The sequence below is a fragment of the Oreochromis aureus genome, linkage group 12 (genome assembly GCF_013358895.1).
Source record: "Oreochromis aureus strain Israel breed Guangdong linkage group 12, ZZ_aureus, whole genome shotgun sequence".
Taxonomy (NCBI): Eukaryota; Metazoa; Chordata; class Actinopteri; order Cichliformes; family Cichlidae; genus Oreochromis; species Oreochromis aureus.
Window position 1 is genome coordinate 23949433 of NC_052953.1, and position 516904 is coordinate 24466336.

A 516904-nucleotide genomic window follows, 5' to 3' on the forward strand; every position below is an offset into this window, starting at 1 on the left:
AACACACTCACGCTGATGTCACTCACTGGTTTGTGGAGTTGCATTTGCGCAGCTTCATGAACTCACCATCATTTTTTTTTTTTACACCCAGAATTGACCATATTTGGAGGATGGGGTGGTTAGCAGGTAAAGCTCACAAGCCCGTTTAGCGAGGTGGATCCATACACTGCATCACATAGACACGTATGTCTGCTGATTAGCGCTAACGAATTCAAGAATTTCACTCACTATTATTGGGTTACAGATAAGTGTGCCAAGAAAGTCTCCCTGACAGTGTTGGCAGGAGGGATCCTTGTTTTCATGTTGTTTGTGCCAAATTCTGATCGTACCTGAATGCTGCATCAGAAATTGAGACTCATCCGACCAAGCATATAAAACATTGTAATTCATACTAAAGTTGAATTAACTATCAATTTACTATTTAATAAAGTTACCATTTAATGAAGTTGATTACAAAGCATCATCCAAAACTTCCTCACGTACAAGGTCTCGAATAATGAGACAACATCTTATCTCATAGCTCTCATAGTACCATATCAGCCCAATAGAGCACTTTGCTGTCAGACTGCGGGCTTGCCTGTGGTTCCTACAGTATTTAAAAGTAGAATGGGAGGCAGAGCCTTCAGGTTTCAGGTCCCTCTTCAGTGGAACCAGCTCCCAGTTTGGATTCAGGAGACAGACACCTTCTCTACTCTTAAGATTCGGCTTAAAATTTTTTCAATCTATATGTTTATACACCTCTCTGTATTTAATCATTAATTATTTTTAAACTCGGGCTCTCTTCCACAGTGTGTCTTTAGCCCTGTCTCCCTCTCATCAGGCCTAATCAAATGTTGCCTTTCCCTGAGGCTGGTTGTGCCAGAGGTTTCTGCCAGTTAAATCTGCATTAACTGTATTAAAAATACAATAGGAACCAGTAGGTGCCAACACCAAAAACATTGCCAAGAGGTCCAGTTCAGTGACACATTAGCTGCCTGCTTCTTCCACCTGTCACTTTAAGTGGTCACACTGTTTAAACTTTAAGCCCTGAGTGAGTTATACAGTTGCATACCCCTGTACAGTTCTGCTGAAGATTTATAAACCATTTTTCCCTCCGCTATGCCGTAAACATGTTTATTGCATCTATATGTTATGTTAACATGGAAATGTGCAAACAGACTCGCTTTCAGAGCAAGCCTCATGTGGCCATGTGTGGAATTGCAATTTTCTGCTGCCAGTGGCTTCATTTTCCAGTGCAGGAAATTACTGATTGGTACCGTGAAAGGCAGTTTTCTCCAGTTGTGACAGACCTTCCTTTGAGGATGCGGTGACTCACTGAGAGCTGAAGTCCCGACTCACCACTGGGGCATACATAGAGACAGACTGCAAGCGATCTGTGAATCAGCTGTTGCCTAGTTATCTGCTATCTAAAGACCAGAGGCTCAGGGGTGAGAAGAGACCAAGGACTCCAACATAAACATGTTTGTCTGCAGTCTGGCTGGTGGGTTGGGACATCATGCTGTCTGCTGTGGCTGTTTAATTACTTCCCCCCCAGTTAAGCTCTGCTCATCTAATCTCAGACTCCGTGAAGCAGGCTTCTGGCAGCAAACTTATTACTTTTTATGGGGCAACAAATCAGCGCCTTACGAATCTGAAAATGTCTTGAGACATCCTGTGCTCAGGAACAAGCAACTCCACACCAACACATTTAATCAGCCTGAGCCTGAGCTACAGTTTTATGTCTAAAATCAGCACATGTACATGTAATCATATAATTAAAAATACTACAAAATATGCCATGTGCACTGAGACTGGAGTTACATCAATTAGTATTTGTTGTAGCCTCCATAGCCCTAACATGCTCTTTCTTGTTTTGCTCACACTCCACCTCTCCAAGTATCACGAAATGTGGTAATCTTTGCATCTCTCTTGATGTTGCTAACAGGCAAACAATGCAGCTTACGGTACATATATTGGGAATATGTAGTGTCAAATTTAAGGCAGGCAGCAATAATGCATGAATGGGTTGCATGTTAGACGCTTCCCTTAGAGGGGGGGGGAATAAAACAGGCCGATGGAAATGTAGATGACAATTAAAAGTTAACGGCACTATTACAGACTCAGCTGCTGCCGGAGAAAGCGATCCCCCAGAGCCGCTGCCATTAAACCAGAGTACCATCTTGTTAAATGAAGCAATGACTTTTTTGCTCATTACAACGTGTTCCTTCAAATCCCACGAGTAAAGCCTCTCACTAATGTGAGAGGATCAATCTAAAGCACATGGGAAGAAAAGCAAAAAACAGAAAAAGCAATCAATAATAAAAAATATTGTCTTTCAAGTAAAAGCGTCTGAGAAAACCTTTCCACCCATCATTATTGGAAACGTTTGTTCACTTCTTTTCCCTCTGGGTCAAAATGCCACGGGGTTTCCAGCCATGCCATCTCGCTCCCACTAGGAAAGCTGTACCAGCAGATATCATTTATACCACAGTCACTTCCTGAATAAGGTAAACTATTTCATCGACACCAAGCTATCAGTTAATGTCAGGGTGGGACTTTATCTGGGAAGCTCATTAAGGTCAAAAGCACACTTCTTCCTGCTGAAGCTCTCTCTTATCAGCTGGGATCATGGCCACAATCAAGCTCCACCCATCCTGGCAGTTGTAATGAAGCAGGTGGATTGATGATTGTCACATTCTTCAAAATCCAAGCGTGTCTGCTGTCTCTTCTTTGTTTCCTCTTGCGAATCTCACACTTGTGTACTCCTATTTTGCAGTAACAGTAACAGTCTCTTGTGCTGCCAACTTCCAAGAGGTAGGTTTAAACGTTGGAATGATGAAGGACAAAAAAAGATTAAAAGGCAGAGCAAAGGTCAGGTAGATGACGGTTTCCGAGAAGTTGCCTGAATGTGAAGTATGTCTTTGTAGATTTACACTCACCGACTCTTTAGGGAGTATAGTTCACACATTAGATTCAAACGTGACTAAATAGCTTGTATAAGTCAACTGTTACAGTACTGTGGATATTTGCTGCCTCTTATTTTCACACACTCAATCCTCACTCAGTGCAGATACAAGCAGATCTCCCGTAGGTGTGGGATGAGTTTGTGAAATTCCTGCAGGGAGTTACATAATGAAACAAATCCTTCCTTGTGAGAGTGTGACCCCTGGGACCCCATAGTGAAAGACCCGCTCACTGGCAGCAAGCTGTCTCTTAGTGTTAACTTATGAGACGTAAAAATGAAATCAGAACATGCAAATACAATTCATGTGGTACATTATTTATTAACAAAGTTACACAATCTACATTCTCTATCTTTGCCTAGGTCTCTACAGAAAAAAACAAAATATACATTCAGAAATCGAGAGCGTTTAAAAAATAAATTTAGTAAAACATTTATTCGTATTTGTGAACACATGTACAGTAAAAATCCCATACAGTATCAAACATCTATATGAAAACCATCTATTCAAAAACTGTTTTAGTGCAAAGGATTTTACAATATAAAAATACTGTCTTGTAATCTTTATTTGTGATATGAAAAACAGGGACGTGGGATCTGTGTGAGGTGTGAAGGTTAGAGGTGTGTGTCGGCGATGGGGATACGACGAAGCTCAACTATCTGGGAGTTGGTTACGCTCCCTCCGTCGTGGCTTCCTGGTATGGACTCGTTATCGCTGACATTAAGGCCAGTCCCTAAAAAGAAACAAAAACATTGCATTTTTATCAAAAATATGATAAGTTGTATTTTTTTATGCATTCTGTTCTGCAGTATATTCACATGCATTTTTCTTCTTATAGCGCTTAGTGAGTTGGACCACTTACTATAATCCGTCCTTCTAGTGCGAATGATCTATTATGCTCTATTATGAAATCATCCCTGCATGTCATGAACTCTGGGATATCAAGTCTGATCAGTCATGGTAATGAGACGTGAAGGGAACAGACTAACAGGCTTGGACTGGAAGCAGGTAGAGAAACAAAATAGTTCATTATATGTTAATGGGTAAACCACGTAACTGCATGTTGGTAAAACATAATAGAAAATATGTTAATGATAAACACATGCTTTTTAAAAATGCAAAACTGCACTTGTTTTTTTATAAACGCTTGGGCTGCTACAGATTTTATCTGAATAAAAAACATCATCAGACTTGTTCTTTTGTGCTTTGGTGACTTCTGGATGCTTTCAGCTCGACATACTTGAGAAGAATTGGATAATGAGCGCCAGTGTTGCTGGATTTGCACTGAAACTCACCTAGCGATGATTGCAAAGTAAGATCCTTCAAACCTCTATCCTATGTGTTAATGATCAGCTCTAAGTTGTACAAAACAGCACCGGGCACAGGTGCCGAGATAAGAGCGTTCACCTCGATGCGTGCTTAATGGTTCACGATCAAACGAAGTACGAAGACCCAGATTACTGCAATACTTGCTGACCCCTGTCAGCTGGTGCCCTATTATGTAATTATAATAAGAAAATTATCTTTACTGCTGACTGAGTGCTTGAGATTAGCCCAGGTTATAAGTTCAGCGCGGCTGGTACGGGCAAAGAGAAGGTCAGGGAAAGTGTGAAATGAAAGAGTGTCCTTTGTGACTGGTGGAGCAAAAAATGATGTTTTAATGACAGAGTTGAGATGTAAACAGATAACATCAGCGCAGTATCGAGTTTCACGAAAACATCTTTTAACAGAATCAAAGTTTCAGATTTGCGCTTCATCTCCACACAGCAAAGATCAACTCCTGGAACTTTTATTTACTTTTATTTTCTTGAGGCCATGCCAGAGATCTGGATAGAGACTTAATTAAACCTTGCAAACTTCCCTTCTTACCACACTGAATAATATGACAGATTACTTCATAGCGCTGAGTTTGCTGTGGGGACCAATAAATTCCCTGGCATGTCTCTTGCATCCCGGAGGTTATTCAAAGTCAAACATCACAACAAATCAGGACAGCAGGTACTCGTCGAGAAACAGAGAGAGTGAGATGGAGAGTGACACAGACACAGCGGCTCTGCTTCACCCTGTCACCACACAAACAATAAGAGGATAAGAACCTCTCCTCCTGTCTAAGTTTTTTACTTAACTTTCACATAAATGCATTTATCAACATGCCTGCTTTTAATTTGACTCTCCACAGCTACAAGTTTTGCTTTTAAGGGGTTTCTTCGGTATAGTGAAGTCTGGTGTGGTTTTCGAGACTGAAAAGTCAGGTATTGTATGACTCAAACAGAACAACCTTTCTCGCAAAGTCAGATAAAACCGCAGGACTGTAGCTTGCAATGCTGTGAAAGCTGCCAAAAGCCTGGCTTGTTGAAGAGCTGTTAATGATTACTGTACTTCCTCTGAAAACTATTTCTCTTTCCCTGAACCCCAAGAGATTACCTGTGAAATTCAGTGTGACCTGCCACAGTCCCATTAACTTTGGAGTCTTATCAGGTTGGTCTATCTCGACTATGTATTTCTTATCCCTTCCAGAGTAATCGCCATTTAGAGGACCAGCCACTTACTCTTTCCATGACGTGACACCAAAGCTGAGAGAGATATTCTTGCTGCTGAAATAGTTAGCTGCTCATCAAGAGTCCTCGTTATAGGTTGGGAATAAAAATGACTGACGATGAGCTGAAACTGACACTGAAACAGTAGGTTTTTTACCCGTTAAATGTCTTTTATATTACTGAGATTTAACACTAGCAGCTGACTGCATGATGTACACAAACTAAATTATTTCTCAGGTAAGACTTACAAAAGCATCTAATACAATATTAACTATACAAATATACTTTTATATATATTTCAGGCACGACTATCAGACTGTCTGCAGTGGATGACCTTGATTTCATCAGACTGACGATTTTTCAGGTGTTTGGAAATGGCTCATTCGGACACTGTGAAGCAAAGTCTCAAGGATTTGAATAGTGTCTGTGTGTTTACATGAGCTGGTTGTGTATTGATGAGCAGGCTGGGCCCTCGGTTCATTAAACATGGATGGCAATAGAGGAAAAATGACAGCTGAGAGACTTAAGGTCAACAAATGAATGACAAAGCAGAAGTGATACTGGTGGATTAATGGATGCATTAGGCACTGTTAGATGCTTTATGTATGTACAGGGTATAATAATCACAAACACATGTACGCAGATACACACACAGACACTCACACACACCACACACACTGTGGCATTTAATCACAGACTGATTTTATCATCTCTCTTTCTCTGTTATCGTTCAATCTAAATTTTAGGAAGTCATAACATCTTTTTCAGCTTTAAGGCTACGGTCACACTCGGGGAAAGAGATGATTGGCTACTGTTGCACAACCAAATTTACGGCGACTGTGTGCAATCAACTTTTGAGCTCTATGCTTTTGAAATGGTTGCTTCAAAGACGTGGACCAGGTCTGAGTATGCTCGCAGTCAGACGCCATCTCCAAACTGACTTTGATGCATCAAGATGGTGATAAAACAGGGATATAATGGCAATAAGATGGAGTCAGACTGCTATCAGTTTTAGACTAAACTGGGTCAAACTGGGTCAATCTGTTTTTGAAAAAAAAAAAAAAAAACACTTTTAACTGTGATCATTCTTAAATCTGCTGCAGTCTACATCAGAAATGCAATGCTGTACCGGGCCCAGGGATGGACTTAGGCAGAATCTACGCATCGGGCGTGACTCTGTCAGCCACAGACTGGACTAGATGTAAACAAATGGTAATTTATAATTTATAAACTTATAAACACATAGATGTAAGCAACTGCAGGTTGGGGGTGCTGCATGCTTGGCCTCTGGCAAACCAGTTGCTAGAACTACCTGCAAGCAATCCCAGACATCAAAAAACTGAATCCAACCACTCCCCAGCTGTTAATTTTATCCTGGTCACACAGAGGCTGTTGTCCTGTTTTTACTGTAGTCTGACTGAGACCTACCACACAACTGGTGAAATTGGATTTATTTCTCAAGCATACTGTGTTTGTCCTTTGACGTCAAAATATTTACTGCAGCAAAAACATGCCCTGCACTGTGGTCACCTTTTGCACAGTTATGCATTTTATATTTTTATAGAAAGTCACTCCACAAATATGTTGACAGTGTTTTACAGACAGAGCTGGAGCAAAACTTTCTGACAAACCCAGCATGCTTAAGGTCAGGTCTGAAAACAGCTGATATCCAAAGAAATATTCAGTATCAAATCGTGTTTCTGACACTTGCTTCCTGTGTAATCTGTTGAAAGGTATGTAGTATAATTCTCCTCACCTGTTTTTAAGGCAAATATGAGGTCGTCAAACTCCTGTGAATCCTCATCTGCAGTGACCAGGTTGGTGTTGATGAAGCCTCCCTCGGTGGTGTACGTCTCCATCACAGGACTGGGCTTAAACACACTGCTGGGCTGAATGCTAGGCCGCAGTGACGTTCGCTCCCAGTCTGCTGAAACCTGATAAATAAACGTGTATTTAAACAGACAATATAACATAGAGTCCAAATAAGTTGGGATGCTGTAAAAATCCAAATAAAAACAGAATGCAATAATTAGAAATTCTCAGAAATTGATATTTTATTCCTTCTAATCACATCAAATGTTTAAACTGAGAAAATGTACAATTGGGAGCGATTTTTGAACACACACATAAAAAAAGAGTCAGGACTGGATTATTTTAATCAGTGTAGCATCGCCTCTTTTTTTTAAACAACAACCTAACTGAGGAGACCTGTTGCTGGACCATCGAGAGAAGAGTGTTGTCCCACTGTTGCTGCTCAACAGTCCTGGATCTATTTTGTCACAGTTTTCCTTTTAATGATGCTTTAAATGTTTTCAGCTGGTGAAAGGTTTGGACTGCAGGCAGGCAAGTTCAGCACCTGGACTCTTCTACTATGAAGCCATGTTGTAATACGTGCAGTATGCAGTTTAGCATTGTCTTGGTGAAATAGGCCTAACATGAACATCTGGATGGAAGCATTAAAACCTGTATATACCTTTCAGCATTGTTGGTGCCTTTCTAGATACAAGATGCCAAATCCACAGGCAATGCTGCATCCCAATACCATCAGAGAAACAGAGTTTCCAGTGGGTGTTGACAAAAAGCTGGATGGTTCTCTCCTCTTTAGTCTGGAGGATGCAGTGTCCGTGTTTTCCAAAAAGAATTTCCATTCGTCCAACCATTTGTTTTCCATGTTGCCTCAGTCCATTTTAAATGACTTTTAGCCAAGACAAGAGGACACATTTCTAGATCATGCTCACATATTCTTCTTTATGATAGAGTTTTAACCTGCATTTGTGAATGGCACAGTGAACTGTGTTCACAGAAAATGATTAGTGGAACTGTTCCTGAGCCCAGGGCAGGGATTGCAGGGATTTCCATGACAGAATAAACCTTTTTTTAATGAAGTGTTGCCCGAGGCCCCAAAAATCACAGGAATCCAGTATTGATTTTTGGCCTTTTCTCTCATGGACAGAAATTCCTCCAGATTGATGATGAGATATTAACATCTTTTTCAGCAATTACCTGCAATACCTTAAACAGTTTTTTGCAGATTGGTGAACATCTGCTCGTCTTTACTTCTGAGAAACTCTGCCTCTCTAAGATGCTCTTTTTATACCCAGTCATTTCACAGACCTGTGGTCAGTTAACCTTATTAGCTGCAAATTGGTCCTCCAGCTGTTTCTGTTTAGTACCACTTACATTTCCAGGTTTTTGTAGCGCCTATCTCATCTTTGAAGATATATTCCTGCAATCAAGTCAAGTTGAGCTAATATTATGCCTAAAATGGTACATTTTCTCAGTTTAAACATTTGATATGGTTTCTGTAGTGTTTTGTGAATAAAATATGGGTTTATGAAAGTTTATGAGCTGTAAAAAAACATGAATCTTTAACGTAACAAAAAAAAACCCAAAACAGGATAAACTGAGGTCAAACATATACTCACATATGCAAACAGTAATCATGACTGTGATGAATTTGGGTTATGTAGAGTGCATGGTGTCAAAGCACACTAAAGAATTAAAGTCATCCCACAGGGTCAGAGTGGGTGCAAGGGGTGAAAGTGAGGTCAGTGTAGAGTTTCATGCTGAATCATACTAACAGCTAGACAAATGGCATCTTTGTCTGTATATATAGAGGTTTTTTTCAAGATGAATGTCCTTGCATCAACACAACAAATCACAGAAGTTACTAGAAAGAACAAAAGAAATGCAAAAGCGAGGAACCAGAAGATCTCTCTTCTATTTTGACCTCAAGAACCAGATTATTCCATTATCTCATCGTGTTTTCCATTGTATTCATTCATTATGAATGTCTCATCTGTCCATGGACGTGCATAAACGTGCGTATGTGTTGTACAAGCTTCTCAGGCTTGCTGTGACCAGTACAGAGTGTACCAGTGAGGTGAATTAAGCACCACCAGGCACTTCAAATCTGTCACATCCACTTTGGAGGGCTGTAGTGATTAGATGAGGCCAATATGCTAGTCAGCCCCTGCAATATGTGTTCTTATACTTGTTACCTACTTTATTTCCTTTTCTAATTTCCTTTCAAGCTGTCCATTTCACATACACACAAAAAAAAATCCAGAATCTACCCCTAGTGCTGCTTTTCTCAGGGGTCTCTAACTGCACCTTTCTTTCTTGGGCTGTAACCAAATCTTTAAGAGGTGAGAGTGTGCTCTCATGAATAAAACAAGATTACTGGATTCCTACGTGTGGAGAGAGAAATCGAGAAAGTGAAAGAGAGGGTGGATTTCCCAGGGGAAAAGAAGTCCCCCCCCAACAACACCGACCCATCGCCACCCTTGTTTGTTTTTTTTTCTCTCTGTCTTTCCCTCACACCAGCTCAGTCCTTATAGGGTATTCTCCAGAGTACGACTAGCAGAACTAGTGTAGCAGTGTGTTTGCATAAAGCATGTTTTGTGTGCTTGCAAGCAATGTGCAAGTCTAACAGAAGGGTCACAAAATGAGTTGATGGGCACTTAGCAGGAGAATCAGTCTGAAAAATCTAAGTGAATGAGTATTAATGTGCTAAAAATGTAAACTAGACTACGGAGAATGGGCAAAAGAGCCGTGGGAAACAGAGTTACAGAAGAAAAAGCAGAAATAAGTTTAGTCTTAAAAACTAAATTTCACAGTAGTTTGACACAGAAGTTCCTCAAAACAAATGATTACCCTATCATGTAATCCATGGTTCTCACTATGGTTTCTTCTCGTCATCACCACATCTGCCATTCAAATGCAAGATTTCTACACATTTCTGATAAACTCAACCACAAACTGTAATGGATGTGTGGTCAGAATGGGAGTTAAAGTCATCATCAGACCTCAACAGTCAGGATGGGGAGCAAAATATTTTCAAAAGAGATGCCTGAAATGGGGATTTCTTAATCAGTAAGTCAAATAAAAGTTCAGGCATCAGAGATTAGGCAACACATGCATGATAAATGCTGTAAATCTGTGTAACCAACTATTCGCATATGTCAGCCTTTGATTGCATAAGTGTGTCAATGTGATGACAATGTAAGCTCTGTATATGTACCTCTTCCATGGCACTGATGAGATTTTGAGTTGATTTGCTGATGTCGCCTCCCACAGGGGTGGGTCCCATTCCCTGGTACATAGAATCCGGGCCATCCTGTCCACTCATCTCAACTGTGTAACTTGCTTTAGTTGGCCAACACAGCTGGTTGTGCATGATGAAGTACACTGCAAACACATACAAGCCCTGTAGAGAAAGCAGTGGGAAAAAAAATCAACATTAGGAATAAGTTAAGGCTCTGCTCTTCAGTATGATTAATCTGAAATCTGTAATACTGTTGGCTCAATCAATCTGCAGTGGCAGGCTTGGAGGCCAGCTAAGGGTAAAAGAACCAAATGAACCAAAAAAAGTGCTTCACAAATTCATTAGACCACCTATCATAAAAGCAAAAAGACATAAATATTTCAGAAATCTGTCAAAAAATAAAAAATTATATAGCTATTCCTTAAACACATTTTCTAAGAACACTCACAATGTAAACACCAAACAAACCTAATTTTTCTATTCAAGAATGCAAGTAAATAACTGTATTTTGGCATGTCTTGATGCATTCTCAATCATCCAGGTAAGTAAATCTCCAAAAGTTGATTCTGTTCATCTGGACGTAGCATTTTCAGTGGGAGAAACGGACCGACACATCAAATTCGCCAGGAAGGATATGAAAGTGGCAGGTTAGCCTTCTTAGGCTATTTCCATCAGTAACGGGGGACATCTAAAAGCTGATGGGTACCGGAAACCTATGCATACGGATCAGTATTTAAGGTTTGACTCTCATCATCCACTGGAGCATAAATTGGGTGTCATCAGGACGCTACAACATAGAGCCATCACATCAAGAAGGCCCTGAGTAAATGTGGTTATCCCAGCTAGACATTTGTCAAAGCTGGGAAGGCGCCTAAAGAAAGCTCCAGCCAGGAGCGGAAAACTGCTGCCTAAGCAAAAACTTTAGTGGTCCCGTATGTGTCAGGAGTATGAGATACATTTTTTCTAAACACCGTGTCTCTGTGGCTTTTAAACCCCAAAACACGCTGCGCCAAAAATTGGTCGACCCCAAGGATCAGGTCCCCCGACACAAACAGAGTAGCATAGTGTATGCTGTTAAGTGCCAGGAGGATTCCCATCATTTATACATCGGGGAAACCAAACAACCTCTGGCGAAGTGGATGGCACAACACAGAAGAGCTACCTCGTCAGGCCAGGACTCTGCAGTCTATTTACACCTACAGGCCAGTGGACACTCTTTCAATGATGTACACATCCTGGACAGGGAGGAACGCTGGTTTGAGCGCAGAGTCAAGGAGGCCATTTACGTGAAAAGGGAAAGACCGTCTCTAAATCGAGGAGGGGGCCTAAGGGTACATCTTTCGCCATTTTATAATGCTGTGATTGCAGCCATTCCCCAACTCTCTGTGAATGGTACTCATGCCCATTGATCAGTGGTTGTTGATCAATGGTCATGAGAATGTGCATAATCATGATGAAGGAACTGACCTCCCAGCCCATTGTTCATTCAGTGTTAGTTTCAGTCAATATGCAAATGTACTGTTTATAAGACTGGGGAAACCTGCAGTCAGCTGAGACTGAAGAAGTCACTTGGATGAGTGACGAAACTTTGCTCCCACTGAATACGTTATGTCCAGATGAACAGAATCAACTTTTGGAGATGTATTTTGGTATGTTAATTAAAAATAATAATGTGCTATACTATTTTTTTCCAACTGTTTTGTAAAATAGTAAATTTGAAAATGCATGAATAATAAAAGTAAATAGATTTTAGCATAAAAAATATCATTTGGATTAAAGAGCTTGCACATACTGGCGGATTAACCATTACAGAGACATAAAAAATGATTTCAGCAATTAACAGAACTGTTGATTTAGGGCAGCTGTGGATTAAACCTCACACTTGGTGGTAGTCTAATAGATTTGTTAAGCACTGTACACATTACATAAACATATGTAATATTAAATAATACTATACTCATTATTATTTTTGTGCAGCATGTTACTGTTGTATTTCGAATTAAACTTCTTTCACTTCTTTCGACATGATTACTGAAGTATCACTTCCTCACTGGGGCAGTGACATCATTGGCATACTGGTATTTCTGCTTCCTCCACTTCTTCATCATTACCAAATCTGCTTGGTCAACAGCACCAGGATGCGAATTACCCCAAAACACCAGGGCGTCAAATACCACGAATCCAGCCCATATTTCACAACACCCATCATCGGGCGATGACGGCAGCCACAGACAGAGACAGAACGCACAAGAGCGCAAACCACAAGCGTGTGTGAATACAGGCCAACACAGATCTATTAAAGACGTTTATGCATGGGGAGAGAAAGTAAGTTTTTTGACACCATGGTAGGAAATAATGAATACAGTAATAAAATATGTTTAGACAAAACCTGACGGACTGATTGTTTCTTTGATAAAACCAAATGTAAACACTTTGATATATATTTTTTACAAAAAAGCAATCTGTCAGTGTGTGTGTGTGTGTGTGTGTGTGCGTGCGCATGCGCGCAACTCCCCAAGTTTTTCAAATCCTTAAATCAAACTTTGTGACATGAGGTTTGTGTCTGTAATTAAGCTTCAACTTTCCTGGCAGAGCAATCGACGTTACTCATGTATCTAGAGTTTATTGACAGAACGGGATTATAAGCAGCCTGGATGGCCACAGTAAACATTAATAGGAAGAGCGCAGGAACAGTAAATCAGAACTGTGTGTTTATGGGGGCACTATAAAACTGGAATATCCAGATTATGAGAAGGAAAGAAAGTCTGCGTATAAGCTCACTGGAGACCTTGCAGGTTAAAAACAGTGCAGTAAACTCTGCTGTTTTCTGACACAGTGACTTAAACAGATTGGTGAATCGTACACTGTGTTCCCATAAATTAGTGTGCCTTGTAGGTAATTGTGCATGAATTGCAAAATGAGAGCTTTAAACCATGTCCTTTAGTAAATGGGCACTTCATGGCTAGGAGCTAAGTTTAGGGTTATGTAAAGTCATAATGATGTCATGACATTTTATTTGGATTTTCTGCGTATCACTTGAAGAAGGAAATTAGTCTTCCTTTGTGTGTTCACATGTAACACGGAACAAAAAGCAGCCAGGTGTGTATTCATATATGGGTGTGTATGTCTCTATCCATGAGCATTTCTCCATTACAACAGCACTGTGGGTGATTAGCACAGATCATTAGCAAGCTGTGTGGCCTGAGGAACAGGCTTAACAGCCATAGGCAAGTTATGTAAGTGTTCCCTGATAGCTGAGTCCATGTCTTTGGAGATCGAAGGCAAAGTCCAAAAGAGGACACTAAGGACGGGAAGGTGTTGTTGGGATGTGAGAAGAAGCATTTGATTGTGGTGGATTACAACCCTATTTCAAAATCAGTTGGGGTGCTGAGCAAAATGTACATATGAAAGCAATGATTTGTATAATTGAAATCATAATGATCCTGACATTTAAAAGAAGACAAAGACAACATGGACAACAACAACTCTTTAAATTGAAATATTTTTCCATTCTTAGGTGGAGGATTTAAGCTGCTCAACAGTTTAGTGATCTCTTCACTGCATTGTTGTTTCATAATGTGCCAGCTTTTTTCAATAGGTAACAGACCTGGACTGCATGCAGGCTATTTACCAAAAGGGCCACGCTGTTGTAATACAAATGTAGTTTGGTGGTGTCTTGTTGAAAGAAAACAGCTGCTGGATGGTAGCGTACATTAAGAGTTCCTTCAGATACTGGTAACTTATTCATGCTAGGTGCACTAACACCCTCATGTTGGCTTTTGAAATGTGTGCTAATAACAAAGTTGATGGTCCCTTTGTGTTCATCCTGGAGGAAGTGCAGGCATTCACAAAAAGAATTTTACATCACTGCCATTTGTGCCATTTTTGGCCTTTTCCTTTGTGTACAGAGATACCTTTGATATGCATAAAAAGGATCTTGCCTCCCAGAGATAACGAAATCCTCAAATTCTTTTTAATTTCATATTTAGAAAGTTTATTCTCAATTTTTCAAATTATTTGCAGGGTTTATTTAAGCAGCTTCTCCTTTATGGTCTGTTTCCTAACATTTTCAAAACATGTTGCCCGCATCAACCTTAAAATGAATCAAAAACAATAAAATCTCATAGTTTGACATGTTGCCTTTGTGCTACTTTAAATTAATTATGGTGTTTAAATAATTTGCAAAGATTTGAGTAAAATTTTACACAGCATTTTGTTTTGGGGGGTTTTAAGTACGGCGTTTAAAAGTGACAATAGCAACAAGCTAAAGAAATGTACTGCTTGTCAGGGGTAAGACAAAGGGCAAGATGGCAAAATTAGAAAACTGAGATAATTAAGGAACAGCTCTCAGGTTTTCTGCACTTCTTTCAAAGTGATTAAATATACCTAACTGCATCAACTGCAAAAAGTGCTGTGTCTGCAGATTTTTCTGTGCTTTCTGCGCTAAAAGAAAAAGAGCTGTTTGACCGAAACCCTAAATACTTCCAGGCTTCACACAGCTAATTGCCTACCGCCTTCTTTTCCATAAAAATATACACATATCCTGTGTCCTATTTTTAGCCAGTGCCAAGGTTGAATGTGCAAGTGGGGGTTGAATTGAATTGTAATGAAGCATGGTCCTGCTTCACAGCTGTGAGGCTTCTGACAGCACGGATACAGTGACGTAGTGTTTATCGGTACATCGAACGTGCAGGAGGAAATAATGAGGGGTTGTGCTGTTGTGATTTGATTATTGTCTTCTATTTCAGCATGATGTGACTGACAGCTATGGAAAAGGACGGATCAAAGACTTGTAGAGAGAAAAGAAAACCCTGTGGCCTGTTGGCTAAAAAGTCACATTTTCCACAGTATAACTGCAAACATGTGATGTGTTTCACAGCTTGATTTTAACAGATACCCGGCTGGCAACAACAGGTTGTTTTTACAGCACCTAACCTAAGAGCAATGTGGGCTCTGCAACACACACTTGTGCACAGCTGTAACATCTGCAGCTGTTTAATGGTGTTCGGTAATCAGCAGTTAACATCAACAACACCAGTGAGGTAAATATGGAAAATTCTCCTAATGGAAAATTCACCGCATGAAGGAAACAAAAAAACAAAAAAAAACAACTCTACTTGACTTTGCAGCAGAGATGCACAGCCTAACAAATTCCAAGCTCACGGCAATGAAAACCTATGGGAAGGATAAGATGTTCAAAAATACACTGGAATAATAATGCTGGCAGAATAAGCCAGTCCTGTAGCACCGTGTCCTGAAAAATATCTCAGTTTAATTTCTTTAGTTAACCTAAAAATATCTCATATGGGTATGATTTCACAAAATCATGAAACGAAAGTAAGATTACTCTAGTTACCAAGTCATATCTGTTAAGAAATGTGACAATCATCATGTTTTGTTAAATCTTGCTGTTAGAGTGTTTGCGACAGAAACATTTTTAGTCTTGTGTGTTAGTATCACATTTGCTTTCTTTAAACCTTACTTTCTTTTTTCCATTTAGTCCCTAATGGAAGTTCTGCAGTGGCACAAAATGATCAATGAGTCCTCTCACAGCAACGCTTTTCCTCCATCACCGCTAAACAAATTAAATGTGCTCTAGAAAAACACATAACCCAAATCTTGCATACAAATAAATATGATTACAGCCATGTTTGGTACATGGTTACAACATCCTGACCTTTCTTTAGTGGTACTTTGTAGAAAGTGGGTCAGATGAGTTTGTTTACAGCTAATCAATGTCCTTGGACACAATGTACCTTTGGGACTCCTTACCCGTTCCACTTTGATAAATCCCTACTTCTGGTACTTTTGGTGCAGACCCCAGAGGCTGCTGTTTTAGCTGGAACTTTGTATGAGGCACGACTGAAAATCAATTGCAACAGTTCTTTTTTTTCAGATGACAGAAAGTTTGATAGAACTTGTCCTATCTGAAGTCAAAGTTAAGCTACATGTAAGTTGCTGAAATACAAATAGGGTAGCACAAAGCTCTTTTTAGCTGTACTGTACGTCCCCACCAAAAAGCCCAAAAGTCCTCATTTAGAAAGCTAAAGTGTTGTAAAACTACTAGTCATCTGCCAATTAGCATAAAGAGGAGATTAATCATTCTGTACATACAATCATTTTTAATCCTACAACTGTTTATAACTTGCATAGTTCACATTTCTGTATAGCTGTATATCTCATATTTCTGTATAGTTTTTTTATTTCATATTTATATCCTGTTCATAGCCTGTACATAGCTTGTACTCACTACAGCCTGTACATACTTATAGTTATAGAATATTCATAACATACTTCATACCGTGTACATTATAACATACCATAATAGACCCATTTCTGTAATATACTTACATACCTATATTATTGCTAATATATATTGTATATCTATATCACGGCTAAAGCACTTCTGGATGGATGCAAACTGCATTTCGTTGCCCTGTACCTGTGACATGTGCAATGACAATAAAGTTGAATTCTATGCTATTCTATTCTATTCTACTCTATTTTTTTGTTTTATTGTGTGAACGCATGTATGTTTGTGTGACAGCAGACATTGGAGGATTGGATGCTAAGAACTTTGATACCTCAGGGGCCTAATGAAACCCAAGAACAAATCAAAGTATTTAGAGAGGAAACAAAGGCTATTAGTCTGAAATGTTCCTAAGTGAGAGGATTTTTACCCAGGTTAAAAGAAAAATAATCAGAAAAGCTTTTTAACGTAACACAAGCAGAACTGAGGAAATGTATTTAAAAACTTGTGCATGTAATTTAACAATCACAAGTTCATTTTAAATAAAATTAAACTAGCTATGTGATGTCACAGGGATGGACAAACTATTGCTGCTCATGAAGAAGTGTCGAGTGCAACAATGACCATTGCTGCTGACATCACTTCACTTCAGTCACTGGACTAACAGGAGATGTTTACTTTGGTTAAGCGCTGTTGTCTTTAGCATGTAGATGCTACATATCAGCATGGGTTGTCACAGACCTCTTATGGGACTAGACAAGAAAGAAAACCATCAATTGTGCAAAACTAAGCACAATTGATTGAGAAAGCTTCATGGGCATCTTCTTAAAAAAAGACATTATGCATTAAACACTACTACAAAACTAAATCTTTGTGCCAGAAAATGTATGATTTAGTATGTTAAGTAAAATTGACAGAAGACAATTTAAAGCCAAGTAATAAAACTACTGATACGATGGAGCCACAGCTAAATCCTTAATAACCAGAAGACAAAAGTTTTTAAAAAAATGTCTCAGTTACATGAGTAAGCATGCATTTTCCTCACTAAGGACATAACTGAAGGCAGAAAAATCCACAAAAACTTGCACAATGTGTTCCAGAGTTCACGATGATATTGTTGCAAAGGTTTTACATTTGATCATTAATGACAGTCCTCATTTTGTCCAGTTTCTTTTGAACAGATGGAAATTGGTTATAGGGACTATATTTTTATTAAGCCTCTATATTGAAGCCCAACATCTACACTTCCCATCCTTATTTCTTTTTTTGGAATCCGCAGTGGCGTGATGCAGAGGCATGCTTGTGAAAATGATCTCACTGTGCAAATATTTAAATATGTACTCGACTGCATTTAGTGGTAGAGTAATCTATCTTGCATTTGAAATATCTTTACTTAGCTGCACTGACATCTGAAATACAGACCTGAGAGAAATAGAGGGAGTAAATAAACTATAAAAAGATGCAAACAAAGGGACCAAGAAAAGACAAAAATACAAATGGAAAGTGGAGAGATGGACAAACATGGCAGTGAGAGGCTTTGGTGAGATATGACACAGTGATAACCCTGCCTCTCTCTCTCCACGCCTGAGGCACTTCTTACTCTGCCTGTCAGATACATCAAAGCTGGCCTTCAAAGTGAACGGACTTCCCTTCATCATACCTCTCATGGAACCATCGAAATTAAAAACAACAACACTAAATAAACCTATGCATATTTATTCAAATATCGACATTCATATACTCTTACTGACTCTGCAGCATTCTCAAATTTTCAGCTACAGCAAGATTTAGCTCAGAGAGTAGCTGAGATTAGAGATTAGATAGGTAAAAACAATATCTTTCATAAGAAAAATCTAACCTGGAGAAAGAGTACACACATCGAGCTATAAAAAGAATTGCTTTAACTTTATAACTTTTAACTGTACTCCAATTACAACAAGAAGAAAACATATGCACAAACAGGAAACAAACAAACAAATAAATAAACAGAAAGGTAAATGATCTCACCAGCAGGCAGTTAAAGATGACGTAGAGGATGAGCATCCACAGGTACCTGTAGCCCATATGGAGTCCTGCCCACAACCAAACTAGGGAGACGAGCAGAAACAGGTAGAGGACCAGCGGCACCTCTGGAGCACAAGATAACAACAGGATAGAATGAAAACAACATCAGCACTGTTGTTCAAATATATATAAGCCAATACAATACACTATACATTACAGCTGAACTGAGATTCTAGATAGTATTTTATCGATATGACATTCTGCAATATGCATGTTAAAATGCATATTGCAGAATAACTACATGTACTGTACATTACATAGTAATTGATGGAGAATTAATATAGCTGCTGGTGTGTTATCATTTGTATTTAGATTCTATAGTTTCTTAATATGAAACTATATATGTTGTAGTGTAATACTCATTCTTCCAAAGCAAGGTCGGGTAAAAAGGGAGGAAGGGGATATAATTCAGGAGCTGTCTAATGAACCACATTTTACAACTCTAATACAACACTGATGCAGCGTTTCTGCTCCAACAGTTCTCTGACTCCCTGTGGTTTGCATGTGGATTTACATGGACTCAGATTAGAGACTCAAGCAACAGTGAGGAGACATATAAGGGAGGGTAAAAAGCCACACACTCATACTTGAGTATGCCAATAAGCATGCACGCACACATGCTATCAGAGCTGTACTCTCGATCCAAGCTTTATCCATTGAGCATTTGTGATGCCACTAATGCATTTAGGTGCCTAAGAAGGGCTGAAAATGATCTAAGAGACAGTGTGCACAATTCTTTTGTTTGTGCAAACAGGCAGCTGGTGTGTTAACATCTTCAGGCACATCAGATGTACTTTATACTTTAAGGGTGCAAAATAGAGACGATTGTCAACATGGAGAAACATACGAATGTTCGTCCTCATACGGAGGTGGAACATCACACATTCACCAAAGGGGGAATTATGGCTTATGATCATTTATTTTAAACTGAACCAAACAAAAAACACCCCCCAAGTTCTGAGAGTCCCACTTTGACAAACCCTGTAACAACTGTACATTGACACAAAGTGTACTGATCTCACCAATACGACTAAAAAGTGCATATTTTTAAAGGTCGTCTTAACGTTTGCTGCTTTTAAACTATAGCAGCTGGTCAACCTGCAGCCCACTAAGAGGAATACATCCTGTCACCTCGACTTCAAGATGTGATAATTCAAGAAAAAACCCCACTGAAGTAGGGACACACTTAAGTTAATTAAGTATGTCTGTCTTCGGGTCCTTACAAAGCAGAGAACATTTTAAAAAGGGAATGCACTCCATTATTACTTGCAAAAATAATTCTCTTAACCTGCTGTACAAAAATGGGAGGATATCTGTTAGCCTGCTCACCAACACAGGTGCAATGCACTAGTCAAATTTGGATGCTGTCAAAATAATATTCAAAACATATCCACATTACCAGCACCACACCCAACCTGGCTGCTAAGTATGTTGCAAATGTGGGATCTCAAATAAAAACACTAGGATGCTACCACCATGAAATTAAGAGTATTGCAACATATTGATGAGTTAGTTTTGCTTTGTTCAGATAAATACTAGCCTGACTCCTATTAATACTTAGCTAATATGCTGAGATAAATGTCTTGAAATAACATCAGGGAGAAGAGGACAAAAGTAAAAAAGCTAAAACAGTGGAGGGATTAAAGCAGGGTGTGACAAGTGAGTACTGAGAGACTTAAGCCTGTACTCAAATCATCAGCTGCTTGTTGTTGGCAACCAATACCGATTTACAGATATACAGATATATACAGATTTTTAGCTAAAATTCGGCTATAACACATAAAGTGCAGGGTTATTCAGTAAAGTCAAAGTCAAATTTATTCATATAGAACATTTGCACAGATATAGCACAAGTGCTGTACATTTAAAATAATCAAAGGAGATAAAAACATAGGAAGACATGACAATATTTAAGAAAAGAAGCATAAAATGAGAAGATTCGAGTCAGAAAAAAGACAAATAAAAGTAGTACAAAATCACTCTGATTTAAAAGCCAAAGAATAAAAGTGGGTTTTCAAATGGGTTTTGAAAGTGTCTAATGTTGGAGAGGTCCTGATGTGAGGGGGCAGTTTGTTCTACAGTTTAGGAGCAGTCACGGCAAAGGCCCAATCTCCTCTGTGCTTTAATCTGGACCTTGGGACAGCTAGGAGCATTGGATCCGCAGACCTGAATGATCTTGCAGGAGTGTACCAGTTCAAAAGATCGGAAGGGTATGAGGGTGCTAACCCATGCAATGCCTTAAAATAATAATGAAACGAATAATGAAATCTTAAAATCAATTCGAAAACTGACTGGCAGCCAGTGTAAGGATGCTAGTATGGGAGATATGTGGTCTCGCTTGCTCTGCCAGTTAGTAATTGTGCTGCAGTCGGCTACCTGATGACAGACTGACACTTGAGTAAAGACTCAGGTGTCAACAAAAGTCGAGGCAAGATGAAACGAAGGCACGGCTAGCTCTCTCAAAGTCTCTGAAACAGAAGAATGGCTTCCCTTTCGCAAGTAGCCGGAGATGAAGATGGTTTTGATTACAGCACTGATCAGCTTATCAAACGTTAGATTAGTAACTAACTCCTCATTGCATTTTCAAAAAATGTAAAAGACATTGTCATTAGGCTCACAATACCTGTGATGCTCTGTATATGTGTGTGTGTGTGTCTTGGAGTGAAAAGTGCAGGGTCACAGAAGATAAACATAATAAATTTTACAGCTACATGAGGCGTAAAAGCTGTTTTTACGATGATCTGAAGGGAACATCAGATTCAAAATTACACTGTTGAGTCACTCTACTTACAGTCTGCATGAAAGGTGTTATGTAGGACAGAGTGTACAGTTCACTTCACAAGTAGGATGGAAACACAGGACACGGGCCCAGGTTTGCACAAAAACCCCTCACTTAGGTGCCACATCCACCACACTGTCATTTCCACCCTGCTCTAACTTCTGCTCCCTATCACAAAGTATTTTTATTTATTTAGCTCTATCATACTTAGTGCTTTCTTCACTGTTGGCCTTGGTCACGGCCTCTGATGCATTATTATTTCACACTTCATCTCGGTTTGCCTTATGTGGACAAACTGTCTACAAACACGTGTAGGTTAAATAACTTTTTTCTATCTTCCATCTATCCATTCCCATCGTCTATCTTTCCAGTTTCTTTCTTTCTCTCTCTCTGGCTTTAGTGTGTCTTGCACGTCTGTCTCCATCTCCTCCCTCCCTGGTTAGACTTTTTCCAACCATGTAAGCACATTCCTGTCTGTGGACAGGGCAGAGCTCCCACAGTAAGAACAGGTTCCCAGAGCCGAGTTGAGACAAACTGCAAAATGCTGACTGCCTGTTTGGCTTTGTACCACTAAGTAGAAGCAAAGAGACTGTGTGAGTGTGCATGTGTGTGTGTGTGTTCATATTATGTATAAGCAGACATGAATTCATATGCAATCCTCTGCAAAAGCTTTGTGTTTCAGAGAAGCTCGATGATGTCATGGCTATCTTTCTTTCTGTACAACAAACGCACGCTGCTTTTCTCCACAGGCAAGCAGACAGGCTCAAGTTCATATTTGACCAGAGCAGCGTTCTTGGTGTGAGAAGACAAACTGAGAAGTGAGCATGCACAGAAGGAAAACAACCAGAAAGAAACTGGAGATCGTGCTGACATTAAGGTCACAGAGAAGTCACCAGCTGTAATAACAACAAGCAGGAGTAAGCATGTGTTGAGTGCATCTAGTTGCAGCTAGGAGTAATGACCAAAGGAAAAAAATAATACTAAAAACAAGATGATAATAACAATCAGCTGTTAAAGTACAATATCTAAATAAGCACGTGCTTTTCAAGGCCATTACTAATGAAGATATGACAAATATAAGCACGTGTCTAGCATACAAATAAAGCAGCAACACAGACTCAAACACACAAAGTAATAAAACAATATTAAGTAATTAAACATTATCCATCATTTATTTGTGTTTCCACACTGCTGACCAATCAATGCTAAAAGTGGAGCCAGGGAACATTAAGTGCCATAAAACTGGAACAATAATAGTTATTCATTCAACTAAAGTCTGGTCACTTGCGTAAAGTCTTTCATAAACATAAAGTCTTTCTAACACAAGATAAGGGTTCACTGTTGTGCTTCTGATATGCACTGTTGTACTTTTTGTTCGTTTATTATTTTTCGCTGCCCTGCATTGGCAGAACTCCAGACTCAAATCTGTTAGTTGGGAGAAACATAAACGAAAGCACCCCAACGCACTTCCTTGATTTCACTGACGTCAGAAGTTCTGCTATATTTCACAGTCCTGTGAATTTTACATGTGCGGTTCTCATAATCTTGCATGCACGCGCACAGGCACGCACGCACACACGCACGCACGCACACAGACAGACACAGCTTAGCTGTTAGCTTATCTCATCAGTTGTTGCTTCACTAAGGAATTTGAAAACATGCACATGGCGTTCATTGTCAAAATAGTTTCAGCAGTCCAGCAGGTTCTGCACGAATCTCAGCTGGCTGGGAAAGTCAAGGTTGAGTTTACTCTAAGTGCTTAATATGATTAGTTATCATTTGGATTACTGCAAAAGCACACACAGAGCCTGCAAGCAGTGGATGAATAACAGGGATAATTATTGATTGTCATGATTGTCATGCTGCTGCATAGTGCAGGATTCAGTTCCTGTTGTTTTAAGTCAACTCATACAACCTTTAAGTAATTCCAGGAAATGAGCAGAAGGGTAGCCTGTGTTTACAGCAATAAATATATTCTCCCATAATTGTTTTATTCTTCTTTGGACTTTAGACATATTGAGACACTGACAACAGTGGAGTACACTGCAAACACTGGAGTATACAATGTGCACTAAAGTATGTTTGTGTGCATGTTATGTTTATATGTGCATGTAGATATGTGCAATTGTGTATGTATGTACAGTATAGGTCAAAAGTTTAGGCTATTGTTAATCATCACACATTACAGAATCATATTTCAAACATAAATTTTTGTCTGATTTACTCTATTTTCTTTCGCTTGCCTCACAAAAAATTGCTCATGTGAAGTACGAATCCTACAGGCTGGCCTTTTGCCTCAGCCTGGTTTGTGAATGAGAAAGTACTGTTCCTTTTTGAATAATGCACACATACCTGCAACTCAGTAAAGCATCTACACTGCCCCAACACTCCTGCACAGTGTACAGGGCAAGTTGCTTGCCAGCAAAAGAACTGGCACTAATTCAGGCTTGGCTTTGTCACCGGAGAGCCTTGACTGAGCAAAACAAGCTAAACCCTGCTGATTCCCACTGATGGCCATTGATTGCAGCCCCGATGATCAGCAAGTAAAGTGGTTTGGCTGGATCTTCATGTGTGGCCAAAGGGACTAACTGCACTGTATAAACAGTGCTGATTCATGCGGGTCATAAATCTATGATGGATGTGTGTGTGCAAACAAGAATTCTGAATAATCTACAAGTTGGAAATGTACAAGTTTGCAGGCGTATTACTACATTGTACTGATGGGTGTTTTTGTGGGTGTTAGATAACTGAAAGTTTGCACTTTCTGCAAAAACCCTAAATCTGTTTTTGTCTCGGCAGACAGAGACAACAGCAGGGAGAGACAGTAAACTGGAAAATAGGGGATGAAAACTTCTGCCCAAAATAAGGGTATGTCGTTTGTAGTTTCGTTCTAGAGTGACATCCTAGTGGTGTTTGTACATGTCCACGAAAGCAAGAAATTGGGTGTGACTGAGTGTAAATGCAGATGTAACTCTCATGATCTCTTTGTGGTAAAAGCAAGTGGTAAAATAATCAAATCTCTGCTTATGCATACATTTATATATTTGTGTGTGTAGTCACATATTTGGTTTCTACCTGTGCTGTTAATCCGTCCGCGGTAAATGTCATCGTAGGCCTTCCACTGCTCAGTAACTTGGTAGACGTGGATGAATACAACCACCACAGCAACAAAACAGATGAGAGGCACCAGCACTGCCGTGCACAGAGCTACATAGATGTTTGGGATAAAGCACCTAGAAGATAAGAAAAATACGATGAAAGAGATGAAAGATACAGTTACAAAAGTTACGATAAACCATCTTGCGACTAGCAAAAAATCAGTAGTTTTTTGATGACTGCACTGAATTATTTTTACATTCTCCAAACAACTTCAAGTACTTGCAGCAACAAGCAGGTTCCACAGAGGTTGAACATGCAACATTCTCAACCTATGAGCTGCTTCTTTTGACTGCAAGGTGACTGCACGGGTTATCTGGTGGGAGGCAATTTATCTCCAAACAGTCAGGGTCCAACTCACACCAGCTGCAATTACTCTCAGACAGATTAGTGAAGGTGTGCAAATAACTGCTGTCTAATTTATAAAAGCAGACAGACTGGCGACATGTTGCAATTAACCTGAGTCATTTTTTTCTAAGCACAACTTCTCTGCAACACATCTCTTTGGAGTGGGGGACTTGACATAGCTGGTTGCCATCTGGTTGTATTGTAGTTATATTTCTGTATAAGAGCAAAATGTTGCAGGCTACACGGAGTGTCGTTTTGCTGTTAAATCATCATTTTGCAGCAACTATGTCACTATTTGTTATTTCTGTTTCTGTTGTGAGGTTCTGACTAGATTCTGAATGTAAGCAGTTAATAAATATTTCTGTTTAATCTGAAATTCTGTGTTCATAGGTGGTAACAGATGCACATTTGTTTGCTTTTTTGTTTCTTATTTATAACAGTTCAGTGCTGTATTATGAAAAAGATTGCATTAAAGTGCCAGCTTGACCCCATTCAGTTGCAAATTGCTGTCATTCACTCTGTCATTCAGTCTTCTTGCCATTTTTTTCCCATTTTGACTCACCAAAGTTGCTTTGAAGACAAAAATTGACTTCAAGTGGTTACTGACGTGGTCCTCGTCTTTAAAGCAACTATTTCAAAGGTAAGACTGAGTGAGATTGCAAGTTCATTGCACACGGCTGCAATAATTTTGGCTGCTATTTCCAAACAGTGATCCTTTGTGTCACCATAGCATAAAGAACACATCTATCTCACAGATAACTTCTGGAAAAACTGAGCATATTAAACTGCTCTATATTTAATTTAATTTAATCATAACGCAGCTATTCTTTATACTTCTTTGTGACACATCTGACACAACCACCAATAAATCCATCGCCAATTATAAGAATATGTATCAGTAGGGGTCGTGTGATTTCCACTGTTCATCCTGCATAACAGGTAAAGAAGAACTTTCTTTGGCGAATTATTAATACAAAATTTTTAAAAATGTCAATAAGAAGTTGGTACTGTCAGTATTATACAGTCTATCTCTGTGCTGTTTTCCCGGTGAACTTCTTGAACTACCTTCTCAGCATCTTTCAGGCATGTTTATCTTTATTAAAGAAAACTGCGATTTTCCTCAGGGAAAATCAACATCCTCGACATTTGTTGCCAAACAACTAGAAAAACACTCATGTGACCTCAACCTTTTCACAAAACACATTCACGCTCTGGTTTGGTGGGAGCATCAAATCAGGCAGGACTTCCGCATGTTTGAGTGATTACAGAAAAATAATTGGACCTATGCTAGTCACAACATAAGATGAGCTATGCCAAATAAAGCACTGGATCACCCTGTCACAAAAAGACAGCCAGGGCCCTAGTCTAAATACAGTGGGAAATGGACAGCTGTACTGTTGGGGCCTTGCTAGGGGGATGACCGCTAACTATAGTGAAAGTCTCACAAGGATGGGAAATCCCAGGGATTCCTGAATTGAATGAAAAAAACATTACCCAGGGGTCTAACTCACCCACGTCTAGGCTTGAGGGAAAAGAAAGAAAGTGAACCATGCCTTTCATGGAGGGTTTTCATCCAAACGCTGCTGGGATTTTCTTTTGAATGAAATCCACAGTAAGATGCTATGTTACCACTCTATGATAACATTTTCACTTAAATCATGTGATCACAAGACCCAAAGTTTGGACGATGAAACTCGAGATATAAAAGGGTCAGAATATTCATGAGTGTAATCAATCTCAAACAAGACTCATTCAAAACAAAATTTAATGCTGCTGAAATTTTTATGACCACTTTTGCTGAGCAGTTGTCCATGGGTGGTGAGAGAGGATTAAATGTTAAATTTGGCTTTTTGTTTTCCTCCTTTTAATCTAATAATGCACCACATATGTTCCACAATAAAGATTAAAAAAAAGGCACAAACCACAGGGACATTACAGTCACTCACTGCCTCATAATGTGATAACCATCAGAAGAGGGAAACCCTTAACATGCTCAATGCACATAGCTGGGGTTAAGTACAAGCTGGTCTATATGAAAGACATGTCCCAGGACAACGGTCATGATAGAGGCATGGAAATGGTAATGCAGTACTTTACACCATTCTACACTTATTTATCCATAAATCTTCATATCTCTCTACTACAGCATGAGTATAGTAGTGAAAAGCAAAAACCCTGCTCCCATAAGCAATTAATATAAGAATGCAGTCTAAAAGATACAAAGTCTATTGACACAAGGTGTGAGCTTAACACTTTTGTATGCAAGCAAGGCGAAACTGAAACAAGTAGAGTGTTGAGAAAACAAGAGACTAGCTTTTAACACCGAAGAGGAGAGAGCGAAGGAGAGAAACAGAGCGAGAGAAGGAAAAGAAGTGAAAAGCTGCCTTATTTCCTCAAAGAGGAAGGTGTGCTCCTGGGAAACTGAATACTCCTCTATGTCCTTAAATCTCTCCTGTATGCGCTCACTGTTTCACACTCCCATCCACAGGAAACACCCATAGATACTTGATCCCAAGGATAACAGGCACACCTTAGACCATTGACTTATTATAGATGTGGTTTAGGAGTTTCAGCTTCATACTTCTTTGACTATAATTGAACATTTGTTCACAAATGAAAGACGTGGAAGACGAATGCACATAAGGACACAGGCAACTCACCTGCGTTGGGACCTTTGTACGTGTTTTTTTACACAGTGATTTCTTCTATTGTTTCTGTGCTTTAGGTAATTTAAGGGAAACGGCTATATAAGGCTCTGTATGGTGTGATTTCTCAAAGACTCCGCCTCCGAGACTCAGGTTTTTCAGTGTGGGGAGAGGCATGCAAACAAACATGAGACGTTCATTTATTCAGTCATTTGGTTGGGCAGGCTCACTGACTCTGTTTGCTCTACCTAGTCTGAAGTGGAATTTCCCTAAGCTTAAAAAAGAAACTGAAATCACTGTAAATGACTCATACCAGTTTAAAAAATACTCTCCTAAGTGTACTTACGATTCACTGGATACATGCCATCAGTTCAAAAAGACCACTTGTGTGTGTATTTACATGTGTTGCTAACTCACACATCTCCTTGCACCAGTCCATATACAACATGTATGTTCCATCCAAAGCCACCAAGTAACACGATGACCAGGACGACGATGACCAAAGCAGGAAGTCCCCACCCCAGGAGGAAGTAGAGCAGGTATCGGCGTTCTGTGTGCTCGTCATTCATCACAAGCACTTGCCAGAAGTTCACCGCCTGGGGAAAACAGTTTGAGAAAACAACTTATTCACAAGGATATAAAAATAAAAAGCAACTTTTACAGACTATGAAACGTATCTTAAACCTATCGCAGTGCAATAAATAAAAGGGGGAGAAAAGACTCGACATCTTCCCCCTTGAGGATTTTTAAACCTTCCTCGGTTGTGTGCACATTTGGTCTTTATAGTCAGTAAAACACAAAAACACACATGTATATCCATCCGCATATCACACCCAAAAATATCTATGTTTGCTTAGTTATCTAGAAGGCTTTCATAGTCTCATCTATCTGGTTTGCTAAGCTATCCACTGTTGCATAACCGGCTTATGTGAACACCTGTTGACAGCAAGCAGACAATGTCTTATCCTCATGTGAAGCACACGAACACTTCATTTTCTCTTTCACATTTCGCTCATATATGGTGCGTTACGGACTGTTTAACAAGGTTTTATGCCATCTAACATGCATAAAATACAAAATTCTATAAAGTATTACATTATGCAACATGAAAAAAAGGAAATGCTATTAAAGTTTATGCAACAGGTCAACAGCTGTAATGAATAACAGCTGATAATGTCTATCTGTTTGCAGGCACTCAAGCAAGACATTTGCACAGAGGAAGAGGTGATGCAACTAATGACACAAGGTCAAATGATGTTGACCTCTCCCTATGATTACTCTGCTCAACCTCTACCGTAACAATGTTGTATAACCACTGACCCAAAAAGACCTTGCTTCACAACCACACAAACATGAACACAAACCCACAGACACAGATGCAGCAGATGCAGCAAACAAGACTGTAGGGTTCCCGTTGTGTAACAGCTCGACTCCCCTGAGATAATACAATGATGTCAGTCAGATTCAAGAAGTGTGATTCACTGGCTGTAAGAAAACTGCAGTCATTGTGGTACAGTAAAGGGATTATGGGCAACTTTGTGCTGAGCTGTTGTTTTGCAGTGGCTCTATCACTCATGGAGCCACAATAATAGGTTGGCTCAATCACATCGCAGAAAAAATGCAGTATTTTTTAAATATTTACTTCCAGTTATGTTTGATTGTGCAGATCATGTTGGGACTATGAGCTATGAGCTATATTTAGTTTCCGCAGTGCAAATAAAGCCAAAACCACTAGTTACCACTGAAGGTAAATACCAGTTGTAAATTGGGTGAAATAAGTCACATGAACCATTGGTGTTGTATTAAAAGTCCCAAATGACTGCATGACTAATTGGCGAGGAAACAGGACAGGCATTATCACATAAAGATATTATTTAGTAAGCTAGAGATGTGTCATCCTGGCTGGCTGTTGGCTTCACTAGCTAGCTCAGGAAAAATCCTAGAAATCCTAATCCTGATGCCTTTAACTCTTTGTACATTTATTTAATAATGTGCAGATTTTTAGTAAGCTGATGTTAACTGCAAACCTCTGCATTCAACACATAGCTGCTCTGGTGACCACATTATTGTGTGTTTTCAGGCTTTATGCCAGTGCATATTCCCCTGATCAGGCTTTGGACATGCCCGTTCTCACTACTCTCAATTACACACACTCACACTGCTATTATTGATTCAGGTCTTTGTCATGCCCTGAGATGGGCTGCTGGCGCCCACTCATATCAGCCACTTATCTGAAAGCAGCTACCTGATATGAGGGAAACTTGAGTGGTGAGACATCACTGGGGTCAATACAGAGATGTTGGTGAGGATGGAAGGGTCGCAGTTCCCCGCATCAGTGAAAGCCAAGGTGGCGGTAATATTTTTCTTGTCAGCTACATTCACAGTTAGAGTTGACATTTATGAAATAACAAGATTTTTTTTGAAGGGGTGTTAAAGAACAATGCCATGGTCCTGGCCTTTACCTTGTATTACTTTTTCTTCCTCTCTTCCTTTTGTCCTGCTTTGTTTGCCTGTCTTTTTTAACACTTCCTTACTTTTGTAACATACCTGCCTTTTCTATCACGCATTCTGGCTCTCTATTTAAATTCAACCTTAACGAACAGGGCATGTTATGAAAAAAACAAATCTGTGAGTGAGTATATAAATAAAACAACAAAAGCCTAAGTGTTTTTTCTTCATGCTGCATTAATCCTCCTATTTGAATTCCTTACAGGGTGAATCACTGTTTGTGTCCTTCACTAGATCCAGTCAGCTGTTACCCTACTAACTACTACCATGTGTGTCTAAAACCAGCTTGCACGTCACAACCAATTTTATTTGAGCTCCAGATCTCGCCATCCAAATTCTAACACCGCTTAAGCCACATGAAAGCCTTCGGCCTGAGACTTTATCCCTTAAAATCTCTCAGAAGTCATAGTAAACAATCAGATATGAGAAAAAGCCCACTGCGTCCAACACGTACGCCGCTGCATGGTTCCAGTATTACCCTGCTGTGGTCAGCTTATTCCAGAGGTAATCTTATAATACTTTACCAATAACATTATTACATGTTATGTTCTCTGTGTAAACACTGGTTATGTTCACGTACACATGTCACATGTTGTAAAAGGTTAAAGATTGATGAGAACAAAGCAAATGTTATACAAGAGAAGAACAACAGGTGGGAAAAGATGGGTAGATGGGGAAGTTCATTTAGGGATACCATTCCTATGTGACGGTGTCTTTGTTACTGTGAATTCAGTTGGACTCATAATAACATAAATTGTGATTCATGATGGTGATAAATCATATTTCGCTTTTTAAAAAAGCACAAAAAACAACAACAACTGAGCCTGAGCCTTCAGCACAGTCGTTATAGCGAGCACTGTCATCAAGTGGATTGTTTGGAAGAATTACACAACAAATACATATGAACGACAAAAACAAATAATACAGATAAAATTATTGTCTAATGTCTGTCAAATCTATTTAATCAGGTTATATTTCAAAAATTCCAAATAAATAAACAAACATCCACGGAGTTCCTCTATTACGCAACTACCTTTGTTTCTTGTCAGTTCGGGACTCGTTAGGAGGAGGATTACTTAGGAAAAGGGTTTATCACTGTAGCAGCAGCACTAAAGCTGCTGATGAAATCTCTCCCTGCATTCCTTTGCAATTGCAGCAGGTCATAAGTCATCAATAAACTCTTTCCAGGATTACAGTTACGTTAAATGAGATTTTATGCTGCAGGTTTCAGATACCATTCTATGCTTTGCGTCTTCATGTCCCTAAAAATCCTGGGTGGCTTTGGTGTTGACCAATAAAACGTGAAGAAAATAAGAGAATAAGAAGGTCTTGTTAAGAAGGGGCTGTTTAGGGCCCAGATGGGGTAAGGTATTGTAAGGTGATCCTGGGCAAAGGGCATGCCAGTGCAGTGTACTGGTAACTTTATGACTGCCCCGGTACATGTGGTAAAACAATAAAATTTCACTGCCTGTTGCACATAAATCAAATGCCACACGTATGAAATAAAAAGAAAGAATAGGAACCTTGGCAATTCCAAATTATGAGATAAAATAAGCAGGAGGAAGGTGGAGAATCATATTTAAAGAGACAGCACAGAAGTCCCAAAGGACCTAAGCTCGGTCATTCTCGACCACAATTGGTTGCATGTCCCATTTTGACCTCGGGACTTCCAGGCGGTACTCATGGCACAGATGTTTCTGTATGCTATACCGGCAACTTGCTTATGGCAAGGGGAAATTTCATTAGTGCCTCTGTGCTGTCTTTCAGTCCAGCTTTGCCCAGCCACTGGTAGGTCCTCCTCCTCCTCCTCCTTCTTCTTCTCCTTCTCCTTCTTCTTCTATCTGCTGGTGCATACCGTGCAGGGGCCTGTGGAGAAGGGTTGTTCTCCTTCTCCACTTCTTTCTTGGGTTTCTACTGCCTGAGGTATTCACTAAGCACATGGTCTGTTGTGGCTATTTTCCTGATGTACTTGTGGATGTTTGTTGTCTCATCTTGGACTGTGGTTCTGACACTCACTAGTCCTGGGCCTTCTTATTTTCGCTTAGCGTACAGTCTCTCTACAGGTGCTGGATTTGGGGTGAAACCCACCATATGTGGTCAGGAGCCTCCTTGTCTTCATGTCAGTGGCTTCTACTGCCTCCTTTGGCCAGTTTATTATCCCAGCAGGGTATCTGATCACGGGCAGGGCATAGGTGTTGTTCTTCCCATTCAGCGGACTCCTCAGGACTCTGCAGGTACTTGGTGGTTGCGGCTTTCTTAGGCGCCTCTTCGTGGTTCCCATTTGCCTGTGAGATTCCCAGGTACTTGTAGCTGTCCTCAGTGTCTGCAATGTTGCCTTCTGGTAGTGAGATCCCCTCAGTTCTGAGTATGTTCCATCTCTTTGTTACCATCTGCCTACACTCCAGTCCAAATGACATTCACATTCACATGTCATTGCTATAAATCCTATTGTTGTGGATCAGTGAATCGATGTGTTGTTCACTTTTGGCATACAGCTTGATGTCATCCATGGCGCCTGATGATTGTTCTATTCCGTAGTAGGTATCTGTAGCCAATCTTGTCAATGACTGGGGGTTCAGGCTTATGCAGCACTAGTAGACACTTGATGGTGACATGTGCTATAGGCTTGAAGTTGGCCTCTAGTGTTGTTCGCCATATCCCCGTTGAGTTCCTGATGAAGGCTCCAAATTGTTTTGCCAATCTGGTATTCCTAGCCAATTCCTTTTTGTGGCCTGTTTATGTATTGAGCCATGTGCCACTATGATGTCTGACAGGAGCTTCCACATGGTACTGAGGCAGGTAGTTGGAATGAGACTGGTCGTTTCTGGGGATCCTTGGGGTTTAGGACTGTCTGGCCTTCGGTTAGCTATTCTGGGTGTCTCTCATCAATTAGCAGCTGGTTCATTTGTGCTGCCAAACACTCATGGAGTGCAGTCAGCCAGTGGGCATGAATCATGTCAGGTCCTGATGCTGTCTAGTTCTTCATACTGGAGATGGATGTCTGCTACTCTGATGGTCACTGGACAATCACAGGTTGCTGTAGTTTGCTCTTAGGTCCACTAGCCACTGAACATTGCCTTTATGGGTTGTGTCCTGCTTCCATATGCTCTTCCAGTATTGCTCCATCTCCAGCCTTGGTGGGGTAGTTCTTATACTGTTCCCCTGCCACCTAGAGTATGCCTTGGTTCTTTGGAGTGGTTTATTCTCCTGGCTTCTGTCTCTCTGGCATACCTCTTCAAGTGAGGTCAGCTGCTCTCGCACCTAACACTCCTTCAGTCATGCTTGGTACCCAGTCTTGGGTGACCTTACGTCCTTTCTCCCCCTTGCCGTAGCACTTGTGTTGTACCTCATCGATCTCCAGTTGAGATAGCAGTTGCTTCTTCCAAATGTTGTTTACACAAATGCAAAAGGCAGTTACAGAAAGATACTTTTTTCCACTTGTCAGAAATCAAAAGTGTTATTTTTTTTTCTCCTCACATGTATCTAGTGTTCACTGTGAACCTGTCATTACCTGTATGAGCATCCAAAAGAACTGACTGAGATGGAAATAATGAGAGAAGAGCGCCAGAGTAGCACAGCTGTCCTCTGAAAACACTTGGCCACGGAAAGCTGACACCAGGAAACAAATCTGCAGACAAACATGAAAAAAGGAGAAACACACATTTGAAATTAAGTATTGTCTTTAACTCAACTTTTCATCCTTGTGACTATAAAGACAAAGCAACAAGTTTTCATTTCAGCTACTGCATATGCACATTTTGCACAATACAGTCAGATTTTGCATGCCTGCCAAACTGACACCCACACAGGTTGAGTGCAGTGTCAGCAGTCCACATTGTGCATGAGGCCATTTACTGCCTGTTATATAGTGTATACATTTTTAAAGAAGACTGCAGGACTCCGATATGCACACCTCCCAAAGAGAGATATCCCATCCTGCAGACCTGTTACATCACCTTGCAGCAAGCTCTGCAGGCGGAAGGAGAAGTAAAAGCATCAACAACACTGATAAATATGTTTTGTCATATCGTCCCTTCATCCCACACACACACAAAGAATGCAAAAATGTGTGGGTGATGCACGTTAAAAAAAAACAGCTTGTGGAAAGTGTGCATATGTGTGTGTGAGAGAGAGAGAGAGCAAGAAAAGGCAAAAGAGACAGCATCAAGGGAGAGAGAGTTTCATAAGCATGAATGCATTGGGGCAATAATGCAATCTATAACATTAGAGGCAGGATTGTGTCGAAAACCCCATGAGGGCAGCACAAAATACTGCTGCTCTGTTGTCCATCAGAAAGTTTTATTAACCTCTAGTGCCAAAGCAACCGGGTGATTGTTACATAACCTGCAGCCTGTCGGATCACTGCCAGTGCCATGGACCAGATAGGGGGTGAATGGACGACAGCAGGAGTTGAGAGATGTGGGAAGAATGATAACTTGGTCTCAAGTGTTGCCTACATTTTACTCATTATTGTCAACAAACAAGTAGCAAAAATGGCTTTAGGTAATAAGAAAGGTGTCTACTGAATAAATTTCAATTTTAACTAGCATCTAATCTTTGAGTAATTAGGTCTGACTTTAACAGTCACAGTTTTTACAGATCAGATACCAGATACAGATATCTACCTCTCTGAAACACCTCAGTGTATACTGATACTACAATATACATTATATATAGACCGTGAGCTTTAGTAAGCCAGTAGCACTCTGCGGTTTCATTGATTTTATCACATCAGTCCGTACAGTCACCACATAAGCATGGTGAGACCTGTTTTCCAAACTCATCGACCCACAGCTTATACTTGTTGTCTTTTAGATGACACCACAAATACTGCATGTTTAAATAGGCTGATGTCATGCAGTCACTTCTCGAATGTGTTCTTTATAGGTTTTCCACTGAAATTTTGGTCGGTCATATTTTCTAACTTTTTGTTAACCTAGGAAATCCCAAAATGTCCATTTTTGGATTTTCCAGCACTTCCCAACCCTGTCTGCATCCTCTTGCTGAGCTAGAGGAAAAGTCAGTCCCTATTTTAAGGAAACTAAGAATCATGAGTCACTTTCTGATTGGTACTCCAAGCCCTGGAGGGTGTGTATGTGGATAGGATGGCATAGGAAGGAAATTCGTGCATGAGCTACCTGGAATCGTGCCTGAATCAACAAGCTGTTTGGGTAGCTTATGGGAAAAAACAGGGTTGTGTATTTTTAGCAGAGTTATGCTTATGTCGCCTAAAAGCAAAATTATGGGGGGAAATTACCAAATGCTTAAAATCTGCAAGATATAAAATCATGAGCCAATGTGATGTAGATATACACATTTGCAAACACACCAAGGTTATAACTTAGTAACAATAAATACAAAACATTCTCTTTAATGCATACTTCAGTTGATTAGCAGCTGTGATAGCATAGGTAATATTGTTTTCACCTTGAGTGTGTGAGTTTGTGTGCATCATCATGGCAAAATTGGAATAGATAACTTTTTTTGTAAATAATTTAGCGGGTGTTTACATGTTGAGACATTGGAGCTGTGATTGTGTAGCTAAGGTGCTGCTTTCACCATGTGTGTTTGTTTCATCACAAATGATGGTCCAAGAGACACCACAGAGGTGATTCGAATATCTGGGAGAAAACTGCAAACATGCAAGATAAAGTCACAAAACTTCACTAGTACGTAGCTGGAATCGAAATAAACAACCTGCTGGGAGATGGGTGTGGCCTGACCATAGGTACTAAGCAAAGAGTGCCAGAGCAAGGAGGGCAAGAGTGACTCGAAAGTATAGTTACCTCGTGTAATAACGTGTGGTCCAAGACCTCATTGTCATCTTGGCTATGTTCATTGTAAGAGTGTCATGCAATAATACAGCTTTGACCAATGAATCCACACAAGTTTACCATAGCCTTTTGTGAAATAGCTTAATAGTCACAGGAAGTGAACCTAATGGCAGGCAGTGACAAAATGACAGGTACAGAGAAACAGCTATGTATGGGGGGAAAGGCAAAGGACTGAAATGAACATATGCAGCGATTTGAATAAACTCTCTAACAGGTAACTGCCTCTTAGAAATGCACGAGGCTCTGTGTTTGTGTTCTGTTCTTGTTCTCAACAACAGAAGCGAGGTAAAAGCAACCACTCTGAATAAGTTAAAGATTTGATTTGATTAGAACTCGTCTGGTTTTTATCTGCCTTGTCAAACAGGCATTCAGTAGGTAGTAGTATGGACAGATACACACAAGCACATGAAGAGCAGGCTCTCTGTTTTTGCTTTTGTTCTCACTCTATTGTTACCATTCAACAGGGACATATTAATACATCGCACTTCATATCGTGTGGTTGACAACTAACTTTTATGTAGAGCACTGAATCAAAGTTAGTTAAATCTGTCACGACTTGCTGTGGTTTTGAGTTTCTGAGGTGAGTTTTGATTCAATTTTGAGGCTCATATGTTTGAGCTTTGCTCCTTTTGTATCATCGGTTGTACTGCTGATAAATTTCCTTTATCTTCCTGGTCTGTGTACCTTCGTTAGGTAATATTTATTTAATTCCCTTTTGTGTTCTGGTCTCATCTCTGTGTTTTTTGTCCTTCTGTACCACCTGTGTGAAGTTCGTCTCGCCTCCCCTTTCAGTTGTGTCTGTCTTCCTCTTTTATTTTGGTTATTGTTGTTCTCTGTGTTTTTGTGTTAGGTTTCACTTCCCTCGTCTCGTTTTCCCGATTAGTATCAACTGTCCTTACACCTGTTTCATCTCCCCTCGTTACCTGCGTATGCATATCTTGTCTGAGTCTCCCCTTGTCCTTTGTCTCATAATCCCTAGTGCTTGTGTGTTTTCTAGTTCCATGTCTCCCAGGAGATTCTTAGCGTTTGGATTGTTTGCGCCTGCTTAGCCACTGTCTATTTTGTATCTTAGGTGAAGAGTTCAGCATTAAAGCTGCTTTTTGAGTTCATGTTCTTTCTCCCAAGTCCTGCATTTGAATCCATATCTTGCCTGCCACACAGCCGCACCCTGACGCTTACAGTGTTTTAATTATTATGATTACTCCCCTTATTATGTGGCCAAAGAAATTTTATTAAACTTGATGAGAGGAGTGATCATTTGGGTAGTAGTCACTGTTCAGATGGAAATCTTATAATGGGATTATAGCCAACTGTCAGAATGGTAATGAATCACTGGCTACATTAAACACAAACTATATTTATATTTTTTAATAGGATGCCTCTGTTACAGGGCTCAGTTTGTCATGGATAGCTATAACTAATTAGCTAACAGAAGTTAGCAAAGAAGGTACGAATGTCATTGTTCAGTCCACTCGCAGTGTGACCTACCAATATGGAATAGGTTGGTAGAGTAAGAGGAAGTGACAGGTGTGGACGTGAAGTTTATCAGATAGTTTATAAGCTACTGCTCTGCTTTTTGTCTCCAGGCTCTTTTTCTCCCTGTTGTGTAACACACTGGGAGTCAACCTGTCTAGACCCTCAGGCTATAGACTTATTCACAGCCGACACTGGGAGGTGATACAGGACTCTAAATACAAGTCCTGTCAGTGAGGTCTGTGTTATGTGTGTGCTTGCATGTTCTTGTGTCTGATAAAACAGGAATCACCAAAGCTCACACACATCCAGCTGTCCTGGTAATCGGTTGCCCCAGTATACAAAGATACAATTCAGGCATGCAGTTTTTTTCCACAATATAACTGAAAATTAGTAAATAAGAAAGAAAATTAGACAAAAAATAATACAGAAGCAGCTCTTCATCCACAGACTTTGTCATCAGACCAATGACGTTGAGCTTCAATAACTATTCATTCATCGCTTTGGCTAAATTTCCAAGAAATGTCAGAAAGCTCCCATTTGTTTTGTGGCCTAGAAGCACCCCATTCACTGCTGTTATTGTGCTTTGTTTTGTTCCTACTGCCTTGGGAATAATTTTACTTTCACTGGACAAGATGTAACCACATTTTTGATATGTAACAAACTGGCATAAAAATAACTAAATGCCCTTTTTCATGAACTTTTCCTAACAGTCTAAATGATACAGACAGCAACATCGTCAAGATAAAGACAAAAGAACACATAATTTTTTTTTTTTAAATGCAGCTGGAAAAAATATACAGTGCAAAATGCCGCCAAAAATACATATTTACTTGTTAACACGACAAAGGAGAAATCCTACAACATCAAACTGCACAGAGGCAAAATATTTAGGTGCTGTTGGCTGCAGCTCTAATACTCGCAGTGAGTTGTGCAGCTGATCGATCGCCCTGTATGCTGAGCTAAGGATGCATACTAGGATGGCTAAAAATAGAATCTGCCATATGCATTACATCACTGATGGAGTGGGGTCTAAGCTGTCTGCCAGAGTATCCATCTCATATTGTGTCCCAAACACTTAACCTCTGCGTTCCCCTGCTCCTCCACCTCCAGCTTCCCTCATCACATCTTTTTTTTCCTTCTTCCCCCTTCTCCCACCCCATCCGCTGCTCCACCCTTCATCTCATCTCCCCCTCCTCTTCTCTCGCCTCCCTTCTCCTTCACCACCCCCTACTCTCTAACAGCTACCGGTCTGATCTAGCTGGCTCCAGCATCAGCCTGCACCCTGGGTGTTTCCTCTTATGCCTTTGTTCAGAAAGAGCTTAAGAAAACAAAAGGGGAAAAGAAATATATAACGTTACCACTTCACTCTCATTTCCATCATAATTTTCTCACTTACCGTGGACCAGTTTTATTTCTCTAATCGCAATCATTCATACCTCCTCATCTCACAAACATCCCAGAAACACCTTTCTAGAATATGCAGAATTGCATCAGTCTTTGCATGCTGCAGCCCCTCAATTCATGCACATGTGCTTTTTTTTAAATGTGCTGATACATATAGTGCAGCCAGTTGCAAGAAACAGGTGACACAAAAGTGGCTGAGAGGTGGGTTAGTGGGCCAGTGTGTGTTGCAAAGAAGAAGAAGCGATTGAGCATTTGCTGACATGACACAGCTTTATAAAAATACTGAAAATGATTCCTCCTACTGTCACATTTTCAGAGTAGCACGCTTGCTTTTTAAAAAAAGAAACTATTTAAGTACTTTTGCAACTTAAAGCCTCTCTATGCGACTCACAAAATCACATATGCTCCACATGTCTGATAATGATCAGCTACTTCAAGTGTGTTCGTGGCATGTCCAGTTACCTAAGGTCTGAGGGAAAAGTAAAGTTCACAGGTGTTTTGGGTTGAATCTTTGGTTGGCACATACTTGCCGAGCCAGCTGTTAGCAAATAAACACCCACCCTCTTTGTTCTGTTTCACATCCAAACAGCCACAACGCTGCAGCTACTTGTGCTTACGTGAGGACACACTGCAGTGCTGTAATTGGGTGTATGTGCTTGCACGAAACAGGAAGGGATGATATCAGGAGCGTCCACCGTGTATTTTGGGATCAACTGATATACTGTATTTCCAGAATAAACAATGGTATGAGAGCCTGCAGGTCTCAGGCTTTCGGAGGCAGAGGTGATTCAGCAATAGGGGACAAACTCAAAAGCTGTCAACAAATTCACAGTGTCATTAGGGTCATTATGTAAAGTCTGGGGAATGTGGAAATCCAGGCTTGTTTATGCTGTTTCTTTGACTTTGTGAAGACCCCCCCCCCCCCCATTCATACAAAAAGAGAATGAAAAATGTCAATAGATATCAATACATATACAATCTATTGAAACTCTGTTGAAACTAACCACATTGTTGTTTTTGTTATTGCTGGATCTTTTTGTCACTGCTTATTCTATACTCACACAGGTACCAGCAATAATGCTAACTCCTCCATACAGAGGATTCAATAGTACCACCCACATGAAGCAGTTTTAGCTGCATTCCTAACAGGCCTCCTCTTTCTCCTATTTAGTCTTCAATCAAAGAGCCTCAGTACTGCTGGAAACTGAAGCTGCCTTTGATCTCAACAGGGCTACTTTAAAGAAGTCTCTTGAATGTGTTTCTTCAACATCTGGTGAGAGGAAATCTGGAGACCAGACAGAAAACTCTCTGCAAGCAATGGGACACACACACACACACACACAGATTCATACACAGCTATAAAAACATTGTAACCAGCTGTTCAAGGTCAGCTCCCTAAGCTCACACACTCAATGGGTCTACTTTGCCCTACCACCAACCTCTGTGTGTCCCACAGTGCATTCATGATGTGGGTGTGATTCAGCCCTCAAACTGACTTATTCAGTTTACTGCCATGGTTTGACCAGTTAAGACATTTGCTTTATGTTATTCTGCATAAACAGATGAAATCTCATACAGCAAAACATCAAGGAGGCTAAAATACAGGTCAAGTTGTGTTCTATTCACAAATGTTGAGAAATTCTCTGTGTCGCACAAAGTCTACTCATTCACATCTGATTATGACAAGCCCACCACGAACAGTCTTTCCACGCTTACCTGCTTCTTCCAGATGAGCAATATTTCTATGGTTGGGGATAATTGCAAGTCTAATTACAGTGATCACAAAGCCTGCAGAAACCTACGCTGACCTTCTTAAGCTGTTTCATTCATTTCTGTCTAACAAGCCATTGATTAAGAAAAGTGATTGATCTGGAGCAGTCCTCAGTGTGTGGCAATGGCTGGATGTAAAGCCAATCAATTTGTGAAAACTCTGGATAAGATATTGCTTGCTCCATTCATGCTACTCCTGCCAGCATATCTATCATATACTCTGCTTTGGTGTCTCCCTTTGTAATTTAGACTTAATAAGACCAACTGCTGTGACATCACGCATTTAATAAAGTCTCAATTGGCCCTTTCTATCTAACTCAATAAATTATGACTAAACAGGTTGCTTGGAACTTCAACTTAATCTTCGGGTTGTAATTTAACTGGGGACTCTTGCAATTTTTGCAAGGTACTTGCAGATTGCTAGGATATAAACAATATCTTGACTGCACACTTTTTAACTGGCAGTTAAAATTCTGCCTAATGAGGAAACTTGTTTACAACTTACATTCCACAACAGGTGAATTCATTCAAAGAAAACTGAGATGAAAATGTGATTCAAACATGTTCCCTCCTGTGCCTGTGAAGGATTTTCTGTGGGCTCCAAAAAGCTCTAGTCATAAATATGAGCAGAGCTCAGGGAAGTCATTGATCAGAAACTTCATTCACCGCTGCTGTTGAACTTGGCTCTTGTTATGGAGCTACAGTGACCCCTACAGGTTATTGTGATGGGGGTTTGGTTGCTGAGCCAAAGTTTCTAAGGCAAGGGTTATGTGTGTATATTGGGGGGAGTGGGTTAAATGAGGGGGTCATTTCTTAACAAGATCGCAAACATTTGTGTTTACATCACGTACGCCCGTCTGAAAATTTCCATGATCCATGGACCATGGAAACTTTTAAAAAAAAATAATAATGTGAGTTTTCATCATTTAAAGCTCAAGTTATTAAATCATATTCAGGAAAAGACTGTAATTAGACACACATTACAAACAAACTGCCAAGGCAGACTGATTACAATCTCCTGGTAACCCAAGAACAAAAGGCCTTTATATAGATATGTCTCAGTCTTTTCAGGAAATATGCCGTTTCCTTCCTCAGTTCATTATTTTATGATTCACTGAGGAAGTTGGGTGGCTCACATTTTCTATTTCAGTCCATTGAGTTAGCAAAACAGAGCTTAGACTATCTATCACTATCTCTGTGTCGGTTTCATTACAGTTTGTAAAATCTACGACAGCTTTAAAGGACTCACAAAAACGTGTACTGTACAACGTGGCAGTAGCAGAACCATTACTGCGAGTATTATGTGCTATACGTGACAACAACAGGGAGACATCCTGCTCAACTCAACCTAGAAAACGTGTGCAAACATCATGCTGGCATGGCCTCAACAGTTTCGGTGTAAACACTTCTCTAAACTTCCAATGTTCACTCAACTCAACATACAAAACTCTGCCAAGACAAGCTGTCAAATTCCAAAAATAGAACAGGATATTGGGGACTTTGACAACTGTAGGCTCCCACTTTGTTTATCATTCACAGTGTCAACAGTCCTGATGACAAACTGAATGACTCCACATAATCAGGTTAAAGGTGACCGGAGAGTTTAGCAAGTACATTTCTAATCATTACATTTTAAATCGGCTTGGATTCAAAACACTTTGGGCTTAAATTTAATAGGATCTTGCGTGACAGAAAAACATATTTACAGAAATGACAGTAACTGTAGAATAAAACAGGCCCTTGACTTAACTTGCCACAAGAGAGTCTATGCACAGTTTATATAATACCTTTAACTGCTAAAGTAGGTAATGAATGTAAGTTTTAGGCAAGAAAGTTTTTAGAACTCAGTTTTACAGCTGTCCATAAGAATATGCTTTCAGGACTTATCACAATTATTTATTATTATTTATTTATTTATAGTTCCCCCCCCAAAATATCCCATCACCTCAGAAATAACTGCTTTTGGGACTTGCTCTTGGATGCATCCTCTTTTTCACAGCTACCAGGCAGGCAACTGTAGAAAATGATCTACTGTGACTTTTACCTTTATGTGTAAAAATAGAAGTTCAGATGCTTCTAAGGTCACCATAGCCCACTTTCAGAAAAGAATTATATGTAACTTTCAGAGGCTACAAAGGTTAGACTCTTTGAATAACCACAACATATGGTTAAACAACCACTAGAATTAATCAATTTGCATTGTTACATATTAACAAATAAACAGGCACACATACAGCTAGAAGATCATAAACACGGATATGTAACGTCTTTTAAACATATGCACACGCAAAGTTAGTAGTACTTCTGCAGTGTAATACAAAACGAGCAGTAATCTGTCTAGAGTGCAGTTTATTTTATGTGCACAAAAAGTCATCAGTGATGAAGATAATCAGGCTGCAATATACAGCGGTGTGAAAAAGTGTTTGCCCCCTTCCTGATTTCCTGATTTGTCACACGTTTCAGACCATCAAACTGATTTTAATGTTAGACAAAGATAACCCGGGTAAATATCAAATGCAGTTTTTAAATGATGATTTCATTGATTAAGAGAGAAAAGTTATCCAAACTTAACCCTTCTTGTGTGAAAAAGTAATTGCCCCTCTTGTTAAATCATGAATTAACTGTGACTAAGTTCAGCTTCAGTAAAAACACTCTGGCCTGATTAATGGCAGACCTGTTGAATCAAGTCCCAAATCCCTTAAATAGAACCTGTCTGACGAAATGAAGCAGGCTAAAGGATCTCAAACAGCAACACATCCCCGATCTAAAGAAACGCCTGAGGAACAAAGTCACTGAGATCGGTCAGTCTGAAAAGGGTTACAAAGCAATATCTAAGGCTTCTTTGGGACTCCAGTAAACCACAGTGAGAGCCATTATACACAAAGGGATAAAACTTGGAACAGTGATGAAGCTTCCCAGGAATGACCGGCCGACCAAAATTACTCCAAGAGCACATCGACAACTTATCCAGGAGGTCAAAAAAGAACCCAGAACAACATTAAGCTTCACATGTCTCGCTTAAAGTCAGAGTTCATGATTCATCAATAAGAACGAGACTGGGCAAAAATGGCAGCCGTGGGAGAGTTCAACAGAAAAACCACTGCTGACCAAAAGAGACACAAAGGCTCGTCTTACATTTCCCAAAAACATCTTGATCATCTACATTTTTGGGGGAAAATATTCTGTGAACTGTCGAGACAAAAGCTGAACTTTTTGGAAGGTTTGAGTCACGTTGCATCTGGCATAAGAATAACACAGCATTTACATAACACATCCTACTGACAGTAAAATATGGTAGGTGGTAGAGTGGGAATGTTTTGCTGCCTTGGGACCTGGAAGACTTGCTGTGGTAAATCTAACCATGAATTCTGCTGTCTACCAAAAGGAGAATCTCGGACTATCTGTTCATGAGCTCAAGCTGAAGCACACTCGGGTTCTGCAGCAGGACAATGATCCAAAACACACTTGCAAGTCCACCTCTGAATGGCTTAAGAAAAAAAAAGAAGAGTTCAGAGTGCCTTAGTCGAACTCCTGACCTGAATCCAATTGAGATGCTGTGGCATGACCGTAAAAAGCCAGTTGATGCTCAAAAATTTTGCAAAGAAAATGCAGGAAAGAAAATAGACTGACATCATTCATTTAAACAGGGCTGATTTTCATACTGTGGTGGCAGAGGGGAGATTTAGCCTGTGTGTTTCAGCGAACTGAGCCAGGGATAGAGAGTCCAATTATTACAAGTGGTTTATGTCGGAGAATCACTCACTCTTCTTTATCTGCAGTAGTGTGCTCGAACACAAACCCTAAGGAACAACATGTCAGCAGAAGTGTTGCATATCTGCTTAACCTTTGGGTTATTGTACAGGGAGCTGAGCCTGTGTGCATTCTCATTAGCTTGTGTTTAATTTGCTGTTGTGGTAAAAAATAAATGTTGTCTCCTGTGTGTACTCTGTACTCTGTCTTGAGGGTAATCCACAGCTTGCAGACTGTTTTGCTACATCTACATATACTGTCACTGTTTAAACTGATGAGTCACACCAGTTACACCCAGCCACCTTTAGAGGGTCAGACAGAAGAGACGGAGACAGAGTGAAACAGCCTTTTGCTGGTAATGTCACAGCTCCCAGCAAAGACTACCAGCTGCCAGAATGATAAAGGGGACAAAGAATAGAAGAAGGGACACTACTCATTATTTTGTCATGTAAAGGTGGTGAAAGAAAGGGGAAAGTGTGAGAAACAGAAAAAACAGATGAACATAAGGAAATGAAGGTAAGAGAAAGTCAGGCAGTTGGCTATTACTGTACAGTGTTGGCTCATTTTTCAATGACAGGTAAAGAGACACGGACACAATGAATAGTGAGCGTTTAGAAGAAAAATGCTGCTGACTTTAAAAATAGATGGAACAAATTAAGATAAGAGGAGTTAGGGAAACAAAGGCACAAGGTGTTCGAGTAGAGTATCTCCCAAAAGGCCTTCCTTACCCCTCTACTGTTCTGTCACGCACGCACACACACACACACACACACACACACGGGTACACACACACACACACCGTGGCTCCTGCAACATGAGCATTTCCTGGAACCCATACACAAACGGTGACACAGGCCTCAGCTACTGACACTTATATCCTTAAATACCTTGTGTGCCATTTGCTCAACTCTGAGACAGTAATGCGTTTAATAAGGACATGCTGTGTTTTAGCCTGTTATTGACTTTTTAATAACTGCATGTAACAATAACACCCTAAGATTTAGATATAAACTGTAAAAAATGAGAAACATTTGTCAGGGAGGGACAGACTGGTAACCATTATGTTTTCTTGTTATTTTCCTTCTTTTGTGTTCTGATTTCTAAACTCTTGTGGGTTTAAACACACAATAGGACAAGCTAGGCATGTACTCTGATGTCAACCAGAGAATCAGACCCTAAAAGACATTCAAAAACCCCCATGTTTACTGATTTAATGCTTAGTTGTTCATGATGGGAACAGATAAATTTCCTCAGGAAAAACAGAGTCTCAGAAAGACTCATGCTGATCTCATGTTCTGTACAAAACCACGTCTTCCACTGCACATTTCATACGTCTCCCCTCCCTGAACACCTGAGAAACTGCATGCATTTGTTCAAACCCTACCCCTCTCCCTCACCACATGCACATACACAGTGACGACAGACGGGAACTTTTAGGAATCTTGTCAGCAAGCACACAACTTCTTTATTCTCCTCAGAGATGGGAAATGACAGCAGTGGTTGTTGTGCAAGAGGAAAAAGAGTTAGCATAGTGTTTATGTGTGTGTGACTTTGTGCATGTGGATACAAGGGCAGACTTCTGAATGCTGGATTTGGTCCCAGAGCTAACAGGAAATCCTTTATAACCAGAAGTAAGAGTCACCTAAACACCTCCCATGTACTGGAATAAAGCAACGGCAACACAGGGGTAAACACTTTACTGAATGTGTGTGGGAATGTCTGGCTGAGACGTGGCGGTGGGCTGTTTAATCTCAAAGGAAGAGTAATTTAATAGTATTTTGTTTCCATTAGAGGTGGATGTTTTATATATATATATATATATTTTCCCGCATATAAAAACTGGACGTGTGTTCAAGCATGCACACATTTCCATTCCATTGTGTTTTTGACAAGTAAATATATATATCTAATATAAAAATTTATATTTTTGCCAATAATATATAAATAAAATATAATTTAAAAAATTATGGGTTAATATTATAAATCTAAAAAAAACCTTGGGAATGTGAAATATCAGTATTTAGTTACTTTAAATACAATGTATTATCTTAGTCTTTAACTCAGATGGCAAAAGTCGTCCGTTTCAGTGACATACATGTGGAAACTGACGTTTTCAGTATTGTTTGGAAATAATCATAGTTTTAAGATAGACTTTTTTGGAAACAGGAAAGAAAAAATGAGAAGCTGAAAGACGAGAAAAAAAAGTGAAATGTGAAACAATGAACACCAATCTGGTTGTGCATTGCACAAAGTTTCCACCAAAACTTTCTGTTTCTATAGTTACTGACTTTTGTTTTAGCAAACTACTGAGAACAAGATACATTTTTTTTTAACAAATACACATTTCTGTAGTTTTACTACAGTATAAAACCACAGTGGATTTTAAATTAAACAATAAAAGTCTGACTGAAGTGCAGATTAAACAAAACTCAAATTTTTCGTTTTAACTAACTATTTAAGAATTACAGCATTGGTCCCCGTGTTCAGATGCTCGTAAATAAGTGGACAACACCAAACAATCATTATGCTTTCATCACAGTGAGTATAAGAATTATTTTTAATATTTGGATTAAAATCCTTTGCAGTCAATCACTGCCTAAAGTCTAGAACCCATGGACATCATCACCTATTGTGTTTCCTCTCTTGAGATGTTCAGCCATCTTCAGTTGCTGTTTGTTTTGAGGTCTTCAGTTATGTATTTATGTTTATGTATTTAACTTTAAAATAGGTTCTTGTTTAATTGCTGACACTGTCGGTTCTAAGATCTGCTTAGAAAGAATATACAATTGATCAGGAATAACTATGAAAACATACATATATTTTCACATTCTATTGCACAAAATGCAACTTTATAATTATAGTTGTTCATTTATTTTTATTTTTGAAAGTCATTATCTATCATACTATCAGGATAAGACAAACTCCTAAACAAGTCTAACCATAGGGTAACAGGTCTTTCTCCATTTCTGCCCCCACATTATGATAATCTCTTTCAAAATAAAATAAATGACCAAAAAGTGCATATTCCAAAACAAACAAAACCCTGAAAAATTAACTTTTGCTATTTAATGCCATTTAGTTTTCTTACTATTTATTTCATTTTTACATCTCTAAACATCTTGGCAATATCTATCAATGTAAAACAAAATAATTGTGCATATACGACCAGTACCTATGTAGCACACTGTTAAATTTACACTCAGACAAAGACAGATAGACAGGCCGACACACCTACAGCGGATGTGACAAATTTGTATTTTCTTCTCAGTAGGAGTCCTGACGCAGTGGCCTTGACAGTGGCCACTGCCTGTAGGTGTCTTATTACTGACCCAGATCAGTTCCAACCTGTCTGACTCTAAAACACCTTCAGCAAGATTTTGTGTCTGCAGTACTGCTGGATGAGTCCTCTTACTAAACCTAAACGTATACAGTCTGAGCTTTATACATTTGAAAAAACCTCCCAGAAGATTAAGAAACACATATTAGGACACACATTACTCAAGATATGCTGCAATAGTTTGTAGAAATCTGACTGACATTTTCTTCTCCTTTGAGATGGTCAACATCACATCACACAATCTGGATATAATATCATAGTAAAGTTAAAAGTTTGTGCAATCTTCTCTTTCGTCTCAGTCCTGTTTGCTTCATCATCTGCCTCTCTTGCTTCTACCAGCACTGCTGTCTTAGTTTTCATGGTGATTTAGCAATTAAATGTCCTACCTCTGGTGCCCTTGGGTCTGTGGCATTTTCTAACTAAATACTAAAGAGGTAAAAGGCACGACAGCAAAAATACTGAGACAGTAATACAATTAAACTACACAAACTGACCCAGAAGGCTCCACTTTCTCATTTAGAAATATATTTTTGTTATTTGGCGTCACTAAACCTAATAACCTCAGTTGTGCAAGGCAGTGCCCCTCAGTGAGGTAAGACAACCCAGTACTTCCTGAATTTATGCTCACACAGACAGGTCCAGAAGTCTTATAAATACAATGCAAATACAATTTTCTATAGTATATCATTGTCATATTATTAACACATAAGCTGCTAATTACTATAATTTGTCTAAATTCTGGTTTTATGTGATAGTGTTGTGCTCCCTCTAGTGGTCACTGTTGGGTGACATAAGTTCAAATTCAGTCTTAGATGCTGGTGAAATGCAGCGAGTGTGCAATTAAGCATTTTTCTCTCAGTGAAGTTTAAACAATATATGATTGCAGCTATAAAATAAATTAATGCATTGACTATTAATGGTGGGCATCACTGTGGTGCAATGGTTAGCACTGCTGCCTCACACAGCAAGAAGGTTCTGAGTTCCACTCCACCATCTGGCCACCATCCGAGGCCTTTCTGTGTGGGGTTTGCATGTTCTCTGTGTGTCTCCGGCTTCCTCCCACAGTCCAAAGACATGCAAGTAGTGGGGTTAGGTTAACTGGTAATTCTAAATTGTCCATAGATGTGAATGTGAATGGTTATCTGTGTTAGCCCTGCGTCAGATTGGCGACCTGTCCAGGGTGTACCCCGCCTCTCGCCCTTTGAAAACTCGGATATTCTCTAGCGCCCCCCTGAGAAGGATGAGGATAAGCAAAGAGAATGGATGATGGATGGATGGATGGCTCTTTTGTAAATTGTTTTCTTGATTGAAAAGATTTGAATATGTTTAACAAACTATCCTGCTTGTTCATGCTAGGTTGTTTGTATAGTTACAGTAAAAGGAAAAAAATATATATTTTACATGTCAAGACAAGCACACCTAAACCACCAACAGATTTTCACCCCCAAAAAATCTGTAAAGTAGAAAAATTAAACCCAATTAAAAATGATTGCTGCTAGCATTCATAAAGGAACCGATCCAGTATTAAATATTTGTGAGGGAGAAAAGTATGGGACACTTAAACGAAACCACTAACTGGTTCAGATAAGGGCTGATCATTCCTGCACGTTAAGTTGGAGTAAGCTTTGCCAATTCCGATGCTCATATTCCCTTAAACTCTGGAATGCATGTACATGAGGTGGCTTTCCTCCCTACTGTGTGCTTCAAATCCCCCCCAAAACATTTATTTTGGAGAAGGGTTACAACTTTGATCTCACCTTTGCAACATACTATCTTTATTCTTCTTCTTTGGCCATTCTTTGGTATGATACCTGAGAAACACGAGTAAATCTGACTCTAATTACAACAGAGTATTTCATTTAATGAATGTCTTTCTTAGATTAATTCTCGATGTGTACAGGAAAATTGCAGAAGTATGCTAAAACCTTTGCCAAACAGTCTTGGGAACAAGTAAAGAACACATTTAAAATCATGATTTTAAACATTGAAAATGATTACTATTAAATCTTAAAAGATCAAGATTCTTTTGATACACAGAGGATTAGAGAACAATGGAATGGCTTTAAAATTGCTTGTGATAAGGAAAGATCCACCCAGTACAACTGATTGGTCTGCAGATGGTAGTTTTATAAGCACTGGTCTGCTGCTAACTGCTACCTTGAAAAGCTAGGGTTGCCTCGCTAACCCCAAATCATGCTTCGTCACTCAACTTACAGACTGTTTAAGAGAGGTAAAGTATTATGTAAGTTCTCTTCAGTGTACGGTAGCAGTTGCAGAGAGAAATTCATCAAACTGGCAGCTCTAATTTTCTCCACAGAGAGGGCTAACTCAGTGAATGATTACAGCCAGCACAGATGGCATACCCTGCCTGCCAGAGGTGGTTGGAGTTGGATATGATCCTTCAAATCAGTGGTGAGGTGTGAGCTACAACCCACAAATATGGGAGACATTTGTAATACTAATAACATTTGGTGTCTATTCTTATATATAAAAAGAAGAAAAACAGCACTGTCACTGTATCACTTACAGCCACAGCTTGACCAAGAAAAGTTGAATAAGAGCTTGCAAGAACAAAGTATCTCTCTAATTCTTTAAATGACAGGTTTGCAGAAGGATTAGATGAATGCAATTAACATTCTTGATTGACAGGTAGTATCTTGAACAAAAACAAACAGAAAAACAGATGAACCTGTGAGTGCCTAAATATTACTGAGTCCTCTTTGTGAATATGCAACATTTTCAAGACATTAAGTGGTAAATATTCTGACAGAACAATTATAAAAAGGACCCTCCTGGCAAATTGTTGAGGTAATTTGTTTATGTCCACTTACATGTGTCATCCAGTTTGTGGATAATTATTTAAAAATAACTCTAAAAGAAAAGAAAGAAAGAAAGAAATCAGACTGTCTAAAGAAAGCTGAATAAGTGAAGACAAGATGTCGCTTGATCTATTTCAATTCAGCACATCCCACCCATCATTATCTCCGAAATACTTCCAGCACTAACAAAAGACCACTTAAAGGCTACATTTTAACATCAGAACCTACAATCAGATAGGCCTTCAGCAAGCTTTTCACAGCTGGCTTTGACTAAAAGGCTAGAAAAATGCAAACATTTCGAATCCCTAGACCAAAGTTAGACACACGCACTTTCAAAGAAGAAGGCATTAATATACAGTAACATACAAACGAGGAAAGAGAACAGGGTGGAATTTTCCATCCAAAACCCTTTTAGGTTCAGGGGCTCTGCCTGGGCCATAAACGGGTCTACTCCAAGGTGGCTAGCCCCCAGGGACCTCTTTAGAAATGACTCGTGTTTGTCAACCAAAGAGAAGGGGACCAGTGGAAAATTACCAGTCCCGCACTCAGTCACGCAAGTGCACATGCACACACACAAACACACACACTTGATCAGGACCACCTGTAGCCACATATCTATCTCTCTCAATGGTTATGTGACAGCTTGCGTTTTTAATGGGTGAGGGTGCGGGGGGCATGGTTGCGTTGTCAGGACGCACCAACCCGCAAACTACGCAAACGATGACACTGGATGATGTTCGCATCCATGCACATTTCCAAGAAAATATCTGCGACATGTCTAGCGTGCGACATGTGACTGTGGGTGTGTGAGTGAGTGCACAGTGAGCAGCTTTAAAATGCTCTAAGCGAATGAATCCATGTATGACTGCTGTGTTAACGTTCGCAACCCACATATATCTAATATGCTGGTCTACTGGAGCACAGAGAGGTAGATGCCTCAACAATGATTCCCAGAGGTGCCCTGTCATCTACATTTGCACCTGATGCAAAGAGATGAGAATGCCAAAGAAACTAATGCTGCATTCAGAGTTTAAAAACACAACAAGATCCAAACTAATGCTTTACCTGAGTTCCAAGGCAGCTCACCATCATGTGAGTGAGCAGTTTGGCAGCAAACATGGGGAAACGGGAGCACAGCACATGGGATATTATGGCCAATGCAAAGCCTGTAGACAGAGAAGTCAGCATTAATGATACTTAATCGAGTGTTTTATTTGATTCCATTTATACAAGTGGGGATGGAAACTCTACAAGGAGGGTAAGAAGATGAGAACTCAAGGGGAGAGTGTGTTGTACCTGAGATACAGATAAATCCTGAGGCAAAGAAGGCTTCATTGTAGGATGCAAGCATTGCAAACTCAGCGCGGGCTGCGTAGATAGACAAGTGGGTGCATGCACACTCAACATAATTCCCACTTTCTTCCACAACCCTGCAGTATTGACCATTTGATGACCAGCTAGAGGTAAGACAAAAAGAGACAATAAGAGACAAGGCACTACAACAGAATACAACAAAATATGAGCAAAGTAAATAGAAAGAGCAATGAGTCTAACCATGCCCATGATTCTGTGCTATTTGTTCTCTGACATTTTGGCTTCTTTGAGTTTGTTTTATTATTATCTACAGTAACCTTTACTTTGCAAAGAATGTGTGAGACAAACCAGAGCATAACCGTGTTTGTGTTAGATTCACTGTTACTGTGATTCTGACTCTCTCTCTCTCTCCATATTTTGCTCTCTCTTGGTATCGCTTGTATAATAAATTTTGCTTCCTGGGGTACGTCCTCCAAGTAGCTGTTCTGTCCAAACCAAACCTGCCAAAAACACTGTGTTCCTGCCAAGTCCAATTTCAATCCCCAGGAATGTCCTCAACAAAGTAACTCAATGTGGGATGATTCAGCATGCAGGAGACTGAATGTGTAGATATAAAGTAGAAAGATACGGCATCAGCCACAGAGAGGCCTTTTTGAGAGGACAAACTTGGAAATCTGTGCTTTATTTAGCAAACTATTACCCAAAATAAGTATGAGGATGACAAAGAGAGGTCTTCTTTAGATGCTAATCAATGCATGTGTAGTCTTAAATCAGGAAAACAGTACACTGGTTGAGATAAAGAAAATAAAGTAGAAAATAAATTAATAGGCAGACACTAGAATTAGAAAAAACCTCAGCAACTGATATGAGGTAAAAAAAATAAAATAAATGGAAATATTTGTATATAAATAAAAATATACATCTTATATTTTTGTATAAAATGTGGACGTTCTATTTTCAGTCTACCTGAGGAACAGTTAAGCTTGAATCTCATTTAATGTGTTTTTGTTACCTTCTAGTGGTCTGGTTCCAGAGAAGGCACTGAGACTGGCCTGGTTTAACCTGCTGACCGGGGCTGTGGATACGATACACCACCTCGTTGCCATCTTCCAGAGGTCGTGACCCTCTGCCCTGGAGACTGGCTGAGAATACCTACGTATAACCAGATACAACAGAAGAGGGTTCAGTTGCAGAGCAACTGCCAGATTAATGGCTGCTTTATATCAGAGCCATACTGCCACCTGCTGTTTAAAAAAGAGAAGAAGCGATTTTGACATTTTAACAATTGCTCATGCTTTTTAAATGAAGTCAGTGTCCCAGCACCTACTTTCCCATTGACAGCAGTAGCTGTATCACGGGTGAGAAACCAGTGTTCAGTTCTAAACTCGGTCAGCTGAATCCTGCTGAGGTTGCTGCAGTCTGCAGTTGAAACTGCTGGCACTGGCAGCAGAGTATTTGGGAGCAGGAAGAAGTCTGCATTATGGCCACTGAAATTGTGTCCATTAATTTCTGTGGGGTACCACTGGAAGGCAGAGATGGTCATATGTGGACAAGTTTCCAGGACTGTACCCTTTCTGGAGAAAAATTTTACAAAGAAGAAATTGTAAATCCAAGCACGATTTAACATTAATTTGTAAGGTAATATTCATCTGTATTACAATAAGGTGTATCATGCAACTCTTCACTCATTTAGAACATTTAGGACACTCACCTCTCACACCGACTATGTTTAAGGAGGGAGAATGCAAATCGCTCCGCCACCTCAGCAAAGTGGCTGAGACCTCGAGTGTCGACTCGACTGGGATTGGCCAAGGCACACAACAGGTCATAGGTCAAATTCCGGCTGTCATTCTCTAAAGGAGTTCTTTCTGCCTCTGCAAGCACCTGGCTCAGAAGACAGAAAGGATGAGAAAGACTGAGGAGCTTTGAGTAAACTTTAGTGCTGTTATTCACGCATCCAAAGCACTCATCTGTTACTTTCTTTACTTTGACCTTCAGGGTCATGTGCATTGTGTGTGCTCAGAATGCATTTTTCTCTGTAGTCCCTACTTCTTATTTACTCTTTCTAAACATGGCCCTGTGTATTCTGTTTATTCTTTTATGCAGCTGGTTAAGAAGATGCAATAAATAGATTCTAATTTCAACTTCATGATAGCAGCAGTCTTATTAAGTGAGAACTAATGACTGACAGACTGGTCCACAGAGCTATCAAAGTAGCTCATGGGAGGTGATGCATGCCCTTTAACTAAGCTGACAGACACAAACAACTACACTGACTCACAGTCACATGCAATCACATTGATTATCCAATATTTTATACATGTATGCAGTAATTATAAAAAATAATTTGCTTGGTGTAAAAACCAGATGATTGGGCTTACCTTCCCCAGACCTTCAAACACAGCGATCATCTGCTCATTAGTGAGAGGTGAACTGACTTTATTTATTAGTTGATGCAGCACCAGGTTCAATGTAGGAGGGTCAAGGGGTTGATGCAACTGGTCCAGTAAGACCCAGATAGCTTCACTTGCTGCATTTGACACCAGAGTCACATTAGCCAGGCCAAACTGGGAGTGTACTGTGGCACCTCCTGTAGCATTGTATAGCTCCACTTGGAAGCGCTTAGGTGTGGGTAAGGATGGTGTTAGGTAAATCTCCAGTGATGTGTTACGTTTGCCCACATCAAAAGTCAGCTGGCCCTCCTGCTTAGGGAAGTCCGTCCCTGCTTCAGCAGGCCGGATTATAGATGGACCCACCACCTCCTCTCTGGGAAGCTCCTAGAAGAAGAAAAAGAAAAGTAAAACATGCTAAACTCTGCTGCACTTAATTAAAGGAGCAAGTGAAGAATGGAGTTATATAACCACCATCATATTTAAAGAAATTATTAAAAGTGACACAACTTATAAAGTTTTCAGCTGAAAAGAATGAACAAATCATACATTAAACTTGTAAAGGCACAACTTCCATTTGGTATACAGTGGTCTAAATGGCAAATAAAGCCCAGTGAAGTTGCCCATGTCATGATAATTAGGCTGAAAGCAACCAAAATGTGAACCAAATGGGGAGTGGGCTTATTCAGCAAACCTGGTGTCTCACAAAATGCTTTGAGAGATGAAAGCGGATGACCCAGCCGTGTGAGGTTTTTGAATTTTTAGAGTGCACTCAACAATCTTTCATCTCCACTTTCAAAAAGTACAAGCGCCAGTAGATACTTTATGCCTTGGGGCTATGTGCAGACATCTTTAATCATAATCCCTCATAGAGAAGGAGGGCGATGATGAGATTAAAGAGGTGAGGAGAGGGGGAAAACTTTGGTCTCTCTCTGTGTACTTCATCAATAAACCATTACTTCTATTAAAATATATAAAAAGCAGTCATGACAGACAAAATAAGAGGCAACAAAACAAAATGTATTTTTGTAGTTTGGAAAAAAAGCTTAGATTAAAGCTTATAATATCAAACCCATGCAGAAGACTGAAAAAAATTATAATAATAAGTCTTGGTGCTTAATTGCTCAAAATGGCTTAAATAATAAAAAATAGACCTGCACACTATCAGATAAGTGTCTATTAAAGCCACGGTCTTAAAGTCAGCTTAACTGGTCCAGAAATAAACAGTTAAACATTTTTCTGGTCTTACGATTTCAGTGGTTAAGGAACAATCTCATTTCAGTAGGTAAATTGTGGAAAACATATTTGCTTATATAGGAAATTTCTGTTACACAGAGTGCTGATAGCATCACACGTTCAAGGTAACAGTGAATGAGCAACAACTTAATCCTATGTTTTTGAGTACTTTTTCTAACAGTCACACATTTCATTCACACCCAAATGCATTGGAGACAATCTAAGGTTCAGTATCTTGCCCTTTGACGTGTGGACTGATAGCATTGGGGACTGAAGCACTGATTAGCACACATAGCCACAGCTGCCAAACATAAATGATTCCATGTTGGTTAAAGACCAAATCAATCAGCTGCATATACCCCAGTTCTACCAGTGCTTAATTTCTACATAAAGCATGCCGTTGTCTCTTACCAGTGTCCGATACTGTACAGACATGGCAGAAGCTGTGCTTGCTTGTCTGTGAACTTGGAGGATGAGGCTTGTTGTTGTCAGGGTGGCGATGGGGAGTCTGTGGCCCACAGCAAAGTACACAACGCCATTTGGGTTGTCGCTCTCTGCTAAGGTGATGTTGGCAAAACGGGTGGTCTCATTAATGGTAGCTCCAGCACCCACTTGATAAATCTCCACTAGGAACCATGCCTGGTATTCTGGTTCCTACAGTAGAATAGATTAGCACATTTCAAGGCTAGAAATAAAGGACAAATGCTATAAAATTGCCCGTGTCTACATCCACTGCCTGCCTTACATCATCATTCACAACCTCCAGAGTGAGAGTGCAAATTATCTCGCCTCTCCTACAGATCGCTGTTCCTGAGGTCCGAACAAGCTGTGTAGTTAGGTTGACTCCATTATTGACAAGAGTTAGCGATGTCTTGTTGAAGGTCGCTCTCCAGAAGACCTGCAGATCCTCAAAAGCTCTGAGCGGAGGGAAAAATGGCGTAAGGAAAAAACACATTTATAATGGAGATATCGTTTTATCAACGCCACTTCTTAAGCAGAAATGAGAAAAAAAGTGTGTTTCATTACCTGTTTTCCTGTCTCTGCAGAGAGAGCAGAGCAGTTCGATTCTCTGAATCTTCATCCAAAACCTTTCCCATCAGAGAATTAAGGCTAAATCCTACAATGCCATTATGGAAGTCACTCCCTGGTGTGAAAGGAAAGAAACAGAGAAAACAAAACAATTAAAATAGAGGAATCCACATTACATAGTTATTAGAACATATACCATAAAGCCTCTTTCATGCATTTACCAAGAATAGTAATTTTGGTAAAAGCTCCAAATCCCTGGAGTGAAGTGTTTGTGATCTGCGCTCCTCCCTCTGGATCACTGAGGTAAACATAGAATACTTCCTGTCCCTCAGGCTCTGAGTCATCCAGGATGAAGAGGATAACCTCTGTCTCATTCTCACCAGCCTGCAGGGACACTATAGGGGACACCAAGCGGAAGTCCTGCTCTTCCTTTGCAAGGTTCCCAACAGGTTTTAGATTGATGGGTAGCTGAGTTGTACTTCCATCTAAAAGAAAAAAAAAACACAACAAAAGTTAGAGAAAATTTTTACACATTACACTAAATAACACAATACACTGTCCCACAATGTCGATGTAAAAGACATGCAGCAAAACAAACACACACCTCCATAGGCTTGGACTCGAACCCGCACAGCCCCATCAAAACCGGCAGACCTGCGCACCCTCAGAACTACTCTGCGCTCCTGCTGGGTTTCCTCATCTCTGTCCTCTTGTACCTGGATCAGATCAGGTCCAATACTCAGTATTCCACCAGTTGCATCACTAGCCAGGATGGTGACGGTGGCGGCACTGTACTGAGGGTTAAGGCGAGGAGAGGTATGTGCCCACGCTAAGTCCTGATTAAGAACTTGAACACCTGTCAGGTTTACATGGAAGTACTCATCAGGTTCGGAAAGGGAGTCATCAAGCACTGAAAGGCTTAACGAAGCGTTGGTTTGGTGAGGTGAGTTGAAGACTAAACGGCCATCTGGTACAGCCAAAAAGTCCTCTCCTGCTGTTGCGCTCCCTGCTGTTGTTCTAAATGACAGGTAGGTAGTATTGCTACGAGAACCGTAAAGTTTCTGAATATAAAGTGTAATAGTCTGGATGTCTTCCGCAATAACAACCTGGCGGGAATCAGGGGAAAACTGGTAGATCCCCAGTGGCTCCACCTCTGCTACTGTAAAACCTGACCTGTGCAGGGAGAGGAATCAGAGTGAGGTCACATGTGAAATTCAATGAGTAAGTAGCAGTCCAATATTCAGTGTACCAACTACCTGAACTTGACAGCACCAGCTCCAGCAGAGCTGGAGGCAGCAGCGGTGAGGTGTATAGCATAAGAAGCTGGATCCAATGAATCGGCAACTGCTGTTAGCGATATGGCTTTACTCCTTTCTCCATGGGCCAGGGTTAGTGAACCTAAATATAAAGAAGAAGCTCACTATCAACTGTTAGAAGAGGACGTGCAGCGTTTAGTGCGCAGAAACACTAAGATGAAGCTCAGAGTGGCATACTGCCATCAAAGGACAAATAATTTATACTCATGGCTGATCAAATAGAGAGGCAAAAATATTCCACATGAATATGTTCAACTGTTACACCTTGAAAATTTTAGTGAAAAAAATACTACACAACTTAAGTGTTTCAGAGCTCAATCCTTATCTCTTTCTCACTGTTTTACCTGAGTTTGGGATAATAGCTCCGGCTTTAAAGCCAGGCAGAGTCTCTCCTAAAGGATACCCAGCCTTCCATTGCACCCGGATGTCTCCAAACAGCCCTTTTCGTGTCACATTTGCCACACAAATCCCAGTTTCCACGCTTGAAACTTGCAGAGCCAGTGAAGCAAAGCCAACCTACAGAACAAAAATGATAGAGGACAGTTAATAATGGTGTTACTTTGCCTTTACATAAAGTAGAAAGGTTATATTTGATCTGAAAACCTATGCAGAGAGGAGTCAGATGAATACAGTGCTAAATATGAAGGTTTGTCATCAAATGACTGATAAACCGATAATTATTAATCAATTTTTTGTCAATATCTGTGTAATTTACTCTACCCTGACTCAGAAAAAACTGACACATAATTCCATGTTTATAATGGATGAAGGTATTTTTAACTAAAGAAACACCTGCAAACGCACACAGTGAGCGTATCTCCACGAGTGTCTTTCTCAGTAGCAGCTCTGATAACTGGCAACAGTTTCTGTCTTATAGGTAAGGTAATTTACATGTAGAAAAAAAAATGTACAATTCACCTCTGAGTTAGCAGCTTCTTCAGGTACAATCACTGTAGCAACTCTGGCCTCGTGAAGAAGGCGTGGCAAAGAGCCAAGGACGGCACTGACAAGTCTAACATCAGTGAGCTCTGCCGTGATGCTTGCACCCACTGACAAAAATGCCTGCAGTGGGAAGAAACAGGTGAAATAAACAAGGGATTCGAGATATTATAAACTATTGTACTGTAGAAGGTGTGTTCACTTTGTGTAAGGGTAATTCTCTATACACGAGTCATTAAACATGCTTTTTCTCACCTGGCTGCTGATGGGTAGAGAAATAGCACTGAAGCTCTGTCCCTCTTTTAAAAGCAGTCGTCCTTCAGCTTTTCCACCCAGTATCTCTGTTATGTCTATCACTTCATCTATCCCACCTGTGATCCTGTAGCCTACACTAGCATTGCCAAATAGCCCAGCAAGCCGTGTCACATTTATAACCATAGCTCTGCTGACCTCTGACCCCGAGCCTGAGACTACTATAAACTGCTGCTTGGAGTTCAAAGAAAAAACCCCATGAGGCTCATCATTAGCAGGCACCCTATGGGCGAGAGAGGAATAGTCATTTTAAGGTCATTCAGTCTGTGATTTTTCTACTACCATTTCTAACTGATCAAATAACAAACCTGATGCGAGCTCTGATCAGATTCGGGTTGGCATCCAGAGTACCCCCACCCTCCACAAATGTGAGCTGAAGAATGTAGAGCTCCTCTAGCTCTGGCACTGTATCGGGCATCAGCTTAAGGACGATTTCTGCTTCTCTTTGGCCTTCCCGAATCATCACTGAGCCAGTTAAGGCTAGAAAGTCACCTGCAGTATCTGAGTCACTCTGTATTCGCCAGTGCACCTGAGGATACGATATGGTTGTGTTTACGAAAGTAAAAGTATTATATTTTTAGTTTAAGCAGGAATACTGGATATTATTAGTATATAGTAAATGTATATTTAAGATATCACCATACCGTGATGTTACCCATGACACCCTCTCTACGCATAATCAGATAGGAAATGTTCAATGGGCCCTCTGCTTCTGTGGATTCATTGTAGACACGCTCTCGAAGCGCATCCTCAGTAAACTGGACGATACCATTGGGATCACCAAACTTCTCTATCTGACAGACAAAAACATTGGGAGAATAGGAATGATTGAGGTGCCGGGCTTAATTCCAGTACAACTTGCCTTCAGCGGAAAAAAGTGCTTTGAAAGAGAAACTGTGCGCAACAATATGAGCAAACTGATTAATGATGGTGAAATCAAGTTTGAAGTCATTACATGGTGAAATACCTTCAGTGTTATGGAACTAGCCTGAGGATCAACATCCATCTCTCCAGACAGAATACTGAGCTCTATAACAAATGTCTCTTCCACCTCTACTTCCCCATGAGGAAGAATCCGCAGCTCTATGGTGTGCGTGCTTTTCTCTCCATCCTTGAAGAACAGGGACCCGTTCACAGGTCCTCTAATGTCAGTATTGATGAGGGGAAGAGCCTCTCTACTGTTAGGGCCAAGGATTATCCAAGCAACCTGTGAAAAGAGAGGGCTAGTTTGAACTGTATGATGTCACCATGGAAACCAAGGCGCTCCAGCAGTAAGCTGCAATGATGTGATTTATTTTTATAGCATTGTTCCTCATACCGTTGCATTGCCCACAAGGCCGCCTGATCTCTCCAAAACCAGACTGAGTTTCAGAGTGGAGTTAGGATTGGCCACGGTGATTAGGCTTTCATTGAGGAAACGGACAACCCCGCTTGGAGAGTCACTCTTACCGATGGTTACCCTCACAACATTTTGGGAGCCTAGAACGGCACCCTCTGTAGCTCCAATCAGCACGACCTCAAATACCTCTGCATATTCACTAGGGAGGAGATTTACAGTAGTTATAGAATGAAATAACGTCTTTTTTGTTAACTGTGTGTTTTCATATAGGTGTGCATCTGTGTGTGGAATAAATATACTGTACACTTTAAGGTAGACATGTAGATATTTTTTTAGTTATTCTTCTCACCTGTCCAGATCATCTATGATAGTGACATTAATGTAGCTGGTATTCTGTCCATGCACAAATGTCACTGAGCCATTATACAGGATATAGTCGAGATCAGGTGCTGCGGTCAAGCTTCTAGAAAAAAACTGAGCAGAGACTCGCCCGTATGTGCCCAGTCTTCTCACCACTGGGATCAGCACAGTGCCAACATCCTCTTCAACTGGAAGCAAGAAAGGCATGATAAAAAAGGATTATTTATACAGAAATAAGCTTACAATTAAGTCAAACAGTTTGTAGCAAATTGTGCAACTTCAGCATTTTACAAGACAAAAAAGTGCTTGCTTTGGTTACCTGTAATGTTAACATAGTCCTGCCTGAACTCCAGGATACCTTCAACATTATCATTCTGTAGTATGATGACAGCAAGAGAAGAGATGCTGCCTACGGCTGGAGGCTGGTCCAGTTGTAGACCTGACTCTCTCACAGTGTAGTCAACATTGCTGGCCACAAGAGGGAGACACAGAACAACTAGTTGCCCATTAAGTCTTTCATATCAGCAGATATTTTAGGGCACTGGTAAGCATGGATTTTTTCTATTTGCATCCTTGCAATCAGCAATATATATGGAATAACAGAACCCTCTCAACAAGATTATAAATCTAATGCACCTTCTTAACCTTTCTTACCTGATATTGACTAGTGCCACTGCAGTGATGTTAACAAAAAACACCTCAGGCCCCTCTGGAAGACTATCATCCTGGATACGCAAGGCCACTTGTTGCAACTTCTGGCCAGGGGTGAATAGCAGCTGGCCTGAAGCTGGAGCAAAGTCCAATCCACTGAGTGCTGTGCTACTTGATGACTCATAGGTCACCAACACACTGCCCTCATTACCAAAGGAGCGAATGATACTCACATTAACCTGAAGAAAAGAAATTAAATGATATTGCTTTGTGTTATGAAACTACACCAGATGATATATCATGTACCAGGGTATTTTTTTATGACTTTACCATTCCCTCCTTCTCAGTTGTATTGATCTGGTTCTGGGCGAAAGAGAAAAGGCCATATGGGTTGTCACTTGCTGCCATAATAATTCTGGCATGCCTGGCCGTGGGACTTATGTCCAGTCCTGCAGTAGCAGAGGTCAGTGTAAGCTGATACTCACGGCGCGTCTCAGGAAGTTCATCATCCAAGACCTAACATCAGAAAAGATGTGACTGTCATAATTTTATGGAAATCCCTTGTCATCACGTCCTCAAATAAACAGATAGAGACAATGCCACAATTTTCCAATGAACACTGCTCAATACCTTAATAGTAATTGTAGCAGTAGACTGTCCATCTCTCATAGTCACAGTGCCAGAGGTTGCTTCAAACTCAGAAACTGCAGCTGGAGTGATATTCCAGTACACCTGTACTTCTCCAAACACACCTGGCCCTCGCACAAGGCTGGAAGAAGGAAACACATTGCATGCATTGTTTTAACATGACAAGTTTTCCAATTGAGAGCTCTTGTTTGTCTTCACAGGTTGAAGCAAGACAATTATCTCACCTGACTCTGGCACTCCCATTGTAATTCCCCTGAGGTTCTCCAATGAGGATGCTCCTAGAGGACTCTACTATCCCAATAATCCCCAGGGCAGCTTTGTCTCCCCTGATAGTGATGGTGGCCATACCTATAGAGGACTAGACCGATGATTACTGAATTCAAAATGTGCACCTGCATTTTGACATTTTATTTTCACATACTAACCATTCAAGGGGTCTATGACAGCACCACTATCTGCAGGAAACAGCTGTACAGTGAAATGCTCTTCTCCTTCCACTACAGTGTCAGCAAGGGCTCTGATCACAAATGACTTCATAGATTCAGTCTGAAACGTAAAGGAGAATTAAAGAAGAAACTTACTATCCGGTATATATGCATAACATGTCAGATTGAGACTACAAACTGGTGGATACTCGAAGTCGCCTTTTTTTCTACTGTACCTCATTGAAAACAAGAGTTCCATTTAAAGGTGAGAGGTCCCCTGCAGCGCGGACTTCCAGCTGCCACACCAGTGTCACTGCACCCACACCTGCCGTACTGCGCAGCACTGTTAGTGTTGCCACAGCAGATGGATCATCCACAAACTCTGGTTCACTGACAGCAACCTTGTAGAGGATTAGGCAAGATGATTATTTATGTTGTTTACTCTACACTGAATAGAACAATAACCGTCAGTTTTAAGTTTGAAATTGATGCCAACAGAGATGTGTTAGTTTCACCTCTCGTTTCTGAAATCCAAATCGTCCGAGTGGCGAGTCATTTGATGGAATATTTACAGTCACTGAGGTCACTTTTCCGAGTCGAGCACCACCAATCACGCGCAGCAAATTCACTGTGAAGGTCTCCAAAGGCTCCACCTGTTCATCGTCTATGATGGTGATGGCAATTGTGGCTTCTCTCTAGAAATAGTTGAGCAGCCTCATATAGTGACTTCATGTGATATTTATTGTGAATTAATTTCAACATGGGACAAATATGAACTCACTTGCCCATCCTGAAAGGTGATGTTTCCAGAAAGGGGGCTGAAGTCATTAAGATTAGCAGTGACTGGCTGAGCTTCCCAGTAGACAAGAAGTCTTCCAACTGTACCAGCGAGTCGCAACACTGATATTAGGAGAACATTGTCTGGTGGTGGTATCTCATAGGCCAGGATGACGCTTCCAGCAGTATCCTAGACAAGAAATTCAGAAGAAATTTTTAATGATTAAGAAATATAATTTTTTGAATGAAACATCTTTAAGGATGTTACTTTTTATTATTAATTTAGCCTTTTTTGATGTTTCACAGTTATACCTTACTTATTTCTGTATCACAAGCTTTTTAAAAAAGGTATCAAACTGGAGGTTTCCCAACAACCTCAATAATTCAGTGTCAAGCTCACCTCTCTGTAATGTCCTATGCTCACCTCACCTCAGAAACATTGAACTGGAGAATCCCTCGGGGATCATCATTCTCCTGGATCGTGATCTCTGCTACCTCCATACCAGGTCTCTTCACACTGGGCTGCCCTGCTCCAACTGACCCACTAACGAGCTCCACCTTAGTGATATTTACCAGGAAACTCTCTGCCAGCTCTGGGATGTCATCCTTAGAAAAAAAAAACATGAAAAATACATACATACATGAAAACACGAAATAATAGAAAACCATTATTTACATTCACAATGATTTTTATAAATCTTAAGATTTGAAAACAACAGTAACCTCAAACTGTGCAAATTTAATACAAATTTAAATAAGGGAGGCTAAAAGAAGCGATAGTTTAATGAGGATTAATGGTTATTTCTTCCCTGATTGAATATTCCTTTAGTGATTGCTCAGCATTTAAAGTCTAGTGTTTAGATAGACACAGATCTGGTCTCTGTTGATCCTCAGTTTGAATGGTTGTCAGTGCAGGAATTATAAGATAAAGAATCTGATTTAATATTTTCACCGATTTCAGTAAGCATTCTCACAGTTTTTTCTTTATAATAACACTATTTTGGTCCTATTTGCTACCAAATGATTGTTGACAGAAGCTAAACTATATCTTGTTTCTTCTCTACTTAAGTTGAATTAATAAACCTTTCTATTGCTCAACAGCACATCCTTACCGGTAGGACTGTAACAGTAACAAGGGCCACGGTAGCACCATTTATCATGACAATGGTGTCATCTTTGGAAACGTAGTCTTTTCCTGCGGTGGCTTGGTTGGAGGGGGGGTTGTATAGAGCTGGCCTGGTTGTGTAATAGATTACCACCTCACCTGAGGAGCCCTGCTCCCTCACAATGGAGAGAGTCACATTGACTGGAAACCCTGCAGGTTGAAAAGAAATTGCATTGTGGTAAATAAGTCAGTGATAAAACACAACAGAAATAATTACAAAACCATTCTATATGCTGTATAAATGTATAGAAGACCTGTCATATAATTAAAGATGAAATAACAACCAGGCAACAAGAATATTAACAAGCAGTAAAAAAAAAATCCCAGGTAAGTCGAGAATATTTCAAAGACTTTTACTCTACGATTCAGGCTTCCCTGGCATGGCTGGAAATCGCAGCAAATCTCTTTTACGGTAAATCTCAGTGTGATTACTGTAAACTGACCACAAAAGTAAAAACTTGGTATTCTGTGATTTTTCAAGAAAGTCTCAAACACAGCAAGCTAAATTAACAGAAGCTGCGACTGAGGAATGTATTTAAATAGATTAACAATAATTTATCTGAAGTTAATTACACTACATCAAACCTCTTTCACTGAGATCCAATAAAAACCTACATTTACTGACTGAGCCTTGTTCAATAATCCACCCATCCATTTATTTTCACAGAAATTCTTACTCTGTGGTTCTTGTGTTAGTGTAAACTGGGAGTCGAGATGCCATCCAATCACTCCATAGGGCGAACCATTTGGTAAGATGGTGAGTTGAGCTTGAGCCCGTCGCTGGTCAATGACTGCAGCCTGTCGTAGGTCTTGAAGTCCCACAGTGGTGACATCACGGAGGATGATTGTGACATACTCCTGTAACTCTGGGACACCATCTGCTATCACAGCCAGTGATATGATAGCTACTGTTTGGCCCTCTGAAAAAGTAACCTGTGATAGAAAATAACGTTTTACATTAAATTACATTAAATTCCCAACATGTTGTCAATACATCATGTGTCTTATGTATAACAGAGGAAGTGCTGCTCACCACTCCTGAAGTTGGATAAATGTCTGCCAAACTACCATTGGCAGCCCAGTGAACAGTGAGTCTGCCAAAACTCCCTCTTCTTCTCTCCACACTTAGAGAAATTTGATTATTTTGCTCCAACTCCTCCAACTCCATAGACAGAGAGTTCTGTAGAGATGCAATAACAAATACTTCTAGATTGCAATAAAACACATTTTATGTATTCAATATATTGCAAATAAATAATTTGAGACAATAACACGATAGACATTTTGGGCAAATGCACAAGCTGTCTAATATGAAAAGGTTTATCCTCTTACCTGAGCAAAGCCGATGACTCCGTAGGCATCATCGTTGGTTGGGACAATTACTTTCACCTGACCACCAAATCCAATCTCAGCTCCACCTTTTGGATTCTTCAGCCTGACCAGGAACTGCTCCTGCACCTCAGGGATGTCATCATCTATGAGGTTCACGGCTATCTCCAGCTCACTATCACCTGGCGCAAAGTGCAACTCCCCAAAACTGAATGTGAGAAAGTAAAGGAAACACAACAAGCATTTCATAACTCTCTTTGAAGATATGTTTCTTTTTTTTCTGAACAAAAACTACTGTGTCTTCACCTTGTATAATAAAATGTACAATTTCACACAATCTGAATACCTGGGTATGAAATCAGATTGATTGGAGACAGAAGTAAATTCATAAACAGTGGAGCTATTGTCCTTGGAAGAAGCCAAGAGGATCTTTGTGATATTGAAGTATGGAACCATGAGAGAGGAGAAGCTAATGGCTGGAGGGGCCCTCAGGATCATGGTGAACAGCTTTACATCAGGCCTCCAGGAGTACAGTGTTGAACCATTTCTACCAGCTAGCAGAGCATAAGCTGTGAAAAAGAGAAAAGTCTTTAAGGTGTTTGAATGCCACATAGAACACAGTTTTTCAAACCTCAGACTTTAAGTGAGTTTACATCATTATTGAAAAAACTGTGTACAGTACAGTATACAGTCACATGAAAAAGAAAGCTTTCACAGGATTCTATACAGCACTGTGGAGAACTAAGTACACACCATGATTCAGTAGTTTGAGGAGCTACCTTTAGCAGCAAAAACTTGAAGTAATCATTTTCTGCATGACTTTATCAGTCTTGTATCCTTGCGGAGGAATCTTGGCTTACTATTCTTTACAACATTGCTTCAGTTCATTGAGGTTTGTGGGCATTTATTTATGGACAGTATCTCAAACATGGCACTGTGCATTATGGCCAATTTGGTCTTGTTTATCCAAAGGACATTGTTCTAGAAGTCTTGTGGTTTGCTCAGAGGCAACTGAACAAACCACAGTGTTGCCATATTCTTTTCAAAGAGAGGAGGCTTTCTCCTGGCAACCCCTCCAGGCAAGCTAATTGGACTGTCATGAACGTTAACATTTAACAAGCTAACTGAGGCCCTTAGAGTCTGACATATAGCTCTTAGGTTTTTTGCAATTTCTCTGAGCAGTGCACGGTCTTTTTGCTGAGACAGCCACTCCTGGGAAGATTCTGGCATTGTGATAACATGCATCTGAATGCTAAAATGCTAAAGAAAAAACTGTGCTTTCATGCTAGCTAATGGTCAGTTGATTATTTGCATCTGATTAGCATCACACTTACTGCTTCCATAGGAATTTAGAGGGTAGATAGCAGTCAGTATCTACTCTCTTAACTCCTATGGAAGCAGTAAGCGTGTAGTTATTATTTCAAAAGACTTCATGCGTAAAATATCTTAGTGTCAAAGTTTATAGATTTACATAGACAGTCAGCTGATGATTTGCATCTTTTGCTGGTATATGGATGCCTTCTCTCCCTGTGCTGCAGCACACCTTTAGTTTTTGCTCATTGTGTGGTCTCTCTTCAGAGTCTGAGTTTCAAAAAATGAAATGCATAATTAACTAAGATGAGATTTTGACCCAGTATGTCAAGGCTAAGTCAGACATCTTCACCATAAAAAGGGTTAATTGTTTCTTTGTGTGTATCATTATCCTAGTAAATGAGGCACTGTCATCCTATGAGTACTGTCCAATACAAGACTGTTCTCCAGATGTTTACAGACAACACTGTATCATCACACGGCAGTTTGTGACAGTTGTGCTTACCGACTCCAGAAGTATCAGTGAAAGAATGAATAGATGTGAGGCCAGGGTGAGGAATAGACTGATGGAGTTGTGGTGAAGCCTGCTCTGAGCTCCATTGTAACACCTCACAGGATGGAAACAGACCTGAAAAAATACAGGCACATGAAAACAAATACAGACTTAAGTTCTTTCACACTAGAATAGCATGTTTGTGTAAAAAGAAACCACTGGCCTCGCTGACACACCCAGGACTGACAAATTACAAACTCTGGGCCAATGTGTGGCTCTGCTCCGCTCCACACTAAGGCATTTCCCATAAACCCACAAGGGGTCTGAACCAAAAACACTCGCCGCTTTTTTTAGACTCTGAAGGATTATGTCTCGTCAAAATATACAGAGCATAGTATAAATACATGGCCTGGTCGACATTGTAAATTTTGCAAACTTAACTGAGACAACAGAACAATGTAATAGATACAAATATTTCTGTTTTCCTTCTGAAGTATCAGCAGTTTGTTTGTACTAAGCTAACCAAGATCTAACCGCTGCCCAATACACATAAACACTTCAACCAGAAAAAATGGCTGCTGCAAAAACCAAACCATCATTTTGGCATACTGCAGATTACACGCACTTGATTAAATATGGTAAATATGCAATCTCTGCACCAGTGTTTTAGGAATTTATGTGTATTTTATTCCAATTTTGCTTAATTCTTCTGGTCACCTATCTTCAAATATAGATATACATGAATTTAAATTCAACATAAAACTTGCACCATTCACACATTTCATGCCAAAGCAAGAAAGATCACCTTCAACAGCAACCAACAGAAGAATGTCCTCAGTTCTTCTGTTGATTTTCTCCACCTGACTTGCTCTGCCAGAAATCGGGAGAGGCTGTGGATTCTGAAATCTTCCACTGGTCCACCGAAGTAGGAAGCAGCTCGCATTCTGTCTGTCTATGCACACCAGCAAGTAGGGAGTGTCTGCACGAGTGAATGCAGTTGCACTGAGGATGTCCTGTTTGAAGTCAAGAGTCTGGTGAAGCGTAAAAGAGCCTCCAGTCCAAATGAAAATCTGCAGCATCAAGGAGATGAAAGTAATTTTAGTCATAAAAGGTTTTGAATACCTTACACGAGGAGCATCTGCATATTTGTAATAATTTTGACATTAAAGTAAATAATTAAAAGTCTGTTTCAGTGGTCATCGTCACCTGGCTTGACGCTATCAGATAATCTCTGCCTTCAGTGGAGAAGTGTTTCACATCCAGGGCTTCAACACCCAAGACTTGTTCCTAAAGAAATCAAATTATGCAGACATAATGCAAGAAGACATCAAAGTGTTATAGTAATGTAAGAAAACTTGACAGACGTTGTATTATTATTGGGTTCAGAATTACCAATGTGATATTGAGATCCTTCTGCAATTTAAAGATGCTGAGGTTGGCAGCAGGGGAGAAAGGAAGGCCACTATGTGTAATGCCTATGTAGGTAGAACCATTTATTGCAAACCCAACACATCTGCCTGGGTCCTGAATCGTAACAGACTGTAACAACAAAAAGAGAAAGAGATTTTTAAGCTAACAATGGAGGTGATGCTTAATTGTACCAGGACCACCACGTTTTAAATACAGTGTTGCTAGTATACCTCTACTGGCACGAAAACACCCTGCCATTGATACAAAGTGGCCAAGGTGTGAGAGGATCCAAAAGTGGGCCTCATATCTAGCCTCACAGCCAGCAAGGAAGGTCCCTCAGGAAGTGAGCACCAAGCAGAAGTTGGACTGTCTTCAAAGGTCTGATACACGCCTATGACTGGCACGTAACCCCCTTAAAGAAAAGAGAAAAAAGGAATCATAAAAAAATAACAAACAATGGAACAAAATAAAGGAGCCAGAATAGAAAAGAGAGGAATTTAAGAGACTTTGGTAGGTTGGGGTGGCTTTAAATTTAAACTTTTATTGGTCTGACCTGAGGCAACAGCAGTGCCAGACTGAATCTCCCATTCCACACTGACTGCTGACTCCAAACCATTACTGCGAGACACAGTGAGGAAGACCGCTCTGCCACCTTCCTCTGCGACAATTTCAGTGCTAGTTCTGTACAGATAACACAAAATGAATAGGACTAAGTATATAAAAGAGTGTCTGAGCACACTCAGAAACATCTTTTCAAAGTTTATGATGATTTTAATGCATCTGTGCTCAGACCTGTTGAGAGAAGGTCCAATTCGAAACAGGCCAGAAGGAGCTAAGTTCTCCAGGACGGTGATGAAAGTTTGGAGCTGGTCACCCAGCCGTGCACCTCCTGTTGGGCTTGACAGGGTCACTCTGAAGGTTTCATTCCCTTCAGGTTCAGCATCAAGCACTACCCTAATCTCCAGCATCTGAAACAGCACAAATGTGAGTCATCATTAATCAGAAAATGCACACACAAAACAATTCTGAAATGATAAATTGATAATTATTGTAATTACAGATGACTACTATAAGGTGCAATTTTAAGGCTTGGAATGAAAAATAAAAGGAAAACTGACACACGTGTATGGATGTTTTCTAACGCATCAGTTTGTATGCTGTAAAAATCTCATTTTGTTCACCTTAAATCTGACTCCATCCTCCAGGACCACAAACCCCTGTGTAGGTATCAAATCGCCCTCTGCTTGGGTGCCGTTGGCATCAGTGATGGTAAACTGAGCAGATACGGTGCCAAATGTGCCTTCCTCTGGGTTTCGAACCACATATAGGTTGGCCACGCTCTCACTCAGGCCTGACAGAGAGGTGGGCTCTCTCAACAGGAAATGCTTGGTGGTGTTAAAAGAAATTACACCGTGTCCATCATCACTGGCCAGTATAGTTACAGTTGCTATAAGAAAAGAAGTAAGTAGTTTATGTATTATATCGATCAAATTTGGCACACAGGCACATCTTAGAGCCTCAAAGATTCTTATCTATCTCAGACATGATGATGTCATCATCTAACCAAGCAGCCTACTACCAATGGGCTAAAATGACCTTTTTTTTTTAGCATTTATGCACCTATAACGTCTTATGAAAATTGTTTCAAGTTAATAACAAGGACATCTCATTTATATTCACAAATGTTGATTTACTATGACGCTATAACATTGCCTAGCAAAAGCCTAGCAACAGGCTAAACATACTTAATCATACTTATTTTTACTTATTTTATAAACAACATCTGACAACTCAATTTTTTTTCTTAATGTGATTACACAGAGTACATCAGTTTACCAGCAACACAAACAGACCAAACACTACTGTAGCATGAGTATGTATTGATATAATAAATATAATAAATAATAATAATAATAATAATATCAAACCAGGTGTCTTTAGTATATATTTCTATATCTAATTCAGTGTAAATAACTTTTAAGCTTATTTGAAGTCAGTTTAACAAATACTTACCAGTTAAGATAACTGCAATATTAAATGCATGAAGACAATTTTATGTTGGTATGGTCACCATTTTCAATATAAAACTATTCACTGACTTGAGATGGCCTAATACACATTTTTAAAATTGTACAATTTCTGTAAATCCTGCCACCAAATCAGTAACAAGTATTAGCTGTTGTCCTGGTTTAAACTTTTATATCAAATTTTAAACTGAAAGTCTTGACTTTTTATTTGAATATGCTCATTTGAATAAGCTGCCTTAGGCTGCTGAGTTAAAGAAAAAAATTCACAGCATTTTAATCTACATACCCGTGGTATTGGTGCCCAGCTGCAGCCCGGGAGAAGGCTTGGACAGGATGAGCTGGAATCTCTCAGCACCCTCTGGAATAGCATCATCAGTAATCTGCACTTCTACAAACTTATACCTTTCACCATCAGCAAAATGGATCACCTTGGTGGAGAGAGGGCACCTTAGTTTAGAAACTTGTTCATCGTGTTTAGAACTGAGAATCACTTTTAGATGAAAGGCAATTAAAGTTATTCCAGTTTCATTCAATTATGTCCTCGTTAATACTCAAATATTTCTTCAGGTCGCTGATGCTGTGCTTACCGTTTCACTCGTATTGTAGTCCAGCTCCTTTTGAGCTTCCAGGTTCTGAGCGTAGAAGGAAAGAGAAACATTTCCATATGTTCCCTTATTCCTGTAGGCAACTAGAGTGAGAGACCCTATTGTTTCATTCACTTCAAACCTGAAAACCAAAACACATTTCTTATTAGAGCATCTACAAATCAGTGTAACATCTGAGTTATTTCTGGACGCTTGTCTTACACAGTGTTTGTCCATTCAATGACTCCTCTGATTCCATCATTAGCAGCAATGCTGACTTCTGCCACCAAACCCTGTGTGTCTGGGAAAGACACCACATCACAGACGGAATGAATGATGATCTTAAGGTTGTCATGTTTACCATGGTAAATAGCAGTGATTTCTTTGGGCTGTAACTACAGCGCAAGCACCAAGAGAGAAAGCAGTAGAAAATCTATCTTCTGTCATGCTACATTTAAGAGAAGGATTATAGCTAAGAAGCACCTCTTGTAAGTGCCTTGTGAGTCTGAGGAGCAAAGTCTTTCGGGTGGACTGATTTATGACCTCTTGAAGAGTCGTTTCCCATTGACTCTGTGGCCAAGACACTGGGAGGCCAGCTACGGGTTTAGTTTGGCTTTCTCTTTCCTCACCACACAGGGCTACTCGGCTCCCTCCAAATCCCCAGGCTTCCTCAATCATGGAAAGCATCAATCTCACCATCCAACCCACATAATGATTGCTGCCAAAAGAGCTGCCGTGTGTTTACAGTGCGTCTCCAGGCAGAAGGCTGATAGTATTCTGAGAACCTCCAAGTGCTATTCTGCCTGTAGTATTCTGTCAAGTCATCACTTTCTAAACTTACTCATTCATAAATTGGCCTGAGGTTTGGATTATGCAGAAGCAGTAGCAACAACTACCAAGCTCTTTCATGGTGCATTTTGAAAATAACTATAATGTTGATATTCAATGTACCATACACTATTATTGTGCATCAGCTACTATTAGATTTTGGGCATTGTGAGCATTTTCTTTTTACCTGACAATGTGCAATACACAACCTCTACTCGTCAGACAGAGCAAGAGAAATTATGGAAAAGAAAAGAGGGAAAGCGATTTCGTGAAATTACACAAATGATATTTTGGACAAGAGCGGTAAAATGTAAAAGAAACAAAACAGCAAAACTTTTTTTTAATGTAATTTGACAAAGAAGTTATAAGATTGTATTTTATGGTCAAAGTTAAGTATAAGTTAACATAACTAAAAAACTCAGCAGTGACTGGAGCACTCTCACAGTTTTCCATACCTAGCTGGGGAACAGTTGCGAGAGTCGTGATGAGCACTGCTGATGTTATGTTGACCAGGAAGAATTCCTGCAACTCTGGAATGTCATCCTAATAACACAAAAAAAATGTGAACTTACAAATCAAACCTAATCTGCTCCAAAAACTGAATAAGATCTTATTTTATCATCTTGTTGAGCCAGTTCAGCATTGCAAATATTATGCACATACACCTAATAACAATGAGAAGAAAGCTCAAAGGGTATATAATTACTGAGACACAGTGAGAAGATTTCACGGTGGTGAGTTATAAAACAATGCTGTCAAGTTTGATGAATAGAAATATAGCATTATGGAAGGCCGTCACAGTTTTTACCTCCAGTATGGTAACAGGGATGGCAACAGAAGTCTGTCCCTCCTGAAGAATTACGTAACCGGTACCAGACATGAAGTCTTGTCCCGGCTCAGCTAGAGCCCCTTCTACCTGGGATAGGTTTTGCACAGAACCTCTTATAACCTCATAGGTGATATTCACCGCCCCTGTACACACAAAAACAATGTTTATCTGTAATAAAGTAAAGGATAAAAGTGGATACAAAACTTTAAGAGGTATGCAGGAATTAATTTGTTAATTTGTTAAAATGGAAGCCATGAAATAATGCCTTATTTTCTCCTTTTTTTTATTTCATAGTTGAACCACTGACCAGAGGCTCCAAACTCTCTGTTGATGTAGATCTTTATAATTTGTTCTCGTTCCTCTGTGGTCACTCTAAGGGATGTTGGCGCAATAGTCAGCAGGCCATAGGGCTTATCGCTGGTGTCCACAGTAATCACTGCCTCACTGCCTTGAGCATCAAGGGCAGCATGGCCCGTCACCACAACACCTGTGTAGAAGTCAGTTTGATTAAGTCTGCAGGGAAGAGTTATTTTTGGTATTTATGGTTTGCACACAAAGATATGCCTCACAATTATCAATCAAATAGATACTAAGTGGAGTTTGTTACCAAAGGTTTGTATGTTGGACAATGAAACTCTGTATTCATCTTTGTTCTCTGGTGTGGCATCATCAAGAAGCTGAAGGACTATGGTATCATTCAATTCTCCCTATAAAAGACATGCACAGAATATATAATTACTCCCCGAGGTGCCAAATTACAGATTTGTGCTTTAACTGTCAAATAAACATGGTTAACTATGATTCTGCCATGAAACTATTTACCTTGGTAAAGAACAGGGTTCCTGAGGTTTGGGTGAAGGTTCGGTGTACAAGCCGCCCTTGTATAGTCCAATCCACAGTAACATTACCCAGACCTGGAGCCGTTCTCAACACTAAGAGGGACAGCTTTTCGCCTATAAGGTGAAACATAATGTCTCTAATGTTTGCAATCAAGTGTAACCTGAGGTTATGTCTTTTTTTAATGATATGCCCTTATTTCCAATGTTTAGTAAATTCGATGCAACCAACAAATGAGAAACTTTAAATTTCAAATCAGTCTGAAACATGCATTTATCTTATAGATGTACGTAGACGAAAATGATCAGAGTTCAAGTACAGGTTTTTGAACACGGTTAGATTCATGGACTTCTGAATTGAATATTATTATACTTGTTTTAGTTGTATAGAAATCTCAGTTGATCATGCTTCTAACAAAGTCAATATATAAACAGAAAGCCATCAGCATGCTGCGTACTCTCTGATTCCTAAATAAATATAAATAATAATATGGGGCGGACATGGTACACACACCCTAAGCACATTTGCAAATTACAAAACACAGCCACCCACCTTCTCTGGCAATGACAGAGCGGGAGCCTGAATGGAATCCTACTATCCCAGCCACGTTGTCATTGGCCAGTATCACAATGGTTACAGTGTCAGAGCTGGGCAGGATTCGACTTCCTCCAGCCGTATTTACAAGTCCAATCATTAGACTCTCATTGTCCTCGGGTACAGCATCATCTCTGATTACAATCTCTACCGTCTTCTTTAAAGAACCTGCAGACAGACATAGCCTAAGTGTTAGATGTTCTTCTAATCCACCAGATTATTAGGTCTGATCAGGACCTGACACTGGACCACTGGATCACTATTTAATAGAAAGGTGTCCTAAAACTATTACTCATTGTTGAGTAATGCACATACCATCAAAGACCAGAGTTCCTCCAGTCCCCGTGAAGTCGGCATCTGGTGAAGCCTCTCCTCCAACAAAGCTCCATTCTACAGTGACTGTGCCCAGATTCCCTCCTCTCCTCTCTATAACCAGAGGCACAACCATAGGCTCCTCTCGAACTTCTAGATAGAGCCCCTGATTAGTGGTGTTGGGACTGAGGCTGTAGATCAAAAATACCCCAAATGCATCTCCATTCACCCCTATAGTGACTACTGCTTTGTCCGGTTGACCAACTGAGGGCAAGTTCTTCTGTGGTACGGTCAAATTTATCAGCTCGACCTTCAGACAACACATGATAAAGAGTTTTAATTTTTACAGTTTCCCATAAAACTCTAATGACAGCAAATACAGAATTTATTCCAAAGAAGTTAAACCATCATTAATGCAAAATAAACATACAGCATATGATTGATTTTTACCTTTAATATCTGAATGGAGAAGCTCTCATCCATTTCAGGGAAAGAATCAGTCAAAATCAGGACTGTGAGGTTTGCGACCACTGATCCATCATCCATGAAGGCTCTTTGAGCCGTCACAGGGGTGTAATCACTCCCTGCCACAGCCTGGGAACTGAGCAAGACAGCAGCTGCAGTCATGTTTTTTACATAAGTCATAACTTGGGACTGAGAGGTCAACTGGTCAGCCCCTGATGGCACCCAAGTGCAAGAAGATGGGGTCCCACTTGATGACAGAGAGAAGGCCTGGCATGCACGCTCTCTCAGACAAGCAGCAGCGCATGCAGCCAGGAGGTCTCTCTGACCGGTGAGGTTAAATGTCCTAAGGAGTGCAGCAGCTGGAACGCCTGGTTTTGGAACGTTGTAGTACATTGACAGATTCTGGCCTTTATCCTGAGCCATGCCAACAATGTCAATCTCAGAGGTGCTGTACATGATCTCCAAGCGACCAAAGTGACCACCCCTGTAATAAAGACAATGGTGATGACAACAGAACGACAGCAGAGAGGAATAGGTTGTTCAATGTGAATGTAGTGACACAGAAATCATAAAATAAAAAAAATACCTCCTGCGAACAGTGATATTGGCTCTATAAACTCCCTCAAGTGGCTCCTGGACACGGTACGTAGAGTGTTCAAAGTACACTGTTCCATACGGGTTGTCATTGGCAGGCACTATTATATTAACAGATGTATCAGCTCCCAAGTTTCCTCCATTACTGGCATCAATTAGTTCTACCTTAATTGTCTAGAAAAGACAGAAAGAAAGTGACAAAGATAACAAATAATAAGTAGTAAAAATACTTCTAATAATGTATCATTTGACTTAATTCACAATGACATTTCCACCCACAGCTTCTTACCTCAGTAATTTCAGGTACATCGTCAGCCAGAATCTCCACACTGAGTGTCTTCATGGTGTCTCCAGGAGCAAACGTTACCTCTCCTGATGTGGGCCTAATGTCCCCTACTGCTAGTTTACCATTGACAGTGGCCTGCCACTTAACTGTCACTGTGCCAATAGTACCAGCATTACGCACAATAGGTAATGTGACAACAGTAGAGTTAGTGTCTGGCTCCTCTATTGTAACTGGAATAGCCTGGAAGACTAGATAGATTAAAAAAAAAAGGGGGAAGAAGTTGGTAAACAATGACAAACTGTGAATATAAAGAAAGGTTAAAAATGATCCTGTATATGGGCTACTAACCAAAAGCACCAAAAGGGTCATCAGAAGGCAGTATGGTGATGATGGCACGTGTAACCTCTCCCAGAAGAGCTCCTCCTGTCGTCTGGTTGATGAGCTCAATGAGGAAGGTCTCCTCCAACTCAGGGATCACATCATTAATAACATAGATTGGTACTGATTTACTGGACTCCCCTTCTAGGAGGACAACATCAGTTGAGGCTACGCTGTAGTCTTCACCTACAAAGTTAAACATATTGAAAACACAATGACAAGCCTTGTTGCTCACACATATACTGTAGAGGAAAAGACTCATCTCTATAGTCATACTTACTGACTCTAGCGGTCAAAGGCAGTGCTCTGAACTTGACAGACACATCAGCAAAAATGCCCCCAACACGGGTGACGTTGATTATGGGCCCAACGTAGTGTTCAGCCACACTGACAGCAGATGCTGACAGCTGGAGGATTCCAAAAGCATCATCACTGGCCTCCACTATCACCTGAGCTACAATATTAGTCCTGGCACCCAGAGAAGGGGAATTGGAAACTGAAAGAACCAGTAAGGGGATAGTTTATCATATCATGTCATGTCATGTCATGTCATGTCATGTCATGTCATGTCATGTCATATCATATCATGTCATATCATATCATATCAAATCATATGTCACAAGTATTTTTTCCATGTCTTTATCTTACCAAGCCTCTCCTGTTCTCCTCTGATGAGATGAGCGCTTATTAACTTCACAAACACCGACTCATCCCTTTCTGGATCTTCATCATCCAAAACTCTGAGGGTGATGTTTGCTTCTCTCTGATTGGCCAAGAATACAACAGAATCGAGCAGAGGAATAAAATCCCGCCCCTCAGTGGCTCGGCCAACCCCAGGGGTCCTGTAGGGTTCTGGGTCTTTCTCATTTAGTGTCCCATATGTGACTCGCACCTAGATGAAATAAAAATGGAAAACAATATATAATTTGATACATGATACCACAAGTTGAAATCTGTCAATCCAAGCTATTTATATATTTAAAAGTCAAAAAACAGAAGCTTAACTGGATTTATTTTCTAAGGTTTCTATTAAGTTTCTAAATCTTCTGCAGATCACACCTGACCCATCAGGCCTCTCTGTCGCTGGATGGTGAGGGAGACAGTTGAGTCAGCTTCAGGAAGTCGAACCGACTTTGATACATTAGCGAATACAAAAACACCATATGGATCGTCGCTGGCGAGCACAGTCAGATTAGCAGATGTCCTGACACCCAGACGACCATGTGACACATTAACCAAGGACACAGTGAAGCTCTTGTCCAACTCGGGCATCTCATCCTCGACCACAGTGATGATAATGTTCTGCGAAGTCTGGCCTACACCAAAGGTGATGTTTCCAAACCTGCTAAGAAGCTCCCCCTCAGAACTGGGATCAGCTTCCCAGTACAGAGTTACATTGGAGAGGTCACCAAAGGACCTATCCACCTGGGAAAGAAAAAATGAGAACAAAGAACATAAGATAAATAAACAATCACTGGGAAGGTCCTAATTTTTCAATAGTGTTGTACACTGACCTTCAGAAGCACAGAACTATGTCCATCCTCTGGCTCTGTCCCATTAACAGACAGCGACTCAGGACTAAACTGAAACACTCCATGGGCATCATCAGATGCAGCAATGGTGACTGTAATGCGAGATGCAACTCCCAAGCTGGCTGCATAGAAAATATCAAATGGATTTTACTAACAATTAATCCATTCTGGTTGCATTTTAGGAGTTTGATCCTAAAGCAAATTAAATGTACCCAATGGTCAGAGGAAAGTATCAATCAAGCAGTTAAAACAGACCAATGATAATACAAGTCTCCTTACCAGTAAATAAAGTAATATTAATATTACTAGTACCCTGAAGAGCATCAGATTAAAATACAAGCTTTATACATTATGTGGAGACAACAGCTCACATAAACTACTTTAATTTTCTTGCTCCATGAAAGGGTGTTTGCTTTTCCCACATAAATCTCCTTGAGCTCTGTCTCACAGAGGCTCACAGCTTAATGCAAATACCACACACATTATAGCAAGCATGCATATGCACACACACACACAGAGTGTGTATATGCATCGCAGACCGTTGTGGGGAAGAAGGAGCAGAGACTAGAAGCAGTTTGAGGGGGAAAAGGAGGGGGCTACTTACCATGGTGGCGATAGGATGGAAGGAGCAATTGATAATCACTCTCCCCACTACCGCTCCCTTCACTATGCAGAAAATGATCCACTGACGGATCAAACATGAGGATCAGGGAAGTGTCACACCAGAAGAGTAAAGATTGAAGGGCGAATGGGAAGGAGCGTAGGTTGGCAGCCACATGTGAAGGTATTGGGAAACACACAGGAGGGGACCACACATAGAATACAGAAAAACAGCAGCGCAAAATACAGGGTCAGTTCAGTTCTAAATAAAAAAGGTAAAGACAGGTAAGAAAAAGAGCTACTTAAGACAAAAACTGGGAAAAAAATGCTGATCATACAGCTAAGAATTCCCACCTCCTCCGTCGGCATTGTAGAGCTCCACTCTAAAAATCTTTTCCAGTTCAGGGACAGGATTGTCTATGATGGTGATATTTATGAACTTTAACCTTTCCCCTGGAAGAAAGTCCAACATGCCCTCTGAGTCCTGCCGGGAGCATATGGAAAAATAGGAAACCAGTGAGCAGCCAAAACATATTTTCCCTTCACCTATTTGCTTGTTCATCAATACATCATCAGTGAAACCAACCTCATAGTCTTCAGGGCTGGATGCTGTGAAGGGGGTTGTTCTATATCCCACCATGATCCTACCCAAAATGCCTTGAGCTCTGGCCACCAGCAAACTAATCTCTCCATCTTCTTCGTTTACAGTGATGTGAGCAGGTTCCAATGCTGGAGAGATCAAACCCTCTCCTGGAGGACTGGGCTGAAACTGCAGCAGCCCTGCATAAGGATGTTCATGTGTTTAGTGACAGCAATAAGGAGGATGTAATAAGAAGGAGGCAAAAGGCATGATGAAAGTAGTAAGACAGAGACAAGAAGAGGGAAAATTGTAATGATATTTTAGCTGCCTAATAAACCACTTGCAGCAAAATAAACATACTTGTGCTTATGCACTAAACAACACTGAGAGAAAAATAGTGTTTTGGGGAATGGTAGTAAATACCATAGGGATGGTCACTAGCTGTGACAGTGATGGTGTTAACAGAGTTATTGGGGTCAATGCTTGCTCCACTTGTGGGGGTCGAGCCTGGCTTCCCATCACCGGACTCTGCAGACACCAGCACAACCTGAAAGGACTCTGCAAGCTCCGGGAGGTTATCATCCAACACCAGTAGGTTCAGTACCTAACAGAAAGATGAACAAAAGCCAATTTTGACAAAAGTCATGTTGTTTAGACCCAGTGGCACCAGCAGCACCACCTGTGTCCACCTTTCCTCTCCAGCCCCATATGAGAAATTGATTATTACAAATTCAGGTTTGAAAATGGATTCTGCTCTAAAGTTCGACTGTCATTTGAACACAGTGGTAAAATCCTGCATGTTTCCAGTTGAGACTGCTGTTAAAAAATCAACCATCTTCTGTACAAAAGCAACCTTCAAACATTAATACATCATTTTATAACGTCATCCCAATTAAAGCAATGCACTTTTTATTGGAATTAGCTAGGCCTCCATTGCTCGCTTCACCAGCTTCCAGTTCATTTGCAAATTAATTTTAAAATTCTTTTAATTGTTTTTAAGTCTCTTAATGGTTGTGGCCCATTTTGTCTGAACATGTCCGGTTGTTTTAGTTATTCCAAGACTCCCTGGCCTTCAACCCAGTGTGTGATGCTAACTGTGATTTTAAGTTACTTTTTATGTACTCTTTTATGGTTTAACTTCCACAGCTCTTTCGCATTTCTTTTATGTTTGGTTTTATTGTGCACCACTGGTGGTACTGGTCAGCCCTGTTATTGTTTTTAAAAGTGCTTTATAAATAAAGTGGTATGATATGGTATTTTTATATTGCATTACACTTTTGAAAATAATCTATATTTATGCCACTTCCAAGTGGTCAGTTTCAGCAAACACCTGTTATTTTATCCAAAAATCTGCAACCAACCAACCAACCACTAGGCGGGGCTGGTTATCAATAAACACTACAATTGGGTGAATCTGAAAGACATTAATCGGTAGCTGCTTTAACATTTGATTGTATGCAGTGAGTGACTACAGTCTTTGTCATCCTGCATAAATTCAGAAGGGCTTTCCCCAACTCTCACACAAACCTGAGAAGGCTCTCCAGGCGTGAAAAGCACCGCTCCAGTTGCATTTAGAAAATCTTGATTGGCCGGTGTGTCGCTATCCAGTTGGGTTACAGTGTAGTTGACATAAACATGGTCCAGCAATCCCCGCATACGCTCAATCACACAAGATATAGTGGAGCCCTCTGCGGTGGTCTTTGGGGACAAAGAAATAAAAACATTAAGGACTTGATCAAAACTAAATGCATCTTAGTCACTTATTACAATTTGTTAGATTCAATTGCGCTAGCCTTATTAATTATGGCCCAATCTAATTCCAGCATACTAATAATGTGATTTAGAGTGCCATCATTTGATAGCCCACATGTTCCTTTGCCTTTAATTTTCTAGTGGAAGGAGATACAGTAAAGGAGACACACTGGTTCTGATGGAATGCCATCACCAGCTCTGCCACCTGTTATATTGATTGAAATGGGGAACAAGATCTCTCATTTCTAGTAAAGGAACTCCTGATCCTCTACTATAGGAATGCCCTCACCGACAGACCTGCTGTTGCCTCACCAGCTGTCACTCTACCTGATATGACCCAAGACGAGAGCCCACTCATCCAATCCAGCTACTAAGAGAAAGCATGCTCTCTCTGCAGCCGAGCATGGAGACTAATAAAAAATGCAGCAGGACAGGGGCTGACAATCAAATGGGTTTACATTACATCTGCTTCTATGCATATACTTACTGTGTAGAGACAAGTGAGTGATGACATTAAGCATAATATTAATGACATCGTGGTCATGCAAACCACATAATTTATTTAGTAGTCTGATTTACTTTCTTGTTTAATTGCATGAAAGACTTTCATGAAGCAGGTTGACTATCGATAACAACAGACACTTACATCAGGTATGCAGGACCCAGTGAATCCAAAAAGCCCATTGGCATTGTCACTCTTCAAGACTCGCAAAATTGCAGTGGGTCTGGGGAGGGGGAGGCGTGCTCCACCGCACACTGCAACCAACTGTAGGTAGAATACCTCCTCTCCCTCCTCCTCAGTGTCATCTCTCGCCTCCACCACAAATGACTTCTGCCTCTCGTCCTGCTGGTATCGTAGGTAACCAGAGATGGTACGCAGGTCTGCTTTAGGGGGCTGAGTGTGGAGCTCGTGGATATGGCTGCGGTTCAGCTTAGTGTGGTACAAGCGGACATCCTGGAGAAGGCCAGTGTAACGCTGCTTACCCTCAAGATCTGACCCAATGAACATTGAAGCAGCTCCTGGGGTAGAAAAAAACACCCAAAAAACACTGAACAATATTTTCTAATATTTAATGCATAGTGTTTAAGATATACAAGCAAAAACATTTGATACATAAAAAACAGTAATTTTAATTTGATGTCATAATGATGTGACACGATCATATATATTGAACAGGTTTCGTGAAATTACTTCCCTTCCTGATTTCTTTTTTTTTTTTTTTTTGCATCTTTGTCTCATTTTCATGTTTCGGAGCAGAACAGATATTTTATATTAGACGAAGATAACCAGGCTGAGTAATGTGTCTTTTACATTCCTGTAAAAGATGGATTACCAATTATTGTCCCATTCTTCTTTACAGAATTCTTTTAGGTCAGGCACTTTGGAGGGTTTATGAGCGTGTTCATGCTAAAGCATCTCAATTGGGTTTAAGTTGAGACTTTTACTAGGCCACTACAAAAGCTTCTTTTTGCTTTGTTTTTTTGGCTTTTTTGTTTTTAGCCATTCAAAGACGGACTTGCAAGTGTGTTTCAGATTATCCAAATTATTGTCCTGCTGTATAACCTAATTGCAGTTTTTATGAAATGCTGTGATAGTTTTACACAGATGTAACAGGACTCAAACCTCACAAAAGTTCAACTTTTGACTCACCAGTCTACAGAATATTTTCCCTGAAGTCTTGGATCACCAAGATGCTTTTTTGGAAAGTGCGAGATGAGCGTTTGCTTTCATTTTGGTCAGCAGTGGTTAAGCCCTGGGACTCTTACATGGATGCCATTTTTGCCATTTTTTATTGTTGAATCACGAACTCTTACCTTAACTGAGACATGTGAGGCCTGCAGTTCTTTAGATGTTGTTCTGGGTTATTTTGTGACCTCTTGGTCAAAACTGTTCCGAGTTTTCTCCATTTGTGGATCATGGGACTCTCTGTTGTGCACTGGAATCCTAAAAAGTCTTAAAAACTGGCTTTGTAACCCTTTTGAGACTTATAGAGATCGATGACTTTTCTGTTTCTCAGCTTTTCTTTTTTTTTTACCTTGTAGCATGATATGTGGCTAGTGAAATTGAACTCAGCTTTTGAAGTTAACTCATAATTTAATAAGAGGAGAGGGAATTACTATTTCACATTTGGCCAAATAGGAAGGATAGCTTTAATCCCTTTAGCAATTAAATCATCACTTAAGAGCTGCTCTGGTTATCTTTGTTTGTCCTTGTCTGATTTTAAAATTTATTTGATGATACATATAAATGTGACAAATACAAAAACAAAAATCACCAGGAAGGGGAAAAATACACAGTAATGTAGATTCTAGTAATATTTCCTAGAATCTCTCATTTACAGTGTTTGTCATGCTGTCATATTGTTTGTCTGATTTACCAGTCACAGCCACAGACGGTTTTTTTTTTACTCCAGTGCAATTGTGTGTTATTTAACACAAACATATTTCACTTAAGACTTGGTGAGATCAAAGCAATTGAATACTAATTGCATCATTTTCACACTAATTATTGAGCCTCCTTTGCGGTGTTGTGTACCAGTAACGTAATGAGGGTCATTACTCCAGGGACCAGAAACAGAATCTTGATTAAGGTATACAAATGCCTAGGTCTAGCTCTTTCTCATTACTCATTTATACACTTACACCTCATGCGCCTATCACTTTGTGAACTTGCACAAAATGAGACAAATGCAGGAAATCTGCTACAGTGACCAAGTACAAAGCCCTGACACAAAGCACTCCATGTATAGGTTGAGTTACCAGAAGAAAACAATGGTACAACATGACTGATGATTATGGATAAATCCAGTGTGACTGGAGTAAGCCACAGAGGCGTCAGAATATTTCCCCTATGGGAGCTTTTGGTCAAATGCCGGCTATTGTGCCCATTAATTAGAGAGAATAGGAAGAAAAGAAGATGCCAACCGATTCCCTTCAGCAGTAACAATGTGCAGCACTGCTGAGGGTAAGTGGTCACTCAAGCATTGGGAAGTCCCAGTACAGTACTCCTGAACAATGAGGAAGCAGCAGAGCATGTCAAGGTGCACATGCCTTTTATCTTTATGTAAGAACTTAAGACTTCGAACAATTTGAAAACTGTTTCCCACATAGTTTGGACCTTGGACAACATTTTGACACTGAAAACTAAAAATTTTTTACAACTCTTAAATGACAATTGAACAGTCTGTTACTTGTCCAGATCGGAAAGAGCCTTTCTCTTCAAGATTCAATTTCTTTTTCAACACTTGTAAATATCAAAAGTTACTGACACAAATTACATTTGCATTTATTTATGATGAAAACAAATTATCTTTCTATCAATTGAATAGCTTTACTCTTAAAAATATTTTGATTTTTTTTAAGCCATCACATGTGGAAACGTTAAAATCTGTCGAGTCCACAGGTGTGTGTCACATGTATGATGTCACATGTATGACCTTTCCAAATATATTTATAGAACTTGACTGTAACAGAGGTTAAACAATTTGCTAACGTGGAGAAGCCTGCTTGGAATAAGCATTTAGCAGCAACAGGCATGGAAAAGGAGAGGAGTAAGGATGACAGGATGCAGAAGAATGCAGAGGATGGTTATAGCATGCATGCAGTTCATTCCACTGTTACACCTCACAAGACAACATTAGATGTGAGGATGATGAAAATATGTGGAGCAACAGGTGGTCCCAGTACTGTTTGCTAGTTTGTTACTGTAATATAATAAAGCAGATACTAACTGCTGGTTTGCTTTAAAAAGCAGAATGTCAAATCTTGTATTCTTTAAATCACCATCTAAAGAATATTAACTATGATAGGCAATACAGTTGGGTATCCTGGTTACACAATGCTAAACAACTTCTTACTGATTCACTGACTTTCGTTTTGACACATGAATCAAATATTTTTTCGGTGAGTTAGAGCTTTTTGTAAGTTAACTATAGTGATTGTATGAGCTATTTATGGAGAGTGATTTTACCTTTGCAAGAAATGTGTCAAAGTAATTGAAAATAAATGGAATGAACAAGGAAGCTTACCGTCACTGATGCCCTCTCCTTTGATGCTTTTCAGTCCCCCAGGAATAGGTTTGCCATCCAAGAAGAATTCAATAATCCCATCATCGACTGTTATGATGACATGTAGCCATGTATCTGCAGGAAACTTTTCTGCAGAGGCCCGGGCCACTTGGGTACTGTTTGAACCTATTACTGTATAATATAGCATCACAGTGACATGAGACTCATTGGTGTGGACCTTCACTCCATAGTACAAGCTTCCATTTGTTCCTTTGGATGCTATGAAGCCGTCAGTATCTAGTCTGGGTAAAAGCCAAGCAGAAAAGGTGAAGTTGCTAATGGCCGCAGGCCCATCGTCAGGTGAGATGGTACCATAAGCTCCAGGAAGCCCGGAGAAAAACCAAGTGTCTGTGACTGAGTGGTGTCTCCTTGCATGAGGCCTGAGCTCAACCTCATCTGGAAAGGAAGCTACCAGGAGCAGATCATCCATCCGAGGAAGGCCCTGTGGGAAGTGACCAGAAACAATTTCCCAGGACACGCTTACATCACCAAAAGTGCCCTGCTTACGGAGGATGGTGAAAGAAGTCGCATCAGCCATATCATCTTCAGAGAGTACATCTTCAGCTACTTCTTGGTCCAGGTTGTCCTCAGCAATGGCAAAGACACCAAATGGGTCATCATTGAACGGGATGAAAACAGAGGCGTTTAGAGCACTCTTAGCCAGCCGTCTGCCCTCGCCGGGGTAACCGCCTTAGAGAAACAATGGCCAAGTGTCAGAGTTTTCCAAACGAAAATTAAATCTGTAGTTACTGATGATTCAAGAAAAAATAATTTCATCTCATTTTCTCTCTGCTTAGTGAAATTTCTTCTCATATCTGTCTTATGTGTCTTATATCAGTTTTATTTTATGCGTTTCTTTTAAACTCACCTGAGATATTTACCAGCCTGAGGATGTAGAACTCATTGAACTCTGGAAGTTTATCGGAGATGGCTTCCAGAACAATAGGCTTGGTCTTTTCCCCTGTAGTGAAGGTGACTGATCCACTTGTGTTTGTAAATTCCTGGTTTTCTTCCAGAGGAGTTAAAGAATCGTTGGCAAACAGCTGCCAGAACACTGTAATATTCCCAAAATGGCCCCTCCCACGTAGTACACTGAGGAAAAAAAGAGAGAAAATATTTCAGTAACAGAACATAGGTAATTGTCTAAAATATCAACTCTAGCGTTTTGACAGTACTTTGGAGATTATAAACTACTGTTTTTGACAGAATCATACATTAAATACAAATAAAAAAACATAAGAAATTTCAAGTGAGGTAATATTAACCAAATGTTACTCACTAAAAAATATTGGTTTTTCCCTCTTCAACTGGTTTTTCTACAGGTTCCAAGGAGAAAATCCCATTGGCATCATCATTGGCCTCAATCACCACAGTAGCTGTGGCTGCTCCATACACAACTGCATCACCTGTGGACACATGCACATTATTGACGCTGGAATCAGATAATTAAGGAAAGGCAGACACATAGAGCGCTGGCCATATTGTTATTGCCATGTTAAATTTCACGCAATAGGAGGAGGCTGTCTCATTAACATAGCGCACTATTACTATGGTAACCAAGCCTAGGAGGATAAGGTGGATGATTTGTGAATAAGCTAAATTCCAGACAAAGACTTATCTCTGCATATGACTTAAAGTGGATATCACCAATAAATAAACCAGAACTATTGTATTTGAAAGTTTACAAATTTTGGAAAAAGTGCAGCTGTAGCAGCCCCAGAAGTGCAATATCCTCTCACAAGCACATACTTCAAGTTGCCGGACAACGAGTACCCTGAAACAAGCATGCAAATCTGTTTGTGATTAAGCAGACAAGGTAAAGAGTGTGAAGATGCCAGTATGAGTTTAGCTTACTTCTAACATTGGGATTATTGACTTTTAGCACAATCCATGCCAGCACAGCCCTCCGGTATAAACAAGAGGCTAACCCTTTCTTGATTCTACTCCATGTCAATCAGTAAACAGAAAGACGCCAGAGGAATGTTTGCCTTTGTCTCTTAGACCGTCTGGAGTTTGGTTATTAAGTTCCTGTTTTGTCCCACTGGCCTACCGTTCCCAACCACGAAAAACAATATAGGACCATGAGAGCCTTTAGTCTTATCAGAGACACTGCTAAATACCTCTGCTGCGTCTCTTTGTATGTACAGGATACAGACAGACAAAATAAACAGAGCAGAAGATGTTAATTGCTTGATTCATGGAGAGGATGTACCTTCCTCTTGTCCGAAGGCAGGTAACCCAAAGAAAATACATGGAAAATATGGTTTACTCTAAACCAGTAACTAAAAAAAGCTCTTTATTAAAAGAGAACGACATTTCCATTATAAAGAAAAGCTATATAAGCATATATTACCTGCCATAAACACATATATCATTGTAATGCATAGTGCTACATTTTTGTTCTCATCACTTTTTTAAGAAAACAAGCACATACTTACCAGTGGCATTGTAGAGAACAATGTAAAAAGGCTCATCGGTCTCCGGTATGTCATCATCTTTTACAGCCACAGAGATGTTCTTCGTCCATTCTCCCACAGCATATACCAGCACTGTGTCATTACTTAGCAAGAAGAGGTCATCTGGCGATGCATCATTGTACTCTACTCGGTACGTCACTGTGGCCACGAAGTCTGCCCGTCCTGCCCTCACAACCGTAAAGTTGGCCACACCGCCTTCTTGAAGCCGCACAGCGACAGGTTCTAAGATGAGCGTGCGAGAATGAAGGAAAGGGAAGGTTGTCAGAGAGGGAGGACAAGCTAGAAACACATGTATTATTATGTAATCAAATCTTTACCTGAGAAATAAATGGGGTCATCATTCTTATTAATCCATAAGTTGGAACTGACTATGTTTCCCAGTCTTGCTCCACCTGTCGCATTTAACAGCGTGACGGTGAAATTCTCCATTTCTTCTGGAATCTTAAAAAGCAAAAACAAAATTTAAACAAAGAAATCTAACTCAGCTGTGGATGGTGTGCTCTTTAAGGTTTGGTTTACATTTTACCTCATCAGGTACAGAGAAGAGACTGAGATTTTTCAGGTACTCCCCCTCTTCGAAGGTGATGTTTCCTCGAATGGGGCGGACGTCTCCAGACAGTGCTGGCTCCAAGACCCACAAAACTGACACTTCGCCAAAGTGACCCCTGTTCCTCATCACAGGGTATAAAGCTGAAGGAGAAACGGGGCACACAGACATGATCAATTTAGATATTGAATGTTTGTTTTTTCTCACAGATAAACTACATTTGATTTTAGCTGTACAGCCATTCTGAAATGAAGCAGTAGGTGCACAGCTGTACACATGTTTATTTATAGCAAATACAGGTGATACAGGCCATTCACTAGAGGAACTACTTTATCCCCATTAACATGTCCTCATGTTTTACACAAAAACACAGACAGCCTTTGTTTTCCTTAACAATCACATGAAAGTTGGACACTCTAATTTTCTGTGATTCACTCCTCTTAGATCCATTTCAAGTGTCAATGAGGTACCACTTGACCTGGAAAAGTATTACTATTATCTAAAGGACTGCTACTTCAAGTTACCCTGGTGCGTCTCGTTTCCTTTGCTCTCATTGATGGCCACAGTCAGTCCTGACTGGCTGAACTCAACGACTCCGTAGGGGTCATCATTTTTTCGAATGGTGATGTTGACCTCCCGGTGGTTGCCAAGACGACTAGGTGGAGTGCTGTGGCTGCTAAGTACCACAGAAAACGTCTCGTCCAGCTGTACGCACACACATAACAAAATAAACAAATACAGTTACCACACTGAAAAAGTTTCAAAACATTAACTTCATAGCTTATTAAATGGGAAGGTAGGAAGGATAATGCATTTGAATTACACTGCAGCACTGTGTTAAATGCAGAAAATAAATAAGTAAATATTAATATCTTGCCATTTCTTACCTCTGGCACCCCATCGGGCCGTGCCACCAGTGCCACCACCACCTCTCTCTCTCCGGGTTTAAACTCCAGAATGCCCGTGGCACCGTAGAATTCATTGTTGCCCGAGGGCATAACAGCATATCGTATCAGCTGTTTCAGAAGCTGTCCCTGGGCTCTGACCACATGCAGTTCAACTGCCTCACCCTCCTAGGTTAGAAGAGACAAGCTTCAGAGCAAAGAAGCTAAGAATATATTCAGTTGAAACTTTAAGTCAATTTTAACTCATTTTTCACATACATTTTCATGGCAACCATTCTGAAATCATTATTATTATTATTACTGTTATTATTACTATAAAGGTTGTATTCAGATAGAGACCTATAATTAATGAAATCAGCAACACCTGCATTTGACTATTTCATGGTAATAAAGCTGCTATAAAAGATGAATTTCTATTTCTAACGTCCCAATGCACAGAAAAAAGCTAAATTATCAAGGCAAAACTTGGACTCTACATGTATAACACACATTAGGGAATTATTTCAAAGTACAATATATGATTTTGTCCTATCACTAGGGTTAGAGTAATTGTCAGTTATTGTGAGTCAAAAAACACCTAAACTGACCGGTAAATTCTAAAAATTGTCAAGCGTAGCTCTACCAATTTTGACTCGAAAAAGCAAAACAATAACATACAGATTTTAAATTTATACGCAGTAGGTCTTTGACTGAATGTGCAACAGTTTGGGCCAGATCCAAGGTGGTCAAATACTACACATACTAATGGAAATAAACCCTAATGCTTTTTGGCGCAGCTTTAAAACTGTGGCTTACGTTGACAACCCATGGCCCTCTGGATACCGGGGAGAACTCAAAGACTCCCCCCGGATCGTCATTCTCCATGATGATAATCTCTCGGCTTGTGAAGCCGGCTTTCAGGATCTGATTTTCAACGTTACTCCTGAGACGTACACACAGAAATGCATATATGAGAACATACACAATTATTATTATAGCTAAACACAAAAGAACAAGAAAAAAAGACATGCCATTACATCCTCTTTAATGAGGAATTGTGGAGCTGCATTTACATGGAGCTGCTTTAAGGCAGATATGTGCCAGTTTCATGCTGAGTATAGCTCTGAAATGTCTGCTTATTGTACTTTTGCTATGTTGTGTGTTTATGTAACACATGCAACAATAATAACAATGACTAAGTAGCTTAATTTAAACTTCTCAAAGCATTCCTTGTATTGTGTGATGCTCATTCATTATTGACTCTATATGCTGAAGTCCCGCTGTTTAGCCCACTTTTAATAACAATGTCAATCAACTGCCTGCCTGCCTCTTTATTGCTCAGCAGGGGAGTAAGTATATGTGTATGTGCTGGGAAAATTGAACCCAAGCAAGCATAACATAATAGGAATAACAAAGACATGACAGGATGAAGCACTCAAAACAGTCACAGTCAAGGCACTGCATGCATACAAACACTTGCATCTTTAAATGGTACATAATCAAGCCTGGTTAAATTAGTGCAAGAACATATAAAGAAGATTCTCTATTTTCTTCCAACAATCCTTTTCTTTTGGATTCACGTTTTTTCACACCATCACAGAATCCCCCACCGTGTCCCAGACCCCCTCATCCCCACATTGACCAAAGACCTCCAGAAAGCCTGAAGTAGGCCCTTCTGTGAAAAACAAAGACGTGATTCACGCCACACAAAAGCCCCAGGTTCACTCCACTCTCCACTTACCCAAAGTACACTATAAAGCGTGCAGTCTCCACCCTGCAGGGGACGAGTGGGAGGGAGAGAAAGCTGTCGTTCTCATCCAAATGTAGACTAACAGATTAACCCCCAATACACATGCATCTCAAAACAAGCTAAGGAGGAACGGGAAGAATCAGGACCTAGTCAGCCCCTCCTATCCTATTGGACTCAAGTGGTGCATAAGCTGACTTTAAACCATTACAGATAACCTCAAAAAGTGAATGTATTATAGTTATTGCATGACAGGACTGATTTCATAATGACTAAAATAAATACTTACAATAAATATAACGATGAATGTCAATTAACTTTAATGGTCCTACCTATCGAGAGTGAGTAGTAAGGTCTCGTTGACTTCTGGGATGTTGTCAGCCAGGATAGTGAAATTGATGGAGGCATCGCTCTGCCCAGAGAGGAAGATGACAGAACCACCAAAAGGGTTCAGGTCATTAGCAGTAACATCCCCACGATTGGCTCCAGTTGGCTTAAGACTCCAGAACACTTCAGCCCGACCGTCTGTGCCATCACGCCGCAGAGGGAGGCTGACCTACGACAATTATCAGAATTAGCCTCTTACACTTAGACACAGTCTGTATAAATTATTCACACTCCGAACATTGACTAGAGTTGTTTTTTTTCACTGAATGTTTATGAAGCACTGAACTATGAAAGTGAACAAAGGCAAGCTTCACAAAACTGATAGTCTTTGTATATCTTACTGTGCTGGTATTGCTGTCCTCTGGTTCATAAACCACCACTGTGGTGTTGCTTGTAAAGCCAATTTCCCCATTTGCAATGTCAGGGGTGACAGTCAAGGTCAGGTTTAGCGGTCCTCCAAACCTTGGGCTGTTTGATGGAATTGAGGGACTTATGTCAATCAGCTCCAGTGTATTCAACTACAAAAAATAGAACAGAAAAATAGAAGGCTAGATACATATTAATCAGACAGAAAACAACAAATTACACTCAAATACGACTGTATTGTCAGTTCGTAGGTTGCATTGAAAAACCTGTTGATGCTCCCCTCAGTCCATGTATATTTGTACACATATGTGTTTGTATTGAAGCTGAAAGGGTGTGAAGTAATTAAGCATCTACAGAATGTGAAGAAGGCTTTTGTAGTACTTTTTTGCCAGCTTTAAGGGTTAGGTGATGTTGTTAGTTTGGACAGCTGGGTAAATCCCATAGCAACATGCCAGATTTGAGTGCCAATGTAAAACCATTCACACATCCAAATGAGGCACTTAAACCTTGAATAGTACCAATTTGGCCAGAGGTACAGACAGAAACAGAAGGAATGCATTTGGTGATGTGAATGTGAAATGTCGGAGCTGAATTACAACTTAAATTACCTCGTTTCCAGTGGTATTACCTGTATTAAGAAATGAGCTCCATTCTGCAGAAAGGCATCATTCCTGATCGGCAGTATGATGTGGACCATCCGCTCACGGGCAAAAACCACATTAATGGTTCCGCTAACATTCAGGACGTGGTCACGGGCCCGTGCTGGGTCTATGGGACCCGCAGGAATGTAGAGGGCACTGAAGGCCATAGACACGTTACCCCGTGTACCACCACCCCGCAGAAAATTCAGAGACAGGAAACGGCCCTCAGGTTGACTCTGGATCTTCTGCTCTTTGGCTGGGTCAAACCGAAAAAGGCCGTAGACATCGTCACTGTCCTGGATGTAGAAAACCATCTGAGGAAATTGGGGAAGAAAAAAAATGACCAAGAAGAAGGAGACATATGGAACATTTTGAATGATGAAGGAATGATGTCTTTTAGAAAACACAAATTGCCCCTCTATTCATAGTTTCACTGCTAACAAGGGTTATACAGTCCCCGTATGGAGCAAGCTAACAGGTCTCAAATCTATGCGAGAGTAATGGCAATGAAGCCTGGGTGTACCATCAATTACAGTGAAGGATTTTGTGGAGTATCCTGTTTTTATGTTACTAAGAATGTATCTTGATCATAAAAAAGAGAGGTGAGGAACAGAGAGAGTGAAGAAAATAAGTAAGACTGAGAGTAGTATAACAGCCCTGAGCTAACTTTAGCAGGGGCATCCTCTTTAATTAAGTGTGCTAAGACTGTTAAGAGTAGTTTCCACGAGCATTAAACTGTGGTTCAGTCATGGAACCTACACTTGTCAGATGCACTGTCTGGCACGCTCGCTGATTTAAAGCACAGTGTAATGGGCATATTTCCATTTTTGGAGTGTGATACAGGATCTGCAACTTCACTGACAGCAGTGAGGAACTTTCTTTTACAGTTGTTTGTTTATTCATCCAGAAATTTCTTCTGAGCAAACTTGTTCTGCACACATGGCAAACAGGCCCTATAGTTCCACCTAATGCCTTGAACATAAACAAGTCTTGAATCTGCCCACTGCTTTCACACGTAGCCAAGAGGCTTGGACAAAGATGGAAGCAATAAAAACTTGTCACCATTTCATCTGTGCTTAAAAAAAACACAGAAACACCCCACACAGAGTGTGCCGCCTGTTTCGACTTTGTTTTGATTCAGCCACATTAAGGGAACACCCACAGAGCAAAGTTACACACTAAGGGGTCGACTTTTGCGGCGTGTGCCAAGTTTGCCACTGTGCCTTACAGTAGGTCCCACACATGCAAAACACATGCAACATGTGGATGTGTTCCCTAACAAGTGCAGCTAATTATTTTTTTACATACCCCAACATAATCCTAATAAATAAAAATATAAATAATTCATAATCCCAAAAAATGTAATTAGTTAATTAATTAATTAAATGTCTTTTAAACTCACCTCAATGGGTTCGTCAACCTCGGCATTTCCAGTTACTGTACTGGGCAGCAATTTGAAAATGAAGGCCTCTGCTTCTTCAGGTTGATCATCTGCCACAATGTTTATTTGAATGATAGCAGTCTTGTCACCAGCAGCAAATCTTACTTGGCCCACCTCAGGCCTCAAATCATCTGACACTGGCGAACGATCACTGGAGTTTCTGCTGATGGACCAGTTGGCAGACACTTCACCATAGCTGCCTCCAATTCTTACAATAACGATGCCATCAAACCTGGAGGAGTGATAATCTTGGATGTAAATGGTTGATTTTATTTTTACATTAGCGTTTAGATTTAGCTAGCATGTAACACAAGAGGATTTAGATCACAGATGTCAAACATAAGGCCCGGGGACCAGAATCAGCACAATCTGCCCCACTGGATAGCTTTGGAAAATCTAAAGGAGGGCATAGACTTTCAGACTTTTAAATTTGTTTTAAAACATTTTAAAGCTTTTCCTACTGATAAAGATCTACTTCATTGCCATTCATGCTACACAATATTAATTAAGTGATTAATAAACAATTTAATAACAGAAAAGTTCCTGTTTTTTCAAAATTTACTATAGAAATTTCTTTTGTTTTTTCTACAATGGGACCAGAAAACAGGATATTTTCTGTGAATTAACAGAAGCTACCAGATTTTTATTTCTGTAATTTTACACATGTATTTCTTAAAAAGATTTATTTCATTTTCTTACAGCACTATTCATATATGTATCATGGAAAATCTAAGACATAGTGTTGAAATTGCAGTTCTTTTCTTATATTAAGCTATCTTAGGGATTAAATTCATAGTTAAACTTCTTTACACTTCAATGGTCCAGCCCACTTAAGGCTGTTTTTGGCCCTCGATATACAATGAGTTTGACATCCTTGATTTAGATTATACAACAAATTATATAGTACCCATTTATAGAGAAAACAATGCTACCTCTGTGTCAGATCTTCATTGATGCTGATTGGCCAAACCAGTGTGCTGCTGCTGATTGAGAGGACACCATGAGGTTTATCATTGGGCTCGATGGTCACCTGCACAGAGTTAGGCGATACCAGCACAGCATCTCCTCTGATCGTGTCCTCCAGCAGGACCAGATGGAAGGACTCTGCAAGTTCTGGGACATTATCATCACTGATGTTGAACAGCAGGCTAGTTTTATAGACAAATGGAGGGAATGTAACTCTTCTGACTGGCTGTAGATCGAAGAAATCCACAGCTGGTGTGGCACTGCCCAGGCCTTCACCACTCACCACCATGTAATCTACAGAAACCTAAAGACAGTAGAGTCCAGATGTTTCATACAAATGTTTTTTGTTTTCTTTACATATAAGTTGTTGATTGTGTGTATATGAGTGCTTTTGCAGTAAAAGACTATGTAAACATGAAAACTAGGTGTAAAGAACACAACCTCAGTGTCAACAGAGCCAATGAGCGGCCCATCCTCAGTCAATCGACCTCTGGTCACATTGAGGGCAATGACTGCTGCAGACTCTGGTACTGCCATGACAGTGTGGGAGAACCGCAGAGGGCTGTCATTACGCAGGATTCTCAGCCAAACACTGCTGGCGTTGGGCTTGAGGAGAGCTCCTCCTGCTACACCAGTTAGTCTTACTGAAAACACTTCATCATCCTCTGGGACCTGGTACACAGAGAAAGCAAAACACGTTCATATACCATTCAAAACTCTAAACATGTATGTAGCAAAAAAGATTAGGAAGAATGCTGTACACTTTATTTTACAGTTAAAATAATTTCAAAACTTCAAACTTTTGCCAGTGCAGTAAAGATTTTTATAGAGACAGATTGCAAGAAATTTAAATGGTCCAGTGTTCAATACCTGGTCATCCCGAATAAGTACACTAAAGTGCACTACAGCCTGGCCTACAGGAATAGTGATGTTTCCACTGTCGGGACTGAGATCCTCACTGGCAGGGTTGGGACCATCAGCGATCTATGAAGACAGGAAGGAGAACAACCCCAGTGATATTCCTACTTTGACAGCCCATGGGCTCAACATGAATGTGAATTTATCCTTACTATGGAACACAAAGCAGTTGCATTATTTATGAAACATAGATGTTGCTATTTGTATCTAAAACATCTAAACTCTTGAATTCACAAGTCTCTTTAAGGCAGAGGGATAAACTTATAAAAGCATCTAACAAGCTACATGCAACACTGATTTGTTAGACACTGTTAGTTCTTGAAGCATAAAAGTCACATAGGTATGCTGATATTATGCACATGATCTCACCTCAAAATTTACAGTCACAGTACCATATGTTCCCTTTTCTCTAATTAGAGTTAAAGGCACGTAACGGTTCCCTCCTCTGGGTTCATCAACTATGATCTCCTCAGTCTGAGATGAAAAGAAAGAAAACATGAAAACAGAACTTTAATCAGCTTACATTCTATTTCATTCATTGATTCAATTAGAATCATCCAAATTAAGAATAAATGAAAATGTAATATTTGCATCAGCAAATAAAATAGGTAATGCATTTCATTTTAACTGAACCCCAATCTGGCAGTGGAAGCGAGCAAAATGTCTCTTTACACATGTAACAAGATAACCAAGAGAACATTTACATTTAATTGAAATTATTGTATTTGATTTTGAGAAATTCATACTCTTTTTTTCTGTATTATATATATACATGTATATATATATATATATATTGTTTTACGTTTTTTTTTAAAGATACTTATTATTTTTATTAGCAAACAAGTAATTTATAAAGTCGCTGTATTTGAACTGCTTAAATCCTTTGGTTTCCATTTTTTTTTAGCAATTCTTCCAGTGAAAGATCACGCTAATGATGTAACTGAATCAAAACAAAGTGAAAAAATTCAGAGAGAAAGTAGTAAAGGAGTCAGACAGAAAGACTACACACTAGGGAACACAGCACACTCTTTCAGGAAATAAATCTTAAGCAACCAGTCTTTCATGTGGTATATCGAAAGACATTTAGGGAAAAATATAAAGAAGAAAAAGAAGAAAATAATCAGTCAAGCCAAAAAGATATTGATTCAAAGCAAACCAAATCATTATTCAGCAAACAAGATTATGTGGTACAGGTCACTTGAGAACTATGAAAAATCTTACTCATTAGTCAAGCTGGTCACTTCAACCATGACTGCCACACAGCAGTGCAGTATGTTACTACTATTAGATCTTTTTTTTATTAACTCGCACCATAAACTGTTAAATTTGTAGATTTCTAACAGGGTTCAAGGAAGATTTTAGGCTGCTTTAAGGACCCCAAGAAAAAGTTTGTAAATTGGTGAACCAGCAAAGACAGGATGAAGGTGGATGGAAAGTTTCTTACTGAGTTGAAGGCAATTATTCCAAAGGCGTTATCATTGGACAGTATGGTGATGGTTGCCTTTTTTGGTGTCCCCAGTGTAACACCATTTGAGGAACTCTGAAAAGTGAGGAGAATAGAAATGATTAGATAAAGCAAAGATTATAGCGTATTTACATTAACACTCCTTTATCTTCCCCCCCTACCAAAGGTAATCCTGATCCTCATGTGGACAGCCAGACCGACTGCCTTATCTACGGGCTACACTACATTCCTGTGTTCCCACCGAGAAGCCCTGGTGAGAGGGCACAAAGACAGGAAGTACTGGTTTCAGACCAGTTGATTTGTCAGGTTAGCTCTCTGCAGGAAACCTTTTTAGGACTTGTAACCTTCTCTCTGATTCAGTGCTAGAACAGAAAGACTTAACATCCCAGCAGGCCTAAAATCACACCATGAGTTAACAGGGCTTACACCTAAGTGTTTACTGATGATCTGCAAGGTTTTATTTTTCCAAGACAGGATTCAAAAGAAAAAAACAACAACACACTTTTACACGGTGCTTCCAGGGTTTCCATTAGTGAGCTTAAATATGTTTTTACAAGACCCAACAGTTCTGACATCCACCAAAACTTCAAAATTCCCTTTACAACTTTCAAACATCTGGATATGCACTCACTGCAGGTATTTTGGAAAATGACCAACTATATTACATTCTTGTCATAGTATTATAAACAGAAACACACATTTCTCCACTAAAGTGTGTGTTAAATATCTTTAAGTTTTCTCAGCCAAACAAAGTGCATTTGAAACTTCTTATCAAAACCACTACACGTTTCAGTCTCCACATGTAAAGGTGAGAGCAAGCAGAACAGCACAAAAACATACTTAAGCCTCTTGCATTCGTCTCTTTATTCAAATGGGGCTTTTTTAGACTCTAACATTCTTTCTGATGCTGAGCCCTTGTAGCAGGTCAGCTCACAGACACCAAATCCACACTTTTCCCAATCCAAGCCACTGAGCATGCCAGGAAACTGCTCACAAACACATACCCACACACACTTATATGGACACACTCATGTAAAGAAAAAAATCACTTTAGAAACTTAGAAAAACAACATCGTTGAAAGTATGGCGCTGTAAATCAACCATGCCAAGTCTTCTATGCCATGATCCGCTATGTGTTTCTGTAATTTTGTGCTAGGCTGCACCTGCTCTGATCTACAACGACTCAACACTGTTTCTGTAAAACAAATCTTTTCCTGTCATAGTCAACCAGCAATGTTTTCTACTGTAACAGATTTTACACACTGAACCGTAAGAGATAATAACTATGGCCCTGATTTACCCTTTATTTTCTTGTGTTTATTCCTTGACACCTTTTGTAGCGCACACTTGTACTCCAGACATAACTCCAGTAAGCTGATAGGCTTGTATTTGGCCAAAGCTTTGTCTCATTGTAGTGTAAACAGAAGGGCTAAAAGTGGTCGCCTCATTTGGTCTTTCACTCTAGTAGCAGGCTAAAAATGGAGTTTTGCTACCGAATGTTAACCAGATGTCACAAAAATGCAGCATCAAATTGAGAACGATTGATGTGAAGAAAGCCGCTCTTGCTGACAGATGTTTAGAATTGTTGCTATTCTCTTAATTTAGACTACAGTGCTCACAATCTGGGGTGTTTCCCCTACAATTGCCTCAGGAGAGGGAGCCAAAAGAAAAAAAACCCACATGGAATAAATTATCAATTAATTAATTAATTAACTTATTTCAGCTTATTTATATACACTCATTGCATTTCACAGCAATGTAAGAATCTCTACTGTGCTTTGCTTCCATTGTTGCGTCTCTACCTTCAGCTTTAGTGTGTGTGTGTGTGTGTGTGTGTGTGTTAGTTTCACTCCCATACACAGAGAAAAGAAAAGGAAGGTAACTTTATGAGACAACTTGTTGTGTTAAGTGCAATAAGAGTAACCCAACAATAATAAATCCATCTAAAATGAAAGTGTATAAAAATTCTTTTAGGATTTGACTGTTTTTGTTTTTTTTTAAAAAGAGAGCCGAGCCGACAGGGAAAAGCGGGATAGTCACCCCCACAACCAGCCAAACCCAGGGGATTCAAAATGACCTTTATCTCTAAGTGAGGGACAGGATGGGCAGGCAACAAGACCAGCCAAAGCCAGCCCATCAATCAAACTTGACAACTAAAGGCTACATGAAACCATGGAGATAGTCTCTAGGCTTAAGTCACCCAGAACTGTGACGGCAATTGGTTTGAAAAAGATTTGTAATTTGTACCATTTAAGATCATTTTCACATCTTTCACAAAATCTGACACTGACGTAGCCATGCTTTTCAAGCCATGTGATCATCTTAGATTAATTAAATAGCACACTGAAGCGCAGTACTGAGGGACGAGAAGAAAGTGACACACACCAACTCGCAGAGAAGCGATGGGCTCTTACCTGTAACATGAGGTTGAACGTAAACGTCTCATCGGCTTCAGGCAAGTCGTCATCTTTCACGGCAATAAAGATGGTCTTACTGGACTCACTGGACAGCAGGAAGGCTGCAGCATTAATGGCTTCAAAGTCCCCAGTGTCAACTCCCTCTAGCTGAATGAAACATGACAACACATTTTAACTAAAGCAACTGCTTTTTTTCAGTTTACATATATTTTTATATTCATGTCAAAGTGTGCCAATAGCATGCTCCAGGCCTGAACTTTTTGCATGTCTCAGTTCAGAAAACAGACATCATGTCCTCTTTGATTTTATTCATTTATACTTGGACTCGCTTGAGCCTGAGTTTCTGGGCTTTTCTATCTATTTCCGTTAGTTGCTGGAAGGAAGTCTGACATTATACAGTATTTTAACCAGCAATTCAGCTCTTGGTATAAAAATTAATGTAACAAGAAATATGGTAAAGATATCAAGAATCACCAAAAAAACCTTAAACTACTCTTCATCGCACCGCCAGTTCGTATTTCCAGACACCAACTGTGAGCAGCTGACACTGGGCTCCATGTAGACGACATAAAGCCAAAATCCATTCATTTCCAACTGAGTTTCTGCTGACACAGTGGGACTTTTATATCATCAACTTTGTTTGTTATAGACAAAACAGTTACTGATTCTCAAGTTCACCTGATGTGAAGGTCAACTTTCCCAGAATAAGGACACTTATATGTTTAACTGTACAGACAGAACAGGCTGAATGATTCAACAGGCTGCAGAATTGTTGAGTAATTTTCACTCACTGCTGTGAACTGTTGTGAATTTCTATATTATTTGTAAGTTCACAGCACCAACAGTTGCTGACCTATGCACATATTAGAAACATATTACAAGACAATAGCTTCATATCCTACCAGAACCAAAGCTGTCACATTGACTGGGTCTCCCACTCTCTCTATGACCAGGCGGACCACAGCTGTACTGCTCTCGTTGACAACAAAGTCAGTCTGCCCCAGGAACCGCAGCGTGGCTGACTCTGACGTAGTGCCAGGGATGGACAGAGCCAGAATCAACCCAGCTAGCAGGAAGGCAGGGAGCATTCCTGCCAGCACATGGAAGAAAATATTGAAAAAAATGCAGCAAATCAGATAAAATATGTGCAGTGAAAGAAATAAGAATTTTACATGCAAAGAAGTTAACAATAATAATAATAATATAATACTTAATAACACACAAACATACTTCAGATTTAGTACATAATGCTGGTATGTTCTCTACAGGACCAAGTCTGAATAAACAATCATCACATCAAAATTTGTCATTAGTAAGAAAGTCAGTCAATCAAAAATCAAATAATCCTTATTCATAGACACTTATGATACAAAAACAACTCTAAAAACAAATACAGGGTTTACAAAAATAAACATATTTTTTACATTAAACATTACTGATGTTAAAATGTAAACATACACACTCATTACAACTGTTATGTGCTATAGGCGATACTGAATAGCCAGATGTTCAGAAGGCCTGCTGGCTTTTATAATGTGGAGCCTGGCAGGCTTTTTGGTCATTGTGGTCTGAATGATTCACAACAGTATCCCATAAGTCCAATGCCTGTTGTCCTCATGTTGTCATAACTGCTAAAGCAGTTACATTTGAGTTTACAGTTCTACACCACATGAATCAAAAGTCATGCCATGCAATCCGTGCAATTCTGCATTACCACCTCTGTCTTCTCTCCCTCTCTCTAATTATTTTGAGACTCCCCTGCTTCCTCCAGTAATCCTCACATCTTAGTTTGTGTCCTCCACACCCCTCTGCTCTCCACTTCTCTCATCTTGTCATGTTTCCTCATCTCTCCTCTCTGTCACCCCCTGCTTAGCTCTCTCACACAGAATAATCCTGAAGCTGGATGGAGCTGCTGAGACAGTTGTCATGGTTAACAAAACAAAACAACACAGCATGACGCGTGGGGCGGAGCCAGCCTAAAGCCAGATTGTGGCCACTCTGTCCTGTCTGTCTCCTCCTTGTTGCCTTTTACCCATCCCATTCATAATCTGCACCACACAGCCTGGCTAACAGTATGAACACGTAAGGTCTTTTAAAAAATACTTGCTCTTAATTACAAGGTTGAAAAAGAACATCAGCAACTAGAGTGGATGAAGTCATGCTGTTTGGGTTCTTTTTTTTCATACACAGAAATCATTTAGGAAAGTTGGGCATTGAAAATACCCCACTTTTCATTTGTTCCATTACTGTTAAATCAATCTGAGTAATTCTCAGTACGGGAGGATGTTTAAATGGAGCCCATCGATCAGTCATTATGTCAACTTCAATGGGAGAAATCACTGTAACAACATTAAAAGTTATCGACTGATGAATACACTCAGAATAAACTGGTGCAAATTTTATGTTGTGACAAATACAACAAATACTGCACGTTTTAAGTGTTTGTGTTTTGTGTCTGTGTATGTGTGTCTGTGTGTGTGCAGGGGGTGTTGCATATGTCACACACATGCCAGGAAGGGAGAGATGGCTGGAAAATCCATCAAAAAGGGATTTAAAGCTGGTGGGTCACAAAGCTGGACAGTGGGAAACAGAGGATACGGCTAAAGGGGAACAGAGGTGAGTGTGTTGCTGGACAAAGAGGGGCCCGGGTTGAATAAATCCTCTTATTTGCCCTGCTCTCGTTCCTGGGGTTGGAAACCAATTGAATCACTGACCGAAAGTTTGAGTAAAACACCATAAACCTTATTGGTTGTATCATCTCACTGAAATTGACTTGTAAGTGTGTGTGTGTGTGTGTGTGTGTGTGTCTGTGTGTGTGTGCAATTGTATCCACTTGCCTGCCTAATTAAGTTATATGAGACAGTAAAGTCACCAAATGTCTAGTTTGGTCTGGCCACAGGTTGTAAACTTTGTAGAAAATCTTCAAAGTGTTATTGTAGAGAATGCAACATACCGTAGTCAGTCTCGGTCTTCCAATGTTATATTGCTTTCAGTTCTCAAATAGTCTGAGATCCCACATCTTTGCTCAAACGTTATGCACCAAAACCTCATTTCCAACCTTCCCAATGATTGCCTCACATTATTTAAACCATCATTTTTGATGGATGTTAGCAAGCATCCAACCCTCTACCCTCCTAGCAACCCCACGTCAAAACAGAGGGCAGCCCTTTCACATCCACTGACCCAGATGCCGCACTTCCTTCAAAGGGCCTAATACAAAGCAGATGCTGTGTGGATGGCACAGGTCTGTTCTATAAGCAGCAGGGCAGTTTTTGTGCTGGCATCACGCATTGTGCCAATTCTGACCCCAGGGGTTTAAGGGGCCCCTAGGATCTGTCTGTCACAGCTAAAGGCGGCATGGAGTGCCTGGCGCAGACCTTTGACATTGATAAGACTGGGAGTCACAGTTCATGTAGAGAGGTGCGCAGAGACACAGTTTCTTTCTTGCAAACACACACACACACACACACACACACACACACACACACACACACACACACACACACACACACACACACACACACACACACACACACACACACACACACACACACACCAGTTTTCATATATTGATGCATTTGGCAGGGCAGCCTAAGTCAGCATGCATCCATAAAGCTAACTGGGTGACAGTCCAGGACACGGGAGAGAAAACACACTGTCCATCACAAATATCTTGGACCCAACTTCTGAAAAGATGATGGCTGAGCTGAGGGCTCTTAAATCTGACAGATAAAGCCACAGAAAGCTCCACAAGTAAAGAGACCGTACAATGTGAACATCCAAATTTGCTTTTATTGACTTACTCCATGATCCTGACTACGGTCTACTCACTTACTTTCCTTCCTACTGCATTACTTTACTTCCTGGAACACAAACTGCGCCTAGTAAATAGGTAGCGCTGCAGTATGTAGTATTTTCTAAATAGTAAAGCACAATTTTGCACTAAAAAGCTAAAGTAAAAAATTAACCTTTGGCCTGGAACAATGCAGAATAATTCTTTTAAAAAAACAATTAAAATTCCTAAACCTGTTGTTCACTGTAATCATTTCTGAGCAGTGCATAATACTTCCAGATTACTTCTACATAAGCAGGCTTTGCCAGGAAAGTATCTTAGTACGTAGACATTGAGCTACAACATTGCTTAGCACTCAAAAGTTAAGCTAAGATCAAAGGCAAATGGAACAACACACATATGCTCTACTGTATACGGGGCATGAGTTCACTATCCAATCACTCAGTAATCGCTCACTTTTTCTTCATTTCTCATCTTTTTCTGTGATACATCTCATAAGTTCATTTTTCATGGAGACAAACTTTGTTTTAGTTATCTCAGTAATGCATACATCATCACCTGGTAGCCAAATAAACACGCTCAAACATAAAAAGCACCATGATGAATCACATCTAGAACATCTGTGATAGGATGTGGTATTCTGGCCCCAACACCTCTCAGCCCTTCTTACAAAAAAAACAAAAAGAAAAACTGGTGGCAACCTGGTGTTAGGAGCCCAGTTCATAAAAAACTGTTACATCGGATCATTTGCAGTCACACACACGCACACATACACACACTGCGTGATCTATTGGATATCCCTATCAGAGGTGCTGAGGCGGTGTCTGGTTGCAGGGCTGCTCCTGGGGTCAGAGCTTGTTGCTGATATCTCTAGAGTTTCTCCTGACAGTGGCCTCAGCGTTGTAATCTTTAACATCAATTATTCATTATAAGCCTAAGACTTTACAGCGGTAGTAAGTGTGACAGTGCAAGATTCACCGTGTGTCAGCTGCAGTAAGTCAGGTGACTGAGTTAAAGAAATAAATGCTGTCAAATGTTATGTCAAATGACTTCTGTTTGCAATGGTTTGTTAGGGCAGTGCGGATTAGTTAGGCTCCAAAATATTCCTTCCCTTGGACCCTACAGGTGCGTGTTCAGGGGGTGGAGGGGTTGAACCAGCAGGCAGCAGTGAGGGTCAGATGGGACATTCTGGAGCTGAAACAGACGGCCAAATTTGGAGGGTGTGTTTGATATCTGACACAAGGTACATGAAGCTTGCAGGCTTTAATTCATGTAGTTTTTCAGTGTTCTTACAGACTCTAATGTTTGACATTGACTGAGTGAAATTTTTCTCTTCTGTTTTCTTTTTTGACTTATCAAAGACAGCATCTGTCAACCCTTTTCGCTACTGGAAGCTTAGTAAAGAAAAAAATCCTAGCCTCCGAAACCACAATCAAGCACTCTGCTTTTCCTCTCATCATTTAGAGGAGACTACTTAGTACTGCAAGTTGTAAAAGTGGAAAGCAATACCCTTACTTCCTTTTTGGTTGAGGATATTGTGGAATAACAGTCTGTAGAGTTTTAATCAAGGGCTTTCCCATGCAGCATCCCTCCCCCGAGGCTTCCCTGAGCCTGAGACGCCCATGGTGACATGGTGAAGGCTATGTGGTTGTATATATATATATGTATATGCCTGCTCACTAAACGCACACATGGATACACACACATACGCTAACACAAAGCTGTCTAGAGCTTTCTTACACAAGGAGGCCTGTGGTAGGATCTCATTCATCAATCTTACAGCTCGGGTTGGTGATCTGGAGTCAGTCTGGCCACAAAAAGAAACTGCTCTGTCATTAACATCAACTAATATAACAGTGTTCCTGGAATGCTTGTGTGTCTGCTCAGTAAAAATTCACACTAAAGACAGACCACGCAAATAGACCAAATAAATGATACTAATCAAGATAAACAGATAAAGTAAACAGCAACACACAGACAGATGGTTTGGCAGAAAAAGAGGCATACGAAAAGAGCTGATATTAAGCCTTTATGTGTACTGCTCTTTATTTATAGCCTGCTAAACCAATCATTCAGTGTTGTAAACACTGGAAAGTGGAAGTGCCCTGTGGACAGATTGAGCAATGTATTATTCAGAGGTTATGAAAAATACGAGCAACTCATAATTTGAGCTTTAATAAGCAGAGTTGGGTTAAAAATGAGCTGCCAAAATTCATATAAGGCTACCACCTTTAACGCAAAATTACACAAACCAAAAACAGAATAAAAAACCTATTAATAATATCACCATTTAATTTATTTCATATACATTACAAGGATATTCCTTTTAATAGAGCAGCTGCTGTAAAATGCTAGTTTGCATTTGTTATGTATTTAGCCCCAAACCATAGAGTCTCCTCTGATCTGTTTATTGGTTTGGTCTCTGTTGGAGTTGTTCTCCACACTAAGTGATGCCACCAGGCCAGTGTGTGTCGGGCCGAATGTCAGAAACCACCCACCGTCCATTCTCAGCCCAGCGTAGCCGCGGCTGTCATTCCCGGTCAACTCACAAGCCCATAATTGCACTTCACATGTACTTTCTGCCTCTGGTATTTTTAGATCAGTGAATGTTCTCGCCATACGGAGAGGTTGGGGTGAGGAAATTAAGAAACTTAATAAGCGAGTAGAGTTAAAACATACATCATTAAATCTAACAAAAACTCGGCATTACTCACTGGGCTTATTTTGGAGGGCTCTACGCAAAAGAAAAAAAAGAATCCTATTTATTTGAAGGGGGAAAAACAGAAAACTTAAAATTAGTCCAACAAGAGTGGAGAAAGTGTTTTTTGTGAAGTGAGGATGGGCTGATTTGCAACAAAATTATGCCATTCCACATTAGAGGACTTAGAAAACTGTTCAATGAATACTTTTCTAAAGAACAAAAATGCATGAGGTCAGCCCTCCAGCTATTGTCAGACGATACTTTTCAAACCCGGCATTTCTCCTTCAGGGGCAAGAGACTGCCAATCAAGTGCATTTTGCTGTGAAAAAGGAAACACAGAGAGGGAGAAATCTCCTGAGGTATTGTCCATATGGCCGTGGTCGGCTGCTCTTAAGTGGAGCCAATGGCATCTTGCGTCCCCAACCAAAAACAAGAGATTTTTCTTCTTCTTAGTGGGAAGGAAAGGATATAGAAAAAAAGGAAAGTGGTTCCAATTGAGTAGGGACCAGTGCGCAAGCAGTTTAGTGGGCTTTCCAGTTTGAGCACTGGCTGACTGATTAGCCTGTATGACAGACAGTGCTGGAGGCAGACAGAAAAACACTTTCAGAGGATTAAACAAGGTTGCGCTCTCCATAGCTTCACAGACCAAAGGGCCAAATTAGAAAGGGTATTACTTCCTTGCATGTAACCGGTTGGGCCTGGATGAAATGCTAATTGCATTTCAAAAGAGTTCACAAAACTGAGAGGCAACCCAGAACGGGGGTGTATTTTCATTGTAGAAGAAGCGGGACTTTACGATTCACTGACCAGCACACAATTTTAAGGAGCAAGGCTTTTGTTCACTCATGCTCCTTTTTGTGTTCTATGTGCATTTCTGACATTGCCACAGTTCTCTATTCTTTTGTTTCTCCCACTTTTTGGCATGCTAGCCTCCTCTCCTGCAGAATCCAAATCTTCCCATTCAGACTCCCTTCTATTCTCCCAGCTCTACTCTATCACTTTTAAATAAGGACACACACACTATACACATCCTTACTACAGTAGGTGTGGGACAGCCCCTTTTTCAGGCTGTTGTAGCCTCTTGAAAACTAAGGGCCAGACGGTGAGGCTGAAGCAAATTCCTGAACGACTCTGGTCAAGAAATTTCATTTATTAGAGAAAAATACCAAAACCAGTAAAAATAAATGGTGATCATGGCTCAAATGAAGCTGTTAATCAACTTTGTTGTGATTCAAAACAACCAACGTGTTATGTAATAGTGAATTTGAGACGGTGCACATGTTCATGTTTGTGGGTCCTGTTCAGTGTCCATACAACAATCGTTTTTTATCGTTTTTTTAACATATACCCAGACAATGAGAGAAAGTGGATGTGCACATCTTTTTACATCTTTTTACATAAATAAACACACCCGCCACATTCTCAGACACGCTTGGATCAGCCTCACAAACATACGAGGAATTCCTCTGACGTGATGAACAGTGGCACAATGAGAGCAGTGAGAGATAAACAAAGAAGGAAAGTTTGTGCAAGTGAAATGTAAAATTATGGGTCTTACACAGAAACTAGGGGGTTAGTGGATAAATAAAGAAAATAAAACTCTATGGAATCACCACACTTGGAGGATGTTCATTCAAAACAAAAAAATATGGACTTCATTAATGAAAAGCAACACTGTGTATCAAGCTGGCACGGATACTGTTTGACAGATTAAGGCGTGCCATGTACCAAATCTATTTTCTATTGACAGAATGAGAAAAGTGTCCAAAATGTGTACATGTGTCTCTCTCTTAGTCTTTTATTTCACATACAAGTCTGCTTGTTTTCCTCAGGCAGTCATTGTTATGTTTCACTGGAATGACACCAGACTAAAGTCCCAGCATAATCTCCTTGGCCAGTGCAGACCTGTAATTCATCACTAAACATCGCCTTCAACCAAATCAATCAAACGTAGTCTTTGATCACTTCCCTGTAGCCCGCTGTAACCTTGTTTTCTTCTGTTTAGGTGGTAATGCTGGTTTTAGTTTCACTTTTCTGTATGTAAATCCCATTTCATTCAGCCCTTTTCAGTTATATGACAAACAAACAAACAAACGTGTTTCTCCCCATTTGCTTTTCATCAGTTTTCTTGTGCATTTTCAAGACATACAGTATCGCTTTGAGTTTTCTCTCCTGATGCTGTGACATCTTCCATCTGCTAGTATATTTTCCTTTTATAATGTTTCCATACTTGATCTGAATTTTAGACACGGGTGACTGGGAACAGCCAACTTTATTTTGCATAATTTCTTCGTCAGATTGATCTGGAAAAAATGTCATTAATCTTAAAAACAACTGAGCTGTTTTACTAGAATTTCACGAAGCCAGAATCTTCAGCTATCAAACAAAAGTAGTTTTTATATCATATCTGTGGTCTGTGTATGTGCTTCAAAGTATCAGAGCGGTGATGCCAAACGTTTTTCCAGGAGTTGTAGATGTAAAACGTTGGTGACCTACTTCGATAGGTTTGTTTTATATGGACAGGACACTGCTTTTCTGAAGCTCATTATTTTTCACGCTCTTTCAGACTCAGACACACATAACACAAGTAAAGTCATTAGAAAGGGGAAGTGGTGGTTACAAAAAAGAAACAGTATAAGGTTAGATACCCATGATGTCCTTCCAGCCAAATGTGAGGCTGTGAGCAACTCAACCTGCACCACGGGCAGAGGGCACCACGGGATGCTTTCCACATGGCTCCACGTGGATTTTAACATGTGTGGATTTATCGCCAGACAAAGGGATCCAGGTGGGGGTCTTCATCTTTAAAAGAATGGAATCAATAACGAACAATCAAAGATGTAATCATCAAATAAATCTGTGGAGCTTTGGAATAACACATTATTTGATGACTGGTGAAAAGAAAATGTTTTCAGTACTCTTTAAAACGCCATTTAACTTGTACAAAGTCTAGCCAAGCTAATGTGAAACAAAGGACACAGCCTTCCAGAACGTTCTTGTACTTTTCCCTATGTTTTGATATCTGAGGAAATTTTGCTGTGCACAGATTTTCCATGCTGTTTGCTAGATAAAAAGAAACAGACCAGCTTGAACTTGCAAGGATAGAAATGTAGATAAAATTGAATGCAGTGTAAATACTACAAACCAAAACTGATCATTTGTATTGATAATTCTGTAACATTTTAGAAGAACTGGTCATGCATCAGAGTTAGAACAGCAGGTAGTAAAGGCTCTGAAACCTATCTGATTCACCACCAAAAAGGTCAGGGTCAAGTTTAGTCCTGGATTGGAGATGGTCAACAAATGAACAAGTAGCAGGTCTCCTCTTTGCTCCTAGAGAAGACGCTATAACAATAACTGTAAAAGTACAAGTGTGTGTGTGTGCGTGTCTGTGTGTGTATGTAATGAGCTTGTGGTTGTGAAATGTGACGTAGAGGTCACAGCCGAGAGCTCACGGCAGTGACCGTACTAGAATCCTCTCACCGGGAACAATATGTGGTTGGTTAGGCCCGCTAAAGAGACCTCAGGATTGCTGGACATCACTGAAAGGCCACCGCTTTCCTGTGTCTTTGCTCCAAAGACAACAGCTACTAAACCATGATCCTGTTTCCCGTGTGTAAGCACCAACTGTCAAATTACTTTTTAAAAACAAAGTACAAAACAGTAAAACAGAGAGAGAACATTTCAAGGGAATTATTCATGGCTTGAATTTGTCAGTTTAGAAAATCTTAAGCTTGCTTCACCAGACCAGGCAATGAAGTATTAGACATAATGATCAAAGTTCAGATAAAAAGCAGGGCGACATTTTAAGTTAGCATAGCTCCAGTCTCACTTGTTGCTGAGGAGCCACGAGGAGCATGCTGAATGTTAATTAGACGACAGAACATACAACAAGATCTCAACATCAAAAATGAATTATTATAGATAAAAGATGTGCTTCACATATCTCTTGAAGCAAGTGATTCAATGGGGGTGGGGTGGGGTGGGGGGGGGGGGGTAGCCTGTTGCATGGTGCCTTCATCCACTCTTTCACTCTATCCCCACACACTAAAACGAGAGTACCTCTCATCCCCACCAAATATCAGTCTCATCCTTTCTGCATCATGCGACAGTCCAACACCTTTCATCAATGAATAGTCTGTTTATGGCACTGCCCCCCTTTGTACCGTGCAGCCATTAGGGAGGTGAGACAGAAGGAAAGAGAGGCGAGCAGTAAAACAGTTTCCGCCCAGTGAATCACATTCAGCCCCTTGCACAGGCGAATGGGGGCTGACCCCTGCCAGGCAATGACATAAACACCGACAAACAAAGGACCTGACCTCTGAGCAAGTGAGGATCTTAGAGAATCCCAATCTGCAAAAACAAACTCACTCTGACATATGACTTTCTAATGATGAGAATGGAGAGAGGAGGTTGAAAAGAATAAAACTGTGAACCCCCTGTCAACTTGTGCTGCTTCTTTGTAAAAAAGAGGGAACAAATTGATTAAATAATTTTACTAATTTCTACAAAGATTCACAGAAGAAACAGCTGATGGAGAGCAGGTGTAAACGCTGAATGGATACAGAAACAGCTCCCCACCCTTCCTCCCCAGTGAGAAAAAAGGATTTAACTCTGCTGGCCACACCACAGAGGAGGCAACAAAAGAGATTTGCAAAGGACGCACGAAGATGACATCATGTCAAATCAATTAGAGATCAGGAGGAGATGTTCAATTATTTAAGGTCTGCAAACCCCACCCCACGAACTGGTGTAAATTATGGAGCCATCTGCGTAAAATACCCCCCAAAAAAGAAGCAGCATCACAATGGGGCTAAAGGCGCCGCTCGTTTCTTTAACAGTAGCAGCACATGTGCGCAACTCAAAGTATGCCAAGATTACTTATGGCCCGAGTAAGCCTATAGATTAGTCAGCGGAGTCTTTATGAGAAGGTCCCCCGGCTCACCATGTGTGGCAGTTGTTGTTTTATTTCAGTGGGAGAGCGAAAACCCACACAAAGCGGAGTAATCACACTGGAGATCCTGGATGTAACCATGGAAGCGTTTGTCTCCGTCCTCAATGGGCTACTCGGCCATTCATCTACTGATTGCGCTGAATCAATATTTAAGCTTTTCAATTTTATTAGCTGCACCAAGGGGTATTTTTGGCACAGGGCAAAAAGAAATTAGCAGCGGCCAACCACTTTTAATCGTTTTCTTATAGTCTTACACAATGCGTCTGCTTGAGCTGTCTGGCATAATTGATGAGGGGTATCGCTACTCATTTGTTTCCTTTATCCTTCCCACTATTAATCCACCGCTGACTCTAGCGGCTGGAGGAACCAGTCATTTCTCACTGGCTTACTGAGAAATAAATCCAAGACGGCTGCATTGTCCTGACAGACTGTAATACAAGAGTGTCACGAAACCACATCGGACGCATCTTCAGCTCTTTGTGAAATTAATCCTGTAAAGTTTTGCTGGTCGCCACTCATCCTCGGTCTTAACTCACAAATCACACTGACAGACAGAAAAATCTTAGTAAAAGCACACAACACGAATCGGGTTAACTTACCTGACACTGTGCTTGACCTCTCAGTCCAAAATATTGTACTCTGTAATTTTTATTTCTGTGGATAACATCGGTGTGCGCTCCGAAGACCTTCGGTTCCACGTCTTCTCAAACAGCAGCCGGTAACTGCATCGTTTCGTGTTGTCTGACACTGAACCTTCCCCTCGGCGGCTTTTAGCTCTCCGTGAACAACGTGGGTAGAAGCGCGTCTGTCATGTAACGGGACTGGAGCCGGCTGAAATAGCCGAGACGGACACGGCTCTCTGAGACCTGCTCCTCTCTACACACAACTCCGGGCTCCTGCGGCCATGTGGCAGCTGTAGCTGTTGTTACTGTACAAACACGGCCTGCTTTCCGAGCAGAAAGCTTAGTTTACAGCTACTCGGAGACTCGAGCTCGTCTCCCGGTCGCTGCTAATGAGACAAGATGTTTTAATCCCATTTGTCTCTGAAGAGTGCACACTACCGTGCACACGCTGTGCTGGCCGACAGCTCCACCTTGTGAGCCGAGCAGGCATGGAGAGCCGCTCTCCTCTACCCTGTGGTCTGCCACTTACACTCTGCACAAACTTTTGCAAATTTGCACCTGAGGAACTTCATTTACAGCTGATCCCAGTTCACACAATTTTATAGAGTAATATATATAGTGCTGTGCAAAAGTCTTCAGCCAAATCTCGTTTTTTAAATAGTATGCGCTTTATTCTGGTTAACTTATGTATTCTTATTTAGTCCATTTATTTATTTTCTCAATAGCAGGCAAAACCAAATTTCATTGTGCTATGTATAATGATAATAGAGTCCATTCATTCATTGCTATTCATTACTACTTGTTTTAAGTACTCTTGAGCAATAGTTCTCCAGGTTTTCTGAAGGTCTTTCAAAGTTTTTCTTTGGACATTGGCTGCTTTTCCACTCATTTTCAGCCCAGCCCTTGTACACTGTCCATTTTCTAGGAATTATATTTGATTTAATAATGACTTGTGAATCTTTCAAGCTTAAAACAGGCAACTAACTCAAAGGAGGACGCAGTGTTGTCTCTACACGTAACGGATAAAAGAACCAATTTCAAATTCTATCTTTAGCCAAATTTTGAGGAAAATGAACAAGTGGCAGGGCTACAAAACTATTTACAGCAGATGAACAGTATCTGAAAGGCATATCCTTAAAAAATAGACAAATAAATCCAGCAAAGACGTAACATAGGACATGCGAGATGGATCTGGCCCTTAGGTTGATACATTTTCTGTTTACTAAAGCCTCATCAGAAATGGTCTGTGGAAAAGGTGGCTGTCAAGAAGTCATGAGGAAGGAAAACAAGGAGAAAAAGCTGAGGTATGCCAAATTACACAAGAACGGGACTGAAAATCAGTGGCAACAGGTCTTGCGGGAATGATTAATCCAAACCTTTTGGTTTGGATTTTTGGTTCAAATCATTTTCAGTATGTACAGAGTCCAGCCATCTGTAAAACACAGTGAAGGCTCTGTCAGTATTTTGAGCTGCATTTAAGCCACATGGTGTTGGGGAACTTGGCAAAATTTATGGAGTTATGAACTCAGAAAACTGCTGTCAGAATTTGAGGCACCATGCAACACCAGAAAGAGTGCGGAAAGAGTGTGTCTGACACCAGCTGCATTTTTTAATATGATGATGATACCAAACACACACCCCATGCAATAAACGCACACCCGGAACAGAAAAACCACAGAAAACATCCAAAGAGCTTTGAATGTCTTTCAAGAATCTTAGAGAACTATTCCTGGAGGCTACTTTAAGAAATTACAAGAAAGCTTGCCTAAGACATCCAGGCTATGTTGAAGAAATGTGACTTTCAAACTTATTAGAATTGTGCAAAATACAGCACTCAAAATTGTGTGCTGTATTTCCATGTATGTTTGCACTCATCTGCAGTTTCTGCAATCACTGCGCATATTTCCCATTTTTAAGTAATTTTTTTTTCTTTATGCATAGTCTCTTAAGACTTTTTTCTTCGCAGTACTGTATATTCAAGGGTCAGCAGTGGTAACCAACAGGTACGTAATTCAGAATATAAATAATACAGTTTACTCTGTATTTAAGTAGAGTAAACTTTATTACCTATATCCTGTTCATAGTGACAGAGGTTACGACTAAACGGAATCTGGCTGGCTTAAGGTTAATCTAGCTGTTTACAGACACGGTTAGCAGGGTTTAGCCCCCATAAAGCCTCAGTGTTCACAGCCAACACGCGTGCAGTGTTGTACATTTATAAACAAAGCCGTTAGTTTAACCTCACAGCTACCGCGAATATCAATACACGGGTGTAAACTGAGAAAATGAAACAAAACTCTATCATTTCTATTCAAAATTAAGTTACTTTACACGCAGTTTTACTTGACGTTGGGCGCCACCTCGCGGCGAAAAAATAAAGGTTGCGCTGCGGTCGCGTGTGGTAGCGTCATTACGTAAATATTGTGTTGACGTGGCGTGAGCGGTAGCAGTTCAATAGCGGTTAGCAGGTACGTAACAAACAGACTACAGGGAGAGACCAAGGAGAATCCAGTGGAAGTATGGACCGTAGAAAGAACAATTGAGGGATCGGGATTCACTTTATCAGGTAAATGTAGTTGTAAACGATTTCCTAAAGACATTTTAATCAACTGCTTATCAACGGGACACTACAAAGCTTATTAGCGGTGGCGACATAATAGATGTGGACTCCAGTTAGCAGTAGCCTAGCCTGTGGAGATGGGTTTCTATTCGGTTGTACATGTCGCTTCTTGTTGACAGTAGTTTAGTGGCTTAAACGAAAGTGTTTCTTAACTTACGCGGTTATTTCTGAAATATAACCGTCCCACACTGCACTGTTGTTTTACGAGAAAAACAAGAGTGTAGCAGCATTATGCTGTTCGTAGACAACAACGTAGCTAAATGGTTGCTAACCTTAAATTTTAGCCACCATATCGCTTTACGAGCTTGGTTAGTTAATCACATGCCTGCGTACTTGAATAAGAAGATGATTACTGGTGTGCCCGTTGTTTAAACCATTCAGCACTAGATGCTGCTTACATAACACTCGTTGTCTGGCCTTACATTGGTCCAAAAATAGACGGCTTTTTGTTGAAACTAATAACATAGTATTGCCTTGCGGTTATTTCAGAGTTGTGATATGGTGGACCTTTATCTGATCTGACTGAACCTTTTTTGAGAGCTGACTAGCCTGATCTTATAGCATGATCATAGTGGTATATGTTGAGACTAAAACATTCAGTGTAATCAGTCTTATCTGTCAGATCATAGCAGGATTAATGTGTTTTCTATTTTCATATACTGCCAAAATGTTAATGCCTATTCTGTTAAACTACAGTAGCACATGTTAAGCAAGTTGGATAGCCCATAGATTTTAAGATGCACACTCTAATAAGTTTTTTTCTTGATTCAGTATATCAGCCTGTGCTCTGAGCCATTGTTTCCTTCTGCCTAAAACAGTGAAGAAAAATGTCCAGCAGAAGCCAGCACTATGGATTCCAGTCAGCCACCATGGTGCAGCCTGCCAATGGCGGTCATGCCTATCTGTTCGGAAACAACAGCTCAGAAAATGATATGTCAGAAGAGGATGGTGAAAGCTATGAGCTGCGGCCTCGTGGCAGAGAGAGACTCAGGAGGAGCACCTCTAAAGAGAGAATGGATGACATTATCTATTTGACCAGAGATATCCAGGAGGGAGACACTCTGAACAGCATTGCCCTTCAGTACCATTGCTCAGTATGTGTTTGCTTAGATTTGTGTGTTTGTTTTACCTCTCCTTTGCAGCATTGACTGAAATCCTCATTTGTATGTTTTTGTATACCTGCACTTTTCTCTTTACGTAGGAAACATACAGAAACATGCTTTGTTGCTTTATATGTTTAGGAAAGCAGGTGAGTTGTAGTTAAACTGTTGTTGCTAAATTTATTTTATGATGATAGTGGTTATTAATTTCTGAAATTGAAACTGCTTGCTAAACAAAGAATTGGAAGCAACCTTCAGATTGAATATTTGTAGTTTTCACTACAATGTTTCAAAATGATTTCTTACTATATGTAAAGCAGCACTTTTTTAGAAAAGATATGTGAGATTGACAAACATCTGTGGAAAGTTTATTATAATTAGTGTTTTTTATATATGCATGTAAAGAGTTCAGGTACAATTCAGTGGTTGGCTCTAAAGGTTCAACAGATGGCAAATTGTAAGTGGCTTATTAATTACTTCTTATAATTTTTTATTTTTTTCCCCTGTGAATCCCAGGTGGCGGACATCAAGCGTGCCAACAACCTTTTGACAGAGCAGGACTTTTTTGCCCTGCGTTTAGTTAAGATTCCTGTGAGGCGCTTTAGTGTCCTCACTGAGACTCATAACGCTGCTACTCTCAAATCTGCCTCGCCCACAGGCACTAGACACCCGCCACAGGTCTCGCACATTACTTCTCTCCCTTCTGAATCCTCCATGGACTCCTGTTCTTCCACTGACAGCGTGGAAGGTTTCCTGATGGAGAAGGACAAGGACATTGAGTGGCTGGTGAAATCCACAGGACCATCTCGGAGCGGCCTCAGTGAGGTTGTGTCCTCTTTAACGCAGCAACAGCAGCAGCCATTACTAGGAGAAGCTGGATATAAACCAGTACAGAGGAAGGATCCTTATTATGGGGCAGACTGGGGCATGGGATGGTGGACTGCTGTGGCAATCATGCTTTTTGTCGGCATTGTCACACCCATCTTTTATCTGTTGTATTATGAAGTTCTTGTGAAAGCTGACGTCAGCCATCATGGTATGCCTACACAAACTCACAACGGCTTGTCTTATGGGTATCAACAAGACAACGGTTTGCTCAGGAGTAAAGACATTCATGGAGATGCTCAAGCTAAGCATGCAGTTAATGAAGCTCAGCAGGGAGGGGTTGCGGACAAAGCAGGAGACGGTGGAGATGGAGAAAATGAGAAAACATAGCAAGGAATTTCCACCTAAAATGTGTCGCTAACTCTGAGAACTAATAGAATTATGCTGATGTTCCCATTTACAGATAACGTTTAAAACATCACTTAAATCTATCTGGCTTAATTATACAGGAGACAATAACTTTGAAGGATTGAGAGACTAAGGTGTGACCACAATCATAACTTGTGTCTCTCCATTTGCATACAGTTGACAGACTGAATGTGGGTCCAACTCTTCGCAAGATTTATGTCTGGTTTGATAGACCAACGCTGTGCTGCTTCAACCTTTTTAAAAGTGACTGCATTTCATAGTTGGTCTGAGTGTCTCCTGTAAACTCGAGATGGTGTCTTTGCAGTCAACTGTGCTGGAGAATTTTTAGCCGGTTACACACAAATGCTGCCCAGGGAGTTACAGACAGCAGCACTGCAGAATAAACTATTCGATTAAAATGGTTCAGTGGGCTCGCTTATAACTGTGGATTTGTTTAAAAGACGTTTGAGCTGTAACTTTAGCCATGTTAGTTATATGGTACTTGTTGGAAAAGTTAGGATTGCTGCCACTGTGTGTAATTAAAATTAATTTATTTGAAGACTGAACATCAGTTTTTATGTACACTACCAGTATTGATCATCAGTTGGAGTTAAAATGAAATTTTCTTGAATCTCCATCCTGCTTGAAAGAACTGTAGGGGTTTGTTTTTTTTAAATTAAGAAACAAAAATATAAATAAGAGCATGGTGAGGAAAATGCACAATATTCCCACAATAACTCATTTGTAATTATGTACAATTTTTAGACTTGTTATGTAGCCCTTTTATTTTCTCACTGTGTTCAGTTGATATTCTATGACAGAGCATTGTGTTCTTAACAGTATGTGCCTTTCAACCTGTGAAACTTGTCTACAGGATGAAGAATAAATAAATCTATTTTGAATAAATTATTGCCGTGTGCACATATTTCAGCATTTCTTATTTACATTAGTCTTTAACGAAAGCTTGATCAGAAAAAGAAAAAGGGCATCGCTCCACACTGAATAGCATTCCCAACTTATGTGCAATATTTAACCAAAAGAAGCAGTCACATTATGTTTAACTTCAGCACGTCCTTGCTTGAGAGACGCTCAGTATGTTGCTTCGCCATCCATATTATCGTCACTGTCCGCAGCGAAATCTTCACCGTTGTCGAAGTAGCTTTCTATGTAGTCGTTCTCCTACACAGAACGAAGAGAAAGCAATGTTAGATCTAGTTTGTACATATTGATCGTTATGTGTAACACATTTTGCAGTACATCTTGGAATCACACCTCTTCAATATCCTCCTCTTCATATTCTTCCTCTTCAATTTCCTCTTCATCCTCATTTCGCGGCTTCTTTTCAGTCTCCTCATCTGATTTTTCAGGGTCATCTTTGTTTGCCAGTTCCTGGCATTAATATCAAATTACTCATGTGAAACACCAAAGGTGTGGAGAGAGAACTGACAGTAAATTTAAATGAAGCTTACATCTAATTTGGTCAGAATGTTCTCTGTGTCCTTGCGTGATATCTTCGCACTTTTTTTTGTGCCTGTTGGAGTTAAACATTGGGTCTTTATTCTTATAGTAACAAGAAATGTGATTTCATACATATTGTATTTAATGTACCCGTTTTAGCCTGAGGTCGTTTTCTTCTGGGCATCAGTTCTTTTGGAAAAAGGTTCCAGTCTAAAATATCAAGAAAAATGTTATCATCATCCTCTTTTTTGTGTTCCACCTAATCCCATAATGATGTGTTACGCACGTACCTGGAGTCCATTCATTGTCGTCAATCTGGCTTTGCTTCAGGTATCTCTCGGTGTATCTCTCCACTTCTGTTTTCAAGTAAACAAAAGAAAGGTCATACTCTTAAAAACATTTAGACTAGTATGCGTCAACACAAACTGCAGTGTTACTCTAGAAGTTTACATACAGTCAGTAGCATGAATGTCATGGTCATTTGGGGCTTTAATGATTTCTTTGAAATGATATTTTTATAGAGTGGAAGGACTGTACAGCATGCATCTTTAATGCCTTTAAAAAAAACAAAAAAATACAAGAATTTGTTACAGAAGCTTGGATTAATTTTGGCAGGTCTTGAAGGATGAAAGGACTGATAACACTAAATGCCGCCCACCCAGACGGACCGGACTTTTAAGCATAGTCCACAAATTTTCAATAAGATTGAGGCTGTGGTTTTGCAAAAGCCAGAATTTTAATGTTAGTCTGCTTTATCCAATCCAAAACCAATTTTGATGTGTATTTGGGAACACTGTCCTGTTTGAACACCCAATTGTGTCCAAAGTTTCAACCATCTAGCTGCAAATTTCAGTTGAAATTGAAGCTGTTGATTTTGGAGCAGGGTATTCTTTTGTGGTCGGCAAAAGAATTAAAACTCGCTTCAGCGGCTGGTCTTTGAGTAGTTTCGATTTCACGGTAGACTTGAGACCCGGTTGTTCTTCGGTTGTTCGTGAACATCCTAACCAATTTTCTCTCATCCGAGGGTAACAGTTCGGATCTTCTTCCAGAAAATTGAAAACTTGGAATGTGATATTGTTTAAAATAGCTCAAATAGACTTTCCCAAATTATGTAAATTATCAATTCTCCTTCTTGGATCTTCACAGAGTTCCTTCAACTCTCCCATTGTGCGTCAATCCAATGAGCCCTGTCAAACAAATCCTTCTTTTTTTCCTGTCAAAGACAGACTAGTTGTAATCAATGATGATCACTGATGAGAAGTTAATAGGCCTTGGCCTCATCAAGCTAAAAGACATTTAGTATTTGTTCTGCTCTACAGCCCATGAACCAGCTCTCTTTTTACTGCAGGTTTTGGATGGAGTACAATGTCTAACAGCTATCTAAGACAGCGGAGGTGGTGCTCAACCATGGGATGAGAGTCTTGCTGAAGAGGCTGTAGATATGAAGCAGCAGCTGTTTCTCTGTTTATCGGTCATGATGTGTGTATATTTGCTTCTGCACAGAAGAACTGGGTGCACTTCCTTTTCATAGGTAATTTCCCTATAGTCATGTTCACCACAGACCCCCTGCTGAATAAGCAATCCCCCCTTCCCCCTATAAAATACACTGACTTCTTTACATGGTTACATTTAGCTAACTGTGGAACAGGAGAGTTTTGAAAGGCCAGTAATCCAGACAAAAGAAATCTGTGGTTTCGCAAGATGAGACATCTGTAACTCAATATTCTGTCATTAATCTGCCTCTCTCCGTTTCCCAGATATGACCTTAACTGAAAGTCTTTGTTCCTAAAAGCTGCATTATCTTCCCCCACAGCAGACAACTGTCTTACAGCGTCATTTCAGCTGATGTCAGGTTTCTAATGCACCGCCTTCCTCACCTGCTTTATTGGACTGAGGTTTGATGTTGTATGGCAGCCGTTGCATTGTTCCCCTCATCTCTTGTTTTAAGGCCAGCATATAGTCCTCATCCTCGCCAGCTTTCAGTGGAACTGGTTTAAAATCCGTGCTCTGGAGAAGTATGGATGATGTAATGCCGATATTAATAATGTTCAAGTGCAAATAAATTTCAAATCTAACTGAAATTCAGACTGCCATGTAAAGGTGTTCAACATTTTAAGTATGAATAGTCAAAATATACTACATTGTAAGCATAGTCCAAACTGTGTTTAAAAGAAAAAAAAAATCCCCATAAAGCATCCTGGCAGAATCCAAGAGGCACGTAAATATCTGCCATATTCTTTGGGAATACACACGACCAAATTAGAAAACCTGGCCATGAATTTAACATAAGCGCATACATTATTGCCCTTTACCCCCTTTGTGCTTATTTGTGAACCCTGTGAGAGACACTCATTGGGTCATAACTCTTAAACACATGTTGGCCATGAGCACGATAAATATACTTTCATCTCCCTTCATTTAAATACAAATGCAGTAAAATGTTTCGTAAATTTTATTACAAAGAATAAACCTTAACCTATTATAAGTAAACCTCCACTGTATATAGTCTGCTATTCAAATTCCATGCAAATTTCACCTACCTCTCTCAAAAAGGTCTCTCCCAAAGTCGCTCCAGTAAAGTTTGACCATTAGAGGTGAATTTGTTATACTGAAATGCAATCTGTCATCCTGCTGGTGTGTGTGTGTGTGTGTGTGTGTGTGTGTGTGTGTGTGTGTGTGTGTGTGTGTGTGTGTGTGTGTGTGTGTGTGTGTGTGTGTGTGTGTAAAAGACTGTGTTCGGTACTTACTGGAAACAGAGGACTGGGCCCCACCCTGGCTTCTGGCATGTTGCCCCTGCCGATGCCCAGAGCGTCAATATTGAAGGTAAAAGCACCAACTCCACGACCCTTGCCTGCCATGGCTGCAGGTCTCCTCTGTTCCTGCACACACACACACACACACACACACACACACGTCCACATATCTCCAGTCAACACGTGTTGATGAAAGTTAACGTTCTACAGCTTCCATCGCCTTTAGCGTGACTCTGCCAGCGATGAAGCTTTAGTCAGCATCAGAGACGCACTCTACGTGTAAAGTATGTCGAAATACTTACTAGAAGCCTGTTAGTATACTGCGCCTAATGTAAAAAAGCACAAAGTCTACTTCAGAGCTGGACAGCGATATTTAGCTCTTACTGGATCCACATGTTTCAGTTTTTTAATGTACCTCTCTGGCCGGTTTTATCTGTCCCTCGACAACTCCTTAAAAATCACATACATTTCAGCTGAACCTAATGAAGATACTGCTTAGACTTTATACTGCTTAGCTAGCACCGGCTTTGGAAACCTGCACACGCCATACGCCACTGTCAGCATGCGTAAATGTGGCTTTAACTCGCTCCTCCTCTGCGTGACGACAGAGGAGGCGTGGTTTGCGTATAGCCAATTGCAACCCACGTTAAGCTGTTGTCGTTTATCGGTTTGCCCAGTGAGCTTAGTGTCCTCCTACAAGGGTGTGTCTGCGGCCACCATCGCATTAACCTCAATGAAAACATATCATCTGTAGCTAGAAGGCTAGTTACACCTCTCCCCCCAAATAAATCACCTGACAGCAAGACACCATACTGAACCCTACTTCGACAAGCGAATGAACTGGGATGTCTGCAGTCGACTGGTACGCTCACAAATCGCTCGGAGACGGAATCTTCTGGATCCAGGAGCGATTCTACCAGTCGGAGAACCGAGCCAACATCTGGTTGCTGCGCGGCACACACCAGGACGTGGTGATAGACACGGGTCTGGGCTTAAGGAGCTTACCTGAATACATCGACGCCAAAGGCCTGCTGGGAAAAGACCCGCAGAGGAAAAACCCGCTGCTTGCCATCGCCACCCACGCCCACTTCGACCACTCCGGTGGTCTGCATCAGTTCCAACAGGTGGGCGTCCACAGCGCGGAGGTCGATGCCCTGGCCAACGGAGACAACTTCGAGACGGTCACTTGGCTCAGCGACAGGGAGATAGCCGAGGCTCCCAGCCCGGGATGGAGGGCAAGGCACTACAAAGTCAAGGCTGTGCAGCCCACACACATACTGCAGGAGGGTAGGTAGGAAATACAGCCCTTGCAGATTTGATTTAGGCTAGAGGGATGGATCTGTGCTCAAATACCAGCAAGGTCTAAAAGCATTCACTTAGTGACAAGCACCATAATCGATACAGTAATGGGCTTGATGGATGCACCAGGCCTAGTGTGAGCACAGTATGCTCTACAGAGTCGTTTCCAGCCTCAGATTCTGCACCGCGATTTGGCAGAAGACCAACAATGACTTGCTAGCTCACACATCGACACATATTATATATGTAATGGAGGTAGTGGGGATGAGACAAGGGGTCGGTCTGCCAGTAATTTTTACAGTTACAAAGTAGGCTAGAGGAACCAGTTCAATGCAGCAACATGAGGCCAGGACTGGTGATTACACAGGTGCAATTATCCCATTACACAAAACAGGATATTCTATCCAAGGAATGCAGGTACAGACAATTTCCCCCTATTAGAAGTGTATGGGTTAAAAAAACAACAACAAAAACTCCATTGGTAGCAACTATATGCTCATTCTCTATAGCTGCAGAGCTGTTCTATTTTAAGCCAGTGTGATGGCTTTGATGTATTCTCTTGCTTCCAAGAAAGAGCATACAGAGACTGGTGTCACACTTAATGAAAGCATCCCACAGCGCGAAGTAACAACCACACAGTCTTCTCTTTTCTCAAACAATTTTTTATAGTGGGTCAAAGATCAGCAGGTGGCGAGCTGAATCAATCTACTTGATAAATCTGAAAGTGGATACGTTGTTTGAAAGCACTGGTCACTGGAGTCTTTATGTAAAGCACACATTCATCAGAATAGCACACATAATAATACACAAAGCTTATATCATAAATAATGTATTTGCTGAGCCGCCGTATCTGTTGGGGTTTAATGCAAAATGCAGTGTTGTAGAGTAACTCGTTCTGCTGTGTCAGAGCCACTACTGCAGTGCAGCTGGTATATCTCATTCCCTGATGTATCAACTTCACCCTTTTTGCCAGTGCAACTCATAACTGGCGTCGACCAAATCGATGATATACTGAATGTCACAGAATCTGTGTGACTCAGTGACATGTGGAAAGCACAAACATAACTCTGACGTGAGTCAGCCAGAATATGAGTTATCACTTATATATAAGTCTAAGATTTTAAATACATAGTGGCCGGTGATTACGGTTCATGCCACGTTTGTATGTGTGAATAATTATCAAAACCTAATGCCTTCACTCTCTCTCTCTTTCTCCTGCCTAGGTGATGTCATCAATCTTGGTGACAGACAGCTGACTGTGCTTCACATGCCCGGACACTCTCGGGGAAGCATTTGCCTTCATGACCGGGACAATAAGTTGCTTTTCAGTGGCGATGTTGTGTATGACGGCGCAATGATTGACTGGCTGCCCTACAGCCGCGTCAGTGACTACATCAGCAGCTGTGAGCGCCTGGTTGGGCTGGTGGACAGCGAACAGGTAACTCTAAAGCCCACTAGAGAGCAGCCTCACAATTTCAGTACACAGTTCCACTTTTTTTTTCCAGGGGTATTTATCCCAAAGCACCTTATATCAACATTTCATAGATTTATAATGAAAATATCATGTTGCTCTGCTGAAATTTGGCATACCAGTATCTATTAGCCTACATATACAAGCTGTGTTTTCTGTGCTAATACTTAAAACAATATACTTTAACATGTGCTAAACATTATTTGTTAAATAAAATACATGTTTATTGGCTTTAAAATGGATTTAACAGGTCGACCAAGTCCTCCCGGGGCACTACAATGCATTCGGTGCGAAGCGGCTCCATCGGCTTGCCTCCACGTACATCAGCAGAGCTGAAACATGCCCTGCAAAGTTCTCCACGTTTGCCTGGAGGAGTCTGGCTGGGGTGGCGCTGCGGGTGTGCAACCCACAGTGTGCCTGCTAATGAGAGTGGGTCATTGAGCTGCAGGAAGCAAGTGCACAAAGAGAGATGTTTTAGTATGGAGGACATGGAAGAGTGTGAGGACAGAAAGGGTGGGGGCGGGGTTACCTCTGTTTTATCTGCAACTTAATGTAACGCTGTCCATTTACTTATGTAATCCAGCTGAAAATCAAGTAATTGCCAAACTTTGTGTGAAATGCCCCTACTGGGTTACAGAAGTCAATAATCAGCACCATATGAAGCCTATTATAAAAAATATTTACTGGTCTTATATGCTGATGAATATGTATATGTTGGTGTTAATATAATTCAGTGTTTGATTTTTATACTTTAAGCATATGTGAAGTTACAATAGCACAACAATAGCATAACTCTGCACTACAAACAGAACAGGGCGCTTTGGGTTTTCCTCTGAGACATTTGAAACAAAGTCATTATGGCCATAGTGTTCTCTATGCATATTACAATGCTCAGTGAAGACTCAGTGTCGACTACCTCCTATGTTTGTAATTGTGCTTTGTACTATTGACTAATCTACAGCTTTGCTATCGAAACATAGACAATAAAAGTCTCTGTTCTACCTGCTTTTTGAGTCTTTTGCAGCACAGATTGCAGCAGCTTATAAGTGGATTTGCTTCTCCAGGGGGAACTCAAATGGGATTTGTTGCAAGAGAGAGAAAAAGGGGCAGAACAGAGGTGGATGGAATATGATCCAACACCTGTTCAAAGGATAGAGAACTTAAAGTCATTTTCTAATCTGATGGAAACCTCTCTCAATGCATGGAAAGGGTTTAATTTGGGGGGCTTTTAGTTTGAAAAGTTAAGAAAAGTAGGATGATTTAACCTTCTAACAGAAATATCAGATTTTATTTTTAAGTTCAATGCATTACTAAAGAATTTCACCATAAAAATGTACACATAAAAATATGTATAGAACATGTTAATTTGGATACATAAGAAAAGAAGACGATTTTTAATTGATAAAACATTTATTTAATGTTATATTATTTCAACACGAGATTTCCACATTTCTCGTTTTCAGTTCACCTCCGAGGATGGCATACATGCAGAACACGAAGCCTGCCAACACGGGAAACTCCGCCAAGGTTATAACATTCAATGTTATCTGTGACAGTTAAAAGATCTGCACGTTATCTAATATTATGATCATCAAATATCAACACAGCTGCATTTATAACAAATTCAGTAATGTAACAAAAAAAACCCAAAAACAAATACAGGAGGTTTATTTGTTAACTTATAAAAATTAATTTACAGTAACAAATGCTGTCGTTCAGCGTACAACAGATCTTAGTAAAAATGGTTCGAGTTCTGAGTCCCCAAGAGGGCAACGGCTTCCAGAGTCCACAATAAACACGGAAACGGGGAAAAAAAGAGGCAAAGCTTTACTGCACTGACAACACCAACCCTATAAGGTTTTAACTCAGTTTTCCTGTAAGAAGAAGTAACTGCTCTGAGCTGTCTAACTAGCAAAAATGTAACAACAAATGGGCGGCAGTGTTAACGAATCATTAAAAAGGTGACTGTCTAGAGTTCATGTAAGCACACGTTTCTTTAGAATGTTTTTTAGAATTTCGCCAAGATTAAATCAGTTTTCTTTCTTTGTCGCGTGATAATAAATCGCTGGACGGCAGGATTGGAAACTGAAAACAAATAAAGCTGCAGATTAGTATGGCTTGGGTTTTCAATAATAATTGAGCTTTGGTTATAATCAGTTTGCTTAGGAGTTGCACTGTGTGCATACAAATCTATTACTTAGTCTGATGGCAGCCCGTCAATAGTGTGCAGATAAGAGCAGAGCACAGATTTTTTTTACCCTGAAGAGATCACAGTCATAACCAGTACAGTAAGTATGAGCACTTGCAGGGTCATTTGAAATGATCTGACAAAGAAATATTTTAACTGCCAGTCAAAACATGCATGAAAACAAAAATGGTGCATAGTCGTTCTGGGAGACCCCACAAATAGCATGAATAATAAGTAGACTGAAACAAGTATCACAGTACAGGCGACAAATAACCCTTCCCTCTACACATAGCAGTCTCTAATATTGGAAAAATCTTGACTGGTTTTACCTGTTTGTCTTGCGTGTTCATATTACCTCATGCTAACTGGCTTCTATACTGCAAACACTGCAAACTTTTCGAACATAACAGGAAACATCCAGTCAAAATACGACTAGTGCATTAACAGACATGGCCATGTTTGAGTGGCCAGGATCACTTGTGCAGACAAAAAACTGTGTTTTTTTTGTTTTGTTTTTTAGTTTGTTATTATTTTTTCCAGTTTCAAAATCAGATTTTCAAAGACAGAAAGTAGACCTAGTGTGGCATGAATTTGAGCATGTCCTTATCTGTTAGCATCACCTTCTTCCAAGCAGCATTACCATCAATTCTCAAAGCAAGCAGAGTACCTCCCAATTACTTATGGACTGTTTTGAAACACTGTGGCAACCGAGCAAATGTCAGAGACTCCTGCAGTGATTGTCACCTGTCTTTTGTGTTAGAAGACATTCCAGTTTGCCCAAGAAGGGTCTTCCATGGCTCGTCCTCCACCAAGAGGCAGGCTGGAGGCATCCTTCTCAGGGTGTGCATGTGGCATCGCAGATTGCCTGAGTTTGGTTCACGTGTGTTAAGCTAGTTAAACCGTGGTTTAATAAGCACTGTTGCCTTTAGGCAAGCAAAAAAAATAAAGAAACTGTCAGAAATGAAGTTTACACCTGACTCTGGAGCCAGTTACGAGGATCAAGTCTGGCCCTGAGGTTTCTTAGGCTGCGTCGAGCTGGGGAGGGCCTAGAGAAGGGGCCTCCCTCTGATGACTCTGGGCTGTGGCTGCCCTCACTGTTGCTGGAGCTGTTGCTTGAGGTGGAGCTGGAGCAGGATAGCGTGGTTTGTGTGCTGTGCTGTGACCGGGGGGAGCAACTGGAGATGGGGAGAGGAGCAAGCAGGGACGAGGGAGGCGGCTGGCAGGAACACTGGAAGGTCCCTCCACCTCCGTACCCTCTCCCTCGAAGGGTGCTGAGCTTAGCATCCAGAGAAAGAGTGCGTGGCCTCAGACGTGAGGGGGAAGACGACAAAAGAGAGTAGCTGGAAGTAGGTTCAGGCCAGCCGTGGTGGTGAGAGCAGGGACTGGTGCTACAGTGGCTGTCGCTATCTGAGGTCAGACTTGCGTCTGAAGACAGCAGGCCGAGCTGAGGGCAGCGGTGAGGACTCACAGGACTCCGAGGCAGTCGATGAGGGGTGCAGGGGCTGTGGCCAGACATGCGAGTACAGTGACGAGAGCGACCAGTACATCTGGCAGTGCTCTCCTCAAAAGCAGACATCCAGGTGGGAGAGGTGCCTAGCTGGCTACGGAGCTCCAGCTCCTGCATTCTCCGAGCCAGGATGTCTGACACGGTGCTGCTGAGGTCATCAGATGACTCAATAACTGCAAGAGAAAAGCAGCGAATCTTATTAGTATGCCGCCATGGAGTAAACCTGAGACCAGTTTTACAGACTGATCAGTTTTTCCTGGGATTAAATCTAAATTGCAGGGTTTTTTTTTTTTAGAACAAGTGCTAAAGATAGCAATTACTGTAGGATATTTTTAACATTTTGAGTGTATTCATGACATCTTTCCAATTCATGCAGATTACAGTACTGCATAATTCTATTCAGAATGCAGAGTCCAGCCTCTTGGGATTGCAACATTTACCACAAACCAATTCATGTTAAGTCCTAGTCCTGTTACTTCACCTGTCGTTGTAATAGGATGAGAGCAGAGCACGAATCTCAGCAGACACAGCGTTATCCTGCAGCAGAAGACCCTCACAGGAGGGTGTGGCAAGAGGAGCTGCCAGGGTTAGGAAAATCAACAGGGAAGTTGGTGAGAGAGTTGGGATAGAGCAGAGAGGGGGATGAGGGAAAAGTTGGTAGTTTGGCATTTTTAATGGACATGACAAAAAAAGGAAAAGGATGCATGCTCATTCAAACAGGAGTGATGGGAAAACAAAGAAAGATTTCATTCATGCATCAAGATAATTCAACCATTACAATGAACGGTGAAAGTTTATGAAAAGTGTGATGAAATGAATGTTACATTATTTCATATGGAAATAAGGAAAATGCAGAACAGGAAATGGCGAGGATGGATAGATATGACAAAGGAATGTGAAAAGGAAAAAGAGGAATAGAGAAACAGAAGACAAGTTAGTCAGCACGTCAGAGATAAGAACCCTTCTATTTAGAGCACAGAGAAGTGAAGCAGAGAGTGAGTTTGAGAAATTGGATAGGAAAATGTAATTGACAGCATCTTTGATGCACGTGCACTCAAGAAACAGAAATTCAACACAGCCACATGCAATGCAGGCACGGTGTTTTGATTCCCTGCTTTATTTTTCACATTAGGTCATAAGTGACCAAAAAACACCTTGATACAAGGAGAACTCTTACCCATTTCATGATACAAAGAGCCTTGTTTTGGTGTGATAGGAGCTGGTTTTCGTGGCGACGGAAGTTCAATTTTCATTAAGTCGTCACAGCATTGTTTCCACTGGCCTGTACATTGGAGACAAACGTCACCATCAACAAATCAAGCAGCAAATGGAGAATATACAGCACTATATGATGTCCTTTAAAACATATGTTAAACGTCCACATGTTGTGGGTTTAAATGACACATGAGGACCTACTCATATCATAGAAATGTTGCCAAAAGGCTTCCATCCAGCGGTGTGTCTCCTCGCGGCCGTCTGTGGTCACAGTGTGCGTAACCTCCTCCCCTCCGTAATGGTTACTGATGCAGATATTCTGAACTTTACTGAGAGGGTCTTTCTCTGATGCACGTATTCTGGTCTCCTGAAACACAGGAGTGACAAAGAATACAATCATCTACCATAAAAATGCCTACAGCAGAGAATGAATGGCAGTACAGTGTGGTTGAATGAATAAGTCTCTGCTGAAAATAAGCCCTCATTAATAAAGTCACCAGTTAGTGCTCTTCCAAACCATTTCCCTCCAGCAATTATCCAACAAAAGGATGCTGACTCCCAATTCCCATAACTTGCTGTACTCTAAATATGTCTAGGTATGGCTATGACCACTAGATGGCAGTGTTGCCCTGTTCATGCCTTTGCCATGCCGCGCTCCCTCTTTCTGTCTCTTCATGTGAGCCGCACAAAAGACCGTACAGACCTGATCTGATTGACTTGGCTTTAGGTTATCAGCATGCTCAAGGTCAGAGGACACAAAAGACGGAGTGCGTCACTACAGAAAGATTGTGAAGTCTAGGAATCGACTCTTAAAGACACAGGAAATGAGATGATTGAGAGCATGACTGGCCAGCTGACTGATCTTTATTTGATGCAGGGAAAAATGATGGCATGAGAGAATTATGACTTCCAATTGGATAGAGGGGTCTCCCTGCGTGTAGAAAGCTTTGAGCAGAAGAAATGTGCCTTTACAGGCCTGATGAACTTTTCTACAGTCACACCTCAAAAGGTAACAAACACAACCGCAGTTTGGTACTCATGAACTCAATGGAGCTCGATTCTGACAGCTCTGGGCGGCTTTTTAAAATAAAGCTTGAGAACCGCTGCAAAGAAAAGAGCTAAATTTTCTCTTTAGGCTCAGAGTCGACCAGTGAGCTTGTTATTTAAACGTGTGGTAATCCACAAGCCTGTTTTCTTACCATCTATTCTGATGCCTTAGGTGTTACCAAAAATATGCAGCTACTGCTTCTCTAAGGCTGGATCGAGCTCAAAGAGATAATATCCTGCCTTTCAGATTTCTTTGCTGACCTTGTTGATGCCAATAGTGAAAGCTGGCTCAACGTTAGCCTCCACATCTTCTTGCCGGTAGTAGCAGAAAAGGCTTGTTCCTTTGAGAACGGCGTGAACTTTTGTCCAACTCTGAGGGTCACCTCCACACTGCTGCTAGGTAAAGAAAAAATGGAATAAAGGAGAAGAAAATACGCACACAAAGAGAGAAGACAACATGAGATTGAGAGAACAGGAATGTTAGGGGAGAAAAAGAAAAAAAAGTGTGGACATATGGCAAAAAATCTAGCACAACCCTTGGAGGAATAGCTCGCATCAATGCACATCTGCAGGCTTGCCAGCTTACCTTAACTTTCAAGCACCCGCTCATCATCTGTTGGGTCATACAGTGAGGCTGAGCTGCGAGGCGGCAACACATACTGCCATAGAGTGGCAGCCAGTACGAACACTCTTCTGCAGGGAGGGAGTAGATGGATGGGGAAAAAATAAACACTATCAATAAATAAATAAAAATATTCCCATGCCATTAAAATTCCACACAGAAACATGCATCCACACACACAAGCAGACACACACTGCGTCCTCACACCGCCTCCCCTTTAACACACACTAGGGTATAAAAGGCTGGCAGCTGCAGGGAGTGTCATGCAGTTTGGCAGTGAAACTTTACAGCAGGCTGAAGGGCCAATGAATAAAACACTAGAGGCCTGTCTGTGTTAGGGTCTGGACCCTTGTTATCCAGCATCATTACAGCTTTACACAGCAGTCACCTCACTAGCGCAGCCTTTATTACTGTGACCTTGACAATGGCTGCCTGTCAGAGAAAGTGGGAGGACAGAGGAGGAAAAGAGGAGGAGGCAAAGCTGCACCATATGCTGGTGTAAAGGAAATGATCAGAATGCCGGGCGAAGAAGTGAGGCGGTGACGAGTGAGAGAAAGACGAAAAATAGACAGATGGCCGATTTGGCAGAGAAAGCAGAAAGATGGCGAGGACACAGATTGATGGTGGCTGCCACTCACCGTTGCCTGAAATGATGAGGTCATGCGTGCGAAAGCTGTCCTGGACGTGTGACAGTGACAGTGTGGTGTGGGCTAAGAGGTGGTACTTCGGGCCCCTGTCAACACACAAGAGTGAAGAGAAGAATTTAATTTGGTGTTTGAGTATGCATGTTTGCAGTGAGCGATGGTCTCAATAAATATCTGCTCTCTGAAATTACAAGTTATTTCCAATCCATTTTCTGTTTTTGTATAAAAACTATAGATATTATATGAAGCTAAACTTACGGTACAGAGGGAACTGGCAGCAGGAGAGGGGCTCCCCCTCCGTTGCTTACGGGACTACATGGTCCGGGCTCCATGGCTGCCCGGAGTTTCTTCCCAGCTGATCGACCCAGTGAAGAGCTCAGCTTGCTAGCCAGTTTCCTTGGTGTGCTCCCTGCCGAATAGTCGTCCTCTGAGCAGCAGCTATACAACTCAACCCGTAGCTCAAAACCTGGGCTGGCTTCACTACTGCAAGAGAAAATGCTCATCATCACCATCTCTGTAAGGGTCATTTTAGAAGAGTAACTAAGTTATTAATCTGACACAGAGCCTCCTGTTGTGTGCTGGATGTGTTAGTTACTAATTGTTCAACTTTGGATGCACAACGTTACACACAAAACCATATTAATACAATGTTAGACTACTGGTTTTACTACAGTCTTCTGTGATCGTGACAGATTATATGGCTGTTCGGTTATAGGACTGACGGGTGACTCACAATACGATAGTGTTGTCAAAGCAAATATCGGTGAGTGTCCGGTCTACTATCACCATGTCTGTATCAAAGATTTCTTCTCCCAGCTGCAGCAGGCAGAACACCGCACATCGATGAAGCTCTACGAATGAAAATGTAGAAAGTCAGAAGAGAAGAAGAGGAAACGCTTCTACATAACAGTGCAGTTTTGAAACACGTCAGCAGCTTTCATTCACTTGCATCACTTTAAAAATCAATGCCAAAATGGCAATGCAGCAAACATTAAACTGTTGGTTTCAGTTTAATGGTCAGCTGTGCTAAGAATTCCTGGGAAATACTGAACAGTATTTTGAAACTAAACTACAGGAGTCTTTGTGTATGTGAAGATTATATTTTAGGGCAGGTTTCACTGTGATTATAGATAAACCCTGAAATCTTTGTGTCTAAGAAAACCATCATTTCCATAACACCAGTGAGAAATTATGAAAGAAACTACAACAGATGGAGCAGACAGACTCGGGGCAGACAGGCCTAATCTCTTCTTCTCGAGCAGTTTATTAGAAAGTTCCAGGAATCTACCCATAGAAATCAAAATTTGACCAATCTCCACTTAAAGGTCACCTTCTTGTACACTGCTACACTGATTTCAGTGTTGCCACTATTTTGAGAAAGAACAGTTTGTTGTTTTGAATGATCGCCAAAGATCAGCAAGACCAAACAGTAGTTTTCTGTAAGAAAAGAAGTGCCGAATTATTAAGAGTAGCACATGAGTGTTTTGTTTTTTTTTTGTCAAATTCCTGGGGCTGTGTCCACTGAGGCGTCTGAGCGATGTCCACGTTTCAAAAATAAAATTCAAGTGGATGGGTTGTCGCTCTGACACACTAGAGGAGATCCAGTGTGCACCGAAGAGGCACGAGTGCCTCTGGGAACTAAACGAGCTTACACGATACAATTTTGAAATAGCAGCAGCACTGAAATTGGTCTAGAGGTGAGCAAGGACTTGACATTAAAGAAAAGATTGGAAAATTTGAATTTCCCAAGTTTCCCAGAACCCTATGATCGCACCTTCACTGCACAACCTCATATTGGGGATAATCTTGTATTATTTATAACTGGCACTGGTACGTTCTACTCGCACTTCCATGTCTTCGGCACATTGACACCTAATGTCCCACACTTCATTGTGCAATTACTATTCCAAGTATGAAATCAACATTCCTCACTAAAATCTGACTGGACAAATGAGAAAGGAACACACTTTGCTCCTCCTTGCCTCAGTTTATGTCTCTGTGTGCTTAATGACCTTGACTTACAGCCTCATTAAGCTTTGTTAAGAGACTACTACCTGTCTCAAGAGTTCATTTCCATGCACAGGTCATGCAGATTAATTCCATTCGAGTTGCCAAGGGAGAGGCTGAGCACTGAGACTATTATAATGACGGTATGGAGGTTAACACACATTAAATTTATCTAGAGCAGGTGGGATAGAAAATGGCCAATATAAAAAAAATTCCATTGTTAGATTCTCAGCGCTCTATTGAATTTTACCACAAAGACAATTTAATACGAGCAGGTTCACAGGAATATTCCACAAGACAGAAAACTAGAGTGGATCCTTAAACGCACCACAGATTTTATTTGTTTTTGGCTTACAGTTCTCCCATCCCTACTAAGGATGAAGCGCTTCATTGCCTTCGTGATTCTTTGTAATAGCCAGGAGGCAAAGCAATCTAGACAGGACAGTGGGTCAAGTTGTGCTTCCAGGAGTAAAATAGAGAGATAAAGCTAAAAAAAAAAGAAAAAAAAAAAGCTCCCAATGAGTGTGAAGATCATCTCTAACAGCTGCGACTAAAGTTGTTTTCGCACATGCATTGCAGCCCTGAATGTTTCTAGGCAATATTAAATGAATCAGTTGAATTGGAAATTAAACAGCCATCACTGTGTGAACTCCCCCAGTAAGTAGTCTAGTAATTAATGTCTGATTGAGCCCATGTGAGAACTGGGTAGATCACTGACTAGAGAAATCACAGTGAGTGAGTGTGTGGTCCATACACAACCCATTGAGTAAAGCAGCAAATAGCATATTTCTAGTGCTGAGAATTCATCTGACACAGAGCCTCCTGTTGTGTGCTGGATGTGAGAAAGGGCAACTTTGTGCAGATGGATTTTTGCCACACTGTCTGGAGTCTGGGGTGTAAAAATGGGTACAGAGCAGAGAAAATGTCATACCGCAATCCGTCCATGTAAGCGTTTTCACCCGAAAGCGAGAAATAAAAGGTAATTTTCATTCTAGAGTCTCAATGAATCTCCCCGCCCCGTTATTTCAAGGATTTCAGATACAATCGCGGAAGCAACCGAGGGCTACTTTCCACAGAAGCTTAATATTAATAAATACTGGAAGTATAAATCATTCATAAGCCATCAATGACTTTCTTCACACACTCACAGACGTGACTTCTCACCTCCTTTGTTCTTGAAGTACTCCGTGTCTTTCCACATGAGAGGGATCCGAAGATCTGTAAAGACAACAGGCTGAAGATTAGACAACACAAATGCTGATCACCTGATATGTGTATCTCTGTGTGTCAGTGTGTTTTTATTCATGCCTGTTCTCTTTTCAGTCCCTGGCAAAAGGAACCACAGATATTCACTGATTGTGTGTGTTTAGCATGGTCTCCAGCTGGGAACCAGACATGCCACAGAGCAGTCATTAACCCCCAAACACACATATAATATCAGTCTCACATCTCATTACAGAGGACCAATTATGCCTTTCTTTATAGTCATGTGAAAAAGAAAGCTTTCACAGGACCCTCAATAGTCCTGTGAAAAATAAAGTATAGCCTTGCTGCTTTCATACGAATTAGGAGGATAAGTAGCAGTCAGGTGCTGCTAATCAAATGCAGTTGATTAGTTAACCATCAGCAAGTGTAGATGTCTCTATGAAAACAGAAGTTTAGACAGTTCGCAGGTCTGGAGCCTTCCCAGGAGTGCACGTCCCAGCAAATTCACCCCAAGGTCAGACTATGCAATGATGATAGAAACTGAAAAACACCTAAGAGTTGCATCTCAGACTCTACAGGCTACAGTTAACATCTTAAATGTCAAAGTTCACAACAGTAAAATTAGAGAAAGACTAAACAGGTATAGCTCATTTGGAAGTGTTGTCAGGAGAAAAACACAAAGCTGTATAAGAAAGAACAGGATTGCTAAAAGTGATTCCACAAGCTACTGAATCATGGGAGTTTCTTTGCCACATGACTGTAAATATCCTGCAATAACAACGAATGCTCATATTAACCAAGTTGCAAACAAGGCACCAATCACTAGTGCAAACTTCAGGTTGCACTAAGCGCTCAGCTGCAGACAAGTTTTTGGGTTTAAATGACATAAAAGAAAGAGGATGTCGCTAATACGGTCATCTCACAGCTCCAAATGTGCACAGAAAATTCACCTGCTGTTCAAATCTTCCATTTATGAAGGACTGCCAGTCAGAAGAATGTGGAATTTTATGGCAGGGAGCCTTAAAGCGACAGGAGCTAAAATAACTTGTTCCAGACAGAACTGAACTGATGAGCCGAGGGGCTGCATGAAGCCCCGGTTTACTGGGAATAATGCAGTTTTATTGTCACAGAGTTTAAGAGTAAATATATGGAGGATTTTTATTCTTAAGCATCCTAATAAGCTTCTTTTGGCTGCTCCCTTATTCACAAAGGGTCACCACAGCAGGTAGCACCGCATGCTTGATTTGGCAGATTTTTACCCTTCCTGACGCAACTGCAAAGGCATTTGTGCCCCATCCCGTGACTGAACCACGGCTCATTCGCTTGCTGGGTGAAAGTGTAAATCATTACAATAATGCTTTTCAAAATGTCTTTGTTTACTTACATTGCATTCTACAAGTAGACAAAATGACAGTAAAATTTGATCTGACTGTCTTGATCTCCAGAGTGATCTTTCATTAATGTGGTGGACAGCAGCAAGTCAGAAAGTACAAAGTAATTCAAAACTGAAACATCCGCTATTAAAGGCTGATGAGAGCAGCTCGGCATTAAATTACAGCAATAAGAGGAAGCTTAAATTTGATCCATTTCCTCCTTTTACTGCTGGTCACAGTCTCTTGGCAACAACAGTGCCACATTTAAATGATAAAATAACTTTAAAAGCTTTCTCAAAATCTTCCAAAAATGCTGGGAAAATTTCCGCCCTGAACCTTCTCCAATCACTTTTCTCTCAGAAATAAACGTTTCTGTTTATTTCTTACCTGAGATGGCGACTTTTCCTTTACATGGTAGCCTGTCGTCCATCGGCCCTGCATCTGATGATCTGCGTGTGACTTTCTGCATGACCTGAGCCTCCTTCATCCTCTGCAGTTCTGACATGTAGGCCATGATACGAGTGCTGCACGTCTGTAGACTTTTTGCCGCTTCCAAAGCCTGGTCTTTTTGGGAGCAGGCAGCCAGGAGCTTGCAGGCTCCATCACGCATTCGGATCTCATGATCAATCTTCTTCTGAATGTCGCTGTCCTGCAAAGACGAGAGCAGGGGCGAGAGCGGGACAACAGGTATTTATGAGTAATGAAGACCCATTTGAAAGTGAGGTACACAATAGATTCTTCTCACTGATAGACATTTTAAAAAAAGATGTTTTTGGGAGAAATGAAGGCACAAAAAGGGTTAGAAATGTCAACATCAAGCAAAGAGTCTGTTTGCATTAGTTTGTGTATGTGTGTGCATGGCCTTTAGCCCCCTTAACAATGAGCCCACACCCCTGCTGAGCAGACACGTCCATGTTGAAACATTTAGTGCAAATTCACTTGGCATACACTCACACAGACGGAGCAGTAACTCTCAAGTTGGGAGATAAAGAATGAAGTCGTCAAACACTGAAAGTCTGTGTCCCGAATGAAAACCCCCAGATACTCAAATGTGCACATGCGTACTTTGCAATTTTAAACTGATTTCAAACAGATTTCCCAAAGAAAAAACAGCACCGCACTATCAAAATAAACCCCCAAACTTTAACTTTGCTCAGAAATGAAAACACAACGTAGATATACAGTAGTCGCAAGAATTCACAAACACAAAAATAAATGCAGGAATCAAACGAAGCTCAAGAAAAAGAAAAGTTTGACTAAGCTTAAGGGTTCATGCTAATCCACCCTGCCTGCAAAAGCATTTGTGTAAATTCCAGTGAAGAAGTATAGAACAATAAGGTTATCTTTAAATCTGTTATTATTATTATTATTGTTTAAAAATTAGGTTTAACCTCTCCCTGACCGCTGAAGCACGTGTGTGAGAGCGTGTCTGCTCGCCATCTCCCGCGATACATTAACAAGAATCCGCTGTCCTCAAATATAACCTCTAATGCTCCGAGCCCTCTCTCTGCCTGATAAATGTCTCGTCCTTCCTCCGCTACTCCAATATTACTCATTTATCTTCTCTCTCTGTCTGATTCCTATGAATTTTTTATTCTTTTCATTTAAGCTTTTATACATTCACCTCCTCTTACACCCCATCCGTTCCACTCCGCCGTCCTCAATTGGCTTTTCTTTCTTGTCCTCCACATGCTCTTTCTCCTTTCTACCTGGCTCTCTCTCTCTCTCTTTCTCTCTTTAAGAATGAGTCACTTTTGTTCAGCAGAGAGCCAGCAGGAGGGGAATGAATTTGATTTCAATGGGAAAGTTTACATTTGGACACAGATTCTCGCTGGACTGCACTACAACCTGAGGTTTTTTGTGATTAACCGCTGCACTGAAATAAATGCTTCTTAGGATATGACCACATTGTTTCTGCATGGTGGTGAAAGCTATACTAGAAATTATAAATCATACATGAATTAAATAACTCCTTGCCTAGAAGAAACCACCAAAAACACTGTCTGTCATAAGCACTCCAGCAGTACTTGCTGCTTACTTGCTACAATAACAGGATATCACATTAAAAAGGGATGAATGTGAGATTTCTCAGCAGAAACACTCTAGCAGAAGAATTATCAGGCACAGCAGTGAGATAATGATCACTCTAGAGTCATGCAAAATCTACACTGCAGCTGTTAAACACAACGTAGCTAAACAAATAGCCCCCGTCATTAAATAAACGCTTTCACTGCCCCCAAAACAATTACAGCACTCTTGACTGCAAAAATCAAGGTGATCAAATTATAACAACAGTATAAACATAACAGTTATCTACTGGATGACTCTGAGGTACAAGACGAAATTTTAATTTTCAAGGTCAAGCACTGTTTGATGAGCATTTACTTTGCAGCGGTTTAGGCAATAATGACTGTGTGTTGAGTTATTTAGAGGGGACAGCAAATTTACACTGTTATACAAGCTGTACACTGACTTTACATTGTATCAAAGTGTTGTCCCATGAAAAGATATAACAAAATATTAACAAAAATATGAGGGGTGTACTCACTTTTGTGAGATACTGGATTGAAAATAAACAAATAGCTGAAAGAACTATTGCCCAGGACCACTTTAAAAAGGGAGTGCGCCTCAATACTATACATGGCATTAAAAATGCATGTGAAAAACAAAAGAATTTATAGTAAAATGTGAAATTTTATGCCAAACTTTCCATGACACAAGCTACATGTAACAGAATTTTCTTGATGCTTGAGATGCCTAATGTAGACATTTCACTTATTTATCATGTGCTACAGGTTACAGGTTATATGTGAATGCAGGCAATGACTAAGTTAGTGATAAAATTACTGGATCTTTTTTTTATGTTATGTGGGTAAAGCAAGAAAAAGGAAAAAAGAAAAGAGAAAGTTGGAGTGACTCTCAAAGAGTGAAAGCCCAATGTCCTTGTTAGCAGTAATGCCACAAACCACACATGCAGCACTAGACGTAAGCCTGCCTGGACAACTCTCAAGAATGCATACACTCCCATAAAAAACACACACTCACACATGCATAGGGAGCAAAGAAATTGTCATCATAGTCCAGGTCAGTGCAGTAGGTCTTAGAGTGACCTGCTGGGAGGAAGTCCTGTATTTATAGCTGCTAATTTAACAGGCTTTTCCTTCTGGGGATCTCAGAATAGAATTCAAGCAGCCTAGATCCACGTCTAATCCAGAAGTCTGGCTCTACGTCAGGCCAGTAAGGTACAGAAAACAGACTGAGTTCAACACTTAACAACACAGTCATACACACATGCCATAACGAATCGACATTAAACTCATTTTCTTTTCATGATCTTTCATAAATACTCAGAGGCGTGGACAAACACAACCTCGCAAACTCACGCTGTGTGTTCAGAGCGGCAGGTGTTAGACCAGTGGGCATTTCTGACTGCCTGTGATGATGGCAGCATGGACAGAAGAAAGAACGAAGATGAAGGAAGGGCGGTTAGGCGACAGGGATGCAGGGCATGCTGAGTATCAAGCAGAGACACAGACGGGAAGCGGAGCTGTCAGAGGAAACAGGGAGAATCTTGAGGAAAACAGCAGAAAAGAGGAACAGAGACAAAAGGAGGAGATACGTGTTGACAGGGTGAAAGGTGTGGGTGGAGGACGAGAGGAGAAGAGAGGAAACTCTGAAAGGGAGCTGCAAGAACTGAGAAAAGAAAGAACAAAAGTAACCAAAAATTTGATTATATTTTCAAGAGGTTAGGTACAAAGGATCCCGGTGAGGAAGATGAGCAAGAATGACGAAAAACTGAAGGGTTGATGGAAAACAAAAGTGGCAGCTAAAGAGACAAAGATTTGGCAAGAGGAAAAAGGTGCTTGTTTATATAACAACTCTGCTGTAGAGGTAATTAAGCAGAAAGCTCAGTGAATGAGCAGGAGTGAAGAGGGGAAAAAGAAGAAACATGAATGAAGACATGAGAGTCTTTTCAAAGCTTAATGGTTAAAGGAAGAAAATCTCATAATTAAGAGGTTGGCCATTTAGATGTTGTAAAGGTATGTGTAGCAACAATGTTATGCTGAGTCTATGCTTATGGCAGAAGCTCTGTGAGGTTTAGTGGTGCTTAGGGCTAAATGCTACCAGCATGCCAACCCTAAGAAAGCATAAAGTTTGCTGTGTAATGTATCTCAGTTTAAGACGCTCATGTTTGCTAATGTGCGCAGAGGAAAAGACCAAGAGCCTGATGCAAAGCAAAGCTGAAACAGATGGGAAATCATTTAGTATTATAGTATTTAGTCAACCTGAGCACATAAATAGGAATTTTTACTTGTTATACACCCCAAACAAAACATCAAGGGAATCACCAGAGTGATTAAAAATGACCCCAAGGGAGACAAAAGTATGCGCACCAGAATTATGTATCCAGCCACACAAAGCTGCTGGCTCTAGTGGGTGACACATTTTTCTCAAAACCACAGAAATCAATCTGATTGCGGTATTAGAGGAAAACACTCTCCATGTTCAAAACAACAGGATTTGTCATGAACGTGCTAATTTGTCCTCCAGATGATAAGATATTTAATAAAGGCCAGTGTAAAGTGTGACCTGCTGCTAGCCCTTTGTAGATAGATTTGGTTATCAGTGATGTTTACAGGGTTCATCAAATCATCTGTGCCAAATTTCATGGCAGTCCTTCCTGTCTAAATATTTCATTTAAACCACAAATTGTTTTTCCTCAGATTGTAACTCTGCCGGGTTGCAGATAATTGTTCGATAATGGAACTATTTAAAAGTGTCATTATGGCACACACAGTATATGCATAATGCTAATGTAACCTTTCAGCAGGTAATTTGATGCCTCAGTGGCTACCAGATGGTCACTTTCTGTCACCTCTATGTCCCCGTCTGGCTGTGTTGATCCTCACTTGCGTGTCTGTGGGTGTGATCACAGAGACACCAACACGCACACCTACACAAACAAGCACAGACACACGCGCTGCTCCGGGATTTGACGCCGCTGCAGATGGTGTGTAATGGTTTGTTTACGATGTGCTGTTCTGCGTGAATAGCCTTTCCTGTTCAGATCGCTGACCCTTGACCTCTAACCTCTAACTCTACACAGGCCAGACGGCCGTAGTTAAAGCGTGGGATTAGACCTAGGGGTTAGGGTTATTACATAATAATAACAGCCTGTGGGTGAAAGTCACGCAGGGCAGGAGGAACAGTTAATACTAGGTCGGGAAGAATGTTCACAGGTAACAGGATGAATCCGTCTGCTTAATTATGCTAAAATGCTACACACATATGTTGAGCATATCTAACGGTCAGTGTAAACATGTTAGAGCGCTAATGCTAATATTCAGTGACCGCTCTGCCCACGCGCAGACTCACAGAGCTGCCAGCGTAGCTGTAGTGTGGACCCTGTAGTCTTGTTAGATTACTGCATCCCTAGCATGTTCGCAGTGAAGCGTGGGATGTCTGAAACATGTAGTATATACCACAGAAATCAATGATGATACCAGCAGAAAATATTGTCCTCCTGCTTGCCTCACCCTGTAAGGGGATAAGAGTACACAGAGGCGATTGTGTAAACTGGGATGAATGAGTATCCTTCACCAGTACAAAGAATGATTCCTCTTAAGACCACTGAACCATACCACCTTTTCTTTCTTTGCTGACTCTTAACTCCTTGTGAACAAACACCACAGCTGACTGGCCAAAGAAAAAAAGCTTAGCAGAAAAGGGAAAGAGGCAGATTTAAAAGAGGTGGTGGTGATGATGATGATGATAACTGTGAACAATAGCATCAGCAGGACTGAAACACACACAAAAACAGGGAAATGGTCTTGCGCAGGCACTCACAAAAACACCCACAATCTGTCAATCTTTATGGCCACAGATTTTCAGACTGACACAAATGTGCTCTGGATTTATTACACACACACACACACACACACACACACACACACACACACACACACACACACACACACACACACACACACACACACACACACACACACATCGACACAAAACCCAGGCTAGCAAATTCCTGACCACTCCCATACGTTGGGACTTTACTGACCAAACTGCTGGCTTTCAATTAGCCAGCCACAACTATGTGCCTCGCCTTCCTCTCCACCCTCTTCCGCTACTTTCCCTCTTGCTTACCCTCTTCCTCTCCCACACCCAGAGCATGGCTGTAAGCTATGCTAAGGATGGAGAGAGCTGACAGGGTTAAAAAAAAAACAAAACAAACTAAGAGAAGTAAAAAAAAAATCAATAGCAAATCAGTTGAGAGAATGAAAAATGAGAAAGAAGATACAGACATAGGGAGAAAGGAGTTTAAAAAATTGAGAAAGCAGAATGGCTAGACTGTGGATAAATGCATAAAAGGAAGTGTGTTGGGATGTTAGGGAACCAGAAGGCAGTAACAGCAGACTCCACTGTTATGCTTGTGTACAGACAAATACCAGTGCACATGAAAAATGCATTCCATGCACATATGTATGACTGTTTACATAACATGTAGACTGGAGTAAGATTAGGAGCAGACAGAAAAAAACCCCCCTCCAAAAAACAATCCCAAAACCAAACCTAAACCACTGAAAAACAATGACTGCATTCATCAGACAATCTCCCTATAGTCTTTCAGAGTCCAGCTGGTGCAGAGAAGCCAGAGCACAACAACACTGAAGGGAACTGGTTTGGTACTGGTCGTGAAAGATAGAGAGGCAGAAATGGGTGAAGTGTATGCAGCTTTTATGACGGCGAAGCTGGCTACAAAGCAGTCCAAGCCTGTTCCATTGGCAGGACGCACTTAACACTTACTCACTCCCTGGGCCCTCACTTGAGGCAAAATGCGCCAGTGTATGCAGGTCTAGGTGCCAACATGCTGATGTCATCACAGAGGTGATTTGTTATGGGGTTGCTCTTATAGCTTAATCACCACGAACTCCCTCTCTTCCCAAAAGCTTATGCATCCAATTATTTGCCAAACAGTAGAGACCGTTTCATCTCTGCTCGCACGGAAAACTTCGTGCGTATCTGCGTGAGCACTGCGTCTGTGTGTGAGACCGTGTCCAAGTGACTTTGCAGCCAGCTGTTCTCACACAAAGGCAGTATGTTATACTGCAGCTGGGTCCCTGCGCAGACTGGGTGGAGCCAGAGAAGAAAGTGCTAAAGAGAGAAATGATATGCATGCGCCTGTGTCCTAAATCACGCTTTAAGGTGCAGGGATATGCCTGCTTTGTATGCAAAGAACCAAATGCAGGCGCATCAGTGTGTATTTGTTCTATCAGTGCATTCTGTACTTGGAAGTGTACTTGTTTTTTTGGCAACCTGCCCTAAGGAGAACAACGGTGGAGTGAATTTTGGGCTATAAAACAAATTTGTTTGGAAGTTCAAGAGGGTGCAGGGAGCTCAGAGTCTGCCAAACAGTGATCACTCCAGCAATTTATAGAGACTCTAGAGGTCGACTGCTCTTACGTGGCTGCACACACTAAACCCGGGTTTGCATTATTTAAAAGTCAGCATATAGGTGGTGATAACAGCTGGATATATATGTGCACCTGTGTATCTCCAGCATGCTTGTGTGTGTGGCCTCCCAGCATATAACTAACAGGCCTGCACAGTATAGATTTATGAAAAACCTCACACAGTTTCCAGACCAGACTCGTAAATAACCGCGGGCTGGAAAAACAGATATACATTCATCACGCGGGGTACTTTGTTATGAATATCGGCAGCACAAGAACACTAATAACAGCAGCACCCCCTCCTGCTTCTCTTCTATTTCACTTCGTCAGGACCAGAGGGAACAAAGTGGGGTGCATTCAAAACACGAAATAATGCCATGTCCCGACACAAATGAGCGGATTGTAAATCCTTTTAGATTCATAAGCCCGTATCCAAAAGCAGTGCTACAAAAACATAACGAAAAAACTTAAAACTAAGAAATTTTATGGTAATAATTATATTCTTGGGTAGTGCTTCAATAAAATGAAGAAAACACAATCTGCATATTCAGAATTAGGAGAATTAGGGGACAGACCAAGCAGCCTTCTTTCCAATCAAACAGTCACAGAGGAACCCTAATGATAGTAATTGGCTGACTGAACTGTCTGGCAGCTGCAGGAAGCAGTTAACAAATTAAAAAGAAGCACACACACGCAGCAAAAATTGTAACTGCATCAGGGACACCTTATCAACACAGCAAGTGTTGTGCACTGCATGTTGAAACAGCCACTGACTATTAAGTTGACACATTATTATTAACCGATTAGCTGGCTTTTCCGGTAAACCAAAGACCCGGGCAGAGAATGAGGAAAAAAAGGGGGTTGGAAAGAGGAATTGGTATGAAGCAGGTCTTTTTAAGCTGATGATCAAAGACCACTCTGATGTCTTTCAACGAGAGGACTCTGCCAGTACATATCGAGGTGGGGTGATACAGGAAAAGGGATTTAATCCCTTTAACAGACCCACATGAAGCAAAAGAAAAAAAAAAGAACAACGTGACATTTTAATCCACACCGTGCAGGAATTTTTCACATGTTTTCAGAGCCTGTTCGTTTCCCATCACCTGAAGTTGAGGTTTGAAGAGAAGTGTTAGTCTGTGAACGGAAGTTGGCTGTGTCACTTAGCGCTCAAGGTAATATATGGCTGTGAAGGGCCTGAGCGAGGAAGGTGACACAACACTTTCCCTTGAAAAACATTCATCTAAATCTCCTAAGAACTTTGGCGTGCACATTTGTCACGCTGACTGATGGCTCCCAGAATTACACATTACCTCACACCCCGGATGGATGTGGGAAGAGGAGGACGCAAGGACAAGACCGAGATGTGATGTTCAAGTTTTCAGGTTGACAGGCTAAAATATTTGCCCTCTTTTTTCACGTTTGCTTTGTCTGGTCAACAGTATTACATGATTTACGTGAATCGGGTGTTTTGTTTCTTCATCCTCTCTGCGACGTCCTTCAGTCTGTCATGAGATGGAAATGTAATGTTTATGAGGGCACAGGATGGAGTATTAATCTGGGGGTGGGTGGGGAGCACTGGGACAAATGGCAAATGAGGAGCAGCTTAAAGGCACAAAGGGAGAGTTTAGAAGGCCAAGAGGTCACAGTAGCAGGTTACTGAAAGAGAGAGGCACCTCCTGCTGGGTCCCATACCATTAAGCCTCTTTTCATCCTCAGAGTGGGTGAGGGGTGACTAGTTATCTCACTATTAGAAACCAATCGAAACACTCGAAGTGAACTGTGAAGCTCTCATTAGCTGACTTTTGCAAATCCCTCGAGTTTCAACAGCCTTGCACATTTTTGGAGATACACACTGAGTAATCCAGAGCTTTCCTTCTCTGAATCAGGACGAGGAAATCTGGGCTAATTAGCTCAGCTGGCCTAACTAGCATTTAAGCCTGACAAACACTCCCCCCTGTTGTCTTGCGCTCTCTTTCCTGTACAGCAGACACGCACGGAGTGATTCAGTTGAGTTTTAAGCATGCGGGGCCAAGACCATACTAATGTGGGTAAATCTGAAAAGTGAATGCTTCTAGCCCTCCACTTATTTAGACTATATGCCTGCACGTGTATATAACCTCATGAGCCTGGCCCATGTGAGATCCGGTGTAGCAGCTTGATGCTTTTTATTCGCCACGTAGGTTTTATCAACTAGAAAGATAAAGAAGAAGACGTGCTAACAAGGCAGAACAAAAACGGCCTTTAGTAGTAATGTGTGCTCCAGTATTTGTGCATGTGTGTCCGTGAACCACTATCGATGAGCAAGAGCTCTGAAATGAGTTCATTATAATATTCATGAAGCTGCTGGATTACTGAGCTGACTTAGAGAAGAACCAGATATCACTACACTGACCCCAGCTCTTTGCCCTGAGGGTGAAATGACCAAAAAAAAGGGGACAGATGAGGCTGGAAGCTGTGTGTGCAGGGGCTGACTCTAGCTTTTAAGATGATAAAAAGAAGCATTATCATCTACCTGCCTTTACTATCTACTGTAATATATAAAAAAATAGGTTATGTTATGAGGTATCCTAATTAACAGCATTCTGAAAGAGCCACACTCCAAGATCCAAGCGCTAAGGGAGGTATCACAGATAGTAAAAGCAGTATTTGTTTCAGTGGCTTGATTAGTGAAAGTCATAACAATGTCATGGGAAACACATGTAAAGTGAGAGCCACTTACAGTCCACGAGCCTGCCTGTGCCTTTGCGCCACTTTACAGCACTTACAGTCTGCTCTGGTTTCTAATGGTCCACATTAACCCTTGGAGTCTCCCTGTGCATGTGTGCACACAAATGTGTGTCAGTTTAGTGACAGACAGTGAGAAAATGAGTCGGGAAGGCAAGAAGGCGGATAAGGGCAACTGAGATTGAAAAGCGAAAAGAACAAGAGCATGAGGAGCATAATTAATCGCGGCAAGTGCGCACGTGTCCGCGTGCGCTTCTTATCTCTGCCGTACAGAACGTCTTCAACAGACTAGTGGTGACGGCGAGGTGTTCGTATTTACATCCACACACACGAAAGTAGTGAAAAAACATCCGCTCAGTCATTTACTCAAGCATTTATCTTCAAAGAGAGAATCCACGAGGAGACAGACAATTCGACAATTTATTTAGCTTGAACAGAACAATGTACGGCCTTTTTCTGCTGACATGTAAATCTACTGGAAGTAAACGCACACACACAAGTCGGGCTGGGCTGTGCTTCCCAGGCTCCTACATTAGTGCTCACGTTGAATCCCATTTGTCCTCACATCCTGTCAGAAAATAAGCAGGCGTTTATCTGGAAAGGTTAGGTGCACTATTCTCAATGTGCACAGACAATTCAGAAACATGTTAGCTCACTTGAAACTGATAATAATGATGTACGGAGGGTATTTATATGGTGCTTCTCCAGTCTTATCGACATCACAGAGTGCATGCTGCTGCAAGGCACATTCACACATTCTTATACAGGATCAGACCACTACAGAGTGGACAACCTGCTCTACATCATGAGCCACAGCTGCCAGAAAAAGAGGACGTGGCCGCGCTCACTGCTTTGATAAAATACTGGACAGCCACTTGTGCTGGTATTCATCCAAGGTAAAGATGAAGTGATGGAAGTTCCTTAGTAACCACTGCAACTGGTTTCAATTGTAAATTGTTCACAGATCTCCATCTGAGAAAGGTTTTCTGTCTTGTTTAGAGTAAAATATGGTTTTCAAAACTGAAACGTAAACATTAACTGTCTTTGATAATTCAAACTTAGAGAACATACTTGGCTATTGGCCCAGTATATCTAAAAATATCAGAACTGGTTAAGCTGTAAAAAGACAGAGGTCACAGGTCACTCACTGCTCAAGGTTAAAGTATTTATGGAGGCTCTACTCCAGTCCACAGAAACCCTCGTACAGAGAGACAAATACATGCATTTAAATACATTACACAGCTGATAAGAGCTGGACATTTCAAAATTAGTAAGCATGTGTGCCCATCCTTTTTCCATATTACTTGCTCAGCAAAATCCAATATTTTCTATCCTCTGTCACACGTGTGAGGCACACAGACACAACATGTCTGCAAGATTTCATCGTAGCTTGCAATATCTTGTGAGCGGCACGATGTGTGGGGAGAATGTGTTTACTTTTTGTGAGCGAGGGAGTCTAAATCTTTCATATTATTATTACTATCGATTCTATACAGCCATGCTAGCATTTCATCAGAGGCTCATGGGAACGGGATGAAAGATGGATTATCCATCGCATGTGATCGCCACATATCTATTGTGTACGCTTGCGCTCATTTTACGGTCCCATCGGCATCACAAGAGCAATTCCTCTCAGCAAACATAACCAAAGAGTTGACTGACTGCGTAGATGCAGAGAAACAAGAAGAAAAACAAACCTGATAAGACAAGCTTGTTCTCTCCCATGAATCATCAAGCTGTTATTCTCAACTTAGTTAAGCGACCTCTGTGTACATATATCTGTGAGCATCACCATTTCGCAGTGAGGCTCTGTACACAATAAGCTGCCATTTTGCACCTTCAGGTACATAATTTATACCTGGTTATGGTATGCCATTAGCGAGCTATAATGATGAAAGCGAACTGCTGCTCTGCTGAAAACATGCTGCCTCTGCATAAAAGACAGGCAGGCTGTGTTTGCTCAGAATATCGAGCTTCTCTCAGCATAAATGACTGACTCTAAGGGGGAAAAAAGATCAATTAATTGGCTACCAGCTGTTATTATATTGGCATATGAAGATCCATTGGTTTACCTCTAGTAGCAGGTAGAGGATGGCCTGTCAGGTAGGGATGTGTAAACGGCTGACAGATCAGCATCTGTTTCCTTAGACAGACGTGATAGATGGACGTGGATTGGGCCTGACTCTGATCCGCTTGTCTGATGAGCTTGTCTGATGAGCTGTCTGGGATTTAGCTCTTTCCTCAATGACCATCAATCCTCTGACAATCTCTTTCTGCATCGTGAGGTTATCACCCTTCCTTAATTGTCTGTCTCTTTGTTTACCTGCCTTACTTATGATTGTCCATCACACTTGTCCTCATCTACTCCATCTGCATCATCACACTGAACCACCTGTCTATTGTGCAACAAAAATACACGCCTTCCAATGTGATTCTTAGACTACACGGGTATGTCACTGTGGCTCAATCTAGTCTGATCTATTTTCTTGCTTTTGCCTCTTCTTCTTTCATTCTGGGGCACTTGTGAAGAAATTAAATTTGGAATGAAATTTACTAAGAGAGTGCTGCCATGGCACGTTGAGCCAGTTTTAGAAGTTGCTTTGTTTAGCGTTCGTTTGGGCAATGAAGCCAGAATGCGAAAGCCAGAGAGGAGGACTGAAGCTGGCAAGAAGACTGTGGGAAAGTAAGAAACCCCGGGAGAGAGAGAAAGGGTGTATATGAATGAGTTGGAGTTAAAAGATCTATAATTGGGTGGGCGGCAAGGCAATATTGTGGTGGAGTACGGTATAAGTGGCTCATTTTTCTTACAATTTCTTAGACAAGCAGCTCAATGAGAGAGGTTTTCTCTCACACACACACACACACACACAGACACACACACACACTACTCCACAACTGCTGTCATACTATGGAGTACACAGAGTAATGGGCTGCAGTTCCCCCCTGTGTTTCTCTCTTGCAGCCCCACCTCCTATAGCGAAAAAGCAATGGACAATATCAGCAGTGGAAACCGAATGACCTCTACTGCAGGCGCACAGCAATCCAGAGACAGGCCAGCAAGGAAATAACACGTGACTGCAAAGGTGAATGGGGACTGGGGAGGGAAGTGGAAAAGGAAAGGCAGGCAGATACAACCAGAGGAGACACTGGAGATTCACATCTCGATAGAGACAGCGAGAGAGGGAGAGATAGAAGGCTGTGGACAGGCAGAGACTTGACTGCAGAGAGCTCCTCTGCAGTAAGTGGTTATTGATTGTAAGACAAGGGCCCAAAGATTCCTCGGCTAGGGAAATGGCAAAGGATGCTGAATTTTTTCCTCCTTGTATAATAGCAAAGGCGCTGAAAAGCACAACACGATATGCACTTAAAAGCAAGAAGAATCTGTTTAACAGCAGCATATAAAAATGTACATTAAATAGTACATCCATAAAAGATTAACAATATTATTTACAACATTAATAACAATAATGAAACAATCACCATGAACACTGTGCATTGACGGTGCCACGTGGTCTCACTAAGGAAGAGCTCTGACATATCAGTGACCTTTTCAGTGCTAATGATCAGAGATGGCTGTGGCTGTAACAGTAGTCAGGACAAAGTGAACACATACTGCTTTGAGCTTTATATGCACTGCGTGTGCACAGACACACACAAAGATCACATCGGTCTTGTTCTTTCAATCCAGATATGAGTGATGCAGGTGACCTTTGAAATGAAAATTAAAGGAAGCAATTTTTCATGTATCCAAATTGAGGCCCGGAAGAGAGCACGATGCTGCTGTTTCGTTGATCTGTACATTGATATCAAGTGGTCTTACCAGTCTGTGTGTGCCTGTCAGGCACACTCAGGCTCTCTGTACTTAAAAGCATAGGATACTGAGGAAAGCTTTTTTGGTAGTCATACTCCAAGTGTTATTTTTTCCCCTGTGGCTTAGTCTGTGTGGAGAGCACGTTGAACTAAAACAGAAATTATATATATTATATATAAATATATATATACTGTGTATGGCATGGAGTTCACACCAGTCTTTTTTTTTTTTAGAGATGTGAAAACCTTCACATGTGAGGGCATTATCAAAGCCCATGTTAAGTTTGTAAGTGTGGCTAATTCTATCCTGCCAACTCGAGCCATTCAGGAAAGATTTGTTCACAAGTGAAGGGAAAGGTTGAAGACTGGGAGAAGTAAGTCATTACTGCAGTCAGTCTCACATTTGTCACGTTTCTCTCACTCTGAGAGGCTGGGTGATGCCACTGTGCCGCCACAACAATAAATTGAGTTGCCAGCCCTAGTAATAGTACACACAGTATCATTATGCAAAAAACCCCAAATAAAAACAAGTGATGTATTGCTTTTACTAATGAACAGGTCATTAAGCCCTTGGGAAATGTTGTTATTTTAATAATAACTGTTCCCACGGCTGAACGCCTACCAGTTATGGACTTGTAGCACAATCTTATGATCATTTGTAAACTTCTACTTACTGCCAATCACTGTTTACTTTGGTACATACAGTGTTTATTATTTCAGTATTCTTCAACATGTTTAAAAGCATGGCACCAGAAAGAGCGATGTTGGAAAAGTTGTGATTTTAAGATAAAACAAAAAAAACCACAAACAGCTTATTGATTCAAGATAGGCTCATTCAATATTCTGATGGCGTTCTGGCAGAGTAAGCACCACGTTATCAACACGGGCTTCTGTGGGTCAAGCCAGAGTGTAACTGGGCTATACAAACAACAGTTTCAATTCCATCGCAATCGCTGTCAGCCTTTCCACAGTAAGCAAAACAGCGAACCTTACCCTTTGATTCTTTGAGTTGTTCATCCTAACCAAAGAGAAGCACTCCGCTCTCCTCCAACTCTCCAAACTGGAAGCACGGGGGCTTTACGCAACAGCAGGGTCCGTTCAGCGTCTCGCACACGCACAACGTGAAAGACCTCAACTCAGTTTTTCCCTTTGAGGGACCTCCATTTATGGGCAAGATGAAATATCCACTGAAAAGTCGAAAATAGGTACCGCTGATTGACTTTGGAAGTTTTAAGGATCCGCGCAGAAACCACAAAGCTTTCTGGTTTTGGGGGGAGAACGAATGGCGGTCATATGTTTGAGCCCGTCTGCGCCGTCTTCATTCCCGTCACCGTCTTCATTGTCGCTGTCCGAGTAGCTCCGCTGCTCCAGTCGGGACTCGCACACACACACAACATCACCAGCACAAGGGAAGGATGAAGACTGACCGGCTGATGGACCAACCGAGAGCCGCTTCTGAGGAGGCGGGTGTGTGTGTGTCTGTGTGTGTAATCTGTGTGTAGCTGCGCGCAGAGAAAAGTGAACTGTCATTTTAAGACTCTCAATGCGGAGTCCGGGGACCTCCGCGGGTCCCTTGGGAGCAGCATCACAAGGACACTGCCATGGGGTAATGCCAAAAAACGACTTCCGGTATTTGCCCCCCCCCCAAAAAAAAATGATTGCGGGAAATTAAATTATTATAAATGACTTGTTGGCCTATACGCTGTTGGCTCATAATAAAAAAAATATATAAATAAATCTGTCAGACATATCTCTAAAAAAACCCTGTTCAGCAGTTTGTTGTCATGAAATACAGAGGCCTCTACGCAGACACGTATTTCTTTTCCAGTGGGACTCTTCCAAAATCTTACAAAATATTTAGGAGTAACTGACAAGAGCAGGATTTTTTGGCAGCTCCAGATTTGGCCAAAAGTTAAAGTGGGTTGTAAGTGTGTTCGTAAAATCCAACGTGGCTGCTTTGTGCCTGCACCGCCTACACTGTGGCAAAGAGATTTTTTCTCTTTTATGTTATGACTCAACTTTTTTTTTTTTTCACAAGCACTGTCAATATGCTGTTTTGGATTGTTGCACAGCACAGACAAAACATCCATCTTCTCTCATGTCCTTGCTTCAGCAATTCAAATAGTGAGTGGTTATAAGAGTCGGGATACATTAATAACAGATTTTTCAAGAAAGCAAAATAAAGGAAAAAGTCACACAAATCCTTTGTTTTATTTTATGAACTGCTTGCAAACATTTCGAGGGCACGAAACTGCTGCTGCAAAACCTCCACAGAGCTGAGACATACTGACAAATGCAGCTTTTTTAGCTCAGCATATAAATGGAATGAATTTCATTTATATGCAGCAGGTCACTCTCTGATAAGAGGCACAGTCACATTTATGTATGCTATTAAAACATTATGCAATTCTATTTAGTATTAAAAATAATGTACTACAGGCACTCTACTACCAGCATACTATAAATTATTGCACTAATGAGCTGCTTAATCTTAACTGTAGCTTGAATTTTTCAATAAAGGCATCACAGTGTGGATAAAATAACATTAGCTGCCAGCCAACACAAGTAGACATGCACGTGTAACTCCACTGACAGAGCAACTTATCAATTTGGACAAACTAAAAAAAAATAAAATGTATGGTTCTACCTCTGCATTTTGTCTTTGCATGCCTGCCACTGCCTTTGCTCATTGCTTAACCCATGCATGCACTCTGGGAAGTTGTGGAGCAGCGGAGCGCATCGCCTTGTCAGCTGATGATATATGAGAGTGATTTGTGGGCCGACGGAAACGGAAAACACAGATGAGTCCAGCCAGAATTAGGTGTGGGAATAAAGCGAGGGGTGAGGGTGCATCGGCTAACTACTGAAAGTTAGGCTCCAGGAAATCCACGCTGCTAAACTAATAATAGAGCGTTCAGGATGTTTTTTATTTGTTAAAACACAAGGAGGATATTATGAAACTGTATATCTGCAGGAAATAAACAGAGAGCATCAAAAGTGGCCCTAGTTTTGTTTTAATATTTTCCGAGATGCCAGAGAAGTGGATTGGATACAGTCTCGGGGAATGAAGACAAAAAAACGCAGTTGTTTTGTTATGTGTTATTTGTGGGAGGGCTGAGAAGTGGAATGAGGCATGCAGTCAGAAGATGCAGCAGATGACATGTAGGAGGATTGGGATGGAGGAAGAGAGAGTCAGTCTGTGGGCAGTCTTGGCTAATAGCAACAGAGCAACAAAGTCCATTCCAACAGGGCAATGATGCATCTGTGCATCTGGATGGGGGACTACAGCTCTTTAGCTCTAGCTGAGGACATTTGCTGTGGGAGCAGAGGACACCCCCACAAAAGCCGAATGCACCACGTACCAAACAAATATGGTAACATAGCGATACTGTACTTAAAATTTGCCTCCAGTCCTCTCATCTCTCCGTGAGTTTAGTCTTGTGCAACAAAAACAAGATGAGCCTTGATAGCGTAACACTCAGAGCTGTAAATATCCCACAGTTAATCAGATTAAGGTTTAATCAGCAACTAGCTGTGACAGGAGCCGGCCATAAAAGTTGCCGTCTGGGGCAAATTTTCACTCGCAGTTGAAAGGAAACAACAAACATGAGTACCAGCACAAAAAACAATGATGCATAGATTTAACACATTAAAAATTTTTTTTTTAAAAACAGACGCAGGTTAAACTGTGCATGTTTAGCAAATGGCAGTACATAAACTGAGTATGGCAAAAGATAGGATGCTCACGGGGTCAGGTTCAGCTTTCTAATGTTGCATAACTCAGAGGGACCAGCCGAATGAATGATAGCATTTGTGTCATTACGCTGCATTTCACAGGATGAGAGGAAATTCCTCGAGCCAGACCGGCCTCCTCAGCTCTCTCCCTCTGTGATTCAAGCACTTCCTATTGACTCTATAACAACAGCCCTCATCCCCAAACAAGTATTTCCCTTCCTTTCTGCCGCTACTGTATGTCCTCAAGCTCCTTTCCTTTCTGCCGTGCATCTAATTATAGAGCATTTTTCTGGACGGTTTCAGTTTGATTTGTAATCTTTTCATCAGCTTGAACTAGAATGAAATCTTAATTACAATCATGGCTTAAAGGAGGGATGGTATATAAAAAACAAAAAAGGATATTAAAATTCTGACTTTTGTTTTAGTTTCAGGCAAAGTTTCGTGACAGGTGTTTCTCTCTCCTAGATTTTACAGCCTTTTTTTGGAGGTCTCAAGGCAATTTTACATAGACTAACCCACAGCATCCAACCCCATGAATAAGCTCTGATTTCTTTATTGCAAGTTACCAGTAGTCACAACAAAAAAAGTAAGTTATTACTAAGTTAGATGACTGTTTGCTTTACTGTGTCACAGTCCTTATAGTCTATCATTTAGCCAAATACTACTGTTCGTGTGGCTTAAACTAAACTGTAGCATACACAACTTTGAAATAAGAACTGCTGCTTATGCTCTATTCTACCCAAATCAAAATCACAGCTTTATTAAGTTAAGTTTTAGTTTATTAGAGAAATCAAGCATGACGAATCAATCCCAAAGCTTTTTTAAAAATATGGCAGGGAATTTACCAACTTCTGTTTTCTGGATGGTGAGCCTACAAGACCCCTGCTGGCCTTAAGAGAGCATGACAACCTCTAGAGACAAACGGGATCATTGATCTACTCCCAGTGTCAGGCTGCCTCAGGCACTGTATGGCTGTATGAAAGTTGTCTAACCTTTAGATAGCACTGAGAGTAGACTAGACTCTGATAAAAGAATATATAACATAATACTCTTAACCTTGTAATGCCACGTGTATCATATTTGATACATGAGTTTTTGAGACCTTTACATGTTCAGTGTGATATTTTTCTTTCCTGAAAAACCTGATAGATATATATATAGAGTCAGACATATGCTCTCACATAAATGCCAGATGTAGACCAAATATACATAAATTAAAGCTGCATATATGCAAATTGATATTTCATTTCCTTTTCTTAATTTGTCAGATGTTTCAAAAGACACAGATAAAATGAGAGGTGGCATTTATTTATCTTTCATGACTGTGTATCTTAAATAGAGCTGTAACAATATCATGGAGCCTCAGCAGCCTGTAAATCTGAATTATATAAAATGTTATTTAAATTATTATTTTGTTAAAGGCACAAAACTACTGACCCTGACATTCATTATCACGAAAACACCAGAAATCTAACAGCGAGCATGATAAAGCACACTGCCTGGAATATTATGCAAGTTACATCAACAGTGATCGCATTCAGTTATATATACACTCACTGTCAATCTTCATGGATTTCACAGGGACAGCTTTGGTCACCAACTGTGAGGACATCAGCTGTGTGTGTTGTTATAGGCCTAAAATAGTGCCTCAGTAAACTGACTCGTGTAGTTGTGTAATAACCCAGTGGCCGTCTGTGCATGGGGACGTGCTGACCCATGACACAGTGCTTCAGAGAAGACTGGTTTAGGCGGGGTCTTCGGCAGAGTTAACTATCTGTCTCAGCCAATCATACTGAGACATGCTCCTCTACAGAGCCAATAAGAATCCCTCTCCACCTTCTTAGTTATAGTGAGGATAAGCTAGATTAACCTTTTCATCTCCTAAAGAAGACAAGATTAGAAACACATATTGTGACATATGGAAACTCATTACCTGAGTAATATTAAAAACTAGGTTCACTAATCTACAGGTAGAGAAAGACACACAGGGGTTAAAGTTTATATATCTTTATCATGGGCATGAATGTCATGGTGATTTTTTTATGATTTCTTTCTAGGATAGAATGAATGTACAGCATACTCCATCAATGACCTTAAAAAACAAGAATTGGGTGTACAAATTTGAATTCATTTTAGATTTTCTCTAATCCACACAGGGTCAAAAGCATACACACACCCCCAGTAATATTTGGTCAAATGTCCCTTAGCAAGTTACACCTCAACCAGATGCTTATGGTAGCCATCAACAAACTAATGGGATATTTCTGGATGGACGTTGAACACTCTTCTTGATAGAGTTCATTTAAATGGACCAGTTTGTTGGCATGAATCCAGCTTTCAAACGTAGTCTACAAATTTTCAATAGGGATGAGATTGGGGATTTGGGTAGGTCATTGCAGAAGCCATAATAGGCCATTCCTAAACCACTGCAGATTCCAGGATCATCACTTTAAACAACTGCATCCAAGTACAAGTTATTCAGATGTGTCACCACTTTGGCAAGGTCTGGAAAAAGACCTTCAATGAAAGTAAATTGGTCAGGCTGTCAGAAACAACCCAGGAACCACCAGGGTTTAAGTCTGCCACGAACTGGAAACTGCTAGAACATCAGTGTCACTGTCCACAGTGAAGTCAGCTTAACATCGCATTAACTAAGAGGAGGAAGACTGTACCACTGTACCAATTGTCAAGCATGGTAGTGGTAGCATCATGCCCTGGGGCTGTTTTGCTGCCAGTAGTACTGGTACGTTCCACAAAGTGGATGGAATAATGATCAAGAAGAACCATCTCCAAATTTTTAAACTTGACCTCAAATCAAAGGATAGATGATTCAAATTTGGACACCACTGGGTGTTCCAACAGGTCAATGATCCAAAACACACTACAAAAGTAGTTCTGGAATCAAGAGTTGGCAGTTCGTCTTGTAATCGGAAGGTTGCCGGTTCGAGCCCCGGCTCTGACAGTCTTGGTCGTTGTGTCCTTGGGTAAGACACTTCACCCGCTGCCTACTGGTGGTGGTCAGAGGGCCCGGTGGCGCCAGTGTCCGGCAGCCTCGCCTCTGTCAGTGCGCCCCAGGGCAGCTGTGGCTACAATGTAGCTTGCCATCTCCAGTGTGTGAATGTGTGTGTGAATGGGTGGATGACTGAATGTAGTGTAAAGCGCTTTGGGGTCCATAGGGACTAAGTAAAGCGCTATACAAATACAGGCCATTTACCATTCTGGAATGGATAAAGCAAGCTGACATTAAGCTACTGGAAAGGCCTTCCCAAAGCCCTGACCGCAACTGTACTGAAAACCTGTGGACTATACTCAAAAGCCGGGACTATAACAGAAAACCAACTATACAAATTCTGCCAAGAACAGTGAAATATATTCAGTGATAATAAATATCCAGCCATAAAGATGCCAGAAGCTTGCCGATGGCTACCAAAAGCATCTGGTCGAGGTGTGAAGTGCTAAGTGACATTTAACAAAATATTAGTGCAAGTGTATGTATACATTTCACCCTGTGCAGATTAGAGAAAATCCCAAATAAATCCAAATAAATCCAAACTTCTGCACCCAATTTTAGTTTTTAAAGTCATTAAAAATGTATGCTGTGCAATCGTTCACCCTAGAACAAGAATGGTTGAAAGAAATCATTAAAAGCCCAAAATTACCATGACATTCATGCCCATGATGAGTGATCACAACTGTATGCATATGTGTACGTGTAAGCAGGAAGGAAAGAGATTAAAACCAAAGATTTTAGAACAACAGCTCCAGTCAAATTCATCCAGCAGGAGTATATACACCCATCCAACACACACCCCCTCCTATTGTCACCGTGAGCTTTTGACCCCAACTACAAAAAAGTAGCGTGACATCATCTAGCTGGAGAGTTTCTTCCAGTGAGCTCATCATGATGAGACACTGTGCTTTTTTTTGATCTAGTAGAGTTTGTGTGGGATGTGGCTGGGGGAGGCATACAGTTCCGCCATGCCAATCAACACCCCTCTACCACAACAAGAGGCCCCATTCAGCAGCCTTGGCCCTCAGATCTACCTCAGTCTTAAGCCCCAGCTTCTGCTGTGACCCGCCTCCAAACCCTGGAATTCCCCTGTGCCTTTAGGTTTCCCTTTACAGCAGAGCCATTCATCGTCTCCCCACAGAACCGAGACACGCTGCATAAAACACAAGCTGGCCAGGTTGCTTTCTGTCACTTTACATTTGTATGAGTCAAACATTAACAATAAAGGAGCCAAGCCACAATCTATTATACTAGGTTTAACAGATGATGTGAAAATCAGAGTGCTAAATAGATCCCTCTTGTCCTTGATGAAGGCAGAACTGTCAGATGGTCAGACAGCAGCTCTGCAAATGCTGACAGAGTTGTTCCACCTGCCAAACACATACACCCACCAGTGACACCGCTTCAGATGCATGCTGCAAGTCAGTGGCCAAGCATCCTGCAGTTAGCAGTGATTCAATTAGGCACTTTGGACTGCTGTAGAAACACATGAACACAAACTCATGCTGCTCCCGAAGAGACATCTTTAAGGGTTGTATATTAGTGATGCTATTCATGCTTTCTGCAGGGGAATTCACACTGGGTAATGGATTGCTTTAGTGGGGGTAACTGTTCATACTTGTTCTCCATCACTTTAAGCTTCCACCTGTTTGATGGACCTCCTATTGCATGCAAGCAATTTTAAGACAATCAAAGATCAAAAAACAGCGATGCACACGATGCAGATAAATAAACTGAACGCAATCATCCACACTGCAAAGATCCCACACATACAGTACATAAACCTCATCAAAGGCATAAAATAAATGGTCTGCAAGACCCATAAAGTCCACACAATAATGAACACCATGCAGACTTCGTCTCGCAAGCATAAATTGTATCCATATGGATGCAAACACAAAAGCAACATCTACAGACTTAATTAAACACACAACCAAATATTCTTTTTTAACGCAATGTGTGCTCCCACCATCTGATAACCAGCCTGCGCCACCAGCCCCGGCACGCTCAGATGTTTTTAATTTCACATTTTACAAATGGAACACACCATTTTAAATATCTACGCTTGAAAACACTGACTTGTGAGCTTGAATGCACAAAAAGTCAAGCAGAGATTCAAATCCAGTCCGCAGGCTTGAATAATGCCTGTAGTGGCAAGTTCAAGAAGCTCCAATTTTCTTTGGAGGATTAAAGAAAGGTGACGCTTGAGGGTTAGGTAAAACACAACGTGGGGGGAAAACAAAGCGACAAAAGCTGAGACGGTTGCGCAGTCAGGAGAACAGCAGAGTGAGGCTATCAAATAGCTTCGGAGACAAATAGCAGGGATAGGAAAGTGAATGACAAAATGAGGCATGCTTGAAAGATGCAGGGAGACAGGTCGATGTTCCAATAACAACACCTTTTGGCATGTTGTTTTCTGCTTCTCACTCTCCTGGCTCACGCCTGCTGTTTTTCAAAGGAAGCTGGCTCAGGCTCCAGCATCTAACTGGTTCCTGCTCGCACAGAGTGCCTATTCAGACCTGTTCTGCTCCTACTAACCGCTGAATGGGCGATGCCTGGGGTGAGGACTGAGGTACACAGCACTGTGGTAATAACCGTGGGGGACAGGGAATGTTGGGGTGCAAGCATGAGGAGGGGAGCCACCTGATTTGGACTGCAGTCAGCAGGATTGACGTTAGCTGGATGGCCGTGAGTAAGGAGCTAGACGTGCTGTTCCAAGAAAGAGAAGAGGGCTCGGTGGGAAGAAATGGGTGTGTGTGTGATGTGATACAAAGCCCCCTTTCTCCTTTAGCTCCTACACACTGTGCTTGCTTTTGGCATACAGCACTGAAAGAACTGGAAAGTACTGTAGTAATCCATGGCAAAGAAGCCAAAAACACACAGCAATCAGGCTAAAACACATATACATGATTATTATAAGTAAATAAGCGCAGCTATTTCCACCCATTTTAGGTTGTAGCACAACAGCAGAAATTCGCTTCAACACCTTTCATCTTAATTCAGATCAAATGAAAACAGCCAAATAACAACTTACACTGACACTGAAATCCAGGGCATTAAACCAAAGGCCTCTAATTAAATAAAAGATTAAATAGCTCACAGTAGTGGATCATTACTCTTTGCAAATATTTACTTACACACATTCTTAGAAGCACAAAGATACACACACAGACAGCAGTGGAGCGCAATCAAGTGGTCTGTTGCAGAGGAATGTGTTTTGGCTGAGACTTGACTTGTGTATCCTGTATCAAAAGTGAACAAGTGCTGTTAGCTTTAGCATACGTTCCACTTGTGTTTGCTGTAACACAGGCTACTTAAAGAGCCTCCCAGCTGAACTAACACACATGCACACCTACAGATGCACGCGCAAGCAGATTTCACCTACTGACTAGATGCTTCATTAGAGGGGTATGGTGGGCTTGAATGCTGAAATTCATTAGACAAAAGGATAAATGAAACATATAGTGATTAAATTTATGGTGAATATAGATCAGAAACACAAGAACAAGATGAAGGAGAATAACAATGACTAAATCTGCACCATTTCTGTCCATTAAAAAAAAAGAAAAAAAGATTAACCTTTGCTCTTGCTACACATTCGTCATCGGCGCATCAAACCCTCCAGTTACAGGGCCCAAGATACTGGTTTACTGTCCCAAGGCAGATACGGATTAACTGCTATCAGTCTGGCCTTTGCCCCTCCAACACCGCCTCCATTAAGAAATCATGGCATTGGTGGGGTCTAAAGGGCTCGGAGCTAAGAAATCTCTGCTACCGAAACTAATGCTTTGTGTGTCTGTGTGTGTGGTTAAATAACTGCAGCATGTTTTCAAGCACATGACAACATGCACGCAAGGGGACAGATGAACAGACGACGAGACGTGAATATGAGCCGATGGATATTTATGGCAGAGTCCAGAATCTGTAAAAATATCTGAGCCATGGCCTCAGCTAAGTTTAGGTTTTGGGAGCGTGTGACCAGTCGAATACGACTCTCGGGTAAGGCAGAGAGAAACTCCCACATGACCCCCCATCACCCACCATATGAGCTCACAGCTAACCGGGGTTAGAGATGACTAACCATGACTGCATGACTAAAGTCACTGCTGCTCTTTGGCAGCTGTTTTTGACTTTACTTGTCTACGCTTCCACTTTGTGCTCTCCACATGTTCAGCAAATGATGCTGGGTCATTTCTGCATCATATCAACATATCTAACAACTGTGGCAGAACCCACAAAAAGGGAATCTCATTATTCTTTAATCAGACGACATCACTGGCATGAAAAGCAGCAGGAAGACAACAAACACAGAGAAAGAATTGTACTTTCCCAAACAATGACTGACATACAGGCTAAAGCGCCGTGCACAAATCCTCATTTTGCAACTTGAGCAAAAACATGAGACCTCAGGAGCATAGTTGCAAATGTCAACATTTAACTCTGCAACTCAGAAGAAGAAGAAGTAGACCAGAAACTAGCAATCAGTATGAAGTAAATAAGAAAAAAAAAAAAAAAGTTATATCCGGGTTAGTACGGGGGATATATGACCAGTAATGTCAATGGGTTCGATGACATCATGTTGTCTCTCCCGGTGGGAAACAATAATTACTCATGACCATTTCCTGTTTTCCTATCAGTTATGTCTCCTTTGGGGTAAATCCTGCATCCTGCAACGCAAATGCTTTTAACATGTATATAGAGCTAAAGACTATGGTACGGCCTCACAAAAGAGACAGAATATTAAAAACATCTGAACCACAAATGTAGCAACAGCTACTCTAACAGACTTGTTAAAACATGAAGAGGAGAAATGTTGCATCCTACTGAGCTTGTAAATAAATGTTCCTTCCTCCCTCCTAACGCTACAGTTATAAATGCTTCAATAATGCCTCAGCACCTCAGTATACCTATGTGCAATCTCCTCAATTTTTTCTTTTGAAATGCTCTCTTCACTTCTGAAATAATCAGTGAAGAAAATCTATAACAAAGAAGGACTACCTCTACATTCCTCAGATATATTGTACATATAAGTTATGTTGCCGCAGGGGGAAAAAAAAAAATCACATGGAGGAGAAAAGGTCTCACATGTAATAACTGCAAGCTCCGATGATCCTAAAGGACACTTATGAAAGACCCTGGAGCAAAAAACATCCATAGCTAGCTGAAATTGCAGTCAGTGTGGGCCATGCAGTGAAGCTCAGTCAAAGAATCCTTGTCTCATAAAACCACCCAGGCACAGAAGAAATTGTGGCAGGGGGGCGGGTGAATGAATGAGCATTTGAGCAAACAAGTGAGTGTTTATCAGTCAAAAGTATGGAGCAAGGCCATCCACCACACTGAAATTCTCACAGGTTAATGCAGAGTAAAGCCTCTCTGCAGCTGACACTTCACCTTTGAACTCCCTGTGAAGCAGGGGAAGCAACAAGAAAACTTTCCCACATGACTGAATTAGAGGCCATCATCTTGTTATTGCACACGTCTACCCTTGTAATTGCATTTACAAAAATTAAACTGGAACCGAGACGGCTCAATGCTTACAAGCACAAAGATCTTGAGACAGAAACTCCTCGTTATCTACATTCCACAGTAATGCCTTAGATTTAATAATCAGACAAAGCACCATTTTCTGGTCTACGTCCAAGCAGTAAACAGCATTCTTCAAAAGAGCCTCTGTAGCAGCAACTAACACCCTGATTAGTGTTTGATCACCTTGTCATTTAGAACTTGTGTAGCTGTTTTTAGGCACACATACTATAAAGATATTCTTGAGCAAATTGTATGATACATTTAAAGACAGTTCAAGAATCAGAAAAACCAAAGCATCCTAGAAAAAAAGAATATACCAGGCCTCACTTAAACTGGAGTTGGCAGCAGTGTCCATGACTTCATAGCTTCTCCCCTTATGTGATGAAAAGCCAGACACCTGGCATGCTCTGTGGCACTTGGCACGGGTACACAAACAAAGAAACACTTCAAATTCAAAAACAATGCCAAAATGCTTGCAGGTACACCACAGCATGAGTAATATCACCTCTTATATGGCTCCCATGTCACACAGTGTAAGACTTTTTGGACTAGAGTTCTGTTGACATGGTGAGAAACAAACTCTCTGCTTCTGAAACCTCTGACACAGCTGCAGCACAGGCAGGCAATATTTTTTTCAGCTTATACAGACAGAAAATAAAGTATATTAGAATATCTCTTTGACATTCCCGTAGCATTTCCAATGGCCAGATGTCTCTTCTGCCTTTTAACTCTATTGAATGAAACACTCATTCTTCAGGTATTTCCTCTAAACAGGAAAGAGGAACAAAGACAGTGGTGATTTGCAAAATGAAGGAGGCTAGATAGTGCATGCTCAATAAAGCTTTTGTCAAATTACACATGGATTGATTCCTTTCTGTGTTTTACTCGGAGCACAATAGCACACTCTCTCTCACATACAGACATGCATGCACACTCCCACAGGGACTTGTGAGGCCCACATGTGCAGCTGTGGACTGTGTGTGAACCCCAGTTGGAAGGGGAGACACTGAGGGAGAGATGGATGGCACGCAGTGTTGTTTTCTGTTTGCTGTCAGTGAGAGCTTTGCCATCTGTAAAAAGAAGAGCCCGCACCAGCGTCAGTGCAACTTGTTTGTCACATAGAAAGATTCCTCAAACAACCCCTCTGTAAACTTTGCAACAGCTGCAGACTGCAGACAGAGGATGCACTGTACTTTGGGGAGCACATATTTGAAAGTAGGATTTCATTCATCAGCCAAACTGGTTGTGCTCAGAGGATCAATCGGGACACAGAAATTAATGAAAAAAACCCCAAAACAAAACACTTTTGCTAACATACCCAACTTTGAAATGCTGTAAACAGCTTACAAAAGTCAGACAAAGGCGATTGCCAATAACAAAATTAAATCTGCTCTTTTACCTGCAAACTGAGCGCAATCTGACGAATGTACATCATATTGAGATCTTCCAGTATCCACAGTTTTTCCTCCATGTTTGCGTGCTTATCAACTGGCATCCTTTAGGCAGGTAACGAAAAGATTGACTTCTTTTTGAAGTTGTCGAGTTCAGACCCCTACCCCGCAGGAACCGGGGACACGGAGTTCATTATGGCAATGTCCTGTTCAGTCGTCAATGATTAAGAAAAAAAAAAAAATCCAAAATCAGTGCGTAAAACAACGCGTAAAAGTTCCTCTCCGCATCCAAAACAAGCCTAGCAGCGCCGGGAAAGCAGTCAAGAGGTGGAGTGGATAACAGCATCGACTGCACTGTAGCAACCCTATCCATAAAATTCCCCCAACTCGTTCACGGCGCGTATTCTTCTTCTGTACTTTTTCTGTCCGGGCGACAACGATCCTCTCAAACACCCACAGTCAACACCCAGCGGCAGCTGGAAAAGAATGGAGCCTTTTAAAATGCAGTTGTTCTCTTTGTGTCCCTCTGTCCCGACTGTGAACGCCGTCTGTCCTCTGTGACAAGAGACCTTTCCACAAAAGGGCATCGCCTCTGCGGGAGTGATAGGCACAACTACTCCACTGTGTGCGCCCTCACGCTGCCCAACTCGGCGCTAAATTAACCCCTACGACGCTCCTCTGGTGTTGATAATAACTCTTAAAAAAAGAAGAAACGTGGAAGAGAGAGAGAGAGACTGCCACAGCAGAACTCACGCCCTTTTAAACAAACATAAAGCAAATACCGCACCAGCACGCAAGCACAGCGGGGCGGAGAGCTTTGTTCATCTTAATAGCCTGATAATAAATGGAGAATTATATCAGTGTCAGAGTGGAATAAGAGTGGGACTGTACACCGAAATATCACCGAACACCGGCTTAATTCAAGAAGAGGTGCTTCTGGGAAACATTTAAACAGTGGAAATACTCATATTTGACTAATTTTGTCTGATTATCTTTTAAATAAAATATCACGTATCCCAAAAGAGTCACTCAATATACATAGATCACAAGGTCACATGCGTGAGCCCAGTTCAAAAAGACCTGCTGTGAAACATACTGCGCAAACCTTTCATGTATCAGTGGAAAACTGTTAACCCTCCAGGAAATTCTTACAATATCCAACAAATATTTTTGGTTCTTCAAGTCATTTTTTTTTTTTTTTTTTGTGGGGGTTCCTTATCAAAGCGAGAATATTCCCAACTTTGAAAATAAAGCGCTTCTCTCCACGCCAGAAGTCGGTTTCCTTTTCAAAGATCACAGCTGGCTGCAGTTTCCTGTGTTCTCAACAGAGAGAATCCCAAAGTTTTACTCCATGAGACTTTCAGCCACAAATTCTCCTGATGGTTGCGTTTATGTCTGGGAAAAGCTGTTTACAGTCAATCGGAATCTGCTCCACACAAAATACGGCGTAGAAGAAAAAAGAAAAGTCACCCCGGTATCCTCTCCAGTGCGCTATTCCCATGCCTGCGCTGTTGTGATGCGTGTATCCTTCCTTGTGCTGAGCAAACCACAAGCCGACCCCTCAACAGGAAACCGGCGTTACGTTGCAGGCTACTTACTCACTCAGACACATTAATTAAAAGGACACAAATTCTTCTGCTCTTTAACACTGAGGTGAGTCAGAGGTCACCAGAAAGGATTCATCATTAGTCAGATCACCCCTTAAAACAAAGTTACATGACATAGTGACAGGATGTTTTCCCACCACATTCCTCAGTTTTACATGATATTTGGGACCACTCTTCTCTACACACATGTCCATATGGAACTCCATCACCCCGGAGCACGTCTCCTAAACCTGTGAACACATGCAAACAGTGAAAACAAAAGCGCTGATTAAGCCCTTTCACCTCAAAAGAGCAGAGCCAGGGGCGCCAGTAGTAAGCCAGGTCATTTCCCCAAGAAAAGCCTCCACCCTTAGAGTTCAAATCAGCCGGCTAATCTGCTGCAGATACCAACACATGCAGTAAGACAGGAGATTTATTGTTGCAGGGGTGGAAAAAGAAATAGTTGAGTTAAAATGCAAAGAGGTGCTTTTTGGCATGTCTTTGTGTGAGCGTGTGTGCGTCTGACTGGATACATAAATCACTCACAATCTAAAATTACATGCAGCCGATCCTCTGTGAAAGGTGACCTGGCAAGCTACTGAAATGGAAAAATGTTAATCCAACAAGACCCCAGAAATATGCTGAACACTGTACTACTGTACTAACCTGTGCTGAAACAAACTTAATAAGTCAGCTTATCTTATCTTTATATGTTTTTTTAAAAGAATGAACAAACAACAAAAGATACAATCAAGATAAAATATATAAACTATTCCAATATCACTTAATCTATTTAGTTTGTCCTTAAGCTCCATTACAACAGCAGCAGTTCTCTGAGGCAGAACTGGCTGCAGGTAAATCTCCCTGCAGTAAACCACAAAGACTTACATATTATGACAAACGCCTAGAGGCTGAACAAAAACAGACAGAAAACAGCTATTATCTCAATGACAGGGCATACTGACAGGCGGTTTAACCAGCTCAAACACTGCATCTTGGCCCGGAGCCACTGAGAATAGGGCAAACTCAGCTAGCCAGAGACAGCTGATTAGCAGGATGTGTAGAGGCCTGACACCTTTGGGCCTGACCGATTTTGCGATGTTAAATGGCAGTTACCCGATTGGCTGTTGGATTAGCGGTGACTGTTCTTCTGACTGAAGCAGGGCCAGATGTGCTAATTGGCTGCTATGAGGGAGCTGTGAAACCAATGTATTACACAACCAGTTAATCCCACACCAACTCTGAGGTTTAATGAAAACAGAGAAGACACACACACACACACACACACACACACACACACACACACACACACACTGAACCTTGCATAATAGAATCAGAGAGGGTTGAACTTTTCTAAAGACAATACCCGGTGCCTCTGTTGTTCCTGAAAGGAAGTGTGGAGGAATATGGAAAACTTCCTGTCTGTACACCTAATCAGCTGGAGGAAAACACACTGGAGTCAAAGCACAGAGTGACCTGGTGGTGCTCTGCCAAACAACATTAAACAGGAAATATTATACCTGCCCTGTGATGAACCAGCAGCCTGTCCAGAGTGTCCCCAGCCTCTTACCCCACGTTGGAAAAACAATTCCGAAAGATGGATGGATGGAAAGATGTTATATCTGCTTTAACAAGTTATAAGATTGCCCCACATATCTCCACAATGTGCACTTCAAGTTTCAGCTCAGGATACCACACAGATCCTTCATTCTGCCAGGCCTATAATAAACCTGATTTTAGCTCTGCTCCAAACAGGCTGTTTCACTGTCTGTAGTTCTAATTCCAGCAGAAGTGCTGCTGCCCACGGTCCTTTCAGCTTCACGTCTGTGAGTGACAGAGCGGAGCAGCAGCACATTCAGATGACCACAGAGGAAACAGACCTGAATGAAAGATTCTGTCGCTTCCAACGTATTGTGGAAATATAGTCAAAACCACAGCACAGCTGTTGTTTTTAACTTTAGTGAGCGGTGACTTGGCAAACAGTGTCGCGGTTATAAAATCAGGATTTAGAATAAAAGAGCAGCAGCTTGGAAAATGGCAGTAGGTGACAGCTAGTTAACAGGGCGTTTTGATGGGCATGGTTCAGCCACTGTTTTGTACTTGTTCGGCTGTCTGACAGCAGAGAGACATCAACATGTAACACAAACTGGCTTTATTGGGCGCTTGGCTGTATAATATATAGAAACTATCCGTCAGCACTGCAACTGCTCGGGACACAACTGCTTGTTTCTCACACATTTTAAAGTTTGCGTTAGAATACATGAATCTAGCCGCAACAACAATGGTGGGGCTGTTCCTTTTGAATTTAACTGTGCAACTTGGACAAGTCTTTTTCTCCACTTTAACATGACACCCATCTGTAAATCGGAATTCAGAGGTGCTTTTCAATTTAGCGAGAAAGGAAAGAAACAAGAGGTTGATGTTACTGTGTAGGACAGACATACTGGAGACACTTTGTTATGTTAGAAAAACATAACCAAGCAAAACGACAGTGTGCATGTAGGTTGGAAAAAAGGTACTTTGGCTGAAAGACAGATTTATTATTGTTTTAATCTTTAAAAACCTTACACATGCATAAATGACAGAAAAGGCTGACTGCCAGCGGCATCCACATTGACAGAAAAAGGGTTAATGAGGAGGCTGGGTTTGGTGGCACAATTCAAAACACCCAGTTTTCACCCAGGAGTGACCTTTTCATTGCACATTTCTGTTTAAAAAAATAAAAACATGATTGAATTTTAACACCTTGACTGCCCCTCCGCTTTTGCTTTTGCATCATTTGGTCAAAATTATCAGCAAATATTGCATGTTAGCATGCTTTCCTCTCTGCAACTGTAATTTGGAGACTACAGGCACAGGAAACGTAGCATTCAGTGTATCAGACAGGTTTTTATCAACAGATTTACCAGTTTAAGCTTGATTCCTCAAATGATTTCACTTGGAAGCAAAATCCAGGGAGAGTCTGTTAAATAGCAACAATGCCACATTTTCCAAAATTCAGTAACTATCCTTAATCAAATGTTTTTCAAAAGTCAAAATGCAGAAAAAGATGATGTAATAACACATCATCGCCAGATGCCACAAATCTGAACACAGAGTATTCCTGTTGTTTGGACCAGCAATCCATAAATATAAAATAATATTAGGGAGATAAAAAAAGAGTGTAAAGAAAATAATCATACTGATGATTGTCAAACAAATGTAATCTGAAACTTCTAATCAGCATTAATGAGTAACTGGATTATTTCTTTATGTAAATCAATCTGTGTAAAAAGCTCAATGCCGTCTTTGGTGTGAGGCACAGTGTGGCGGCAGAACAGGGCAGGGAACCACACGAGGGCCTCAGGCAGCCGTGCCCCAAACCACAACAAAGAAGTCTGACTATCATCAAAACCAAATCTGAAATCTGAACTCCACCACGACTCCCACTCGCTTAAATTACACACAGGGACACAGACACCAACCCACGCTTACATACACAAATGCACATCTAGACATAAATAGATATAAACAAGTTGTAACAAAAATGGTCTCCAAATTTAGACAAGTGCCTTTGATCATTTTCACAAATACTGTTGTTAAAATGAGACGGGATTGTTACAATCGTTTTTCACACTTTCAAGTAGATTTTTGGTCACACAGACAAAAAAAGACTTCCCAGACCACCAAATCAGCCGCTGCACACCAACATTTAAAACAAAAAGTCACAAAGGTGAAGTTTTTTTTTGTTTTACATACAGATACAATAAAAATAATTTGTGATTGCACACGGTGAGGGAAAAAAAAAAAAGCTCTGATCAAAGTAAGAACAGGCGCACAGAAACAGAAAATCTGACTCAACAGACTGGAATATCACAAGACTTCAATTACTTGGCAGTGTTAGGGTAGGTTAAGGCAGACGCTGCTCAACATGATGACAGCCGTGCGTGATGAGCTGTGAAACCAGACATTTCATAAGGAAACCCCCTCCAGAGGTCAGTTCTCAGTTACAGAGCATGAAAAACCTGCGGCGACAGCCACAGAGTCATAACTCAGGCACAGAGACGGTGTAATGACATTGTAAATCACAACAACAGCCTAGCTTGTTATTAGGTGTATCGGCTTGAAGTGTGATTCACTTAATAAGAAATCTGTCCAAATGATGGAGCTTCTACTTTAAGATTAGGTAAAGGGGATGTTCTGGTGACGTGTGCAACACTGAAGATGAAAAGTCAGACATCCGGCTGCAAATCAAGCAACAGATATTCTTTTTTCATTGGAAATCCCATACTGTAATGGATGCCTGCACCAGAACCCATGGGTTAGCGTACAAGATCTGGGGGAGGAGGCTGCCTAAGTCAGGGTAGTAGGCCAGGGAGTGTTTTAAGTGCTTAGTTGGAGGGCTGATCTTATTTCTCAGTATCACCCCTTTTACTGATAGCTGTGAAAGAAAAACAGACTCAAACACAGACGACTATAGAGACAGTTCAGCAGTTCAGCGGCAGTTTGGCTGCTCCCCAGAATCATTGCTGACTTTCAGGAACGCCAGCTCAGCTGGTCACAGGAGACTGCAGCATCTCATCACTCTGAAGGACCAGACATCTCAGTGAAAGAGGAACTCTCTCGTTAGGAAATTCATCTCCATTGATTTCTTGCCTCAGGGGTGCAGGCTGTGCAATATACAAGGACATGTGTGTGGCTCAGGGAGGATGTGTACACCAAGGCAATTCATTTATGTTTTTTTTTAAATGTGAATGATTTTCTAAAATTAGTATTCATGACCGTAACATGAATATAAAGTGAACATTAAAAATTGTGAAGGGAATGAGAAAGGCATGGCTCAGCAGCTGTGCAATGTGAAATGGAACAATGGCTCCCCCTGCAGATTAAGCAGCTGCAACAGCAAGATGTGCCACCGAGGGAAACACCGTTTAACAGTGCCAGTTACAGAGTACTTCACAGAGAAATAATGGCTACACACAGCCTGAAGTGAAAAAGCTTTGATGTCTGTGTAGTGCACTTAAAAGCCTCTAATCTGGAGAAGTAAAAAAAAAAAACAACAACAACAGAAAAAGGAAAAGGATGTAAAAGCTTCTGTTTGTTTCCAACTAAAACCAGACATGACAAAGATGACTTTCACAGACACGAGAAGTTCAAAAAAGAAAAAGAAGTAAAGAGAACAAGCGCTATGTTTCCAAATATAAACAGTAAGATTATAAAAACAAAAGGTTGAAAATCTGTAGTTTTATTAGGCATGAGGTCATCCCTGCTGGACTATAAAACCTATTTTTATCACAGATTAATGCCAAGGCGCTGTTTGTTTGTGGGTAAAATCCAAAGCAAGAGCCACTAATTGAAACATCTGCAGAAACAACACAAGACTAAACACCTGCAGAGGAGACATTCAGGAAACTACAAATCAAACAAACACTGCATCTTTATGCTAGTTTTAATACTTTTGCCAGCTTGGAATGAGGAGGGAGAGGACCTAATGTGGCATTTTAATCAAAAAGGTATGGAAGGCAGCATTACCTTGTACGAACTGAAGGTCTTCGTTGTTTATAAATTCCCCCCTCGTTTCAGAATATTCAAAAAATAATCTTCAGCACTGGAATTAACTTCTTGATAAAAATGTTTCTTTCATATTCACATGACACCGTGCAAATTATTTATCTTGCAGCCACTAGCATTTCTTAGGTTTTCTGACTGGCTGGCTCATTGTACTCGGGGGAATTATCTAGTGAGGGCTGAGTTTGGACACCGCACAGAAAGATAATAATGCATAATGTGCTCTTTATGTAAAATCAACAACATGTTGGGTTTTTTTGTTTTTTTATACACATTGGTGATTTTGTACTGCGATTTTTCTTCAGTTAGTGAAGTATTAATTTAACCCATCAAACTTCAGAAAATACACTGTTTAGAAGCACATCAGATGTCAATGGGGAAAAATCATGCTAGATATCTATGCTGATATGAACTGGGTCATGTTTTAGGAAAGAAAAGATATCACTTAATTTGATGGAAAGGTACATTCAACCTACAGAATTTAAAGACATGCCAGAAATCTAAGTAAAAAAATATGCTGGACATGATACTTTCTCCACGGCTTCTCCAGACCCTTTCACATTTGCTACATATGCTCAGGGTGAATCTGCTCTCATCTGTGAGGAGCACAGGACGTCGGCGATGGACCTGCCAATTATGGTATTCTATGGCAAATGCCAATCGAGCTCCACGGTGCCAGGCATTGAGCACAGGGAAGACTAAAGGACGTGGAGTCCTCAGGCCACCCTCATGAAGTATGTTTCTGATTGTCTGGTCAGAGACATTCATACCAGTGCCCTGCTGAAGGTTATTTTGTAGCTCTGGCCATGCTCATCCTGGTCCTTCTGGCACAAAGGAACAGACACCAGTCACGCCGATGGGTTAAAGACCTTCTATGGCCCTTTCCAGTTCTCCTAGAACAACTGCCGTCTCTCCTGGAATCTCCTCCATGATCTTAGACTGTGCTGGGAGACACAGCAAACCGTCTGGCAATGACAAATATTGATGTTCTGTCCTAGAGGATTGTGTGCAACCTCTGTAGGGTCCAGGTATCACCTTATGCTACCAGTAGTGACACTGACACTAGTCAAATGAAAAGATGAGGTAGGAACAAATGCCAGTAGTCTTGACCTGTAAAACAATTCCTGCTTTAGGGATTGCCCTATTGTTGTTCTACTTCACCTATCGTTAACCGCATTAACACCAAAGCAGCTGAAACTGATTAAAAACCCTTCTGCTACTTAACTGACCAGATCAATATCCATGAAGTTTAACTGACTGGTTTTTTTGAGCAGTGTAGTAGAATCCTCCATAAGAATTCTTCCAAACTAAGTGCCTTCTTCAAATTACCCTGTCGTTCAAACAATGCCTACAATTTATTTTCTTAAATTAACTATGAAACATAAAACAGCAAATCATAGCATCTGTGAAGCTGTAATTAGCAGAAAAGTTCATTTTCTTGCTAGACAATTAATCACAAGATTGATTGATTACAGTGTATTTCAGTGTGACGTACAAGAAAAGTCAAACAAAACCACGAACACTACTATAAAGGTGTATCAGATGGCTGCATGTGGTGAAATACCTTTAAGGCAGTTTTTGACTGATTTTTCTTTTGTGCTGTTATGACATTTTGAAGCCCTGATTGGCCATCCTATTTTACTGCTGTCAGACGATGCAAACTGCCATTCGATCTGCTCTACCTAATATCTTTTTGGCAACATGACTGACACTACAAGTGCTTCTTCACATCGAAATGCGGCTCACATTTGATGGTATAGTCACAAAGGTATTCAGAGTATCATTCATATCTGACGGCATGCATAATTAAACATCAAAAATCCGCATGAGTGAACTGCTAGACTGATCGCTTTCGTTCCTTGAGGTAGGCAATAACGAAAAAAACACAGGGACAGACCACAGAAAATAAGTGCTGAGACATCAGCAAAAAACCCAACCTTACAACAACATGTGACAGTGCACCGTCTGCCACTGGGCCCTGTAAACACACACATTAAGACGCAGGCATGCTGGCAGGGACTTGTACACTGTGCAGCATGCTGGGAAAGCAGACATGCATAATAGAACCATCTGCTCTCATAAAGTCAAACACCTGCTTGGCATCAACAAAACAGAGAACATCGCTGGCGCTTGTGCCCCCTTTGCCCTCTCCTCTCCACGGTAACATTCAGAGAACTCTCCATTAGACTGCGCTGCAACAAATTTAAGATGCGGCTGTGAATTCAGAACCAACGCCGCACTAAATTATTTGGTACAAAGAGCAACACAATACCTACCTCTGAAACATCCACGGTTTATCGGTTATTACACGCTGTTCACTGTAGGGTGCAGTCGGTCATTTACCTTGAACACATCACTTTGTATCTCAGTGTGATTACACAAAACGAAAACAATAGCCTGGATCAGTGCAGGAACGGGCATGCACAACACACCCACTTGCCCCTCTGAACATTTCTCAGCATTGATTCCTTTCACTGTGCGTTCCCCTGTATAAAAGAGAGGCCCTGACTCCATCTATTTCATATTAATGTTAGGTGGTTATGTCACGTATAGGAGCCTCTTTGTGCAGAAAAAGAAATGAAAGACAAGACCAGAACAGAAAGAGCTGTAGAAAAAGGTGTAGCACAGTGGGCTGACATAGACATGCCCCATATCCTTCAGCCTTACTGAATGTGTGGAATTGAAGGTTAATGACTTGTCCCTGGTGAAGTTACAGGCTAAAGTTAGAATATGAAATGTTGCAATGAACCCACACAGCGTGCAAAGTGAGTTTTTTTCCCTCACTGTTGCCCTCTTTGGCTTCTAGGGCCATACAAGATGTAGGAAACCTCAAACCTCGGGGGTTTTATAATTTCATAAACCCAAATTCCAAGCGCGACATACAAACGCCAACATCTACAAAGATTTCTATTTCAAGCACAGCATGTTTGTCAGAGAATGGCATTTTTCTTCATGGAGACAAAGCCTCTCATGTTTCTAAGCCCTCAGTAATAAAAGGGGCTGACGACAAGTGCCTCGGACTGTAAATGATACCGCACGTTGGAATTTGGGTGTGCATGTGTGTCTTTTTGACAATGTTTAACAAAGCTGTACTCAGTGGGGGTCTTGTGTTAGAAGGAAGAAGATACTTCTAACATAAGACAGTCAAATGATGTTGTACAGTGTGTTTGAGCTGCGTTGAACAGGTTGGGTGAATAATAATAATAATACTAAACAAAAAAACAGAGACTAAAGCAACACAAACCAAATAGCAATCGTCTGTGGCTGTCCAGAAGTAAAGAATCTGGATCAGTAAAGTGGGTTAGCCCTGAAGTATGTGTCAAAATGGACCCATTTCCCTGTTTCATCAGGGGATCTGAGCCTGAAAGCAGTGGAGTGGCCCACATAATATGGCTCTTGGGAGAAAGAAGGTGTTGGGAATGATAGATTTAGAAGAACAAGGGCTGGCAAACGGATACAGAACAAAGGGTTTACCTGCTCTACATTTCATTAAATTTACCATTTCTTTCATACAATCCAGAGGAAATCACACAGCGCTGTTCTACTACCTTATTCAGAGCCTATTCTAGTTCATTTCATATTTCTTTAATGCCATGTCGCAGCCATTCATACTACGTGAGCTTAGTTCACAACAACAGATGAACACAAATCCTTCCATTGTAACATTACCCTCTTTCCCAATATTACAGGAGAATGGGGACGAGAAGGGACTTGTATGGCAACAGGTCTGGGTTACTCTGACTCAAAAGCTTTATCCACCTCACTAACTGAGGTAGTAACTGAGTGAGACAGCTCTGATGATGCATGGAGGAAGTTTCCCATCTGGGAGAGTGGGAAAGTATCCAGTGATTAAGCCTCCAACACTTAGCTCTCTGTCTGTCTGTTAACCGAATCACTGCCAGTGACAGCCTTACACAGGACAGCGTATGCTGGGTGAACAAAGGAGAATATGCAATGGACCTTACTCAGAGAGACACTGGTGCTTAGTCACTGTCTGTATGTGTGTGTCTGTGTATGCGTATGAGGCAGGGGACGAGTGAATGATCACATGAATGACTAACAGCAAGTTTAAAACATCAGCTTTCATTCATAATACTTGTTGGTACGGTAGGCAGGGACTTCACAATGTGCAGACATGTGTGAACTAGATACTGGCTGAAAGTGTGACTCACTTCCTCTATGTGCCTATATGTATATCTTACATGCCTGTTCTGCTATCGGTCTTGTCGCCTTGTTCACAACGAAGCCCTTTAATGCGTAAAAGCACATATCAGTGTTTGGGTGGGGCTTACTTGCAACATAAGAAGCAGCAGACCCTCAGCTGTTAAACTGCACCCTGACACCAGCTGCCAAATAGAGACACTAACCACACAGGAAGACCAGAACACTTATGTCCTTACACAAAGGCAGCCTAACTTTCCATTCACAGCAGCAAGAAGCTGGAAGTAGATCACTGAACTAGAGTATTGTAACAAAGCCACAATAGAGGGTAAGAAAGCAGTGCGCTAACACCGATTGCCTAAAAATGAGAAGTCCCCCAAATATCCCCGAAATGCAGTTTTATCTTTTACCATCATGAGACTAACCATCTCTGCAACCCAAGCATTACAAGTTTTATCCACCCAATGGGCCTTATAGATAAGATAAAGCTGTGAGGAAAGTGCTGCCAGCATGCGAGGACATTCTGTATCTCTGAGTCTAATGATGTGTGCATGTGTGGGTCACAGAAACCCCAACAAACAGGTGTACTGTACATTTTGTTTTATATGTAACACAATATTTTTCCCCTTGGCAAGTGTAAAGACTCACAGCAATGGTGAAATGCAAACAACGGAGTCATTAGCGTTGTAATGGCAATCTAGTTTATATTATACTGTCATTTACAGAGGAAGAGAAGAAAGAGCTTAAGGGCTTTTGTAGACACACCTAGACTACGAGGTGACTGTCAGCTGTTTCTTTGAATAGCTCACTCACTGAGTGAATGAATAAATTAGACTCAAATCACTATTAAGACGTTAAGAATTGTTGATGTGAGTTTTCATGCCAAACAACAGATCGTTGTGTTAAATAATAAACCACAGCATAACCTTGCCTTGCTCCATGAAAATAATGGAAATTGGTGCATGGGTTGAGTTCAACAGTGAAAGAAGTTAGAATCTATTTAATACTTTATTTGAACAACAAAGCTTTGTTCTCACTATCGCCAAACACATTAGGCAAACAGTCCAGCCAGTACCACGGGGAACAATGGCAGGCCATTGGTTGAATTTCACTCAAGGCTCGACTAAACCGAGATTAAACAATTTTAATTTGCGCGAGCTCACGGACGCTGCGTGGGAAAAGTCCTCCGCAATGACGTAGCCATTAAAAAAAGAAAAGAAAAGTTAAACATTTACTGGTTAAAACATCAAACCCAGAAAGTCTTCCAGCAGACAGCTCCAGTGGCGAAGCTTTGTTTAAGAAGAGAGGTTTCACAATGGCTAAACTTTTCTCTGGCATCTCTCCTGTACCCCTGCAGTGTTAAAAATGCCAGAAAGCCCTAAGGGTACACACGTGAAACACACACGTGCAAGCACGCACACACACACGCATGCACACATATCTCTATGTAGGGCAGTCTTCAAGCAGTTATTCAAGAATTCAGGAAAGCGGAGTGCATGCAGTCTTCAGAAAGCTCAGGCCTCTGAGTCCCTTCCCAGGCATTTCACGCCCCAGAACAGTGTTTAGTTTTTGGCTACAGTGCAGCGCAATAAGCCAATTGTTTTTTTGTTTTGTTTTGGTACACAGGCCTGCCTTGAATGTGAGACTTTCAGCATTCCTTCAAAGTGAGTCTTCACTCAGCGGGTGCACGGTTTGAGGTGCTTTGTCTTTGTTGGCAAAAAAGTGTTTTTCCCGACAACATCTACACGACCTCTCTCCCTTCGTGTGTGCTCTCAGGCAGATATATGCTTACATAAAGAGGTCACAGTTTTCTGCCAGGCCACATGAAACACCAGAAGCAGCACTTGGAGGCCGCTGCCTCTGTGAACTATAAAACACACGTTTAAACATCTGGAGAAAACATACTGGTTAGTAACTCCAAAGTAGATCAAATATTACCAAGGTGCAACAGTTTCGACTGATAAAAGGTCATAAATGAGAAAAAAATAAACAAAACAAATAAACCTTTCTCTAGCTGACTGACGTGTTCTTTTTATGGTGGCCAAGTGATAAGCAAAGACAGTTAGTATCCAAAATTTCACTAAAGCCACAACTATGTTCACTTTGGATACTTCCTTTAGAGAGCCTGTGGCTACACAGGGTGGAGGAGAGCATGACACCAAAGCCAACCACAACCCAGAACTGTTAAAGCTTTTTCCCAACAGAAATGGCACACTCCCAGACCTTGCCATACACTGTTGCAGGCTGGGAAAAGAGTGTGGGTGGATGGGTGCGCCATCGCGTAAACCTAACCACTTCCTGGCTCTTTATAGCTGGTATTAGCCACAGCGCTGTGGACCAGTGTGGTCCATCCTTGACTTAAACATGACATGAAGGCAGAGCAATGAAATAGTGGACATTCCACCACCACCTCCATAATAACTGCACTATCCCAATCTCCCACTGCATGGCTGGCTGGCTTCAGCTGAAAGAACAGAGCTGGTGAGGATGGAGACAGTGTGTGTGTTTGTGTTTTTGTGTGTGTGTAGACTGTGTACAGATACACTGGTGGCCTTGTGGATCAGAGTGAGAAAGCAGATGTGCTCTTTGCTCCCACTGAGCAGGCAGGCAAAGGATCGACGAGACGGCTGCAGTGTGGACATCTGTACAAATCACTTGTTCGCTTTCTCACTCTTCCAGCTTGTGGCCATATTACCCTGTCAATTTGTGATACAAAAACAGCAGAATGCCTCGGCTCTGTGCCGCAGAAGACGCGGAGAGAGAACACTGCAAGACAGCCAGCCAGGACTTTTATGTTTCGATAATGTGGAGACACTCGAATTACATTCAGGCAGCATAAAAAAAGCTTGCCGTGGATGTAATATATCTAATACATCTAAATGTCGAGCAGAGCCTGGCAATATTTTAAACATTTGAATATTTTATTTGCATAACTGATTGCACTACTTAAACAATTTATGGAAATCACCAACGTCTGCCACTGGAGTTTTTTCATGCTAACAATATTAAATTACACGACATTCTGTTTTATAAAATCATGCTCTTGGCGTTATTTGCCTCCAGCACAATAGCACACACTCATCGTGCTGGTGAGTGCTTCCTTTTTACGCCATTTAAAGGATAAAAAATATCCAATGCAAATTCATAATTGCACTCCTGTATATCTGATGCAATATAAGGGCCTGGATTTGATAAATGGTGTGTGCGTTTCATTTGTTGATAACATGTCATTGACTTAGAAAAATTCGACACAGGCCACCTTCGCACGCACACATTTACATAAGAGAAGCGAGTGCTGGCACATTGGCACAAACGTGATACTCCCTGGCACTGTGAAAACAGGGTGCTTTCACAGCGCTTCATTGAAATGCCACAGATTGGTTCCACGGTGGCACAGAGAGAGCCTCGTAACATTGGGAGCCAGAGGAAGGTCCCAAGTTCCTGAAAGAGGATCATTAGCATTGGCAACAAAGGCAGAGACACAAATTACTCTTGTATGAGAACCAGTGGAAAGCAGATTACAGAGTTAAGGAAGTGATCATTGTTGTCGTTGTGAAAAGAAAGGAAGTCTTTACCCTGATAAATAACTAATACAGAGACCGAGGGGAAGTAATGAGAATTAGAGGTGGAATATTTATGAAGCTAGCTTTGAGGCTGGTGTTGCTAGTCATTTCTTATCAGTACTTCAACTGTTTTTGGTTTAATTTCGCCAAAAAATAGACAAAACACTACAAAAATAGGTAAACACTAACCTTCACTAAAGCCCACTGGCCAAATTAATGATTACTATGTAATAAGGTTAATAACACCTGCTCTGCACACTGAAAAGACTGTGCTATTTCCTCATTTCTCTTATAACAGTGCCTTTGAGAATGTTTGTTTATGCAATTTGTAAGCTCCTTTTTTTATTTAATGTCTGATCTTCAGCTCGCACCACCTGATAGAAACCAGACAAGACATGAGATCATCCCCTCCTGTCTGTGAAGCTGTACAGACTTAACCACATTAACACCGCTGCACATCCAGCGAGTGTAACTGGGCCGTGCAAGCCTGTGTGCCAGATATAATATGGACAGGCTCCTCAGACGCCGGATCCGAGTAAATCTGACTGCGGATCAATACGATGCAGTGTGCCTCACCTTCCAGGGGTTAGTAGTGTTTTCTTGTGACATGAATTATAAACAACAGGTCAACATACAGTTGTCTGACAATGTTTATGCCTGCACACGGTTATAAAGCAAGTGAGATTCTGGGATGTAGGAGAGAGCAAATCAATACCCTGCCTTGATCATTTGCTATATTGCACCATTAACATTCCTTATGTATCCTCTTACATCTGGGCCTCCCCCTCTTCTTGCCCACACACACTGTTTCACACGTACACATCCCCCTGTCTTACTCCTGTCTGGCAAAACAAAATCCCAATCCTCAGCTTCCAGACCTGCAGATACATCTCATATGTGAGCGTACTTTTAATTTAACAGATCCAAAAACAACCAGAAAGTGCTTTTGACTAAAAGCAGTTTAAAATTAACATGCAAACTAATGAGGGCTCACAGGGAAGTGTGCATGTCTGGAAGGGAGTGCAAAGAGAGGTGCACCGAGGCAAGACTTCCACCCAAACACTATTAAAGTGGATCGTGAGTAAAAATAATTAGAGGTAAGTTTGGAAGTCACTTCTAAGCCTGCCTGCTTTACTGACAAACAGTGGCTAATATGAAGCAGATGCTGACATGGGCGATTTGTAAGCAGGAAGAGGGAAAACATGCAGGAAGAATTGCAGTTCTAATCCAGTGACAAACAGCTGAGGGGGGGAAAACACAGGACTACAGCTTTGACCTAGTTCCCAACTTATTATTGAGGATGTATTGCCCAGCAGTCAAAAGTGAAACATTTAAAAAGAATTAAAAGTGAGTTGCTTTGAGAAAGTTTGCAGATAAAATGTCAGAGAGATGTGTAATGATTTAATAATGTAATACATTTAATGAAAGAAAAAGAAAAGCATCTGAAGGTTCAAGCATCATAACCAAAACTGCGCAATACAAGGCTGAACCTCTCGGGGATATTAAAGCCAACATCATTGGAGAAGTTACCATAGAGACACGTTAAAGTCTCTGCGGGTACATTATTAGTTTTTATTTAGAGTCGGGTAAAGTGGTTTGGAAATGCTGCAATTAGAAGTTTAATTTGGAGACGTGAGCGCAGCAGCAGCAGCAGCTCTCCTGTGCAATTTAATTAAGTTTTTTTTTGTGTGTGCCGAGCAAAGCAGGCTACACTCTCGCATTCAGAGCAAGATTAAAAGTCTACCAGATATTTTGGTTTGTAGAGGGAGTGAGATCAGTCGAAGTTGTAAACAGAACATTTCTCTTCAGTGTGTGTGCGTGTTTGTGTGTGTGTTTGAGACGGCTGCGATAAGAGAATCGGAGAATCAGAGTCTACCTGGGATGTGTCCAGGAAAACGCTCTTTCTGAACTTCCCCCGCCGTATCTCCATTTCAAGGGCAGAGCCGCGGGCAACGGTGGCTCTCGCTGTTTGATTTCGGCAAAACATCGTTTCTGCTTTCTGGCAACTTCAGTCAGGGCAAGTCCCGTGTAGAGCGTTTTAGTTCAACTTGAATGGAGCGCAAAGCGTAAGGAGCCGCTTCGAAAACTGCCGAACAACCAAAGCGCACAAGAACCAGGTTGGCATAAAAAAACAAAAAAGCCCACAAAAATTTAGGCAACCACCCCAAACACCGGCGCTCCTTCTGATGTGAGAGGCTGAAGCAGGTCTTCTGGCAGGAAAAGAGCGATTGAAGGGTCTTCCTTGTCAGCAGTTTCCCAGTTTTCTCAGCACTGTCCCGAGTGCGTCCAGCAGTGACACAGTGACACCCCATGTGGTACAGCTGACTGAGACCTAACTTTGCCCTGCTCTGCATCCAGAGACCTCTACTGGTGATGAATGGCAGAGACTCACTATTGCACTCCGAAAACCCTGTTGCAGGCCCACTTTTTTTCTTTTTCACTGAAGCGAATACTTGGAAACTCTTTCACAACACAAACTATTCAAGCATTAAGGTGTAGCATGCACCATAAAATAAATTACATATAAGCAAATAAATAAATAAGAAGGGAAAAAAGTCCAATTAGCCTTTATTTTGAGAGCTTTGTCTGCTTTTCCAGTGTTTCCTAGGCATTGTTGTCAAAGTGTAGCACATTGCTATCCTTAATCCCAATTGCATACATATTTTACTAAGCTAAAGTTTCTCTGATGTATTAATTGCTCGTGTTCACATCACTGTGATGACAATGAAAATCGGTTTTATCGGCAGCTTTAGTTGGCAGCTGAAGGCTTTCGTAGCCACTCATAAAAGGAGGCTATAAGGATCTTTTTAAACATAATGTTTATAACAGTCATTATGTGCTCCTCTGGAATTCTCTTTTCCCTAATATCAATAATGCAGCCACTTTACGGGGCTGTAAAGATAGGGGTATGGACTTTACTTTCATGATAAGACGTTTTATTTATGAGCATCTGCAACAGAGCATGACGACCCAGCAAGAACGCGAATCATAATTTGTGACTCTGCTGGAGCTTCTGGGTCAGAAGGTAATCGAGGATCTTTCTCACTGACACCGAGGTCACGTCCACGAAAAGAGACAGAGGCCTTCATCCAGTTCAAAAGCATAAGAAAATAAGAAAATAAATCAGATACGCATCCCTTGGGGTTACTGCATGAACCGGTTGCCTTTGTTGCAGGTCATCAGCACAAATGTCTGATACTTTGCACGTCTTGTCCGAATGCTTCAAATTCAAAAATCCTTTTCTTGTTCTGCTTTCTTTGATAAATTGAGCAGTTTACTTGTGATATTTCAGCTATTCAAGGCAAAAGAGAAGTCTGGGCTTTGTCAGTTATCCATTTTCTGCAGACCCATATTTCAAATACTCCTTTATGCAAAAAAAGATACTCAAAAGTTAAAAAGCCTTTGGCTGGAAATCAGTTCAGAAAAATAAAGTCTTAGTCAGGAATCAGTGTGAGTCAGTGCTGGCTGTAATGATCTTATTATTTGCAGGATAACTACTTTCATATATAATATGTAATTACCTTGGTATCATATATTGCTGTTTTTTTAAAATAATTATTTGTTTTGTTGACTTCTGTCTGAATCATAAACAGCTGTCTGTCTGCCAATATTTAAATATTAATTTTGTGATTGTTTGCAGGCACTGTATGTAAATATGTAAATAGCGCCGCTTTTATGATTCTCCGTCACAGCCACTTTACTCAGGTTGGTACGCAGCCCTCACCGAGACTTTAAATCTGTGATTTAGCACACAGAGCTGAGTCTTACCAGTTCTGCTTAATAGTGCAAATTTATATTTAACTGTGTCAACAAACATTTTGTTGCGTTTGGTGTTAATGGTGTTTGTGCCACTATTTTCAAGATGTAATGTTGACTGCAGTGAATGTTTGGTGCTCTATCTTTGTGGAAAAAGGGAAAGGGGTTAGCACAGCTCCTGTTTCTCTAAAAATCCCCCAAAGTCTCTTATCTAAAAGAAGGTTGTTTGTTGATGTTGGGAGCTTGGGTAAATAGCTAAAGGCACTGTAACTCATGCAGCAATGCGATCTCACTTGGATGTCTGTCTGTTTCCTAGAAGGATCTATGTGAAATGCAGATTATGTTTACATGCCTCATGTAGTCTGGTCAGTAGGAGGTAGACAGTCACAGAGGGGAGCGGTGCTTTCCCAAGCAAGGTCTGACCCCCTTTCAACTCCTCACTGGGCTCCACTGAGCCCTTTGGGCAGCTCAGTTTGCTGCAGAGTCAGGCAAGCAATGGGCTTATGTGCAAGCCTCGCCGTGGCAGATTTTAGACCCATCTGTGGGGAAAAGATATGTCTGGTTTATCACCCCTCATTTATAGTGCATATTCTATTTGTAAATCCCACAAACTACATTTTCTCCTGTTACCGTCCCTCTTTCTTCTCCTGTTCTCTCTCTTTTGCCCCCGCACATGCACACAAAACAGCAAAAAAAAAAGAAAAAAGAAAAAAAAGACTGCTGCAGTGAGAATCAAATACAGCAGTAAACACTGGCAGTCACAGTGGGCAATAAAATGCCGACCACAGCCAGTACACAAACAAAGAGACTGCTCTTCTGTCAAGCAATGACTATGGAGCAGCTGGAGGAAGATCACATGGTATAAAAAAAAATGAAAAAAAGCCAGGAGACAATCATGCTGTTACAACCTATCACAAAACCATATTCTGTTGAACCCTCTCTCGCTCTCTCACACACAAATCGCTCACCACTTCAGAAAGAATGAGCATAAAGTAGAGGAAATATAGGAAATATGTTCATGAAATGAATGCAGGACAGCTTCAGCAGCATGATTGTGGCTGTTGCCACTGTAATTGCATGTGGTTTTCTATATTCTAAATATAAAAATGAACAAAGTATCTGCAACCACCGTCCCATTTCCTCCTCTGTTCCTACACTATTAAACCTCAAACATTCCAGCATAGTTTTCAGGACATCGGAAAGAAAGTCGCGAGCAGACCCTGAGTTGTCATTATGCAAAATATTAGAGCCAAGAAAGTAATATGCCTAATTTGTGGCAAAATGGAGTTTTGAAATCTAGGTGTTCCTACTGGAAATATCTCCCGAAGAATTTGTCAAGTGCAAAAGGCATTAAAAAGAAAAATTGGCACACTAAAGAAATTGCATTAGAACTGCTTCAGTCCTCGAAACATAAGCCTTTTATTAAATATTCCCTCATTTGATGTTGATTGTGTTGGAGAGCGCCCACAGGTCCAAAATATTCCAAAGGTGTTAATTGGGTGATTGTTAAGGCTGTAGCATGTTACTATATATTGATCCACACCGTGACGCCTCCATAGGTTTTTGCCTCAATTTGTCTGTATCTGTCAGTGGTCTTAATGTCTCAGTACTTTTCTCTAATCAATCTTTATCTGCACGACTAGTTCACTGTAATACTGTCTGTAGCTGAAACTGTGCCTTCTATCACCCTGAAATATGCGTCTATGTGATGCGAGCTGAAAAAGATTATGATGGATGTGATTCTATATCGGGCTGTGGACGAGGGAACACCTCAGGGAAAATGGGGAGCTCGTATCCAAGGAACATATTGGAAAGACTCTCTGAATTAACAGTGTGGAAATCACCAGAGGGACTAAACACAAGACTGAAGTCTGGGTTGGAATCGAATTCTAAGGATGGCAAGTGTACAGTATACAGACTAATGGTTGCATAAAATGTTCCTTTGTATGGCCATTGTTTTGTACAGGACTAAAAAACAGTCGATTATGTATTCATGCCACATTTTCCTATAAATACATTACACCAGTCTGACTTCTACTGGACAATATTTGCCATTACAGCCATATGCTATTGAGTTCATCACATACACACACGTAATATCCAGTAATCCTTTGTTTTTTTTTTGCCATTCTGTAAAATCAATTAGAAAATATGTATTTTTTAAAGTGATAAAGTGGCTCTTATTAAGCAATTACACTGTACAAAAAAGTAATTTATACAGTCTTTTCTAGCATAATTTAAACTATATCCAAAAACAGGTACCCGCTGTGTTCTCATAGTCTTTATTTCATCTATTTACAAAGAATACAAAACTTTCTTCCATCACTTCATATGAACAAACAGACATAACAAGCAGGGCTTCATTTGTGATGCTGTTTTGTCCAGTTGGAAGCTTCTTTGCGCCCTTGTTTCAGCCCCTATGAAAACACAATAACCCCCAAAAGATTACTCATTTTATGAATCCATGACTTTTACATATACCTAAAAATCTGAAAGGAAAAATAAAGCAACTTAACCAAAAAGGCAAAGGAAAAGCATCAACATTACCATAAACAAGTGACTACTATTTACAGCATAACAAAAGGTGAGGTATGTACAAGCTCCAAATCCATGTTATAACCTCCCAAAAAGCCAGCAGGGCTCTGTGCACGTACCAGATAGTATCCTGTGTGATATCCACTCATATACCAGGAGATGAGCATGCTGCCCAAGGCTTCATCATCCACCATGTCAGGGCTCATCGGTGGAGGTGGAGGAACCATCTAAGGCATCAACAGCAGAGCGAATGTTCAGGATGCAGGTGTTTAACATTGCCATTTGTTAGACCCTAAACATGTTATATCCTAAACTGTATCTACATTTAACCTGCTGTATAGTAAACATTTAAATACCCTTTAGCTTTGCTAAGGGTAAAAATTGATCCCAACTCACCGGTGGACCAAAAGGCATCATGGGAGGCCATGGAGGAGGTACAGGCCCGTGACTACCAGATCGCTTGCTGCTCCCCTGATGCAAGACAAAAGACACAAAGGTGGAAATCAACAGCTTGTAATATCATTACCACATAAAGTACCCAAGATAACGAGAGAGGCTTGAAACTATTTTCATTAGGGAAGCTTATCTAAACTGAAGTAAGCGCAATCTGATGTCTTTCAATTCTTTTACTCAAAATAACTTTTTTTTCAACATGGACATAAATATCATGGAAATATTAGGCTTTAATTGATATCTTTGATCTTTGCTTTGTGAGGCAAAATGATTGCACATTGTTAAGCCTGGGGAGCTGAGACTAGCCAGATAGAGGTGAGGTGGTGGTAGCGGTGATTATTAATAAATCCACTCCAACTGTTAATGCAAGGGGGCTAGAAAAAAAAGAAAGGGCAAGGTGCATGGCCTTTTAGCTTTGGTTAGTGTCTGCCTAGGTGGTAGCTTTTCTGTGCCAAGGAAGGTTAGTTCGACAACACTAACTGGATTGATCAATACCAACGCAACATCGGACAAGACAGGAATGCTTACTGTAAGCATGTCTAAATGAATGCAAATTCAAAGATAATCACAAAGTGCAGGCTTGTCATGAAACAGAAGCTGCTTAAACAACATTGTCACAGTCCAAAGTTAGTGAGGTTTTACAGAGTTATGGACCAAGTGGCTGGTGTCCAACATCAAAACTTTCGAGCTCAAATAAAGTTTGTTGCTTCCCACGTGAAAATATAAAGCACTAAATCTTGACACAGTCATTTTTAAAAAAAGCTGAGACACTTAAACCTCATCATGATTGTTACGCATGGTGGTGGCAGCATCATGCTCTGAGGCTGATCTACTGCCAGTTAAGTTAATATAAGTTAATGAACGAGAAGGACTTTCCAGAATTCTTCATCATAAGCTGAAAACATCAGATAGATGTTTGAAACCTGGAAACAGTTGTGTCGTTTTGCAGGACGATGATCAAACACTCATTAAAGTTGGATAAAACACAAAGCTCAGTGTAAAAATAAGGCATTTGAAATAAAATTGAAATAACAACCATATAAAAAAGTGAAATGTGCTTAGTAAGAGCTGTGCCAGAAGACCATAAATTCAAGAGTTTAACTTTTAACGTTTAACATTTAAGCAAATTTGTTGATGATCTGTATTTATAACTCTGATGCTTTTTGATTTCAAGTCCAAGATTAGTTAAAACTTTTTTCTTTTTAATATCCATCATTATTGCAAGCATTAGTCCCCACAGTTCCAGGAAAGCACTAAAAGGCACAAGTTCATGTCCATAATAAGTGTATGTATGCTTTTAAACTGAACAGTCAGCACGTAGAGGCTCAAACAAGGCTTAAGATAATGTACAATATTTTTTAAAACACATTATTTCTTTTCTGCTCTTTACAGTTGGGTCCACAAAAAGAAGTTGGGCCTATTACAATCCAGTCCTGCAATAAATGTTCATATTCTATCTTTATTGTTCAGATTACAAACACTTTGCTCACATTTCATCTTTCTGACTACAACAAACATTCAACCTCCTATCGGGAATTTAATTAACACCTGAAACTGATTTAATCACAATTTAAAAACAAAAATAAGAGGAGTAGTATGCATGAAAGTAATTTTGTTGTTAGACTAATAATGAATCAGCTCCCTAAAGAGCCTTTCTTCTTACCTGTCTGAAAGCACGCATGGGAGGTGGTACTGGAGGAAATCCAGGAAAACCAGGAGCCCACATAGGAGGTGATTCTTTGTGGGTCTTGGACTTGTGGCCCTTATTAGGTGACTGTTTGTGCTGGTTTGGAGTAGCTGACCTGTCACTCTCCTCTGTTGAAGATTCTACTTCATGCACCTATGGATAGCAAAGACATACTGCTTTGATCTTTCTCCCCATTTTCATATCATTGGGAACAAATACAGAGAAATCCATAAACCTATCTGAATTTGTTTGGGAAGCAGTAAGAAATGATCCAGACAAAAGCAGAAAGAGCTAACCCATCCATCCATACTTGGTCCTAAGTTTTAATAGACTGAGAAAGCAATCTGTTAATCGGCAGTGATTTCCATGACTCACCATTTGATAAATATTGGGTGGAGTAATTAATAATAATTTCATATTTTTTGGTCTTTGACGCCAACTGCCGAAATTTCGACTGTTATATTCATTAAGTTGTGGCCTATTAAAAAACCCAAATGACAATGGATTGCTTGCCAATTATTTAAGCCTGATTTGGTCACAATGTTAGTTTTGTTATTTTAAAATTCATGATGTGCATATGTGAATAATGAAGGTAAAAACTATGTGCAAATTGTGTCAGGGAACAATACTACCATTTTCTAATAACTGAATTGTTATTTGTATTGTGCTGCTGTTATGTGAATGCATTTATTTGCACTAGTTTACCTTGGTATTTGATTCCTCATCACCCTCCGAAAACTCTGACAGCAGGTCTTCAAGATTCTGCTCCTCCTCGTTGCCATAGCCTGTATAAACAACTATACAAGTGCCTCTCTTCTTGTCTATGGAGGCAATCGTGGCTGCATAGAGCTGGCCATCCTCGGACCAGTAAGCACTGCATGAGTCCCCAACCTGCCACTGTGACACAACATAAACTGTAATTAAAGTGAAAGCGTCAACATGTGTAAACAACGCTGTTTTTGAATGTCTCAGAATTACCAACAGGGTACAGTTGTGGTCAGAAAAAATACTCATCATGGGCATGAATGTCATGGTAACATGGTGCAGAAGAGGTGCACAAGTTTAAATTAAATTTCTATGGGATCAAAAGTATACATAAGGCATATACACATATACTCCGAATAACGCGTTAAATGTCCCTGAGCAAGTCGCGCCTCCACCAGATGGCTTTTGGTAACCATCAACAAGCTTCTGGTGTATTTCTGGTTAAATATTTGATCATTCTTCTCGCCAGAACTAATAGAGTTCATTTAAATTTGTTGGCTTCCAGCACAAACCCAGGTTTTAAGCAAAGTCCACAAATTTTAATGGGGGTGAGGTCGGGCTTTGGGAAGGTAATTCCAAAAGCTTAATGTTAGCCTGCTTTATCCATTCTAAATCCAGTTTTGATGTGTGTTTGGGAACAATGTCCTGTTGGAACAGTTTTCCAATGACTGATTTGAGGTGAAATTATGTTTCAAAGCCTAATATTTACTGCTCCAAACATACTTCTTGTCATTGTGGACAAATAGCTACACCTTTGTCTTGTCTGATCGTAAAACTTTTCTACAGAAGACATTTGGCTTGTCCATGTGGGCTGCTGCAAATTTCAGGCAGGCTTGAAAATCTTTTGGTGCAGGTGCTTCTTTCTTGGTTGGCACCCTTCCACTTCACAGTGATGCAAAACTGGCTTCACTGTGTACAGTGACACTGATGCTGCAGCAGTTTCCAGTTCATGGCAGACTTGAGCCTCAGCGGTTCCTGGGTTGTTCCTGAACATCCTAACCAATTTCCTTTAATCTGAGGATGTAACAGATTGGGTCTTCTTTGAGACCTTGGATAAGAGGTCACGTGTGCAAGTAACTGTTACTTGCTTACAATTGTTTAAACTGATTATCTTAAAATCTGAAGTTGTTTAGGGACAGCTCCAAGACCATCCCAACCCGTATAAATGTACGATTCTCCTTCTTAGACCTTCATAGAATAGCCTGGCGTTTCCTATTGTAACAAGCACTGGTCAATCCAATAACTGCTGCCATGCAAATCCTATTTATGATGGCAGAGAAACTATTAGATTTAGTCAATCATGATCACTAATGACAAGTTAACAGGCCTTGCCAAGTTCTAAGTCATTGTTGAACCTTCAGCACCACTTACTAAAATATTTAAGTGAATGTATGTATATATTTGAGCCCGTATTTATACTTTTCACCCTGTGTGGATTAGAGAAAATCCACCTCCCAAAAATTTGTTGTCCACCAAATTCTTGATTTTAAAACCCATTTAGGATGTATGCTGTGCAATCACTCCACAAAGTAAAAAGAACAGTTAAAAGAAATTATTAAAATCCTCAAATTATGATGACATTCATGCCTGTGATAAGTGTAGTTAAACTTCTGACCATAACTGTAGAAACTGTAAATGAAAGACACATTTCGACCACTGATTTGAAACACAGAATCTAAACTGACTTATGTTAAAATGTACTCTCCAGTTTGATACCTCTGACAACTTTGTAAACATCATGTGTAAATATTTAACACCTTTTCCCCTTCAAATGTATCTGTAGCTTTAGTTCCAGTTCCTCACCTCTTTTTCTGGTGGTGCATTGTTTCTTTTCCTACTCTGGTTCTTCTTGTTGTTCTTGCGTTTCTTTCCTGGTTGGTTTTTCTTTGAGACTTGTGGCTCATCTTCACCCTTAAGGGCAGTCTAATACGCAAATCAGGAAGAGACTTTAAAGTCACAAACAACATTTCACATTCACACATACTGCAATAATCCCAAGTTACCTTGAAAGATGCAACTGCCTTGTCATAAGCCTTTATCAGTGCGGTGTCATCCCAGATGTCTGAATCATCACTCTGGAAGAGAACAACAAATTTGGAGTCTTTACAAAACGAACATGTATTTTTGATGGGTATACATAAATAATGGCTAAACATTAAGTGATTTAAAAATAATAAATAATACCTGCAAACCAGATGACATTTGCAGCCAATATTTATTTGTTGTGTCAAAATAATTCACTAAATAGTAAAAGATGGTGTGCTGAAGAGCAGAAAGACATTAAAACACTTAATTTATGATGAATAATTAATCAATTTCTTTCGTGGAAAAAGGATAAACAACACACAAAAAGACGAGCACATTAAATGTTGCTGAATTATTATTATTATTTTTAAATCAGTCTTAAATCCACAATTATAATGAAGCATCTTACAAGCAGTGCATGCAAAAACAGAGTCAGGATGCAAAGGATCTTAGGGTTATTGTACAGTACACCTTTGTCTCCTGTAAACTGTTGCAACTCAACCTAAAACTACTTTGTAAAGCATTTTTTGTAACGTTTATCCACAACGGTATATTCCAATAAAGCCACGTTTTGTTTATTGAAGAACATCTGGTATATTGTTTATTTCCGGCTTGACTTCTTTTATTCCTTTTCTCATATCTTAAGTTAGCCTAACTCAACGTTGGTTTGTAGCTTTTAGCTATATAGCTCACCGCCTCAAACAACTGCACAGACAGCATAGAAGCGTCATATAAGTCATGTTCCTCCGCTTAATAGTGCATTATAACTCGCCTGTCCAGTTCCGCGCGTAAAAAGCACTTCTTCGCATCCGTTCGCCATGTGAACAATTGCTATATCCAGTGCTAGCCGCTAACTCCTAAACATCTAACTAGCAGCGTGCGTCGGAAATTGTGACGTACAACATTGCGACGTCTATATCTTGCGACGCAGTGGTTGGCTTGGCAACGGCAATTGACGACTTTCCCCCCTTAAGAATCTGTAAACAAGCATTTGTTGTGTCCTGTTATAGAAAAACCAGAAAGCCTCGGAGACTATAACCTTTTCTGTGCGATGATTGAGTCCTCTTTAACTTCTTTAGGTGCGAAAGTTGTCCTCGCTGCATCCAGCGATGAAAATCACCCACCAGAAAGCATTATCGACGGGTGAGTGCTGGTTCTTAAGCCGTGGTTATCTCAGCAGTTTTATCTTTGTCAATTTTCATATATTCATTTAAACAAAACGAAACAAATTATGTGATTTTGCTACAAGTTGCTACTAAAAGGTGCCTGAAGATGCAACTTAAAATTGCTTCTTTGCTAAGCTGTCTGTTGTGTTGACATAACACTGGTTCGTCCCTTTAAAGTCAAAACTTTATTGTCATCTCTGCTAAATACAGTTCAGTACATAGAGAGACGAGACGACGAGGCTCCAGTTCCATAAAGTGCAAAAGAACAACAAGAAATGTAGGAAGAGTAAGAATAGAAAGAATAAATATATATACACTTTGAGACTGAGGTAAGGGGAGTAAATATACACTTTGAGGTAAAAGGGTTAATAACAGTCTAAAATTTACATTTTACAATTGATATTTAAGTGGTTTAAAATGACCAACGTAGCAGCTTTACAGTTTACACTGTGAAATAAAGGGACTAACATGAGGAGGATTCCTGAGAGTAGGACTGTCCATAGAGCAGCATCTGTATTTACAAAGGCAGTGGTATGTGGAGTCCGGTAGAGTCAGTTAGTGGTTTGTGTGGGTGTGTGTGATGGGGTGGAGTGGGGGAGCTGGTAGTGAGTTCAGGAGTTTGATGGTTTGTGGGAAAAAGCTGTCTCGCAGTCTGGAGGATGCTGCGATAGCGTCTGCCGGATGAGAGGAGGGAAAAGAGTCCGTGTGAGGGGTGTGAGGGGTCACGCACGATGCAGGAGGCCTTACTGATGCAGCGTTTGTGAAAGATGTCCTGTAGCAGAGGGAGAGATGTTCCAATGATCTTTGCAGCTGCTTTGACGATCAGATGTAGCTGGCTGAGGTCACCGACTTTGCAGTTTCCAAACCACACGGGGATGCAGGTGTTCAGAACACTCTCTATGGCGCCCCTGTAGAACATGGTGAGGGTGGGACCAGGGAGGTTAGCCCGCTTCAGGCGTCTCAGGAATTGGAGGCGCTGCTGGGCCTTTTTGGTGATGGAGGTGGTGTTGGTGGTCCAGGTGAGGTTGTCTGAGATGTGAACTCCCAGGAACCTGGTGCTGTTAACAGTCTCTACTGTGGAACCGTTGATGCTGAGTGGTGTGTGAGTGGAGCGAGTCTTCCTGAAGTCGATGATCATCTCCTTGGTTTTGTCCACATTCAGTGACAGGTTGTTTTCACTGCACCAGAACGCCAGCTGCTGAACCTCATCTTTGTGCACTGACTCGTCGTTGCTGCTGATGAGTCCAACCACGGGTGTGTAGTCGGTGAACTTGATGATGTGGTTAGAGCTGTGTAGGGCAGTCCAGTCGTGTGTCAGGAGGGTGAACAACAGAGGGCTGAGAACACAGCCCTGAGGAGCTCCTGTGCTCAGCCTGATGGTGCTGGAGATGTTGTCGCCGATTCAGACGGACTGAGGCCTCTCTGACAGGAAATCTAGTATCCAGTTGCAGAGAGAGGTGCTCAGCAGCATGAACAGCATTCTGACATAGTTGTCTTTCTTGCCCAGGTGGGAGAGGGAGAGGTGAAGTGCAGTGGAAATAGCATCCTTGGTCGACCTGTTTGGCCAGTATGCAAACTGTGGCGGGTCCAGTGAGCAGGGGAGGTTGCTCTACCGGGATGATGATGGTGGACTTGAAGCACGCTGGGATGATCATCAGGCTCAGTGATGAGTTGAAGATGTCTCTGTAGTCATCGGCCAGCTGATCAGCGGAGTATCTCAGCACGCGTTCCACGTTGTGGAAGTGGCTCTGGATCTTTTGTGCATGTGCACGCTTTGCTTGTCGGATGGCGCGAGAGAGATTTAGGTGTCTTGAATTACGTGCTGTATTTTTTGCTTGAATGAGTCACATGATTGTGCAAATGACTGGAAAAGCAGTAGGACTATTGCTTTAGCTAACATTTTTGATATTTCCGGAAAGTCTGGCTACATGGCAGCAAAATAGGAAGAAGATTTTTTGCGCAATATTGTATATCTGCACAACAAAAGTTGATATCAAAATGTGATTTAAACAGATCTCATCAATGGTAAAATGTCATGATTTTCTGTCTTTCTTATCACTCAGAAACACTAAAACGTTTTGGATGTCCACTGGGATGTTTCCTCAAGAGTTCATCATTCACTTCCCTGAACCTACAAACATTGGCACTGTGACAGTGGACAGCTACAATGGTATGGAGGCTGTGTGCACCTTAGGGCAAACATGCATGTCCAGTTCTATAAACGTTGGGTCCATCTGTAAAATTTGATGAACTGAATTTCCAAATACTTTTCCACCTTACCTCAGTCAATTTTAAATGAGCCAACATTTCTGGATCGTGTTCATGTATGGCCTTTACTTTGCGTGATGGAGCTTTAACCTGAGTTGAATGGATGGTAGATTGAATTGTAGTAACAGACCGGAAGTGTTCCTAAAATCATGCAGTGATTTCTATGACATAATCATGCCTGTTTTTCAGTGCTGCCTGAGGGCCTAAAGATCAAGGGTATCCATCTGTTTTCAGCCTGTATTTATTTGTCCCTTGCGCACAGAGATTTCTTCAGATGTCCTGAATCTTTTTAAACAGAGATATTCTTTTTATACCCAGTCATGTTATTGACCTGTTGCCCGTTAACCTGACTGGCTACAAAATGTTCCTCTGTCTCTTTTTAGTATCACTTGCTGTTCCAAGCTTTTGTTGGCTCCGTCCCAACTTTTTTTGAGATGTATTTCTGCCATCAAATTCAAAATGACCTTGTGTTTTTTTCTCAGTTTAAATATCTGATGTGTTTTCTGTGTTCTTTTGTGAAAAAATGAGGGTTTATGAGATTTGCAAATCAATGTATTCATCTTTTATTTACATTTTACACAGCATTCCACAATCCCAGCTTTGTTTAAAATTGGGATTGTATTTTGTGTGGATTGTATGCACCCCGCTGAAGTAAACAGGCATTAAAATGATTTCATATAGAACAGCTTGAAAAAACACTTTTTGTACCCACGTAGTATTGCAGATTAGCTGCTCTTCAAGGGAATTATGAGCGCCTTTCTCAAAGGTTTATGTCATGCTTTTTAAAGTAATATGTGGGATAACAAATTCTTCGTGGTGTTAATGTAGAAATTGACCTTTTCTTTTCAGCCAACTACAGGATATTTGCATTTATAATTTGCTGATATACGCATGAATCCATTTTTGTCATTATTGTTTCCGCTCCTTCGGAGCCCCCAAAGTTTTAATCAGTACTGCACACTCAGGTGATGTGTTTTATCTCTCCACTGCTAATATTCAATACCAAGCAGCGGTATTGGTTGGGGGTTAGGGTTCTTTCTGATGGCTCTTCCATGCAGACATAATCACCCCTTCATGAAACCTTCCAGCAGCTCATTTGCAGTCATGATGTTTCTGCAGTTTATTTGAAAAATTTCTTGGACTTCCTGAGCTTTACATGGCCTCAACAGCCCCCCTTAAGTTCCTGTCATAATATGTCAATAAAACTGTAATTAAGTAGCTCAGAAAAAGGAAAGCTGATTAATCTGTCAAACACTGGACAATAAATGACTGGGTGGTCATTTAAAGGAAGAGAAACGTCTCAAGGATGTGGTGTAACATTGTTCCATATTTAAAATTCTTATTGATAAATATTGTTTTCTAGACATATTTATTTTCTTTAAAGTTTGTATCTATATCTCGTGTTATTTCATGGTTTCTTTCCAATTTTTAATATCTCCTGCTGATTTCTTTTTAATTGTTTTACAGTGAAGCACCTGAAAATAGAAAAAAACACCTCACAAAATGCTTCTCAATTTGAGCCTGTTGCAGAGAAAGGTAATGAGGACATCCAGTCAAAGTATTAGTTTGCACCGTTCACAGTGTTTTTAACGGGGATTAACAAACTCTTTGCCTTGCAGAGTTTGAAAGTACAGAGGGACATCTTCAGTCGAATGCTATAACAGTAGGTTCAAATGGAAATGTAAAGTAAATGTAAAATGAACAAGTTTAATAAGAGTTAATAAAGCCATGACTTGTCTTTGTTTTTCTCTTTCAGCTAAATGGCTGCAGTGCCACCCACCTTCGTTTCATCATCACCGCAGGATATGATCACTTTGTCTCAGTTCACAGAGTCAGTGTAAAAAATTAACGCACATAATTAAAATTAATGTGTGTATAACATTTACGAGGTGTGATCATAAACTTATGCAGCGAAACCCATAAAAATCAAAAACCATACCTTATTTAAATTTGGCCTGACTTGAATTTAATTTTGGTTACACATTTGGTTTAGCCTAGATTGTACTCAGTTGGGAACTTGGATAGCTGGAAACCCAAGAGCTGAGTAGTTATTCCTGTTATACTTCTTTAACAAGTCTGTGTGGTCACGAGAATAAAAAAAAATGGCAGACATTAAAACATCCACACAAACCCTCGTGCTAACCATCTGATGACAAAATTTATGTCACTGGGACCCAAGCAGACCCAAGCAGACCCTAGCGGACTCGTGGATACAGAATGTATAAAGCAGAATTTATTTTTCAGCAGATGTAGCGCGTTTGCAGTCTGGTGATGGCCCATCTACCTGTAGAGAGCTCTGTTGTCAAGTATGTAGTACAGTCTGTAAGCCCCTCTTGCTTGTGTTGTTGTTGGTCAGTCAGCCAGCTGCGAAAAATAGCAAAGTTGTAAAAACAGTGAAAAGTGTCCGCTGCACCGATTGTCTGTAGTTTTTGATCCTTAAAGTTTATTTCATGGTTTCTCCTGTTCCTGTTGAACTCCAACCTATTCTAGCCCACTTCTCAACTAGTCACCACTCAGACAGTACCTCCACATGAAATAGGAGGAAAAGGAGTCAAAACCAGAAACAAATAAAGTTTTTTTTCAACAAAACCATCTTTTCAAACTGCTGCAAGATCTCTCTCTATATGATCTGTGAATTTCTGAGCTTCTGATAGATCATTAAAATGGTGTTAAAAACCTACAAATTGGTTCCCTCAACGCGCCAGGTTATAAAAATTGTCGTATGCTTGCGTTCAGACAGTGCAAGGCAGGTGTAAAGAGGCCCTGAGATGCCTCTGGTTATAGAGCTCCACACTGACTGCTTGAGTGCTGGCTCAGATCCAGAAGTGCACAAAAAGATGACCTTCAGTCATGGATACTGAAATTTGAAGTGAAATCAGGCATACTTTTTATTTTCATGGAAGTTGTGCAACGTTGTGAGCTCATCACATGTATAAAAATAATATGACCATTTCTTTTTTTTCATAAACATATACAGTCAGGTCCATAAATATTTGGACAGAAACAACATTTTTTCTGATTTTGGTTCTGTATATTACCACAATGAATTTTAAATGAAAATACTCTGATGCAGTTGAAGTGCAGACTTTCAGCTTTAATTCATTGCTTAAAAATGTGAGAAACTAAAGTGTTTTTTAAAAACTCAATCTCTTTGTTCCAAGTAGTTGGTCAAATTAAATAACTGAAAATAAAAGATAAAGGTTTCCTCCTTTTTAATACTGTGCCAGTCCTTTACTGCAGCAGCTTTCAGTTGCTGTTTGTTTGTGGGCCATTATCCACATCTCCATGTGGATCATGTGGATACCCTCAAATGAAGGTGGAGAGTCTCCACATTATGTCCGTGTCCATTACAGAACTATAACTAGAATATGTTTCTGTAAACGGGTAAAAAAACAACGCTTGTGTCGGTGTCCAAATATATATGGACCTAACTGCATGACTTTGTGGTATTTCATTTTTAATTAAACAATAATAAAAAACCCACACACACAAGCATTATTTGACATAGCTGGGGAACTATGAATCTTCTTGGGATATGTTCTATAGAGAAAACATTTGAATGTATTTTTAAGCCTGCCTTATGATTAGGACATTTGTGTCAATCCATTTTCACAGTTTTTGCTTATTTAATGTTATGGATTCACTAATGGGCCTTATTTTAAATCCTACATTCGACTGTTCCTGCCTATTTCACAAGCTGATAATTGGCAAAGCCTTAGAATAAAAGAGCCGGATGGTGATGAATGGTAGAATTACTTACAAAGGAAGTTTCTCTCTCTGTGTGAGAGATAGAATTAATTAAGTAATTTTGAGCAGCAGGGGCTTAAATTGGAATCCATACAGCCCGCCCACCACCCACCCCCATCCTCACGAACAGAATTTGACATTGCCACAGACATTTATAACCATGGGCAACCTTGCTGGGGGGTTGGGGGACCAGATGGTTTCCCAGCCAACGAGTGAGTGTCTAAAGACTCCAGGCCTGTTCACACAAAATATTCAAGCCTCCTCTTCTACTTACTGTATATATCCTTTAGACACACACAGTAACGCTTCCTCATAAACACTCATAAACCTATCTACCTCAGCTGCCATTTCAACTTGTCGGTAGCAAAGGCTTCAGCAGTATGCGAGGACCCTTTGGGACTCCCTCCCCAATTACTTTTCTGACTGCACGAGGCTTGGGGATTTGCGGCGCCTGTGTTTGTTATAGCTTGGTCTGCATGCAGGGCCCTGAATAAACCAATAAAAATATGAAATAGTTGCCTGAATAACTGGCCTCCTGATAGTTTAGAGCAACTAATTGCTTAGGGGTATAGTTCGGATGGAGCACATTTGAGTATGTGAGTGTGTAATGAGTAATGAGGCCAAGGCAGAAACTGATACGGTGTTATTGACTCTTCTATTATTTACCAGTATGGAATATTTATTATATTTTTGAAAGTAAGGTTTGGACCGTGAAATGCAGTGCTTCAGAGTCATAGGAGAACATTTTTCCCTCCTCGGTAGTTCAGGTGTGAATTTTAATTCATGTGTTTGCTTTAAAAATGTAACCAAAGAGCCTCGTTTTGCATGTTGAACAGGTCTGAAAGAGCTCCTCTGTGTTATTAATGAATTCAGGCCCTTTTGTGCTTGACTATCAGCCGATCAGAAGAAACACAGCAGGATATGAGTGAATTATTATCATGTCACTGCAGGGTAGGGCTAAATTATCACCCAGTCTACTGATGGCTGTCTAACTGCTGTTCAGTCATACTCAGACATCTGCTAGACCAGAACTCTGTATGTTCAGCTGAGTCTATAAAAAGAGATTGGATCCTCCCTGAAAACCCCTGTTCAGTAGATGATACAGCTGACAGAGGTCGATTTTTGTAAAATTATTAAAAGCCTGCAATAAATATGTATGCATGCAATATATTTTTCAGTTAATTATCAGTTAAAACACATTAAAATGGCTACGTTTCAAAATCACAGGAAAAACATTGCATTTTTTAATTGCAATTGTGTAAATATAGTTGATGTTTTGTATGTGGTTATTTTGAGGAAGAAATCCGCCACCCACCCCAGCTCTGTTATTTTCTTTCATGACAAACCAGCGACTCTGAATTTCTTGTTATCTCTTCAGTGTGGTCCTCCATTCACGTTGGTGACGAAGCCACGCGCGCCGACAATGGGCCTTAATTTGATTTCAGTTTTGATTTGGTCTCATCAGCTCATTTATGACAGAAGCTGAGACACAACGAGCTGTTGTGAAAGGAAGGAAGTGGTATCAAAAGGCCGAAATTAGCTGATTAGATGGGAGAGGGAAACAATCTTCCTATTATTTAAGCCCAACAGGAATGGAGAATGATAGTGAAGAATTGACACTCATATTTATTTATGAGTTTAATTCCAGCAATTGCTCATCAAATTCACCCTTATGCAATTCAGTTGAGAAACATATTAAAAGATAGTTGTAGTAATGATTAAAAACAGGCATAATGGGAGTTGGTGCTGCTTCTTTGGGAGATAGAAAAAGCTCTTTAATCTGTTTTCTGGCAAAATTAGTCTCACTAAACCGGTTTCCAAAGAAGCTGCCAGTGTGTGTATAACAAAGAAAGAAAAAAACAGCCCACATCTGATGTAACGTGCTGCCGTGATGCAAACCAGAATGCAGTATCGGGCTTCTCTGCAACTCCTACTGACCTTGCAGCGGCTGTCCCTTACCCCTACACCAGCCTGGGGGTGTAAAAAAGAGCTTTTGTACACTATGCTGATCCACCTGTCTCCATGCTGTCAGACTGAGAAAAAGAAGAGCTGTCAGATACAGGGCTAGCCACTGCAAGCACCTAGCGAGCATAGTACTCCTCAGACATCTCAACCATGCTTATTGAGTGGCTCCTCAGTGCCTTTGCTACGTAGCAGGGCTTCAAAAATTACTGTCAAAACCCAGAATCATATTTAAAGGATGGATTTTCAGTCTAAACTATAGATGTGTTACATAATAAATATTGGGGCAGTGGGACTTCTGCTTCATATTTAAAGAGTTAATTTAACCCTTTAAAGCCAAGAAACGCAAGTTTCAAATAGGAAACTTGCGTAACACAAGTTTTTGTGACCTTATGAGACTTCTACATTATAAGTGTATCAGATTAAAAGTTCCAGAGATGGTGGATCAATGCTTGTAAGCGCGGGAACAGGAAGAAAAACCTCTATTTACTGGCCATGATCTCCAGACATGAATATGGACACAGTTCTATAATAGAAAATTACTACAAGGACAAAGAGCAATTCCAAAAACCATCACCAATGAGCACAATTGTGGCTTCATCCAGAAATGCGAGTTTAAACTCTTCCATGGTGCCAGCCAGTCAACATCTGTGAGACAGCGCTAAACCTTTCTGCATGTATTACAACAGCATGGCTCCATAGTAAAAGAATACAGGGGCTAAATTAGCCTGTCTACAAACCAGACAGTCAGACACTAAAAACATTTGGTGCATTATGGAATAAAAGCCAATAAACCAGGCTCCCAAACTGTTGAGCAAGGAAATTCATTGATCTAAAGCCTAAATGGAAAAACTCTGTGCTTTCAACACTACATCAGTTTGCCTCCTCAGTTTTCAAATAGAAACAGCTTAGACAAAAGCACTAGAGTGCTGAACTTTTCTAGACATTACACAGCAAAAAAAGCACGAGAGAACGCAGTCAGACTGAAGATTAAACAGTCTTTTACCAGGTCCTAATGCTTCTACGTGAGAATCAGGCAGGTAGTATATGTCTGTTAAAGTCAAAGGAAGTACGCTTTTTCTCGTGAATGCTCTATCCAGCTGTCACCCTTGCCTAAACCAAGCGCGTCTTCATGTCTGCTAGATTTGAAAAAGGCCAACTCAGAACAATGATCAGACCTGATTCTCCCAACATTTTAGTTTAATTCAGTTGAAAATATTTCCTTTCTGTTTTTATTTCAATTTCACAGCATTGGAAACACTGAAATATCTTTGTAGAAGCAAAAGTTACTTTTGAATAATCTTGATTTCAGGCAACCATTTGCAACGTGTTTGATTTGCTTTGCTAATCAGCTATGTTCATACTTACCCAGGATGAGTTAGCAAAGATTTTTGTCCAAGATATGCAAGGTGCTCTGTGGCTGATTTATTTATTTTTGAAAATGGGGTTTCGAGCACCTTCGTAAAACCATTATCATAGCTGCAATGTCCACCATCCTTTTGTTACTTTCCTTGTTTCACCAGTTTCTGTGCCAAGGCTTAGAGTAAGGCATTTTGTATTGAGTGCCTACTAGTTACAGCCCCCCAGCTTAGATTCCACTTAGTCTGTCTGTCTCCAAATCTTTCCTGGCCTGCAGGTAGAATCATATATTCTGCCTCACTGTCTGTCTATGTTAGTGTTGAGCTTGGTGGAGTAGTTAAACTTTTGCTTCACAAACTACTTTGCCCTTGTGGGAAGTGGAATAGCTCCAGAATATTAGAGCCAAATGGCTGGGACTGTAGCTAGGAAGGATTGTTTGCCTCCAGTGGGAGCATCGCCAGCTTACTCTTTCGCAAAGTTAGATGAACGGTTTAGATAGACATTACTGGAAAATCACCCTTTTTTAAACTTCTAAAATATTTGCTTTTATTGTAGACTATCCAGCTCCCTTCAATCTGTCTCCTCGCAGAGCACAAAGTAGATGCCAACATTTACACTTGGTGTCTGTTAGAGGTCTATATTGTACTTCATTAAGTTCTGGTTACTTTTTGTGTGGCTTCCCATTTTAATTGGAAAAATATGGGTGGGGGGTGGGCTGAGATGCCACTGGAGATCATCCATTGGACCTTTAAGGTGTAGTAATTTGCCGTGCATGTGATTGCCACATTTGAGGTAATGTTGTAGGTCTCTTACTTGTTTCCTAACTATGTGTCTGACTCCCAAGGCCTAACAAAAAGCAGCTTTTAACTAAAGGAGCAGAAGCACTCATCACTGCTTCCTTTGGCCCACAAAAATACCCTCAGCAAATGAGAAGACCAGATAAGCAGCTGCTGAAAATAATGAAGAACAGACACACATACACAGTCCTTCTTTTATCAGAGAGATGCACAGTGAACATTTTTAATCCCTGCTTGTGTTTGTAGAATTGGCTGTAGTAAACAAATTTGAACAATTACATTTAAAAATATATATGTGTTCAGTGGACTGATGTATACATGATAACAGGACTCGATGTGACTTCTTTTCAGCAAAGTTTATCAATGTAAATTTGCTAATCGTGCAAGTGAACTTTAAAGAACTAGATGTATTAATGCCACTGTTGTCTGTTTGCATATAGACCTCTCATTATACTGCAGAAGACTGACAATACATGGCAGCTTAACATGACTTCATTATGTATTTTGTGGATTTCTTTTGTTACACCGGTGTCTCTAGAAAATAGCCACCATTTATAATTGTGTATAGTTTTTGAAATGACTAATAAAAAATGCTTAACTACATTTCATGCTCAATCCCATTATGAATACAAAATGTGGGAGCGTACAGTGAGATGGATAAATTAAGCAAATTAAAACGAAGAAGCCCAGACTCACAGTAGATGATATATCTTTGTCATTTGGTCATGCTGGGAGAGACAGATGTTAAGCAGCTACCATGCTTATTGTGTATTGCCATCAGACGTTAATCATGAAGGAAATAAGTCAGCTGAACATTAAGTGATCCTGTTAGACAGAAAAACAAACAACCCCCCCCGAATATTAAATAATTTAGTATTTACTTTTAAACAAGTGATAACACTGTCATCACCAGCTATTCCGTCAAATAACTCTTTAAACACACTAATTAGCAGTGAATGAACTCCAGTTGGGACGTTGCCTGAGACACAGGGACAGATAATTATCTACGGCTGAAAAAAGCAGTCAGTTTTCAAATCTCTGTGGCAATAACATCGTCATAAGTTTGTAACCCTGAGCTGTAGGCGATATCCATGCTTAGCTCTGTCCGGCTCTCCAGTTCTGCTGTCAGCTCCTTCAGGATCCTTTCCAGGTCATGGTTCTTCCTGTGCATCTGCAGGTAGTTGATCTGGAGCTGTTTCTGATACCTTATAACTCTGTCTTTCTCCTTGTTCCACGTCTGCCTCTCCTGTTCAAAGCTGCTGGCTAGCCTCTTTTGAGCATTCTTCTCCTCCCGTAGCTGCTGCTTAAGTCTGTCCACCTCTCTTTGGAGGGATCCTGTGGAGGTGTGCCCATTGTTCTCCCCCTCTCGCCCCTGGTCTGTGGATTCTGAACCTTGGCTTTCCGAGGTCTGAGACGGGGAATGGGTTCTGACTTGCAAACTGTGCTGCAGCCTTTGCTCTTTGGCAGTGACCAGATCCTGTTTCATTCCTTGAATGTCTTTCTCCAGTTTGCCCACTTTCTCCCTCAGAAGATCTGCCTCGTTCTTTTTGCGCTGGAGTTCATTTTGGCACACCTGAATTAAAAACGGAAAATGGTCAGAACCTAGGTAGCAATTAAGAAGACTGTTGTGAGCAATGTAACAGGCTCTAATTATGCAAAGTGCCAAATAAGCTCACTTTTTAGGATTGTAATGTGTGCTAAAACATGGAAATTGAAAACACTTTACTCAAAAGGCTGCAGTCAAATATAGCACATGATTGCAGGGATCCTTCCAAACTATTGTCATATGAGCATTGTGTGAGCATTTTATGTACATGTCCTTGTCTCATCTCTGCAGTGGCGTAAACTGCAATCAGCAGACTAACCTCAATCTCTATGGTGCGGGAGTGAAGACTGTCCTCGTGGTTTTTGTTCTGTTTCTCCAGAATCCCCATTTTTGCCGTTTTTTCCTTCAGCAATGCCCTGAGGCCAACTATCTCATTCAGCTTGTGGCTGACATCCGCTTGGCACTCTCTTAGCTGCTGCTTCAACAGTGAGATCTCTCCTGTCTTTTGGCACACCTACATTCAGACAAAGACGATTATGAAGATGAAACTGTGAATTATCGTCTGTAAAGTAGGCAGTTAAGGGAAACGTAAACAACTGCTTAGCCTCATACTGTTTTAATATTGAATTGCCCCTTAATGTGTCATTTTGTGGGTGTATTTGTCTCAAGATAGCATATACCCACAGTATTATGGATTCAACTGTAAATTTTGTTTTACAATTAGTCTTATAAAAATCTGTAAAATTAACACAGAAGCAGCGAAAAAACAATACATTTCTCTGCCAGGAATGATCGTACACATGGAAAGCAACACTTTCACGTACCAAAGATTAACTGTAAAATAGATAGTTAATAAAATTCTGCACTCCTTGTAGCTATTTTTTTCTTTACCCTAAATTGTTAAAGGCTTGTGTTCAAGAGCTGTTTTCTCTAAGCTTAGTTTATCAGAGCAGATTCTTGCTGCTGATAAATGTTAGTGAGGGTCTGGCGAGACTAAATCAGATCAGTGCAGCAACCAAACAATGAGGTGAAAGGTGCTGAAAAGCTTCTTGGAGTTGGAGTTGAAGGGAGCTCCAGAGTTGGTGATAGTTCCCTTGGCAGCCTCTTTGATTGTTAATCATATATAGAAAATCAATCAGCATTTCTCCCAAATTCTTAGGAGTTAAGTTTGCAGCTACTCACAATATAACCGTATCAATATGCACTACACTGAATGCAGTGCAAATGGCTTTCAGTTCAATTCAAGTCAATTCTTTCTTATAAGTGATAATGAAAAAGCAAAAAAAAAACATAGAAGATATTCAAATGTTTTCTCTGGTGATGGAAGGATAGCTGGTATCCCACTTCAGCTCTATATTGTATTACATTGTTCTTCAAACTACAAGCTTTCATGTCTAACTTACAGTATATCACATATATAACCCATGACTTACCTCCCACTGAGTTTCCTCGAGGGTCGGAGCTAGCTGTGTGCTCTCTGCCTCATAAGCCTTTAGTCTGAGCTCAATAAGCTCCTTCTCCCGAGTTAGCTTCGAGAAGTCTTCCTGAAGCCTTTCCTTCTCTGCCTGCACGAGAATTTATTTTTCCTTTCAATTATTCAAGTGGTCAAGTGTTACATGAAATATGGTTGGTAGGATAAAGATGACCCAGAAATATGTGGTTTTAAATAAAGGCAGACGAGGTCTGACCTGGAGCTGGCTGACTTGCAGCTGGAGTGCTTGCTGTGTTTTTGCAGCCATTTGGGACGCTTGGCGTAGCTTTGTGGAGCATCGCTGCTTCAGCCCTTCCATCTCTTCAGCACAGTACCTTTGTCTTTCCTCAAACAGCTGGCAGGTGTCTGTTTCCTTCTCCTCAAAACTCACCTGTTGCAAAGTGAAAGAGGCCTAATTACTAAGGAGTCTTCATATTCATTGTGATTAAGAGCACATGCTGTTTTTTTTTTTAAATTAACCTCTACTTTTTGTTCACGTGACAGTTCTGTACCTGCAGCTCCTGTAGTTCACTTTCTCTCTCCAGCAGCTTTTGTTCCAAGCGTTCAATCAGTGACTCATCTGTAGTTATGGGAGACCGAATCCCACCTGCAGTTTCAGAGAGAGCGCTCGGCTCATCTGCAGAGAGTGGGGAGCCGGCGTCCTCATTAGCCTTAGATACCAACCCACTGCTGTTTAAATCAGCACCGTAACTACAGTCAAGGTTAGCGCTATTCCCGTTGACCCATGGAGGGAAATTGGGTTGTACTCCCTTGCTGAGGCTATTTGCAGGAGCGGAGCTGCCATCGCTGTGACTGACAGGGCCTGTGGAAGCACTTAGGCTTCCGCTGGTGCTGTGGGTGGGAAGGCTAGACATGGAGTTACGTCCAGAGTCGGACAGAGTGCCTGAGGGGAAAAGAGATGACATCGGGTACGTTTGTTTAATTTTTCATTCAACCCAAGCAAAATGTATTTTAAAGCATCAATCCATGCGTGAAATATAGACGAACACCTGAAGTGTCCCGCTTGTCTCTAATATTTGGACTGCTTGCTTTCTTCAGAGGACAAAGGATGTGATCCAGGCTGTTGTGGCCTGTCTCTGTGGATGAAGTCCTTGTGGGATTTACGCACTTGAAGGCAGTGGAACGGACCGATGACTTCTCAGCAGAAGTCTAGAAGAGTGAAATGGCACACAGTCAGGGCTCTTCTTCCCTACTTTTGTATTTATATTCACTGGGCTCCTCTTAGTTAACATCACAGCCAAAAGCAAGTCCTTTTTCACAGGAGTATAAAGGGCTGAGGATGAGTCACATTCTTAAACTTAAAAATCATAATGACTGGCTTTACATAGATAAATATTGTCACATGCTGGAAGTCCGTACAAATGAAAGGGATAGATTTTTTTGTGTGTGTCTTTTCATATTAGAAATAGAACCACTGAAGCGTGCAGAATTGCTTCTCTACAAGCTGCCGGTATTAAAAGCCACACAGCAGTAGTTGCAAGTAAAATTCACCAGACTGTCAAAAGAGGGAAAACTCATTTCAAAGATGAACTTATACTCCACATGCCCCATCTGGGCTGTCCAAGAATGTCACAAGCAGTGCCATACCTTCGCTTCTTTCTGTCCTCTTTTCCTTCCCTCTGCATCCCATATCTCTCCTCCATGTGCTGTCTGAGGGAAGATGAATAGCCCTTTTCAGTGATATTAATAATATGAGCTATTGCTGAAGTGTAAGAGGTAAAGCTTGTGAACTCAGCATTCTTTCACACTGACTTCATGGCTGGGATGCCTTTCCTTATGTTTTTTTCTTTCTATCTCTCAAATTCTCTTTGGCCCTTGATCCCTCACTTTCTTTTTATTTCTCCTTAGTCTGTGCTGTCTACTTAAATCCCGCCCTTCCTCCTCCTCAAGGTAGCCAAGCCCCGTCCATGAGGCCTAAAAACCTATAGAAGACGATGCAGTTTGCTTAGGTATTCTTGGCACAGAGAAGACTTTTCTGAAAAGATCAAGGCACCCTTAGGTCATTAATCTGGGAGGGGGTGATTAATAAGCTGGGAAGGTCCTACACAGGTTATGAGGAATAGCTGCTACTTATTAAACTACCTGCTGTGCATGTTTTATCCTCCACTTCGCTGTGAGGTTGTTAAAGTCTATTTCAGCTACTCAGCGTGACTTCTTAATGGTTGTCAGGATAACCATAGCAACTGTTCCAGTTAAGAAATGCACAGTGAAGCTACATTTTTTATAAGGGCATGAAAATACAGTACATCATGATCTCAATTAATATCGAAATGTATTACTTTAAACTTATTTGCTTGATGTTTTGGGAATAATCGTGTTCACTTTCAAGTAGTTCTTGCAAAAATTGTTGCCACTGTTTGTCTGTAGGTGGGTTGTCAAAGATGAGTGCAGCAGCATCTGGGATTGGAAACTAAAGCCATATGAAACTGTGTTAGAGTTTAATTCTTTTTTATGATGGCCAACAGCAAGTGTGTCTCTTTTCGTGAAACAAAAGCAGACTGGGCAAAAGTCAAATCCAGTCTTTGCTTGTGACTTTGCTTGCTTGGACTTGATAAACCATAGACTGACATCACAGTGGCTCCATCCATCTTCCACACAGGCAGCCTATGACATATACAGTCATGTATAAAATTAAGTTTTTCACAGGAGTCTATGCAGTCTTTTAAAAACCTACGTAAACCCTTACTGCTTCTGTAGGAATTATGAGAGTAATTAGCAGTCAGGTGACGCTAATGAAATATACTCTATTAATTTACCATCAGCTCAAATGTGGGTACCTCTATAAAAGCAGAATTTTTGGTCTAAATGCTCCAGACCAGCAAGCATCAGCAATGATCTCAGTAAAACTATTTTTGTTGCCCATCTATATGGAAAGGGTTATAAGGCCACAATCTGAAGTCTGTCATTATACAGTGAGAAAGATTATTTACAAGTGCAAAACATTCAATACAACTGTTGGTTGTAACAGGAGAGGATCTTCCAGCAAATTCACCTCCAGGTCAAAATGTTTGGGCATAATGCACAGCATTATGTTTGTTGAAAACAGAACACAACATTTCAGCCCAAACACCTCATAAGATCTGTTAAACACAGTGGTGGAGGGCTCATTATTTGGGCTTCTTTGGTCGCCACAGACAGTGATTGAGGGCAAGCAACAGGAAAATGACCCCAAGCTTGGCAGCTACTTTTCAACAGAATGGCTGAAAAAGAAAAGAAGTCCAGACCTCAACCTAATTGAAATGCTGTAGGGGGACCTTGAGAGAACTGTGAATAAACGAATGATCTGAAGCAACGTTGAAAAGCAGAGTAGACCAGAAATCCTCCACAACAAGTGGAAAAGGATTACTTCAGGTTGTTGCTCTTAAAGGTGTTCCTACAAGCTACTGAATCGCAGTTTACCCAGTTTTTCTATGGACTGCATAGAATCCTGTGAAAACTTTCTTTTTCACCTGATGTATCAGCTAGCAACCAGTTAGCGTCATGCTGGAGGGAGCTGCCAGCCTGACTGTGTCTGATGTATAAACTGTATAAATGAATGAGATAGCCGCTGTAATTTCAATTAAGTGGATTGTGGGCAGTGGCTGTGAAGCCTGTGGGCACCATCGTCTTGGATATATTGATCACCTTGGATTAGAGGATGAAGCCGAAGAGGAAAGATGGTTAAATCTGACTGAAAATCAATTATTACAGTAGCCAAGCTCTGCTTTATTCTTTATAATAAACAATGCAATACCTATAACATGAAGCTAGTCAAGGAAACCATACATTTATTAGAAAAAGGTTAACAGAGGTAATAAATTAAGCTAAATTCTAGATCAGTTTCTTTTTGCCACCTGCTGGCCATATGAAGAATGCAAGTCCAAGGGGCATCTTTCCCTAAATTCGCCTCACCTTTCATAAACATGGACTATATCCGCTACTTTATATACAGTTTTTTTTGTCATTTTTGTAGCCTTGAGCACTAACTTCTAGGTGTCTGATTGCCTAGCAACAGCTCTAAAATGAGAAATAGCTGGAATAAATTGGTTGATTTTTTTGTACTTAACCTTTAAAATCTTGTCTTATATTCTAGGAATAGCATGATTATGGATGGAAGAAGAAAAAAAACAACACTAGGCTCACCTTCTCAGTCACATTTCCAGACATGAGCAGCAGTTTTGGTTGCATCGGCCCATCAGATTTCCCATTTCTGTTTACCTGGCCCTCCGCTGATCTCTCTCTGTGGTGCGTTGACCTCGGTTTATTGCTTACCTTGTGTGAAACAGAATAAATCTGTTACCCCAAAGCACTGTTGCATGTTGTAATTTGTTCATTCTCACATGCCATCAAAAAACCCCCAAAACATGTCATCTCACCTTAATATAAAAAAAGTCTTCACTTCTTCCAGACCTTGAGTGGGAGAGGCCTTTGGAGGGATGAGTGGAGGATGAGGAGCCCTGAGTGAAGCCGCACTTCAGTAACCCGTCAAGGTTGCAACCTCCACTCTTTCTGTGGCTGGTTGTTTCCTCCTTTAACCTGTGCTGAGATGCCTTGCAGTGTTTGCTGCTGAGGCTGTTGTCATTGAGGACACTGCTGACGCTACCCATGGTCCTGTAGGCAAATGCACGGGCGAGATGCAGCTAAAGTCTAAATGGTGAGGTTACACTGAAGTGAGGGAAAGGTACATCTCGTGACTCCACGGAGGTTCTGTCAGTGGCTTCATCTATGAAACAAGAAAAGGATAAACATAAAGGATGCACAGTATCCTTAAACAGAAGCTTTTTGTTCCATGGAAAGGATACAGCCTTATTTTAGTTTACTCAACTCATAGTTTACTTTTGATGCGTATCACTGTTGTTTAATTGTTGTTCAGTCTATCGTGCAGTGTTGAAGCAGGTGTTTAAATTTGCAAAGCAAACAAACTGAAAAAAAGTGTCCATCTTGGCACTCTGCCTGGCTGTGTATGTTTAGATTTATGACTTAGCCATTAAATTTGACAAATAACCCTTTGGGTGCCCTTCCTCTAAACAAACTGGCAATTAGACTACTTACTGCCTTCTCAACAATTGGCTGGGGCTGCCATCTGAATATCATTTTCTATTTGCTATTGTTTTGGAACATATTACAGATAGACCCGCAGCAATTATGAAATAAAGATTAAGTGCACAGAACCTGTGTGAATTTATGTAGTTAACATTTTTAATTACAGTCTACAAGGACATTTATTTGCAGAGTCACACGTTATGAGTAATGCTGTCTCATTTTCCCCGTCTTCTTTCAAAGATAACCAGACCCCAGATGTTGGTCTCATGCTCTCTAACCCACAAGGGAAAAGTCCCCTCAGCAGCAGATAAAGGGCTCCTAGAACCACATGGTCCTGAGCTTTTAAGCATTTAATAATGGCCACAGCAACAAAGCCTGCGACTAACGACCTCCTATAAGTTAAATATATCTAAGCTATTGCATTTGGCTTGAGTTTAATTCATAATTTATGGTTGCCCTCCAGTGTTTGTAAGGAAACTAACTGTCATTATACTGTTTCTGAGATGCCTCATAGGGAGTGCTGATCAAGGCTGTGACTTTGTATTCACCCTAAAACAAAAGTAAGGGAATTAAGACATTTAAAAAAATGTTTTTAAAATCAACAAGACACCAACTGACACAGAGTGGCATGCATACTGAAGAATAAAAGTATTGTTGGGCTTATAGCAGAAAAGAAATATTTTTTGATCAGTCTAGATAAATACAAGAAAGGAAAGCACGTCTAGAAATACACAAAGACCACTAATAATAAGAGACATCTTCAGCACTGCTTCAGTTTTGATTCTCAGTTTTGTTCAAGATAAAATTCTAAGTATGTTCTACAAAGTAAACATATACTGAAAATGTTGAATAATGGCAAATGATGGTAAATTCGTACTCGCAAGAGTCTAAAGCGAGGCAGTCCTGTGCACCACTGTAGTAAAGAGTCTCTGACATGCCTGTGTCTGCTGCTGTTTTATTGTGCCTGAGTGACTGCTGCTAAATCTAAACTCTAGCCTTCACCATCACTCTCAGATATTAGCATCTACCGCTGACATGGGACTGATGTAATGAAACAATAGATTTTACTTACTGCCAGGTCAAACTAAACATCCATCTCTAGCAAGGCCGCTGCAGAGTCATCTATCCAGTCCCGAAGAAAACAAAAAAGCAGACATGTGTATGTCTCTGTGCGCGCGGGTGTGTGCATGTGTGTGTGTGTATGAACGAACAAGCAGCAAATGCAAACACTATCACCACGGCCAGGGTCTGCTAACTGTTTGTGAAGGGGGTGGATCTTCCTGCTTTTCTTTTCAGCCTGTAACCGGCTTTGCATCATAACTGACATGTAAATTCAAGCGCGTGTATGTGTGTTTTTGGACCTCCCACTCCTCTCAGGGGATCCAGTGTACAACATGTGCTCCATAGAACTGGCGTGTGCCGCTCAAGTGATTAACTCTCAGCCTTCACAAAAGATCTTTTACACTCCCCCCCTTCACAGTGCACCTCCCTCCACTCTGCACAATCACCCGCAGACACCCCGTTTGTGCATCCACTAACTGTGTTATGCCCATTCATCCTTCCCTCTCTCCTTTTTTTCCATCAGTCCCTCCCTCATCCATCCGTCCCACTTGGTGCCCTGCACCCACCCTGAATAAACAACAGTTCATCCTAAGGAGAAAAAAAGGCGCTCGCCCTCTGTCTTTTGGCTCTTTGTCTGTTGAAGTGTGCCTTCTTTGTGTGGACTCTTCTGTGCCAGTTGATGTATTCTCTCCAAACAGCCCAGGACCATATTTGACTGTTAAATAAATGACTAGTCCTCAAAATAAGAGCTCTGGAGAGCATCGGTTTTAGTGCGATTTACCACCATTCTGCCTTTATGCTGTTTGTTCAGGCATACACCCACAGACCCACTCTTTCACACACACCTTTGTGTGTCAACACAAATTGCACACACTCTCACTGTGTCATTGCTGGAGTCCAACTCTCTCTAAGGCAGTAAAGCATTCAGCATCCCACAGAGCCCAGACTGTTGACAAAAACCCTTGTGGATGAAATACAATCAAGCCCAGCAACAGGAAAATATACAAGGCACTGTGATCCACATAAAAAACAACAACAACAAGGGAGAAGATATGGCCTTTCTCTGCAACTGACAAAACAAGTTTAAATCTTACACCCCATTTTTGTCACAAGTAAACATATACTTTGTGTTAATGTGAGGAAGCAGAGTGCTTTGCCATGTATCTAGACAGAACACAGCAGATTTACGGATACTGATAATGTGAAACAAAAATCAATGAGAAAAAAATCACTTGTTTAAAATTGAACTAATAGCGTGCTGTGCAAAGAAGCAAAGCTCTATACTATGGGCTCTGGATGTGCAGACAGAATTGCAGAAAAGTGAGTCATATTGCATCATACTGTCTGAAACCTTTCACCATAAAGTGTTTTCACAGTCTTTTTGCTCTTTATGTAATAATATACAATATTTCTGTTGATGTGCCATAATTTTTTTCAGCGGCGCTATTCGCTCATGCTTTCAGCTGGCTGCCATTGTTCCTCAGTTAGTCGTGTTCAGACCCTGAAGCCTGCTTTCTGAACAATGATCCTGACATTTTACTTTTGTTACTACTGACATGGTACTCAGAACTGATCAATTTCACGTCTGTTTGACGCAAATATAGCAATTTGAAAATCTTTTCATTGCCCCTTCATTCGAAAAATTTAATAAGCAATATAAACAGTTGATTCCACAGCCTTTGAGGGGACAGCGTGATTTAAGACCTCTGGTGTGTTGGGACTGGGGAGTGTGAGTGTGTGTGGATGCATGCAGATATCTAATCACATATCTGACTGCCTGCATGTTTTTCAGTGTCTGCACAAAAGAGTGTTGTGCACTCGCTTATTGTGTGTGTCTCTGTGTGCAGGCAGGGGATGATGTGTGTGTGTGTGTGTGTGTGTGTGTGTGTGTGTGTGTGAGCGTGGGCGCTGTGTCATCTAACCCCAGCTGACCTGCCTGACACAAAGCCCTACCCCGCACAGGACCAGCTGACACTACACACCCCTATTCCCCACCCCCCACGCCCCCACCCGAAAACACACTCACACATACACACACACACACACACACACTCACAGAGCATAGCCAATCCATTAGCACAGCCAATGGAAGGCAGCAGCAAGTGTGTTATAAACATCCAGGATTTATACCTGTCTCACAATGACCATGAAACTCTCCTCTGTTCTCACTGTACCTCTACACTGCCACTGTGCCAGATGGCATCTTTTTAATTCTCACTCTTTTTATGGTAATTTCTAACAGATGCACGGCTAATCTCTCTGGTTCACTATATGATTTTTTTAGGTCATTCTTGGGCAGCTTATTTTTCTTTGTTCTCTTGTGCATTCAACATCATCAATCTCATTTGTTTTCCTCACATTTCAGAGTCCAGTGTACTTAAAGTAAATTTTAAACTACTGTTTTGCTTTGCGTAAGGCTAAAATACATTTAGGTATTTGTTGTTTAAGGCTTTTAATGTAAGTTAAGCTAACTTGAATTAACTTAAACATTTGAACAAACAAAATATATTTTACCTAATTTACACTTGTTTTTTTTTTTTTTTAAATGATTCAATTAAACATGAAGTGGTCAAAGGGTGAGATATTTTGATTTTTGGTCATTTGTATGAATATAACTTAAAAAATACTTCCCAGAATGCAATGCCCAACAATATCTTAAACCCATCATCTAAACAAAGGCTCCAGTTTGAAATACAGCATTTCTATTAAAAAAAAGCTAATCCCTGTTACATCACTACTTTTTTGGAGACATGTAAGGACACCATACAGAGTATCAAGAATAACAGAAGATTTATACAACCATTTACACAGAATATGAAATATTACTAAATAATGTATAAAATCTGCAGTTGTTCTCTACCAGTAAAGTTATCATGCTCAAATTTGTATGCATGTAATTTTTAATTGTAACTTTTGATTAAAAAAAAAATTGGAGATATACATGCAAACTTTGTTAAAACCTGTACTGTTTTAGCATGAAAAATCTAGAAAAACTCATCATTGTTTCCACAGCATGCATGCTGGCTTATCAGCGTATATTAAACCAGAATGTGATTTTACAGTCAGTATATGTCACTGAGCTTACTGCAGGTTTCCCAAAGAGGAGCTGTAAAATGATAAATGAATTATGCTAAAGGCATTAGTGTGTCCCAACTTTTTACCTGTAAAGTGTGGACTGAACCTTTATTGCTTCCAGCCACGTCAGTCTAAATGAATCTTTATAGCCTACGGTTCGATCCTCTGAATGCAAAATGCCGAACGCGCTGCTCACACTGTGATGTAACGCATTAGATAACTGGAATCAATCTTTGGCTCACACTAAGTAAATAATGGTTCACAGACAATGAAATGGACATTCCTATTATCCCAACATGACAGTGAAAATTTAAATCACCAATTACGGTGCGAAGAGAAGAAGACACAGTTCACATATGACAGCTGAGTATTTCACAGAGACTAATCGGTGCATAGGTTAAATTATTGAAAAGCAATACTCTTTCTCTGTCATTCTCTGAAGGCTGTCAAGGCCTCAGTCTCTCACTCACACACACACACACACACACACACACACACACACACACACACACACACACACACACACACACACACACTTTCTCTATCTTGTGTCTTACTCACAAGACTGAGTTGTGGGGATGAGTAATGTGGCCTCCAGCAGAACATCAACTGGGAATGAAGTGTGGAACAGAGACGGTCATCTATCTTTCACTTTCACTGCTAACACATCTATCTACTGACCAAGCACACATGCACACACACACGCACACACACACACACACACACACACACACACACACACACACACACACACACACACACACACACACACACACACACACACACACACACACACACACACACACAATGACATCCAATAGCAGCTAATTGGGTAATCCTTTTAGTGCATTGTAAAGGAGATCGAGCATGAATAGGGCTTCAATGCTGAAGTGCAGAATACCAGACACTCATTACTGCCCTGAAGTAGGGAGATGGAATACCAGGCACAGAGAGAGGCACAAGCAGAAAGAGAGAGACACTGACTTGGAAGGACTGTGTGTGCGTGAGAGAAGGCTATTTATTCTGTGCAGCTAACATTGCATTATCCATTGACAACTATTGTATTGCCCAGCATACAGCCCATGTATCCTCTGTTTGAGATATAAGGGTCAGGATACAGAAAGAGGTTTAATTATGAATAATAAAAGTAAACAATTTTTGCATATTAATGTGATCTCAGTGTCTCCTTTTGGCAACCAGGCAACTTTGACTAGAGCTCAGCTTTTAGTGAGACCCCCCAGCCCGAAATTAGATTGCATTCAGATGCTATTATGTGCATCCAAATGAGACATTAGGTCAACCAAACCATCAACCTCCATGGGTTTTAATAGATAAGGAGGTCGTCTGCACTATTCATTGGCTCTGTATGGCTGGCCAACTACTGCTCTTGTAGTGCGTGCATTTGCATAACCTTGGCAGTTGGAGTGTAGAGGAAAATGTATTTTTAATGGAGTCTAAATGGGAACCTTTAGTGTCGCGACAAGCATGGAAACTAATGCTCATGAATTCAAGAAGTCCTAAAATTAAATATCTCAAATGTCCTTTTATATTTCCTTATTGAGCTGCATCCGCCCATACTCGATTGGTTATTACCTTACAATGCGTTTCTGCACCTTTTTGTTGTAATACCTCAAACATGCGCAGTGCCATGGAACCAGTCCAAAAAAGGTTTTAAAGACTTGCATGCATCTTCTGTTAGATAGCTCTTATCAAAGTCCAGCTCAGCTGTCATAAAATATTAACTTCTCTGGCTTTTATTCCTCTCTAAAAACAGCAACTGAAAATGTAACAAATGGAAGCGTTTTTTAGACGTTCTGAATTATTGCTCACCCATTACTCGCACATATACTTTTTCCATTACTTGTCACCCGTTTTGAACAGCCTGTCCTATTCGTGTCTGATATGACAGCCTTTTTATTATAAAATTCAAATTTGATTGATTGCCATAAAAGCTTTGTTGCGATGCTGTTTGCACATTAACAGAGGATTCGGAAAAAGACTTCATGGTTATGGCCAAAAATATAGAAGTCACATTTGCTAATACATTTTACTGCTGTCAGATCAGTTATTTTGTTCTGGTGTTATAAAGGTGTTATAATGCCTCGTCAGGCTATATTTTGTATCAATGATAGGGCATGAGAACTTTTAGTATATAGACGTTTGGATTTCGCACACAGTCACACATACTTATTATGATTTATCCTAGCTTAAGAGGTGGATAACATGTATAGGTAGGTAGAAAAGAATGAGGCCTTTCCTGGCACTGAAGCCTGATGACCCCCAAAAGCTGAATACTCAATGATAAGATTGTCATTCTTGAGCATAACTGCCTCCCATCCTCCTAATCTTCTGTGGCTGTGCGTGTGTGTGTGGATGGTGTAATGTGGGAGTAAGAGGAAGTAAGGAGGAAGACACAATGAGCTCACTTTAAGGGGGTCTATATCATCCCAAAAGCAGCTGGAGATATTTGCTGCAGGCGATACCTGTGCTCAGCTCCAAAATAAAGGCCCTCTGACCTTGTTTTGCTACTTTGTTTATTTCAGGGAAATTTTCTTTCAGAAGTCTGACTTGGGATAATTGGGAAGAGTCATGAGCTGATATTCATCTACTGTTTACTTCTAAACAGAAACAGTTTCATTCCTGAAAAGTTAACTACTGTGGATGTAGGAATGTTGGGTTGCCTTGCTTCTTTGGCAGAGCCTTCATTCACGAGTGGATGCTGTTATATAGGTATCTGGGACAGTTATTTTAAGAAGCATCTCCTTTAGCAGGTCATGACAGCTTCAAATGATTGTCACACGGTAATGAGCAAAGCATTAGTTATTGAAAAAAGCCAAAAAAACCAACCCAAAACGGAATCATCTGTCAAGTCTCGATATTTACATAAAAAATGATCTCTGCTGTGTACATAAAAAACAAACAAACAAACATCTCAGCCAGTGAAATGACAGGGAACTGTCTATTCCCACTTTTTTTTTACTCTCACATTCCTTGGTACAATTCCTCCCCTGTGTTTTTCTCCACACAATAATTTGGTACAAACAAAGCTGAACATGCCTGTACAAGTGCCCTATACTTACCCACTCACCTTGTCACCTGCACAATGTACAAGAATTCATGTTCTCAGCAGGTCTCAACACATATCTCACTGTACGCGAGTGTGACAGCAACTGGGAGTTGGCGAAACAGCTCTCCTTCATGTGTTACAATTAATTGTATAAAAGAAACAGCAATATTTAGGAACCGTGGGTTGGTGGGGGGTTACTTTAGGTAATCACTGGGTGGGGAATACACTTGAAAATCATGTTGAAAACACCTATAACTACCAGCTTAGCCTTCGGGGGTATTTATATCCCAGGAGTTGTTGTGTTTATATCAAATCAAACCTCACGCTGGTCCCTATTATTTTAAGCTTTTTTAAAACAATGGTTTGCCCAGTAATGGCTGAGCTGAATGAAAAGAGCCCGAGTGGCAGTTTTCTGGGTCGAAATCAGACATTTCATTTATAGCCAGTGTGTCCTCAACACAGACATGATTTCATTTTAAAATTCAGTTTACATTTAACAAGCAAAAGCCTTGGACTGCTTCCATGCGTAGAAACATTGGAATTATTACTAATGTTAGCTGTAATTTGGTATGATCATAAAGTGATCCTAGTTCATGCTGCTTAAACTTTGCAAATCGCACACTTAAATAAGGAGGAATCTGCTTGTATCCTGCTTGAACTGCAAGGCTTTGAGCCTCGCACGAGTCTCTGCCATCATTTCAGATCCAGTCAGAAAGCCATGCTGTCTTTGAGTACCTGTAGTGGTGACTTACCTCCATTATTCTTTGCCTCCACAGTCTCAGTCACTTCTGCTTTTGCCCCGTCTCCCAAGCTTTGTGATCTATGAGCAAACCATCCTTAGCCGAACACTGGCAGGGCCGGTGTGGGGAAAAAAGTGATGTCTGCTTTTGTTGTTTGAGGTCTCTTAGGTTCCTTTCCTCAGACCTCTTCAATACCTGGAACACTCAGTCCGTCCCGTCTCCCATACTCTCTCACATTCCTTCATAAACTTCTCTCTCGCTCTCTCTCTCTCCCCTCCCCTCTCTGTATCCTTCTTGCCTCTCCCCTGAACTCCCTCCCACTCTCTCCTTCAATCTTAACATTTGCCACTCTGTCTCATCCTCCTTCCAGCTTTGATATATATTTTATTGTTTTTTCAAAGCCTTTTGGATCATTCAATAAAAAGTGTTATTTTTCTTAGCATTATTAGTTATGTTAGATAAATATTATTTATATATATACTTATATATTTATTTGCCCACTAGTTCTTCAGGATTCATGCTATTTCTTGTTCCCTGCAAACATCGCTCCACCTGTCTCTTCCTACTTTTCTTCTTTATTAACTAACTAATTAATAACTTACTGCCTATGTATCCATACAGACTGTAAATCATCCATCGCCACACCTCTAAGGCACACTCAGTTTTCCAAAGCGGTCAAAATACCTCAGTGCTTGAAAGTGTACAGTGTCAAAAATGAATCCCTTAGTGTTCTTTTCTTGTGAGACCATGTGTGACAGTGTAATTACTTGAACCTGTGCAGCCCATATGTGTGCATGTGTGCACCAGCAGGTAAGTTAGTGAGTGGCTGTGGGGTGGATGACTCATACTGTTACCCACCTTGCTGCGCTGCTGTAGATTTAACCCGCTTCACTGCATCAGCCGACTTTGCCGTCTCTCGCGTACACAAAGGAAGCTCTGCTTTGTTTTATTTATGTTACAGATGAGTTGAATAAATCACCGGGATGGCAGGTTATAACCCCACAGCGTAGTCTTGGCAGAATACCCATTTGATGTGCCTCAGCTCCCGTTTCGTCTTTCTGTGTCCGTCATGTTTCTCTGTTCCTGTCTGCATATCTTTCTTCTTGGTGTTAGTTTCACCTTTTCTTTCTCTTTCTTCTTTTACAGTCTAACCTCATTTGTTATTCTTAATCTTCAGCCCCAGAAACCTCAAAGACTGCTGCATCACAATTAGAAGTATCTAAACTTCTCCGTCGTTCAGGATTAATGCAATAAAATAAAGTTTGAACTCCTTTGTTGGCTGTGAATAAAATGTTCTATAAGTGCTCATTGCCATCTGGGCATATTTGGTGGAGATACAAAGACTTCTGTCGGTGTTGCTGATGTGCCAGATTTTCTTGAACTGACACTGCGCTTTAGAGTCTGGGCGATGATATGTAATGAGCAGCCAGGAGCACAGTCAGAGATACACCTTTATACTCAATGGGTGGCAAAATAGGCATGCCTATATTTAATAGCGTGTTTGGGGCAATTGTTAAAAGCCTGTAATTTTAGTCGTGACCAATCTCGTTTCAGTGCTTCACAGCATCATTTCCCCCTTTGTATTGTTTGTTGCCTGTTGCTCCTGCTAAACATACCCAGGTTGCTGTGTATGTGCGTGTGATGATGACAAATCTGCTGCCATGATAAAATTCAGTCTGTTTTTGTATGTGTGTCTAAAGATGTAAAATGAGGAGCGGTGCTGTTAAAAATATTTATTATTTGTGTACCTCAGCACTCATGCGTGTTTGTGTCTAGCGTGCGTGTAAGGCTCTTTGTGTATTTACACTCACTGTCATATTAATCTTCTAGTGAGTCTCTAAAGATTGCGTTATACAGGAAAACTATTAAAAGATGTTTTGTGTTTTCAGCTAAAAGTGAAAGAAGTAGCGTGATTACTCATGTGAGTTTTATGTTTTCTGGACTTTGACAAGCAGCTCGGGCTGTCAGGCTGTGAATGGGCTGCAGGAATTGATTGGATTTTTATGTCAAATTTACTCTTCCAGAACGCGCCTCCTTTTCTTGGCCTGGCCCCATCTTCCTGCTTATCTTCACTCACCCCCACAGACATAAATAAGCGCATGGATGAAGATCAATACCTTGTTGAATAAAAAGACCCTGCATAATGGTGTTGACCCAGCTGGCACAAGCAAGTGACCCTAATCAGTGGCCAGAGGAAGGACACAGCGAAGTGAAAACACATAGATGGCCATACAGAAGTTGCACCTATGCTTCCGTACGTAAAACCATCCTCGTGTGTGTTCGTGTAACCCCACACTTGCATTTGAGATTTGGGTTAGGGTGCAAAAACAAGGACACAGAAACACACACACAGCTGAGCTTAAAATCCAATTTCTTATGTAAGTGTGCTCAGCGCACATACCTTTTTGGCAGACTGGTGGATGTAGGCAGCTGAATGTGTATCCTGTGTGAATCCGTATGGAGATAAAATAGTCGTAGTCAAGTCATGATAGTCTTGTACTCTGAACAAACATGTACAGTAGCTGCGTGATGTGTAAGTATTGTTGTAACGCTACTGTGAAGATTAGCTTTCCAAAATAATCTCTGACGTTGCCTTTTGCTGAAACATTAGTCTTAAATTTAAGTTGATCAAATAAATAAAGGTGCAGAATTAGGTCAGGTCCCTTTTATTTATACTTTACAGCTTCTATGTAACTATGTTCTATCAGGAATCACTTTTCTGGTGAAATATTTAAGGTATCATTTCCTTCAATAAAATCAGTGTTCACCGTGAGAGGTCGTCATAATAGTAATCGACAGTAATAAATGAAACCCAAACCTCTTCGCCACAGGAAAATGCCCCTCTTTTGGGTTGTAAACAGGTAGCAGTAACATTGACGCTCCAGTTTAATTACTGCGAACTACTCCCCAGTGCTCCTTCTATCTCTCTAATAGCATTTCCTCTGCTGTCTGAAATAGTTTGTGGCTACCACACTAGGCCCTCCATCATTTAAACTGTCTATTTGGGGAACATTCAACCCTCCAGAACTTGAATCACTCAGCCCTGTGAAAAAAAATTAGGTATGCATTCGTCTGAGTTAGGTGCCTCTGCACTAACAAGCTGAATGGCCTTCGGTAATCCTCAGGCCTCGGTCTTTTCTCCTTTCTGAAGTGCTTTTCTCTCTCTTTTTTATCTCCTGTCAAGGCTGACAGCTCCACTGTGCATCAGCATGTTCACCTGGGGCCGAGCAGAAGGGCAGATAGAGATAATATTGACAGAAGTCGTAGTCCGACAAAGATAAATGATGTCACCGAGAAAGAAAGGAGTGGAGAGAAAATTGGACAAGAAGTGTAAGAATTGAAGAAAGAAAGTGATGGAATTTGAGCAAGAAAAGGAGGTAAAGAGGCCAAGGTGAGGTCTGGGTGCACAAAAGTAGGGCTTGAGCTAAGGCTTTATTGATTCTGTTGGCTTTGTCTGTCACCGCCCCAGGGGACACACTTGGCCTATGATGTATGGCTGCTTCATTCTCTGCTGCTGCAGCAAGGGACACAAGTCAGGGAGTCAGCCACTACAGGGACCTTGTTTTACGCTGCTGGTACAGCAGAGCCAGGGCAGCCCTCCGAGCCATGTACATCACAACTCCACTGAGAGGTGGCGCGACCCAAAGAAAGCAAAAGAGACTTCCACCTGCTCGTTGACCTGAAGGAACATGGCTTCCAGCTAAACTTCATTTATCTCCCACTCCCGCTGTGCGGCAAAAAATACACGAACGAGTCGTCGATAAATAAAACCCATACAGATATTTTTGTATTTCTCTCTTGCGTGAAAAAAAAGGAATGTACAACTTAACCCATTTCAAGAGATGAACTCAGAGTAAGTGCGCATACGTACACACACAGATGGCCGCACATCAAAGCATTGATAGCTGTCTCTCTCTGCGCGAAGGCAATTTGCTCTGCCCAAGATCTTGCGCACCGGTAGCATATAAATAAGCTTGGCACCATGTGGTCGGAGAGCACAGTAACAGCCCGTCAGGTTAGATGAGGACAATAAAGTTGTCTACTTGCACACCCAATGAGTGGCACATTTTGAGAAAGTAGTACACAGAGATACTGATGTTGTCACCGAGACACTCACGCAGGCAAATACTGGGGTTATTAGTATTGATTTAATGTGCCTTGCTTAACTCCGCTAAGCCACAGTTTGATGAGACTTTAATTCATCAACATACTCTCTCTGTTGAAGGTGTCGGGCACCGAGCCGGGGCATTGTCTTCACAGACAAAAAGGGATGAACTAACTTCAGATAAAAGTCTGGGTTGAAAACACGCACAGATCTCCTCATCAGTATACATCTCGAGCCCTCAGAAATGTGCACACGTGAGAGGTTAACGGTAGGACAGGAACGCCTCTGGCGCTCAGTGAATCTTTCTTTGGAGCTTCCAGTTGCTATTTCACACTCATTTTACCTTTCAAACTACATTTGCACATAATCCAATTAAGTCACGGGGTTAGTAAAAGAACTGTTGCTGATGATTTGAGTTTTTGATGCATGGGCACAGAGACTTCCACGGTGCCTCTTCCCATATGCGGTGCAGATGGATCACCGCTGAAGTCACCATCCTCCACTTGTTTTGCCCTGCAGGTGTTGTGTGCATAGTATAAATTTCACAAATAAAGCCATCCATCTCTCCCTCTGGTTAACACTTCAGACGCTAACAACAGTTAACTGCTTTGAGAAGTCTTAAGCATCCACTAATAGGGATTATATGGAGTGTAACTGGGCTATAAATTGCAGAGAGGTGCACAGTCAAATAGCGTGAACAGAATAGAAGAATATACCAAACAGTTTGTCTCTCTCAGAGAACAATTAGGCGATGCCGGGTCAAGAAGACAGTTTTATTTGGTTTATTATTTTGATAGTGCTGACATTCAATTGAGACACACTCAATGAGTGTTTCACATGAATCATGAAAATAGAGGTCTGCAAGCCAGCAGTTATTACTTTGCAAAGAGACCAAGCTCGTGAAAAATGGCCCCACATTTCTATAATAATCAAGCCGCTGTGAATTCTGGCACAGCGCTAAACAAATGTGTTAATACACCAATTAAAAAAGGGGCCCTGCTGCACTAATGCACCTCTAAAAATCCTGCTGCAGTCATAATACCTGCTTGTGATTCTAGTCTTTTTTTTTTTTTTTGCATCAGTCTGTTATTCTGTGCCACAAGCAGCTCGTGAGCCCCGGTACCTTAAAATAAACCCACTTTCACATAACCTATTTCCCACAGCCATTTTACCCCTCCTGATCTTTCCTGATCACTTTATCCTTTTTAACATAGCTAAAGTCACCAAGGTGTGATGACAGCAAGAGGTTGAAATGCAAAAAATAAAAAAGCTTCTTAAAGAAAAAAAAGTTGGAACCAGTGCAAGTCCCCAGCCTTGGTGTTACTGTATGCAGAGAAGTTGCTTATCGGTTTCACAAGGGGGCAATGTTGCCATTCACTTCATGAATCCAGGTCTTCTCAAGAATTAGTTTTCCTTTTAGATGATATCATGCACGAAACAAAATTATGTTATTCCTCATGAGCAGGAGGGAAGTATTAACAACAGTTTCCCAGTTTCTCTTCTTGGTTAAAATTAGCGGAGTGCTGATACAGGGGGCAGTCCCTCCATTGTGCTCGCAGCACACTGGGTCCCTGTTAATTTCCCAGCTCAGTGGCGAGGCAGTCATTATCTGAGGATGGGCATCTACAATGGATAATTATTCTGGGAAAAGGATTTCAAACTGTGGAGAAAATACTGCTTTCAACACAGGGGCCTGAATGCTCAAAATCACTGGCTAGCATTTAGTCACTGTCATTACGTCTTTCTATCTGCCCCCCCCCCAAAAAACAAAAATGCCCAGTAGTGATTTGGACCAACCCCTGAAAAAATAATCCCCCCCCCCCCAATGCCCATTCCCTTTCCCCCCCTACATAATTCTATATTTATTGCTGTTTTAAATCTCATTTCCAAATGAGCTTGCTGGCTGGAGAGACCAGATAATAGAGTGTGTAATTTGAGTGGACCACTAGGCAGAACAGGAGAGTGGACACAAACAGAAATGCAAGCAAACCAGCGAACACAGGTGCATACACATAAAACATATACGCAAATACACTGTGAAGGCTGTGACGTGTTTTACTTACTGTTGAGCCGACATCAGTAATTACTTTCTTTTGTTTCAAAGGTAGCTTTTTCGTGGTGGTGGTGGTGGGTGGGTTGTTTTAAATTGTCTCTCTCTTTATGAGAAACTGTATTTAAATCCATACCAAACGCTTGCCTGAGAGTCCATTTATCTTTATTCATACACTGACTTAAAAAAATGATGAATAGGTTGGCTGTCCAACTGTGATAACAATCCCCTTCTACTGCCAATCATTTTAACAAGTTAAAAGATAAATTACTTGACATAACGTCATGTCAGTCTTATCTCTACCTTTTATGTGCAGATCAATACTGTGGTCAATTTCTTCCCGTTTGAAGCGACTTCATTACAGCAGTTCTAGGCAAAGCTAAAAGTTTAGACAGACCCCATAGTCGCTCTGTAGCGCTGACCCTCCTGGAGTTTAATTTCTTCATATGCATTACAAAATTAGACAAAAACTAATTCCTTTTGCCGTGTACCTCATATCACGTGGGGGGAAGAAATCCTTTAATTGATGCCCAGCAGTTCTGCGCACTAAACTCAAATAAACCCAATCATACAAGACTAAAAGAACATTATTAATGACTTGGAGCAACTTCACTCATAAACTTCCAGATACAAATACTACACAGCGTTCTCGTTCCCCCGTTGCAGTCAAGATTGACCACCCAGCAGGCAAGTGAGGAAAGAAGGAAAATTTTGAAAAATGCATTATATCCTAATAAGGTTAGCCTTGTAAGCAGATAAAGGTTAAATAGAATAAGAGGAATTCTCCCTGGATCTGGAGTAAATGGATGACAACAGTGTGCTCTGATTTGTTTCTGGAGTACTGGTTCTGTTCAGTATAATTGGCCATACGGTCTGCAGAACACAGGTGATTTGCAGATAAGTGGGTCTGCATGGGGCCTGGTTCAAGCCAATGCTCAGCCACTAACGTCAGCAGTCGCTTTCTTTCTTGTTTCAACTCATTAGACCTGAGTGCTGCACAGGGACGGAGGTGGGAACCGTCGACCTCTTTAGCACAGCGGTGGATATCTACATGTATAATTTCTATTAATTAAAAGAAAAATACAGTCATACTTTAAAAGAAAGTTACTGTTTTTCTTATTATCGTAGCCTGTAGGTGTGGGTGTTGTGAGGGTGAGATGTGAGGAGAGACAGTGACCGAGAATAAGCATCATAATAAATTTTAGGCTCTGTCTAAAAAGCTAAACCTAGACACTGTCGCTTGAATACTCCAGTTAGATGCTTGGATTTTTCTCGCTCTCACCTCCTTGCAGTGTCAGTCCCTTTCTCAGAGATGTATCATTATTCATGTGTCAGTGGATTACATGTCCCAGTTGGCTGAAGATTAAAGCAAAGGTATGCAAGGAGGACAATTTCAGCCAACATCTTTTTGCGTTCTTATTATGCATCAGTCAGTTATACCCCTACCTTTGCTGTGCTTTCATTCTGTAAAATATTAAAATGTACCAGCACTTCTAAAGGCTGTTTAGTCACTTAAATGAATCACTTAGATCAGAAGGCCAACAATGAGTATGGAAGGTTTTTAAATGTCGTGGCCTTGGATGATGTCGGCTGCATTATACGAGCTGTGAAAGTGCTCGGATGTTAAACAGAAGGAATCTTGCCGTCATCTGACCAGAAATCTCCCTTGGAGATCATAGCACAAGATAAGCACTACAGTTCTTCTGTTGACAGGAAGCATCTGGAAGCACCATTTCTATGACAATAAATCATCAGCTGTGCATTTGTCCATTATTGTCTTATTGTCTTTCCCATTAACTGTAAGCATCTCTTTCAGTGTACTTGACCTCCTCAATTAATCGCCCCTCCTCTTACTTTTTCCATGAAATGTTTAGCCTCTTCCTCTCTGTCCAGCTCTGTGACGCTGCATATTCCCTTTCCATCTTAAAGAGTCTCCAGTGGTGCCTTTGTAAAAGATGAAGCAGTCATCATGTCAATGATCTATGCCACTTCTATATCTTTCCTTTCATTTTGAAAAACTGCAAGCAATTAGCCTGACTTTGATCAATAGTTAAATATTATTTCTACAGAAAAAAAAATGACAGCTTGCCCCTTCTGGTAGGGTGCCGAGGGGAGAGACTAAGTTCCTGGGAAAGCAGATTAGATTATCTTCAGACTAGCGACTTCCCACTGTTTCCCGTCTTTGAGCTAAGATGAAATTTAGTTGCAAATTGTAGGATATAGTGCAGAAAGTTACTGCTCCCAGCCAATAAATATTCCAGCACAAAACAGACAATTTCTTTTTGAGAATTCAAACTAGTGGGTAGATAATACTAGATGGCATGTGTTGCTTTGTGAACCTTTAAAGTGATGAGTTTTATTTTAGCCACAGACCAGAACCACGCTACATATTTCCTCCCACATTTCAGTCCCATTTTGCTGAGCTAAAACATTAAACTGTGTCTTTAACAATTACAATTCATTTTTTTGAATGTTCTTATGTAATGTTTTATTTTTAATGTTATTGCTGGTTACCAGCATTGCCTCACAGCATGTCCCGGGTTTAAATCCAAGCTGGGGCTTTTCTGTGTGGAATATGCATGTTCTCGCCGTGCGCTCCAGGTACTCCGGCTTCCTCCTGACTTTGCATGGGATTAGGATAACTGGAGACTATAAATTGGCTGCAGATGTGAATGTGAGCACGAATAGTCATCAGGATCTCTGTGTTAGCCCTGTAACAGACTGGCAACCTGTCCAGGGTGTGCCTTGTCTCTTGTCCTAAGATAGGCTCCATCCACCTCCTCCCTAAAACCCTGACTTGGATAAGTGAAAGAAAATCAGTGGGTGGATGTTTTTTTAAAATTTGAAATTAAAGGCACAACTGAAGACAAGCTGTTTTAGGTCTATATTCATAATTTCGGTTGTAGCTGCAATGTGTCGACTTCTTTACGTAACTGCGCCATATCAGAATTCACCAAGAAACTGCTGCATTGGGAGAAAGGTAGTCAAGAAAACTGACTTGATGGGGGAAAAAAAAGCAAAAAAAAAAACTTCAGCCACACAACCACCCCACCCCACCCACCCACTCACTCAGACATATAACCACACCACACACATCCACCGTCTCATCACTATTGCAAGGACATCACCTCCTCCCCCACCATACCTTTTATTTTTCCTCTGCTTCTCTCATTATTTCTCAGTGTCCACATCTCTTCCTTCATCTTTTCTCCGCACCCCCCCTTCTCTCTTATATTCTCCCGTGTTCCCTCTCCATCGCGGGCCAGCCTGATGTGTGGTTGTAAGAGGAGCTGTTTTGACCTGACATTGGGTTTGTTCAGCACGTCCATCCGCTGCTGCTGGAGGCCCTGTGGGGTCCTCTGCGGTCGGGGCTTGCTGCTCGTGTAGTGCAGTTCTCCAGCCAATACACTCACTCAGAATACAAACCTGGAACTCACCTCTGAAGAAGGAAGACAGGGACAGGGGTAACAGCTGTGGATCAACACCGCTTCTCCTTACCTACATTTGCATCGCCCCGTTTCATTTTTTCTCTCACACAACCCCCTTTCTCTGTTCCCCTCTCTCTATGCCTCAATGCATACGTACAGTACACAGACTCGAGTAGTACAACAGCCCTGGGCGAAAACCTAACATACAAGCTTCAGCTCAGCCTTGTTTGAGGCTGCACACACACACACACACACACACACACACACACACACACACACACACACACACACACACACACATGCACTCGCAATATCAAACTGAGATTCCCAGAGCTGTTCTCTGCAGTTGCATTGAGCTCTGTATAACGTTCACCTTTACTCTGACTTTGCTTCCACTTAATAAATCTCTGTCCACACATTCACTGTAGCTTTTGATCAGAAGTGATCTCCCTTATGTATTTTGTTATCTGGATTATAAATCAGACATCAAGGCGTTTTGGATTTTAGAATCATTTCTACTTTCTCCCATTTATTCAAATTGAATTATCAGATGATGAAAACATAATTGGTTGAGTGTCTAATCTGATAGCTTCTAATTCTTGCATTATCCATCTGATTTGTATCAATACTACTGACATGCAGTTGGGTCATTTAGTCATGATGACCAATTTCTTTCATAATATCTATTTCATTCTCTCAGGTGCACACAGCAGTATCCTCCCCGGCTGTGGTTGTGCGACATACTAAATATTTATAATTGATCAACATTATTTGCAGTTGGTTATGATAGAACTGTTAACACCAAGAAATAAATAAGACCACCGCCACATTTGCAGCAGGTTTGCTGGAGCAGCGAAATACTTGGTTTTACAGTAATTGATGAAGCACCAGTGTACAGTATTTCATATGCTGAGCAATTTTCTAATTGGCCGAGGGGTAGCAGGTTGTTGTGCAGCCCTGCAGCATCATCACTGAGGGGAAACGTTTGCTCATCAGGGAGAAAGAAAAAGGGGAAGAATGCAGTGAATTATGACTCTGTTTAAGATGTAGAATGAACAGAGTTTTTCAATGTTTAATGATAAAAAAAACTGAATGGCTGTATGCTCTGTATTCTTTGCTTTGCAGCAGTGATGTTTTTCTTTCATTTTCCTGCTGAAGAATGTGCAGTTTAAATATGAAAGCGTGGTCCCAAGTTTGGAAGACATTTGGGTGAGGTTATGCAGTGTGTGCACATGCACAGCTCCTATATGGTCGCCTCACTGCTAAGGTATGCAGTGAATATTTTTGCATAATGCCTTTTCTTTTTGCAATAGCATCCTCTGTCAGATGTTTTGTATGAAGTTATTGTCAATTGGAACCAAAACACATGAAAATTGAATAGAAAATAAAATATCTATTCATAATAGCGTTGTTGACTAGCTATATCTTTTCCAGTAAGCATTTAGCAAAAGCTATAATAATGTTGCTTTTTGGGGGGTTTTGTAACAAAAACAAAAACTTTTTTTTCAGCAGCAAAAATGTATCTTGGTGGGTCATCCTCTTTAAATTCAAATTCAGTAGTGAGGAAAACCAAATCTTTTTTGAGAGCTCCTGTAATCCAAAAATCCACCCATTCCATTTTAAATCACCACAGACAGCAGGAATAATGAATCTTTCACTATGTGTGCATCATAAACATGTAAACACATTGGGCTGGGAGGTGCAAGAGTAATGAGGAGCAGCCTAAACAGTCTGTCATCATCTATGCCTTTAGAGTGGGTCCCTTACCCAGGCTCCTGCAAAGTATATTGGTAGCATTATAGCATGGCGCTCCTTAATTTATCAATAAAAGAACCAATGTGTCACTCCAGCAAACACACAGCCAGCTCTTGCATTCAAGATAACCAGACCTGTCATGTGAATTTTATACTCTGTCTCCTCGCTCTGTTTGTGCAGTCCCTCTTTCTCGCTCTCTTGCCTTTCATTTTTTTCCCCTTCCTTTGGAAATTCAGATGAAAGCTCATCCCGACGCCACAACGGCTTTTCACGGGCACGAGTCTACCGTAATATTCTGATTTCATTATAGTTTATTACAGATGAATTATTCCCAATAAGCTATTTTAATATGATGCTCCTCTGTGGCACCTATTCCTGTTCTCTCCCCATAATACCGCTAGCAGGACTCGTGCCATCCACCATATGTTGTTGGATGCTACCTGTAGCAGGTGCTGATACAAACTCTGCTTCTACAGTAGTTTCCACTCCTGCTCCCCCGCAGCCCCCTCTGTCTGTAACACTTGCAGGCTCTGTTTCTTCTTCGCAGGAATATTACAAAATTTAACCTCTGATCCAATTGCCAGCATTCTTCTGAGAATGACAAACAGTATTAAAATACATTAAAACGCAGAGTTGACAGACAAATCCAAGGAGGGTAAACAACAGCTAACAGTGGTGAAAGGCAATATAATCCCTATGTGCTGAACTCCATGCAACACTCTGTACTGTGTATGTCTGTGTATGTGCCCTATGCAGGATGGCTGTGGCTGTGCAATAAAGACCAGACTACAGCTGTGAGAAAGAGGAAGAGAGAGAGAGACAGAGATCCCATCACCAAATCCAATAAGATGAGTAGAATTTCATAACAGATGTTCAGCCTGGATATGACGGCTCCATCAATAACCACCCCACATGTGAGAGGCAGAGGGGTGAGCATGACGCAGTCAAAGTCATACAGCCATGGCAGAATCTATATCGGATTGTTTCACAGTTCCACTGGCTCGAGTCCTCTCCTCGCTTCGTTCTCTCCAGCGCTTCTTTGTTCTTGCTGCTGCCTCTCTTTCATTCCCGCTGCCTCTCTTTCTTTCACCTTCACTTTTTTTTGTATTTGTGTGTGTGTGTGTGTGTGTGTCTTGACAATAGAAATGTCCAGTCTTTCTTCAATGGAGCACGGAATTACATCTCAAGTGGTCTGCTTCAATACTGCTGTCCACTCTTGTCACAGAGCAAGTAAGATGTTAGCTAAAAAAAATGTTGCCTTAGTTTTGATTTCCATTACAGTCTCTCTCTGTGTCTTAGACTTTCACTCCTTTCAACTGAAATTATGTTCATTTGACAAGCATCTTGTGAGAAGTTTAATTATTAAGGTTGGAGTGTGGGAACTTTCCACGTAAATGCAGGTGTGTAACATTTAAACAGTTCTGACTGAAATGTATCAACAGATCTGGAGTCTGTAGTGACAACCTTCGATTTGCACATGAGAAGCAATCAAGAAGAAATCTCTGACCGTCAAAAATAGCAGTTCCTTAAGTGACCACCTGAGGCGGCTCCAATGGTAAATCATTCCTCACAGATCCAATGTTGCAATAACAAATGTTTTTACAGAAAAATAGGAGTTTTAGTATTTAAAGCTATTTTCCTTTTGCATAATGTATGTGTGTGTGCGTGTCTGTATAGTGAGAGGGAATGGGTGTGTGTGTACCAAGGCTTAAATTTAGCATTATTAAGAGTTTGGATGCTTCCAGTGACAGATGGGCACTGTTTAGTCCTTTTTCAGAGTTTGGTTGTACTAAAAGACACTCAAATGATTATGTTTTTTAGTATTTTCAGCATCCCATTTCTTGTTCTGTGAGTTGCAGATCAAACTTCATTCATATCATGGCTTCCAGGCTTGACTAGGAGTATGAGCTGATGACCCCTGCCATCTCTAACCCCATGTAAACATATAGGAAAAATTAATTTAAGAAAAAGTGTCTTTTGTGTTAACCAGCAATGATTAGCTGAGTAGATACAAAGAAGAGAGCACCCATAAATGTGGAACAGGCTACTCCTGAGACTAGGAGTGGAGGCTTTGTCCGTAAAACGGTTCAAGGAAAGTTTCTGATGCTCCAGATAAAGAAAATTCAGGGGAAGGATCACAGTCTACAGGACCGATTGGCCAGTCCATCAAAAGGTTCACACAGACAGACAACCAACCATTCACACTCACATCCACAATTTAGAATCACAAATTTTCCTAACATACATTTCGTTGTACTGTTGGAGGAAACCCGGAGAAAAATGTGAGACTAGGTAGAACATAGAAAGGCACGAGGCCCAAGGCCATGGGAAGGAAGGCTCCTGTGGGAGCAGCACAATCCCAAAGACTCGAAAAGAACCTGTGTGACCCTCATATCATGGAAAATAAATAAATAACATTTTTTTTTGTTATTTATTGCTAAGGTATTGCTGAGAATTGGATACTTGGGTCCAATTGTGTGCTAGCCCATAGCATGGTCACCACACTTGCAAACATTCATGCAACTCCCCAAAAAATGCAAAAGTGAATTTTGAATTTCTTAATGAATCCTTGAAAAATAAAAAAACCCAGCAGATTGTATGGCTGACAAGAGAGCAGAAGGATAACTGTTTTTAAGCTAACAACTGGGTACGAATGGCATGATAAAAGTTTAAAAACAGTATCAGCAGTTCATACTCTTCCACTGAACAGACATCATATACTACCATTAGCTTGTTACTAACTGTTAGTTGATGAGTCCTTCGCTTTGCCTGTGAATATATATTTGACCATCAAGATATTTTCTACAAGTGGCTTTCATAACAGTCGGCACAGAGCTACTGCTGAACTGTGTTTTGTGGCAACTGTGGCATGGTTATTGTCAGATGATCATTGGTTTTGCCAAGGATTAACAGTGTACGTCTGCTAGACGAGAAGGTTTGAATCTAAAACCTTCTCGAAACTCTTTAAACCATTTTGTATTTTTTAATTCATTTTCCTTTTTTAAAGGCATCAGACGTTTGTTTGTTAATGATAAAAAAAATCTGAAGGATTTCAGCTTTTCTTCTTTTAAAGCAAACATCATTTTGTGTTAGGGAATTCACAGGCCTTCTGGACTCTAACATGGCTATGACAGTGCTTTGACCTTCAAACACTTCACAAATTGAAGAGATACTAAATATCATTATGTTGTCATTTCATCATTATTGACCTCCAACACATTTTATTAGATTTGATGTGAATATTTCTTTGAATTTATTCACTTTTTAGACTGGTTGTGTAATGTAAAAAAAAAAATGATCACAGAATTCTATTGTTTATATTAATATTTATATATAAATTGTGTATATATTATATTTAATAACATATAATTGGTTGGTGTAATGTTGCCTGGTCAGATGAGTTCCAATTTCTACTGTGACATCCAGAAGGTAGAGCCAAAATCAGTAGTTCAGTCTGATGGCAGCGGTATAACAATGATGAGGATGTTTTCTTGTCACGCTTTAGTACCATTTAGTCACCACACTCCCTGCCTGAGTAATGTTACTAGCCATGTCCATCCCTTTATGAGCACTGTGTACCCATCTGCTGGGTATCAGGATAATGCGCCACGTCCCAAAGTTTAAATCATCTCAAAGTGGTTTCTTGAGCAGGACAGTGAGTTCACTGTACTCAAATGGCCTCTACAGTCACCAAATCTCAATCCAGTAGAGCAGGATGTGAGATTTTCATCATAGATATGCAGCAACTGTGTGACGCTGTCTTGTCAATATGGACCACAATCTCTGAGGAATGTTTCCAGCAATTTGTTTAATCCATGCCACGAAGAATTAAGACAGCTCTAAAGGTAAAACGGGTCCAATGTGGTGCTAGCAAGATATAATTACTGCAGGTGGTGGCATATCAAAACTGCCTGATGATTGGCAAGGCTTGCTTTTAGATGGACTTTATATTGAGTTATTTCTGTGATTGTTTTCACGTCCATCATTTGAAGTTTCCCTTTCCTGGTTCACCTAAGTTGAAAAGTCTTCTTCACAGTGGTTGAGCGTGGTGGCGCGTCACACTGGTGCTGCATCTGTTTCTCTCTAACCACTTTAATGCCTTACAACAATCATTAATATTGTACTGTGCTATTTGATCAGCCATAATGGACTTATCACATTATAGTAAAATATTAACACCTTCAGTAGAACAAATGAAATCACAAAGCAAAATAATTTGGCTTCCTGCTTATGACAAAAACATCTTTTTTCCCCTTCTTTTTTTCTGTTCTTTTGTCTTTTTGCTGGCATTAAAGTGATATTTAATCTTACAAGAATATACTGTATACCACACACATCAATGAGAGCACCCCATTACACTGAATTTATTTGTCTGCTGCTCTTTCTTTTCTCATTTTCTCGCTGTGATTTATGTTATTATAGTCACAGTACAATACAGTGCTAGGAATACATGCTGGGGCCGGGATTTTTCTGCTCAGGCATCAAAGGAACTATCGTTCTCAGCTCGTATCGCGTTGGTTTTGAGAGTCATTAGTGCATGCCAAACATATTTATCAAAAATCAGCACAAGCGGCGTGCGTAGCAAACTTGATAAACAGGGGTTTATATCAAACATCCAGTTCTGTCAAGTGTGAAAGTGATATATTTTAAGAACAGCTCTATCTATTATCAAAATATTTTACTGGTGGATCTTTTTCTTTTTTTTCAGCTGTCAGCAGGCAACCAGTCCTCTGCAATGATGACATAACCCACATTAACAACTTCTTACTAACGTTTACATCAGAGCCTGTGGTAATTTTGGAACAAAGAACATAAGACGCACTGTGAACTCCATAGGAGCAGGTGTCACACATATTTCTCAGACAAAACTCACCGGATCCTTTGCTCACACTGGGCATAAAGGGCTAAATTTCATCAGCTACAAACTGCTGGAGAGAAGAGAAGAGAAGAGAAGAGAAGAGAAGAGAAGAGAAGAGAAGAGAAGAGAAGAGAAGAGAAGAGAAGAGAAGAGAAGAGAAGAGAAGGAGGGTCCTCACAAAAACAGGTGGGTGAGCGCAGAAAGGGATGATGGGACAGCAATGGGAGCCATCTCTGATTGGAGCATTCCTAGCCTCGGTAAACCTTTCTTCTCTCTCCGCCATGTGCAGAGTGTTGATAAGAGACATCATCCCAGTGACTCATTAATCAACTGTGAAATGTACAGCTACCTGCCGCTTTCTTATTCCCGTGTCCCCAAAACCTCTCTACTACCTGCCTCCTCTGCTTCTCCTCTTCCAGTCTTCTGTGGAAAGAAGAAACAAACTGGACTCCACAAGGATCCCTCATGGGAAAAAAGAGAATATTGCTCTTCTAGCAAATTTCCTGCTTCAAGATTTTTCCCGTTCCCTGTCATAGCCGCATGCACAAAGCCCTGTTTACATGTGTATTTGAACACAGAGACAAGCGTTACCACATATTCAGTGTTTAAACACAGGAATGCAAGGATAGAGAGAAAAGAAGCACCCAGAAGTCTTCTGCTGATTTTTGCTTTAAAGTTAGTTTAAAGAGCACTTCGTTCTACCCTATCGCAGCAGCTTAAATTACACACATCCAGAAAGATAACTCTATCATTTGCCTTTACGTCCAGCATCCAGTCCCAGCTGCCACAGTTCACTTTCCCCCCTACAAAAGCACTTTATTCTGCCTCTTTTCAAACTGTCCCACTGCTGCACTTCTACACCGGTAATATCTCCGAAAATTGTGCAGTGTGATTTGTAGACCTCTTGCATATACATTCTCTTAAGCTGTGTAAGAACTGCTGATCAGCCGTCTTTTTCACCCCAAACTCAGACCTTCTACAGGGAGGGGTTGAATATAAAGGGAGAGGAGATTTGAATTTTTATGACTTTATTTGCATTTTCGACATGTCAAAACCTTTAATTTATCTGCCTGTTTTGATCGCCTATATGGGACGCTGACTGTATAATCACTCACAGTGCCTCATCAATTTTTCTGAAAAGTAAGCAACAAACTGACCAAACGCACACTTGATTAATAGACTGGGTGGGATGGACAATATTGTTCTTGTGACAGCTACCCAAAAGGGAAGTGTGGAGAGATTTAAGCTGTAAATTTTTTGATTGTGAACATTCTAAAATAAACGCAGCAGGGCAGAAGTTCACATGCAAATTGCATTAATGAAACAGGATGTACTCCGAACAGGTAAATGCTTTCATTTACTTCTGCAGCATCCTGCAGAGACATGAAGAGCTTTGTTTCCTTCTGCACAGGGAAGAAAAAACCGAAAGAAAAAAATGTAAGTTGTCACATTGGTGGAACATGAAATGCCACTCAGTGATTTCTATAACGCCTAAACATCGCTATCATCCAAGTACAAACTGTTTGCATTTTACCTTCTTCAAGTATGAATCCTGCCTTAGACTCCACTGAGCTCTGAATTATTCAGGAGCAAAGCGAAACAGAGGTAAGTGGCTGCAAAAGGAGGAACCAAGTGTCAAACTGGACCCACACGCCTCGTCATAAAGACCTCGAATGCTGTATGCTATATATAGAGATAATTCAATCTGAAAAAGTAAGCATATAAAAATAATAAGGTTAACTTGATATAAAAAGGACTCAGGTTTGTTGAGGAGAGCACTGGGTTGTGTCCATGAGTGGATCTGGACTAAAATATATTACGCCTATATTGTATTATGGACTACTGAGGCTGTTCTTGCTGGAGAATTGGCAGCTCCGCTTCATCTTTGATGGATTTTACCCTCCAAAATTGTGTAATATTGATGTAGGATGAGAAACTCTTGTAATGTTTTTAGAATCTCGCAAACTGAGCCTGATATTTTCACTTGATTTTGCAGATATGTTTTAAATAGATGATCAGATAGATTTGTTTAAACTTAACTACTTTGTCCACATTGCCACATACAGTTAGGTTCCTAATCTCATGAGTAAAGACACAACGTTTGTAGTCTTTTTTTTCTGTGCACCACCACAGCGGATTTTAAATCACACAATAAATATGCAATTGAAGTGCAGACTTACAGCTTTAATTTAAGGGTTTTAAAACAAATTTTGTTTAGCAATAAATGCCTTTTTTATACTCAAGCTTCATTTTTTAGAGAGTCGAAAATAACTAGACTATTGACTGACAAGTAGTTTCAGGGCCATGTGTGGATGGTTTGCTTATTATTTCATGAGACGTGAAGCAGGCATAATATCTGAAGTAGATTCAGAGTGTTGAATTTATATTTTGTAGTTTTTCACTTGTAATTTTAAATTTTAAAGAGAGATGTCAGTGTAAGTGAGGGATCTATCAGAATGATAGCAAAAACTTTAAGAGTGGCCAAATCAACAATCTGATTCATCCTGCAAAAGAAGGAATGCACGGACCAGCTCAGCAACACCAAAATGACCACAGAAGACCACAAAAGTTGATAACTGCAGAATTATTACTTGGTTAAGAATAACAGCTTTGCAACATTTTACTAAGTCAAGAACACTCTTGAGTAGGTATGTGCATCATTATCAAGGTGTACAATCATGAGTGTAAATACAGAGTGTTTACAACAGGGGGCAAAGCACTGGTTACACACAAGACTTTGCTAGAAAACATCTAAAGGTTCTGCACTTTTTTGCAAAAAATCCCCCAAAACTTTTTAGACAAATGACATCAAGACAAACTTGTACCAGAAGTGAAAAAGAGAAAGAAGAGAAACAGCTTATGATCCAAGGCACACCTGATCATCTGTCAAACATGGCAAGTTGTACCACTTGCCATTGTAGTGATGTTATGGCGTGGGCATGTATGGCTACCAGTGGATCCCTGACACTAGTATAGACTGATGAGAGAAGCAGCAGGGTGAATTGTGATTTATACAGGGCTATAGTCTCTACTCAGATTCAGCCAAATGCTCCAAAACTGATCAGGCAGCACTTCACGGTGCAAATGGATAATGCCCCAAAAGCACACCACAAAAGCAACCCAACAGTTTCCGAAGTCAAAGCAATGGGATAATGGCTAAGTCAGTCCCCTGATCTCAATCCAGTAAAGCATCCAGTTATTAAATGCAAAAACTGAATGCAGAAAGAACCACAAACAAGCTGCAACTGAAGGTGCAAGATACAAGTGCGGAAACACATCGGTGATGACCATGGGTTCTAGACTGCAGGCAGTAACTTGAAAAGGATTCTCATCCAAGTATTAAAAACAGCAAAATAATAAAACACAGTATTAAAATTATGTTAGTTCGGCCAATTAATTTTGGGCCTCTTGAAATGGGGGACTATGCGTAAAATAGCTGGAATTCCTGACTAGTTCGTGTAAAAATTTTGTTAAAACCCTTGAATTAAAGAGTCTGTGCTTCAATCACATCTTGATTGTTTGATTTAAAATCCACTTTGGTGGAGGCAAAACTACAAACATTGTGTCTTTGTCCAACAATTTAGAGACCTTGAAAGTGTTTCAAAGCAGTCTGAAAGCACTGACAGAGGTACATTACAATTCGAAAGGACTGCAACATTTATAATGTGATATCAGGAAAAAAACAGAAACTGCTCACATGCATGAGTTCATAGACTTGCTTTTAAAAATACATGCGTTTTTCTTTTTTTAATATTGAAAGTGTGTGATTATTTGCTACAGGTTAAAAATCCTGACAATTCACTTGTATATATTTCTATCTCTATATAATGGATATCTATCTATCTATAGCCAAAAACATCATGGTTGGTTTATGAAAATGTGTTGATGTGGAAGGCAAAGAAAAATATTGTGCTGAGATTTTTGCCATTTCACAGCAGTAACTGCAATAAACTCACCAGTTTAGGAAATAACTGTAATTTCTGCCAGACCGAACCAGCCCGTGGTGGTGAAAGCACACTGAGCTGAGTTTCATGCAACATTCATGACCCGGGCAGATAGTAAACCTTTTCTAAACCCTGGCTGCTAACACAAAGCTGTTTGGTTCTATAGCATGCATTAATGTGGCACAACACTACACTTGATGTGCTGTTTGAAAATAAAAACTTTTTCTTTTGGTGAAACTACTGGTAACATTCATTCAGAGCAGTGGAAAATTATGTAAGCATGAACACCTAAAAAAATGTCTCTCATCTGCAAAGATGCCAGCGCAAGTCTTGATTTTTTGTTGTTGTTCTTTCAGCATCTGTCAGAGCGTGTGTTTCGAAAACAAACACAATGCATGATGGGCAAAATAATATTCTTATGGGCGTAACATCATGCATTCTGCCTCATCTTGTTTGCAAATGTGCTCTTTTATAGCTATGTCCAAAAGATTGTGGCTAAGTTGTACACAGAATGACTTTCATGTCCTTTTAACAGTGGACACCAAGCAGCTGAAGACATCAGCTCCTTTTCTGAAGAGTGAAAACAAATTTGCTCGTGTGGAACAATTTCCTATCAAAAGGAAGCCATTTAAAGGACAGCCTGACATTTTCACATGTCTGTGTTAATAATACTAATAATAATCATCAATAATAAGAGGCAGTCACACACACTCACACGGGCTCAATCTGTTAGTGAGAGGCTGTTATCACTCTTCTCCACTCCTCTGGACAAAAACTGAATTAAGAAAAACTTCAGAGACCCTTAAAATTGGGAACAGCAGAGCTGGAAGTTCCCAAAAACGCTTACCAGAACTGGAGGGTGATTTTAGTCTCCAATTACAACATGCATCATAACCTCTGCTGTCTGACGGGGCAAAATGAACCCCCACATGGGCAATTCAAAATGCTCCTCACAAGCTACTTTTCTCCTGCTTGTAAACCCATTCACACATTGTAATGAGTTTGTACACACACAGACACACACAGTAAACAAATATTACAATATTCACACACAGATTATGGCTTTTTCAAGCAGTTGGAGCTCGTTTAATTTTATCCCTGTATACATTCTTTGTGATCAAACCTTAATAGACAAATATAAATGCAGATAATGAAATCCTTCCTTCAGTACCAATACAGAGCCACCTGTGCATACAATAATGTCCTTTAAAGGTACTAGATATCATTAGGCTGAATGAAAGAAAAAGTGTTGTTTATATACATAGAGACAGAAATATACACGTGTGCGGGTGGACATATGGCGAACACCCACAGTTATCAACAACATCTTAAATGACCATAAGACCATTAACTGTTTAACACGGCCGCCTTTAGCTCTTTTCGCTGCCTGCTTAAAAGGTATACTGTAGCACCCAAATGAAAGCTCGGTACTGTAGATTGATTATGGTCACAGATACTATACCAACACTTAGAACATTGAGTAGGCTTTACAATTTAGAGTTTACACTAGATTTGAAGAAACAGAACGTAATCATCCCCCATCCATGCCTCTAAATGTGCGGTCTGTTCATCCAAGAGAAGATTAAGTCAAGAACAAGTTCAAGACCCAAAGCAAAAAAAAAAATTCCTTCTTTTTTTCCCATCTCACTATATGACATTTACTTCAAACTCACTCCTTTTCTCTTTGCAACAATTTCTTTTCTGCCAATCCTGCCTTGCCTTCTTTTAATTGTGTTGTTCATTCCCCCCCCTCTCGCCCTCCTTTGGTGAGAAAAGTGCAGAAGTCTCTGACATGAGCAGCTTCAGTCCTCCGGGTTTTTTTCGTGACTCAGTCAGAGAGTGGCCTTCGTGGCCTCTCATACCAAGGGTCTTTTGTAAAGCCATGTGCTCCATCACAGTTGCGGTCTGCCCGAATGATACGATAAATGAACAACAAATTCACAGTTATAAAATTTCAGTCATTTCCACCTCTCTCGGCCTTTTGTTTTTCTCTTTCGTAAATGCCATCCATGTCATCTGTCCAGAGATTCAGCCTTCTTAATATCAGTCTCAGGAATAACACCTTCTGCATTTGGGATCAGCTTGTGGGTGGATGACCTCTTTTTTCTCCTCCTGGCGCTTCTATAAGGCATGCTGGGCCAGGACCAGAGCCAAAGCCAGGCTGGGAAGCAGAGCCCAGACATTGGCATAGAGACAAGAAGAGTGATCCTCTCCCAGGTCCACGACACCACCTCTTGGTTGGTGATACTGGGCAGATAGAGAGGGACACACAGAGGGAGAGAGAGATCCGCAAAAGGTTAGACATGACTCACAATTCATGCTGCTTTCCTGTTCTGGCATTTGATAAGAGAGAGAGGTCAGACAGGACAGGAGGGAGATGAGAGAGGACAGGGTCACTGCTGAAGAGAAGAAGAGAAAACATCATTCAGAAAGTCAAAGCAAGAAATGACATCCGCAGTACATCCACTTTGGCATGAACATTAAGTGTTTGATCCACCAAACGTTTTGATATGTGAAGTATATTTCAAGCCCGTGCTGCTTAGTATGCTCCTTGCTTCTTAAACAAGTTGGCAACAAAGGAAAGCTTCTTGTGTGCACTTTTTCTTTTTTTTTTTCTCAAAAACTCTTTTAGGCTGTGCCAGCAAGTCTCTAAACAGTTTTTAAAGCTATCATTACAGACTTTATTTACAAGAAAAACATACCACGAAGCCAAACACACACTACAGAAGCCAGCGGCGGCTATGGATTTCTTTTCAATATTTCATGAGGAAAATCTTACAGCAAGTAGAGGCCCAAGAAAGCAAGACCCCTTGTTTGAGTGTGCACAATCAAAATGCTACAGTGTTTATTCTTATGCACAAGAGAGAATAAACTTGTGAAGTTTATTTTCCCACACTGTTCACATTATGGCGGAGACGAGTGGGAATCAGCACAGATATTAAATTCTGTGGCCTCCAGAGTTCCACCGTTATACCCGCACTACAATGGGTTTTATTATGTGCCGTTCCATAAAATTGTTAGCATTTTGAATACTTTTTCAATTTTCTCGGATTTCTGTAACACAAAGCATAACCATTTGCCTTCAAGTTAAAGCAGTCCTGCTCAATTTGCAAAGGTACCATTTTCAGTCCTGCACAGCAATACAGAGGCACATCATAAGGAACATGAAACATTTTCTCCTCCTCTTTCCCCCTCCCCCTCACCTCATCTTCACCACGTATTCGCCCATTTTGCTGTGCGCAGGAAAAAAAAAAAAAAGAAAAGAAAAAGATTTACTATGATGTTATCTACCAGCACTTCGTCTTCCACCAGAACAAGGCAACACATAAATGAGAAAATAAATAATGAAACGAGAAAATTGTTGAGTTATTTTAACAAGACAGCCATATTTTTGCTTCTGTGAAGAAGGATGCAAGAGGGAGAACGAGGGAGACAAAGGAGGTGTTTCCAGTAGCTGCAGTTATCACAGTACCTGTGTTTGTGAATTCGCACTTTACAAAGAAATGATTGAAATGACAGTTGCCAAAAAAAGAGGGGTGCACGCGCGGAGCAGCAGCACTGGGTAGCCTGACAATGCACCAAACACATCCGCGACTAAAAGCCAATTAATTAGCAAGGGCAGTGATGTGTGGCAGCAGCCTGTTGACATGAGTCCAGATCTCTAGCTGCAGCCAATATCCACACATACACTCAGGCTTGTGATAAGCTGCACACACATGAACAAAGGGCTAAAGCACAAACACATGCATATACATGACAGAATACAGACAATGTCAAAATGTCCTTATTTGTTTACAGGCAGAGAGAGCGTGAGAAACAAAAGCATTTATTTAAACTGTTAAAAACGCACGGGACTTGTCATTTAAGTGGTAAATACAAATCTAGACAGCACTTGTCTTCATTCACTGTCAAATTTGCAGCGAAACGGGATACTTTGAAAGACTAGTTATTGAGTAACCCTGAGTTATGTAGCCTTTTTCCACCAGTCAGTTCCATTCAATTGAGCTGAAAATCAACAGTGACAGGGTTACATGAGAGCACAGACAACACTAGCCTTCCGCTGGCTGCGAGCTGAGTGTGTGTGTTTGGGTGTGTGTAATGTGGGCGTGGAGACTGATCACTTGCACAAGTTGCTTTTAACAAAATTAAAAATTTCAAAGAAACACACTGCAAAAACTGTAGAAACAGTAGGCACTTCCTGTACATTTGAACACAAGTTTGGTAAATGTGAAGGTAATTGGTTTGAAATGGCATTGCATGGTAAGATTCAGTCATTTGAAAGAAGGCACAAGGTGTGGGGAAAAAAGCAAGCTGTACAAAAATCTGCTAATGAGGATATGTTGTCAATGTACACTCACCGGCCACTTCATTAGTTACACCGTGCCAGTTCCACAATGTCTTCAGAGCTGTTTTAATTCTTCATGGCACAAATTCAACAAGGTGTTGGAAAGATTCCTCAGAGATTCTGGTCCACAGTGACCTGATAGCATCAAGTAGTTGCTGCACATGCATGATGTGAATCTCCTGTTCCACCACATCCCAACACAACCATCAGAAGAAGGATACAATGTGGCCATACAGGGATGGACATGGTCAGTAACTAACCCGAAGTAAGCTGTGGCATTTAAACAATGCTCAATTGGTGTTAAAGAGCTGGAAAAATGCCCAGAAAGCATCCCTCACTGCATTATACCACCAACAGCCTGAACTGTTGAAACAAGACAGATCCGTGTTTTCATATTGTTCATGACAAATTCTGACCCTACTATCTGAATGTCCAGACTCCTAACATTTCATAACAACTCACAATATCTTTCCAATCTTTTCCAATTTTGGTGAATCTGTGTGAACGTTGTGCGCTTTGGCCTCAGTTTCCTGTTAACTGACAGCAGTGGCAACTGGAGTGGTGTTTTGCAGCTGTAGCCCACCAGCTTTCAAGGTTTGACGTGTATTCAGAGAAGGTCGTCTGCATAAACTGGCTGTAACGAGTGGTTATCTGAGTTACTGTTGCCTTCCTGTCAGCCTGAGGCAGTATGGCCATTCTCCTCTGACCTTCTCCATCAACAAGGCATTTTCATCCAAACAATGACTGCTCACTGTATATTTTCTCTTTTTTAGACCATTCTCTGTAAATTCTAGAGATGATTGTGTGGGGAAAATGCCAGTAGAATCTCTGTAGAGTCTCAGAAAGTACTCATCTGGCACCAAAAACAAAGCCATGTTCAACGCCACCTTTCTTCCTCATTCTTATGCTTGGTTTGAAGTTCTGGACCATATCTACACGCTTAAATGTATTTACTTGCTGCCATGTGACTAGTTGATTGAACATATTCCTTAACAAGCATTTGAACAGGTGTACCTAATGAAGTGGCCAGTGATGACCATGGTGAATTATCTGTTACCTTTATATAATGATCACCACTTAAAGATCCCTGACCGATTGTTTACTGAATAAGGTTTCACAAATCATCCAATCTATGAAAAATTTCATTCCCACCGAACATTTTTCCATTGATTTGTGTTCAAAGTCCTCTACAATCACGATGAACTTGTTTGATGTCTAAATCAAACTTACCTGATGTTTCAACAGAATTTTAACCACTATATGTTCAAATAACTGACTATATATATATATCTTATCTTTCTTAAAGTCATATCCTTTTACACAGTAATAGATTTAAATAAAAATGTGTATCTACTTACAGCAGAGAGCAATAACATAATATCTCCTGCTGAGATTGGAACTGAGTCCTTGGCATCAAATGAGGGTTTATCCTATTGAGATAAACGAATATTTTGGAAATTCAGTAAACATCAGATTTCTGTACACCCGCACTGAGATTCCAGGCGTCCGTACACATAGACTTGTGTGATGTAACATATATTATTGTTGTTTGTGTCATATATAAATGACTTAAAGTATTAAACTGCTTTATGCAGAGTGGTCTGTTTTTAACCAGATCCTTTGAGTTCACATTAGAGCAACTACATAGAAGCAAAAAGATAGTACCCACTTTGACTGTTATCAGCCCATTGAATGGCCAGTTATAATTTGCAATCTGTCCCATAGATATGAATAGTAGACACCCTCCTGGTACCTGCCTGTAGCCAAGATGGTACGTTATCATCAATAGTAATCACGATAAACAGAAAGTAATCCAGATCAAGTGATGCTTTTGCAGTTGTGGGAATAAGTACATGTTGAATCTGCAGTTGATCAGGGATGCACCAATTCAACTTTTTCATTTGCAGTACTGATATAAGATAATCTTGTGTAAGGCAACGTCGGGCTGTACGGTGGCCCCTAGAGACAAAGCACGTACAAACTCCAAAGCACATGCAAACTCCAAAACACTTGCAAAATCCAAAACACTTGCAAACTCCAAAACACATGCAAACTCCAAAACACTTGCAAACTCCAAAACACTTGCAAACTCCAAAACACTTGCAAAATCCAAAACACTTGCAAACTCCAAAACACATGCAAACTCCAAAACACTTGCAAAATCCAAAACACTTGCAAACTCCAAAACACTTGCAAATTCCAAAACACAACGGAAGTGCTCCAGGACGCTAGGGGCAGTGTTGAGCTTTTGTTACCTAGTAACTACACAAGCCAAGAAGTACCAATGACCGGATTTGGGCTCTATCCCAATTCAGGGTCTGCAGCCTTAAAGGCCACATTTTAAGGACGATTATGTCACAGCGACACGACGAAGGCTGTCCCAATTCAAAGGCTGCTCGAAATGCGGCCCTCAAATGCGTCCTTAATTTCCCTGAATTTTAAGGATGGGTCGGTGTAGCCTTCATGGCCCAACATATCCCAGATTTCATAGCGCGGCCGTGGTGTGGATAATTTTGCCGAAAAAAACGGCGGAAGCGGAGCCGCCAAACAGTAAACTTTCAGAAGTAAGTACTGAATATTATGTCACTTATTTATGCGCAAATGTTTTTATAATGAAGAACATTAAAACATTACTGTTGGCCACATGTCAGCAAAGTTAAGTGACATTAGCGATGTTTGTACTAACTTGGTTTTAAAGCCTTTACTTCAAAATATATGCCGTTCAATAGTTGACTTTAATCTTACAGAGAATGTGATGATGTTATGGATAATTAAAGTCAGTCATATATCCACAAACACAACAAGCTGAAAGTCAGTGATGCTGCTCGGTTTGCAGTCCTGAATATGACGGCACAAGCAGGATTCACTGCACTGTTAATGTTAGCTATGTTATATTGCTGCCTCTGTTCGGTGGTGTCGAGCCAAACGGACTTTAACGTGTGTTTGAACGAGCTGACGGTTCACTCGTTAAGCTGAAAGAAAGATGCTTTAATCACAGGAGTCACACATGTGTCCACTGGACCATCTGGGAACTCTTCTTGTTTAGCACTCGTAATAACACAAACACTAAATCCTCCTTCTCTTGTGCTGTTTTGTAGCAGTGTGTACACCTGAGACTGTCACCTGTCTGTCTGTCCTGCACTCTCTCTCTGTTTCTTTCTCTCTGATTGTGGAATAAAAGTATGAACATGTATTTATAAGTTACACTTGTGTTTGAATCCTGCAGCTTATCACACATTTGATTTCCATGTGTGACAACTGCAAGTGTCCAGAGTGAGGACAGACTGAGGGACCCACTGCTGCACATCATCTGTGAGGCTTTGCACCCTGATGATCCACCAGGACAAACTCAGCAGTGTGTGAGGAAGAGGAGGAGGAAGAGCCAGCAGCAGCTGACAGATGGAGAGAATAGACAGACTGTTCCCTGTTTGTGAAGGACTGCTAGGAAAGTTTAACATAACTAATTGTCTGTCCTGAATCAGTCTTATTAGGTAATGTTCAAATAATGTTATCATCCCAGTGTTTTCAGTGTGGGAGAAAGTACTCAGGGCCTTCAAGTTACACACTATGAAAGGCAGCAACAAGTTTAATATTCAGAAACCTAAAGTATGTATCAGCAGCAGAATGGAGCTAAAAATACATGTTTGTTTCAGTTCTATGAAGCTTTGAGTATTTTGGATTAGTAGCACTGCTGTGTTTGTTGCATCATATTGCTGTAATTGTTTATATGCTTTATATATTCTGAGGTAAGTTGATCTATAGTGTTACATCATATTCTATAAGGATGTTATGTGTTTGTGTACTTTCTGCCCAGTTTGACCCATTTAGCAGAAGTCAGCCTGTTTAAGGCTCTGATATCTATTCTGTATGACTTAAAGCAGTTATGACATGGTCTGATTTTCTCACCCAATAAAGGAATATTTAATATATCAGTCTACTCTTCATTTTATCAGAAACAGTTATCACAGTTTGTACATTTTCTTTTTATAAATATATGTAAGCAATGAGCCAAATTTAGCAATGCCAACATACTGAAGGAACAACATTTGTCTCTTATATATGATACACCTATATATGCACTGTCAAAGATACTTCTCTTTGAGTGAAGATTTAAGGTGATAAGACATATAGATAACTGCAACTTGAATCTGTACTGAGGCTCAGTATTTGACACAGAGTTCATGTTCACTGCTGTAATAGCTAATAATGATTAATATAATAACTATAATATTGGCCATATTATATTTACATTACCAAAGTGATATTACTTTAGTCTCATGAACAACATTAGCTAATTGTTATTTACTAACTAATCTTAAATGACTGTTCATTACAGAAATGAAGCCCAAAAATCATGTTTTACAGTCCTGTGGTCTCAGCCTCAGATACTTATCAAATCACACAAAGCTCTTGTAGAAACAAACAAACAAATGAACAAAATATGTTCTCCTTCATTTCTGTCAAACAAAGTTGTATGACACGTTTCCAGCGGTTAGTATCATGGTTGCTAGGCAACCTGGGAAGCGCGACGGAGACTAGACCGTCCCATACAGACAAACTTGCCGTTTATTTTGCAAATTGAGCTCAACACTGCCCTAGCGTCCTGGAGCACTTCCGTTGTGATTTGGAGTTTGCATGTGTTTTGGATTTTGCAAGTGTTTTGGATTTTGCAAGTGTTTTGGAGTTTGCAAGTGTTTTGGAGTTTGCAAGTGTTTTGGATTTTGCAAGTGTTTTGGAGTTTGCAAGTGTTTTGGATTTTGCAAGTGTTTTGGAGTTTGCAAGTGTTTTGGAGTTTGCAAGTGTTTTGGATTTTGCAAGTGTTTTGGAGTTTGCAAGTGTTTTGGAGTTTGCAAGTGTTTTGGATTTTGCAAGTGTTTTGGAGTTTGCAAGTGTTTTGGAGTTTGCATGTGTTTTGGAGTTTGTACGTGCTTTGTCTCTAGGGGCCACCGTAGGGCTGAACTTAAACACTACTTTCCAAACTTCATAAAGCACAATATGGCTAATAAATATATGCAAGCTTATTCACTGAAACTGTGTTTATTAGTGAAATAATTTAATCAGCACCAGCATAACGCAAATGAATGGTGAGTCCTTTTGCATTTGTTTAATTTCACCTTAGTATACTGCACTTTGCTGCCTTTGTCCTCTCCCAGTTTTATATGTGTGCATCTCCTCACGCACAGAGTGGAGCCGAGGACAACCTGGTATGTTAAAGCAGGTCCAATAAATAATGAACATAACAAGTGTGAGACTGAGAGGGAGAGAAGCTGACAAGGAAGACTCGTCTGAGCTTTTCACCCATCATCAATCCACAAACTACTGCAAAGAAAATTTGATGTAGCGGACATGAAATACCTCGAAACCGCTAACTGTTTGCAGTTAGCTCCCTCCATAAACTCTTAGAACTGTTTGCCACCAGTACACTGCTGGCATAGTACATAAATATTGAACAACACAGAGCTGAATTTAACAGATCGGCTGCACAGAGCTGCTCACTCACTTAAAAAAAAAAAGTAGCTTTTTTAAGGCGGTACAGGAATAACAACTGACACAAATATTGGATTGATGCTTATTCATCACCTGGAACACTGAGCTTTGTAATATGTGTTTAGTGAAGTGAAATGGTGTGTTTTAATCTAAACTAAAATCTTGTTTCCAAAGAGTAATCAAATGACTTTAGTGCCTTCCCAGAGAAGTAATTTTGGTGCCTTAACCAAACAGTGTGTACAAATGAACATAATCAGTATGCCAACAAAACTTCCAAACACATGAGGTTTTAAGGGCCAAATGGTTGGTGGAAGACCTTGCATACTGGTGACATGACACTGTAAACAAGTGATAATTACCATTCAAAACAGACTTAGTTTGCTTTAGAAACTGTATCAGTTTGTTGTAATGCACATTTAAACTGGGTACACAAATATCACGTGCGTAACCTCACCACTGGAGTTGGGAGCACGGCACTGCTCAGTTATACCTAAATATGGATGCATCTTTACAGTGCTCAAAGGACCAAGCTTCAGACCACATGTTTACTCAATGAGCCACAGTAAGATTTACAGCTCTGGACAGTCAGTCTTCTGCCAAGAGGACTCATACCATAACAACACACCCCCAATTTATCTGCCATGGAAGTTTGACAAGTTTTAATTGCCAGGCATAGTTGTCTAAGAACTCAGGGCCGCCCAAAATGTCGCTACCAGCTCCCTCTCTAATTATAAACTTCCTGCTTGAGTAATCACACGTCTTATTGTTTCCTAATTACCATTTTTACAATAAATTAAACACCATGCTGCAGTGAGACAGGCACTGAGCAGTGCATCAATACTGACACACACACACACAAAACCTTTGGAGAAAGCGGTTTCACCACCCATTCCCCCTCTGCTATCCTCTCTCTTTCTCTACCTTTCGGTAATATACACACTGTTAATGTTATCAGCTGTGCTTATTCATTAATTTTCCTCTTTGCAACATTTTTAGGGTGTCAGGTTTTACAGAATTGGAATCCAAATACACAAAAGGGAGACTAAATGAACAAAAAGTGAGCTGTTTTCTTGCAGATGCAGAGACAAAAAGTCCAAAAATGAGCCAAAAGAAATCCAACGGAATCACAGGAGTACACGATGGAGGGACACTTGTAAGTACAACAGATGCAGGGCGATTTAAGCAGGCCTATTTATGCACAAGGGGGTAATCAGCTAATTTTAAACTGAAGGGTAACGAGACAGGTGTCCAGTGGAGGCAATGAAGTTCCTCAGGTTTTGAGGCGTTGGTGAGATTGGCCAATCACCTCAAATAAGCCTGCCTCAAGCTCTACTTGCTTAGGCACATGACTTGGGCTGCACCAGCTTTGGCACCACAAGACACTCAGCTAGGACAGTTTAGGACACACAGGCTGAGTTTTAAGGACCCCAGTCTAACAGGGGATACTGGTTTGGACACAGTATACATGGTTAATTCTGGTAGCCAGAATTAAAAAAAAAACAGGAACTCGGGGCACAGAGTTTGGGAAAACACTCAGGAAGTGGCTGCTGAGGCTGCAATCTGCAGTGCTGCCAAGGGCTGCAGTCCCTCTTTGAAGGTGGCAGAGATTTAAATGCTGGCTTGGGCAGTTGACAGGAGCAACAGCAGGTGGCAGGCAATCTAGCTGCACACTTAACCCACTTTGACTTCTGGTGGAAGTTGGACCTGCGGGCTTGGTAGCCTTGAGGTATGGCTTCCCTCAGGAGCACAACTACTGGTTGAGGCCCCCATTGCCTTGGTAAGCCCCTCTGGAGATTGGCTCATATTCAGTGGTGAGCTGTGGCTTCAGTTCCAAAATCCTTCTCAAAAACGGAGAAAGCCACCTGCTGCTGTTCAAACTCTACTGCTGGGTCCAAGGTTTGCAGAACTTGGACCCAAACATAGCATGCACAAGGTAGACCGAGTGAACAAAAAATGAGTTGTTTTATTAGGCTGATGCAATAATGCAAACTCCAAAACAATCCAACAGAAAGCACAGCAGTGGAATAATAATAGGGAAAAAATGGATTTGGAAAATAAAATAAACAAAAATCTAAACTTTATAAACAGAAATAACAAGAGAAACAAAGCAGAAACTCAAACTTTAACATATTAACTAAAAATTCGAGACCGAAAACAAGGCTCAAACGCAGTGATCACGACATAAGGTTTTAATTTCCTGTGTTCCAATCAACGAGGGTTTGTGTGCAAAGCACAAAACTGCATGACTCAGTTGCAGGGTGAACATTTAACGGCTCTGATGCGAAATGTCTTAATGGTAGTCGTTCATTCAGAACACAAATTTGCATTCCTAAACCGTGCACATTACTTGGATTTGGATATGTAACAGTCACTGAAAAATGACATGAACAACAACATCAGCAGCAGAATATTTTATAAAGCACAGTTTTATACCGCTGCCAAACATGGGTACATGGGTCTCCTGCAAAGGTGAAAAGCATCATTACTCTTACTTTAGAAAGCTGCACAGAACATCTAAAATACATCTGTAAAACACAGCCGTAATTCACTGTGAAAACTAATCCAACTCAACAGCTAGATAAAAAGAAAAGCCTCTTCTCGACCTATAGTGTAAAGTGAAATATTTCTGTTTAGTAGCAGAGAGACTTTGGTGGATAATTTAATTCTGTCATTTTTACACTTATTTGAAGAGAAAATGAAGAAGAGTTATGTTAAAAGACAAAGAGCTATGCATTTGTGCAGCACAGCATAAAAAAAAAAGTAGTAATGTTTTTCTGCTCCAGACAGTGAACCTAGTTATAGTTGAGTTGACTGCAGTCTTCAGAGTAGACAGCATTCAGCAGAGAACAGGCCCTGGGCCAGTATTTTAGAACCTCTAATCCAGATTAAGCCTCCACCTCCCATTCCTTTCACTCTTTCTTTGTCTGTAAGAAAAATATAATATTTCAACCACATGTCATCATCTTGGGTGTAGCATAAACTGTGTTATCATAAAGCGTCTGTTTTGATGTGCCAATTGCTTTAACAAGCATAGAGATTGTATGTGATGCGAATGTGAACGGTGCAGCACGCTGAGTTTTATTATTTTGCCACTGTACAAAAGAGAGAGCGGAGGAGTCTTTTTGTGATTCTCCTTGCAATTGGTCCATTTTATCAAATGTATGCACAGAAGTTGCAGGAAAGAGATGAAAATGTATATTTTTGATGTGACACAAAACAAAACGAAGCAAAATCCACATCTATTTAACTTTTACAGTAAGTTGACCTAAATGTGTCACGATCAACTGCAAGTTCAGTGAGGAGAGATCATTTGAAAGAATTGAATATGATTTCTTGAGATCTATTTGCTGATAAGATGACCCATCATGGCAGAAAGGAATCCCAGCATTGATAAGATATAGCACAGAACCTCCCCCAAAAAGAGCAATCTTACAGTGACAGGGTACAGAATAAAAAAACAAAACAAAACAAAACATGATTGTTAGCTGTTGCATGATCAGGCACATTGCAGTGAGTTTTAATGCACTCAGACTGGAGGCTGATTGGCTCAAAGAAGGCGGGCAAGAAGATTATTGGTCTACAGTAATGATTGTAATGACTGTAATACAGATTGTAATGATCAGTATTGAGTCTGGCAGCGTGGGAAAGTGGGAGCAATGTAAAGAATAGACTAGCAGTCGAACCCCTGGGAAAGCAAGCAGATGAGTGATTACAGATCTTGCTTATTGAACATACGCACAAGCTTCATATTAGTAGCCTTCAAACTGTAGAGCTTACCCGATTGCCAAACAGGCAGTAAATAACTCTAAATCACATTTTGCCATCACATTTAACATCTACATGTAAAATATCCCATGTAATGAAACAATGAGAACCTTTTACCTTTGGGATAGTCACGGGGAGATTTTCTGAGATCTCCTGTGTCGATACAGGGTCTGGCTTCGGTGTCGCTGAGGGGCCTGGGACAGGCCCACTTTTGTTCTGTGTGTTGTCTATCCCATAACCAAAGGCCTGAATGGCATTTCCTGCAGGGACAGAGACATAAAGTCATTTGGGTTTGACTGCCATCCCAGCAAGAAGCCAGCTAGCAGACAGACAGCTCTAAGTCAACTTTTTGGTACCCTGCCCAATCTTTGGCAACTAAAGGAATGAGGGAAGGCTGACTGAGATTGAGGAAGGATGGAGCAGAAAGAGCACAGACAGCCAGTCTTTTTGCTTTGTCAGTAAGCTTCAGAGTAATATGCCAAACTAATCACAAATTGCTATCAGAGTTTTGTCTGTCATTACTAAGCACTGCCTTATGTTTTATTTTGTAAGTTATGCCTTCCTTTTTGACTGCCTCGCAAATTTATGCTATTTATTAGCGGCGGCACAAAATATTGATAAGGCAATAAAATGAATCACTTCCTCTAGCGATACATTATTGATACAGTTGTGCCAAGCATCTGAGAGCTAATTAATTGTATTTCATGCATTATAAATGAAGTCAATAAATACATTTTCCTTTTTGCCCTTTTGAGCATTTTTTTTAGTTTCCATTTACACAGATGTTGTGATCTATCACAGATGATTGTCTTGTAGTGTGACAGCATTTAGATTAGGAGCAAGTCACGAAAGAACTGTACCACGAATTAATCTGTGTTTTCTATGATCTTTTACAAGCGAATCCTGCGGCGACACAACAGATTATATTTATCAAATACAACCAACTTTGCTTTATGTTGGATTCATGCATATTACAAAAAACTCTCTTATAATGCAACAGCCATTCTCAAACTGCTACGAGCTGACTAAATAGCGTTAAAATGTCCACACTTGCAAAGATGAGTCCTAATTTGTTTGTTAGCATGAAAAGCAATACAATCTTTTAAAAGAGGCAAATCAACTAGTTCAAACAGAGGACAGCATGTGAATACATACGAGCCCTAGCATATCAGTGCCTGCAGATGTGCTGTACACATGTGTTTAATTTTGTGTCTAAGTGCATGTGTGTGTCTCTGTAGAAATGTGATAAATCCCTGTTCAGTCAGCTTTCCAGCTAGATATGGTAAAAATAGGCGCTGAGTACCTTTTCACCACTCATCCGTTTAAAACACAAGGCTTGTTTCTCTTTGTTCAGCCAGAGAGAAGGCAAGGCATGTAATTGCTTGGCAACCACCTCCATTATAAGGTCAGCATGCAGAGATGACTTTGAATAGATTTATGTGACTGATCAAATTCAAAACATTCCCAAACAAAGGAGAAATGGCATTTCCACACCACCACACAAAGGACAAATAGGATAGTTGTGGAATGCACATGCATAATCAGATGGCTACACAGTCCCTAGTACTACCGGTGCTTGGCCACATAAATTTGTCTGTCACATTTGTTGGTCCGCCTACACACAGACACACGCACACACAAGTATTTGCACAGCAAAGACACTCACAGAGGTACACATATGCACATTCACTTGCACACAAAACACACAGAAGAGCACACTTCATATTTTTTCATGCTGGTCGACACTGACAATTTGGGCTTCTGCTAGAAAGCAGGAGAGTGGTTCAGAGAAAAATCGAGTTCACTGGCGAGGCCTAACAATGTCAATGCTAGCAGTCGAGAGCTAGTGGAGTGCTGCTAAGACCTGTAATGTTAAGCATCTGTTTGTCAGGGTCAGCTATGGTTAGCAATCCCCCTCAAAGATGTGAAATGGGTGAATAAAGTCATAGATCAAACTAGTTGGCTGGAGGGCCTCCACCCAGGATGTTTTACTGCACCCAAATGTTCCACTGAGTGATTAAGCTCATCGCCAACAGCAATTCCATTTTTTAACGGCTCATATTAAGCTTTCCTTTAACCCCTGGGCATAGCCTGTATTGTCGCACCTGCAGGGACAGATGAAATGAGAAGGAAGGAGAGAACAAGAGAAGCAGAGACAGGGGAAGGGGGGAGTCAGGGTCTGACTGTCATAATACCTCTAAGCTGGAATGTTCTTTGTCGGCCCCCAATATATTTTATACAAATCGGAATTCTAATCTAGTCTTCTGCTGGACCATTGTTTTTGCTGGAGCTTGTAAGGAAAAATTGGCAACAGTTCAAGAACGGTCTAAAGCATGTTTTTCTGATTTCACTTGAAGTATGCTGTGAGGGATGAGGTATCAAAATAAACTCTGCTGAAGATCTAAAGGTTTACACTAAATATTTTCTCATGATCTACAGCACAGTTAAAGCTGCAAGAATTTAATTACATAATGAAATTGGTAATGAAGATGCAATACAATTAGCTCAAGATGTAAACAGATATAAATCTAGTTTGCATACATGGCAAAGATAAAAGAAGAATCTATATAGTGACATATTATTGTTATAATTAACGTTTTTTACCTTTAAATAACAGCTTCAGATTTGTCTTAGTCACTAATTTTACCCCAACACCTGTCCTGGCAACATATGAGCAGAGTAAGTGGTTTCCTATAAAAAGAGTGTTGCCAAGATGCTGAGATCAAAGCAAACTCTTTCAACAGAAGTGGAGCGCATTGAAGTTAAAGAGGAGCGAGCAGGCCAGTCTGCTAATTAACCAAAACTCTACCACATTCGGGTCTGTGATTCCTCACTTTTCTGGCCAACTTTAAATTAGATATCTGGATAAGACTGAGTGTACGTTTGGACTTTCTGCCTTCTTCTGACCGAAACTTGGCTCACTAACAACTTGCCGGACACAGCGTTTCTGCGCAGATGTTCCAAGCAGACTGAGACTCCCAGTCTGGGAAAATCTGACAAGTTGGACTCAAGTATTTCTCTCTAATTAAAAACCATTGTTCAGCAGAAGTGGAGTATATTAAGGTCAAATCACAGCTGCTGTCTCTGGATTTGTTGCACTTGCTTGATGTTCAGCTGTTTCTGAAGTTGTCAACTCATCAGTTTTAAGGACGTTTAGCCACTACCTAGATATTTTAATGGAAAGACATCCATTAAAATATCCACCCATCCATTTTTTCCTCTGCTTATCCAACTCAGGGTTATATACACTGTGGAGGGGTTTCCATCCTGCTGCAATTAGTATGCAAACAGCTGTATTTATTCAGCACCAATAACACTAAATTGTTTTTGTACACAGTAAAATCACCTATTGATAGTCGGTAGGGGCAAAAAGAATTGAATGTACCAGAATGGGTAATTAACACTTGTGGCCACAGCAGCTGCTTTTGCCACTGCTAATCAAATGCTACATGCTGCAAGAAGTGGTGGCATTAAAGCTATTGCACAATAAGAACCGGTTAAAATAATGTGAGAGAAAACATCAGAGACCAATCATATTAATATGAAATACTGACCTTGGTGATTGAATAGTTTTACCTTTTAACTTCTTTTTCCTTACATGTATTACCAAATTTTGCATTACACCTTCCCATTTTTTCTTTAACTTTTTAAAAAATTTTAACTTTTATTTTTGTTTACTAATGCTACAGTTGCCATGGTTATGTTGTTTTCCTTGAATGAAATTTTATTTAAATGTCTTTCAGATTAAGGGGGTTGAATATGCATCTTCCTGCACTGTGACTTTGTGTATATCTACCTCCCGGTGTGTTGAAGTTTATCGCCTGTTCCCCTCGACTGCAGAGAGGAGATGCTGCATTTTGTGTTATTTTTCGAGACGCCTCCTCAGCTCCCAGCCTCATCCCTCATCCTGCACACTCAGCTAAAACGGTAACCCAGCAATCTATTGAAATGGTCTGAAAGCATTATCCACACAATAGAACATGGTAAAGGCAATGGTGTCTTGTAGTACTGATGACATTGCTCGCTACACCATAGCAAGGATGGAGCTTGCTATATTTTACTTTTCGGTGAAAAAGCATAAAGATATTTGGAGAAACCCTTCTGTCACGCTGCACCCTGTATGTTATGCATTAGATATACAGATGATATGTATTTTAGCTCTCCCTATTATTCCATTTGCGCTAGTCTGTTCCTTTTCATGACATTTTTCTCCCCTAAGCCCTTTAACTCTCTTAGATTGAATGTGAAAATGACATGCAAATGGTTTCTTTTGTATTAAAGTCTGGGCAGATCTTGCCCAAAGGAGGGATGAGAAATGATAAGAAATTACTTGCTTCTGAGAAACTAAGAACGTTTAATTCCAACTTAATCTGTGGATAAAGGGGTATCTGCAGATAGGTTGTATTCAATTGTCTAAAAGACAATTTTATATAATGATTTCAAGTCCATCCACCCGTGCATTAATCCTTCGTTGACAAATATTTACATGCAATCCTTCTAGCCTTATTTCATTATTAAATACACAAAAGATGTTTTTTTTCTTCTTTGAAATAAAAGTGATTTGCAAAAATTTTAAAGCACCTCATTTCATGCCGACGTTTTGATTTTCAGATGTCTAAAAACTATCTATTACCCACACCCTCTAACCACATCTCTTGTTATTTCCACATTCAGTCATGCCGCCAACATCCACACTTAAAAAACATCACAGCCACAGTTATCTCGCTGAAGAGCTCAATGACACTGAAAACCGGAATCTGACATGAAACCATTAAAGTTGCATAAGACTGAAGTTCACAGCTCTTGCTGCTCTTACGTGGCTGAAGGAGAAAGTTCCACATCGCATGCTTGTGCTTTTATCAATAATTCATGGCTGTTTGGCCCCTATCAGTTACAAAACACATTTCAGAGAATTCATGAGTTGTGACGGCTTACTTAGGCATGCGTTATTGGTGAAGTACCGCAGGAAGTTCTGACATTCCTCCTCTTGGTTTCCGCTGCCCTTGCAGGTGCACCATGGGGAGATGGTCCAGTTGGAGAAGCTGCTGTCCACGTAGTTGGGAGTCACGTCCGTCCCTGCGAGGGCATCCACACACAAATGCAGTTATGTGTCACTAATGGACAATAATGGATTACATTTACTGCAAATTGCATACAAAATGCACAACAAGGTGTTAGTCACAGGTATGAGTTTGCACTGCATTGTTGGAGTTTACAGGGAGGTGAACAATTGCATTATGCTTTATTTTAAATGGAAAGTGGCCATTATGTTATAAATATTTTGCAAAGTAGTTGCTTTAGGAAGTGTGTGCCCTGTTTGAATAAAGCACTACAGTACCGAAGCATTTTACTTTCCAAATGTTTCAATGTGTCAGTGCTTTTAGCTGGTGTCATGAGTGTTTGGTACATTCTGTGTTGTATTTTCCAGAGAAATCCAGGAACCACCGTGGCATATCATCACTTCATACTGCATGATTTATGACACATGGTGGGGAAGCATTGACTGATACAGAAATATGGACACTTCAGCAACCACTAAGCATCAGAAAAAGCCCTTTTGTGTAAATTTACCTTCAGATTTATTTTTTTTTAGCAAGCTCTGTGGTACTGCCACAGCATTACCTAGCTGCTGCTGGCTGTGACTGAAAAATATGCATCTACTAGTCAGTACATATTGTTTACTTAACGTTTATTGCGAGCAAACAGATGTTCATCAAGTGTTTTAATTAAGTAAACACTCTCTCAGTGCCTCTGCTCCCTAATTACTTCTAGTAGTGAACTGATGCCCAGTGTACTGGTGGAGATATCAGTTTTAACTCCGCTGTCTGGTCCTCATGATGAAAGCAGCCTGGACTGCTGTCACGCTGTCTCGTGCTTTTGGAGTATTTTTCTTTATTTCATTATGTGTGTGAAAGGTAGAAAAAAAAAAACAGTGACATTCTGAATCTTCCTTTCTGTGTCCACAAATTTCACTGCTGTTATTTTTTTCTCACAACATAGCCATGTACTGACCAACGAGCCTTGCAAAGGAGGCCAAGCAGGCTTGGTGATTGTCTTGGTTAGGACAGGTGCTCGCTGCGTGTGGAGTCATTCCGCAGTTCTCTTTGTAATCAGCCAGCCTAGACCTGCACAACAAACACGATGCACAACACAGACAAAGAATGAGAGGCACAGGCTCAGTCACAAAGTCCACGCAAAAGATGAAAACACACAAATACAAAAAACTGGGCGTAATTTTTTTGGCACAGTTTTTTCTACAGAGCAGCTGCCAATTATGACCAGCATCAAACTGGGAAAGTATATACAACATCTGTTCCCAGGCCTCTACAACAGGTGTCATGAATATCAAACACTTATGCCTCATAACCAACAAGCTATTAGTAATATTCAGCAGGGACCCAGTCGTAGTGCATTTGTGTAAAGATGAGAAAAGATATTATACGGCTCTTTTGGTCATAGCTTCTGTGCTTATCCTGGATCTCTTAACCATCTCCCGAACTCACTTTCCCCACAAACCAAGGAGACTGATAAAAATAGTATGTTTTGTTTCGGTGTGTTTGTGATAAGAGCTTTAAGTCTGTGGAGGGCCCCAGGGTGGCATTGCTAATCCACTTAAGTAGGTTTATTGGGAGTAGCGTGAGTAAAGTTGCGCTGTCTGTACTGTTCACATCACAGCTGCCCACAATGTGAATCACAATCCATACTGCATTTCTCTTTTTCCTCTTTGCTTCTTTCCGAGTGCATGACTCATTCCCTCTGACCTGGTCTGACCACTTTTTTCGGCCTTAAGTTCAAAGGTACCTTAATTTACCTTGGGCTGTCTTGTCCCAGTGAACACACAAAAACACACATATAAACAGCAGAATAGGTTTAGTATTGATGAAATATGCTATCTGGGTTGTTGAATGGTTGATAAGCTAATGACCCAGCACTACCTGATAACCAAAGCATCTAAGGAACTTAGTGGTTGTCTGCAGCTCATTCTTCTGTTTTCTTTTTTATTGTCAGATGTCATGGTGGGTTTCAAAAGCAAATATGAGGGGTTTTATTGTATTTAAGAGAAGCGCATCACTGTCATAATTGTGACATATTTTGAATTACATAAAGAAATGAATTTGGACTCAGATACCGGTGAGAATGCCTGCAGGTTTTATCTTAACAGCGCTTTTTGCTCATTTTGAAAAGAAACGTGAATATGCTTTATTTATATGCACATTTATATGTATTACACGCTTTATATGTCTGATGAATTTGCCCCTTTTTGCCACATGAATTTGCCCCTTTTTGTATTTTTTTCAGGCAACATACGTATATTTCTAGATAAGGGTTTCATTATTATTTTGGTGAAATAAAAACTTTATTTCGATTCTCACGCTAAGCTAAGCTAAGCTAAGCTAATGATTTCTTAGTTTAAAGACAGCAAAGTATTTAATCATCAGTTGTTTCCCTACCATTACCCCCAGCCCATCATGGCACTTGGCTGCTCCTGCCTAAGCCTGATTCTGTCTCAGGTTTCTTCCTGTTAAATGGGTTTTTTTCCTTCCCACTGTCGCCAAGTGCTTCCTCATAGGGTCGAACCACCAACCTTCCAAACAGCATATAACCTGCTGTTCCTTCTGCTCCACACCCACTACGGGCTCCTCTTTTTCAAGAAGGCCTTTGATGGGATGTGGCATGCAGCCTCGTGACCCACCATGTGGAAGGATAACGTCAACCTGGTCTGAATCAGCAAACACCTGTATGTCAAGCATATAAGCCTTATTCTCCTGAATGACAGCATGGGCAGCTGGTACTACAGTCGGAATATCATCAAGGATCTACTCTCAACCACCCTCTCCAACATACACCTGGAGAATTATGAAAGATGCCTTGAAACAGCATGAAGGCACAGTTACCACTGGAGGAAGAACAATCACCAGCCCACATTTTTATATTCATGTCTTTGAAGGGAAAGAAAGAAAACTCTCAAGCTTGTGGAAGCTCTTGGTAAAGAAGCCTCAGCTTTGGTATGGATATAAGAAAAAGGAAAGGCCAAGCTCATACCTAACAATGCCCAAGACATCAACTCTGAAATCAAAATCAGCAGTCTGGAAACAGTATGTTGGTTTCATCATATCAAATGAAGGCTCAAACCCTGGAATTTTCGAAAGGATAGTACACAGCCGCAACAGCAAGACATGAGACCATCTGGAGAGACAAGACCATCTATCAGAGGTCAAAAATCCGCCAGCTGTGTCTCGTCAATTTTCCTGCGAAACATAGACACTCACGGCAGAACTCCAAAGAAGAATTTTGGCAAGACACACAGAGAGAGAGAGAGAGAGAGAGAGAGAGAGAGAGAGAGAGAGAGAGAGAGACGCTACAGGAAGATTTAAAGTCCACAGAAAGATCCAACCAGTAACAGGACCGCACAATGATCTCCTCATAGTTGTCATAAAAAAAGAAAGAAGTTGAGATGTTTATTATTTAAAGTTTTTTATTCAGTTTGTTCAGATGAAGATATTATTTTCTATTTTGCATGACAAAATTATTGTCTTTTTTTGTTTTGTTTTGCTTGTTTCTTCATTTGCATATGTCTGTGCTGGAGTCAGACAAGTTTCAGTGTGTCTTTCATTTGCCTGAGAACAGCTTTGCCACTGTATACACGACCGATACAGCTCTCCATAACAGACACATTACTGTTTATTTCTGTGGCTCCTTTTTTCCCTCCTATTGTTTTGCTGTCCAACCACTGCTGACAAGATGTAAAAATGTACCTCCACTTGTGCCAGTAGCATTGTCCTCTTACTGCTTCTTGACTCCATAAAGCTACCTCAAATTTACATTCAGGGAAAATACATGAAGTCTTTTCCCGTTGATGGTCTCAGTCAGGTAATAAATTGCCTGAAAAGGTCTGAGATAAAAATCCTCCAAATATATAAACTTAGACGTGTTTTCTTCAAAGAAAAGCATGAAAAGATATGTGAATTATGACTTTTGTACAGCAAAACTCTAAAATTATTTATGAATAGTTACACATACTGTACTTACACGGTAAGAAAATTAGAGTTATGCATTTATAGCATTGTATTTATGCACTGAGCGAGGGATGCATGAATACAAAGCATTTAAAAAACAAGAACAATATGCTGATGGTGCAAACTGATGGTGCAGTGGTGCAACTACTGTTCACCATAATAATTTTAAAAGGGCCAATGTTAATGTAAAAAAATATACATATGGCTCTGTCTTTAAACACACTGCTAGACTTAAATATTCTAGAGTGGAAATATTTGATCACATATTTATAATTTTTATACCTTTTCCAAAAATAACTAAGATGGAATGATACTTAAAATCTTATTTTTTGTGAATAACATAGGATTAAAATTGTCTTCTGTGAAACTTGTAGAGGACACAGCATAGTCTATCAGAGAGAAAGGTCTTCTTTTATTGCAGTGATTTAAAAACCAATATGCCGTCATGCTAGTCTTCAAAAGAGGAGAAGCATATTTGGCTGAGATTAAATGTGGGATAATGATATAACAATTTCCCATGTCTGTCTGTCTGTTTGTGTGTCTGTGCCATCATAGCAGAAATGTAGCCAGCGTGGCGTAAAAGGCGCTTGGACTTCCAGCAGCAAACCCCACTCAGACACACTTCATTACTCCATCTCCATCCACCCTCCTTACGAATCACCCCAGAGAGCCTCTCGACGTGACATGCTGCTAACATCACATGTGAAACCTCGCTTCAGTAAGCTGACCACGCTATGCTCGCGCCGCCATCACCGCAGAGACGAGTGCAGACACAGAAACGCGCATGATCGAATAGCGACACACAATACGTAAGTAGCCTTCATAATAAAAAAAGAACATACACAGACAAATGCAAAGCAACCCCTCTCAACACTTGTCCTCCTCACTCAAAGGCCCCTCTCAACCATTTCCATTCAGAGTGAAAAAGGCACTTGTACCCACAATCATGGTACAGATGATAAAAAAGATACGACAGAGGGGAGAGAGAACAACTCTATTGTGCCTACACAAAGCAACCTTTCGAAGCACCATTTTTCTGTATCTTATGGGCAAAAGGTCTTTTACTTTTGTACTAATACAGAATGTGAACGTCAGATTTCTGTAAGAATGGCAAAGACCACGGAAGATTAAAGAAACTGAACAAGCACCGTGTTTCTTTTTAGAAGCAGAGCTCTTTCAGACAATGATGGCTTAAAAACAGTAATTTAAAGTTTAGAGAGGTGTCCTGAGTGTTCAGACAATGGTGTTCCAACACCAGGATGCAGCGCATTTCATGGCTTCCACGGGCTTTCCATTATACCTCGGCAAAGCGCCTCTCACTGCTGAAATTACAGGCTGTCTAGCTCAACAGAGTTTTATGGTCATTTCAGCCACTCAGCCCCCAGGGAAGTGGCAGGGGGAGCCCCCACAGAGGTAGACTTCTTTCAACCAACCTGACACTTTAAACACAGTGATTCGGCTGAGCGCTGAGTGCCTGTCCATCCAGCTTGGCAGTAATAGAAAACTAATGGCTTTTTATATGGATTCTTATTCCTATCACTCGATGCCCATGACAAACAATGTGACTTAAATCAGATGAGTGTCAGTCTTAGAAACCATTTCCTTGTGAAGGAGGAGAGGAACAAGGAAAAACAGTTATCAAACTCCAAAGTCTTCTAATAGCTTCATTTGAAAAACAACAGTTCATTGAGAGTCCTAGCTGGCTTGGAGAATTTCCCCTCTGTGCTCTGTCTACAATTATGAGTTTTTTTCTACGGATGATACTTTCTGTTAAATGTGAAATTATGGCTTTTCACTCTTATCGCTTCCCACAGTCTTTAGCCTAGAGAGTCTTTAGAAACCATATCGCTCAGTCATCTACAGAAAGCATAACAATAACCATGACACAATAGCTGCCAACATAATATCTCTTACATGAAGCAAATAAGAAAAAAACAAAAGATGTTTCCCCTCTGCTACCTCCCTCTTCCCTTCGCCTCTTTTTTTTTTCATCTGACCTTATCTTCTCCTCGCTTCACCTCTCTTCTCCTTCTTCATTAATGTCCTGTTGTCAATTTTGTATAAACCAATTGTCATGAGCTAGAGGTGCTCATGTGCAAATTCATGGCATGTAAATTTGACCGTGGTTCGGTCGACAGCACTCAGCAGTTCTTTTGTCACTAGCTGTTAAACGCCAAAGCAAACAATGCGGCCCGGCAATATTGTTGTTTTTTTTCTTCTTCACAATTAAACCGTTTTGACACTCTTTTATTCTGCACCGCTCAATACATGACAAAAAACTATTATGAAACTCCTAACAATGAAGCACTTACCTTGTGAGTGGAGTGCTATGAATATATTTTGATTAAAATAGAATAACATCTGTCAGAGTTATTTTTTCTTACGACTAACAGACAATTTGCAGTGTCTCCTTTTCCTGCTTTCTCTCCCTACGCTTCTGCCGGTCACCCTGAGATGGCGCTAGTCAGAGGTGATTGTCTGTTTCACCCATTGCTATTTTCTCCAAAATGTGTCTGGACAGAGGCCTGCCTCATTTAGATCTACTGTACTCATCGGGATTCCTAGTCAATGCTTTAAAAGGCCAACTGTGCACAGATGGCATTGAGTCAAAGCGCAAGGCAGTTTAGCTTAGCTGTCACATGAAACAACCTTTCAACCCCTTACTCAGCAGAGAATTGAAACCAACAAAAACTGGCTGGTGACACAGTTTGTCCTGCATTATTAACCAGAAGATCAAAACCATTTGAAGTCTGACAGACCATCTGAAAAGAGCTGCGTATGGACGATAGTAATGCTTCTTGCTTGTTGACCAGGAAACTGGCTTTAATATCAGTGCTTATTTTACCGCCTCAGTTTCTCATGCATTCAAAGTCATTTTACAGGTCACAAAACTATAAACTAGCTGTGCCGAGTTATTGGATCTTAACATATGAAGAAGAATCAATATCAGAATTTTCAAAGACAGATTTGATTTTCTTCTGCATTTGCTCAGTTTAAAGAGTTGGTTTTTTAATTGAACGTACAAACACTGCTGGTGAACCCATTTTATACCGGTGACATTACAAAGCAATCTGCTCCCAGTGACAGAGAGATTAATTACTGCGTAAGTCTGCAGGAGTAATATTGAATTCAATAATACCTTTGTCACTGTTAGATTTGATTTTGTTATTATGAAAAGAAACGACTATGACTTCATTTAAAGACACATACCAAGTTCCCATCAAGTGTGTTTTCTTTCCTCCATGGTGAGTAATAACTCTAACAATACATCGAGGGAAGTCTGATAATATGTTTTCTGTTTTGTTGCCTCTGTTAAGTGCAATCAGTTAAGGGAAGTTATAAATTTGGCAAAACTGAAATGATTGTATTCAGCTCTAAAAACCAGAGACACACTGTGACTAACCACATACTTCACTGGCCTCTTACCTCGGCCTTTGGCACCACTGTAAGGAACCTTGAACCATCCCTTAGTTATGCTGCAATAGACTTAAGCTGCCGGGGGGTTTCCCATGATGCACTGAGCGTTTCTTCTCTTTTCACCCTCCGTGTGTTTAAACACCACTATTGCATTTAATCATTAGTAATTATTAAACTCTTTTTCCTTTCCACTGCTGCCACGTGCTTGAACATAGAGGGTCGTGTTATTCTTGTTTTTTCTTCTAATATTGTAGGTTGTTTACCTACAGTATGAAGCACCTTGAGACGATTGTTGATGTGAGTTGAAGAATATAAAATAAACTTAATATTGGCAAATTTACAAACATCCTGTCTCAGAATCACACTGAAAAACTAGTCTATAGATTTGCTGTTTCTAACCTGAAATACTGTAATTCCTTATTATTACCACATTGTCCTAAAAGCTTCCTAAAAAGACTTCAGTTAATCCAAAACACTGCAGAGTATTGACAGGGACAAGAAAGCTACGTACTCTTCATTGGCTTCCTGTTAAATCCAGAATTCAATTAAAAGATCTTTCTCCTCTCTGATAAGGCCCCATTACATATTAAAGACCTTGTAGTACCATATCATCCAAACAGAGCACTTTGCTCTCAGACTAAAAGTACAATAGGATGTAGAGCCTTCAACTATCAGACCCCTCTCCTGTGGAACCAGCTCCAAGCTCGGGTAGAGGAGACAGGCGCCCTCTCTACTTTTAATAATCAGCTTAAAACTTTCCTTTTTTGTGAAGCTTATAGTTAGGGTTGGATCAGGTGACACTGAACCACCCCTTAGTTAAACTGCTAAAGGCTCAGGATGTTGGAAGACTTCCCATGATGCACTGAGGAGTGCTTCTCAACTACTCTCTTCACTCTGTTTTCTCTTGTTGTTTCCTTCGCTCTGTCCTCCTCTGCTCTGTGCTCGCTTTTCCCTCAGCCCCAAAATGGTTGTGACAGATGGCTTTTCCTCTGTGAGTCTAGCTCTGCTAAAGATCTCTTTCTGTTTAAAATGAGACATTCCTCTGCGTTTGTCACGGCCTTCCTCGATGGGCATAGCTGAAATGTTGGGGTTCCTTATCTAATATTGTAGAGGCCCATATTTAACTTACAACATATTGCAAAATGTCTTGAGATGTGAACGAGCAATATATAAATAAAACAAAATTGAATTTTGAAAGATGTTTGATATATGGCACACGCTGTCCAGCAGTGTCGGTTTTGGTAAAAAGTGAATAGTTTGTTCAAAGTTGTACTTGTTTGAGTTTCCAAAAGACAAACGAACCAGTCAAAGTGAACACATCAAACAAGTAGATTCACTTTTCCTAAAAAAAAGCAAATTGCTGACGTACAGTTGTTGCCAATAATTAAATAACGATCAGCCACATGCAAAATGATTCTGTGGAAATGTTTATAGAAAGCATTACATGCAGCAGCTTTTAGCAAGTCTCTGTAAGTATAAAGAGGATCTGAAAGTAACAGTGATTAAGAAGTGAACGAGTCGGCCTTAACTGACACATTCAAAACCACAGAGCGATCGTACTGTAGATAAATCGGAAGCCCTATTGATAATGTTGGCATTAATAATAGATATGGTACCACGGGAGCACACTCAAGGAGTACCTATGCTGAAAGAGGAACTAAAAAGGAGCCTTAAAGCAAAGTTGCAAGCAATATAATCATCTCCAGCTCATACACAAGAAAGGGTTACTTCCCCTGACTGTACTTATAGCTATGGAAAGTTTCTCTGGTCCGAGAACATCTAGTAATCACTACAGTTTTCCGTTATACCATGTTCCCTCAGAGATTAGAATTAGGAAAGTAAATGCATTTACTAATCCATACATTGCAGTGAAATGCACAACTCTTTTTGTTCCACTCAGTCCCCCATCTCTCTCCCTCTACCCTCTCTTACTCTCTTATACTCTCTTTTACTTCTCTTTCACTCCTTGTGGTGCTCTCATGTGTATCCAGCAAGCTAAGCACGTATCCGCTGAAGCCGATGTCTGATTAAAGCCACAAACTGTACTATGCACAAGGAAAAGGTCGCCAATTGACACACGCTTTGCTTGCAAAGCCAGCTTAACACTATCAGAAAAGACATTCACTTCGATGGCTTGTAATGTTACCAGAAAAAAGAATGAGTCCAGGTACTGCCTTGAGCCCAGACTTTTGAGGATAAGTAAGGAAGATCTTCTGTCTACGCATATGCTTTTATACGCTGTCCTCAGATGTTGAGAGTGGGAAAAATTCTGGAAAGCGAGGACAGCTCAGTCAGTCCTTTCTTCTTCAGTAGTGTTAAAGAGATTAACCTTAGTTTTACCTGTAAGAATGGATTTAGATTTAAATCTCCAATATCAGTCAAAATTAGATATTAACACTGGATACAATGATACAGAATAAAAACTTACATAGAAGGTGTTTTAGCTGCCTTGCTTCATTCATTAAGTATTTTTTCTTCCATTTTAGTTTGAGTGTTGTTGCACAGCTAATCAATACTGCATCCTGTGTACACTTAAGTAGTAAACTTTCTATAGTGGCAAGTAGGCCACAGTCCACCACAGTCAAAGAAATTTTATCTGCATACCCTCTATTTTTTTTTCTTTTTGCAGAAACTTGTTAATTCCCCAACACTACAGGGTACAGTGCTGTGAAAAAATATTTGCTGCTTTCCTGATTTCTTATTGTTTAGTATATATTTAAGATCACTAAACCCATTTTAATATTAGACAAAGATAATCCAAGTAAATAAAACATGCAGTTTTAAATGATGATTTCATTTATTAAAGGAATAAATCTATTGAAGTCTATCCCCCTAAAACCTAATAAAAGGTTGTGCCACCCTTGGGAGCAAGAACTGCACTCAAGTGTTTGAGATGCCAGTATGAGTCTTTCACAACACTGTGGAATTTTCACATTGCTCTTCTTTGGGGAATTATTTTAATTCAGCCACACTGGAGTTGGCTTCATCTCCAGACACTGACTAGGCCAACCTTTTTTGCACCACAGACCAGTTTAAAATTAGACAATATTTTCACGGACCAGCCTTTAAGGTGTCGCCAATAAATACAACAAAACAAAATGATACGACCAAGACAAAAACTGTGGTATTTTGTAAATATAATAATAAATTCTAATCCACTGTGTAATTGTGTAACTTTATTAGCAGCATCCTCCTGAAATGTACCAACAACATTGAGAGTAACATCCTCCTCTCTGCCCCTTAATGCTCTCTGGTCACTATGGTAACATGTAAATATTTCTTTCAAAATAAGACACACAACTACAACATGGGAAAAGACCTAGGGAAAACGAGTTAACGATAAAAACCCTGAAAACCACAAATTTCACACCCAAGCCTCAATTCTCGAGGCCTGGTACCAAACGACCGGTCCGTGTCCCGGGTGTTGGGTATCGCTGGACTAGGCTACTCAAAAGCCTTCATTTTGTTTTCTTTAAGAGACTCAGAGGTGAATGAAACTGTATTTCAGACCTCTGTCGTGAGCTCATGATTCCTTCAGTTATAGTCGTCCAGGTCCTGAAGCAGCATAACAGCCTCAGACCATCACAATATCTCCACCATGTTTGAATGTCTAACAAGTAGACACCAAGTGGACCAGAAAGTAGAAGAATATGAAAACTACATCATGCCGGTTGGTGTTCTAGAAAGCTACTGCTTTAACTACATAGGACTGCTGGAATAAATAGGTAGGGAGTAGTGATAAAGCCACAGAGAGTTATCACCAGACTTTGTTGCTCCACTTACCTCAGAGGGATTTTATGTTTTTCAGCTAATTGTTTTAGCTTTAAAGCATCTGGAGGAAAAAGCTAAGTTAGCAAATAAATGTGAACATAATGGACCATTTAACAGATTAATACATACATACATATTCCCATACACACTGTAGTAGTCATCTTCCTGAGAAATAGTTATTATATCTCTGTGGCCGCTATTCCTGTAGATGTTGTATTACTTCATTTTCAGAGAAAACAGCTTCCACGCATATTAGTGTTGGATGCTTATTAAAATTGCAGAACTGACCTACGTGTGACTGGAAAGCTAAGGATTAGAGACCAGGGATCATGGTGAGGTTCCTCACAAGTGCAAGAGAACAAAGGTGTATGTGAGTGAATGCGTGAGAGCAAAACTGCAGATAAAAGGGCAACAGCATTGCGATTTCTTTCAGAAACTTCAGGTTAATGCCATGTGGGGCAGTCATTCCCCCTACGCTGTTCTCCCGCAGTGGAGGCTTGAATTGTTGGATGCAACAGAGAAGATTGTTGATTCAGGGCTCTGTGTGCATGTGTGAGAGGGGGGGGATGCAATACCCTGTTTTTTTTTCTGTAAGCAAAAGTAGACTGATAACACTATTTCTCTCAAACTGGGTCAGGTTACCTGTACAGGGATCGATTGTCTCTCTCTGCTGCCCACTTTGAAACCCAGTGGCCAAAGAACTCAATCAAAGAGCAACCAGTGAGCCTGAAGACCAGGGGACATAAATCAAAGATAAAAGTGTTGCATTGATCCCCTAGACAATCAATACAGTACACATACACAGCTCAGTGCTCTTTGGGATGGGCTTCATTGAGCTTGTGTTGCGTAAGGTGACATGGAAATGGACAGGGAACTTCTCTGCATGAATACATGTGCGCACACACTTACACACACACACTATAGTACCCCAAAACAGTGCATCCAAATATAGCCTATTGTCACTCTGTGGACTCGGCAGTCCCAAATGAATAGCTGTTGGATCCACTGGAAGGATTGAGATACCACAAGGTGGAGAAGTAGAGAGGAGAGGAAGCAAGGGAAATACGGAAAAAATCTGTTTTTGTCTCCCTGCGCCGGATTATGGAAGGTAATAATGTAATAACTGTGGTGGAAGTACAGCAAGCTGTAAGAAATAAGAGCTGCTCCATTTAATGCTTGTTCCCTGTCCATCTACAGCCCCAGGGTATGTCAACAATTGCCTCCTCAGAGACGAGGAAGAGAAGGAAATCTTCCAGAGCAATATGCCATCTAAGCCCAAGCCAAAATTAGCTATTTGAAATCTTTTCAAATATTTAGTCTTTGTTTGATTGAGCTCTAGGCTCCACCTGCAGCAATCTGAATAGTCTCCAAAGGTAAAATCGTCGCCAATTTGGCATCCAACACGCTCAAGGTAAAACTCCAAAAATAAAGTAGCTGAGGGCTTTTTATAAGTGTAAAGTTTAAAGTAGGAAATTGCAGTCTTTAAGAGTTTAGAATAAATAATAAAATAGATGAGGGTGTGTTTTGAGTTGTGACCCTTCTTTAGCAGAGTATATTTCAGGGAGCTATGCTTGAATTTGAAATGGCCTGTGGAGTCTGCTGCAGAGATCCACAGCCGTGTGACCAAACCACTGACCTCCAACCTGCTGCAGTATAGTTGTGCGGCCCAAATCGATTCTGAGACCCTCCTCTTCCTCCTCCTCCTCTCTCCGTCTCATTATCTCTCCCTCCTCCCTCACTCAAACTGTCCCTTGTGTTAAAACGAAATAGGTTTGGGCTAGCTGCACATCCCCTGTTTGGCATCAGACAGGCATCCCCGGGGAACACAGGCCTGTCTTTGAGTGATCTTCCGCTGGTTTTATCAACAAATCTCTGAGAGGGAAGAAGGGAGCCAATGAAAGTTTCCTCTGCCGATGCACTGCTGTGTTCTGTGTTTAAAAAGAGGGCTCCTTCGAAGACTGTTCATTTGTGATTATCACCAGGATTTCACAAAACATACCGCAAACTGGGGACTTTGTCTTCATTAGCATGACAAAGTAGTTTTATCATTCTGCTTATACAGCATACTCGATAATAGTAAATTAGAGAGCGACTGAACAAGTGTTAATTAAGAGGGTGATGTCTTAATATTTTAGTGAATTATCAGATCAAATGAAAAAGCTAAATGTTTCCACAGTCTTTAAGCGATCCTGTAACGTGTGGCATCATGCAACAGAGAGAGGAATACGTCGCAGGATGGCGTGATAACAGAGATCCCACAGCAGGAAAAAAAAAGAGCACCAATTTGAGAACAGTGTCAGCCCGCTGTAATTGAATCGTAGTGACATTCTCTTGCATGGCAGCACTTATTCACTGCAGGGGAATGCACAAACAGTGGATTATCAGAATTACGTTCAAGCTCAAATTGGTTGTACGCGAGCACGGGGATCTGCGTGTGCATGTGCAGCTCCTGAATTGCTCTGTCGATACACAGGTGCATCCACGCTGTGTGAGTGCGTACGCGCTCATCGAGCTGTTGACCTCGGTGGGGCATTACGCAGCCACAGATAATGAGCTTTAACGTTCTATTTCATCTTTCTCAATAAGGAGGCACACAGCACAGACACCTCAGGGTCTAAAGGTCAAAGAAAGCAACTCAGCCTGAAAACAGATTACACAAAGCAGGCAAGCAGGTAATTATCGAGACAATCATAAATTGGAGGAGAGGTGATAGACTTTCACTACTTTAACAGTGCGCTTGGATTTAGTGTTGGTTGAGAGAAATTATGTTTTTGCCATTAACACTCGACTCGAAGGCTGCTCACCTCTGAGGAACAAGGTTGGAAGTGAACTTTCAGAGAAATGCTGCAGTGCGTCATTAGCTCGACTAATTTCAATGTTTGCAATGGTATCATTCTTGTTTTTAAGAATATAATCGCGTGTGTCGAGATTTCCCGAAAGTGAGGAAAAATAGTGTGTCACTTTGACTTTCACACTTACGACATTGTTTTTTTAATAAGGAGATTAGCAGATGAGGTTTTTAAAGATGCTTTAAGTGATTTTTTTCAATGTTGTGGTATTTGTTTCGGACACAAAAACTGAAAGATTAAAGCATTAATTATTTAAAAAAAATACTTTTTTAAAGAAGGGGTGGTTTCTGAGTTTCAGGGATCTAGAGTAGATAACAAACCAGTTATTTTCCACTTCCACTTGTAATATAATTGGAAGGAGACTTGGTGCACTTTCAGGACCCATCGCTGACTGCCAGTGACTTCTATCAGCTGCCTAATCACTTGTCACACTGGGAAATGAAAAAGTAGCCAAAAGTTTTCCCTTCTGTTAATTTTCATATCACGAGTATTATTTTTAGCAGTGAGCTTTCAAGGGTCTAATGATTGGTTGAACCCCATTAGGCTCATAAATGAGTTTTTAAATGCTTAAAATTACTGGAATTTTTTATTCTATTAGACAAATGAATTCAGAGTACTTCTACAACTGGCTGGGCATGAAGCTTGTTGATGGCCAGATGTAGCACACGGTTTTGGAGGTTAAAAAAAAGAACGAAAAGAGCTTGACAGCTGATTTGGCAACAACTGTTGTGCTTCACCTGCTTTCGGTGGCACTAACACAAAGAAACATGCCACGGCTGGGTGGAAGTGAATTGAATCTGGCCTCTGAATCCAATAGATGCCCCATGCAGCCAGAGTGATCCACTAATGTTTTGTTCAGCTTAATTGAGCACTGTTCCTGCAACTTTGCCTCACATCTTCATCCTGCATCTAATAGCCACAGCTTCCCCTTAAAGTCTAATTGTGTTACTGGATGAAAGTAGGGCAGAAGGAAAAACAAAACTTTGAGATATGGCATTGGAAGACAGAAGAAGCTGTCAAAAACAACGCACTAATTCAGCGCTTCATTTTTACTTGTCCATGCATTTACGATTATTATGAACCAGATGTGCCAGATCTTTCAGTCAAATAACCAAAGCCAGTTTGCTAACACATATACATGTATCCTCATCCATATACAGAGCTACACGATTTCTTATTGTTTTAGATCATTAAACAAATCTTAATATTTGATAAACTGAGTAAATACAAAATGCTGTTTTCAAATGATGATGATGATGATGTAATTTTTTAAAGGAAAGAAGCTATCCAATCCTACTTGGGCCTGTGTGACAAACTATTTGTCCCATAAATCATATAACTATTTGTGTCACCCTTGGTACCAAGAACTACAATCAAGCATTTGCGATAACTGGCTCTCTTCTTGGCAACATTGTTTTCAGCCACACCGAAGGGTTTTCAAGCATGAACGATGTGTTTAAGTTCATGCCAAAGAATCTCAGTCGACTAGGCCACTCCAAAACCATGCCATTCAGAGGTGGACATGCCAGTGTGTTTTGTATCTTTGCTGTGCACAACATGATGGCCAGACATCCTGGATTGTCTGGTAGAGAGAAGAGTTCATGGTTCCTTCAACTGCAGCAATTGCAGTGTTCCTGGTGCTGGAGCAGCAAAGCAGCCTCAGACCATCACACTACCATCAACATGTTTGACTATGATGATCCTGATGATTTGTTATGAATGTCACACAGACCTTCCAAAAACCTTCATCTTTTGTGTCATCAGTCCACCGAATATTTCCATCAGAATGTTTTTTTGGCATATGTGAGACGAGACCTTTATGTTGTTTTTGGTCAACTGTGGTTTTCTCCTTAAACTCTCCCGTGGATGCAATTTTTGCCCAGTCTCTTTCTTATTTTTGAATCATGAACTCTGACCTTAACTGAGGCAAGTTAGGCCTGCAGTTCTTTACATGTTGGTCTGGGTCCTTTTGTGACTCCCTGGATGAGTCACTGATCTTCGATCATCGTCTTGGAGTAATTTTGGAAGGCCGTCCACTGCTGGGAAGCTTCACCGTTTTCTCCATTTGTGAATAATGACTCTCACTGTGGTTCACTGCAGTCCCAAAGGCTTAGAAATTACTTTGTAACCCTTTCAAGACTGATAGATGTCAATGACTCACTTTCTTTAGAACGTGGCATGATGTGTTCCTTTATGAGATCTTTTAGCCTGCTTCACTTTGTCAGACAGACTCTATTTAAATGATTTCTTGATTCAGAGAGGTAATTACTTGTTTAAACAGGAATCAGAAGGATTGGATAGCTTTTTTTAATGAATAAAATCATTATTTAAAAACAAAATTTTGTATTTCCTTTGGTTATCTTTGACTAATATTAAAATTTGTTTAATAATCTGAAACATCTGAAGTGTGACAAAAGAAAAAAAAAATCAGGAAGGGGGCAAATACTTTTTCACAGCACTTCTAACACTAGCCACATATTGCACAGAAAAATCTTCTTCTGGCCATTATATATACCCAAACCCGCCACCCCAACCCTGTCTGTTTCCATCACCTGCACAGAGGGTCCTGGTGACAGACCTTCCGTAGCTCCAGACAGTTGGGTTTCTCCTTATCTTTATAGGAGCAGTCGGGCACAATTGTTTGCCTGCGTCGCTCAGCGCAGCCTGTAGTCTGGCAGGGGCAGAAGAGCAGCCGGTGGGTGAACTCACTGGGCACTCGGTCTATGAAAGCCTTCAGGGCCTTATGGCAGCGCTTCCTGCTGCAAGTTTCTCCGGGTTTGAAGTCTGCTTTGCTGCATATGTTGATGTAAGAAGCACGTTGCCTCTTGCAGCTCCCATTTAAGTTGCATGCTTTGGCTGCATCAAGGCAGGGGTTGCAGTCCCTCTCTGTATCAGGACAGTGGAAACCTTTCTGGGTCACTGTGACGGCTGCTGTTCATAAAAATACAAGAAAGAGAACTCTGTCAGTTTATTAAGCCCAAAGAGAAAAAACGTTTACACTTCAATGGTTAAAAGATGTTAAGTGTCACATGTCCTGTCTTTGGATAGAAAACATTTCAATTAAATGGGAGTAAAAGCCTTCACGTCATGTCACTGCAAACTTATAAAAAATATTTTTATTAGTAAAACATGATTTTACTGATAGAATCGTCACCTTTTTATAGCTCCACATTTACACAAAGGCAATAAAAATGTATTTGTGAAATGCATTACAAACTAAATGAACAAAAAACATACATCTTATCTTTAGATTGTAATATTTAAGTAAACGCACACTCTCTCACACTGACATGTTAAATGGCAAACAGTAAGGACAGCAGTGGAGAATTGAGAGATTTCAACCGTGTCAGCTGAAAAACTGATCTTAAGTGAGGGTGTCAAGCATAACTGGGCTGCCAAAGCGTCCAATCCCACTGGACGGCTTTGTATCCAATGGGATTTGTTAAAATTTCTGAAGGGTGGGAGGGGCATAATTGTTGGAGTTTCCACTGTAATAGGGTCAAAAAAGGTTTGAGCTGGAAGTCTTCAAGAACGGATCCCATTGTGAGTGTGACTGTTAATTTCTTCGGAGCCTGAATCATCATCAGTTTTACTGCTCTTTTACTGACAAAGACATTACCGATTGTCCGTAACACCACACACTGAGGATGATTAAGCCAAGGAGCCACGCTGACGTGTTTCTCTGCTTTATGGCCGTAGCATTTCGTTATAATAACAGCACAACAGCAGAGTGACTGGATGTGGAAAAGTTGAAACCCACTGGTGATGATGTACTTATTTTTCTCGAGGCTTCTCGGGCTTCCCATCATCTTTGTGTTTTAAAGAAATGCTTTATTAAACGTCCCCATTTTCAGATTTTACTTGTACTCTGACACAGTTGCCGTAAAGCATTACCCAGTATGCTACCTGTCTTGACCAAGCTTCTGTGCGAGAACTGAGAAGGAAAATCTTTCCACTGAGCCTCTGACTCAACATCATTAATCTGATATCGTTTAGATTTGGCTTGGCTGCAAAGTACCATGAACAAACAAAACAATAATCCTTGAATCTCTGACTATGTTCCTCTGTTTCTCCTACCAACAGTAAGCCACCAGAGGGATACTAGCAGCCAGCCCCATTCACTCTAACTGAATTATTGATTTAGTCTGTTTCAGACCTTGAGTGAAATATGAATAAATTAATATATGATTCCAAATGGATGGATAAATTATCTGTTTCTAGATAACAGCATGGCACGATTATCATCATATTAGTACATCACAATATTTACCTCAATTTAATACTAATAATAGTCACAATTTTAAGTTATTTAACAAATGTAGCAAACGAGGACTCTTCTATCATACTCATTAGTTTAATGGAGAAATGTAAAGCAAGCTGGCGTCCCTGGGAAAATATTGACAAGAGCTTTTATTTATGTGAATGCTGGCAAGTGGGAAATAGCAGTAAATACTGTAGCATCTGCTCAAGACATGGTAAGCTCAAGCACTTGAAATGACTGCTGTAAACCCTTCACGCTTAATCCACTAATCTTAGATCGAGTCCCCTCATTTATTTCTAGTGTCATCGCAAACTAAGACAGTGCAATCACTGGTCACCACACACGTGGAAGAAAGATTACATCATTAGTTATGTTAGGAGGATGTCCTCAGATATACCACAGTTGCAGTAAAAAAAAAAATGCTTTTCTGAGATATAACAGTAATAAAGCAGGTTCGTGTTCACTTGTGGCACCCCTCTCTTGTATTCAGGGTATATTAGAGAAGTTAACCTGCCTACCCTGTAGATAATGATATTTCAGAGGTCGTGGCGGCTTGGTGACACTCAGAGAGATTCATCTCTTATTCAGCAGAACCAATCTCACTCTGTGTCTATCAGACAGCCCGGAGCAGAAAGAAGACCATTTATTTTAGAGGTGTGTGCTACAGAACTTGTGTTGTTTCCAAGTGGTGCATCGCACATTATCAATCCTAGAAATGGGGATACATAGAATCACATCGCGACACAGGGGAAAAATAAGCAGGCCCACCAAATTAATGATTTTGTCGTTTCAGATCACATCAGATAAACCAAAACTCACAGCCACTGAAGAATAACAGAAGTAGAATATCAGGGGTTCATCACAGAAAGAAGAAAGCACGCTTAATCTAGCTTTCAGCTAACCAGGGCTTTCATTTAGATGAATCAAGGTTAATGTAGCAGGCGCTCTGATAAACGGCCCGGGTGTTAAGAGAAATGTCCTGAGTTCAAGAGATGTAGGTGTTCAGAGCAGTGCTGTCTTTTCCAGTATTTGTCACAGACCGGGGGGAAACCTTTTCTTCTCTGTTCAAATATTGAAAGCATTAACCCGACAAACCGATATTAAAATATACTTGAATCATCTTATTTATCTTTGCACTCTCTAAAGGGGAGAGGATAAACACTCCTCAGCAGATGTCAGACAGCATAGCACCCTCACTATTTGTTAGTCTAAGTGACTGAAAGGCAGACGGAATTGCGCTCAGATCGTTTACTTATGTGACTTAGTTGATCTGTGAATATACTGAGACATGAAACAAGAGCTGAGCCAAGCTTGGCTGAAGAGGGCCTGAGGGGCGGGGGTGGGGGAGAGGTTAGCGGGGTGGCTTTCTAGTGGTTCAGGCTACATTACACTGGGAGTTTACAACTCCTAAATCTCTCCTGGCCATCTACAGGCTTTAATGTAGGCCACTGAGGGGGTCCAGAATGAAAAGAAAATAGGAGAAGGATGAGCTACTAAGATTTATCTGACCAAGCAGGGCCGAAGCCGCTTTGGAGGCTGTAGCGATGGAAGGTTTTTTTTTTTGTTGCTGTTTTTTTTTAGTACCTTTGATTGGGGAACTGAGATTGAATTTAGTGCACAACCCAAAAAGATGTCCTGGGGCGAACATAAGATACGAAGCCCACTTGATGGCTCTGACGTGCTTACACACAAACAGGATGATAGCAAGAGCGGGAGGAGAAGAGGAAGGAAGCATCGAGTTGAAGATGGGAGGGGAAATGTTTCGGTATTGTTCTACAGAGTCATAATTGATTTTCCAAGTGCATTACAATGAAAGTTTTCAGCAAACACATTCTGCTATAATGTGAGGCGAAAGATGTTGATAAGCTAATGATACGAGACGTACAAAAATGGAAAAAGCTTTAAGAGGGAAGAGAAGGCTTGAGCAGTTGATTACAGGAGCTGATCATGACAGATAGAAAGATGAAATGGGAGGACAGAGAATAACAGATTGGACAGCCACTTACAGAGACAGGCTGGAGAGCTTTCAATTAAGTCACCCTAATTCAGCAGAGATGCGCGACATTTGCTCAGAATAATTAACCCAGCCCATCAGCAGTGCAATCAACAGCTCTCACCGTCACAATAATCAACACCTATCTATTAACTTACCTTGTTAGTTGTCGTACCATACATTAATGAGTGAGCGAGGACGCCGACTGAATGACAGACAAGTGGATGGGTTGCACTGGCTGATTATTATTGTAGATACTAGAAATGCAATCAGTGTCATTAAGGACAAAACAAGTCGTAAATATTGTGCTGCCTTCTGGCTGCACGATCGTGTCTGTGGGGATGTTTTAAGTGCACATGTGCAGGACAAATGCCATGTATTAAATTGAACTGAGGGATGGAAACGTTTGAAATCGTCTTTAAATGACTGTTTTGTGTCGTAAACAACGTGTGCCTCAGACATCGTGCTCCGGTTTGCTGTCAAAAACTCTGAAAGCGCTGTCGTCACTTGGCGATCTTGCTGTTTGACTGTTAATGGGCTTTTAATAAGGATCTCTACACTGTGGGCATCATAAACAAGGCTCCACTGATGGCAATGTGGTGGAAACAGCCATCCATTCTTTCAGCACGTATAGCACACGCGGGCAAAGAAGGAAAGATAAGGAAAAGACTAAAGAGAAGGATGCAGGGGGATAAAATGTGCGATAGGAGACATCTACGGGAAGACAGATGGAGAGAAACAAAATTACTTAAGACCTTTGGTCCAGTGAGAAATAAAGAAAAAAGGGGCATAATAAAAAGAGAGAGAGAGAACAAGGAGTGGACTGAGCTTGTATAAATGCAAGGAAGTGGATAAAACATTCGTGTAATCAGTATCACGATTTTGATACTTCTTCCCCAAAGAGGAAGCGATCTTCTTTTCCCAGTAATTGCTCTCCGTCAGCCTAATTTGAATTCTGCATTTCATATATCATCCTATACTCAAGGGACACTACGCTGCAGAAGGAAGTTCAGCCCAGGTTAGCAAGAAGCTCTTGGCTCTGGGTATGTTCTCAGTAATTAGGAAAGGTGCCAAAGTTTGGATTTAATACAGCCCTGGGTGAGCGCGTGAGAGCTTGTTAGGGAAGTCTTTAGTCTGGACCCCGAGGAGCATGTCAAGCATTTCTGTGTCAAAGGGCTCATCAGTCATTAGTTCTATTCTCCATGTCGCAGTGGGGTTTTCTATATGGAGGAAGAGGGTGCACCCAATCTACAACATCATCTCCCTAAGCCCTTTTAGTCAAGTTAAACGTGTAGATGTCATCAGAGGAAAAAGTCTTCTATTCTTACGGATCAGCTGAATTTCACCTGGTATCATGGAGAAATTGCTAAAAAGAGGAGATCTTGTATAATCACATAGAAGCAGCACTAACTACCTTTATGTGAGAATAAATGTGTGTGAGTGGAGGTGGGAAAGTGATATCCAAAGGATTTCTAAATCATGGCAAACACACTTCTAAATACTTGAGATGTTTCTGTTGCCTCCTAGTGACGTTTCCTAGTGTGAAAAGTGACCCTTGAGTCTACCTCCTTTAGTCTTCACTGGCACCGATGCAGAATTTGTTCAAGTCTAACAAAACGTGTATTTAGGTCAGCCTGGCCAATATTGTATCAAGAATCTTCTTGTCTCGTCATTACCAGCACACAAGGAGGCAATAACAAAACTTACTAACAAACTGAAAGATTGTTCTGTTTACTGTTATTTATTTCTGACTTGTTAATAAAACGCTGACTATTAAAAAGGGCATCTGATAAGTGCGCCTGGAACAACTCTCATTACTGACCCAGAGAGAGACAAGCTCTGGCTGGACTGGGGGTGAACTGATTAGAAAATCCACACAGAATAATGAAGCATATAAACAAAGTAATATATATGCGCGGAGGCACAACAGCAAGCGTGCACAAAACGAATCTTTCACTAACAAACACATGCAAAGATACATTCTCACCCGCCATTACTTAGTGTTTGTGTAACTAATAGTAATTGTTATGGGGTGTATGAGGACAATGTGAAAATGTCAAACATTTCAACAGCATACTGAGCAGGACTGTTGCCCTGTTCCTTTTTCCTCAGCTGTAGAAACAGCTTTCTGGATTTAATTGGATGGTAGGCCCACAGAGCCGAGAGGTGAGAGGCTTAGTGCAGAGAGTTACAAGGTCTAACTAAGGGATGTTAAACTTAATTCCTGCAGGGACCTCTCAATGCAGGATTCGCTGCTACCCTCTGTTCCTAATAAGTTAATTAACTCACCACCGAGTCACTGAGAGCAGAATATATTTCACAAGGAGCATATTAACAGTTACGGTCAATGATATCTTTGCATCCTGTGTGTGATACGCCATTCATCTGGGCTTTGGAGAGGGGATTCTCTCTCCCACCTTCGCACCTGGTGTCTTATTGATCTGAGGACAGGTCTTTGGAGTTGTAACTGAGAAAACAGAGGTTATGGATCACAACTGTACACAGCCGGTATTGGTATAGAAAAGATAACGGTATCTGTTGCAGCTTTAATCAGCATAGTGATCAGCAGGTTGAAAGGTACAGTACGTGTCCTTAAAACAATTATATCGGCAGAAGCAGATTCCCTCTCTGAACTAGCAGAACTTGCTGGAGCACTGGTTTGTCTGTTACTGGTAAGTGTGGGTTGATAAACAAATAAAAAAGTGTCTTCCTGTTGCCCCCCTCTTTCTTTGATTTGCTAGATTCCCCGTGGTGCTCAGCAGAATTTGATTAGAACAGGGAAAGTATGCATTTCTTATTACTTAGGACTCAACTCTTAGAGACCTAAAGAGGATTGGATTTGGATAGAAAACTGATTATCAACAGATTTCCTCTGGGTAAGACTCACTTAGCTTCCCCTATCATTTGATGATGAAGATCCTTCTAGGGACAAAAAAAACTACATGCACATACTGCTGTTTATGTGCATGTACCCTTGTGTCCAAGCTTTCTACTGAAGATCATGCGGTTAATATGTTTACGATTTCAAATTAAAAGTTTGAAAAGTGCAAAGCATTGACTGATTTGCTCATGATGTGCTAAACTAAATCTGTCTCGAGTCAGATTTAGAGCAGATGAACAAAAAAATCAGAGCAGGTGTAAGATGAATAATGACTAGTTTATTATGCTGATGATTGCGCTTATTAAACAATATTGTTATTACACATCTTGCATATTTACTCAGTCTTTTTGTTGTTGTTGACCTGATAGCATCTGTGAAGTGCATCCTCCATACGTCCTTTAATTTTTTCTAGCACAAGCTTTTTTTTCTGTCACGGAAATTGTTTTCAGCTCAGATGCTGCCATAGAAAACGGAGCTGCAACTGATTAATCACTTTCTCTCATGCCTAATGACTTGTTCAGCCACTCTATATATTAGCTGAAATATATATTTTGTTGCATAACTTATGGTACAATGATAGGGCTCTCAAAAGGGCTTTTCAGAGCCCTATCATTGCTGGGAAAGTGAGGACATTCTGTCATTCAGAGGTTCATGCTTACTTCAATGTCCTTCACAGCTTAATTCAGACACATCGACCACAGTAAAGGAACGAGCTACAACACTTGCATCATATTCTGCGCAATGCGTAAAATCTGACACTGAATCGTGTGCCACGTACTGACAGATCAGACGATAATTATGAAACTGTAGCTTATAAACTAGAAGTTTGCATGCCAGCTCACCTGCCTGAAGTGATGTTCACATTGTCAGTTACTTTTAAATCCCAATCCATGCAGTTTCTGAGAAAATTTCTTATTATTACTAACGAAGTAATTAATGGTGTTACAGCTCTTGTGCCACAATGTGTGAATGCACCCAGCTGTCTCACTCTCGAAAAAGACTTCTGGAAACAGCTGGAAGCTAAAAACTAACTGCAGCTCCTGTTAACAAAAATATCAATACTTGTGGGTTTTTTCAGTCTCTATCTCACAGAAGCAATTTTGGGTGTCTAATAGCAAATGTTTTCTTCTCGCGTGATTAGTATTTAGGGCAAGGTGTGCCAGTTTATGAAGTAAAAATGCACAACTAACTTTAAGTTAGATTTTGATTTTCAATTAGAAAATGTGTCTTTTCAGAGGAATTGATAGCTTTTATCAGCAGTATAATTAAAAAAGAACTGTTTAACCTTTATTGATGGGGCTGTTAACATTTCTTAAAAGCAGCCATATTTTTCAGTGTTACATGTCAAATGACAAAAGAGATGAAATTTAATACAAATGCTTGATTAGTTTCTTTGAACTGTCACAGTTTGACATGAACTGTGGATGCATGAAAGTGAATTCTCTTATTGTTATAACGTGAATAAAAAGGGCCACTGTGGGCTGTAATCTGAGAAACTTAGGTTTGGGGGAATTTTCAAAAAACAATGGCACTGAGGACCTTAAGGTGCAGGAGAGACATGCCCAGTTAGCTGTTAATGCATTCATCATGCAGTCATCCTTCTGGTATACTAAAGGTGACACATAAATCTAAACACAACCTTAATACAGGGTCACTGTGCACAAGGTCACTGTAAAATGTAAAGAAAAACAGAATGCAATGAATTACAAAGCTCATAAACACATATTTTTAATCACAATATAACATAGAAAATATATCAAATGTTTAAACTCAGAAATGTTTGTATTTCAAGAAAAATCTTGGCCATTTTAAATTTGATAATAGCGACACATTTCAAAAAAGTTGAGAAGGGCAGAACAAAAGGCTTGTAAAAGTAAGTTGTACAAAAATGAAACAGCTGAAGCAAGATTTTTCAGCCAATTAGGTTAATTGGAAACAGGTCAGTAGCATGATTGAGTTTGAGACAGGCAAAGTTTCTCAGAAGTAAAGATCAGCCAATGTTCACTGAGCTGGACTTTGAATATCTCACCATTAACAGTACATAATAGCATCAAATGATTCAGAGAATCTGGAGACACATCTCCACTACGAGAAGGCCAAATATCAGTACTAGATGTCCATGATCTTCAGGCCCTCGGACAGCACTGGATTAAAAACACGTATATTTTGTCATGGAAATCACTTCCTGGGCTCTTTAACACTTCCAGAAATCACTGTCTGTGAACACAGTTCACTGTGCCATCCACAAAGGCAGGTTAAAGCTCTTTCATGCAAAGAAGAGGCCACATGTGAACATGATCCAGAAACACTGCTGTCTTCTTTTGGCCAAAGCTCATTTAAAATGAACTGGGGAAATGTGTAAAACGGTTTGGTGGCCAGACAAAACCAAATGTGAAATTCTTTTTTGGAAAACATGGACACTGTGTCCTCCAGACTACAAAGTAAAAGGATCCAGGTTGTTATCAGCTTTCAGTTCAAAGGCCTGCATCTCTGATCTGTGTCTATGTTACTGGCACATTTGGAAGGACACCACGAGTGCTGAAAGTTACGTAGAGATTTGTACGAAGGTAAGTAGAGCAACATGCTAAACCACGTACTGTGTCTATTGCAGTAGCATGGTTTCATAGCAAAAGGGTCTGGGTACTAAACCTGCGTGTCTGCAGTCCACACCTTTGACCAGCTGAAAACATTTGGAGCACCATGAATTGAAAACATCAATAAAGAACAACCCAGAGCTTAAATCCTATATCAGACATGACTGGGACAAGATTCCTTAGCTTCCTCAGAAATGTACACGCATGCAAAAATTGCAGTAAATTACAGTAATCTGCAGAGGGAGATATTTTATTTCAAGGCAGCATGAAAATAATCACGGGAAAGTGTTTAAACGGACATTATTAACACATTTACATGTATATACATATTAGCTCACCTACCTTAATCGATTTTGACGATTAAGGACCCTGGATTGTACTTAATACGAGTTTTGCTCACTACCGACTTTGCGGCTTTAAATATATTATCTCCCCCTGCTGGTAATGCAAATTTGGCATGCAGTAATGCAACTTCTGCAAGCGTATCTGTTTCACGTTTTGGAGATGCAAAGCGTGAAATTGACCCGGTAGACCAGCGTGTCTATTACATAGTTTCCCATGATACTGGGTTGCTAAGGTGGTGTAACCTTTTCCAGAAAAGCACATTCATCCACATCAAGTAGAAAATTTTTGATGATTAATAGAAAATTAATCATCAGAAGAGTGCATGTCTGTAGGGGACTTATATTCCTTCTTTAACTTCTCTTTAAAGTATTTTGCTCAGATCATTATTTTATTTTTGCAAATTTTCATACATTTTCACAACTGTGAGTTTCTACTAACTAAGCAGGTTAAGAATACAAGTTTAGCATCACCAGACTTGAATGCTGGCCATACTGCATTCATTGAAGCTGTCAAAAGCACTCCCAAAGGAAAATACTTTCCATAGCTTTCCTGCTCCACAAAGGAACACTTCCACTGCTCCCCTATACAAACCTGGCTCCCTTTCAATATATCATCTCCGTCATGAGATAACCATAACCTCTGCCACGAACTGACAGCATTGCCTGTGTCATTAGTCATGGGAGTGAAAAATATCTGCCAATAACCTGACTGCTTAAGCTTAATGTGGACAGGTGTGCAGGGGGGAGGTATCATACCTTGTGACAGAAACCAGACTGCAGGAGCCAGACCTGGTCTCTGCGCCAAAATGTGGCAAAATCTATCTGACACTGAAGTTGATGGATGTGACAGGGAGCATGTTTGTATCAGCTGGACGAGGAAAGTTAAACTATGCCAAGCTATGCTGTGTCACATTAAATACAACTAGTTGTACCTTTAAAGCAGTGACAAAGTCAACGAAGAACTTTATTGCTAACCTAATTTCCTCATTGGCACATTCAAAAGCATTTTTTAAAATTAATCCGATCACTTTACTGTCTTTTTTCCCCCACTATAATTTTTTTCAAAGTAAGCTTACTGTCAGCGCACACACTGTGCATAAAACAAAATTACAAAAAGCCAACATCAAAGTGACTTAAGCCTGCATTCTAAACAATGGCCACCAGGGGGAGACTGCTCTGGTTGCAAAAGAAGTCATGTTGTACGGTTGTCTAGGGGACAATTACGCCACTGCTCACTTGATCTATAACCTCAGATAAAGCTTTCATGATGAGTTTATGGCCACAGTTGTCTATCTGGATACAACGTGCAGGGTAAGCTTCATCTTGGCTGCTCTATCTTGTGACTGACAACCATCTTTTGTTCGAGGGGGTTTCAGTACATGTTATGTGACATCGCACTAATTATGTCCACCTCAAATTATCAGCAAAAACAGTCAAAGTCAAAATATGCATTTTTGTGATGAGGCATGCTTGTAGCCTGTCACGTTACAAATTAGTACTAACCTATAATCACCATCCCTCTTTTGTGATGAAAGGTGCATGGCAGCGGAGGAAAGGAGGATTTAGTAAATGCCACCATACTGCCATCACAGCAAAGAGACTGCTGTTGACAAGGACACTTTATTCAGCCCGAGATGCAACTGTGCTGAGCACTAAGGTGATGAAACATTGCTGATGCAGGTGCACAGTGCCAGCAAAGCCAGGGCAAGAAGAGCACAATTCATCTCTGTGTTTCTGATGAAACCATACTCGAGTACATTGTCATCACTGTTGCTGAAAAAGAAATATGGACAGGCAGAAGTATAGTCACTGACCTTATTCCAAGGGACAGATCCCACAGGATTAAATTTGCTATTTGCACTTTGTCTTTTTTTGTCTCTGTGTGTACAATGCAAGCAAACTGCATGTGCATTCAAAGATATGCAAAATAAGGCTATGACTACACAGTCCCATTAAAAGGAGCAGCTTGTGTGAAATAGTTTTCCAGGTATCACTCGAGGCAATGCAGAAACACTCTCCATATGTTCTGTTTCATTTTAATTCAGTGTGAGTGCATATAGTAGTACAGAATTCTTCTTTTATTCTAGCACCACTTATGTCCCTTATCTCCCTTCCACACAAAAACTTTTAAAATAGCAGAGATTATTTTTCAATTTTCTACCTTTCCTCTTGGAGGGTGTAGATTTCCCTGTTCTCATCTGAGAACAATCCTAACCAGATATCATATATTCCCCAAGTCTCTATATAGTTGAACATTTATAGACATGATTATGAATACTTTAGTTTGGTTTAGCAATCAAAGTGAGAAGTATTTCCATAAAACAAGTGTGTAATTACTTATCTGTTTGCCTGTGGTTTTCTCTCAGTGCCACAATCAATTACCCTGCCCTCAGAAATGATAAATAATGAGGAAAGCTTGCGGTTAAACAGATTTTGGAGAGCAAATCCAATATTTCACCTTGAAGCGAATAGAGGAAACAGCTGAAGCAAAATGGATAGACTAATGAGTCCCCTGTTGTATCTTAATATGTCTAGGTGCATTGTACTGTATTTTCTTTCAGGAAGGGAGTTGGACTTATAAGCTGTTAACTTTTCTTTATTTATTCATTCATTTTTTTGTAACCATGCATGTTTTATTATGTGTTTGACAAAAAAGAATTAGCTCACAACAGGTTATAACTCTTAAAGGTAGAGTATGGGAAAATCTCTCCACTAGATGTCATTAGTTTACCCCTCAATTCAGGTGCATAATCCTAGCTACGGTAGCTGCTGTAGGACAGATAACTCTGGCTGTCGTTCATCTGCAGTGAGGCTGTCAGTCTGCAGTTTACCTCAGCTGTCAATATGTGTCTATGCCAATTTGCTCTAGAGGCTGTAAAACTTTGTGGAAGTAGTCCAATACGAGTCAATGAGTCAGTGAATCTCACTTTTGTTCATTGACAGTGACACTGAGGTGACTTGTTAAGGATATCTTGAACTTTTCTGGTAAGTGCTGCTGTTCTTTCCCCTGTTAGCTGCTGTTAGCCTCTGTTAGCTGCTGTTAGCCGACATTAGTGAAACTTTCTTTGAAGTCGCTCTAACATTGTTGGACTCTGACACTTAAACTCTCATACAATGTGAGAATGTGATCATACTGTTTATAAGATTTTTTTTAGGATATCTGAGCCTAACATTAGCTGGAATAATGTGAGCTTATAACCAGTTGTTTGTTTAGCTAGCTTGTTGTCAGCAGTCTGGCAGACGTGAGGATCGCATGTCTAATTTGCTGAAAAGAAGTAATTGTCGTAATATTGGGGATATAAATAAGTCTGTTTATAAAAGGTTTTGAGTATTACAGCCCTGAATTCAGTTCAGGAAATGAGGCTTTAAGTGAGGAAAAAAGAAGAGGATAAGATTTTATTAAGATGGCGGTAGTGTTGTCTTTTTTTGTGTTTTTGGACCCAATTCCAAGATTTAAAAAAAATATAGGTATGATCCTTCGTTTCCTAAGTCTGAAGTCCATACACAAATTGAAATTTGCACCACCTTCTCTAGCCACATACATGAAACACGATTAGGTGGAACAACAATGTCCATCTCCACCACTATTCAAGATCGCAGGGCAACATCATGGGTTCCACAGACCAGCAGTCATTCCTCACTAGTGAATTAATGTTAAATTTATGAGAATTCATCAATTAGTTAGAAGACATAATTACACAATAATCAATGTATATTTAAGTGTACATATTATTGTTTCAAATAAACCAAAAAAAGAAACCACTCTACCTTTAATTAGCAATAAGTGACATTAAAGTTGTTTAAACTGGGAAATTCTCAAGCTAATAGTAATTTATACATGTATTAAAGTCACACTATTTTCATGGTGTGAGCTGAGATTGGTTATTTCTACCTCCAACTGTGGTTAACATCACAATTAGTAATGAGTCTACATGACTTGAATGACAACACTGTGTACTCTTTGAGCTTGAATCAAAAAACATGAACACGGAGGCGGATTTATATGTAACACTTAGACTTGGTTATTATTATAGACACAAACAAATATTGTGGGTTTCTAAATTATAATAATTAAGGTAATTAAAACAGAACCATGAATATTAAACAACTAGGAAGACGGCAGAAGTGTGATGGCCATGAGCGCCATGGATATCTCCATGTTTTTTTTTTTACACTTTCTTTGTGTTTTTCTCTTTTCTCTCTTATGATTCCCTGTGTGTATCTCCCAATTTGTATGCATGCACCCTGCATGTCTCTTTTCAGGTAATTTCTCCACAATTTTTTATATATATTTATATTTTTCATTAAAATTGAAAATTTTCTTCAGTCTACGTGCTTTTATATTTGGCTCCTCTTGCTTGAACAATGAACTAGATTTGATAAACATTTGGTTAAGTTATTTTATTCAGCAAACAAAACTCGACTTTGACTTCAAGCAAAGCACCATGTAACAGCTATGTGTAGTGTCAGCCAGTAGGCTGACCCCAATCACAGAGCACATGTTTATGCTGATGCTGGATGTTGATATTCTATTTATATCAACATAAATGTTTTTATGAAAAACATTCACATGCTTTAAACAGACTCCCACCACAATCAGACTCAATTTCATGACTCCTCATGTCGGCAGTTTTTAAATAAATGATGTTTAAGTAAACAAAATTAAGTACCTTGTAATGATAAAGAAGAGGAAAATGACAAACAGTGGGATGAGTGAGGAAGTAAATCAAAAAGCTAATTAGTGGAATTCACACACAATTCCATTAATTATCACTCAACCGAATAGTATTTCACACACACACACACATACACACACACACTGACACTACAATGATTTAAAACTTCATTTTTAATGGCAATTTTTTTCAGTTACTTCTTTTTGCGGTATTTTTGCAAGATATGCTGTACTTCATACCATAATTAGTGAAATTTAATGTTGTTGTGACCTAAAGACAACCAAAGACCCCTTATTCACGTCCCCCCTTTTTTAAACTCTTATTACTAAATTTGAACTAAAACGGCATTACTCTATGCATGTAATTGATTGACTCTTGACTCTCATATCGATATAGTTTTATTGTCATTATGATATCATAAATATTATTACCTTTTTAGCTTTAATTTTCGAACCGTTTTTACATCACAAAGTGAAGCCAAGCCTGAGCGAAGGCTTGCAGCATTACTAGTATACTTTTTCATGTTTAACTGATTCCGATCTCCCATTATTGATCCCACCAGTCTGACAAGTTTTATTATTTTGTTTTGCAATATTCTTCTTGTTGGTTTCGCCTTTCACTATCCCTAGCCAACGGACTCACACAGACTTGTTGGGTAGCTTTGTATAATATTGCAACATCTCAACCTTACAATGTAAAGTCCACTGAAATAACTGCTGTTGTGAATGTGTGCTATATAGATGAAATTAATATTTAATGGCATTTTGCCTATAGGAGGTGCAAAAACAACATAAACTGAAAATATCATAATTCAACTATCATGAGCTTGATTTCATTTTTTTCTTATCTAAAGCCAAAATAAAACATAATGACTTCATATAACTATAAACATGTGTGCATGTTTCAGTCACATTTTCTGTTATTAAAGTAACAAATTTTGAGGTTTGTGCAGCCTTGGCAGAAGTATACATTTTCAGAATTTTTTAGATGTACTTAAAACAGGGAAGGCAGTTTTCTATCATCTCTAAAAACTCCAAACTAATCAAAGCCAGCACTTTTATATATTCTGGTCTCCCTTTTTCAATATATCAAACAAGCCTATTTTCAAAAACAAGTAAGGCACTACTGATTTAAAGCTAAGGGGATTATGCAAAAAGCGTGTCTTTCTTGTACCTCCCAGTTATAAAACAAAGGAAGATACATCAGCAAAGAGAAAAGGAAAATGTGCAGTCTTCAGTGTTTGTAGATAGCTTTTGGCTAAAAAGAAAAAAAAAAAGCAGAAAAGGAACATACTCTGGAAATTTCTGTCAGAACTGAATTAAAGAAAATGACTGAATTTTCAAGTGAGTGTAGCCTATAGCTCCAGCATTAAACAGAAATCCTTTTGTGTCCAGTAACGTCTATACTAATGCATGCTTCTCTGCAATGCATTTATTATTATATCGGTCTCTTTTAAGATCTGCACTGATTACTGATAGAGTGGCCATAGTAACTAGTGCATTAGAGAAGCTAAAGCTCTTCTGTTGAGGGCCAGGCTGTTTAATTAGTAAACCAAAGAGGAAATCAAACTGAACGCACAATCAATAGCTGTGGGGTGGTGCACTGAAAGTGTATACTTTAGCACACACGGCCAAAAAAACCACTGTATGCTGGACAGATTAAACAATAAGCACCCAATTTATCCAAAGGCAAGGACAGATAACTGGTAGATGGCCAATGATGAACGATTAGCCCACTGCACATTTTTTAGGCCCTATTAAACTTATATTGCATTCTCTCCAGAACAGCTATTAACCTAAAATTTCCAGTATTATTATTAGAGACCATTCAGGAACCACAATCATTCAGTGTTCTGCATTCTCAGCCAGGACAAGTGGCTCACGTATTTCCAGTTATGATCCAGTCCCTTTCTTGCATGTGCAACATGCACACACCAACACTAATAAATACTTGTGAGCACAAAGTTCACCAAGTAAACTGTGAAGTGACCACCAGTAAAACATTTGTAACAATAAACCTAAAAAGACTTAAATCAACCTGATCTAGAATGGACATTTTAAAGAAGCTAACAAAGGAAAAGTGGCTCAAGCTATCCAGCGCTCAGAGCCAGCCAGAAGCTAGCAGCCTCGGCATGAGCAAAGGATCAAGGATCAAATAAAGGTACAAGGAAAATTATGGAGACAAGTAAATACAGAAGAATTGTGTGCCTGTTGAAGTTAGAAACATACTGGAAAATGATGTAAGTGATGTAGTTGACATTAGTTTTGTTGTACATATCTATTGCATATACACTGCTTTTGTTAGGTAATGATGGGTGTACAGAAACTCCAGTAGTACAGTTTTCAGCTGTTTAAGTAAGAGAAAATCCTGTAACTTACTGCATTTCGGGAGCTGTTTAGTTTATTAAATTCTTTTAATGTAAAAAATTATATTTTGGATTAAAGAAAAGTAGATTTTTGTTGGCATATGCCGACATCATAATCATAATCAAAATCATAATCAACAAACCTGGCATGTTAACACTTAAAACAATCAGAAATCAAAATCCGCTAAGAAATTTGAAATCTGTGCATTATTATAAATTCATCATTTTGTTAAGATAAATATTGTGATACCTGAAGAGATGGAAGCCAGACGGCTTGTGTCAGGGTGCCAGTTGGGTGCAACAGGTTCATACGGAGATAAGTCTTCCATGTCTTCATCTAAAACAGTAAGGATGAAAAAAAAAAGAAAGATTAGTTATCGCTCAAAAAGATCACAGCTCTACACTTAACTGAATCATCAGAAAATATACAATACGTAGGAATGCATCTTACCCCCAATAACACAGAATATACACAAAATAAAGCAAGATTCAATCCATATCTCAAACTTTACCAACTCACACAAAGAAACACTAACAATAAACTCTTTTGATTTTATTTTAACAGATATTTGAAAGCATGGCTTTGATTTAAATGTAGCATTTTCCTTGAGCGATATATTTTTGTTTTACACGTTTTTCATCCTCACCAATGATTATGTTTCTCAATACTCATCTTTTCCATGTATGGTCATATTTTCATATTCTGTTTGTGGATAAAATAATTTGGGTAAGGAATGCAGTTAAGGGAATAACAGCAAATTCCTTCCTTGGTCACTTCAACTCAATGGACTATGCTTAAAGAGAGTTAATGAAAGAAAATGTTACTGCGTCCAACTGCCAAGAACATGATTCCATTTCTGAGAATCTCTAAGATAAGGGAAATTGATGTGCAGTAAATATCATAAGATAATGAGAAATTGCTTCCAAGCTCCAAGAATGTTTACTCGTTTTGAATATTGTATAAAAGAAAAAAGATCTTTATCTTTGGTCATTCCCCTGTGGGGGTGGCTCAGTGCTTCAGCTCCTCTGCAATAAAGGACATTTCTCTTGCAAGAATGCATCTGTTGCTGTTTTAATTTTTACTTAATATATTTTCTGATTCTCCACAACAGGAAAAGAGATGTTTGTCATCATCAAATTCTTTGCTTGTGGAGCATTTGTGCCTGCTTTGGTTTGATTTGGGGAGCAGCTGAAGGACTAAAGCATAAGCAATGCATCTTTCCTGTTAACAATGTGTTGTCTGAGCTGTTTTTATGAAAATAAATAAATAAATAAATAAAAAATAAAATTAGCACTCAACTGACTGAGTCTCTCCCATGTGCCTGCTTCTCTGTAGGCCCTAATCCCACATTTAAAATTCATAGCCATTCAGTGTGATTGAGACAAACCCTCCAGTGTGTAATAGCTTTGCATTCGGATCCTAACAGAAACACAGCGAGGGTGTTATGAAGGAGGCTTGGGGGCCCGCTGCTACAAATGAGAAAATCCGTAACCTGTTGGTAAAAGACTACGCTTCTAGGACAACCAATCAGTAGATCCAATCAATAGATACGGTGCATTTTGTTTATCAGCACGCTCGTCGAGCATTTCAGAAAAATGTGATGCAATCTGAAAAAATGCTTTCAGCTAACTGCTGTGATAATAGGTAAGACTATTGTAGAAAGCTGTGTGTGTGCATGTATGCCTGTATGCCATATTATTGCTATTACTGAGGTATTTATGTCTTCTTTGCACAGCAAATTATAATAAGCAATAAGCAATAATTCAAGTGTTTATCACTGTTGCCTCACAGTGAGAAGGTCCTTTCCTCAAATCTGCCAGCTGCCTTGGACCTGTCTGGACTCTGGAGTCTTTGGAGTAGATATTTAGTCCAAAGACTCTAAAAATTTCAACATTTTAAATTGGCCGTAGGTGTAAATGTGAGTGTGAATGGTTGTCTGACTCTCTGTGTTAGCACTGTGATAGACTGGCATCCTGTCCAAGGCATAAACCCACCTCTAACCCTGTGACAGTTGTAATAGGCTCCAAACCCCTCACTTGGATAAGTGGAAGACAATGAATGGATTGATGGTCAAGAAACTGTATGAATCATTGGATAATAATAATCAGCAGACAGCAATACAACCATGATAACACTGGCTTTGTGATAATATCCATTGGAATGAAAGATACATTTGTTAAACCCTCACCCTTAGCAAAAATATGTGCACATGCACACAGATTAGCTACATTTTAATAACAGGGAAAACTAACGGAATTTTCCCCCCATTTTTCTGCAGAGTGAAGACCACCCCGACTCAGACCAGTGCATATCTGCAGTCATTGCTTTCTATATATGTCTGCATGACCCCTCTTCATCAGAACTGGCAATCATAAGAAAAAAGAGTAGCTCAGCTGGCCACTTTTTGAGCACACGCAGCTATTGACATGTTGCTCAGTTCAGGATCTCACATTTGTTTGAGAGAAAGAAAAATAGTGCTAGGGGGAGAGACACAAAGAATAGAAAAGAAAAGATGCACAAAATTGCAGAGGAAGAAAGAAGCAACACAATCAGGGGCAGAAAACCCTTTGAAAGACTAAACTACTATAACATGGAGATAGAGAACTCTAAGTTCTGTTTTCTGATGTACTGTATGGTGTTTTTTTATCCACAGTTGCATCACTCACAACTCTGTTCATGCGTGTCCTTACATTTCTATCAAGACAGAAGGACTCGAGAGGTTCCAGAACTTGAGATCTCGCAGTATGTCTAATTACAACAATTACCTTCAAAAGCTATAATGCTCTGAAGCCTTTCAAGAGTTCAAGACTACCACCTACACAGCAAACAACCACCTTTACCACCCTTCCATGTTTTTTTTAGCAGCACCTACCGCTATTGTGCATTTAAAAAAAAGAAGAAAAAAGAAGGAAATAATTTACAGAAAAATGTAATGCTTCGTCTTTCAGTGGACCAAGAAGAGTTTGTACTGAACAGAGCCAAATGGAAAAAGGCATGTCCTATCTTTTGCCACAAGCAAAACAACTTGTTATTAGGTTGCTTCCTATTTTGTTCAGGCAGCGTCTTACACTGTAGGAAAGCTTCACAGGCAGCCGAGAGTCAAGCCATTTTAGGCACGTTAAATTTTACAGAGTGTGTCTGTACAGTGTGTATTGTACTGATCCTATAAACAACTAGAAGGGCACTCGCAAAGATCAACATCCACCAAGGTCAATACCCTATTGTGCATTTTTAAAAGCGATCTGAATCTATGCCTAAATTTAGTAGGATCCTCTTTGGCTTATGCTCTACCTTCAAGGCTCATTAAATTCACTTTGGCAGGTTTGTGTAATCTTACTAGGAACAAACAGACAGAAAGATGGCTCTGATCGCATACATCCACCTCAGCTTTTGCCTTGGTGGAAGAATAATGTGAACCCACAACAGTAGCTGTAGCTAATGGATGGTACAAGCCGTACTAAATCATAAAACTGCAAAACACACTATAATCTCACACACACCCTTAGGACTGAGAAATCCCACAGCAGGAGGCCTTGTTGTACTTAAAGAAAACTGCTCTTTGACAGTCACCCTGGACCCAATTACGCATTCATCAAGTAATAGAAAATTCTTCCCAGCTGTTTAGTGATCAGATGTTTTTTAGCCGCAGGGCAACAAGTTATCGCTGTAATTAAGCCTCCGTTTGACTTCATTTGCTCTGACAGTATGGAGCATGACCGAACAGCTCAGAAAGACAATCAGCCCTTCCCTAGTTACAGAATGAGAAAAATAATGCCTTCCGGTGGGTTCACAGGGCTGGTAGCTGCCATAAGGGGTCTTACAAAGCTATTAGGTACCATCACTCTTTCTTTTCATATGCATTATCAATGAAGTTGAAGTCTTCAGGTGGAAACTATCCTATGGATTTTTCGTGACATTCTTGGCAAATGGTTTATGGCTAGAAGCAAAGCCAGCTTTCCATGACTGTCGTTCACCATCTGTTTTTAAAGGTTTCCCTTTAGTTATTGTCCATCAGTTTATTATTCATTTCACCTTGTTCTCTGTTTGTGTTGCAGGAAACACCCATATATACTGCACACATATTATCTCCCACTACTATAATAAGAATATGCAACAAAACTATATCTTAGACTAATTGCAAACAAAGCTTGGCACGGCCTGGAGCACAGCTGGATGTCTTCTGCAGAGCTCTGCAGGCTGCTGCACACGCTCAGCTTGCATGTAACCAAGCCTCTGCTGTCAGAGCTTGAAAAGTTTGTAAATGAGCTGTCTGTGGAGTTTAGGCGTGCCAGCCTGGGCTCCTTTCATATCTTAGAGAACACTTTTAGAAATTAATAAGAAAAAACACTTTTTTTAATCACATTATAATAAAATGCATTAATATTTCCTCCTATTATGTGTTCATCTCCACAAAGACAAGTAGTACCACAAACGCATTTTTTTTAAAAATTGCACTTAATAAAACACAAGTTGAAGGGTATATTCTGTTAACGGCTCAGCTTTTGAAGTTATATTGACATTTTAAACTCAATTTCAAACCATACAAATAGAATATTGGATTAGCTCAGAATAATATTTCAAGTCACAATTTCAATCCAGCGTGGCGTGTTGGGCAAACACATCTAAAAAAAGAGAAAAAAAATGAATGCTGAATTTTTTCAGCCTTCCCTTTGGCTATGTGAATGCAATGTTAATAAAAAAAGCGTTACACTCTCACTTACCTAAATCATCACTATGCTTGGTGCCAGGTGCTAAATGTTGAATATTGATAGGGAAAAACAGTGACTAATTCTTTCACACACTTTGTAGGTGATACAAGATCCAAATTTACAATAGTAAGACTTAAGTACTCAATATGAAGCAACATAAATACTCACTGTAAAGATATTTAGAGCTGCTGAATAGACAATCTGGTTATTAAGTAAGGTATGGCTATAAAAAACATAGGACTCGTTTCTTCTGCTTTGAATTCCTCTATATGGAAGACAGAGGGAAAAAAGCAAGTAGCTATTTTATGAGCAGAGTTAAAGGCGAGCGATAGAGAGAAAAAGAGGCCACCGCGCCTCATAGTTGACTTCTATGATGCGCATTCATTCAGCACCTCTGTGAACCTTTCTGCAGGAGTGAGTCTTAATGCCCACATCATGACAGTATTCAAAGAGCAGAAAGGCCCGCCACTCACTCCCGCCTCTGATAGAGAACCTAGAGAACTCACTCCGCTATAAAAGGCTAATCTAAACCCCACTACCCGGCCCTCATTTCAGCTGCACTGTCACACTCTATACTAGGCTCAAAGTGAATGGGAGTAATTTTCGGCCAGTTCACCTTACAGTACAGAAAATCATTAGACAGATTTACCAGGACAAACAGTGTCTGTTTTGTCATCCTGTTTCACTGATCCCTTTCACATTTGGGGATGAAAGATGCTAGGGGAGAAGGAAGGATGAAAAGGACAAGGAGGGAAAGCTGTGAAAGACCGTATTGATCACACACAGGATCTATCGACAGGTCCCTTCCTCTGATGATGAAGCGGCTACCTAGTGAGTACGGGTCTCCAGCTCAGGGAGGGAGAAAGCAAAGAGGACACATTCAGCATGCAAGAGCCTGCTCGCCGTATCCCCTGACATGCAGGGCAGGTTGGAAAAATGTTCTGCTTATGACAGTGGATGGCTAAGGTAATGGCCAGTGACTGCTACCATTGCTCATAGTAATGATGGTTTCACCCAGGAATACTGTGTACCTTTGCAACTGCCACCCCCCTTCCTCCTGTAGCACCCTCCATGACTCTCTCTCTCTTCTTCTCACTCCTTCTCCGTCTCTCTCTTAAGTTTCCTTGCCCCCTCATTATTTATCTACCATCCTGTCCTCGCTTCTTGCCCTCGCCTCCTGTCTTCTCTCTTGCTCTCTCCATTACTCCTCTTCACCACCGAAGTCTATCATGATGTCCACGGCATTCTCACATTGTCCATTTCGTGTAACGTCCCGCAGCATTAGGGGCCGCCCTGTGGCATCAGAATGATGTAGCGACATATTAAGCAAGTGACCTTTGCAATGCTGACGTTCATAAAAGTGGAGAAAATAAATTACTCCACAAAATTGCGGCATTCTCGTCATTTCATGTAAAGACTCCTCTCACAATGAGGTGGAACAAACTAATGGAGCCCTCCTTACTCTCACTGAAGAGAAAGTTAGCTAATTAAATTGCTATGAATGGTATTCACAAAGGTTCCTGCTTTGAGGGCCAGGGTGTGATTTCACAGCTGAGGTTGGGGAAAAAATGTGTATGTTAGAGGTATGGAACTTATTGTTTAAATCTTCAATTGTGCAATATTCACACGAGCCCTGGAGCATAATTGAGAGCCACCTATGCAATATTCCCCTGTGTCGCAGCCAACATTTCTTTCTTAATTACTTCTTTTATGGATTCAAGAGTCCTGCACAGACTCACACGCCTTACACTGACACGGGCCCATTCAAAGCAGAATCCATCCATTATCCATTAAGGACAGTTGCACTGACGCATTGAATTCAGCTGCCATCTTCTGTGAGAAAACACAATTAACATGACACCATTTACCCTACCACCGATGATTAAAAAAGATTTTCAAGATTTTAAGACAAACAGGGAGGTTTGGGGAGATGTGGCCTCACATTCTGGCTCCATGGCCTTGTTATCCCACCACATTCACAAGGGTAGGGACATGGCGTGAAATGTAAAATGTTTCAGAAGTGTAGTTAAACACCTGCTGAGATGTGTCAGCTTGCTGATATTTCAAGAAGACACATCAAGCAGCACTAGATGACGGTTATGAATCATGTTGCTGTCACTTTGTCGAGGCTCTTTGTATGTTTTCTCAGCCTCGGCGCACTTTTTTAACACGCATTGTCAACTTTGAAACACTGGTCACACTCACTTGGATTGTAATTTACAGTCACATCTCATGGACAAAGAACATACTTCAGCTTGACAGCCTTTCCGTCAGGCTATCTCATGGTGAGTCTGGGTTTGACTCGGTCAATGTTTAACTTTAAAGTCTCTGGATATAGTGTCAAATACGTTGACATTTTCAGTTTTAAGGCTGAAAGAGCTATGTGGGGGAAGTGCGAAAGGGTGGATGTCACACAGTTTAACATTGAGGGCTAAAGCACGAACCCCATCATCAGTCTGAAATAAGTGGCAACACAAACCAGACATTACACTTACTGACTGCTGTTGCTCGGCTACTGGTTATCTAAAAAAAACAAACAAACGAAAACATCCAATATTCCCTTATTGTCCTCAATGAATCCAAGGTGAAAACATAGCAGCTGGTGTTTTCTTTCTTTTTTCTTTGTTAGTGAGTCTACATTGTTATTATAGAAAAAAACATCATCACACAGATAGATATTTTTGAGTGTTTGAACAACAGAGGAGAAGCTTCAAATATCACCCACAGTAACACTTATTAGACAAAAAGTACTATCACTGGCTACCATCTGGATTTCCAGGATTCCTGCCACGATCCACATCCGCACCAACATTTGATGGCTTCAACTGTCAGTGATGAAAAACGTGACACCTTGGTGGGGAAGCTTGTTTTCTCCCACACAAACCAAGGTCTTTTGATGGCTTTGCCTCTGCACATTTTACAGATAACTGAACGACTTAGGTAACATAAGAAACAACCTAACTGTGTCAAGTTTAAGGACCAGTTATGCTATTCCCTAAATATGATGTGATTACTGAAATTAAAGTCTCTTTTAGGAACCGTCGTGAACACGCTTTCGCTATGAATCTGTCTTGCAATTATATTTTCCTGATACATTTTGGAAGTTATTAAATATGTATCTAATATCTGAATCTGCAGCAGCTTTACCGTACAAGATTTTTGAGTTTAATGAACAGCCCAACGTAGTCAAACAAAATAATCTTCAATACAAGATATAGGCAGTTATGAAACCAGATGTAGAAAGCAGTAAAAGCCCAAAACTGTCAGCACTGTAAGAGATTTGTTGAAAATAAGCACGGTGTATCAGTGCATGCTGTTGTTGTAATTAATGAGGTCCACATTCTTTATGCCGATGCCAATACTAATTTCTCAGGGAGGTGAAAACACACACACACTTTCAGAGGAATATTTTTTTTCTTTTCTTTGTTAAGCCACTTGACATTGACCTATGAATTACTGAAGCACTGAAAACTCACCTCACTTATGCGATGAAGCAGTGTTGTGTCTACGCACAACAGGTAATTTAGCAAAGAACCAGTTTTTAGATACTTTATTACTAGCAGCCTGTCGCAAAAACACACAATTTGTTCCCATCTCTTTACCTGAATCTACATCAATGTCAAAGATAACACAGTTTGACAGACATAAAATTGTATTTTGGTTGCAAAAGTATAGAAATGCTGTATATCTTGGCTGATTTCCACTCCCTACACTGTATAGTGTATATTATCTTTACACTAGACTGTATACAGATGGCATAGGGGTGGAATTCAGTGAATTAATCTATGCATCATCAGCTTAAATGCAAATTCTACTACATTTGATATAACCCAGTACTGGCCATAAGGACCACAGCCACTGTGCAATAATAAAAATAAAATAAAGTCATAATAAATTAGAGAATGCTAATGAGAGAATGAGCTGAAATACACCAAATCAGACACCTGAAAGCCAAAGTGCAGAACAGTTAGAAAGTTAAAATTCACACAGAAGAAGAAGTTTCAAAGCTGGAAAGTAGCTGAATATCTTTTAAATGTATATTAGAAAAAGCTGACTAATGACAAAAATAATGACAAAACATCTGAATGAATATTGAAAGCTCATATTCTTTAATCACTTGAAGAGTGGAATTATGTATTTTAAATGTCTAAACTCAGGAATCTCAAATAAAAAAACAGAATATTCGCATAATGTCTTGTGTGTGTGTGTGTGTGTGTGTGTGTGTGTGTGTGTGTGTATGAGTGTGTGCGCACACTCTCACACACATTTTCCTTTTTTACATTGTTTTCAACACTTGACTTAAAAGGTAGCTACCATAATTGTTAATCCATCTAAGACCTACGTGTAAACCATCCACACAAAATACAGTTTAGGCCATAAGTATCTGGACAGATAAAAACACACCATTTTATCTTATGTTATAGTTTTCGAGCAACATCTCTTCGTTAGCCTTCATTATCTGTATGAAGACATGTTGGTTTCAGTTGTTTGAGCTCCATTTCGTCTCACATTGGTACAAATTCTTACATATTAGCATATCTTGGACAAGACTAGATATGCTGCTAGTTAAAGAGATTTCTGAAGAGATGAGATTAGAAATCTCAACAGTTATATTTTCTTGATAAATGGCAGTTAATTAAATTAAATATAAAGCACGAGTGGACCTCATATAGTTCAGTCAAAGCATCTTCTGACTATTGAATTCAGACTTCTTTAACCATAGCTCTCTCCATTTAGATCCAGGGTAGCTGCATACGGCCCAGCTTTGATCTCAAGTGTTACAATGACCTATCTTTCTTTAAAAGCAAAGAGGTAAACATTCACATTTAATAACCAAAACATGAAAAGCATGAAAATGTTTTAAGATGTAAGTGCAATTTCAAAAGTATGTCTTTGCCTGCGAAATAACGTCGCAGCACACACATTTAATAGATTACAGAGTTTCAAAAGTGTGGATGCTCTGCAGGCTGTTTTCATGCTGAAGTCTTTTTCTCTTTGACTTCATAATCTGCCATTTTAGAAAGAGACGTTCACTCGAACACTCATGCTTGTGTCTTCATCTCAGCAACACACATATGCATGGATGAAATGATTTTTATCTATTTCGTACACTTTCCCAGCAGCAGCATCTCTTCATTATCTTTATGTCTGCAGACATGCTTCATTCAGTGGTTTGAGGTCTGTTTTCTCTCACATACACAGAAATTTTCCACACACATCAAAAAGGTTTTTCACATATCAGTGATTTGTGTGTTTGTGTGTGTATGCTTAAATTTTGTCCACACATTCATGTGTTGTAGAGGCTGAATTTTAATAAGTTTAGTGGTTCTGTGACTTTGATGCTGAAATTTGCATTTGGTGGTTTATGGTTTCCTGAGGACTAACTGACAGCTGAGAGTGAAACAAAACAATTTTTAATAGATTTTAAGAATGTAAGACAAATACAAACCAGGTAGTTTAATTGATATTCCAAATACAGTCTACAAGGAAATACCAAAACTCCAAAAGTGTGGGAATATGGGCTCACTAATAGATAGTTGCTGCCATTCAAGTTGAACAAATCTGCAGCCACTTTCTGTCGTGACCTGTCTAGAAGCTCACTGGGCATCAGTAGCTCTACTAGCGTTACACGTTCTTTGAGACATGTTGTTTCTCACCAATTCACCTATTTGTCTGCCTATGCCTGGCCACCATACTGCTTGTCAGGCATGGCCGTCGAGATGACCAATCTGGAGTCTTTTAGCAGCAAACCATCATGGACAGTGAGTAAAGCCGTTTCTGGCCAATGCTTTTGCTGGGCCTGAGCGTTGGTTGCTGTCTGGTCAGCCTCTCTGGCACAAGGACACGATCTCCGCACAAATGGTATCTTCTTTGAACTGTCCTCCATTAACCTTTGCCACTGTCTTTCAAACTTCGTTGTTGGGTGACTGGTGTGCAGTTGTTTCACTCTGCTGTAATCAGGTAGAGTAGCTGTATCTCATTAGTCTGAGACAAAACTGTTGGACTCTGGGTGGAAGTTAATCTGGTGACCTAACAAAATGACAAGAGGCTTGTAATCCATCTCTAGTGGAAAATGTCCTCCAATGAGAAAGCCTCTGAACCCTTCACAGCCCCATATCAGGCCCAAAGCCTCTTTCTCCACTTGCACATACCTCTGCTTTTTCTCTGTCATAGAGTGAGATGCACAGGTTACTGGTCTCCACTGGTCACACTCTCTCTGTAGAAGGACTGCCCAAGGCCATACAAAGATGCATCTGCTGAAAATTTCAGCTCTTTCTTGGTGTCATATAGTGACAGAAGTGGAGCTGAAGTAAGATTTCTCTTAAATTGAGCAAAGGCAGACTGTTGTGCAGTGTCCCAAACCCACTGATTTGTCTTCGACAATAGATCACACAGTGGATAGTGGTTAGTGTCTTTTTCAGCCAATCCTGGGATGAATTTCCCGAGCTGATTGACCATCCCAAGGAACCTGCAAACTTCTCCTGTGTTTGATGGCTCTCCTATATCTCTGATGCCTTGTGTTTTGTCTGGTTCCGGCTTCACACCTGGAGTGGACAGTATGGTGTCCACTGCAGTGGACAATCTATAGGACATCACCACATTTCTTACATCTTTCTCCAGTTTGCTTGCACTTTTCTCCCTCCCTGGGAATCACAGCAACTGAACCTTTAGCTAGCAGCACACTGTGCGACAAATTGCGGCAAGTAGTTTGTGTGTTTGCTTACGTTTGTTGAGCTGATAGAAATGTTGCATTTGAAATTACCTGACAGTTAAAAAACTTTACTTCCTTTATGCTTGAACCTGTTCTAGCGAAATGCTAAAGTACTGAGCCCACAATTAGGGACACCTGCACTCCTTCTGGCCCACTTTAACTCTGAGTACAAAGGCTACAAGTTATACCGTTGAACCTAGAGCCTGTTTTGAAAATGTAAGATGCAGAAAGTACAGCTATTTGTTTAAAAATGTAGGTAATAAAAGTAAAAAGTTATCAGAAAATCAATTGTTAAGTAAAGTACTTAAAAATTACTGTAAATTACAGTAACAAAAGTATTTGTACTTCGCTACTTTTCACCTCTGGTATTTTAACACCAACAAAGTGATTCCCAAAGAGCCAAAAACCTGACATATATCGACATGTTGTGCGGGTTAGGGTTAGTTACAACAGTGAGAGTCAAAGATCCCAAACATACTGTCAATGCAGTGAAAACATACTTTCACAGAAAAAAAAACCCCTCACAAGTGAACACTATCAGTCATGGATTGGCCTCCCCAAAAATCTGGATCTGAACATTATTGAAGCAGTGTGGGATCATCTTGACAGAGAATGAAACAAAATGCAACCTACATCCAAAAAAGCTGTGAATGTCCTTCAAGAATCCTGGATATCTATTTCTGAAGACTACTTAAAGAAATAAATGACAAAAAAGCTTGCCTAAGAGAGTTCAGGCTGTGTTGACTAATAAAGGTGGTCATACCAAATATAGACTTTCAAGCTTGTTAGAATGTAAAAACTCTGCTTTTGCCATATACACTGTATTTCATGTATGTCTATGTTTCAATAAATCCCAGCACCTTTTTCACATTTTCCAAGCAGTTTCATATCAAAGAACCTGTTGGTAGGGTAGACCAACTCACTCATATAGCTGATAAGCAATAATACTGCTATGATCTATAAAGTACAAAGATAAAACATTTCTCTTCAAGGCATTTACAAGCATTAGAAAATGCAACTGACTCAACAGAGTGAACAAAATGCTTTTTGGTTACAAATATGTTTTTTTCTGTTGAGCAGTAGAGGGAAAAAAAACCTCCTTGTTCTAAGTTAACCTTTGCAAAGCAGCTACTTACTGTAGATGTAACTAAATGCATCCCTGGAATTACTTCACAGACACTCGGCTAAACTGAGTAGGGGTTCACAGATCCTAGGCTGTGCATCAAACCACTGTCAGGCATTGGGATCACGAAACAGTCTTTTGTGACTTAAGACCACACATTTAATTTTAAATGATATCTACATATATTTACAATGATATACTGAGAAGAGGTCTTTACTCCCAGAAAGCTGGGATAGTGGGTTAACCTTGCCTGAGGCAGTGAAGTATCTGTGGGAGGTTTGTGAAAGGAGAGCAGGATGTTGTGTCAATCCCAGTCCATCCTTGGTCCTCATCAGCTTTCTATTCACTGACAAAATGGTTTAGCTCTCAAGCCTGCAGGCCAGGTTCATGTCCCTGGCTAACACAGGTCATGCAAAACATAGCAAATTCTAGCTACAATAAGATTTCTTTATGGATTCCTACACTTTCTGAGATATAAATATATATATTGACCTTTGTGTATTGACAAAGTATTAAACACATTCTCTATGCCGTATCCATGCTCATCACATCAGTAGAAATTACACAGCACTTTAAAAATCTCATCTCTCTTCCTGTTGGCCATTCATATCCTTTGACCTTGTCTAGCTACATTTCTTTGAATCCTAGTCCATTTCTATTCAGATTTTTCTCCAATTGTTTCTCCGTATTAATGCAGCAAAGAAATCTTCCAAAGCTACATAACACTATAAGCTACATGACATCAAACCATCCTGTTTTATCCACACAGTTTTTAAGTGGTTTAGCACCACTTCATGAGGGTCTGCTGGGATTCAGCTTTTCGTGTTTGTTTCCAGAGATGGATGTTGTACACAGATTGTTTCCAGTTAACAAAAGCCTGCTTGACTGCACAATGGATCGTGATTAGATTAAAGCTGCACTGTAAGAGCTTTTTGTTTGTGTTAAAGCAGGTTTTATCTCTAAGGGTGACAGGGCCAAAATGGGACACCGCTGAAAGTATTCTTCAGATGCACATGCTCTATGAAGGACACACTGGAGGCATGGGAGGTCTCTATTCTTGACAGCCCAGGCAACTTACATGACGCATTCAAACCCATTGACTGGTGCGGCTATTTGTTGGGGAAAGGAGAAGGTGGGGGCACAAATGAGGCGCAGTGGGAGAACAGAAAGATCATTACATTTAGAAAAAGAGAAGAAGACAGGAAGCGAGACACAGGGCCTGAGGAACATCCATGTCATCACATTTCCCTTGAACTCATGTCAGGGACCCTCTGCTGCCACAAGTCTGATGAAGTGTAACTGGCGCTATGAGTAGTCAGCCTGGCGAATCACTTCACAGATCACCACACAAAAGCCCCAAATGCTCAAAGCTCGGAGACTTTGAAATGTCTCCACCATTACCCCACGTGTCAAAACAGCTGAGTACGTTATGTGCTCCATGCTTACATGGACGCTTGGGATCTGCCAAATAGAATTTGATCAGATGTATTAACAAATATCACACTTGGGTTAGGGTTCCCCTTTAGGCTGATCTCTAGGGTGCTACATCTCCAGCAGACAGATTTGTCCTAATATAAGGCTTGCATGTTTTTTACCCTTGATGTGGAATGGGAAACACACTTTTAGTGACACTGGACAAGAAAAGAACATAAAAAACTTTGAGCATATGGTTACTGATATAATCTGAGAGGGTGTTAAGCTTCTGCACACGTCCGGCCTCTTTTTTCTTATGTTTTAAGAAATTAATTCTGTATGTAAACTTTGGCCAATTGCAGAAATCTTCAAATCAGATCTGTTGAGGTAATATAAAGTAATGTATAGAGGGAAAATGACCAAACAAGAGCTAAGGCATGGCAGTAAAATGGGTAAACCGGAGGACATTCTGGTACTTTGAGTCTCAAGTGATGTAAGTGATGTTTTTTTAATTTTGGCCAATCACAGTGGCGTTGGCCTGAGAGGGGAAAGTTGTAGGTAGGGCTCTCTAACTTTATATTCTGGTGTGGATCGTTCTTCTATGTTCTATTTCTGTGTATCACAACTTTAAAGCTTTAGGTTTAGGATATATCCAATCAAAATCCAGGAAGCTTGTCTTAAAAAGGGTTTCAACAAATCAGCCTTTGAGTGTGATTTTATGTCCCACAAAAGTGGACACATAAGGACCACTGTGCTATATGATTGTAAAGTAATTACAAGGTAAAATGGAACACTTTAGGTGAAAACCAATAAGTCTACCATAACAGGTCCATCTAATGTAATCCCATTATAGCTCCATTACATCTGAGAGGGTGAGGAAAGTAGGAAAGCATATATTTTTCATCAGGGGCTTCTGGGTATCCCTGTAAGAGGGCGCTGGGGAATAGGGCATCAACAGTGGGTGTGGTTACTTCTTGTCTTTGCTCGGAAAACAATCTAACTGGTACTCGACGTCAGTAGATTCATAAAAAAATAAATGTCAGAATCCTCTAGACTGTGAGTCACATACATTGCTATCAATGAAAGTATGCTGCATATCTGTCACAGGATAATAAACAGCTGCTTTTACTTGCATCTTGCTGTACATGACCACAGAGCTCACGCAAAAGAACTGAAGGAGGGGTAAGAGGGGCACTGTGGACCTTTATTATATTGCTCACTCTAAAAATGTACAGTTAAAATTTGGTAGTATGAATTTTGTGAGACCTTGAAAGCACCTGCCTCCTACCTTCATTGCGTCCCATGTTTATAGACCAGTAGATCTGTAGACACTGCTGCTCCGTCTTCAAGGACCTCTTGCAACGGCAGTTATACAGAGGGCTAACCAGCAGCACTTCCAGTGCAGCCTGGCACTCCCTGTTGTTATCTAGCATGGCATCTTTCTCCTTGCCCACAAGGCACTGGCGCATCACTCGGTACCAAGAGCTGCACTGAGGGTCCTGGTTACACATTTCACTTGCCTCGATGCAGTTTACCCATTCTGGCTGAGCTCCAGGCCCAGGTTTGATGCTTGAAGATCCTGGAGCACTGTTAGCCAAAGACACTGGCAAAGCTGAGGGAACACCCCAGGAACCTGCTGCCTCATCTATGTGGAGAGAAAGAAAAATATGTGGTGGTAAAAACTGAATGGTGACCGAGAAACTGCAAATTAATGTTTGGGGGTTTAGTGTTTTATGTGTACTAGTATCTGTCTATCTATCTTCATGCTTTATCCTCTGTTCCACTTATGCAACAAGTTGTATGTGGGAACCAACCGGATCTGCAGCCTATTATAGGCCCATACCTGCCCAAGCATCTTTAAGGAAGCCAGTTAGTAATTCCTCCGGTGCACATTGCTCAATCACTCCTCCTATGCATTGTTTTGCTATGTCTCGTTTACTTTATAGCGGGTCATTTAGGTGCTTACCGAGACAGATTTTTGGTGCATTTAATGCAGCAAAAGAGAACTAGACTGCATGCTTCAGATTCTTATTAAATCTAACCAAGGGAATATCCAATCACTGAATAATATCTAATTATATCATGCCAAGGACTACACTTAATTTACATCTAGGTAAGCAGAAAATGAGCTTACACAGAGTAAACAGTAATCCACAGAGCAAGTCTCAAGTGTTGCCATTTGACAAGAGTTAAGATTGAAACGCACCTTCACACACGCGAAGCTAAGTACACAGAGTTCTGGTGAAATGACAAGAGAGACCCCTTGTGGGGATGTTGTGCATTTAGATCAGGGGAAGAACAACATCAACCGGAGAGCAGCGGGTCAGAAAAGACTTACATAAAGTTAAACGTTAAATTATTGTGAGGCTGTCAGTCAGCCCGTCAGGTATGTCATTTAAATGCGAATGCATGCGTTTGGGGGAACATACTGAAAATGCTAGTGTGATCATAATGATGGTGATGACGATTTGTGGTGGTGGTGGTGTTGGATTCCGTCATGTTCAACTAACTAGCAAAAATTACATATATATATTATTCTTGTGCAATATTTTTGGCTGACTGAAAGCTGTGTTTTCTCGTTACAATAATGAGCCCTTCTTTCACTGTGGAAGCTGTGAGTGTGTTATGTGGGCTGCAAACGACTCACTCGCATAGACCAAGTTCGGTTTGTAGCTTTGGGTGAAAATCGAACATAGTCTAATCAAAATCAAACCCAATATAAGAAGAAAGCCATCAGATACCAGCTATACATAATTCATCTTTATTTTTATTTTTAAAGAGGGGATTACCTGCTGTTCTACAACAACTCCAGTATATATATTTTTTTTAAAGTGGTAAAATAACAGAAAATCCCTGCCACAGTTGTGTACATCATCACTAATGTCCTAATGTGCACGGCTGAGAGTGATTCTCAAATGGAACTTCTTACCTGGGAGCAGAACAAGGGTGCAGACGCACATCCACACAGTGACAGACTTCATTTTGGACTCAGCCGCAAGAAGGATGAGTTGTGCTACAATTACACGAATATTTCCACCTTTTCAAGGATTAATTCCTCTCTCCGGATCCGTGACCCAGGCGCAGGATAACTGTAAAAAACCCTCATTCAAATTTTAAAAGAAACATGCAGCTCCAAAAATATCCTCGAATCCCCAAAAAAGTAATCCACAATTTTATTTTATATTTTAATAATGGACAAATCACGACAAAGGAAAAAAAAATCCCTTGACACTGGGGAAAAAAGATCAAATGGCAATCAAACAAGCAGTCAATCCGTAAGAGCAGTTACTCAGGGTCCGTCTGCGCTGCGTTCATACCGACAAACTACTGAGACTTGATCTCTCCGCATTATAAGAGCTGCCCGCTCCAGTTGGCTCTTGTAGACAAATTGTCCCTAAAACAGTCCTTAAACTGGCGCAAAGCGGTCTGTGATAGCTATGTCAGTATTTCTAAGGAGGCAGAAGAACTCATCTGAAAGTCCTACAAAACGCTGACTGGTTTTTCCCCCCTCACCGGTGGTTCCCTCAAAAAGCTGCGCGCTCAAGAAGGGAGGGAACGCTTCTTTCCCACTGACTGCATGCGTGTCGAGGCATCGCAGCACTTTATAAAGCGGGGCTCCCGTGGGCCAGCAGAGGGCGCTGCTGGTGAGTGCTTTCACTGGAAGGCACGCGGTCATAGAAGACCATAATTAATGTTATCCCACAGAGCAATCATCAATATTCCTTTAACCCCTGGTCCACGGTATGTGAAATTATAGGGACCTCACGTGAGCTGTGTGGTATGTCTTTGATTCCACGTGGAGCTACAGGCCCCAGTGTTTAAAAGCATGTGCTTTTAATGGAACAATGAATGTGTTTCATAATATCCCTCTTACATGAATACTATCTTTTTTTCCATAAGAGATTCTTTACAGTTCTGTTCAATGTGCAGCTGAAGGGAAGCGAGGCCACAACTGCAACTGATCAAGGAAAGAATTATGAAGGAATAATAAATGCCTTGGCTTTTTTCAATCACAGTAAGGCAGCCAGCACACAGGGAATCTTTTATTCAATAATTTTTGCAAGGTCACCAGGCCAATTCATTTTTTTGGCTGACATCTAGGCTTGGGTTCTACAAACCACAGAAATTTGAGGTCTGATTTTTAGGAATGGGGATCAAAAGGTGGACGCTGCAATGATGATGAGAATGTCGCCATTCATTTCAACACTTCACACCATATCTGGGTTTTTTCCGGAGAAAGATTTGAAAGGGAAAATAAGCACAATGTCTCGTATTATATTTATGCTCTGAGGAAATAGCTAAGCCCACAAGCAGCAGAATCTGCCATTTTACAAAGTGGCTTCACATTAAACAAAATGACTTTGTTGTGCATCATCGCCTAAATAGTGCCCATAATGTCATAAATCTTTACAAATCTTGAAAACAAAGTCTCTATTTAGAGGTTGTGACAGTGACAAACTGCAAGGCCACTGGCTCATAATGATGTCTAACTGTCAGCCCAGGCTTTCATCCAAGAGGGAAAACAGCTTGCCATTATAATGGCAACATCAGCCTCATTCTGCCTATATCGGCCCGGGCTTATTCTCATCTCTCGAGTATGAAGTCGCTGTCATTATGAGGACACTGTAAAGCATCATCCACCATCATGAGTATCCAGAAACTGTCCTGAATTAGAGCTGCAGTGGCTGCTGGAGACTATTCCTCAAATGTTTTTTAAGTGGAAGTGTATATTTCAACAGAAAATGGCAACCTTTTGCCTTTCGTGCATCTATTTCAAATACCAGAGCAATTTCATCCCTTTATTTTAGCAGAGAAGCAAACAGTGATTTCTCACCAAAGATCGCATGCATAAACTGGATGAAGGCTACAGTTGCTTGAGTAGCAGGCTCGCGAGGAAGAAGGCATTTATAATAAAACAAAAAAGGCATGAAATCAAGAAAGAAACATTAGCAGTGGATGTACTGAATAAAAAAACAAACGTGAAGTCTTATTGAGGCATCATATTATGTCTATCCACAATAGTGCAATGTGGATAAATCCTCCCCTCGCTTTCTTTTTTTCTTCTTCTTCTTCTTGACATTGCATGATTCAGCTCCTCTAGGGGTATTTAATTGCTCCATTCTGACTTCATAAGGCATTTGCAATTTTATCACATTTTTTTTACACAATTGCATGCGTCTATAATTGTGCTCTTTTATAAATAGGCTCGTACTTATATGCAGTGGAGAGCGAGAGAGCATGTAGACAGATGCGTGCAGAGATGTGCGTAATCTATATGTCAAATAACTGGGCTCCCACAACACGGCTCAAGACCGTGAAGATGGAGAATGACAAATCTGGATATAGTAGACATGGTTCTCACTACTGAGGGAAATCACTCCCTGTCTTTTAGAAGTGTCTCTAATATGGTGAATATAGATGATATCGTTATGAATTCATGGGATATGAAATAATGATACAGATAACACTCAAAGTTAAGGCAATAACTTGTGCTTAGTGAGACAGCAAAGGGGTTCAGAGTGAGTTACTGCTTACTCTCATGGGTCAAATAAGAGCTCAGAGATTTGAAAGCTGTCACCTTGAAAGCAGGGAAGACAAACTTGAATGCTAGCATGTTTGTTTATCATGTTTAGTGTTCCCCTAATGACCGCTGGGCTCTACCCACATGAATCTGGCACATTTGGCCACCAAAGTGTTATCTATATTGTACCTTGAACGAGCCATGATGATGATTCTGTCTTTGTCATTTGGTAAATGGGATGGAGATTTGCTTCAGCTGCGTTTTTGGTTAATGAAACATTTAACCCAAGATTCATTTGGTGCAAAGGTCGCTGGATCACTCTCTGCTGGTCGCTGCCGGTGGAGAGAGTACTAATAAAGTTGAGCATCTCTTATGCTCACACTTGCACGCACGCACACAGGCAGGCACTCGAAAAGGTTAAGCATGACTGATTAGATTAGGAATTATAGGCTAATTAATGTGTATCTTGGGAGACATGTACAGCATGCTTATTAAAAGACACAGCTGCAGCTGAGCGGGGGAACATGACAAAAATGTAAGTGATTTCAATTCCCTGTGTTAAATTATTTCAAACAGCAAACTATGGCTTTATCCCATCCTATCTTATTCCACTCGGTGAAATAAGAGACACTGAAGATGAAACCTCTGCTTGTGTGTACCATACAGCCATAAATTATTTAAGGTTGGGACCTGCTGTTGCAAATTACCTTTGCAAAACTCTCGACTAAAAGTCGATTTTAGTCAAAGGGAAAATTTGTATAGTTCATAATATAGTTGAAACGCTACAGCTTCCAGCTGCAGAGCCTAAATTCAGTTCAAATCAGCCCATTCAAATCAACGTAAGAGGGAAAATTGCCAATGAAATAAGTATCATTAAAGTCAATTGTGGCGAGACAAGTGCCGCTATAGTAGGCCACTTCACACAATGGGTAGAGTCTGTGTATTGCACTGTTCTGTTCGGCTCGTGGCTTAATAGAATGAAATAACAAGCCACTCTATGCAAAGTCCTAAATGTTAGTGTTTATGCGTATGACAACTTTGTTTGGGGTTTTGTTTTGGATGGACAACACCAAATTTCTGATGTGACCTCCGCTAGACTCTCTGGAGGCTATCGACCAGTTAGTTCCATTTGTTTTCCAGGCATTTCAGACGTTGTCCATTTCTATCACATTACTTTGACAGAAATTGAATTTCCTCTGATGCATTTTTATGTATCCTAAGTGCTGTTCTGTTCTCCCTGGGAGTATAGCGTTTCCAGTGGTATGATGATGCAAAAACACTTTAACCGAAAAAAAAGGGAAACATATTTTATTTTAATGTATGCACTGAAAGGAAAGCACAATTTGAAATTCTTACAAGAGATCACGAGGACACATAGAGGACAAACTATATCAGTGTTCCGATGCCATGCTGGGCTCTCTGTCTTGTTAGCCTCCAAAAGATTGCCATCTTTCTAACAGTAATGGCAGCACACGGTGGGGACATGCACCTATTCCCATCAAGGAGGCACAAACAAATGGCATGAGTGTGCAGTTTTTCCAAGCTCTTATTTCTTTCTGTCTTTTACAGTTCAGGAGTTTTACAGGGAACGACATCGACAGAGATTTTCTATTTTGGGGATAAAGTGGCTGGTTGCTGGTTCAATTTCAGCAATTTGCCACAGAGTTGCAAAGAGTGGCAAATCTAGCCCATCTCGTTAAACACACCATGGGTCCCATATGGGATATTGACAGGGACCTCTGCTCTGCCCAGCTCAGAGAAGGTCTTGGCATCCAGAACAAGCAGGAAAGTACTTTTCTCCTGGAAACAGATACAGAGGAGGAAGAATATGTTATTGGAAGGGGAAAAAAAAGGTCACAGATCTCCCTTCTTGCTATAATGATACCGAGAGCACCAAAGCATTTGTCTTCTCCCATGCATAGTAAAAATATGTGTCTGCTCAGGTTGCAATAAGAGTATAACAGTCTGTTTATTATTATGTATATTTTTTCCTCTATAAATTTCATTGTATACACCCGATTTCTGTTTATATCCTTCATTAGTTTTTTATATGTGTGTGTGTTTTCTTTTCAAATTCAGTTTAGTTCCAGTTAGTTTCCACAATGGGTTTTTCAATTTAGCTTTTATTGTTTAAAAGTGTTTAGTGTAGTATTGCCACAGGCAAGATTAAAGAAACTCAGAGTAAGCATTACAATATAAGAAACACTCTGTGAAGGTAAATGACTCACAGTCATATAGACGTCACCGTGTGGACACATTTTGGTATTATTTTGGCTACTTTTGGCCCTTCTGGCAAAGTTTATGGCACAGTCAAATGTTGTGTGGGCCACACGAGTCTTAAAATATTATAAAGCACATGACATCTAGCCCCAGACTCACCCTGGATGGATCAGTCAGGCTACCCTAGAAGAAAATACCAATGGCCATATCCGGGCCACATACATTTTCACAGTTATCTGCTCATTTTTATTGTGTTGACAAACTAATTTTAGCCTTATTTATCTGTAACAGTGATGCACAAATACCATAAAAGGTGAATATCTCTCTCAGATAAATGGTTTCAATTACTTCTCTGGGTGTGATGATGACAGACAAGACAACTCCATCATCTTCCTCAGTAGCTTTAGGCGAAGCAACAAAGACAGGCTCAGACGGGTACAAGCCGGGATAACGCCACGCCTAGACAGGGGAAGATCACATAAACATACCCCTTACTCTCAACTTTTTCATGTTAGAAAACCAACTCACACAACCTACTGCTGCCCTCGATATGATAAAGAAACAGAAGTAGAAATAGCTTTGATGTGGTAATACCCGGCTCAGTTAACAATGAGGTTTCTCTAAGTGTACTCTTTGACTGATAGAAAACCTTAAGCTCCTTGGTGTGGACATCCATCTTGAGCAGGGAGTCACTGAAAACGTGTCCAAAGCCACAGGAGTAGAAGTAGCGGTAAGGCCTGCCATTGAACTGGCCATAATTGATCTGAGGGAACTCAAGGCCACCGAACTGCAGCAGCTCATCATTGTGAAGCTCCTCGTGGGTCATGTAAACCTGCAGGATGAGGGTTTTGCTCAAATCAGTGCAAGACTTTAGCCAAAAATTGAGACATAGTGACAGACATGATTTCATTGGTCCTGCAAATCAGTACAGCATTGTTCTCTCTGACAGGGAAATGAATGGATTCCTGCAAAAGGGCCAGAGCATCCATTAGTTAACAATAAATGAATTTCTCTTCATTTTACTTTAGAAATAAATGTAACTTCACGTGCAACGAGCAAGCAATATTTTTCTCAGTTTTCTTTTATCTTTTTTTCTGTGACTCTGGTCGCAGGAGCACTTTAACAGATGTTTTTCAGTTGCTGCATGCACTCTCGGAACAACAACGGAGGACAGTGTCACACAGGTAGTCATGACAACTAAAAGATCACATTTTTCTTTCAGCTTTATTCTGCTGTAAGAAAGCGGTGGAGAGCGAGCATGTGTGAGGATGCATAAGCCGTTAAACTCTAATTATTCACTTGAATAGTGGACACATCATTTTTATCTGCTGTAACTCGTGAAATTACTCTCTTGCAGAAAGTAACTTTCATCACGCTGGATAATTGCAGAGAATGTGTGGGAGTAAATTGGTTGTATTCATCATGATTATAGGCCTCCGTCTTCACCTGTTCCCAGTACAACCAGTAATGTACTGTTAAAAATCTTACTACTAAATCCAGGAAATGTATTGGCTCGTACCTCTCCAGGTTTTGTCATCCTCGCCGTGGCTTTACAGTTATGCAAAGTGATAAGATTTTCATCTGCAGGAGTTTGTTCATCCACGGTCAGTGGTAGGACATATCTTCTTGGAAGGTTTCTGCACAATGAGTTATAAAACTGCCAAAAGAAATCAGAGGGATATGAAAAAAAACTCCCAACTATCTGTGTTTGAATAAAAGGTGCGGCGCAACCTCAGGAACAATCACAGCCAAACAGATACAAAGTACTGTCACAAAACCATGTTCCTATGTTTTGATGAAAGTAATACACTCCACCACATTTGAAATCACAGATATTTCCAAAGCCTATTTCTTTGGAAACTGACAAGTAAGAAGAAGAGGAAGAAAAAAATAAGAAAACATCGGAGGCAATTGAACAGTCTATGCCTAAGAAACAGACAAATCCTCCACAAATCCTCGCTGATTCATATTTTAGGTTTCAGGGTGGAGGAGGGTAATGTTATGAATGCAAAACAAAATACTAGCTGAACAATGATGGATACAAAAACACCATTATGTGGAAGTCACTCGTGTTGTTGTTTTGGTAAAAGCCAGCATTTCAATCTGAGCTGTTCACTGATAACAAACTAACAAACTCAAGCCATTTACCTCGTCTATTTCCTCTCCTGAATTTCTTCGGAGGTTCTCCAGCGTGAACTCCCCAATGAGCTCGCCATCGTCCCCACAGCACATGTCCATAACCAAGAACCCACTGTCCTCAAAAGCGTTGATTTGATGGAGCGTAAACATGGGTCCTGTATAGTACTTCACTTCACTCTTCTGTCAGACCAGAAACATCAACCAGTGAGGACTCAGAATCGTACAATACCAAGAAAATAAGACAAAGTTAAAAAAAAAAAAAAGACAAACGAGGTGATGTGCTGGGGTTTTTTTCACAATTGAAGACAAGCTCCCTGCTTGGCACGAATGTTATTGAGTTGCACCTTATCATTTTGAAAGTTTGTTATTATATGCTTAATGGGTATGCTGTGTAATGAGATGAAAAAATTGAGAGCAACAACACATGAGGAAAGGCTACACCATCAGAGTGTAGTTTCATCAAAATAAATATGAAAAAAATGTAATAGTGCATGAAGAGATCAGCTTACAGCTTTCCTTTTTTTTCCCTGTTCCGACTCCTCGGCAGCTGGTTGTGATTGTGTGTTTCCTGTTTTACCCTTGATTGTATACAGTAAATATGTGTTATAATATAAGTCACCTTTCCGGTGTGTCTGTTGACCAGATGGAAGATTGTTGCATGCTGAGGCTCCCAGGTCATGACTTTGCTAAAGCTCTTCCCCTGTATTTTGTACAGCATGAACTTCAGCAGGTCTATCTTGATTGGCTGCTCAACAAACACAATATAGTTCTCCGACATGACTAGAGAGGGAGGCACACACAGTAAGAAGTGGCTGCATTAAAAGACACATAAAAGATGTAAATGGTTTCGTGTGCATAGTGTAACAATGAATTCCCTTGTTGTTGCAGATGTAGTGTAACTAATCAGTGCTGTTTTGGGGAAACTAAGACTAAAACTCTCACATTATTTCAGCAGTTATTTATAGACTGGTGACAAATTACAGGAAAAACTAGCAAAAATCATATTGGTAACTTGAATGCACCTTGGCATGGGTTCTACCACAGCTGTAGTGCTCTACTTTAGTGACAGGATACAATTCTTTTAAAGGCACCACCACCGCAACCATTTTATCAAAAATTACTGACAAAATAGCATTCACATAATTTTAATATGTTCCTTGAAGAGACTATTGCCATATAGATGGAAGTGTTTATTCACAGGATAAAGGTAAAGAGCGCTAAAAACAACTTGTTTTAGATATAAAGCTACCTTTTACTCTAAGAAGACAAGTGGACCCACACCATGCCACGAAACACCCCCACAGTATAACAGAGCCACCAGATTTCTACCAATAGTTATCAAAGGGTCATGTTTTCCCTTTAGATTATCGACCATCAGTATGTACCTGCATGTAACCGGAACATTAGGTTCAAGTCTAGCATCAAGACATTTGATTTTGCACATAAGCACTAAACATGACTATCCACCAACTCTACCAAGAGATGTTGTACGCAACCTGGATTGCTGAACAATCTTCCCACACTTGCGGGATTTCTTGGTGTCTGAAAGTCTGGCAGAACATGGGTGGGCTGCCAGTAATATAGACATAGATATAATCAGGGAACTGAAGCAATGTAAAAGCCAAGTGGGGCAAGACTGGGTTAGATCAACCAGAGAATCAGGCTTTCATTAGCTAGTGTCAGCTTAAGTTCAATTATCAGTAGCTTATTTATCAACTTTTTGCTTCAGCTGATTGGTAACATCTAATCATGATCTGTGTAGTCATATTAACCCAACTCATGTTCATGCAGTCATTAGCCTGCTAAACCTTCCTCCACAACAATAACCTTCATATTACATGCCAAGCTTTTTATGATATTGACGTTACTCACACCCTGTGTTTGTACAGTTGCTGCAGGAATTTGTTGTCCCAGCAGATCCTACCCCTCATCACAATTTTCACCAAATATAGTTTTAAATGGTCAACAGTATTCTTATAGATCTTTTACAGATATCTACACTTACAGCCACATATTTAGGATGACCTGTTCAACTGCTTGTTAACTTATCTGCCAATCATAAGGCATCAAACCATTCAGTAGTTCAAATCAAGCATCAGAATTAGAAAGAAAGGTGATTTAAGTAACTTTGAATGTGACATGGTCATTGACGGGCTGGCCTGATTGTATCAGAAACTTCTCATCTTCTGGGACTTTCCCAGACAAGCATCTCAAGAAAATTTCCAAATAGTGGCGCTTATCTGGGGAAAATGTCAGAGGTCAGAGGAGAATGACCAGACTGCTTCCAGCTTATAAGAAAGCACCAGTAACAAAGATAACCACTTATTAGCTAAGCTCCTGTCAGCTAAGAACAGCATGATGAGGCTGCAATTTGCACAGGGTCATCAAAATTGGACAAAAGTCTCAATTTCTGCTGCAACATTCAGACCGTAGGGTCAGAGTTGAGCGCAACAGCATGAAAGCATGGCTCCAGCTTGTCTGTATGAATGATTCAGGCTGATGTCAGTGCTGTGGAATATTTTCATCACACATATTGGGGCCCTTAGTACCAACTGAGCATCGCTTAAACACCACAGCCTGCCTGACACATTGTTGCGGACCAAATGTATCCATTTTCTGATGGGTGCTTTCACAAAGTTCTGCCATCTCAACCTGGTTTCTTCAATATCGTAATGAGTTCACAGTCCTCAAATGAAACCCACAGTCACCAGATCTCAATCCAGTAGAGCACCTTTAGGATGTGGAGGGATGGGAGATTCACATCATGGATGTGCAGCTGACAAATCTGCAGCAACTGTGTGATGCTGCCATGTCAATATGTAGCAAAACCTCTAAGTAATGTTTCCAGCACCTTGTTGAATCTATGCAATGAAGAATTAAGACAGTTCTGGAGGCAAAAGAGGATCCAGCCTGGTGCTAGTTAGTTGTAAGTAAGACACCGGTGAGTGTGTAGACAAGCAGAAACTGAATAACATTTGGACAGCAAACATTGAAACATTAACATGCAAATTATAGCTATCTTGTTAGCAGTCCTGTCAGATTTAAGCCGTGGAAAAAACTACAGTAAATACTTGGCTGAAAAAATTGTGAAACTTGGAGGTAGAATTAAAAAGAGGAGGAGAGATACAGAGAGCTGAAATGAAAGACAAAGGAACTGTGAATGACAAAAAGGAGGGCAAGACTGGAATTAAAATCAGTGATTAATAAGAGCATTAAAAAGTTTCACTGAAGTAGATTCACCCAGCCAGTGCTGGAAAAAAAGCAAAAAACTCTCCCAGAATTCATTAATTTTACTTCAGTTTACATCCAGCATGCAGACAACTCTGAAAAGCGAGGTGGGGGGAACTCTTTGTTATGCTGTAGTGTGTTTCTCACCAAAGCTGTGGAAATAGGAAGGCTTCCTGGGATCAGCCGCAGGGATGGAGCAGATCACTTTGGCTCCACTCAGGTCGGCTGAGTCCTCCATTGCTGCCTTCTCCTCAGGAGGAGGCACACGGATGATGTTGTAGAAAAATCCTAAAGAATGTCCAAAATCACCTTGTGTTATTAGGCTGACTTTATTTCAAAGCAGAAACCCCAAAAGATACATAGAGACAAACCTGAGGACAGAACTTTAAAGATCTTGAGGTTTATCGTTAGCGGACATACAGACAATTTACAAGCAAGGACCACTCCAAACACCACCCCTATTTCATCTATCATCTTCATCATCAAAAAAACAGCAACAAAAAATATTGATAGTAAAGATGACAAATGAACTGGAATCAACAAGCCTGAAGTTCACTTTGAGGTTCAGTGGAAGTTCTTGGGAATGGCAATCCATAGAGTGCAAGAGTATAACTGGCAGGCTTCGGAAGACCAGCGACCCATGCTTAAGTGATCTGGAAGGGAAGGGGTAGCAGATGTGGTTGTTCCAATCAGCAGAGAAATACCAAAATACTAATTCCAGCGAAAGTGATGACTTGACAAAAATGGACAAATTTGGCAGGCTGAACTGTGGGACAGTACGAAGCCTGAAAGGTGAAGCGCACTGAGATTTACAAAACTGGAGGGACCTCAGAGCAATTAGTGCAGTAACTTTAACAAACCACTGCCTGTACTTAATATTATGACAGTGTAACTCTCCTTAACTGAGAAAGTAAGCACAGTGGTGAAGGTCTGTTGCACAGAGACGGTGGCCTGGATCGAATGGATTGACGTGCATGTGCCAGGTGGTTGTGCGGATATTCTGAACTGAGTGTGATGAAGATGAAGAGGACATCAAAAGTTAATTGGAGACAGTGCGCGCTTGAAAGAGGCTTTTGACGCTGAGGTAATGATGCAGATAATGATGATGCAGCTCAGATAAACTTTACAGTACTCATTTTAACTAACAAGAGCAGACTGGCATGGAAAAAGAAGAAACATGTCGAAAACTGGAAAAAGTAGGCTGAAAATGGAAATGAGAAGATATTCTGAATGTAGCGTGGTTAGACAAAGCATAAAGGTGGGAGCTGCTTTGACCTGTCATCATCATATTAAGTACAGTTGTCAGAATGAGTGAGAATGGATTTCTTTCCATCCATGCCCCAATAGAAGCACTCCATTACTACTGAGTAGACTGCAAAAAGTCGAGCTGATAGTGATTTTGACTGAAGGTAAAAGGCTGTTTAGCATAGAACCACCTTCTGCCATAACACCCAGCAAAACCAGCAAAAGTAGCAGCATCTGTGTGGAGTCGAATGTTGCTGTTTGTGGGACAGTTGATTCCAAAAAGAAAATGCTATTTAATGCTGACATGGGGGGATTGCCAGAGTCACACAAGCTGTCAAGGGTGATTGTAACAAGAAGCAAGGGTGGGGGATGATGCAAGTGAAAGCAAGTGAAAAATGAATGAGTGGCCCCGAAGAACTATGCACGTGTTGAAATCAAAGGGACTCCCTAAAGGGCAGCGGTTGATGTTTGCTGCAGGAAGGGGTAAGAAGAAAATATTTGGAGGAGGAGACTGAAGCGATTGAGTACTTTGATGGCAGGAACCCTGAAACCAGATGGTGCAGAGTATTGCACTGAGGAACTCAGAAGATGAAAGTTGGAGAGAAAATGGACCAGATATGGCATTTTATGGTCGTCAATAGGGCTTTACAAGGCTTTGTAAAGTTGTCACCAGAGATTATCCTATTAATACCTGGTATATAGCACCCACAGGGAGCTTACAAACAGGAGATTATTGTGGGACTACTGTTGAAGCAAATAAACATGTGTGTGTGTGTGTGTGTGTGTGTGTGTGTGTGTGTGTGTGTGTGTGTGTGTGTGTGTGTGTGTGTGTGTGTGTGTGTGTGTGTGTGTGTGTGTGTGGCAGGTAGGAGGATATAGATGCATTACAGGAATGCGGCTTTTGGGGTGTGAACATCATATAAATTCCAATCATAGCTCAACATGGTAAACTACTGAGAAGGAAAGAGCAAAGACAGGTTACCACTTCTGCTGTATGAGTTGCCCATGTTGTACGTGGAACCATCGCGGTCGTAGTGTGGATGGGCTGAAGCTGAGTTGACGGCGATATACTGACTCCAGTCCACCTTATAAAAAAATAAAATACACACCATTCTGATCATTGACCTCGCTACAAAAAAGCTGGAACATGCAGTCAAAAGACACATTTCTCACTGACTCACTTTCTCTTTTGTCTCCAGGCTTTGTGGATTTACTCTCCTCATGTAGTTGGTTTCTGTACTCACGTAATAGTCCCCCTTGTACTTGACAAAGTTCACATTGGCATTATCTGTTGGCTCTGGGAGACAAAACATATCAAATGTAGCTCTTTAGCAGAGCACTTTATGCCATCCTTTTGATCCCCATTCCCTTACAGCATACACACGACGAGATCCAAACTCGCAAATATTGACTTGTGCTCTTTTTACCTCAATAAAAAACACAATGTAATGTCCCAGCTTTCATTTGTCTGCAAAAGCCTTTTGCTGTGCAGTCAAGAACCTGGGCACTGAAGAAAGATTATCCATATATACTTTTCTTCTCACATATTTTTTTGTTTGATTTTTACTTTGCGCTGGTAACCTGATATAGTAAATGGTGTAACACTGTATTTGGCAGCGCTAGTGCTACACCATGCTGCACAGAAGCAGAGTACACACGGGGAAAATGCAATATGTAAAGAAGACGCACGTACTCGGAGTCTGAAAGCGTGACAAGAAGCGTGCAAAGATGTTCTTGCAGGGATCAGGCATGGCTAATGTCCCAAACTCTGAAACCACGATGCGGTTCTTCTCTGAGTTTTCGACAAATGAGTCACTCCTAAGGAAGCGGCTGCTGTAAGTGACATTGCCCTCACGGATGTGGAACCTGTGCATCATGGCCATGCCATCAAACCAGTGGGTGTATCTGAGAGCAAAAAAGAGAATTAATTTCCCAGCAGGATATTCATGTAAGACAAAGTAGAGGGAATGTTGTGAGAATTATGAGACAGAAGAGAGTGGAAAAAAATAATTATTTGAGGAATCGGTGTCTTATTCAACAAGCACTGAGGGAAAACTGTCTTTTCTATCTACAGTACAGGGATGTGTTTACAATCTACCATGGTAATACAGTGTTTTTTTCATAGTGTTCCTCAAATACCTGTCTGTTCCAAATTCAAATTTCCCAGGACCATTTCTCAGAAAGCTCCCATTGATCCAAGGTGGAATTGTTCCCTTTATGGTTGTAGGGATGGGGTCGGGGGTTTCCTCTGCAGAACGGACCAGAGGCGCCAAGCACTCGAGTCCACTGGCCTGCGGACATCTCTGCCTACTGGATACTGAGAGAGGAGAGAAGAAGCACTGAAAGGCTGGTAAAGCACATTATAGTATACACTGTGTTCTATATTACTGGTCGTATGCACTGGTGGGTAACATGTTGCTGCAGACTCGCATTTCTTAAAAGACTCTGAAGGAGAAAGTGAGGTTAGATCCTAGACATAAACCATGGGATGACATTAACTGGGGGCCTTGGATGTGACTAATTAGCAAACCTTTATTTATTGTGAGATAATTGTGTAAACAACTCCATCCTGTATGTCCTTTGTTGGCTCTTCCGATGTTTGGTTATCCTCAAATCAAACATTTAAACTCTGCATGTGAAGGGAAGTGGTTTTGTGAAACATTCATTATCTCTGATAGGAGACGGTTTATGCTTTCACAGCTCCTGCTAGTATGAAAAGACGGCTCTCCGGGGTCATGCACTACAAATGACACCTGCACTGCCTGTCTTATCTGTTATTCAATAACCCATTCCTGTTCACTACCTCATATCTCTCCTCATAATGTGAACTGTAAAATATATATGAGAGTGACGTGATTAGCAAAAGCAAAACACTCAGGGTTCAGCGCGGGGCACCATGCTGAGCTTAGCGTACAATATCGCAGTTTTCCTGACCACGTTATTGCGACAAATCAGCAGAGCGAGAATTTCGCTCATTGCTGTCACACGAATACAACAGGCAATAAAAATGGGAATGTGTGATGGGAGATATAACCACAGTAGGCTTTAACAATCTCTTACTATGTTGATTTGGGTGGGTTTCGAATGTGATTACAGCAGCATTGCAAATGACGCCTAAATGTGTGTCTGTCATTTTTAGGAGGCTATTTTCTGAGCTTCCTACTGCTACATTCAAAATTAAGTTTCTTGAAAACAAAACAGCAGCACTGGCAAGCCCAGAACTGTTGTTGATAATAGCTTCAGGTATTACTTTTTAAAAATATATATATATATTTTTCTTTTTCTTTTTTTTTTTTGGATAAGTGCAACAGTAGTTTATTTGCAACAGCTATTTCTTTAATGAATTGTTTCCCTTCTAGCACCAACAGTACAGTCAGGATACAAATGAATGACCTCGTTAGAATTTGCTGCTATAATCCTGCACATCTTTTTAATTTATGTTCTTTTCTTTTTTTTTTGTCACTGTGTAGGGGCCTGTCAGCCGCTCTTCAAGTTAACAGCTGAGAATGACTAAAAGCTGTTAATGAGACATTGTGCATATTCTTTTACCAGCTCTGATTCAGCAGTCCTTAGAGCAGGAACAATACAAAATGCCAGGACGTCTTTTTGTAACTTGCAGCTCTGATTTCGAAATGCAACATTATGACTAGCAGGCCTAACTGCATTAACCGAATGCACACCTATATTTTGTGTGGAACTGTATGGAAAGGCTTTTTTAACATTTGATGCTATCAAACTGCCTCTCTTTTGTAAAAGGGGGAGGCGACAAAGTCAAATAGTGCCACATATCTCGACACATTTGTTTTTTTTATTGTACTTGAGATTTTGATTTACTTACTCCTGTTCTTAGTCACGGGTAACAAAAAGCAGCCTCTTGTAAGGGCTTCGAGGTTTTAGTGTTTGTGTAGAAAACAGGCTGGAGTGAGCTCAATTCACCAGTTACTAAACGCGGTGCTATTACATATTTTATAATGCAATAAAATATATCAGGAAAAGACGGGTTCAGCCCCATTTCATTCTTCTTACGCATATGTGCACATCTTCTGGCTACATTATCGGAAAGAGGTTTCTACTCACAGCTGCGCGTTTGGGGCTCTGCGGTTTTGGACATGGCTTGTTGGTCTGTGTTTGAGCAGAGAAACACACAGGATTTATGCAGTGCGGGAGAAAAAACTTCAACCTTTGAACCCTTGTTAAGTAACTGAGTCCAGGCATTAAACAATACAATACTAGCAGAATACAAGTCTAGTAAATCATTAACAAGTGGAGCGGGAAAAAAGCAAAACATGGTCATCTTCATAATATTTTAGCCTTGATATCTTAAGTTTAGCAAACAGACAAAAAACATTTTCACTATTTACCTATTTACAATCAAATGAATGAAATGAAATGAAATGAAATGAAATGAGCTGCTCTGGGTGTGAAATCAGTCATAAAGGATAAACTTGTGAACTGAAAAAGTCACGTAACGTTATGATCCTGTTTTTTATTAATACTGTAAATGTCTGTGCCACTGCCCATAGTGAGTGCATGTTTACGGCTTTCATCTGATCCTGTTCTGCTCTGCATAGCTTCACATAATGTGTGTTTTCCAATGCAGTCAAGGTCCCTGTGTATTTGTACTAAAATCAAATTATATAAAATGTCTGTAATTACTGTAAATGTTATTATACGTGGCAGTAGGTTACACTGCTTGTTATCTCTTTCATGTGGACTGATGAAACTAGAGATTGCAATACACTGGTGCCGACTGCAAAAGTATGTGTATAAACAAAGGTGATGAGGAATATTTTTAGTGTAATTCCAGTGGTAGCTGCATATACGATGTTCCACTCTTGCTCTAAAAAGACACAGTGGCACAAAAAATAAATTACTCCGAACTAACGTGCAGATACAAGTGCAAAAAATGTTTTGGGAGATGTTTTATGCAGGAATATGCAGCATGTTTAAAATGCCATCTTTGATAGAGGCTATGATCTATTGCAACAGTGAGTGTAAACTGTAGTCACATAAACATACCGGACACAAATGCAAAATGAGGTAAAGAACATATGAACGCTGTAGACAGATCTTAATAGACTGCACCAATTCCCACTACTCCTCTTTATTCTCTAACACTGAAAATGAGAGAACAGGCAAGTATGTGCAAGACCTGTAAGGAGACCAGTTGGGTCATGATGTGCTCACGAGAATTAATGAAATTAGTATTCCCCGTCCTGGGAGTATTAAAGCACAGTTAGCAATGAATTTAAAACCCGCAGTAAACAAAGACACAGAAATGAAATAAACGTGCAACAATCAAACCAAACGAGAAAGCAGGGAAGGGTTTCTGGTAACATCAGCATCAAAGATAAAAGCAAATCAGCAGCAGACAGCCGACAGATTTACTTGAGCCCTCTGGCTCAAAGCACGCTGCCTATGGCAACTAAGGCAGCCACTGGAAAGTACAGCTGTGTATTTTTTTAAAGGCAGAAAGCTAAACATTTGGGACATTAGTGGGTTCAGAGTGGGCTGAACTATTGCTACAAACCAAAAGACACACTCATACAGGCATACCACATACCAGTGACAGAGGTATGCAAGAGAAAATTAGTTCAAAAACCACAAAGCTGGCTGCAGCCAAAAGCACACAATAATATTTATACATTACTGCAAAATGTCTCTTGTTTGTGCCACTTGACAACGGCAATGGCCAGTGCAGTGTTTACTGCCCCAGTGTGACACAAACCAACCATAAACCTCGCACTCAGTGTCATTCGGAGTTCAGCTGCACTTCTGATGGGGGGAAGCGGTCTGAACTGTATCTGTTGCAAACCCCCAGGAGTGGGGGGAGGAAAGGGCGGGCGGGTGGGGTTCCAGTAAATGAGGTGTTGTGCTTTCCTCAGCCATAAAAGCAGTGAGCCTCGTCTCAGCACACGACAGGCTACCTTCGGCTTCGTATAAACACGCGTTAGTGGTAGGGACTATATTTGGGTGATCAGAGGTTTTGGGCTAAATAAAAAGGTGGTGTAAGAGTTCAGGTCAGGTCTATGTGTTTTCCTACAGAAACTGCATTATTATTCATGCGCATTTTTTTTTTCTTTTCCCCCCCTCCCCGTTCTGTGCAGCTGTATCACTTCAACATCCACCTCACTTCATTATCTTGCCACTATCAAATTAATGAATACAAGAGGTTTAATCAGAAAATGGAAGGGGAAAGGAGGCATCTGCTTTGGACACTGGCTTGTAATAAGTATAACAATGTTTTTTTAAATTAGAAGAGTGATTTTAATTAGATTTCAATTAATTATATATATAAATACATATGATAGCTGTAGAGGAGCTCTCTCACACACACACACACTAAGGTGCACTTACACTCGCGCCAACACACTCAGACATGCACGCAAACACAAGCACACATAAGCCGGGGATGTCTAAGCTTGTTTGCTGTAGTTGCCTTTCAAGTGTTTTTTTTTTCTTCCCATGGAGAATTTGCTTCTCTTGTAAACTCTAAACGAGCAGCTGTAACCCAACTTTTAAGCAAAACTGTTTCTGTAGATTCAAGTGTTGCACATGTTCATGGCAAAGGTGTTCTCAGTGGAGAACAAATGTCTTGCTATCACTGTCAGTCTCCAAGTCTTGTCTGACCTCTTTTTCAGATTCTGCAGCCCACTTCACAGAAGGTAATTTTCTGAATGACTCACATTACAAATGCATACATAATCAAGTACAGCATGATTTTCTGTTATTCTTCCTTATTTCCTTTTTTTTAAATAAATGACTATAGATCAGTTTGGTGTCTAAGCAGATAAATTGTCCCATCTAGTGGTGAACTAGGAAACTAAATGATTCATGAGCAAGAAGTCCAGTCTGCCATGAAGTAGTGTGACATTTATTTTGATTACAGCACAGTGTTTGCTTCAGGAAGTCTCAAATGTAACACAAGACTCCTGTAGCCTAAATAATTCCTGAATCTATTTCAGGTTCTCTTATCAGAAGCATATGAACGCCAACATCTTTTCTATTTTCTATTTCGATTCTATTTCTCAACACTTTTTTTGCTGCAAACTGGCAGCAACCGCCAAACTTTTTATTGTGCCACATAACAGTACGTAAAACCTACCTAGACAGATTTAGTGTGTCTGCCTGCTGAGTCACCCCAGACACTTTCATATCTCAGAAGTTGTGTCTGTGTCCTCCAAGTCTCATAATTTATTTAGGTTCTATTCATTCATTCAAGTCATCGTAACGAGGTGGGTCGGTGTTTTCATCAGTACATTTAACTTCACAACAGCTGATATACAGCATAGATATAGCAAGACTGTTCAAAGCTGAAAGATGCTGAGCTGACATATACGCTCATACATATGGCCAATGTGTCTCGTGTTTCTGACGCTGCAGAATTTGCATTAGAGCTGTTTGTGGTGTAAGAAAAGACTGTAACGCAGCCATCAATATTTTCTGCATCAATGACAACATCTGTTTCTCATAACTTTGTTGTCCTTTACCTTACTCATGCTTCTTAATTTGATTTTTTTTTTTTGCGTGTGTGTGTGTGTGTTTCATTTCTGAGAAAACAAGCTAGTGCCAGATGTTGGCTTCCCATGGTGTTATGCAAGCATTTAATTCCAGCTTTCAGGGAAAAGGTTTTAATCACAGAAAGTGTAAAGGTGAATTTGAATGCAGAATCATAATGCTACGGAGGTGAATGTACCTTCAGTATTTACAAACTTAAACACACTTTCCTGTTATGAATGAGAAAAGTCTTGACACACATCTTGGCACACATCTCATGCATGCACATCTCATGCATGGTTTCTGTACATTGTACAGAAACCATGCATGAGATGTGTGCATACGTGATTTCTGTACATTGTACCCGTTGTAATCCTACAGGAAGGCCATGGGAAATGTTCCTGAAAACACACCTGTGTGATCCGTCAGCCACGCAGACAAACACTGACCCACTTTGCCATTGGTCCATCTTCATCCCGGAGAGGTGCAGGCAAACCAATGGTAGTACGTGTTGCTGCATTCAGAGCAGGCGTTGCCTGTGGGGGAAAGTTTAAAAGAGAACGTGTGTCCTCTTGTCCCTCAGCAGAAGCATCAATCAACATGATCCCCATTGTGCTGGCCTCAGTGCTCATTGCTGGCGGTAAGAACATCTGGCATTTTCTAATTCTGTGTGTAATTGTTTCTGCCGTTTTGCAAGTAATGTAAGCGAGGATACGTGCCTGCTCATTACCACACAGGGAGCTCGCCCCCCTGCGGTCTTTTATCAAAAAGAAAAATGATGCAGTTTAAAAGTTTTTCCCGTGTCTCTAAAGCTCACTTCTATCTCCTCTTCGTCCAGCCCTTGGGTGTGGCACACCACCCATTCCGCCCCTGACTTCCCGTGTGGTCAACGGAGTTGATGCCAGGCCTCACAGCTGGCCCTGGCAGGTAGGCTAATATGTACACATCTGTCTGTGTTTTTATACTTACCGGCAAACCTCATGGGTAGAGCATCTGGCTTATTTGTTGTCATACCCAGTGGCTATTGGAAATCTTCTAATTAAAAGAGTGGCTTTTGAATTTAATCTGCAGACAATGCAGTCCATCTATTCATCAGCAACCTGCTGCTTACTCCGTCCTTTTTGCTGTCCTTTCTTCACCTCCAGATCTCCCTGCAGTATGACAGGGACGGCGAGTGGAGGCACACTTGTGGGGGAACTCTGATTGCTGCCAACTGGGTCATGACTGCTGCTCACTGCATTAAGTATGAGCAGCAGAGGAATACAAAGACACAAAACACAAAAGCACAACCACCAGTGGACAAATTAAATTCTAGTCCCCAACCCCACATTAAATCCTGTGGGAATTCAATTCAACCAATCACCGCACCATTCAGCTATTTGCACCAACTCCTCTGTCTGGTAGACTCCAGCCTTGACATTCTGCTCTCTCCCACAGCGCCGAGTTGTCCTACAGGGTGTATGTGGGCAAATACAACCTGGTGGAGGAAGAGGCTGGCTCCAAGGCTATCCTGCCCGAGAAGATTATTGTCCATGAGAAATGGAACCCTACCTTTGTGGCCTTCGGGTAACACAATCACCACCTTACAATACTGAGAGCAAAGACAGTCTCCTACATATAGTACATCATAATCTCTGTAAAAGTGCATCAATATAGAGAATGGGAACAGGGCTCGAATTACATTTACTTGCTTCAGTCTAAATCATATCCATGAAGAATGTCGACATTTTTATTCATGTCAAAAATCTGCTGACTAAATGAGGAAAAAAGACTGAACCATTTAAAAATACTATTCTATTGGTTAATTTTCTTTAAAAAACAAGTTGACTTTTTCATGCAATAGAGTTCAAAGATTGTAACTGAATACATTAATTATTCAGTATTTTTAGACATACAGTAATAGCAAACAGAAAGGACGCAGGAATACAGACTGCACTCTTTCCCATTATCTTATCTGCCTGTGTTTCGCTCTCTTTGCTTTTTGCTCTGGAGGATGATTTTAAATTGCCTGTCAGTACGAACCCCTCACACAGTCTCTCTCCCTCTGTCTCTCTTGCAGTAACGATATCGCCCTGATCAAACTGTCAGAGTCTGCAACTTTGAGCGACCAGGTGCAGTTGGCATGTATCCCCCCTGCTGGCACTGTCTTGTCCAACCTCTACCCCTGCTACATCACTGGATGGGGAAGACTGTACAGTAAGTCGCTGTTTAAAAAAGGCTGAGCTGTGTTTATGTGTCTGTTGAGGTATTTACTTTGTTTGGTTTTTTCTTAGTTTGGTATCTGTGGGATATTTTATTGTCCTTTAGGGCATTTAGATAGTGTCTCTGTGAGATGTATGGATTTATAACCAGCTGTGAGTAAGCGTATCTGATTGGGGTAACCCAAGGAAACCTCCAAAGTTCAGATGAAAATCACATGCATGAGATTTTTAACTGGAAGTTTTAGGGAGGAGGATTGTTCCTAAATTGAAAAATGTGGGTCAGACAGTGAATTTGACGCTTTAAGAAATGCTGTAAATCAGCTTTGACTGCAGGCCGGTGTATGTGGATGATGTAGGCTCTGCCTGTGTGTTATAGCCGGAGGCCCCATAGCTGATAAGCTGCAGCAAGCTTTGATGCCTGTGGCAGACTATGCCACCTGCTCCCAATCTGACTGGTGGGGTATCGCTGTAAGGACCACCATGGTGTGTGCTGGCGGAGATGGAATTGTGGCTGGATGCAACGTAAGTTTGCACTGTGTGTGTTTGTGTACATGGGAAGAGCTGTTTTCTGTCGTGTGTTGAAAACTCAAAGCAAATTTGAATGTAATGTGTTAAACTAGAAATATACGCAGGCAATCAAATTTTTCAGGGATTCTATGTTCTAGCTGACAAGAACTGACTTTTAAAAAAAATAAAATTTCAATCATAACTAGTAAAACAATGGTCCTGATTGCAGTTATTTTCTGCCATACCATACAATAGTTTAATACACAAAACATTAGATCTTCTCTATCTACTTCTATGTCTATTCCCTGCTTTCTCCAGGGTGACTCCGGTGGCCCTCTGAACTGTCAGAACGCTGAAGGTGTCTGGGAGGTGCACGGTATTGCTAGCTTTGTGTCTGCCCTTGGCTGCAACTATGAGAAGAAACCCACTGTCTTCACCAGAGTCTCTGCCTTCAACGACTGGATTGACCAGGTAAAGGAGACATGCACGCACAGAACCACAGCTGCTTGTAAACGAACATCTCTTGTTCTAATTCTCTTTCCTCATTTCCTATTTTAAGTAATGACTTATTCCTTCTTGCAGGTTATGATGAGCAACTAAGGAAGACGGCAATAAATACATTTTTAAAAAAGATCTAGCGAGCTGCATGTATTTTGTGTGTATTTTTATTTCTATATCCATCACATTAAAGCACACTCAGGTCTGATAAGCTCAAATTCAAATTTCATAAAAAAGAGAAAAACAAAAGAAAGAAACTGGGCATCTCTGCAGCAAATTATTTTACCCTGTTCATAAAAGTTTGCCAGGCATGGAAACAATGTCACCCGTCGTCCAGCAGGTGTCCTCGTACACTCTTGATAGGTTAAATTGGTTCTGACAGCTTTCCAAAGCAGGATTCTGTGTATTGTTTACGCCTGGAACAAACGCAGCAAACACAAGATATTTCCCTCAAATAGCTCACTGTAGTCAAGCATGTGATTCATAAAAATAAATATGCAGTGATATTTTAAATAGCAACTTTCATATTGAGAATCTATTATTGAGAATCTAAAAGAATCTATTAATCCTGCACGAACCTGTCCTGGTTTGTTACTCTATCCTGTACTCTCAGCACAGGGGACCGCGATACTCTGCTGGGAATTTCTTCATTAAAAACAGTGCTCTGAAAATGAAGAAGGCCAGAATGAAAAAAGAGTTAAGATTCTGTCTTTTGTTTATGCTGTGATGAGATGATAGAAGCAGTAATGAGAGAAAGATGGGGTTGGATTGGGTTGGGAGGGAGGGGAAGATTATATTAAAAAAAATTTTAATTGCTTCTCACTTCTGTCTTTTCTGTTTCACTCTTTCTTTCTTTTCTCTCTCTCCCTCTCTCTGTCACATTGGCGAGACACACACATACGCACACACTTATAAGCTTTGGCAGGTTAATGGAGGTAATGTGAACGCCTGTGACGCATTCATTAGACATGACACGTCCTGCAAGAGCGAGTAATAATGAATTTGTGTGTGTGTGTGTGTGTGTGTGTGTGTGTGTGTGTGTGTGTGTGTGTGTGTGTGTGTGTGTGTGTGTGTGTGTGTGTGTGTAAAAAGCAGACAGAAGCAGAGACATGAAGGCACTGTTTTGCTGCATATCCATGATTCTCAGGCTGCATTTGATCTCATCTCTGATGTAATGAATCACACATCTTTTGGGGCTTTCTCATGAAGCATCAGCCTGTGATCCATTCTAATTATTTCCTCCAAGGTCCCATGTAGGCTGATTCCACACTAATTTAGTGATCCTTAAAAATATACCCGATAAGGCAACTCTAAGGGTATACCGATTTTTTAATACAGTTTACAACTAAAACTCACAGATTACAAATATAATTGTTATTCATTATTGTAATAATCAAGCTAATGTAGCTGAGGAATGTCACAACATCAAATCAGCTATAGATAGTTACACATGACATGACACGAATTGACTAAAAATGTAATAACAAGTAGATGAAAGCAATAAATCTTGACTATTATTAATAAAAACTTTCAAACATGACAGGTAGCATGTGATGCTCCAGGATGAATCACATCTTTAGCACATTTACTGCTGTATTTAATTCCGTTTTAATTCCATTTATCAAATCACTAGATCCTGTGGCAGTTATTACACTGCCATCCCCCGTTCAGTACTTGAAATATAGCTTAAATGTGCAGCAGTGTATGAGCCACTGATTAAACTACTGCAGTCTGGATTTGTTCCCCTGAAAAACTTCTCTGTGCAGCCGGCAGTGAGAGTGAGCGTGGGACCACAAAAGATTTCTTTGTGTCTGTCTGAACTCTGGGTCAGGATAGCCCCCTCCCATCTTTCACACACACACACACACACACACACACACACACACACACACACACACACACACACACACACACACACACACACACACACACACACACACACACACGTGGCTTTCAGTCTTTTTGAGGACACACAGTGACATTCCCTGTTGCTCCTTACCCTTTATCCCTAACCGTCACAATTACCAAATGATCACCCGAACCCTAACATGCTCGGCACTGTTGTGCCAAAATGCCCTCACTTTTTCAAAGATGTCCTTCATTCCAAAAAAGAAGGACGGACAAGTGTTTACACACATACCGTGGATGAGAGGGAGACCGAGAGAATAGAGCAGAATCCCCCAGGGACACCCTGCTGTTGTGCTGAATACCAATGAGGAAAATGGAGTCAACGAATTTAAGGTCTGTGTGGCTTCTGCTCAGCTACGTGCTTTTTAGTAGGTAGTTGTGACTGACTGCAGTTAACCAACTACTCCTAATCCATATACAGTAAAAAACATTAATATTAGAATATAGCTGCAGCTTTATTGTGTATCTCTATAACTAAAGCATATTTTTAACAACACTCTCAGATTGTGTCAAAAGATTCTTTCAAACTGTCCTAACTTCTTTGCAAAGTTCCAGCAGCTAGATCAAAGTTCTGTCCTTTCATCCAGACCAGATCTCTTTTATTGCACTATCCTCTCACTGATTGTTTGGGCTGAACCTCTTGCACTGTGCACACACTCGATCTTCACCGTTGTGACGGGGGGAAAGCCCTTGATGGGATGTTCCAGGAGCGTTTTTATAAATAGTCTGTAGTAACAGGCTGAGGGAGGGGAGGAAAGGGGAGGGGCAGGCGGGGATGATGAGCAGCCACAATGACAGAAGCATCTCCGTTCTGTCGCCCTGCGCCTGTCAGCAGTCAGTCACTAACCGACTTGATTACAAGTCTGAAAGTCCGCTAGTGACCAGGCCAACGGCGGTTGCTGCTGAACTACGCCCCCCAGGCTCGCAGTTTGGTGACCTACTTCGGGACAAAAGTTCCCCCTTTTTTCTTTTTTTTTTTAGAAACGTCGTGGTGAACTTGCTGAAGATTTGGAAGTCATTCCTTATAATCCGTTTTGCTCTTGGGGTGCGCGCCAAGACAACAAATGCGTGGACCCAAAGCTTCCGATTGGAGTGTCAGGTAGGCTGCTGTATTAAATGTTTTTGTTTGAGGAACTTCAGTCACAGGATACGAGGTTGGGGGGGTCGCTCATTCGGCTAGTCTGCTGCCAGGTGATGCATTATGCATAAGTAATCTTCTGTTTTCCATGTGGTGTCTGTGTTTGTTTTTGTTCGTGCCTACACTGTCCTCTTGTTTGATGTTGTAAACATGCCGTATTTTCATACATTTACATCCGATTATTTGCATTTTGCCGCAAAAGGCCTGTATGTGACAACATTCACAGAGTACACACAACCTGGAGGCTCTATTGAACTGTTGCATTACTCTGGTTTCAGACTTCAATCTTAACTCTTTTCTGCTACAGTCACAGAGCGCAGAGACATTGCATACTATAGTTATCTTTATATTGATTGTGCGCGTGTATGTTACACTTAAAATACATATGTTTTCTCGAGTCCTATTTCATTTTTTAAAAAATACATTAAAATAACATTAGATTTTTAACATTCTAAATATTAAGGCTGTCCGAAAAACATGTGACCATTTTGAATTTGATGATGCAATATCTGTTTTAAACAAGCTGGCCCATTGGATTGGTAAATATGCCTCTGGTGGAATAGGCCATGGTCCTTTTTCCTCTTCAGCCTGGAGCGCAGAGTCCTTTTTTTTTTTTTTTCAAAAAGAATTTAAAAGTTGTTATTGCCATGTTTATCAGTGTGTTGCATCACCTCTTCTGTAAGAACTGGAAAGCCTAAGAGATCAGTTTTGAAAGACAAATGTTTTCCCATTCTTGATTGATATTGGATACCAAATACTTAACAGTTAGGTGCTTCAATTGACGTATTTTACCTTGATAAAACCTCAGACTTTTTCAGTCGTTGACTGGTGGGGAAATATAGGAAGGCTAGCTTAGCACCAAGACTCTTGGGCAGTAGAGCTTATCTCCTGCTGTACAACATGCAGAATGTGGTTTGGGATTGTCTTGCTGAAATAAGCAACGCTTCCCCAAGAAACCCCCCTGCTTGAATGGCAAAATGTGCTGCTCCAAAAGCTGTGCATTTAAAAGTGAATGGGGCTTACAGATGGCCAAGTTACCCAAACCATGTGCACTAATGCAGCCTCATCGCTTCACAATCTTTGGCTTTTGAGCTGTATGATGAAAGTGAGCTGAGTGATTTATCGCATCATCAGCTTGGAGCTCGATGTGCATTTTTTCAAGAATTCTAAAGTTTTGATTGGCCGGACCAGAGGATTTATTTATGTTTTTTTTCTTTTCATGTCGCAAAGTTTGAACTTTCATGTAAGGATGCAGCAACAATTTGTGTTGTTTAGAAGTGTTTCTAAAGCCGACTGATGGCTCTTTGCATTGCAGTGCCATTTAAGGACCTGAAGGTCACGGCCTGTCAATACTTTGGGATATACTTCTTTTATTTTTGAATGCCTTTGCTTTCTTCCAGCATTGCTGTTAAAATGTATTCATCTTTCTAATGAGAACAAATTACCCTTGTATTTAGTAAGACATGGACCACAATTACCTTCTCTGGGAAGTATGAGTTATGAAAATGTGTTATATTAGTGATAATGAATAACAACATGACTCCTCTTGTTATATGCACCAGTGATTGTCTGAAATTAATATAAGCATGCAGTGCTCTGATCTAATATATTGCTCACACTCCCCTCTCTAGTAGACACATGCAGACTCTTCCCCATCACATTCTACTGCCATCTAATAACCTACAAATTCCTCGCTTTTGCTCTAATTGGAAATGTAAACCCAATAGTCACATTTAGTGTGACTGTTGTGGGAAAAAAGAAACACTTCCTCGGGTTGTTTTGGAAATATCCTGAAAAACTGTGCGGGCAGTTTTATTGACAGTTGTCCCAGTTAGTCATTATGAGGATAATTTTCCCCACAGTAGCCCCACCAGCATCCTGAGAGGGACCCATCTGGTGCAAAGAGAAACCAGCTTTGTGTGTTGGAAAGAAGATCAAATGTATCACTGTCATCTACTGTATCTTGTAGCTATCCGTCTTTATTTGGCTTGGTCATAAAATGCCTATAAAGGGAAGGATAACTTTGAAATGAGTTCTCAACAGTAGGCTTGGACTGTTGTGGTATTGCCCTCAGTTGGGGAGAAGAGGAAATATGTGGTCTCATTAGAAATGCATTAGAGGGAAGGGAGAGAGGTATAGAAGTGGGGAGATGAGCTCAAGTTTTTATCTGTTAAACTCTGAGAGGGAAAATATTCACACCCTCCATCTCATGCTTGAACTGGCTTCTCTTTCCCCCCTTTCACTCTGTCAGTCTCTCTCACACACACACCAGTACACCTCAGTGACCCATTTAATATCAGCCACAAAACTGGCAACTATATTCCCACATATTCTTCCTGAAAACACATCAATGCTAAAACTCATCCACAATAATTCAGCAAGAAAAAGTGCTTACCCGCACCTTCTTTATCAGCTTAATAACCTCTTTGCTCTCTGCCAGTATAAAGGAAACTGATAAAAAAGGATGTTGTGACACACAGAGAGAGTTTCTTGTCCCGTAATGCCCTCCTGTTACACACTGATTATTCAAATTTAACAGTGGTCCTAGAATGCTTTTTCTCTGCATCTGTCTGACACTTTTCCTTCACATTAGTAGCACTAAGAAATAATAATACTCCACTGTGTAGCTTTATGAAAATATTCTGTAAGGTCCCTTATTTAACACTGAAATAACACTTTCAACATAGAAAAAAGCCCGTTTGATACATATGTAGGTTGTTCCATATATAACACCTGCATGGATGAAGCACCTTGGCCTACAGACTAAGTTGTCAGAGGAAATAATCTTTACTGAGCTGACCTCGTTCATGGAAGCAGCATGCTCATATGATAGGCAGGTTAACTGTAGCCAAGTGTGTCACAGCTTGTGTGTGTACTGGCAAAAGTGCATGAAATATGGATTCACCGTGTTCAAGTTATGCATTTTCTTTCTTTTCAGGGATAATCTGTGGAGCTGGGGTATCTAGCAGACCTCAGGCTGACCACCAGGATCTTGGAGACCACTGTCCCACCTACCATGGAGCATGAACTGAGAAATGGCCTGTCTATATGGAGCATCGTGGCCATTGTTTGCAACTCGGTGGTAGGCTTTCTCATTGTCATCCTCTTTGTCATCCTCTACAAGGCCTGCAAGGTACCTTCACACCAAGAGAAAGTGCCTGCTTTCGCAGCAAAGCTGGAGCAGAAGAAGGATGAACAGAGGTATATGCTGACTGCAGCCTAATCGAGACCCATAGATATGAACACTAATGGAGCTGGACATCATATATGCATGCCGTTACATTCCCTCGGTATCTCCTTTTGTGTTACATAGATGACTGTTTACGTCTCTGCATCTTGACTGTGCCAGTGAGTGAAGCTCAGAGTAAGCTAACTGCATTAAGAGTTGTGGCAAGACCAACAACAACAACCGGGCCCAATCCTCTTATCTCTGCTGTGCGTCGCGGGGACTGTCCATCTGTCAGTCAGTTTGGTTTTGCTCGGCACAGATACACCATGATCTCCTCCTCTGCTCTGTTCCTTTTCAACCCTCCATTTGAAGCCACAGAGTGGATTTGGAGGACAAACAGCAAAGTTAACTGGAAGAGAGGAACTGAGGTGACAAGGTTGGTCGAGAGGCACAAAGACATAAAATCAAATTTTTAGTGGTAAAGAGAAAAAGCAACAGCAGCTGGGATTTTTTTTTCCCCATAGCTGCACACTAATGATGCCAGCAACAGAGCGGCAGAAACACGACAGGTAGACACTAAAAACCCAAACGAGGCAGAAAGAAGAAAGGTGTAGCTGGAGGAAGTGTGTCAGTCAAGACAGACAGAGATAAAGTTTGGTTTATATTTGGTGGGGATTGATGAAGTGCAAGGGTAGGATAGGAAAGGGGATCCTTTGATGTGTTGTTGACAGAAAAGAAAGCTCGAGGGCCCTGTTTGATAGTCTCCCTGTTTGACACACAAGTCTCTGCTTCCACTGATCCAACTCCCACGGGATTAAATGTAACAGTAAAATGCGTTACTCGTGTCCTGGTGTGCCTCGCTTTCATTCTGTGGGTTTCTCCAAAGACTGAATAAGATGTTTATGAGCAGCCATCATCGGAAATGACACGACTTACAGAACAGGAGTGAGCAGTGTGTTTATTGTAGTGAATGTTCTCCAGCTGTTAACTGTGTGATATAAAGATTATGTTGAGGATGGAAGAGAGATAAGAGCCAACAGACTGACTGGCAAAATGACAAAACGTATGCATATATGTATGCATGCAATAGATATTGTTTCAACTACTGAGAGGGCTCTGTGTTTTAATGCTTTTATTTTGTAGTTTTGAAAACAGGATCTCAGGTTAACTTAATAATACATGTATTGTACACATTTTGTGTTCTACTTAATTTAATGGGGATACTTGTACAATGATAATGCTGATACTGCTACACCTGCTGGATTGATTAGTGGCTAAATTCTGGAATATTTCTGAATCATATAAATCCAAATTATAATGCAGCTTCTTATATGTGAAGGTTTTTATATTTCATGTCATTGAACCCTGAACCACAGCTTCCCTTGGCTTCCAAATACACCCAAATTAGGTTCATTCTACGTTTTCCAAAGGTGTGAATGTGAGCAGGAATGACTATTACTTTGTGTTGACCCTATGATAAACTGGTGACCTGTCCAGGGTGCACCCTGATTCCCTATGACAGCTGAGATAGGCTCCAGCAATCCCTGCTGGATAGGTACTTAAGGAAAATGAGAGATGGACAAAAAAGCAATCGCAGTATCATTCAGCATCATTGTGAATTAAGCAGCTTTGTTTTATTTTTGCCACACAATGACATGAAGTTATCTTTGGCACTGAATATGCTTCTTTTCTTCTTTTTCTTTTATTTATAATGAACTAAACGATCACTCAAAAAACATTCAAAAGAATAGCTGATCTTGAAAATAATCATTTGTTGCTGCCTTACAGATTAATGCTATTGTCCTCCGTGCCATGCAATCTTGATGGTCTATTTTGTATCAACAATAAACTCATTTACTCTTGTTTCTAACTAATGTGGTCTGCAATCAGTGTTGCTATGCCCTTTCAGTGTGTATCACCATCATTTCCCCTCCAAATTATTTAAACATTAGTGCTTGAATTAAAATAACAACTGACTTCAACCTCCTGCACTGAAGTAATCAATGTGGAACACACTGACCTCAGCAGTGACCCACATCCTGTTGTTAGTGAACTACAAGTGTGTAATTCTTATCTTGTAACCACAATCCAGCATCATTATAACGGTTGTGGGGTTGGGGAACTTGTGAGTGCTTACTACGGATACATTTTTCTTTGAGTGACAGTTAACATCATTATATGGTGTTTCTTATATTTCGGTCATTATTTTTCTCCGTATGGCTTCAGCACACTAAAGGGCACGAGTAGAAAAAAAAACTATGTTGCCTTACCAAAATACTGTACTCATGCTATGTGCAATATTTAGAAACTTCTGCTCCACCGTAAACTAAAGAAATAACAAACAGACATGAGAAAATTTAATAGGCTAAATTGTTGTAGATTAAGCCAACTATATATAAAATAATCAGGAGCCAGTCCACCTTTTCCATTTTCAGCATTAAACAAAGACGTTAGCGGATCCTTTGTATCAGTAATGTAGTTCATTCTTCCTGTATGCCATACTGAGTACTTTTTAATTGGATTCTTTTTGTTACATATGTAAAACTGGATGCTGAATTTCGACTGGAATAATTATAAGTCATAGTGCTTTTATATCTTAAATGCAACATAAAAGGAGAACACTGATTTTTGCTGATTTCCTTTGTTTTTGTGGCTCTTTAAAGTCGAAGAACTAACAAGATTAAAAAGAGTCATGCATTTGTCAGATCTTCTGAGAAAAGATTAAAAATCTCTCTATATATTAACTAAATGTCAGATTAGTGTGTGCATGCTTGAGAGACAAAAGCTGCGATTACATGTGTGCACATGTGTAAATACATTGGTTTATAGCACATGTGAGGCAGATGGGCTGATGATTTGAAGCCGCTCATCATCTGTGCAGTGTTTATCTGCTTCACTCCTATTTATCTGCCTGCCAGTTTCCCTCTCTATCGCTGTCTCTTTGGCAGGCTTTCCCTTATTTGTTTCCCATCTAACGAGACGAATGCCAAAGTTCGGCAAACTGGCCAGAAAAGATCCAGCGATCTACCCCACAGTGAGCTGCTTGGATGATGAAGGTCAGCACAGTCTGACTCACACAGTGTCTGAACCACTGCACTGATGTTTTTAAATGTGATTTTCTCTTCAAGACCATTTAAGGCGTTCACTACTATAACTGACGATGCTTATTATCAATAAACAAAGGCATTCACTAACCCTCCATCCAGTCATCCATCTCCTGACTGTCATCCTTACACTGCTTCATTAATCTCAGATTTGGTGCTTACTGTGAGTTCATCGAGTTGAGATTGAAGATAGCCACTGAACTCTGCATTACTCTCACCATGCTGCATCACACAGCAGCAAATTCCCTCCATCTTCCAGTGGTAGCTGAGATGGAAGAGGGTCACTGAACTCAACATGGTGTTACATAATGATAGCTGCAAATATCAGAGACAGAGAGATTACTAATAAATATATGAGGGACCAGTAATCTGCAACTCCATCTGCACTGCTGGAGGGGTTGCATAACCCACATCAGGCCACACTGAGTCATTGCTAGTGGCTATGTCTAAATGCGTGTCTCTCTGTGTGCTGCAGAGCAATCGCCAAAGGATCAAATGTTAATCTATAATTTGGATGCTGCATGGCCGAAAATTTTGTGGGGTTTCTTTTAGATCTCAGAATCTTATGTAATCTATCATTTAATTTAGCAGCTTCAAATAAAGCCTTTCAGGTGGCTGAAAGTATGAATCCATGCCGTAAAGTGAGCAGTGCGGGTGTGGATGTGCATGCGTGTGTGTTGTATTACTGTTCTTGCGCATGAATAATTCATGACAAACTCCTAATCACACCTAATCAGAACTTCATGCCAGGACCCTGATAAAGTCACTCAACACCATTAAATGCACAGAGACATACAACCATTAAATAGACTTTGACAACTGTGCAGCTCTGACATTGAAATGGTAGCAATTTAGTTCAATTTAGTCAATAGGAATGTTTACTCTGTCAAAAGAGGTCTAATTATAGCGTGAAACAACCTCATATAATGGTGTTGATGGGCATAGCATCAGTATGCAAGAAACGGCAAACACAATGGAACAAAGGTGAGTGTGTGTGAGCTCAAGAGGAACAGAAGGGCAAGAAGAAAAATAAGAATCATATATATACATATATATACATTTTTTTATCCTTTCATTAATTTTCAATTATTCCTTTTTCATTGTGTGCCTCAGGAATTAATCGCATCTTATACTGTTCAAACTAAGAAAGCCACACAGATAAGCAGATTAGCTGGGAAGGACCTCAAAACGCTTGGATTTATCAGAATAAAATGCTACAACCCACTTGACCCTGCACACATCTCATTGTCATTCATCCTCCATGTATCCTGTGGCCCTGTCTTCTGTAGATATAGACTGCCACCTGCTGGCTCAACCTTTAATGTGGGCTTCCTTCCCCTTTTGACTGTACAGTGGCTGATTGCTGCAACGATCCTTCTCTATTACTGTGCAGCAGAGCATACTATTGCTGCTCTCTGCTGGTATTTCCAGGTAAGGACAATATGCAGTCAGACGTGTCAGTGACTTTTACTGAGAACGAGTGGCATGGTCTGCTGGCAAGCCATCATTATCCAGAGGTTATTTTCCTAAGAATTTATAATTCATGGGCTCCACGAAGGCGATTTGATTGTTTCATTCAGCGAAGGCTATTTAAAGTTGTGTGATGCTCTTTCTATTGCCAAAATGTGTTGTCATTCAGGCAAGGAGGAAGAACACTAATTAAAAATACAAAGCTTATTTATTTTATTTTATTGTTGCCTGGGTTTTTAAAGGACAGAAGTTTGGCAGTTTAGAGACCCAAAATAACAGTTTTAAATTTTCAAGCTGTAGTTAGTTCCACATAGACGAGACCTTAATCCACAAATTAAATATGCAGCAGTCATATGTAAAAATGACTCCCCATTAAAGGCTCGGCATTTGGATTCTGTTTAATATGTGTTTTTTAATTAACGCATTTAAAGCGCCAAAAGTAGCAGTCCCTAACAAGATAATTTGTTATGGTAATAACTTATTAAGTCTATTACCTCTACAGACTACTTTAAAATTTCATTATATTTGTGTTTCAAGAAGCCTGGAGTGAAAGTATTTAAGTGAAGTAGCAGAATACCTCAGAGTTGTACTTGATTAATTCTGATTTGTTAAATTTCACTGGTTTTTGTTTTGTGAAATTCTATTACTGTGAGGTTTTCTCGGATATTTGCATAATTATATGTACAGTGTGCAGTTTTTTAAATTTTGCCTCCATACATGGCCACAGTGGATTTTAAATCAATATATAATTGAAGTGAAGACTTTTAGCTTTAAGTACGGGGATTCAACAAAAGTATTGCATTAAGTGTTTAGGAACTAAAGCCCTTTTTATGCATTAAAGGCTCAGAAGCACTTGGAACAATTTACAGACAAGACGTTTATGAAAAGATCCAGAGTAGATTCCAAGTACTGAACTTTTCACTTGAACTCTTAACATGAAGTCCAAAAAGATGTCAGTGCAAGTGAAAGAGGCCATCGTGACTGACTAAACCAAATAAATCTATAAGAGAGACAGCAAAAACAATCTGCTATCTTCAAAAGAAGAAATACTCAGCAACACCAAAAGGTCTGAAAGACCACAGACCTTGCAAATTCTTTGCTTGGTTAAGAAAAACCCCTTTACAACATCTAACCAAGTCAGAAACACTCCCAAGGAGGTGAGATCTGTGAGACATTCACATGAATAGAAATACAAAGGATTTAGAAACCAGGGTTGGGTTAATAGATAATGAGCTAAAGCATACTGCAAACACAAGAGTTCCTCAAGGCAAAGAAATATGATACAACAGCCAGCCCAATGACCTGATCTTATTTCAATAGCACATTCTTTTCAGTTACTGTAGACATAACTGCAGGCAGTGAAACTCACAAACAATCATGTTTACTATGTATAAAACTGCTGTAATTCCTAAACACTCAGTGGAATACCTTTTAAAAATGAGAAAATCTGCACTTTAATCATGCATTGATTATTTGATTTAAAATTCACTGTGGTCTTGTACAGAGACAAAATTACACAAAGAAAAAAGTCTTTGTCTAAACACTTATGGATGTAACTGGATGTAAATATCTGCTTTGTACAGACATGCTTCTTTTTACTTATTTTGTGGTCCCACTGGCTGTAGACTGGTGCCCAGTAAGTGAAATGCAACTCAGTGAGAATGAATTCAGATGTTTGCTGCAGTCATTTAAAGCATATTTTACCTTTTTAAACATGAAAAGCTCTTTGGTAGCTTTGACTGTTTCTTTATGCTTATGCTTGTATCTATATGTTTATTACTGACCCATCATCCAGTGAAATGTGATGCATTTGGCTAATGTTTAGTACACAGAATTCCCTTTCATATCTGCACATGTCATGCTCAGTGAGTGGGTAAATAATAATGACATGTAAGACATGAGTTCACTCTAAACAGCTCTTTTCATCATTATATCAAAGTTGTTTTTGTATTTTATGAAGACAAAGAACTTGTCCCCATACGTTCATAGTTTTTGTTTGCTTGTTTGTTCTTTTAGAGCTCCAGTAATTTCTTTACCTTTGAAAGGGAAACGTATCCAAAACACTCCAAGAGACCAGTGTCTAGTTGTCTCCTCATCATTGCTTTTCTGTTAATGAACACGCCTCCAACAGGGCAGCTATTATAACTTTCTGATTTTGTTTTCCTCTTACATGATAACCTCTTTACCATTCATAGTGCCATCCAACTCCACTTCCATTTAAATGGCAGTGCTCTGCCACGTTTTTGCTTTTTAGTATATGAAAAAAACACATTTAGCAGCCAGCTAGTAGTTTTGAACCACTGCATTTGGGACACAGTGTTTTTTATAGGACACAACCTCCCAGTGATTTCTCTCTATATTGACAAAACCATCAAGCTGACAATTGGTGCTTCCATTATTTTATAACTTTATAAGATAAGATAAGATAAAACTTTATTAGTCTCACACGTGGGAAATTTTTTGATTTTGGTCACGGCAGAAAGTACAAGTTTAAGAGCAGTAAAAGTTAAGAAAAACACAATAGAACAGGGTAAGATAAAATAAAATAACATACTATACACCACGAATAAATACTATAAATAATAATACTATTTAAGTACTAGTAAATACTATATACAATAGAATAAAATACTGTACAAAATAGAATAAAATGCTCTGTTATAGTAGGAAAAAATTGCACTTGGTAATACTGCACATCAGGGAGACAGTTACAGTTCTGTATGGGATGTGTGCGCGTGTCTGTCTGCATGTGTGTGGTCATCTGCAGAGACCACCTTGTAGAGTCTGACAGCAGTTGGAAGGAAAGTCCTGTGAAATCTCTCTGTCCCACATCGTGGGTGCTGCACCCTGCCACTGAAGGAGCTGCTCAGTGCTGTGAGTCTCCTGCATGGGGTGGGAGATGCTGTCCAACAGGGATGACATCTTATTATTTTTTATATATATATTTTAGTTCATTTATGTAGGTTCGCCAGTAATTCACTAAATAAAAAATTGGAATATTTTAATACTGAAATAGTGATTCAGAAGAATTATTAAAGTAATTTATTAGTTATTAAAGTTATTAAAGAGCAAATGTACTAATATTTACTCTTAAATAAGTCTTTAGAGATTGTGCCTGATCAGGTCTATACATGGCATATATCGAGTGAATAACAAGAAAAGGGGAAATACTCATATACTGTGTAACGAGTCATTCACATAATCCTCCAACTGCACACTTTGTTGGGGACCATACTAACCCAATACATGGCATATATCGAGTGAATAACAAGAAAAGGGGAAATACTCATATACTGTGTAACGAGTCATTCACATAATCCTCCAACTGCACACTTTGTTGGGGACCATACTAACCCTCTTTGGAAGGCCCTCTTGGGTCCCCGTACCCTATTTTGGGATGCCAGACCCGGAAGTGGGTGGTGGAGTCACCGTCATCCAACTGGTCACACCATCGCCGACATACTGCCTGCTGGGATGTAGTTCTCCACCGGAAAACTACAAATATTGTTAGAAATCGGAGATCACTTACGATCTCGGCGATAACTCGTCGAAAGGATCCGCTACCATCGTTCAGTTTGGAGGAGAAAGGAGGAAAGAGGCGCGTTGCCAAAATGATGGAAGAAATAGACAGATTTCAAGTGCCGAGTGCTGTACAGGAGGCGGAGATGCAGGCTGAGATGCAGCCGCTGGTAAGTCTGGAACAGTCTGGAAATGACCGGCGGCGATATGATCTGTTTGCCTTGTTTAATTAAAAATAGCATTACAACCGCGCATACTTGTGTAGTGTTTGAGGCCTTGCCATTCATAAACTGAGACCCCGACAAACGCATCACCTGCCATGTGTAATGCTGCTTGATGTGGGCTGCCATTAGAACGTTCTCCGTCAAGTTTCCCGGCTGCTTTCACGGAGTGAAATCGAATAAACGACGACGGAATACACGAGGGGACGTGGATTTTGCTCACAAACAAGCTTTGTTGTGTTTTGTTTGTTTGGTTGTTTGTTTTTTTTGTCGCTCGCCATAACGCAAACAGCGTCCGGTCTGCTGCGCAGCATCCGTCATGTCTGGCGAAAACAAGCATCCCATCCCAGCACTGCTGCTGCTGCATCCTCAGCATCCATGCAGCAAGTTACTCTGGTGTCGACGCCACTTGCGTCACTTTGACGGGATTAGCGGGGGGCTCCTTATCGCTTGTATATGCTTGTATGTGCCATTAAAGGTTCGCCTTTACATACAAATCTCAGTGTAAACGGTTTAACGGAGCGCTCCGTGGCCTGTAGCGGGGCCCGGGGTTACTGCAGCCTGCAGGGCGGCCTCTGCTGCCCGCCGCCGGTGCCGCTGGGGAACAAGACTAGACCTAAAGCAACCTGACCTGCTGTCTCCAGGTGCCCCCACACCACAAGTCCCCACCGTTCCTCATGTGTTGCTGTTTATAAAGCCTTTCCTCCCTCTTACCTTTGCTCTCTGGTTGTAAGATGCACATTTATTTTAAGACTGCTGGCACAAATCACATATCTGTGTTTATTACCATTTATTCCCGTTGCTTAGCTATGGTGGGTATTACTCTGCATTACAAAACGACATTCATTATTCATCGCTGCCTCAGTAAAACACATCTCTGCACTTCCTTGTGTCCAGGACCCTGCCTCGTCCACAGCTTCAGAGGCTGACTCAGACACCAGAGAGGGGGAGCCTGTCACTATAAACTACAAGCCTTCACCTTTGCAGATGAAAATAGGTGAGAGATACAGTTTTAACTGCAGGCTAAATGTCTGTCTGTCCGTCTGTAGTTGTTGGAGTGTTGTTTGATTGACTGCCAAACACAAAATGGTGCGTAGTCTCTAGACACAGATCGTAAAGGAACCAGCATAGATACTGTATAGCTGTGCTGAGGCATTTTAATTAATGGCACATTGGCCTCTATAATTATTCTTGATGCCTTGCTAAGTAAAAACTAATGCGGTTACTACTGTAACAGGGCCGCAGCTACAGATTATTGTCTTTATTCATTAATCTGCTGATTATGTTTAGAATCTGTCCACTAATCTTTTAGTCTATTATTTTTAACAAAATGCCAATTGCATGTTCCCAAAACCCAATGTGATTGTCCTCAAGGCAGGGAATAACAGCCTCTCTGGCCCCTCTCATGCCGTCTTTATAGAAAGCCACAGTTCTTAAAGATTCATTTCAGCACCTTGGACAGAGTCCAGTGGCAAGCAGGAGGAGGTTTTTTTTTACTGTTTGCTACTATATGTTTACTCAGAGTCAATAATATCTAAGAATTAGTGAGCTGCTCTGTTAGTCAAAGCTCTTTTTTTAGGCTGTACAGCTACAGTTATGTATACGTTACCACTATCTGCTCTCTCTCGCAGTTTCTTGGTCCTGCGTCCAATTAAACATTGTTATAAAAACTACCTTGGCAACTATGTTGATTTCATTAGGCGTGCATGTTTGTTAAATCCATCACTTTGCTTTTGTGACCTTGAGATTAAAAAAAAAAAAAAATCTACATCTATATGTCATGTAAAAACGTATTTAGTGCAGATTCCTCACAGCAAGAAGGGTCAGGTTTAAAAAATGCTGGTGAGCCAGGCCTCTCTGTGCGGAGTTTGCAGGTTCTCCCTGTGACTGCATGGATCAAATGGTGAACCTAAATTGGCAGTAGGTGAAGGTGTTAGTGTGCAGAGTTGTTTGTCTCTTTGTATAAGCCCTGTGAGGAGCTAGCAACTCTCCGGGGCGTACTCTTGTTCTTATTGTCAGCTGAGATAGGCATCAACCTCGCCTACAACCCCAGTCTATAAGTGGTTAAGAAAATGCATTGACATTCAAATGTTTTTAGATTGTAGCTGATGCCGAAAGGGGGAGGTTCTAGTTTTTGATGTCACATGAAAAGTTTCTGAATACATTTTACTTTTAGGCCTTTGAATTGTAATATGTTAAACAAATTTAACAGTCCTCTAAGCTCACACAGCAACAATCAGCACTCTTTGGTCAGCTGATCATTGAAGCACATCTCTCCAGTGAGCAGAAACTGATCTGCCCTGAAGTCACGTCTGTTACTCTGCTGCAGAGCTTACTAAAACTTTGTCTTCTTAGTAAGAAATGCCATCTCAGTCTTCTTAAAGTAAAGACTGACTTAATATAGAATTCAGCTAAATCAGGTCGTCACACCTGATTCTCATAAGTGTGCCTAAATAAAGTAAACATGAACATGTGTGCATATTTGCAACATTTAACTCAAGTATTACTTTACCTGACTGTAGTTTACTAGTTAAACTTTATTCCGTCACTCTTGTACAGATCATGTATCGTTCAAAGCTCAACCTTTATGCCTTTGCCTGCTTCTGTGTTTCTTACACAGAGAAACAGAGAGAGCTGGCTAGGAAGGGCTCGCTGAAGAACGGCAACACTGTAGGTAGTCCAGTCAACCAGCAGCCCAAGAAGAACAATGTCATGGCCAGAACACGGTAAGAAGCGAGCAGTCTCATCGTGGGGTCAGTCGAGAAATTACGAGAAGGACTTCTGTTGGCTGGTTGTTATTGATAAACAAAATCTCAGTACTTAGAAGTTTCTCACAGCAAACCTCATACAGTGCAATTTACGTGTTGAAGGAGATTCATGTGGTGTAATTGTGTAACTGTACTAGCTTTAAGTATAAGAGTACTGTAAAAACTGCAATGATCCAGCCTGAAGTGAAGCCACGGAACAATACAAATAAAGATGCTTAAGTGTGACAGTATTTCAGATGTAGAATTAAGCTTATTTTGTTCTTTCTAAATGTGCCATGTGTGGGGAAAAAAAGTGTTTTATGGCTGTGCAAAAAAGAGTCGTACTGATGTAGGGTTTGTAAGATGTCTGAAGTTAGACATTATACCACTTTCATGCTTCTGTTGTTCCAGTGATTCAGCTGTGACGCTGCCTCCAGGCCCACTTTTCATTTATTTCAACATCTCTGCCAGTCCTGTTTTTGCTCACTTCTCACAGTTTGTGAAACTGTTTTTTCCTCCTCTGCGCCTGATCTCAACTCTATCTCTTTTCCTCTCAATGCAGGTTGGTAGTTCCCAATAAAGGCTATTCGTCTTTAGACCAGAGCCCAGATGAGAAGCCTTTGGTGGCCCTAGATACAGACAGGTGAACACACAAACATCTTTCTTTCTGAGAAGCACATAAGCAAACATTAATGATATTAATACTGTATCCTGTGTTTTTCTATTTCAGTGACGATGACTTTGACATGTCTAGATACTCCTCATCGGGATACTCTTCAGCCGAGGTAAGAGCTTGTGCTTAAGCAAATATCTGTGCATCCCACCCATTTGTATTTACTCTCATATTTCCCCCCCTTCTTCCATAATTATTAAGAGGCTAAGTGTTGGGGTTTTTACAAGCCAGTGTTAAAACTATCCGTGGCAATTCTGTGGGCATGTGCTCTCCCTGCAAGCGCGTGATTACACTGCAGATATATCTGCAGACAAATGTCTATTAGACACAAAGCTGGATACAAATGAAATGTGATATCTGCATGTCTGCTCTTGCAAATCTTGTTTGTAACGCTGCTGCCACTATAAGTGCAAATCGCAGACGCATCCTCATATTTATAACCTGTCTGTGACGAGTCCAAGCTTGTGGGTTTTGTAGGGTGAGTTTTACAGTCTCAGATCCTAATTCCAACATGCTGTCAGAAATGAATAGCTAATACACATTACATACTTTAAAGGCACTTATTTTCTCTCTTAGTTCCAGCTAACCTGGGTGTAACAAGTAACCATATAGTACAGTTACTGTTTCCACTGCAGGCCAACAGAGGTTGTTTGTTGTGCTTATTGTTGATAGAGTACAGAACAGCATATAGATAAAATGACCACACACTTTTTGTGCAAACAAAGGAATTATTTTGGTTATTTAAAAAAATCACAGCAGGAACAGTAGTTATCACGCTCCAAGTGATGATGCTTCCAGCCATCTGTGAAAGTGCCCAATCTCACTTTGCCATGGTTACCACTCGAACTTTTAACCAGTCTAAATCACAAACGGTCCTAATGTTTGTAATTAATGTTAATGTTTTATTGTATTAGTACAATCAGATTTTGATTTACCATTGATTTATATAAACATATCTATTTTTCTCTTTTCTTTTCCCTGCCTGTCCTCCTGTGCACTTTGGAATTTTACTTTCCTCCAACTCGTATGTTCCCAACCATGCAGTTTGCACAAATGATTCCTTGAGCAGTGTTTTTAAGGACCAAACAATGAGGTGGAGGATATACTCGCACTTACCATTAAAACACAAACACACCCTTTTCCTACTTTTTGCAAAGAAACTCTGAAAGGGATTCTCAACATTTTAGGAAATAATGGACCTTTTGCTGGTAATCAGTGGAGACTCAGAGGAATTAGATAACCTGAACACATATAAGAATGGTTTTAAAGTTTGGGTCATTCAGTACATCATAAAAACTAGATAAAACATGCCAATTATTAAACATTTGAGGTGTAGATTTTGTTATCTTTCTGCTGAGCCTGTAGCTGCTCTCACAAATGTCTCTCCTTTATGATAAATTAAAATACCTGCCTGCTAACGTGAGTTATGTTTTTCTTATACATATGAGAGTGGCACTAATCCTCTCACCTAATTTTCTGCAGTAAAGCGAATAAGTACACTATCTCAATAAGCTGTCTGAGACTGTCAAACATTAAACAGCTAGTTTAACAAAATAAATACATAAAAATACAGATTAGATGAGCTTACCAGAAGTTTGCATCTACTCATCATGTCAGGGTATTTCTGTAAACTTTTTTTTCAGGGTTGGAAAGATTATACAGCATATATTGACTACAGATTGTAGTTTCTATTTGGCATCCTCAACAGGCTTTGTTTAACAGCACTCACTGGACTGATCAATACTCAGATTTCCAAAGAACTCAGTGAAAATCTAAGAAGAAGAAGATCTGTAGATTGTAGATTCAGGCTTTCAAACCTAAGAACACTTTACCAACTGTTGAGCACGGTAGTGATAGCATTATGCTTCAGGGCTGTTTTGCTGTAAAGTGAATGGAATAATGAAGGAGAACAACTTCCATATTCTTAAACCTCACCACAAATCAAAAGCTATGCAGTTGAAAATTGAACACACACCGGGTTTTCCAAAAAGACAATGATCCCAAACACATCAAAACTGAATTTGGAGTGGGAAAAGCAGGTTAACATTAAGCTTCTGCAGTGGTATTCCCAAAGCCCCGACCCCAGTCTGTTTGAAAATTTGTTGACTATGCAAACCAGAAATGTAAATGACTCCAAAAGAACTCTAAGGAGCTTGTGGAAGTGGGAGTGGGAGTTGTCCCTTAAGAGGGTCATTGACCCACTATTGATCATGTGCCTCATCACATGAGCCAAGATGTGAAAAGGGTGTGGGTCATTATCAGAAGAGGTTTTGGGTGAAACGATTGTGAGATCTTGCTTCACCCTATCATTTGAACCATTGAGATCACCTGATGCAAGATGCGAGTGGGCGTTAAGGCATCTGGGAACAGATCTCAAAACTGGATTGTAGGTGGCAGACAGCTGGTGTCGTAAGGCACCCCCTCTGTTCAAAGATGATCGTTCACAGTGGACATAGATGAGGCCATCTTTTTATCCTCTTTCAAACCAGCTGTCTTCTCTGTTCAAAATGTGAACATTGGCCTCCTCGAATTAGGATCATCATCATCATCATGGTTCGTCCCAAGGACAACACTCCCAAACACAAACTAAACAACATAGTGTATACTATGCAGTGTAATGAGGAGTTCTCAGACTTCTACATTAGACAAACCAAACAGCCACATAGAAGAGCCACCTCGACAGGACAAGAGTCAGCTGTACATCTGCATCTAAAGGATAAAGGTCGCTCTTTCTTACCATGACCTTAACGCCTATGATGAGTGCATGTAAACTCCTGTCCACCACTATTTTTTCACTAGAGTCACAAGATTTTAGTAATTTGTTGTGTAAGTGACAGGAAGGGAATCAGCACATAAAGTTACAGGTTTGGTCTTCATTACTTTTGGCACATTCCTGTTTTGCAAAAGCTCTGCAGCCCTGTGATCTGCAACCCAAGAGTTAGTAAATGGTGCTGTAACTCACTGACCGCTCTCTCTGTCCTCTCATTTTTCAGCAAATCAATCAAGATTTGAACATTCAGCTGCTGAAAGATGGCTACCGCCTTGACGAAATCCCTGACGACGAGGACCTGGATCTGATCCCACCCAAATCAGTCAACCCTACCTGCATGTGCTGCCAGGCAACCTCCTCTACCACCTGTCAAATACAGTAACCCTGCCTTTCCAGCCTTCTGCCCCCCTGCTCTTTTCCACACAACATGAGCTCCCCTGCCCTCCCGTCTTTATCTGCTGTGACTTTACTTCGCCATGACCGTGGCGACAGTGAGACCTTGTTAGAATATCGTAAGTGCTATGATGATATTGACAACAACAAATAATCAAATTACCTTATAGAAACCTTGGTTTAAAATCTAGGAGAATGAACATGTTTGAAATTAATCAATATGTAATAAAAAGATTACTAAAGCGATGGTTTCCTCCTATGGTAGGACTTGCACTTGTGTTTGAGAGCTCTTCTCCTGGTCAACATGATTTAACATAACACACTGATAAAAGCTGACAAAAAAGAAAAGTTTGTTTGATGCTCTAAAGTGATTTCAGTTTCCCAGAAGAATAAGAAACATTATCATAACTGACTCAGCTGTTCTGTTTACCTGAATTCTGAGTTGCATTTATATATTTTTTATTTTCTAGTTTGTTTGTTTTTATTTAAATGCTTACTTTTTTAACCTGAGGGATCATTAAGATTGAATGTGCTGATGCTCAGATATTTGATAGTGTCGTAGAAGTCTGATTCTCCAAACAGAGGAAACTGTATTGTTGTTGTACCTTAAGGGGTTAATATGTAGCACAGGCCAGGTCATTGCACTCATTAACACCACCTTCAAGACTTCTGCTCTCTCTGCCTAAATGGCAAAGAGAGATGTGGCATCACAGAGTTTAGGAGTGAATGTATGAAATCGAATAGCTGAGGAACAAACTGCATGAAGAGCATCTGACTGAATAATCGAATGGTAAATAATGAGCAAGTAGCTTTTTGCACCACAGTTAATTTGTGCAATCACACACTACTGTTGTTGCATTGTTTTCAATTTGCACATTTTGCTTTTTACTTTTTTTGGGGAGCCCTTATCATTGTACTGTTTCCTGCAGAGCAGTGAAAATGAACTGTGTAGAAAGGGATGATTACATATTGTTTCTTGCTCTGATCCCTGCGTTATCAAGGCCAAAGCAACCTGATGATCACCGGACACTCCCTCCTTCCCGTTTCTGTGTCAGTGCCACAGATCATTAGGTGAACACAGGCTCACACACCAGAGGGGGTGTACTTCGAAGTGAGATTAATGAGCTAACGGGCTATCTTAAGCTTAAAGTCAGAGATTTAAGTGTTAGAAAGGTTGCTGTCTTTTCACCTGACTAAATCATCATGGTAAATACTGCTGATCGCAAAAAACGAAAGCCAGACTTAACAAAGGCAGCTGACAGCCACTGTTGTGGCGTTTTAGGTTTTGTCAAGCCAACTAACACAAAGATAGCCTGGCTATGTTGAATTTGCTTCATGGTATACGTCTTAGAAAGATGACTCAACTCACACACACAAACATGCATATGCATGCATAGACCTACAATGCCAAAATAATAAGTGAGACAGCATCGATTTCTGTTTTGAACAGAATGGAAATCGTTTTGCTATTGCAACATCAAGGATCGTTGACTTGGAGCACTAATGCCCTTCATTTACGACCCTCTCTCCTCTAAATTAGCTGTTTATTTGCAATTAGAGTATGCCTTAAGTATAGAAAAAACTTAAAAGATGTCTGTGTTCATGCCATCTTGATTAGTTTATTTGAAGAGCATTTGCTGTCTAAGAAGTTATGCTTTTTTTTCTTTTTACATTTAGACACAAGTGATAACTGTTTTTTTCTTCTTCTTTTTTTAAAAAAAGGAAAACAAAAGATTTTCTTGTAATGTAAACACTTCCATTACAGTATTTAACAATGTTATGTGCAGTGTATGAAAACAACAAATAAACAAAATGCAAATGAAACAGCGTCTGATGCGCTTTGTTATCCATAATAACATTATTCATAATTTTTTTATGGTAATATATAATAATGGCTGTACGGTGTGACCTATGAGTGTGAGATGTGAAAAAGAAGAAAGAGGCGAATGCTTAAAAAGAAAAAAACCAAAAGATAATTTTAATGTTAAAACATTTGAGCAACAATTATTACACAGGTATGTGTATTGCAATAGCATGGGATTTGCATTGACAGTCCCTGATTACAGTACAGTAGCATCAGAAGTAAGGGCTTCAACCTGAAAGGCACCAGCATCCAATCACAGTCATCATAATGCCAAAAAAGAAGAAAAATGAAATAAAATAAGCATTTCACTTCACAAATATATGTAGTTTGTATTCTACAAGCTACAGACTCTATTTGGACATTTGAATGCATCCTGTTACAAGTACAAAAGAAAGCTAATGACATCAATGATAATTCATCTGGCTCCTGTAGTGGCTTAATAAGACCTGTCATTCCATTCGTAATATTATAAAAGATTCCCAGACAAATAAAACATACACTGTACCAAAGAAAATACATACAAACATGCTACATGATGGAATTTGTTGAACTAACCAAGAAAGCACTCCTCAAATGGAAGGACAAACAATAAGAATAAAAATAATAATAACAATAATAATAATTAGGACTCTATGCTGCGAGAAATGTTGTGCTTCCATGTCAACACCAGGGGGTGTAATTTTAAGTCGTGTGTCCACACCTCACATTATTCCCTGATTTAAAAAAAAAATGCAATCCAAACAAAACTGGCACTCTTGGCATTTGAAGACAGTCGTTGAGCTTTGAAGTATTACTGAACAGCAACGCAAAGAATCTGACGATGTTAATTCAGGTAGTATTGAAAAACGTAGAAATTCCCCTCTACCACAAAACTGTCAAAAGGCACGGACTTTTACTAAACATAAATCACTGTGGTCAGAACACTGAGTAGTGTTTAAACAGTAAGTGAAAAAATGTTACCACGTTATCTTCTAAAAGGTTTTACCCTGTTATGTTTTCAAGCATTACTAAGAAACAACACAAATGCTGAGATTTGCTCGTGTATTATGGCCTTGACAAGGTACTATAAAGGTATATTGGTGCATTTAATTGCAATGTGTGTGTTTCAACACAGGAAACACACTGCTTATCCCTACAAGCTCATAACACACCTGATTATACCTGAAGTCCATGGCAAAATGTATGAAATTAAATAAACAGGCTGTCTATATTTCTCTATAGTATAGTTTTCTTATTACTCTCTATTAACATGTAACTACACTAAACTTAGTATATCACCCATCTGAAGTTAGTTTGATCTATTTACATGATAATACTGCTGTGTTGTGCATTTGCATTATCCTGGGCTGAAAAGCAACTGTTCAAGTGTGCATAAGTCTATGTGTGCAATAACAATATTCATTAAATGACTATTTCCAGAACTTCTTTAAGCGCTAGGAATATAAGGACTTGCGTTCTTCCCATTCTCTTCATTTGCAAGGGAAGTCTGCAATGCAAAGTGAATTCATGCAGTGTTTTTCAAACACTTTATGGGTACATGGTTTCCACTTGGACGGCAGATTCTTTCAAGAAAAAAGGAAAAAAACCCATTTGACAACACACAATAAAAAAATACAAGTTGAAGAAGAACTGGACTTCCCTGAAATAACCCTTAATAAATAACAATCACCTCAGGGAATGAGATGAGACGTTCTAGTGTGATTACAGTCAGATTTGTCATGTTTGCTTCGTTACATGTGTAGTAAACTCTGAATTGTGGTCTGGCTGGTTGTCTGGCTCGACAGGATTTGTAGAAAAGGTACAGGTGCCACACGCGGGTGTGGATGTCTGTGTATGCCTCTGTATGTGCAGTATGTACCTTTGTGTGCACATGTACAGTATGTGGGTGTGTCTCACACCCCGGTGGGGCTTCGGTCTCCAGAATCAGAGGAGGACACGGACAAGGAGCAACGCCTTCTCTTGGCCGCGCCGGAGCCCTGGAGCATGCTGGGATGAAAGCCTGGATGTCGCCGGGCGTGTTTCTTCAGGTGGTCGCTCCTCATGAAGCACTTGTCACACATCGGACAGTTGAAGCGCTTTTCGCCTGTGTGCGTGCGATAGTGACGGGTGAGCTCGTCCGATCGGGAGAACTTCTTGCCGCAGCCTGCCCAGGTACACTCAAAGGGGCGCTCACCTGAGGGAAACACACCCAGTTTTTGTTTTTGTACATTTACACAACTAATCATATTAACCAACCCAAACCACTCCTTCCTTGCCGCAAAATCAATCATGTTATCATGTTACATTTGCACTTTTTCTTTCCTTCTAAAAAGAAAACAAATTAAGAGCCAACTTTGTTGTTGTGAAATCTATTACAGGACCTACTTTGAGTTTGCTGTGTGTGAACAAATACTTATTTTACAAAACATAAAAAAAATCAAAAATCAAAATGATTTAAAAAAAAAAAAAGATCCCTGAGAGACCAAAGTCTCCTGTGGCACCTGCTTTGCATTTACACAAGTATGAGAATATGAATAACACAGAGACCAACAAACAACCCAGAGGACTTGGAGGCTGTATGCTGCATAGCAACAATCAGAGTGGATGAAAAAACTTACTGTGATAAGAGGAAACAATCAATATTAAAGCACAGACATACATTTGGGAGATTAATCAAGTGTGACAAGGAGAAGGAGGAGGGTGAAAATAAGACACAGACTGAGGTCTGGAGCGAAACTAAAACCTGCAGAAAGACTGCTGCTAAGAACAATAACATGTTGACATCGGAGCCGTCAGTCAAGATAGCCCTGAGGTGAAACAGGGCACACTACCCCCTCAACAGCTCTTCCACGTGCTGAGCAGAACCACATGTCAGCTCTTGTTTACAACCCCACGCGAGGGGAGTGGAGGTGGATGACGTATGAGGAAATGGAGGCGCAGTGTGCGTTACCTCCGGACAAGAACACGTGGGGACAACAGTGTCGCAGTGACCCGCGTGTGAATCACGACCTATTTAATGTGTCGGCAGATGTTCTTCCACTGTTACTCCGACTGCCAGTGCTGTATGATGAAGAGTGGTGGCAGGAACACAAAGCTATAATCATTAGAGGCGTTATTGGGGTCACATGATGCCCAATGCTCCAGCGTCATTTATTACATCTCAACAATAAAGCTTCGCAAATATGGGCGTCCGCACGTGGTGTTTACCCAAGATCGCACTCTGGCCGCGTGTCCACAGGACGTTAAAACAAAGATTTCCTCCCCCTTGCCTCTCCACCTCTCTGCCAGCCTCTGGTCCAATATGTCCCGGTGAATCACACCCCCTCCCACAAGTAGGCGATCATGAGACCACCTTTCCTATAATCTGGTTTTGCAGAAACACGTGGTCACGCCCCTAAAAGTCTCACAACACGGGTCACAGGCCTGGACTGTAGTCTGTCACAATTTACTCTTACTTTCAGTGCCCAGTTAAGAGTCTTGCGCCATAAATAAGAAAAATACGAAAAATGGGTCGAAGTGTTGGTATCGTAGGTGTGTCGCCTAAGCACCCAGCAAGCACCCCATCACCCCTCACTCTACTTACCGGTATGGACCCGAAGATGGGCTTTAAGGTGGGACGACTTGCCGTACATCTTCCCGCAGTCAGCAAAAGGGCAGCGGTGTCTCTTCTCGGAGCACGGCAGTCTCCCCGCCGCCGCCTTCGTGTTCCGGGGATGTTTGGCTTGGCTGGCCGGAGAGCCGCGGCTGTCCCCGCCGCTCAGCCGACTCCCCCGTTCCGCTTTCTCCTGCGCGCCGGCCTCGCTGCCCCCGAGACATCGGTTTTCTCCAGCGCTGACAGCGTTGGGGCTGCATTTATTCAAGTCCAGCAAAATCCTCGCAACCATCAGTAAAGTCCTGTTCTCCTGGCTCTCTTTCAGTACGTCCTCCATCCGCCCCGGCGGTGGTCGGCTGGGGACGCGGTCTGCAGAGACGTCGACTTCCGACGACATCACGATCCCTGAAGCAGAGCCGGGAGGAGAGAAGCAAAACAATAGATCTTGAGAGGCGAGGAAAAACTATCCGACAAAGCGGATACAGTAATCAGTCCGCAGTCCTCCCAGGAAATATGCGGTTAATCATCCACACGTGTCGTCTTCAATGTGACCACTCCGCGCAGACTGCGCTTTTCTTGTCGGGGTTGCGCGGCGGATAAATAAACGCCCCGCTCAGGAAAGATAGCGCTTTGAAATTGTTCCCCGGTTCCTCTTTTCTCTTTCTTCCTCCAGATCCTTTTAATTCTAACGGACGAATCAAAATCACAGCGTTTACCCACGGCGCTATTGTGTCCGCCTCTCTGTGCACACCCACACACTGGCCAACTTGTCCTATTTTACAGAGAGCAGCACTTTAGTTCAACTCCAAGAAACAATTTCGCGGAATCCCACTGTGTCATAATTAAACTGGACTGTGATTGGATGAGAAGAAACGTGACTCGGTTTTTGGGGGACTGCCTATTGACCGGAGTGAGTGAAAAGACCCTCGACTAATCACAAGACTGGGACTGGTGAAAAGGGCAAGACCACACTCATGTTACCTTCAGGGCCTTAAGGAAAATGGTAAATATGGGTGTTAGAGTGTAAAAATGGATTTGAAGAATCATTAAAAAAATATAAGTCCATGTAGGTGTAGATCTATATGTAGATACGTAAAAGTGTCGTCATTAAAAACAAAAATCCAACCCTTTGTGATTTTGGATAATAAATAAATGAAAAATGAATAATGCATGATAATAAACATTGGTTGTATATGCTCAGATTTATATTTACATGCCTTATAATAACAAGTTTAATAATAATAACAAATTTCTTTCTCTGAAGTTTAAGTTTTGAGAGTAATAAATGGTGTCCTTTCCTCTTTTCTGGGTGATTTGCTTCAGTCACTTGTCTCTTTCATCATTCGGTCATCCCACCTAATTTGACCAGTGTAATGTGTACACTTCAGTATCATCCCTGTCATTCTTTCACAGTCAAAGCTTTTCTGGTAGTTTCCTACCCTACACAATAACATACAGCATGCTTTAGCACGAGCCAGCAGATTATTTTTTTTTTAAAGATGACACAAAAAACTGCCTTATGAAGGAAGAGACATGCATTTTATTTTCTTATGTCCAGACCAAACAATCCACAATGATGGCTGTTGGCTGATGACAGACCTCACACTGTGTCTCATTTTCACAGCCATAGACTAGCTCTAAATTAGCACAGCCCCAAAACACTGCACTCTTCAGTGACCTCCTAAAGCACTTGCGATCTTGCAAATTGCCTGTCTTTACTGCCTGAGTAAATAGGCACACTTTAAATATAAGGCCTTCAACAATGTTCAATGGAAAAGTCATTTGATCAGCACTCCCTGAATCAGCTGTAGATATTTATAATGCCGATACCTCCATGATAAACTGTTATACTGCTACTGCATATATATATATATATATATATATATATATATATATATATATATATATATATATATATATATATATATATATATATATATATATATATGTATATCTGAATGCTCTGTTATGTATGGAAAAAGTTTGCCCCAGTGTTTTTACAGCTGCTAAATATTTACAAGTTCCTCTTTAGAGGGCTGAAATATTGACATGTAAGCTTGTTTTGTGAGATAAAGACATCTAAGATAAAGTTACTGTTTTTCTTACAGTCACACTTTTTCCAGCGACTTTATAAAAACATTTTTAATGTTTACATTCTGATAGTTTCCTTAGTTTACGTTCACCCTAGAACTATGTGTTTCTTAATCCTGCCAAGTTACTATTCACTATGAACTAAACAAGGTAGCACCTTTCCCCTGTGCCTCAACATTTTCAGACTACATGTTTCCCATTGTCTCTTAAAAGTTTGCTAAAAAAAAAAAAAAAAATGAAAAAAAAAAAGGAATGAGTACAATACTGCCAGCCCACTTAAAAGTGAAATAAGACCCCTCTGGTTAAAAAGTACAGGGGGTGGTTCACTTGTGGTCAAAGTTCCTAGAAAATCCTCAGCTTAGGGGGTGCAGGGATTGAGAAATGTGAGCTCTTGACAGTTCTCCCTGACCTGAACTTTGTAGTCAAGAGTTGGACACATGTTCTTCCTTGGTTTTGTTTTTCTGTTTACCCACAGAGAGGTTTGGTCCTGCGTTTTTATAGGACAGGACCCAGTGTTCTCAAAATATGGGTTTGAACTTTGCCTGGTGACAAACATGGTTTATGCTGGTGTGATCCCCATACTAGTGTATAGCCTACATACCAAGCTGGTGGCTGTCACAATGTAAATGACAACAAAAATACATAATCCATACGAAGCTTACTGCCCCTCTGCTGCATGGGTACATATATATATATATATATAGATAGATATAGCTCATATAGATTCATTTGTCCTGTGTTGAATCAATATGAAAAACAAGGGTTATGAGGGAGTAGGATTCAAGCCAACTGCAACAGAAATAACATAACAATAAGTTCTATTTTCTGCATCCCAGAATCAAACTGTACAAGGACTTCTTGCTCTTTTTCCACGATCGCCCCATGCTGGAACTCCGCCCCACTTTGCTCCAGCAGAACCCCCAGATTTCCAGGAAAAAAATCTGGTTGAAACTAGGGTCTTGGTCAGACGCGTGTAGTGTCTGCAGCCACCCTCCCACTCCTCCTGCAGCAGAGCTGTAAACATTTCTGGGGAAGAGGAGGCGCTTCCTCGGCTGCCGCAGTTGCTGCTCCCCGCTTCCTTCTCGCACTAACGTGCAAAGAGTTCAATAGTGCACGGTGCATCTGGGTCATGTTGTTGTGATGACTTGTACGACGATTGCGACAAAGATAAGGTTGTTTTTTTTAAAGAGTGTGAGCGCGTGCGTGTCATGTAACCGAGAGGAGGAGGAGGAGGAGGGCGCGCGCATAATCTCAGTACAAAATGTTCCCTTCCACGTGCGGAGTATGAGCTGACGCACCACTGCTGGCCCTCTCCCTTGTGCTAATATAGGCTACCCCGCCCCTCCCCGGCTTCCAAACACTCACAGCCCGGAAGACTGGAGGAGAGCCGGTGGAAGACAGGCACAGCGCGGGCACGGCAGGGAGTGTAAAACCTTCACAGTTAATATGTAAAACCACGTTTGTATAAACCACAGGTGTCATGCAGGCCCTGGCCAATATGACATAAATACATTCAAGTACTCAGTACTCAACTGTTTACTGAAGAATTTCTATTACAGCTGAAGAAAGCGTGTGAAAACTGGGACCAGTTCCAGGCTGTGTTTTTATGGCAGTGTAAGAAGTTTTACAAAGGACAGTCAATGCAGGGGTGTGTTGCCATATCTACTGATGTGCTCCAGTGCTTTATGAGCCTTTGTTGCCTTATGTATTCTACAAAGACTTTTTGTTTGTTTGTTTTTGATTCGTTTCTGCTTAAAACTAGAAGCTTTCAAGGTATTCTTCTGTAAGACCAACTCCCAGTATGGATTCAGGAGACAGACACTCTGTTTTTAAGGTTACACTTAAAACTTTCCTTTTGATAAAGCTTAATTAGGGCTGGATCCTGAAGCCTGGGTTCCCTTAAGAGGGTTAAGGGTAACCTGAGCAATAGGCCTGTGCTGCTTTTCTCTCTCTACTACTGTAGGGTCTTTACAATATCACCCACTAAACACTATCCGTGCACTATAGACGTGCAGATCATGTCTATATTGATCCGTCACGCCGACGTCACTTTGCGCAGTGGGCAAGCTCCTCGAGGTGACCGCTGTTGTGATTTAGTGCCATATAAATAAAATTGAGTTGAGGTATATCATAGGGAGGGTCAAAGATGCTGATGTTCCTGTAGCCGTTTAACTTCAGATTTTAAATCATTGTTCCAATCAGTTATTGGGGTGTTATAATGTGTAGCGAGTGTATGAACTTTCATTCTCCTTTTCTGAAGATAAGAAAGTCAGTAGAAGCAAGATGCAGGTGAGCAAGAGGAAGGTGGGTGTTAATGGTGAAGATGCAAGGAGTAGTGCAGATGGATGTATTTAAATACCTGTGGTAAACCATCCAAAGCAGCTGGTAGTGGTGAAGAAGGGTGTGCAGGCCGGGTGGAGTGGGTGGAGATGAGTGTCAGGGTGATTTGTGACAGAAGGATAGCAGCAAGCATGAAAGGGGAGGGTTTCAAGATGGTATTGTGTCTTGCTATGATGCATGGTTTGGAGATGGTGGCACTGACAAAAAGATTGCCACCTCCATCTCCATCTGCTGAGTTGATGCTTAGCAATCAGGAGGGACAGGATCAGAAATGAGGATATCAAAGAGGCAGCTCAGGTAGAGTTGTTTGGAGACAAAGTGAGAGAGGCAAGGCTGAGATGGTTTGGGCAGATGCAGAGAAGGGATAGTGGCTTTATTGGACAAAGGATGCTGCCAGGCAGGGGTAAATAAGGAAGACCACAGAGGAGATTCATGGATGTAGAGGATGAGGAGATGCAGAAGGTTGGAGGAGGAAAACAGTGAGATGGATGCAGATGATCCACTGTGTCGACTCCTAAAGGGAGCAACTGTGAGAAGAAGATACTCTACTATAGTTTGTGTATCACATCTTTTGTACGGCTACAACACACAACCAAAGTCTATTAAAAAATGACAAAGCCTTTTCTATTTTTCTTCTTCTGTGCTTGAAGCCAAGAAACATGTTCCCGCTTTCATCACTTTTATCTTCTAAAGCAGACATAAGGTCCTCACCATGATACTCAGTGTGCTGTCATTCATTGCTTGAGTATCCACGTAAATTAAAAACAGACGAGACACAAATGACCAATCTATTTAATTGTTTATTTAACAATGCATGCCAGACATGATCCTATTCACATTGAAGAATACAGATTTGTATTTGCATCCAAATACTCACTAATTTGATTTCATATTATAATCTCTCTCTATCTTTCTCTCAGTCATCATTACACATCATCTCTGTACACTCTGAGTGGAAGAACTGCATGCATTTAAAGGACATTAAATAAAGTGTGACCAGTAGAGGGATAAGTCCCTTTTAGTCGAACAACATCAGCAGTTATTGCAGAAAAAACATGTGCGTGATACTCTAAAGCTTACGAGTCACAGGTTTCATAGGAGGGAAGCAAATCTGTTGATTATTATTATCATATATGCTCATGATTCCCCAAAACTTTAAGAGACAGTGTAGTAAAATATTTAAAAAATACTGTACATTAAGATTCCGTTGGGTTGTGTTGTGTTGGCATGCCTCCCAGTTATTAGTGTCATCTACACTTCCGATTCACACGCAGTTTATTTAAACGCACGCACAAACATACGCACACATGCACGCCTCCTGTCAGTACCTTCCACAACAGTCTCATCAGCACATCGCAAACACAATAAAGAATCACGTACAAACCTTAATGAGTTTCTACATGCCTTGGACATGTATGCTCTCTCGTATATGAGTATAAGGAACTTTGAAAAGAATAAAAGAGAATGTAAGGTCAAATAGAAGGGCATAAACTTTCATTCCAATGTGGCCATCTTGTTTTCTGACTGGCCCTGCAACGACTGAGGTGACCTCTGCTTAGTTAATCCTGTCTGCAACAGCTGTGACTCAGAGTGTTTCCATTTGGTTGACAGAGTTTGGTTTGGTTCAAAATGCAAGAGTCAACTAAGCATGACTGCTAAAACATTCCTCATTTTTGTTTGTACTGTTGGTGTTTTCAACTTTTGTGGTAGAACAAGTTGATCAGGTATGAAGACATTCATCCATTGTATTGCCATTTCTGAACACCTAAACACAAAAATATAGTTTTTCTATGATCAAAAAGATTCTGGGTTAGACTCATTAAGCACAGTGATTATACTGGACTCTTTCTTTCTTCCTTTCTACGATAAACTTTCCATCTTGCATCACTGGGGTAATGTTGTCCCTGAGCACTGACCTTCATCTTTAAACTATGCTATGACTTACATATGTGTTGAGGAAATTAAAACTCTCATCTTTTAGGTTTGCCATCCAGCCACTGCACGTAATTGGGGTTAACTGCAACTTCTGTTGTGATTACAAGGTTAAAGGGACAATCTCCAGATTCTACCTAGAAAAGTCAGGTAACTGGTCACGTGGTGTGGCGCTTTGCCCAGGACCACAGTTGTTTAATGTCTTTTGTAGCTCTCAGACAAATTAAGAGACATGACCTGCGGGCTTTTAACAGTCCTGGATCATTAGATTTGGGTAGTATCACATGATTTAATCCAATTCAAGCAAGAAAGACCAGTTACTGCAATGACACCTACTGTTTATATTACATCCTCACCCTCGTTTTCGTGTGCAGGTTTGGTTTTTTTTCTTATCCTCCAAAGCTATTGTTGTCAGTGAGATCTTTTATGTGTTCTGGTGAAGAAATTCAAATAAATGCCCATACAAGCAATGATACAGTTTACAGATAACAACAATTCCCCCACTCTGTACATCAGATGTGTCCAAAGAGAACAACAAATGTCTGTGAGAACATAACCACTGATTGTTTGGCCTCTTGACAAGAGAAGACAAAGATGAAAAGAGGAAATTCACAGATTTATGAATCACTTCAGTCCCCACATACTCCATCCATGCCCAAAAGGCACCCTAAGTTTGGTATACTGGCAACTATGTATTGCCTTGTCAACATTAGAAAATTCTCATAAGCTGGTTGATAAAACATACAATAAAAACTACTTTAAATACTTTAAATATGATCGAAATGTACAGTATATCAGACAAGTCTATATATTTAATAAATAATATAATACATCGTCATTTAGTGCATGTAGATGGTCATCTTTTATTAAATTGAAAAGCTTAATTAGAAAATACTCGACAAAAATATCACTGAGAAGATATAAATATTGATTTTTGTAATTCAAACAGGCATTTACTGTAATTATCAATAAGGAGCAAGAAAATGTCAATAAATAGAATCAATCTCAAAAGAAGAGCAACATGATTAAAACTGAATCATAAGAGTGAGAAAATATAAAAACAAACATTAAAAATCAGTAAGAATTCTATTGATTGAAGCTATTTTGTCTTTACAAAGCTATCGGAAAAAGACATCTTCTTTTTCAGACTTCTTTCTTTACAATAAAAAAAATGAGAACTTTTTTTTAAAACACTGATCTGGCTTTCATCTTTTAATATTAATGACCCTATGTTTCCTCCTTCACGCTGCTTTAAAATGCACGTCTTTCTTAATAAATCTCAGCTAGAATGTGTATACTTGGCAACTCATTCCGGAGCTTTTCCAAATATAAATCAATCAGAAATAAATTCAAGGTCCTTCAATATGATCTGTATGCTTATTTTAACATTTGTTTTAGTATTAGGCAACAGCTTTTTTGTGTGTTTTTTAAAATAAGCCTCTTTTTGCAGTGATCTGCTTTGAATTCAATTAAAAAAAGAATGAAAGGAGAAAAACAAATGGATGACAGTTATTGGATAGATGAAGGACGGATCTGTTAGGTGCAGGCGGATGTAAAAACCATTTTAAAAATAATGCCACTGCCGAAACCTGAAGGAAGAGGGCTGGGCTACAAGAGAGCTACGATTCTTGGAGTGAAAAGATTTTTGGTGTCAGGTGCGGGCAACTAAGGTTCACATCAGGTTTGCCCAGCAAGCATTGCTTCTCACACAGGCTCATAACGCCCCCTTGTCCCCATCTATTGCAATTGCACTTGTAAAAGCTCTCTGGAGTCAGGTATGAACTAAGGTTTCTCTCCAAGTGATATGTAGGATTTCACTGACCAAGTGTGTGTGTGGATAACCATGAGGATGTCACCATACGCAGAGCGCCTTTCTCTTTCATGCCCTTACATGATGCCTCAGGACAGTGCCTCAAGCACGGCCGCAGGAGATACATGGTGGCATGCTGACTTTTTGACTGTAGTGTGTTCAAATGCTGCTTTGTTTCTGGCAAAGATGAGCGCTTTAGCCGTTTCCTCTCTGATGCTACAATATACAAACAGAAGAGAAAAAACTGTATCCTTGAAAAATGAAATATTTATTAATTATGTGAAAGATTGTGTACTTAGAGGTAAGTTTTGTCATATTAGTGATATCATTTGAAGTGCAGTGAAGTCCAAAGACTTCTGATCCCTTCACAAAGTGGCCAGAAATGTTAGTGTCTTTCTGGGTTGGGTTTATGTGAGTTAGGATTATATGAAGCAGGGAAAATGTATTTGAAGGTAAGGTTTTGCAGTAGTAATGACTCTATGCTAGGACAACATGGCAAAAAGAGGTGGGTGTCTTTTCTTTCTTTCTCCTCTCCCTTGGCCTCTCAGACTTGACAGTGTCTACCATATAAAGCTGCTAGGAGTAACAGTATACTTTGTGTGTGACTAGTGTGACTGATATGTGATGTAACACAGTGAAAGATGTCTACTTGAAGTAAAGGTGGTGGGTGGAAGACACAGTACGAATACACCTTCCATTGCCATAACACCAAACTGAGAGTTACTTAGCTACAAGAGGTAAAAACTAGTCTAGATTCATAGCTCTTTGTTTTGACTGGTGTACAGTAGGACCCCTTTATCTCCAATCATTCTCTGCAGATGATTCAGGGTAAAGCTGCCCTTCAATACTGACTATGAATACATTTTTCTAATCTGAGATATAATGCGGAAAAAAAACAACCTTAGATCTCGTCCAGATTAGCATCTAAGGGCAACTTCACCCTGCTATCACTTTAGCCCTCGGCCATCACAATACTCCTCTCTGGTCCTAACAGTGTGCAAGTGCACTTACACATCCTCGTCACGTGTAGTTTTGTCTATCGAAGCTGCGGAAAGCCGACGGAGCTGCCAGCTTCCTCATTGAGAGGCTGTCAGTTTTGGCTGTGTCAGGCCTTGCTCCAGACTTGCTCCTGAGGAAGGGGTTTCTGGTTCCTGCCAGACCCCGTCCCCCAGGCCCAGGCCCCCTGTCTGCCCCCAGACCCGGTCCTCTCTCCATCCTCTCACTCACCGACAGGCTCTTCCGGTGCGGAGGAGCCAGCGTGAGCGAAGGATGGGAGTCGTCTGACGAGCAGCTGTTTGCTCGCTCCAGCTTGGAGAAGGGGGAGCAGAGAGGGGCCCCACTGGGCCCACCTAGGACCCCTAGCCGAGGGGTATCAGGGGGTGGAACCAGGTCATCAGGGTCCTCAGGATCAGACTCTGTGTGACTAAGCTCTGCCTCTCTCTCTGGGTGAGAGGAACCAACGTCCGACGGCTTATCAAAGGGGAATGAAGTGGAACCTCCGGGTGACTGCGAGCGTTCTGCGGGGGTGTATGGAGATGAGACGCAGCGTGTATCGATGCAGTCAGTGATGCTGGTGTACTCCGCGGCCTTTACCTGGACTCCGGCCCCAATCCCACCATAACAGCTTCTTGGTGTGAACATGAGGCTGTGTGACTTGACCAGAGGAGGCTCATCCAGGAATCCTGTGCCTGCAGTAGAGAGGTAGCGGCTGCTCTTAGAACGTTCGAGCAGCCCTGCTGAGGGAGGTGGGGATGGTTCCATATCCCAAGGAGGTAAAGTGCTGTCTGGTAAGAGATGTGCTGAGCATAATGACAAATCAGCTGCAGCACTGTCATCAAACATAGCTCCAGCAGTTCCACTGCTGCCTGCACCGCCCTCTGAGTGCCTGTCGCCCAAACCGCTGGTGGCAGCGCTGCTGAACTCCCGGCCTCCAGGCAGCACCGTCTCTATTATATCTGACTGCAGCGAGGAGTCTCTCTGGAGAGGTGGGACCATACGGAGAGGATCTAGAAAGACCTCCGCAGGCCCCACCTCTTCAGACGTTGAGACATAGATATCAATGCAGGATGACGGACGGTGCTGCTGGGAGACCGACAACGTCGCCAGTGGGAGGGGCTTAGACTCCTTGGGGCCGGCAGCTGAGGACACAGATTGTGAGCTGTTGGCTCTGTGGAGACTGAGTGAGCGGTCTTTGAAGAAGCTTTCAGCTCGCTCAGCTCTACTTCCACGTTCAGCAGCACGACCAGCTCCAACATAAAATGAGTGACTTCTGGTCCGTGTTGTTATACTAGTGGGCGAAGGAGGAGACATGGAACCCTCAGCTGTTCCCTCTAGAGCCTCCTGTAGGCGGTAGCAGTTCCCCTCTGTGCTGTTAAAGCTGCTTTGACGGAGAATGTATGCCGCTTCAGGGCACTCAGCCTGGCGGAGTATGTATGCAGAGTCTGTGCAGTCAGATGAAGTCCGAGAACGCGCTTTTTGGACCTCCCCGCGCTCGACACCAGTCATGCGCTCCAGTGCTACAGCAATTCGTCCAATTAGCTCTTCCATTTGGGCCAGACGAATATCAACAGTCTGCAGTGATGCCTTCATGAAGTGTTCCCTCTCATTGACTTCCTCTAAACGCATCGCCATATTCTCCACCCTGACAGAGAAGACAGAAATGAGAGAAAAACATCATAAAAGCACTGGAGGGGGTAGAGTAGAGAAGGGAAAACAGTGTGTGTTCTTAGCTCCACATTTCTGTGGAGCCGAATTAAATTCTCAATGCGAATGGATGGATGGATGGATGGATGGATGCACTTTTGTGTTATCACATTGATCGGCTTCTTTTCTCTCTTTGCCCTTAGTTTCTTTAGCTAGAGTGCGCTGGGCTCTCTTGGCCATTGTACAGAAAAAGAAAAATGGAAATGAGTATTGAAATATGTTCTATATTTCTATTGTTTGATGGTTTTAATACGGACACTGCTTTTAAGCGCAGCCATGTCTGACCTTTCAGAAGTGACTCTGATTCTCTCATCATTGGAGGAGTGGAATCTGTCATCTTTCTCCCTGAAGTACTCCTCTATACACTGCTCCTCAAAATCATGGACTTTCTTCAGTTCGTCTTCTGTGATGAAAAGCTCTGTGGATAAAAGGGATTGAGAGTGTTAACGCTAACTATTCAGAAATACTGAAGAGATTTCTTTTTTCATAAACAGACACTTTTATTGCACTAAAATGGAATAAATGTAACGAGTTCTATTACAAAAAGCTTGTTATTGTATATGTGCAACTCACTCAGTCCATAGTCCCTTTCATCGTCGTCATGCTTGCGCCATCGACAACACAGGTGCTTGAGGACCATAGTTATGTGGCTGAATATGATGAGAGGTGGAGGAAGGACCGGACGTTCATGGAAGGTCATAATGAGCTGGTAGCGCTGAAATTTCCACACCTGGTTGGAGATGGACTTGACCTCGAAGAATGTATTACTACAGACAATCACAGACAGAGACGCCATACAAGCCGAGAAAGATTACATCTGCTGTAAGCTAAAATAAACCGAATCAAGAGAGTTTTGAGGAGAAAATCTGACTAAACCTTCAGTTTAACTGTTGTGTCTGATATTGTCTGCTTTTTTTGTAATAACACTAATGCAGAGAAGAGGACGACTGCATTTGCTTCATTGATTATATAAAAGAGCAGCAACCGACCATTAGTCTGATAATGTCCATGTGGAAAAAGCACCATCCCATTGTGATAATATAATTAGCTACCAGCCTCTTAGAAGTGCCCAAATACAAGCTACATGTGATGTCATTTATTTGAATATCAGGAAAAAAGCATCAATAAAAACAATTCGATATTGCTAAGATGAATCCTCATTTTTGTGATCCTTTCTTATGAGAGCTAGAGGACAAGAATAAATAATTTCTGTCTTCATGCAGCCAAAAATAACTGAGTTTTCATGCTTCGTTGCATTTCTAAAACACTGCAGTGTCTACTTAAAGTGCAAAAGCTAAAACTATTGGAGGGTTTTACGTACTTGAACACTGCAATGAGCAGGTTAACCAGGAGTATGTTGGCCACCAGCAGATAGCAGGCCATGATCGCTGGGACAATCCAGGCACCCGTCTTGCACGGAGGCAGAGCCACCACCACACCGTCCTCTGTAGTGATGTTCTGCCCACAGGGGGCTGCACATCACCACAAAATAAATACAAACAAGTGTACAAGTTAGTAGAAGGCAAACTATATATTTAGATAAAGACATCCATTCATCATTAATAATATTTCAGTAGAAGGTTTTGCACAAAAAATAAATGAAATACATGCAGACACATAACATATAACAAACAGATGATACTGTATATAATCAGAATTAAAATAAAAGCAAAACTAAGAAAATTGAAGAAACTATCAAACATTCAAATGTATACTTGATCAACTAAAAGAGACACGCAGACCTCAAAATACTTTTTTAAATGCACTTTTCCTTATTTTGCAAACAAACAAGAAGCATAATTCATCATTATGCTTCTTTTCTTAAAGTGGCGGTAGGAGAGAGTGGAAATCATAATGGTAGGGGTTTATGTACACAGATGTGCATCTGATAACAAAATACACACATACACAGAAAAAAAACACATTTGTCATGTGTCACCACAGTTTGCGTTTACAATATATTTAAACATGTCGTCCGTGTTTAAAATATATTGTCACATATGCGAGCCATAGCTTCATTCAGCAATGGTTGACTGTTCTGAATCATTTGAGATGTATTTAGAATGTTTTTTCCATCTGTGATGGTTCAGTTGCTGTGGCTTATCTGGGGAACATTCAGCATTTGTTGTTGGTTTGTTTGCTTTTGAGATTCATTCTACTCATACTCATCATTGCTTGGTGCTCAATTGTTTCACGCAATGCAGCCCAAAGACAGAGAACTGAAGTAATTTTTCCATTGAAAATTTTTTTTTTAACCTTCAAAAAAATTTGGATTTAAAAACTCTGACAACTGAACCACTTGAAAAAACAGATTATAGATGATGAGAGGTGGTTAATAAATATGTTGTGGTGCTGATGTGTGGATGCTTTTGTTTTTATTCCTGCTTGATGTCGTATTAGCGTTTGAGTCTTAGTGCTTAGTCACGTTAAATGTCAGATTTATCGGCTGAAAAATTTCTCCAATGTTGCAATTGCTTCGTTGAGAAGCTGAGCCGGCGTAAGGGGAGGGTGACATGGTTTAATTTGACAGATGGAGTTGTCATGGCAGGGTCACTTCTTCAAACAGGACGAATTAAAAATCGAATAACAACGAGAGGATAAGAAACATCAAAGGAATATCAAATTTTTAAACTTTGATATTTCCTCCTGATGCGATAGCTGACCAAAAACAAAGACCAGACATATTTGAATAGTGCTGCTGCCATGTAACATTACCATTTGCCAGCCAGTGCAAAAATTTGTGAGTCTAAAGTTGCTTGCAGGATATGGCCTTAGGTCAAGCTACTAGTTGTCTCAATAAAAGATCTGGAGAAGACTGATAATGTCAGGGAATCAGGAGTTTTGGATTCTTTTAAAATCGGCTCTTTTATTTGTAGAAAACACTGCTGATATTCAGTAGCTGACCCAAGATGCCAACACATGAGGGCAACTTCAGCCTTAGAGCATGGAGCTGCATGCACACTTTTGTATCAAGTGGTCCTCTAGTGGTAGCAGTGGGCATGACATGGCATTAATGTGACGATGATGAAGGAGAGGTGGGAGAGGTAGATATGGTTAAATTAAGTTCTATAGCTATAGATTTACTGGGATTTTGACTGCATTGGGCAATGTGGGATGGACCATTATTACGCCAGGTTCCATAAGTGCGTAAGTAATTTTCGACCAGCCAGAGTTTTTCATTCAGCCTTTGCTGTACCTTCCTACTATGCATATCTGAAACAAAGAATGAAAACATTATTTCAGATCTCTTCTCTTTGGGCCACTCCTCACATTCTGTACACACCACCAAATACTACCACACAAAAAGATAAGAACGGAGCAGCACACAAAACGCACTCTCACTCTCTGGACATTTCCACATAGACACTTCTCACAGTCTATTTATAATTTATTGAGTCAGAATGTCACTCTCTCTACATGACTGCAGATGCAATTAGTCTCTGAGGAAAACAGTTTTATTATGTATGTGTTACACACACACACACACGCGCGCGCACACACACAAACATCTTCAAGTAATAGTTCAAGCTGTGAAGAAATGAGTGAAAATGAAATCTGTTTCATACTGAGACTGGTGTTTTCAGTCATACTGCTTCCGTCACTCCTCAAGAATCCTCTCCCGAATTTACAAAAACGCATTTTGTCTAACAGCTTACACTCTCGCCCCTGAACTTACGGTCAATCTGGTCGGCAAACACCTCTCCGTAGATCATCCAGTAAGGCATGAAGAAGATGTTCCTGGCTAGCATCCAGGATGGGTCTTCATTAGGGTTGAGAATGGCCTGACGTGCCACCCCAAAACTCATCAGCACCACCAACATGATGATCACAAAATACATCATGTCAATCATCTGACAGAGGGAGAGAGGAAGAGGAGAAGGGAAGAGGTGAGTGGTTAAAGGAAAGAGAAAACGAGGACAGGATATTTTGAAAATAATGACACTGGATGGGGAAATAGGTAATGAGCGGTGTCTGTCACTGCAGGAAAATCAGTTGGTCTGCATTTGCATGTTTTGATTACTATTCTTCCCAGCCGAAGTTGGTCAACTGAAATTCAATTTAACTTGTTTTGGAACAAAGCCTGAAGTCAATATTTAAAATGCACTTAATTTAGAGCAATCTCTGAGCACTTTCAGTGCTGAAGGGGACACTCTCCCTTTGGGCTAATTTATCCTTCGCACACTTTTGATGCACTCAGACTGTCGCTCATCTTGCATACAGATACCCTGTTAAAGCAAATTTGGAGCTACAGCTGTCACCAAAGTTGTTATTACTAAAAAGAAAGAAAAGTGCAAGGCACACGTATTTTGGCAGAATAAAGCATCAAAACTAGTAAGAACACAGTTGATACTTTTGGCTGTAACTACAATGCAGTTTTTACATTTCTTCATTAGCTTTATTAGCCTGCATAGATAAGTGCTTGGCACCTCAGATGGCACAAAAGATGGTTAAACCTGAGCCCAAGTAAAAGCAATGGTGGTGTAATTAAAAAAATGACTCAATTACTCAGATAATAAGATAAATCTAAAAAGATTTATATTAAATTAGGTGAAACACACTCATTTGTCTTTACTGTATGCGGACAGGAAGTGCTTGCATGTCTAGTCAGTCCCCTGTGGCTCGTTCAGAGCCAGAAAAAAAAACCCTGTTTATGCCTGTGAACTACTTTGACTTCAAACCTGCTCATCACATATGCAAATTATTTGAGTAAATCACTGTCAATTTAAGTAACTCTAACTAACTGCTGATTTTCATATCAAAGAGTCTGTGTCCAGCGGTAAACAGGCGCATGCCCAGGATGGTCGAGCATCAGAAAGATACAGAACTGGCTCTTTGATCCCCCTCCCCCCGTTGTTTTATCTCCATGTCTGTATCGGCTCTGATCTTGAGCTCTCTACGATCAAACAATAAAGTTAAGAGGCACAGAAGCTCTATTAGACCTGGGCTTGTTTACCGCTTACAGATTAAACCTTTGCAATCATCAAACTCAGTAAGCTGTTACAGTCAGTACAGATCATGTTGGGCAAAGTCAGAGGGTAAACAGATAGAAATGAAGGCCAGATAATGGAAGGAAAATATGAAAAATACTGCAGATTATAAGAGGGATGCGTAAACACACAGAGTTGACCTCCCCTGCCTCTTCTCACCATCTTGCCGATCATCATCACATAGGGACCCAGGTACTTGTTGACTCCGAAGATGTCGAGCAGCCGGATGTACCAATAGATGATGTTGACACAGTAAATCACCCGTCCATAACTCATGAGCGGTGGCTCCTGGAGACGCAGCACCATGCCGACGGAGAATATGAGGATGGCCATGAGATCTGTGATGTTCCAGTACTCCTGAAGCCACACCTTCACCTTCTGTAACAACTTTCCCGGCTCAGACATCAGGATCTAAACAGCGATCAGAGGAAAATGAACAGAAAAGGAAATGAGGATGCTGTAATGCAGAGATGATGGAAAATGGCATTAATTAAATACAGACGCTAAAGGGCAAAAAAAACCAGTGACCATAAAACAAAAATAGCACAACAGAAAAATGCACTCTATCACAACCACCATAAGAGGGCAGCATGAGTTCACCTATCGGTGAATCTAACAGCTCAGAATGAGCTGACACAATGATGAATGCATTTCATATACTTACAGTACAAACAAAGCCACAGAGGATAAACATAATATGGCCACATACCTTTATATTCTATTCACTTTACTCTTTTTCTTTCATGGTTGTCCCATTTCTATGGCCTGCCTGCATCTCCACCACCATTTTCCTCCCCTTTGAAACAATCTTTTACTTCTATTTCTCTGATATATGTACATTTTACCTATTTGCTATGAGACTTAGATGATATGGACATCATGCTTAGCCTTTGGCCTCCACCACTGAACTCACTAAATAAGCTGCTGGAGACACTTTACGTCTTCAGTTGGCTGGCCGGTAAGCAAGACTTGCTTAGAGAGGTCACTACAGGTCTACATTTATAGTCTATTGTACCTCTCTCATCTTCTCTATGCCATTGGTGAAGATGTAAGCGATAACAATCCACTCTTGAGGAGAAGGCCACAGGTCCATCTTGACCAAGACAATGTAGTTGAACAGCATCAGGTAGCCCACATATGCCATCTGCATAGTGATACAACAGCAGAGAAAAATCAGCTTGGTTATGAGTTTGTGCGCTTCAGACACATAAGCAAACTCTACACGAATGAAGATCAATTATCTCACTGCAAACAGATTCAGTGAAAGGGGTTTTGCCCAAATTGAACACATATTGGCCTGACCCTCATTGCACCTCCCATTAATGCAGTTTTCAGGCTTTGATAAAAGATATTTGGGGTCAAGGTACCTCCATTATGTGTCTCCTGAATCTTTTAAAAATCATGTTGACACTCTGGTTGTACGCGTATGTTTTTCCAGGTGTAAAACAAGCGTTCTACCAATGTTCATTCTACACATGCACATTTGCTTCACACAATAGCTAATTGTAAAACCTGGACAGCACACATCAGGTCTTAGCTATAAATCTAAATTGGAAACAAGACTAAAAACCCCATTTTGGCTCAGAGAAAACATCTGACATAGCTGAAAGGCACCACAGAGTATTTCTCTTTAACCTGAAGGGCAGAAAGGAGAAGTGGGGTAAGACGGTGGGGGGTGGAGAAGAGAAGGAGAGCGAATAGCCAGAGAGAGGAAAACAGGATGAAACAAAGAGCAGTGAAAATATTTTCTCTGCATAAATAAACAGTGAAATCCCTGCCAGTGCTAAAGAGATGTTTTTACTGGGCAAGCAAATTGAGGCAGCCCAAGATTGGGTAAGGAAAATAATAAATGAGCCAGAATCAAACATAGCACACACGCTCATAGGCAGATACTGTACCACACAAGCTATACATAAACGTCAAATAGATATAGAGTTACAGATTCTTCATGTAAGATGCTCTATTAAAACAGATAATTTAAAAAATCCAAAGTTAATTTAATATGTATATATTGTAGTAGGGTTAACTCAGTGGCAATAGCCCAGAAACTTTAGTCAATATTCACGCTGTCAATAAAAAACCTTCTTGTGTGATTCAATTCCTTACCCACCCTCATCCTCCTATACTTTTCTCTCAGTGCTGCTTCCATCAGCCTCCAGATCTACTTCATACTATACTTTCCCACACCGTTAAGCCGGGCAATGACAGGTTGGAACAGGAGGTTAATGACAATGGAGGCAGCGTGAAAGTAGAGGCTTTTGATGCTGTTGCAGAAATACAGTAAGCAGTGACAGTAGCAACAGGAAGCAGAGCATGTAGGTGGTGCTGCTGAAACCGACACTGACCGTATGGAACCAGAACTTGACAATTGGTGCATTGTAGAACTCGTATATCTTGCGTCCCATGGGGATAAGGCGGTGGCGGTTCTGAACCTCCTCAACATCCTTCTTTCTGGATGTCTCTGTGGTTACTTTGCCCAGCATTGCCTGGGCGAATGCAAACCCCACATGGAGCGAGGGAGGAAGGAGTGAGAGGTGTGAGCATTTAAAGTATGGAGAGTGTGGGAAGAGGGAAATGTGATGGATTGGGAAGGTGGGGGAGGAGGAGTCGGTAGAGATGCAGAGGGAGGATGGATAGGAGGACGAGTATTTGGGATGGAGGAGGAAGAGTTGAATAACAGAGAAATAAGAAGAAAAGGGAGAAGGGGGGAGAGGGTTATATTATGGGCTACAGCACTGTTTTAATATCATAATTAAAGAAGCAAGCACAAGCAATGCAATCATTCCAAAATGTGAAATGTGTGTTTGAGGTGGAGTTTGGGTGAAGGCTGGAAGGCTGGTAACAGAGTATTACGCAGACATGGACACTCATGGATTGTGTCTCAGACAACAATTAGGAGGCAGAAAAGAGACAAGGTACTGACAGGAAGAAGACAGAAAAAAGGAAAGATAAGACATAGATATCTCACTTCAATCTGTGACACATGTCCTTATCCATGAGAGAGGGTTCGGAGCCCACTTTTTTTATGGGTCATGGTCTTAATGTCAAAGCAACACCAGACCTCTGAGAGGAATTGTATTCTAAGTTGACAAGCGTAACAGACCTGGGCAACGTTTAAAGTTTTAAAGCTTGTCTAAATGGTTCAAATATGCAACGAGGAGTCGGTGTACATCCCAGGGCTTTGAGCAGGTAGACTTGTCATAAAAACCACCTCCATGAAATTAGGAGAAAAGGAGCACTTTTAGTAAGAACTAGAGGATTTCTATTTTGTTTTATGCCCCAAATATGTGAAACATGTAGAGCTAACGTTTTCTCCAAGGCACACACAGACAGGGCCTTCAGGATGAACAAATTCAGACGCCAGTGTGTAAATCACACCATGCCTTAACTGCACTAAACATGCATTTTAGCTATTAGACAGGCTTTTACATCCATTACAGTGTGTTCTATGCCAAGCATCTGATCATGATATCATGAAAATACAATCTCCCTCTGTGGTGTAGCAGTCCGTGTATATATGTATGAATCTTTGTGTGATTCATAAGTAACTGAAGGTGCATTTGTGCAGTCAGAAGCCAGGGCAACAGGAAGGGGCTCTTTACAAGTACATCCTCTAGCAGCGGGGCTTCTTTGTTTAACGCCTTTGTTGAGCGCCTCAAGGACTGCAAGTGTAAAAAAAAAGACCCGTTTCGTGAACGTTTGCACTGGCTTGCTGGCTTGCTCAATGCAAGATGGAAAATATGCACAGTGGTGCTGGAAGGCATTCAACTTCAGTTCAGGCACATCACACGACGGCCACAGATTCAGTTTGTGCATTGAAATTGATTTTCAAATTCCAGTCTTCATTCGAACACACAAGCTGGATCCTGGCACTGTCGCTAGAACTGACCTGGACTGAAATGGAGCGAGTTCTAATTCTTCGGTACTTTTTGTGTCTATGCAGATGGACCAACTCTTCTGCTGTGAGCTGGGAGAAGGTGCTCAGACTTTGCATGATTTAAGCTCTGCAGCAGCAGGCGGACATGGTTATATAATGCAAAAGCCTGGGCCTCCCATGCTCAGCAGCCGACATGCTGAGTGGTATGCTGCAGCAAGCCATCACTGATGGTAGAGAGTGAGGGGAAGCAATTGGCTAGCATACAGTACTGTACCTCAATCAGACCTGAGCTTGAAGAAAAAGGGAAAAAGAGAGAAAGAACCAGAGAGAGAGAAAGAGAGAGAGAGAAAGAGGGAGGGAGAGATTTGCAGGAAAAAAGATAGAAAGCAAAAGTAATAAAGAAGCAAAGGAAGCAAAGAGAGAGCTGGGCTGAGAATGAGAGAGAAGGGAAAGGGGGGGAGGCCGAGAGAGAAACAGAGGAGAAGATAGACGGAAAGAGAGAGATACACGAGGGAACCCACAAGCGGCGACAGACTGAGACGCTACAACTCCACAATCATGTCTTTGCTGAGACGATGAGAAACAGAAAGGCCAATTTGGCAGGAAGTGTCCAGCTGGCCAGAATAGGGAAACAAATATGTGTGCGTGGAGAACTGTGTGCATATATCCGTGTCTGCATGTGTGTAGCGTCATCTCATTGTGGACAGCACCGACATTGTTTAAAAACTTGCCCACAAGAGATATTTACAAAAGTATCAGGGTTGGGTGCAGTTTTAAGATTGAACAAAGTGTGAGTGTGTGTATGTGTATAGATTCTGACTATGCAGGGCTGAGGTGGGTTCTCTCACCACGGAGTTGTACTGCGCCTCACAGTAAGATCTTACTGTGAACTCCATGTCTTCCTCCTCCTTCTCCTTCACTGGTTTTTCAGGCTCCTCCTCCTCCTTCTCCTGTAGATAGGCCTCCTGATCCTGGGGCATGTAGGACATCTCGTCCTTGTTCTTGAATTCCAGACTCAGGATCGATGGTGGCAGCAGCAGCCCTAATATTACCTGTGTGATCAAATGAGGGAGACAGGAAGTGGATGTGGAGGGAAGAGCTGGAAGTGATAAATCACAGAGTATTATGCTATAGTTTCATGAGCGGCACCATGGAAATTAGGACACAAAGAGTTTGGAGCAAAACAACCTTCAAAATTGCTCTATGTCACATTTGTGAACCTCACATAATAAAGCATTTGCTATCACGAACACCTCCCAATCGTGTCCTGACCTGCACTTAGCTGAATGACAAAGCTGTGGTATTTACAACAGCTAGTCTAACAGTGGAGGTCAATTATAAAGGCATTAGTCTGGACATGCAGCAAGAATCCTGTGCTGCCCAGATGGATGACGGGGACACATGCATCTGGAGCGGCTATAAAAAAAAGGCAGCTGTGCTGTAAACACTTCAGCAACTAATAGGCAAGCAAGAGCAAGTCAAATGCGATCACAGTGGGAAGTAAAGAATAAGAGAAAAAGATGAAAATCAGGGTAATGAGTTATCTTTTTCTTAAGAGTGAAATTTTAGTTTTTGTTTGTTTCGTCATAAATATGTTAAGGGCTAAGATTAAAAACTGATACAATAATTTACCGAAACAGCTGTCAGTAAAGTTAGATGGTTAGATGAGTAGCGTGGATAAAATATAGAATATGAAAAGGATCACGGTGAAGCAGGTAGTATCCCCGATTTCATTTGAGGGTGTTTAAGGCAACCGCACCATTACTTACTGATGCATAAGGTGAGTAAGTAAAGTCTGTTTATATAGCATGTTTAAAACCAAAGTGCTTTACAATAAAAAAGAAAAAGAAAGCAGTGTACAGCTTACAGTCCACTGAAATCTTTCCAGTTTCCAGTTGTGATATAAATACATTCAAAAACTGTGCACACGGATGATTATGACAACATTTTTAACAATGATACTCTCTGTATTTCACATACTCCTGGATGCATCTCGGTTTGTTTGTTTTTTCCACTTTTTTTCTTTCTGTCTTACTGCTCCAGTGAGTTTGCCTTAGTAGGTCTCTCTCTCGCTCTCTCTCTCTTTCGCGCTCTCTCTCTCTCTCTCTCTCTCGCTCTCTTGTAAAGGCCAAATCACACTTAAAGCACTTGCAGTATCCTCTCGCTCTGAGATGCTAGAAAGCCGGACCCATCACTCCCCTCGCTCGGTGTATGAATGAGTGTGATCTCAGCCTTCAGCAAATCCCAGTGCAACTCTTCAGCATAAATAAGTCTAACCTCTGAACTGAGCAGCTGCCTCCTATCACTCTACCACCAGATGTCTTGGAGACCCACATGAGCAAATACTGCTCAAATCTTAACCACCAGTCTTAACTAAAAGCTTTTCCTTGACTTAAAAGGGGTGTTCACTGCACGAGCGTCAATGTAAAATACATAGCACTCCATTTCAAGGTTTTTTTTTTTATGACTAAATTAAGTTCAGTTCTCCCGTCCCCTCTGACCTAAAAAGATGGCTTTGAAGGCTTATACTAATTAAGTTGTGGCAGAAGTTCAGCCAGCAGTCCGGCACTGATCACACTTACAGTGTCGAGCTTATTATTGTCCAATAAACCTCTTTTCTCTGGATGGTCATTCCTCCCACCATCACAAGCAACCTTGACTGGGTTGATCTTTAAGTACAGTACAACATTTCACCTACATAAACTCACCCTAAGATGTTAATCTGCAATGAAATAGTGTCGCTGGTCACCCTGGAAGACCAAAGTGACTGAGAACACGAAACATCTGATATTAAATAATTTTCTGGTATTAACCAATCCAGCTGTAGGTTCAGATTTGTCCAGTATCTAGCCATCTGATAAGTAATAGTAATAGTAATAGTAATATTAATAGTAAGTCTTTGCTAAACTGAGAGGCAGGTGTGGATAGCGTACTCTTTTTACCGCCAGTGATGACCTGCCTACTCCTCACAGTCCAGCACGCACTCTAAATCCTGAACAATGACTCATCATAGCCCCTTCAGCATGTTCCTCATTTGACCTTTTTAATTCCTCATGAACAGAACTTTCTGGATTAGGTTAATTTTTCACTCGTATGGTTCAGGCCAATTGTATTTAGTGAGGATAAACATGCACACAACGTGCATGAGATGAAACAAGGACGTAACTACATCATTGTATATTACGTCCTCATTATAGACTTCCTCCACTTCGTTGCACACATCTTCTGCAGCCTTTAACTCATAAGAGATATTCAAGAGTTTAAAAACTCTGAAGCGCGACCAAGCTACGTACAGATTATCCATCTTATAGCTGAAAAATATGCATGCCAGCACTCTGACAGACAAGCTACATCATGGCAATACTGCTTTTAAATTACTTGAAAGTTACGGTATATATATATATTTTATGTGCTATGCTGACTACAGGCAGGTTTTACTTCTTACGTAGGTATATCACCTACAGAGAAACTGATAGGTAATCTCTGCTTTACATCCCCCACACACCCTTCATTTTTATGTAAACTACTCAGCAGATACACTGGAGCAATTTGGGCCACCTCTACAAGTTTCCCAGGGAGGTGACAGGGTTTCTCATTACTTTACAGGCAGTCTGAGGGGATACAAACATGCATCTCTTACACTAGAGTAGGACATTCTACTCAACCATCTACCCGACGCGTACTACCTTCAGCCCTGAGTTCTTGCGCATGCGCAGGCGCCCCATCCACATGTCGGTCAGCAGCATCTGACTGCAGGTGTGAGCGATGAAATCTCTATGTTTGGCTGCTACAGCCAGCTGCAGGCAGGTGGCATTGCTCCAGTTCTTCAGCTCGTATGTCAGCAGCTTCATGGCCATCTGCTCATCCTGTTTATAGGACTGGTCTAGGAGCTCCACAGCCAGCTGGCCAAACTCTCTGGGAAAATATATAAAGTATGTATAAAAGCACACTGAGTCATGAACCAAGACAGTAATACACTTTGTCTAAAAGTGAAAATGTAATTTAACTGGTCATAACATTGCTGGCCATCTGGCCCCAAGTCTGAGGGTATTATTATTGCATAAAACACATGTACAAACATAAAAACTGTGCGGTTTGAAATGGTTACTAGGTGAATGTTTAGATGACTTACACGGCTATTATTAAATGCAGCATATCTTTGATAAATTAAAGAAATATAGTGTGGCCAACACAAATACATGCATAAACACAACAGTTTTCTCAGATGTTCAAAGCAGCACCTGTACCAGTACCATCGCTTATATCACATTTTTAATTGGGCTCCAAAATCCTACACAATACTTTTTTCATACCTTCATTTCAGGACATTCATTTTTTACAGCATCACATTCAATTTTGAACTAAAGAAATTTTATCCATCCTTTGTACATAAAGCCACTAATGCTGCTAGATAATATATATGAAACACAAGCTCACATCTGTGCTCATTTACATAAAAACTCACTCAGGAATCCAAATATTGTAAATTGTAAATTGTGTGGAAAGTTAACTTCAAATATGCCAATTACAAGGTTAGCTTTTCAAATGTTGGTGTGTGTGTGTTCATCTCAGGCATTACCGCAATCTCAGATGCCTATCCTTAACTAATGGTGATGCATGTTATTAGATCTTTTTATGTGTGTCACTTACATCCCATGAGAGCTAGTCTGAAACAGGTCAGTTTGTATGAGGGAAGGCATGTGTGTATGTGCATCTACCTACATATACTGAAGTATGGGGTAGACGCTCCTGTCTAGACTCTTAGCTCAGCTTTACATTAATCATTTAGAGCAGAAATGTTTCCATGTTTTCCAGCTCTTCTAAGTACTACAATATACATTATTTATATATAAAACTATACTTGAATATCCTGTTTAACCCACATAAGCCGGCAGAGGGAGGGAAAGATAAAGAGTGAGCCAGACTGAGAAAGATTGGGATAACATGGAAATATATCATGTCACCCACCGAGAGTTGTGGTTTAGTTCCTGGGAAATGTCATCCACCATGTCGTTCTCAGATGCTTCGTGTGCCATGGCCTTACAAAGCTTACATGCCACCAAGGCCTTGGCCATGGCCTCTTCACCATGCTGCCAAAAGAACAGCGCCATCTTCTGACGTTTCATGAGCACAGCCCACACCATCAGCTCGTGGAAGGGGAAAGGGAAGTGGTTGATTTCTGGGTCGTCCAAATCGATGTCCACCTCTTCCTCTCGTTTACGTGTCGTCTTCTGACGACCTCTTCGGATTGGCATGTCATCCTAGTGGGGATCAACAACATGTGAAACTGAAGGGAGAACAGAAGCATCTGTATAAAAGTATTTCTCAGGGATTTTTCAGATCTTTTCTGCATAGAAGGAAAACATTATGCATATATGTGGTTTGGATTGTAAATACTGATCACAAGTGTCACCCAAGAAATTTGAAAGTTTTACATGATGTAAACCTCTGAAGAAAACTTTGGTTCGACCACATCAAGACGACTAAACTGATCTTCTATAAATGCTTGGAAAGTCATATTTTGACGAGACAAGCTAGAGCACACTGTGCTTAATACTAAGCAATCTAGATAACACAGAGCGGGTATGGTCTCATGTACATCTCCACAATTTTAAATATAATTTAACTTCTTTATAATATAGTTTCAGTTCGATTAAGAGCAAAAAACCTTGCAAGAGGTAAATTTATTGGCTTTTCACCAAGTTGGCTGTCGGTCTCTGGAGACATAGCTGCTGCCAGTCAGTCATTAAATGACATAATTTCACATTTAGACTGTTGAAAACCACTAAATTCATTTGAAAAATAAACTTTCAGTGCAAGAGATCAGCTGGACATAAAAGATTGCAGAGCAGTAAAATATTCAGCAATTACAGATAGTGACAAATATCTGGTATAAGCTACCAAATTTCAGTGATATTCAGAAATGAAATTTTTGCAATGCTTGAAATGATTGCAAGGATTACAAAAGAAACCCTTCAGCGATCACAGCTGTCACCTTTTAACAGCAGTATTTCTGACATACATACTGGCTAGATGATAAATAGGCTTTGTGAAGATAGAAAGGTAATGGCGTGGCAAAAACAACAGAGAACACACACCGACACATGGGGAGATAAATTCACAACATACAGAAAAACAAAGGAATGGACAGCCATGCGTATAAATACCTCTGAGACACAGTGCTTTGTGAAGCTTTAAGAAATTACACCACATACCACATAAATCTGATCAGGTCATCCATAGCTTATTCAGCTGAATACAGCAGGACTGCTTTGAAATGTGCTGCAAGATATATATGCATTTAAACTGTCTGGAGCATGAGTCTCCAGCTTTTTAAAAAGTCCATAAATCTGAGAACAAGCTGTAAACCAAAATGACTTTGTTTTGTTTTATTGGCTGTTTGTTTGAAAAGCACTCAGCTGACTCACAAATGTATAAAATTAACCAGCAAAATAGATTAAATATACATCTAGAGCTTCCCTTCATCGACTGAGAGGCACACGGCACACACTTTGATGAGCACACTTATTTAGATGAGTAAACTGTAGACCAGTTAAGTGAAGAGGCTTGAGAGATAAGGGTTAGGAACAGTGAAGGAATGACTAAATAACAACCATGATTGGATCAAGACTCACCTCCATCCCCAGCAGTTTCAGAGCCTTGGGCTAGAAATGAAAAAGAAACATTAACACACAGCGAGACCTTGTTGAATGTATTTTATAGCACACTTTACTTTTTAAGCACAAGACTTACAGGCCAAGAAGATCATTTAAACAGAGCAAATCACTGACTTTTATTTGCATGCTTCAAAATGGAACCGATACTGAGGGATAGCACTTTGTGCTCATTGGAGTGACTGTATATATGGCAATAATATCTTATCCTTTTCTGCTTGCATGTATTAAATGAATTTATATTTGTAGATCTGGTACAGCACTGTGTATCTGCATTAAAGCAGGGCATGTATGAATTATGTATTCATGAGCCATCATCTGAGTTGGTAAAAATAACCCAAATCTCTTGTGGGGATTCTGATATCTACATCTATTTCAAGACTTTGTTCTTCCTTAACATGTGTTTATGTGTGCATGCACATAACTATGTGGCTGTGCATTCACTTGGTCTAGAAAATCACAGTTAAAGTGGAGGTGACTCTGTCTCTCTCTCTCATTTTGCTTCCTTGCTCTGTCTCTCCTGTTTCTTACCTCAAATGTTATCTGTGCCTTTCCAGCTGCTTTGTGGCTACCGTGCAGTCTTGTACAGTAAGATAAACAGATGCACAAAGGTTCACATGCACACAACGCTCACAAACACAACTGAATGAGCAAATACCAAAGTGCATCATTAAGTATTGTGTTTTATACAGTTATGCATGTTTACATTTTCCTCACAAGTGTGCAGGTTTTCGAGGTAGAATGAGAGAACAGAATGTGAAATATATATAATGTGCAACATGTGCAGCTGTATAAAACACAACCATCAAGCAAAGCACGATTTCAGAGATCACTTTGTCACTTTGGTTGTGTGTACTAATCACCAACATAACTTACTGGTGGGGTTGTAATGAACTGTGTGCAGTTTGATGATGATGACGGCACATAATGAAGAGCAACTGCTACACAAAGATGATTTGTTGCATTAGGCTTATGATAGGGCATGCTGTGTTCCTACTTTACTTGATGTGCAAATGAATAACAGGGGAAGCAATGTTCATATATTTAACCTGTGCTGATCAACAGCACCCTAACACACAAATAAAAGCTAATTTTGTGTAAGTATGTGCATATTAACTAAATTCTTCTCAGTTGAAACCCAAAATTAATCCCTTAAACATATTGGTGCCTTTTTCTAATTTCAGGCAATTACACTTACATAAGTAATTATGCACTTAGATATATTTAGATAGCACCAAATCACAGGCCACTGTTTGGTGACAGTGGGAAGGAAAAACTCCATTTTAACAGGAAGAAGGCTCCAGCAGAACCAGGCTCAGGGAGAAGCAGCCATCTGCCATGACCGTGGGGGGGGGGGGACTTTTGTTTATTTTTTTCACGCTGTAACCCTGCTTTTGCTGATAAATTCAAAAAGTGCAGCATAAATGTAGGACTCACTCAGTCATTTTTATTCTTACCTATTTTTATGCTGCACTTTCAGACTAATATTTTTCTGGAATTGGTATTGATAAAAAACAAAATTACTAAAAACCGCTCCCATCTTTTTGTCCAAAAAAACCACGTGTCTCACTGACGTCCCACTACAGATCTCCTTTTCTGCCATTTGTCAGGTCAAAATCATCAAAACTTGCATCCAAAAGTTAATTAATTACCATCCGCAAAGCGCAGCTGACCTTTATACTCTCTGATAAATATGTTAGTACAAGAAATATACTGCAATTTGCTGTTATTATCCTCTTATCCTTGTGAGGACAAGTTTGATAATGAGGCTCATTTAGCTGGTGCTGCTCCTTGGATTAATGACAGTAGATCTGAAATTGATTAAACACTAAGAGGATAATTCAGGTGAGACTCATTCACTCACCCTCTTGGGTCCGAAGAGGTTATGGTATAGAGTTCGGAACCTCTTCCTGGTGTAGTTACACCGATAAGCCCCGCCCATGAGGTATTCAATGACCAGTCCAATGTCAATGAGGCTGATCCGGTAGTCCGGGGGCAGGTTTCCCTAAAAACCAAACAGGGTTAACAGGCAACGACCCACACCGACTGATTAACACAGGAAGGGAAACAAGAGTACAAAACAAAATCACACAGCCATATACACTCACTGCACAAAATCCATATCAAACTGTTTTTGGCTATGAAAGAAAACTTGATTATCTGATTCACCTTGAAGTAGATCCAACTGAACCCTGGATACTCTTGCTTGGAAAGAACACATAATGTCAGTGAATAAACGGCATGATAAGCAAGAGCAGGAGAAATGAGATACACAGAAACTCTCGGGCAAGATCTCTCTTCCAGTCTCTTTAATAAATTGTTATCTCAACCAGACTGTGGTTCAGTTTGGCTTTTGATATTTACATGGGTCTTGTTTTCCATGCAGAAACGTGAAACAGTTTTATCAATACTGTAAGCAAAAAAATGAAAAAATGTTTTTTTTAAAAAGGATCACAGTTTCAGGGATCCTATTACACTTTCTACAATGTGACACGATAAAGCCCCAAAGTGTAACTTATTCTTTTATATTCAATAGAGGAGCTGAAAATGAGGAGAGAATTAAATCTCAGGTGCAGTGTGAATTAGAGAGTGTAATTTCTGAGGACAATTACAAAGCATGTAAAAAAAAAAGTGAATGATTTGTCATAATTTGCATTTAGGGATATAATGAGATCTTCACAGTGAGGTTCAATGCAGTCTCGAGGAGAAGAAAAGAGAAGGAAAGTATAAATGACTCATTAGCCTGGAAGAGAGTGGAAAGATAGACAGACAGCTATTAACACGGAAGGTGAGACTCACTATTGAAACAGAAGCACCTTCACATGTGGACTATAACCATGTCGACACTCGCTACTCCTCCTCATGCCCTCAACATCAACCCTGCAGCAATTATCCTGGCAGCCAATGCACCTTTGAGACACCAGTTACCTGTCGTGACTGTTCTTCAATCAGATGTGGCATCCTAAAAATCCTCTGTGTGCTACTCATCACTGTTTCACGGGTGAAAATAAGTATATCCAATAGAAACTGTTGACTTTTATAGCACTTGTAAATGAGAAAGCATTTGATTCTAAAATGTGGTTTCTTTATCTTTTCTAACATTTAATTGCAAATAATTACTTGATATTCTTCTGTTGTAAAGTAAGTACAAAAAACCCCAACACAAAAGACTTAATAGGATTAACCTCTGTGTGCTCAAAGGAATTTGTAAATTTAAAGGCATAAATCTTTCAGTTTTCTTGCAGTTACCGTTTCAAATTTCACCCACAAATTTTTTTGAGAACATTACTCCAAAAATATTTTACCTATACAAACCTGTGAAAAACCAAATGCACCCCATGATTCAGTACCTTGTACAACCGCTTAAGTTGAAGTAACAGTTTTCTGTATGAGTTCATCAGTCTTTCACATTGCTGTGGAAGAATTCAGCCTCACTCTTCTTTTGTCACAGTTCATGTGACAAAATATTTGGAGGCGACTAACTGACGGCTCACTGCCTAAATTTACTGATGCTGCCCAGTTGAACAATTTAGTTCAAATAATTTAGAGACCTTTTTATGTCCTTTGTTAGACTTGTAGGTATCTACAAGACTCTGAACTGGACTCTGCTAGTGCATCTCAAAAAATGAGAGTATTGTGAAAAACTTTTTTTTCAATTAGTTCAAACAGGTAAACTTTTATGTAAATGTAAAGTAAATTATTTCACGTCAGATGCTAAGTGCTGCTGGAAATGAAAAGTAATAAGTATTTTCATGAAGATGGAAGCATGAAATGCTCTAAAAGCTCCTGGTAGATGCCTTGACTTTGGACTTGATGAAACACAAAGCACCGACCACAACCAACAACCGCAGATGATCCCAAATCATCACAGACTGCAGAAACTTCACACTGGACTTCAGACAGCTTGGAATCTGTGCCTCTCTTCCATCAGACTCTTTGACCTTGATTTCGAAATCTAATACAAAATTTACTTTCATCTAAAAAAAAAAAGGACTTTGGACTTCTGAGCAACAGTCTAGTTCTTTTTTTTTCTTTGGGCCAGATAAGACACTTCTAATATTGTCTCTTGTTCAGGAGTGGGTTGATATTAGAAATGTAACAGTTGAAAACCTTTTCCTAAAACCATCTGTGCGTGGTGGCTCTTGATGCACTGATACCAGCCTCTGTCCAGTCCTTGTGAAGCTTTCCCAAGTTGTTGAACTGACTTTTCTTGACAGTCTTCTCATCTCTGTTTTTGTCAACTTTTCCTTTCCAGGCAACTCTTCGTTAATTTGCTTTGCTACAGCACTGTGCAAACAGGCAGCCTTTTCTGAGGCTTACCCTCCTTGTAGAAGGTTATCTGGACAACTGCCTAGTCAGCAGGCGTCTCTGTGATTGTGGTTGCACTCACAAATATTTATACTGTATTTATACTGTTTGAATAGTGATTTGCTCAAATTTGAAATTAAATATTTTAATTCACATTTTCATGAGCTGTAAGCCATAATCATGAAAATGAAAATAAAAAGGGAATTTTTTCACACTATGATAAGTTTTTGAGATGCACTAGCATGTTGTTTGTTTGACTATATCACCTTTACCTGAAGAAAATTTTCAAAGAGGATCAGTGATGTTGGAAAAGTCATGGCATGTACTTATTTTATTTTAAATAACTTCAATAGTAATTGTTCTCCACTCTCTTATACTGACAAATCTGCTGAGTGTGCAGTATATACACATGTACCAGCAAGTAGCTGTTGATCCCTCCTATAATTCCCCGTGGTGTTAAAGGTGAAGCTAATAGCTGTTTGTTTGCACCTTCTATGAATACACTCTGAGCTTTGAGTCCTAGCAGACTTACTAAGGAGTAACTGAAACTTTTAAAATTTGCCTCTAACATTTACGGCTATAGTTTAAACCAGGTGCTTTGACTAAGGTACATTTTGCCCAAACTATATGAACCTCTCAGATGATAACCGTAAAGACATTGGTGAAATATATACTGTGCTGTGTACTAGATCCACATTTCTTAACCTACTGTTCATGTTGGCTAATGGGTTTAGGTTCTTATAAACTAATAATGTATTCTTAGCTATCTCCTCTCTCTCAGTTTGTAAATAGCAAAGCAAACTGAGGGTAAAAAGCACACTGCTACTACATTGGGATGCCTTCCCAACCCCTGTTTGGTAAGCAACACTAAAGCCACAAACTGTACATAAAGCTACAATGTTCATTCACTCTGCAATTCATTTGATTATTTACTAGGTGTAGTACAGAAACCCATTTCTATCACGATCGCTTTTCTTGATCTGCAGACTGAACTTGAACACAGCCTGCATTCACCCAGAGCGCTGATATTAGCAAAATACCTGCAATTTAAATCTAATTAATAGCCATTAAATGCCAGCGGTAAAGCCTAACAATCTTCAAAGACCAATGAGAAAGAAAGGAAGCAGCTATGCCATGAAGATCTAAATTTAAATCTAATTAGCACCATACCATGATAGAACAGTGACACACAAACACTCAGCAACACTATTGCAATTACACACAGCTCTGCAGAAAGGAGATGGTAACGTTATGCCATGCACTACAATGTATATTTTGCACATTGCTGAAATGGTGCAGTGAGATAGCAGTTACTGTACGGTGCGTGTTCCTGCTTTCTACACCAGCATGAGATCGAAGTTTGTGCAAAGATAGGGGAAGAAGTAAAGGAAGGGAGATTACAGACACTTTCAGAGGCGCATGTGGCGTCACTGCAATTAGTAACACGATAATTAATGAGCATGTCTCCATGCTAATGGTAATGGTTGTTGACCTCTCTATCATCTCTCAAAACTATGATATGTGCTGAATGTAAAATACATGCTCTCACCTTTTATCATGAGCAATTTTAAGGCACCATAGAAGTTTTGGGGGTTTTTTAAGCTTTTTTTTTTGCTATCTAATATATAGTAAACAATTTAAAAAAAAATCAGATTTTACATTGGTTTCAGAAAAAAAGAAAAAAAAACCCTTTGTAGGCAATGACATGCCAGAGCTTTTTCTGTCATTTTACACATTTTTTCCTTACAATTTAAGTCCAAAGTCATGCTGACACATTTTCTAATGTACTGAAGCAGCATTTCTTTATCATGTACAAAAGCTGAGACGTGCTGCTGAAATTACACTTCTTTTTCCTATATTAAAATATCTCACAGATTAAATGTGCAGTTAGACTTCTTCACACTGGTCGGCCCACGTAAGATCAAAGTGGGGACATGTGGCCCACAATGTAAAATGAGTTTGACATCCCTTATTTAAATATTCTAAATGTGTTTTTCTATCACTCCCCCGTAAAGCTCTCTGAATCACCTTGTGTCTCAACTATCACTATTCAAGAAATCAAGTTACAGGCCATTTAAAATACAAGTTAAAACTTAAACAAACTGTGGGACTACTAAGCTCTTCAGCCTTGCAGCAGTTCCACTGTGGTCTCACTTTGCTCAGTATTGCTCCGAGTTCTGCGGATAAAACAATATTTAATACATGTAGTGTTTGTTTACCGTGGTGGTGTGTGCCTTTGATAAAGAAAGGAGTAAACTGAGGAATCATGAGAGGGATGAGAGTCGTGCACAGCACTACACAGCCACTGCAGCCCGCAACTCCAGCTGAAAAAGAAAAGCCGGCCGGCCTCTATTTGCAGTTTACAGCAACTAGTGCAAAATGTAGATATATAAGGAGTGATGCGAACAGCATAACAACACACACCACAAAGAAAGCAACTGCAACTCTATGGAGTCAAACTTGTCTTCTTTAATATACCACATTCCCATACTGAACAGCAACAGAGCTACTGGGACGGCAGTGATGGTCATACCTTTTTGACATCTCTGACGAGGTGGTACAGCGTGTTTGATGGTCCATGGCGCTGTTGAAAGAAAGAAAAAAGTAACAGAATGAGTTTTGGTTTTTTTAAAAGCGCATTTTCACCACTTTATGCTTGTCATTACCGTGTTATAGAGCTCCTCCAGCCTGGAAAGAGTGAGGAAACGGTGCATGCTGACTCCATTTTCAATCAGTAGCTTGACAAAGTCAACTCTGTCCAGAACTAAGGCATCCAGCATCGCCTGCTCCAGGGAACCAACCTAGGACATACACAGTATACAGTGATACCACATCCTATACACAAGAACTACATCGAGTATTTCTTCTTATGCAAACAACGTTGAGCATCATGAGCTATCATTGTTATAATAATTAGAGCAGTATTAGTAATAAGCTCAAATTCAACTACTGTGAAATTCAGAGTTGAGACATACAGTTTTTTTAACAGTCTGTTTCATCGCATCAGGGCGAATAAATCAGGTTCAAACATCCTGTGAATATAAGTAATAACACAGTATATATATATCACATATATTCTGGTTTATACTGTATCTGCTTCTTACAGGCCACTGCTGTCCGTAGATGAAGATCTGACTCCGTGCGATGTCCACTCTGTTCCACGCCAAAGCCAAACTCAGCTGATCTGGGGCTGAAGCATTAGCACCTGGTATGGATTGTTACACATACAAGTTTTTCTTTAGGAGAAACACAACTATATATATATATATATATATATTTGTGTGCTTTGTTCTTCAGCCTTTTCCTATTTATAGTATATCCTCACTGCCACATCTATATCTTTGATCAATATATCAACATCAATATATCAGAATCACCCAAAATATATAATTTTTAATGATTATTCTAAATGGACATTGTGTTGATTTATTACTCTGCAGAATTTGTATATTTGTACAGTGCTGCAGTTTTGCTGAAGTGCTCGGCTAAACTGCAAAATGTTATTGTGACAAGACGAATGTTTGGTCTACTTGAAGCTTTTATGAATAGTATTGTGCCTTTGCTGCGCTTGTTGTCTGTAAAACAGAAGAGCCCATCTTTACTCATTGATATAAGCATTTCTTTAACACTCTACCTCATCCCTGCAGAAAATGTGGACTACACATTTTTCCTTTGAGTTCTGTGTCCAAAATCATTTACAGTACTCTGATCCTTCACTTCAGTCCTCCAGAAAACATAGCAGTAACATAACTAGAAGACAAAGTAAAAGAACTCCACTGTATACAAATGCAAGATTAAAATGATAATAATAATAACAAAAGAGTGTGAGTGGATTAAATTGAGTGTAATGCTGGGTGGAAAAAATACCTTGTTTACAAGATTTGTGTAAATCTGTTGAGCTATTTTCCTCTAAATGGTGACTGTGACTGAAATTAATATCATAATGAAATTGCACTCCTATCATTTCCTTTCTCTCGCCCCTCTTGTTTTCTGTCATCTAATATTTTGGAATTAACTCAGTTTTTCAAGGTTGCGTTAAAAAAAAGCACTTACAGCATTTGAACTGACTAGACAGTCAGTCCATGAGAGATATTATTTTTTGTCGTTGTACCTGTTTGTACCAACACATTTCAGCAAATGCTGACTAATGAGACGTAATACAAGATCACAGCCTGCTGTTCCCAACAATAATTTAGCGCAGTGCAAACAGAGAAAAACAAGAAAAACACAAAGGAAGAAATTGATTTTTTAGCCTTCTGACAAATCAAGTATAAGGTAAAACACAATAATATCCCCGGTTTGACAAGATGGTGTGATTTTTATTAAGAATCCCAATATCATCACTTTACAGCCTGCTCTCCCTGACTTAAGGCTTGTGCTGCATCACTAGAGCTTAATGGAGTGAGTCCCACTGATAACAAGCACTGCCCACTAATAGGAGTTTTAGGGGAGATATGTATATATTAAAAGGAAAGGAGGTCCTGTTTTATCAAAGGCCTGTGACTTCATTCTCTCTTCCTGCAGGGTTGGACTGAAGTCAACTGACTTTATGTACCCAATCTTTAGGATATTGACTACCCCAGACAGCAGGCCATCAATTACTCCCACCTCACCACACTTGCACCATCTGTGTGTAGTTGTTGTTTCCTCTCTGCGATGTCTCTTTCCACTTCTCTTAATCTTTCTATCTTTCTCACAGAGGCTCGCGCTCACCCCTTAAATTCTCTTTCTTCGATTCTTGCTCAGTTCGCTCCACTCTGTGCATTCCTGACTGTGATGTTTTTTTTTTTTTGTTGAGCCTCAGGCGGTGGCTTAGTTCCTTGGTGAAGGAGTCTAATCCAGTGTTTTAAAAAGCTCTCAGGCAGGATGTGACCGATTTCATTTTACACTAAAAGCCTTGAACGCATCTCATTCACGCAGCTGCAGAATGAGAATTGCATCTGAAATGGCCCCTGTGCTGTTGATCATAAGACAATTTTGCCCCTAACTCATTTTTAATTTTTCTAATTTCTTTTTAATTATGTTCTTTTTGCTATTTTGCCTTTTCGCTCTTTGATTTCACGTTCTTCCTTCACTTATTCACAAAAGCTTCTCTAACAATGTGAACAGACATGAATAGCAGATCTAATTAAACACAATAACCTTATGTATATATAGAAAAGGTAACAGAATGAAAGAAAAAGAGTTTGGGATGAAGATAATTAATGGATGGGCCAAATAAATTTTTCATCATCACTGCAAGCTACTCTTTTGCACTTTTTCCTTGTCTGTGGACTGGCATGTTCCTCTAGGGAACAATTCCTGAGACAGCCAATCATATGTGTTGAATTTCTAAGCACTCCCACAGGAATCACTGATCCTTGGCATGCATGCATGATGTCTGTACTTCTAGTTTCTAGTGTGTGTGTGTGTGTGTGTGTGTGTGACAGGAAGAGAAAATGCATGCAATCTCCTGTGAGCATAGAAGAAGCAACAGAAACCACAATCAATACAACCTACTGAACAACCAATTGAGCAAATGGATCCATGAATCCCGTCTCTCTCCCACTCGTGTGTGTGTGTGTGTGTGGTTTACGTTAGTAATTTTTCATTCTTATTAACAAATGTATAGGAATTTGTTACAGAACAGCTTGAATATAAAGCTTTTTACAACTGTACGCTCATGAACCAAAGCATTATGTCCACTCACAGTGAATGTATTGGATCTAGGAGAATTGGAAGTTGTAAAAGACTGAACTTTTTTTTCCAAGTTCCAAATTTTTGTGCCCAGACAACTGTTCAGAGAATCTCGAAAATGGCAGTACTTGTGAATCATTCATGGCCAGCATTAATGAGTACTTTCAAACAATGGTTTGGAGAGGGACAAACATTAAACAGGAAAGGGCTGTTTAATGTGGGGTATACCCTAAAAATGTAAACTTTTCAGTGCCAGAGCCACTTTAGAAGTCTTGTAGTCCATAACTCAGTGGGTGTGAAGTGTTTTACTGTCACAGCAAAGACCAACAGCACATGACGGAGAGCTGGTCATAATGGTTTGCTCTTCAGCGCTTCTTTGTGCATATTTCACAGTGTCAGTCCTCATGTTGTCATGCTGATTAAATAGAATGCATTGCAGTGTGATAAATGGAGGAGGAAACAAGAAGGATATGAGCCTTTAAATCACTATTAGCTTGTCTCTGAGGAGCCATTTATGAGATATTTTATAAGGTGATCTGACGTGCAGTCCCAGAGTACTCAGTGTTTCTCCTTTAAAAGACAGAAACCCTCGTGGTCCAAAGTTTTGAAAGTGATATCAGTGCCAAAAACTTTTGGCCATGACAGCAGCCCTTGAATGGCCATGCCACATAAAGTTCTGTACATGTGTAAATATAAGATATTTTACAACATGAGCTGTGCTTAGATGATACATGGCTTTCACAAAAAATCTTTTTACCTCGTGAAAATGTATTTCATAAGTGCAACTTAAATGCAAATATATTCTTCAAAGGAAATGCCACAAAAGACAGGGCACTTACGGGGGACTGGCAGTGTCATCCTGGAATTACTTGTCTCCAGCCACAGAGGTAATGAGCAGCTGTGTTTGCGCTAATTGATGATTTTACAGGTGTTATTTTTATCTCAGGTTTTTAATTAGCATACAAAATGAGAAAGCTGAGCTCACTGTAAGCCTGCCTGTAATGGCTTTAATACTGTAGCTGTTGGGAAACTAGAGCTGCAACCCCCTTATGTTTAAGTAATTACTTAAACAATTAGACACCTAAATATACACTCACCACTCACTTTGTTAGTTACACCTTGATAGCATTAGATTGGACCACCTTTTGCTTTCAGGACTGACTTAATTCATTGTTTCATATATTCAACAAGGTGCTGGAAATACTCCTCAGAGATTTTGGTCCATATTGACACGATAGCATAGTTGCTGGAGATTTGCTGGCTGCACATCCATGATGTCAATCTTCCGTTTCACCAGATCCCAAAGATGCTCTATTGGATTTAGATCTGGTTACTGTGGAGGCCATTTGGATACAGTGAACTCAAAACAAGTTTGAGGCGATTTGGGTTTTTTGACGTGGCATCGTGCTGAAAACAGCCATCAGAAGATGCTTTATACTGTATGTGGTCATAAAGGGATGGGCATTTTCGGCAACAATACTTAGGTAGCTTGTGCCATTTAAACAATGCTCAGCTGGTACTAAGGGGCACTAAGCAAGCCAAGAAAATACCCCCACACTATTATGCCTGCACAAGCAGAGTGATCCACTGATAAAAGGCAGGAAGGCTCAATGCTTTCATGCTGTTTACGTCAAATTCTGACCCTACCATCAGAATCTTTTGGCAGAAATCTAGACTCAACATAACAGGCAAAGTTTGTCATATCTATAGTCAAATTTTGGGATAACTGTTGATGTTCTCAGCTGACAGGAGTGGCACCTGGTCTTCTGCTCCTGGAAAACCATCTGCTTCCAGATTTGATGTGTCTTACATTTTAAAGTGTTCTTCTGTATTCGTTGGGTCTATAATCATTATGTGATTTATTGTTGGCTTCCGATCAGCTTGAAGCAGTCTGTCCATTCTGCTCTGATCTCTGGGATCAACAGGGAATTTTCACCCAGAGAAATGCAGCTCACCAGATATTTTCGCACAATTCTCTGAAAACTCTAGAGATGGTTTTACGGGAAAATCGCAGTAGATCCCAGTTTCTGAAATACTCAGTCCAGCCCGTCTCTTTCTGACAACCATGACACAAAGTCACTTAAATGTTAAACCTTTGTTTCCTATTATGATGCTCAGGCTGAACTTCAGCAGGTCGTTTGGACTATATCTACACACCTAAAAGCATTGCGTTGCTGCCATGTGACTGGCTGATGAGACATTTATGTTAACGAGCAGCTGAACAGGATCACCTAACAATAATATTTCATCATCTCTGTATAACAAATGTGTAGCTCGAACCATCATTCAGTGCAATTACCACAAAAACTAACACAGAAAAAAAATTAGCAAGGTGAAAAGTCGGTCATCTATAACTGCTGGATGCAAACTAGACAATAAGTGAACACAAAATGTCTACCCATTGCTCACTTCTATACTGGATCGAAAGCAACTGATAAAATAATATAAAATTTGCTTTTATCAGAAAATACTAAATGGAAGAATACGCACAGATTTCTCTGTGTTTTATTCCAGAGCTACGAGGTGTAACCCCAGAAACCTGTGTGATTTGAGCAACTAACTGGAACAGTGTATGAGGAAGGAACGCTTTCTGAAACAATCATCTTCCTTTCATGTAAAGAAACTGCCAAATAACAACATTTGAGGAGTGAAATTGAAGTCACTCACTGTGGACTCATGCTTCAACAAACACCAAACACACACACGTACCAACATACTCACCTTTGAGTAACGCCGTGAGAATGGCAAGGTCAATGTCTTGATGACCCTCCGATCCCATCCGGAAAACTGTTATCTGTGAGACAATGACCAGACAATGACACACACACACACAGAAAGAAAGTCAAGGAGACAGAAAAGTGAGAGCGTCTGGAAGAGAGGTGAGGTTTTTCCTGTGAAAGCAAAGTGACTTTAGTTTTGAGTCATTCGATTCTTGTTGGAGCAAATGTCTTAATGTATGCTCATAGCATATAAAGAAAGTAATATAGCTACACCGTGTGTGCTCTTATTTGCTGGATTAAACGGCTTCACTAAAAACACTTCTGCTGAGGTGCTCGGTGGAGGAAAGGGGGAGAGCTGATGAAATCCTCTCATGTACTGTACGGTAGTCCCCCTCTCTCTTGGCTCTTATAGAGAGAACTCCACAAGCAGCCTGTTCAATGGAAAGAGGGAATGAAGGGATTTGCTGAGGAGGCAACTGAGGAGAACGAGTAAAAACACGAAAGGGAGGAGGTTCAAATGAATAAGAACTGCGGGTTTTCTCCCCTAACACAGTTCATTCTGGTCTTTTTTTCCGCTGTGTCGTACACTTTTCGGATTAGGCTTAAAGGGAATATTTTACTCACTGCCCAGTTTAGATCTTTATTTGCTGCATATTTTACATCATGTGTGAGAATGAGCAAATGGTGCGACGGATGCAAGCTAAAGTCAGCTGAGAGGGTAATTTGAGAAATGCTGTGGGTTTTCTTGATTTTTTTTTAAGTCATAAATAGCAACAGCGCACACGTAATGGTGTTAACGTGTGGGCACACGTGCTCATATGTGTGCATGTGTGAAAGGCACCTTGTGGGAGCATGAGAGAATCCGTGTTCTGAATGCTTGATGAGCTATTCCTCTAATCCCTTACAACCAGCCATCCATCTCCTCCCACCTCCCTCCCCGCAGCACATCTTCTTTCCCATCTACACCCCCTCCCCCACCCCCACCCCAAATGCCTTCATTTCGTGGGGCTCCAGGAATCCGCAGTCTTTGCTGCTGCTGTTGCTGCTGCATCCCTTGGGCAATGCTGCAATGTTGTAGGCTAACGCTCCCCTTTATCCCGCTATATCTCGTTCCCGCTTTCACGCTAAGTGAACACAAGTAATTCAAGTCCACATTGATATTTTACATGATCTGTTTTTATTGGCTCTTTGCTAATTTGAACAAAAACTAATTGCTAATAAGGGTAGCTTTTAGGTGCGTGCATGCTCATGTGCATGTGGTGGTCATGTGCCCATCTAATCATGGGGTCTTTCCGGAGGTGAAATAGAAGTGTAATGAGATGTGAAGGTATCGATTGAGATCTTCTTGATACCAGTGAGTCGCTGGTGCAGAGCGTAATTTCATTCGCTTCCTGGAGTTACAGTGCACCTGTGTGCATTTTCATAGTGTGGCCAGTGGCTTGAGCATCATTTGCCACAATGCCAGACTCATTGCCTGCACTCTAATAGACACTGACAACACATTTAGGGAGCCATCTGTAGATCACATGTTAAAGTCTTTCCAAGTGTTTGTGCATGACTTTGTGTTTAAGAGACTGATTAGTCTCATCTGTGCTCCTGTGTAGAGGCTTGAAAAAGTCAAACGGCGTATGTGAAATGTGTGACCTTCTGACAACATGATTTACAGAAATAACTGCTCATACTGACAAAAGGGAAAGAATATCTGAAGACAGAGAGGGCAGCTAGAGCTACAGCTGTTAAGGGCGTGTTTGTGTGCGCGCCTAATTTCAACCAATCTGGCTTTTTGGCCATTATACCCTGTAGTTATCATTAGTGGGTTGAAGAATTCCCCTACAATCACTCCCTGACATGCACATACACACACACGACTCTTGGTCAAATTCCTTCAGGACTACAATGAAAGATAGTGTGGTAGATGAACGATGATTATAGACAACGTTCACCATAGCTTCTGCTCTCTCCTCTTCCACCCAGCATCTTTTTGTCAATCACTAATCTTACAGCAGCCTCTCACTGGCATGCTGCCCCTTCATCCTTTGCCCACTGCCTCATCCCTCGTCACTCCCTCCAATTACATCCCCAAGGTGACCCTGCGCGTATGAGCTACCTGCTATGGCTGGGAAACTGCTGCTCAGAAGCTGAGCTACATATCCTCTGAGACAATGCAAGGCTGCTTTAATCTCAGCAATCCCACAGAGAGTCATCAATAAATGTGAGTGAAAGTAAACAGACGGCTTTTCCTTTTTCTCACCTCATACACTCAAAGACGCTTTTGAGTACTTACTGGGAGCAAACAACTTTAGCACAGTGGTAGACACAGTTTCAATATTTTTGCTCTTCCACTCAAGGCATAAATTCACCCATCTGTTGTGGATTCCAGCTGTCTTTTGACAGGAATAGAGGAACTAAGAAAAGACGCATTAATGACAAGAAGAGGGAGACAAGTGGAGGCAGGGATTGAGAGAAAAGGCGGCAGGAAAGAAGAAGCATGCATGAAGCAAATGGAAGACAGAAGGAGCGAGATGTTGTGTTGGCAAATTGAAGATTGATATGTGAAATTAAAGAGGAACAGGCAGGATTCTTGCATCTTCAGAGGTGCTATGCTGCATACCCTGAGGATCAGAAAACAGCTCTTCATACTCCAGCGAGCCGAGCTGATTGCAAAACATTCATCTTCATTTAACAGGCAAAGACCCTGCTGACACTGGCCAAACACACAATCACGGGTTTCCGAATCGTCTTCTGCAGCTCACGCAATAACAATGGTAAAAGTTCAAGTCTGACAACACTCTGCTAATGGTTTCATCTGGATGAATTTTAAGCATAAATTATTTACATGTATATTTCTTTCTTTCTGGGAGAAACCATAAACCAATAGCTTTCAGTACAGCGAGAAACAGAGGAACGAGGGAAATAAGTTTCTCTACTCATGAAATTTTAAACTGATAAACTGCCCTGCTGATAATGAACCAAGGAATTGTCTCCCTCTGTTTGTGCCTCAAACTCTCTGCGTACCTCATTTCCCATTTGCTATATACCCAAACCATTTTTCCCCCTGTCTCATCCCCCCTACATCCCCTCCTCTTTCTCTCCATCTGTCCCCACCATGTTCCCTCCCACTTGCTCTATCCCTCTCTCTCATGGTCCATTTAAGTTGCTCGTTTGCTCTCATTTTCCTCTTACTCTTTCTTAGTAGCTCTTGTCAGGACTGTGGAGGAACATTGTGGGCTGGTGGTTCCTCCTCAATATTTAATCCGAATTAAAGAAACAGAGATGGTTTTACTTTTATTTATACAAAGCTTGGACATACTCTGACAGCCAACCCCCACTGGGGGGGTGCAGTAATCACACCAATCACACAACATTAACCCAACTGACACACAAAGTCTAGACGTATCATCCCGCTACAATGCAATGATCTGCTGGGAATCCCAGGGTCCTGTCATTAATGTGGATGTTACTGTGGGATGTGCTGTCCAAAGCACTGTTGCAGCACTATTTCCTGCCATGTGTTCATGTCACTAAAGTCACAAGTGTGAGATATTTGTCAGAAAACAAATGCATAATTAAAAAATCAAAGCATCTTATATATTTCCCTCATTTAAGTGCCCTTGTTTTATCCCAGCACAGAATGAGAGCCATTTTGCAGTTATTTATGGTTATGCTACAGTTTCTCTCAGACTTTACCAGCTCTACTATTACTGCAGAGTGCTACATGCAGTAGGACAGGGAGGAAGAGAAAACAGGTGATAGCGGTTATAACTGATGAGCATTTGTTAGCTTAATATAAATGCCTGAAAGGCTTCCTAATTCATCTGAAATGCTGGACAGATGTTGACCAAACCCAAATGTCTCTAAGTCTTATAGAAAATAAGTCCCCCAGAAAACCACCCAGCAGACAGGCCTGACCCTCATTTTATTTCAAAGGCAGAGATTAATTCTGTCCAGTTATTCTGTACAGAATCATAACATTTTAAAAAGCCTTTTGTGGGTTGGAAAGCACTAACAGCAGTGTGAGTAAAGATAAATTTGGGAAGTCTTTCACGCCACTACGCTGCAGTGATAAATATTAAGGATCCCCCGCCTACCTAACTCTTGTTCTTCACCAAGACACGTTAAAAAGTGAGATATGGCTGGACGTCTGTCAATGCACTTATTATGCACTCACCAGCAAACTTCATTAGCTACACCTGTTCATCTGCTTCTTAATGCTAATATCTAATCAGCCAATCACATGCCAGCAGTTTAATGCATGTAGACATATAGATATGGTCAAAATAACCTGCTGAAGTTCAAACTCAGGTTTGGAATGGGAAGAATGATGATTTAAGTCACTTTGAACATGGTATGGTTTTTAGTGCAATTTAGGCCTGAGTGTTCCAGAAACTGCTCATCTACTGGGATTTTCCCACACACCCAGCCTTAGGGTTTACAGACAAGGGTGTGAGAAAAAGAAAATATCCAGTGAGCAGATGTTCTCTGAGCAAAACTACTATGTTGACCAGAGTTCAGAGATAATGGCCAGACTGCTTTGACCTGATAGGAAGTCAAGGATCACTCAAAGATCACTTGCAACAACCAAGGTATGCAAAATCTGAATGTGAAGTGTGAAGTGAAGAAGGGGCCACAGTAGCAGAAGACCACACGGGTGCCACTCCTGTCAGTTAAGAACAGGAAATGGAAACAGGAAACATGAAACCAGGGATCCATCCTGCCTTGTATAGATCAGGCAGATGCTGGTGGTCTGAGGGTATGGGGGATATTTTCTCAGCATACTTTTGGCTTCTTAGTAACTGAGCTTTGTTCAAACACCACAGTCAACCTGAATGTTGTTGCTGACCCTTTAGGGCCAAACTGTACCTTTCCTCTGATGGCTACTTCCAGCATGATGAGGTGCCATGTTACAAGGCCCAAATAACTTTAAACTGATCTCTTGAACGTGATAATGAGTTCACTGTATTCAAACGGCTTCTACATATCCCACATCTGCAGCAACAGTGAGATACCATCATCAGTTGGACTTTCGAGTTGAGTGCACGCTAAGGAGTCCTCCCAGCAGATTGTTGAATCTATGTCATGAAGATTTAAAACAGGTCTGAAAGTAAAAGGGTATCCAACCCAGTACAAACAAGCGGTTGGTGAGTGTATGCAAAAATTACACGTGAGAGCAATTTACATCTAACTCAAAAGGTGCATATTAGTCACCGATTAACTTTACTCTTAAACTACCTTTTCTTCATTCCCGCATGGCAAAAATGGCTTGAAAAAGTGTGTACTTTAGGTCCTCTTCATACAGTATAAAAAACATTAAGTGCAATAAACAAAGGAGAGCCAACAAGAAAATGACTGAAGCACAAACTGTCCACATAAATAAACCAACATGCTGAAAATAAGGTAAAACAAAATAAGACACAGCCTTTCTTTGGTCTTCCTGTTTCTCTTCACTAGCCCTCTTCTCTCTCACACACACACACAGCCAGTCACCTGCAGTCTAGATCTTTTCTACTTGGGTGTTTCTGCCACAGAGTCAAAAATCAAAGCAAAGGCCTTCTGGCAGAGAGCCATATAGACTCACAATTTTTCTCTGTCTTTCTCTTCCACACTTGCCCCTTTTAGACCAGTGCAAAGACTCAGGATTAACCCGCTACTGCTTCGGATATGATGACAAGCTAGTTGTGTGATCTGACTACTCCCGTGGGTGTTGGATACTGCTAATTCTATGGGTGCTGAATAATCACCGTAATACCACATTATATCCTTAGTGCACTGGGTAAATAGTAATTGTAACAGTTTGTGGTTCTGCAGAGCTGACATGCAGACAGATGTTTAAGGAGAGATGTACCACAGCTTTCTATCTTTCTGTCTTTATCAAATGAGTGGCTTTTGTGCAGTTTGCATGTGGCTAGAAAAGAAAATTTGAGTTTCGAATATTTCCTTAGAAAAGTGAACGGTTTCTATCACATTTCAGGCGTGCTTACAAAACAAATACCTGGGTGTGCATCATCAGAAGTTAGTGAGGGTGGTTTCTTCTTATGTAGCTACTCTTGGAAAAACCTGGACCCTTCTAATGGTTGTCAAAACACCTTTTTATTGATATATACTGAGGTGTCAAAACTCATCATTAAGAATACAGTAAAGTTAAGAGTTTTCATTCTATACACAAAGCATCACATAAGCAGCAGCTTAGTGGAAAAGCTGGATGTATAGCTGGAGGCATATTACTGAGCTGCAGATCGGTTGTGTTTGGCAGAGCTCAAAACACACAACACAATAATTGTACTGTATTTGTAAAACACATGGTGAAGAAAAGCCTGGAGAGCTAAAAATACACTTTAGGTTAGTGTTTACAGCAAGTAAAACGTGAGCTATTATGATGTCTTTATAGGCAGCTGAGCAGAAATAGGGAAGCATCTGTTCTGTCATATACTCGTGAAGAAAGCAGCTAAAAAACGCAGCCTGAAATGCATTCTGCAGAGACATGCTGTGAGCGCGAGTGGAGGGGAAGCTCATGTGATGCCTATTAGTTTGGCAAGTTAGGAGGGTGGTAAAATCATCTCAGTAAGAGAAACAGAAAGGTAACAGACAGCAGAGAGATAACCATATCCATTTCTCTCCTTTCCAAAAAACACATTTGATACACTCTGTATGGCAGATGGGCTACAAAGACTACACTTTTATGAGAGATGCACAAATTGCTGGGGAATACAAAAGTCAACTTTTTTTAATCAAACTTTTATGTGCTTAATAAATGTTTAATTGCACTGTTAAGATTACAAGCCAAAGATGATTAAGTCTTTCTGTTTAGTTTTTTCTTCCATTAAGCCATCAGTTACACACACAGGTTTACACAGAAGCTTCATTCCCCCTGCATCTGATGACGACCAATTGGTTGCATTTCATATTGTGTTTTATATATTTTTGTCCAGATATCACCAAACTTATTAAAGCTCAAGTTGGATAAAAGTGAACCAAAATAAACTTTATTTATAGGTTCTTAAGTTCAGAGAGTGAAACAAGTCAAAAAAATTGAATTCTCTTGGACTTGCCCCAAGCCAACAAGCAGGAAACAAAAATCTATAACTTAGAGCTTGTTTAGGGTCTCTTTCCTAATCTTCTTTTTATTAGCTCATAAATATGACACAGAGAAACTTATGGATGTGTGTATATCAAACAGGACTGGAATGTTCTGCTAAACCTGCTGTTATAACTTGACTGCAGGTGATTCAGAAACTCTGCAGTCAAGTGTTTAAAGACAGAACACTTTAAGACCTTACTTTGGTTGCCGTCAGTTTCTGTATTATTTTTAAATTCTTTAACTTGGTTTAAAGAAATTCGTGGAATTGCTTCAGTATTTATGGCTCGTATACTTAGTCTGAAGCAGTATGACTCTTAATGTCCTCTGGCACAAGTCCTTCAGTTGTTCCAAAGTGCAGAAGAAAAACCTTCAGCGAGACAGCTTTTAGCCTTTTTTTTGCCCCAAGCCAGTGTGCCAGAGGACCTGAGAGCAGCTGGAAGTCTTTAAAAAACAAAAAGTACCTCTTTATGCTGGCTTTTTAGCGTGGTTTATAGAAATTACTTACCTCATTCGATTCACTTATTTTATTTTATTTATATTTTTTTTAATGCAATTATTTCTGGTTATATATTTTTTATTTTTACCTTAAGATCCTTGAATTCACATTTTCTGTTATTTTTATATTCACTTTATGATTTTTTTTTTATTGAGGGATTGTTTTATTGTGTGTGGGAGCAGCTGAGCATGAATTTCCTTCAGGATTAATAAAGTTCTGTGAAATTAAATGAAAATAAAATGAATTATTCTTGCGCTCTTATTTTCTTTCTTTCTTTTATTAGATTGGTTTTGAGCTTTAATTACTGGCTTGTCAATAACCTGTGAAGTGCTTTGATCTGGACTAACCTGAGCATCTGGTGAAATGACAGCTGCTATGTAAATAATGTTTAACTCATCCAGTAGTGTGGAGATCACAATGACTGTCCTTAAACCTTAAACATGCTTGTGGACTGACAACACTGCAAAGAAGCACTTTTTATAACAGTTTTGTGAGTTCAGAGAGAGGCTGCGTTGGATTATCTGGGCCTTACAGTTGCTCCTGCTGAATGATTCACATGTCATTGTTCTGCTTTTGTATACTATGTTCAGAGGATCTATTAATTTGAGCATCAGTCAGCCACTGGAACCCCATTGAGGGTGTAATCAATCCACTTACACGCTGCACAGCCATGACCAAAGCTGAGCTGCCTGCAAAAATGCTACATGTATACTATGTGTGTGCATGTACTATATCTATAGATTTTGACTTAATGTAATTATTACACTGACTGAATCACAAAATATAGGTTGGATTCAAGCTCAAGCATTTAACTAAAGTAAAGAAAAGTGTGTATGTGCATGATACTGATTACAAATTTAAAGGCAAAATGGCACTATCAGCCAGCAGTCCCAAAAATCACTGATCTGGCAAACACTCCCTTCCTTACAAAACATCTAGTGAACTATGTTTAAAGCTAAGTGGGGCAAAAGCAACCAAGTAGCAAATGACTGCTGCTGGGTGTTTTTGTATCAGAGTGAATATATTGCAGTGTTATGCTGTAAAGTGAATGTAAGGTTGTGCAGGAGTGCATGTAGATTGGGTGTAACATTGTGGAACGCTTTTACTCGCAGCATGTCTTATCAAACCTGCAAAACTGCAAGCCTTGCCACAATTGCATATATGTGAATGGGTAGAGGGTTAGCTTAAAATGATTCACCATAAAATTACTGTTAATAGGGATATTTATGTTTGCCTTGTCATGTGTCACCAAGTGCTTATTTACAGGAAATTGATGGGTTTCTCTCTATAACATACAATTTTATAATATTATACACTGTGTTAAAGAATAAAGGTGTTCATACCAAATATTGATTTTCCATCTCATTAGAATTTTATATTGTATACCATACAATTTGCACATATTTCAATAAATCATTGCACCGTTTTCCCATTGTCCTAGAAAAGTAAAAAGACATAAGCAGTGGCTCAAGCCTTTTGCCCCATACTGTATAATATTTGATTTCAATATAAAACTGAAATGAAATTACTTAATCTGAACAATACCTCTCACCTGTCCATCTTCTGTAACATTTAAATAGCTTTAGAAATAAATGTTGAGGAATGAAATGTCAGATTTTTTAAAAATGTTTTTACTGGACATAACTAAAAAAAGAAAACAGAAAACATTAGACAGAGCATAAACATAAAACTAGAACTAACACAACACTACACTATACTAGCTGCCTTGCTTTAGTGACCTCAGCTCCTCTTACTAACCTCCTCATTTATGATCCAGCCATTTCAAAAGTGCAATTTATTAACAAAACATTCTGCCTTATTTGTACGTTTCAGCTTAACATGACTTTTTAAAGTTAAGATGAAGTTCTCAGGAACAGGATGCACAGTTGAGTTAGACCACTCCAGAGTCCTTGGGTATAGCAGTGTATGTAATAAGCTGCCCAGTAGTGTCATTTCTTTTCATTAGGAACATTTAGATTGGGTTTTTCAGGAACATTCAATAATGTTCACTGTTAACACATTTCAGAAAGTTATGCTAATTTTCTCTGTTTTTGCTAAAGAAGTGAGGAGTGCAAATGACTTTTCATTAGTAGATATGTAGACATAATTATATACAGCTACACACAGATAGACATTCCCACTCCACAGACAGTATTTAACAGCATTAATAAGACCTTTGCGTCATGTGACTGCTCTCAAAGGGACTGGGACTGGATGTGTGTGACTGCATTCCTTAACAAGACATTTGTTCTCATGGAGTGCATTAAAAAGGGGCACAGATTCTCAAGGTGAAGGCCATTTGGTCCCGAACGTCATCTGAATACATTTACATCTACTTGACATTACATGTTTTACATACATAAAAGATGGAGAAATAAGTGCTTCAGTTTCATGATGTAAACATTTCATTAGACAAATCCATATTTGTTCATTTTAGGGCATCTTCATAGAGGTGAATAGTGATAACCATGTTATAAGTTGTTTAATAGTGTGTCTGAATGTTGTGTGTTTCTGTGTGAGGTTGCCTGTGCTTTAATGTATCATGTATATTTTGCTCATCAGCTTGCATTTCCTCCATCTGCACATATGCATTTGCAGCTCTGCATCAATGTGTTTACCACAATGCATAAGGAGTGTTTGAGAAGGAGTGACTCACCAGTTCCTTCTTCTTCATGCACTCCATGAGAATGATGAACAGATGTTGAGCCTGTGAGCGGCTGTAGGTGAAAGTCTTCTGAATGGTCACCAGCAACTGGTCTCTTAGAGACTCATTAATTATGCTGCAGAGGCAGAAAGGTGTGGAAAAAGAAAAGAGAGTATCAAGAACAGGGCCAGAGTGACAGGAAAACAGGCAAATTATATCAGAAGGTTAAACCAAGGCTGACTGGAACTCTTAGCTACCAAATCTCTTGAGTCCTTGTTGAAATGTGAATTCTCACATTTGTGTTTTATTAAAGTAATGCATCAGCAAGTTTCATTTTTCCCCCAAGTTTCTGCATACAAACTCACATAAATATTGAAAGATATTTTGATCTAAAACAATCCCTGGACATCTAAAGTGCATCCAATTTTTTCATACGCTATTCATGCTTGCCGTTCCACTCCTGTAAAATGTCTACATGTGAGTGCATACCCTCCCTCCTCTGAGTATTTATGTCCGAAGGCCAAGATGTCAGAAGCTCTGCCGCTGCCGTCGCACACCACCACAGGAACTGGAGGAGTGTCCCTGAGGTACTCCAGCACTATAGAGATCACATTAGGGCCCCCTTCTACGATCAGTGCCACCACTGGCACACCCTGACCGATACCTACACGTGAGAAACAGGAGCGCAAAGAGTGAAAGCATAGAAGAACAAAACAGAAATATAGCTACAAGCAGCCATAGGCAGCCAAGCAGTTCAGCTTAGCTATAAACTCCATCTAAATATGTACAGTATAATTATAGTTAAAGCACTGATTTGGTAGTCAAATGAGTCGTTAAAGAAAAAAAAAAACTTCGGGCAACAGTATAAATATTCAGTTTTGTGTCCGCACATGAAAACAATGTTTGATATCTGATCACACTTCCTGTTTGGTTTCCTTCTTCAACAGTTTCAAAATCTAATAACCATGTGATATGCTTTCTGACGATAATCTCTACGATGACCCTGAGAGGTCAAAAGCGCTGCAACTTCAGAAAACATCCAGAAATAGAAAAAAAGCTGCAAAAGCACATAAAACACAATGGAAGTTGAATAAAACAAAATCTCACAAAATACAAAGGAAAAAATAATTTTTAGGGTGATGTTAATGTGACTGTGGAAGAAACAGAAACCAAAGCGTGTGAAGGACTGCACTGAGTCTAGCTTAAAGGAAAACAAGACTCATATATCAATGAAAACTCAGCCCTGGAACCTCTGGTAGTATTGCCAGGTACCAGAACTATTTTTAAGGCTAATACCAACACATGCTCCAATTTCTTTGTGCTTCCTCAAATAGGGTCTTTATGTCTTTAAACCATTCCTGTAGTTTAACTAATCGGTGTGTATTATCTGGCTTCATGGATAGATAAAGCTGGGTATCATCTGAATACCAGTGTAGATGTATGCTATGCCTTCTAATGATAATACCTAGAGGAAAGAGAAAACATGTATAATGTAATCAGAACTGGTCCCAGCACGGAACCCTGTGGAACTCCATAATTAACCTTAGTGTGTGAAGAGGACTCTCTATTTAAAAGAACCACTTGGAGTCTATTAGCTTAGATCTACCAAGTTTGGCACTGGCAGAAGACAAAAGTCTTTTTGGGATATAACCTTGCTTCTTAGTAAGCTTGGCTGTGAAGCTTTTAAAAAACAAAAATTCATATTATAGCTTTTATGTGATTTGGTGTGAAGATCACGTGTTTAGCTAGATGAAAAGCACCCGACAATTCCTCTTTTTCACAGTCTCAGCTCTGCGCAGTAACACACCTCCATGTTTGACCTGATACTCGAGCACTCGCGGTGCAGGATTGAAACTTATTGAAAGGAGTCAGGGAACTATCTAAAAATCAATTTTCTAAACTTCTCTACAATACAGATACTCTGGCAGAAGAACACAAAAGAGGAAGAAGAAGATGAGAAAAGGTAGAAATGGTTGCCTCTGATGCCCTGCCTGGCCCTCAAAAAGGACAAAAAAGTAAAGAGGGAAAGAAGATGGGTGTTGAACAGAGGAAAAATAAAAATAAATAGGCTTCACTACTTGTGCAAACCTGGATCTATAATTGGAAAAACTGTTCTAAATTTAATACTTGTGATGCCACATGACTGTTTTCATGTCACTTTCTAATCATGGGAGAGAAGTTGTCAAAAAAGCAGCAGAACCAAAAATATCCATCCCACTTAGTGCTTTGTGTTCCTTGCCACACAGAGAGAGAGAGAGAGACAGGCAAAGTGTGTGTGTGTGTGTGTGTGTGTGTGTGTGTGTGTGTGTGTGTGTGTGTGTGTGTGTGTGTGTGTGTGAGAGAGAGAGAGAGAGAGAGAGAGAGAAAGAAACAGAGGAAGTGTTTCAGTGATCCCTGTTCTCACAACAGAGATCTTTGTCTCTTAATCGTGGCTTTTCAGGGTAATATTTCATAATTTGTAGGTGTGTTTTCTATATAACTGCAGTTACATTTGTAAATTTCAAAGTTATTGCAAAAGTTTCAGAAGAATTTACTACTTTTGTCTGTTCCTCTGCTTATGGTTTCCTCCCCATTTCATAGTCGACCACAGAACACCCCCCCTTAAACCACTATAAAACCCTATGAACCCCAGAGTCTCATTCTCTCTTACTCCCTTATATTCTTTCCCCTTGTAGTGGTCTAAGTCCAATCCACATTCCAAGCCCCCTTCCTCTCCTCTGTGTCTCACATCCTCTCTTCCTTAAGTTCTTTCAGTTGCCACTCCGGTCTCATCCTTTCCCTCCCGTTCAGCTCCATGCGGTTGTGTTTTATGCCGGCTGTTTAGACTCTTCTAATTCAAAAGCTGTGTAACTGCCTGATCCTGCCCGCCCAGCATCCTCACCCTGCTCTACATAATTCACGGAGGAGAGAGCATGGTCTGTCTCTCAAACAAGCAGGCAGACAGGCACATACAAATGCATGCGCACATGGGGCATGCACACACTCTCGCAAACACAAGAGCAAGCGCATAGTCGGAAGTCGACCCACCATCACGCTTTGCCTCACACAGCCTTGTGTGGCCTTACAACAGGGACAGTTACATAAAGAGAATATTTTCGGGTCCTTGCCTACTTCAAAGAGGTACAACGTCACTGTGCCACAACACATCTCATGACCATACATCAATAGAGCAGAGAGAGGAGCAGACTAATGACTTCCTTGTTGCATTTGATTCTTCCATTTTTTTTATGCCAATTTCTGTTGTTATCTGTGTGTGCGTGTGTGTGTGTGTGTGTGTGTGTGTGTGTGTGTGTGTGTGTGTGTGTGTGTGCACACAAGTGTCAGATCTTGCATTGATATTGATGACTGCTGAGCTTTGGAGGCAACGCTGCACCATCTAAAGTACATTATTGTTCAACTGAAACCCACCAAGGAGCAGATGAGGAGGGAAAAGCACAGCTGTGTCATGGCTAATTGGTAGGAGGAAATTCTGCCTGTGTGCACACAACCACACACATACACTCACACAAATAGAGTCACAAAGACAGACAAACCACAAATTCTCTTTTGGCTAACTAGCCTAAAGTCGATGGAACATTTTAGGATGACTTTTGGCCTCTGATTTACAGTATTTCTTTCTTTCTTTCTTTCTTTCTTTCTTTCTTTCTTTCTTTCTTTCTTTCTTTCTTTTAAAATGGGATCAAACTTTAGAGTATTTATTGCTGTGGGAATGTTTTTTTTTTTAATTAACAGTCTTTTAATCACAGGGTTTGTCCTCTCAAAACAAATTGTTGTGGAAAACTGGATTTTTCACATATTGTTAAAATGAAGAGGGTAAATTGTGATGTGCTTGATGATGCATGATGTGCTTTATGTAAATTGTGGTCCTGGTTAAAGTAAAAAAGAATGATAAAGCAGGACACGTTCTGGAGTGACCCTACCTTATGATTGACAACCATATGAGCATGTGTCTCTCATTTTCTCAGTGACATCAATCCTGTGCTTGTCAGTAACCCATGACTGATATCATAGCAGCACATTTCAAATAGAGTCAGTAGGAAGGAAATCTCGTTTAAGTACCTGGAACAGTTGCTGAGATTTAATCCCATTTTCTGTTCAGCGGCTTGGTTTTGATTGGCTCTGATGGCCAAATCCATCTTCCTCTTAAGCTCATCTTTGTCAGTTCTGGGTGGGACCTTCCATGATATTTCCAGAATCACACAGATATTGTTTAATTAAAAACAATTTTGCTTACTACACAGTCTCCAGGTTATCAAATGGAACAAAACACCACGTGTTTCCTCTAAGACTACACTCTTAGAAAGGATGTGTTAAAAAATGTGTTGGTTCATGTGTCACACATTTTGTGTGAATTTGAACACAACTTGTGAAAAATAGAAAAAAAAGAAGTTAAAAATGTAATTTCAAATTTTCACGTATCCAGTCTTTTGTCCATGAGTTTATGCAGAAAATGCATTAAAATTGAACATATTATGCACACTATTTTTACATGTGTTCTAAGTGGTTTTTAAAACACAGATTTTTCCAAATTTATTTTGAAAAACATTTGCGCAAATGAAAACGCAAAGAATGAGCTCAAGCTCTGTCAAGAACATGTCAAAACAACAAGTGGTGATAAATATGGAAACGCAGATTTTTTGAAAATCTTTACCCTGGCAACAATTTTTCAAAACCTGTTCGCAGTGTTCCAAAACATTGTTTATGTGTGGACCAAAATCCAAAGCACGTAAAAAAAGCTACATTTACCAAAAATACCTGTGTACATGTGGATGCAGCCTAGATACAACGTTTGATTCTGCAAAACACTGTAGGTATGCAACCCCACTTAATGTTTGACATGGACTTTGAATAAATGCATAAAAAGTCAACAGTCTGACAACCATGTATTAGCTTGTGAAAAAAAACTTTGTTAGAAAAAAAACAAAATTGGTTTGTAAAACACATCTATTCAGAGTGTACCTTTTTCTTCCAGTCCTAGAGTAGCTTACAACCCATCCGGGCATGGTGCCACCATTCCTGTTATTATACCTCCCATTGCTACACCTTACAGAGTAATTTTGTTCCCTGCAAGATCTGTTACCTTACGTAGAAGAAATGGTTTTCGACACATTAATACACAGGATTGGGAGGTATGAATCAGGCATCTGAGAAGATTCTTTAAAGCTGGGGTGGGGGAACTCCAGGCCTCAAGAGCCAGTGTCCTGCAGGTTTTAGATGTGCCCATGAGCCAACACAGCTGATTTAAATGGCTAAATTACCTCCTCAACCTGTCATGAAGTTCTCCAGAGGCCGGGTAATGAACTAGTCATTTGAGTCAGATGTGTTGACCCGAAGTGATATCTAAAACCTGCAGGACGCCGGTCCTTGAGGCCTGGAGTTCCCCACCCCTGCTTTAAAGCATATTGTCAGAGAGGCTGTTCTGTAAGAGGTAATGTCAGTGAAACATTACCTTGTTGTTTTTCTATATCATTTCTCTGTCTGTGGATATCATCTATATTAATGTGATTGAAGTTGAATCCTTAAATTTAGAAATGCTAATGCTCTGCCGAGATACATTGTTTGTACTTTTTAAATGCAATCCTTTGATTGTTAAATACGGCTGTATAAATGCATCATGTGTGCTCTCTCACTCAGTTGATGATCATAAGAAGAGTCATGTGTGGACTTATTTCAGCTCCACAAAAAGACAAGACATGGCGTGTGACACATGTGACAAGGCCACAAACAGAATATGATGATGAGTTTATGATGAGGTGAATTGAAGGAGGAGGAGAAGGACAGGTGCTGCTAGGGTGAGACAAACGTAGACTGTGGAGTCCTTTTGTACTGCAGGTACGATCCAGGTACGGAGACAAATGTGGAGGTGTTGGCAACGTGTAGCACTGTTGCTGAATTCTAGAAAGTGACTTATGTCTAGGCTTAGGTTTTTGTGTCTATGTTTAAATGATGGGAATTCCCTGAATCCTTAAATGCAGTAAACTATCTTAAAGTTGAAGTGGGACTCTCCATTAAAAAGGAAAACCACCTACGTTCTTGGCAGAAACTACTGTTTGTTTCCTTCAGAACATAGATTTGACAAGGAGCAGGAGACACACATCTGACATTTTGGTCCATACTGACATGCTGCAGACTTGTCAGCTGCACATCCATGACGTGACCCGTTTCACCACATCCCAAAGGTTCTCTATCGGATTGAGATCTGGTGATTGTGGATGCCATCTGAGTAGAGTGAACTCGCTGTCATGTTCACGAAACCAGATCGACATGATTTGAGTTTTATGACATGCTGCATTATCCTGCTGGAAGCAGCTATCTGAAGATGGGTACACATAAAGCCTCATAAAGGAACGATATCCAGGTAAGATGTGGTGTTTAAATGATAAGGGTGAAGAAAGGGCCAAGAAAATATCCCCTACATCATTACACCACCACGAGTATGAACCACTAATCAAACAAAAGCAGGGTATATCCCTGTTTTTGTGTTGTTTATGGCAAATTCTGACCCTACCAATCAAATCTATTATCTATTCACACCAGGCAATGTTTTTATAATCTTCTATTCAGTTTTGGTAAGCCTGTATCAACTGTAACCTCAGTTTCCTGTTCTTAGCTGACTGTGTGGTCTTCTGCTACTGTATGCCAACTGCTTTAAGGTTCGACTTGTATGCATACCTTGATTGTAACAAATTGTTATCTGGGTTATTGTTGCTATATCCAGGGAGCTGGATATTTTAAACTCCAGGGATGGATGTGTGGGAAAATCCCAGTAGATCTGCAGTGTCTGAATACTCAGCCTGAACTGTTGATGGATCCCTGCCTTAACAATGCGTATGCCAAATTGTGACCCAGCCACCCAGATGTTGCAGCAGAAACTGAGGCTCATGTCTTTTCAGCCTTCTGTTGTTCAGTTCTGTAACTGTAGCATTGCTGTGTGTGTGTGTCTCTTCTAAAATATGTTGGTCCTTGTGCCTGACTTTTTAATAAAAAATAAATAAATAAAATGCAAGGGAGTGCCAAATAAAGCAAATTTTATATCAACAATATTACAAGCTTTTGTTTTTTTTAATTGGACTTTGATGTTGACGACAGTTAAACAGTGAAGTTATTAAATCTTATTTATATATATCATATAATATAGATATACATGTACATGTATTCCCCCTTTGTACTGTCTGTTTCAAAGTACTGACTGTATCCATGCACACTTCACACAGGCTAATATATCAGATAACAAAGTGTCAAATCCCCAGTCGCTCTTTGGCTCCCATGTCTCTCATATATCAAATATAATTTTAACCCACTGCCCACACCTTACTTTTCAAGAGCGAAGCTACTCTGAAAGAGTGTGAAAAAAGTAGAAGCAGCCAAAAAGGGGGGGGGGGTCCAACGCTGTAATTTTCTAAATATATATCCAGTCTGGAAGACGAGGAAGTAATGAGGAACTGAAGGAATTAGCGAGGTAAAGAGCAGCGTGTAAGCAAGATACACATAACATGCTTAAATGGTCCTAATTAAGGATCCAGCAATGACTCATCCGGCGCGTGTGTGTCTGCGTGTGCGTTGGCGTTTGCGAGTTTGTCCTTGTATGTGTCAAATTAGCATCAGCATGACTGGAGGAGGTGTGCTACAGTATGTGGGCCCTTGTCTTCTCACCTCACACCACCACCCTACACCAATAAAAGAAACCAAAAATAAATAAATAAGTAAATACCTTCAACACACAATGACACACTTAAACGTCAAAAACAGATATGAGAACCTAACTTGACAAGCTATAGAACAAAATGTCAGATGGTTTGCTAAAAGGTCAAAGCTTCGCTCAAAATCTCAAATATTTAGCCTTTAACCTTCTTGAAGCAGCTCAGATGTAATCACATTGTCTGTTCCATCTTCTTATTTTTATTAGAAATATTAGAATTAATGAGCCAGAGTGAGTTTTACACCAGCACTCAGTTAAAAATGTGTTTTCACTGACCAGAAAACACATTTATGTCTGGTAATTGGGGTTGAAAAGATTTTACTCGCACTGATCTGTGTGTTGATTTGTATCTAAACATCTACGGCTCGGTCCATTAAAAATTCAAGTCTCATTTCTTTAAGTGCTGATTATATTCCTGAAGAATATTTTGCATTTTGCCCCCGAGGAACTTGATTTCAACTGGATAAAATCACCTCAGGCATTTAAGACAGATGCTGAAATGGCGTAAATGCTTCTGTCTCTTCAAGATGAATACGTATGTGTCGCCCTTCTGAGTGTGTGCATGTCAGGAAGCTTTCTTTATAAATAGCCACTTACAGGGTCTGTACCCTATGAGAATGACAGCTGAAATGACTCAAATGAAATTAGATGTTGTTCTCCCTGTTTCACTGAAGCAACAGTTCCCAAACTGTGAGGCGGGCCCCACTTCTGTGGACAACGAGGGGAAAAATATGGAGTGAAATTAAGTGAATGAGATTTTTCACTGGAAAAATTTCACTGGAAAAATAAGTGTTAACCAGCGGTAGTACAGTACTAACAGCACTGCCACGCATGTGTGCATGTTCGCCCTGTGCATGTGTGGGTTCTGTCCGGGTAGCTTAAAGTTACAGTGTGTAAAATGTCAACAGCCAGTAGATTGCAGTCAAGTATGATCTGTTTTTTTACCTGTCCCAATTTAAGTGCATAATCCAAACTATTGTGCCCACTGTGAGACAACTCTGGCTACCGTTTTTGTGTAGCGAGTCTAGGCTGTGAGTCCGCTGTTTAGCACAGCTGTCAGTTTGTCTTTTTCATGTCTCTTTACTTTGGAGGAGGCTAAAAAACTTTGTGAAAGAAGCATGATAAGATGAGTCAGTGAGTCTCCCTTCTGTCAGATGACAATGATACTGAGGTGAGTTGTTGATGATATGTTGAACTTTTTTGCTGGTATGCACTGCTGTTTTGTCTGCTGTTAGCTGCTGTTAGCCTCTGCTCCGTTAGCTGCTGCTTTTGTAGCTGTTAGTCAATGTTAGTGAAACTTTTTTTGAAGTTGGTCTAACGTTGTTGGACTCGGACACTTAGTGAATAAACTCTCATATGATGTGAACATGTAATGAAACTGTTTATCAGAGTGAAAATGTAAAATAATATTAGCTTACTAGCTAATATTAGCTAGTGTGGCTTAACCAATCATTTTATGAGTCCAACATTATTTTTTTTCTGATAAATAACCTAAAAAATAATACCTGACTTACTGTAGCTTTAATTAAGTACTCTAAATTGACTGTTTAGGTTTAAATAACTGTTTTAGCTGAACAGTTCAGGATATATTCCACTTCACACTGTATGCCAAATTCAGTCGGCCGTTAAGAAAACGTATTTATTCTTTGAGAAAAATAAAAAAGAGTTGATTGATTCTGTTTCACCAACCTTTACTCAACTTTTTTTTTTTTTTTGCAAGAAAAAAACTGTGCCCAGTGATATGGGATGTTTATAGTTTTTATAATAAATTCAAATATCCATATATTTAATGTAACATGGGAAAAGATGCAGATGAAAAACAAATAAAATTTGCTTTTTGTCTGAATTAGTCTGGTTCGTAAACCGTCCACTGTGACTTTTCTGACTGTCCCACCACTGTTTTTAACCCACCTACTGTTCCAAAAGACATTTACTACATTTCACACTACTGATCGTGCAGTCAAATTCTTTCCACACCACATAACATGTCGTCATCCAAGCACATCCTCAACCTGGAACCATACCTGGAGCAAGTCTTGTATCCTACCCACTACTGACTCTGTTATCTCTCCACCACAGGGTTGGACACTCTGGCAGTTCTAGTTTATCATTTTGACATGTTTTGTGTACGCATTCATGCATGAACACACCTTACCCGCAGTGACTTCAATTGTCCCCACAATGTCTCTGGTCAGTTTTTACTCATATTGCCTGAAAATAGATTATCTATTGATCCACACGCACAGTGCCAGTTCACTGACCACTGACCAGAGAGGCTGTGAAAGAGAATTAATAATTCAATTCTAAACATTTAAATGAAATTTAAACATTTGTATTTGATCATTATAATTATGCACATTTCCATATAATTTAATCTCCTATTAGTGCTTTATTTGATCTATTACAATCTGTAAACTGTATAATTTCTAATTCATATTCTAGATGCCCATACGCTCACTTGGCATTAAAAAGGATCATATTCTGAAAGAGTTTGTCCAGGCATTTACAGTGAACACAGAACAGTACAAACTCATTGACTTCCCATGTGCCACAGTGTAACTACAATTTCTTCAATATTTGCTGGTGGAGGTCACAGTGTCACCGCTAATCTGCAATACAAAGCCTCATGGCTTCTGAATTCAATTACCCCAACTATTTCTTTTACGTGTGCTGTGATTAATTAAATCACTGTAATAGGAGGGAAGGTGAAGGTTAACACAGCATTTACATGAATGCATCTATTTCAATACACCAAGTAATTTAGGTGAAAAGCAAGAGGGCACGTTCAAGGCCAGTCGTTCATTGTCACTGACCGCATCTAAACTTGCACAAATTAATAACGTTTTTCCTGGTGTGTGCATTCAGTTTTAAATTGTCACGTAACGGATGCAGCAAATAAGATGAAGGGCTCTCTTATTTTTCTCTATATTAATGGATGAGGCCTGTTTTGATTTTTTATCACACCACGTTTTTCCTCCTTTTACATCCCAATTTTTCATCAAAGCAAACACAGATAACACCTTGCCTCACTGCCTGCATCTTTGGCTGTTTCTTACCTCCTTTGCACTTTATTTAATTTTCTTCCTTCTCTCACTGCCCTCAATTCTTTTTCTCTGTATTAATTTTCCCACTCTCCTTTCGGACTCGTTCTGCTCTTCTGTCTGTGAGGCAGTGATTAAAAAGCATTACAGCCAAGGCCACAGACACATCAAGAGAGCTGTGCAGCGGCGAATCAACAGTGTTGAATGGTGCCAGTCATTTTATTGATTTCCTCATCTTACAGTTTGACATTGTCCACTTGGGAATGAAAAGCAGGAGAAAGAAATGCTCCAGTGTGAGAGCAACTGAGAGAGTATATATATAAAGTTTTCTTTTTTTTTTCAAAAACAACATTTGTTTACTTTCATTCATCAACGTTCACTGGGTAATTTTTACCTCTGTTCACATGGGAAATATCCTATGTTGCCTGAGCTCCATCCTCATCTAGCTAGCTAACTAATGAGAAGCCCATTGATACAGAGCAGTCCTCAGCATTGACTCTAGTGCTTTCTGATTGTACTTGTGTGTCCTTACAGTACAATGGTTTTTCTGCCCTAGCCTGCTTGAGATCGAATTGGGCTACATCACCCATGACATAACACGAGTTTGACACTCATGCTCTGGTGTTTTAATGTGCTGGCTTCAACCACCATATTTACAGCCTTTGAAGCCACATTTCGTGTCTTAGGACATTTATTTTGTTTACACACAGCCAGAGATACCCCTTTTAGATTTTTGTCTGCATTCCAACCTTTACAACATCAAATATTCAGCAAAAAATGGAGGACAAACTAAGCAGAGGAAAAATACTAGTTGTGTTACCAAAAGTGGTTGTGAAGAGGAGGAGCACCTGCACAACGATTTTTGACATGTGCTAGTGGTCCTGCAGTTTTTGACTCAAATGTGCTCTTAGGGCAACAGGAATTGACCTGTTTTAGAATATAACCTTTTTGTAAGAGGGTAATCAGACAAAAACACCCATAGATTTGTTGTAAAGCACTGATTCCCATAATTTAAACAAAATGTTATAATATTGTGGAGCCAATTTGATTGCTACAGCATTTCTGGCAGTCACATGGTTATAGCTGTTTCATGGATATTCACACACAGGCACAGTAGGATTAGCTACAGGATTGCCCAGACATCACAAAAATACCACAGGGGGAGATTACGCATATCTATCCACCACACTTCTTTCATCTTGTGTTGTGTGCAATGTTTGGGACTATGTTGGGGAAAAAAGAGGGATCTGGTGGTTACATGTGGTCTAAAACCAACAAGCATGGCCGTTCAAACCTAACTGCTGTTTTCTCCCCTTCACTTTTTTTTTAATCTTTCTTTCCTTGACAACACCTCAGGGCACACGTGGATCCCACAGGGGTGCCTGCTGTGAGGAAAATTGATGTAGTCATCCAGTGACTATGGACAGGTGATCAAATCCAGAACTGGCCTTTGTCCGCAAGCCTGACACTGGTGAATAAAGAGGTAAATGCCCACACACATCAAGATCCAGTATATCACACATATGCATACAAACACACAACACGATTCAGTATAATATAACTCTTCACTCTATAACTGAATGGATTTGTTTCTGGACTTTCTCATGTTAAGAGGATTGAATATATTCACTATTCATTTTTCACTTTCCTTAATTTCTTTTTTTAATCATTGTTTTTTTATGCAATTCTGAAACATTAAACAACTTGCTATTACCCAAAGGGTAATTGCTTGGACTTCCTGAATTTCCCAAACTGGACAATAAGAAAAGCTTCAGTGCCATGAAAAAAGTATTTGCCTCCTTTCTTGGTTTTTTGCATATTTGGCACATTTAAATATTTCGGATCAGCAAATGAAAAAATTAGACATACTATTAATATTAGAGTAAATTCAAAACACAGTTTTTAAAAGATGATTTCTTCTATTAAGTGAGAAAGCAATCCAAACCTACCTGGCTAAACCTGGTAACTGGTTGTACCACCATCGGCAGGAAGAACTGCAATCAAGTGTTTGCGATAACTGGCAATGAGCCTTTCACATCACTGTGGAGGAATTTTGGGTTTTCTCCTTGCAGCTCTCTCAGGGATGCCATTTTTGCCCAGGGGCAATTACTTTTTCAAATTGGGTCAGATTGGTTTGGATAGCTTTTTTCCCCACAGTAAATGAAATAATTTACTGCAAAGAACTAAGAAATGAAGAAGGGGGTAAATACTATTCACAGCACTATACAGTTATTATCTTTTTATATATGTATATGTATATATGCATATGTGTGTGTGTGTGTGTGTGTGTGTGTGTGTGTGTGTGTATGTGTAAGACTTAATAAGCTGAGCTCACTTTGAAAGTCAAAGATAAAAGTACCAAGTCACTATAGAAGTATAGGTTTTCATGTGATTTTGATTAAGGTGGTGGATTCCCTTTGATAGAGGACTTCACCTCAACAGGCAAGTCGCCAGGATGAGTGGCAGGTTTTACTTCAGCTAAAGCTGAAGGTGGCTTTCAGTGCAACCTCAGCCAGTGCGGATTATTTGCAGAGATAGTCTGTGGGTTATGGCCCTGTGATATGGGTAGTCAGCAGGTAACTGGTCACCTATAACTAACAACTTGTAATAACTAATAAATATTAGTACTCATCTTGGAAATACAGCTAACAGCTGCAGAAAGGATTTAAATCAGAGGTGGTACATTAGATGCTTGCATGACAACTGGGCGTCCCTTTGCCTTCCCAGCCCCTTTTGTATTAATCCAGGCATAGGATGACAAAGGGAAGTCCATAGGTCACATGGCTGGATGATGAACGTACACCGCTTTGTCCCTTTAACACCAGGAATATTTTTAAAATCCTTGAAGTTAGAGGATTAGGTGGGATGTGTTAGTGTTAACACTTCTTCTAAGAATGAAAATGACATTTAACATCTCCTTGCAAGCTCGCTATCAACAAACATCAATGATGCATCTGACAGCGGATAAAACTGGTGCTGACAAAGAGAAGATCTGAATCACGGCACTCGACTCTGTCGCAATGCACCGACTTCCTGAGTTTTACAAAAAGCACTGGTATAAAAGTGCGTGCATTCATGTCAACCGAACCCAGAAGAAATTATTTCAAAATGGTTTTACCCTGACAGCAAAAGAAGGTAATAGCAAATAAATCCCGGCTGCAAACAACATTTATCTGACTCAGGTTTGGTCCTGGCTCAATCAAAACAATACTGCAAGAGGCTATTGAGAAATATATTTAAAGGGTATCACAGAGGTTTATGTGCGATTGTGCTTTGCTTGTGTCTGTGTATGAGAGAGCGCGAGAAGAGGAGGGTGAGATAGAAAAAGACAGAGAAATGCATTTTGTATTCATGTAAATCCATTCAGTTTCTAGCTAAGGTATAATGTGAAAATTGAAAACAGAGAAATGCAATGCGACAAGGACTCAGTGCCGGATGAACACGCTGCACAAAGGCAAATATGCCGACTCAAAAATACACCGAAAAAAAAATCAAAGCTTATGTTTTTGGGCACGTGAACAAGTATTTGTACTTGCTACCCTTTATGAGCACAGGATGCTTTTGGTGCAACTAATTTGAGCTAATTCGAGCTGCACAAAAATAAAGGATACAGTGAAATTAGGATTTTTGTGTTAATGCAATTTGATTTATCTGAAAAAATATATAAAAAGAAACTGTTGTCTGTACAGTAAAGCTGGCAGCTTAACATGTGTATCATGCACTATATTAAGAAAGGTAAGTAAACAACAGAAAACAGTCTGATCAGGCTTTTTCCTTCCCTCAGTGGTAGTATAAGGATACATTACTGTATGTACATGTGTGTACAGTGATGTATACTGTATGTCTACATGTGTTTTAGTTCGGCGCTTGCCACTGTGCCTGTGTTTGCCAGCTGGCTTGGTAGCTGTAGGACCCAAAAAGCAAAAAAAACCCCCAAAAAACACAGATTATCAAGCAGATTTATTTGAGGAAAGAGTTCATCGGAGCTGTCAAGAAGCTTTGAAAGAAAAAAATAACCCATCCCTGAAGGGAGGGACACTTTCAAAGGCTTGTGAAGTTATATCCACCTGGCTAAAAATACACCTTCTGACAGCGTGTGCTCACTATAAAGCAGGTAACGATAATTTTAGTCTACAAACTAGAGTGAACCCAATTAACCTACAGGGGTGTCGCTGATAAAGCAAGGATTACAGTTTCATGATGCCGTTATCACTCGCTGCAATATTTAAAAACACCAACACTAATGTCGGGTAAATAGGTCAGCTTGGCTCAGACTGAAAGATGCGATAAATTTCACTCACGTGTGTTGATCTTCTGTAGGGAGATATGTTTCTCTAGCTGGCGTCGCAGTTTGACCTCAGCACCATACTTTCCCGTGGTGCCGTTGTCCGCCAGGATGAAGTGGGAATGGAGACTGTTAAGAACTGTCAACTTGCTCATCGGGTTGGACATGGTCTGGTATGGACGCACCACCTGGCCAAAAGAAGCCAATATTTAACAACTATGCAAACACTGCACCTTTCTTAGAATACAAATATAAAATTACAGCCTGCTCCTGTTCTCAAGAGGTTTTCACTACTTTTGCTTTTGTATCTAAAGTTGAATGTCTGCCTCAAGAGAGCATTGCAGCCCAAAGCTTTAAGAAATATGAGTAAAATAACCATAAGGATTTCCTGTGGGGTGAGCTTGGGTTGTGCTTTGAGACTTGATGGATATCCTATGCTACAAGCCTGGCCATAGATTTTCAAAGACATTAGCATTTCTCAAGCAGTGTGAGACTATAATGGCTCCATGGTGTAGACGCAAAAAAAATCCCCAGTTTAAGACAGACATCCCTAGGAAGGTTGTGTCAGGAAGGGCATCTGACGTGAAAAACTGCCAAATCAAGTATGTGGAACTATTCGCTGTTGTGACCCCTTGCGAATGAGGGAGCAACTGAAGGAAGTGTTACAGCAGAGGGAGACTATCACAGAGAAAATGCTAGCAGTCAAATCACAAGTAGGATGAATAGAGACAGGCAAAAAAACCCATCTCATGTGAGTCTTTCAAGAGTAATAGATTACTCACGCACCTGGATGCTGAGCATATTGTCGAGTTAATGGAAGATAGTTTTTTTAGTAATTGCAAAAATTAGCATCACAATGGTATACTGATGGTGACAGTTCAGTGGTTGTAACTGTTGCCTAAAGCAAGAAGGTCCTAGTCAGCTGGGGTGTGTTGTCCCAAAGACACACTTATGGTTGTGTGGATGGTGACCCCTCGTTAGTATACCCCCTCTTTTGCCCTCAGACAGCTGTGACAGGGACCATCTGCACTGCAGCTCTAATCATTTTTTAGATTTGGAGTTGCCATGTATCCAGTAATTATTAACATAACTTTCATTGTACTGGTGCTGAAATTACACTTTGAGTTTCTCCGAAGTTTCTCAGATATATATTATACCCCAACACTGTCTGACACTTTGAGGTAAACTTATTTGGTCGTATATAGACAGCTAAAACCAATCACGCATGAAAAAAGAACCTCGGCACTTAATCATCTCATTTCAGTCACCAACATTAATTGGTTCTGCCTGACTTATTCAGAGGGACAGAGAGCGGGACATTTTGATGATGAAATTTTAACAGTAGCGTAACACTGATTCCCAGAGATTTCACTGAGTCAGCATGGGCCTCATTTGGTTTCCCGCTGTCCAGCCCACTGTGAAGGAGTGTTTATTGCCTTACTCAGCATCTCAGTGAATAAGCTGTCAATAGCACTTTATAGCCTCAGCATCTATCTATCTATCTATCTATCTATCTATCTATCTATCTATCTATCTATCTATCTATCTATCTATCTATCTATCTATCTATCTATCTATCTATCTATCTATCTATCTATCTATCAACCTTCACAGACTTACATCTTTGCCAACAAGGTCCTCTTGATTTTCTACGATGCCCCATGGAGCAATACCAATGGTGCATATCTTTCCCCTTGACTTGGAGGCGTGGTCTTTCAGTGCATCACCCACGTGGCGAATCACACCTGTGTGTGGACATAGGCATGTGTGCGTGAATATTCAGTGCGTTTAAGAGATGGATAGAGAAAAAGATGTTTTGTCACAATCAATACACAGCCAGTCAGATAATTACATACACTGCAGACAACTGTGTGGAGCCAGTGTTAACACACACAAACACAAACGCACACATACACACTTAAACACAGCCAGGTTGTAGCTCTCGGCCTGTAGTAGTTGTCCTCAGGGGTGCAGCAGTCAGACCTGGGGGCCATCTTATCCCATCTCTCCAGCTGACATTCATTCTTTTCTCCACCTCCACACACTGTCCCTCCAATCCAGCTATCCATTATTCAGGCCTCTCTCTTCCTCTTTTCTCCTCCTGCACCCATTCTGTCACTAAATCTTACTTTCTATTCCTTTCTGTATTCAAGTGCGCGCAGTCTACGTCATCCAGCGTTGTATCATTTCTTTTTGTCTGTTCTCTCTCCTATTTAAACATTATTCTGCTGCCTTTTTTATCTTATTTTAAGTGCACTAAATTCAATCTAAGATACTTAAATAGCATCTCTTTTTGTGCCCTGGAATCAATACAAGGGAAAAATAACAGTTAACTTCCTTACTGAAGGCAAAGTGAAGCTGATAAGATAAGACAAATTTTCCCCCATAGACAAAAGTATTATATGAATGTGTAATGTGCGCTTGTTCAGAGCGTTAGTGGACCTCCAGTTTACTCGCTGAGGCCTCTTTCTATATACATGGCAACAGCATATGTATGAATAATTCATGTGCTTCCAGTCTGCCAGCTAACACTCTGGTTTCCTGTATTCATTCCAACCAATCTTGTTTCACCACTTACACTGTTGCCCAGTCTTATTTCTTCAGCTTTGAAACTTTGTTCCTGGACTTTTTCACACTTTCACCCTTCGAACCTCAGCATTCAGCATCCAGTCCTCTGAGCTCCTCACTTACTCTGCTCTAAGCCAAAATCATAAAAACAAAAAACAAACAAAAAAAAAACTCAGCACCAAGACTAGGAGACTTCCTTAGCCTTAGAAGACTGCTTCCTTAAAGCAGACATCTCTGTAACTGTGATTCCTCTACACTGTAACAGCAAAGATTTCTGTATTAATTTCAGGGGTTAGCACCTCTGTATATTTTTTTTTCTATTCTCTTGGGTCCATATGGACTATTACTAAGCTAGAACGTTTTATTTCTTTGTTCAAAAAGTAAGAATTTTTGACAAGTATAAGATTTTGATCGTCCTTAATTTCAGGCCTTCTCTCATGCAATTAATACTAGAATAATAACTCTTAATCTGAACAAGCCACCCTGTCATCAGGTTTAAGTCATTAAAAAGCAGTCTAGACTACTTGACATGCTTTCATTGTGTGCTCACAGCCATTTTACAGTGATCCAGGGGCTGAACAGCTTTAGAGCCTAGACACACTTGACAAATGGTTATTTAATAGCCGATAACTTACGATAAAGACTTGAACACACTCATCATACCCCAAATAGAAGTGCCCACTTAATTTTTATAAAAAGGAAGAATTCAGTTAAATAGCTGTATGCAATCTCTCAAACAGCTATTTAACTGAATTTTGTTTTGAAAACATGAAAGATTTTAAGTTTGTCTTAATAAGTCAAAACCCGTGGTTTACCTGTGTTGACTCCTCCAGTGAATATCCAGGCCCCTGTTGTCATGGCAGCCTTGATGAGCCCTTTGCCAAAGACCTGCTTGAGTTTGGGCTGCAATTCAAAGTTCTGCAGGCCCCCGTGGACTGAGATGAGCAGCTTGGGCAGTTCCAGCTGCCACTCCTTGGTCATCAGGTGGAGCAGCAGGTCAGGCTTGGTGTCATAAGATACTCGTACGTACTGCAAACAGCATGAAGCATGTCAGTGAAATAAAGGAATACATACAAATGTGGGAAAAAGAAAAAAAAAGGTTATGTGTCTTAAAATGAGGTAAAATACAACCTCAGATGGAAAGTAAAACATGACATATTGCACTGTGTTATTATTTCCATCCATCTATTCATCCTCTTCTGCTTATCCCATTCAGGGTCATATGGGGCTGGAGCCTGTCCGAGCCACCATAGGGCAGGGGGCAGGTTAAACCCTGAACCGGTCACCAGTCTGTCACAGGGCTAACACAGAGCGACAGACAACCATTCGCACTCACATTCACACCTATGACCAATTTAGAATCACCAAATAAGCTAACCTAGGTTAACTGGCAGATATATTGCTGTGCATAAATCAATATTTATATAGATAATTGTGCAATACTAGAGACTGAAACAGCTACATCTCAGACTGTACAGGCTTCATTTAGCATGTTAAATAATAAAGTTCATGACAAGTAATAAGAAGAAGATGAAACAAGTATGACTTATTTTGACAGTTTGCCAGGAGAAAGCCTCTTCTGTATAAAAACAACATGGCAGTATAATTTTGGTTTTTGGCTTAGTTGTTAAATAAATACATTATAGTTCATCAGAGGTTGTATTTAGCTCATTTTAAAACCAGCTACAGTCAAGATAATTTTATTTTGTCAGGATATGTAAAACCTTAGAATTGACATACGGTATACTTTGTTTTTACCACGACTTTATGCATTACATTCAGGTATATGGTGTCTTGGGGACTAAGTATTTCACAGCTGTGACAACACCTTATGTGTATGATAACGTAAAAAGCATTGGTGTTTCATATGTGTCTATGCGTATGGATTTCATTTCTCAAGTCAGAAGACGTATTGAGCAGATGTTTGCTATGATTGAAGAACCACATGCATTATGGAGCATCTGTTTATCCCTCTAATGCACCCTCAGAAAGCCAACCTGACATGTGTCTGGATGAATAATTTAACACTGGGGAAAAAAAATCAGACATAATTTGGGTTTAATCATCTGAATTCCCAGATTGCTGCAGTAAAGTATGATATGACTTTCTTAGTGTAGTTATCATAGTTTGTGACTTTGCGAATAAAACGTACCATCAGATCACATTAGGGATGGATCAATTAATCAGGCAGAATGCAGTCTGCTAACACTCATAACACTTAAGTCTTTTAAAGCAATAATTACACATATTTCCACAATAATTCCAGTAATTTGATTGATTCCTCAGTTATCTCCAGGTCTTCTGATTGGACACATTTGTCATTCTCCATAATGCACACAATGAGCCCTGATGAGTCCTCTTGTCAATGTCATTTTTTATTCAGCAACCCGCAACTATTCATCTATTTTCAGCCGTGGTACATCTGCCATTCAGGAAAAATTTATTTTAGTTATCTAGGAATCTAAGTTTCCTCCTCTGTACCTGCGTGCTGTCAAACGACATGATTACTGAAGCTTTGAAGAATATCTTTAGATCACATTATGCACTTTCAGCTTTCATCACTTTCTGAATATTTTTGAAATTCTCTTCTTGTGTCACTGAATTACTCACTATAATCTCTATAATCAATTTATGTGGCCATTTTTCATAAAAAAGCATGTGCTCAACATCATTATTACATATATTTTCTTATTTACAGAAGGGAGCACTTCCATTGGAGGTTAGGTTTTCTTGTACTGTTTGGAGGTATATTTTGGGATATCTAAATCCTCTACTCTGTTCTTTCTTGTCTTAGGAAGTTAACTGTGGCCTTTAAAATAGCTCAGTAAAGCATACAAATACACTCTTAAAGCTACACAAAGTAGATTTCCTGCACTGGTGCACTCAGGTATGTGTCACCAAAGGTTCTCGAGTCTTAACACAAACATGAGCTGCAACGGCTGAGGTCAGTGCTGCATGAAATAACAACAGAATAGTGACTCCTTTTATTTGGATGCCCTAATGCTCAAAACAATCACGTTGACCAGTTCCATAAAGCTCAAGCTTTGTGTGGGCAGCATGCTGAAGGAGAAGACTAATAAAATGCAACACTGTGTAAAGAGAGTCACCATGGCTTTGTTGGAGTGTCCTCCTCCCTGGAACTCAATGGTGCCGAAGGCATCAGTGGGGCTGAGCTGTGTGTGTTTGCTGATTGACCACTTCTCCGACAGGCTGTCATTCTTGGCCAAACGCTCTGCCTTATCATTCTGACTAGATGAGATGCCCGGTGGCAAGCCCACATGCTGACCTATTAGACGACCACAACAGCACCTGAACAAGGAGGAGAAAGTAAGAGCGAGTGTAAAACCGGTATATTACACAGTCCTTTGCAGAGAATAATTGAAATCTTGAGAAGTGCGAGCCCCGAGCAGGAAGAAGAAAAAGGAGAGTAAGAGACAGATTGTGTGTGACTGAGAGCGGGGGGAGAAAAGAGCGTGAGAGCTGCCGTAGTATGTATCTAGCAATAAAAGGTGGGCATGGCTGAAGGGATAGCATGCCGTCCGACTTTCATCTCTTTATTAAGCTTGATTTATAGTCCTGCATAGAATAACAGAGGAGCAAATATTAAATTTTGTGCAAGTGGCTGTTTGCAGTTATATTTGAGCCTGCATTGCTCTGCCTCCATGGATGGAACTGAGGTGATCATGTAGCTGATACATACTGAACAACAGTTCTCTTGCTGAAACAAGGGAAAAGCTTTAGTGGCAATTAAGTCTACACACAGATTGTCAAAAACTACCAATCCAAGAAAGAGGTGACTGTCTACACCAGCGCCGTAGCTCCGCAAACGCACATAACGCACACTGCGTAGGGCACCAAATGGCCGGTAGGGCACCAAAAAAATCAGGGTCGTAAAAAAAAAAAAAGTAAACCATATTAATACTATAAATATCATATGCATTAATATGGTTAAACAATACAAAAGCAACATAAAACAATTTTCCCGAGAAAAGGGGTGAATCTGCTTTGTGCCCTGTCTCCAGTCTCCTCCTGGTGCCCCCACTCCCAGTGGTCTGTTCTATAATGCCTCAATTCGGTATTGGTAAACACCTGTTTGAACATGGCCTCGAAACGGCAACAGGAGTCGGGAGCGGAGAAAAGAAAGAAGAAGAGGAAGCGTGATGAAACTCAGGCGTCGCTTGCCGGTAAGGCAATGTTTAAATAATAACAATAAAAAAGTTCATTATTGTAGCCCTTGCTTGCACGCTCATGTCCGTCAACTCTGTGATAGCTCCTGTTAGCAGTGTTCATACTGTGTTAACAAATGTTGCAAATGATTGATGTTGGGTAGTTTGTTTACGTTGTGGATATGAATATAGAATGGACTACTAAAAGCAACTCATCATGGTCACTCAATTGACGGTTTTCAGATAACGTTAGCAATCGTGAGACTAGCATTTCCCTCCTCAGGTTGCTAGCTGGCTAACGTCATGCATGCTACTGATTAACCTTAACTTTGGGATAGGTCAGTGATGCAGTCAAGTATTATTATCAGATTAGACAAGATTACTTTGTATGTTGCTGCATTTCAGGATATCTATAAAGACGCATATCTTATTTATGCGGCATAAATAAGATATAGGTTTCATATTACAGTGTAATATGAAACCTATATCTTCCAGTAATATAGATTTCCTACTTGCGCATTTATATCAAATTATGTACAGCATGTTTATATTGCCATTTGCCATTATGAAAATCTATACATGTAAAATATAGTTAGTAATTTTTAAATGTACCAGTGACTTACTTAATTTATTAGTCTTATAATGCAATTTTTTCGTAGGCCTACTGTAGATTCAAAATTGTATTTCTGTAAAATCCTGAATATTTTCTCTTGTATGCAGGGTCAATGCTTAAATATGTTCAAGGAGGATCTCAAGGACAGGATGAACCATCCAGTAGTAGTGCCATCCCTGGACATCAACCACCAGCCATTGTAGACCCTGCAACAATCCCTAGCCAAGAAGAACAAGAACCATCAACCACCAGTTCAGGTACAGTTCCATACACAAGTACCACTGAGAGTCCTGTCACTGAGAGACTATCAGAAAGTGACACTGTGGAGACATGTGTGCCCCTTCAACCGATCCTGCTCTTTGGCCAGCTCACATTGTAGATGCTGATCGTGTTGAAATTGTGCGGAGAGGTCCTTTTAATGTCAGCTCTGATTTTAATTTTCCAAAGGGGCCTGAGTATTTATTTGTAACAGTATTTTTAACCTCCTTTAACCTTATTTATTTGTTTAACTGTCATGTTTGTTGTTATTTAATTAAACAAATTCCACTGAGAAATTCAAAAGTATTAATGTTTTTTTTTTTTTTTTTTTTTTGGCGGGGGCACCATAAAGCATTTGTGCTTAGGGCACCCAAATGGCTAGCAACGGCCCTGGTCTACACTGATAGAATCTGTGCAAGCCAAGCCAAGTACAACTATAGCCTGTACCGTGTTTACATAGCTTATTAAAATCAAAGGAAGCAATCCCAATTGTTGCATTTAGTTATATTTCTGGGAAGGTGTGAGCTCTGTGGCTATGTTGCAGACGAGTGGAAGGATTTGTGGGCTTTTGCAAAATGTTCTCAGCTCCATCCCTTTCTGTTTTCTGTACCTGTCGCTTTTACTTCCTTTTCCCTCTCAGCAACTACAGGAGTTAGCAAAATGGCAGTTATGATGCTTGCGTACATTCTTATTCACAAGTGCTGAATGCCGCTTTTATATTCTGTGCTCAAATCTTACAGGATGAAGAGGGAGCCCAGGGAGGAATGAAGGCAGGAGACTGCGATTATCACTTCATGTTTCCATCATGTCTTACCAAAGGTACTTTGCCTTCCTCTTCCTCACGCATGAGCACAAGTGTCTCTGACTAAAAAGAATGAGCTGATTTGATCTTGAGGAACATCTTTTTTCCTTCCTCTTGCTCCTGGCTTTCACTCGTTTTCCTCTAGTAATACAAAATTTCCGTACCAAACAAACTGTGGCATTTCCTGTGCATGTGTGTATGTGTGTGTGTGGCAGCTGATAGTACATGCAGGAGAATTCAGAGAGTTTGTCTTCCAGCAAGAACAACATGAGATTTTCTAATGATTTTGATAATCTCAAGGTGACAGCGAGATTGTAAAACAAAATGAAAAATGAATGTGGTGGTAATTGTAATTACTGTACAATATAAAGCGCCTTGAGGCGACTTTTGTTGTGATTTGGCGCTATATAAATAAAATTGAATTGAATTGAATTGAATTGTGAATTTATCACACTGAGTCAAATTGTTCTAAAGTGCTGTTATCATTACAGTGCCATTATAGCGCTGTATTATGTAAACAAAGCCCTCATAAATGTACTTTGACATACACTATGCCAGAGTGATAAGGAGTTCTTCTTAAATATTCTTTTACAACAATGTAGAATATGTTACTGTCTTCATAAATTGGTCTATACCTTAACGTTACTTTCTCTAGTCTCACTAGATGTCAGAATATTGCAGATGGCAGTCAGCTGAGTTCTGTTTCTTACCTCTATCAATTCAAGTGTGTAATCCTGTCTACGGTGTCCACTACAGGACAAACAACTCTGGCTGCTGTTCATCTGCAGTGAGTGTAGGCTGTAAGTCTGATGTTTACCTAAGTTGTCAATCTGTGTCCATGTCTATCTACTGTGGTGAATGCTGTTGAACTTCAACAAGGCTTTAAAACTTTTTTGTCAGTAAGCACTGATGTTTTTGCTGCTGTTAGCCTCCATTCTTTTAGCTGCTGTTAGCCTCTGTTCTGTTAGCTGCTGTTAGCCTCTTTTTGTTGCCGCAAGCCAGGGTTACTATAAATTTGACATTTTTGGACTCTGACACTTAATAATAGAATAAACTTTAATTCTAGGTGATAATGTAATCAGATTATCAAAGGCAAAGTATGATTTTTTTAGAACACTTGATGTTAGCTTATAACTAGCTGTTGTTGCTGTTGTTTAGCTATTTTGTTGTCAGCTGTCCAGAGACAGGAGGGTCACATGTTTAACCTGCTGACAATGAGTAACTGTAACAATATCAGGAACAAATAAGCATGTCTATGCACGTTTTCGTGTGTAAGAGCACCAATTTCAGTTCGAATGCAGCCGACAAATGCGTCCTCCTTTTCCCCCAATTTGAAGGATGGGTCGGGTGTGTCCTTCGTGGCCCACCATATCCCAGAATTCATAGCGCGGTCCAACCAATTCCAGTTTTCAACAATGGCTGACGCTACTAAGTTTTTAATATTCCTCTTATTAATCTTTCTGGGTCACAAAATAAACTTTTAACATATTTTCAGGCGAGAATGTAGCCATGTAAACTTCAAATATCTGCTCGGTTTATCAAGATATCACATATTTGCAAAAGTGCGCCGACGTTTTCGGAGACGTCTGTTATCCACCAGCTCGATAGCTAGCCGGGAGCTCGAGGGTCACTAGAGTGTTTTATTTGTTCGTGAGTAAATCGGTTTGGCTGAGATTAAAGTTATTAGATTAGATTAGATAAAATAAAACTTTATTAATCCCCCGGGTGGTTTTCACACAGCTGAATAAACGCCAAACAGAAAACTGATTAAACAGAAGTGTGAGATGGTCGAGAATTTACACCAGTGTCCTGTTATATTTTAGATAGCAAGGAGCAGACGGCCGAGTTTATTAAACTCCACCGAGACAGCAGTGACGCAAATCTAAAGGCTAGACTGTCCAATTTAACAGCCGTTTACTTCCGGCCTACCCGACCTTCTGAGGACCCGGCCCACGTAGACCGCGAAGGCCAGGTCCTCAGGAGGATGCAGCCCATGAATTTGGACACGACCTATATGTGGCTAGTCTCTAGTCACATACATAAAGTGACATTAGGCAGAACTGTGACTATAAATATAACATTCTTTATAATAATAATAATTATTATTATTTTTATTATTTTTATTATTATTAAAAGGTCAACAGCAAAACAACAAACTCCACAATGATGCAAAGGATTGTAAAGATTAAAGATGTAAAGATTTTTGGTTAAGACTTTCTAATTTCCCTTTTCTGTACTCACCTATGGGGGTCTTTGGCGCTCACTATGATATGAACACATTCTCTCTTGCTGAATGCTCTTTCTATCCACGATTTCTGTGCCTGCAACAAAAACAACACAAAAGAAAAGACAAAAGAAGTCAGTGTCAAATAAAGGAGCTATGAATTGAACATGGAGAAGTGACACACGGCAAAAACAGCCTTACATTAGTCCTTCAAGAGCTCAGAGTCCCGCTTTGTTGCATGGCAAACAGAGCATACAAAATAGGACCTTGGAACAAATGTCTTAAAAATACTTGTAAAAACATCTCAACCTTGTTCAAGAACGGAACAGCACAGTGGAATGACACACATACGCAGATGCAGCACACACACAAAGACACATGTAGTCCCTGACCCATTATTCAAACACTGACACTCGGAGAGAAATGTTTTATGTTACTCAGTGGCTAGATCTCAAACCAGATGAGATGAAGAGCTGGGAAGTCGAAAAGGGATGATAAATGCACTGAAGCGGTAAATTATGTCAGAGGTCTAGTCCTTAGACGCGCATATGTGTAGCCAGCTTAGTGTGAGTATATTCCAGCTTCATGTATGGGTGCACATTTGTTTGAAAAAGTGTGGGTAGATGTTTCTACGTGTGATTTGAAGCAGCCTGTGAAATGATGCTTTTGTGAGACACATGTGCTGCAGGTCTGAGTGACAGAGTGTCTGACTGGAGTTAATTAAGACATGACAGACACACAGTGGAACCACATGTGCAGCACAGGAAGAGAAATTATTAAAGTGCTTTTCCTGGTCTTAGCAAACACTCAAATCACTTTACACTACAAGGCATAACTTTTGCTTTTTTAAAAAAATATTAAGACCACACACACATACACATACACACATTGATGGATCAAAGGTAGTTTTTTGGTTTCATCATGTTGTCCAAGGGCATTTCCACATGTACATTGAGGAGGAGCTGACGATCGAATCCCTGACCTTGTGATTAGCGTATGAGCCGTTCTGCCTCCTAATCTGCCACACATCTATATACAGTAGATATTTCCACACATAGAGGCATGATTAAATACCGACCCATAGCAACCTCAGAGTTGTGATAGCACTGAACAATTTCTGGCAGAGTTTACAGTGACCTGTAAATAATAATGTTGTACTTTCACAATATATAAAAAGTAAGACAGCTAACAGGTACCGTGAAATGTCACAAGGCGAAATAACTAAATCTTTTTTGACATTTGCTTTGAAAATACCCCTCAGCACTAACAGGGAAAACACTACTGTTTTCTGGTGGTATTTTCCTGTGCGTGTGTGTCTGCTTTCTATCACGTTGCTACTACAAGGTGATTATCGGCATGTCAGCTTAAGTGTTCCTTCATTGATTCGTTACAAGCTAGATACATTTTAATGCCACGCCAAAAGAGATCAATGTCTTTGCTTTCCTTTTTTTGTAATTGTATTTTAACTTTGGAAGTAAAAGTTTCTAGGAAGAGACTACGGGAAGTTTTGTGGAGACAGCAGAGGTCCAGAACAGGACCGAATGCCATTCAGCCAACCAGATGAGATACCCAAACTCACAGAGCAGAGGGAGCAGAACGGCCATGAAAACAAAAGAACAGAGCTTTTTTTTCTACTCTGGGAGAGCTGCCCCAGCTTTTCTCCCAGCCAGCACAGCAAAGAGCTGCTTGTACAGGGCTTTCCCCACAACAACACACGCCCCATCCGCCTGACTGGCCCTGTCACACCAAGGTACGGCAAAACCCACCGCAACTGTCCACAATCAGGCCGGGCCTGCACACAGCCACACTTACCCTAACACCAGACTTCCCACGATTAACCATTACTCTGGGGGGCTGATGGGGCTGCTTTTTACAGATCACCCAGCCACGATGACTCAGCGGGCCACAACAACACCCCCAGCCCCCATTCTTTCTCACATTCTAAACCTGTGTATTCATCCGCCAGCTACCCTTGGTACAAAATAGATCGGTTACATGTTTTGTTTTGGGGTTTTTTTTTTTTAGAATTGTTAATATTGACTGAACTGATAACAAAATCACCAGCAGCAACACAAAATTGGCTGCTGGTGAGTATCTGGTTTTAGAAGTAAGGACCAGAGTGGGTCTACCCAAGAGGATCCAATACAAAGATTGTCTTCCCCCTGGATCCCCCCTGTGCAGGTCTGAATTTCCTTCTTTCTTCACATACCGGATACACATTTGCTTGCATCTGATTTTCTTGCTCTTGCTCTTCCTCTTCTATTCTTTTGTGTTGCTTATGAGATTTGACATGGTGTGATGAGATGGCACATGGCCTGCACTCCATTGTGTAATTAAGATTTATCGCCGAGGAGCACTTGTACACACGCACACACAGACATGTCTAGCAAAATATTGGACTGATTCTTATGCGTGCATGTGTGTCTCGGGCCTGACATGCAGCAAGTGTGCAGCATTTGACAGTCTGTAAGGGTCCTTGACTCCATTACACTTCCACCACCTCCACCCTCTTCTCTCTGTCCTCTCATCCAGCTCCCTTACTATTGTGTCTCTTCTTTGTTATTGGCACTGGCAGAGAGCTGAATTGAGAACCATATCCAATCAGCCACCTAATCTGTCCGCTCGCTCCCTTTTCTTTATCTTTTCCTCTTAACGGACACAAATGACTCAGCTCTTATTTGAGCATACAGGTGAGCCGGTGGACTGTATACAGAGAATGTTTTAACATTAAATATATCGCCATCGCTTTTCTTCCTAGACTGCTTTAAATCTTTATCTTCGACTCTTTGTGGAGTCTCACAAAGAGTCGAAGGTGCCTCACAATGAATTTATTTTTACTGCCAGTTCAGAGATGAAAGCAAGAAAGTGGCAAAGCTGATCTCTACTTTTGGTTCACTTTGATTTTACACGCATCAGAAATGACATAACTCAAAGAAATATTGCATTTTGGAAAAAAAATAAATGTCAGTAGATGCTGAACAAATATATGATGCAATAAAGATGAGTTACAATCAGACCACATTTTTGATTATCACGAAAGATTAAGGCTTCATACCCTAAGTTGAAAGCAAAACAATTTAAGGCAGAAATAACAGCTTAATTACATAATTAATAGAGTTCTCGTTCTTATCGTTCCCACATTTAATTTAAAATTAGACAACTAGAGAATACCAGTGTAAAGATTTAAATAGGATATTGTGTAAGTTTTAATGTGCTCAGTTATCTTTAACACATGGCACCTTTTTCAGTTTTTTAGCCAGAATAGGATCTAAATAGAATCTCCACAAATAGAGACTGTAAAAAAAAAAGAGAAGTTGATGCAAATAAGCATCAATGATGAAAATAAAAAAAAAGGTCAGGCTGCTATGTAGAGGTTTTTAAGAACAAGAGTGTGACGCACATGTGTCTGGATTTGTTAACTCACCTGTATTGTTTGATGTGCTGCATTGTTGTGGCCTTTCCTTCATAGTCAGTGTTGATTTTGATGTTAGAGACATGATCCTGCCCAAAAACCTAGAAGCAACTAAAATAACTTGATCAGAGCACACCTGATCAGGCAACCTCTCTGTCCACGGGCAACTGATGTACTCGGGGACTGATATCATTGTTGGAATGTGTGTGCGTGTGTGTTAGTGTGTGTTTGCATGCAGGCGTGTGGATGTGTGGGCGGGTATTTCACTCGTGGTGTGGGGACATGGCTCTGTTTTCACATTCATATTATTTTATTTTCCTTTTTCACACAGACAAAAAATGTCTTTCAAAGAAAAACCATCAAATTTGAAAATGTAAGTGTGTTTTAAGCCTGTTTTTAATCATAAAGTGCATGATTAGTAATATGTATTATTTTGGCTTAGTCACTTGAGTGTGTAATATAGTGTATATTCACAGTCTCTGCTAAGTTAACAAACTGAGGACTGGAATAAAATAATTTTAAAACAATCCTACCTCAGAAACCAGCTAGCTAGCTAGTTACAAGAAATAGCACGAGTGTCTGACCTCTGTCAAATATTCAAAAGTCTGTGTCCTTTCTCAGAAACAGTGAGCGCATCCACTTCTCTTCAGTACCTCACCTGTTTAAGCTTCAAATTTAGGTTGGAGAAACGGTTTTCATGTGTATGTGTGCGTGTGTCCCTTAGCTACATTTCTGTCAGAGATCAAGACCCAGTGGAGTGTCTGAATGGCAGGACAGCCTATTAGGTGGAGAAATATGACATTCGTCTAGGCCTGCTCACCATCCTTATTTTGTCCTCAGTGACAAACACCCAGACACACACAGAGTTGTACATGAGTTTTTCCCTTCCACCTGCAGTTTTCCTGGTGCTTTTTTGGAGTGCGAGGGCATTTTCCAACCAGTTTTCATAAAGGGGATTAAGAGAAGTGTAGATAATACACACCAGGTTTAATTACCTTGAGCAGCAGGGGAAACTGGGCACATAAGACTGTAATCTCAAGTAAATTAAGTTATCAATGCACAATGCACAAGCAGGACAAAACACAGTTGGGAATGAGAATGTACTTTCCAAAAAATGGTCATATTGCTTATTTTAAAGACAACAACGAAATGTGGATGTAAGCAAAATAATCAGAAACAAGGCTGTTCTGAAGTTTGGATGTAAATGAAATCCTAATGTGTTCAGTTTCTTGATGCATTCAGAATGTTTGGAGGAGTCCAAATTATCCAGATACTGCTGGGTGCCAGAGGAAGGTGTCTGTACATCCGATAATCAAAAAGCAAACAGAAACAGACAAACCCTCACCTAAAAAGAAGCAGTAAGGATGACATCATCATTTTATACTTTTCACTTGATTAGTGCACACACACACACACACACACACACGCACACAAATACATCTGAGACACTTAGTACCTGCTAGAGGAAGTATAAGATTGTAATAGTATCACAAATGCTTGCTAAGCTTTAATGAGCACTGCAGTGTATTAAACTCTCAGTGAAGTGCAAAAGGATGACCAGAAAAAAGTCATGATTTTTTTTTTTTTGAGTAGTAAAGTGGACAAATCAAATCTGTCCTATTAGCAGCAAATACACAGTTCACAGCAGAATGGCATATGTAGGCCATATTTCTTTTGCTTCTGCTTTTTGCAGATGATACTGTTCTGTTGGCTACAGCATGTGCTGAACTCGAGCTTGCACTTGGGAAGGCGCCATTCCTGAGGCTGTGTGCAGTGATACTGAGGAGCTTAGCTCATGATTTCACCCCAACTGCCAAACTTTTTTAGACACTGTGGCTCCACTGAAACCAGGAGGCCCGAAACCAAATCTAAGCCCTGGTTTGGTGACAGAAGCGGCGCAGTCGGACGAGAATGCAAGTGCAAAAAGGATAATGTGCAAGTGTCACTTCAAATGTTAAGGGATTGCTGGCTACATTATCAGGAAACAGTGAAAGATGCCAGAAGAAAACACTTCACTGAGGTGTAGTGCCAACAATTTTACAACATTTGTAACATTCAGAAATTCAGCCTGATTAAAACATCTACTCTGGATCCCTAAATGTCTTTTTTCTTTGTATCTATTTTTACATATCATACATTCCCCCACTCATCTATCGCCAAGAGCTGTGTGTGGGTAGTGACCAAAGGAATAAGATTGCTGATACATGAACTTCCTTTGAAGGGTAGCCGGGCTGCCACTTAGCAATAAGGTGAGCAGCTTGGTCATCTGAGAGGGACTCAGAGTACAGCCACGAGTCCTCCACATGGAAAGGAGCCAGTTGAGGTGGTTCAGGCATCTGACTAGGCTTCCTCCTGGGCGCCTACTAAATGAGATGTTTCAGGCATGACCTGGCAGGAGGAGGCCCTGGGGCAGATACAAGATGTACTGGAGAGATTATATCTCTTGGCTGGTGTTCCCCAGACAAACTGGAGGAAGTGGCCAGGTATCTCTGCTTAGACTGCTGCCCCGGCAAACTGGCAATGACAACTGGCCATGTACCTGAGCCTCTTGTACTGCATATAGAGCAATGTTGACATTTGGATGAGAGTATACAACTCAGTTATATGCTATTGTATATCCAGATATTAAGAGGCACATTTAATTTACCACTGAAAAAAAATGATCTTCCTTCGCAAAACTAATGCATGATTTCAATTACATTTAATCAAACTCATTCTGATGCAGCACATCTATAGCAGGTTGGGTCCAATTAAACAAACCTGTCCTGCTGAAAATTCTATTCTGCATTTTCAGTTTCAAAACTAATGTGTTTACGTCTCCTTATCACAGTGCATGAATTGATTTTTCGTTGTTTATATGTAGGCAACACTATTTTAATATATGTAATATTGTCGGCTGTAATAAATCTGGAGTTTTTTCACATCTAACAAAGCAAAGTGAAACACCTTTCCGAGATACTTGTTGACAATAACATCACATTTGCCATTTTTTTCCTGCAAGATTTCATGCTTCTATGTGAAGAAATCAGAAAATCGATGCCTGCTGGTTTTGTTGACTGTAAATAGTGGTTCACACAGACATTTGAAGGTCTTGCCAAATAACGAGCCTCTAATGGACTAGACGGGTACCTTCCATTCAGATTCTCCATCTGATGAATGAAATGAGCAGCAGAGGTCATTTGGCTTGTCCCCTCAAATCCACTGAGCACACTGGGTGCGAGTGGGATGCTTTTGCACATAGATGAAATTCAAATGAAAGCGTGTAGGATGCACGAGTTAATTAAGACATAAGCATACAGTAGCAGTGAATTAGTTCAGAGTTAAATAGATCTGAAGCATTACGGACTTGGCTGAGTGATCAGTGTGGCCTGGTTAACACTGATGATAAGGTAAAGCAAACAGTTTCTAGGGTCAGTATGCAGAAAGGAGTCTCTAGAGTTATTACATGCTCTGAACACAGAACAGTCAGATCTGAATTAACAGAGTATCACTGAGGTTGAAACAAATTCAAACAAAATCTAGTAATGTAGATTGAGCATGCTGATCACCTAATAGCATATGTTAGATCCCGGTCTCCAGAGGTGGGAAGTAACGAAGTACAAATACTTACAAATACTGTACTTGACAATAATTTTCAGGTATCTATATTTTTTTTTGAAACCTTTCTATTTTCACTCCCTACATTTAAAAAAAGGTCTGCTATTTTCACTCCTTACATTTACATCAGTAGCATCATTAATAGCATTTATACTCAGGAGTTAAAGTGGAGCGGAAGCAGTGCAGGTTTCTGTAAGTTGCGGTTGTAGTACTTCAGAATCTAGCTAGCACTACAGAAGAGGAGAAACCATTAAGGGAGTGTTTTTTTCAGGTCAGGTAATTTCAAACTCAACACTTTATCAACGTTCAAATTCATTGTTTTCATTTTGTGAAAGGTCCTGCAAAACAAACTAAGCTATACTAACTGTGGGTTATTCAAATGCTGCATGAAAATACTGGGTAGTTTTGTCCAGTAGATTTTCACATTTTTCTTGAGTAAAAAAGTTGCTTCAGTACTTCAACTTTTACTGGAGTATTTTTTAACACAGGTATCTGTACTTCTCTGCCTGTCTCTGAGGTATCTTTAACCTATACAACAAGTATAAGCTGAAAACCATTACACTATAACTAATCCCACAGGCACAGTGATCTCTGTAAGATCAAGAGTTATTTCACTGGTAAACAACACTTGACTGTAACTTAACAACTGACCCAGCCCCCCAACAAACAATGCCAGCTGCCTGTACTTGTAATAAAGATGAGGTCAGTGCCTCCAAAGGCAGGTCTTGTGAAGGAGAGGAAGTGAAGTGAGGCAGCACTCACTAACCTGATGCAGACACCAGTTATATCTTCCGGTCTCTGCATCAGAGTAGCCAGCAAAAGTGCAGGCAGCATGTATGCATGCATGGTTTCGGTCTGCCACACATTCACATACCAAGTGAGTTTTCCACTTGTTTCAGCATTTTCCAGCTAAAGAGAGATGCAAAAGATGAAAACTGAAAAATAGCAACAGAGTAACCGAGCTGAGTTACAGGAATGTCAGTAATAATTTGTGCATTCATGCTCCAGTAGGTGTGATTATTTTGACTTAGTTATTCATTAGTTCAGGTATGAGCGGCTACCATCAGCTGCCTCTATCTGTACTTTTAACTATACTAAAGTTAGAGAAAATAAACTAACGCTGTACATGTACATCTCTGATCAACATCTCGTAGTCACTTCCACTATCTTATGTAAAACACACAAGATAACCAAAGTGTTTTGTTTTTTTGCACTGTTGTGTCCTATAACAGAAAAGCCTAAATCCCAAAAAGGCGTTTCCAAATCTGTTCCACTGCTCTCCTTCCACTGTTATAGAAAATTGCACAACACACAGGCAAATTCAGAGCAGCTCAAACCGAACTTTCTCTCTCTGTCGCCCGTCTGCTCACTGTGCACTGTCATAGTCCCAGTATGCAGGAATTTTGTGGGAAATATAGACAGTACTCTGACTTCTCATAGTATCTGACAGAAAGAATAATTAGCTTGTGAATACAAGACAGAGGATTTCCGCCCCTTCAGGCAATTGCCAACAGTTTCATCATGCTCCCTATGCTGTCCAATTAGAACCATGAAACAAGTTTAAAACATATCTTAGGAAAACTCCAAACATTAATAAGCACCAAAGGTAAACACAGAACACTTGTTTAAATCCTGTAATTCCTTAGGTGCCACTGGGAATTGTTTTAATTACACACAATGCATCCAAACTTGAGGTGCTGTATAACAAGACTATCAGTGCTTTCTGGATTGCCTAACTGCACATATTGTATTTATTATCCACCTGACAAAAAAGGGCAAACAAAGCACTTTACACTTTGAAATCTGGCTTGTTTTTCCTCTACACTGGCTGCTTTCAAAGAAATTATTCAAAAGCCTTAAAAATCTTACGCTAATGCTTATGCACATTTCAGCACTTTTAAGTAGAAGGCGCTATAAATTAGGCAGACTGCTGAATACACTGATTTCCAGCTCCAGTGTCAGTTTACATAATGTAAGTCGATTATCTATAATCTTTCTGGGTAACTAATACCAGATCAGCCTCATCTGTCACTGATTTTTAAACTCAATGGCCTTGAGGAGACCTTCACTGAAATGAACTGGAATGGGATTTCTGCCATCCCGATGAAAGACTTACGACAGGTTACGATTTATGTAATGACCTGAATCAAATATATTGATTCTACTGCAGCTATGTGACGTCCTACAAGAGTGCAGACAGTAAAACTCTTACAGGAGCACATATTTTATTTATTTACGTTTGTCCTGGGTCTGATTTATATAAAATTGAATAAAAATTCTAAATAGCCCTCAAAAAATACATAAATAACCCTCCACAACATTTCATTTACTAATGGGTTTCTGTGATATTGGCCTAAGTGCACATCCCCACTGTGGTCCGTGTTCTCAGCATGCATATGACATGAAGAAATCATGTTGTGATTTTTTAAAAAGACGGAGTGCCCACATCACTGATATGGGTACAGCTAGAGATACTGTAATTATAAACTCAGTGGTATCAACCATATCTGATCTAAAATAAATTGTCTTGGTGAGATGGCAGTGTTTAGTGCTGTAGGAATATGTGCTCTAAAAATCACCTGAATCAGACTCAAACAGTGGGGCATTTTCACAAAAAGAGAACATTATATCACACATATCCTTTGCTATGGTCTGCATATATTCTGTAAAGCAATTTTTTAACTTTGCGTGTAGAATAATTTGCTTCTTTTTTCATGGATAAAAGAACTGTGAAAACAGTTCAAATGCATTAATGCTTTTCCTCATTTTTTTAAAGGATAAACTAGATATTTAAATTAATCACAGGGAACTGAACACGTGTACTTGTACACTTCAACAACAATAAGTCTGTAACATTAGTAATTATCACATTCGTTAGGAATAAATACATAGGAATAAAATTTGTCTGCTATATATTACATGCAATGACTTGTGTGCCTGTGCGTGTGTGTTGAATATGTGAGGGTAACAAGACAATGCTTGCTTGTTTTAGGTCCCGTCATTTTCAATCCATCTCCTGAGGCTAGAATAAGCAGTACTCTTTCCCACAGGCCTGTGCTAAGCCTAGTTGAGCATCTGGCCATGCAGGCTCTAATCAACACTGGCATGGCCATTCTGTCTGCGACAGAGGGGGGGAGAGCTAGGAGACAGGGGGCTGATTTCAGCACCAGAGTCGATGAGGAGGTAGGGAGCGGGGAAGATGGAAGCAGATGTAGGCGATGCGGGAGATATCGGGTGAGCGTGGGTGAGGCAGTGGTGGTTAAAGATAAAGGGTGTACAGTAAGACAGAAGAGAGAGAGAAAGAGAGAGAGAGTGAGGATGTGCTGTAAATTGAATTGTGTCAGGGAGCATGTGTGTGAGTTATGAGGGTCAAAATGTCACATGAGACCCTCAGTGAGTAAAGCCAAGGAATGGCAAGAGATTGTACAGGCAAGAGACAGCAATTTCGAGCACAGTTATCACAGCTGTGTATGTTTTGTGTTCATACTATATGAAAAAAGCTGGATTTTAGTCAGGTTTGTAGCTTCTTCTTTTTTTAATTTAATTTGCAGATATTGGTTGGGGGAATTCAGGTTTGGATTTATGAAAAGTGCACTAATGCCTCCTCATGGCTGCTAAAATGAAGGTGAGAAATGAGCAAAAGAGAAGCGGAGGGAGGGGGTGTAATAAACTGACAGACAGATGAAAGGAAACATGAGTTCATCTGGTTTATCTGCGTCCAGATGAGGGCAGAAAAGTGAGAAACTTCGCCCAATAAGAAATGGGAAGCCGGCAGAGACGCGGAGCGATGAGGGAGAGAGTGAAAGGCAACAAGTCAGAGTGAATGACAAGCGCAGCAAGCAGCCGGGTAGATGCAGTCAGTCTAATGATGACTTGTCATTTTATTTAACTGGGGACTGACTGACACGCGTCGAGAGTGTAGCTTGAAGGAAACGATGGCAGCCCATAAAACGAATGAAAGAAGGAAAAAGGAAAAAGACAAAGTTTGTACTTTTTCAAATGGGTTTTCATTCCGTTTGATCTGTAGTTTATATTTCCCTGATACTGTACCGCACTGGGTGTCGCAAATTTCTGTGTTCTGTTGGCATTTTTCAGATTTGTTAGCGGTTTTATTTTTCAAGCCAACTAACCAACTACTGGGCGATGCATTTGTCTCACCAACATCAATTGAAGGTAACACAGAGGATGTTAAGCAGATGCTAAGAGCAGTTAAGCAAATTATTTTCAATGTTTAACAAATGTTAATTTATATTTGCATATATTCACATACAATATCAATGTTATCTAAACGTATCTGTAATTTTATGGCAAGTTTACTGGCAGTCACTGTTTATCAGAACTTTGACATATAGCTGGTTAGAAAGTTAATGTCAAGGTAAAAGGTAGTCATAGCTTCTGGGTCTGTAACATGAACCCATCGTGTTCATGTCTTAAAACTTTAACACCAGCAGCAAAATCAGGAACCATCAGAATTTTCTCTCTAACCCTAAATGGTCGACGAGTAATAATAATGTGAAGCAAACCTGCATTTGTTCTAATGGCCAGCAGTGATTGCATAAATAAGTCAGATAAGTGAGATGTATAAACGTCCATCACCCACTGGACTCGTTCCTGAGTTTCTATAGACAGAATCTCTAGGCATAGCCAAGTGGCGGAAGGATTTCAATTGGGTGGTCTCAGAATCTCATCTCTGGTTGTCACAGATGATGTGGTTCTATTAGCTTCATCGGGTGATGGCCTCCACCTCGCACTGGAATGGCTCACAGCTGAATGTGAAGCAGTTGGAATTAGAATCAGCACCTCTAAATCTGAGGCCATGATTGCCAGCCGGAAAAGGGTGGAGTGCCCACTCCGGGTCAGGGATGAGTTCCTGCCCCAAGTGCAGGAGATTAAGTATCTCGGGGTCTTGTTCACGAGTGATGGGAGAAGGGAGTCGGAGATTGACAGACGGATTGGTGCTGTGGCTGCAGTGATGTGGACCGCTGTACCGATTCCATTGTGTTGAAGAGAGAGTAGAGTGTAAAAGCAAAGCTCTCAATTTACCGGTCAATCTACTTCCCTACCCTCACCTACGGTCATGAGCTGTAGGTAGTGACCAAAAGAACGAGATTGCGGATACAAGCGGCGGAAATGGGCTTCCTCTGAAGGGTGGCTGGCCTCTCCCTTAGAGATAGGGTGAGTTTAGCCATCCGGGAGGGGCTCAGAGTAGACCCGCTGGTCCTCCACATCGAAAGAAGCCAGTTGAGGTGGTTTTGTTATCTGATAAGGATGCCCCCTGGGTGAGGACATGTGGAGATATCCATTTTGTAAAATATATTCTCTATTAAAGTCAAAAAGGAAGTAGGGCATGGCTGTGGTAGTCCCATGTTGTGATTAGCAACTTACTATTCACTAGCTGGGCCCACGTCGTCATTTTATGTTTGTCAGCGTTTTAGTAGGTTAAGGTGAATGCTTGGACATGAATTGAGCTGCGGTTTGGGGAAGGCTCTGGGCCTGGCAGATCCCCATTTACTTAATAGAAGTGAAGAAGTTAAAGAATTCAAAAGGGGAGGGAGGGAGGTAGGGGAGGTAGGCTCCTCAGGTGGGACTTTTCCTAGCTATGCAAAAGTCCTAGGTTGACTGTGCTTACGCAGTTAGGCCCCCTTGAATGAGTTGCCTGAGGAGAAAAGGTTCGCAGAATCACTTCAGTAAACGCATTTTTGTAGAAGTGCTTTTATGTAACGCTGCTACGCTCTCATACTGTCTTAAGCCTTTTTCTTGTGGACAGCTGGAGAAATGATAGCAGAGTAGCCATTCCTGTTATACTTCTATGTCCACTTGAAGTTTGGGACACATGTGTAGTTGGCATATTGTAATATGATGTCTGCACAGATCCCCATGATCACCATCTGATGACGAAATTTACATCAATCAGACTCAAGCGTCTGAATATCTTCTCTTGTCTTCAGTCTTTTAGTTGTCTTGTTTATTTTCTCTGTTCTATCACTTTTATTCTTTTATTGGTACTTATTATTATATTCAAGTTTCCGAATTTCACATCACCTCTTGCTTGTTCCATCTGGTTTCAAAACACCAAGAAAGCAATTGCTCAACGTAAGTCTATAAGATGGTGCGTCCATCTTTTATATGCTGTCTTTAAATCTGCCTGTGGTGCTCTGAATAGTTGCTTGTTGTACATGGCTCCACGGCCCTTTGAAAAAGACCTGTTTTAAATCACTGAAGAAATTTCGAGTTGTGGGTGACAATCAGATATCGTCACCCAGCGATTACACTAGTTCTCTTTCTCTTCACGTGCTTTATCTTATCTGTATCTCCGCCTGTCCAACAATGCTGTACCTGTCATTGCTTTGTGGCTTTTGCTGTTGCACAAAGTGATATGTTGTTTACCACACCACTGGCAATATGAGCTGGGCACTCAACATGTCACCGCCATTATTATGAAGTGCCACATTCGAGACCAGAACACGAGCTGCAGCGCCTCGCCATGCCGAGTTATGTGTGTGTGTCTATGTGCGCACAGCAGACCAGCTCCAGTGTGCTGTAATGAAGTTTCAGGTGCTGAGGTGGTTCAGACCGTCAGCTGTGAAATTGCTTCTCATGTGACCAAAACATTCCAGCCAACAGAGAGTTTAAAATATGTGTGTCTGTGGATAGGAGCACGAGACAGAGAGAGAGAGGTGGCGGATAAAAGGAGAATGAGAAAAAGCTGCAGTAAACTCTCTACGCCATAAAGGCTCATAGTATTTCCCTGTGAGCCTGTCTGCTCTCCTTACATTGTCCTTTCACTTTCTCACTATCCCACTAATATAATGCATGTATTTCTGCGGTCAAGTGTACATATCCATTTATTCATTTTTAATGCTGTGAGCCAGTGCAGCGATCAAACGGTGACGCGGTTTCCCTACTGAAACTCAAAATCTGCGTGTTGGGAATCTCATTGTTAAGTATTTTAAAAGGCTTTAAAAAACAAGCAAATAAATAAATATTTCTAAAATTGCTAGACTCGTTACAAAATACATTAATCATGCATAACTGTCTGAGCTCTAATTTGACATAGTCGTGTGATCAATAGGTTTAATGAAACATTGAAGCTATAATAAGTGAGGGAACTATTGAGAAGGAAAACGTTTTGTTATGGAATAAATGGAAAAGAAATGACTTCTTTTTAAGAGCGTGCCTGTGTCTAAGCATCAAACAAAAGACAAATTATTTCCTCGACACAACATCTCATTTTTGGAAACACAAGCAGCGTTGTACGGATTCCTTTCAGCACACCAGAACATGTATTTTTGGTTACTGAGCTGATGGAGAAATGAGAAGCTCTATCCATTTCTCACACTCGCAACGTCGTACAAATACAGAAGACGCGCACACACACACACACACACACACACACACACACACACACACACACACACACACACACCAATACAAACACACACAATATCCATCTTTCTTTCCCCTCTATGTCTGTCTCCCCGTTGTTTTCAGCGCAGTAGGAACAGCTGACAAGTTTCCTCTTCTGGCATGCCTTCAGCATTATTTCACAACACAAGAAAATAACACACAGTGCCTCTACCAAAACTAGTAAAACTATAGCCAGACCTTGCCACTACACCATAAAAACAGTGTCCTGCATGAGAATCGAATCCCTGCACCCAATCTGAATCATAGATTGAAAGCTTCCATCAGTGCTTTGGATCAATAAGCTGTTTGACTGATTGGTAAACTTGATCAGACTCCCATAATTGAAACGGAGTCAACTTACACATAAAGAGGAGCGGAAGGAAGTCACAATTTTATCTCCATGAAATTCATGTTGAGATTCTGTTTAATTATTAATAAAGCTCTAAATAAGTCTAAACAACAGTTACGTCAAAGCACAATACGTTGTACAGTAAAGTCACAATCAAAGAGGTAAAACAAAAAATTTCTGTTGATTCTTTTGGTCCTTCTTATTCCCTCCACCTTCCAGTTCTTCCATGTCTCTGTAGCCCATCTCAGCGCCACTGACACAGATCCTGGCAGGGCAAGATGGTGTTACCATGGTTACTGAAAACTAGGAAGATCCCCGTCATGCTTCCTGTGCTCCCCCCCTCCCGTAGCCCCCTCAGGCATAGCTCAGGAACCGGAGTGGTGATCTCTGGATACAGCGGCACACGCGTACAGAGAAAAAGGTACCAAAGGATATTTACACATTTGCCTACAAATATTTTTGTTTTCTTTCTGACAGGCAAATGGAAATGCATTATAAAAAGAAGGAACTTTAATATTGATAAAAAACAAATGAAGAGGCGAGCGGCTAATTTATCCACTGTGATTCTATACGTCTGGTGGTATCTGATAGACTTTCCCATCATAAATGGCCCCGTAATCTATTAAAACAACACAGACTGTGAACAAAGAACTGGAATTAAAACTTGATAACATTTTTGAAAAAAAGAGTAAAAGCTAAACAAAGAAAGGTTGGAACTTTTTTGTGCTTTCATTAATTTTTCTTTATTTCTAAACTAAATCACTGACGCCAGATCAGTTGGTAAGAAAGTTGGTAAAACATTTGTGCACAAAACTGTACAAAAGTCATAAATAAAAATCCTGCGGGCTTCTTATTATCTCATTGTTGCTTCACTGTCACACTAAAAACTTTTTTGTGTTATGCAATTTTTTGTAATTACAGAGGAAGCTCATATTTCAGGGATAACTTGTTTTGTGCTTACCTCTTTTGCCCAAGGGATACTTTTGGGAAATGACAAGAGGAAGACGGCCAGTTAATAGAGAAACAATAATATTTATCATCTGAAGCAACAAAAAAAGCAGCAACGAGCTCTTTTATCAGTATTAACTAATATATTGTATTGGATTCACCACAGATGCAACTGCATCTTAGTTGCATAGTCTTTGCTTACATATTAAAATTTTTATACAACATTAAGCATAACTGGTACTTCCTCAGACAATTTTATTTAGTAAATTTGACATTGGCCGGCGGCTCTCAGACCCTAAGTTGAGTATTACCGTTACATAAGCTTCAAAGTTTAACAAATTATTCCATGTTGACATTTCTGTGACATGCTCTTTTCCATGGAAGGCGCATACTATGGTGATTTGTTATCAGCCTGAGGATTAGCTGTCAGACAAGTAATGGTGCTGACAGATCTGGGTGCACACGGCTCTATCAGTGTTTCATGAACAGCCTGTCACAAATCAGCTTTGTCGAAACAAAATAAATGCAAATGTGTTTAACAATCGACAGTAGATTTTATTATTTTTTGCAAATGTACTAAAGAGCGAAAAAACACACACAGACGCACACATACAAAAAACTAAAATCCAGCTGAACTGAATGAAGACGTATTTCACACATGACTTATAGACCTGTTCCTTTTTACATGCATTATATTTTCAGTAATACATGTTTTTTTTAAGGATTGACAGGCCATAAAACAGAAAAATAAAGAGGTTTTCTGTATTGGAGCTGTAGACAATAAATCACGTGTGAGTAAGAGCTACTTTGTTTGTGTTTGCAAGGAGACTTGGTATTGAATCTTTGGTCAGAGCTACAATGACAAAAAGCTCTTTACTGAGACCTGAGCCATAATCCTATTGACCCTCTCTGTGTCTTTCTAAGTGTACATTACCCCTTGTTTCACCCAGGGTCTCCTCTTTTTAATGTATGGGACTGTTTGTGGTAACATACAGATAGAGACAGGGACACAGGGAGAAGGACATAGAAATCTGATGGACTTACAAGTGAGCCATTATGGGACAGAATTAATTATAAATTCACTGTCAGGCCTACGGAGCTTGTTCAACTCACTCGCATATTAAAACACAGATATGCAAATTAATTTATCCTGTTATTATTTTTATCTTCGTTATATCACTATGTACAGTCAGATGGCAAAATGGCTGTTCCTAATATGATTAAATCCATATTTTTCTTCTTCTTCTTCTTTGCAAGCTACATAGTCATTGAATAAGACAAAGCAACTATTTAAAGGGACTATTAGGGTCATGGTTTGATGAACACTTATTAACAGATATGCCTGAAAACACATTCCAGTCACACTGAACTAAAAGTTGTTTCTATTTCTGATAAATAGTAGGTGTACTCGAAACATCATATAATACTACATGCAATAAATAAGGAAATTGGAGTTCTGCAGTGTGCAAACCATTAATTCTTTTCTATACTAAAAATTGTTCACCAAATTTATTTACAAAGAACAATCTACATGTAATGTCGCTGTTTGTTTTGAGATCAGCTACTAAACGTAATGCATGTAATCTGTAAGGATTGAAGAGTGCCATTAATCCAGGTACCCTGAGCAGTTTACATAGCAAATTTCCCCCAAATTGATTAACATGTTTATGAGGAGTTTGAGTATATGCTACAATCATTAGACTAAGATGATAACAAACAATGCAACTTTTGTTATTTGCTTTTAATCTCTCCACACAGGTGTTCATTACTCCACAAGCTGCACTTGTCCAATTTATGTGGAACCTGTGCATATCTTAGGACACCCTTCACTGGGTTGCACATACGGCACAGACAAACTCTTCCAACCTTTCTGATTACCTGCCTTTCTCTGTGTGCATGTCTTTTTTCCACATTTCCAGAGAGCCAGCAGAGTTCAGCAGAAAAGAGTTTTACTGTGCTTCTGAGACACAAGCATCTTTGACTTTCTAGGAACTTTGTTTCAAAACTTAACAAAGCCTTTTTTCCCCAATCATAGCGATGGGGGGATATGCCAAAAGGAAAGCTGATAACAACCTCTTTAAAATGAATTAATCTCTCTGTGTGCCTTTCTACGTCTTCATTAGCAGAGTGTTCATTGTTGTCTGGGAGTGAGATAGAAGGTCAGAATGACCCCGTGTAGTATTCAGGGAGACTGGATAAGTTGTCAGAGAAGCAGCTAAGTGTGCCTGCTAGCTGTGCTGAGGCAAAAGATGTTTTGATATTTAAGCAACCGTCATGTTGTGGAAGCTGTGGCTAAGCTTTCAAGATGAATTAAAGCTGTGAGGATGTCTCTAGTTATGACACTGAGGCCACCTTTTAGCTCGGAGTGACCACAGTGCCACATGTGACACAATCAATTAAATCTGACGCTTTTATCAATGCTAGCGCTCGCCTGCTTCCTAACACTACTCCTCAAAGACAAAGACTTGTTTTTTTGTCCAGAAAAGAGCTGATCAAATGCTGTCGAAAGGCTTGGATGTATTTTATGCCAACACAAACAACTCAAACTATTTTTAGAGGGAAAAAATTATAAAATTAAATGTTTTCCTTGTTGGCAAATGTAGGAGGCCAAAACAAGAAGCACCCTGAGGAGTGGTGACTGTAAAGCAGATGGGCCAGAGCAACAGGCACAGGAAAGGGCATGAGAGGAGGCTGGTGAGGCTGACAGGGGGCAGCTCGCGGAAAATGCCTGAAAACTGTTCAGTCATGACTTTTACATAATTTCTTCAAATGTTGCATAAGATTGTCTCCTACTGACATAATGTGTGTTGGGGTGGTGCTGTTTGCAGCCTCTCAGGCTGCTGAGTTTCAGACCAAACTTAAAACTGTGTTACACTGCTGTGTCTAATGAGGAGGAGGCTCAGTGCAACTGAGCTGGGCTTAGATTAGCAAGGGCATACCGCGGCTCAGAGAGGTGAGTCTCTAGATCTTATGCGACTGAGGCTAGAGTGTCTAAGTAGAAATGTCTGTTCTCCTAGCTGTCATCCAGGGAAAGAATGTTGATAATTAATGACTTGGGAGCTTTATGCCTGTTACATTTCCAGGTGACACTAAACCCTTTGGCAGAACTCTAGCAATAATTGTGAAGCAGACAGATTTCTTTGGGTCAAGACTGCATTTGCTAAGACAGGAGAGCAGTTAAGGTCACACTAGGGAAAACAGAACAAAATTATTGCAACAGTGAGCAATGAACTTGTGATCCTGTTGCTTTAGAAATGGTTTCTTTGCCGAATGGGACCGGATCTTATACCCTTCACAGTCAGTTGCCGTCCTCAAAGCAACTTCGTAGCGTCAAGACTGCAATAAGATGCAATATGATTGAATGTGATCAGGTTTGCAATTACATGCAATCTGTTTCTGATAATACCACAATTACCTGTGATCCGCTGGTGCAAATCTGTTGCCGTCCGCATACACAGAAATTCATACTGAACAGACATCAACGACTTATATGTAGAGTCAAGCCGGAACCTGATAAATTTGAAACAGAAATGCAAAATTTCCTCCACAAATTCAGACGTAGTCGATGCAGGACGACAGTAAAATGACCTAGGTGCTCGGCAGCTGGCAACCAGTTGAGTCGCTCTCAGGACAGACTGATTCTGATTGATTGCAACGTGTAAGTGATCTTTGTGCATTTATGAATTAGATGATTGTTATCTGCAAACGTTTGCAAAACTGTCTGAGAGAGACTGCAGTTGGTCTCACAACTACTTGCACTAAGTCACTGAAAGCATGACAATTCATATCAGAGATTCATGTCCTATTTTCATCTGATTGTCAGATTTCTGAATTCAGCCGCCAGCTTTGTGTTACTTGACTACACCTAGAATTTAAACAACATACTGTAGATCACTGACAAATATATAAATCTGTTTTTTGGACCTGTCACATCCTGCGCTACAAAAGCACCAAACAGCCTCTTTAACAACAATTCCTAGTTCAAATCTTACATTACAACCCCACCTAAATCTGTGTACGCATGCAATGATTTGCTAATTTATTCACAGCACAACACAGAAAATATATCAGGTGTTTAAACTGGGCTATTTTACTATTTCATGAAAAACACAGGCTCCTTTTGAATTTGACGGCGTGAACACATCTAAAAATGTTGGAATGGGGACCACAAGAGGCTGGAAAAGTAAGAGGTACTAAAGAGAGACAGCTGGAGGAACATTTTGGAGCTAATCAGGTTAACGGGAAACAGGTCAGTAACATGATTGCAATCTTAGAGAGACAGTTACTCAGAAGTAAAGATGAAAACTACCCAAAAAAATGCATCTAGAAATTGTGGAAATGTTTCAGAATAATTTTAAAAGTAATATTGGTAAGACTTTCAATAATCATCATTTACAATACATATAGATGATACATATAATGTATCATAATGTAACAATACAATACATATAATATCGTAAAACAATTCCAAGAATCTAGATTTGGTCTTGGCTTTTATCCTTGTTCTTTGTGCGTAAGTGGCGAAGCTGAAAATCAATACTGGATGCCCGTGATCGTCCGGCTCTCAGACGGCAATGCATTAAAAACAGGCGTGATTCTCTCATGGAAGTAATTGCATGGGCTCAGGAACACTTCCACTAATTATTATCTGTGAACACAGTTCACTGTGCCAACCACATCGGGTAAAACTCTTTCATGCAAAGAAGAAGTCATACGTGGACAGGATCCAAAAAATACTACCGACTTGAATGAAATGAACTGAAGCAATGCAGAAAACTGTTTTGTGGTCAGATAAATCAAAATGTGATTCCTTTTCTAGAAACATGAATGCCATGTCCTCTGGACTACAGACGAGAGGGACAGCACTCAGTGCAAAAGCCTGCATCTCTGAATGTATGGGGGTGCATTAGTGTCTATGGAACAGATATCTGGAGACCATCAATGCTAAAAGGTAAATAGAGATTGTAAAGCAACATGTGCTCCCATCCAGATAATGTCTTTTTCAGGGAGGCTGCTGCATATTTCAGCAGGACAATGTTAAAACTGTATACTGCATCTATTAAAACAACATGGCTTTACAGTAAAAAGAATGAAGAACTGGCCTGCCTGCAGTCCAAACCCTCCAGCAACTGAAAACAAAAAAGAAGATCCAGGACTGTTGAGCAGCTAGAATCCTCTATCAGAGAGCATCCCTCTCCCAAAAGTGCAACAGCTGGTCTCCTAAACTTCCAGATGTTTATGGGCTGTTGTTAAAAGAACAATGGATGATACACAGTGGTAAAGATGTCCCTGTCCCAGCTTTTTTGGGGCGTGTTGCTGAGCCATTATTTTTCTTAACATGGTACATTTTTCTCATTTTAAACATTTGATGTGTTTTGCATATGCTATTGTGAATAGGATATGGGGTTGTGAGATTTCAATTCAATTCACTTTCTTTTACATAGTGCCAAAAAACAACCTCAGTTGCCTCAAAGCAATTTGCAAATCATCGCATTCGGCTAATATTTACATTTAACACATCGTCCCAACTGTTTGGGAATTGGGGCTGTATTGGCTCAACACACTCAAGCACTCCAATACTTTTAAGAATACTCACACACAAACACACACCCTTTCTGTGGTGTCAGGTAATTTCTGCCTCTGTCTGTTTTTTCCTCTTCTCTTCATTTACATCAGATCGGTCCAGTGTTTTCCAAGCACTGCTCCAAGAAACCTATGAGCAGGCATAAAACTGTGTGCCCAGTTCCTGTGCTCGCAATGTATTTCAGCACAGTATATGAAACTCTACTATGTTTTGATGTAATTTATGGCTGGGCATATCTCCTAGTTTCCTCAGTGTTGGCTCAGTACAAGTCTCCCAGGAGGTGTGTATCAATATAAGAACGAAAGAGGAAATCCGACAACAAAAAGTGCTGTTCATCTATACTTGACACTGCACTTCCTTGGGCAATACACCTGCTACATTTGAAGTAGGCAGGCTGAACGGACAGCAGACACACAGAGATCCCTTTATTTATTACTGAGATGTTCAGTAATACAACGGCAATAAAACAAAATAATTGCCAGCCAGATGTTCAGCATTTGGCATTTACCTTTGTTCATCTAATTTACACAATTCTCTCTCCAGCCATTCATCCATGCATACATCCACTTATCCATTTTCTTAACGGTTTACCCATTTGTGTGGGGTGGGAGATGGTGGGGGCTCGCAAGGACTCTACTCCCTCCTCCACCCCCTAACCCTTGCCCTGTTTTGAATTTGAATATCATGCAATGTAATTTTGGTTTCTTTCTTATCTGCTTTCTTAAGACATCAAGAAGAGCATCCAAAGCTTCTATTAGCAGGTTCAGCGACTCAGTCCAGTGCACACAGTACTAAACTGTAGGTGGATTTTCTCTTGCTGTGGGAATCAGTGGACCGATCGCCCTGTGCTCAGCCTTGCCCAAACACACTCACAACAAGAGCCTGTCAGCTAAATCAAGATGAACCCTGGCCTTTAAGAGAGGCTGTGGGAAGAGGAAGAATAGCAACGCTCATTAAAATGATTTGCCCCACCTACACTTTAAGGCCATTTCATCATGCTGAGATGCACTATGTTTGAAAAGAACTAGAATAAAGAAAAGTAAAGAAGTGAAAAGTATTATTTCTCGTGCCTTTCATGTCACAAATATGTAGTTTTTAAGGTGTACTTTGACGGGGTAATCAAAAAGGAGAGTCTGCATGACACCAAACTGCCGTTTAGCAACTGCACTGGTTTAGACATTAAACTTTAGTTGGTGTCTCATGTATAAAAAACCCAATTTTGCTCCCAAAGCAAAGCAATAACATTCACAAAACATCATTCTGTCATGTCATTCTAACACCATCTAACATTCTGATCATCAGAGCTCTAAATGGGATTCACTTAATAATTTTGTGTCGTTTCCTTTGATCCATGTGTATTTGCTCTTCACTAATTCTGTCTTGAGGAAATAGCATTCAGCACTGACAGTGATGCGCTCTGACAAGCAGCAGTTTAGCAGCATTACCAGACTTCTGAATTTTTCTCAGGAAAATCTAAACTATAACCCTCTAATTTTGTTTTGCAGTTTTAACACACTTCAGAGAATTTCATAATTCTCTCACACTCCCACAAGATCTTGCTTGAGCAGCAAGCCTTTACAGCATTGTTCTGAAAATACATCAATAGAATGAAAAAAGCATAGAAAGAAAGAAAAAAAAACAAAAAAAACCTCCCAGATCACAAGCTCAATACTCATCATCCACACAACTTAGGCATCTCCTATAGATAAATATAACAGTGGGCATTGGTACCAGTCTAGAACAAAGATTTATCAAATAAAGGATTTAAATCTGCACTGCAAGTAGAATTTGTTAAATATGTTGTGTGTTATCATTGGCTGTTTGGGTGTGTGTCTCCCTGTAGGCTACATATTATAAGCAAACATGAAAATCGCTCAAGTGAGACATGTTAAACTACCGAGCAGGCCAAATTCTTCTAGTGATATTTATATCGCTCACTGAATGCACAACTTGATCGACTTTCTGTCAGCTAATGATGCCTTGAAAGGAAGGTTTTTGAAAAAAAAAGCTAGAGGAAGGGCAAAAATCTCCCCTTTCTCCCGTCTCTTGTCCCTTCCCATCCATCTGTATCAGTGTTAATGGAGTGTCTGTTCACGTGTCATCGTCGGTGTGCTGCGGGAATCTAAGTCTAATTGGATGGGCAGGGGCAATGCTTTGTTTAACTACAGACATGACAGGCTAATGAGGACAAAAACCCTGGCACAAAATAACCTTGTACGCTCACTGTGATACATGCATATAACGATGCACACTCACACAGACAGGCATGCATCAACATGCATTTGATTTCTGTTTGCTGTATACTTAGGGCTATTTTTTATTTTCTTTTAAAATCATGATTTCCGGGTCTTTATCCAACGATGTACTCCAGGATCTACCAGACACAAACACATTCACATCCTCAATACAAGCCCAGTCTTAAGGGTTCAGCTTGTGGGGGACCATATGAATTCTTACTCAAACATCAGATGCTTACATTAACATTAAGCACATGACTATTTATTTATTCCTTTTCTTCATCTATGCTTTTCTATACCGAGCATGATGCCCCTCAGCAAAATTGCAGTAATAAAAAAAACGCCAGAGTAATAATGCTATAAATAACATCTGTACAGAATGCTGTATATTTCCGTGGGAATTTCTGGTCCACGGTTTTGATATGTGTTGCACATAAATCTTTTCTTAACAATCACAATTTCACCGCCAGCACTGTCTTAACTGCTTTTGAAGATAATTACCACTTTGTTTGCCATTTGTCCCCGCTCAGCGGGGATTTGTGTCAAGCCCTCTAATTGGACAAAAAGGTAGTGGATGGTACAGTAAATGGCCTGTATTTACAAATCATTACCTCAGCAAGAAAAATCTCCCGCAGTCAAAGCATACGAATTCCTTTTAATTAGTGAGCCAAGGAGAAAGAGGGGTAGTAACAGCGAGAGGGATAACAAAGAGAGATCAGCTACAGCATTAAAACCACTGGAACATATATTGTAGGTCCCCCCCAAGTGCTGCTATGTTACACGTCTAGGTGTCAGGACCCAGTGTCTCCTTGCAGGACATGGTGCTGTACTGTAACAAGATGTTCCATGTTATTTACTACACCTGGTCAGTGGTTTTAATGTTGTGAAGAGACAGATGCAGTAACAGCAGTGAATGAAGGGTTAATGAGTTAGTCGTTGTTTTAACTGTTGGAACCAAAGAATTTGCTAATATGGGGCAAATAATCATCTCTCATCTCTAACCGCATAACAGTGGGATGATCGTCTGATTGGAGAGTGCTGCAACATTAACATGAATGAATATCATCCAGTGACAAATTAAGCAATAATAACCATAATTTTTCTAACAGTTTTAATAAACAGGGTTCACTCTGCAGGCCGTAGATGCACTTACAGTGTCAGTGCTCGGTTCATACTCTAACGAATGGGTCAATAAAAATCAGTCAGATGAGTTTAAAACTTTGGCCTCTAAGGAAGCACATTACTTTACTTCTTTTACATGTATAACTTTTTTTAAGTCAGGAAAAAGGGGACACATTCCTTTTGTTAACTTAGAACTAGTCCAGTGAAATGAACTGTCAGGCCAGCTGGGTCTCAGAGGACAGCACCATTAACTAAATAATCAGGCAATCAGCACTGCCCCCACACTCACATGCTCCAGCATAGCAATCAAAGTGGACTTGATGTTCTATTGTATTCTTTCGCTCCCTTTCTCTGCTGCTGTCTAGTGAACCTCGTCGAGCTTGTGTAAAAAAAATCTCTTTCTACATCAAATGACATTTTAGGTTAGAAAAATGTGTAACATGGTGCCAAGCAGAAAAAAACTCCATAGGCCTCTACAGTCTTTCCATTTAGTGAGCGTATTTCCTCTTCTTTTTCCTTCAGATATTTGAATTTTTGGTAAAACGTTTTGAAATTTGGCACACTGATTGGGAACATTGTGTGATTTTCATCATGTCTGGGCCTTGAGCACTCTGGCACCACCTGCGAGTCAAAGCAGTCGTGCGTTTATACACCTCATTTTTGAACCATGCACACAACTGTCATGAATTGGCCTTAGAATTCATGTGATTGGGCCAATTTCAAAGCACCATGTCAGTTTCCACTGCCTATGATTTTATCTATCAAAACCAAATTTGATACCGTGAACTTACTTAAGATTTCATCTTGAGGAAGCCCAAAATATGTTTTACCTAATAACTGTTGATGCTTTTGCCCAAGCAAACTTTAACTTCTGCAAGTCAGTTATAATTTCACACATGACACAATCTTTTCAAATACTGCTATACTGATGGATGGACAAAATAGCCACTGGGGCTTTTCAATGGTTTGAATCTATCATTGCTCTGTAATTAACCACCAGAACCACTGAGGGGAATATTGACTCGTTAGCTATATTAACTGCTTACCCTCTTATTCATAATTCTAATATAACTTGTACAAAACAACACATATGATACACATTTAACTCTCTTTAATAATTTGTGAAACTTGAGTACATTATATTGGACATTTACAAAACTACACTACCAATGAGCATGCTGGGCACTACTAACCAGCCTGGTACCACGATCTTATATATTATTATTCATTCATATTATGTACAGCCCCACTCTCTTGACTTCAGATTTGATCGGGGTGCTCATGAGATAATGGAGCTGTAGCTGGAAAACGACAATTTCACAGGGTAAACATTTTCCTTCTTACTATTTTCATCGTGTTCTTGATCTAAGAGACTGAGACAATAATTATGTTGGAGTTTTTCATGGTGGACAAGAGGACTTGTTCCCTGAACCTCTGGGTCGGGGAATGGGTCTGATGTCTATGCTTATGCGCCAAATTACAGTTTAGCGTACCCGGCCTTTTTGGAGTCCCTGGGAGGGATGCTTGTGGGTGCTCCACCTGGGGACTCGTCATCCTACTGGGAGACTTCACCACTCATGTGGGCAACGACAGTGAGCCCTGTTGGGGCGTTATTGAGAGGAACGGCCTGCTAGATCAGAGGGGAAGGGAACCATCATGCTGAAGCAGGAGTCCTATGGCCTGTGGGACTTTGGAGGCAGCAGATTGATACCAACAGGCCAAGTGGAACATGGCTCGTGCAGTGGATGAAGCAAAAACTTGGGTGTGGGAGGAGATGGGGAGGTTGAACATCCCACTGACGCATCTTCTGTGGGAGGTGCTTTGGGAGTATGGGGTGTCTGACTTGTTGCTACGAGCCATTTGATCTGTATACAACCACTGCAAGAGCTTGGTCCGCATAGCAGGCAATAAGTTGGACTTGTTTCCAGTGTGTGTTGGACTCCGCCAGGGCTGTCCTTTGTCACCAATTTTGTTCATAATTTTTTTTTTTTTAGTTGGTGACCAAAAGAACAAGATCATGGATACAAGTGACGGAAATGAGCTTTCTCCGGGGTAGATGGCCTCTCCCTTAGAGATAGGATGAGGAGTTCAGCAATTCGAAAGGAGCCAGTTGAGGTGGTTCAGGCAGGTGTCTTAGATGTTGGGTGAGGTGCCCTAGGCATGTTCCACCAGGAGGAGGCCCCGGGCAGCCCCAAGACATGCTGAAGAGATCATATCTCTCGGCTGGCGTGGGAACACCAATGATCTCCCCCGGACAAGCTAGAGGAGGTGGCTGGGTAGAGGGAGAGCTGGGCTTCTCTGCTTAGGCTGCTGCCCCCGCGACCGAATAACCAGAAGAAAATGGATGGATAGATGGATGGATTAAATATGAGCCCATTTTTGCATTTTTCCAGGTTTTGATTGTAATAAAATATCTTTCTCAAAGTATTAGGGACTTGCCAGCACCATGAGCCACTCTATAACATTCAGATATCTTCTAACAGTAGTCAATCAACAGCCACCACAAAAATCAGCTTTTAGTGCAGTACACAAACTGTTTGCATGCTTCTGCTGTAGTTTAATTATGCTTTTAAGGTCTAGTTTAGAAATAGACGTGGCATGTATTAGCAGAATGTTAGTTGTTTATGGGCAAAATAGTCATCCTTATAATGGAAATGACAGGGATATTGTTGCTGTACTTTTAAAACCAATATAAATAGTGTCCTGCTTTGTCTGTTGTTTTAGATGTTTCTCTAAATCACTTGTATTCATTTAGGACTATCATCATGCACCCTCCACCCCACACTGGCTGCATTGCAGCCAATTTCTGTACAATAGGATTACTAGGAGGTGGAATGGCTCGCCTTGATCAGCTCTATCAGTTAACAGCTGTGTAAAGCTTCATCGTTATATTAAAAAACAGTAAAGAAAGACAAAGGACGAAGAAAAGAGAGACTAAAATAACTTGTGACCACGAAAGAAGCTGTGTCTGTTGTTTGGACATCTTTTTTGTTTTGTTGTAAACAATGAGATTTGTTTTGCTGTTATTTCTGGCTAAGCTGCTTTTGTGCTCTTGTCTCCACCAATATTCACTATTGGTGGGGCTCAGGCAGCTCCTCCGCACATAGCAACAGGTAAACAGGCGAGGTGACGCATCAGTATTACACAGGGCACGGAGGTGTTTTTTTCCATTGATGGGATGAATTGTGGTTGGAAGAATGAGTCTGAATGGTCCTTTTTTTAGAAGAAAAAACATGTCTAAGACTGTTTATTTCAATGTGCATGTTATAAAGAAGCGTAATGTTAGACTGGGATCATAGCCATTGCCAGTTTTCTTGTAGGCACTTCTAAAATGTGTCACGCCAAATTTGTCATTTTCATGCATTTCATGTCAATCAAATGTTAAAGGAAGCAAAAACAAAACTGTAGCGTTGGCAGCTTAAAAAGAGGGAATATTATATATTAAAAATGTGTAAATTCAACATATTTTTGAAAGATTTTATCGAACATGCTGTTTCTCCTTCAGACAGCTGTGCTTCAGACAGAAGGAAGAACAGACAGGAACATGTGGGCTGCAGTAGCAAGACAGGTTAAACCACAACAGATGGGCAGAAACACGAGGACATCAACAACTCACTTGCCCCAAATCGATTCTACGCCATGCAATCATCTATCCTGAGAAGCAAACACTTACTCAGTAATAAGATAGTTTAAAGAAAGCATGTATATGATCACAAGCACAATACATCTTCCTTTATCTTTTCACAAGAGATATGCCGCTTTTTCTCGACTTTTTGGGGGGGGCTTGTTGCAAACACAGAATCTCATCTCGTCTTAATGTAATTTCCATGGAGAGTTTCGAGTCAGCACATTCACAGTTTTGCACACGCTGAACAGAAGTCAATCCACACCCCGCTCTGTCTATTTCTTGCTCTCATACCGTGTACAATATCTAATTTTAAATGGAAGAAGAATGATTTGAAAGCCTTTTATGTTAATTTTTCACGCCTGTGTCAAGTTGAAATGACATAACATAGTCTGCTGGCTTTCTCCCTTCAAATGGAGAAATGGCTGCACAAGCTCATCAAACTCATCAACTGCCTCATCAATGTCAGTCATCAGTGAAAGTCACACTCACTAAAACCTTCCTTGATCCCATACAAAGGGTAGTGCGTGTGCACAAACACACAAAGTAAGTGGGCACTGCAAATTACAAGTCACTAAACAAGCCCTGTGATAAATGTAGTGGCACTAAGTAATGTGTGCATTTAGACAGTACACTCATCAGCTTGCCTCAACGTTTGCCAGCGGCTGTAAGTCAGTGCAGCTGGGTTCTTTATCCCGACTGACTGGTGCATATGCATGCATACTTATCTCTCTGAGTGTCCATTTGTGCCTGTGAGTATCAAGATAGCACCATTTTGTGTGATTGAAAACCTCTAATTCTTCTCCTGAAAATTCTGCAATGCTTCCAAATGGTTTGAACATGATTTATATTATTATTATTATTGACCTGCAGCAAAGAGGAGAAAACCACTCTTGTGTTTTTACATGTATATGTGCGTCTAATCTGAGCTGCCAACTGAGACAGCGATGTAGACAGTGTCGTGATCTGAACTCAACTTTCGATCGTTGATTGTTGACTCTAGTGGATATACATGTGTCTGCCCATACTGTGAATGCGTCTGTAGGCTTTTATGTCTGCTGAGCTCAGCACCTAAAGATGAAGAGCCAACGATGAAGAGCCACTACCACTGGCAGTCGACCTCTGAGCTGATAGGACGGAGTTAGGGGCACTTTCCCGGAGAATGGGCAACAGTCACAGCGCATTGTGGGTACGTGATTTTCTCCCATGTCTGGACCAGCCTGATAAGGCAAAAACGGTTGGCAAAGGATCAGGGGTTCCCACTCTTATTCAGTGTCCTCTCTCTGCTCAGAGGCTCTCTTACTAATCACATTGTTTGCTTGTGCTCTTCCTATTTTTTCTCTGCTTTACAACAGACCTTTTCACTCCTTTCCCTTTCCTGACTTATCACCTCATTCTCTCAGCAACTCATTAGTGTCTTCAGTCCTTAAAGTCTCTCTGCTTCTCCATCTTCCTGAAAATGGGCCGATTTTAACCCTCACTTTCCATTGTTGAAGCACTTCTCTAGCACTCATATTTTTTCTTTCCTTTCCTTTAGTCTCATTTTTTTTACCCTTGCTGTCAGGCTGTCAGCCCACAAAAACTGAGATGTAGGGACATGTGCGCAACAAGGAGCACTTGAGAGAGAGGGATACTGAATCCAGCCGGGAAATTCCACAGTATAACTTCAAGTAGATTCAAGTGCTGGAATTTGACATTTTAAGATGCATTTATATACTTTATTTTTACTAATACTTTGTTAGTTACATACATACGAACCACTTAGCATAGTTTTAGCTTACTTTCAATTATATCATTAATCATTCCAATATTTGATCTTTTCGTTTAACATTCAGCACTTAAGTATAGAAAAAACTCCTTTTGTGAACAGGTGACATAGGCATGTTGGCTAAAGCACTTTGAGTGCTCAGGTAGAGCAGTATAACTGTTCTGTAGTGGTTCTGTAAAAGAACCAGTACATTTACCATTTTGTTTAAAAAAACAAAACAGATGTAACTGTGAAATGACATATTCATTGGCTAATGACCAATGACCATTTGGTTTCATACCACAGATAATCCTCCATTTTGAAACACAGTATGACCAATTTTGTATTTCATATGACCCAAAATGAATGACAGAGCCCATAAAGTCAGCAGAAAGGTGTGTTGCTAGAGGTTAAAGGTCACAACAGAAAGCATAGACTTCTAAAGAAGCAAAAGTCTTTTTGCGACCACATCTATCGCCATCTGGTGGCCATCAGGTTTAAGGTACTTCCATGTTGGCTTCATTTCTTTTGACCTGGAAGCTTTTTCCGTGTTGTATACTGTGTGGAATAAAGAGAAGGTGATGTGCAGAAGAGAAATCGATAGGTTTGGGTTTTAATCTACATACGATGTACAGTACAGTCAGATTCATGGATGTAAAACAGCGGGTGGATACTGGACTCAAAAACTGCAGTAACACATGTAACCACTGAGAAGCAACAAGGCTGAATGGCAGCTCTTTTCTTTATACACCCATGAGCAGATCACACTGAAACTTCACATGTTCCTGGCTATCCTAGTGTGTCATAATACCTGGTGTGTCATCGTAGTAAGGTCTAAGCATAATTAAGCCAGTGAATGTCTCATCCAATGCTCTGCTGCACCAATACCATTTCACTGCCACTTTAATTGCTTTTCTTTCCCCTATTCCCATCTCAACCATCTACCCCGTTCTATCAATCTATTCAATTCACGGGGGAACAATGTCTCCATACAAACATGCAAATATGGGATATACTGTGTGTCTGCTCCCATGCATGTTTGGGCTTGTGGGTGTATGCACAGAATTTTCACTTGACATCCAAATTTACACACATAGACATTAATGTATGCACATCTCTCAGTGGATGTGTACTTTGCATCCTCATGCGTACTTATGAGCTGGTGTCTGACCATAAAATGAGTCATGTGTGTCTCTCGCTGCACCTGTGGTGAAAAGCTGTGGAGTGTGAGGTTTCCCCAAATAGCTACTCTCATTTACAGCCTCTCTGAGGTCTAGGCTTTCTTTGTCTGCCACTCTTGGCAGCTGCTACTGTTAAGCACCTGACCCTCTTTAACAGTGTAGCAGCTCATGACCCAAAAAAATAGACTCAAAAGCAGGATTCACAACAGGAAACACAGTTCAAAAGCCCAGATTTAATACACAAAGTGAGGTCTAGTGCACGGGTGGGCGGTAGGGGTGAGCGATATGTTAAAAATTTTCAACTGTCAGTTCAATGGTAGGCAAAAACCCTGCGAAATAATTACAGTTGATGGACTGAACCAATCACCTGTAGCTAATCTATTCATCCACTTGCCTAACTCAAGTAGTCACTAAGAAATACTGACAGGTAGTCTGTAAAAAGGCACAAAAAATGTCAGTCCAGTAGCAGCATATTAATGGTATACATATCCAGGTAAGTTATTAACTAGTTAAACTTAAGTGTAATAGAGAAAAGGGCAGAAACTTGAAAAAACTAAAGGGTACGACAAATAGAGATTACATAATAACAGAGGAAGTGAGTCAACAGAGCTAATGGGGGTTGTCACAAAGAGAATAATACATACAGACTTCAGGACAAGATAGCTGCTTCTGCAGGACTTGCAAACTATATCAGGAAAAGGGCCAAAATCATGGCTCAAACTCAAATATGGGGCAACATCCACCCCGAGGTAAAGGCATACATTAAGTCCCAAAAGGGATGGAAAGAAACAGATGAACAATGTGAATTGCAGCGGTTCTACATGCTCCAGTACTGTATGTACTGAATATGACCTCTCCTGATCGACAACTAAAAACAAGGACTTCTTTTTCTGCTTCAACCCATCTCCACTCAACCATGCAATGTTTGAAAATCCTCCTGTCCCTTTACCTAGACCTGAAGAAGGACGGCGGAAATTTGTGTGTGAGAATTGTTGGCTCTTAAAATATAGTGTTTGAATTCACAACCCAAAAAGAACCAGAAAACCTGAAGTAATGCACCATGTGTGTTTTCTTGCTTTACCTTCAAAGGTCTCACCTGCATATTATTCCGTGTGCTATATAATATACCGTGCATTATTTGTATTAACTGACTTAACAAAACCTTAAAACTTCAGCATTCTTTATTTACCAAAACAGTCTTCATCAGGTTCTGTGAGCACTTCACTAAAAGTGGGTGTTTTATGTGTCATTTTGCTATTCTTCTGCAAAAACTGACCAATGAAAAGAGCCGCCTACTTCATTTAGGAGGCGCAGGCGAGGAGCTATGAAGAATGCGCCAAAATTATAATAGCATGAAGTAACTGGTTAGATGAATGCTTCAGTAAAACCTTAAACCTGTAAATTCCTGAGTTAAAATATTTTTATTGTAAGTCAATGCATCTTCAGTACTCATGTGTATTTTTACAGTTACTACCAGCATTTGATGCGCTTTAACTTCAACCTTAATTGGCTTCATTTAAAGAGATGCATTTACACTTGGCATTGTCCCAAAATGAAGGTACGCACCAATAAAATCTGGAAACAGTTTTAATAGTGTGAAAGTAACTTGGCAGAAATTTAGTCCCAAGCATAAAAAAGGCATATTTATGCAGCTGAAACACATGTAAATCACTAAATTCACTTTCATATACTGTTCCAAGCTTTGTGTCTTTTTTCCATGGTGTTACTAATACTGCTCAACAGGTTTGCTTATGCAATGTAAATATGTATCTGACACCACTGGAGAAAACCTCCACTGGAGATGGTGGTGAGGTGTGCAACAGGCTGTTTCGGGTAAACATAGATCCACCTTCATGCCTCAGAAACTTCTGGCTTTATGCTGAATGCCTTTCTAAACTACAAGATTGTCACAGTTAACTAAAACCAACTAAAAGCCAAAAACTTAAACTAGATCGAATGAAATGATGAATGACATGCTTGTAATGTAATCTGTTGCGTTTTTATTGTAATACCTGTGTTATTGTGCTGTTTTTCTGCGTTTTGATATGTTAGTTCTGTTTATTGTTACATTTTCAACATGGTTTGTTCTTTGTTGACATCATTTCAAGTTTGTATTCTCCTTTCTATCTCTTTTTAATTTCCACGATTCTTTTCTTTTCTCAGTTTTAATTATGCCTTCTTTTGTACTCCATAAGTATAATGATCATTTATAGTTTATTCCCTAAGTTGCAGTTTTTGCCCTGTGTGTTTTCTGTGCCTCTGGTTGCATCTTGGATGTTTCCATATTTAGCTATTTCCTGTTTTATTTTGTTAGACTCTTATGTGCACTGCGTTTCGTTTTGCTTCCCTTGTTTGTTTTCCCTGACTGATTGCAGATGTGTACTCTGGTATTTCCCATTTCCCTAATTACATTGTGTATTTATAGCTTTTAGTGTCTCTCCTCAGTTCTTTGTTGTGTCAATCTGTTTGTTCTGGTCTTATGTCTTGATTTTTATTTGTAAGGGTTCTGTTACCTGCCGCTAGCTGACTTTTCTACCACAGGTAAACCAAGGTTTATCTTTCGTTCATAAATTCTGTTCTTCGATTTCTTCAGATTTTCTTAAATCTTGCCTTTGGCACATGCCTTCCATTCAATATAAATTAAAAGAATAAAACTAACACTAAAAATTTTTAAACAGTAAAACTAAAATGAATTGAATACAACAAGTAAAAGCAAAATAAGAATTAACACAACTATAACAAGTCTGCTAACCTATAAGCTAACTGACACATAATTAAAACCTCTGAATGCATGATTAATATATTTATATACTCTAAAACACAGTATATATCAACACTGTTAAATATGGAGAAAAATAGGACTGGTTTTGTGTAATTTCATGGTTTAGTGGCTTCGTGTTGACTGCAGGGTCCTGTGCTGTCACATTACTGCTTATTATCATTTCAATAACTGGCACTGGACTGTATACAGGAGCCAATAAAACTCGTTTACTGGCTGAAGTTCATGAAATGTCTGATTTCATAACCAATCTGTGGTCAGTACTTTACTAAGGGTTCGGCGACCAATCTAATTAAGGAAAAAAATGAGAAACTGAACAGGCAATTCTCATTCATGTTCTTCATTAATGACCTCCAGCTCGATATTTCTTCATGGCACTGTGCCGCAGTGCCTCTCACCCTTGTGGAGTGGCAGAGATAAAGCTTCATTACATAAGGCTGCTGGCAGGACTGGGGCTCGTGCGATCAGCGGCCACAGCACCTGCCAGCAATCCCACAGAACACCGGGCACACATTCACCAATACACAGACTTCCTGCATCCTATTTTCTTTTCCTCCTTCCATCTGCTCATTCATTCCTTTATCCTGGCACAGCATTTCCCCTTATTTTCCATCTCTTATTGTGTCTTCTCTTATTTCTCCCTGTCCCCCTTCACCACCCATTCTCCCTCTCTCTCTTTTTCTTTAGGAAAGTGATGCATCCTACTTTCCTCCCGCCTTTTGGGAACACACTGAAAGGCAGGCAGAGCGAGCAGTGCTGTCTTAAGTCTCTAGTTGTCCTCACAGAGTATATAATCCTCTTGATGTTCTGCCTCTGTTGTTGCGCACTCAAAAGGGAGGCACAATGTTCGAACATCCATACTGTATGTCTGCGCTGCACGAAGTATTTAAGAACAAAAAGATGAACTGTACAGCTGTAGAGAGCAATGCTGATCACTGTATACAATGATCTTTGTGCTTCATAGAACTGCATTCACAAATGGCAACCCATGCTTTGTGTTATATCTGCACATGGGGACCATCATTCAAAGGAATCACACACTTAAAAGCCTTTCTGTGAAACACAAACGGAAATAGCTTCATACAGTCACTGTTCATGCGAAAGACCTTATCACTGTATTACGATTTTCTCCTTTATCTCTCCGCTAATCTGCTACTTATCTGGTCAAGCAGAGTGACCCTCATTTCTCCTTGCACAAAACTCGTGTCTCACTGTAGCAGAGGAAGAAATTGAATTTTTATAGATACAGATTAATATACCGTAACTGAGCTGTCGGCTGCAGGAATTGGAAAAAAAGATGAAAAGAAGTGGAGGGAAATCCTGCATAAACTACTGCAGAATTTTCCAAAGAATTCTCCTCGGGGGTTTACAACAGTGTTACTTCAGTACTGTGTGAACACGAAGAAAAAACTGATTACATGACTTAATAGTAAAATTGGGTAAGACAGAAAATAATACACTGAAATGCTGAATTTTGCAGGGCATGTAAAAGACAGAGTGCACGGATAATTTTAGACTTTTTTTTAAAAAAAAACAACAACAATATTTTGGCACCCAAAGTGGAGCAGCCATTTTTTTTTAGTCTAAAAGGGCAGTTATTCCTGCAGGATAGAGCTGTGACAACAGCAGAAGATGAAAGTGTGACTGATCCTTAAAACTTGGGATACTGAGGGTGGAGTGGTTTGACTAGGCTCATGTGGCAACAGATGTATCAGATATATTGGAGAAGGGGCAAGAGGACAGAGATGACAGGAAGAGGAAAAAAAGGGAGGAGTAAAGTTTAGGGAGAAGGAGGGGGTGAGAGGAATCCAGAAGTGAGAGTGTGAGACTGAGAGATGGATGGGAGGACAAAAATAGCTCTGTGTGGCCATGACGTTCACTTTCATTTTCCATGTCCCAGTATCCAATTTACAGTCATACACACACAGGCACATTTTCACACATCTCCCTCTGATGTCTTTCACGTACACAACTTCAGCCCAAATTACCATCCCCCCTCTCTATGTCACAAAAACACACACATCCTCATACATGCACACCATCCCATTTACAGCTGTGATAAAATGGGTCTTTCCCCACTTTTTTTCTCAGTCCCATTCATACACATCTCCATCCAGAATATTTTCAACAGATGGTGAAGTTGTACCTAGCCATGCACTTGGGAAAAGGAGTACAGTGGAACACACACATGCACATTCACAGACTGCAGCTGGTGGACATCCCCAGGGTGCCGTCCTCTTAGCAGTGCCATGAGATTTAGAGCTGCACATTCCGTTTAAAGGGGACAAAAGTTAGAGAGACAGACAGCGAGAGGCTGAGGGGAAGGATACGGTGAGTAAAGGAGACGGCACCATTGAGACATTGAGATAAAGGCTGAGATGAAGGAAAGGAAAGTTGGAAACAGGAACGGAGAAGACAGTTTGCAAACGTGCAGCCGTCGTTCCTTCAAGGCTCACAGTGACATGCAGGAATCGAGTTTATTTTTAAAAAAAATGAAACTTAGTGTTACAGCTGATCTTCAGACCCTTCTTGTCCATAGGCAGTCATGTGCATACTGCATAGGTTTTTGTATTCTTGCACATGAGTGCATATGTGTGTCATTGTAGCTAAGGGGGAAAAAGGCCTAATTCTTCCACTGTCTTCTTCCCAATTTCCTCCATCTTGCTAGAGAGGAGATCCACATCTATAAAAAGTGCTCTTAAAACTCTAAGCCAGAAGAAGGCTAATTGCACATGAGCTATAAAACAATATTGTCTCTCTGGTTTGCCTGTTTTGGTTAACCGAATGGGTGTACCGGTGTGTGCATAATGTTTGGCACCATGTGTATTATGTTCTGGGGTTCCTGTGTTCATCTGATGATCCGTGAATGAAAACACAGGGTATCATTTTGGAGGAGGCATTCAGCTTCCCCAGTACGACTTAATATGCCACCACTCGCAGCTAATGACCTGAGTAAGATTGGCAACACAAAAATACTCCTTTGAACAACATACAAACTGGAGAAAAAGTGTTGCTGGGAGATGGATACAGGGAGAGACACAGCTGCTGACAAAGACCTAAAAACAGAGAGGAAGTGAGGAGTGAGGGAGGAAATACTGTGCAGGCAGCGGGAAGTGGTGCTGAAAAATGATCATCACAAACAGAGAAAAATTCCTACAGAGAGAAGAAAAATTCCCCACTTCCTCCCCAGCAAGTAATCTTATACAAGTACACCTTATTTAACCTTGGTTAAAGGATTACTAAATTCAGAGGGAGGTCTAGACAGGTGTATGAAACATGACCAATGACCTATCAAACTTCCAGTCACTGTGGAGCGCAGCAGGATGCTGGACAGCTGAACAACACAACACTTTCGGAGTATTAATAAATTAAAATTGATTAAAACATACTGAAAATCTGACAAATCATAAGCTCACAGCACACAGTTACATTCGTTATCTTACCTACAGTGAGCTAAATGCCTGCCCTTTGGTTTATAATTCATGCACATACATGAGAAGCCATCGATTTGTGAAGTATTGAATCATTCGTCTAAATTTGGCAACTGCTTCCATGCAGGAAAATGTGAATGCTCCATCAAAGCATATGCCTGTCAATCTATCCAAGATGTTATTATTCCCAGGGTGTCAAATGCTGATGCCTTCTCAGAGCCACTGGCATCCTTTGGCACAGATGGAGTCATGCACAGGTTGGAGCAATATTGAAAACAGAAAGCGAACACTCATTTTTTTAAGAGACAAAGATGGGTTAAAGAGGCAGGTCAGGGTTAGTGTGGAGTACATTTCAAGACTTGTAAGTTTCATTTTGTTTTCATTAACAGGTGTTTCGTTGGGAAAGAAAAGATAGTGGCTTGGGTTAAAATATTCCTGCATAGAAACAAATTCATCCAAGGACACCTAGTGTTGCCAAGGGATCCTGAACAAGTATCCACTTGTGACAAGTTCTATCTTTAAAAATAAAGCAAAATGATGAAAAAACAGCAGCCAAGTAACATGACAAGATGGCTTTTTTTTTCTTTTTGGTGAGCTGACTTTAGATGAAGAGACAGAGTCTGAGAGGATACTTATTAGAGTGGCAGATGAAGAAGTAGGGAGAAAACAATGAGAGCAGGACAGAGAGAAAGAAGAAGAAGAGCTGATGCTCAGCACAAAGGCACGACAGACAGAGAGCACTCTGTTCTTACTGATGAAAGCTTTGTGTTAAAATTTGCTTCCTATCAAAAATAACTGTATTATCTTTAAATACTTTTCATAAATAAAGACGTTGTATTACCTATGCTTCATCTGGCTGCTGCACTGCAGCGTCAGCTCTCCAACACAACAATCAAGGTGCTAGATGTGCTCTCTTTTCACTAACGGTCACACTGTGCTGCTGTGTGAAGACTCTTTTTTTCGATTATGTTGTGAAAGTTCAAGAAAAAGCTTCACAATGATGAATGTTTGCTCAAGATTCACCATATGTGCATATGTAGTCTAATACAAACGGAGTAAAAAATAACAAGAAAAACAGTTTGTTTTTATTTGATTTCTTAAAATGATAGAGGTCAAATTACTGTAACTGCTTATGCAAGCGATATCACCGCATGCACCTGAGAAAAGCATCAAATCAGCCAATATGCACAGTGTGAAAACAATAACATTCAATCCTCTCAGTCTGTTGCCTTTGCATGATAAATGGCACCTCAATTTCAGCAACCGGGCAGGTTGGCTGCAAAAAATAATAATTCTCTATCAAGTTTTTGAGTGTTGAACTGAAAGAATGAACAGCTCAAACTAATATTCCCCAGTGAACTAGTGGTTTGCACAGCCTGTATAATAGGTTCTAATCTTACGAACATGACTCAGCCTTTCATATACACACAAAGATACACGCCACAATTACCAAGGCTGTATCAATTATTCATAGACTACCACATGCTCAGACATGCATAGACAGCCATGCCTACACGACCATTCCCATGAGTTTGCCGGAGGTTTAAACAGGTGACACTGTCAGTGCAGACTTTAATAAGGCCATGTTTGTAACTCACACCCATTGAAATTGACACTGAAATCTGCCTCATTCTATTTACATTATAGTCTGTATTATATAGAGAAAGAAAGATCAGTTGAGCACATCTGCTCTACCCATCTGCTCTACATTATTTAACTCTAACTAAAGGAACAGTGCAGTTATATATATATATATATACATATATATATATTAGTCCCCGAGCCAATATATATGTGGCTCAGGGACTGAAATGTTGTTAATTCATATAAACTGTTGTTAAGATAGAATAGATGCTAATAAAAGGGCTCGAGTGAATAAAAAGTCAAATAAAATGTGGCCATGATTTGGACTGTGTGTCCCTGCAGAGTTTCAGATGAGAGTGTGACCTGCTGAGCTGTCCGTGGTGCTGATTTAAAAACTTGGGACTAATCTGACTGAATGTCACTTGCACTGTGAAAGTAGTGCTGATTGTATGGCTTCAGTTCAACCCGAGCAACACTTGATTGATTACACACACTTGAGTAACAATATGGGAGAAGCTCTCAGATGATTATACAGGCTCTAATTTTAGTTTCGTTTTTCCATCTTGCCCTCACACCTCAGCATGGCATTTCATGATCCTAACACCCCTGGCAATTACGTGAACGAATGTGAAAATGTAAATGCATTGAGTATTTATTGATTCACTGTTGACCTATTGATACACCCGCCATTGATTGCAAATCACCCCCCCACCTCCCAAGCATCCATTCATACTGACATATCCAATAATCCAAACAAACACACCTTGTTAAAGTGATTTATCGCACTAGTTCTGCATGCTGACAGATAACACCTTTGAATGGGGGCCAAACCTACTGAAACAGACCACTGCTGTTTAGACTGGTTGCCTAAAAGCCTTACAAAGAGAATATCACTTCAGTTTACGCTGGTAGCTACTGGTCGTTTGACTTGTGCACCAGGTAGAAAAAGGAGAAGATGGAACAACAGGAGTAACTCTACGAGACAAAACATCAACAAACCCATCTAGGAAGAAGCGAAAACGAAAGAAAAACAAAAGAGAACCTCGCAACATTCAATCAACATTATTTTCGCTACATCAGCACGTAACAAAACATGTCGATTTCTTGTTCCAGTATAAGCAGGTGGAGGGTGGATGGGTGATGAGTAGTGATGGAAAGTGATCCAGTCTTGGTGACGGATGTGCAGGGGGAGGGGTGGGTGACTGCCACTCAGAGAGACACTCTTTGAAATCACAAACAAGGTCTGCATGAAACTAGTTAATTGCAAAGAGATACAAAACACAAAAGTGCTATTTAGTAAACTCTAAAGGAGTCAGTAGTTTCATTTATTTAATTGTTTTTCTCATTTACACAGAGCCAGACTCGCTTTTGTTTATCCCCCCATGTTTCCTGATCCTCATGTAAATCTCATCTACTTATTGGGACGATATGGTAGTGGTATACAGCAGATATTCTTCTGTAACTCTTGGCAAGGCCTAGAAAAAAAGACGCTTTTTTTCCTCTAAATAAATAATTTACTAGAAAGAATAAGTACAAATTCATGCCAACAGTAATGTTGCTGAGTTTGTAAAGTTGCAAATTCAATTCCCCTTCTCCCTGCTTTCTCTCGCTCCATATCTGCATACTGTCGAATGGTTGCAGCATAAAATAAACCTTCAGCTGTATAAGGTGAGCGTGAAATTCAGCAGCTGCAAACTGAATGCACAAACCAACCTGATGTACACATAAACGTTACAGAATACAAATTCTCTGAGTACAGTGTCAGACTTTCTAACCGTGTATGCAAAGTTTGTGAAGCGTATGAGGAGCATTCATGACTTATTGTCCTCATACATACTTAAATAGCCCTCCTTCCATCACCACCACCACCGCTGGCATATATTTCCCACATGTAAGTTTACGGGCCAAAGGTCAATGTTTTGAGTTCATAACTCTACTGCTTGTGTCAAAGTGTTACCTGTGAATAGCGAGACACGATTATAATTTTTTTGTGCGTGTGTCACTGATGTTTGTTCACTAGCACGTGGGGATTTTCAACAGTAAAAGCTGGAGGTGGTTTGCCAAATTATACATTTATTCTGAAACTGCAGGTCCTTTTAGCATCAAATCTCATCCATTATTCAGCAGCTGACTGGTAGGTAGACTCATGTACTATCTGTTGTATTTATTCAGGACAAATGCATTTTTATATTGAAAAAAAGAATGCATTGTTTCCTCAAGCTGGTCTCTTGTTTAAAGATCCAAATATTTAGAAAAAGCCTAAAAATACAAATTTACCGACAGCGTGTTTAACTACCTATGATGGTGCGTGGAAGTGTGCCAAATAGGAAATATAGCCTGTGTGTGCCTGAATAAAAGGAATGAGGTGTTAATTGGCAGCTTATGTTCTCGTTTTGGCTCATTAGGACGATAATGTTTTAATTGAAATCTTACAACTGCAGCATTTGCTGGGTAATTGAGACATAAACAAGGGCAAGCTTTGAGACATCCTGCAACTCGGAGGCCTGTTTACACCAGGAGAACAAAAGTGAGAAAAAAAGGGGGGGAAAGGACCCTCCCCTTAGGCCTGTGTGACAACTTGCTGTGTCCTCCAGTTTCATTCAACACTCAAGTAGCATTTGGTCAACACACTGGGAACTGTCAGGATGTGTGTAAGTATGAGACGACAGTTTGGTTAGTTTGAGAGAAAGAAGACTGACTGAGCACACGCTCGCCTTGAAGTACTTGTGAAAATAGTGCTTTTGTATTTAGTTTAGTCAACTAACTTGACTACATTTGTAAAAACTATAAGGAAAAATATTTTTATGTTTACCTGCATAGACAAAGAAAAAGATAAAGAGCAAATTATTAGTCCTTTTTTTTACAATGCCATGTTATGCACATTTCCTCAGTTTAAATGAACCTGGTAACAACAAAATGCACACAAAGAGCCTGATGTATTGCATGTATTACGGGTGTCATTAACCATGAAAATTTTAATCAGATAATCAGAGCTTGGTAATTGGAAGAATCCCTGCCGTCCCAATCTGTATGATTTATCAGGATATGTAAATGAGGCACAACGTGTTTTATACTGAGGGAGTCTGATGCAAACACTCAGATCAGTCAGTAAAAATTCAGTTTAAACACTTCAGCAGCTCCAACTATCGTCTTACATTTAAGAGAGGCGCGCACACACACACACCTCTTTAATATAGATAAGACATGTACACTAAAAGTATGTGTGAATAAGAGGGCACTTCATATGTCATTTATTTAAAAAAGGCTAATCTCCGTGATTGAGATTTATTGTATCTCCTTTACTGTAATTACTGTAGATACAAAAATTGGTGGTGCCACCTATGGGTGACAGAATGCACTCTCGTCCTTATATATATATACTGAATATTGCATGTGTCAAATTCATATTAATAGCAGTTGTTTTATGTTTAATTTCTATTTTTACTGTTTAAAAGAAGAACTCCCAAACTAAGCCACTCCTCACAGCCAAACTAGACGTTCTGCAACAGTGTACCTTTTTATGTAACAGATTTATTTTTAGAAATAGAGAGATATTTTTTTTTAGCAGCACATTTATTTTGCATAAGATGGGAGTGTTATCTATGCTTTATGATTATGAGAAGCAACGGAATAAAAAAGGAAGTGAAAAAGAGAAGAGGCGAAATTAGGCAACGATGAGACGACCACTGGAAATTGGTGACTTCATGAAGACAATTGTTTAATGTATGTTTACATCCTATAACCCGAGAGGACGCATGAATATAATGGAAATATAACACATCAACAAAAAACTAAGAGAGAAAAGCTTGTTATATATCCCATTATGAACAAAAGTAAAGTACAAAGCAGACAATCAAACATGTGGAAGATGAGAAAGGCTGTCATGATGAAAAGAAAAAGAACAGATAAAGGTACACATGTGAAACAAGCTGAGGATTACAGATGCACAGAACACAAAACAAGATTTCCAATTTTCTGTCTAATATTATTTTCCTTTTTCACACTTTATCCAACCAAGTCTACACAAAATCCCAGGCTTACATTTGTAAAAAGTTCAATTTTGCAAAGATGTGATCATTTTAAGAGAGAAACAAAGGCTCTGACAGAGACAAACATATTATTAAACCTGTATTGCAAACCATATTAGGCATAAGAAAGCTTTCATATCGGTCCACATAAAAGAGTAAGTTTCACATGGGGCAACAATCTCTGTTTTGTTTGACTCCATTTACACACCAGACCACAAAAGATACCCAAGCTAGACGTATGTCAGCAGGTTAGGTTTCTTCTAAGTGTTTGCAGAAATTACATGCTATTGCATCACTGGTTAGCTTCAAGAAGACACAGACTGTGAAAGTTTGTAGCATGTAGAAGCATGTTTGTAAAACAAAACTGAATAACTAAAGAAAACAAGAGTTTTTATTTTATTTTATTTCTTTTAAACGTCTGGTTTTATAGAATGAAACCCACTGAATGAGTACACATGTGCATGGAAAGGCTAGAGGTAAGAGGGAAGCTTCATATGGAAAAGGTCTATGGTCAGTCCCACTCGCTGTTCACACAAACCAGCACTAGTACCTGTTTGCTGCAGTGTCGATAACTATATGTTTATACACCTCTGCATAAACACCACTGTGCCCACACATTTGCCAGTTGCATCTTGGAGACATCTCTGGCAGCCTATAAAAATTGTAGTCACACACACATGAATTTAAGTATGCATTTAGCAGCAGGGGGCAGGTCAGTTAGAGAGGCCTGCAAGGAAAGTGCTTGCCAAGCAGAAATTTCCAACAATAATGACAGGTTATTAGGTTAATTTCATACTGACAGCCTGATGTCTCCCTGGGAGGATTCACATAAACTGTTTCAGTAGTTGCAGGAACCGTAATCCTCTGTAGTATAGCTTCTTCCACAGTGCCAGTACAGGTGAGGCAAAAGGATCAGCTGTGTCTGTTGATGCCTGTAAACATAACCTCAAAAATGAAAACTCAGCTGCTCAAAAGCAGCGCTATTTATAGGAGTCATCCTGAAGCAAAGATCCACTCGAAGTGAGACACTTTATACAAAATATCGAGAAGGTAATTAAGTGTACATGTGAAGCACTGTGGCAACGGTGCCGTCAGACTTGGAGCATCTTTGTATGAAAGACATACAGCGCCACCACAACATCAACTATTGGTTTGTGGACTACAAATAAGAAGCCTTGAGTTCGGCACTTTGGCTGTCATCATCTTGGGATTAAAACTAAATATTATGGGTGAAAATGGCTGAAAACTCACCAACTCCAAAGTTCGTCTATTTTGCGTTAAATGTGACCAGACTGTGCAAAATGAATATCGTGCTGTATTTAAAAAGATCTAAAGCTCGATGTTGAGACCATAAACTCATCTGGAAAAATGTTAACTGGGGTAACAAATCCAGTAGGAATTAAAAATCACTTCCTCAAAGATTTCTTTACAATCAGACTTCTTCTTGGAACCAGAAGAGTGCCCCTGCTGGTCATTAGAAAGAAATGCTTTTCTTTTTAGACCTGGTGGCTACTTGGATCTTTCACATACAGTCTGTGCTTTTTAAGATAAAAATACGTCCTGATTAGCTATTGGATGACACAGGGAATCACTTATTTGTTACAAGAGTCTTACAAGTCTTACAAGAATTCAAAGAGTCTCACTTTCCACCCTCTGCTACAGTCAGATAAAGCTTAGGTGGGTAAAGTATTATTTCTTCTAATCCAGAAGTGAAACTCTTGAGTCTAAAAATCTCTTCGCCAAGTGTTTCCACAAATAAGAATTGTTCCACCAAAATCATGTGTATGAATTCACTGATGTTCGGAGTGTTTTCACTTACACAAACGTTTCACTCTTGAAATAAAATTGCCTAAAAAAAACTCTCATGTAAAGTTTCACAACACATGCTAAAACACACACACACACACACACAAAACATCCTAATGCACATACAGTGATTTAGCTATAGAAATACAAATTTCTGTGTGAGCCCAGACGCTGGCTGTGTGGCTCAACATCACAGCAATACTGTTGTGTGAGACACTTTGATAAAGCTAGATCAAAGGACATTGAAGAAGAGCCATTCAAGACCTCTGACAATAGACCATCTTACAGAGTGCCTGTAACTGGCTTATGAAAGCACAGAAATGCATAAAAATAAGGTTTAGGTAACAAATGTCGGTAAGCAAGCATTATAAAGACTGCACTGTAGATTTGCAGAGGCTACAATTCACACTTACACAAAGGCACATGCTCAGACACACAGATGAATTTACACTTGTTCACAAAAAACCAAATAAACCTGGTTAATTCTAACTTCTTTACATCGAGGTACATGGCAGAATTCATTTTCAAATCTGTCTTCTGTTGTCACTTCTTTGCTAAAGCTCCTCAGTCATGTCTGCCACCTCCAATTTTACATTCCCGCTCACCCATTCCCACAAATCCTCTCTTAACTCGCTACATGCCTCCTCAGTTTGTCATCTACCTTTTCTTTTCCCTTCTCACATCCCCTTTTCTCGCTCACTTTATGTCGACATTTCATGCTTCCACCTTCACCCTCTGTGTAACCCTCTTGCTATTTTAAGACTGGATCCCTCTCTGATGTCTTTCCATCTCCTTCTCTCTCTCTCTTGCTTTCTTTCTTTTCTTTGGCTCTCAGCAAAAAAAATAATTAAATTATTTGCATTTTCTCTTTTATCACACTTCTTTAATTTCTCTATCCCACTCTCTCATCCGTGCCTCTGTAGCATCATGCTCTCGCTTTTCCCATCTCCATTTTTATCCTCCACTCTTTGCGCATCCACTTTGCACAGCCATCTACTTCCAAAACCTTTAAGCTTCCCTCTAAGAGTGTTACACCGGCAGCTTTGCCACACTTCTCTTCATTTTTAACAACATTATCCCCCCTATTACTTCTTAATGACTGCATTGCATCCACTGATGTATGCACCAAAAAGCGCAGCGGTTTCTTCAGCATTCATTTTGTACCCTCACACCTCTTTCTACTTATGTTCTTTTAGAAAAGCATCAGGATAGCAGGAGGGCTGCATGACATATTTAACAAAATCTCTCCAGGCATCTATTTTTTAAATTTCATTTCCCCTCTCTCCTGTGTTCTTTTACCTTTAGCAGGCGTACAGATGGTAGGAAGGCTGCATGGCACAGTTTTCTGATGGTCCAGTTCAGTGGCCGTGGTGCATCCAGCTGGTTCATGGTGTCCACTCTTCACGGTTCAGCCACTGGTGCCCGGCAGTTTTTCCCGGCACCAGGATCAATGTTACCCCACAAGGGGGACAAAAACGGGAGAGGGTCTCCAACTCCAACTGCCGAAAAGCACGCAAGTCCCAGGGCATGACCCTTGACGGACAACCATCAGCCACTAACCCCAACCACCGTCACCAGCACCACCACCTTGAAGCCTTTACTTCCACAAGCACACGAAGCTCTCACCTGAGCAGCTTTCTGCCCCCTTTCTCCTTCCCTTCCTGCCCTCTCTGCCTCTCCAGCTCACACAGATCCAAGGAATCCAAGGGAAGTCAAACCTGGAGCTCCATGAGCATCTAATTCCTCTTCCACCAGTAGCTGAAGTGCACTCAGCTCTGGCGCGAAAAAAATCACACTGTAGAGTATTTTCCCAAACAGCGGAGCAGAGCGCAGCAATGCACAACAGGGAGAAGAGCGCATAGGGTGAGAGAGATGCAGGTAGAGGAAGAGGGAAAAGAGAACGAGAATGAGGAGAGATGGAGATGTGGGCAGAGGAGAGACGAGGAATGCAGTGCAGCACAGCACTGAGGAGAGAGGAGAGGAAAAGAGAGTCGCAGAGCGCATAAACGGAGCAGCCTGACAGGCAGTGACTTAGATTTGAGGCTGCATGCACACCACTGTCTCCAAGATGAAAACAGAGAGAATGGAAGAGAGAGAGTGTCAGGGAGAAAGAGGGAGAGGAAGAGAGGGAGAGAGACAAAGGGAAAAACCAATGAAAATCCAATAAAACTGATGAACAAGATGAAATTGAAACTATGGAGATAGGAGGGGGTGCCATGCAGGAGAAGGAGGTTGGTTCTGTGCATGGGGGTGAACAAAAAAGAAAAGAGAAATAAAAAAAGAGGAAGGATGGAAAGACACAGAGAAAGCAAGATGGAGAAAATGGGAAGAGAGGGAACCGTATGGTGGTAAAAGGGGAAATGGATGAAGCGAAGTCAAAGCTGTGCCTTATAGAGTGAATTCAGATGGAGCTTGAAGATGGAAGCACACTGAGCAACTTGGCTCTGTGGCTGTGGAGGGGAGTACGACCTACTTAGGAATTCACATGTCAGGCATCATGCTTGTGCACAAAAATCTCTAAAGTGGCTTGAAAACGATGTTAAAGAGAGGAACGCTGATGTGACTGTCGTGTTGCATAAACTCATTTTTAACGCCTCGCAGCGTCCCAACACGCCTCCCTCTGGGTTTGATACATTTCATTTTCTTCATTTTGATGTATTGGCATAAATGTTATGCTGCAATTATACTAATAGTGTAAGCTAATTTGTTTATTGTATTCATCTTCAGTCTATGAGAAGAAAGTATGATTTTTTTTTCTTTTTTTGGATGATGTGAACTTAAAAACGAAATCTTCAACAAGATCATTAAGTTAATTACAAACTGCTGATGACTGATCCCTGTGATCAGTGCAACAGAGACTTCTCATGGTCCCCGCTGATGTACAAACAAGTTTACAACTTACAATATAAAATCTGCATTTTACACCATCTTCTCTAAGATGCTTCATGTTTTTGGTTCAGCATCTTTGACATAAATGTCTGTGGATACTTTACACCACATGTACGATATTTGTCATTACTACAGAATCCTTATCGCCTTTGATTAAAGGCTAATTGATTATTCTCATTGTCTCGGGGCAGAGGGAGAGCTGCACTGTGTCAGAGCCACTGGTTCACATCACTAATCTACAGAGCTGCAGCAATCTAAAGCAGACTGACAATAGCAAATCTTATCAGTGAAGTGCAGCTTTTGTGAAGCACACTGACAAAGATAAATAAATAAATAAATAAATAAAAAGAGACATCTATTTTTGCCTCATCTCTTCTATTTCTGGACAATCAGGACTGCTTGTCTCCAGCTAATTGCTGATGCGCGCAGCTCAAACACCTAAAAGCTTGTCAAAACAGAAGATATGACTAAAATTAACAGTTCTCTTTGCGACCGAATTGACAGGTTTGGACTGGTTGAATAAGTGTGAGAGGGAAAATAACGCATAAAGGCTTCAGAGGTGTTGATGACATAGCATCACGCCTCGTGTTTGATGTGCTGCACGTTGCCATTGTTTAAAAATGTCTCAAATTAATGACTATACCTGATCGGCGTCAAAATGCCTGAGAGTAACTGTGCGGCACGGATGAGCCGAGACTTTTCAAATCTATGTGTACAGTGCGGGTAAGTAAGTAAGAGCGCCATCTTTTAATGTGGACACAGGATATATATATATGGCGAGGGAGCAGTCTGCCTTGCTTTCAAGCTTTTGAAAAGGAGAACCTAGGGGTAAAAGGAGGCTCACATGAAAGTAAAGCATTCAGTGAAGCAGGAAATACTGTTGAGGGTACCCTGAAAGCAAAACAGAGAAAAAAAAAGTCACAGCTTTTCATTTCTTCTCCTAAATTAAAGGTCAAACAATATGAGAAAACACAAATGACACACTGTCACAATTTGTTTTAAAGTGCATGTCGCTGGCATGAATTAAATACATCCCTGACAGTAGAGAATGCCTTGCTCTTTTATATTTAGTTATGACTAACAATTCTCTTGAGTCACCAGCTCCCGGTTAGTAGGTGTTTCATCCTGACAGTTAAGCACTGACATTAGGCGTCTCCACGTCACCGACCACTGGCTGCCCTAAGGACTGCCGAGACCTCTGAGGTATCCGTCTATCAACCGCACACGTGTGTGTTTACGCCTGTGTGTGCATTTGTGCTTGTGAGGCAGTAAGGAGGCATGCACTGTCTGCATCCTGCCTCTAGATGGCAACCTTCTAATGCACAATACCCATCTCATACCCAGCATCCAAACGCATCACTTGTACTCCCCTAACTCAGCTGAACCACTGAAAATGTCTGCTACTTTACTGCAACAAAACAAGACTATCTGCCTTTTTTTTTTAATTACTAAACATCTAAGGATGCTAGGAGGAGGAAGTTGAGTCTTATCTTTCTGAAGATAAAGGGAGAGTGCGCAGTTCTACCAAAAGAGGGCAGCTGTTCAACACACACAACAGAGAGCATCTTGTTTGTTTCATCCTCTAATTCTGCATGGCTACACTAATTATCATGACGTTAAAAAGGTATTATAGCTCTGGCACAGGAGAGGACCAGACAAGACGAGATTTAATTCTCTCGCAGTGATTCATTTCTCCCAGTGGGAACTTAACTTGGCAAGACGAAGAAGGCAATTTACTGTGAATCACTTAAGTCCTTCAGCACTGAGCGCTTGTATCAGATTGTGAAGGCAAACAATAAATATCACTCACATTTTCAGATTTATAAAACTCATATAGGAGTTTTATGAGGTAACTTATCTCCAGAGAAGTTGAAACTGAGGTCAGCAGGGTTTCTTTTTTATATATAGAAATAACACAATATGCTGTCATCAGATGCTGCTCTGTAGACACAGCATGACTAATGTGCCGGCCTAAATCATCGCGTTTTAGTGCTTGTAGATGTGATTTTAGGTGGTATTATGTATAAGCAAGCATGGGTAAATGTGAGTGCACTGCTGATTGAATAATTTCATCACAACCCACAAGCAGTGGTAGTAATAGCACTGAGTGGGTGTTCTGTAACCCATTTATTCTCAGGGACATCTCTGCCACAGGTAGCCCTTTTGACATCACCAGTCAGCACTGTGACAGGAGTAGGAGAGAAGCCCATTTCCACCTGTCATTCAGCCAAAGCCCAGAGCTGCCCCTCGCACACTGGAAAAACAAATCCTCTGTGCTGGTATCGTGCAAAAAGTGCTTGTAAAAGGAGTGAATATCTATAAATGTTGCTCAGTGAATGAGATAGATTAGATAGCTTTGCATAATGTTTGTAGTGGTACTTTTTTCTGTAAAACATTATGTAACCGAAGTCAGGGGATTAATGGCAATACACTTGAGCTCCTGCATGTTATTATCAATATAATTACTTTAAAGTGCTTTGTAAAGGTGCTCATTGAGATCTCTTGTTCAAGCGAGGCATGTTCAAAGAGCAGTTGCTGATTTACACAATTACCAACTTGTAAAATATTTTTTTGTGGCTCGATCAATTTATATGCAGCAAAAGTATTAAAATCCACTTTTTCCAGGTAAAGCTGTATGTTGTTAGTTCTGTATTTATATTCAAGCAAGGAGAAAAAGTAACCACACAATCTGTGCAGTAGAGCCCTGAAAATAAAGCATACCACTTTTTCATATGAGCTACAGTGGTGAGTAAGTAAACAAAAACCTCTCAGAAATCACAATGCACCGTGATGCACAGACTCGAGAGGCTTCGAGGTGGAGTGCATGAAGAGGAGTGCATATAAACAATACCACCATCATCAAGTTCAAACAAAATTGTAGATTGTACAACTACTGTATGTCCCTCTTGTTCAATCTACAATTGAACTTTACTCTATAAAGCTTGAGCCAAATCAGAACAGAAGACTGAAAGGTTAGCATGAAGGCTGGAATAAATTAAGGAAATTTACTTTCTTCTGAAGGTTTGTCTCAGTTTTACTTGGTCCTCCAGGTTTTAGAACTGGAACTGTAACACAGTTACAAACTACAATACTGGGAAGAAGCATCCTCTCCTAATATTAACTAACTAACTACGATAACTGTGATTGTATTTATGCAAAGATGAGGCAAAACAGGATCTCACTTCTTGTTGCAGCAGCTTTCTTTCTCTATGAGGACAGAAAATGAGGGTCACAGTTCAGTTCTGGATCAATGATGGCAACAAATTATATGTAGTACTGGAATCACAATAAAGATATGTACACTAAGGCACTGTTAACTGAAGGTATGTGTTAACAAAGCCACTTTCTAATTTGGCTTCCCATCCTTCTTCTCCGTGTGATGCTCATGCCCTGGAGGATTTTCAGTAAATGACAGTTCAGTATTTCACATTATATGCACTCAAACACACTCACTCACACACACACACACACACACACACACACACACACACACACAGTCTACTACCCCCCCACTGTCTTTGCCCCGAAGAGGCAGGAAGACTTCTGCTGAGTTGGGTACACTCCTCCATCTGGAGAGAAGCAATGATTATTAGCCTGTGGGATGGAACCACACGTACACAAGCTCACACATTCACACCACTGCTCTCAAAATGTGTTCTTTTCTGCACATTTGGGGGAAATTCTCCATTCTCCACTCACCATCACTCATGAGCCTCTCAGTTTTCTGGGAAGCCAGTCACTTAAATATTCACACTCTACTGCAGGTGGTTTTCTAACACATATGCAATAGGTTACTACCCCTCTTAAACTGATATTAGCTGACTCAAAATGTGTTGCATATCTGTCTTCACATCCCCTAAAATCAGCGCTGCATATTTCATCTCTGGTATTTAGGCCTCGAGCAGTGCTGCTAAAATGTTATTGGCAGGTCCAAACGGCTGTTGATAAACATTATCGGATAAGCCAGAGGTAACAGAGTGAGAAGATGGCACTGATTAAAAATAATGACCTGTAGGGACTGTTCAGGTAGGAACCGCCTTATCACAGCTTAGCATAATGTTATTTCAGGTCAACAAAGATCTGGTTTATTATTTAGATCCATCAGCCTATGGACAGCACCTGCCAAAACCAATTTACCTGAACATGAATCTTTATCTAAGGAGAGTCCTCAGAAGTGTTGTAAAACTGGTAAATGTCAAAAGTAGCTTAGCTTTTTGTTCTAAAAATGACTCATCAAACTTTAAATTCTTTTTATCACAGCAACAACGAGTCAAATTTGCTCAAAAAAACGAGCTAAATTGTGTGCAGTCACAAATTAAATTAGCAGCTAACGCTAGCTTGATTAGCAAGGTGCCTCCAAAATTCACTGTCTTGTTTAATAGCATGCTCATTCTGGCTACTGAAAACAAGCTTGTTTTTTCTTTTTCTTTTTTAACTTATTGCAGAAGCTATGGTCCAATTCATGTACCATAGACTCTTCCAGGATGGAATAACGCCATAATGTTTGGCTGGGATTTACACTCACTGGCTACTTCATTAGTTACACCTTGCTAGTATCACTTAGGAGCCTCTTTTGCCTTTTGACCTGCCTTAATTCTTTGTGGCTTATATTTGACAGGCTGCTGGAAACATTCCTCATCAATTTTACTCCATATTGACATGACAGCATCACAAAGCTTTTGCACAAACATGAATCTTCCATTCCACCACATCCCAAAGGTGCTCTATTGGTTTGAGACCTGCTGACTGTGGAGGCCATTTGAGTAGAGTGCACTCATTGTCAAGTTCAAGAAACCAGTTTGAGATGATCTGAGCTTTGTGACATGGTGTGTTACCCTGCTAGAGGCAGTCATCAGAAGATGGATATACTTTTATCATAAAGGGAAGGAAATGGTCAGCAATAAAATTCAGGTAAGCTGTGGCATACCGGTGCTAAGGGGCAAAAAGTGTGTCAGGAAAATCTCCCCCACCCCCTTACACCATCAACAACCATTGACAGAAGGCGGGATGGATCCATGCTTTCAGCTCGTCTGATGCCAACAATCCTGCCATATTCAAATGACAGTCTTCCCACTTTTGATACCAAGCATTAAAACAAACTTCAGCAGGTCGTCTTGACGATGTCTAAATGCCTAAATGCACTAAGCTGTGATTTTTGCATTATGTGACCCTGAACTGGATAAATGGATGCAAGAAAGGCAGAAGTGGGTGGTCAAACTAGCAACCTTTACATTACTTGTAACAGCTAAGTTGGAGAGTTGGGACTAAGAGCTAAACGTCTAGCAGAAGATACAGAAGCGACACTGATAGGACAGCTGTGAAAGCAGAAAAAGAAACATTTATATGAAGGTGGGGATGAATGGATAAATAGATATGACAGGGATGCAATACAAAATCCATTGTTGAAAACTGTATGGGAATGAAGAGAAAACTATGGGAAAAGATGGAATAAAGCAATTAATGATGGAGCTGAGAGGTGCAAAGAACTTAAACAGTCGCTGCTCGAGGTAAATTCAGCCTTTTAGTTTAGCGCACATTACTGCATGCTGTGAGTTAATAAAAGAGGAACAGTGAGAGTCAATCCTCTTTTCTCTGCAGTAGAAATAATTTATGTGGCATTTGACATTACCCATAATAGAATGTAGTAAAAAGACAAAATCTCTCACGACTACATGCTCGCAGAATGGAGGCAAGCATCATTAGGTTTATGGGTGAGATATCGCATCTTACACTCAGTACATTAAATGCATTCTTTAATTTATATCACCGTAGCTGCACTGCATTGTGTCATATCAAGTGTGTCAAAAAGAAAAGCAGCTTTTAAATGCACGATACGCCAAACGCACACGATTAATTTCTTCTTGCGTAGCAGCCAACTTTCACAGTTTTCACTGTGAAGCATCCCTGGATGAGACAGTCATATTTTCTTTAGTTGTTGTTGTGAAAGTTTGCTGAAATCGCTTCAGTATACAAACAAGGCATTGTCAAATATATGCTAAACTGCATACACTTTCAGTAGACTCAGTGCAGATTTCTTTACACTACTTTTAAATACAGAGGAGGAAAAATTGTCTATAATCTCCAGTGCATAAAAAACAACACAATGTCTTTCATTACTTTGGCTTTCATTAAATGATCGGCGCAAGCACTAATTAGAAGCTACGAGGAAGATGGTGACACGATCCTCCCAAAAGCCTTTTAAACTGTGATATACCAAAACACAACTAAGGTGATTTCTTATTCCACAGCAGTCACTTCATGTGTGTAAAGGCTAAAAAAAGAGTTCGCAAGAGGTATGGCAATTAAATTAAAGCAGGCAGCATGTTCAGTGAGAATGTGTATGCAAATTGCATGAAAGAATTAATGTGTATGTGCACATCAGGAACTGTATTTGTGCATATGTGTCATTCCAGCTGTAGCATAAATTTCACACTGACACAGAGCAGCACTCAAATCTGTGGTTTTGGGGAAAGAGTGGGTCTGTAGTACCTCAATATGCCAACTAATAAGTGAATATTATGCATACATAGTCAGAGGTTGTTGATGCTGATGAATTATTCTTAATTGGCTGACTATAATGTAACGCACATCCAATTCATGACAGAGTACTTACTCCATAAAGTACTCACAAACCCAAGTACATAAACAGCTACTCTTTATTCATTTCACTCTTGACACCAGTGGTATGTTTTGCTATGTGACCGAATGTTTTGTCGAAGACTGTTCTGTATATCTGATGCATTACATGCTTGAGGCATTCACATGCAGAGCAGATTACCTCTGTGTTGCTTTCACCCTTTTTTCAGTGCTTGGTATATTAAAAGCATCTGCCTGGCAAAAATGTTGTATTAACCCGGGGACACAGGCATCATTGTCATCGGACTGATCTGAAATCCTCCCTGTTTTCGTCATGCACCACAGCTCAATTTGACCAAAATCTAGCATGGCGCTATGAATAATACAACATCTTCCTTTCAGCACTAGTTCAATATAGAAAGTACATCAGCAAACCAAATGTGCTTTTGTTTGTGCCCTTGTGGTTTGAGGTTTTTAGGGATTTCACACTGTCAGTTTTACACAGAGGACAGTGAGTATAGGAAGACTGAACATATGGTGAAGACCTGTTAAAAAACTCCACGATAAATCAATGAAAAACATCAAATTCTAGCCCAGATCTAAAAATGTCTAGCGTTAAGCTTCAAGTTTCTTAAAAAGTAGATCTGGGGGGAGTTTTTTAACGTTCGATGAAGCAGACAAGTGTGACAAAGAACATGGCGAGAGAACTTCTCTGCAGCCCCTCTGAGGGCGAATTAGAGAGGAAAAGTATAAAAGCAAAGAGCGAATAAAACGGGTAATGGACAGAAACCAGAGAGGGCATGGCAGAGAGACACTTATTTCATATATAGAGAGCTCTTTTGCATAATATGGATGCATAAAAGCTGCTGAAGGGATTCAAACTATCATCATAAATTTTCATCTCAATCTGTTAAAATAGTCTAGGAAGGTTATTACCTGTGTTTTTATTTGGTGTTTAACAACCTCATTTTATAGTCTCTATCTTTAACTCTTTTAGAGGTACTAACAAGAAATAGCATTTAAAGGCGTAATATAATTAAATATAATGGGTGGAAATATTGTGTGACCACTTATTTTGGTGTACGTGAAAGGAATTTTTGAGACTTTTTTTCATGGTGGTGCAGCAGATTGTCACTCCTAGTTTAAATTGGCAGGGCTTCCAACTTCTTACTGAATGTAGAGAAACTGCAAACCGCAGCTGTATCACAGGTTTTCCTCATGCAGTACAGAAAAAGCTAAAGTATTTAAACAAAAAATTGAGTTGAGTGAAGTTGCTGGAATTGGTGAGCAATGGTGGAAACTTTACAATGACAGACATGCAACGTCAGAGTCACCTGTGACCTTCTGCTGGGCTACTTCATCTAAAAAGAATTATAAACTCAAACATAAATTCACGCCACTGAATCCTGTGACAACACCAGAGTTAGAAATTTTCAGTGCTTACCAAATTTATTAGCCCAGCACAGACTATAAGTTTTATGCCACAGCTGCTCTAAATTAAAACTATTGTTAATTACAAAAATATTTTTTTATGTTTCTGTAATGGTTAATATACCATATATGTGCAACCTCTTGAACCGAAATGATATTTTTAATGCTAAAAATTGAAGAACATTGATTTAGATGCCAAATACTTGCATTACTGGACAGAAAAAATGAATTTTATTGATGTAATGTTTGATTGATTTCTGACTTCCAATGTGCCGGATCATATTTGGGTATAAAAATATGAATTCTGTTTGTTACTTACCTAAAAAATATTAATATAATTTTTACTTTTGAACAAGTTCTTAACAGATTTCTAAAATATTTGTGTTTTCTTGTTTTTATGACACCTAATAAATGTGAATTTATGTCATTCTCAATGAGTAATGGCCAAAAATGTCTTTTTCTGAGCCACCATGTATTCAGTTCCTCCTTGAGCCCGAGTGAACACTTGCACCAAATCTGAAGAAACTCCCTCCCAGTGATAAGACATATCAGTCACACAAATGGGACATACAGGCAACCCAAAAACATAAAGTCTCCAGTCTTTTTGCCACAGTCACATCATGAACAGAAAACAGCAGGTAATAAAATAGAAGGTCGCTTGGTGCACTTGAGAACCTGAGAGAAGAGGATCCATCTGCAACATCTGTTTGTATCATAGGTGATCTGGTGTTCCCTCTCTCTCTTTAAAGTGACACACTCTCTCGAGACAACAGATCGGTGCAGTGCCCATCTGGTAATACCTGAAGCCCACAAGTCCCCGTCAGCTCAGTGCTCAAAGGAGAGCTAGTGCACACACACACACACACACACACACACACGAATGCAGGCTCAGAGAAATCTATAAATGCCAGATTAGCCTTAGTGCTTGCCGATCTAATCTTCTGAGTCAACAGAGCAATGCAGACACGGCTCAGTGTCAGGAGCCACTATAATGAACAGTCACTCATTGCACCCCAGTGCTGTGGAATAGTCTGCCGTCTTAAACCTGAAGCCTCATTCTGCAGCACTCTCTGTGGCTTTACTAGACTTTGGATTCGTTAATTCAATCCAGGATCAAGTTGAGAAACTTTTAGCGAAACTTTTACAGCCTAAAAGATTTTCAGAGCTGTATGTAACAGATATTGTAATTTTATTCAGTATATCACAGAAGTTTACGAAACTAATCCAAAACCCACTGTACGGGGTGCTCGGATCAGTTTAGTTCAGGAATCTGAGAGCATCTGATGTGGTTTGTTGTTTGAAATGTTTCCAGCCCATCCTAAAATCAGGCATTAGTGCCCAGCTGTGTGGCTGGAACCAGTGAGGTGAAATAATGGACACTACAAATAATGGGTCAACTTCCTGCATTTTGCCTCTGTCTGTGAAATGAGCTCTCAGAAATGACACACATGCACACACACAATACTCAACGCTTGCCTGCAACAATGTGTATAAAAACAAAATGCCACACTCCCCTGACATAAATTTTGCATTAGCTGTGGAGAACCTCCACGTTGCCGTAGCAACATAGACATAGCGTAATTACCATCCTATGGGTCAGAGTAATAAAGCTAGACCTGCAGCCCAGTGGGCCCGGGGCCCCTGGTAATGGCTTTTATGGCAATCATTATTGCCACAAGCACCGCTAAACCAGGAGATACATTGGAGGATACACTCAACCTCAAAGCCCAGACTCACGGCATCAGACGGAATAGCTTCAAAGCCACAGTTCAAAGCGAGGGTGCAACACGGGTTTCAGATCAACAGATCCTAAATCAAAGATGACAAAATTTACATAAAAAAATACATCCACATTTACATAAAAAAAGACAGAGCTCCCTATTATATGTTTTCCTAATTCTAGATTTGGCAACCGTTTTATTGGATGCTTTACGTAGCCTGAATACTTGCTATTTAACTTTATCGATGTCAGCAAACCAATTAAACTCTGACGCTTCCTGGAGCATATTATGGAGGTAATATTCCAGCAAATGTCATGAGAAATTATTATACTTCCATTAAATATAATCCTAAGCATCAGGGATAATCAGCCGAGGCAAACATCACACGGATAAGTTTAAATAGGGAGAATGTTTAAACAGTTAGCTACTTTCTACACTGATAACAAGATGAGATGTGTGACCCACAACAGGCAGTGATGACTGATTGATCCCACTGTACATTTACTGGGAAATTAATCAGAAAAACTCTTTGAAATGTCCAGAAATAGAACAAAGTCACATAAACCAGCTCTACCAAACAGACTCAAACTCAAAGCTGCAATGCTGCTCAAAGACCAGCCTCAAGTTGGTCTGATAATCAACACCTACACTCACATTTTAACCTAAAAATGGCTAAGGTTGGTTTAAAGGTTGCATTTTACCAGTTTTATCAAGTGCTTTTTATTTGTTTGGGTTTATGTATTTGCCAGAGGGGTATCACTTCTACCTTCAACTTCTGGGAGAAACCTTGAATACTGACATTCAGGGCTAAAACGTGCAGTGCTGTGAAAAAGTGTTTGATCGATCCTGATTTTGTATTTTTCTGCATATTTTGTCGCACTTACAGGCTTCAAACAAATTTTAATATTAGACAAAAATAACCCAAGTACACGCAAAATTGGTATTTTTGGGGGGGGGACATGAGGCGAACCTTTGTGTTCTTTTTGGTCAGCGGTGGATTTCACCTTTTTTTTTGCCCAGTCACTTTTTCTGTTTATTGAATCATGAACTTTGACCTTAACTGAGGCAAGTGAGGCCTGCAGTTCTGTACATGTTGTTCTGGATTCTTTTGTGACCTCCTAGATGAGTTGCCAATGCGCTCTTTGAGTAATTTTGGTAGGCCGGCCACTCCTGGGAAAGTTCACCACTCTTCCAGGTGTAGCAGAATGAATATTTGATTTAATGTTGCATTGCTAATTGCTGGTTGATGGCCAATCGGATTGTATAGTCATATTATAAATACTAGCTGCTATCTTAGTATCCCTCACCTGACTTCCATAGCTATTACAGGTAGGAGTCATGTCCTGTTGCCTGGGTCTGAATTGGCTGCATTGTTGCTGACTGATTGACTCGTGCTTTTGTAGAGATTGCCTCTGGATAATTTCCTCAGAAGCCTTCCCTCTACGGATTACTGGTATGTCATTATTTTGGTCTGTAAGTTCAGTTATTTCCATCGGTGGTAAACAGGTGTGATTACAGGTTGTAGCAGCAGAAGCTTCCGATTGGCTGCTTTGTTTTGTTTTTTCTTAGAAACGGCATTGCCCGATCAAACTGATCAAACCCAGATACCAGCTACTATTTATAGTATGACCACATAATGTGACTGGCCAATCACATTAATATTATCTTTATCAGATATTGAAATTTGATGATCTAAAACATGCAAATGTGACAAATATGCAAAAAAAAAAAAAAAAAAAAAAATAAGACCAAGAGGCCAGCAGAGATTTCACTGTCTGTCAGGCCCTGTTCATCAAATCAATACATGGGCCCAGAACCCAGGAAAAAAAAAAAACACTAATGATTTCTCTAAAAGGAGGAAAGGAAATGAAAAATTAAGACTCATAATTTCTTTCAGCATTCAGAAAAACTCTAATCTAATATGAGCTGGGCGCTAATGGAAGCTGTTTTTGCCGAGGCATGACTGAGCATCTCTGAAACACTTCTGTCTGCCTCTCTCGCTCCACTTCTGTTCCTCTCCTCCTCTGTCTCAGCGAGGATAAATTAGCGGAAGGAATTCAGAGCGAGGCTGCTTAGAGGCGGGTTTAAAAAAGCTTTGATCAGGACCCATGCCAGTAATCTGACAAATCCATAAGGGGAGCGACTCAAAGCATGTTCATTTTTAAGAGGCTATATATTGCTTTGGCAAGTCAAAATGCCTTGTGTTTAAGCATGCCTTTATCCTGCACTAATAATAACAATCACAAGTGTATCTGATTAATTATTTCAGTAATTTTGAGGTTGCGTGTCTTTTTAATGTTTTTAACATTTTTTTCCTTTTTCTTTTGCTTCATTTCTTTCTGCTTTAGCGTGAAGCTGTGCATGCGCCAGTTATTTCACTTCTGAATTTCTGCCACTCTACTGCACAAGCCTGAAAGGCAAGCTGCACAAAGTATAGACAAAGTAACCTGAAAACGATCTCCCCAATCTAATTCGCAGTGCTCTTTCACAGTAAATGTCAACGATGATCCAAAAGCTTTGCAGAAAGTATTACTGAAGTGCCATAACACCTCCACGTCTCTGTAAAATCAAATGGAGAGAAAGGAGCGGTGAGGAGTTGATGTGTAGATCAGTGAGGAAGAAGAAGCGATAAATAAAAGCCCTATTAAAGCTACAATTTTGATGACTTCTGATCACATATTTTCCTTGTCACCCATGCATGCGTTCTTGTCTGCATGGCATTTAGAAGACTGCGATAAATGAGAAGCTCTCGGTGGTGTATGATGTGGTATTTTATCTACAAAAAAAAAAAATCTGTCAGCTCCTGTTTTCTATTTATAGCAATTTATCTAGACAAAAGCAGACAGTGCAGGCAAACTCACTTATAGTTCAGAGGACCTCGGCGGGCTGCATAACAAAGACTCAACTCGAGTCAAACTGCAGCAATCGAAATGAGAGTTTTTGAGGTCAGGATACGCCTTCAATCAGGCAGCTTCCACACATATAATCTCTCCAAATATGCAGATAATGCGCGTCGTGCCCACCGCGGTCATTGCCTCATCAAGGAGAGTTGAAGAATCACTGACACAGCAACAATAGTATGCCATGCAACCTTATCATACCCTGTCATCTTGCTTTTCTTTTCCCTCTCTTTTTCTTTTCATGGCAGCAGTTCATTTTTGCCCTTTCAATTCCCTGGCCCGAAAAGTTCACCATTCACATCATCCTTCTGAATGGTTTCCAGGGAGAAGATCTCCAGAGACACACTCCAACAAAAGGATCTCACCACACCTCCAAAATGTGTGTGACAGCAACCAAATTACAGACGTGCACTTGCCTCTCCCGACTGGTGACGTTGCAGTATACAGAAATATCTCATTCTGTTGCTCGGTTATGCAGTTCAATAATGGCAGTGAAAGTATTTCTGCAGAATATTGTGCTATCACCATTTAAAAGATGGATGTAGCCATGATGTTTGTTAACAACGTGTTAGTTTTGTGATGAAGCCTTGAGATGAGAGTTTTTGACATCACCATGTTCCTGTTTTGAAATAGCACATGAGGGGCGAGGAGTGAAGGAAGAGGGGTCTGACTGCAAAATCGAAGAACAAACGCTGGTTTGTGACATGTCAATCACAAGCTAAGGCTACCCTAAAATCCATCCTACATGACCGTCTTTGTGACTGGAACAGAGTAATAATGTTCACCTGGAGCAATGTTTTGGCTTGGAAATCTAGAAATTAGTTTTTTAATGCATTTCTCCACAGCGGGACTTCAAATAGAAGAGTCGCCCCCTGTTGGCAGTTGAAAAACTGCAGGTGTAAGGGGTTTTTTCAGTATCAGAGCCACATCCATCTTATTAACAGAAAAAGTCATCTTCAAGAAGCCTGCAACACGGCGAGACTCCCACCTCTGGGAAACATAAGCAAACCCTGACTTGTTATTTCAGTGAACGTGCAGGTACTGGCTCACTGTTTTCATAAACTGTGTTCTGGTGCCATGAGAATTGCACAGTCTCTACGCTCAGGATTGAGGCATATATGATGCTAAAAGTAAACAACTTTTATCTATTTATTTTTTAAATCAGGTTTCATATCCCGCTCCACATTGTAATTAGAGTTATGGTCATTTCCACATTAATTTAGATCTTGAACTCAGATATTTATATATTTTCTCTGGACATTAAGGAGGAATCATATCCACAAAAGTACGACACACCAGCATGCAGACATACTCACAGTAAACAAGCTGAAAACACTGCCACAGCTGTCAGAGGCACAGAGGCAGTTAAAGAAAATAAAACAAAATAAAAAAGTCGTTAAATGTTCAACTTTTACTTGTAACACCAAACACTTTGAGATGTTTCAAATTTACCCTGCCTACTCAATCCTCTGGCACCTAAAGCTCCATCTGTGTCACAAACTCCCTCTCCTCCTCTGTCTCACATACACACACGAACACAATCACGTACAAATAACTGCTTTTATCCTCCCAAAAGATGCTTTGTCTCCGCAGCACGTTCTCCCACTATCTGACACCTCCCACAGTGTTCACTTCTTAAACAAACTCCACATGATACTTTAGGCTGTTTCCATGCTACTGTTGCTATGGATGTCAGTCAACACCCTCCACACACACACACACACATACACACCTTCCCTGCCGTCAAATAACCAGCTTATTTGTACTACTGGTCTGCCACTGAAACGTGTGTTAAGCAGATTAAAACGTTGAGGACTTAGCTGCGCTGGCATGCCAGCAGCCCAGCCTCGGGATTCTTCTGATTCATGACTGCCGCTAACAGAAAGTGAAACGAAGGTCTCAAACATGCTATGACACTTACCAAAATAGACCAATTACTCAGTTGTTTCAGATTTTCAATTTAGATAGACTCTAAAATAAAACTTTAAAAGATAAGCACGTCATTTTCTTGGTGGGCTGGTCTCCTCATGACCTTTCTTTCCCCAGTTCTGGCATTATATAGCCTGTGTCTGAGCTACGTAGATCTTCACAAGGTCATCTTATGGTGCAGTGAGAGCTGGTGCAATCTCACCACAGGGTGCCATCACATCCTGTCCATTTATTCATTTATTTATTTATTTATTTATTTATTTAGGCAGGTGATCATGAGGACAGGAATGAGTAGGTCCTTTATCGTGTTTACGTCCTGTTCTAGGTCTAAAGAGCGTAAATTAGCTTGAAAAAGAATCTGATCTTTCAGTTTAAGTTTGCCCATTTCAAAGTCTTAACATGTGAGACCCGTGAGTTTTTTAAAGAAATACAAATAATAATATCTAAAGAAAAAAACCCAAACAAACAAGAGAACGGGGTTTTGAAGGGAAAGTACCGCTTCAGAGGTAGCAAGAACAGCACAGACTCAGTAAGAGGTGCTTATGAACGTGATGGACTACTTAATTTAAATCTATTATTGCATTACAAGAACAGGTTGTTGTTCTTGTCATTGTTTTTAAAATGAATGATTCCTTGATCAACAAGAGGACGTTTTACCTCTGTTTGAATTTTGTGTACAAACCAGGGCTGCTTGACAGATAATTCCCAGTCAGCAACTTGTTGCCAGACTATGCCAGTTTAAGAATGGTGTGGGGATTGATGTTTTCACATTTCCCACATCTGTCTCTGTCCATCTGCCACCCACTAGCCTTTCTCCAGATGGCCGCCTCATTTCCCCCTTCCCTTTGCTGTGTAATTTCTATTTAATTAACATGAGTTGTACTACAATAGGCCAGTGGTTTACAAAGAAGCCGTGGTTCTCACCTTACTGTGCTAGAATGAAAGCACTTCTATGAAAAGAATTTAAAAAATACTGGGTATCTGCCAATATAGACCAAGGGTACTATACATTATGCATGACATGAATAGTAATTTATTAAAACCTGTTTTCTGGAATGAAATTAAGAATGCTGCTAGCTCGGGTTAGCATTGAAAATGGAAAGGTCAGAAGCTTCGAAAAACAAGAAGCTTGTTAAGAGACCAGAAGCAACAAAAAGTGTTGCTGAGACAACAACAGGGTGCAAATGCAATTGCCATTACCAGACCATCTGCACAAATCATCCTTCTTCACACATCTTAGCACTACCTTGCAGTGGTAACCCACCACATCGCCCACGCATGTCAGTGAATTAGCTATTGTTAGCCTTCCAATCAAATAAAGCCAATATCTCACACAATTTCAAAGTAGTTAGGAAAATAAATGTCAAATAATTGTCTGCTGAGTGGTCTCTTAATTTCTTTCTTTCACTGTAGGAGCCACAAGGGGGCACTAGTATCACCACAGCACTAGAATATTTGCTCAACTGATTTTGCACGAGTGTCACATTTTGTTAATCACTTGCCCTTATTGAACAGCTACACTGAGAGAACTTCAAAACACAAACCATGAAAGCACAAAATAAAGTTGCAAGATAAGGCACATCTCAGATTCACAAGCAGCCAAATGAGATGGTTTGCATCATTTATAACTTAATATAACCAGACAGTGTATTCAGTCAGCAAAGAGAGCTATGTAGCTCTTCTCTTCATCGTGATGTCTTTGCGTCACTCACACAGCATCATAACCTGAAGGCTGAATCTTCTTTGCTACATTAGTACAAAGAAGATTAGGACTCTCAAAAACATGGCGACACTTAAAGTGAGCCCAGGAGAGCCAAGACAAAATAAAAAGTGCATCTTATTTATGAATATAAAATAAAGAAACAGATCATCCCCTAAAAAAATCAGTAAGTGCCTCCCAGCGATATTAGAATCAATACCAGAAAACTGTGCCTAGGATGCAAATGTAGGTAAAAATGAGACGTTTTATGCGAAGCAGGAGGAAGACTGACCACCTTTAGCAAAACATTTGCAAAAAAAAATCACATAATCACTCAAAACTTGAAATGTTTAAGAAGGTAATCAAAGCTTTCACTCTCTCATTGAGTTTTGGATCCAAACAGCTACCAGTATAAAACTGAACGTGTATCCAATCAATGCAAAAAAGACAGCAATTTGCATTTAATCGTTAAGTGTCTGTCTTTAACTGTAAAAATAGCTTGAAGTGGCAAACAGCACTAATCTGACGTCTGATCTTATTTTTAATATTTTGAGTGTCTGTGCAATGGAGCAGAAAACACAAAGAAGTTTGTGAGACAGAGACTTTTGTTCTAAAGCAAGGCCTTAAAAAAGGGGGGGGAAAGTAATCGAAACACACTGTTTCCATAGCAACTGTGAAACCTTTCCCTCTTTTATGACCTCTGCCTCAGAAGCATTATTATGCTTGACTTAATTTTAATGAGAATCCAACACAAGCAGAAGATGAAGCATTAAAAAAAAAAAATAAGCCTGAAATACTGCCCGGCTAACACAACTGTGATGTGGAGCTATTTGGTGAACATTTATTCTTTTCCAAAAGAATTTAATGAAGCAGTGAAGCTGTTAGTAACAGTGGTCTCAAAAACTATTTGTATGGTTAAACTCCGTAACCTCTTATGAAGATACTTTTTAAATTTAAAAAAGGAAAATGTGAACATATAAAAAGAAATCGGGCACTTTCAGTGCAAGTGATTAAACCTTAACCTAAAAGTGGAACTTGTAACTTTCATCATAAAATTTTACTAAAAAAGCAAAAAAAATTTAGGAAATAATTTGGTTTTATAGAAAAGTTGACCTCTGACCTTGACCTTGAGTTCAAGGTCACTGAGATTGGAACATGTCAGAGGTTTTTAGTAGATGCACCTATGGTATGAATTTCAAAATCCTATGTTGCCCTGTTCTAGAGTTAGGCAGAGTGTCCACTGAATGAGCAGGATGACAGCAAAACTCCACCCCCAACTGATGCCTTACGCTTCCCGGTAAGTAAGCTTCACAGAGAGTTAGTTTCTTGAAATTTTACTTATTTCCATGAAATTTCACCTATGAATGTCTTTTATTTTGTTTTGTTTTGGGGTTTTTTGGTGGAAACAAGCTTCCATAAAAAACTTTTGTAAATCTACCAGAGTTAGCAATGCTAAGCAGCTAGCCCCACCCTTTTAGTTCTGAGGCGATTATCCACATTCATGCAGCCTCTTAATTCTAAACTCTTGGCTATCACATTGAAGGACTCATAGGCCCATAAATGAAACAGCGAATGCAAAATTCTTGCCAAGCAACCACAGGAGACAACATGAGAGGATTTTTTTAATTGCCTAGCATACACCTCCTGCCTTGATTCAGATTCCTCGCACACGTCGCCTCCCCAGTGACCAGACTGCTGACTGAAGGCCCGGAGGCCTGGATGCTGGAGCCAGCCGTGATCACATATCTTATCCGGCAGATTATCATGCAGGTTATTTGTTGGGTGATTTCTATGCAAAAGCAGTGTTGGGCACAGGCAGACCCTGAGAGACCAGCAGCAAAATAACAATTAAAAAAAAAGCCTGGCGGGAAATAGCAGCAGGAATAGCTGTAGAGAATTACCAGATGCAACTTTTTTTATAAATCATTTTGAAATAGAGTCAACTAGTATGAGTGCAGAGAGAGAGAATGACACAGCACGAACCATTAAATGAAAAGAATAAAACAGCGAGGTTTCAAGCGAGGACTTCGAACTACACGGTTAGGATGGTAGAAGCTGAACGAGACAAATTAAAACATGGAGCATAGAGTTGGGAACGTCAAAATCTGCATCTGTTTCTCTTACAAACACGTGAAGAACTTGATTTGTTGGCATGAATATTGGATGCAAGCAGGACATTTTTACAGTGATGTAAGTTCGGTTGCACCAACCGAGGCTTAGTGATCGACTTGTGTTTGCTTTTGCATCAACGCTTAAAAATTCGGAAAAAAAAATAGGAAATCAAATCTTAACTTACAATCTCAGTAACATCATTATGTACCAGTTTCGTGTGATAAAATGATTTGCTAGAAGCTGGGATATATACAGACTATATACAGATGACAGAGTGACTCATGGAAAAATGTAGTAGGTCTTTTGCACTAAAACAGCTTCCTGCTGTGACCAAAGCTGCCAGGTTTCCATTTAAAAAGCTATCTGATGTTTGGTGTAACTTTCTTTTCCTTTTTTTCTATTTCTTAACATCAAATAAATCTCCAGAAACACATAGTAAGCACCAATGTGTCCCATCAGAGCAGCTAAAGACCTATAAGAAAAAGAGACAAATGAGCTCTGGGAGCTTTTGATGTCATGCTCCGGGGGCAAGGGTGATCAAGGGAGGGGGGTAATATCTGTTTTACAGACAGTATGGTCCCACTGTGGCATGAGATGAGGCTCATTACAACCAAAGCATGATAGTGACGGTACAAGCTGAGAGGCTTTGACACTACCATCCCATCTCAAATTGCCATATCCTCAAAAGGAGACTCCTCATAAATTCTCACACGGTTCACATATTAAAATACACAGAAGCTACGCTCAAACAGACATCACACAGATATTGGAAACCTGAGAAAAAAAACATCCCCGTGGACCTTTAAAAGAGATGTGGGACTTCTCTAGCTTTACCGAGCAGACGGTCTCTATGATCCACAGATGGCTTCGTGAACTGCAGGGCATTCGCATGGCAATAAAGAAAGACCCAAATTGAGAGAAACAGTGTATCGCACACTTAATCTCTACAGACTTGTGCATAGGGAAATTTAAGCGATAGCTCCAAACCTAATTTGGTGTGAAATTTGTCCAAAGTGGCTGTGAAAAGCTGGGCTAGATACGAAGTAACAACTCCAACTGTATCAAGTCTTTTTCTGTGAAAGAGGAGAGAAGCTTGTACCGAACCATTCGCAACAAATCCAGCATGAACGCATAATGTAACATATGGTGATGATTACGGTGGCCCTGAGAGGCAAAGCACGTACAAACTCCAAAGCACATGCAAACTCCAAAACACATGCAAAATCCAAAACACTTGCAAACTCCAAAACACTTGCAAACTCCAAAACACTTGCAAACTCCAAAACACATGCAAAATCCAAAACACTTGCAAACTCCAAAACACTTGCAAACTCCAAAACACTTGCAAACTCCAAAACACATGCAAAATCCAAAACACTTGCAAACTCCAAAACACTTGCAAAATCCAAAACACTTGCAAACTCCAAAACACTTGCAAACTCCAAAACACTTGCAAAATCCAAAACACTTGCAAAATCCAAAACACTTGCAAATTCCAAAACACTTGCAAACTCCAAAACACTTGCAAAATCCAAAACACTTGCAAAATCCAAAACACTTGCAAACTCCAAAACACTTGCAAACTCCAAAACACATGCAAAATCCAAAACACTTGCAAACTCCAAAACACTTGCAAAATCCAAAACACTTGCAAATTCCAAAACACAACGGAAGTGCTCCAGGACGCTAGGGGCAGTGTTGAGCTTTTGTTACCTAGTAACTACACAAGCCAGGAAGTACCAATGACCGGATTTGGGCTCTATCCCAATTCAGGGTCTGCAGCCTTAAAGGCCACATTTTAAGGACGATTATGTCACAGCGACACGACGAAGGCTGTCCCAATTCAAAGGCTGCTCGAAATGCGGCCCTCAAATGCGTCCTTAATTTCCTGAATTTTAAGGATGGGTCGGTGTAGCCTTCATGGCCCAACATATCCCAGATTTCATAGCGCGGCCGTGGTGTGGATAATTTTGCCGAAAAAACGGCGGAAGCGGAGCCGCCAAAGAGTAAACTTTCAGAAGTAAGTACTGAATATTATGTCACTTATTTATGCGCAAATGTTTTTATAATGAAGAACATTAAAACATTACTGTTGGCCACATGTCAGCAAAGTTAAGTGACATTAGCGATGTTTGTACTAACTTGGTTTTAAAGCCTTTACTTCAAAATATATGCCGTTCAATAGTTGACTTTAATCTTACAGAGAATGTGATGATTTTATGGATAATTAAAGTCAGTCATATATCCACAAACACAACAAGCTGAAAGTCAGTGATGCTGCTCGGTTTGCAGTCCTGAATATGACGGCACAAGCAGGATTCACTGCACTGTTAATGTTAGCTATGTTATATTGCTGCCTCTGTTCGGTGGTGTCGAGCCAAACGGACTTTAACGTGTGTTTGAACGAGCTGACGGTTCACTCGTTAAGCTGAAAGAAAGATGCTTTAATCACAGGAGTCACACATGTGTCCACTGTACCATCTGGAACTCTTCTTGTTTAGCACTCGTAATAACACAAACACTAAATCCTCCTTCTCTTGTGCTGTTTTGTAGCAGTGTGTACACCTGAGACTGTCACCTGTCTCTCTGTCCTGCACTCTCTCTCTGTTTCTTTCTCTCTGATTGTGGAATAAAAGTATGAACATGTATTTATAAGTTACACTTGTGTTTGAATCCTGCAGCTTATCACACATTTGATTTCCATGTGTGACAACTGCAAGTGTCCAGAGTGAGGACAGACTGAGGGACCCACTGCTGCACATCATCTGTGAGGCTTTGCACCCTGATGATCCACCAGGACAAACTCAGCAGTGTGTGAGGAAGAGGAGGAGGAAGAGCCAGCAGCAGCTGACAGATGGAGAGAATAGACAGACTGTTCCCTGTTTGTGAAGGACTGCTAAGAAAGTTTAACATAACTAATTGTCTGTCCTGAATCAGTCTTATTAGGTAATGTTCAAATAATGTTATCATTCCAGTGTTTTCAGTGTGGGAGAAAGTACTCAGGGCCTTCAAGTTACACACTATGAAAGGCAGCAACAAGTTTAATATTCAGAAACCTAAAGTATGTATCAGCAGCAGAATGGAGCTAAAAATAAATGTTTGTTTCAGTTCTATGAAGCTTTGAGTATTTTGGATTAGTAGCACTGCTGTGTTTGTTGCATCATATTGCTGTAACTGTTTATATATTCTGAGGTAAGTTGATCTATAGTGTTACATCATATTCTATAAGGATGTTATGTGTTTGTATACTTTCTGCCCAGTTTGACCCATTTAGCAGAAGTCAGCCTGTTTAAGGCTCTGATATCTATTCTGTATGACTTAAAGCAGTTATGACATGCTCTGATTTTCTCACCCAATAAAGGAATATTTAATATATCAGTCTACTCTTCATTTTATCAGAAACAGTTATCACAGTTTGTACATTTTCTTTTTATAAATATATGTAAGCAATGAGCCAAATTTAGCAATGCCAACATACTGAAGGAACAACATTTGTCTCTTATATATGATACACCTATATATGCACTGTCAAAGATACTTCTCTTTGAGTGAAGATTTAAGGTGATAAGACATAGATAACTGCAACTTGAATCTGTACTGAGGCTCAGTATTTGACACAGAGTTCATGTTCACTGCTGTAATAGCTAATAATGATTAATATAATAACTATAATATTGGCCATATTATATTTACATTACCAAAGTGATATGACTTTAGTCTCACGAACAACATTAGCTAATTGTTATTTACTAACTAATCTTAAATGACTGTTCATTACAGAAATGAAGCCCAAAAATCATGTTTTACTGTCCTGTGGTCTCAGCCTCAGATACTTATCAAATCACACAAAGCTCTTGTAGAAACAAACAAACAAATGAACAAAATATGTTCTCCTTCATTTCTGTCAAACAAAGTTGTATGACACGTTTCCAGTTAGTATCATGGTTGCTAGGCAACCTGGGAAGCGCGACGGAGACTAGACCGTCCCATACAGACAAACTTGCCGTTTATTTTGCAAATTGAGCTCAACACTGCCCCTAGCGTCCTGGAGCACTTCCGTTGTGATTTGGAGTTTGCATGTGTTTTGGAGTTTGCAAGTGTTTTGGATTTTGCAAGTGTTTTGGATTTTGCAAGTGTTTTGGAGTTTGCATGTGTTTTGGAGTTTGCAAGTGTTTTGGATTTTGCAAGTGTTTTGGAGTTTGCAAGTGTTTTGGATTTTGCAAGTGTTTTGGATTTTGCATGTGTTTTGGAGTTTGCATGTGCTTTGGAGTTTGTACGTGCTTTGCCTCTCAGGGCCACCGTAGGATGATGCCACCAAACATATGCACATTAAAAAAGTGGCTGCGGCAATCTTTAAAGTGCAGGCTTAAAGTACATCGATGACGGTGGAAGTGAAGTATAAACACCCAATATGCAGCTTTATTTGTAGAAAGGCATCGGTGGATACTGCTCAGACATGTTTTTGGTGCTGGTGCAGGTGTGATCAATAATATTAATTAGCAACTGCACTTTAATTAACGTAGTTTCTGGGTTCTGATTGCGTGCCTGCTGGCTCTCTCTGTGAGTATATAATGAGAATTTATACAGCTGAGCAGAAGCTGTAGTTTGAACCTGCTACAGCCAGACAACATAACACGCTGCACTCACTTTCTTACCATAAGCATAAACATAAGCATGCACGTTTCACTAACATAAATATGTACAGATCCAGAAGAAAGGACGTTAAGAAAGTTAGCATCATTTTTGGATTTTGGCTCACTATATTTTGCGCTTCAGTTGACACTGTGTTGGAAATGACTGAGATCACATCATGAATGGATTGCTCAAACAGTTGTTTTCATACGCGCATGAGGCTGAATTATCATCACTTTTATAGCCCTCTTACTGAAAGCGGCATTACCCAAGGCCAAAATCGTGAGACGTTGCTCTTAGCTTACTTTTTATGTCCTCTGTTATTTTTTTAAATTCTACTGCACTTTTTTTTCTATATCTTTTACTTGGCCTGTGTTTGTCTTTTATATATATGGTATTGTACAGGACTTTGGTTAGCCCTTTATTAATAAGTGTATGGTATGGTATGGCCTTAGCTTGAAGTATGATGGTTAGGCATGTTCCTTTGGGTTATGGAAGTCTTTGTAATGACAGTAGACTGACAAATGTGGAAACTGTGGAGAATCAATGTTTATATTAAACATGTTTCTCATAATCTATCTATTTTTAGATGGATGTCAACTTTTTTAGAATATACTTCTCTGTATAAAGAGCATGCATCATAATGAGTTTGAGACCGCTGGTGTAGATCACAAATCATATGTGGGCGTGGCCTGAACTGAGCCTAAAGAGTCAGTACCTTCTTTGTTAAATGAAACTATGGCCAGCAAATTAAAAATCAGAAATATCTATTTTTTTAAAAAGTACGTTATGTTTAGTTTTGCACCAACCTAAATACCAAATTTACAGTCTCACCTCTAAAGTAACCCTAAAAAAACTCATTTTTTTAAAAGCCATTTTTACCCCTCAGCTGTAAAAGGCCGACGGGTAATTGTTGTCAGCCGGCCAGGCAGGCAGATGGTCAGTGGGTGGTGTGGACAAGTTTGTGAATCCGATAACTTGAGAATTAAGCAATGTAGGATTTTCAACTTTATACCAAAGGTGCATCTTCTAGGAGAGTGAGGGGTAACACAGGCTCGCGTCAGTATTTTTAGAAATACTTTTGAAAGATATGAGATTCAAAATGTGTTCCTTTATTGTTTTTTTGTTTTGTTTTATTTCTTACAGTTCTACGTGAATAAAAACAACAGTGGTGGGGTGGTTATCTCTGTTGGCTCACAGCAAGAAGTATTCAGATCCACTGATCACCTAAGGTCTTTCTGGTGTGGAGTTTCCACAAGTGGGCTCACTAAGTTCTTGCAAACATATCCGTGTTAGGTTAACTCGTGATTCTAAACTGGTCATAGGTTTGAATTTTGGCATGAATGATGTCTGTCTTTCTGTGTTTGGGTGTACCCCGCCTTTCACCGTGACAGTCCAAATAGCCTCCAGCGCCTGAACTGGATGAGTTAGATAGATTGATGTGAAGAAAGGATGGCAGTGATCATTTCTGCAGAAAATAGGAGAAAAATGTCTGAGGATTCTAAGAGCTGTACAAAAGAACAACAATGTGACCACAAATTGAAAACTGTACCCATGCCAGAAACATATACCAATACATCTAATGTCTCATCTGCATCTGCAAAGGCAATATATTAAATTTCGATTTCTATGCAAAAAAATAAAATAATAACAATCTAGGCACAGGGTGATGGTTAAACTGAGTGTATGCTGACCCCAACCGAAAAGCCACAGTTTGATTTACAACAAGTAACATAGGAAGGATCAACCAGCTTGTGGTATCATGACGAAATGCACTGTGCTGTTTGTGCAGTCAACTTTGTGGTTATACTTAAATACATTACACAAAAGAAATGAAAGAGTAATGTAATATCTGTAACAAATTAACTTCTACAGCTAATGCGTTAAAAAATAAGCATAAAAGTAACACTCCAAACACTTGGTTACACGCTGAAATAAGACGTGTTTAAAAAAAAAGTCTGTAACTTAATAGCATAAGTCATTTTAAGTTAAGCAGACAGGAAGGCCTGAGCAGGAATATTACATTTGACAGGCTCATGAAAGCACTTTGACTGAACTTCTTAACCTAAGTTGGCAGAAGATGTCATCTCTTAGTTTGATAAAGGCTTTGCAGCAGGTTGCCTTATTCGTCTTTTTTGTAAGTTTTCCACACTTTTTTTTTTCATTTAGTATGCAGACATTTACTCGAGATTTCAGGAAATACACTTAAATCCACATTGCTGTGGTGAATTTATTTTTTTTAAAAAGCCTCATTCTCCTGGTCTTCCCTGGCCTCTAATTCTCCCGTCTTTTATTCATTCAGAATAATTACAAGATATTGGATGTCAGGTGAGTAATTCTCCATCTGTCACTATTTCTATTCTTCACTGTCTGTCCCACTCATTTAGTTAGTCACACACAGGATCGCTCACTCGCTCTGTAAAAAGGCATACAAACACACACACACCTACAGCAGCCATTATGGATGACTAATGATGTGACACTAGCAGTGGTGTTGCAGTATAGTATGACACAGTGGTTCATATCCAAGCAACTCAAATCCCAAATGACCAAGAGAAGCTAATGCTATGCACATGAGACGCAATCAGGAGAATATATAATGGCTTTAATGTTATGAAATAAGCTTTTTCCATATATTCAGATGGTCTCTAAGCCCACGTGGAACAAAACTGTATAGCTGCTCACTACCTTTAAGTCCATGTGGCTAAAAAATAAATAAATAAAAGCTACATTTCCTTTGAGTTTTTTTGTACTGGTTACTGGAGCACAACTGAGAAACTGGAAATAGATCTAGTATCTCCATCTGTGCATATAACTGTCCCCTGCACATCTCCAACTGCAGAAACTGCTGCCAAATCACGCCACAGATTGGCTAAGTGCGATAGTTCGGCTGACCGATGGCTTCAGTTGCTCTCATCTAAATCCATAGACATCAAAGAAGATCTATATTTCGAAAAATAGCGTGGACGGGACCCTGCATCCCTAAGAATCATATTACCCAGAAGTTTCATCACTGCTGCAGTGACTATGGAGAAGATTTTTCCCACTAGCTTGACAGGTGCTGCCATAAGACGGAGTACACAAGCATCCTGGCACTTTGAAGCGGAACAAGAAGACAAGCAGAAAAATGGAAATAAGAAATGAAGAGTAGAGAACAGTAAGAGTCTGAGTTTCAGTGATTCATCTCGGACTATTTTCTTAACTTCCGATGATTTTACAAGCAAGTGCTAATAGTTTAATTCTGTCTCCTTGATTATTCATAAACTGTAAAGTAATGCTAATCCACAGGAATATTGTATTATGCGTAGGCCATTTCTGAAGAGGCTATTAAGATGGAGATTACACTTTATAGTTGCCATCGTTAATACGTTGTTAATGGATAATTAAGATTTAGCAAACAGTTTGCTGTGAGGAAACAGTGAAATAATAAAGCTGTTTAATAAACATCAGCAATGTTACTTGATCCTAAGCTTGTGTAATATAATACAATACAGAATAATGATTTCCAAATGTGATTGTAACTCTATAATAAAAAAAATGTAATTACTGAGTCCATTATCATTCCCAAATGCTGCTGTTATTCAAACCCACTGGTATCGGGGAGAATCACACAAGCTCTTCTGCAGGTTCACAGCCTTGACAAGTGAGCCACATAAACATTAATATTCATCTACATAATGTTAACAGATTCTCTAATATAGTGTATACGTTTATACACATTATCTGCAAGTAGATCAAGAAAATTGATTTCACTGTGAGAGAAATATTTGCTAAAATTGGTTGCTGAGCGTTATTATAAAGTGTTACCAAGATTGAAATATGTGTTTTTATAGTCATAAAGCTGATACCTGTTTGCTGATCAAACACACAAACCCACACATGTGCAGTAAGACTGCTATATGTGCAATTCTTCTTCTGACGAGGTTGTATTTTTGTATTTTCCTACTCAGTTGTATATAGTATTTGTATTTCCATTTTATTCTATTGTATATGGTATTTTATTTTATTTTATTGTATTTTATTGCTTTCCAGTGTTTTCTAATTTCTGCTACATAACTTTGCACTTTGCTGTAACAAAACAAATTTCCCACCTGTGGGACTAATAAAGGTCATCTTATCTTATCTTATCTTAAAAAAATGTAAAAACTTCCAAATGGCACCATCCTCAAGGCTGGTCTCTTGTTTGGTTCAATACACAAGATAAGTTATTTCATTTGTTTGAATCACTATTGCATGTGCAGTTCTTTTCCTTTGTCCCATTACACATCCACTGGGTATTCTGGGTTTTTACAGACTGGTCCTTTGGACATTTTGCTAATTATGTGCAGGAAACGCAGGCACCTTAATCACCATTAGTCTTTGGTAGACACGACACTGTGGTGCTCCTATGAAGACTGCCAGTAAAGTTAAAGAAAAAAGTGGCAGCTTTAAGCCATAACCAGTAAGTGATCTTATATGTTTGTTTGATTTAGAGTATGTGTATACAATAAAGTCAATATGAATATAATAAAGCTATTCTGACTGCTGCATGTGGTTTCCAAGGTAACAGGTGATGGCAGACTATAAAGCTAAAAAAACAACTACTCTGTGGCAAAAACAGCAACCTACTTACACGCTAAATGTTTTTACCACTCGAGAAGTATAAAAAGTCTGCTGTTACTTGAGTCCCTATTACTAAACTGGTACATCTGATGGTTAAATTATTCTTTCAAATTCCTTTACCCCAATTACCTCCTGATCTCTCACAGGTGCTGAACAGCAGCCTTTCCTGTCCCATTTCCCCTCCCAGTACCCAGATCATCGATTAATCTTTGGGGGAACCAGTAGCGGGGGCCTCGAAACATCTTACCGGTGGCTGCTGAGAGTTGAGCACCCCCCTCTTGGTGGACCCCCCTCTGGAGCTGAGCCTCTTCCACGACTCTGAGAAACGCCCCCTGGTGGTGGGACGCCCTGGCCCAGATGTCCCGGATGCAACAGATGAATCATCCCGGGTGGAGAACGGCCGCTCCCGTCTTATCTCCCTCCGCTCTGCCCACTTCTTCTTGGAAGCCATTAGTGTTAAAAATGTAGTCAACAGATGTGGAAAGTAGGGCAGCCACGCAGACTAGAGGAGGCTGTTCTTGATTCAAACTAGTGCCACAGGTGGCATCTTCACTTCATTCTCAACTACCCACTGAACAGCCCCTGTCTCCCTCTGTTGCCCCCTTTTTCCTTAAGTCTTAAGACTGGGCAAATTTCTGACTCCTGTCTCCCTGTTATTGTTACTTTTTCTCTCTCTTCTTCTGATCTGTTGCGCAACAGATCATCACCTGCACGGCTTCACTCCTGTGCTCTTCTTTCTCTTCTCTGTGGCTTTCCTCTGGCGGGGAACGAGAGTCAGAGAGGAAGGTGGTGAAGCAGAAGGTGCTGCCTGCACCCTGTTGCATGTGCTGTTACTGTGGCTCAGCCGTTGATGCTGTTTTCCCTCCTCGCAGGGAGAGAGAGAGAGAGAGTGAAAAATAGGGAAACAAGGCAATGGAAGGAGAGAGAGAGAGAGAAAGAGAGAGGGAGAGGGAGGAGGAGGGGGTCAGGGAGTACAATATTCAGATCCGGGTGAAAGAAATGAAATAACAACAAGGAGGAGAGGTTGGGAGAGGAGATGACAGCAAGGCAGGTGGAGAGAGGTTAAAAAAAAAGGCTACCACACAAGGAAAAACGAAGAGACAAGCAAGAGTCTCAGGAGTGCAGGGTTCCTGTTGAGCATTGCGCAGAGCTGTTTAAAGCTGACTGAGAGGCACAGAAACAGACACCCTGTTCAGTAAGTCACTCTCTCACTGTGAACACTGTGCTTTGAATATCCACAGCTACTAAACCCTCCATTCCCTCCCTCTCCTGCTTGTCTTGCTTCCCCGATCTTTCATTCAGCTTGTCACTCTCTCCTCTGCTTCTGTGTGTGGTGCATGTGTGTGTCCCCCTCTTCTTCTTCTATCTCTTTTTATACTTTATGCACATGGTTTACAGTTCATGGCGCTGCCCGAGTCTTGGCTTCCTTGTTGTAGAGCAAAAAGTGTCGCCAAATAAAACTAAGAGTCATGGTCTCCTTCTTCTTCTTCTCCATCATCATCATCCTCCTCCACTCTCACACTTCTCACTCAAAGGCTTCAGAAGTGTTAAAAGACATGCCACGCTGTGGAGTTGACAGACGGTAATGATTTGAGTCCATTTTTCAGGTGGAGTAGTGGGGAAACAGCATGACAGCAAGTCTAAAATGCCACAAACTATATTGTGGCAAAAGGAGAAGAGCACAAAATTATTCTGGGACAAAAAATAATATGGGAGATATATAGAGAGAGACGGGCAGAGAGGGATTAAGTAAGATAACGGGATGGAAACGGGGGGGATGCACAGTAAAACGAGGTGACAGTGTCTGAACACCGGGGACATTGTTGCAGTCGCTCCCAGCAACCGCTCACCACCTGGGAGGACGCTCCGGCGTTTACGCGTGCGACCGAGAGATAGAGAGACTTACTGAGAAGTAAGAGACAGCAAGGCAGAGAGCCCCTGAAGGATGAGAGGAGGTACAGGGAGCAAGTGAGTGGGAGAGCAGAAGAAGGAGTAAGACGAGAGACGGCGTCTTTTGGAGCAAAAACACACCATCACCAGTTCAGGTCAAACAAATGATGACAATAAAAGGATATTAAAGCCAGCCCTCACTGTTATTGTTGAACAACTCAAAGCCACGCAATGTACATTTTACCAGTTATGACATGTTTGATCATAAAAGCTAAAAGGAAATGTCAAAGTGTAGGAGCTAGATTGTTAGAGTATACCATTGATTCAGTCTTACCAAACAACAAAAAGTCGTTGCACTTCTATAGCTTAAACAATTTGTCAATCAATTTGAAAGTTGCAAGAAAACAAAACAGCATTCAAGCAGAAATGTCAAAGCCTTCACAGGTCCCAGCTTCTCTTCTCCTCTTTTATAGAAACCTAACTGGTTTTTATGTTTTATAGAGAATTTTATATTATGAATCCGTTTTTGATCATTCAAACTATTAGAGAAAATGACCTGTAGGCTCTCAACAAGAATCTGTATATTATGTTGAAAGCTGTGGATAAAACACTAATGTGCTTTCTTTCAGATCATAAGGAAAATATTTAATAATATTTAGCTCACAGTTAAACACAGCAGGTTGCTTGTTTCAGTGTTAGACTGGATTCAGCTACACAAACGTGTCTTAACAGTTTGATGATTCTGTGTAAATGCACTAAAGTTACGCACACTTGACTAACTTTATTTAGTTCAGCTTTTACATTTCAAAAGTCAACTAAATTAACTTCAGTTTGTTAATTTAATAGTTTTTAGTATTATCTGAAGCAAACTATGACACCAGACATATAAAATTCACTATCAGTGAGTCAGTTAAAGCTAATTTTCGCATCATTTTGAAAGGAGGAGTTAAATGAAATCCCATCACAAGGAGCGGTTAGTATAGATGACGCTAACAAATAAGAACGAGTAACCTGCTTAATATAAGTAGTATAATATATTTTTTAAAAATTCTTGGTTGTCTTTCTCTTGATTTGATCTTAATTGAACTGTGTAAACTAAACAGCAGCCAGCCTACATTGCTAGCTGCTGTCTTTATTTGTATACATAAGTTAATCCCAGAGCCAAAACCAACCAAAGTTTCAACCATGATAAGCCCAAAGCCTAGTATTTTTTTTAATTATTTTTTTTTTCATTGCTTTCATCTAACCTAACTCAAGGAAGACCAAATATCTAAGCTACATAAGTCCTACTCGCCTCTCTTCAGCTTGTAGCTGAGATTTGTCTGCTTTTTAGTGTTTTCAGATGAATGCAAGCTCTGAAAAAATAAACATGATGAGTAATGTAAACATACTGCATAATATATGCATATATTGATTTATGGAAATGTTATTCCAGGTTATGCAAAAATATATGATATGTAAATGTCTGTTTTAGTGGGATGTATGAATAAAAGATGACTGGAAATGGTGACTTTTTTCTCCTAAAGCAGTAAAAAATATATTACTTTTAGTTTATAAAAAAAAAAAAAAAAAAAAAAGTTGTTTTTTGTGCAATGAAAAACAATGGAACCTTGCTTTACTAAGGTAAAAGCACACACACACACACACACACACGCTTGTTGTTTGCTTTAAAGAAGGAAAGGGCGGTAGGCATGTAGGCATATAGGTAGGTATATAAACACACTGGATTCATCTGAAATTGAGAGAAGTTGAGAGAGTGGATTTCACCTTTTTGAGGAAATCTTGCACAATGTATGTAAAATTTCTACTAACCTGTGTATCCTAGCTCACATCAGCCTATTTCCCCTCCTCCAAAAGTCAGCATTTACAAATGAAATGAAATTTAAAAAGCACAGAGTGCTTTCAATTCAAACTATGTAATGTGTTGCAATGTAATACAGTGTAATTACAGGGTTGGCTTTACTTGTGCTTCAGGGGTTCACCAGTTATTGACCGATAGGAAGGAAAAGAACATTAAGCATGTCTTCTTTTTCCTGCACACTTTTTAAAATACTTTTTAAAATCAACTGATTTCAGTTCTTGTGCAGCCTGGAAGAAAAATGTTGGAGCAGTCTATAACTTTTGATGGGGCAGAGACATGGACATTGCATTTATTATTATTGCATGAATGGAAAAGATCATAATGGTAAAGTGATAACCTGGACAGAAACTGGTGCTAATGCTACAGTCACACTCGGGAAAGTAGTGGTTGAAGATCCTGGCTCAAAAAAAAGAAAAATACTGCAACCACGTGTAATGAACTTGAAAAATGGCTGATTTGAGGGTAAGGATCGGGTTTGTGAGCACCTGTAGTCAGCTTCCATCTTCAAAGCGACTTTGGTTCTTCAAGACAGCCATAAAACAACAATAAGATAGAGACAGCCTGCTATCAGTTGTAAATTTATTGTCATCTACATGAGCAGAAATTCAAACAGAAATTCATATTAATCACCTGCATTCACAGTCCAGCTGTAACCTCGCAGACTAGAAACTATTCCTCGATAAACAGTGACGTAGTTGATGCAGGACAGCGATCTAACTGTAAAATGCCATAGGGACTCAGCAACCTAGTTTTTAAACAGGTATCCAACCAGAAGGGAACCAGCTGAATCGATTTATCAATTAGACAATTATTTACAAGCTTTCCCAAATGTGTCTGAGATTGGATGCGTGACTTCTTGGCTAAATCTAGGCTAAATTAGCCAGTCTGAATCCACCTGTGATTGTTTGAAGACAGGTCGCATCCCACCAGGTAACCTTTGCAATTTCCTTGTGATCAAAGGCCCATAGATTGAGGTTGTTGAACACTCAACCTCTGGGCAACTAGCTGGTTGTTACAACTGCTAGCAATCAGTTGCTAAAAGTAAAAAAAATTCAATGCAATCTCTGCGCAACTGCCAATTTTCGTTCATTGTGAAGTGCTCTTCAGGCTTGTTTTTAACTTTTCGTCAGCTTTCTGTTCATACTTAAACATTAAAAGAAAGCTCTGTGGAGCCTCATTAAGAGGTGGACTGTAGTCTAATCTTCTTTGCATTGTTAACCAGTAATAGCATGGCAGCGCATTTCAAGCCTTGTCAGGGACTAGTATAACAAAGTGCTCTCTTCAGAGAATAAGTATCATTACTTTCTTAAAAAGTAAGAAGTAATTTGTACAACACTCAGTCTTTTGAGTAACATTTGCATTGTGTATCCAGACTAATTTGTTTGCACTCAAGTGTTATAAATTGCTATTGCTAAGATTCGGAGTATGCAAAGCATAAGAAAAAAAGAAAAATGCACACTGTACTGTTTTTGGTTGCAATTTCTAGTCAAAAGAAACAAGTGATATTCGTGTTTACTGTGTTCCTACAAAGAGTAAGAAAATACTCACAAAGACTCACGGCTATGTTCTCAGCACTTCTTTGATGTATATGGTTGATTAAAAGGCATGCTGTTGGTTAGAAGCTACAACTAAAAACAAACAACAATTACAGTTTTCTCTCACAAGAAGGCAAAAGTAGAAGGTGAAAATCACTCGAAGAAATGTGAATGAAATGTAACCGTCTACAGTATTAGTTGCTTCTGAAAGCAGAACAACAGCCACAAACCTGATCTCAGAGGAACCTGACAGCCTACCAGCTCAGTCAGCTCAGCAACCTCTTTGTTTATTTGGTGTAAGGTTCAAGGACTGAGACCAAGATCATACAAACCATTTGACTTTCACTAACCCGACTGCATTCTAAACAACGATGGCCTGAGAATGAAAGAATCTGAGAGAATGAGAAAGTTTTTTTTTAATGTAACTTAAGTGCTAACATGCTATATGTAGCATGTATCCATTCTCAGCATTCCTTTTCACATCTTCTCGTTGCTAAGGTTACTAACCTGACAACTATGATCATGTTCACTCTTCCCATGAAAGGCTACACAGTTGCATCCACATAAACACAATCCTACAGAGCCGTGTTTTCTGTGTTTTTCTTGTACAGGAAACTTCACTGATAAGAGTTACTAAGAAATAAATCTTCACATATGGCAGGTGATCACGTCTTCTTACACAGTATGAAAAAGATTTAACAACAAAAATCATAAGTGATGTACTAAGTGCAACAAAAAAAAAAGAAAGTAAGATATGCAGAGGACAACCTGTGCTTCTTGTTCAGTTCAACTCGTGTCAGACTGATGTGAAAATTTCCCAAAACCAAGTAATTAACAGAGTTGTTTGCCTTATCAAAATGTACCCATCAGTTCGAGGTCATCTCATTAAAAAAGCAACATGTTGGAAAGGCTTTCAAAGTCTCCAAGTGGCAGAATACTTTTTTACGGGGTTGTAAGTGAAGTGTCAGGCTCAGACTCTAACCAGTTACATAAAGAAAAGGGCAAAGCATGCCCTCGCGAGGGGCTACCATTAGCTGAGGGTGTGAAAGAACACTTTGCTCAGATAGTGTCTGATCTCCTAAACAACTACTAATTGTCAGAGTTTAAAAAAGACATTACTTTCTTGTGTTCAGTCTGTTAATGGCAGAATTACTGTTCCTACAGACATCAATACAATTATTAAAATTGTCTAAGCAGTAGTGGCAGAGCTGCTGAAGTAATGAGCATTTTAAAGGAAATGATCTGGCATTGAAACACTTAAGTTTGAAGAACAAATTATTTCTCTTCTCCTGACAATCAAATTATCTGTCATTCACTCAGTGCTGGGGGGGTTTCGTAAATAAGAAAATTGGAAATGATTTTGCACAAAATGTTCTCCACGGTGTTTGTCCCAAAGAAAAGGGCAATTCTCCAACAATCATAAAATATACATATGTGTAATATACAGACAAATCTCTGAGCCACACTGACTTTAAATTAAAGTTGCAGGAAACTCTTTCAGACCAAAAGCCTGAAGAAAATCTTTAATATTCTGTAATTAATTTATTCATGTGTTTCTACAGAATTCAATTGTCATGTTCACCATAACGTAACTTGGCTTTATTACATATTTATATTTAAATTCAGTAGTACAAATTAGTAATAATAATAAGTGGACAAACTTTTTTTCTCCTTCAAAATGTGAATAAATAATTCTAAGACCTCATGCTGATCTGTTTTTTTTTTATTATTATTATCAGTAGACAATTTTATTAAATGTAATGCTATAAATATTTTGGGGGGGGCGAACCTGTTTTTGAAAGATCATTTAATTTATTTAAGCTAATATTTATTGATTACAAATGTTTTAAATTACAATGAGTTAACCAACAAACGCTGTATTTTAGTGGCACATTGTGTTATCTAAGCCATGTTTGCAATGTTAAAAGTCTAACAGCAGAAAATGCTGTGCGATCGTGACTTTGTCTGTATTTTATTCTTTTAACACTGCAAATAGGCTCGAAGCAGAATAGAAGGAGAAGCAGGAGATGAGGGTTAAAGGAGTTGCCATTAGCTGAGAAAAACTTGTTATTTCCTAATATCATAAACAGCTACTGGTGGTGGTTAGACTTTCTTAACGAGGCATTACACTCTTGTCTTAATTTTTGTTGATGAGCAAGTGGATAATAAGCATTTGTAGCCTGAGAAACAGAAACACTTCAGTCCCGTTACTAGAAAACTACTTTCCTTCCTTAATCAACACTGCATTAACATTATTAATTAGGCTTCTATCGTGATTAAGCTGCATTAGGAAACACAATGTACCACTAGGGGACTGGAGTGAGGGTTGCTGAACTCGAACCTCTGATTCATTATTCTATCAATCAGTTCAACCAAACAGTTTAATTTTATATTTCTTTGTTTTCTTCATGATTTTTGATCATTAATGTGTAGAAATAAGGTAGGCACAAGTTATTAGAAATGAAATGTTTGTTTGTTTTTTGTCTTTTTAGTATTTAAAATATTCGGGGAAACTGGGAGTATCGTTCCTACCTTAATTTCCGTGCACAGTGGGGTCAGAACTCTTCTGGTGTGAGATTTCCTCGTCATTTTCCCCTGGGTGAAAAAAAGCAGAGCAAGACAAACAGAGAACAAAATGAGATATTTGTTGTTCTTAGAGTCAGGAGATGTCAGAAACAGGACTGCTTCATCTCTGTCCAATAACAATTTGACACTGAACTCATAATTTGAAAGTATTTTTGAGACAACAAATGTAATAGTTTCTAAAAAAACAAAAAGCAAACTCATGTTTGAACTTTCGCATTTGTATTTTTTATCTTTTTTATGCCACACAAATAGTTTCTTTGCAAAAATCCCTTACTCTTTTTTTGAAACCAGATCTCTTGGAGCTACACTCTTTATACTCAAAGCATTATGAAGATCTGCACACTCACTGTGGCTGTATGTGTATTTAATTACACCAAGCTAACATTTTAACTTCACTGACATATTATGATTTCAGTCTGTTTTCTATACAGGGAGGTAAGGTCATAAATCAAAGTTTTTTCACTATTTCTTTGAGACTGACAGGAACGTCTGTTTTTTGTTCCTTTTTTAATTTCTCACAGTATATTTTCATCATTGCATTATATTAAAAAAAACATTAATAAGAACATTATAAGAGATGTGTGTTTCGGGTGTTATGAAGATGTTCCAAATTCAGCAAAGCTTTAATTACTGGGAAATGTAACACAAGGCAAACTGTAGAGTGTGGATTTACTAGTACAATGGGCCACAAAGATCAAAATACTGTAAAATAAATAAATAATAAATGCTGTATTAATAACAATAATCACAATCACGCTTGAAGGCACTTTCTCCACTGTATTGGACATCCAGTCCTGTGAAAAAATATGGCTTCATATTTGACCAGCTTACTTGTTTACAGAGGACTCCATGGTTGAGTCAGTGACTGCAAATTGTCGAAGTCGTCTCCTCTCTGCTGTCTTGCATGACACTTGGTCTGAGGTGTTTTTGGTGATTTACTGTGTTTGTGATTTTTGCCAAACACAGTGCTGTGCATTGTGGCCAAAGAGCTCCACTTTGGTCTCATCTGTCCAAAGGACATTGTGTCAATTCAATTCAATTTTATTTATTTAGTGCCAAATCACAACAACAGTCCCCTCAAGGTGCTTTACATTATAAGGTAAAGACCCTACAATAACACAGAGAAAACCTTAAAAAATCAAACGACCCCCATATGAGCAAGTACTTGGCAACAGTGTGAAGGAAAAACTCCCTTTCAACAGGAAGAAACCTTCAGCAGAACCAGGCTCAGGGAGGGGCAGCCTTCTGCCACGACCACAAAGAAGTCTTGTGGTTTGTCTGGATGCAGCTTTGCAAACCAAAGCCATCCTGTCCTGTTTTTTTTTAGAGACAAGACGCTGTCTCCTGGTATCCTTTCCAAATAAGTCAAACTTGATTAGGAGATGCAGCTCCTGGGTTTGTTGCAGTTTCTCTTTGTCTCATTGCACACTCTGACCTTGGGGTGAATTGGCTTAGACATGCAGCCCTGGGAAGATTGTGGCATTGAGTTAACACACACCTGAATGCTCCAGACCAGCAAAGTGCTCATACTTGCTTAAGATCAGTTATTAAAGTGCATTAGAGCTCATGGCTGCTACTTATCATTTAATTCCTGCAGATACAGTAAGAGTGTACTTAGTTTTACGGAGGACTGCACAGAATAGTGTGGGAACTTGATTTTTCAGATTTTTTTTCTTTATAAGAATCACTTACACTTCAACACACCCAGCCTAACTAGTTCCCATTCCCCATCTATTTATTCCTTCATAGTTTATTTTCTTTAATCAGCCGTGAGTGCCATACTCAGTCTGGCACGATGCCACCTGACAATCTTGAGCAAATCAACGTGGAAAACTAGTGTAATGAACAAAGGACCCTCATTATCAAAATTATCATGTGCTCAAAATTAGGGACATCAAATAACAATATGGCATGGCTGTTGTTTGTTTGTTTGTTTTGTTGTAAATCCATATAACTGTACAATCTGTTGTAAATAAAACACTTATTCCAAAAAGAGTACGGAGGCGGCTGTGTTTACCCCACTGATAATTAGCCACTGTCTCCTCTCATAACCTCACACTAATTACTGTTTCCTCTCTCTGTGCGACAGAAAGGTTGGGGATGCATTTTTAAGCAGGCCGATGCCATCAATAATTCACGCGCAGTATTCACACACAATATGTGTGTTTCTCTTAGCCAGAATTTTTGAATTTCCCTCAAATATGTCAGCTGTACTCATCAGGTGCATATTTAGAGCTAAAACTCTGGTGGGGTATTAATCATCCAAAGAGACAGAGAGAGCTGTCCACAACATCAGCAGCGCAGCTACGTTATGTAGTGGGTGGGTTATCATTTGTGACCATACTGAAACACAGGTGTTACTCCAAGAAAAAGAAAAAAAGAGAGCTAAATCCACCCAATGAACACACATGAACCAGCTTTGTTTTTCTGTTGTTTAGGCCCTTCTGTTGCTGGCTGTTATACTGTTGGGAAAGACTCAACAAACTGTCAGGCTGTAATAGATGAGCCAAAAGCAAACTCAGCCTCCTGTAGAGAAGTGTCACCCAAACTGTCCAAACTGCTGCCGAAACTCCTACACATCTCCCAAGCTGTTTGATGACAGTCTACGTGACAGCCAGCAAACCCATGATACCCTCAATATGCTCGCAAAATGATGCATTTTTGTTCGCGTTTCTATATAAATGTGGTTTTGCCTCTCTTACTAAAGCTGGCCTTCAGTCTAAACCATATATACACTAATGAGGCTCGCCTTTGTCTAAGGACAAACAAGCCAATCACTGAATTTCTGACAAGACACCATAGCATGTCCACACAAGCTGTGTTCATAAAAAACACACAAATTCACACTGTAAAGAAAAGTTTGTGTTCATCCAGGTCGTTAGCAAATTTAAGCCATTTGAAATTATAGAGATAAATTTCAGTAATGAGGAAAGACTGAAGAATAAAATATCATATAGGACATCACAGGGTTGTGAATTCCTAGACTAATACAAATAAATACATAAGGCAAATATAAAGATAGAATAGAAGAACAGAGAAAGACAATGAACTCTTTTTAGGGGACAGAGGATACCTCAGAGGCTGATTTTGAAGAAGTGTGCCAAATCCATGTTTCACTAACATGGAGATGATTTATACATAAAGAGCATATGGTTGCTTCAGTGTCCAATGGCCAACAGATGGAGGGGCAAAGCAAGAAAAAGAGAGAATATGGGGACAGGACTATCATTTATTTAGGACACCAGCAGCCGAGCACTTGATCTGTTACTACAGCTTACACAATGCAATTTTTATCATCACCCTAAAAACAATAAATAAATAAATATTAACAGTAATACACCCCAGACAACAGTGATTCTAATTCACTGCCAAATCACTGTGTCCTCATTCCACTGCCTTTTTTTAGGCATGATTTCATGGAACTTTCCATGTTATCGCTGGCCTCTTTATTACATCTTTATACCCTTAGCTCGAGCATCATCTCCAAGGGAGCTTTCATATTCAAAATGGCTGATGTCTTACCACTGTGAAAGTTCCGGGTGCTCCTTTGGGAATCGCTCTCCTCCTGGCCTTAGTTGACGTGAACTTCTGAATCTTCTTCTGAGGCAAAAGTCCTTCTTTCTTCTGTTTTAAAGAAAAAACACTTTCAACAGAAAAGGTGCAAAGCACAACCAGATGATGAGGGGGAAAGCCAGATGAATGCCAGGGGAGAGATAATGGTGGCTGTGATAGGATGGTTGGCTCTAGGAGTCAGAAGCCACAGGTGGGGAAGACATCCCTCTGGTAGTGGAGGCGTGCTGGAGGATGGGGCATGACGCAGCGTATCCACATGTGGATGTGTGTGTGAGTGTATGTGATAGTGTCAGTCTCTATTAAAACACATCAACTGGTCCACTAAGAGTGCTGGTCCAAGGAATCATCCTGTTGAGCCCTCAGTGCCAAACCTGTCGCCCCATTCTTATACCAGTTTTTTAAATGTCTTTTTAGTGCGAGCCATACCTGTGTTTGAGCCTGAAGAGTCAAAAAGAGCATGAGACGAGGAAGAAAAACAAAGAAATCGTACTACATCTCTCTGCAAAAGATCTCTCTGGCAGCAAGAATCAATTAATACTCAAGGTGACGAAGATGAGGCAATGCCATTCCCCTTTTCCACTAATGTGTCACGTCTCCTTTGCTCGTTGTCATTTTCTTATCAGTCAGCGCCTTGCTTCTTGTGATAAAGTTGAAAGAGAATGAAAATCGGAGTGTCAGTGAAGACCCGTTCCTGCAGATCTGGCTGCTGTCTGGGCCTGATGAGCATCTGGCACATGGAACGGCGTCAACAAAAGCACCTGAGTCACAGTTGCTCTGAGGGGCTGCAGGGTGGGACACCCAGTGTGTGTGTGTGTGTGTGTGTGTGTGTGTGTGTGTGTGTGTGTGTGTGTGTGTGTCACCCCCAGTGATTTGGACCCTTTGAGCATTTCACAGGGGCAGGTTGCTAGGTGAGGGTGGTATGATGCCCACCTCACATCCCTCACATGCGCGCACACACACACACACACACATATACAAAGTGCACAGTTTGAAGGGAGGAGGTTTAATGATAGCAAATAAAGAAAAGTAAACAGCAGGAGGCTAACAAGTGCTAATTTAGTTCTGCTCTCTACTATGAATTAATGAAGAGATCACTTGGATGCCACAGCAACAGAGGGGAGGAGTTGTCTTGCGAGACAACACCGAGGGGCCGCTGTCGATCCAATATTAATTTTAGGGCCCTAAGATGG

General features: G+C 40.3%; 14 protein-coding genes and 3 long non-coding RNA genes across 27 annotated transcripts; 8 read left to right on the forward strand and 9 right to left on the reverse strand.

Moving 5' to 3' along the window:
• Positions 1–3262: 3262 nt before the first annotated feature.
• On the reverse strand, positions 3263–111771 carry adgrv1 (adhesion G protein-coupled receptor V1). The gene is made up of 95 exons (XM_039620393.1): positions 111679–111771; positions 100534–100721; positions 99629–99778; positions 97194–97289; positions 96119–96223; positions 95702–95815; positions 95273–95503; positions 94798–95135; positions 93827–94097; positions 92412–92738; positions 91759–91935; positions 91363–91586; positions 90100–90226; positions 89287–89472; positions 88924–89104; positions 88379–88542; positions 88170–88293; positions 87814–88074; positions 86655–86781; positions 86244–86467; positions 85337–86065; positions 81955–82328; positions 81084–81254; positions 79980–80160; positions 79563–79756; positions 79331–79460; positions 78981–79061; positions 78359–78498; positions 77904–78269; positions 77493–77736; positions 77125–77340; positions 76815–77030; positions 76470–76714; positions 76173–76354; positions 75572–76070; positions 75125–75431; positions 74768–74977; positions 74201–74331; positions 73986–74085; positions 73686–73865; positions 73358–73521; positions 73005–73092; positions 71944–72022; positions 71725–71863; positions 71424–71565; positions 70292–70557; positions 69903–70078; positions 69664–69791; positions 69341–69522; positions 69093–69239; positions 68907–68987; positions 68506–68770; positions 67713–67835; positions 66243–66465; positions 65900–66104; positions 65601–65747; positions 65245–65500; positions 64515–64717; positions 63832–64008; positions 63407–63592; positions 63141–63320; positions 62862–63026; positions 62626–62746; positions 62425–62548; positions 62183–62321; positions 61883–62068; positions 61556–61791; positions 61221–61369; positions 60891–61089; positions 60521–60740; positions 60170–60409; positions 59847–59996; positions 59511–59731; positions 59146–59425; positions 58870–59013; positions 58296–58467; positions 57892–58033; positions 57240–57808; positions 56857–57120; positions 56633–56750; positions 56352–56523; positions 56018–56260; positions 54362–54757; positions 53692–53864; positions 53308–53554; positions 52993–53132; positions 51963–52123; positions 51732–51832; positions 33788–33904; positions 28186–28364; positions 24695–24852; positions 18784–18905; positions 10503–10688; positions 7236–7413; positions 3263–3675 (listed from the first exon to the last, which is right to left on the reverse strand). Exons 2-95 carry the CDS (start codon positions 100717–100719, stop codon positions 3557–3559), a joined length of 18597 nt encoding a protein of 6198 aa, XP_039476327.1. The 5' UTR covers positions 100720–100721; positions 111679–111771; the 3' UTR covers positions 3263–3556.
• Positions 111772–114119: 2348 nt separating this feature from the next.
• On the forward strand, positions 114120–117564 carry lysmd3 (LysM, putative peptidoglycan-binding, domain containing 3). The gene is made up of 3 exons (XM_031731741.2): positions 114120–114268; positions 115141–115416; positions 115939–117564. The coding sequence occupies exons 2-3, from the start codon at positions 115150–115152 to the stop codon at positions 116635–116637; spliced, it is 966 nt and encodes a 321-aa protein (XP_031587601.2). The 5' UTR covers positions 114120–114268; positions 115141–115149; the 3' UTR covers positions 116638–117564.
• Positions 117393–121437, reverse strand: polr3g (polymerase (RNA) III (DNA directed) polypeptide G). 3 transcript variants are annotated; one of them, XM_031731743.2, is made up of 9 exons: positions 121282–121436; positions 121169–121192; positions 120861–120992; positions 119991–120120; positions 118404–118469; positions 118264–118323; positions 118125–118186; positions 117928–118044; positions 117393–117834 (listed from the first exon to the last, which is right to left on the reverse strand). In XM_031731743.2, exons 3-9 carry the CDS (start codon positions 120969–120971, stop codon positions 117745–117747), a joined length of 636 nt encoding a protein of 211 aa, XP_031587603.1. In that variant the 5' UTR covers positions 120972–120992; positions 121169–121192; positions 121282–121436; the 3' UTR covers positions 117393–117744. The 3 variants fall into 3 exon arrangements, with proteins under 3 accessions (XP_031587603.1, XP_031587602.1, XP_039477033.1); XM_031731742.2 differs by having other exon boundaries at positions 121169–121437; XM_039621099.1 differs by lacking the exon at positions 121169–121192.
• Positions 121438–121555: 118 nt separating this feature from the next.
• Positions 121556–124637, forward strand: mblac2 (metallo-beta-lactamase domain containing 2). Its single transcript, XM_031731764.2, has 3 exons — positions 121556–122153; positions 123389–123603; positions 123887–124637. Exons 1-3 carry the CDS (start codon positions 121712–121714, stop codon positions 124058–124060), a joined length of 831 nt encoding a protein of 276 aa, XP_031587624.1. The 5' UTR covers positions 121556–121711; the 3' UTR covers positions 124061–124637.
• Positions 124638–125027: 390 nt separating this feature from the next.
• On the reverse strand, positions 125028–180277 carry rtkn (rhotekin). Of its 6 annotated transcripts, XM_039621185.1 has the most exons (12): positions 179838–180277; positions 135833–136094; positions 134031–134084; positions 131593–131710; positions 131118–131342; positions 130854–130948; positions 130180–130286; positions 129855–129989; positions 128748–128913; positions 128509–128613; positions 127813–127909; positions 127377–127504 (listed from the first exon to the last, which is right to left on the reverse strand). In XM_039621185.1, exons 1-12 carry the CDS (start codon positions 179946–179948, stop codon positions 127498–127500), a joined length of 1482 nt encoding a protein of 493 aa, XP_039477119.1. In that variant the 5' UTR covers positions 179949–180277; the 3' UTR covers positions 127377–127497. The 6 variants fall into 6 exon arrangements, with proteins under 6 accessions (XP_039477118.1, XP_039477117.1, XP_039477116.1 ...); XM_039621184.1 differs by lacking the exon at positions 127813–127909 and having other exon boundaries at positions 125028–127504; positions 131118–131339; positions 179838–180276; XM_039621183.1 differs by lacking the exon at positions 127813–127909 and having other exon boundaries at positions 125028–127504; positions 129855–129986; positions 179838–180276.
• Positions 180278–183983: 3706 nt separating this feature from the next.
• smn1 (survival of motor neuron 1, telomeric) lies at positions 183984–190095 on the reverse strand. The gene is made up of 8 exons (XM_031731766.2): positions 189955–190095; positions 189161–189232; positions 188961–189080; positions 187098–187289; positions 186369–186545; positions 184649–184723; positions 184372–184479; positions 183984–184134 (listed from the first exon to the last, which is right to left on the reverse strand). The coding sequence occupies exons 1-8, from the start codon at positions 190000–190002 to the stop codon at positions 184078–184080; spliced, it is 849 nt and encodes a 282-aa protein (XP_031587626.1). The 5' UTR covers positions 190003–190095; the 3' UTR covers positions 183984–184077.
• A 3-nt stretch (positions 190096–190098) lies between these two features.
• On the forward strand, positions 190099–200372 carry hspb11 (heat shock protein family B (small) member 11). Its single transcript, XM_031731752.2, has 5 exons — positions 190099–190325; positions 192412–192518; positions 194084–194152; positions 194236–194279; positions 194373–200372. The coding sequence occupies exons 1-5, from the start codon at positions 190234–190236 to the stop codon at positions 194463–194465; spliced, it is 405 nt and encodes a 134-aa protein (XP_031587612.1). The 5' UTR covers positions 190099–190233; the 3' UTR covers positions 194466–200372.
• Positions 200373–200663: 291 nt separating this feature from the next.
• On the reverse strand, positions 200664–216730 carry lzts1 (leucine zipper, putative tumor suppressor 1). Of its 2 annotated transcripts, XM_031731751.2 has the most exons (10): positions 216498–216729; positions 207875–208221; positions 207642–207770; positions 205107–205169; positions 204509–204668; positions 204011–204402; positions 203716–203889; positions 203461–203592; positions 202347–202541; positions 200664–202054 (listed from the first exon to the last, which is right to left on the reverse strand). In XM_031731751.2, exons 2-10 carry the CDS (start codon positions 208103–208105, stop codon positions 201512–201514), a joined length of 2019 nt encoding a protein of 672 aa, XP_031587611.1. In that variant the 5' UTR covers positions 208106–208221; positions 216498–216729; the 3' UTR covers positions 200664–201511. The 2 variants fall into 2 exon arrangements, with proteins under 2 accessions (XP_031587611.1, XP_039476571.1); XM_039620637.1 differs by lacking the exon at positions 205107–205169 and having other exon boundaries at positions 216498–216730.
• Positions 216731–235333: 18603 nt separating this feature from the next.
• On the reverse strand, positions 235334–305909 carry LOC116313913 (GDNF family receptor alpha-2-like). 3 transcript variants are annotated; one of them, XM_039621274.1, is made up of 8 exons: positions 305278–305909; positions 303637–303993; positions 288641–288727; positions 271829–272204; positions 256235–256347; positions 255158–255298; positions 250340–250482; positions 235334–238872 (listed from the first exon to the last, which is right to left on the reverse strand). In XM_039621274.1, the coding sequence occupies exons 1-8, from the start codon at positions 305327–305329 to the stop codon at positions 238747–238749; spliced, it is 1395 nt and encodes a 464-aa protein (XP_039477208.1). In that variant the 5' UTR covers positions 305330–305909; the 3' UTR covers positions 235334–238746. The 3 variants fall into 3 exon arrangements, with proteins under 3 accessions (XP_039477208.1, XP_031587614.1, XP_031587615.1); XM_031731754.2 differs by having other exon boundaries at positions 271829–272207; XM_031731755.2 differs by lacking the exon at positions 235334–238872 and adding an exon at positions 248401–249381 and having other exon boundaries at positions 271829–272207.
• A 3252-nt stretch (positions 305910–309161) lies between these two features.
• Positions 309162–320836, reverse strand: bco2l (beta-carotene 15, 15-dioxygenase 2, like). The gene is made up of 12 exons (XM_031731767.2): positions 320779–320836; positions 318841–319018; positions 318395–318606; positions 317883–317998; positions 317684–317786; positions 315604–315744; positions 312848–313008; positions 312238–312408; positions 311609–311746; positions 310739–310921; positions 310438–310548; positions 309162–309669 (listed from the first exon to the last, which is right to left on the reverse strand). Exons 1-12 carry the CDS (start codon positions 320810–320812, stop codon positions 309553–309555), a joined length of 1665 nt encoding a protein of 554 aa, XP_031587627.1. The 5' UTR covers positions 320813–320836; the 3' UTR covers positions 309162–309552.
• A 3930-nt stretch (positions 320837–324766) lies between these two features.
• Positions 324767–327539, forward strand: ela3l (elastase 3 like). Its single transcript, XM_031731768.2, has 8 exons — positions 324767–324838; positions 325037–325125; positions 325344–325441; positions 325636–325764; positions 326258–326394; positions 326776–326921; positions 327225–327377; positions 327489–327539. Exons 1-8 carry the CDS (start codon positions 324799–324801, stop codon positions 327504–327506), a joined length of 810 nt encoding a protein of 269 aa, XP_031587628.1. The 5' UTR covers positions 324767–324798; the 3' UTR covers positions 327507–327539.
• A 2564-nt stretch (positions 327540–330103) lies between these two features.
• On the forward strand, positions 330104–335489 carry LOC120442977. Its single transcript, XR_005615035.1, has 2 exons — positions 330104–330411; positions 333389–335489. It is a non-coding gene; the product is annotated as an uncharacterized LOC120442977 (long non-coding RNA).
• Positions 335490–341643: 6154 nt separating this feature from the next.
• fam219ab (family with sequence similarity 219 member Ab) lies at positions 341644–351110 on the forward strand. Its single transcript, XM_031731771.2, has 6 exons — positions 341644–341882; positions 342831–342930; positions 344554–344659; positions 345243–345323; positions 345411–345465; positions 348347–351110. The coding sequence occupies exons 1-6, from the start codon at positions 341805–341807 to the stop codon at positions 348503–348505; spliced, it is 579 nt and encodes a 192-aa protein (XP_031587631.1). The 5' UTR covers positions 341644–341804; the 3' UTR covers positions 348506–351110.
• On the reverse strand, positions 350467–354907 carry klf9 (Kruppel-like factor 9). The gene is made up of 2 exons (XM_031731756.2): positions 353943–354907; positions 350467–352553 (listed from the first exon to the last, which is right to left on the reverse strand). Exons 1-2 carry the CDS (start codon positions 354346–354348, stop codon positions 352273–352275), a joined length of 687 nt encoding a protein of 228 aa, XP_031587616.1. The 5' UTR covers positions 354349–354907; the 3' UTR covers positions 350467–352272.
• A 4316-nt stretch (positions 354908–359223) lies between these two features.
• Positions 359224–424881, reverse strand: trpm3 (transient receptor potential cation channel, subfamily M, member 3). Its single transcript, XM_039621152.1, has 24 exons — positions 424640–424881; positions 423986–424187; positions 421694–421907; positions 419931–420055; positions 418327–418498; positions 403775–403949; positions 403298–403421; positions 393072–393144; positions 387779–387879; positions 387341–387475; positions 387208–387258; positions 382231–382371; positions 380328–380357; positions 378661–378953; positions 377379–377607; positions 374541–374744; positions 372161–372301; positions 370831–370959; positions 369975–370226; positions 368504–368678; positions 366149–366299; positions 365401–365594; positions 365113–365245; positions 359224–364765 (listed from the first exon to the last, which is right to left on the reverse strand). The coding sequence occupies exons 1-24, from the start codon at positions 424846–424848 to the stop codon at positions 363145–363147; spliced, it is 5274 nt and encodes a 1757-aa protein (XP_039477086.1). The 5' UTR covers positions 424849–424881; the 3' UTR covers positions 359224–363144.
• LOC120443142 lies at positions 412082–421844 on the forward strand. The gene is made up of 3 exons (XR_005615177.1): positions 412082–412155; positions 415382–415508; positions 421712–421844. It is a non-coding gene; the product is annotated as an uncharacterized LOC120443142 (long non-coding RNA).
• A 1002-nt stretch (positions 424882–425883) lies between the features above and the next one.
• LOC120443141 lies at positions 425884–451226 on the forward strand. Its single transcript, XR_005615176.1, has 5 exons — positions 425884–425914; positions 426656–426734; positions 443926–444127; positions 449474–449605; positions 450965–451226. It is a non-coding gene; the product is annotated as an uncharacterized LOC120443141 (long non-coding RNA).
• The last annotated feature ends 65678 nt before the right edge of the window (positions 451227–516904 follow it).

Coding starts and splice junctions, on each gene's coding strand:
- adgrv1 (XM_039620393.1), bottom strand. CDS start 100,719: ATGCTCCCTGCCTTCCTGCTAGCTGGGTTGATTCTGGCTCTGTCCATC. Junction 90,227..91,362: donor TTACTACTCACTCTCGATAG/GTAGGACCATTA, acceptor TGTACGTCTCAG/GAGTAACGTTGAAAATCAGA. Junction 76,355..76,469: donor ATGTACCTGAAATTACTGAG/GTAAGAAGCTGT, acceptor TGTCTTTTCTAG/ACAATTAAGGTAGAACTAAT.
- lysmd3 (XM_031731741.2), top strand. CDS start 115,150: ATGTCCAGCAGAAGCCAGCACTATGGATTCCAGTCAGCCACCATGGTG. Junction 115,417..115,938: donor CCCTTCAGTACCATTGCTCA/GTATGTGTTTGC, acceptor TGTGAATCCCAG/GTGGCGGACATCAAGCGTGC.
- polr3g (XM_031731742.2), bottom strand. CDS start 120,971: ATGGCAGGCAAGGGTCGTGGAGTTGGTGCTTTTACCTTCAATATTGAC. Junction 120,121..120,860: donor GGCCCAGTCCTCTGTTTCCA/GTAAGTACCGAA, acceptor ATACTTCTCCAG/AGCACGGATTTTAAACCAGT. Junction 118,470..119,990: donor ACCTCAGTCCAATAAAGCAG/GTGAGGAAGGCG, acceptor ACTTGAAAACAG/AAGTGGAGAGATACACCGAG.
- mblac2 (XM_031731764.2), top strand. CDS start 121,712: ATGTCTGCAGTCGACTGGTACGCTCACAAATCGCTCGGAGACGGAATC. Junction 122,154..123,388: donor CACACACATACTGCAGGAGG/GTAGGTAGGAAA, acceptor TCTCCTGCCTAG/GTGATGTCATCAATCTTGGT. Junction 123,604..123,886: donor GGCTGGTGGACAGCGAACAG/GTAACTCTAAAG, acceptor TGGATTTAACAG/GTCGACCAAGTCCTCCCGGG.
- rtkn (XM_039621182.1), bottom strand. CDS start 179,948: ATGTTTTGCCGAAATCAAACAGCGAGAGCCACCGTTGCCCGCGGCTCT. Junction 136,095..179,837: donor TTTTCCTGGACACATCCCAG/GTAGACTCTGAT, acceptor TCGTCTTTGCAG/GACAGCGACATTCAGAAGAA. Junction 129,990..130,179: donor GCGGGTGCTTGAAAGTTAAG/GTAAGCTGGCAA, acceptor TTCTTTACCTAG/CAGCAGTGTGGAGGTGACCC.
- smn1 (XM_031731766.2), bottom strand. CDS start 190,002: ATGGCGAACGGATGCGAAGAAGTGCTTTTTACGCGCGGAACTGGACAG. Junction 184,480..184,648: donor TGATGCCTTTTGGTCCACCG/GTGAGTTGGGAT, acceptor TTGATGCCTTAG/ATGGTTCCTCCACCTCCACC. Junction 184,135..184,371: donor ATCACACAGGATACTATCTG/GTACGTGCACAG, acceptor GTGTTTTCATAG/GGGCTGAAACAAGGGCGCAA.
- hspb11 (XM_031731752.2), top strand. CDS start 190,234: ATGATTGAGTCCTCTTTAACTTCTTTAGGTGCGAAAGTTGTCCTCGCT. Junction 194,153..194,235: donor TGAGCCTGTTGCAGAGAAAG/GTAATGAGGACA, acceptor TTTGCCTTGCAG/AGTTTGAAAGTACAGAGGGA. Junction 194,280..194,372: donor TTCAGTCGAATGCTATAACA/GTAGGTTCAAAT, acceptor TTTCTCTTTCAG/CTAAATGGCTGCAGTGCCAC.
- lzts1 (XM_031731751.2), bottom strand. CDS start 208,105: ATGGGTAGCGTCAGCAGTGTCCTCAATGACAACAGCCTCAGCAGCAAA. Junction 205,170..207,641: donor CTGGAAATGTGACTGAGAAG/GTGAGCCTAGTG, acceptor ATCTTCCCTCAG/ACAGCACATGGAGGAGAGAT. Junction 202,055..202,346: donor CCCGCACCATAGAGATTGAG/GTTAGTCTGCTG, acceptor TTTTTAATTCAG/GTGTGCCAAAATGAACTCCA.
- LOC116313913 (XM_031731754.2), bottom strand. CDS start 305,329: ATGAAGTCTGTCACTGTGTGGATGTGCGTCTGCACCCTTGTTCTGCTC. Junction 288,728..303,636: donor AAACATGGGACGCAATGAAG/GTAGGAGGCAGG, acceptor TTACTGTTTTAG/ATGAAGACATGGAAGACTTA. Junction 238,873..250,339: donor TCCCCGTGACTATCCCAAAG/GTAAAAGGTTCT, acceptor CTATCTGCCCAG/TATCACCAACCAAGAGGTGG.
- bco2l (XM_031731767.2), bottom strand. CDS start 320,812: ATGTCCAAAACCGCAGAGCCCCAAACGCGCAGCT. Junction 317,999..318,394: donor GTCACGCTTTCAGACTCCGA/GTACGTGCGTCT, acceptor TTTGTCTCCCAG/AGCCAACAGATAATGCCAAT. Junction 312,409..312,847: donor TCAACAGACACACCGGAAAG/GTGACTTATATT, acceptor CTGGTCTGACAG/AAGAGTGAAGTGAAGTACTA.
- ela3l (XM_031731768.2), top strand. CDS start 324,799: ATGATCCCCATTGTGCTGGCCTCAGTGCTCATTGCTGGCG. Junction 325,442..325,635: donor ACTGCTGCTCACTGCATTAA/GTATGAGCAGCA, acceptor TCTCTCCCACAG/CGCCGAGTTGTCCTACAGGG. Junction 326,922..327,224: donor GAATTGTGGCTGGATGCAAC/GTAAGTTTGCAC, acceptor TGCTTTCTCCAG/GGTGACTCCGGTGGCCCTCT.
- fam219ab (XM_031731771.2), top strand. CDS start 341,805: ATGATGGAAGAAATAGACAGATTTCAAGTGCCGAGTGCTGTACAGGAG. Junction 342,931..344,553: donor ACCTTTGCAGATGAAAATAG/GTGAGAGATACA, acceptor TTTCTTACACAG/AGAAACAGAGAGAGCTGGCT. Junction 345,324..345,410: donor GTGGCCCTAGATACAGACAG/GTGAACACACAA, acceptor TTTCTATTTCAG/TGACGATGACTTTGACATGT.
- klf9 (XM_031731756.2), bottom strand. CDS start 354,348: ATGTCGTCGGAAGTCGACGTCTCTGCAGACCGCGTCCCCAGCCGACCA. Junction 352,554..353,942: donor CCATCTTCGGGTCCATACCG/GTAAGTAGAGTG, acceptor TGTTTCCCTCAG/GTGAGCGCCCCTTTGAGTGT.
- trpm3 (XM_039621152.1), bottom strand. CDS start 424,848: ATGTTGCTTTTGTATTGTTTAACCATATTAATGCATATGATATTTATA. Junction 382,372..387,207: donor TCGTCAGAGATGTCAAAAAG/GTATGACCATCA, acceptor TTTGGTTTTTAG/GGAAACCTGCCCCCGGACTA. Junction 368,679..369,974: donor TGATGATGATCGGCAAGATG/GTGAGAAGAGGC, acceptor TCCCTCTGTCAG/ATGATTGACATGATGTATTT.